The sequence below is a fragment of the Scyliorhinus torazame genome, chromosome 3 (assembly GCF_047496885.1).
Source record: "Scyliorhinus torazame isolate Kashiwa2021f chromosome 3, sScyTor2.1, whole genome shotgun sequence".
Lineage (NCBI taxonomy): Eukaryota > Metazoa > Chordata > Chondrichthyes > Carcharhiniformes > Scyliorhinidae > Scyliorhinus > Scyliorhinus torazame.
In genome coordinates this window covers 96,007,260-96,583,975 of record NC_092709.1, presented here as the reverse complement: position 1 = coordinate 96,583,975, position 576,716 = coordinate 96,007,260, and the positions used below count along the sequence as shown (strand labels likewise).

The 576,716-nt window shown below is 49.4% G+C and overlaps 2 protein-coding genes across 2 annotated transcripts; both read right to left on the bottom strand.

The window, feature by feature from the left end:
* Window positions 1-257,702: 257,702 nt before the first annotated feature.
* Window positions 257,703-515,737, bottom strand: dchs2 (dachsous cadherin-related 2). Its single transcript, XM_072496010.1, has 20 exons — window positions 513,655-515,737; window positions 486,993-487,184; window positions 478,476-478,707; window positions 477,044-477,280; window positions 408,337-409,338; window positions 390,505-390,692; window positions 377,833-377,929; window positions 376,476-376,633; window positions 375,326-376,166; window positions 374,981-375,220; window positions 364,902-365,036; window positions 363,859-364,068; window positions 342,379-343,239; window positions 322,732-322,845; window positions 299,398-299,609; window positions 296,180-296,331; window positions 278,351-278,481; window positions 276,786-277,072; window positions 268,261-268,402; window positions 257,703-260,878 (listed from the first exon to the last, which is right to left on the bottom strand). The coding sequence occupies exons 1-20, from the start codon at window positions 515,425-515,427 to the stop codon at window positions 258,378-258,380; spliced, it is 9,705 nt and encodes a 3,234-aa protein (XP_072352111.1). The 5' UTR covers window positions 515,428-515,737; the 3' UTR covers window positions 257,703-258,377.
* Window positions 515,738-534,842: 19,105 nt separating this feature from the next.
* Window positions 534,843-576,239, bottom strand: plrg1 (pleiotropic regulator 1). The gene is made up of 15 exons (XM_072496009.1): window positions 576,086-576,239; window positions 573,130-573,236; window positions 571,289-571,422; window positions 566,238-566,291; window positions 565,668-565,761; window positions 563,665-563,755; window positions 563,416-563,517; window positions 560,369-560,461; window positions 552,511-552,660; window positions 552,272-552,373; window positions 551,935-552,037; window positions 546,477-546,585; window positions 545,194-545,333; window positions 544,473-544,666; window positions 534,843-535,422 (listed from the first exon to the last, which is right to left on the bottom strand). Exons 1-15 carry the CDS (start codon window positions 576,092-576,094, stop codon window positions 535,363-535,365), a joined length of 1,542 nt encoding a protein of 513 aa, XP_072352110.1. The 5' UTR covers window positions 576,095-576,239; the 3' UTR covers window positions 534,843-535,362.
* Between the last annotated feature and the right edge of the window lie 477 nt (window positions 576,240-576,716).

Sequence of the window (576,716 nt, the reverse complement as noted above, 5' to 3'; positions counted from 1 at the left end):
CTTGTCACTTTGCCTTGGACCCCATGGGCTTTTATTTTTCTGAACAGTTTGCCATGGGGGATCTCAACAAAAATCTTGCTAAAATCCATATTGACTGCATCAAAGACACAGGGCTGGATTCTCCATTTCTACGGCTAAGTGCTGGCTCGAACGGAGAATCCGCGGGAGGTTCACATGAAAAAACTCGGCGCCGTCCCCTCACCGATTCCGGTACCGGTGAGGGGCTAGCACCAGCGCGACTGAAACACCCGCCTCGCACACCATAAACAGCTGGAGAATGCCCGGGTCCCTGGCTGCGCATGTGCACGGCGACGACCTGCAGTGGTTGCGCCGTACAACATGGCGCCGGCCGTGCATGGACCCAACCCGCCATCCGCGACCCCACAGCCCACCCAACACTCGCAGAAGGCCCACCCCCCGGCCAGCAGCATGGATCCCGGCCGAGTGTAGCGGCGCAGGACACATTCCGCAGCTGCCACGCCAGATTCCTGATTTTTGTGACCATATGTGTCCCGCGCCGTCAGGAACTCGGCCCATCAGGGGCCAAGCATTGCGGGTGGGCTGGCCGACGAGGGGCACCGGCATTGCGACTGCGCGGCGCGCGGCACAATGACCGTCATTTTGGAGGGAGCGGAGTATGGCTGACCGGCATCAAACTGGCACCGGCCCCGATTTCGGCATCGGAGCCCATTCTCCGCCTAATCGCCAAACATGATTTCGGCATCGGGCAACGGGGAATCCTGCCCACAAACGTTACCTACTCTCAAAATGTCAATCTGATTTGACACGCACGACCTTCCCTTAACGATCCTTATTGGCTGTCCTTGATCAATCAAATGATGACTAATACTGCGCCGCAAAAATACTTCCAATCATTTGCCCAACAGCAAGATTGGACTGACTGGCACAACCTTAGTCATCCTCCAGCCCTCCAGCATCATACCTATAGCCAGAGACCCCTCTTAGCAGTCTGGGATACATTTTATCAGGGTCTGGAGCTAATCCACTTTCAAAGATGATGAACACCTGAAAATTGTCCCTCAATCCCATTCAATCTCCTCCTCAACTACAATGTTTGCATTGGCCCTCTCTTTTGTGAAGACTGACACAAAGATCTGGATCTTCAAGCAACAGCAACGATGAACAGATTGCCGCTCTGCTCTTCAATCCGCCTGACTCAACGCTGCTGCATCTTTCTTTCAGGGTTTTCCAATCCTGGCTTTTACAGAACTGCTGAGAGTAGCATCATTCAGGGAACACCGTTGGAGAAGAGTAGAGTCAGGACAAGACAGGACACGTCCGCTTTTTACGACACTAACTGCCGTACGGTAAGTTTAAAGGCCCTGAGTGGATGAGTAGGTGACATGGATGAGGTAGGTGAGGTGGATGAGGTGAGTAAGTGGATAGGTTGGTTGGGGGGTGGGTTTGTAGCCAGTTAAAATGACTAACTCCCGATTTAGAATGGCCAACCCCGATTTAAAATGGTGAACGGCAAAGGCTGATGGGAAAATCAGCCAACAGGACTCAAACAAGCAGCTTCAGGTAAAACTGTGTATTCGGCTCTGGGGAGGCCAGACAGAATCGATACCTGCAGCCATCAGCATAACAACTCACCAGCCATCTGAATATTAATTAGCAATCCCCGGGAACAATGTGCAACAAATTAGACACACAAAGCCAACCCAGACTTTTCAGCCAGCAGGAGTGTACACAAAGAGAGGTGAACGACCACCTCAAAACCGCCCATCGATCAAGGAATCGCTCCAGCATTGGAGAATATCGAACCAAGTGATTGGGACAAAGTCCAATCAGTTGGAACGAGGTACAGGGTCCGCCCCGAAAGGCGGGAAGCCCCTGGGGACTATAAGTATAGAGTCCAAGTTCAAATCGACCGTTCTTCATCCTTCCGCACCCTTCGAGACCCTTCTGCTGACCTTCTGCAACAACCGCTCAAATCGTAAGTCTTACTTCAACGCTCGCTACGAGATAGGCGCTCCTAGCTATCGACCTGTACCAGCTTCGAATCCCGCAGGCTCAGAACCCATATGAAAGGCCATTCGTTTCCCTGACCTGGTGGGCCATTCCCAAAGTTAAGTATTGGCCTGTTAGTTGTAGGAAGTAGCTTAGAAGTAGAATTAATGTATAAGTATTGATTACTGTATATAATAAATGTGCGTTGATTTAACTCTTACTAAGCGGTGTGTTGGATTATTGATCATTACTCGGACTTGAACCACTTGGCGGTATCAGAAAGATACCTGGCGACTCAAGAGCAAAGATGATAGAACAAGAGCAATTAAACTAAGGCTAAAATGAGCAACATTTTGGCGACTCTGGTGGGACCCGATCTAGAAGTGGAAAACCACTCCGGGAGAACCCAAGAATTTGAATTAGAAACCCAATTGGAAACAGAAAACCACAAGCGTTCAAGCTGTTCTGATCAATAGTCATAATTAGGAAGTGTGTGTATGCATGCATAACTAACAGGGCTATAAGGTAAAACTGATAGATGTTTTTTGCATCAAAACTGTCGGAAGTTTGTATTTTCGGAAAGTAGCGAAAGCCGTACCCGTATTTACAACACCGCCTTAGCCCCCAGTTCCAAATTTAGAAGAAGCAGTCGGATAGGAAAGATGGCAATGCAGGCATTGCAGCGCCTCATGAACCCTGAGGAATTTGCGGTCGCAGCGACCAGCAGCAGTAGAGTGGGACAGTGTCCCATTTGGGAGGAGGAAATCAGTAAATATCTCAAAGGGAAAGGATGGCCCCTTTGGAATGATTTCTGTGATAATGAGGAATCAGGTCCCGGGAGTATAGGACATACTTGGTGGGAGAACCTGAGCGAAATCCACAAAAAGAGCTTGGGAAAAGCTCGCAAGCCGATGGTAATCGTGTCCTGTTTGACACAATTGCGAGGCACAGAGGAAGTCGTTAAGACGGTCTGCAAAGAAGTTGAGGGCATATATCGGATGAGTAAGGTTGATATAAGCAAAGTTGAAAGAGAGAATATGGAATTGAGGAGGAAATTGGCAGCAAAAGATGGAGAGATGGATGACGCCAAACGGGCTCACCAGTCTTGTCTGGCGCATTTAAGCAGTTTCCAGTCGCAATATGAAAAGGCCTATCAAGGACACGCAACGTGCAGTCCTGGTAAGAGAAGAAACAGAAAAACAGGTAGAGGCATTACAGAAACAGTGTAGTGATCTCAAGGCAGCATTAAGAGCACTCCATACTGCCACCACAGAACAAAGACAAAGCACCTTAGATCACGCAAAGTGCCGGAAGCAGATTGCAGAGCTGCAGTCACTGCTTTCTGTTCAGAAAGGTTTTCAGGAAACCTTTGGGGAAAAGTTAGACCAGGAAGACGGCCCTGATTGGGAAGCGTTACACGAAACAGCACAAAGATATGTTCAGGGAACATGTGCGCAGGGAAAGCCCCAAAAGAGAAAAGCACCCCAACCCCCCACACAGCAGATAGTTCAAGCTCCAATGAACCCTGTAACCACCCACCGCACAGCCACATCGGATGGTGTGGAATATCTATATTCCACCCCCTTAACAGTGACCCAATTACAGGACGTGTGCGAGAAGATCACACCGTTCCTCCCCGCCTCAGACCCCCACCATTTCTTTGCCACAGTTAGACATCAGGCGAACATGTACGGCCTGGGCGAGAGAGAGCATGTAAAGCTCATGGTTTTAAGTTTAGATCCGTCGGTAGCAGCAGCCCTTCCCGACCCACAGAATGTAGGAGGAGGCACCCTTGCAGAAATGCATGCCGCGACCCTGGGTGCGATCGGGTATAACCGGGGTGACCCCGTCGATGGCCTCAACAAATGTAGGCAAAAGAAATCCGAGCACCCCACAGCGTTTGCTGGATGCCTGTGGATTCACTTTGCAGCAGTCTTTGGAGACTTAGACCGTGCCCATTTGTCCCCAGACAACATGGCCAAATGGACCCATGCCACAGATACAAGACAGAAAGCCTGTACGAGATATGATCCCTCAGAGGAGGCCCTTAACGAGAAGTGGGTAGTGAAAAGATTGTCCCGCGTTTGGGAGCAATCTGTTCAGAGCGAACCCACCATTAAAAATACCGAGGAAAAGCAGGCTGGCGCAGATATGCAGGCAGTAAAAACACACCCAAACCCCGCATGGGTGAATGAGGGAAAGAACAGCCCCCCACCCAAGTCACAAGAGTGTTACAACTGCGAACAGTTGGGACACTTCGCAAAAGAGTGCATTGCCCTTAAAAAGCCACAGAGAGCCCAGTAGACGGGCACTCTGATTAAGAAAAAGACAGAGCCCATTCATAGCGTTAGCGCCTGTTCGGATCAGACGTACTTGACCGGAACGGACTGACGGTGTACGGGCTCCCCAGTTGGGTCTGTGACACCCTTTGGGATAGGTCAGGACGACCAGTAGTTGCAGCGAAAATTCGGGGACACCCTATCGAATTTCTCTGGGACATAGGAGGGTCCCGCACCACCATAAATTCCTCCACCCTATTTCAAAAGGACACGTGGCCCACTACAGCCACTATCACCCTCAGCAGCTTTACAGGCCACTCACAGCAGGGACACATCACAGCCCCTGTACCCATTCAAATCAGAACCATCACCACCAAACACCCCGTGGTTTTAGTTGACCTGCCCCACACAGCAGAACACATTTTGGGAATTAATTTCATCAATTCCCACAACCTATCAGTCGATCCAGTCAACCAGTGTGTGTGGAAGATGATGAAATCCGCAAGAGCCCTCGCAACGCTCAACATAGGCGAATATATGAACAAAATTAGCACCGTAGGCAAATTTTGGTTCAACCCGACCACGCTTAGTACGGACAAGCAGGTTAGGGCAGTTCTGCAAAAGAACAGGGCAGCATTCGCGACCCACAAGCACGACTGTGGACGGATGACTGGCTCAGTACAAATAACAGGACCTGACCCTAGACCCCAGAAACAGTACGGATTTCCCCTAGAGGCAGAAGGAGAAATCTTAAAAGTAATAGAGAACTTGTTAGAGCAGGGCGTACTTAGATCAGTAGCCTCCACTAATAATGCCCCGATTTGGCCAGTGAGAACGCCCGATGGATCATGGCGACTGACCATTGATTATCGGGAACTCAACAAAGTCACCCCCGCAGCAGCCCCCACCGTAGCAACAAGTCCCGAGACCATGCTCAAGCAGGGACTCAATTCCCGCTACTTCACGGTTTTGGACATCAGTAATGGATTCTGGTCCATTCCATTGGCAAAGGCGTGCCAGTACAAATTTGCCTTCACCTTTAAAGCACAGCAGTACACGTGGACATGCCTGCCACAAGGATTCCACAACTCCCCCTCCATTTTCCACCGACAGCTGGCAAATGGATTAGCCAAATTCTCTTGCCCCGAATGTCTGGTACAGTACCTCCTACTGCAGACAGACACCAAGGAAGAGCGCATTGAGCTTCTGTCCGAACTCCTGGAACTATTACATTCAATTGGTTGTAAAGTCAACCCCAAAAAGGCCCAGATTTTGGAAGAAAAAGTGATATATTTGGGAACAATTATCACGCACGGTAAATGCGAGATCGAGCATAAAAGGATTGACTCGATTGCTAAATTGCCCCTTGCCCAGAATGTTTCAGCCCTCCGGTCATTTTTAGGACTGGTTGGCTACTGCCGAAACCACATTGACGGTTTCGCCAGCAAGGCAGCGCCCCTCTCAGACCTCCTAAAGAAGGGAGCCCCCTGGGAATGGCTTCCGCAGCATACGGATGCTGTGGACTCTTTAAAACAGGCACTCATAGCAGCCCCCGCACTACAAGTTCCAGACCCGCTTTCCCCTTACGCCATAGAGGTAGTGACCACAGACCGCACCCTTTCAGCCGTGCTCCTCCAGGAACGGCACGACCAGTTAAGACCCGAAGCTTACGCCTCCCGACTTTTAGATGCTGTGGAGCAGGGATTTTCAGCCTGTGAGAGGCACCTGCTCGCAGTTTTCTGGGGAGTCAAGTACTTTTCATATATTACCAGTCTGAACCCCATCACAATTCTGACCGAACCCACCCCCACCCAACTTTTACTGGACGGACGACTCAAGGACGGTACAGTAAGCCAAATAAGAGCAGCCAGATGGACCCTTCTCTTGCAGGGACGGGACATCACTGTGAAAAGGACAAAGACACACACCTACTTAGCCGGCAATTTACAGTACCCCGGAACCCCCCATGAATGTGAGATTATCTCTCCACACCACAACACAGGCCCCTTTATCGCTAAAACACCCCCCAGAAAGATAGGTAATTCATCTCAGAGCCCCCCGCACACGGACACATGTGAGCCCATAAAGATTTATGTGGATTGATCTTCCACAGTCTTGGATGGGAAACGCATAACAGGTTGCGGTATATATGTCGAGGATGCGCAGGGACGCGCCCTCGAGGAAATATCGTTAAAACTACCCGGACATTTAGGCGCGCAGGCAGCAGAGCTCGCGGCCATTGCATATATAGTTGAACACCCAGATTCCTTCCCCAGCCCAGCAGACATATACTCGGGCAGCCTCTATGTCTGTAACAGCCTCACGGAATTTCTGCCCCTGTGGGAAGCAAGAGGATTTGTTTCCGCAGACGGAAAGCCCCTCCCCTCAGCCCCATTGCTCCGCCATATTTTAGAAAAAGCCCAGAACAGGACTTTTGGGATCATCAAAGTCTGCAGCCACCATCGTTCCTCCCCCCTGGAAATGTAAAAGCCGACGCACTGGCTAAGGCACGTTCCAGACACGGGTATTTTTGGAAACCCCCCGAAAGCGCGCCAGTGAGTGCAGTTCAGGTCTCACAGACAAAGATCAAGGATCTAGTAGAGGCCCAGAAGCAGGACAGCAATCTCACGGAGATTGTAAAAGGGAAGTATCCCGCCTCCTACGAGAGGTTTAGAAATACACTGACCACACATGACGGTGTGGTGTTAAAGGACACCCTTTATGTGGTTCCTGAACAGGACAGGAATCAATTGATTTGCTTGTTCCATGACGGTCATGGACATCAGGGAAGCGATCCCACTACAGCCCATCTCAAGCAGCTTTGTTGGTGGCCGAATTTAAAGGAAGATGTAAGCCATTACATAGAAAATTGTCTTATCTGTGCGCAGAATAACCCGGACAGATATGCCAAAAAGGCCCAACTCAGCCACACCCGACCCGTTAATGGCCCCTGGACTAACCGCCAGATTGATTTTATAGGTCCATTGCCCCCTTGCAGGAATGGCTATAAATATGTACTTGTGGTCATAGACACATTTACAAAATGGGTGGAAGCATTCCCAGCCCACACAAACACTGCAAAAACCACAGCCAAGATTCTGACCCACCACATCTTTATAAGATGGGGACTCCCCGGCAGCATTGAATCTGACCAAGGTTCCCATTTTACGGGACGTGTCATGCAGAACGTCCTCACGATATTTGGCATCACCCAAAAATTCCACATAGCATACCACCCACAGTCGAGTGGTATCGTGGAGTGCATGAATCGGACCCTAAAATCCACCCTCAGAAAAATGGTCCAGCAAAACAACACCACTTGGGACTCAGTCCTCCCTTTTGCGCTGATGTTTTTGTGTAACACTATTCCTACCTCCACAGGTTACACCCCACACACTCTCATGACCGGACGCCCCATGAAAGGCACAGAATATTTGTTAGGTTTGGACCTGACCAGCCCCGAAGTGACGGCCCTCACACACGAGAAAGCCGTGGAGCAATTAGTTGCAAATGTTAAAACGGCTCAGCTAGCAGCCGCGGTAAAATTGGGCACAAGAAAGAAACAGAGCAAGGCTTGTTTCGACAAGACAGTGCATGCGACTGAGTACAGTATCGGACAGCAAGTGATGCTCTCTGTATATAACCCCAGCACATTCCTGTCACCAAAATACTCGGGTCCGTATTCCATTGCGGATAAAGTAAGCCCTTCCGTGCATAAAATAAAGTATCCCAATGGTAAGACTGCGTGGTTTCATATAAACCAGCTGAAGGCTTATGGAACACAGTTGAACCACGCACACCACGTCATGCTCGACGCAGCACACCACACCCCACCAACAGCCAACGTAACCCTACAAACCCCCACCACGTCCAGCCCAGCCACGGACCTGACCTCGACTCCACCCCCGAAATGTACACTCCGCCCCGGAACCCCCACAGACTGCAGCAGCAGAGACAGCGACTGTGACTCGGACGATAGCCACAGCACGCCTCCCTACTATCCCCATGCAACCGGACCCACACCTAGCGACTCCGACTTCGATCCAAGTGATCCCTTCCTGATCACTTTCCTGAATAAACCCCACCACCGACCACCGAACCACACTGATGACCCCGATTTTATCCCCACACAACTAGACACCAATTATTGGCACCGTGACAACTCATACCGACTCGTCCGCAACGACGAAAGCAACCCCAACTCACACCATGCAGCCCTTTCAGCCTTAATCCACTCCAGAGTTTGGCACCCAGGAGAAGAGGACGACCTTGGGTCTGACTCCCAAACCGCCAACCCCTTTGCAACCCTGTTCGCAGCCGAGAACTGAGGTGTCCAGATGATGTTTTAAACGAACCGCTTGGGAGAAGTGTTGTCCTTTCTGATGGAACCTGCAGAATGTTTTATGTTGTGTGCATGTTTGTTAAATGTTGTATGTCCGACAGGAGAATTTTTCTCACTGCCACATGCCTATTCGGCCGAAACCTCTGAGGACTTGCCTTCAGAGACTAACCATTGCCAGACGCCAATTCAGCTGAAACCTCTGAGGACTTGCCCACAGAGACTCACCATTGCCAGACACTTGTTCAGAGGAACTAGCTTGTCGGCAGACACTTGTTCGGGTACAGACGCCCGCTCGTAACTGCCCTTCTGGTTCGAAGGTAGAACCACTACGACAGCCCCACCACGATGACTACATTTTTGCCCGTTCTTGTCGGTTGCTCAGGCAGTGGAGAAACAGCTTGCGATCCGCCCTGCCTGGGAACCCCCCGCTGGTCAGCTACGCTCTGGTAGGAGAGATACGGCATTGGTAGCCGTCCTACCCGGGGACTCCATCCAACTCTTACCCGTTGCGGCCCATACGCACCTCATTTTGGCATTTTCATTTCAAAAAGTTTTGTTTGTTTAGGTAACCTTTAGTTGCCGGCCATCTGCTATTTACATCCTGGAACATTTGGATGCTAAATCAGCACTGGTTCATTATTGGGAAGTGTGCCGTGTCCTAAAAATTGTTTTTTTGAAAAAAAAAATAATTGGCACCAAAGGACAGACACACTAGCATACCAGATATTAAACAAAGATAGTTACAGACACTATGCTTGTTTCTACAGAACTCCAGAAGATCCAGGACCGGAGAAGAGAAGAAAGAAAAGGACAGAGAACAGCCATGAGGACTTCCTTCATATGGATCAACATAATGTTATTGGACACTTGCTTGCGCGTGACCGTGATCCCCATGACTTCAAACCCCCCCCCGCCGTTAATGTTTCACTGCCCCGCAGTACCCAGAGCCCAGTCACCAGCGACACTACATCTTCTTGGTGTGCCAGGTTCATAACCTGGTACTCCCTGTCCTATGTGATTGAAACACTACTAGCGTTGGCGATACTCTGCTGTGTAGTGCAGACTATGCGTCTACGAAAATGGAGAAGGAGAGCCTACCGCGCTCGAACCCTGGTATATAGGATCAGATCCCCTATGTTTGGTTACGACCAGACCCCCGACCCCTGCGATCTATAATAAAATAATAAAGTGCATTCACTTGCGTTTATTGTTGTTGTGAATAAAGAGATGTAAAAAACTTTTTCATGAGCAAAAATTGTATGATCCTGAGCTTGACTGCCAAGCCAGGAAAGACTGTATGAAATGCTATGATTTTGTTGTATGATTGAGGAAGGTAGGATAATGGAATGTTTAGGTGAGTGTAGTATATTAAGAATAACTTAGAGGATCCAAGTTTATTGTTTTGTAATGCATGTCCTTGTCTGACATAGCGCCCTTAGAATTGTTAGTTAAAAATGTTTGTGCATAGCTATGGTCAGTGCAGAGGCCATGAAGGAAGTGTCAGGGAATGGAAAGCAACATAATGATGTGATCCTTCACGCTTCGCGTTAGGATCACAAGGAGGGAATGTAGCCAGTTAAAATGGCTAACTCCCGATTTAGAATGGCCAACCCCGATTTAAAATGGCGAACGGAAATGGCTGATGGGAAAATCAGCCAACAGGACTCAAACAAGCAGCTGCAGGTAAAACTGTGTATTTGCCTCTGGGGAGGCCAGACAGAATCGATACCTGCAGCCATCAGCATAACAACACACCAGCCATCTGAATATTAATTAGCAATCCCCGGGAACAATGTGCAACAAATTAGACACACAAAGCCAACCCAGACTTTTCGGCGCCAGCGGGAGCCTACACAAAGAGAGGTGAACGACCACCCCAAAACCGCCCATCGATCAAGGAATCGCTCCAGCATTGGAGAATATCGAACCAAGTGATTGGGACAAAGTCCAATCACTTGGAACCAGCCCCGAAAGGCGGGAAGCCCTTGGGGACTATAAGTATAGAGTCCAAGTTCAAATCGACCCTTCTTCATCCTTCCGCACCCTTCGAGACCCTTCTGCTGACCTTCTGCAACAACCGCTCAAATCGTAAGTCTTACTTCAACGCTCGTTACGAGATAGGCGCTCCTAGCTATCGACCTGTACCAGCTTCGAATCCCGCAGGCTCAGAACCCATATGAAAGGCCATTCGTTTCCCTGACCTGGTGGGCCATTCCCAAAGTTAAGTATTGGCCTGTTAGTTGTAGGAAGTAGCTTAGAAGTAGAATTAATGTATAAGTATTGATTACTGTATATAATAAATGTGTGTTGATTTAACTCTTACTAAGCGGTGTGTTGGATTATTGATCATTACTCGGACTTTAACCACGTGGCGGTATCAGAAAGATACCTGGCGACTCAAGATCAAAGGTGATAGAACAAGAGCAATTAAACTAAGGCTAAAATGAGCAACAGGTTGTAGGTGGAGAAGTGAGTAAGTGAGTGAATGGGTAGGTGGGTATTTGGTTGAGGGGTAGGTGGGTGAGGTGGGTAAGTCGGTGGTTGGTTGAGAGGTAGGTGGTAGGTGGGTAAGTGGGTGAATGAGTAGGTGGGTAGTTGGTTGGGGGGTAGGGTGGGTGAGATGGGAAGGTGGTAAATTGGAGGTGATCGGTTGCTGAGGTGGATCATTGGGTGAGTGGGTAGGTGGCTAGGTGGGTATTAGGTTGGAAAGTACATGGGTAGATGGATGAGGTGGGTAAGTAAAAAAAATGGATGGTTGGTGGTTGTTTGGGGGTAGGTTGGTAGGTGGGCGAGGTACGTAGGTGGCAGAGTAGGTGATCAGGTCAGGGATAGTTGGGTCATGTCGGGGAGTAGCCAGGTCCAATCAGGGGCATAATGTTCTTGTCAGATGGCCTGATTTAATATTACAAGAACACTTGCAGCTAAAGCAATAAACAATTTATTAATATTAACTTTGGGTCAAAGGGGACTGGAGAATGGGGTAGTGTCGGCAGTTTACAGAGCTATTTTGGAAGAGGAGCAGGCACCACTGGAAGGGATCATAGCAAAGTTGGAGGAAGAGTTGGGAGAGGATATAGAGGAGGGGTTCTGGTGTGAGGTGCTCCGGAGAGTGAATGCCTCCACCTCGTGCGCGAGGTTGGGGCTGATACAGCTGAAGGTGGTATACAGAGCACACCTCACGAGGACGAGGATGAGCCGATTCCTAGAAGATGTATGTGAACGTTGCAGGGGGTCCCCGCAAATCATGTATGTTTTGATCCGGTCCAAAGCTGGAGGATTACTGGAAGGAGGTTTTTAGGGCAATCTCTAAAGTGGTGCACGTGAAACTGGACCCGGGCCCTCAGGAGGCCATATTCGGGGTGTCGGACCAGCCAGGGCTGGAAATGGGTGCGGAGGGAGATGTTGTAGCCTTCGCCTCATTGATCGCCCAAAGGCGGATCCTGTTAGGGTGGAGATCAACCTCTCCACCCTGTGCTCTGGCGTGGCGAGGGGACCTGCTGGAGTTCTTGACTCTTGAGAAGATTACGTTTGAACTGAGGGGAAGGATGGAGGGGTTCTACATTTCATGGGCATTATTCATCATGCACTTTCAAGAACTGGATAACATCGAACATTAGTTGGGGGGGGGGTGTTTGGGAGGGTTGGGGGGAGGGGGAACTGTATGTGATAATGGTGACTATAGGTGATTCCTGATTCCTTTTTGCCATTTGTTTATGTGAACATGTGGGCTAATGTTTGGGGTTTGGTGGGAGGATGTGATCGTTGTTATTGATATGGGGATTGATATATTTGTTACTGATTGTTTTTTGTTGGTGGGTGTGAATTTGAGAGAAAATGTGAAAAAGGAGAATAAAAATATTTTTAAAAAATCTGTGGGTCAAATATATATAAAACGACAGATGAATAACAGTATGAACATGCACAAGCAACCCCTCTCCCAGCTCTCTAGTCAGTCTGAGGTCACCTGACTCTAACATTCACTTATATACTAATGAGACCTCTAGTGGTCAGTCGGTGAATTACAACACAATCATGATATCAGGACAGATGGGGGGAGGGGGGTGTTAATCATGCCAGGTTGGGAAGGCAGTTAGGTTGGGAATATAGTCAGGTGGTCGGGGGGAGCAATTTATTTTATTGTTCAGGTTTCAGGTGATGTGGGTGTGACTGGCTGTGGGGGCAGTGGGGGGGGGGGGGGGGGAGGAGGAGATTGCGTTAAATCTCACAAGGCATGGCGAGCCGGGTAGATCCCAGAAGGATAGAACCCTGGCTTCACCGCCGTTCGGATGCACCACGGCTGGTAGATCTACCCACTGTCACTACAGATGTTAGTTATGATGTGTTGAGTGCCTCATCTCGTGACTTTCCAAATCCTTTCCACCAGTTACAAAGCAGAAGTTAGGAGTGTGATAGAATATTCTTAACTTATTTGAATGAGTGTTGCTCCAACATTACTCACAAAGTTTGAACCGTCAATGCAAAGCATCCTATCCACTATCTCAAACATTCACTCCCTCCACCGGCAGCACATAATTGCATCAGTGTTTACCAGCTACAGGATGTACTTCAGCAACTCAGCAAGGCTTCTTCAAAAGCACCCTCCAAACCATGACCTCTACAACCTAGAAGGAAGGGGCAGCAGGTGCATTGGAACATTGCCACTTCCAAGTCCCCCTCCAAGTTACACACTGACTTGGAATATATCACCATTCCGTCATTGTTGCTGGGTCAAAGCCATGAAATTCCTGCTCTACAAACAATGTGGGAATATACCACATGGACCGCAGTTGTTCAAAATCTGGCTCACCACCGCCTTCTACAGGGTAAATAGTGCAGAATCATTAATGTTCGCTTTTCCACCAAGTCTCACATCCCATTAATGAATAAAAAAACTTTTGGGGAGATTTTCTGCTCCCATTTCCATCGGGCAGGATAGGCAACAGGAGCGTAAGCTCCTGAGAGAGGCCCAAATCATATTTCATGCTGACATAAAAGTCATGACGTGATTGTCCCTGCCTCCCACCAATGATGTAACGAGAATCTCAACGTTCAACCAGGATCTCTATTAGAATAAATTTACATATGACTCACATTACATTATTCATTCAGGGAAGCGTGAATTATGACAGGTCTCCCACAGTATGCATTTGGCGGGTAGAACCCGCCAGAAGAGCTCAGGTGAGTGCATCGCTCAGGGGAAGTCGGACTGATGGCGGGAGAGGATCCGGACCAGGGGCCGGAGTCAAACTGGGAAAGGGTTGGGTAGGACCACGAATGATGGGATGGGGGAAGGTTGGGGTATCAGACTTGGTGTCTGGTATCAGGTCGGGCCAAGATCAGACCGGGGGCAATGGCTGCATGGTTGAGGAGGATTGTTGGGGGATCCTTTGGTGGGTCAAGGGTGTGGGGGAATGTACTGTGCAGGGCTCGGCCTGGGTTTTTAAAATAGTTACTTTGAAGTTAGAAGCACTTTTTTCTTTCTAACTCTTTCAGAGTAACTGTGAGGGTAAAACTGGAAAAAACATCTGGGGCGAAATTCTCCCCCAACGGCGCGATGTCCGCCGACTGGCGCCAAAAAGGGCGCCAATCAGACGGGCATCGCGCCGGACCAAAGGTGCGGAATGCTCCGCATCTTTGGGGGCCGAGCCCCAACATTGAGGGGCTAGGCCGATGCTGGAGGGATTTCTGCCCCGCCAGCTGGCGGAAATGGCGTTTGTTGCCCCGCCAGCTGGCGGAAATGGCGTTTGTTGCCCCGCCAGCTGGCGCGGAAATGCGGCGCATGCACGGGAGCGTCAGCGGCCACCGACAGTTTCCCACGCATGCGCAGTGGGGAGAGTCTCTTCCGCCTCCGCCATGGTGGAGGCCGTGGCGTGGTGGAAGGGAAAGAGTGCCCCCACGGCACAGGCCCGCCCGCGGATCGGTGGGCCCCAAACGCGGGCCAGGCCACCGTGGGGGCACCCCCTGGGGCCAGATCGCCCCGCGCCCCCCCCAGGACCCCGGAGCCCGCCCACGCCGACTGGTCTCGCCGGTAAATACCAGCTTTGATTTACGCCGGCGGGACAGGCAATTTCTGGGCGGGACTCCGGCCCATCCGGGCCGGAGAATTGAGCGGGGGGTCCCGCCAACCGGTGCGGCCCAATTCCCGCCCCCGCCCAATCTCCGGTACCGGAGACTTCGGCGGGGGCGGGATTCACGGCAGCCAACGGCCATTCGCCGACCCGGCAGGGGGTCGGAGAATGACGCCCTTGAACTTAGTGATTTAAATCACTTTGTCGGATGGTCCCCAGCTCAGCACAATTGTCCAGGGGAAGTTAGCGCTTCTGGATAATTGCCGGGTAAACCTTTACCTGGGAACCTCCTAGAGGGATTCCCCAGCGCACCTTTGGGGTACCCCCAAAATGCGACACTGAGGAGCCACCAAGTTATGGAATTGTTTTGGTACTTAAAGGGGCAGCACGTAACTTTAATATCCATTCAAATGTATTACTTTCTTGTAATTCAATGACATGGACACAACATCCATATAATTTTCTTAGACTCAAACATCATAAACTAATTGGGCAATTTCTGAGAAAGAAGTAAGATTTATTTCACTTTTACTAGTTTAAGGAAAAATAAACCTTAAATTTTAAGAAAATAAAGAAACATCTAGTAGAACCGGTTAAACAAATGTTTTAGAAAACAAAGGCCTCTGCTGGCATGTCATCATTTGCGACCTTTGGCGTAAATGTAAGACATAAAGTTGATTTCTTTAAAGCTCGATTATTGAATCACAGGTGCTGGACTGTTTGACACTTAATTCAGAATGCCCTGACCCAGTCACCCAGCACCTAACTGTTATTAGTCTGGAGTATACAATGACAAGGGGTATGTATACAGGTCATTTTCTTCAGTCATTTACTTGAAATGAAAGGAAGAGTATCATAGAATCATAGAATTTACAGTGAAGAAGGAGGCCATTCGGCCAATCGGGTCTGCACCGGTCCTTGGAAAGAGCACCCTACTTAAGCCCATGCCTCCACCTTATCCCCGTAACCCAGTAACTCCACCGATCATTTTGGACACTAAGGGGCAGTTTTGCATGGCCAATCCACCTAACCTGCACATCTTTGGACTGTGGGAGGAAACCGGAGCACCCGGAGGAAACCCACACAGACACGGGGAGAAAGTGCAAACTCCGCACAGACAGTCACCCGAGGCTGGAATTGAACCTAGGGCCCTGTATCTCTGAGGCAGCCGTGCTAACCACTGCACCAAAGTAAAATCTTTCGGGAGGGAATGGGTTAAGTAAAGGATTTGGTTGCTGGCCTTCTGATAAATCCAGTCTACACCTGAATCTGGGCCTGCATCATCTGACTGAGGGGACTCAAGGTTATTAGGGACCCAATTTTGAGCACACCAGCCTGGACCATTTACTCTCCAGTGCCAGGTTAAAAGTTGGCTGAATAAATGGATCCTCTGCTCGGACTTGTTGGCTATATTAAAAGCAAAAAGCTTGGATATGGGTTCTGGCAACTGTCATTCATTTTCGCTGGCGACTGAATTGAAAACAAATGGTGCAGCACTGACTACAGTTTGGAAACACAATTTATCTTCACATTCTTTGTGTGAAAAACAAACCCTGGTACACTTTTTCTCTCTCGCTATAGAAACTGGAAAGGCAGAATGATTTATTGGATATAGATGGAAATGTGTATTATATTGGAAGCTAGTAACAGGCTTGAATGGGAATCAGTGACGGGGGAGAAGGGAGGGTGTTACAGGATAAGAAACACTCACTGGGTATTTGCAAAACCAAAAGTTGAGGACATCCAGAGAGGTGAAATGGGGTGAGGATTAGAGTCAGTCACCACATTAGTAGTTAACACATAATTTCACGACATACAGAAATACAATCCCTCTGATTAAGTGTGAATAAGTTACAGGCTGCATTTCTCCATTAAATAAATTAAAACAAAAAAAAAAAATCTCTCGAATATGGCCAACTCTAGCAGGCTGTAACTAAACTTCATGCACAGACCTAATGAAAACCTTCTGTCTGGACACAAAAATGGTGGTGGATTTATCAAGCACCTTTTGTCTTCACCAGTGTTCTTTCTTTGATGACCTATTGTAACTTCCCCTGACAATGGCCTTGTTTTTGTGAACAGTTTGTATCCGGAATAGGGGCTGGAAAACATGATTGAAAGCACCTCCAGCTCGGAAAAATGCCAGAGAACAAAACTGCAGCTGTAATAAATGGGACAACTGGAACTGAGAAACAGCTCCCCAATATTAAACATTGACTATTGTTGCTCATTTTAAACCTATCCTCAGCACACAGTGAAGAAAACTCTGAATCTCAAATCTTACTTAAACTAATAATCATTTGATACACATGCCTTCTGCAAGTCCTTTGTTTCAATTCAATGTTAAACAGCCTGCTTCCATAAATCCAGTACTTTCAGGTTTTGAAAATGTGTCTCTTCAATCAAAGAGGTTTAGCTCTGTGACTCCCACTTTACAATTCAAAGGCTGAAATCCAAGGATAAGATTGGTTGTTACCTTCTAAACTCTCCCAGCTTATCAATGCATGTAGTTGGCAGGCTGAATTTTGCTGGGTCTTTGCCCGGGTACATGGGATCATTTAGGTACTGCAAATATTGGAAAAGTGGGAAGATGAGAGGGCTGGATTTTACACCATTCATTTCAATGGAAGGAAAGGTAAGTGCACTTCCTCAATGTCCAAGTTGTAGAATATCCATTGCACCCAAGTGACATTGTGTGGCCAAGCATAAGCCTAGGACAAAGTTGCATGGCGTACCTGGAACAGTATGTAGTATTTCTAATGTGTCCTCACCAATCTGTTTATTTTTCAATAACTAAATTAATTTTTGAACTCAAACACTGTACTCAAAATTTAGTATTTAATTAGCCTTGTTGAAACCTGTTTTACATTATCTGGGTATTTTCTGTATATGATCAACAGTCAGATCTGAAAACATCTCTTCTTCCACCTTTGTTCATGGATACCTCAAACTAAGAAGCCTTCACACTTCATGCATTCTGTTCCAATATGCATGTATTCTGGTTATCTGCATTATAGTGGATCTGATAGTTGTTGGTTTCATCTTCCTGCACATAATAGTGCTCAAGGCAGATTTTCATCTGTTTTAAAAGCAAGTTTTTTCTTCTGGAAAGAGTCACTAGCTTGTCACCAGAAGCTTATAGCTTATGGGGCACCATTCCACATCAAGCATGGCTGACCAGGAGTTTCTCCCCATTCTGATCACCAGCCATTAGCATGCATTGGAGAGAATTTTCAGGTTGATACTCAACCTGTTGGCCGCATTATGAACCATGGCCATCAGGTCCTGGAGTGGGACTCGAACCTGGAACTTCTGGCTCAGAGGCAAAGACGATACCCACATGCCACAAGACCTCCTGGAGCTGAAAATCTGTTGTTTAAATTCAGTCCAGATCCATTTGAATGCTTTCAATCTTTCTTCTGATATTGGCCTGGAATCTCCGCCCGCAATGCGAATCGCGTTCGGGCGTCTGGCCGAAATCGAGGTTCGCGGCAGGCGCCAAACTGGCTGCTATGCTCCGGCCCCCGCTGGAGGTGGGATAGGAATTCTTGTTCATGCACCCGTGGGAGGATGCTAATGGATGGCAATGGGATCTAATGACCCATTTATATCCACTTAGCAAACCCGGCACCAGAATCTCCAGACCCGCGTGATTCTCTGGTCCATTGGGCCAGGAATCACGTGGGTGGGATTGACTACAGGTCTCACCAAACATGAACCTGATGTGACGGACTTCACCGTGGGCCCAGGGAACAACTCGTTATGGGAGTTGCCGTAAAGTCCATCCGAGGGCCACCCTACCATCCCCACAATGCACTACCTGCCCAACCCTCACCTACCAGACCCCTCTCCCCCCCATTAACCCCCCCCCACCCCGGAGATCCCCTTAAATGGGAGACCCCCCAGGGATCCCCAAACTAAAGGAACCCCCTCAAGAACTCCCTCAATAGAGAGACCATCCACAGGGACCTCCCAACTAAAGGCAACTCCCACAGAGGCCCTCAGAAAAGAGACTTCTGTCAGGAAGCTAGAGAAAAGTCTAGCAGGGGCTGTGCAAAAAAATTGTAGTTGTAACACTCACCTGGAAGTACCACAAAATCCATTCCTGGAAAGAGAATGTGACCTATATTTAAACCCCTCCGATCCTTTAGCTGCAAGACATTCATTCATTTCTCCTAGTGGGCTGTGATTGACAAGTTTCCACAAAACAGCTGTGGGCCTTGCTTCATTCATCGTCTTCACTCTCAGTGCTACAATACAATGTTTATAAACACCAACTACATCAAAGAGACTTAAATGCATTCCAATCATGCCCCTTCACACTTAAGTGATTTTGAATTGCTGAGCAAGAAATTGACAACACCTAACTCACTTTGATAGAACTTCGGTGAAGCTACAGCTGGAGTCCTGTGTGCTGTTTTGTTTGCCACATTGTAGGAAGGATGTGATTGCACTGGAGGGGGTGCAGAGGAGGTTTACCAGAATGTTGTCTGGGATGGAACATTTAAGTTATGAAGAGAATTGGATAGGCTTGGGTTGTTTTCGTTGGAGGGAAGAAGACTGATGGGCAACATGATCATGGTATACATGATTATGGGGCGGCACAGTAGCACAGTTCCACCACAGCTCCAGGGTCCCAGGTTCGATTCCCGGCTTGGGTCACTCTCTGTGCGGAGTCTGCATGTTCTCCCCTTGTCTGTGTGAGTTTCCTATGGATGCTCCGGTTTCCTTCCACAGTCCAATGATGTGCAGGTTAGGTGGATTGGCCATGCTAAATTGTCCTTAGTGTCCAAAAAAGGTTAGATGGAGTTCCTGGGCTACGGGGATGGGATGGAGGTGTGGGCTTAGGTGGGGTGCTCTTTCCAAGGGCCGGTGCAAACTTGATGGGCCGAATGGCCTCCTTCTGCACTGTAAACTCTAACTTATGAGGACACAGACAGGGTGGTTAGGGAGCAGCTGTTCCCCTTAGTTGAAGGATCAGTCACGAGGGGACACAAGTCAAGGTGCGAGGCAGGAGGTTTTGGGGGAATGTGAAGTTAGAGCTTTTTATCCCGAGAGTGGTGATGGTCTGGAATGCACTACCTGGGAGTGTGGTAGAGGCGGGTTACCTCACATCCTGTAAAATGTACCTGGATGAGCACTTGGCATGTCATAACATTCAAGGCTATTGGCCAAGTGCTGATAAATGGAATTGGGTAGGTAAGTCAGGTGTTTTTCATGCGTTGATGCAGAATTGATGGGCTGAATGGCCTCTTCTGCAGTGTGTGATTCTGATATGAAGAAAGATTCCGATTGTTTTTAGTAGCTAATCCGACACTGCAGGACCTAAAGGTTGCAACATTTCTAAGTTCAATTGGCCGTAAAATGTTGATGCTGCTACAGAATCTAGTTTACCCAGCAAAACCAGGAGATAAGTCTTGCATTGAATTAATGAAAATCGAAGAGGGACATTTCTCCCCCAAACCATTATTGATTGCAGAAAGGTTTTGGTTCCATCGCCATTATCAGGAAGAAGGTGAAAGCATTTTCCAGTTTGTACCGTCTTTAAGAAGATTAGCTAGATATTGTAAATTTGGTACAACACTTGATGATACTCTTTGAGACAGGCTGGTTTGTGGACTCTGCAGTGAAGCTATTCAGAGGAAGGTGCTGCTTAGTGTAAGAGATTTAAATCTAAAAGCTGCTGTGGAAATTGCTACATCTATGGAGCTAGCAAAAAGAGAAGCTTCACAGATAAGAGCTGGAACGAAGATCCACAAAATGGCTGCCATAAGGAACATGGCTGCATGTTGTTGACAGACACAGGTTGGACACGGGGAAATGTTGAAGTAAACCGAACACATTGCAAGAACTGTGGCAAGAAGGGCCACATTGTCAAGGCGTGTTAGGTTCAGAAAACCGCTCCTATACTAAGAAGACGCCAGAAGAAAAATACAATTAAACAATCTAGTTGTGCCTACCAAGTCATGGATGGAGCTCAAGATCACTACAAAGAAAATCTCCAACTTATCCCTCTGAGACCCTCGAAAATTGTGTTGGAAAATTGTGCGGAGAAGTGGATCAGTTGAAGGGCCATACTGATGTAGCAGTACAATTAAATGGACAGGCGGCAGATTTGTCCTTACACATAGACAAAGGAAATTATCCAGCACTAATGGGTATAACTTGATTGGAAAGGATCCGACTAAATTGGGCTGAAGTAAACTGTGGTAGATTGAGGTGTCTGTCTCTTTAAGACAGCACAGCAGAGGAGGGTCACCTGACTAGGGAACCAATGGCTACCAAGAGTTGGTGATCACCCCAGAGGATAGAGTCCCCTTTTGGGCAGAATTGCGGTAAAGATGTAAAAGTTGGAGTAGCATATCTGTGCTGCTCCAGGGCAGCGAGGCCCGAGGCTTTTTGACCATTGCTTCTTTTTATCAATAAATTCTGTTTTGTCACATGGAGAGCCTCCGCTTCATCGCTGCAAGGCTACCAACTTGGCGATGAGGATAAAATCAATTACAAGGATACAGCCAACCTGTGAGTATTGGGTTAACTTGAAGCCTGAAGGAAGAAAAGACTCAGTCGAATGCCTGTTGGGTGAATAGATCGTGCCAGACCCTGAGGGACAGGCGCAGAGCAAACTTGAATTGGCTAGGAAAGTCAGGAATTTGGGAAAATGTAGAAAATGACCCTCAGATGCAAGAGCTGTGTTGCGGAATTCTCCATCTGCGGGATTCTCCTTTGCTGGCAGCGCACCCACGCCCGTTGGTTTCCTGATGGCGTGAGGTCGCCACAATAGGAAACTCCATTGGCCGGCTGCGGGAACGGGGAATTCCGCTGCCGGCTGGGGCGTGCCGTGCCGTGCCGGAAAACGGGGCTGGTGGGACTGAGAATTCCGTCCGTGATCCTGAGTTAAGAAAAAGGGAACTGAAGTTAAAAGAATTAAAATAACAAAGAAAGTAGAGCACAAGGATCAGTGTCAAAGGTAGAAAGGGGAAAATGGCACAAGGAACTGCAGAACCTGTCCCAAAAGCACAAAGTGAAGCGGCTGAGGCTCTAAGCTTCCGATCTGAACCGAGCCTGCTAAATTCGGCCGAAGTAAACTGGTAGATTGAGGTGCCTGTCTCTTTAAGACAGCACAGCAGATGTGGGGGTTGGGGGTTCCGGGTAGTGATCCCTGCGCTGGTGGACTGCAGGCAGAAAGGGTCTGAGGTTTTTGACAGAGAAGACTGATGTGTTGGGCAGGTTGGTTCGATGTGGACTGCACTCGATGCAGGGAAGTTAGAAACAGACGTCTAACACAGGAGAAGATCCAACACTGTTTTATTCAACTAGATGAACTGCTGTAGATATTCAGCTGTGGGTCGACACTATACAGATCTGACTAGTGACCGTGTAATAGCCTGACCAGACTGACTAGCTACCGCATGGTGTTTGTGCTTGCTAGCTCGTGGACTCTGACTGTCTCAGTAGCTGGGTCCCGAGAGAGTGGGAAACCTAGTGCCCTCTGGTTTTATAGTGGTAGTGTCCTGTCTGGTGATTGGCTGTGCTGTGTTGTATGCTTACTGGTCATCATATGTGTCAATCACTATCTGTCTACATCTCATTATATACATGAGTGGATATTATGACATCTCCCCCCCCTTGTATTTTGAGTTAAATAAATACTGAGGTGTGTATATAGAATATATATATATATGCCTGACTATATACAAACGGTGATTGAACAAACGTATATACATGGTAAGGTGTCGATAGTGCAGATACATGGCAAACTAAGCAATATTTACAAGAGTTAAGTCGATGGATTCAGTCACAAAAATTTACAAAAGTTACGTCTACAGATTCAGTCTTTGTGGCGGGCGACGAATTCTTGTCGATCATCGCAGAGGTGGATCAGGAGCCGCCTGCACGTGGAGAGGTGGGATCGCCATTGCGTGGTCACGTGGGCCGGCAGGATCGCTGGCAGATCGGTGGCCTCGTGGCAGGGTACGTCCGGAGGAAGCATGATAGCCGGGGGAGCACTGCGGTCAGGTGGTGGGTGTGGAACTCTTCGCAATGCCCGTCTGTTGCTCCGTAGCAGGGAGCCATCAGCCATGCGAACCATGAAAGACCTCGGGGCAACTTGTTTGACAACAACAGCTGTGGCTGACCAACCGCCGTGGACGCGAACAGATCGGCTGGAGCCAGCTCAGGTAAATCTGTGGCACGAGCATCATATGTGGCCTTCTGTTGGGCCCGGGACTGCTGCACCTGTTGTAGTACCGTGAGGTGGTCAAGGTCTGGAACATGGATGGCTGGAACTGTGGTCCTCAGAGTGCGATTCATGAGCATCTGCGTTGGAGACAACCCAGTGGACAGTGGGGTTGCCCTGTACGCCAGCATTGCCAGGTTGATGTCGGAGCCTGAGTCTGCAGCTTTGCACAGCAACCGCTTGACAATATGGCCCCTTTCTCGGCCTTCCCGTTTGATTGCGGGTAGTGGGGACTGTAGGTAACGTGACGGAAGTTGTACGACTGTGCAAAATCAGACCATTCTTGGTTGTAAAAGCATGGACCGTTGTCGCTCATTACCGTGAGCGGTATCCCATGCCTGGCGAACGTTTCTTTGCAGGTTTTGATGACCGCCTTCGACGTGAGGTCGGACAGTTTCACCACTTCTGGGTAACTGGAGAAGTAGTCGACCAAGAGTACGCAGTCGCTCCCCTTGGTGTGAAAAAGGTCTACACCTACTTTGGACCACGGACAGGTCACGATCTCGTGCTGTTGCAGTGTTTCCTTGGGTTGAGCCGGTTGAAACTTTTGACAGGTGAGGCAGTTGAGGACCGTGTTGGCAATATCCTGGTTAATGCCCGGCCAGTAAACCGCCTCCCGAGCTCTGCGTCGGCATTTCTCGACTCCAAGGTGACCCTCATGGAGTTGACCCAGCACCATAGCCTGCATGCTTTGAGGAATAATGATCCTGTTGAGTTTCAGAAGGATTCCCTCCACAACCGTCAGTTCGTCTTTAACATTAAAGAATTGGGGACATTGTCCCTTCTGCCAGCCATGGGTAAGTTGCTGCATCACACGCTGCAGTAAAGGATCCTTGGCTGTTTCCTCACGAGTTTGGACCACCCGTTCGCCAGAGGCTGGGAGGTTGGTGGCACACAATTGCACTTGCGCTTCTATGTGGCAGATGAAGTCACCTTGTTCACACGGTGTGGTGATGGACCGGGATAGGGCATCTGCAATGATCAGCTCTTTGCCTGGCATGTAGACAAGTTCGAAGTCATAGCGGCGGAGTCGAAGAGGAATTCGCTGTAACCGAGGTGTCATGTCATTTAAATCCTTCTGGATTATGTGGACTAGAGGCCTGTGGTCCGTTTCCACCGTAAATTTCGGCAGGCCGTAAACGTAGTCATGAAACTTGACTGTTCCTGTCAGGAGACTCAGACATCGTTTTTGATCTGGGCATACCGTTGCTCAGTGAGCGTCATAGCCCTGGAGGCATATGCCACTGGAGCCCAGGACGAGGAGACATCTCGCTGGAGGAGCACCGCCCTAATGCCGTCCTGGTTTGCATCAGTTGATATCTTGGTTTCCTTGGTTGGGTCGAAGAACGCTAGAACTGGGGCTGTGGTGAGTTTTGCCTTCAGCTCACGTCATTCCGCTTCATGTGTGGGCAGCCACTGGAATTTCGTTGACATCTTGACGAGATGGTGGAGGGCCGTGGTGTTGGATGCCATATTGGGAATGAATGTCCAGAGAAAGTTGACCATCCCGAGGAAGCGGAGGACCTTGTCAGCGTCTGGCCGCACACCCTGCCGCGAGATGTGGTCACCTAGAAACATTATATAAGATTGAGCAAATGAGCACGTGGCCCTGTTGAGCTGGAGACCATGTTCATGAATTCGCTGGAAGACCTGCTTGAGGCAGGCGATGTGTTCCTGGGGTGTTGTCGACCAGATGATCACGTCGTCCACGTATACTCGCACCCCCCCCCCCGATTACCCTCCATCATCTGCTCCATGACGCGATGAAACACTTCGGAAGCAGATATGATACCAAAAGGCATGCGGTTGTAACAGTAGCGGCCGAACGGGGTGTTGAACGTGTACAGCTTGCGACTGGATGCGTCCAGCTGTATTTGCCAAAAACCCCGGGAGGCGTCCAGCTTAGTGAAGAATTTGGCATGAGCCATCTCACTGGTTAACTCTTCACACTTCGGGATCGGGTAGTGCTCCCGCATGATGCTGCGGTTTAGATCCTTGGGATCAATGCAAATGCGGAGCTCACCTGATGGCTTCTTTACGCCGACCATGGAGCTGACCCAGTCTGTTGGCTCCGTGACCTTCGAGATGATGCCCTGGTCTTGGAGGTCCAGTAGTTGCTTTTTCAGACGATCCTTGAGGGCGCCGGCACCCGGTGTGGTGCATGGATTACAGGGGTGGCGTTCGGCTTGAGCAGGATTTTGTACCGGTACGGGAGCGTGCCCATTACATCGAATACACTGTGGTACTGCGTGATAATGTCGTCTATGTCGGCTTACAAATTTCCATCGGGCGAGGTTGTCACCGGTGGCGATGACATGGTGTGGACTTGCTGAACCAGGTTCAGGAGCTTGCAGGCATGAGAACCGAGCAGGGACGCCCTGTCAGGCCTGACGATTTCAAATCGTAACGTTGCTTTGATCGCCTTGTTGGATACCACTAGTTCACACGAGCCACTGGCAGCTATGGCATTGCCATTGTAGTCAAGGAGCTGGCAGGCCAGTGGAAGAATGCTTGGTCGGGCCCAGATGGTGTCGAGGTCGGATTGTGAGATGAGGTTCGCAGACGCGCCGGTGTCCAGTTTAAATTGGATGCGAGCCTTGTTAACTGTGAGGACAGCACACCGCTCGTCGTCGGGATCCACACTGAGGATCGAGAGGCGTTGCGCAGGTGTGGTGGAGGCCAGCTCATGTTTGGTTATGATGCCCACCCGATATGGAGACTTGAGGCAGTCAGCATCAGGGTCCGTTGGGCTGTCGGGATCAGAATCTGGCATGCCTTGTTGTATTGAGCGGATACTTCTGCGCTGCAGCTGGGATCGCTGGCTGCTGAGCGGTGGAGCAGATCTGCAGAGGGCTGCGTCGTGGCCAAGCTTGCCACACTGGAGACATCGGCGTCCTCTTGCCGGACATTGCTGCTTTAAGTAGGCGGAGCCACAATTCGGACACGTCATGACGCAGACGTCAGCGCGATCCGTGCGCCATTGCGCAGTGCGGTCGGCCGATGTACGCACCTGCGCAGTCGGGTTTTCGGTCTCGTCGTTCACTCGGTCGTGGCGCGCATGCGCAGGGATCCGAGAAAAGCGCACGAAATGGCCACTCTCCTCAATGCTCAGGCCCTGTATCTGTGCTACGGACTGCACCCTTTCTGCCTCGTGGGAGGCCAGCTTTGCAGTTTCTGCCGCCCTGATGTGGGCGTAACGATTCTTGGCATGCTCATGGACAACGCACGTCTCGATAGTGACAGAGAGGATCAACTGTTTGACTTTCAGGAGCTGCTGCCGAAGGGAGTCGGAGTGTACTCCGAAAACGATCTGATCCCCGATCATGGAATTAGCCATCGAGTCATAGTTGCATGACTGCGCTAGGATGCGGGGATGGGTCAAGAAGGACTGAAAAGGTTCATCCTTACCCTGAAGCCTCTGCTGGAAGATGTACCGTTCAAAGCTCTCATTCACCTCAATGTCTCAGTGGCTGTCGAACTTCAGCTGGACTGTTTTGAATTTCATTTAATCTTCGCCGTCGGTGAACGTAAGCAAATTGATATAGATATAGATGGCATTGTCCCCACTGGTGGAGAGAAATAGCGCGATCTTCCTGGCATCCGATGCTGCCTCGAGGTCGGAGGCCTCGATGTACAAGAGGAACTTTTGCTTCAAGATTTTCCAGTTGGCGCCGAGGTTGCCGGGAATGCGGAGTTGCGGAGGAGGCTGGATATTTTCCATTTCGCTGGATGGCTGCTTGCTGGTCGATGCTGATTCACTCGAAGTAGGTCCGTCAAGATCAATATCACTCTGGTACCATGATGTGTTAGGCAGGTTGGTTCGATGTGGACTGCACTCGATGCAGGGAAGTTAGAAACAGACGTCTAACACAGGAGAAGATCCAACACTGTTTTATTCAACTAGATGAACTGCTGTACATATTCAGCTGTGGGTCGACACTATACTGTTCTGACTAGTGACCTTGTAGTAGCCTGACCAGACTTACTAGTTACCGCATGGTGTTTGTGCTTGCTAGCTTGTGGACTCTGACTGTCTCAGTAGCTGGGTCCCGAGAGAGAGGGAAACCTAGTGCCCTCTGGCTTTATAGTGGTAGTGTCCTGTCTGGTGATTGGCTGTGCTGTGTTATATGTTTACTGGTCATCCTATGTGTCAATCACTGCCTGTCTGCACTTCATTATATCCTTGCGTGGATATTATGACAAAGACCTCCATCTGTTCAGAAAAAAACAGACAAAAGGTTTTAAAGCCAGCCCTGTAGATTTTGGGAGCATAGATCCATTGGGCAAAAAAAGCAGCACATTGGGAGAAAACTGACTTTTTTTTAGGTAGCTGGGAGGCTTAGAAGAAAGCTGTGGAAATTGTGGAGAAGATTTTTGAACCGAAATGAAAGTAAAAGAGTGAAACAGTTTAGAAGGGTGTCCATAAGGAGGAGTTGTGGGTTCTCGCCAAAACTCCTGAAGGGAGAGAGAAGCTGTGAGCAAAAATAAAGCTTTGACAGTCTTAAAGTGGTAATGCATTTAAAGTTGTACAACATTAATGCAGCAACCACCAGAAGGAACAAAGGGCAAGAAGTAGGAAATTCAGATAAACTTTTAAAAAGGGGTCCATTAACAACAGGCAACCTCAGAGAAGGTAGTGAAGGCCTTGAGATAGAGGGAGTTCAGAGGAGGTAATAAGGCCTTGAGGGAGAAGCAACACTGGACTCAGAGTGGCCAGTAAAAGAAACCCCGGGAGAGTGGGGAGCAGTGGAAGAAATCAACGCCAGAGAGGGGGCAACCATGGAGTGAACCTAGGAAGCGGGCAACAAAAGACCCTAAAGGGTTAAGTGAAGAGCTGAAGGCAATGAGACTCAGTTACAATCCGTCCCTTTGTATTGTAATGAGAAGTTTCTTGGAAGTTCTGGCAATGAACTACAAGCGAACAATAAAGCTGTAATAATCCATAAAGTAAGACAAGCCACAACAGAAGGAGAGCTAAGAGTGAAGAGGAAAGTGTTGGCTAAACGTACCTGAAAACTGCAGCGAGTAGGACATGAGTTAAAAGTTTGTGACCCTGGTCTAAATAAGAAGCATCTCAGCTACTGAAAAGTTGCCATGCCTAAGTTGTAACTGGCTAGGAAACCTACAAAAGTCAGTAAGAAACATTCAAGGTACAACATTCACCAGCCAGCGGGAGGGGAACTAGAGTTAGAGCCAGAGAAAAAGGACAAGCAAAACACAACAACAGAGGTCATGGAACGGAACTTAAGTGGAGCCAAGGAAATCCCCTCCCAAAGGGGGCTATCAGTTTTGGTGACGAGTGAGAGAACTGCTAGTCATGGTGAAACACATCAAAGATGTGATCCATAGTGTTCATGGTGGACATCCTGTATCATCTACTACAAGAGTCATTCAAAGTTCGCGAAAAATAAGTTTGATCAGTTAAAACAGGATTTATCTAAGAAGGAATCTGAACTCCTTGCATTACAAACCAAGCTTGAAATTTTAAACAATCAAAATTCTGAATGGAAGCAAACCATTGAGGCTCTCAAAGACTCAGTCACTGCTAAAGAACAGAGAGCTGCCATACTTTGACCAGTGGATACCAAGGTTGCCGCACCAGAGAGAAATGTTAGAGGTTTAGAAGATGAAATTCCATTGCTGAATACTAATGGAGCTTTGAGTACAGAAGAGCAGTTTGAAAAGTTGAAAGTTATGAGATATTATTGGAAATTCTTTGGAGATCCAATTGAATGATCAACTGCCAGTTGCGTGGAGGATACAGATGAGCTTGAGAAATGGGCATTCTGCAGAGAGGCAAAAACTGTCCAGTGATTGGGGGTTCAGCAAAGGATGTAGCAATGGACAAACACAAGGGAAGAACACAACTCCTGGGACAAGTTAGCAATTCAGGAGAATTACCTAATAAACGTCAAAAAAGAAGGAAAAAAATGTTGAAAGTAGAGTTTGCCGCAACCATTACCCAAGGAACGTGGCAATGGTCCAAAACCATGCACAGCATGAGAAGGCAGAGACCGTTATCAAATGTTGTCAGACGGAATGCTGATTCACCTTGCAAGAGACTCAATGACAGTTAAACTGAATGGATTGTAAAAGCAGAGCAAAGGACTAGAGTTGTGACCCTTTTCGGCAAGAGAAAGTTATTATGGCCAGAAGAAAGCCATAGTAATCGAGGAAGAACACCAAGGTGTTCAGTAACAGAGTATTAAGCTGGTGGGAAAGGTCAATAGACTGGAAATTTTCCACAAAGAGCTGGAACGGGCTCAGATCAAACTGCACCTAGTGATGCCAGAGTGAGAAAATCCTAGGAGTGGAGGAGGAAGTGGTTTTATGGTATAAAGAACTCCTCATGCCCAAACAGAAGATTAGTTGATGCAATAGATGAAGGAAACTGAGCTGGCCAGCCAGAATAAGACGGCTGAAATGGTCACACTAATGAACAAGAACTAATATGGTAACATGGTGGATGGAAAAGATGCAAATAGAAATACTAGAATGAGAAGGGACTTTATCATATGACCAAAACCAGGAGCAGAGTACTGTAATCATCGTCTCCACAAGTGGCAGGCCAGGTTCATGAATGAGCTGTCAAGACATAAGACTGCGTTCTATTGTGATGAGGGTACCAGCATGCATTGCCGAGTGAGGTACTCAACAGAGAAAAGGATCAACAGAGGATTGGACAGAGACACACATCCACAGAGCAATGTATGGAGTCCTTGGTCAGCACAGAGTCTAGGGTAGAGCTCAGAAAGCAGAAAGCTGTAAGAAAGAATCCCATGCAAGACTATATTCGGAACTTCATGTAAGTGACACCTGCTAGAAGAAGTGTTTATTAAATACAAGCCTCAAGTTCTCATCGCCGAACAATTGCCACATCAATTTACAAATTTTTTACTTGTGTGTATAATATTTGCGCAGAATTTTGATTGGGTAGATTAATTTTGAAGATTTTATAAATGTCAAACTGGGAGGGATGTAGCAGACCCCCCACCCCCTCCCCCCACACTCTGGTAGAATACACTGCAGAGCCATCTCTTAAAGATGTAAAGGCGGGAGCAGCACAGGGTTGCAATCATTGTTTCTTGTTATCGATAAATTCTGTTTGTTCACATGATGAACCTCCACCCCATCACTGCAACAATTCCACATAACAATGATTGATTCGGAATCAGGCTGCACCAAAATCCTGAAGAAACATGCTGTCGTTTTCAACGGTGAGGTGGGAAGTATGGGGGACATCTCAGTGAAGTTGAAGATCAAAGAAGGGAGCCAGGCTAAATACTTAAAGGCAAGGTGGTATTCTACACAATCAGACCAATATTAGAGGTGGATTTGGAACAATTGGGGAAGACAGGAGTCCTGGAACCTGTCAATATTAGTGAATGGGCTATCCCAATTGTACCAGTTATTAAAAAGACGGATCCATACGGATTTGTGGTGACTTCAAAGTAACTATTAATCTTGTACTTTATGTGGAACAATGCCCTCTATCACTTATCAATGACCTGTTTGCAGGGTTGGCTGGAGATCAACATTTTAGCAAGATCGACCTAAGACAAGCATAACTGCAAATTAATGTAAATCAGGAGTCGCAGCAGTTCCTGACAATTGTGACACATAAAGGGTTATTTTGATACAGAAGATTACCATTTGGCATCATCTCAGCTCTAAAGAGGAATGGTCTGTGGTAGTCACCACTAGTAGTATATTACATGTATTACGACACTGCCCATATATTAGAGGTACAAGGGTAAATCCCTGCCTGCTGGCTCCGCCCAGTAGGCAGCGTATAAATGTGTGTGCTCTTCTGGTTCCAGGAGGCACAACATCTTGCTCAATAAAGCCTTGATTGCTCCACTATTCTCGTCTTTGTGGTAAGGTTTCAAAGTTGCAGGAGTGTACTGGCAGGCAGGAAGGTGGTTTAAAGTGTGTCTTCTTCAATGCCAGGTGCATCCGGAATAACGTGGGTGAACTTGCGGTATGGGTTGGTACCTGGGACTTCGATGTTGTGGCCATTTCGGAGACATGGATAGAGCAGGGACAGGAATGGTTGTTGCAGGTGCCGGGGTTTAGATATTTCAGTCAGCTCAGGGAAGGTGGTAAAAGAGGGGATGGGGTGGCATTGCTAGTCAAGGACAGTATTACGGTGGCAGAAAGGACATTTGATGAGGACTCGTCTACTGAGGTAGTATGGGCTGAGGTTAGAAACAGGAAAGGAGAGGTCACCCTGTTAAGGGTTTTCTATAGGCCTCCGAAAAGTTCCAGAGATGTAGAGGAAAGGATTGCAAAGATGATTCTGGATAGGAGCTGTTGCTCTTTCTAGCTTTAGTCTATTTGCTCTGTATAGATCACCTTTGCTCATGAGTCGCCAGGTATCTTTATGATACCGCCACGTGGTTCAAGTTTAGGTTATGATTAATAACACAGCACACCGCTTAGTAAGGATTAAAACAACGGTCATTTATTATATACAAGCAATATTAATACCCTAATACTACTTTCTATATAACAAACCTATCACTACTGGCCAATACTTAACTTAGGAAGAGCCCACCAGGTCAGGGAAATGAATGGCTTGTCCAATCAAATCTGGCCCGCGGGATTCAAAAGGCTGCTACAGGTCGGTGGCTAGGTGTCTCTACCGGATAGCGATCGTTGGATTCAAACTTACTGCTACCGGTGGCTGGTCTTCCGAAGGTCTCGAGCAGGCGAAGATGAGAGAGAGAGAGATCTGAACTTGGACCTTTACTTTTATAGGGCCCAGGGGCTTACCGCCTCCCGGGGCGGCCCTTGACCCTGAGTCGCAAGTGATTGGATTCTGTCCCCAGTCTCTGGGGTCGATGTGTCCAATGGTGAGGCAATTCCTCGATCGGGGGTGGTCGCTCACCTGCCTTTGTTTCGGCCACTGTAGGCGCCGACAGGTCTGGCCCGGTATTCAATTGCTAATATGTTGCAATTGTTCCCGGGGATAGCCGATTTAACTGTGGATGTCTGAGTTGATTAGGTGTAAACAGTCCTGAATGAAACTGCGGATACCTGGGTGGAAGGGCTGTTGATAGCCCCTGAGTATCGATCTGGGCTACGTTCCCAGAGCTGAATATGCGAACCTGTCTGCAGCTGCCTGCTTGTGTCTTCTTGGCTGCTTTTCCCAGCAGTCTTTCGGGTTAGCCATTTTAAACTGGGTTTTGGCCAGATTAATCGGAACGCAGCCATTTCACATGGCTACAGAGCAAAAGCAACAGGGTAGTTGTTATGGGGGACTTTAACTTTCCAAATATTGACTGGAAACGCTCTAGTTCGAGTACTTTAGATGAGGCCATATTTTTCCAATGTGTGCAGGAGGGTTTCCTGACACAGTATGTAGATAGGCCAACGAGAGGCGAGGCCATATTGGAATTGGTACTGGTTAATGAACCAGGACAGGTGTAAGATTTGGAGGTAGGTGAGCACTTTGGTGATAGTGATCACAATTCGATTACGTTTACTTTAGTGATGGAAAGGGATTGGTATATACCGCAGGGCAAGAGTTATATCTGGGGGAAAGGCAATTATGATGCAATGAGGCATGACTTAGGATGCATCGGATGGAGAGGAAAACTGCAGGGGATGGGCACAATGGAAATGTGGAGCTTGTTCAAGGAACAGCTACTGCGTGTCCTTGATAAGTATGTACCTGTCAGGCAGGGAGGAAGTGGTCGAGCAAGGGAATCGTGGTTTACTAAAGCAATCGAAACACTTGTCAAGAGGAAGAAGGAAGCTTATGTAAAGATGAGACATGAAGGTTCAGTTAGGGTGCTCGAGAGTTACAAGTTAGCTTGTAACCTAGAAGGACCTAAAGAGAGAGCTAAGAAGAGCCAGAAGGGGACATGAGAAGTCTTTGGCAGGAAGGATCAAGGATAACCCTAAATCTTTCTATAGATATGTCAGGAATAAACAAATGACTAGGGTAAGAGTAGGGCCAGTCAAGGACAGTAGTGGGAAGTTGTGCTTGGAGTCCGAGGAGATAGGAGAGGTGCTAAATGAATATTTTTCATCAGTATTCACACAGGAAAAAGACAATGTTGTCGAGGAGAATACTGAGATTCAGCCTACTACACTAGAATGGCTTGAGGTTCATAAGGAGGAGGTGTTAGCAATTCTGGAAAGTGTTAAAATAGATAAGTCCCCTGGGCCGGATGGGATTTATCCTAGGATTCTCTGGGAAGCTAGGGAGGAGATTGCTGAGCCTTTGGCCTTGATCTTTAAGTCATCTTTGTCTACAGGAATAGTGCCAGAAGACTTGTTCAAGAAGGGAAGTAGAGACAACCCCGGTAACTAGAGACCAGTGAGCCTTACTTCTGTTGTGGGCAAAATCTTGGAAAGGTTTATTAGAGATAGGATGTATAATCAGCTGGAAAGGAATAATTTGATTAGAGATAGTCAACACGGTTTTGTGAAGGGTAGGTCGTGCCTCACAAACCTTATGAGTTCTTTGAGAAGGTGACCAAACAGGTGGATGAGGGTATATGGATTTCAGTAAAGCGTTTGATAAGGTTCCCCACAGTAGGCTACTGCAGAAAATACAGAGGCATGGGATTCAGGGTGATTTAGCAGTTTGGATCAGAAATTGGCTAGCTGGAAGAAGACAAAGGGTGATGGTTGATGGGAAATGTTCAGACTGGAGTCCAGTTACTAGTGGTGTACCACAAGGATCTGTTTTGGGGCCACTGCTGTTTGTCATTTTTATAAATGACCTGGAGGAGGGCGTAGAAGGATGGGTGAGTAAATTTACAGATGACACTAAAGTCGGTGGAGTTGTGGACAGTGCGGAAGGATGTTACAAGTTACAGAGGGACATAGATAAGCTGCAGTGCTGGGATGAGAGGTGGCAAATGCAGTTTAATGCAGAAAAGTGTGAGGTGATTCATTTTGGAAGGAATAACAGGAAGACAGAATACTGGGCTAATGGTAAGATTCTTGGCAGTGTGGATGAGCAGAGAGATCTTGGTGTCCATGTACATAGATCCCTGAAAGTTGCCACCCAGTTTGAGAGGGTTGTTAAGAAGGCGTACTGTGTGTTAGCTTTTATTGGTAGAGGGATTGAGTTTTGGAGCCATGAGGTCATGTTGCAGCTGTACAAAACTCTGGTGCGGCCGCATTTGGAGTATTGCGTGCAATTCTGGTCGCCGCATGATAGGAAGGATGTGGAAGCATTGGAAAGGGTGCAGAGGAGATTTACCAGAATGTTGCCTGGTATGGAGGGAAGATCTAATGAGGAAAGGCTGAGGGACTTGAGGCTGTTTTCGTTAGAGAGAAGAAGGTTAAGAGGTGACTTAATTGAGGCATACAAGATGATCAGAGGATTGGATAGGGTGGACAGTGAGAGCCTTTTTCCTCAGATGGTGATGTCTAGCATGAGGGGACACAGCTTTAAATTGAGGGGAGATAGATATAAGACAGATGTCAGAGGTACGTTCTTTACTCAGAGAGTAGTACGGGTGTGGAATGCCCTGCCTGCAACAGTAGTGGACTCGCCAACACTAAGGGCATTCAAATAGTCATTGGATAGACATATGGACGATAAGGGAATAGTGTAGATGGGCTTTAGAGTGGTTTCACAGGTCGGCGCAACATCGCGGGCCGAAGGGCCTGTACTGCGCTGTAATGTTCTATGTTCTAATTGATAGTGCATCAATTTATTGAGCAAGATTTTTAAACGATGGATCTCCGCATCAAGACTGATCGTCTGCAGCTGAGCCCTCAAGCAGCCAACGCTACGTCCTACTTTGACCACTGGCTAGCTTGTTTCGAAAGCTACCTCAGGACAGCCACTGAAGAACCCTCGGACTCGCAGAAGCTCCAAGTCCTCTATTCACGGGTGAGCCCTGACATTTTTCCCCTCATCCGGGATGCGCCCACCTACTCCGAAGCGATGGAGCTCCTGAAGGGACATTACGTTTGACCAATAAATCAAGTGTACGCCAGGCACCTCCTGGCCACGAGACAGCAACTCCCCGGGGATTCTCTGGACGATTTCTGGCATGCCCTGCACATCCTAGGTAGGAACTGTGACAGCCAGGCAGTTTCGGCAGTCCAGCACACAGAACTTTTAATTCGAGACGCTTACGTCACAGGCATGAAGTTTGCGTACGTCCGCCAGCGGCTACTGGAAGAGGGTACGCTTGATCTTGCGGGAGCTAGGCAGCTCGCTAATTCGTTAGAAGTGGCCTTCCATAACGTTCAGTCCTACGCCACCGACCGCGCGGCACCCTCGTGGGCATCGTGGGCCCCACCAGCTGCTAACTCCAGCTCACCGCTAGCCTGCACCGCGCGGCAGCCAGCCAACTCTGGGGGGCCCACGAGTTATTTTTGCAGGCAAAGCAAACACCCCAGGCAGTGCTGCCTGGTGCAGAGCGCGACCTGCAACGGGTGTGGGAAGAAAGGACATTTTGTTGCTGTTTGCCAGGCCCAGTCGGTCGCCGCTCTTTCCAGGCCCGGCGTTTCTACACCTCCCCATGTGCGACCCAGGGGCACCACCATTTTCCCCTTCACAAGCCACGTGCGCCCCGTGGGCGCCGCCATCTTCGACGCCATTTTGGGCGGCATCTCAGGACCCCTGCCCGTCTGGCCGCTCATCGTCTGCTGCTACCTCCGCCACCGCTGACCAGCCCGGGACCTCCCAGCATCTGCCGCAGCTCGCCTCTATCACCCTGGATCAGTACTGGCCCCGCAACCTCGCGACCGCGACGACAACGGTGAAGATCGATGGGCACGAGACGATCTGCCTTTTTGACTCCGGGAGCACAGAGAGCTTCATCCACCCCACTATGGTAAGGCGCTGCTCCGTCCCGGTACACCCCGTCACCCAGAAAATCTCCCTGGCCTCCGGAACCCATTCCGTTGAAATCTGGGGGTACTGCATCGCGACCCTCCAAGGCGTAGAGTTCAGCAACTCCTGGCTCTACGTCCTACCCCACCTCTGTGCTGCCCTGTTACTTGGCCTGGATTTTCAGTGCCATCTTCAAAGCCTAACTTTAAAATTCGGCGGACCCCTACCCCTCCTCACCGTCTGCGGCCTCACGACCCTTAAGGTCGATCCACCTTCCCTGTTTGCGAACCTCACTCCGGATTGCAAAACCGTCGCCACTAGGAGCAGACGGTACAATGCCCAGGACAGGATCTTCATCAGGTCAGAGGTCCAATGGCTTCTGCGGGAAGGGGTCATTGAGGCCAGCAACAGCCCCTGGAGAGCTCAAGTGGTGGTAGTGAAGACTGGGGAGAAGCACAGGATGGCCATTGACTACAGTCAGACCATCAACCGGTACACGCAGCTCGACGTGTACCCCCTCCCACGCATATCTGACGTGGTCAATCAGATTGCACAGTATCGAGTCTTTTCCACAGTAGACTTGTAGTCCGCCTACCACCAGCTCCCCATCCGCCCGGAGGACCGCCAATACACTGCGTTCGAAACAGATAGCCTCTTTGATCACTTCCTTAGGGTTCCCTTCAGCGTCACTAATGGGGTCTCGGTCTTCCAGCGGGAGATGGACCGAATGGTTGACCGGTACGGACTGTGGGCCACCTTCCTGTACCTAGATAACATCCATCTGCGGCCACGATCAGCAGGACCACGACGCTAACCTCCAAATATTCCTCCAGGCCGCCAAATTCCTTAATCTCACATACAATAAGGAGAAATGCGTGTTCCGCACCAACCGCTTAGCCATCCTTGGCTTTGTCATGGAAAATGGAGTCCTAGGGCGCGACCCTGTCCGCATGCGCCCCTCCTAGAACTCCCTCTCTCCCCCACTGCCCCAAGACCTGAAACGATGCCTGGGGTTTTTCTCCTACTACGCCCAGTGGGTCCCTAATTATGCGGACAAGGCCCGTCCACTCATTCAGTGCACAGTTTTCACCCTGGCGGGTGAGGCCCGCCGGGCCCTCAATCGCATCAAGGCAGACATCGCCGAGGCCACGATGCACGCGGTCGACGAGTCCCTCCCCTTTCAGGTGAAGAGCGATGCATCGGACGTAGCTCTGGCCGCCACCCTCAACCAGGTGGGCAGGCCCGTGGCCTTCTTTTCCCGCATCTTCCATGCCCCCGAAATTCGGCACTCCTCTGTCGAAAAGGAGGCCCAAGCCATTGTGGAAGCCGTGCGACATTGGAGGCATTACCTGGCCAGCAGGAGATTCACTCTCCTCAGTGCCCAACGGTCGGTTGCCTTTATGTTCAATATTACACAGCGGGGCAAGATCAAAAATGACAAGATCTTGAGGTAGAGGATCGAGCTCTCCACCTATAATTACGAGATCTTGTATCACCCAGGGAAGCTCAACGAGCCCCCTGATGCCCTATCCCGCAGTACATGTGCCAGCGCACAAGTGGACCGACTCCGGCTCTCCACTATGATCTCTGCCACCCGGGGGTCACCCGGTTCTTCCATTTCATCAAGGCCCGCAACCTGCCCTACTCCATTGAGGAGGTCAGGACCGTCACCAGAGACTGCCAAGTCTGCGCAGAGTGCAAGCCGCATTTCTACCGGCCAGATCGAGCGCACCTGGTGAAGGCCTCCCGCCCCTTTGAACGCCTCAGCGTGGACTTCAAAGGGCCCCTCCCCTCCACCGACCGCAACACGTACTTTCTGAACGTGATTGATGAGTACTCCCGGTTCCCTTTTGCCATCCCATGCCCCGATATGACTTCTGCCACAGTAATTAAAGCCCTGCACTGCATCTTCACTCTGTTCGGTTTCCCCACCTATATCCACAGCGATTGAGGGGTTCCTCTTTTATGAGCGATGAGCTGCGTCAGTTCCTGCTCAGCAAGGACATCGCCTCGAGCAGGACGACCAGCTACAGCCCCCGGGGAAACGGGCAGGAGGAGAGGGAGAACGGGACGGTCTGGAAGGCGTAACCTGCGGTCTAAAAATCTCCCGGCCTCCTGCTGGCAGGAGGTCCTCCCCGATGTGCTCCACTCCATCCGCTCGCTCCTCTGCTCCGTGACTAACGAGACCCCTCACGAACGTGTGTTTGCCTTCCCCAGGAAGTCCACCTCCGGGGTCTCGCTCCCAACATGGCTGACAGTTCCTGGACCCATCCTCCTCCGGAAGCATAAGTCGGACCCCTTGGTCGAAAAAGTCCACCTCTTACATGCTAACCCGCAGTACGCCTATGTGGCACACCCCCACGACCCCCAACCTGACATGCCCCCCCGGTTGTCTCATTCACCCCTGCACCTCCAGCGAACCTCAACGCAGCCCCCACCCCAGCAGGGTCCGTCCTCCCACTGGATCCACTCAGGGGTGATGAAGACGAGGACAACATGCTCCCGGAGTCACATGTGACCAAGTCGGCGCCCACATCACCACCAGGACTGAGGCGATCGCAGAGGAGGGTCAAGGCCCCCGACAGACTTAACTTGTAATGTGTTCCACCACCCCCGCCGGACTCTTTTTTTTTTAACAGGGGGTGAATGTGGTAGTCACCACTAGTAGTATATTACATGTATTATGGCACTGCTCGTATAGTAGAGGTACATGGGTAAATCCCTGCCTGCTGGCTCCGCCCAGTAGGCGGAGTATAAATGTGTGTGCTCGCCGGTGCTGCAGCCATTCTGGTTCCAGCTACAGGAGGCACAACATCTTTGCTCAGTAAAACCTCGATTGTTCCACTATTCTCGTCTTTGTGGTAATTGATAGTGCATCATGGTCTAAATCTTAAGCAGAGTTCAGCGTTACCTGGATGACTTACTGGTTACTGGTAAAGGTGGGGAAGAACACCTTCGCAACCTGGATGTCACACTATAAAGGTTAGAAGATTCTGGATTAAGAATCTGAAAGGAAAAATGCTAATTTTTCCAACCTTCATTCGAATATCTGGGACATGTAATTGATGCCAAGAGACTTCATAAGTCTCCTTCGAAGGACAAAGGTATTACCGAGGCGCCTGCACCTCAGAATGTGAACCAACTTCGATCCTTCTTAGCTTGTTAAATTACAATGGAAGGTTTGACCCCAATTTGGTGAACATTTGGAAACCTTTACATAACCCCTGTGTCAAAATAAAAAGTGGAAGTGCGTGGATCAATGTGAGAAAGCGTTTGTGCCAGCCAAGAGGGCGCTGCTCAAGTCAGAAGTCCTGACCCATTTTGATCCAAACCTACCCCTAAAGTTAGCTGACTGGTGGTGATTTAATCTGAGGGTCACCACATCCCAGGCGAGGGGCAAGGTTGAGAAGGCGAGGCCTTCATGAATAACCTCTGCCAGCACAGGAATTGAACCCACACTGTTAGCGTCGCTCCGCATCATGTCGCTCCACATCACAAACCAGCCATCCAGCCAAGTGAGCTAAGCGAAGCAGCAGTTTTCTGACTATGTTCTGGACACTATTTGACAGTAGCTGTGCATGCTTTTGCTGATCTGAGAGTATCAACACACTGCATGAGAAAGTCAATGATCTACCGAGAGTGTAAACTACCATGGGTGATCTGCTATTCTTTGGTGTGGAGACAAGCTATCGCAGGCCGTGATCAGAATCTACTGAGACAGCGAGAGAGATCTCGCCAGATGAACCCGAAGCTGAACAAAAATACTTGCAACTAATGATAACTCAACGCAAGAACGGGAGTCTCGATCTCCGACGCCGAAATCGCATTCGGCGATTGACTGGAGAATCCCCATTGGCCCCGAAATCGGGGGCGGCGGCGCTTTTACGGTGCTCCACCCCCTCCAAAACGGTGTACTCGCAGAGTATGCCACACGCCATATGGACGACCTCAGGATGTCACCTGAGACCCTCCCCCAGTTCTCCGCCCCCGATGGGCAGAGTTCCCGACGACGTGGGTCACTCATGCTATTTATTTTCGTGAACCCGGTGTGGCAGCTGCGGACTGAATCCAGAGCCTCCACAGTCGGAGGTGAGTCAATTCGCGGGCAGGGGGGGCTTTGGCGAGGGCTGGGGGCACTGGTGAGGGGTGAACCAGGGATGGCAAGCCTGGCCAAAGGGGGGCACTATTTGACAGGCTGGGTCCATGGGCGGCCTGCGCCACGTTGCACAGCGCTGCCGGCTGCCGGCATGCGCATGCGCGGCCACGGACCCGGCAATTCTCCAGCCGTATCCGCAGCTAGAGCTGGGGGCTCAAGCTGCCTGCCTGCTAGCCACCCACCAGGCGGAGGATCGGTGGAGGTTTTGCACCGTTTTTTCGGGCATAAAACGCCACTGTTCCCATGCCGGCGTCAGCACTTAGTCTCAAAATCGGAGAATTCAGCTCCATATATTCACACTGAAATGGCTTTTCCCTGATCCCGATGAGCTATGAGCTGTAGGAGAGATGCAGCAACCAAATGATGTGAAGGTAATGCAATAATTTGTAGGATTTTTAAACTAGAAAACTTTTGCTTAATTTGTCATCAGAGTGCAAACCTCTGCTCAAGCTCACTGCAAAGGTGCAGTGGCATTGGGGCACAGAACAAGAAGCAGCTTTCACTCACATCAAACAACTAGCATTGACAATACCAGTGCTGAAGCACTATGAAATCAACTGGAAAGTTACTCTGCGGAGTATTGCTGGCACAACAGGACTTGGAGCAACACTCATGCAGCAAGGATAACCAGTTGTTTGCATCCAGTGGGTTAACACAAACTGACTGATGCTACACCCAGATTGAGAAACAGTGTCTGGCTGTTGTCTTTGCTTGTGACCATTTCAACTTGTGCCTAAGTGGGAGAGAGAAAGTGACTGTAGTGTCTGACCACAATCCAGTTCAAAGCATCTTTCGCAAACCACTTCTACCTGATCCAAAATGTCTGTAAAAGGTGTTAATTCATTTGCAGATGTCACAACCCCCTTGGTTAGTGCATGGTCACTTCTAGCCCCACTTGACCTGGAATCGCAACACAATTGAAATTTGATTATTTTAGTCTGTGTGTGGGGGAGCGGATCCCTTTAGGCAGGAGTCCCTGTGGGGGGGGTCTCTTCGGTCACAGGGTCCCTGGGAGTCCCCCTATTATAGGGGTCCCTGTGGGTTCTCCTTATTACAGGGGTCCCTGGGGGGTCTCGCTATTACAGGGGTCCCTGGGAGGGGGGGTCTCCCTATTACAGGGGTCCCTGTGGGTTCTCCTTATTACAGGGGTCCCTGGGGGGGTCTCGCTATTACAGGGGTCCCTGGGAGGGGGGGTCTCCCTATTACAGGGGCCCCTGTGGGTTCTCCTTATTATAGGGGTCCTGGGGGGTGGGGGGGTGTCTCCCTATTACAGGGGTCCCTGTGGCGGGTCCTTTTAGTCAGTGGGTCACTGGGGTGGGTCCCACTATTACAGGTGTCCCTGTGGGGAGTCTCCCTATTACAGGGATCTCTGGGGGGGTCTCCTTACTACAGGGGTTCCTGGGAGATCTACTTTTTACAGGGGTTCCTGGGGGGGAGTGGGGGGTGGGGGGGGAGTGGTGGTCGGCCATGGAAACTCACTATCGGGCCGCCCGCTAAAAATGGCGGTCCGATAGTGGGACCCCCCCCCGGGAATTCTTCGTACTCCACACCATGCATAAATTTGCAGGCCAAGGAACACTGAATTTCTTGCCCGTTTGCATTCCCAGGAGGATCGGAAACCGGTTTCAATTCACCACCGGCGGGAGAACATTGGGCTGGATTCTCCGATTTTCAGGCTATGTCCGTAGGATCCATGGCATTTTACGTAAAAAAAAACAGCGCCGCCCCAGCACCGATCCTGTCCGGTGAGGGGCTAGCAGCCATGCCATGTAATATGCCTGGCCTCCACGACAAAAACCGCCAGAGAATTGCCGGGTCCGTGGCCACAGCGGTCGCGCCGTACAACATGGTGCCGGCTGTGCATGGACCCGGCCTGCCAGGTAGTGCCCCCTGGACACCCCCTCACCACCCCTCACCAGTCCCCCTAGCCCCCGCCGAAGCCCCCCCCTCCAGCCAACAGCACGGCTCCCCCCCCCCCAACTATGGCGGCGCTGGATGCAGTCCGCAGCCGCCATGCCGGGTTCCTGAGCACTGAGACCATGAGTCAACCGCGCGGTCGGGAATGCGGCCCATTGGGGGCGGAACATCGGGGTGGGCCTTCAGGTGACGTCCTGAGGCAGTCCCAATGGTGTACGGCGCGCTCCTCGACGATGTCGTTTTGGAGGGGGCGGAGCATTTGAAAACAGGCACCAACCCCAATTCCATCGTGAAAAGGGATTCTCTGCCCGATGCCAGTTACGAAATCGGCTTTAGGGAATGGAGAATCCCCCCCCGCAGTCTCAGAAATGGAGAATCTTGCCCTTAGATTCTGCATCAACCAGAAAGTCACAAAGCTGCACCCACAGTTGAGCAAAGCCTCTCTGCCATCTTGGAAAGGCAGCAGATCCTGTTTTTCAGGGATGGCAGCAGGAGGCTTTTCCAGCTGAACACGATGGCTTGGGAGGTGTGGAGGTGAAGGTTAGTGCCCATGGGCACCACTGGTGAACAGCCCAGGAAAAAAGATAAACAATCTGCTGCACTCCACCAGGGTAAATGATGCCATCTATGTTACTGAGTCAGTGTACTAGAGAACATCTAGTTCAAGACTTTTCAATTATATTGTTGTATAATAAACTGTGAGTAGGAAACAAATGCTATCAAACTGAAACTAATGCAAACACGACTGACCATGACGGTTTCTCCTTCAGACTCCCCCTAGGTTACAGTGTCGCGTGCTATTACTTGCCTGACACCTACTGGTCGGGGGGGTTATACATATTTACACATATACTTGCTTATGCATATCACTGCAATCTATTCACTGCAAAGTGACACTCAGAAGGACAGCAGGCAGTGTAGATGTGTGAGTGCACAGGAATGTCAGGCAGCCGTAGATGGAACACATGTGCACTGAATGTGTGCCAGCCATTTCATGTTCTGTCAGTTTAAGAGTATGCATTCCTATACCAGCTCCTGAGCCCTCCCCACTTACTGGAGAGAGCTCAAGAGCTGGTATAGGAATGCATGCTCCTAAACTGCTCATGCAACCACTGGGGTGACACTCTTCTTCTGTCTGTTGCAGGACAAGAACAGGAGGGAACGGGCCAAGAACAATGAGGCATGCTCAATATTCAAATCCTCACCTCATTCTAGGAGGAGGCTGCTGAATTAGCCAGGGAAGAACAGGTCTGTGCTTGTGCTGAAGGTGAGATAGGACTCTCCCAGGAAGATAATAAAGATGCATACAGTTGTCAGACGCAGCCACCGAATGAGGCATTGTATTAATAAGGACGCCTGCTTCAGCATCCACTAAATCTTTATTTTCTCCATTACAGGTACTATCAAGAAAACAGTGAGGCTAAGAATGGAAACCAACCACCAAACCAACTCAATCTCAACTCCGAGGATGGTGTTTCAGAATCCTCAGAGGATACACCAGATGCACTATCAATTCCGACGAGACAAAAGTAGAGAGTAATCGAGGCTTTATTACACAGAGATGTGTGGCCTCCTACAGCTGCTGCCGAAATGGCTGCCGTTCGGAGAGCACACACATTTATACTCCGCCTACTGGGCGGAGCCAGCAGGCAGGGACCTATCCCCGTACCTGTAGTACAGGGACCTTACCGTAATACCCTCGTATGCAGTGCAGTATATACAATATAATACAACAGTGGTGACTACCACAACACCGTCATTCCAATCACCCTCAACCAGCAGAGAAATAATCTCCTTCGTGGGTGCACATTCTAGACTAGGCTCAGGATCACAATTTGATGAGCACATCACTGACATGGGCCCACAGACGGCAGAGAAAGTGGCAGCCGAGATCTCTGACACTCAAAGCAACACTGGTGACCAGGTCCCTTCTCTGAAGACAAGCTTCTGAACTCTGCCATAAGGGACCTATTAGAGATGCAAAGACAGACAGGGGAATATCAGGCAGAGGTTGTCATGATATGCAGACACACAAATAATGATATACAGACAAGCAGTTAATGGACATAGAGAACAAGACATGACCAATAAGCAGGCAGGACACTCAGGGGTGGGATCTGACTATAAAAGACACAAGGCACTGACACTCCGCCTCTTTCCACTGATGAACATCTAGAGAGTCAGTCAAGAGTGTTGTTACAATCTCACACCTCCACCACGTGGCTAAGAGCTAGTCTGGTTCAGTCAGACAGAGTAACCACACTTAAGTTAGCAGAGAGTTGAACTCACATAGAACTGTGCTAACTGTGCTATTAGTTCAATAAACCTGATTGAACTAACTTCAAGGTCTGGAGTATCTTTCTGATCTAAGCTGCATCCAGTTGCAGCCAGTGTTAGACCAGTGTACCCAACACGACATGATACCAGGAGACTACTAATTTAAGGTGGCTTACCTCAGTCTGTTCCGTGACAACCAGCAAATGTACCCCGGCACCATGGAGAAGATTGAGGCTCCTCACCAGCTCAGGACCTCCAGCAATCTCAGTGCCAACTGGCGGACTTTCAAGCAAAAGTTTCTGCTGTACATCGCAGCCTCAGACCGCGAGGGTGCGTCTGATGCAAGAAAGATTGCGCTTCTCCTCTCAACAGCGGGTGATCAAGCCATCGAACTCTTCAACTCGTTTAACTTCACCGAAGGCCAGGACAAGACAAAGTTTCAGACCATCCTGGACAAGTTCGATAGTCACTGTGAAGTAGACACCAATGAAATCTTCGAGCGCTACATTTTCAAACAACGTCTTCAAGGTAAAGATGAATCGTTCAATGCCTTCTTAACTAGCCTCCACCTGCTAGCGCTGTCCTGCAACTTTGGTGATATTGCTGACTCCATGATCAGAGACCAAATTGTGTTTGGAGTTCACTCTGATCCTCTGAGAGAGCAGCTCTTAAAAATCAAGCATATGACCCTGCCAGTCGCGATTGAAACATGTACAGTGCATGAGCATGCAAAAAAAATCGGTATTCCCAATACAAATCGGCTGAAAATGAGAAACTTGCCTCCCACGAGGCAGTGAGTGTGCAGGCCATCTCCCGGATGCAGCGTCTCAGCATTGAAGACAGTGGCCATTTTGCGCGCTTTTCCTGGGGCCCCACACATGCGCGATGCGAACGGGATAACGAAGCGGCCGACACTCACACTGCACAGGTGCAGACGTCTGCCGACCGCACTGCGCATGTGCAATGATGTACACCTCGTCCCGACGCCGATGTCATGATGTGCCCGAACTGTGGCAACGCCCACTTAAAGGGGCATTGCCCTGCAAGAGGCAGGCGATGTTTAAACTGCGAAAGCCTGGACACTATGCAGCCTTGTGCAGGTCTGCACCACCAGTCAGAGGCCAGCGCTCCCAATTCCGACGACGGTGCGTCCAGAATGTGCAACGACGATTACAGGATTCTGATCCTGGCAGTACAACGGATCCAGAGGACGAGTGCCTGGAGTCCGCCTACCGAGTGAGCATCATTACCACACGTGAACATGCCACACCTAACTCATCTCGCATTCAGTCCATCCTCGCTGTGGATTCAGAGGACGAATGGCGTGCAGTGATGTAGGTCAACCGCTTCTCCATCCAGTTCAAGCTGGATATAGGTGCTTCTGCCAACCTGCTCTCGCAGGCAGACTTCAAACGCATCAAGAAGCCCCCGAAGGTCCTTCCAGCAGCCGGCCAGCTCCTGGACTATAACGGTAATGCCATCACGGCACTGGGATCCTGCCATCTACTCATTTCCAAATGGAGCAACCATGCACGGCTCAGGTTTGAAATTGTCAAGCCGGACAGGGCATCCCTACTGGGCGCGCATGCCTGCAAAAAGCTAAACCTGGTGCAGCGGGTTTATTCAACGACATCCTCCAACATGGATCTTCAAGCTGGCATTGACGACATCCTCGCTCAGTATCCAGATGTGTTTGACGGGATGGGCACTTGACCATATCGGTACAAGATCCTACTGTGACCTGATGCCAAGCCAGTGGTCCATGCACCACTCCGGGTCCCGGCTCCGCTGAAGGAGCGCCTGAAGGGACAGCTCAAGGAGCTGCAGCAGCAGGGGATAATTTCCAGGGTAACCGAACCGACTGACTGGGTCAGCTAGATGAGGGTGGTTAAAAAACCCTCTGGAGACCTGTGCATCAGCATTGATCCCAAGGATTGCAACCAGGATATAATGCGTGAACACTACCCCATCCCGAATCGGGAGGAACTCACCAGTGAGATGGCACATGCAAGGTTTTTCACGAAGTTAGATGCGTCGCATGAATTCTGGCAAATCCAGCTGGAAGAGTCCAGCAGAAGGCTCTGCACCTTCAACACACCGTTTGGCAGGTACTGCTATAACCATATGCCATTCGGCATCGTCTCGGCATCGGAGATATTTCATCGCATCATGGAGCAGACGATGGAGGGCATCGAAGAGGTTTGTGTGTACGTGGACGACGTCATCATATGGTCCACGACCCCTGAGGAGCATGTTTCCCGTCTCCAGCAGGTATTCCGCCGTGTCCACGCCAATGGCCTGAAGCTGAACAGGGCCAAATGTTGCTTTGGCATGTCGACACTCAAGTTCCTAGGAGACCAGATCTCTCAGCAGGGCGTGTGCCCCGACACAGACAAGGTCAAGGCCATCGCAGCCATGAAGGTCCCGGAAGACAAGAAGGCGATATTGCGCTTCCTGGGCATGGTCAATTTTCTGGGCAAGTTCATCCCAAACATGGCCTCACACACCACGGCCCTACGAAACCTGGTAAAGAAATCCACTGCCTTCGAGTGGAAGGCGGCCCATCAGGCAAAGTGGTTGGAGCTGAAAGACAAGCTCACCACTGCACCCGTATTGGCATTTTTCAACCCAGACAAAAACAAAATTTCAGGGAAACAAAAATCTCGACAGATGCGAGCCAGGATGGCATCAGTGTGGTCCTGCTGCAATGCGATGACACCTCATCCTGGGCACCGGTTGCATACACATCAAGGGCAATGATGCCCACCAAACAAAGGTATGCACAAATAGAGAAGGAATGCCTGGGCCTTCTCACTGGCATTCTCAAGTTTCACGACTATGTCTACGGCCTGCTGACATTCACAGTCGAGACGGGTCACAGGCCCCTGGTCCACATTATCCACAAGGACCTTAATGACATGACGCCTCGGTTGCAGCGCATCCTCCCCAAACTCAGAATGTACGACTTTGACCTGGTCTACACGCCTGGCAAGGAGCTTATCATTGCCAATACACTGTCCCGCTACATCACTGTGCCCAGTGAACCACTGAACGCCATCCGGCAAATTGAGTCACAGGTTGAGTCACAGGTGCAGTGGTTCACCCTCCCGGCATCTGATGAGAAGGTGATTCGTATCCATGAGGAGACAGCCAAAGACCCCCTCTTGCAGCGTGTTATGCAACACCTAGCCAATGGCTGACAAAAGGGCAGTGCCCTCAATTTTTCAATGTAAAGGACGACCTGACGGTGGTTGACGGTATCCTCCTCAAACAGGACCGGATTGTAATTCCACACAGTCTCCAGAGCTTGATGTTCCGTCAAATCCATGAGGGCCACGTGGGTGTGGAAAAGTGCAGACGCAGAGCCAGACAGGCTGTCTACTGGCCCGGGATCAGTCAGGACATCGCGAACATGGTCCTTAACTGTGTGACCTGTCAACGCTTCCAGCCAGCGCAGAGTAAGGAGACACTTCAGCAGCATGAAATCGAAATCTCTCCGTGGTCCAAGATTGGCATCAACCTCTTTCATGTAAATTGTCGTGATTACGTGTTAATCATTGATTATTTTTCCAATTACCCTGAAGTCGTGAAGCTCTCAGACCTCACATCTCGGACCGTCATCAAGGCCTGTAAGGAGACGTTCTCCAGGCATGGTATCCCACTCACTGTCATGAGTGACAATGGCCCGTGCTTCAGCAGCCATGAATGGTCTCTGTTTGCCCAGTCGTATCAGTTCAAACACGTCACTTCCAGCCCACACTATCCGCAGTCAAACGGAAAAGTTGAGAAAAGGTGCACATAGTGAAGCAGCTCATCTGCAAGGCCGCGGATTCTGCGTCTGACATTCACCTTGTGCTGCTCGCGTACAGGGCGACTCCATTGTCCACTGGCATGTCGCCTGATGAACAGGGACCTGCGAACAACACTTCCAGCCATACACTTGCCCAACCTGGATCACCTCCCGGTGCTGCAGAAGGTGCAGTAACTCCGAGACCGGCAAAAACAAGGCTATGGTGCTCATACCACCGATTTGCCCGTGTTATCCCCGTCAGACACTGTCCGGGTCAAGATCCCTGATGGAGGCTGGTCAGCTCCGGCTGTCGTTGTTCGACAGGCTGCCCCCCACTCGTATGTTGTGCGTCTGGCTGATGTTCTGTTGTGCGACGAAACAGACGGGCACTGCGTAACGTTGCTTGCCCGCAACCACATTCTTCTCCGTTTCCTTCTGTTGTTTTGCCACCTCCTGATACTGCGACTCACGAGGCCACCAGTCAGGCTTCAATCCCGCCCATCAAGGCGCTGTCGTCCCCACCACCACCTCTCCGGCAGTCGACCAGGATCAGACGCAAGCCACAGAGACTGGAATTATGAACATTTGTTCTGTTTGCTATGTTCTGTGTTCTCGCATTAGACAGCTGCTTTCACATGTACATATGTTCACATCCACTACATGTATATATGTTAATATTGGCCTATTCTTGTAAATACGTTCACGTATGTCATCCAAACATTAAAAAAAAGGGAGATGTCATGATATTCAGACACACACATTATGATATACAGACAAGCAGCTAATGGACACAGAGAACAGGACATGACCAATGAGCAGGCAGGACACTCAGGGGTGGGATCTGACTATAAAAGACACGAGGCACTTATACTCTGCCTCTTTCCACTGATGAACATCTAGAGAGTCAGTCAAGGGTGTTGTTACAATCTCACACCTCCACCACGTGGCTAAGAGCTGGTCTGGTTCAGTCAGACAGAGTAACCACACTTAAATTAGTAGAGAGTCGAACTCACAGAGAACTGTGCTAACTGTGCTATTAGTTCAATAAACCTGATTGAACTAACTTCAAGGTCTGGAGTATCTTTCTGATCTAAGCTGCATCCAGTTGCAGCCAGTGTTATACCAGTGTACCGAACACGACAGAGGTGTCAGAGGCCATGCATAGACTGGGCCGAAAGCTGGAGGTGTCTGTCTATGCTCTGTCTGCTGTCCTGGCGCTAGCGCACAAGCACTTGGCTGTGTTCACGGAAAGGGTAGCAGCCATCTTGGAGCTCCAGGTCCAACAGAAGACACAGTGGCTACCAGGCATGCACTCGGACCTGAACTCTGTTGCTCTAGCCATGGGTGCAGTTCAGCAGGGGCTAGGTGAGAGTGGACAGGGCACCTTGACCTCTCTCCAGGTGCCCCTTCTCCTGATGAAATCATGGAGCGTGCATCGGGCACCACAGGGAGAAGAGCCACAAGACATGGAACAGGCTTTTGCCCAAGACAATCTAAGAATGTCCTGCCACTCCACCTCTCCTCTACCTAACTTCATTGCAGTGTTAACGTAAGCCCACTTGTGACAGTAAAGATAACGATCCACCATGCAGTCTCAAGATCCACGGTGGAGAGAAAAGTATCTCGAGCTGATGTTATTTGTGCGGACCCTCGCCCTCGGCTCCTTATATAGTAGCTTTACCCAGTTCACAAATATTGGTCCAATCCCAAACCGCTCCAGAACTGCCATCAAGTACCCCCATTCTACCCAGTCAAACGCCTTATCAGCGTCCAATGCCACAACCACCTCTGTTTCCTTCCCCTCTGCCGGTGCCATAACGACGTTCAATACCCTTCTAACGTTTGAAAAGAGCTGCCCCCCTCTCACGAACCCCGTATGATCTTCACCTATTACCTTCGGGAGGCACTCCTCCAGCCTACCCGTCAGTTCCTTCGCCAATACTTTTGCGTCCACATTGAGAAGCAATATGGGCCTATACGACCACACTCCGTCGGATCCTTATCTTTTTTTAGCAATAGGGAAATCGATGCCTGCCCCAAAGTTTGTGGCAACACCCCCTTCCCTATTGCCTCTTCAAACATCCCCACCATCAGGGGTGACAGCTTATTCTTGAATTTTTTATAATATTCCACCGGAAACCCATCCGGCCCTGCCACCTTCCCCGACTGCATCCTCCCAATCGCATCCTTTATCTCCTGCTCCACTATTGCTCCTTCTAATGTAGCCCTGTCCCTCTCCCCTAGCCTCGGGTACTCCAACCCATCTAGAAATTCCTGCATCTCACGGTCTCCCCCGGGTGGCTCTGACCTGTACAACCTCTCATAAAATTCCTCAAAAACCTTGTTAATCAGATCCGGAGCCACCACCAACTTCCCTGCCCTATCCCTCACCTGAACAATTTCCCTTGCCGCTGCTTCCCTCCGGAGCTGACCTGCTAACATACGCCTTATCTCCATGTTCGTAAACTGCACCCCTTGCTCGTCTCAGTTGCCGCACCGCCTTCCTGGTAGATAGCCAGTCAAAGCTCGCCTGTAGTTCCTTCCTCTTTTCCAACTTCGCTAGGTCCCCATCTTCTGCATACCTCCTATCTACCTCCAACATCTCATCTATTACCCTCTGCCGCTCCAACCTCTCCTCTTTGTCCACCCTGGCCTTAAACAAAATCACCTCACCCCTCACCACCGCCTTTAGAGCCTCCCAGACGACCGCCTTCGACACCTCACCCGTACAGTTGAAACCTACACATTCTTTAATTACCTTTTCAATTTTGCCACAGAACACTTGGTCCCCCAAAAGTCCCACATCTAATTTCCACCCCGGCCTCTGCGCTACCCACTTCTCCAGTACCATATCCACCCAATGCGGAGCATGATCTGATACTGCAATTGCCGAGTATTTCAACGCCTTAACCCCAGCCAGCAAAGCCTTCCCCACCATGAAAAAGTCGATTCGCGAGTATACCTTATGGACAGCTGAGAAACGCGAGTACTCCCGTTCCCTCGGGTGCAGAAACCTCCAAGGGTCCACCCTCCCATTTCCACCATTAGCCCAGCCAACACCTTTCCCCCCCCCCTGATGGGACCAGCAAGCGCGGCCATGACCTGTCCAACCTTGGCTTCTGCACCAAGTTCCAGTCCCCACATCAGTTTGTGTGTGTCCAAGTCGGGGATGGCCCCAAACACCTTCTTTGCGAATCCCACATCGTCCCAATTGGGACCGTACACACTTAACAGCGCCACTAACCATCCCTCCAGCGCCCCTGTCACAATCACATATCTACCCCCCTGATCTGCCACCACCTTCTCCACCTGGAAGCGTACTCTTTTGCTGACCATTACCGCTACCCCTCGAGCCCTTCCGTCAAATCCAAAGTGAAATACCGGACTAACCCAGTCCTTTTTCAGTCTCACCTGGTCCTTCACCCACAAGTGAGTCTCCTGCAGCAATGCTACATCGGCTTTCAAACTTTTAAGATGCGCAAGCACCCTTGACCGGACCTCCTAATCCCCTCACGTTCCACGTGACTATCCTAACTGGGGGTCTCTCATCCCCCCCCCACCCCCCACCCTTCTAATTCACAATCATCATGCCACCGGGCCCTGCCCCATGAGCCTGACCTGCCCCTATCCATTATTAACATCAATCCCCTTCCCCCCTCTCCCAACCCCCCCCCCCCCCCCTCTACATTTGCTCTCGAAAAAACATCTCCCAGCATCAATCCCTCTCCCCCGCCTCGCTCGCCTCGTAGGCCCATCGAAACCTGCTAACCAGGCTCCAATGTCCGCAGCCCTCCTCTCACCTCACTCCGTTCACTATCCGACTTTAGTTAGCTAGCGGGGGTGGCTCCCCCCACCAAGAGATACCGTCCCACCCAGTCCCAGAGAAAGAAAAAACAAAAACAGTCCAACCCATACAATTCACTAAAATAAGATATAACCGTTGCAACACAGAATGCCAATCAACCCAACCAATAACTTGAACTCTGTAACAATGCGAAGAGAAGTAAATTACAACACACATCAGTAAAAGAAAGTTATAGCATTTATACATTTTCCAGCTTCCCAATCACAGTCCACAGTCTCTCTTCCAACTCCGCTCCTCACGTCTGTTCCAAGCCTTCTGCCCTCACAAACGCCTCAGCCGTCTCCGCTGTCTCAAAATAAAAGTCTTTGGCATCATACGTCACCCTCAGCTTCGCCGGGTATACCATACCAAATCACACCCCCTTTTTGTACAGTACCGCCTTCAGTCGTCCGAACGCCGCTCGTCTTTTTGCCAACTCCACTGTCAGGTCCTGGTAGATCCGAACTCCGGCACCATCCCACTGCACCTCGCGCTTCTGCTTCGCCCAGCTTAACACCTTCTCCTTCATGCAGTACTTATGGAAGCAGATAATTACTGCTCTTGGCGGCTCACTCACTTCGGCCTTCATGACCGATGAGCTCGGTCCATCTCGTACCGGGAGGGGTTCTCACCCTCCCCCATCAGCTCCGCCACCTTCTCAGAGAAGTACTCTGTTGGCCTTGGATCCTCTGCCCCTTCGGGCAAGCCCACATTTCTCAGATTGTGCCGCCTCGAGCAGTTCTCCAACTCCTCAAGCTTTGCTTGGAGTCCTCTGTTGACCTCCACCACCCTCCGCAGCTCGTCCCCCATCGAGGTGAACTGGTCGCTGTGCTGCGACGCGGCCTCCTCCACTTCCTTCATCTTCTCGCCCTGCTCTCTCACCACGGCCGATGTCTTTGCCACAGCTACCCTCACCGGGGCGATTGCCTCCTCCACCAATTACTTCAATGCGACCACTGTCTCCTTCATCAAAGCCTCCATGTGCCTCGCAAACTGCTTTACCAGCTCCACTGCCATCACTTCGGTCATCTTCTCCACTGTAAGTAGTGCAGCCCACCATGCAGTCCGGCATCCGCCATCTTGTCAGCACTATTGCTCGTCCTCTCATTCAACGGCGAGCCCGTGTTTCCTCCCTTTTCGACACTGCTCTTCGCATCCTTTAATGGCTTATTATTTTTCATTTTTTTCCCCCCACCCTTCTTTCCTTCTACAATCTTTTTTTTTCTTTGATAGAAACCCCCCCCCAAAAAAATGTTGCCTTCGAAAAAATGGGGGAAAAAAAAAACTTTCACCAAATTTCTTTAAAACTTCTTTCTCTTTTTTGTATTCCTCCAGAATTTCCCTGGGACCGGACTTCAATCTTCTCACCACATTCCAGGCAGGAGCCATCCGATGTGGGACATCTCACCTACATCGCGTTCTGGCTTTGGGCCTGCCGCCTCGGCCCCTGTTTAGCTCCGCCCCTGCTGCTCCGACCTCTGGTCCACTGGGGCACCTTGGCTCACGTTCAATATATAAATGTAAATGCCATGGCCGATTTGTAATAAATACCCTCAAATTAAAAATATGACCAAATGATTGATGAATGATAAATCTACTGCTCAGCACTGTGAGATCAAATCATCATTCATAATATTCAAAGTTCTTATTTACTCTCAACACATAAGAGTTCATAGATAATGCATTTAATAGAAAGGACTGCATTTATGCTGAAGCTGTCGAATATCTTCATGGTGTCATCTTCAATCTTTAATAAATATAAGCTCATCCAAAGTCCTGCTGTCTTTATCCAAATTTACAGGAATTCGCAATCGCCCATCATTTACCCGCCACCCCTGTGCTTCCTGGTCTACAATGTGCCCCACCACACCCTATCCTACCCTTCTCCATTCCAAAAACATCAATTCAAAAATTCTCCTCCTATTGTTCAACTCCATCCATGGCTTCACTCTTCCTATGTCTGTAAACTTCCTGCAGCCCCCCAAACTCCTCCAACCATGTTCTCCCACCTCTGGTCCCTTTCCACTCCCCTTTCCTTCAGTCCACCATTGATGACAATTCTTTCAGCTACCTGTGCCCAAGGTTCTGGAATTCCTTCCTAAGATGATCTGCCTTTACCTTTCACTATTCCTTTAAGAGTAACATGGTAGCAGAGTGGTTAGCACAGTTGCTTCACAGCTCCAGGGTCCCAGGTTCGATTCCCGGCTTGGGTCTCTGTCTGTGTAGAGTCTGCACGTTCTCCCCGTGTCTGCGTGGGTTTCCACCGGGTGCTCCAGTTTCCTCCCACAGTCCAAAGGTAGGTGGATTGGCCATGCTAAATTGCCCTTAATGTCCAAACAAAAGGTTGGGTGGGGGTACTGGATTACGGGGATAGGGTGGAGATGTGGGTTTAGGTAGGGTGCTCTTTCGAAGGGCTGGTGCAGACTCGATGGGTCGAATGGCCTTCTTCTGCACTGTAAATTCTTTGATTCTAAAATGCTCCTTAAAGACTACTTTATTCATCAAAGTTTTGGCCAAGTGTATCCCTCTTTGGCTCACTTCTGCAAAGTGTCTTGGGAAATTTACAGAGCAAGTTGTTGTTGTGATGCCAGTGAAATGAAAATGAAAGTCCCCATAGTCCCGAGGACCAGAGGCTGCTCTCCCCTTTTGATAGAGAGCTGAAAGTTGGTGATTTAACCTGAGGGTCACCACACTTCAGGCGAGGGGCAATATTGAGAAGACGGGGGCTTCATGCATTGGCTCAGGCGGTACAGGAATTAAACCTACTCTGTTTGCTTCGCTCCGCATCACAAACTAGTTGTCCAGCCAACTAAGCTAACCAACCCCCAATGTGATGCCAGTACCTACTTAGAGAAATGCAGAAGCAGCGACCAACTCTCTCGCCAATGATAAACAGAGCACTCTGCAGGTCTTTTATCGTATGAGTGTGTTAGTCTCACTTATGTTTAACATTTTTGATTGTGAGTCAGAAAGGTTGCGAATCCAAGCCCCACCCTAGGGCCTCAGCATAATTGCTCAGCTTTCATTCCAGTAGAATAACAAAGAAGCATTGAATTGTGAACGTATCATTTTTTTTTCAACTGAAGCATTGTTATGTCTGCCCATGTTTAGGCTTTAAACATACTGTAATGCTATTTGAAAAGCTTGTCCCATTCAACAGAATCTGATTATGTATGTATTTGTCATAACCCCCACGTGACCCACAGGGGCGATCCGAGTAATCACCCCTTGAGCTGCAGAGTAGTCCCGGCTGCGACTGGGACTTTACTTTGGTAATAAACCATTACTTTTGACTCCCCTTTCCAGACTCCTCTGTGACTACTAAATTGGCGATAAGGATAATGCGGAACTACAGTCGGCGCAGATAACTATTTGGAGCACAGCCACCTCTCTTCACAAAATAATACGGTTTGCGTCATTTTGAAAATGCCGCTCTTTGGCAGACTCAACAAATATATTTGATGCGGGGGGCAGAGGTCTGGGCTCAGTATGTGTTATGTTTTTAAGGCAAATGCTATCATTGGGGATGATTACCAGATAGCGATTCTTCTGACCACCTGTGGGGCCCCCATTTTCAGCGCCATTAAAAGCCTGATGTATCCCATGGCCCCAGATTCCAAGGTGTTCGAACAGCTAGTGGCGCTCGTGGCAAAGCACTACGACCCCAAGCTGTCAGTTATCATACAGAGGTATCAATTTAATACGACCGAAAGGAGCCAAAGGGAGGCTGTTACTGGGTTTTTGCCATGGTTGCGCAAATTGGCAGAGTTTTGCGACTATGGGCCATCCCTACCCGAGATGCTATGGGACTGTCTTGTCTGTGGAGTAAATAATATGGCGACCCAGTGGAAATTGCTGGCTGAGCCGTTACTGGACTTAAAAAAGGACGCTGAGATCCCCCTCTCACCGGGACTAGAGCAGGGAGTTTAGGAATTCCAGGGGAAGTTAAGGCTAGAGATAAACTGCTTTGGATTGCCCCCATTCCGGCAGACAGTCCCGGGACCCCTCCCTGGCCCAGAAACCACCGGGACCAGACCCGTTGGTCAAGGGCCGCTACAGCTAGCGGGATGCTTCCCCAGAATTGCTGGAGGATGATCGAAGGCAGTGCGGCACTTGTGTCTGGTGAAGTCACAGGAATAGGAAACTTCAGGTCAGCCAGCAAATCCGCCACCCTACCCGAGGGAGGTACCAGCTCTGATCCCGGGTCCTCTACACAGAACAACCTGATGACGAGGAATATATACAGTTGAATTGCATTGCCGTGTCACCAATTAGGATTACTGTCTAGGTGGATGGCCACCTGTTAGAGATGGGATTGGATAGCCAGTTAATTGGGAGCCAGACTTTTGGGAGAATTAGGACTGGAGTTCAACGGTTGAGTTTTGCTGGTGTTATGGGCCAGGATTTAGAGAGCCCCAAAGTGTATAATAGAGTTCACCTGACCCAGAACTTTTACTAGATTGTGGTATGGGGAGCACAGGACCCACTCTACAGGTGTGGTAGAGCAGAAATGGAAAAGTATTTTTTAAAGCAAAACAATGTTTATTCTATGAACTCAAGTTAACCTTTTTAAAATATACAGTGAACATCTTAGCAACCAATAATTCAAATACAACCCCCAAAGAATACAAAACTAAGTAATCCTTTAAGCTTTCCTTTTAACATCCAGAAGACTTAAAACACCTTTTACCAGAAGCACATCAGGTTAAAGTCACTACTGTTATTAGTTTTAAATCACCAGGATCGATTTACAGTCTTTAAATTACAGAGAGAGGCTCTAATACACCTTCTGGCTGTGACTGCAGCTATCCAGCTCTGAAAATGAAACTAAAACACACCTTGCAGCAAACAGTCTAAAACAAAAGTAAAAAGCTGACAGACAGCCCAGCTCCACCCACTCTCTGACATCACTGCAGTAAAAAACACCCATTTCTTAAAGGTACTCTCACGACAGGACTTTACGGAGTATTGGGGAAGTACCATGAAGATTTCAAGGAAGGCATGTGCAAAACTAAGAGAACTGTGGCCAAACTATACGTGGAGCCTGAGGCCCAGCCGAAGCACCTCCGGGCCTGCCTGGTCTCCTATGCGCTGCTAGCGAAGGTCGAGGACGGACTCATCCAACTGGAAGGCCTCAGGATCATCCGACCGGTAGGGTTTTCTGATTGGGCAGCGGCGGTAATCCCAGTACTACAACCTGGCAAAACCATACGTCTGTGTGGTGATTATAAATTGACCATCAACAAGGCCTCCCTTCTAGATAGGTACCCAAAGCCACGGATAGAAGACTAAATGGAAATTTATCCAAGGGTCATTCCTTTTCCAAGCTCGACATAAGCCACGCTTATCTCTAACGGGAGCTGGACGTGAATTTGAGGCGTTATGTATCTATTAATACTCACAGGGGCCTCTACAAATACACGAGGCTGACATTTGGAGTGTCATAATCAATTTCTCAGCGTGTTATGGAGAACATCCAGAGAGGGCTGTTGCATGTGGCGGTCTACTTGGATGGTGCCCTGGTCACCGGAGCCATGAAAAGGGAGCACCTGAGCAACTTGGAGGATGTTTTCCATCTGTTTTCCAGGATCTGGAAGTGTCTGCCTCAAGAGGGGAAAGTGTGTTTTTTACAGCAAGGAAGTTACATACTAGCCGTCTTATTCGCGGTGAAGATAATTCATCAGTACGTGTGTGTGTGTCAATTCACCATTGCAATGGACCACAAGCCAGGGCTTTTTAAAGAAGACAAAGCGATCCTGCCAATAGTGTCCGCATGGTTTCGGTGCTGGGCCTTGTTGCGAGCAGTGTATAAATACGCCTTTGAGCATTGGCCATGCACGCAATTTGCGAATGAGGATGCGTTGAGCAGGTTTCCACTGCTGACACGACCCCCGTCTTCACCGAGAGCTGACTAAGTAATTTTAGCACAACTTTATGGACATGTTGCTGGTTATCGCTGCCTAGATATGCGACTGGATGCAAAAAGACTCCATGTTGGTGAAAGTACACCACATCATCTGACACGGGCCAGTAAGGGAAGCTGCCTGAAAAACTATGGGCCTTTGAAGCCAAGCTGCTGGAGCTCAGAGTGGAAGATGGCATCCTTCTGTGGGGGGCTTGCATTGTGGTCCCACGCCAGGGCAGAGACACCATCCTTCGGAATCAGCACAATGGACACCCAAGGTGTCAAAAATGAAGATGCTAGCCCACAGGTAAGTGTGGTGGACAGACCTGGATTCCACGATCAAAGGACTGGCCCAGCAGTGCACCAGATGTCAGGAGTAGCAGAAACTCCCATCAGCTGCTCCGCTGCATCCATGGGAATGGCCAGGCCTGCCTTGTGTGTGCCTGCATGCCAATTTTGACAAACCTGTCCAAGATTAAATACCCATTCCAAGTGGCTGGAAGTCCATTGGATGTCACCGAAGGCTGTGGTTCAGAAGCTGCGGCTCTTCTTCACCACCCACAGTATTCTGGAGATGCTGGCCACAGACAATGTACCCCCTTCACAAGCGATGAGTTTGAGCGGTTTATGAAGACAAACAAGGTGCGGCACATCAACCTTCCTTAAAGGGGCCGGCTGAGCGAGCCCTGTAGACCTTCAAGCGGGGTCTGAAGAAGCGGACCACGGGGAAACGCGGGGATGCAGCTGATTTTTATTCAGCTATCAGACCACGACACATGCTGTGATCGGCGTAGCACCATCAGAACTGTGATGGGCCGCTGACTCAGAACCCGCCTCGGCATCACGTTCCCTGATATTGGCGGGAAAGTACGACAGAGTCAGGCTCTGCAGAGGCGAACCAAGGCAGGCTGACAGAGACCATGAATTTCAAAGCAAAGGATGCAGTTTAAATCCGAAACATCAGCTCCAGTGCCCAATGGATTCCAGGGACAGTGGTACGTCAGACCAGACTGGTTTCATACAAGGTACAGACACGAGAATGGACGGTGCGGAGCACTTCGACCACCTCAGGAGCAGGGTATCAACATTAGACCACGCCCCACCAGAGGAACCAACTTCTAGCCACGTTGCCCTGACACATAGAAGCCTGGGGGCCCCGATACCGAGATACAAGAGGTGGTCGATGCTGACTTGGAAATGGAGACCCGGACATCCGAGATTTCTGATAGCGACCTGGCCAGGAATCAGCCGCCAGTGGTGGCACCCTCCAGGCAGTCATTAAGGAAGCGGCATTCCCCCCACCTGCTTTGCACTTCCTGACCCAGCCCCACAGCCACAGGAAGTTTAACCTGGTGATGAAGAGCATGGCGTCCTCCTGCTTTACCTTCTTCGGAGGGACTTACGGACTTTGGGGGTAGGGGGATGTTATAACCCCCATGAGACCCACAGGTTGATCCGATTAATCTTCCCATGAGCCCCGTGGAGCATGAGCTTCGCCACTAAGGGGCGGGGGACTGTCAGCGGGATAGTTGACTCAGGACATTAAAAGCCAGCCCAGGTAGGAGCCGAGATTCAGAATAGACCCGACTGGGACTGTTCCTTGTATCTACTTTACTCTGGCAATAAACCATTCATTTTGACTCCCCTTTCCTGACTCCTCTGTGACTACTAAATTATTCATGTTCCTTTATTGGTTATACTTGAAAAAAAAAATTCACTTCTATATATCTTATCTCACTCAGAAACATCTTAAAATGCTTAACATACTGTGAAATACTGAAGAGTTTCCAAGTGCAATGACTGTTGTTAGGTTGCCATTTGTAATACAACAATGAAATTAATTTTCCACTGGCGTTATTGGTTGAAGAGAATATTGGCCAAGGTACTCAGAAAACTTTCCCTCTCTTTTGAAAGTATCCTGGGCTCTTCATTCTGTTCCAATCCCAGCTGATGTTACTATCTATCTCCTGTGTTTTAGTTTGGGACCTACGTACTGCAGCCTTTCTTCATGTTCCTGTTCCAGCAGTTTCTGTGAAAAGCTCTTTACTTCTAGGTTACATTCTTTCAATTGAACTCAAGCTTCTTTTCTGCCTCTTTGGGCCACTGGTTCCTGGGCGACAGCCCAGTTTCTTAAACCCTGAGCGAGATTTTCCACTCCCCCAGCCATGTGTTTATATGGCGGCGCGCCGTTCTCTGACAGCGGGATTCTATCTTCCCGGAGCTTGTCAAAGGGATTTCCCATTGTAACCACTCCACGCTGTTGTGAAACCTGAGGGCGGTGATGCGCTGCCAGTGGGAAAAGTGAATCATAACCATCAGAGAATTCAGGCCCTGTGTTCGTTTTAGAGTCATAAAATCCTCATTAAAGCACAGGCATCTATTAAAATGAAATGAAACTGAAGCTCTTAACCCTTTCTTCATGAACAAATACAGAAAGATAAATTAAGCTTAAATCTATAGGTTATAGGTACGGCACCAAAGACTACTTAAAGAGATAAGAGCCGATGGTGTTTAGGGTAGTATATCAGCATGGATATAGGATTGGCTAACTAATAGAATAATAGAACATAGAGACTTGGGATAAGAGGAGCATTTTCATGATGCCAACCTATAACCAATGGAGTGTCACGGGGATCAGAGCTTGAGCGACAATTATTTACCAAAACATATGAACGTGGTCCCACTCCCCCCGCAACGTTCACACACATCTTCTACTCCTTCAAAGAATCGGCTCATCCTCGCCCTCGTGATGTGTGCTCTGTATACCACCTTCAGCTGTATCAGCCCCAACCTCGTACACGAGGTGGAGGCATTCACTCTCCGGAGCACCTCACACCAGACCCCTCCTCTATGACCTCTCCCAACTCTTCCTCCCACTTTGCTTTGATCTCTTCCAGTGGTGCCTTATCCTCTTCCAAAATAGCCCCGTAAACCGCTGACACTACCCCCTTCTCCAGTCCCCTTGTCGTCATCACCTCCTCCAGCAAAGTGGAGGGTGGTTCCTCCAGAGCGACAATTATTTACAATATGTATTAATGACTTGGACGAGGGAAGTGAATGTACTATTGCCAGGTTTGTAAATGACACAAAAATAGGTGGGAAGACAAGTCATAGAGTCATAGAGTCGTACAGTGCAGAAAAGGCCCTTCGGCCCTTTGAGTCTGCACCGTCAATAACTGCCCCAAATCATGTGCTACTTATCTGCACTTGTCCCATATCTTTGAATGTGATGGTGTTTCAAGTGCTCATCCAAGTGCTTTTTAAAGGTTGTGAGGTTTCCAGCGTCCACTACCTCCCCAGGCAGTGCATTCGAGACTCTCATCACCCTCTGAGTGAATGTTTTTTTTCTCAAATCCCCTCGGAATCTCCTGTCCCTCACCCTAAAACTATGCCCCCTTGTAATTGACCCCTGAACCAAGGGGAACAGCTGCTTCCTATTTAGCCTGTCCTAACCCCTCATAATCTTATACACCTCAATCATATCCCCCCCTCAGCCTTCTCTGCTCTAAAGAAAACAATCTAAGCCTATCCAGTCTTTCCTTATAGCTCAGATGTTCCATCCCCGGCAATATCCTGGTGAATATCCTCTGTACTCCCTCCAGTGCAGTCACCTCCTTCCTATAGTGAGGTGACAAGAACTGCACACAGCTGTGGCATAACCAATGTTCTGAGCAGCTCCATCATAATCTCCATGCGCTTATATTCTATGCCACAACTGATAAAGGCAAGTGTCCCATGTGCCTTCTTAACTACCCTATTCACCTGCTCTTCCACCTTCAGGGATCTGTGAACAAGTACCCCATGATTCATCTGCACCTCTGAGCTTCTTAGTCTCCTGCCATTCATTACGTATTCCCTTGTCCTGTTTCTTCTTCCAAAATGCATCACCTCACACTTGTCAGGGTTAAACACCATCTGCCACTGCTCTGCCCATCTGACGAACCTATATCTTCCTGTAACCTATGACCCTCTTCTTCACTATTAACCGCCCTACCAGACTTGGTGTCATCTGCAAACGTACTAATTATTCCCCCCACATTCTCGTTTAAATTTTTTACAAAGAACAAATAGTAAGGCACCCAGCACTGATTCCTGTGGTATGCCGCTGGACACTGGCCTCCAGTTACTCTACCACCCCAGCCTCCTACCACCACCCTTTGAATCCTATTACTCAACCAGTTTTGGATCCATCTCGACAAATTTCCTTGAATTCCATGTGCTTAACCTTCTCAATCAGTCTCCCGTGTGGGACCTTGTCAAAGCCTTTGCTAAAATCCATATAAACGACATCAACTGCATGTCTTTCATCAACAAAGTCGGTCACGTTATCAACAGAGTCTATCAAATTTGTGAGGCATGCGCTCCCTCTGACAAAGCCATGCTGACTATCCCTAATCAACCCATGCCTTTCCAAATGGAAACTAATTCTCCCCTTCAGAATTTTCTCCAGTAGATGACACAAATGGACAAGTGAATGGGAAAACACTTGGCAGATGGAATACAATGTAGGAAAATGTGAAGTTATACACTTATGTAGGAAGAATAAAGGATCTGAATATTATTTAAATAGAGAAAGATTGCAGAAAACTGCAGCACAGAGGGATGTGTGGGTTCTCATGCATAAACCACAAAAAGCTAGAACCAAGTTCACCAGGTAATTGAAATGAAAACCGCTTATTGTCACAAGTAGGCTTCAAACGAAGTTACTGTGAAAAGCCCCTAGTCGCCACATTCCGGCGCCTGTTCGGGGAGGCTGGTACGGAAATTGAACTGTGCTGCTGGCCTGCCTCGGTCTGCTTTCAAAGCCAGCTCTTTAGCCCTGTGCTAAATTGGGAAGACTACCAGAATGTTGGACTTGATTTCAAAGAGAATGGAGTATAAAAATAGGGAAGTTTTGCTACACTATTCAAGGCACCAGTTAGACCACATCTGGAATATTGTGAACAGTTTTGATCCCCTTATCTATGGAAAGATATACTAGCATTGGAGGCAGTCCAGAGAGATTCATCAGGTTGATCCTGGGTATGGAGGGGCTTTCTTATGAGGAGAGGTTGAATCGATTGAGCCTCTACTCATTGTAGTTTAGAAGAATGAGAGGTGACCTTATTGAGACATAGAGTTCTCAAGGAGTTTGACAGGATGCTGAGAGGTTGTATCCCCTGGTGAGAGAGTCCAGGATCAGTGGGCAGAAATGTTCGGGAACACAGGGTTTAGTGAGAGGGAGGAACTGAAGGAAATCAGTATTAGTAGAGAAATGGTGTTGGAGAAATTGATGGGATTGAAGGCCGATAACGCGCAGGGCCTGGTAATCTACATTCCAGAGTATGTAAGGAAGTGGTCCTATAAACCACTTCCAAAATTGGCAGCCATCTTCCAAATTTCTATAGACTCTGGAGCAGGTCCTATAAGTTAGAGGGTAGCTAATGTAACACCAATATTTTAAAAAGGAGGTAGAGAGAAAACAGTGAATTATAGATCAGCCAGCCTGACGTCGATAGTGGGGAAAATGCTAGTGTTCATTCTAAAAGATTTAATAGCAGAACACTTGGAAAACAGTGGCAGGATCGGACACAATCAGCATGGATTTCCAAAAGGGAAATTGTGTTTGATAAATCGACTGGAATTCTTCGAGGATATGACTAGTAGAGTTGATGAGGGGGAGGCTTTTGACAAGATACCACATAAGAGATTAGCGTGCAAAATTAAAGCACATGGGATTAGAGATAATGTATTGAGATGGATAGAATATTGGTTGTCAGACAGGAAACAAAGTGTAGGAATAAATGGCTATTTTTCCAAGTGACAGGCAGTGACTAGTATGGGGTACCTCAGGGAACAGTGCTGAGATCGGAGCTATTCACAATATATATTAATGATTTAGATGAGGGAACTAAATGAAATTTCTCCAAATTTGCAGATGACACAAAGCTAGGTGGGAGGGTGAGCTGTGAGGAGGATGTAAAGTTGCTTCGGTGTAATTTGGACAAGTTGAGGAAGTGGACAAATGCAAGGCAAATGCAGTATAATGTGGCTAAATGTGAGAGTATCCATTTAATAGCAAACAGGAAGGCAGATTATTATCGGAATGGCTAATATTGGGATAAAGGAATGTGCAATGAGAGCGTTGTGTCCTTGTACACCAGTCGCTGAAGGTAAGTATGCAGGTGCAGCAGATGGTAAAGAAAGCAAATGGTGTGTTGGCCTTTATAGTGAGAGGATTCGAGTACAGGAGCAAGGATGTCTTGCTGCAATTATACAGGGCCTTGGTGAGGCCACACCTGGAATATAGTGTGCAGTTTTGGTCTCCTTATCTGAGGAAGGATTTTCTTGCTATGGAGGGACTGCAGTGAAGGTTTACTGGACTGATTCCTGGGATGGCGGGACTGATGTATGAGGAGAGATTGAGTCGGTTAGAATTATATTTGCTAGGGTTTAGAAGAATGAGGAGGGATCACATTGAAATCTATAAAATTCTAACAGGACTAGACAGGATAGGTGCAGGATGGGTGTTCCCAATGCAGGGGAGTCCAGAACCAGGAGTCACAGTCTGAGGATATGGGGTAGACATTTAGGACTCAGGTGAGGAGAAATGTCTTCACCCAGAGGGTGGTCAGCCTGTGGAATTCATTACCACAGAAAACAGTGAGGCCAAAACTGTACATTTTCAAGAAGGAGTTAGATATAGCTCTTGGGGCTAAAGGGATCAAAGGATATGGGGGGGAAGTGGGAACAGGTAACTGAGCTGGATGATCAGCCATGATCATATTGAATGAGGAAGCAGGCTCGAAGGGTCGAACAGCTCCTGTTCCTATTTTCTATGTTTCTATAATCCCAGAATAAAGGGCCGCCCATTTAAGAGAGAGATGAGGAGGAATTTCTTCTCTCAGAGGGTAGTGAATCTGCGGAATTCTCTACCGCGGAGAGCTGTAGAGGCTGGATCGTTAAATGTTTAGGACTGAGAAAGACAGATTTTTAATCAGTAAAGAAATCAAGGGTTATGGTGATAAGGCAGGAAAGTGGAGTTGAGGATTATCATATCAGATCAATCATGATCTCATTGAATGGTGGAGCAGACCCAATGGCCTAATTATGATCTTATGTCAAAGAACAAAGAAAAATACAACACAGGAACAGGCCCTTCAGCCCTCCAAGCCTGTACCGGTCATGATACCAACGGTTGCCAAAACCCTCAGCACTTCCTTGTGCCGTATCCCTCTATACCCATTCTATCCATGTGTTTGTCAAGATGCCTTTTGAACGCCGTTAATGGTAGCTTGCACAACCTCCCCTGGCAACGCGTTCCAGGCACTCACTATCCTCTGCATAAAAAACTTGCCTCGCAAGTCTCCTCTACACTTTGACCCACGGACCTTAAACCTATGTCCTCTGGAGACTGACCCCTCCACCTTGGGAAAGAGCGCCTGCCCATCCACTCTATCCATGCCACTCATAGAACATAGAACGATACAGCGCAGTACAGGCCCTTCGGCCCACGATGTTGCACCGAAACAAAAGCCATCTAACCTACACTATGCCATTATCATCCATATGTTTATCCAATAAACTTTTAAATGCCCTCAATGTTGGCGAGTTCACTACTGTAGCAGGTAGGGCATTCCACGGCCTCACTACTCTTTGCGTAAAGAACCTACCTCTGACGTCTGTCCTATATCTATTACCCCTCAGTTTAAAGTTATGTCCCCTCGGGCCAGCCATATCCATCCGCGGGAGAAGGCTCTCACTGTCCACCCTATCCAACCCCCTGATCATTTTGTATGCCTCTATTAAGTCTCCTCTTAACCTTCTTCTCTCCAACGAAAACAACCTCAAGTCCATCAGCCTTTCCTCATAAGATTTTCCCTCCATACCAGGCAACATCCTGGTAAATCTCCTCTGCACCCGCTCCAAAGCCTCCACGTCCTTCCTATAATGCGGTGACCAGAACTGTACTCAATACTCCAAATGCAGCCGTACCAGAGTTCTGTACAGCTGAAACATGACCTCCCGACTCCGGAACTCAATCCCTCTACCAATAAAGGCCAACACTCCATAGGCCTTCTTCACAACCCTATCAACCTGGGTGGCAACTTTCAGGGATCTATGTACATGGACACCTAGATCCCTCTGCTCATCCACACTTTCAAGAACTTTACCATTAGCCAAATATTCCGCATTCCTGTTATTCCTTCCAAAGTGAATCACCTCACACTTCTCTACATTAAACTCCATTTGCCACCTCTCAGCCCAGCTCTGAAGCTTATCTATATCCCTCTGTAACCTGCTACATCCTTCCTCACTATCGACAACACCACCGACTTTAGTATCGTCTGCAAATTTACTCACCCACCCTTCTGCGCCTTCCTCTAGGTCATTGATAAAAATGACAAATAGCAACGGCCCCAGAACAGATCCTTGTGGTACTCCACTTGTGACTGTACTCCATTCTGAACATTTCCCATCAACCACCACCCTCTGTCTTCTTTCAGCTAGCCAATTTCTGATCCACATCTCTAAATCACCCTCAATCCCCAGCCTCCGTATTTTTTGCAATAGCCTACCGTGGGGAACCTTATCAAACGCTTTGCTGAAATCCATATACACCACATCAACTGCTCTACCCTCGTCTACCTGTTCAGTCACCTTCTCAAAGAACTCAATAAGGTTTGTGAGGCATGACCTACCCTTCACAAAGCCATGCTGACTATCCCTGATCATATTATTCCTATCTAGATGATTATAAATCTTGTCTCTTATAATCCCCTCCAAGACTTTACCCACTACAGACGTGAGGCTCACCGGTCTATAGTTGCCGGGGTTGTCTCTGCTCCCCTTTTTGAACAAAGGGACCACATTTGCTGTCCTCCAGTCCTCTGGCACTATTCCTGTAGCCAATGATGACATAAAAATCAAAGCCAAAGGTCCAGCAATCTCTTCCCTGGCCTCCCAGAGAATCCTAGGATAAATCCCATCAGGTCCCGGGGACTTATCTATTTTCAGCCTGTCCAGAATTGCCAACACCTCTTCCCTACGTACCTCAATGCCATCTATTCTATTAGCCTGGGGCTCAGCATTCTCCTCCACAACATTATCTTTTTCCTGAGTGAATACTGACGAAAAATATTCATTTAGTATCTCGCCTATCTCTTCAGACTCCACACACAATTTCCCATCCCTGTCCTTGACTGGTCCTACTCTTTCCCTAGTCATTCGCTTATTCCTGACATACCTATAGAAAGCTTTTGGGTTTTCCTTGATCCTTCCTGCCAAATACTTCTCATGTCCCCTCCTTGCTCGTCTTAGCTCTCTCTTTAGATCCTTACTCGCTACCTTGTAACTATCCATCGCCCCAACCGAAAATTCACACCTCATCTTCACATAGGCCTCCTTCTTCCTCTTAACAAGAGATTCCACTTCCTTGGTAAACCACGGTTCCCTCGCTCGACGCCTTCCTCCCTGTCTGACCGGTACATACTTATCAAGAACACGCAGTAGCTGATCCTTGAACAAGCCCCACTTATCCAGTGTGCCCAACACTTGCAGCCTACTTCTCCACCTTATCCCCCCCAAGTCACGTCTAATGGCATCATAATTGCCCTTCCCCCAGCTATAACTCTTGCCCTGCGGTGTATACTTATCCCTTTCCATCATTAACGTAAACGTCACCGAATTATGGTCACTGTCCCCAAAGTGCTCTCCTACCTCCAAATCCAACACCTGGCCTGGTTCATTACCCAAAACCAAATCCAACGTGGCCTCGCCTCTTGTTGGCCTGTCAACATATTGTTTCAAGAAACCCTCCTGCACACACTGTACAAAAATCGACCTATCGTACTCGAACTATATCTTTTCCAGTCAATATTTGGAAAGTTAAAGTCTCCCATAATAACTACCCTGTTACTTTCGCTCTTATCCAGAATCATCTTCGCCATCCTTTCCTCTACATCCCTAGAACTATTAGGAGGCCTATAAAAAACTCCCAACAGGGTGACCTCTCCTTTCCTGTTTCTAACTTCAGCCCATACTACCTCGGAAGAAGAGTCCCCATCTAGCATCCTCTCCGCCACCGTAATACTGCTCTTGACTAGCAGCGCCACACCTCCCCCTCTTTTGCCTCCTTCTCTGAGCTTACTAAAACACCTAAACCCCGGAACCTGCAACATCCATTCCTGTCCCTGCTCTATCCATGTCTCCGAAATGGCCACAACATCGAAGTCCCAGGTACCAACCCATGCTGCCAGTTCCCCTACCTTGTTTCGTATACTCCTGGCATTGAAGTAGACACACTTCAAACCACCTACCTGAACACTGGCCCCCTCCTGCGACGTCAAATCTGTGCTCCTGACCTCTATACTCTCATTCTCCCTTACCCTAAAACTACAATCCAGGTTCTCATGCCCCTGCTACATTAGTTTAAACCCCCCAAAAGAGCACTAACAAATCTCCCCCCCAGGATATTTGTGCCCCTCAGGTTCAGATGTAGACCACCCTGTCTGTAGAGGTTCCACCTTCCCCAGAAAGAGCCCCAGTTTTCCAGAAATCTGAATCCCTCCCGCCTGCACCATCCCTGTAGCCACATGTTTAAATGCTCTCTCTCCCTATTCCTCATCTCACTATCACGTGGCACGGGCAACAACCCAGAGATAACAATTCTGTTTGTTCTAGTTCTGAGCTTCCATCCTAGCTCCCTGAAAGCCTGCCTGACATCCTTGTCCCCTTTCCTACCTATGTCGTTAGTGCCAATGTGGACCACGACTTGGGGCTGCTCCCCCTCCCCCCTAAGGACCCGGAAAACACGATCCGAGACATCACGTACCCTTGCACCTGGGAGGCAACATACCAAACGCGAGTCTCTCACGCTCCCACAAAATCTCCTATCTGTGCCCCTGACTATAGAGTCCCCAATTACTAATTCTCTGCTCCTCTCCCCCCTTCCCTTCTGAGCAACAGGGACAGACTCCGTGCCAGAGGCCCGTACCCCATGGCTTGCCCCTGGTAAGTCATCCCCCCCACAAGTATCCAAAGCGGTATACTTGTTTCTCAGGGGAACGACCGCAGGGGATCCCTGCACTGACTGCTTTTTCCCAGTCCCTCTTACAGTTACCCACCTATCTCCAATCTTTGGTGTAACTAATTCCCTGAAGCTGCTATCTATGACCCCTTCTGCCTCCCGAATGATCCGAAGTTCTTCCAACTCCAGCTCCAGTTCCCTAACTCGGTCTTGGAGGAGCTGGAGATGGCAGCACTTCCTGCAGGTAAAATCAGCAGGGACACTAACTGCATCCCTCACCTCAAACATTTACGGGAGAATGAACTCTCAGTTTGTCTAAACAGTGCAATGCACATTGGAATTGACATTTCCATAATTGTGTCTTTATTCTCACTTGTTTGATGATTGTACCCCAATCTTTGAGTACTCTCTTATTTTCCAAATATTTTTAGAGCTTAGCAGTCTTTTCATTCAGCTCCGCAACTACTCTGGTAAGTTCAGTTGTTTATGTTTCAGAGTTATCAGCGGATCCCTTATATAAGCTCAACAACTTCCCCAGGGCATTCAGTTCCTTTCAGAATCTCTTTTCCATGGTAACTGACAATTCCATGGACTCACTCAATTCATTCGTTAGATCTTCAATCTGTTTCGTGGAATTTGCTTTTCTGCTTTTAAATTCTGGATTTGCTCTCCTATCCTGCACATCTCATCCTTCATGTTACTTTGGTTGGATCAAAGTTTAAGAATGTCATCAGTTTTGGTTGTAAATTCTAGTTTCAAGCAACACTTCTGATGCAACAGCAATTCTTTCTCCTTTTCTAGGCATGCTCAGTAGAGATTTCTGCTACTTCAAGTTCATCAAGTTTTAACTGAAGATCTACCTTTGTTGAATATGTTTTGGCCAGTTTATCAAAATGAAAAAAGATGCACATGTGAGGTACAGGCAACTAAAAACAAAAAAAGCACTTGAGGAATACAAGGAAAGTAGAAAAGAGTTCAAGCAGGGAATTAGGAGGACAAAAAGGGGTCATGAAATGTCCTTGGCAGACAAGATTAAGGAAAATCGCAAAGCATTTTATATGTATATTAGGAACAAGAGGGTAGCTAGAGAAAGATTTAGCCCACTCAAGAACAAAGGAGGGAAATTATGTATAGAACCAGAGGAAGTAGATGAGGTCCTTCATGAGTATTTTGCATTGGTATTCGCAAAGGAGAGGGACATGTTGATTGGTGGTGTCTCATAGGGATGTGTAAACACTTTCGAACAGGTCATTATTACGAGGGAGGAAGTGTTGGGTGTGTTAAAAAGCATTAAGGTAGACAAATACCCCAGGGCCAGATGGCATCTATCCCAGGTTTCTGAGGGAGACACGAGATGAAATTGTTGGGCCTCTGACAGAAATCTTTGCGTCCTCATTGGCCACAGGTGAGATCCCAGAGGATTGGAGGATAGCCAATGTTGGACAATTATTTAAGAAGTGTTGCAAGGATAATCTGGATAATTATAGGCCAGTGAGCTTGACGTCAGTAATAGTGAAATTGTTGGAAAGGATTCTCAGAAATAGGATCGATGCACATTTGGAAGTGAATGGTCTTATTAGTGACAGACAGCATGGTTTTGTACGAGGGAGGTCATGTCTCACTAATTTGATTGAATTTTTTGAGGAGATGACAAAAATGATTGATGAAGGAAGGGCTGTGGATGTTGTCTAAATGGACTTTAGTAAAGCAATTGATAAGGTCCCTCGTGGCGGGCTAGTGCAAAAGATTAGATCACATGGGGCAAGGGATGAACTAGCTGGATGGATCCAGAACTGGCTTGGCCATAGAAGACAGAGTGTAGCAGCGGAAGGGTGTTTTTCCGAATGGAGGTCTGTAACTAGTGGTGTACGCAGGGATTAGTTCTGGGACCTCTACTCTTCGTAACATATATAAATTACTTGGAAGAAAATGTAGCGGATCTGGGGCGAAAGTCTCCGACCCCCCGCCGGGTCAGAGAATAGCCGGGGGCTGGCGTGAATCCCGCCCCCGCCAGTTGCCGAATTCTCCACCACCAGATATTTGGCGGGGGCGGGAATCGCGCCACGCCAGTTGGCGGGCCCCCCCCCCCCGCGATTCTCCGGCCCGGATGGGCCGAAGTCCCGCCGCTAAAATGCCTGTCCCGCCGGCGTAGATTAAATCACCTACCTTACCGGTGGGACAAGGCGGTGCGGGCGGGCTCCGGGGTCCTGGGGGGGGGGCGCGGGTGATCTGGCCTCGGGGGGTGCCCCCACGGTGGCCTGGCCCGCGATCGGGGCCCACCAATCCGCGGGCGGGCCTGTGCCGTGGGGGCACTCTTTCCCTTCCACCTTCGCCATGGTCTCCACCATGGCGGAGGCGGAAGAGACTCCCTCCACTGCGCATGCGTGGGAATGCCGTCAGCGGCCGCTGACGCTCCCGCGCATGCGCCGCACGGAGATGTCATTTCCGCGCCAGCTGGCGGGGCACCAAAGGCCTTTTCCGCCAGCTGGAGGGGCGGAAATTTGTCCGGCGCGGGCCTAGCCCCTTAAGGTTGGGGCTCGGCCCCCAAAGATGCGGAGCATTCCGCACCTTTGGAGCGGCGCGATGCCCGACTGATTTGCGCCATTTTGGGCGCCAGTCGGCGGATATCGCGCCGATACCGGAGAATTTTGCCCCTGATTAGCAAGTTTGCAGATGATGGTAGGAGTTGCGGATAGTGATGAAGATTGTCAGAGAATACAACAGGATATAGATAGGCTGCAAAATTGGGCAGAGAAATGGCAGATGGATTTTAACCCGAACAAATGAGAGGTGATGCGTTTTGGTAGATCCAGTTCAGGTGGGAGCTATAAAATAAATGCAGAATCATCAAGAGCATAGAGACACAGAGAGATCTAGCCGTGCAGATCCACAGATTCTTAAAGGTGGCAGCACAGGTGGAAATGGAAAGAAAGCATATGGCATGCTTGCCTTCATAGGACGGGGTATCGAGTATAAAAGCTCGAAAATTGTGTTACAATTATGTAAAGCGTTGGTTAGGCCACATTTGCAATACTGTGTCCAATTCTGGTCACCGCACTACCAGAAGGACGTGGAGGCTTTGGAGAGAATACAGAAAAGGTTTACCAGGATGTTGCCTGGTATGGAGGGTATTAGCTATGAGGAGAGATTGAATAAATTGGGATTGTTCCCCCTAGAGAGACGGAGGCTGTGGGGTGACCTGATTGAAGTTTATAAAATTATTAGGGGTATAGATAGTGGAACAGTTGGAGGCTTTTTCCCAGGGGGAAGTGGCATTTACAAGGTGGCACAGGTTCAAGGTGAGTGGGGTAAGGTTCAGTGGAGATGTGCTGGGCAAGTTTTTTACACAGAGGGTGATAGTGGCCTGGAATGCACTGCCAAGTGAGGTGGTTGAGGCAGATACTTTAGCGACCTTTAAGACTTATCCGAATAGGAAGAAGTCTTACAACACCAGGTTAAAATCCTTTAACCTGGTGTTGTAAGACTTCTTACTGTGCTCACCTCAGTCCAACGCTGGCATCTCCACATCATATCTGAATAGGCACACGAACAGACGTGGTATAGAAGGATACAGGCTGTTGGTCTAGATAGGACATGTGATTGGCGCAGGCTTGGAGGACCGAAGGGCCTGTTCCTGTGCACTGACTGCTTTTTCCCAGTCCCTCTTACAGTTACCCACCTATCTCCAATCTTTGGTGTAACTAATTCCCTGAAGCTGCTATCTATGACCCCTTCTGCCTCCCGAATGATCCGAAGTTCTTCCAACTCCAGCTCCAGTTCCCTAACTCGGTCTTGGAGGAGCTGGAGATGGCAGCACTTCCTGCAGGTAAAATCAGCAGGGACACTAACTGCATCCCTCACCTCAAACATCCTGCAGGAGGAACATTGCACTCCCTTCCCTGCCATTCCTCTAACTTTCTACCAAGGTCTGGCTAACAACTAAATTAAATTTTTTATAAAAAATAATAATAATATAATAAAATATGGTACTTACCTCAGACCAATGGGTTTTATTATTAGGTTAGAGGAGGAGGGTGGGTGGGAGACACTACACGTGTAGTGCCTCGGGTTTCCTCTCCACCAGAATTTATTGGTGAGGGTCTTCCCAGACGTCCGCGGGTTGACTTCCTGTTCCCGCCTAAAACACTAATTTAAAAAAAAAAAAAAAAAATTCTCAGCTCCTGCTGAAATTGACTAACCAGCCAGCTCCACTCCCGCCAAAATCGACTGGCCTGCCCCTGCAAAGACAAGTGCTTTTAAAGGACAGACTTACCTCCCAGCAACCACTTCCGCACTGCTCCCGCTGAAACTGACTCACCAGCTGATTCTCCCGCCGAAATCGACTGGCTTGCCCCTGCAAAGACAAGTGCTTTTAAAGGACAGACTTACCTCCCAGCAACCACTTCCGCACTGCTCCCGCTGAAACTGACTCACCAGCTGATTCTCCCGCCGAAATCGACTGGCCTGCCCCTGCAAAGACAAGTGCTTTTAAAGGACAGACTTACCTCCCAGCAACCACTTCCGCACTGCTCCCGCTGAAACTGACTCACCAGCTGATTCTCCCGCCGAAATCGACTGGCCTGCCCCTGCAAAGACAAGTGCTTTTAAAGGACAGACTTACCTCCCAGCAACCACTTCCGCACTGCTCCCGCTGAAACTGACTCACCAGCTGAGTCTCCCGCCGAAATCGACTGCGGGACTCACTCATTATCTATCAGGTCACCCCTCAACCTCCGTCTTTCTAATGAAAACAGACTGGGTGTATTCAGCCTCTCCACATATCTAACACCCTCCAAACCAGACAACCCCATCCTGGTAAACCTCCTCTGCACTCTCTCCAAAGCCTCCACACCCTTCTGGTAGTGTGGCGACCAGAATTGTGCGCAATATTCCAAGTGTGGCCTTACCAAGGTTCAGTACAACTGTAGCATGACTTGTCAGTTTTTATACTTGATTCCCCGTTCAATGAAGGCAAGCATTCCGTATGCTTTTTTGACTACCTTGTCCACTTGTGTTGCCACCTTCTTTTTTTTTTTAGAAAATATTTTATTGAAGCATTTGTAATTTTCAAAATTTAACATGTTGACATTTCTAAAACAATTGCGTGGGTCGATTGTGTCCCCACCTTCAAAGATCTGTGGACATGCACGCCCAGATCTCTCTGACTTTCTATATTTCTAAGGGTTTTGCCATTTACGGTATAGTTCCTCTCTATGTTAGACCTACCAAAATGCATTACCTTACATTTGTCCGCATTAAACTTCATTTGTCATTTCTCTGCCCAAGTCGCCAACCTATCTATATCCTGCTGTATCTTCTGACAATCCTCAACACTATCTGCCACTCCACCAACCTTGGTGTCATCCGCAAACTTACTAATCAGACTGGCTATATTTTCCTCCAAATCGTTTATGTACACTACAAACAATTATGTCTTGTGGTCTTATGTCCCACACACATAAACAGATATAACTAACTTAAAACTATATCTATTTCCTACAAGCTTTAAACCATTGAAACAATACAACCTCTCATCAGAACCTCATCAGTTCTGCTCTGAAATGTCAACACAACTTGCTCTAATGTTTCGGTGGGATTTGACATAGAGGTGCTACCAAGTGATCTAAGTTGACATTTTAGTGAATAAAAATAGATTGGTGGAAAGCCATGATATTGGAGTAGGGTTGGGTTATTGTTTATGAAATATATGTTATTGCTACAGTTGGCTACGCATTGACTTTCAAGACAACTGTATTAAAAATCTATTTTATTCTGATTGTTTGTCCTACATTTTGTTAGACTCATTGAGGTCCCAATTGATGAAATTCAAAATGATTCCAAATATTTACTTTTGGGTGCATAGGAAGATAGGAGAATGAGTAGGTGATCAGTCCATTGAGTCTGCTTCACCATTCAATTAGATCAGAGCAGGCTAAACATTTTCCTGTGCTATTTTTGCCATAAAAGTTATAATTGTATATTGTTATCCAAATTGGCTATGTTTGATTTATATATTAACATTAATGTTTCAAAAGTGAATTTAGAAATTTCATTGAGAGAGATTTAGAAACCATATTGTGTCTTTGGATTATGAGTTTACAATCTATGGGCGAGATTCTCCGACCCACCCGCCAGGTCGGAGAATCGCCGGGGGCTGGCGTGAATCCTGCCCCTGCCGGTTGCCGAATTCTCCGGCACCGGATATTCGGCGGGGGCGGGAATTGCGCCGCACCGGTTGGCGGGCCCCCCCCGCGATTCTCCGGCCCGGATGGGCCGAAGTCCCACCGCTAAAATGCCTGTCCCGCCGGCGTAGATTAAACCACCTACCTTACCGGCGGGACAAGGCGGCGCGGGCGGGCTCCGGGGTCCTGGGGGAGCGCAGGGGTGATCTGGCCCCAGGAATTGCCCCCACGGTGGCCTTAAGACCATAAGAGCATAAGACATAGGAGCGGAAGTAAGGCCATTCGGCCCATCGAGTCCACTCCACCATTCAATCATGGCTGATTTCAACTCCATTTACCCGCTCTCTCTCCATAGCCCTTAATTCCTCGGGAAATCAAGAATTTATCAACTTCTGTCTTAAAGACACTCAACGTCCCGGCCTCCACCGCCCTCTGTGGCAATGAATTCCACAGACCCACCACTCTCTGGCTGAAGAAATTTCTCCTCATCTCTGTTCTAAAGTGACTCCCTTTTATTCTAAGGCTGTGCCCCCGGGTCCTAGTCTCCCCTGCTAATGGAAACAACTTCCCTACGTCCACCCTATCTAAGCCATTCATTATCTTGTAAGTTTCTATTAGATCTCCCCTCAACCTCCTAAACTCCAATGAATATAATCCCAGGATCCTCAGACGATCATCGTATGTTAGGCCTACCATTCCTGGGATCATCCGTGTGAATCTCCGCTGGACCCGCTCCAGTGCCAGTATGTCCTTCCTGAGGTGTGGGGCCCAAAATTGCTCACAGTATTCTAAATGGTGCCTAACTAATGCTTTATAAAGCTTCAGAAGTACATCCCTGCTTTTATATTCCAAGCCTCTTGAGATGAATGACAACATTGCATTTGCTTTCTTAATTACGGACTCAACCTGCAAGTTTACCTTTAGAGAATCCTGGACTAGGACTCCCAAGTCCCTTTGCACTTCAGCATTATGAATTTTGTCACCGTTCAGAAAATAGTCCATGCCTCTATTCTTTTTTCCTAAGTGCAAGACCTCGCACTTGCCCACGTTGAATTTCATCAGCCATTTCTTGGACCACTCTCCTAAACTGTCTAAATCTTTCTGCAGCCTCCCCACCTCCTCCATACTACCTGCCCCTCCACCTATCTTTGTATCATCGGCAAACTTAGCCAGAATGCCCCCAGTCCCGTCATCTAGATCTTTAATATATAAAGAGAACAGCTGTGGCCCCAACACTGAACCCTGCGGGGCACCACTCGTCACCGGTTGCCATTCCGAAAAATAACCTTTTATCCCAACTCTCTGCCTTCTGCCTGACAGCCAATCGTCAATCCATGTTAGTACCTTGCCTCGAATACCATGGGCCCTTATTTTACTCAGCAGTCTCCCGTGAGGCACCTTATCAAAGGCCTTTTGGAAGTCAAGATAGATAACATCCATTGGCTCTCCTTGGTCTAACCTATTTGTTATCTCTTCAAAGAACTCTAACAGGTTTGTCAGGCACGACCTCCCCTTACTAAATCCATGCTGACTTGTCCTAATTTGACCCTGCACTTGCAAGAATTTAGAAATCTCATCCTTAACAATGGATTCTAGAATCTTGCCAACAACCGAGGTTAGGCTAATTGGCCTATAATTTTCCATCTTTTTCCTTGTTCCCTTCTTGAACAGGGGGTTACAACAGCGATTTTCCAATCCTCCTGGCCTGGCCCGCGATCGGGGCCCACCGATCCGCGGGCGGGCCTGTGCCGTGGCGGCACTCTTTCCCTTCCGCCTTCGCCACGGTCTCCATCATGGCGGAGGCAGAAGAGACTCCCTCCACTGCGCATGCGCGGGAATGCCGTCAGCGGCCGCTAACGCTCCCGCGCATGCGCCGCCCGGAGATGTCATTTCCGCGCCAGCTGGCGGGGCACCAAAGGCCTTTTCCGCCAGTTGGCGGGGCGGAAATTCGTCTGGCGCGGGCCTAGCCCCTTAAGGTTGGGGCTCAGCCCCCCAAGATGCGGAGCATTCCGCACCTTTTGGGTGGCGCGATGCCCGACTGATTTGCGCCATTTTGGGCGTCAGTCGGCGGACATCGCGCTGATACCGGAGAATTTCGCCCCATGTCTTCGCTTATTGATCTTTTGCTGCGGAGGTTGAGTTAAACATAAACCTATTCTCAATCTGCAACAACTACAATGAAAGCAGTTACGTAGACATAATATAACAATTATTAAGTTCACTGCAACAAAAGTTAGGTGACACATGAACGTACTCACAACTTTCTGGAAAATGAACAACATTTTATTTTGTTAGCCCTGAAAGTAGCGCAATATTCTATTTCCTTCAGTAATGAAAGACCTTATTGTAAACTGGGAGAACCCAAATTTCCTGCATAATGGGACATAATACCCTAGTCTTTCACTGACATTTCACAGCTCCTTCTCCATACATCACGCGGCACGGGGGTATAATTATTTCACATATGGTACTGTGATTAATAGTTCAGGTTAATATGAATATTTTCCCTTACTCAAAATGAATAATATTGCTATTAAATAATTTATGTAGAGTTGCTCTAATATGTCATAGTTTCTACTTGCAAAACCATCTAATTTAAAATATGCTCTATGACCTTATATATTAGTTGAATTCCTCAGCTGGTTACTGTTAAAGGACACAAATGAGACAGTTTATAGGCATATTTCCCAATAATCTAAAGGCAAGCCTCAACCTTCGTAGTCAGAATTAGATTTTGGTTGTTATGGAATAGGCATGAAATAGGGAAATATAATTAAGTCAGAGACAGTGTAATTTTAAAAATTATTTGTTCATGGGATGTGGGCTTCGCTGGCTGGGCCAGCATTTTTTGCACTGAGGACATTTAAGAGTCAACCACATTTCTGTAGATCTGGAGTTACATGTAGGCCAGACCCGACCAGGTAAGAATGACAGATTTCCTTCCCTAAAGGGCATTAGTGAACCTAATGGATTTTTACGACAATGGTTCCCATTAGACTTTTAATTCCAGATTTTTTTATTGAATTCAAATTTCACCATCTGCCATGGCCGGACCCCAGAGCATGACTCTGGTCTCTGGATTACTAGTCCAGCGTAAATACCACTACTCCACTTCTGCACCAGATACTGTTGATAAAAGTCTTCAGGTGTAGTCTCGTCTTGCAGTCAGTATGTAGACTTAAGTGCCACTTAAGAGACTTGAACAACTCGGATGACATTTGGAAAGATCCAGGCTGGCACTACAATGCAGCATGAAGGGAGTGCTAGGCTGTCAAAAGTGCTGTCTTTTGGATGAGAATTCTGCCCTCTCAGGTTAATGTTAAAAGATCTCAATGCATGAGAAGTGCAAGGGAGTTCTTTCTGATACTGGCTAATATTTATCCTTTGAATAATATCATGAAAACTGATTATCTGGTCATTATCTTATTGCTGTTTGATTCCTTGCTATGTGCAAATTGTGCATTTCCTACATTATAACAATGATTGCACTGCAACAAAAGCAATTCTGACAAAAGGTTATTAAACTAAACTTTTCTTTTTTCTCCATGGAGGCTGCCATCCCTGCTGTAATGTGCTGGACATAGTTCAGTAGGTCTTATTAAGGTATCCATAGTCTTAGATAGTTCAACAGTTCATATTTACTAACGACTAGATACAATATACATATGTACAGTAAACACCCAAGCTAGGAGCTGTCTCCATGCTTGCTTCTAATCTGTCTAACACAACAGTGAACCCTAGCATGCAGGAAATGTGTTATCTTACACCACTGTGTGGGCTCAGTCCCATGTTAACCGTCTTTGTGTCAGACCCTTACACTAAACCTCTCCCCAAGTCTTTGTCCAACGTATTTACAAGTTATCCCTGTTTGTCCCATTAATTTACCGCATTACTACTGCCCCACCTCCCCCCTAAAGTCTCTGAGTTCATAGGTTCAGGCTGTTTGAAGACCTTCTAACCTTTCCATATCTTGTTTTTGCTGCTGTCGGAGCAGTGGAAGACTTTGTTGCTGCAGGTAAACTATGCTGAATCGAAGGTTGTTCTGGCACCTGGGTGTCTTTTCATCTTTTTTTACCATCCCTTGGCTTGAGTTGCTCTTTGTCAAGTCCCTATTTTTTTGTAATCGATGGCCATTGGTTTATCCCATTCTTTACGGGAGAATGAACTCTCAGTTTGTCTAAACAGTGCAATGCACATTGGAATTGACATTTCCATAATTGTGTCTTTATTCTCACTTGTTTGATGATTGTACCCCAATCTTTGAGTACTCTCTTATTTTCCAAATATTTTTAGAGCTTAGCAGTCTTTTCATTCAGCTCCGCAACTACTCTGGTAAGTTCAGTTGTTTATGTTTCAGAGTTATCAGCGGATCCCTTATATAAGCTCAACAACTTCCCCAGGGCATTCAGTTCCTTTCAGAATCTCTTTTCCATGGTAACTGACAATTCCATGGACTCACTCAATTCATTCGTTAGATCTTCAATCTGTTTCGTGGAATTTGCTTTTCTGCTTTTAAATTCTGGATTTGCTCTCCTATCCTGCACATCTCATCCTTCATGTTACTTTGGTTGGATCAAAGTTTAAGAATGTCATCAGTTTTGGTTGTAAATTCTAGTTTCAAGCAACACTTCTGATGCAACAGCAATTCTTTCTCCTTTTCTAGGCATGCTCAGTAGAGATTTCTGCTACTTCAAGTTCATCAAGTTTTAACTGAAGATCTACCTTTGTTGAATATGTTTTGGCCAGTTTATCAAAATGAAAAAAGATGCACATGTGAGGTACAGGCAACTAAAAACAAAAAAAGCACTTGAGGAATACAAGGAAAGTAGAAAAGAGTTCAAGCAGGGAATTAGGAGGACAAAAAGGGGTCATGAAATGTCCTTGGCAGACAAGATTAAGGAAAATCGCAAAGCATTTTATATGTATATTAGGAACAAGAGGGTAGCTAGAGAAAGATTTAGCCCACTCAAGAACAAAGGAGGGAAATTATGTATAGAACCAGAGGAAGTAGATGAGGTCCTTCATGAGTATTTTGCATTGGTATTCGCAAAGGAGAGGGACATGTTGATTGGTGGTGTCTCATAGGGATGTGTAAACACTTTCGAACAGGTCATTATTACGAGGGAGGAAGTGTTGGGTGTGTTAAAAAGCATTAAGGTAGACAAATACCCCAGGGCCAGATGGCATCTATCCCAGGTTTCTGAGGGAGACACGAGATGAAATTGTTGGGCCTCTGACAGAAATCTTTGCGTCCTCATTGGCCACAGGTGAGATCCCAGAGGATTGGAGGATAGCCAATGTTGGACAATTATTTAAGAAGTGTTGCAAGGATAATCTGGATAATTATAGGCCAGTGAGCTTGACGTCAGTAATAGTGAAATTGTTGGAAAGGATTCTCAGAAATAGGATCGATGCACATTTGGAAGTGAATGGTCTTATTAGTGACAGACAGCATGGTTTTGTACGAGGGAGGTCATGTCTCACTAATTTGATTGAATTTTTTGAGGAGATGACAAAAATGATTGATGAAGGAAGGGCTGTGGATGTTGTCTAAATGGACTTTAGTAAAGCAATTGATAAGGTCCCTCGTGGCGGGCTAGTGCAAAAGATTAGATCACATGGGGCAAGGGATGAACTAGCTGGATGGATCCAGAACTGGCTTGGCCATAGAAGACAGAGTGTAGCAGCGGAAGGGTGTTTTTCCGAATGGAGGTCTGTAACTAGTGGTGTACGCAGGGATTAGTTCTGGGACCTCTACTCTTCGTAACATATATAAATTACTTGGAAGAAAATGTAGCGGATCTGGGGCGAAAGTCTCCGACCCCCCGCCGGGTCAGAGAATAGCCGGGGGCTGGCGTGAATCCCGCCCCCGCCAGTTGCCGAATTCTCCACCACCAGATATTTGGCGGGGGCGGGAATCGCGCCACGCCAGTTGGCGGGCCCCCCCCCCCCGCGATTCTCCGGCCCGGATGGGCCGAAGTCCCGCCGCTAAAATGCCTGTCCCGCCGGCGTAGATTAAATCACCTACCTTACCGGTGGGACAAGGCGGTGCGGGCGGGCTCCGGGGTCCTGGGGGGGGGGCGCGGGTGATCTGGCCTCGGGGGGTGCCCCCACGGTGGCCTGGCCCGCGATCGGGGCCCACCAATCCGCGGGCGGGCCTGTGCCGTGGGGGCACTCTTTCCCTTCCACCTTCGCCATGGTCTCCACCATGGCGGAGGCGGAAGAGACTCCCTCCACTGCGCATGCGTGGGAATGCCGTCAGCGGCCGCTGACGCTCCCGCGCATGCGCCGCACGGAGATGTCATTTCCGCGCCAGCTGGCGGGGCACCAAAGGCCTTTTCCGCCAGCTGGAGGGGCGGAAATTTGTCCGGCGCGGGCCTAGCCCCTTAAGGTTGGGGCTCGGCCCCCAAAGATGCGGAGCATTCCGCACCTTTGGAGCGGCGCGATGCCCGACTGATTTGCGCCATTTTGGGCGCCAGTCGGCGGATATCGCGCCGATACCGGAGAATTTTGCCCCTGATTAGCAAGTTTGCAGATGATGGTAGGAGTTGCGGATAGTGATGAAGATTGTCAGAGAATACAACAGGATATAGATAGGCTGCAAAATTGGGCAGAGAAATGGCAGATGGATTTTAACCCGAACAAATGAGAGGTGATGCGTTTTGGTAGATCCAGTTCAGGTGGGAGCTATAAAATAAATGCAGAATCATCAAGAGCATAGAGACACAGAGAGATCTAGCCGTGCAGATCCACAGATTCTTAAAGGTGGCAGCACAGGTGGAAATGGAAAGAAAGCATATGGCATGCTTGCCTTCATAGGACGGGGTATCGAGTATAAAAGCTCGAAAATTGTGTTACAATTATGTAAAGCGTTGGTTAGGCCACATTTGCAATACTGTGTCCAATTCTGGTCACCGCACTACCAGAAGGACGTGGAGGCTTTGGAGAGAATACAGAAAAGGTTTACCAGGATGTTGCCTGGTATGGAGGGTATTAGCTATGAGGAGAGATTGAATAAATTGGGATTGTTCCCCCTAGAGAGACGGAGGCTGTGGGGTGACCTGATTGAAGTTTATAAAATTATTAGGGGTATAGATAGTGGAACAGTTGGAGGCTTTTTCCCAGGGGGAAGTGGCATTTACAAGGTGGCACAGGTTCAAGGTGAGTGGGGTAAGGTTCAGTGGAGATGTGCTGGGCAAGTTTTTTACACAGAGGGTGATAGTGGCCTGGAATGCACTGCCAAGTGAGGTGGTTGAGGCAGATACTTTAGCGACCTTTAAGACTTATCCGAATAGGAAGAAGTCTTACAACACCAGGTTAAAATCCTTTAACCTGGTGTTGTAAGACTTCTTACTGTGCTCACCTCAGTCCAACGCTGGCATCTCCACATCATATCTGAATAGGCACACGAACAGACGTGGTATAGAAGGATACAGGCTGTTGGTCTAGATAGGACATGTGATTGGCGCAGGCTTGGAGGACCGAAGGGCCTGTTCCTGTGCTGTATCATTCTTTGTTCTATCATTTAGGTGTTCCAAGTCCTCTTTCAAGTGTTCTGCTTAATGAAATGAAATGAAATGAAATGAAAATCACTTATTGTCACAAGTAGGCTTCAAATGAAGTTACTGTGAAAAGCCCCTAGTCGCCACATTCTAGTGCCTGTTCGGGGAGGCTGGAACGGGTTGTAACGGAAATGGTATTCCAGTGTTCTCACAAGTTCTCATTTTTCATGATCAAACTCATCTTTAGTACGTGTAAGTTAGCTCTCTAGGCTGATTAGTGTTTCCTTGGCAGAGCATAATTCCTCCAAGCTCACATTCTGTAATTATACTCTGGCCATTGTTTCTGAAACTCTTCACATTCTTTTGTGAAGATTTCTACTTTCTCTTGTAATCCTAGGATCTTAATTTTCAATTTTTCAGATATCTTGTTTGGAAATGTAATGTTTCTCCAAATGTTTTCTTCCAAAAGTCCGACTGTTTTCTTCAGCTCTGCCATCTCTTTCTTGCATCTTTTGGCTTCCTCCTGGAATATACAACGTTGCCGAGTCTTCTCTGCCAACTGTTCATCAGCTCTTTCACAGTGACATTAAACTGATTTTTCTCCTCTTCACAATTTTCCAGAGGAACAGACTTGGATCTGAGGAATCCTGGTTGCGAGAGAAGATCCTTCAACAGGTTACTCTTACCTTTGTAGTTCAACAGAATCTCAGTGAGTTTGTTCTGCTGTTCCTCCACTCTGCTGTCGAAAGCAGTGTTCATTTCTTTACGCTGGCGAAAGGTTATGTATTCCTTTTTGCATTTGATTTCAGAGAATGATTAGCTTTTCTTTAAACTGTCTATTTTCTTGGTGACCCCTTTAATACAGCACTTCGTTATTTTAGTTTGTTGCGACTGATAGTTCTAATTCAGCTTTTTTCTGAAGTAGTGTTCAACTTCATTCTGAACTCCTCATGGTTTTACAAGGACACATATTGATTCTTCAAAGAGTCTTCCAGGACAATAATTTCTTTGAGTGCATTTTCTGTCTGCTGTTGTACTTAGCTGTACTTCTGGTTGAAACTTTCCAACTCTTACTTTGATTTATCCACAATTGAATTCAGAGTTGTTGTTTCCTCCTGTGCTTTTGTGGAGAAACATACAGTCTGCACACGATTCATTGTTTTGCTTATTGCATTCTTTTCACCATTCAACCTTTTTCTTTCTTTCAAAGCCTCTTTGTACCTTTGTGACTCCTCAGAAATTTGATCAGATCTTGAATAATTTGGTTGTTTGAAGACTTTAGTTTATTATGTGTTTCCAAAGGTACATAATCTTTTTGAATCTTGTGTCTCAAATCTTTCTGTTTAGCTTTGATACAAACATTTTCCTATTTAACTTCTGCTATGTCCTACTCCGCCTGCCAAAAGGGATTGCCATTCAATTTGGTTTCAGTGTTAACCAGGTCTGCCTCCCGTGAAGTCTTAACTTGTTCCTGTTACAGTGCGGCATGTGGCTTCATTATTCAATTGTAGCTTGGAACGGTCCAGCACTTTCCCCATAACCATCATCAGCTGGCTCAGCACTGCCACCTATTGCTGCAGTTTGTGAACTGTGTTTATATGTAAAACTTGCAGAAATTTCCATGCCTCTCTGGCATCCTCATGTGATTTGCTTGGACAGTATTTTTTTCCCCCTTTGTACCTTTACTGGGGGTTTCTATCCCTCATTTTAAGACCTGTGCATTCTACAATTTGAAAGTTATAGTATTTGTCAATGGCTCTTAATATTTCAGTGAAGTTGGCTGAGGCTTCATCAATACATTGCATGATTACTCCATCAGCAAATTCACCGAATGTGCGTAAATTGTGATGGCATGTCGAGAGCAGTCCCACCAGATTACATTGATTTTGGCCCTTTTCACCCATTTTCTGTGGGTGAATTGTGCTGCAACTTTATGAGTTTGATGGGATAAGGTTCCCACGCAAAAGGAATGCCCAAAAAGTACAAGACCGGGCAACAGACAAGGAAAGAATCATCGTCAGACCTGGAAGCCTCTTGAGCCTTGTCTGCTGAGAAATTGGTGGAGGTTCCTGCTGCGACTTTGTCCACTCCACTGATGGCTGAAAAACTTGGTGGTGGAGCTTAAGTTACGGCAGGCTGTCTCTGAGAACCTTAACAGAGCAATCGAAGGGGCCCTGGCCCCATTTGTGCAGCCTTGGCAAAAACAAACCAAATGGTAAAGGTGCAAGACACGGTGATACAGGGTGTGGAGAAGGCCCTCTCTAGGCAGAGTGACAAAATTGCCTTCCTGGAAGCAGAGATGGCATGGTGGGTGGGGATAAAAGTGCTGAGAGCCAAGGTGGACGATCTGGAGCATCACTCCAGAAGGCAGAACTTGAGAATTGTGGAGCTGCTGGAGAGTCTGGAAGGCCTGAATTCAAGGGAATACAATGTTAGCTTCTGGGACTCCTTCTTCAACACAATGTCAGGGGGGAGATTGAGCTGGAGCTTTGTCCGCTGGTGGCCATTTTCGGGGGTAAAGACGGGGGTGAAGGCAGATGCCCTCACCTTTGCATTGGTGGACGATCTGGTTCGCCCGATTGCCTCATCCTGGTTGAGTGACCTTATGGAGTTTTTATACTTAGAGAAGGTCAAGTGCTTCTTTTTTTTAATAAATATTTTATTGAGGTATTTATGGTTTCATAACAGTAACAGAAGAAACCGTGTACAAACAATTATAAACATAGTGCAAAAGCCGTCTTCCTCCCTCACAGGTCCCACCTTTATTAACCCCCGACTCTAAACTGAACTAAACCTCCCCCTTCTGCTGACGATTAATTTTCCACAAAGAAGTCGACGAACGGTTGCCACCTCCAGGTGAACCCTAACATTGACCCTCTCAAGGTGAACTTGATTTTCTCCAAACAGAGAAAGCTAGCCATGTCCGATAGCCAGATCTCTGACTTCGGGGGCTTTGAATCTCTCCAAGCTAATAGTATCCGTCTCTGGGCTACCAGGGAAGCAAAGGCCAGAACGTCAGCTTCTTTCTCCTCCTGGACTCCCGGGTCTTCTGACACCCCGAAGATCGCCACCTCTGGACTTGGTGCCACCCTTGTTTTTAACACCGTGGACATGACAACTGCAAACCCCTGTCGGAATCCCCTAAGCTTCGGCATTGCCCCAAACATGTGGACATGGTTTGCTGGTCCTCCCGCACACTTTACACTCTTGTATTCTACCCCAAAGAATCTGCTCATCCGGGCCACTGTCATGTAAGCCCAATGAACGACCTTGAATTGTATCAGGCTGAGCCTGGCACATGTTGTGGACGCGTTGACTCTACTCAACACATCTGCCCACAGACCATCCTCTATCTCACCTCCCAGCTACTCCTCCTATTTGCGCTTCAGCTCCTCGGTCTGCGTCTCCTCTGACCCCATAAGTTCCTTATAAATGTCGGAGCCGCACCCCTCCCCCACCCACCCTCTGAAAACTACCCTCTCCTGAATCCCCCTTAGTGGTAGGAGCGGGAAGGTTGACAGTGTCTGCGTAGGAGGTCCCGCACCTGCAGATACCTGAATTTGTTTCCCCCTCGCCAACCCAAACTGCTCCTCCAGCGCCTTCATACTAGGAAAGCTCCCCTCTATAAACATATCCCCCATCCTCTCAATCCCTACTCTCTGCCATATCCAGAACCTCCATCCATACTTCCCGGGGCAAACCGGTGATTATTACAAATTGGGGACCAGACCGATGCTCCATCTGCTCCCACATATCTCCTCCGTTGCCCCAGGCTCTCAGGGCTGCCACCACCACGGGGCTGGTGGAATACCGTGCTGGCGGGAATGGCAGAGGCGCAGTTACCAACGCCCCCAAACTGGTGCCCTTGCATGAAGCCGCCTCCATATGCTCCCATGCGGACCCTCCCCCCACCACCCATTTCCTGATCATGACTATATTCACCGCCCAGTAACAGTTACTAAAATTTGGCAGCGCCAGCCCGCCCTCTCCCCGACTCCGCTCAAGCATTACCTTCTTGCCCGCCCAAACAAAGCCAGTGATCACTTGGTTGACCCGTTTAAAAAAGGACCGCGGAACAAAAATGGGGAGACACTGAAACACAAACAGAAATCTCGGGAGGACCGACATCTTCACCGTCTGCACCCTCCCAGCTCGTGACAATGGAAGCGTGTCCCATCTCCGAAAATTGTCCTTCATTTGGTCTACTAGTCGGGCTAGATTTAATTTATGCAGCCGGTCCCATTCCCGCACCACTTCAATGCCTAGATACCTAAAGCTTCCCCCCACTAATCTAAACGGTAGCTCCCCCAATCGCCTCTCCTGTCCCCTCGCCTGGACCACAAACATCTCACATTTACCCATATTTAGCTCATACACCGAAAACCGGCCAAATTCCCCTCGAATCCTCATAATTTCTTCCATCCCCTCTATTGGGTCCGATACATACAGAAACAGCTCTGCATAGAGCGAGACTCTGTGTTCCATCACCCCCCCCCCGCCGACCCCCGGACCAGCCCCTTCCAGCCCCTTGAGGCTCTCAGAGTAATTGCCAACGGCTCTATAGCTAGCGCGAACAACAGTGGGGAGAGGGGCATCTTTGTCTCGTCCCCCGGTGCAGTCTAAAATAATCCGATGTTGTCCTATTCATCCGTACGCTTGCCACAAGCGCCTGATACAGCAACCTGACCCAGTCAATAAAGCCCCACCCAAATCCGAACCATCCCAGTACCTCCCACAGATATTCCCATTCTACTCGAGCAAAAGCCTTCGCTACATCCATTGCGATCACTACCTCCACCTCCCTACTTCCGGGGGCATCATGATCATGTTTAATAACCTTCTTACATTGGCCACCAACTGCGTACCCTTAACAAACCCCGTCTAGGTCCTCCCCAATAACGTCCGGAACACAATCCTCAATCCTGGAGGACAAAATTTTGGCCAGCAGTTTGGCGTCCACATTCAACAAGGATATTGGCCTGTAGGACCCACACAGCTCCAGGTTCTTGACCCGCTTCAGGATCTGCAAAATCGTGACCTATGACATCATCGGGGGAAGCACCCCATTCTCCCTTGCCTCATTGAACATCCTCATCAACACTGGCCCCAATATCCCAGAGAACTTTTTATAGAACTCCACTGGGTACCCATCCGGCCCCGGGGCTTTACCCGACTGCATGGCCTTCAGACCCTCCTCTATCTCTTCCAACCCGATCGGGGCCCCCAGCCCTTCTATCAGCTTTGGGAAATTTAGCCCCCCTAAGAAGTGCCTCATCTCCTCCGGCTCCGCTGGGGGTTCCAACCCATACAGCCTACTGTAAAAATCCCTAAATGTCTTATTCACCCCTGCTGAATCTCCAACCAGGTTCCCATCTCCGTCATTTACTTTTCCTATCTCCCTGGCTGCCTCCCTCTTTCTCAGCTGCTGTGCAAGCATTCTGCTGGCCTTCTCTCCATGCTCACAGATCGCCCCCCTCGCCTTTCTCAGCTGCTCCACCGCCATCCCTGTGGTTAACAAGCCAAACTCCGCCTGTAGCCTACGTCATTCCCTTAAAAGCCCTGCCTCTGGGGTCTCCACATACCTCCTATCGATCTGTAGTATCTCCTTTACCAGTCGGTCCGTCTCTGCCCTGTCCACCTTCTCCCTATGGGCCCGTATCGAGATCAGCCCCCCTCTGACCACCGCCTTCAGTGCTTCCCAGACCACCGCTGCTGAAATTTCCCCCGTGTCGTTGACCTGCAGGTAGTTCTGAATACATTTCCTCAGCCGCTCGCACACCCCTTCGTCAGCCAACAGTCCCACATCTAACCTCCAGTACGGGCGCTGGTTACTGTCTTTACTAACCTGTAGGTCAACCCAGTGCGGAGCATGGTCTGAGATTGTGATCGCCGAGTACCCCGTGTCCACCACCCCTGCCAGTAAGGCCCTGCTCAAAATAAAGGAATCAATCCGGGAGCATACCTTATGCATGTGTGAGTAGAAGGAGAACTCCTTCACCCTCGGCTGCCCAAATCTACATGGATCCACCCCCCCGCCCCCCCCGCCCCATCCCCCCCATCTGCTCCATGAACCCTTTTAGTTCCTTTGCCATTGCTGGCACCCTGCCCGTTTACGAGCTTGACCGGTCCAAGCCGGGTCAATAACTGTGTTGAAGTCCCCTCCCATGACCAACCTGTGAGTCCAGGTCCGGTATCTTCCCCAGCATCCTCTTTATAAACTCCACATCATCCCAATTTAGCGCATACACATTTACTAATATCACCTGCACCCCCTCCAGTTTCCCACTGACCATAACGTACCAACCTCCCACATCCGAGACTATTCTACCCACCTCAAAAACCACCCGCTTATTGATCAGGATCGCGACCCCTCTAGTCTTTGAATCCAGTCCCGAGTGAAAGACCTGACTGACCCAGCCTTTCCTCAATCTAATCTGGTCAGTTACTCTAAGGTGCGTCTCCTGCAACATTACCACGTCCGCCTTCTTGACCGGCCCATTTAACCCTCGAACATTCCAGGTAATCAGCCTAATTGGGGGGCTCATTGCCCCCCCCCCCTTCGCCGATCAGCCATCCCCTTTTTTGGGCCCGCCTCCAGCCCATGCTCCGCGCCTCCACCGGCCCGCCCCCAGGCAGCATCCGCCCCCAACCTCCTCTCTGTTCCTTGGCCCAAGTCCCTCTCTCGTCAGCAGAACATTTACCTCCCTCCCCCCCAGTAACAACTCTCTGTAACCCAACCCCTTTGATAAACCAAACATATGCACACCCCCCACTGCGCTTCATAGAATTTCATAGAATTTACAGTGCAGAAGGAGGCCATTCGGCCCATTGAGTCTGCAGTGGCTCTTGGAAAGAGCACCCTACCCAAGGTCAACACCTCCACCCTATCCCCATAACCCAGTAACCCCACCCAACACTAAGGAGAAGAATCCAAGGCACCTCTTCAGGGCCTTGGGACAGTGAGGGAGAGGGAGTTGCAGGAGGGGACACATACGATCAGGGTTGGGCCCTAGGACCCCGTTCTCCACGACGTAGCCTAGGATGGTTAGTCTGGTTGTGCGGAAAACGCATTTCTCCTTGTTGTAGGTGAGATTGAGGGTTTGGGCGGTTTGGAGAAATCGGTGGGGGTTGGCGTCGTGGTCCTGCTGATCATGGCCGCAGATGGTGACATTGTCCAAGTACGGAAACGTGGCCCGCAGTCCGTACTGGTCCACCATTCGGTCCATTGCTCTTTGGAACACCGAAACCCCATTTGTGACGCCAAAGGGGACCCGGAGGAAATGGAAAAGGCGGCCGTTTGCCTCAAAAGCTGTGTGGTGGCGGTCCTCCGGGCGGATTGGGAGCTGGTGATATGCAGACTTCAAATCCACCTTGTAGAACACGCGGTAATGTGCGACCTGATTTACCATGTCTGAAATCTGGGGAAGGGGGTACGCATCGAGTTGCGTGTACCGATTAATGGTTTGGCTATAATCAATTACCACCCGGAATTTTTCCCCGGTCTTGATGACCACCACCTGAGCTCTCCAGGGGCTATTAAAGCCTCCCCGAACAGGTGCCGGAATGTGGCGACTAGGGGCTTTTCACAGTAACTTCATTTGAAGCCTACATGTGACAATAAGTGATCTTATTTTTATTTTTTTAAATTGCTGGCCTCGATGACTCCCTCCCACAAGAGCTTGGACCTAATGAACGTCCTGTCCTGCATGCTATACCGCCTGCTTCTGGTGGCTACTGTCTTGCAGTCGGCGGTGAGGTTTTCGAAGAGAGGGGGAGGGTCGACTTTTAGGGTCGCAAGGCTGCATATGGTGAGTGGGGGTAGGGGCCCACATTGTTCGAATTCTATTCTATTAATGTTATTTCGATCATTAACTAGGTCCTCCCATTTTTGAGTCCATACTGTATTTTAAACGATGTTATTTTCATATATCAAAGAAGATTAACTTATAACGCATTTTTGACTACTTTTTTTGTGGTCAAGTTACAACAGTCATTCTCTCCAGACTGAACAGAAGCTCCAGATATTTTTGAAAACTAAAAAACATATTTTACAATTTTTAAAGTATCATGGGGCAAAATTCTCCGGAAACGGCGCGATGTCCGCCGACTGGCGCCCAAAACGGCGCAAATCAGACGGGCATCGCGCCGCCCCAAAGGTGCGGAATGCTCCGCATCTTTGGGGGCCGAGCCCCAACATTGAGGGGCTAGGCCGGCGCCGGAGGAATTTCCGCCCCGCCAGCTGGCGGAAACGGCCTTTGTTGCCTCGCCAGCTGGCGCGGAAATGACATCTCCGGGCAGCGCATGCGCGGGAGCGTCAGCGGCCGCTGACAGCATTCCCACGCATGCGCAGTGGAGGGAGTCTCTTCCGCCTCCGCCATGGTGGAGACCGTGGCGGAGGCGGAAGGGAAAGAGTGCACCCACGGCACAGGCCCGCTTGCGGATCGGTGGGCCCCGATCGCGGGCCAGGCCACCGTGGGGGCACCCCCAGGGGCCAGATCGACCCCGCGGCCCCCCCAGGATCCCAGAGCCCGCCCACGCCGCCTTGTCCCGCCGGTAAGGTAGGTGATTTAATTTATGCCGGCGGGACAGGCATTTTAGCGGCGGGACTTCGGCCCATCCGGGCTGGAGAATCGAGCGGGGGGGAGCCCGCCAACCGGCGCGGCCCGATTCCCGCCCCCACCGAATATCCGGTGCCGGAGACTTCGGCAACCGGCGGGGGCGGGATTCACGCCAGCCCCCGGCGAATCTCCAACCCGACGGGGGGTCGGAGAATTTCGCCCCTGGTTATTTTAGTTTCTATAATAATAGTCAAATATTCAATTTGCTACCTGAAAATTTAAATTACAAGAGAAAGATTTTAAGTGCAACTAACCTTCCAGCGTGAATGCTTCAATTTGACTGGTTGCCTCGTGCTTGCTGCCACCTCTGCTGTTGCACACCAATGTATCGCCTTAGCCTGGCGCCAGGTATAAACTGCCGGGAGGAAAGAGGAAGTTGCAGGAGCAGAGATGACTAAATCTTTCTGAACAACTTTCTTTCAGGGTGGCAAGTGCCCTTGCTTTGCAATGGCCAGCAAAATCTGCATCATTGAGTTTTTCCAAATTCATGGCCTCTATTAATGACAAAATCACTGATGGTACATTTCCCTAAAAGACAAAGGTGAAGAAAGGTCATTTAAATGATAAACGTAAGACGGACACAAATTTACCAGCCGGCAAAAGGTATGGGGCAGGATTCTCCGACCCTCTGCGCTGGAATCGCGCCCAGCGCGGGGGTGGAGAATAGCCGTTCACGCCAGAAATCCACGATTCTCCGTGGACCACGCAGTCGATGTGGTGCCGGTCGAGGGCTGTTGGAACAGGTCCCCGCAGCGATTCGCCGCGGTCGACCGGCTGAACTCCCACCGGCGTGGTTTACACCTGGTCCCACCCGGCGGGAGCCATGACCCACGGCCGCGGTCCTGGTGGGGGGCGGGGGGTATCTGACTCTGGGGGGGGCCCTCCGCGGTGGCCAGGCCCGTGATCGGGGGCCACCGATCGGCGGGCAATCGCAATCTGTGGGGGATCTACCTTACTCCACGCGGGCCCACTGTGTGGCTCTGCCATGTCGGCGACGCCCGTGCTGAGATGGGCCACCGTGCGCATGCGTGGCCGTGCGGTCTCTAAAGCAGGGCCCCGACGGCAGCCAGAGTTGCGGGACGCATGCTGGGGCCCTGCCAACCCCTTGGAAAACAGAGAATCACCCAGGACTTTCAAGGAAAAAGTCCGGAGTGATTCTCGCCCGTTTTCTGGCGGGCATGGGGACTTAGTCCCCAAAAAGGGAAAATTGCCAACACCATTAATCTGGACATTTACCCGGAATAAACCGATGCGATTTTATTAAAATCTACAATGGCTTAATTAGATTCCATTTTGCTTCCAGGTTTATTAATTTAATTCGATCCTGCTTTTTGAGGACAGGACATACCTGGGCAATTTTCCACATTGATAAGTCAATACTCCCGAGAACATTTTACTTAGGGTTGCCATGTGAGAGTACCTTTAAGAAATGGGTGTTTATAAATGGGTGTGTATATAAATATCTGTAGTGAGAGTACCTTTAAGAAACGGGTGTTTACTACTGCAGTGATGTCAGAGAGTGGGTGGAGCTGGGCTGTCTGTCAGCTTTTTGCTTTCGTTTTTGAGCAGGCTGCAGGGTGTGTTTTAGTTTCGTTTTCAGTGTTGGAGCTGAAGCCAGACCAAGCAGGTGTACTGCTGTTCTCTCTGCCATCAAAAGACTATCTCTTGATCATTTGGTGAATTCAGAATTATAAATGTTTTCAGTAGTGACTTTAACCTGATGTGCTTCTGACAAAGGATTTGTTTTTAAGTCGTATGGATGTTAAAAAGGAAAGCTTAAAGGATTACTTAGTGTTGTAGTCTTTGGGGGTTGTATTTGAATTAATGGTTGCTAAGATGTTCACTGTATGTTTTAAAAAGGTGAACTTGAGTTCATAGAATAAACATTGTTTTGCTTTAAAAAATACTTTTCCATTTCTGCTATACACACCTGTAGAGTGGGCCGTGTGCTCCCCATACCACAATCTAGTAAAAGTTCTGGGTCAGGTGAACTCCATGATACACTTTGGGGTTCTCTAAACCCTGGCCCATAACAGGGTGTTGACCTGGCTGAAATAGTCAGCTAATCAATGCCAAATTGAGTTACATATTCAAGCCTTATACAAGTGAAGAGTGAGAATAATTGGCGCCTGTTAAACATGTTGATTATTGTTTGGAATGGAATTGCACATCCAGTGGTCGGTGACCAAAGCCAACTTTTTACAGGCTCAGCAATTTGTGTTCTGTTTGAATAAATCCTGATGGACATTTGTGATTTCTTTTTGGCTGTCTTCCAGTAATTTAGCTTCATTTACTTGAAGTGTAGAACTAATAACAAATAGACTGCTGTGGTGAAAAGTAGTTTGGAGGAAGTTAACTGATACCTCATAGCAGCCTGTGGCTATGCACCATTTTGTTTTATTCCCTGTGGAACCAAGGCCTGGGTTAGAGCCCAGTAATATCTGTTCATCTCCGTTATTTTATGCCAGCTTGATTTTCTCTTTCCAAGTGCACTGCTGTGACCTCAGCAAGCTGTTCCATTAAGAAGGTGTAAGTGATGGGTGGCAGAGTACCTGATAGTAGCTCTAATTAAGAACAGCTAAATTTGCTATTGACGGTTTCTGTAAAAAGAACGACCTTGCGGTAGAAATTTCAGAACTCGCAGCGCCTCTCGTCAAACTGTTCCAGTACAGCTACAACACAGGCAACTGACAATGTGGAAAATTGCCCAGGAATGTCCTGTCCACAAAAAGCACTCCGGGGCCACCCCTGCACCCACAATCTCGGACATAGCATCCGAGAACTTCTGTCAGAATCCCCTCAGCTTCGGACATGCCCTGAACTTGTGGATGTGATTTGCCGTCACCCCCCCCACACCTATCCACCACCCCTGCAAAGAACCGACTCATACTCACAAACATCATGTGGGCCCTATGCACCTCCTTAAATTGGATGAGGTTTAACCTCACACACGACAAGGACGTGTTCACCCTCCGCAGGGCTTCCTTCTACGTCCCGACCCTCACTTCCCCACCCAACTCCTCCTTGCATTTACGCCTGATCTTCTCCACTGGCCTGCCCTCCCTCTCCATCAGCTCTCCATAAGTATCTGTCACTCTCCCTCCCCAATGTCATCCTCGGACAACAGCTTATCTTGCAGCACTGGAGGCAGCGCCCCAGGCTGTACAGTACCTCTCTCCTCACAAAGTCCCTCACCTGCAGGTACCTGAACCCATTCCCCTGAGGCAACTGATATGTTTCCTCCAGCACTTCTAGGCCTGCCAAATGACCCCCTACAAACAAGTCTCCAAAGTACTCTATCCCCACCTGCCGCCACCCCCGAACCTCACATCCAGCCCCGCTGGCACAAACCTATGATTATTACATATCAGTACCCACAGAGACATGCCTTCCAAACTGATATGTTGCCTACATTGGTTCCAGACTTCCACGTGGAGACCACCAGCAGGTTCGCAAAGTACCGGGCCGGTGAGAACGGGAGGGGTGCCAAAATAGTGCCCTCAAACGAGTCCTGCTGTACGACGCTGCCTCCATCCGTCCCAAAACTGACCCCTCCTCCACTGCCGATCCAGCAATAAATCAGCAAACTCGGCAATGCCTACCAACAACCCCCCACCCCACCGCAGTCCCCCCCCCCCCCCCGCTGCCCCCCCTCCCCCCCCCCCCCGTCCCCACTCCAAAAACACCTTGCAGGGTCACCCCACCCACACAAACCTCAAACTTCTCCCATTCACCTTCCTGAAAAAGGGCTCGGGAACAAAGATGGGGAGATTCTAGAACATGAACAGGAACCTGGGCAACACCGCCATTTTAACCATCTGCACGCGCCCAGCCAATGACAAAGGCAGCACATCCTAATTGTTAAAATCCAACTTCATTCCCCCCACCAGTCTTGCCAAATTCAACTTATGCAGCTGGACCCAGCTCCATGTCACCTGAATTCCGAGATACTGAAAACTCATGCCCATCACCCGGAACAGCAGCTCCCCTAATCTCCTCTCCTGCCCTCTGGAATAATCGAAAACACTTCACTTTCCCCTATGTCCAATTTATACCCTGTAAAATGACCAAATTCCTTCAGGATCTCCATATTCCTGTCAAAACTCCCCACCGGGTCCGAGATACATAGCAAAAGATCATCTGCATACAACGAGGCTCTGTGCTCAACCCCTCCCCTCTCAGTCCCTCTCCAACCCCTCTGTTGAAATCTACCGTGCGGTTAAGTGTAGTCTCGTATGCACCTTCACTCAGTAGAAATTTGCGCTACACGTCTCGGGTGCGAAATGAAATCTTTTATTGTGTCTATTGATTATAATTGAGAGTTTGAAATCTTCTTGTGATTACAAATCAAATGTTCTCAAGAAAGCCCCTGCAGAATGCTTTAAGAGATATAATTAACTTAGTGGCTTACAAACAAATTGAACTTTCAAAATACAGTAATGTTTTCTTGCTCAAAGCAAACAGCTTGCGCAGATTTTAGAGTTAGAGTGGAAATATGAAAATATCAGATAAGGATAGCGAGTAGTTAGACAAAAGATATACAGTGATTTCGGAATGAAAATGGCTGCCCAGACCTCTATCTTTAAGGAAAATCGTACGAAGTCTTACAACACCAGGTTAAAGTCCAACAGGTTTGTTTCGATGTCACTAGCTTTCGGAGCGCTGCTCCTTCCTCAGGTGAATGAAGAGGTCTGTTCCAGAAACACATATATAGACAAATTCAAAGATGCCAAACAATGCTAGGAATGCGACCATTAGCAGGTGATTAAATCCTTACAGATCCAGAGATGGGGTAACCCCAGGTTAAAGAGGTGTGAATTGTATCAAGCCAGGACAGTTGGTAGGATTTCGCCGGCCAGATGGTGGGGGATGAATGTAACGCGACATGAATCCCAGGTCCCGGTTGAGGCCGCACTCATGTGTGCGGAACTTGGCTATAAGTTTCTGCTCGGCGATTCTGCGTTGTCGCGGGTCCTGAAGGCCGCCTTGGAGAACGCTTACCCGGAGATCAGAGGCTGAATGCCCTTGACTGCTGAAGTGTTCCCCGACTGGAAGGGAACATTCCTGCCTGGTGATTGTTGCGCGATGTCCGTTCATTCGTTGTCGCAGCGTCTGCATGGTCTCGCCAATGTACCACGCTTCGGGACATCCTTTCCTGCAGCGTATGAGGTAGACAACGTTGGCCGAGTCGCACGAGTATGTACCGCGTACCTGGTGGGTGGTGTTCTCACGTGTAATAGTGGTATCCATGTCGATGATCTGGCACGTCTTGCAGAGATTGCCATGACAGGGTTGTGTGGTGTCGTGGTCACTGTTCTGAAGACTGGGTAGTTTGCTGCAAACAATGGTTCGTTTGAGGTTGCGCGGTTGTTTGAAGGCAAGTAGTGGGGGTGTGGGGATGACCTTGGCAAGATGTTCATCGTCATCAATGACGTGTTGAAGGCTGTGAAGAAGATGACGTAGTTTCTCCGCTCCGGGGAAGTACTGGACGACGAAGGGTATTCTGTCGGTTGTGTCCCATGTTTGTCTTCTGAGGAGGTCGGTGCGGTTTTTCGCTGTGGCGCGTTGGAACTGTCGCTCGATGAGTCGAGTGCCATATCCTGTTCGTACGAGGGCATCTTTCAACGTCTGAAGATGTCTGTTACGCTCCTCCTCGTCTGAGCAGATCCTGTGTATACGGAGCGCTTGTCCATAGGGGATGGCTTCTTTAATGTGTTTAGGGTGGAAGCTGGAGAAGTGGAGCATCATGAGGTTATCTGTGGGTTTGCGGTAAAGCGAAGTGCTGAGGTGACCGTCCTTGATGGAGACGAGTGTGTCCAAGAATGCGACCGATTTGGGAGAGTAGTCCATGGTGAGTCTGATGGTTGGATGGAACTTATTAATGTCATCGTGTAGTTGTTTCAGTGATTCTTCGCCGTGGGTCCAAAGGAAAAAAATGTCATCGATGTATCTGGTGTATAACGTCGGTTGAAGGTCCTGTGCGGTGAGTAGGTCTTGTTCAAACTTGTGCATAAAGATGTTGGCGTATTGGGGTGCGAATTTGGTCCCCATGGCTGTTCCGTGCGTCTGGATGAAGAACTTGTTGTCGAAGGTGAAGACGTTGTGATCCAGAATGAAGCGGATGAGTTGCAGAATTGCGTCTGGAGATTGGCAGTTGTCGGTGTTGAGTACTGAGGCTGTTGCAGCAATGCCGTCATCATGGGGGATGCTGGTGTAGAGTGCCGAGAAGTCCATTGTGACGAGGAATGTTCCTGGTTCAACTTGTCCATGGGTGCTGAGTTTCTGTAGGAAGTCCGTCGTGTCGCGACAGAAGCTGGGTGTACCTTGTACGATGGGTTTCAAGATGCCCTCGATGTAGCCAGAGAGGTTCTCACACAGGGTCCCATTGCCTGAAACGATAGGGCGGCCTGGTGTGTTGGCCTTATGTATTTTCGGGAGGCAGTAGAGATCTCCAATGCGGGGAGTACGTGGGATGAGAGCACGTAGGGTGCTCTGAAGATCTGGATCCAAGGCCTTGATCAGTCTGTTAAGTTGGTGGATGTGTTCCTTGGTCGGATCTGCGGGTAACATTTAAGGAAAATGTTATCAGTCTGACTCCATCAATTCCTACCCCTGTAATGTGCTGATTGGCTTGGATGAGTCCCAAATGCATTTGATTGGATGGTTAGTTGTCAATCATCAATGTGCAACATAGATGTGACTTGCACTTTTTATCAGATCTGGTTTCTGCTGACTGTTATACTTATTCACATTTTGATCAATGGTAGATTCATGTTAACTTATGGTACACTTGTTGACCTTCATTGAATTGTTTCATTTGCTTCTAGTTAGGCTGCAAACGTTTCAAATGTTTCAAATCCATGCTTTGATTATTGCAAGCTGTACGCTTTGTAATCTGAGGTTGTGTTTGCAATCTTATGATGGCATACATTTTAAAAATGAATTTTGACATGGGCTTTAGTATTTACATCAAAATGGCTAAATCAATAATCCTTTTACCTATCAGATATAGCTGGTTTCCTTCACCGTCGATGCCGCAAGCGCCATTGCCAATGGCTCTATTGCCAAAGCAAAAAGCAATGGAGAGAACGAGCATCCCTGCCTCGTCACCCGATGCAGCCCGAACTACCCCAAACCCATCCTGTTTTTCGGGACACTAGCCATTGGCGCCCTATACAGTAGCCAAACCCAATTCATGACACCCTGGCCAAACCCAAACTGACCCAGCAGCTCCAACAATTACGCCCACTCAACCCGAGCAAAAGCCTTCCCCACATCCATTGCCTCCATTATTTCTACCTCCTGCGCCTCCGAGGCATTTTAAAGACATTGAGGAACCTGCGCATATTTGTCGACATCTGCCATCCCTTCACAAACCCTGTCTGGTCCTCTCCTATCACCCTTGGCACACAGTCCTCTATCAACAAAGCTAACACCTTCACAACTTCGTATTCACAATTAACAGCAAAATCGGGCGATGTGACCCACACTGCTCCGGGTCCTTATTCTTCTTTAAAATCACCAAAATTGACACCTACGACAGGGAGGGGGGGAGGGAGCACATCCCTTCCCCTCGACTCTTTATACATCCCCACAAGCAGGGGCCCCAGCTCCGCACCAAACCTCTTACAGAACTCGGCTGGAAGCCTATCCGGCCCTGGGGCCTTCCCCGCCTGCAGTCCATCTGGATCAACCCAATCAGGGTTCCCAACCCCTGCACCTTCTCCTCCTCCACCCTTGGGACTCCAGCCCATCCAAGAACCGCCTCATGCCCTCCTCCCCAGACAGAGGCTTCGACTCGTACAGCCTTCTGTAAAAGACCTCAAATACCCCTTTCAGCCTCTCTTGGTCTGACTCCATCTTTCCTCTCTCATCCCTCACCCTTCCGATCTTCCTCGTCGCTGTCTGCTTCCTCAGTTGGTGCACCAGAAACCTGCTCACTTTTTCCCCAGACTCATACACTGCCCCTCTGGCCCTCTGCAGTTGCCCCACCATCTTCCCCATGGACACCAACCCAAACTCCATCTGGAGCCTTTGCCTCTCCTTTAATAACCTCTCCTCTGGTGCACCTGAGTACCTCCGGTCCCCCCTCAAAATCTCATCCACAAGCCTCACTCTCTCCTCTCATTCCACTTTCTCCTTGTGCGTTCGAATCAACGTCACCCCTTACTACGGCCTTAAGTGCCTCCCACAGCGTTGAGGTCGTTACCCCCCTCCCCCCCGCCCCGTCATTCAGCTCTGCATAACTTTGGATGGCCACCCTCACCATCTTGCACACACCCTCATCCGCCAATGATCCCAAATCTAACCTCTACTGCTGCCGCTAGGCGTGCCCCTGTACCACCTGTAAATCCAGTGCAGCGCGTGGTCTGAGATCACAATCGCTGAATACTCCGAATGGGCTACCCCTGCCAACAACGCCTTATCCATTATAAAATAGTCAATCTGGGAGTACCCCTGGTACATATGCGAAAAATATGAGAACTCCTCCGCCCTCAGCCTCCCAAACCTCCACCAATCCGACCCCTATACAGTCCATGAGTATCCTCAATTCTCTCGCCACCCCCGAAACCTTCAATGACCTGGAACAAACCTATCCAGCCTCAAAACCAGAACTGTGTTAAAATCGCCCCCATTATCAGCCGGTGCGTGTCCAGGTCCGGAATCTCCCCTAATACCTGCCTCAAGAAATCCACATGATCCCAATTTGTAGCAAAAAAGTTCTCCAGAACCACAGGCATCCCCTCCAGCTTCCCACTAACCATCACGTTTCTGCCCCCATGGTCCGCTACAATACTGCCAACCTCGAAAGCCACATTCTTGGTGGCCAGCACCACCACCCCTCTCGTCGTCATGTCCAACCCCGAGTGGAACAACTGCCTCCAAGCCCCCATCCCTTCCTTAGCCTCATCTGATCTCCCAGCTTCAGGTGCATCTCCTGAAGAAACACAACGTCCGCCTTCAAACTCCTCAAGTGTGCGAAAACACAACCATTTAACTGGCCCATTCAACCATCGCATGTTCCCTGTAATCAACCGGGTTGGGGAGGTTCCCTGCCCTCCTTCCCTGCCGATCAGCCATACCCCTTCTTTAGCCAGCTCCCCCCGGCCCGTACCTGCACTCTTCCGGGCCCACCCAAAGATGTCCATCACCATCCCTCCCCAACCAACTGCGCCACACCAGCCACACCCACATCAGCAGCCCTCACCCCCCCAATCCCCCATAACCAAACAAAGAACCAATCCAGCACCCCCCCCCACCCCCCACCCCCACCCCCCACCCCCATCACACCCTCTTCCTTCACAAACCCGCACTTCACTCCCGTTAACTAGCCCAACTAGCTAGCATGGTGACCCCCGCCTGGGGCTTCTGGCTACACCCCACCCTCCCAGTTCATCCTTTAACTCCTCCCCCAAACCCCAAATATATGAGAAAAAACAAAAGGCACACTCACCCTCTCCACTCCCATCGCCATAACCTTCACCAATCCACCTACCCTGTGTGCCCTCATTCTACATAACACAACTCCAAAGTTCAATGTCCTCATACTCCTCCAAGTCCATAGTCTCTCATAAAGTCCTTCGCCTCCTCCGGCGAGTCAAAATAGAACTCTTGGTTCTGGCGCGTGATCCACAAATGAACAGGGTACAGAATTCCAAACTTGACCCACTTCTTGTCGAGGGCAGCCTTGGTCCGGTTGTACCCGGCCCTCATCTTGACCAACTCCGCTCCCAGGTCCTGATAGATATGCAGTTCGCTCTCCTCCCAAGTGCACTTCTTGGTCTGCCTTGCCCATCTCATAATCTTCTCCTTATCGAGAAAATGATGCAGCCTCACCACCATCACCCTTGGCGGCTCCCCCACCTGCGGCCTCCTCCTTAGCGCCCTGTGCGCTCGGTCCACCACAGGGCACATGGAGGGACACTGAGTTGGAGGTCAGGTTAGCGACGAATGTACAACTTATTTTCCTGCTGATTGTTTTTTTAAAAGAAATAATTCACAGGACCTGCTTCCCTGGAACTTTAAAAAGGTTGCATCTCACCCTGCAAGCTGTTAGCTCTGCTTTATTGAAGCTGCTTCCGCAAGGATCCATTGGAGACTTTGGCTAGAATTCCCTGATTGTTCAATGGAGGCAAGGTTCTTTGGTCTCGTCAACTACGCTGCCCCCGCCTGCAGGTTTCCCAGCAGCCTGGTGTGGCATTAATGGGAATTCCTATTGACAGGGAATCCCACCACCAGCGAACAACGCGAGAAGCATAAGACCATAAGACATAGGAGCGAAAGTAAGGCCATTCGGCCCATCGAGTCCACTCCACCATTCAATCATGGCTGATTTCAACTCCATTTACCCGCTCTCTCTCCATAGCCCTTAATTCCTCGAGAAATCAAGAATTTATCAACTTCTGTCTGAAAGACACTCAACATCCCGGCCTCCACCACCCTCTGTGGCAATGAATTCCACAGACCCATCACTCTCTGGCTGAAGAAATCTCTCCTCATCTCTGTTCTAAAGTGACTCCCTTTTATTCTAAGGCTGTGCCCCCGGGTCCTAGTCTCCCCTGCTAATGGAAACAACTTCCCTACATCCACCCTATCTAAGCCATTCATTATCTTGTAAGTTTCTATTAGATCTCCCCTCAAACTCCTAAACTCCAATGAATATAATCCCAGGATCCTCAGACGTTCATCGTATGTTAGGCCTGCCATTCCTGGGATCATCCGTGTGAATCTCCGCTGGACCCGCTCCAGTGCCAGTATGTCCTTCCTGAGGTGTGGGGCCCAAAATTGCTCACAGTATTCTAAATGGGGCCTAACTAGTGCTTTATAAAGCTTCAGAAGTACATCCCTGCTTTTATATTCCAAGCCTCTTGAGATTAATGACAACATTGCATTTGCTTTCTTAATTACGGACTCAACCTGCAAGTTTACCTTTAGAGAATCCTGGACTAGGACTCCCAAGTCCCTTTGCACTTCAGCATTATGAATTTTGTCACCGTTTAGAAAATAGTCCATGCCTCTATTCTTTTTTCCTCGCACTTGCCCACGTTGAATTTCATCAGCCATTTATTGGACCACTCTCCTAAACTGTCTAAATCTTTCTGCAGCCTCCCCACCTCCTCAATACTACCTGCCCCTCCACCTATCTTTGTATCATTGGCAAACTTAGCCAGAATGCCCCCAGTCCCATCATCCAGATCGTTAATATATAAAGAGAACAGCTGTGGCCCCAACACTGAACCCTACGGGGCACCACTCGTCACCGGTTGCCATTCCGAAAAAGAACCTTTTATCCCAACTCTCTGTCTTCTGCCTGACAGCCAATCGTCAATCCATGTTAGTACCTTGCCTCGAATACCATGGGCCCTTATTTTACTCAGCAGTCTCCCGTGAGGCACCTTATCAAAGGCCTTTTGGAAGTCAAGATAGATAACATCCATTGGCTCTCCTTGGTCTAACCTATTTGTTATCTCTTCAAAGAACTCTAACAGGTTTGTCAGGCACGACCTCCCCTTACAAAATCCATGCTGACTTGTCCTAATCCGACCCTGCACTTCCAAGAATTTAGAAATCTCATCCTAAACGATGTATTCTAGAATCATGCCAACAACCAAGGTTAGGCTAATTGGCCTATAATTTTCCATCTTTTTTCTTGTTCCCTTCTTGAACAGGGGGGTTACAACAGCGATTTTCCAATCCTCTCGGACTTTCCGTGACTCCAGTGACTTTTGAAAGATCGTAACTAACGCCTCCACTATTTCTTCAGCTATCTCCTTTAGAACTCTAGGATGTAGCCCATCTGGGCCCGGAGATTTATCAATTTTTAGACCTCTTAGTTTCTCTAGCACTTTCTCCTTTGTGATGGCTACCATATTCAACTCTGCCCCCTGACTCTCCTGAATTGTTGGGATATTACTCATGTCTTCTACTGTGAAGACTGATGCAAAGTACTTATTTAGTTCCTCGGCTATTTCCTTGTCTCCCATCACTAGATTACCAGCGTCATTTTGGTGCGGCCCAATGTCTACTTTTGACTCCCGTTTGTTTTTAATGTATTTAAAGAAACTTTTACTATCATTCCTAATGTTACTGGCTAGCCTACCTTCATATTTGATCCTCTCCTTCCTTATCGCTCTCTTTGTTATCCTCTGTTTGTTTTTGTAGCCTTCCCAATCTTCTGACTTCCCACTACGCTTTGCCACATTATAGGCTTTCTCTTTTGCTTTGATGCATTCCCTGACTTCCTTTGTCAGCCATGGCTGCCTAATCCCCCCTCTGATAACCTTTCTTTTCTTTGGGATGAACCTCTGTACTGTGTCCTCAATTACTCCCAGAAACTCCTGCCATAGCTGTTCTACTGTCTTTCCCACTAGGCTCTGCTCCCAGTAGATTTTTGTCAGTTCCTCCCTCATGCCCCTGTAGTTACCTTTATTTAACTGTAACACCTTTACATCTGATTCTACCTTCTTTCTTTCAAATTGCAGACTGAATTCTACCATATTATGATCACTGCCTCCTAAGTGTTCCCTTACTTTAAGATGTTTTATCAAGTCTGGCTCATTACATAACACTAAGTCCAGAATGGCCTGTTCCCTCGTGGGCTCCATCACAAGCTGTTCCAAAAAGCCCTCCTGTAAACATTCAATGAATTCCCTTTCTTTGGGTCCACTGGCAACATTATTTACCCAGTCCACCTGCATATTGAAGTCCCCCATAATCACTGTGACCTTGCCTTTCTGACATGCCCGTTCTATTTTGTGGTGCATTTTGTGCCCCTGGTCCTGACCACTGTTAGGAGGCCTGTACATAACTCCCATTATGGGTTTTTTGCCTTTGTGGTTCCTCAACTCTACCCACACAGACTCCACATCATCTGACCCTGTGTCGTTTAGTGCTATTGATTTAATTTAATTCCTAATTAACAAGGCAACCCCGCCCCCTCTGCCCACCTCTCTGTCTTTTCGATAGGTTGTGAATCCCTGGAGGTTTAAATACCAGCCCTGAACCCCCTGCAACCACGTCTCTGTGATGCCTACCACATCATACCTGCCAGTCACAATCTGGGCCACAAGCTCATCTACCTTGTTCCGTACACTGCGCACATTTAAATATAGCACCTTTAATTCTCTATTGACCGTCCCTTTTTGTTTTCTTAGTGTGGTGGACCTTGGTTTACTGAGCCTTTCCATACACTGTGTCATATTTTGTGAGATGGAGACTATCGTAACCTCTCCTGAGTTTTGTGTTTTCGTGCTTTTTTGTATTCCTAAGCAGCTACGCTTCCCACTGATTACTTCACCTCTTGGTTCCCTGACTTTCCCTTTCCCCCCAATCTCTAGTTTAAAGTCCAATTGACCACCCTATTTACTCTTTTCGCCAGAACAGTGGTCCCAGCTCGGTTCAGGTGGAGACCATCCCAACAGTATGGGTCCCCCCTGTTCCAAAACTGATGCCAGTGTCCCATGAAAAGGAACCCCCCTTTCCCACACCACTCTTTCAGCCACGTGTTAACTTCCCTTATTCTTGCCTCCCTATGCCAATTTGCACGTGGCTCGGGAGCATGCGGCTGGGAGGCCGAAGAATCACACCCCTTTCGGCTCATCAAGTCTGCATCGACCCTCTGAAAGAGTACCTTACCTAGGCCCACTCCACCACCCTATTCCTGTAACCCTATCTAACCTGCACATCTTTGGACACTAAGGGGCAAATTAGCATGGGCAATTCATCTAACCTACACATCTTTGGACTGTGGGAGGAAACCGGAGCACCCGGAGGAAACCCACGCAGACACAGGGAGAAAGTGCAAACTCCACGCAGACAGTGACCCAAGGCTAGAATTGAACCCGGGTCCCTGGAGCTGTACGGCAGCAGTGCTAACAACTGCTACCATGCCACCCTTTCCAAAATGGAAAATGTGGGCATCAATCCTCCTACCTCTCAGATGCATAGCTAGCTCTCTACCACTTGAACTAATTCTCCCAACTCTGACTCTGGAGCTTGTCAGGTGACTTTTCTCAGTTTCTTTCTTCTTGAATGAGGGCCGGGATTCTCCCCTACCCGGCAGGGCGGGGGGTCCCGGCGGGATGGAGTGGCGAGAACCACTCCGGCGTCGGGCCGCCCCAAAGGTGCGATTTCTCCAAGGGGCTAGGACCGCGTCGGAGTGGTTGGCGCGCCGCCAGCCGGCGGGAAAGGCCTTTGGCGCCACGCCAGCCGGGGCTGAAAGGACTTCGGCAGCGGGCGGAGGTCCACCCCTGCGCGGCAGCATCAGCGGCTGCTGACGTCATCCCCGCGCATGTGCGGGGGGGGGGGGGTCTGTTACGTGTCGCCCATGGTAAAGGCTGTGGCCGAGGCGGAAGGAAAAGAATGCCCCAATGGCACAGGCCCGCCCGCGGATCGGTGGGCCCCGATCGCGAGCCAGGCCACTGTGGGGGTATCCCCCGAGGCCAGATCGCCCTGCGCCCCCCCCCCAGGATCCTGGAGCCCGCCCGCGCCGCCTAGTCCCACCGGTAACAGAGGTGGTTTGATTCTCGCCGGCAGGACAGGCATTCCAGCAGCGGGACATTGGCCCATCGCGGGCCGGAGAATTGGCGGGGGGTGGGCCCGCCGACCGGTGCGGCGCGATTCCCGCCCCACCGAATATCCGGTGCCAGAGAATTCTCCGACCTGGTGGGGGGGTCGGAGAATCCCGCCCGAGGTTTTTTTGGAGCATAGATGTGTTGCTGGTGTCCTTTTCTTAATTTGTTCAGCCGCTTGCAGGGCATGTGGATTTTGATGTCCAGCTGAAACCATATTTTGTTAGGCTGTTGCTACCCATGGTGTGTGTAGCTTGGACACCTTTAAGCAGTCTTGTAGAAGTTACCAAGAAGTATTTATGCACATTACTGAACTATGAACATATTTACAGTATAGAGAGGACACCAAGGCATGCCCTTGCATGCTGCTACCTAGCTCTATGCTACTGGCCTGTGCTCCAGATGTCTTCTCACATCACTGGTGAGTGGTACTCTACTCAGTCCAGGTTAACCATTAATGTACTGGATTCCTTCTACCACAGAATACTCTCCCCTTTCTTGGATGAGTGCAGCTCCAACAACACTCAAGTAGCTTCACATCAAGAAGATGCAGACGGGTAAGGGACCAGGACTAGATGTTTTCCCGGTGGAGTTTTATAAGAAGTTCTTTGATGAATTGGCGTCGCTGTTGGTGGATTTGATTGAGGACGTGGTGGCGAAGGGGGTACTGCTGGATACAATGGGACAGGCATCCATCTCTTTGCTATGAAAAAAGAAGGACCCAGTAGAATGTGAATCGTATAGACCGATTTCGTTACTAAACTTGGATTTTAGCAAAGGTGTTGGAGGAGTGCCTCCCGAAGGTAATTGGGGAGGAATAGATAGGGTTTGTGAACGGAAGACAGTTGTTGTCTAATGTGCGGCGCCTGTTGAATGTGATGCTTTCTCCGGTGGAAGTGAAGGAGCGGGAGGTAGTGGTGCTGCTGGATGCAGAAAAGATGTTTGACCATGTGGAGTGGAGCTATTTGTTTGCGGCATTGGAGAGGTTTGGGATTGGGCATACGTTTGTGGCGTGGGTGAGGTTGTTCTCCAAGGACTCAAGGGTGATTGTGCATACGAATGAGGTGAACACGGGGAACTTTCCATTGCATACGGGAACGAGGCAGGAGTGCCCTATGTACCCCCTTCTGTTTGCACTGGCAATAGAGCCCTTGGCCATAGCACTGAGGAGCTCGGAAATTGGAAGGGGATAAAGAGGAAAGGCAGGGGGGAGGGGTGGAACATAGGGTGTCCTGTATGCGGATGAGTTGCTGCTGTATATTTCTCATCTGGATACTTTGGTGGGGGGGTTTGGTAGTGTCTCCTCCGGGGGTGGGAGGGGGTTGGGAGGTTGCCATTTCTGGTGGCGCCAACCCACTTTAGGTATGTGGGAGTGCAGGTGGCACAGGGCAGGGCTCAGCTCCACAAGCTGAACTTTACAAGTGCAGTGAGCAGGGACAGGAGGATTTGCTGAGGTGGGATAGTCTCCCCCTATTGTTGGCTGGCTGGGTAGAGCTGGGTCAAGATGAATATTTTGCCACGATTTTTATTATTTTTCTCGTGACTGCCGGTCTTTCTACACAAGTCATTTTTAAGGGGGTGGAGAGGTTGATTTTGTCATTTATATGAACAGGTAAAGTGGCAAAAATTAGGAGGACAATGTTCCATTGAGGGCGGCAGTCGGGAGGTTTGGCCCTTCCAAACTTACTGTCTTATTATTGGGCAGTGAACGCCGAGAAGGTGCGGGGTTGGAGTAGGGAGTCACGGATGTCGTGGGTGAATTTGGAGGCTGGTTTCTGTAAGGTGTCGGGGTTGAGGACACTGTCAATGGTGCCACTCCCTTTTACCCCAGGGAGGTATGCAGGAAGCCCAGTGGTGGTGGCCACGTTAAAAATGTGCAGGCAGTTTCAGAGGCACTTTAAATTGGACGCAGGGTCAAAGATGATGCCAATACGAGGGAACCATGGGTTTGAGCCTGGGTGGATTTCATGGTTTGGAGGAACAAGGGCTGGCAGAAGTAAAGGATTTGTTTTTAGAAGGCTTATTTGTGACCTTGGAGGAGCTGGAGACGAAGTATGGGATCCTCGGGGGGGAATAGTTCAGGTATCTGCAGGTGCAGGGTTTTTGTAAAAAAGGTTTGCCCGACCATCTCAGTGGTGTTGCCCTCCTTGTTGTTGGAGGGGCTGTTGTTAGTGAGAGGGGGTTGGAGGGGGTGGGCGGTTCTCGGCGATCTATAGGAGGTGACTGGAGGAGGACCGGGCATCTCTGGGGGGGGACAAAGCCAAGTGGGAGGAGGAGTTAGGAATGGAGCTGGAGGAGGAATTGTGGTATGAGGCGCTGTGGAGGGAGAATGCCTCAATCTTGTGTGCGAGCCTGGGGCTGGTGCAATTAAAAGTGGTACATAGGGCCCACGTGACGAAGTCAAGGATAAGCTTGTTGTTTGAAGGGGTGGAGGGTGTGTTAGCCTTCGCCTCGCTGATTGCTCACAGACGGGTCCCATTGGGGTGGAGGCCAGCTTCTCCACTCTCTGCCTCAGTGTGGCTGGGGGATTTAATGGAATTCCTGTGTTTAGAAAAGTTGAAATTCACCTTGAGGGGCACAAGTGAGGGGTTCCACAAGAGATGGGGTCTGTTTATATTACATTTTGGAGAGCTGGTTGTCGCTAACTGGAAGGGCGAGGGGGTGAGTGGGTTTGTGGAGTTGCTTCATGGTTATTTCAGTTGTAAATGTTGTGTTGTGTGGGGGCAGATGTGTTAGCCTTCGCCTCGCTGATTGTTAAAATGTACAAATTTAAATAAAAATATTTTCAGAAAAAAAGGAGCCTCTCATCATCCAGGACATAGCAACCCACTTGATTAGCACCCCGTCCACCACCTTAAACATTCATTTCCTCCACCACCAGCACACAATGGCAGCAGTGTGTACCATGATGCACGATAAATGACCACCAAAGCGAGGTTGTAGTTCAACTGAAGGCTTTAATAAGCTAGATGTTTCCCCCAGCAGCTCAGGTACAGAATGAAGGCTGCTGGGGTGGCACTGGTTCTTATACCCCGCCTAGTAGGGCGGAGCTATCATACATTCTAACCAATAGAAAGCACACAGTTTCCAACAATGGTGCTTTAGCCTATTAGGTACCGTAATACCTATAACACCACATTCAACCCCTGTTAAAAAAGAGTCCGGTGGGGGTGGTGGCCTGAAACTACAAACATGGCAACGTGGTATAATCAGTTATGGAGGTACCGTAATATCTCCGTACAGTGTTTAGTATCTATTTACAATTCTGATAGCTATGTACATTTGCTGGTTTATATTTACAGTTTACAATTAAAATGAAGCAATCAGTCGATCGGGGGCCCCGGTCGTCCTCTGTGATCGTCGGAGCTTCGGTGGTGACTCCAGTGGAGGCTCGAGCGTCTGTGACTCCAGAAGCGTGTCTTCGATCTCCATGGCAGCTTTGGCCTGGTTGGGAAAATGGTTGACCTGGGAAGTGAGCGCCTGCGGGGGGCATCGGTGGGTGGGAGGGCCTAGACGGGGCCGGCGGAAGGACCAATCCTCCTGTAAGGTGCTGCGGTGGAGGGGAGGGTGGGATTGGTGGCTGGGATGTGCGTGGGGTTCCGGCGGGCACCAGGTCCCGTAGGGAGACCGTATCTTGTCGGCTGTAGGGGTACGCCACGTAGGCGTTCTAGGAGTTAGCATGGAGCAGATGGGCCCTTTCGACCAACGGGTCCGACTTGTGCGCCCGCGCGTGTTTTCGGAGCAGGATGGGTCCGGGTGCTGCCAGCCAGGTCGGGAGCGAGGTCCCAGAGGAGGACTTCCTAGGGATGGCAAGGAGGCATTTGTGCGGTGTCTGATTGGTGGTCGCACAAAGCAGTGACCGGATGGAGTGGAGGGCATCCGGGAGGACTTCTTGCCAGCGGAAGACTGGGAGGTTCCTGGACCGTAGGGCCAGAAGGACGGTCTTGCAGACCGTTCCGTTTTCCCTCTCTACCTGTCCGTTACCCCGGGGATTGTAACTGGTCGTCCTGCTCGAAGCGATGCCCTTGCTGAACAGGAATTGACGCAGTTCGTCGCTCATAAAGGAGGACCACCTATCACTGTGTATGTAAGCGGGGAACCCGAACAGTGCAAAGATGCTATGGAGGGCCTTGATGACGGTGGTTGTGGTCATGTCCGGGCAGGGGATGGCGAATGGGAACCGGGAGTACTCGTCAATCACGTTCAGGGAGTACGTGTTGCGGTCGGTGGAGGGGAGGAGGCCTTTGAAGTCCACGCTGAGGCGTTCAAAGGGACGGGAAGTTTTATCAGGTGCGCTTTCTCTGGTCGGTAGAAGTGCGGTTTGCACTCCGCGCAGATTTGGCAGTCCCTGGTGCCTGTCCTGACCTCCTCGATGGAGTAGGGCAGGTTGCGGGTCTTGACAAAATGGAAAAAGCGAGTGACCCCCGGGTGGCAGAGGTCCTCGTGGAGGGCTCGGAGGTGGTCCACTTGTGCGGTGGCACATGTGCCACGGGACAGGGCATCAGGAGGTTCGTTTAGCTTCCCGGGACGATACAAGATCTCGTAGTTGTAGGTGGAGAGTTCGATCCTCCACCGCAAGATCTTGTCGTTTTTTTATCTTGCCCCGCTGTGCATTTCGACCATGAACGCCACCGACCGTTGGTCAGTGAGGAGAGTGAATCTCCTGTCGGCCAGGTAATGCCTCCAATGTCGCACAGCTTCTACTATGGCCTGTGCCTCCTTTTCGACTGAGGAGTGGCGGATTTCAGAAGCATGGAGGGTACGGGAGAAGAAGGCCACAGGTCTGCCCGCTTGGTTGAGGGTGGCCGCCAGAGCTACATCGGACGCATCGCTCTCGACCTGGAAGGGGAGGGATTCGTCGATGGCGTGCATCGTGGCCTTTGCAATGTCGGCTTTGATGCGACTGAAGGCCTGGCGGGCCTCTATCGACAGGGAAAAAGCTGTGGATTGGATCAGGGGACGGGCCTTGTCCGTGTAGTTGGGGACCCACTGGGCGTAGTAGCTAAAAAACCCTAGGCAACGTTTCAGGGCCTTGGAGCAGTGAGGGAGGGGGAACTCCATAAGGGGGCGCATGCGTTCAGGGTCTGGGCCTAAAACTTAATTTTGCACTATGTAGCCGAGGATGGCTAGGCGGTCGGTGCTAAACACGCATTTATCCCAGTTGTATGGAAGGTTAAGGATTTTAGCGGTCTGGAGAAATTTTCGGAGGTTGGTGTCATGGTCCTGCTGGTCATGGCCGCAGATGGTGACATTATCGAGATACGGGAATGTTGCCTGTAAACCGTACCGGTCAACCATTCGGTCCATCTCACGCTGGAAGACCGAGACCCTTTTGGTGACACCGAAGGGAACCCTTAAGAAGTGATAGAGCCGTGTATTTGCGGTCACTAGTACGGATGGGGAGCTGGTGGTAGGTGGACTTGAGATCCACCGTGGAGAAGACCTTATAATGCGCGATCCTGTTTACCAGGTCGGATATGCGGGGGAGAGGGTACGCGTCCAGCTGCGTAAATCTGTTGATGGTCTGACTGTAGTCGATAACCATCCTATGCTTCTCCCCGGTCTTTACCACCACTACTTGAGCTCTCCAGGGGCTGTTACTGGCTTCAATACCCCTTCCTTCAGTAGCCTTTGGACCTCTGACCTAATAAAGATCGGTCCTGAGCACTGTAGCGTCGGCTCCTGGTGGCGACGGGTTTGCAATCCGGGGTTCGGTTCGCAAACAGGCAAGGCGGGTCGACCTTAAGGGACGCGAAGCCGCAGACAGTAAGGGCCGCCGAATTTGAAGGTCAGACTTTGAAGGTTACACTGGAAGTCTAAACCCAGGAGTGTAGCCGCGCAGAGATGGGGAAGGACGTAGAGATGGAAATTTTTGAACTCCCTTCCCTGGACTGTGAGGTTTGCTACACAAATCCCCTTTATCTCCACTGAGTGGGAACCGGAGGCCAGTGAGATTTTTTGATTAATGGGGTGGATGAGGAGAGAACAGCGCGTTACCGTGTCAGGGTGTATGAAGCTCTCCGTGCTCCCAGAGTCGATTAGGCAGGACGTCTCATGCCCGTTGATGAATACGGTCGTCGTAGCAATTGAGAGTGTTCAAGGCCGAGACTGATCCAGAGTCACCTAGGCTAATCGCAGCAGTTGAGAGCTCTCTTCGGGCAGTGCGTGGTCAGCTGAGCTGGGGTCCTGGGGGTTCATCCAAGATAGCGGCTCCCATTGGTCGCACATGGCTGGGGGTGCACAAAATGGCGGCGCCCATCCCTCCAAAGTGGCGTCTGTGGAACAAGATGGTGGTGCCCGGGGTCCTCACGTGGCCCGTGGAGAAGTTTGTGGTTGCGGTACGCATTCGCCGCTGGAGACCGCGGCAACCGCACGGGCCTGGCATACCCCCACAAAGTGGCCCATTTTGCCACATCCCTTGCAGGTGGATGCGCGGTCTGGGCAGCGCTGGCGGGGGTGCTTGGCCTGCCCGCAAAAGTAGCAGCGGGGCCCCTCGGGGTTGCCAGGCCGCCTTGCAGCTCAGGCCTGTGGGGGAATGGGGGAATTCTCGGGGTCGGCCGCGGAGGGGTTCCACGCTGCCCAGGGGGCTGCCGCGTGGTCGGGAACGTAAGCCACGTCCAGGGACCTGCAAGGGCCCGTGCCTCCCTGTGACCCAGGGTGTCCTTTTCTAACAGACGCTGGTGGATTTGTGAAGATAGCATACCTGCCACGAAAGCGTCCCGGACTAAGCGTTCCGTGTGTTCGCTCGCCGAAACTTGCGGGCAGCCGCAGCCTCTGCCCAACACCAGGAGTGCATGGTAGAATTCCTCCAGCGATTCCCCAGGGGTTTTTCGCCTTGTAGCAAGCAGGTGCCGGGCGTAGACCTGGTTTACCGGGCGAATATAGTGTTCTTTTAGCAGCTCTATTGCTGCATTGAAGTCTTCCACTTCCTCGATGAGGGTGTAAATCTCCGGGCTCACCCTTGAGTGCAGAACGTGCAGTTTCTGCTCTCCTGTGGGTACGTTTTCGGCCGTCCCGAGATACCCTTTAAAGCACGCCAGCCAGTGCTTAAAGATTGCTGCTGAGTTCGCCGCGTGGGGGCTAAGTTGCAGACACTCTGGCTTGATTCGGAGCTCCATCCTTTCTTCTTAAAAAAACTAGCTTATTAAATTGATGCACAATCAATGACCACTGAAGCGAGGTTGTAGTCCAACTGAAGGCTTTAATAAGCTAGATGTTTCCCCCAGCAGCTCTGGTACAGAATGAAGGCTGCTGGGGTGGCACTGGTTCTCATACCCCGCCTAGCAGGGCGGAGCTATCGTACATTCTAACCAATAGAAAACATACAGTTTCCACCAATGGTACTTTAGCCTATCAGGTACCATAATACGTACAATACCACATGCCATCTACAAGATACACTTCAACAACTCATTAAAGTTCCTTCGACAGCACCTTCCAAACTTGTGAACTCTACCGCCTAGAAGGACAAAGATTTCAGATGCTGGGGAACACCACCGCCTGCAACCTCCCCTCTTAGTCACTCTTCATCCTGACTTGGAAATATATCACCGTTCCTTCACTGGGCCAAAAGCCTGCAACTCCCTCCCTAACAGCACTGTGGGTGCAGCTACACGACATGGACTGCAGCAGTTCAAGATGGCAGCTCACCGCCAATTTCTCAAGGGTAATTAGGGCTGGGCAATAAATGTTGGCCCAGCCGGTGAAGTCCACATCCCATGAATGAATACATTTTTAAAAAGTTTAATGTATATTCAAGAGTTATGCCGTGATATTTTGGTGCTGGGCTGTGAGTGAATGTTTTGTAGACATGTCTGTAAGGAAAGATTAACGTATTGGTGCAGGGAGAGGATCAAACAGGGTAGATCTAGAAAGGTTGGAATGGCGAGAAAGGTGCAAACGATCCAGAAGCTGAATGGTACAGTAAAAAGCTGCTTGTTAGAAAATAGTTCAAAACTAACACTAACTTGTAGCAACAAATAGTAGGATATTATGCCCTGGATTTAACATTTTCACTCTTGTTTTCAAATCCTTCAGTGGCCTCGTTCCTTCTGACTTTTATAAACTTCCGGATATCTGTGCTCCTCTTATTCTGACCTCTTGCATTTCCCAGATTTTGATCACTGCATCAGTAACGGCCTTCAGTTCTTCCCCTGAACCATTCCACCCCTCTAACGCTCTCTCCTCCTTTAAGATGCTCCTGAAAACAAACCCCTTTGGCCAACCTTTTGGTTGTCACTCCAAATATCTCCTCATGCGGCTCAGTGTTTGATAATGTTCTTGGGCCCTGCCATGGGATGACTTACAACTTTAAACATGTTACATGAATACATGGTATTGTTGTTATTGTTGATTTGACCATTGTTAATAAGCATGTTAATCTGGGGGAATGGACGACTGGGATGCCTCATGTCAATCCTGGGAGTTTTAGAAATAAATAGATGAATGTGGATTTTCTTGCTGGAGATAAGATTTTAAGTTGTTTATAGGTGTCAGTTGTGGCTCAGAAAAGCCATGACTTGTTGGCCTGATTGCCACTCTGTATCGACTTTCTTAAGCGCCTTTCTCTCCGACCTTCCTGACTCAGGCCGGGTGACATTCAGGCAATGCAGAGCATCCCTGGCTCCAGTGTTGAAGTGCAAATGTAGCGGAGTGAAGGAGGACATGCCCCCTTTTTTACGGCCATAAAGCAGTTAGAAGGTCACATTGACAATAACCGGCCAGGCAGCACTGCAGGATGGAAAGCATGTCCCCGTGGGTGCTGATTTTTGGCAATCGCAGGTTTGTTCTGGTGGACTGGATGTGAGGTTTCAAGGGGTGGGGGCAGTTGGGGGTAGAGTATTTTCAGGACTTGTTTGTGGGGGGTAAGTTTGTGGAATTGGAGGAGCTTGAGGAGGTGAACTTGCTGCTGAAGGGGAATGGGTTCAGGCACCTGCAGGTGACGGACTTCTTGAAGAAGGAGTTGGATTCATTCCCACGGCTGATGCCTCTAGCACAATAGGACAAGCTTCTGTCCGAGGGAAGGGCAGCGCATGGCACAGTAGTTAGCAATGCTGCCTCACGCTGTCGAGGACCCGGGTTCGCTCGCTGCCCCAGGTCATTGTCCATGCGGAGTTTGTATATTCTCTCCGTATCTGCATGAGTCTCACCCCCTCAAACCAAAAAGGACCATGCTAAATTGCCCCTTAATTGGAAAGGAAGAATTGGGTACTCTAAATTTATTTTAAGAAATAGATAGGCGAGGTCAGGGTGTCAGATATATATGGCAAGCTGATGGGGAGAGTGGGTGATCCGGTGGAGGAGGTCTGACGCAAGTGGGAGGAGGAGTTGGGTGGGGCGCTACAAGCCGGGGTGTGGAGTGAGGCGCTGCGGTAGCCTTTGCCTCTCTGGTAGCCTGGAGGCAGATCATGTTGGGCCGGCAGGGCTCAGAGCCACCAAAAGTGGGGGCATGGGTGAGCGACTTGGCAGAGTTTCTCCACCCGGAAAAAAAAATCAAGGTCTCCATAAGAGGGGCAGAGGAGCGATTCTCCACATGGTGGCAGCTGTTCATTGACTTCTTCAGGGACATTAACACGTCAGTGGGGGGGGGGTCTTGGTGGTTTGTTTGGAATTTTTGGGGAACTGGGTGTAAGAGAAGGGGGTGGAGGGGGTGATACGGGGATAATAGTAGCAATGGAGCATGATTAACTGTTGCTGTTGTTTGCTTGTTTCTGTTCTGTATATATTTGAAAATACCTCCAATAAAATATTTTTAAAAAGAAAATAACAAGCCAGGGAGAAGGTAAATGTCAAAAGTAAGCAGATGGGATTTGGGTGTGAGTGTTTGGAAATGGGTGGAGGGAATCGGATATCGGGTGGTGTGCGGGTTGGACATTGGAAGAGGGACCAGACTTTGGGGTATCAGACTTCGATGAGGGTTGAGAATGAAACATCAGCGGGGTGGGGGGTTCAGAAATTCGGGGGGGGGTTGGGTAATGGGGGTTGAAGTTTACAACTCAGGGTTAGTTGGACATCAGGGGGTTGCAGGGTCATACTTCAGAGTAAGTTGGATATGAGGAGTGTGGGGTCGGGCATCGGGAAGTCAGATATTCATGGGATGGTAGGTTGTATATTTTGGGGGCTCAGACATTCGGGGGTGGGTGAACATCGATGGGTGGAGGTGGGGGAGGTGGGGTTCGGTCTGCGGTGGAAACCGGGTCAGACTGGGTCGAGGGTTGATGCTGGGTCGTGGAGCGTGGGGAGTGATGGGGGCTTATTCTGGGTCTTCAAGATAGTTACTCTGAAGTTAGAAGGGCTTTTATTCTTCTGATTCTTTCAGAGTAATAAAAGAGGTGTAAAACTTGCAGAACCATCCAAAGTTAGTGATTTAAATCGTTTTGTCCAATGGTTCCCAGCGCAGAAATTGTACAGGGGAAGTAAGCACTTCTGGATAATTGCCGCATAAACCCTTACCTGGGGACTTCCAGGGGGATTCCTCAATGCATCTTTGGGGACCCCCACTCCCTCAAATACGACCCTGGGGAGGCAGGAGGTGATAGGCTTGCTGTGGGTTCAAGCTCAGTCCAGAACTGGACCACGTAATCTCGGCAGACACTTGAGCACCGTGGTGGGGGAGTGCTGCACTGTGAGAGGATTTTTCTTTCCACTGAAAGTCCCCGTCCTCTCTCCGTTTTGATGTAAATGATCCTATGGCATAATTGGAAGAAGAGCCCCATGGGAATTCTCTCTGGTTTTCTGGCAAATGTCTATCCACCAGACAGCATCCTCGTATAGATTATCTGCTCATTGTCTCATGGGGGGGGGGGGGTCTGTATGTAAATTGGCTGCTGCAGGTCCTAAATTACCACAATGGCCATAACAGGGTTAACAGTGCAGATCAATAACCTCTCATCAGAACTATATATGCATAGGCCGGGATTCTCCCGGAATTGGCGGGATGGCCTGTACCGGTGCCAAGAGCGGCGTGAACCACTCCGGCGTCGGGCCGCCTGGAAGTTACGCTAAATTCCGCACTTCCGGGGGCTAGGCCAGCACTGGAGGGGTTGGCGCCGCGCCAACCGGCGGCGAAAGGTCGCCGTGAGTTGGCGCATGCGCAGGACCGCCGGCGTGTTTCTTGCGCATGCGCAGGGGGTTCCTTCTCCGCGCCGGCCATTGCAGAGCCTTACAGAGGCCGGCGCGGAGGGAAAGAGTGCCCCCACGGCACAGGCCTGCCCGCAGATCAGTGGGCCCCGATCGCGGGCAAAGTCACTGCCCGAAAACCGGCGCCGGAGAATTCGGCAGCTAGCATCGGAGCAGCGGGACAAGATTCACGCCACCCCCCGGCGATTCTCCGACCCGGCGGGGAGTCGGAGAATCCCGCTCATAAGCTCTATTGGGCGTCATTCTCCGCCGGCGGGAGTCTCCGTTTTGCCAGCGCCCGGGGGATTCCCGACGGCGTGGGGCTGCCCCACAATGGGAAATCCCATTGACCGGCCGGTGTTACGGAGACTCCCGCCGGCCGGTCGGGGCAGAAATGGGGCGGGTAGGAGAATTTCGCCCATTATCTTTTAAAGTGTCGACAATAACTGGGGTAGAAACAGATTGATGAAGCTCTCGTAAAGAACAAAATGCGAAGAGAATGCGATTGACGAGCATCAAGCTGGACTGTAAGGGACAAGTAAGAAGTCGTACAACACCAGGTTAAAGTCCAACAGGTTTGTTACAAATCATTTCAGAGCATTGCTCCTTCCTCAGGTGAATGAAGAGGTAGGTCCCAGAAACATATATATAGACAAAGTCAAAGATGCAATACAATACTTTGAATGCAAGTCTTTACAGGTAATTAAGTAGGTCCAGACGGAGCAACTGGATACAGGGATAATGACAGATTAAAGAGGTGTGAATTGTCTCAAGCCAGGACAGTTGGTAGGATTTCGCAAGCCCAGGCCAGATGGTGGGGGGTGAATGTAATGCAACATGAATCCAAGGTCCCGGTTGAGGCCGCACTCATGTGTGCAGAACTTGGCTAACAAGGAAGAGAAAGTGAGGGAGAGAGAGATAATGGGAAAGGGGTAGAGAAACAGTTTAGAGAATATTTTTGCAGGAAATTTTATGAATTGTCTAAAATCCATTGTACAGAGGATGTTATATGGTCTGTGGAAGGAACGGGCTTTTAAAAAGTAAGCACCTCTCTGTAATCTCATGTTAAATATGTATTTAAAAGAAACTCTCTTTGTTAGGAAAGGTTCTAAGCATGTGATACCTTCTGGCCAGAAAGTTTGTACCGTGTGAAAAATAAAAATTAAAGTTCACCTTATTCATAATTAGGCATTGCCACATTTTTAACTGATAATCATAGACAATTCTAAAACAAACTTATTTCACTGAACCAAATATGATTGTCCATTCATTGGTTCACGATTAAGCTGAAGAGAAGTATTCACTAAAGATTTCAGTGACAGCACTAAAATATTTGGATTCTGGTGAGTAGAGAAATCCCCAGAGTATTGTAATGTAATCAATCATGAGTTTCACGCATCTCTGAAAAACACTGGGCAAATCATTTAACACATACAATCATCAACATCCAGTGTTTGTATATTATTGTTTCACGTTACCATTCACTTTAGTTAGTTGACCTCAAGAGTAAAATAAAGCCAGTAATAAAACCACATGTAGGTGGAAATTGAGCCCATATCTGTTCAAAACTATTCATTCCAACAGCATTGCCTTCACAGCTACTGTATAAATACATATTTTCTGCTTCCATACGGAGAATTTGGTCCCATGTGACTTAAAAGCTCCTTGGGCTAAAATGAAAAATGTTTCTACTTGACAAAAAAATACAATCAAATGGACAAAAGAAATATGCAGCTTTTCTGTAAATCACTTGAACCCCTGGACATTCAAGGTTAGTTTTGGCACCAGGAGAAATGAAGTAAGACGATGGAATGTTAAGGGCTAAAATTCTCATGCACACTTCAGAGTTTATTACTTTCAAGAGAGAGAAATGTCATATAATGGGATTGTATTTTGCGGTGTTCCCAATTTACTTCAGTGCTTACCCAGCACTAAAGAGTAAAAAGCGTGCACCCAAATCTTCTGGCAATGTTGGAAACAGTCATTCTGCCTGCAATCCCATTTCACTGTCCTACATCTTATCAAAATGAAAGTCACCAAAGTCCTTTGGTTGCTCTCCCCCTTTTTGAGAGAGTTTACTGGCAGTGCATTAACCTGAGGGTCACCACTCCTCAGGTGAGGGTCTAGGTAGAGAAGGCATGCTTCATGAATAACCTCAGCCGGTACAGGAATTGAACTCACACGGTTGGTGTCACGCAACATCACAAACCAGCCATCCAGCAACTGAGCAAATCGGCCCCTAAGTATTATGTTCTTTGTTGTAGCAGCAAACAGGAAGAATCAGAAGTGGCAAACGTTGAGTTTGTATAATATAGTGCAAGGGGTTTATTTACAAGATGCTGCTCAAACAGGGTACAAAAGCCCGCAAAACGCTCCAATTACATTGTTGCACTAAACGTGACATTGCACAAGCCAATGGTTTTACTTTGATACATAACATCCTCCCTCTTTAGTGACTCTGGCATCATAACTTAATCAAACACTTTAACACTGATGCAACACATTATGCTATAACTAATATTAAAATGTTATGGATACATATGTACATTAGTCAAACAGTTTATTAGGTGGATGTCTGTCTCATTTTGGCAGAACACAACTTTCAGGAACTTGACTCTTTGAGGTACCAGGAGTGTCTTCCTGTACACTGTTCAGTATTACATCTGGTGAAACCAATTCAGGTACTGTCTGATTCTGTCCACTGTGTGGATGATTCTCTCTTAACAGATCACGTAATTTCAGCAGTTGTAATCCTCAAGTCGGACATATCACTGTCCATACTCTCTGTGGTGAAAACATCTGGTCAAGATTCTACACTCTCACTATGTGCAGACAATAATTGGTCACCATGCCGACGCCACCTTCATTCATCAAATATATATATCAAAAATAATGCTGAGAGCTTCTTTCTCAAGTTCAGCTACTTGAACTCAGTGCTAGTCAATGTTCTGGAACCAAATGCTCTTCGCCTGAAGGCATTACATGCGAGACAACTTTTCCAACCCCATGGGGTGATGCATCACAAGCAAGCTGCAGCTTCAGTTTTGGGTTATAATGGACCAATAACTCCGATTCCTGTAATTAATTTTGACATTTTGGTATGCATCCTCACAATCTTTCATCCAGAGCCAAGCTTGTTTGTTACAAGCTTGTGTGTAAAGGCTTCAGTCTTGTTGCTAAGTGCGTACGAACTTTCCAAGTAATTTAATAATCCTGGAAATCAACTGAGTCACGTTCTGCAGTCGTGGAGCCTCTAAGCTCTCCAACATCATCTTAGGTTCTTTGTGAAGACCATCCTGATGATGTGTCCAAGGCAGTGAATAGAAGATTTTTAAAATTTGCAATTCGCTTTCTTGACCCTGAGATTATATAGTTGCAGCCTTGCAAGAGTAGCTTCTAGGCTCTTCCACTGCAAACTGCACGGTGTCCAAGTATTTACTTGAGAGATATTTTGACTCGTTACAGGTTCATTCGAACCTGTGATCAAAATGTCGTCCATGTGGCATTAAACACCCAAGATCAAAACATTTGACCGCCTGAGAGTCCTGCAAAAAGATCTTCGATAATTGGGAAAGGGTATTGCTCAGCACATAATACAGGGTTAATATTCATTTTGAAATCCCCGCATATTCGTACTGAACTATTCTTCTTTAAGACTGGGATTGCCCAATCACTGGTGGAAACAGGCTCAATGACTCCTGTCTTCAATAACCGCTCGAGTTCTTCCATTTGAGTTCAAATAGCATAGGGTACAGTATGTGCTTTCAAACACTTAGACATGCTGTCTGCCTTTGTCTTGAGTTTCACTTGGACCCCAGTCATGGATCCAAGTGACTTCTCGAATACCTGCACATACTTTCTCAGAAGTGGTTGAAGATTGTTCTTAGAATCAACAAGTTGGTTCACAAAGGTCCAATTTAGCTTAACCTTCCTAAGATTAATCAATGCTGGAAAGTTTCCTTGAACAATGTGAAGAGACAACTCCACTTTCTGCTTGTTAACTTCCACAGTCACCTTGATGAAGCCCTTCAGTGGCACAACCCCCTTGGTAAATGTCCTCAAGACCACATCAGATGGTTGCAATGGCAGATACTTCAGTTTCTGACAGTATATAGATTCAGGTATAAGTGATACTGCAGCACCTATATCCATTTCCATCTTTATTATGTTCCCATTTAATTTTGGATAGACTCAAAATTGTTACTGATCTCCTTGTACTGCTAGAAGGTTGAGCTTAAATTCCGTAAGCTGACTTAACACTTTGGTACTTGGTGAGTCTTCAGTTGGATCAATTAACTGATAAACTCCTGTAGGCTTTATGGTATTTTTCTTGGTACACTTCTTTTGTGCTGATGAAGGTTGTCACAACCAACATACCTTGGCAATGTGACCAACTTTACCACAATTTGTGCATTTATTCTCCTTACTCCAACAATCTCCAGCCATATGCCCCACTTGGTTGCAGTGATGACATGGTAGGTTCTTGGTCGACCTGCTTCTCACAGACTCCATCTCATGACTTTAGCTCAAACTCCAACCAGTGAAGTTTCTCTCTTAGCAATTTCCATAGACGTTGCGATTTCCACAGAAGATTTTAGGGTTAATGCACCTTCAGTCAACAATTTCCTTTGGATGGCTTCATTCCTGAGCCCACAAGTTAATCTGTAATCGGTTGTGAAGTGTATCATCCAAAATCTGGCCAAATTCTCAGTACTTTGCCAGCTTTCACAATGATGGAACAAGTTGTGAAATGTTTTCCCTTCCACCTCTGCATGACAGTGAAAGCGGAATCTTTCAGCCATAAATAGTGGACGGGGAGAGAAATGTTCTTGCAAGGCAGTCATCATATGACTTGTCTCCAGGTTTAGCTGGGTGTACTGAAATCTGCAATAACAGGAATGTTTCCCCCCAACTAAGCTGAGAAAGGTCACAGTATGCAGGTCTGCTGGTGTCTGATTGGCTTTAAGGTACGGCTGGAATCTTTCCTCATAAGAGTTCCACATCTCGTCCTCCTCATCAAAAGTGTCTATGGTGACTTTTCTTCCGCCATTTTTAGATTGCAGCTCTGTGCTACTCAGCCTGCAGCCTGTCTTCCCTTCTGTTTATTTCTTCTCTGTTAAAAGCAGACAACCCATAGTGCACAAGCAGACTTGTGCCTTGCTATCGATTCCTGGGCATAGGTTGCAGAGTCGCAGCCCCATAGGTTTCATGCCCATTTCAGTGCCTCATACACAGTCTCTGCAGCTCTACCACCTACAACGGTAAGTGGACTGAAAACTTCAATCCTCCGTTTGATGTAAACCCCCGGTAATTTGCAGTTGTCCAATAGAGTTATATTAAAAACCCTTTACTTGCACTAACTGCTGTCGCAATCAACTGGATGATTCTCGATACCCCACTACAAACTGCATGGTGTCCAAGTATTTACTTGAGAGTTACTTTTACTTGTCACAACAATGATTTCACCTTGGAAGCCAATAAGCTTTCTCCCGACCTCACTCCCAATGTTGTATGGGCCTGGATCTCTGTCGATGATTCCTTCTTCTGGTTCACAAAATCATCTTCAAAAGTTGTTTTTCTCCCTTTTTTCCAGCCCAGATCTCGTCGCCAGTTTCTCTTTTATTATATTCGTTGTTGTAGCCGCAAAGAGAAAGAATCAAGTGGCACACATTGAGTTCATATGACATAGTGCAAGAGGTTTCTTTACAAGACGCTGCTCAAACTGGGTACAATGGCGAACTCCGTGAAATGCTTTGATGACATTGCCACGTAACACGTGACATTATACCAGCCAATGGTGTTACTCTGATACATTACACCAATGCACAGAACATTTTGAGACTTTCAATGGCATTAAAATTGGGACTGTACCGGACTGTAACATTAATGTCATCTGTTGGCAGGGTGGTGCTCACTGAAATGTGCAAAGCCAATCCTTCCTCCTTGTTTTAATGTGAAAAACAAGGCCAAGAAACCTGCCAGTGATGTGATTAGTTTTTAAAGGGCTCATGTGAGCCATTAAAGGGTGGTGCTTTGTTGCTTAAAAAATAATTTTGGAGGAAAAAAAAACCTAAAGGCAAGTAAAAATGTGTGGATGGATTCTCCGTTCTGGAGACTAAGTGCTCCCGCCAGTGTAGAATCACTACTGGTCTCCGCTCGTGCTAGGAGCCGCACCCAGGTATGATCCTCTCTCCTGCACCATGCTAATTTATGCATGGGGCATGCTCGCCGGATTCTGTCGGAATCCTGTTATAGGGCTGCCATTTTGATCTGGCGGCCCTGTGCGGAGGTCTGGTTGCGGTCCCCATCCCCACACAATGCAAATTCTGCCCCCTGCTGACGAAGGCATCCTCACTTCCCACCAAGGGAATACCGAGTCACCCCCGACAGCACACATTCATGAGGGTGACCTGCCTTCCATAAGCCCCCATGACCTCTGCAGTCCTCCATCAGACCTCCTCATTAGACCCACCATCAGAGACCCACAATAGAGATCCCCAACAGAGACCCTCCCATCAGAACCTCCATCAGAGACCCCCCAGTGACTCCCATCGGAGACCACCAACAGAGACTCCCAACAGAGACTCATTCATCAGAATCTCCATCAGAGACCTTGCCTAGAGACCCCCACCAGTCACCAGTTTGACCATATGCTGGATGCCATTGAGTAGAGGAGGGACACCCTTTTCCCAGGATGTGGCGGAGACTCAAGTCCACCCTACTCAACAGCGCCTGGGAAGAGGTGGTAGAGGCTGTCAGTGATGGCAGTCTCACCTTGTGGACTGGCATGCAGTGCAGGAAGAAAATGAATGATCTATGCAGGGCAGCTTGGGTGAGTCACCACCTCTGTTCCTCTGGCATCATTCCCATCCCTCACTCCTCACACCTGCCTCCAATCCCCTAGAGCAGGGTTTTTCAAAGTGGGGTCGTGACCCGTGGGTGGGCCACAGGCGGGTGTCAGAAGGGTCACGGAGCTAAGGGTCGTGTTTGATTGAATGAGGGTGGAGGGCAGAATTGAAGTGTCTTTGTGTACCCGGAAGCATTAACGTGTGATCATTTGTGTCCTCCTGGCAGGGCTGACAGAAACATTGGTTTCTTGTCTCCTCAAAAATATGCCGCATCGAACAGGGCAGCACTCCCCCAGAATTGGCACAGTGACAATCAAACTATTTCTTATTTTGCTTTAACTAACTTTGCTTTAACCTCAGTCTATGAATGCACCATTGCAAAGGAATGCAACTGATGTGCCACAGGCAAGACAAAGGAAAACAAATCACTTCTCAATCATAGTTGGCATTGAATGCAGAAACCAATCTATCAGAAAACTATATCACTGGCAAAATAGCTTCACTGGAAATCGTGCTTAAAAATGCCATTGTGTTATATTTTGTGGAAACGCACTCGCATCTGCAGCAGCCAGCCAGGTAATTATCAATGGCTGCACAAACTGTATGGTCTTTGATTAAACTTTCCTCAGAGATGGAGGATGTTGGCAATTAAACACTTCAAGCCTGCAAACAAAGGCAGTGTGAGCATTCTATAGTTTTAGTGATGTGTCTCAGTTTTGCAAAAAACTATAGCTGCCATGTAGAACAGGCTTCCAAGTTGCGGGAGGGAATTCTGAGGATAATATTGGCAGCAAAAAAATTAATAAATAACCATCAATTAACTCCCGAATTATCCAATAGGTGGAAATATTGGAGTATGCGACCATTTCATGCCCATCTCAAGTTTAAGTTGAGAATTTGATAGCGGCTCCTAAATGTCTGTTCATACCAAGTGCTACAGTTATTCCACAGCACATAAAAGGCAGAAGGACTATTTTCCAACTCTCACAATGGGTCACATTTTCATGGAAGGAGCAAATCAACAATTACATTTGACATTCAATAGGCATCTACTTCTCAATAGATGTCTACTTACCGGTTCAGCAGTTACGACAATTGACATGGAAAGAGTTTGAAATTAATTGCTGCATTTACTCGGGAAAACTGAACAACCTCTCAATTTGTTGTCTGGATATTTGATAGACTGAACAGGGCATCAGTAAAATATTAAAGGTTAAGTCGTAATTTTTATGTATGGAAACGGTGAAGTTATGAGTGTGCAATGTCATTACTTGGGAAAACGGAAAAGAAATTGGAAGACTGTAGGGTAGTTGTAATGTTATTGGACTAGCAAACTGGAGACCTAGGCAAACGCTCTGGGGGGGGGGCATATGTTCAAATGCCACTGTAGCAGCTGTTGTAATTTAATTTTGGGCGGCACAGTGGTTAGCACGAATACCTCACAGCACCAGGGACCCGGGTTCAATTCCAGCCTTGGGTGGCTGTCTGTGTGGAGTTTGTACGTTCTCCCCGTGTCTGCGTGGGTTTCTTCCGGGTGCTCTGGTTTCCCCCGACAGTCCAAAGATTAAGTAGAGTGGCCATGCTAAATTGTCCCTTAGTGTCCAGTGATGTGCAGGTTAGGTGGGGTTACAGGGATAGGGCGGGAGAGTGTCCTGGGGTATGATGCTCTTTCAGAGAATCAGTGCAGACTCCATGGGCTGAATGGCCTTCTTCTGCACTGTAGGGATTCTATGAAATTCAGGCATCTACAAATATGACGTCAAAAGTGGATGAATGAAACTTTCAAACTGGTGAAATCAGCCGTTTTTACAAACAAGGACAGAAGATTCGGGCATGAGTGTGGGTGTTGTTGGGGGAGGAGGGGAGGGGTGGTGCAGAATCCACATTGATTTGCATCAATGCCAGATATAATCCTGATTTGGGAATTTATTGACTTTCCACAAATAATGTTGGATCAAACACCTGGGGCTCAATTCCATGCCTCATTCGTAAATGATCTGGGTAAGCAAACGTGGCCCGGGTCCCAACGGTCAGCCGGCGTGGGATTCGAAGGTTGACCAGTTGGCAAAAGTGGGTCCTGGGAAAGAATGTTTGAAAAACAATGCCCTAGAAGCCAACAACACCCCGTCTGCCTGCATCTCCCTTACAACCCACCCTCCACCAAACCCCAATACATGTGTAGCCCTCTTCGGGCAGGAGCTTTCCACACACATGCAACGAGCTTCAGACCCTCCCATCGAACCCGACTCCCAGTGTCTCCTTTCTGTTCCCCCAAGGTTAAGGTGGCTCATGATCGCCAGGAACAACAGAAGACAGGAGGGGGAAATTCAAACATTTGGGTCCACACCCTCTCAGAGTAGAGGGCCCAGCAACTTGCGGGGGAGGTCAAGAAGAGGCCAGTGGCTGTGATGGAGGTCAGCATGCAGCAAACAAGTGAGAGATCAATGAAATACTGATATCCCTATAGCAAGTCACCCCTCTCCCACAGACCAAGATCTTATCCATGTCTTTCATCTTCAAGCTCATCATCAGACTAGGCCAGACCATCCAGGGTCGCTGCCCCCAGCAAGATCCTCAGCGCACCCAGAGTACCACTCCGGGGAAGACACCGACTTTTCGGCATCTGCTTTCACCAGCACCATCCACCATCGCAGAGACTATCACCTCGGTGGGTAATTTTAGTGACCAGGCTCCTGAGTCACCCTCTGGTGTGCACCACACACATGCTGTAGCACATCAGGTCGAGGTAGGAACTCCCCAGGGAGCGGACGGTGGGAGGGCTTCCCGATCACAGGGCTGTCCCCGGACAGGTGTTACGCTTCTGGAAAAGATAATCCTATCACTGGTGCAGATGCAGAAACAGAGCCAAAATTTACAGGAGAAGGTGTCAGCACCTTTCCAGCATATGCAAGTACAGTGGGAGGAGACCAACTGCCTTTAGGTGCAGGAGATGGTGCCGACAATGACGGTCTTGTTGGAGACGAATAGATGACAAGATCCTAGTGCAGTTATGGCATTGCCATTATAATCGAAGAGCTGGCAGGCTGGCGGAAGAATTTTGGGTTGCTTTTTAATGCGGTCAAAATCAGCTTGAGAGATGAGATTGGCATAAGCACCAGTGTCCAGCTTGAACTGGATGCTGCATTGATTTACTTGAATGACAGCACGCCATTCGTCCGCAGAATCCACATTGAGGATAGATAGGCGTCTTGCTGAATTTGAGGAGGCATACTCACATGTAGTGATGATGCCCACACGATAGGGGGACTCCAGGCAGTCGTCCTCTGGATGCGTAGTGCTACCAGGATCAGAATCCAGTAAACCTTGCTGTACACATCGAACGCACTTGCGTTGGAATTGGGATCGCTGGCCCTTGACTTGTGGTGCAGACCTGCACAAGGCTTCCCGCAATTTAAACATCGCCTGCCTTTCGCAGGGCATTGCCGCTTTAAGTGGGCGGTGCTGCAGTTCGGGCACGTCATGACGTTGACGTTGTTACGCTCCGTGCGTCGTCGCACATGCACAGTGCGGTCAACCGACGTTCGCACCTGCGCAGTTTGGTTTTCGGCCGCTTCTTTCTCCCGTTCGTGTTGCGCGTGCGTGGGGCCCCGAGAAAAGCGCACGAAATGGCCGCTTTCATCGATACTGAGGCGCTGCATCCGGGCGATGGCCTGTACACTCTCTGCCGCGTGAGAGGCAAGTTTTTCGTATTCTGCCGATTCGAAACCGGAGTACCGATTTCTCGCATGCTCATGCATTATACACGTCTCGGTTGTGACTGGCAGGGTCATGTGTTTAATTTTGAGGAGTTGCTCCCTCAAGGAATTGGAGTGCTCCCCAAACACGATCTGATCCCTGATCATGGAATCAGCGGTTGCACCATAATTGCCGGACTACGCTAATATACGGAGATGAGTTAGAAAGGATTGGAATGGTTCATCCTTACCATGAAGGCATTGCTGGAAGATATAGCGCTCAAAGATCTCATTTGTTTCGACTTTACAGTGACTGTCAAACTTCTCCAAAATGGTCTTGAATTTGGTCTTGTCCTGGCCATCGGTAAAATCAAGCAAGTTGAAAATCTGGATGGCTTGGTCCCCCGCAGTTGATAGGAGCAGCGCAATTTTTCTGGCATCGGACGGATCCTCGAGGTCAGAGACCTCAATGTAGAGAAGGAACCTTTGCTTGAAGACCCGCCAGTTGGTGCCGAGATTGCCGGAGATCCGTAGCTGTGGAGGGGCCTGGATCTTCTCCATGCTGCTGGAAGGCACTTGCTGGTCATCACGGAATCACTCGAGGTAAACCACTTAGAGATAGTAGACTACTGGTACCATGTCGTGTTAATCACCCTGGGGTAACACGGACTGCAACTGGATGCAGTTGTTCTTGAAAGTAGACTCCAGACTTTGATGTGATTTCAATACGCTTAACTTGTTAAGCAGTGCACACAGTTCGCTGTGGGTTTGACACTCTACTAACCTAAGCATGCTTACTATAACTAACTGGACCAGACTAGCTCTGAGCCACGTGTAGAAGGTGCTAACGGATATATACACCCTGACTGTCACTACAGTTGTCACCAGTGGAAAGAGGCAGAGTGTTGATGCCTCGTGTGTTTTATAGTGCTAGACCACCTTCTAGTGTTCTGCCTGGTGATTGGTTGTGTCCTCTCCTGTATGTTGATTGGCTGTACAGGGTGTCTGTCACTGCCTGTCTGTATTCATTATGTGCATGAGTGCATATCATGACACAAACTAGTGCTCTCAGTGGCAGGCATGAAACACACAATACTCTTTCACACTGTCGACATGGATGTGGACTCAGTACATGTTTAGGCTAAATATCTGAGAAGATAGCTGGTCACCGGAGCACAGTGAATCACTGCAAGGCATTACGCTGTGCACTGTGTATGAGGATTCAGAAGAAATCCTAGTGGAGGATGACAAACCAGACAAAAGGACGGTACTGCCGGTGAGCATTCCGCAATTCTGGTTAACAGTCTTGAAGAACGTGCACAGGCTCAATGACATGAACCCGCATTAAAGCATCTGCGAGATGTGAGTGTTAAATGGACAGAGAATGAAAAGCCGTGGAATTTTACTCTGGAGTTTACATTCGGGCCTAATGAGTATTTCACGAATGAGGTGATAACTAAAGTGTATCAGTTGGGCCGCACGGTGGCGCAGTGGGTTAGCACTGTGGCCTCATGGCGCCGAGGTCCCAGGTTCGATCCCGGCTCTGGGTCACTGTCCGTGTGGAGTTTGCACATTCTTCCCGTGTTTGCGTGGGTTTCGCCCCCACAACCCAAAAATAAAATGTGGAAGCTAGGTGGATTGGTCCTTAATTGGAAAAAAATGAATTGGGTACTCTAAATTTAAAAAAAATCTAAAGTGTATCAGTTGGACTCACTGCTGCTGAAATCGTTCTTTGCTGAACCACAAATCATCAGCTGCACGATCGATTGGAGGGAGGGCAAAAATTTAACATTAAGAACAATTCGATCGAAACCAAAGTACAGGGGTTGGAGCACTCCCAAAAAGCGACGGGTAACACAAATATGGCAGTCTTGGACACAGACCTTTCAAAGACACAGGGTGAAGCACAAGACAAACAAGACGCTGGCAAGCAAACCAGGCCATGACGTGGTGGCAACAACTCGAAAGAATGAGATTTGAACAAAGGAAATGGACACTTGTCCGGCACAGCATGTAAATGGAGACTTTAGTAAAACTTGCTCACCGTACCAGCTACATATAATGAATGAATAAAGTGTAATGTTTAATGTTACTTGTAAGAAAAAACTATCTCAATGTTTTGTGAGGAAGGGGGATGTAGTGATGAGCCTATGGGCCATATCATAGTTGGAAGGTGAGCGACCTCCAACCAGCAGATGGTGGTACAGACACACCATGTGGTCTCTAGACTAAGGTCATGTGACCTGTGACTCAGATATAAAGGGAGACACATCCGGCCATCGGCAGAAGAAGATTGAGAGGGTAATAAGACATACATGTGAATAGTCAGTGCTAGGTGCAAGTTACAGAGTTGTTGGCAGATGCCATGATAACGTGCTCTGTATCAGATTGCTATCTTACCACACAAGACACAATAAAAGATTCTGATTTGGACAATTCGAAGTGTTTGGTGAGTTCCTTCGTGAAATACAAAGAACCAACACAACAGCCACACTCACCGTTGTCGCCATGAGGTCGGGCGCCTGCTCTCCAGGGTTTCCCTTTGTCCAGGGGCCCTCCAAAGCTGCTGCTTGAGGCACCAACTTGTTTCCTCAGCCGTTCCTCCCCTGCCAGGGCCTGTACGATACCCAGCTCATTTTCCCTTCTTTGTTCCTTTTGTGTCCTTTCCCCACCCCCCCCATCTCCCTCTGTCCCCCCTCCGTGTTGCCCTTTTCCCATCTCCCTCATGCCTTCCCCGTCCCTGTGCCCCCCACCCCCAACTAGGCGCTCCCTCCCTGCCGGGCAGTGGGCCACGGCCCCCTTGCTTTGTGTCTTCGCGTGCTAGCTATTTGTGCTAGTGTGGTGGCCCTCCTTCCTGGGCTGGTCTAGCCCCTTCCTTATGTCCGCTGACTCACCATTCTGCCTGTTTAAACTCTCACTGGCTTCCCCATTTCCTGCTCCTTTCTAAGACCCAGTCTTCCCTTTGTGATTGGAACGAGGCAGCACAGTCCCATACAAACATGCTCACTGTCCAATGAGTCTTTTGCTCTTTCAGAGTTCTTCCCTGCACAACTCTCATCATTGCCATGCCTGTCCCTTGTCCAGGTCGTTGGTTCTGACGAACTCATTCACTTCCTCTGGGCGTTGAAGTAATGCTCCTTTTTTTGGTTGTGACCCAGAATCTGGTCGGGAATAGCATGCCAAAACGTACCCCGTTCTTGTACAGGGCTGATTTCGCCTGAATAAACTCGGCCCTGTGTTTTGCTAGCTCTGCCCCAATTCCCTGGTAGATTCTGAATTTATGTCCTTCCCAGGTGCTTATTTTTATTTGCCATGCTCACCGCAGGGTCCTCTCATGGTCCTGGTATTGGTGAAGATTTGCGCTAATCGCCCTCAGCTGCCTTAGGTTTCGGTCTGAGCGACCTGTGGGCTCTGTCGAGCTCTGGGGGTTTGGGGAAGCTGTCTCTCCCGATTAAGTTGCCCAGCATTTGGGGGACGTAGTCCATTGGGTCTTTGCCCTCAATGCCTTATGGCAGACCCACGAACCTAATGTTTTGTCGTCAGGACCTGTTATCTTGGTCCTCGACTTTCCCCCTTAAGTTCCCCTGGGCTGCCACCAAACCTTTTACCTCCCCCTCCAGGGTGACGATTCTGTTGCTCAAGTCCATCGAGGCCTTTTCCAGGTCGAGGATCGTTCTCTCCTGAGTTGCCACTTTTTTCCCCAGCCCATCGATTGCCTTCAGCATGGTGGCCATCATCTCTGCTACCATCACCTTGGCCAACACCTGGATTTCTATCCTGATCGCCTCCTGCATGGCGGTCAGCTCCTTCATCAGGAAGCTCTTCCATCCGTCTCCAGGTGGTGGGGGGAGGCTGATGCTCGGGTCATTGGCCGCCCTCTCTCCCAGGTGGCCAGGGCTCCTTCGCCTCGTGGGTCTGCCATCTTGTCTGGCTGCTGGTCGTGGCTCTTTCCGCCGCTTCTGCCGTATTTTCGGCCCCTCGAGCTCCCGTTCGCTGGCATCTTTTCTTGGTTACCCTCCTTTGGCTGTTGAGGGATTTTTTCCTTGGAAATTTGGACAAAATTCAACGAAAAGTGTCTTTTTTTGTCCTGGTTCAGAGGAGAGCCACCTGAAGTGCATCCACTCAGCACATCGCTGTCACCAGAAGTCAGACAGGTACAAAATTAATCAAAAAGATTATTTCATTTTATTGGTTCGAACTAATTGTACCTCAGCATGATTCTTTTGAACATCCAAAGATCATGGCACCAATCTTGTTTTAAATTTTAACTCTCAAGCAAATTTGACCAAACAGTAGGGAGAAAGTAATTGGAGCAGTAAAGAAAAAACACACATTTGTGTCACAGCCCTCACACCTTTAGGACATCCTGAATTTACAGGCCATGAATTACTTTTGGAAGCAGCCACTGTTGTTGCGTGTTGTCATATTTTTCTTTTCGACAAAATAAACAGATAGACTCGGGTCGATCATTTATTAGCCAACCCATTGGGAGAACTCAACCTCAGAGAAGGATCTCTGGAGCTGACTCTACCTGACTAAGAAATTAAGTAACAATTATACATTGCAGGTCACGTAGGCAAATACATTGTTTGAGCATTGTCCAGTTCTTGAACAAGTTACAGATGCGCACCCAGGCAGAGTGAATATGGCTCTTTCCCCAACCTCTTTTCTTGTTGTTAGAACTGTGAGATGTGTCTTGTCCATAAGTTAAACGAGGGAACATGCTGTTAACCCTTATCCTGACTTCTTGCAGATGGTGTCTCGAAAAAAAAGTTGCTACGGTCACTAAGAAACAGTTAGACTGAAAAATGTTGTTGCCCCTTATCCTGACTTCTTGAGGGTCTCTCTACATAAGCAGTCAGTTAGAATAGGTTGTGTCCTTCTGCCACAACAGCATATTGATGGTTGACATCTTTGTGGAATTATCCTGTACTGTTCTAATGTATTATACTGCACTATGTAAATACCTGAAGTCCCCAAGACTCCTTAATAGACCAAAATTATTGATTTTGTTGTTAGTAAACCCTATTCATTCACATCCCTCATACATTGCCTATAGACTAACAAGGTAGCCAATTTATGCACCACAAAATTTCCACCTATGAGAAACATCTGGGACTGGATTATCCGTTTTGAGATAAAGTCCCCACGCCGACGTGGAAACGGTGGTCTTTTACACCAGGAAAACTGGCGCAAAACAGCCACTGATTCCCTGTTCTACTGGGGGATATCAGGAAGGCAGCTTAGAGCTTGCAGCTCTAGCTGCCGATATGGCCCTGAGCATTTCCGGTTTCTCGGCCGCGCATGCGCAAGGCGGCGGCCTGCAGCGGGCACGCTGTGCTTCATGGCGGACTCAGGCCGCGGACCCGGATCGCAAAAGTAGTGCCCCCCTCCGGCCGCTCGCACGCCCCCGGACCGCCCACCCACAGTGCCCCCAGCCCCAAATGAAGCCCTCCCTGCCTGAGGATCGGCCTTCCCCCGACTGTGGTGGCGCCGGACTGAGTCCGCAGCCACCACATGAGATTCCCGGACGTGTGAGCACACGTGACCCACGCCGCCAGGAACTCAGTCAGTCGGGGACCTGAGCATTGCGGGTGGGCCTCAGGCAGTGGCCTGAGGCCGTGTATAATTGGCATGGCGTACTCCTGGAGTACGCTGCTTTTCAGGGGGCGGAGAATACAATAAATGGCACCGCTCCCGATATTAGTGTCAAAACGGATTCTCCGCCCCGTCACCGAACGCGATTTTGATGTCGGGAGCAGAGAATCCAGTCTCTGTTCTTAGTTTAATGATAAATTTTGATCAGGGCACCAGGGAGCACCCCTGATCTACTTTGATTAGTGTCATGGTAACTTTTATATTCACTCGGTCAGCCAACAGCTTTTGGTTTAGTGGCTCATTCATAAAATTATACCTCTTATACGGCAATCCTCCTTTGGTACTGAACGTAAACATCTGCCCATGTTATGTGCACCATTTATGGAAATATCAGGTTAGTTAACATTACTTGCAAGTTTTAGACAGAGTCTGCAGATATCTTTTCTGAAAGCCCCACATAGAGTAAATGGGGGCAGTTTTGCCTTGGTGTGATAACTTGGAACAGGTGATAATCAGCAGTTCATTTTGCATCTCTCATAATTTTTATTTTCTTTGATTTTAATTTCAATGGGTGCGATTTACCGGGAAAATTTTGAAGTGTCATTTTGGGTGCGATTGGGGGGATGTTCCTCGACGGCCATGTTGGTGAGATCACGGCCCTTATTCAATGGCACTTAGTGTCGGAAATGAGCCCCCAAGAGTTTCTCGCCATTACTGGCTGTCTCGCCTTCTGATTCACCAGACTCGCGTCTCAGCGTCTCTCTGCCAACAAAACGGAGCTGCTTTTAAACGCTCCCTCGCCACTCACTCCCAGTCAACACACAAGCTTGGCAGCGTGCAGATCTGCTCCTTTCTTTGGGGATGCCGACCTGGCCAGGCATCTCGACGCTGGGGACGCTCTCGACATCCTGTTCCCCTAGGGAGTCGGAGGGCCAGCAGCAGGGTCGCCAATACCGTCTGAGAGGCAGTGGCAGTGACTGTCAGCCCGGGCAGCATGACAAGGAGGAGCGGCGTCCAATGTAGGCTGACCATTATCATAGAATTTACAGTGCAGAAGGAGGCCATTCAGCCCGTCAAGTCTGCACCGGCTCTTGGAAAGAGCACCCCACCCAAGGTCAACACCGCCACCCTATCCCCATAACCCAGTAACCCCACCCAACACTAAGGGCAATTTTGGACACTAAGGGCAATTTATCATGGTCAATTTATCATTGACCTCCACTGAGATGCAAGGATACGTTACCACCTCTCCCCTGGAATCAGTTCTGCCTGTTTGCCCCCAAATTACACCCCGACCCCCAAAATCACTGGCTGACTCCTCACACCCTCCCCATATGCAATCTTTGTACTTGCTCCTCTGAATACACTGGCACCCACCAGCACAACCCCTTCATGTCCAGGAGTGGTGCCCACACATGCACCTGTTATAGACCCCCCAAGGTTAGCCTAGAACTGAGGCAGATGATAGGACACAGCTGTGACATTCATGAGGGGTTGTCAGCAACATTCCAGTGAGTGCACAGCCAATTGGAGGAGTCCCATAGGTGTGGGCGCAGGAGATGGTGCCGACAGTGCATGCTACCGAGGCCAACTCTAAAAGGTGGTGGCCGTAGTAGAAAGCCTGGAGCACGGCGTCAGTATCTTGAGTGGTGGTGTCCAATGAGAATGAGCCCATGGCTCAGTCTGCGATGACCATGGCTGAGGCCCTCGACATCGTGTCCCAGTTGATGAGGAACATGTCCCAGATGCAGGTGGACATTGCTGAGGCACTGCAGAGCATGGCACAGTCATTGAGAAGCTTTGCTGAGGGCGTTGACACCATGGTGCAGACAATGATGAACCAGCAGGACTGGCACAGCCAGATGGCTCAAAGGCCTCTGGGACTCATTCTAGCTGCCCCTCTGCCCCATGGAGACCCCCAGGGCCCTACAAGCACCGTCAAGGAGGGGGAAGCGCTGGAGGCCAACCTGGGGCCTGCCACCAAAGAGACGATGGCCGTCTCCAGCTGTTCTGAATTCCCCCCTCCTGACACCAGCTCAGTTCAATGGCAGCGGGCAGAACAGGATGGCAAGGCGATGCCAGTGACACTGGTAAGTCGGCCGGAGCCCCTCAGCTTCAGGCCCTCCAGAGGACGTCCGCCAAGGGCATCAAAGGCGACAGGGTGCACAAAGCAGCAGACTACCTCCACTGCTGATGTGCATCCTGGGGACACCTAGACATAGCACTAGCACTTCATCTTCTTGAAGATCAAGAAGAGAGGATCACTGAGTGGGCACTGAGGGGGTGGGTGCACTATCTGGAGCTATGGGGATTGGAAATGTCAAATGTTCACAATGAAAGCATGTTACAACTGATACACGTGAAGCCTCTGTCACATTAATCTTCACAGCCGGCCTGCCTGCACCCCCATCTCCTGATGCCCTCCACTCCCCCACCACCCACCCCCAAGGCACAGTGGTCCAAGATCAAACACGCCCATGCAGACCCTTTCAGAGGATGGGTGTGAGCACGCTGTCAGCAGAAATATAGGAGCCAGACTTTTGCATCAACTGAGGCGCACCAGAGCTTTCCTCACAGTGAGTTATCATCACTCGCCTGCCTTGTATGGTGACCCACTGACGGTGCCGACATAGACCCGTCACACAGACTCTTGGAGGATGGAACAGGGTAATCGGGTGAAGTGGGGTGCAGGGGTGGGGGCGGGTCAGGAAATGGGGGGAAGGAGGGAAATGTGTGGGAAGGAGGGGAAGGAGGGATTGGGGGAGGGGACGATTGGAGGAAAAGAAGGATTGGAGGGGACTGGAGGGATTGGGGGGAAGAAGGGATTAGCGGGGGAGGGGGATGGGGTAGGCATGGATTTGGGGGGGGGGGGAGAAGTGGATTGGGGAATTATCTGATGGACAGAGCCTCGTCTATGAGAATAAAGTGGTCCCCCAGGCATGCCGGACCCTAGCTGCCGCCTATCCTCCAAACTCTGGCACCTCCTGCGGCTCGTCCCCAGGTTCATCCTCCAACCCCTCTTGGTCCGGCTCCTCCTCAAGCATGTTGCCCCACTGCTGTGCCAGGTTCTGGAGGGCACAGCAGACCACCACATAGCAGGAAACCCTCTGGGCAGTGTACTGTGATGCACCACCAAAGCAGTCCAGGCATAGGAACTGCATTTTGAGCACACTGTGCGCCGCTCAGCGACAGTGTGGGTGGCAACATAAGCCTCGTTATATCAGATCTCTGCCTCGGTCTCCGGCCTCCACACAGGAGTCATCAGCCAGGACCTCAGCAGGTACCCCTGATCCCCCAAGAGGCAACCTATCACCCTAGGGTGGTCCTCGTAGACACCGGGGATCTCCGAGTGTCCCAGAATGTGACTGTCATGCACGCTCCCTGGGAAACATGCACACATGTGCATGATCCGGTGGCAGGGGTCACACAGGGAGTGAAACCCCTTCCTGTTAATGATCCCCGATGTCCTAGTGCACGCAAGGCGACATGTATGCCATCAATAATACCCTGGGCCTGGGGCATCCTGGTGATGGCGGAATAGCCTGCAGCTCGGGCATCTTGGTGGGCCTGATCCAGCTCAAAGTTGATATAGTCTGATGCCCAGGCACACAGGGTAGCAGTGACCTCACGGATGCACTTGTGGTGACAGACCGACAATCAGTTAGGGCTTCCACCCTGGGGTCCTCAAATCCCCCTAGCCTCCCCCACTCTTACATGTCCCACCTGCTCTGAGTGTCACCCATCGAGCCAGTTGTGCTGCAAAACCTTGCTTTGCACACACCCCCAGCCACAGAAGCAGCCCCTACACCCCTGCCGGGGAGATTAGGGAGACCGTGCTCAGGTGCCCTTCCTTGATCCACACACTTACCCTGTGGCCGCGAGGATATACCCAGTGCTGAAGCCCAGCTCTCGAGTGTTTGATTGTTGGCTGCTGCCTCTATGGTGCTGACACTTCTAGAGTTCAGGCAAAATGTTTAAGCTTCAAAGTTTGATTGAAATGCGATGTAATCACCGCCTGAGACGTGGCATGTGTACCCCTGAGAATGCACTTGAGAATATTTTGTTTATTAAATGGTCAACAGTGATCAAGATTTGAAAATCAAAGACTTGTAAATCAACCGCGCAACATTCCACAAATCACACTAACCATTAAACACCAAGAAAACAAAGATAGATCAGCTCATTTTCACAAATAAAACTAAACACATGGCATCACCCCTCGCAGGTTCCGCAACAGAAATGGAGGATAAGCCTGAGAATGTATTAGCATATCCAGGACTTAGTCATGCAAATGAGGGGACTTCCGGGTGCGGCGATGACCAGCTAAGTCGCACGTTTCGGCACCTCCCGTTTTAACGGACTTTTGGGCTCTTATTGGGAGCCCCAACGGCAATTTTCGAAGGCTAATCCCACTGTGAGGCGACATAGAAGGGAGTCCCCCTGGATGTGAATGGACAGAAGAGATAATAGTGGCCAGATTACGGAGGATCCTCTGGAGCAGCGGCAAAGAAGGGAAGTGAGAAGCAAGATGGCGGCGGAGGGAGGCCAGTTGGTATGGGGCCTGGAACAGCAGGAGTTCCTCCGGCGATGTGTGGAGGAGCTCAAGAAGGAGGTGCTGGCGCCGATGCTGCAGGCGATTGAGGGGTTAAAGGAGGCGCAGAAGACCCAAGAGATGGTGCTCCGTGGAGAGAAGGCAAAAGCTGCCGAAAATGAGGACGAGATACAGGGCTTGGTGGTGAAGACGGAGACGCACGAGGCACTGCATAAGAGGTGTATGGAGAGACTGGAAGCCCTGGAAAATAGCTCGAGGAGGAAGAACTTAAGAATCTTGGGTCTTCCCGAAGGGGCAGAGGGAGCGGACGTTGGGGTGTATGTGAGCACGATGCTCCATACCTTAATGGGAGCTGAGGCCCCGACGGGTCCCCTGGAAGTGGAGGGAGCGTATCGAGTCCTCGTGAGAAGACCAAAGGCAGGAGAAATACCTCGAGCAATAGTGGTGAGGTTCCACAGCTACAAGGACAGGGAGATGGCCCTGAGATGGGCGAAAAAGACACGGAGCAGCAGGTGGGAGAACGCGGTGATCCACGTGTATCAGGATTGGAGTGCGGAGGTGGCGAGAAGGAGGGCGAGTTTCAATCGGGCCAAGGCGGTGCTCCACAAGAGGAAAGTGAAGTTCGGAATGTTGCAGCCGGCAAGACTGTGGGTTACACACCAGGGGAAACACTACTACTTCGAGACGGCAGAAGAGGCGTGGACATTTATCGAAGAGGAGAAGTTGGACTAGATTGGAGAAAGAGTGTTTGAAATGAAGTAGTGAGGTGGTGGCAAGGGACTGTGAATCAGATGGGGGGGGAAAAAAAATGTTCTTTCCCCTCGAAGGGGGGGGACACGAAGAAATGTGGGCGCTGGTGGGAAAGGGGAGGGGGAAGGAGAGAGGGAGCTGCGCCATCAGGGGCGGGGCCGAGAGGGAAGCGCAGGCTTTGTCCCCGCGCTATGGAAATTGTGGCGGGAAAAGGGGGCGCAGGACGGAGGGGGCCTCACATGATGGAAGGCTAAGGATAAACGGGGGAAGCCGAGGTCAGCCAGAGTTTGCTGACTTCCGGAAGCAATATGGGGGGAGCAACTAAGCTAGAGAGGGATCTAGCGGGGGGGGGTTAACTGGGTTGCTGCTGCTAAGGGGAAGGGGAGCTGTTACGGGATGGGATTGTCGGGACGGGAGGGCGCCGTCGGGGGGAAAAGCGGGTGCGTGGGAACCGGATGAGGAGCTGGTCTAAAAAAGGGGATGGCTAGTCGACGAGGGGCGGGGGGGTAAAGAGCCCCCCAACCCGGTTGATCACGTGGAACGTGAGAGGGTTGAACGGGCCGATTAAGAGGGCAAGGGTACTTGCGCACCTAAGGAAGCTAAAGGCAGACGTGGTCATGCTTCAGGAGACGCACCTGAAACTGGCGGATCAGGTCAGATTAAGGAAAGGATGGGTGGGACAGGTATTCCACTCGGGCTTGGATGCGAAAAATAGAGGGGTGGCAATACTGGTGGGGAAACGGGTATTGTTTGAGGCAAAGAACATAGTGGCGGACAGTGGGGGTAGATACGTGATGGTGAGTGGCAGACTGCAAGGTGAGGCGGTGGTGCTGGTGAATGTATATGCCCCGAACTGGGATGATGCGTACTTGATGAAGCGTATGTTGGGGCGCATCCCGGACCTGGAGATGGGAAAGTTGGTAATGGGGGGGGGACTTCAACACGGTGCTGGACCCAGGGCTGGACCGGTCCAGCTCTAGGACCGGGAGGAGGCTGGCAGCGGCCAAGGTGCTTAAGGGCTTTATGGAGCAGATGGGAGGAGTGGATCCCTGGAGATTTACTCGGCCAAGGAGTAAAGAGTTTTCCTTCTTCTCCCATGTCCACAAAGTGTACTCCCGGATAGACTTCTTTGTCCTGGGAAGGGCGCTGATCCCGAAGGTGGCAGGAACGGAGAATTCGGCTATAGCCATTTCAGATCATGCCCCACATTGGGTAGATCTGGAAGTAGGAGAGGAAAAGGAACAGCGCCCACTCTGGAGATTAGATATGGGACTGTTGGCGGACGAGGGGGTATGTGTAAGGGTGAGGGGATGTATTGAAAGGTACCTAGAGATTAATGATGACGGAGAGGTCCAGGTGGGAGTGGTCTGGGAGGCGCTGAAGGCGGTGGTTAGAGGGGAGCTGATCTCCATAAGGGCCCATAAGGGGAAACAAGAGGGTAAAGAAAGGGAGAGATTGTTGAGGGAGATTTTGAGGGTGGATAGGCAAATTGCGGAGGCTCCAGATGAAGGGCTATGCAGGGAAAGACGGAGATTGCACACGGACTTTGACTTGTTGACCACGGGTAAGGCGGAGGCACAATGGAGGAAGGCACAGGGAGTGCAGTATGAATATGGAGAGAAGGCGAGCCGGCTGCTGGCCCAACAACTTTGGAAGAGGGGGGCGGCGAGAGAGATCGGAGGGGTTAGAGACGAGGAGGGAAAGATGGAACGGGGAGCGGAGAGGGTGAACGGGATGTTTAAGGTATGTGACGAGAGGCTATATAAGGCTCAACCCCCGGAAGGGAAAGAGGGAATGATGCGTTTCCTAGACCAGCTGGAGTTCCCGAAGGTTGAGGCACAGGAGATGACAGGACTGGGAGCACAGATTGAGGTGGAGGAGGTGGTAAAAGGACTTGGGAACTTGCAGGCAGGGAAGGCCCCGGGACCGGATGGGTTCCCGGTGGAGTTCTATAGGAAATACGTGGACCTGCTGGCCCCACTTCTGACGAGAACCTTTAATGAGGCTAGGGAAAGGGGGACACAACCCCCGACGATGTCGGAGGCGACAATATCGCTGATCCTGAAAAGAGACAAAGACCCGCTGCAGTGCGGGTCATACAGGCCTATTTCCCTCTTGAATGTAGATGCCAAGCTTTTGGCCAAGGTGATGGCGACGGGGATAGAGGACTGTGTCCCTGGGGTGGTGCATGATGATCAAACGGGGTTTGTTAAAGGGAGGCAATTGAATGCTAATATACAGAGGCTGCTGGGGGTGATGATGATGCCCCCACCGGAGGGGGAGGCGGAGATAGTGGTGGCGATGGATGCAGAGAAAGCATTTGATAGAGTGGAGTGGGACTACCTATGGGAAGTACTGAGGAGATTTGGATTTGGAGAGGGGTTCATTAGATGGGTTCAGCTCCTGTACAGGGCCCCGGTGGCAAGTGTGATTACAAATAGGCAACGATCTGACCACTTCCGACTATATAGGGGTACAAGACAGGGATGTCCCCGTTACTGTTTGCGTTGGCAATTGAGCCACTGGCCATAGCGCTGAGGGGCTCCAGGAAGTGGAGGGGGTACTTAGAGGAGGAGAAGAGCATCGGGTGTCATTATACGCGGATGATTTGTTGTTGTATGTCGCGGGCCCAGTGGAGGGGATGCCTGAGATAATGCAGACGCTCAGGGAGTTTGGAGAATTTTCAGGATATAAATTGAATATGGGGAAGAGTGAACTGTTTGTGATGCACCCCGGGGAACAGGGCAGGGGAATAGACAATTTACCGTTGAGGAGGGAGACAAGGGATTTCCGGTATTTGGGGATCCAGGTGGCCAGGAACTGGGGAACCTTGCATAAGCTTAACTTGGCACGACTGGTAGAGCAGATGGAAGAGGACTTTAGGAGGTGGGACATGGGGCCCCTGTCATTGGCGGGCGAGGGTGCAGGCGGTTAAAATGGTGGTTCTTCCAAGGTTTCTTTTTGTGTTCCAGTGCCTCCCTGTACTGATTACAAAGGCCTTTTTTAAAAAGGTGGACAAGAGTATTATGAGCTTTGTGTGGGCTGGAAAGACCCCAAGAGTAAAGAGGGGGTTCCTGCAGTGCAGTAGGGTCAGAGGGGGACTGGCACTGCCGAGTCTAAGTGATTATTATTGGGCCGCCAACGTGTCAATGATATATAAGTGGATGAGGGAAGGGGAAGGAGCGGCGTGGAAAAGACTGGAGATGGCGTCATGTAGGGGAACTAGCCTAAAAGCACTGGCGACGGCGCCGTTGCCGTTCTCCCCGAAAAAATACACCACAAACCCAGCGGTGGTGGCAACTCTGAAAATTTGGGGGCAGTGGAGACGACATAAGGGAGTGACGGGTGCCTCAGTGTGACCCCCGATAAGGAACAATCATAGGTTCGTCCCGGGAAGGCTAGATGGGGGATTTAAATCTTGGCAGCGAGCAGGAATTGCGAAATTGAAGGACTTGTTCTTAGACGGGACGTTCGCGAGTCTGGGAGCACTGACAGAAAAATATGGGCTGCCACCTGGGAATGCATTTCGCTATATGCAAGTGAGGGCATTTGTGAGGCAACAGGTGAGGGAATTTCCGCAGCTCCCGGCGCAAGAGATCCAGGACAGAGTGATTTCGGGGCATGGGTGGGTGATGGCAGGGTGTCAGATATATATAGGGAAATGAGAGACGAGGGGGAGACGATGGTGGAGGAGCTGAAGGGAAAATGAGAGGAGGAGCTGGGGGAAGAGATAGAGGAGGGACTGTGGGCAGATGCCCTAAGTAGGGTAAACTCTTCGTCCTCGTGTGCCAGGCTCAGCCTGATACAATTCAAGGTTCTACACAGGGCGCATATGACTGGAGCAAGGCTGAGTAGATTTTTTGGAGTGGAGGTTAGGTGCAGGAGATGCGCGGGAAGCCCGGCGAACCATACCCACATGTTCTGGTCATGTCCGGTATTGCATGGGTTCTGGGTGGGTGTGGCAAAAGTGATTTCAAAGGTGGTGGGGGTCCGGGTCGAACCAGGCTGGGGGTTGGCTATATTTGGGGTTGCAGATGAGCCAGGAGTGCAGGAGGCGAGAGAGGCCGATGTTTTGGCCTTTGCGTCCCTAGTAGCCCGGCGAAGGATTCTACTTATGTGGAAAGAAGCTAAACCCCTGGGCGTGGAGGCCTGGATTAACGACATGGCAGGGTTCATAAAATTGGAGCGGATAAAGTACGCACTAAGAGGTTCGGCTCAAGGGTTCACCAGGCGGTGGCAATCGTTCCTCGACTATCTCGCAGAGCGATAAGGGAAAATAGGAAAGGTAGCAGCAGCAACCCGGGGGGGGTGGGGGGGGGGGGGGGGGGTGGAGGACTCATTTGGGTCCTCAGGGGTTTTATGTGTGTGTTTCTATATTAGTTATTTATATTAGATTTTACAAAGTTACTATTTTAGTTACTATTTCTGTTGTTTCTTATTTTGTTGTTGGCAGTTGCCCTTAGTTAGCATATTATTTATTTAAAAAACGATCAATGTATATATTATTACAAAGTTGTAAAATGGGAAATTTTTGTTTTTGTTTGATCGAAAAACTTTAATAAAATATATATATTTTTTAAAAAGTCATGCAAATGATCTGTCCATCAATGTCTTCTATGCATCAGTGCCATTCTCCGTCCAGGAACTGCAGCTATGCAGGCTCTCCCACACGGCCCAATCTCACCCAAACCAAATCCTGGCATCCACATATTCCACTGGCACTCAAGGTGCAGTTGAACATCCTTGACTTCCAGCATGTTTAACCCACAGTGACGTGCCAGTTACATGCAGCACTCATCACACATAGCAACAAAAGCATAAATAATTCGCGAAAGCATTTCTTCAACGGTATTATCAGGTTGCCCTTTTGGATCAATGTGGCACACAAGGTCCCACAGTGTCTTTTTGCCTTCTGGACTCATACACTCCCTGAGCCCGGTATTCCAGATCCCAGGTGTCTCAGCAAAACTTGTTATTCTTTCCAGCTACAGAAAAGGAAGGCAATAGCAACAGCAGTTTCCAGGCATTTGCAGCCACCAACAGGAGCAAGCAGCAAACACAACCTGTAGCTTTGAAGTGCTCTCACAACCAACAGTGCCAATTCCTCTTTAGCAATAGCCTTCAGCTGTGAAGCTAGAAGCTGCTCACATACAACGGGAGTTAAAGTGACCTTCATCATAGAACCAAGAGCAGGGCTCTATCATGTAAGTGCTTGGTAGGATAGTCAGGCAGCAGCTGTAATTGCCCCTATTATGGGTGTCCACAATATTTAAAGATGGTTTGAAGGCTTCACAGATGAAAAGCCCTTCACCCCACACCCTCCTCCCCACCCGGGTGACACCTGACTTGGAACACTTCAGCCCCCTGACCAAGCCCAACCCCACTGAGGGGTCCCCCATCCACCCCCCGAGAACTGCGACAGCAGCTCCAATGCCCTTGAGCTGCATGCCAGAAAACGGAAATGGCTGCTCACCTCCTCAGTTCCCCCAGCACCATTGTGCCAACTTCATGTTTTTAAAACGGATTATTAAACCATGCCTATGTGATTTCTTGCTGGGGATACGGTTAATTCCCGTGAGGCTGTTGCATTTGACTTTAATCTCACTAATGAGATGGAAAATAATGCAAATGAGGGTGAATGATATGCTCACCATATTTGGGTGTGATCTAGAACTCGGCATTGGGAGCGGGCCAGTTAGATAGCAAACTGATTCCCATCCGGTGCAAATCTCGATTTTGACCTTTCCCGCTATTTAACCGGTGCGCCCAGATCCATGCCGGGCGCAACGCGATGGTTAAATCACGTCCAATATAAATTCTAAGAGCTCAAGTCACAAAATGGTGCACTCCCAACCTGTGAATTTTTGTTCTTCCAAGTTATTGGAAAAATGCTGTGTGCAAAACAATTTTGCAATATGTTGCTCCTGGTGTGGGCCAGCTGCAGGCACATTGCAATTTTACCACATTGTTGAAATCATATGTGTCTATTTGAAAGTGAAGATTCTGCTTTTATCAGGTTTCAGCCAATCAGAATATTGAATTTAGCTTATCTCTCACTTGGCATTACAGATCATCTCGAGGGGAATGATGATAAAATACAGAGTTGTCACAAATATGAATCTCTCTGTTACATCCTATGCACAATATTGGCTCAACATTGGATTGGGTTAATGTAGGTTTCACCAGATACTTGAGTACTGTAAAGGGGGCAGTGGTTCAGTTGCTTCATGGAGTCACATTTTAGCAAATAGTGTGCCGCGAGTTAGATTTAATGAGTAGTAAGTGGTTCCGACATACCACAAGTCAATTATATTTAACTACATACCTCCCCGGTATTACATACAACTGAATGTACTAAATGCAAACACAACGCTGTAACCACCAACACCTCCAATTCTGCCAGTAAAACTAAAACGCTAACGCTGCCACCACTACTCTACATCTATATTTACTGTATTAATGGGAATTGTGATTGGAGACGTCAATCAGCAAACATCAACCACATAAAGTGCATTTTCCTCAAACAAAATGGAAGAAGTTATCTGGTACAAAATCCATGCCTGATGTGCAATTGAAAAAATATACAGCTAGTCCTAGTGCCAATATATCTAAAATAAACCAACTCAACAGAATAAATAACTGAAATAAGTCTCTCAGTTTGAAATGTAGGACTAAATATACTTGGGATTTGAAAAAGAAAGCACGGGAGGCAACCCAATACCGAAGGATATTGCTGCCAACTGCTGTTTTTACTTGGTTTATTTCTCTTACTGTTCCCCCAGCGGACGCGATTTGAATGTAACACTGAACTTCAGCACTTATTCCAGATTGCTTCATGAACACCACAAATATTGTATTGCCAAATTTCAAACATTTATCATTGTCAAGTCTGCCAAAATGAAGCAAAATTTCATTCAGATATTTAATTAATTTGTGAAGAAAGGTCTCTGGCACAAGACAGTTTTTCTCTGAAGTAACATCTCAATATTCACATTGCGATTTTGTGTCCAAAGGTTCCCAAATTTTGGTATGTATCTTAACTGTTCCCTCTCCTCAGGTTTTCATTACTTCTAATAAATAACCCAAACTATAATACATTCAGCAGCCAACTTCCCTCTGTCAGTGCCATGTGTGTGCCAGTTCCGGGGGCACTATATGTTTGGAATGGGATAAGAGATTTATGATGTGCTGATGCCCTTGAACGGCATTTTCCAGAACATTTCTAATGCCGGCAGAACACTCTCATCTGACGCAATCATTTAAATTGCCTTTAAGTTCTGGAGTGGTGGCATGATAACGTCTTCCCTAGCATTTCTGGGGGGTTCCATTGAGTACACATTGTCTCTAGAAGCTGATGTGTCGGCTTTATGGATAGCAGGGTTACTGCTGCCCTTTGAGACTATCCATTCTGCTGACTCCAGTTGATTCTCTCCCTTCTCTTTGCCCACCAACTCTAACTTCCCCGAGCTCTGAATTCACATATTTCTCACTTTCTTCTCCTACCTCCCATCACTCCTTTTCTGAGATTATCCAGCCACTTCCTGCTCTCTCGCCCCATTTCCCATCTAATTTCCCTCCCTGGCCCCTATATGTTGTTGGATTGAGGCACGATCAATTGAACAAAGACTAGAGTTGGATACAACTGAGGCTTTATTGCTCTAAGATGTGTGGCCTCCCACAGCAGCTGGCGAGATGGCTGCTGAATGGAGGACACGCATATTTATACTCCGCCTACTGGGCGGAGCCAGCTGGCAGGGACTACCGGCGAACCTGTAGTACAGGTCCTACCTTACATCACCTAATACAGGTGCAACAGTGGTTTATCACATTCACCCCCTGTAAAAATTGAGTCCGGCGGGGGTGGTGGAAAACGATACACAGCAATGAATTTATATTTACAGTATTTGATCAGAAAAAAAAATGTCTTTTGAAGTCCGGTGCCAGTTAGAGATTTAACCAGTCTGGTGCTTTGATGTTCCGCTGGGAGCAACGTAGCGGTGGTGGCGATGTCGATGCTGGCCTGATGTTCGGTGACTCCGGGAGTGTGCCGAAATCCTCTTCATCCTCGGGCATGGGCAGGGAAAGGACGGATGGTCCTGGTGGGGTTAATGCTGGGAGCGCCGGGGGAGGGGAGGGTGGCGCCGGGCCGGAGAAGTGTGTATGTGTGGAACCTGCTGGTGCCAGGTCCCTGAGGGAGACAGTATCTTGGCGGCTGTCGGGGTACGCCACGTAGGCATACTGGGGGTTGGCATGGAGCAATTGCACCCTTTCCACCAATGGGTCCGCCTTGTGGAGGCGGACGTGCCTACGGAGCAGGACTGGTCCTGGAGCTGTGAGCCAAGTCATGAGCGACACCCCGGATGTGGACTACCTGGGGAATGCAAAAAGACGTTCATGGGGTGTGTTGTTAGTAGCGGTGCACAGCAGTGACCGAATGGAGTGGAGTGCATCAGGGAAGGCCTCTTGCCAGCGAGAGGCTGGGAGGTTCCTGGATCGTAGGGCCAGTTGGACGGCCCTCCATACCGTCCTGTTCTCCCTCGCTACCTGCCTGTTTCCCCGGGGGTTATAGCTGGTCGTCCTGATGGAGGCGATAACCCTGCTGAGCAGGAATTGACGCAGCTCATCGCTCATGAATGAGGATCCCCTGTCACTGTGGATGTAGGCGGGGAAACCGAACAGGGCAAAAATAGTGTTTAGGGCTTTGATGACGGTGGCAGACGGCATGTCGGGGCATGGGATGGCGAAGGGGAACCTGGAGTACTCATCGACCACACTGAGAATATACGTGTTTCGGTCGGTGGAGGGGAGGGGCCCTTTGAAATCCACGCTGAGGCGTTCAAAGGGGCGGGAGGCCTTCACCAGGCGCGCACGGTCAGGCCAGTAGAAGTGCGGCTTGCACTCCGCACAGACCTGGCAGTCCCTGGTGATTGTCCGTACTTCCTCGACAGAGTAGGGCAGGTTGCGGGCCTTTATGAAATGGTACAACCGTGTGACTCCCGGGTGACGAAGACTGGCGTGCAGGGTCCGGAGTCGGTCTACTTGTGCGCTGGCACATGTACCTCGGGATCGGGCGTCTGGGGGCTTGTTGAGTTTGCCGGGGCGATGCAAAATCTCGTAATTATAGATGGAGAGCTTGATCCTCCACCGCAAGATTTTATCGTTTATGATCTTGCCCCGCTGTGTGTTATCGAACATGAAGGCTACCGACCGTTGGTCAGTGAGGAGAGTGAATCTCCTGCCGGCCAGGTAATGCCTCCAATGCCGCACAGCTTCAACGATAGCTTGGGCCTCTTTTTCGATGGATGAGTGCCGAATTTCTGAGGCATGAAGGGTGCGGGAAAAGAATGCCACGGGTCTGCCTGCCTGATTGAGGGTGGCGGCAGGGCGATGTCCGATGCGTCACTCTCTACTTGAAAGGGCAGTGTCTCGTCTACTGCATGCATCCCGGCCTTGGCGATATCGGCTCTGATACGGGCGAAGGCCTGCTGTGCCTCGGCCGTCAGGGGAAAATGGGAGAACTGAATGAGTGGGCGGGCTTTGTCCGCATAGTTTGGGACCCTCTTGAGGGCCTTGGGGCAGTGGGGGAGGGGAATCTCCATGAGGGGGTGCATGCGGTCGGGATCGCGCCCTAGAACTCCGTTCTGGACCACATAGCCGAGTATGGCTAAGCGGGTCATGCTAAACACGCACTTCTCCTTGTTGTAGGTGAGGTTGAGGAGAGTGGTGGTGTGGAGAAATTTGGCAAGGTTGGCATCGTGGTCCTGCTGGTCATGGCCGCAGATAGTGAAGTTGTCTAGGTACGGGAAGGTGGCCCGCAAACCGTACCAGTCGACCATTCGGTCCATCTCCCTTTGGAAGACCTAGACCCCGTTAGTGACACCGAAGGGAACCCTGAGGAAGTGATAGAGACGACCGTCCGACTCGAAAGCGCTGTATGGACGGTCTGATTTACGAATGGGGGCTGGTGGTAGGCGGATTTGATGTCTACCATTGAGAAGACCCGGTACTGTGCAATCTGATTGACCATATCAGATATGCGTGGGAGGGGGTACGCGTCGAGCTGCATATACCGATTGATGGTCTGGCTGTAGTCCACGACCATTCTGTGTTTCTCCCCAGTTTTAAAGACTACCACTTGGGCTCTCCAGGGGCTGTTGCTGGCCTCGATGATGCCTTCCCGAAGCAGCCGCTGGACCTCGGACCTGATGAAGGTCCTGTCCTGGGTGCTGGACCGTCTGCTCCTGGGGGTGACGGGTTTGCAATCCGGGGTTAGATTGGCGAAGAGGGAAAGCGGATCGACTTTTAGGGTCGCGAGGCCGCACACAGTGAGGGGTGGTAGGGGCCCGCTGAAATTGAGGGTTAGGCTCTGGAGGTTACACTGGAAGTCCAGGCCGAGTAGTAGGGCAGCGCAGAGGTTAGGGAGGATGTAGAGGCGGAAGCTGCTGAATTCTACGCCCTGGACCGTGAGTGTGACCATGCAGAACCCCCGGATTGCGACGGAATGGGATCCGGAGGCCAGGGAAATTCTTTGGTTGGTGGAGTGTACCGCGAGGGAGCAGCGCCTTACCGTATCCGGGTGTATGAAGCTTTTGGTGCTCCCGGAGTCCAGCAGGCAAGAGGTCATGTGGCCGTTGATTTTCACACTGGTCGATGCGGTGGCCAGGTTCTGCGGACGAGACTGGTCGATCGTCATTGAGGCGAGTCATGGTCGGTCGTCGCTGACGTCGGATGATGGGGAGCCTGGGGGGCCCAGGTCCGCAAGAAACTTCAGAGAGTCGTGAACACCTCCCAGTCTATCACACGAACCTGCCTCCCATCCATTGACTCCATCTGCACCTCCCGCTGCCTGGGGAAAGCGGGCAGCATAATCAAAGATCCCTCCCACCCGGCTGACTCACTCTTCCAACTTCTTCCATCGGGCAGGAGATACAGAAATCCGAGAACATGCACAAACAGACTCAAAAACAGCTTCTTCCCCACTCACCAGACTCCTAAATGACCCTCTTATGGACTGACCTCATTAACACTACACCCTGTATGCTTCATCCGATGCCGGTGCTTATGTAGTTACATTGTATATGTTGTGTTGCCCTATTATGTATTTTCTTTTCTTCCCATGTATTTAATGATCTGTTGAGCTGCTCGCAGAAAAATACTTTTCACTGTACCTCAGTACACGTGACAATAAACAAATCCAATCCAATCCAATCATGTTCACTGATCACCCCTGTGCTAACTGATCTGCATTAGCACCCATCTGGTAATGCTTCAATTTTAAAATTCTCATCCTTGTTTTCAAATCCCTCCATGACCTCGCACCTCCTGATCTCTGTAACCTCCTCCAGCCCTCTGAGATCCATATCCAAATTCTGTGTTCTTCAATAATAATATTAATTATTCCACCGAGATTCCTTCGGCAGCATCTTCCAAACCCACAACCACTACCATCTGGAAGGTGGGAGCAGTAGATACATGGGAACGTCACCACCTGGAGGTTCCCCTCCAAGCCACTCATGTTCCTGTCTGGGAAATATATCGCTGTTCCTTCGCTGTCACTGGTTCAACACCCTGGAACTTCCCCCCTAACAGTACTGTGGGTGTACCTACACCTGTGCCTGGACATAAGTTCCAAGGATGTTGTGGGCGTTGTCCCACTTGGTGTAGTTTCCACGGTAGAGGGTTTCCTGCTCCTGAGATGGTCCACGTGTTTTTTTACGCTCCTCTCCCTGGTCTTGACCTTGTACAATACGGGGCCAGTCTTTTAAACTACAACTCCTGCGATCCAAGGGAATCGGTCTCCAAAATTGTCAACAGAGGATCATCGGGTATCGGAAGTTTCTTTCTGGGCCTTTTGTTTTGACTCTACTTTCCCATCTAGGTTGAGAAACAATAGACCGAGTCTGGTCCAGAGGCATTGGCCCATCAGCAATTCTGCTGGCATAACCCCCGTCCTAGTATGTGGCATGGTCCTGTAATTGAAGAGAAACTGAGCCAATTTGGCGGTGAGCAAGCCGGTGGTCTGTTCTTCATGCCGCTTTTAAATGTGTGGACCATCCGTTCCACCAGGCCGTAGTAAGATGGGTGGTATAGCACTGTTCAGATGTTTCATCCCATTGGATCGGCGAAGCGATCGGAGGAATCGATTTGTCCTCCTTAAAAAGGCCCAACAGAGGTTATGGTCCGGGATTATTGAAAATACATCAAGAATATTATGTCCAGACCCTCTTTTCCTGTTTGTGCATTGTGCCAGCCGCATCTATCAGGGTTCATGATGCACATTGTGATAACTGCAAGAACTTGTTTTATATTTTGTTGCAGTGGTGTTATTAAAAACCCTGGGTTTAAAATACATAAAGGCAGGATGTCTGCTAAAGCTGTGATTTTGGAGTTGTAGAAATGAGGTAATCATTGATTTTAACCATTTACTTGTTTACATACAGATACCGAATGGAATATTGGTCTGGATTCTCCGCCTCCCGCACCACATTTCTGCCTCGACCTGCCGGGGGGATTCTCCGTTACGCCAGCCGGTCAATGGGACTTCTAATTGTGGGGCAGCCCCACGCCATCGGGAAACCCCCGGGCGCCGGCAAAACAGAGAATCCCACCGGCGGAGAATTCCACCCAATGTCTAGATTTATGAGGTTCCCTGGGATGTACATAATTTATGAAGTATTGTCTTTAGTTCTATCGAAGCAGGTCATGGAACATCTTAGTAGGAGGAACCTAGAGAATACCTCATGCTTGGGATACAAAAGTAGTAATAATGAAGGAGCCAGGTCTGTCTGTAGTTTTGTAGTCTGCTATAAGATTTTACGTTGAACAGCCATTGGATATCAATCCGACAAGACAGAAACATTTTCAGGTTGTTCCTGAAAGGATCTCTCTCCAAAGATACCTATTGGTCAGTGTTGTCACTCCTGTGGTTTTAGTAGTCTTCCCTCACAGTTTTACAAATTGCAAATTGTTGGGATTCTCGTACGGGAGTCCTATCAATATGCAATCGGTTGCTCTGTGCCATTGTCCCTTTGAACGGGCGAGGACTGGCCCTACTCTGTACGGAGATGCATTGCATGTTAGTACCAGCGGCCTTGTGGGATCGAAGTGTGCCAAGACAGTAGCTATTGCTTCGTGAATGCTCTATCTTGTAGTGCCTACCACAACCACTTCTGATTCTTCTTCAACAATGTGTGCAGGAGTGCCAGTCAGGTGGCTGGTTGGAGATAAAGGTCTCATAATAGTTGATGATGTCTCGGAACAACTGCAGTTCTCTCATGTTCAGCGGGGTCGGTGCCCCTTTTATGGCCTTCACTTTGACCTCTATAGGGTGCAAGCTGTCTTTATCATTGCGATATCTGAGGTATGTTATCCCGGCCACCTGAAACACACACTTATCCTGCGTGAAGCAGGCACACACATTAGAGAATCGCCATAGGACTTACTCCAAGTTCTCCAGGAGTTCCTTTGTGGAGGCTCCTGTGATTAATATATCATCCAGGTACGCTGCCACCCTAAGCAGCCTTTGAAGGCTATTTTCCATTATGTGCTGAAAAATGGTGCATGGTGATGAGACTCCGAAAGGCAGGTAGGTATATTTGTATCACCCCTAATGAGTGTTGATGGTGACAAATCTTCTGGATGCTGTATCGAGCTCCAGCTGGAGGTACGCATGGCTCATATCAAGCTTGGCAAACATGTGGCCTCCAGTCAGTTTTGTGTAGAGGTCTTCGATACGTGACATGGAGTACCGACCGGTCAAGGCAGGAGGCTCTGTTGACAGTTAATTTATAGTCTCTGCGACAGCAGACTGATTTGTAGGGCTTTAGTACCGGGACTACTGGCGCAGCCAATTCCACCAGGTGCATGTTGGCAAGACTTTCCAGCATCCCACGTTCGGCCTCTACCGTGGTGAGAAAGACATAGAGGATCAGCCGTGCTGTGAAGTACTTACGTAGGGCCTCTGGATCTATGTAGATTTTTGCCCTTGCTCTTTGTGGATTGGCTATGCTAAATTGCCCTTAGTGTTGGGTGGGGTTACTGGGTTATGGGGATAGGGTGGAGGTGTGGGCTTGGGTAGGTGCTCTTTCTCAGAGCCGGTGCAGACTCGATGGGCCGAATGGCCTCCTTCTGCACAGTAAATTCTATGATTCCTGAAATACCTCTGGAAATTTCCCAATGACTAAATGCAAGTTGTTGTTGTCTCTTTCACCAAGACTGTTGGTCATTGGTTTTTATTTTTACCACAACCAAAATAAAGTGATGCTTAGGCTGTTAAAATGAGCCAAAACTGGAAATATAGCCAGGAAGTGGTGCGGCTAAAGTAAAATCAGTACTCGTGAAAAGCACAGTGTCCTACAATCTCTAGGCTGGGAAAGGGGGAAAGAGAGGAAATCAATCCTGCATAATTTTGAATATAAGACAATGCTGATATGGGTGGCAGGGGTGAGGTTGGGGGACAGGGAAGGGAGAAATCCAAAAGTGATGCTAGATCAATATTGCTATGATGGGCAGTAGAGTCCAATGTTTTAGGATATTACTGCTAATTGCCCATATGGCACAGAAACATGCCACGATCTTTCAGCTTACAAATTTAGAGAGTAATAGAAAACATATATAGAATAATTTCCCAATGGAATTCTACGACAGCAAAACTGGTGCCTCACCTGGACCGATTCACCGACCGTGAATGGGCTAGCATCAGCGTTGAACGCAATCGATTCCAATGGAAAAATGTGTTGGATTTGCTGCGGTCGGGATTGGACCTCGAGAGGCTGACAAGCTGCAGCCGCATATTAGCACTCCACTCCACACACGCTCATCCCAGCCAACAAGATGGCACTGGTTGTGGTGGAGCGCATCCATCCCATTGATGGGTTAGCTGGGGCAAGAGGGTACCTGGGGGGGGGGGCACCCATACGACCTGTGGTGCGAGGTTCACAGCGGACAGTCAGCGGCATGCGCAGCCATCCCGTCCATCCCAACCCCACAGCCCACCTCCTGGCCAATCCCCGCTATTCACCCCGGCCCTGGCAAAAGCCAGCGGCACACTATGGCAATGTTGGACCCTTTCCATACCCCCTCTCTCCCCCTGATCAACCAAGGCGCCTGTTTCACGATTTTTAAAAGCACAAGTGAAACTCGACATTGGGAATTCTCCTGGGGGGGCGGAGGATCGCGAAGGCCCCAGAGAATACCGGGTCAGGCCCGCTAATGATATAGAATCATAGAATTTATAGTGCCAAAGGCATTTACTGTCTGTGTGAAGTGGAACGCATTGACGCCGCAGTCAAGGCACCGGAGAATTGCGGTATGGCATGAATCCGGTGCCCGCAACGATTTCGACGTCAAAGCTGATTCTCCGGCAACTCGCAAAACTCGATTCCGGCGTCGGCCGATGGAGAATCCCGCCCTTGGTCTTTTCTTGTAACCTGTGGTGCAAAAATGCTATTAGAATCTTCCCACAGCAATGTTCACACTGATGAAAGGTTTGGGCCAAAGTTTGAACAGGTTAAAATCGGGCCAATTAACTCCGTTTCCTACACAGACACAGCATGGCCTGCTAAGTATTCCCAGCATCTTTTCTGTTCACATTTCAACAGCCGGATTCTCCGTTCCTGAGACTAATTAGGGCTGGATTCTCTGATTGTGAAGCTATGTCTGGAGCATGTGTCTAGTCTTACAACCAAAATGTCGGTACCGCCTCCGCACCAATGCTTCGCCGGTGGGGGGCTCGCAGCCGCGCTATGTAAAGCCCGGCAGATACGGATGGAGAATTGCTGGGTCCGTGGCCGCGCATGCGCAAGGCGGCAACCTGCAGCGGTCGCACCATACAACGTGGCGTTGGCCGCACGCGGACCCGGCCTGCTAGATAGTGTTCCCCTGTAACCCCCCTCGCCACGACTGGACCACCACCACCAGTCCCCCCAGCCCCCGCCGAAGCCCCCCCACCCCCACCCCCGACGGTGGCGGCGCTGGACATAGCTCGCAGCCGCCACACGAGGTCCCCGAAAACTGTGAACACACACTCCCCATGCCATCGGGAAGTCGGCCCATCAGGGGCAGAGCATCATGGGAGGGCCTCAGGTGACGACCTAAGGCCGTCCCAATGGTGTGCGACGTACTCAGCGATGACACTGCTTTTGAAGGGGCGAGGCATCTGAAAAATGGTGCTGCCCTCGATTTCGCCGTCAAAGCGGATTCTCCGGCCAATCGGCGAAAGCGATTTTGCAGGGTGCCCTGGCCACTGAAGCCACCAGCTACCCACTCCCTGGGCTGCAATCATCAGCAATCGGAGAATCCAGCCGGGGTTGGATTCATGGAGTTCTCTGACAGCAAAACTGGCGCCACATCAGGACCAATTCAAAGACCGTTAGGGAGCTCGCACCGGCTCCACATGGAACACAATCAATTCCAATGAGAAATGGTGCTGGATTCGCTAGGTTCGGGATTGGCACTCAAGAGGCTGACAAGCTGTAGCCGCATGTACACACCCACATACACCATCCCAGCCAACAAAATGACAGTAAGACATGAGGCCATGAGATTCACCGACATGGAACTGGAGACCCTGCTGGATGCTGTGGAAGATAGGCAGGAGACCCTGTACCCCGAGGTGGGACGGAGACTGCTGGTGAGCTGAGGTTCCCTATGGCAGTGTTTTTCAAACTTTATTTCCTGTGATCCACTTTTGCCAACGGGCCAACCTACAGGACTCGCGCCGGACGAACTTCGAACTCCACGTTTCGTTCGCTTCCCCAGTTTTCTCTGAATCTAGGCCATGATTGGGACACTAAAGCTTCCTTTCCCCAGACAAGGGAGAGAAAGAAAATCATCTAGTTTTCATGTTCCTAATCACTAACTAGTAGCCCCTGGTACGTTGAACCTATGTCAACATTGAATGAGGACAGGATAATTGAGCTAACGGACCCACAGAATGCAAAGTACCTGAATTTAAAACAGACAATACTGGAAATAGTCAGCAGATCAGGCACGCCTTGATGGCTGTGATGGAAGACCATCGATCTGAAAAGTTTAGCCATTTCTTTTTTATCACTGAACTTTGAAACGCTGCTCAAAGCTAAAATGAAGGGTAAGTGAAAGTAAAGACATATCCTTATTCAGACATCCTGGCCGGAATTCTCTGAAATCCCGGCCAAGTGTTGACGCTGGTGTCTAAACCGGCGCAAGCGACGCCGGCGTCAAAGGCCTCCAGGCCCAGGCATTCACTCTTTCCTAGGGGGCTAGAACGGCACTGGAGTGCTGTGCACTGCTCCGGTGCCAAAAGCTGCGCGCCATGGCCAGCGTGGGTCCGCCCATGCGCGCACCATGGCCGGCGCGGGTCCACGCATGCTCACGCCATGGCCGTCTCCACGCCGGCCACCGGGCAATATGACGGAGCCCTAAAGGGGCCTGGCGCGGAGGAACATAGGGTCACCCCCCCCCAAGAATGAGCCTGCCAGCCGATCTGTTGCCCCCGACCGCGGGCCAGGCCACCTTGGAGGCCCCCCCCACCCCCGGAGTCAGCTCCCCCCGCATCCCCACCAGGACGGCCCTCGCAGCCAGAACGCCGAGGACCCGCCAGGTAGGACCACATGTAAATCACGCCGGCGGAACTCGGCCCGTCGAGTGCGGAGAATCGGCAGAGGGGCCGCTTTCAATGGCTCCCGACTGGCGGCGCGGCGACTGCGCTGGTGCAATTACCGCCGATTCTCCGGTCGCCGAAGTATCAGCGGCCCGGCGCCGGAGCGGCGTGCCCGGATTCGTAAGTCCCACCGGCGATTCTCCGACCCGGCGCGAATCCCGGCCCCTGTCTCCCCTTTCCAGCGACCAATCGCGCCGGCGCGATCACCACGGCAATGGTCTCGACGGGCCGAGTGCCTGCCTAGTCCCGCCGGCGTCGTTTACATATGGTCCTACCTGGCGGGACCTCGGCGATCTGGCTGCGGGAGCCGCCTTGGTGGGGGGGGGATGCGGGGCACCGACTCTGGGGGGGCTTCCATGGTGGCCAGGCCCACGATTGGGGCAACCGATCGGTGGATCGGTTCATTCCGGGGGGGGGGGGGGCTATGTTCCTCTGCGCCGGGCCCCTGCAGCGGACAGCACTCCACCGCCATTCTAGTCCCCTAGGAAGGGGTGATTGCCTGGGCCTGGAGGCCCGTTGACTCCGGTGTCACTCTCGCCGGTTTTGACACCAGGGTCAACACTTGGCCGGGATTTCGGAGAATCCTGGCAAAGGTGTCTTCCATATTCCAAGTGTTGAAACCGCTGAGAGTGATATTAGCTGGCTGAGTTGTGCGATTGAATATATCCGCTATCACAGGCACGTGGGGCGGGATTATCCGAGCCCGTGGCACCTCGGAGAATCGTCGGCGGTGCGAGCAAATCCCACCACACCGCTCCGACGCCAGGACTGCGATGCTCCAAACTGGGAAAAAGCTCGCTGGCGGGAATTGCACCAAGCGGCCCGCAGAATCGGCAGACCTGGTGCGACGTGCTGGTCCCTGGGCCTGCTGCAAGTCTCCGGCCCGGATGGGCCAAAGTCCCGCCGATGTGTCCGCAGCTCACGCCGACGTAAATCAAACATGGTATTTAACGGCGTCAACCAGTCGCGTTGGCTGGCGCCGGCGAAGAAGGAGGTAGGAGTCAGCGTGGGGGGCCGCCACATGTCGAGACGGCTGGGCCGTGGTACTTTTGGCGGGGGGCGGAGGCCGCCCAGGGCCGGGGTTGCCGGGGCTGGTGTCTGGGAGGGTGGAGGGTGGGGTGGGGGGAAGTGTGGGGAGTGTCGGGAATGGGGGGGCGGGTGTGGTGGGGAGGTTCGGATTGGGGGGGGCGGGTGTGGTGGGGAGTGTCGGTGATTGGGGGGGATTGTTTTGCGTGGCCAGGTGTCACCTGTCAACAGTGGCGATCATGCAGCCCATGGCATCAGGTTGCAGGGGTGAGTTTGTGCAATGCTGATATGTCATCTACCCCCACCACCTGCAGACTGTAATGTTTGGCAATCACCCAACGATGTTGGCCGCTGTGGCGGGGGAAGCTACCCTGCATGTAGCCCAATGGAAGCTGGAACAGAGCGTGCCAGGGAGGCGGCGGAAACTGCCGCAGAGGAGCGTGCCGCAGAGGGGCAGGTGGCATGTGCCCAGGCCAGACGGCCTGCCACCCGACAGGAGGAGGACAAGGAGGAAGAGGAGGAAGCGGTGCCACGGCGATGGAGACGCCTAATAAGGCCCCGTGTGTACAGGCGCCGATTGTCCTACCAGGACCTTACGGACAGGGCATGCAGGAGGAGACTCCACATGAGGCTGGAAACCGTCACCCATATCTGCCACCTGATGGCACACCTGGCACCGCATGGGAGTGGGGGTGGACACCCTCACCCGGTGGCCGTCAAGGTGACAGTGGCCCTGAACGTCTACGCCACGGGGTCGATCCAGCCGCCGAGTGGGGACCTGTCCGGCATCTCCCAGGCATCGGTGCACCAGTGCATCCGTGCAGTGACGGACGCCCTGTATGACATCGCGGACCACTACTTTCAGTTCCCTGTAGACCGCGCGCGCCCACCAGGATGCCCGGGCAGCGGGCTTCGCTACCGTGGTCAGGATACCCATGGTCCAGGGGGCGATTGATGGGATGCACGTCGCCCTGCGGCCACCAGCGGATAACAGGGCCATGTTCACGAACAGGAAGGGGGCCTACTCCATGAACGTGCAGGTGGTCATCGACCACGGGATGAGGATCCTGCATGTCTGCGCCCGGTACCCGGGCAGTGTGCATGACTCGTTCATATTGGCACAATCGTTCATCCCCGCCATGTTCGAGGGACGCCCCCTCCCCCTGGCTGAGGGGCTGGTTGCTGGGCGACAAGGGTTACCCGTTGCGGTCGTGGCTGATGACGCCTATACAGAGGGCACAGACAAACGCAGAGAACCGCTACAATGATGCCCATGCAGTGACCAGGGGTGTGGTCGAGAGGTGCTTTGGGCTGCTGAAGATACGCTTCAGGTGCCTGGACCGCTCTGGAGGGGCCCTCCAGTACCCATCGGAGCGGGTCGGCCACATCGTTGTGGTCTGCTCCGTCCTACACAATATAGCCCAGCAGAGGGGCGATGTGCTGGAGGCAGAGGAGGAGGAGGGGGAAATCGACAATGGGCACGCCTCCCCAGATGAGGGGGATGTGGAGGGGGGGGGGGGAGGGGGAATGCATGGGACATACGGGCTTGACAGGGACGGGAGGCTGCCCACCGATACCGGTGGGCCAGCGGGCACGAGAAGAGTTGATAGCCGCACGGTCCACAGACTGGGGGGTGGGGGGAGATCGCTGAGTATGGGCATGGACAGCACAGTACCCCAACACCGCAGCACCCTCACCCCGCCCACCACCCACCACCCCCACCCCGCCCACCACCAACCACCCGCATGCACACCACCCCTCCATCACACATCCACCTGCGGCACAACAGGCAGGGCTCACACGGTCGCAAGTGGAAGTGGGTCTATTGCATGGCGTGGAGGATGATAACAACCCACTTAGCGATGAGCGCCGGGCTCTACATCGTTGGACAATGTCTGACTTATGGCCACAGTAACACCCTCCACCTGGACCGTCCCTGCATGCCGCCTGGACAGTGCAGCACACGGAACTGTCGTCTGCCAGGGGGAAGGGTGGCGAGGGCGACTTGGGGAGTTGGGGGGACCACACCACACTCACCTGAGCTCGACCTCCTATCACCTTCACACACACTGGCGCCAACTTCCCATTGAACCCCCACACTCATCAGACAGAGCACAGAGGCAGCTTCTGTAGGTGTGTAAGTGATTTTAATTACAAACGGTTCATACACATGCCCTAGCCCCTATAACTAGTCCATGCCCTGCATGCGTGCCAACTTACTCTGTGTCTAATTTCCTGGCCTTATGGGCTCTATGACTACGTCTAGGTGCTTCCCCAGATGGTACAGCAGAAAAGGAGGCGTATTCCTGTGATTCCTGCCCTGTGACAAGGGTCCCCTTTGACGGCGTTTCCTGGGGCGACCGGGATGGCGTGGTGCCAGCCTGTTGTGCCCGTTGCCTGTCGTGTTGGGTGTCCTGATACACAAATGAGCCAACATGGCTGTAGATGGCACAACTTGATTTTATTATGTTAACTAACAGATGCAACTAACTATAGACTTGGGTACGTTCGCTACCAGCTAACCTATGGACCTAGCCCTATCACTAATGTTGGTGAGGCACTCAACACATGGTCTATGTCTGAGTGTCACGCTGCAAGCTCTGTGTCCCGGGCTGTCTCCTACCAGAATGAGCGGGAACTCTCGTGTTCCCCCTTTTATAGTGCGTGTGCTCTCACTGGTGATTGGCTGCGATGTTGTGTGTGTGCTGGTTGGTCCAAATGCCTGTCCATCAGTGTGTGTGTGATTGCACCATGATATGCTGATCTGGAAATCATGACATTGCCCACCAGATGCTCCTGGGACGGAAGGGGGGGTGTCCGAGGTGTCGCGGTCTTCCGGGACCTCCCGTGTAGGGGGACCCGGGACGGGCCCCAGCACCTCCTCTTCCTTCAGGGTGCCCGATGGCCCCCGGGGCTCTCCATGGGACAGGGATGCGAACGGATCCAGCACACGAGGCACCCCCGGCACCTAGCACTGCCATTCCTGGAGGCCCGCCCTGGTATCGACAAGTTTGCAGCCATGGAGCTCAGGGAGTTGGCCATCCCTGTCTGTGTCTGTACGACACCGGCCAGCACCTCTGCAATGGCGCCGATGCCCTCAGCGATGGCCTGCTGGGACCGGGCCACGGCATTGAGCGCCTCTGCGATCTGCAGTTGGCTCTCGCTCATGGCTGCCTGTGAGAGGGCAGCCATGTCATGGGCCACAGACGCCGCCTGCACGGAAAGCCCCAGGCCTTGCATACTGCATGTCCGACACCGTCGCCCCCATTGCCTCCACCGCGGACGCCACCCGTGTCATGTCGGCCTGGGTGGCAGCCATGACCGGCACCACTCGCTGTTCCTGCAGGCGGGGTGGACTACTCCACCTGCCAGCTGCTGCAAGCCGGCCGTCATCCCCACCACTTGTCCCAGGGTCCCTGACTGCATCGGGTCTAGGGGTGGGTGTGGGAACTCCAGGAACCCGGGATCCATCTGGGCGGCAGCTGCTGCTGGGCCCGGGCTGCCCTCCGACCGTTCGGCATCTTGGCTGCTCCTACCTCCACCTGCTGTACCGGTATGACTGTGTGGTGCGCACCAGTGAGTATCCCAGAAGCCTCAGCGCTAAGGTGACCAACCGAGGTGAGTGTCTCTGCGATGGTGGAGGGTGCAGGAGATAGTAGTGGCATTCCGTGGATCTCCTCATCGGAGCCGAAGTCCGGGGTCCCCTGGGTGTGTGTGTCCTGGGTGTGTGTGTCCTGTGTGTGTGTCTCCTGGGTGTGTGTGTCCTGGGTGTGTGTGTTCTGGGTGTGTGTGTCCTGTGTGTGTGTGTGTCCTGGGTGTGTGTGTCCTGGGTGTGTGTGTGTCCTGGGTGTCCTGTGTGTGTGAGTCCTGGGTGTGTGTGTCTTGGGTGTGTGTGTCCTGGGTGTGTGTGTCCTGGGTGTGTGTGTCCTGGGTGTCCTGAGTGTGTGTGTCCTGGGTGTGTGTCCCCTGTGTGTGTGTCCTGGGTGTCCTGTGTGTGTGTGTGTCATGGGTGTGTATGTCCTGGGAGTGTGTGTCCTGGGTGTGTGTGTCCTGTGTGTGTGTCCTGGGTGTGTGTGTCCTGGGTGTCCTGTGTGTATGTGTCCTGGGTGTGTGTGTCCTGGGTTTCCTGTGTGTGTGTGTCCTGGGTGTCCTGGGTGTGTGTGCCCTGGGTGTGTGTGTCCTGGGTGTCCTGGGTGTGTGTGTCCTGGGTGTCCTGGGTGTGTGTGTCCTGGGTGTGTATGTCCTGGGTGTGTGTGTCCTGGGTGTGTGTGTCCTGGGTGTGTGTGTCCTGGGTGTCCTGTGTGTATGCGTCCTGGGTCTGGGTGTCCTGTGTGTGTGTGTCCTGGGTGTGTATGTCCTGGTTGTCCTGGGTGTGTGTGTCCTGGGTGTCCTGGGTGTGTGTGTCCTGGGTGTCCGGGGTGTGTGTGTCCTGGGTGTGTGTGTCCTGGGTGTGTATGTCCTGGGTGTGTGTGTCCTGGGTGTGTGTGTCCTGGGTGTTCTGGGTGTGTGTGTCCTGGGTGTGTGTGCCCTGGGTGTCCTGGGTGTGTGTGTGTCCTGGGTGTGTATGTCCTGGGTGTGTGTGTCCTGGGTGTGTATGTCCTGGGTGTGTGTGCCCTGGGTGTGTATGTCCTGGGTGTGTGTGTCCTGGGTGTTCTGGGTAGTGTGTCCTGGGTGTGTGTGTCCTGGGTGTGTGTGTCCTGGGTGTCCTGGGTGTGTGTGTCCTGGGTATGTGTGTCCTGGGTGTGCGTGTCCTGGGTGTGTATGTCCTGGGTGTGTGTGTCCTGGGTGTGTGTGTCCTGGGTGTCCTGGGTGTGTGTGTCCTGGGTGTGGGTGTCCTGGGTGTCCTGGGTATGTGTGTCCTGGGTGTGTGTGTCCTGGGTCTGGGTGTCCTGGGTGTGTGTGTCCTGGGTTTGTGGGTGCTGTGTGTCCTGGGTGTGTGTGTCCTGGGTGTGTGTGTCCTGGGTGTGTGTTTCCTGGGTGTGTGTGTCCTGGGTGTGTGTGTCCTGGGTGGGTGTGTCCTGCGTGTCCTGGGTGTGTGTGTCCTGGGTTTGTGGGTGCTGTGTGTCCTGGGTGTGTGTGTCCTGGGTGTGTGTGTCCTGGGTGTGTGTTTCCTGGGTGTGTGTGTCCTGGGTGTCCTGGGTGTGTGTGTCCTGGGTGTCCTGGGTGTGTGTGTCCTGGGTGTGTGTGTCCTGGGTGTCCGTGTCTTGCGTGTGTGTGTCCTGGGTGTGTGTGTCCTGGGTGTGTGTGTCCTGTGTATGTGTGTCCTGGGTGTCCTGGGTGTGTGTGTCCTGGGAGTCGGTGTTATCAGTGTGGGTGTCCTGTGTCGTCGTATCTTGGGTCGACTGGGACGGGTGGCTGTTGCTGTGGCTGCCCTCCCCGTCGCTGGATGAGTCCTTACGTCGTGCTGGCCCCGGCACTCGATGGGTGCCTACGCCTGATGGCCCAGGTCGATCCCTGGCCTGTGGTCACCCTGGCACGGCCTGGGGGTGGTCTGCACCTGCCGGGACGAGTGCATCGCCGTGTGGTCCTGCAATACACCAGACGGCATGCATGGTTAGATACGCAGACGGGGCTGAGGGGGAGGTGGGGGCAGTGGGGAAAGGGGGATGAGGGCAGCGGGGAAGGGGGAGGTATGGGCAGGCAGAAGGGGGATATCTCACTTAGTGGTACGCCCCGATCTCTGCATCTGGGACCTCCCGGTCCTCGGGTCCGCCAGCGAGGGCCCTCTCTTCATGACAAATGAGGAGGCGGAATTCAGATGGACCCCCTCCGGTCCTGGCACACTCCCGGTTGTTATAGGCGTGCTTCTCTCCTGGGGGTTATCCGCACGGCGCTGACGAACTCCCTCCACAGGCGCCGGCTGGTGTTTGCAGCGACGCTACGGCCGTGTCCGTGGTACAGGGCTTCCCTCCTCCGCTCCACGGCGTCCAGGAGCACTTCGATGTCCCGCTCCTGGAACCTGGCCCTGCGCGGCGGGCGGCCATCTTCCTGCGTTGCCGTTTCTCTCCTGTTGGTGTCAATTTAACGGTGACGCCGCACGCGGCGGTGACGCCGTTCCACGTCACGCCATCTCGCTTCCCGTGACGCCCGTGCTGGCCCCTTCCGTGGTACAGAATTAGCGCACTTTTGCTCGGTCCGACGCCGGAGTCGTTCACGCCAATTTTGACGCCGGCGTCGGAACTTGGGCGCGGTAAGGGAGAATCCCGGCTGTGAAGTCAGCACAAGCGGGCAAGCATTTAATTACAATAGAGGGAGACGAGAATGACAGTTTTTGTGGTCAGTGGTGTGGAGGGATTTAAAGTGCACTCTCATTGGTTTTGGGGATATAGTAGCTGATGGATGTACATTTATCAGGAAGATCATGCTAGCGGCTGATGGGCGCACCGAGCAGCAATTCAATGCTGAAGGCGGAGTATAAGAAGCCGGAGTCCTCCCCCGCAGGCCATTCTACTATCGAGCTGCGGGGGAACAGACACGCTTAATAAAGCCTCATCGACTTCACTCTATTCGTCTCACGGAGTCTTTGTGCGCTACAATTTATTAAGCGTGCCTAAAAAGGACTATGGAGCTCAGGATCATCCCGGAATGCCTGAGGATCAGCCCCCGCGCAGTGAACGCGGCAGCAGCCTTCAAGCACTGGCAGACTTGTTTCGAGGCCTACCTCAGAACGGCCACCGGCCGGGTCACACAAGACCAAAAACTACAGGTCCTGCACTCGAGGTTAAGCACGGAGATTTTCTCCCTCATCGAAGACGCGGAGGATTTCCAGACGGCGTTCGCAGCACTGAAAAGTTTCTATGTCCGCCCAGTTAACCAAATCTACGCTCGCTACCAGCTCGCGACGAGACGGCAAGCTCCCGGAGAATCGATGGACGAATTCTACGCCGCGCTGCTGATTTTGGGACGAGCCTGCAGCTGCCCTTCGGTGAACGCAAATGAACACACGGACATGTTAATGCGCGATGCTTTTGTGGCAGGTATGAATTCCTCCCAAATCCACCAAAGACTTCTAGAAAGAGAGTCGCTAGGACTCTCAGAGGCCCGGGCCCTAGCAGCCTCCCTGGACGTGGCCGCGCATAATACCCGCGCCTACGGCCCCGACCGCGCGGCAGCCCATTGGGCTCCGTACGTACCCGTTGCGACAAACCCACCCCCCCCCGGACACCCCACAGGCTTGCGCGGTCCAAACGCCAAGTCGCACCGGGGGCGCCCGCTGCTATTTCTGCGGCCAGGCGAAACACCCCCGGCAGCGCTGCCCGGCCCGCGCAGCAATCTGCAAGAGCTGCGGGGAAAAGGGCCATTTCGCGGTTGTGTGCCGGTCCCGCGAGGTCGCCGCTGTCCCAGGAGAACAGGGAGCCCTGCAAGCCGCTTATGCTCCCCAACCCCCCCAGCGCCCCATGTACGACCCGCAGGCGCAGCCGCTCTGGGTCCCGACCACCGCGGTCCCTGGAGAACAGGGAGCCCTGCACGCTGCTTACGCTCCCCAACCCCACCTCCCCCGTCCCACGTATGACCCGCCGGCGCTTCCAATTTGGGTCCCGACCACCGCTGTCCACAGAGATGAGGGAGCCCCGCACGGTCCTAACGCTCCCCAACCCCCCCAGCGCCCCATGTGCGACCCGCAGACGCCGCCATTTTGGGTCCTGGCTACCACGAGGGGAGGAAGGGCGCCGCCATCTTGGACCACCCCAGACCTGTACGACGCGTGGGGGCGGCCATTTTGTCCACCCCCGCCGCCATCTTGCGACCCCCCAGCCATGTGCGATGTATGGGGGCAGCCATTTTGTTCATCCCCGACGCCATCTTGGACGGCAACAACGGACCCCAGTGTCGACGGCTCCACGGGGTTCGAGGAAGACGCTCCACTACTACAACCACGTCTCGCTTCAATTACGCTCGATCAAGCTCGGCCCCGGACACTCCAGACGACGACGACAACGGTGCTAATAAACGGGCACGAGACACCATGCCTAGTCGACTCCGGGAGCACGGAGAGCTTTATCCACCCCGACACGGTAAGACGCTGTTCCTTGACCACCTATCCCAGCGCACAAAAGATTTCCCTAGCTGCAGGATCCCACTCCGTACAGATCCAAGGTTTCTGCATAGTTACCCTAACGGTGCAGGGGAAGGAGTTCAAAAACTACAAACTACACGTCCTTCCCCAACTCTGCGCCCCCACATTACTGGGATTAGATTTCCAGTGCAATCTACAGAGCCTTACATTCAAATTCGGCGGCCCAATACCCCCACTCACTATCTGCGGCCTCGCAACCCTCAAGGTGCAACCCCCGTCCTTGTTTGCGAACCTCACCCCGGATTGCAAACCCATCGCCACTAGGAGCAGACGGTACAGCGCCCAGGACCGGACCTTCATTCGGTCCGAAGTCCAGCGGCTACTAAAGGAAGGCATAATCCAGGCCAGCAATAGTCCCTGGAGAGCACAGGTGGTAGTAGTGAAGACAGGGGAGAAACAAAGGATGGTCATAGACTATAGCCAGACCATCAACAGGTACACACAACTAGACGCGTACCCTCTCCCCCGCATATCCGACATGGTCAATCGGATTGCCCAATATAAAGTCTTCTCCACCGTGGACCTCAAGTCCGCCTACCATCAGCTCCCCATCCGCCCAAGTGACCGCAAGTACACAGCCTTCGTGGCAGACGGGCGATTATACCATTTCCTAAGGGTCCCATTTGGCGTCACAAACGGGGTCTCGGTCTTCCAACGGGAGATGGACCGAATGGTTGATCAACAAGGGTTGCGGGCCACGTTCCCGTATCTCGACAATGTAACCATCTGCGGCCACGACCAGCAGGACCACGACGCCAACCTCCAAAAATTCCTCCAGACCGCCAAAGCCTTGAACCTCACGTACAACGAGGACAAGTGCGTTTTTAGCACCAACCGGCTAGCCATTCTGGGCTACGTAGTGCGCAATGGGATAATAGGCCCCGACCCCGAACGTATGCGCGCCCTCATGGAATTTCCCCTCCCGCACTGCTCAAAAGCCCTGAAACGCTGCCTGGGGGTTTTTTCATACTACGCCCAGTGGGTCCCCCAGTACGCAGACAAGGCCCGCCCCCTAATACAGACCACGACCTTCCCTCTGTCGACAGAGGCTTGCCAGGCCTTCAGCCTCATCAAAGCGGATATCGCAAAGGCCACGATGCGCGCCGTCGACGAGTCCCTCCCCTCCCAGGTCGAGAGCGACGCCTCCGACGTAGCTCTAGCGGCCACCCTTAACCAAGCGGGCAGACCCGTGGCCTTCTTCTCCCGAACACTCCACGCCTCAGAAATCCGCCACTCCTCAGTGGAAAAGGAAGCCCAAGCCATAGTGGAAGCTGTGCGACATTGGAGGCATTACCTGGCCGGCAGGAGATTCACTCTCCTCACCGACCTACGGTCGGTAGCCTTCATGTTCGATAATGCACTGCGGGGCAAAATCAAAAACGACAAGATCTTAAGGTGGAGGATCGAGCTCTCCACCTTCAACTACGAGATCTTGTATCGTCCCGGAAAGCTGAACGAGCCGTCCGATGCCCTATCCCGCGGCACATGTGCCAACGCACAAATTAACCGCCTCCAAACCCTCCACGAGGAATTCTGCCTCCCGGGGGTCACTCGGTTTTTCCACTTTATCAAGTCCCGCAATCTCCCATACTCTTTAGAGGAGGTCCGTACAGTCACAAGGGACTGCCACATCTGCGCGGAATGCAAACCGCATTTTTTCAGGCCGGATGGTGCGCACCTGATTAAGGCTTCCCGCCCCTTTGAACGCCTTAGTCTGGATTTCAAAGGGCCCCTCCCCTCCACCGACCGCAACACATACTTCCTTAATGTGGTGGACGAATACTCCCGCTTCCCATTCGCCATTCCCTGCTCTGACATGACCGCGGCCACAGTCATTAAAGCCCTGAACACCATCTTCACACTGTTCGGTTGCACCGCATACGTCCACAGCGACAGGGGGTCCTCTTTCATGAGTGACGAGCTGCGCCAGTTCCTGCTCAGCAAGGGCATAGCCTCAAGCAGGACGACCAGCTACAACCCCCGGGGGAACGGGCAAGTAGAGAGGGAGAACGGCACGGTCTGGAAGACCGTCCTACTGGCCCTACGGTCCAAGGACCTCCCAGTTTCACGGTGGCAGGAGGTCCTCCCGGACGCTCTCCACTCCATCCAGTCGCTATTATGTACGAGCACTAATCAAACGCCTCATGAGCGTCTCCTTGTCTTCCCTAGGAGGTCCTCCTCTGGAACGTCGCTGCCGACCTGGCTGGCGGCCCCAGGACCCATCTTGCTCCGAAAGCATGTGCGGGCACACAAGGCGGACCTGTTGGTCGAAAGGGTTCACCTCCTCCACGCGAACCCGCAGTATGCTTACGTGGAGTACCCCGATGGCCGACAGGACACGGTCTCCCTGCGGGATCTGGCGCCCGCCGGCAACACACACACCCCCCCGACACCATTCACCCAACCCCCCCCCCCCTTCCTGCCACCGCCGTACCCCGCGACCGCCCCCTTCCCAGGAGGATCGGTTCCCCTCCCCTCAGGCCCGACCAAGAATAAAGCCCAAGCTGAAACCGTAAGGCTCCCGGAGACGACAACACCGGTACAAGCACCACCACCACCACCGGGGCCGAGGCGATCGACACGGACGACCAGACCGCCCGACCGACTCGTGGCGTCGATCTATATGGACTTTTCACAAGAACATTTTGCTTTTCTCCCGATACCTTCTGTAAATAGTTGAAACAGGACAAAATTGTACATACTGTATTGCCATATGAATGTTTTCCTCCCAGGACCAGCCCTGTAAACCCTTACCACCATGCGAAGCATCACCCCGCCGGGTTCATTTTTGACAAGGGGTGAATGTGGTAGTATGTATTAGGGGTCATGTGGGACTGGAAGCCCTAATGTCATTGGCTGACAGATCCCGGATCCTGGTTGGCCGTTGACCTCTAGCTCTACCCTGAAGGCGGAGTATAAGAAGCCGGAGTCCTCCCCCGCAGGCCATTCTACTATCGAGCTGCGGGGGAACAGACACGCTTAATAAAGCCTCATCGACTTCACTTTATTCGTCTCACGGAGTCTTTGTGCGCTACATGGTGCACATCAGATAATGTCCCAGGACCCTCTTCACTAAAGTGTCCAACCAAGGTGAGTGTCTCTGGGGTGGTGGAGGGTGTTGGAGACAGCTGTCACAGGAAGTCAGTGTCATCCCCGGTGAGCTCCGCGGTGTCTCGAGATGCGGGTCGAGGACTCCCATCCATATCGGTCTTATCCTTGTTGAGGTTCTGGCTGTGGCTGGGGTCGGGAGCAAGGGACACCAGACAACTATGTGCCAGAGCCACTTGGAAATCGCAGAGGCGCTCCTGAGCATGGTCCAGTCACAGCGGCCCATGGCTGAAAACGGCGGCATTGCCCAGGCTCTGGCCAACGTGGCACAGACACAGAGGAAGGTGGCCCAGTCCCAGAGGGAGATGGCGCAGTCACTGGCTGATGTGGCACACACCCAGAAGGTGATGGCACAGTCTCAGCATGATGTGGCGCAGTCCCAGGCGGAGGTGGTCCATTCCCTGTGCTCCATGGCCGCGAGTGTTCGGACTCTGGTCGAGACAAGAGCGGGCCTTCAGGACTGGCAGCGCCAGGTGGCTGGGGAGCCTCAGGGATTAGCTCTGCTCGCACCTCTGTCCCATGGAGGAGCCCAGGTGCTATTGGGCACTCCGAGGCAGGAGGAGGTGATGAGGCCTGTGCCGGTGACTCCAGCAGGGGAGATGTAGAAACATCGGAATACCTCAGACGCCCCCTCTTGATCCTGGCACATCTCGTGGACATCAGGCAGAACAGGGCAGTACCATGCTACCCGGGACACCCAAGAAGCAGTCAGGCCCATCCAGGCCTCATCGCCCCAGAAGATGGCCATCAATGGGGGCCCAGGTCACAAGTGGGAATCACAGCAGGCCACCTCCACTCCTGAGTTACCATCTGGGGATCCACCAAAACATAGCATTAGGATCTGTAAGGCCAGAAAGGTAGACAGCAGCTAAGTTGGCATGGGTGCAGGGCACAGTACAGCGTTAGGGGCTAGGGCACAAACCTATATATATGTTCACATTAAACACCTGTGCACAATGATACAACCTGCCTCGGTGCTCTGTCAGAAGGATGCGAGGGGTGGGCTTGTTTGGACTGGCCGCAGAGGGGGCGCAGTGATGGGCGGAGGTTGTGGGTGGGATTGGCCCAGAGGTCGCAGTTCAGCCAGTGCTCCAGTGCCCCCCCCCCCCCCCCCCCCCCCACCTCCGCCACCCCAAGGATTCAGTGGGACCATGTGATAGAATGGCCAGCTCGCATGCAGGGATCACCCAGGTGGATGGTGGGAAGTGCTACCGTGAGCAGGCGTCGGACGTTATCAAACGATGCGGAGCACTTGAGCTCATCGCAGAGTGGGTTGTCACCATCCTCCATCCCATGGGCCGGACCCGCTGTTACTGCCAAACCAGGGTCCGCACTCTGTAGTGATGCTGCTAAGTATCACGGAGGGCATTTCAAGCGTGGGGTGTGGGGGTGGGTGGAGTGGGATACGGTGTCCGTGCCCCTAGCTATTGCCCCCCCGTCGCCCTAGCCAGTGGATCTGGAGGTGATTAGTGTCATGTGTGCGTTGGGTCTGGTGCTTGGCTCGGACTAGGCTTGGCGTTCATCCTCCTCCTCCACCGCATCGCCCTTCTGCTGCGCGACGTTGTGGAGGACGCAGCAGGCCACCGTGATGTGGGAGACCCTCCAAGTGCTAAACTGGAGGGCCCCTCCAGAGCAGTCCGTGCACCTGAACCCCATCTTCAGGATGCTGAAGTACCGTTTGATCACGTCCCTGGTCGTGACATGGGCGCGTAGTTGTGGGTCTCTGTGTCAGTCTGCAGTGTCCGCATAGATGTCATCAGCCATGACCACAGTGGATAGCCCCTGTGGTCTAGGAGCCAACCTCCCTACTGTGGAAGCTGCCTCGAAGAGGCCAGGAGCCGTTGAGTGTGTCAGGAAGAAGGCATCATGCACACTGCCCGGGGATCGGGGCATACGTACATGATGCCCATCTCACGGTCACACACCAGCTGCAGGTTCATCGAGTGGAACCCCTTTAAGTTTGTGAAGAGCGGCCTGTCATCTGCAGGTGCTCAAAGGGCGATATGAATCCCGCCAACTGTCCCCTGGACCCGGAATATCTCGGTGATCGCAGCGAACCCTGCTGCCCCGGGAACCTGGTGGGCTTGGTCTACATTGAAATGGATGTATTTTGCCAACTGGGCATATAGGGCTTCCGTGACTGCGCGGATGAACCTGTGCAATGAGCTCTGTGTGATTCCGGATCGGTCCCACTAGGCACCTGGAAGCACCCCGTGGCATAGAAGTTCAGGGCGACCGCACCTTGACGGCCATCGGGAGCGGGTGGCCTGAACCATTCCTCCACGGTGTCAGGTGTGCCATGATCTGGCAGATATGTCTCTCTGCTCAGCCGAAGTCTTCAACGGCATGCCTAGTCCAGCAGGTCCGCGAACGACAGGCACTGCCAGCACATGTGAGGCCTCGTGCGGCGCCTCCTTAGCACCTCCCCCTCCTTTGCACCTCCCCCTCCTTGGCCTGTTGGGGAATTCCCCCTGGTGGAGTATCGCGGAGGTCCCGGAGAATACCGGGTCAAACTCCGCTAATGATATGCAAACAGTATTTACTATACGTGCGGAGTGGAACCCATTGACGCCGCTGTTGAAGCACCGGAGAATTGCGGTTTGATGTGAACTCGACGCCTGCCACGAATTTGGTGTCAAAACCGATTCTTCACCCAATTGCCTTTCCAGATTCTGGCGTAGCCGATGGAGAATCCCACCCCTGGGGCGAGATTCTCCCCCAACGACGCGATGTCCGCCGACTGGTGCCCAAAATGGTGCCAATCAGACGGGCATCGCGCCGCCCCAAAGGTGCGGAATGCTCCGCATCTTTGGCGGCCGAGCCCCAACATTGAGGGGCTAGGCCGACGCTGGAGGGATTTCCGCCCCGCCAGCTGGCGGAAATGGCGTTTGTTGCCCCGCCAGCTGGCGCGGAAATGACATTCGGGGCGGCGCATGCGCGGGAGCGTCAGCGGCCGCTGTCAGTTTCCCGCGCATGCGCAGTGGGGAGAGTCACTTCCGCCTCCGCCATGGTGGAGGCCGTGGCGGAGGCGGAAGGGAAAGAGCGCCCCCACGGCACAGGCCCGCCCGCGGATCGGTGGGCCCCAATCGCGGGCCAGGCCACCGTGGGGGCACCCCCCGGGGTCAGATCGCCCCGCGCCCCCCCCCCCCCCCCAGGACCCCGGAGCCCGCCCACGCTGCCTGGTCCCGCCGGTAAATACCAACTTTAATTTACGCCGGCGGGACAGGCAATTTCTGGGTGGGACTTCGGCCCATCCGGGCCGGAGAACTGAGCGGGGGGTCCCGCCAACCCGCGCGGCCCGATTCCCGCCCAATCTCCGGTACCGGAGACTTCGGCGGGCGGCGGGGGCGGGATTCACGGCGGCCAACGGCCATTCTCCGACCCGCTGGGGGGTCGGAGAATGACGCCCCTTATTTCTACCATCTGCATTAATTTTGCCTTTTTTATGTTAGCACTATCATTGTGAAGTATCAATATTTCACCCTGGCACCAACAAATTATATCAGTGATTCCATTTAATTTAGGTTCAGGAAATGTTTTTGATGCCCTTTTAATCATGATCATGAAACAATGTAACATTCCTTTATCTTTAGAAAAAGAAGAACTGTGTAAGGTGTGTTCATGCTTTCGAGAGAATATCATACATAGGCTGCAATCTAAAATCACTAAAAAAACTGCAATCATTTACAGACTTTCGGAATAAAGTTCACTTCAGGACTGCCAAGACATTCTTCAAGAATACAACAGACTTATCTTTGGTCAGTTCAGCATGAGAAAGTTTTCACAATGTTTTGTCTACAAAATCATCAATCTTTGCCTTTTGTTTTAACCTGTGAAGACAATCATGACAATTCATGCTGGCCAGTAGAAATTTGCTCATGTAGAAAGTTGTCCCGGAAAATTCAGTTCCTTCAATTTTACACATCGAAACATTGATTTGGATTTTGCAGTGGAAGCTTTAAGTTCCTGGGGGTCACCATCACTTACAGTCTGTTCTGGTCCACTCACATTGATGCAACAGTCAAGCAAGCCCAACAACTTCTCTACTTCCAACGGAAACTAAAGAAATTCGGCAGGTCTGCATTGACTCTCACAAACTTTACAAATGTACCATAGAGAGCATCCTATCCAGCTACATCATAGCTTAGTATGGCAACTGCTCGGCCCAAGATCGCAAGAAACTGGGGAGTGTGGTGAACTCAGCCCAACACATTACACAAACTTGTCACCTGTCTACACCACCCGCTGCCTCGGGAAGGCAGACAGCATTGTCAGTGACCCCTCACACCCAGGCTTTGTCCTGTTCCAGACCCTTCCATCAGCAGAAGATACAGAAGTCTGAAGACCTGCACATCCAGACATAGGACCAGCTTCTTCCCCACAGCTACTAGACTCCTCAACGACTCTCCCTCGGACTGATCTGTTCCCTGTAAGACATTATTCATAACACCCTATGCTGCTCTTGCTCATGTATTTTCTTTGTTTGGCCCTTGTTCTGCACTTAACCAATCACTATTTGTCGATTATTCTTTTTGTCTGCCGTGTACATTCCTTTGGCCGCAGAAAAATGCTTTTCACTGTATTTCGGTACATGTGACAATAAATCAAATCACAGTGAGACCAGCTGTGCTCACTATTATTTACACAGCGATTATAGCTCTCCTCTAATTCTTGCCTCTTTAACCTTTTTGATTTTAATCACTGGGCCTTCAGCTGCCTATGTCCTAAGCTCAGTAATTGTGGTAGTATGCATTAGGGGTCATGTGGGACTGTGAAGCCGTGATGTCATTGGCTGACAGATCCCGGGTCCTGGTCGGCTGTTGACCTCTAGCTCCGCCCTGAAGGCGGAGTATAAGAACCTGGAGTTCTCCCCCGCAGGCCAGTCAGCTACTGAACTGCGGGGAACAAGTCACGCTTAATAAAGCTTCATCGACTTCATCTCTATTTGTCTCTCGTGAGTCTTTGTGCGCTACAGTAATGTCCTCCTTAAACCTCTCCACCTCTCAATCTTTCTCTCCTCCTTTAAGATTTAACTTAAAACTCTTTGACCAAATGTTTGGTCATTGCAAGCTCTTCAGGTGGCTCCGTGTCATACTTTGTTTTATAATGTCTCCATGAAGTGCCTTGAGACATTTTGTCATATTAATATAGTATAAATACAGTTATAGAGAATGGACAGTAACATCTGGAGATTGAACATATGCAGGTTAAATGTGAAAATCCAGAAGTTGCTGGCCAAGTTGTGATGTTCCTCCAAAAGCTACCTGAATACGTACGTCATCTCACAATCTCGTTCCCCATTCAAATATTTTGAACTGCGTGAAGTTGATGCACTTCCCTCATAGATGCAAATTAAATACACCAGAAAAAGTTATGGGCGAGTTTCTCAGTTTCTGAGACTAAGGGCCCAATTCTCCGGAAACATTTCGAAGCATGGTAGCGAGCGGGAATTGCCGCGAGCTGCCCGGCGATCGGCCGGCAACGCAATTCAACGTTAATTGGTCCACTTAACAAGGTCTCACGGGCTTCTCATCGCAAATGACGGCTCGCCAGCTGATTCACCAGGACCGCGCTTGGCAGTCCCCCGCTAACCAGCACTTAAGCTGCACTTCGTCAGCCAACTCCGGCCAGCTCACAACAATGACACCGAGGAGACCAGCACCAAGATTTGGGGATGCTGACCTGGGGAGGCTCCTGGACGTGGTGGAGGCTAGGCGAGGTGCCCTGTTCCCCCGAGGGCCAGGAGGGTGAGCCACAAGGCAGCCAGTGCTGCCTGGAATTAGGTGGCGGCAACCGGCAGCTCAGGGAGTGTGACCAGGAGCACTGGACATAAGTGCCGGAAAAAGATCAATGACCTACACCGGTCAGCACAAGTGAGTAGATACCACCGCTACCTCCTCCCCCCCTGCAAGGCAGAATCCAGCCCCCCAACACTCCAGGTGACCCCTAGCCCTCCCCACCCTCCCCCCTCAACCCAACCCTGCCTTCACACACCCCCTCCCACCACAGTGAACCACGTGTGTGGCTAACGATGCCTTCTCTGTGTCTCCTCAGGAAAAGCTTTTCCACAATCGGCGGCAGAGGGCCCAGACTGGCGATGGAGTGCCGGACGTAAGATCCACACTTCCTTCGAGGAGCAGGCCCTGGAGGTGACTGATGTGGCTGAGAAAAGAGCGGTCACCAATGCGGAGGCTGGCGGATGCAGCAGAGGTGAGGAACCACTGGGCATCACGCAGATGACCTGTCAAACGTGAGTTGTTATTGCCTTACTGACTGACCCATCCCTCCCACTGACCACATATCCATTCTCCCGCAGGTCCTCCAGCCGCTGGAGCCGGCCCATCCCGGGCGGTAATCTCTCCTGAATCCGTAGAGAACCCCTTGATGGGGAGCTCCGAGGATGCAAATGTTATAGTCGCGGCACAGCTCCACAGTTATAGTCCCCCCCCTCCACCAGCACAGATACATACACCTCAGTGGAAAATACTAGTGGTCAGGTGTCTGGGGGCACAAACTGGAGAGCACCATACCGCTGATGATGCACATCTGGTGGAGGCAGGAACCCCCAGGTGAGACAGCAGTCGGAAGGCTGCTGGATAACAGGACCCAGCTGTGTCCCAGCCTGATACAGAGCCTCAGGAAATGGGTTACCAGGAGCTGATGGGGACGATAGGGAGCGGCCGGGACGTTCAGAGGGAGATATCAGCATCCCTCCAGCAGATCCATAGCAGTTTGAAGGAGTCCCAGAGGTTACGGGCGCAGGAAATGGCACGGGCAATGAGTGGCACCGAGGCAAACACTACTAGTGTGGTGACCACAGTGGAGAGCCTGGTGCATGATATCGGTACCATGAGTGAAGGATCCAAGGCGTCACGCAGTCGGCGATTGCCATGGCTGAGGGCCTCGGCAGAATGACTGCCTTGCTGGGGGATGTGACCCAGTACCAGGCTGACCTTGATGAGGTTCTGCGGGACATGTCCCGCTCTCAGATAGGAATGGCCGAGGTTCTGCGGAGTTTGTCCCAGACTAAGGTTGGCATGACTGAGGCACTGCAGAGCATGTCCCAGTCACTGAGGAGCATCGCTGAGGGTGTCGACACGATGCAGACATTGGGGACCACCAGGGCCCAATGGGCACTGACCGGGAGGAGGGCCACTGAGTGCCAACCCAGACCCGTCCCATGGAATGGCGATGGTGGGCACCAGCTCCTCCGAGTTCCACCCCTCTGATGAGGCTGTGTTTCGAGGTCAGCACACGGGACAGGGTGGCACTGCTGTGCATGTGCCGTCGACAAGTGAGCCGGAGCCCTCCTGCTCCAGAGTCCCCAGAGGACACCCGTCAGGGGCATCGAAGGTCACAGGACGTGGTAAGCAGCTGGCTGCCTCCACCTCGGATGTGCATCCTTGGGAAACACCTAGACATAGTGGTAGAACTAGGAGGGCCGGGCACGTTGAGGATCACTGAGGGCACTGGAGAGAGCTGTGGGGTGGTGTAGGTAGGAGGTGGGGGGGGGGGGGTTAGGGGCTCGGGGGGGGGGGGGGGCAGCACTACCGGGAGTGGGATATTTTACAGCACATTAAACTCCTTTTTGCACAACCATTATGATGCTTCTGTCACATTCTTCTGCAATGTGGGCTGACCACCGACCCTTTGCCCATCACTTCCAGCATTCCCCCCTCCCCGTGGCACTTACCCACCCTCCAGTCGTGGACATGTCCCCCGGAGCTGTGTCCCATCCCCTGGGTATTCAGATGTTGGCTGCTGTGTGTGTGGTGTTGCCTCCCGGAGTGTTCAAGCAGTGTCCAGGCATCAAGGTGTGATTGGGATGTTAGATAATGACTCCAACATGCTCAAGGCCGGCCCACCCACAGGAATCCACTTGGCATCTGTGAAATGCTCACTTAACTACGATTGCCCATTCCCTATCAGCAGTAGCCTTCAGCCACGCAGCCAGAGGCCTCAGCAGTCGGTGGGGGTAGGGGTGATTGGTGGGGCAGACAGGTAGGGTCAAGGGTTGCCCCAGGAACAGGTAAACACAATCCAGGGTTGGCATGGGTGCAGCAAGCAGTTGCCCCCCCCCAGTGCACCTCCCACTCCCCCCATGGCCGCCCACCCCTGCAGAGGGACTCCACCCCCTGCCGAGCACTGGGATGGCAAACCCAGCACCCCCGGTCTCTTTGCCTGTGAGCAAAGGTGGCTGCTCACCTCCTCAGCTCCCCACAGCAGCTCTTCCGGCAAGTTCATGTTTTTCCAAAGAAGTACTAATTAGCGCCAGCGTGAGCACAAGCTGGGGAGGCCGCTGAATAACTGGAGGCCGTTGGATATGGGGTCATTCTCGTTAACTGTATGGTAATGGGGCTTAAGTGGTGATACATGGTTTCTCACCACGCAACGGTGAGATCCCGATTTTGCCGACAGGAGCAGGCCAGTTGCATCACAAACTGTTTGGCGCCTGGTGTGGATCTCATGTCTGGCTTCTCCCGCTATTCACTGGCCTCGTTATGCTTGAGCGAGGTTGCAACAAGGCCGGAGAATTGCGCCCTAAGTGTTGACGCCGACGCAGAATTTGTGGACTTCCATGACAGCAAAACTAGTGACGCACTTGGACAGATTCCGCTACTGTTAAGGGGCTAGCACCAGCGCCACGTGGAACACAATCGATTCCAATGAGAAACGGTGCCGGATTCGCCGGTTTCCCGATTGACACTCAGGAAGCTGACAAGCTGCAGCCACATATCAACATTTCACTCCCTACATCGAACATAGAAAATACAGCACAGAACAGGCCCTTCGGCCCACAATGCTGTGCTGAACATTTGTCCTAGATTAAGATCAAATTAATCTACACCCCATCATTCTACCGTAATCCATGTACCCATCCAATAGCCGCTTGAAGGTCCCTAATGTTTCCGACTCAACTACTTCCACAGGCAGTGCATTCCATGCCCCCACTACTCTCTGGGTAAAGAACCTACCTCTGACATCCCCCCTATATCTTCCACCAGTCACCTTAAATTTATGTCCCCTTGTAATGGTTTGTTCTACCCGGGGAAAAAGTCTCTGACTGTCTACTCTATCTATTCTCCTGATCACCTTATAAACCTCTATCAAGTCGCCCCTCATCCTTCTCCATTCTAATGAGAAAAGGCCTAGCACCCTCAACCTTTCCTCGTAAGACCTACTCTCCATTCCAGGCAACATCCTGGTAAATCTCCTTTGCAACTTTTCCAAAGCTTCCACATCCTTCCTAAAATGAGGCGACCAGAACTGCACACTGTACTCCAAATGTGACCGTACCAAGGTTTTGTACAGCTGCATCATCACCTCATGGCTCTTAAATTCAATCCCTCTGCTAATGAACGCTAGCACACCATAGGCCTTCTTCACAGCTCTATCCACTTGAGTGGCAACTTTCAAAGATCTAAGAACATAGAGCCCAAGATCTCTCTGCTCCTCCACATTGCCAAGTACCCTACCGTTAACCTTGTATTCCGCATTCATATTTGTCCTTCCAAAATGGACAACCTCACACTTTTCAGGGTTAAACTCCTTCTGCCACTTCTCGGCACAGCTCTGCATCCTATCTATGTCTCTTTGCAGTGGACAACAGCCCTCCTCACTATTCACAACTCCACCAATCTTTGTATCGTCTGCAAATTTACTGACCCACCCTTCAACTCCCTCATCCAAGTCATGAATGAAAATCACAAACAGCAGAGGACCCAGAACTGATGCCTGCGGTACGCCACTGGTAACTGGGCTCCAGGCTGAATATTTGCCATCCACCACCACTCTCTGACTTCTATCGGTTAGCCAGTTCGTTATCCAACTGGCCAAATTTCCCACTATCCCAAGCCTCCTTACTTTCTGCATAAGCCTACCATGGGGAACATTATCAAATGCCTTACTAAAATCCATGTACACTACATCCACTGCTTTACCCTCATCCACGTGTTTGGTCACCTCCTCAAAGAATTCAATAAGACTTGTGAGGCAAGACCTACCCCTCACAAATCCGTGCTGACTAACCCTAATCAAGCAGTGTCTTTCCAGATGCTCAGAAATCCTATCCCTCAGTACCCTTTCCAATACTTTGCCTACCACCGAAGTAAGACTAACTGGCCTGTAATTCCCAGGGTTATCCCTAGTCCCTTTTTTGAACAGGGGAACGACATTCGCCACTCTCCAATCCCCTGGTACCACCCCTGTTGACAGTGAGGATGAAACGATCATTGCCAACGGCTCTGCAATTTCATCTCTTGCTTCCCATAGAATCTTTGGATATATCCCGTCAGGCCCGGGGGACTTGTCTATCCTCAAGTTTTTTAAAATGCCCAACACATCTTCCTTCCTAACAAGTATCTCCTCGAGCTTATCAGTCTGTTTCATACTGTCCTCTCCAACAATATGGCCCCTCTCATTCGTAAATACTGAAGAAAAGTTCTCGTTCAAGACCTCTCCTATCTCTTCAGACTCAATACACAATCTCCCGCTACTGTCCTTGATCGGACCTACCCTCGCTCTAGTCATTCTCATATTTCTCACATATGTGTAAAAGGCCTTGGGGTTTTCCTTGATCCTATCCGCCAAAGATTTTTCATGCCCTCTCTTAGCTCTCCTAATCCCTTTCTTCAGTTCCCTCCTGGCTATCTTGTATCCCTCCAATGCCCTGTCTGAACCTTGTTTCCTCAGCCTTACATAGGTCTCCTTCTTCCTCTTAACAAGCCATTCAACCTGTCTTGTCAACCATGGTTCCCTCACTCAACCATCTCTTCCCTGCCTGACAGGGACATACATATCAAGGACACGTAGTATCTGTTCCTTGAACAAGTTCCACATTTCCCTGACAGCCTATGTTCTCAACTTATGCACTTCAGTTTTTGTCTGACAGCATCGTATTTACCTTTCCCCCAATTGTAAACCTTGTCCTGTTGCACGTACCTATCCCTCTCCATTACTAAAGTGAAAGTCACAGAATTGTGGTCGCTATCTCCAAAATTCTCTCCCACTAACAAATCTATCACTTGTCCAGGTTCATTACCAAGTACTAAACCCAAGATGGCCTCCCCTCTGGTCGGACAATCTACATACTGTGTTAGAAAAGCTTCCTGGACACACTGTACAAACATCACCCCATCCAAACTATTTGATCTAAAGAGTTTCCACTCAATATTTGGGAAGTTGAAGTCATCCATGACTACTACCCTGTGACTTCTGCACCTTTCCAAAATCTGTTTCCCAATCTGTTCCTCCACATTTCTGCTACTATTGGGGGGCCTGTAGAAAACTCCTAACAAGGTGACTGCTCCTTTCCTATTTCTGACTTCAACCCATACTACCTCAATAGGGTGATACTCCTCGAACTGCCTTTCTGCAGCTGTTATACTATCTCAGGTGGCAGAGGCGGTCAGCCCCGTGGGCAACACTGTCTGGACCGGTCAGCAGTTCCGAAAAAAATGCATAATATCCTCAAGCCGGCCAGGGTGAGTAGGCAGCACTGTGCCCCTAGCTATAATGCGCGCCCCACACCGATAACGTGACACCACTCCCACCCGGAGGGCGGCAGAACCCCCACTCTGCACCCATGGGCAGGTGCCCTGGCCACTGAGGCCACCAGATACCCACCCCTGGGCTGCATGCGTCAGTCGGACTGTCTAACACTGTCATTTTCTGTTTCCACCTCCTCAGGAGAAGGTTGCTCACAACTTCTGGGAGCGGGAGAAGACAGGAGGGGGACTGCCAAACCTGGGGCCCCTAACTGTGGCAGAGCAGGGGCCTTGGATGTGGTCAGCGGACAGGAGAAAAGGGAAATAGCCCCCCATGAGCCGAACAGCGATGACGGCATCTCAGATGGCAGTCCTCTGCCCAAGACTCCGGGCACCCCGGAGCTTGAATTCAATGTTGACACAGATTTCCCGTCACAACTGTCTCCAACACCCTCCATCATCCCAGAGACACTCACCTTAGTCAGGGACTCTAGTGAAGAGGCTCCTGGGACACTCTCTGGTTCACACCACACAGCTTATCCGATATAGCAGGTGGAGGTAGGAACTCTCGAGGGGTGGATGGTCGAAGGGCAGGCCGACCCCAGGGACTAGCTGCTGTCCAGACGGGTTTCGGGCTTCTGGAACAGACAGTCACATCGATAGTGGATTTCTTACAAAAAGCTCTGCTTGATTTGGAGCAGTTTGGAGCAGTACCATCAGGCGTGCGATTCAGCGGCCTCGTTGCACCCGACTTGGGTGAGATTTGTGGCACTTGAAATATCCCGCAAGATTCAACAGAATCTTGTCGCGTGATCTGGATCGTGTTCTTGCTAGGCAAGATTCAGTCGAGCATATTTAAATATGTGCTCGTCCAATTCACCTAGGACCCGGGATTTACCTGCCTTGCCAGCGAGGCCTCAAGCAGGTGCCATTTGGTACTGCTTCACAAAGTCGTGAACCAGTCATGATGGCATCTCGGGGATTTTGCTGGGTAATTGAAGCTCCTGGGTGGTGGCCTTGCTCATAGGAGGTGGGGTGAACGGGGCTCAAGGACCCCAGAAGAGGTAAGTTGGATGAAGGCCGCATTGAATAGCGGGGTTTCTCAGCGCCGAGAAAAATCCCGCTAAACGTACCGTTCAGTGGATTTTAACTTGAGTCCACTGAATTGTGCCCCAGAATGCTGTAGAAGCCTTTCTCACTCTCTCTTTCTCTCTCAATTAAATCAAACCCTGTCTGCTTATATTAGACTGTGGGCAGCAGGCAGAGACTTCAAATTCCACAGCAGCGGTTCCAGAAGGGAAACCAAGGATTACAGTTTTATAAGCCGCCGCAGCTACCAACAACAGCATCTTGGACTTCCAAACAGTGAACATTCTATTTATTTACCTTTCGTTGTTGAACCTTAATTTTGCCAAAAGTTCATCTGCTTGTATTTTTGCACGTGTGTGTCTGTCTGTATTTGTGTAACCATGCATGTGCATATGTGTGTGCAGTACCCTTTACCTTTTTAATATTTCAATATCTTTACCTCGGTGGAATTTTAGCACAATAAAAACTAACCCCTTGTTTAAGCTAAAAAAAGCCTGTCTGAATTATTTGCCATCAGCATGTTAAAATGTTAAGTACATACACTCTATTGGCGCCATACATCCTTTTTAAATTTTGAAAATTTGTTACGATCAACCAAAGAGTAGGAAAAAGAGGGGGAGTCCTTCCACCCTTCCTCACCTGGTCGTAACAGTACACTCGTACAGATTCTGCTACTAGTGGTGCTAACTTGTTTCTGTTGAATGGGCTGTAGTACTTTAACAGAACAAAACAGAGACAGGGATTTGACTCGTGCAGAAAATAGTAATATCACTTGTAGTAATGTCCAGGCTTATACATTTTAACCAAACTTCAGAAAAGCATATCTTACTACACCATTGTGACATTACCATTGCCCAAGATAGTCATCCTTAAGGCTTCTCCAGTTAGCTTTAGTAAGTTCTGCACAAGGGCACATAGCTGCTAAGAACTGATCGGAGACCAATAAAATTAATTCCACACAGGATCACTGCAGCCAGCATAAAAATGAAACTTTCACTTCATTAGCCTGGATAGAAATCAAATTCAGCTTCCTGAGATGGGAGAATATTGTGTCAATCCAGACACAGAGTTAAAGGGGGAAAAAACTAGATAATCCCTGATACCGGATGCAAGGACCACAATGCCTTTACTTGTTCCTTCCAATGCAGGTGGTGCAAACTACATGCTGTCTGCTCATTACCATGATTTTGGCATACAGCCAGGGTTAAACATGCTGTTGAATGTTATACACCGTCGCATGGGACACAAGTTCATGCAAGGCTAACACCACTTAAAGTTAGTCTGCAGTACTTAAAGACAGGCTGCACCTCATAAAGGGGAAGTGCATTCTGTCTGGGAAGGAGTGTTTGAGAAGGAACCACGCTGGAAAATAACACAGCAGGGTATAGAGATTTCTCGCAATGGTCTCCACTGGAAACCTTGGTGAACAAGGTGGACAGGAGAGAAGAGGTCCTTTTGCCACTGGGCTCCAGGAAGCTCTCCAAATAGACACTGCAAAGGCAATGGGAGTAGCCACCAGGGTCATTGCTATGTCTAGCCCTGAGGACATGGATGCAGTGCTGCAAGAAGTTCAATGACTGCACACCAACCCGGATGGCACAGTGGCTAGCACTGCTGCCTCACATCTCCAAGGACCCTGGTTCAATTCTGGCCTCGAGTGGCTGTGTGGAGTTTACACGTTCTCCCTGTGTCTGCGTGGGTTTCCTCTGGTTGCTCCGGTTTCCTCCCACAGTCCAAAGATGTCCAGGTTAGGTGGATTGGCCATGCCAATTTGCCCCTTAGTATCCAAAAGGTTAGGTAAGGTTACTGGGTTACGAAGATAGGGTGGAGGCGTGGGCTTAAGTAGAGTGTTCTTTCCAAGGGTCGGTGCAGTCTCGATGGGCTGAATGGCCTCCTTCTGCACTGCAATTCTATGATCAGTGACTGAGGTCAGAAAATGTATCTTCAAATGCCATTTCCCTGCAAACAAAACATTGGCCTCACATACTGCTCTATTCACAGCCCCACACCCCTCCTCAACATCAGTCACCTTTCACTGATCTCCATCAACCTCAACTCAGGCCTCACATTCAAAGTTTCAGTTCACACTCACACACCTTCACACTGCCAAAAACCTCACACTCATATCTCACAGCTTGAACACATTGTCAGCTTTTCAAACATGACATTTGCATCATCCAAAAACATTGTGCCACGTTCACCGTCACGTTTCCCTTTCTCTTGCAGGGCAATGTGGCAGCCAGCAGGACTTGCCAGTGAGGGACAGGTACAGCTACATTTACTCCCTCCTAGCAGGGGATAGCATTTACCATTAGTGAAGTGGCCATAACTGGGGCTGAAACCATCTGGGATGATAGTATGCTCATATTTTGCAAAAACGCGGCTAAGTGTTGACGCCAGCATTAACACCGGAGTGTTTCGCGGCGGCGTCAAGGGGCCTCTTGGCCCAGTGATTCCGTGACCCACAGGGGGCCAGCACGGCGCAGGAGTGCTCGGCGCTGCTCCAGCTGCCGTACGCAGCCCTGCACTCCCGGATGCGGGTCCGCACATGTGTGCGCCGGCCGGCTGCGGCGCCGGGTCCGCGCAAATGGCAGAGACACACAGCGGGCCGGCGGGGAAGAAGATAGGCCCCCCTCAGATTGTGCGCACCAGCCGATTGGTGGCCCCCGATCGCGGGCCTGGCCGTCGTAAAGGCCCCCACCAGGACGGCCACTGCAGCGCGATGCTGAACTCCCGCAGGGTGGAACCACGCCGGCGGGAACTCGGCCGGTCGACCGCAGAGAATCACCGCGAGGCCTCTTTAACAGACCCCCGACCGACGCCGCGTCGGCCGTGCGTGCGCGACTGCCACCGATCCTCCATTCTCCGAAGGTTCGCATCCCGGCGTCGGACCCAATCGCGGGTCTGAGGCCCCATTCTCCGCCCCCACGCCGAGCGGGATTTCGGCATGGAGGCTCGGAGAATCCCGGCCCTAATCTTCCTTGTTCACATTTCCCCTACCGATTCTCAATCTCTTGAAACATGGACCTCTTTCCCCTGCTCCCCTCAACAAAATCCTGCCTTTGTCCCTTCAATTACCTAAGAACCTCAACCTAGCCAGCCCAGGAGGAAGTGGAAGAGGAAAAAGAGATTAATAATGAAGAAATGTGGTCATTCGATCTCAGATTCAAATCTATCAGCTCAGATACTGACAGAATATGTAATTTAGAATGTAGATTAGAGGTAGGATTGGCACCTTCTGAGACACTGGGCACAAATAGGGGGAGGGGGAGCAGCCCCAAGTCGTGGTCCACATAGGCACCAACGACATAGGTAGGAAAAGGGATGGGGATGTAAGGCAGGTATTCAGGGAGCTAGGGTGGAATCTTAGAGCAAGAACAAGCAGAGTTATTATCGCTGGGTTGTTACCCATGCCACATGCTAGCGAGACGAGGAATAGGGAGAGAGAACAGTTGAACACGTGGCTACAGGGATGGTGCATGAGGGAGGGATTCAGATACCTGGATAACTGGGGCTCATTCTGGGGTAGGTGGAACCTCTACAAACGGGATGGTCTACACCTGAACCAGAGGGGTACCAATATCCTGGGGGGGAAATTTGCTAATGCTCTGCAGGAGGGTTTAAACTAATTCAATAGGGGGATGGGAACCTGAATTTTAGCTCCAGTGTACAGGAGGTTGAGAGTAGTGAGATCATGAGTAAGGTTTCAGGGTCGCAGGAGTGTACCGGCAGGCAGGAAGTTGGTTTGAAGTGTGTCTACCCCAACGCCAGGAGCATCCGGAATAATTTGCAGCATGGGTTAGTACCTGGGACTTCGATGCTGTGGCCATTTTGGAGACATGGATAGAGCAGGGACAGGAATGGTTGTTGCAGGTTCCGGGGTTTAGATGTTTCAGTAAGCTCAGGGAAGGTGGTAAAAGAGGGGGAGGTGTGGCATTGTTAGTCAAGGACAGTATTATGGTGGCAGAAAGGACATTTGATGAGGACTCGTCTACTGAGGTAGTATGGGCTGAGGTTAGAAACAGGAAAGGAGAAGTCACCCTGTTGGGAGTTTTCTACAGGCCTCCGAAAAGTTCCAGAGATGTAGAGGAAAGGATTGCAAAGATGATTCTGGATAGTAGCAAAAGTAACAGGGTAGTTGTTATGGGGGACTTTAACTTTCCAAATTCTGACTGGAAACGTTATAGTTCGAGTACTTTGGACGGGTCAGTTTTTGTCCAATGTGTGCAGGAGGGTTTCCTGACACAGTATATAGATAGGCCAACAAGAGGCAAGGCCACATTGGATTTGGTACTGGGTAATGAACCAGGCCAGCTGTTAGATTTGGAGGTAGGTGAGCACTTTGGTGATAGTGACCACAATTCGGTTACATTTACTTTAGCGATGGAAAGGGATAGGCATATACCGCAGGGCAAGAGTTATAGCTGGGGGAAAGGCAATTATGATGCGATTAGGCAAGACTTAGGATGCATAGGATGGGGAAGGAAACTGCAGGGAATGGGCACAATTGAAGTGTGGAGCTTGTTCAAGGAACAGCTACTGCGTGTCCTTGATAAGTATGTACCTGTCAGGCAGGGAGTAAGTGGTCGAGCGAGGAAACCGTGGTTTACTAAAGTAGTTGAATCACTTGTCAATTGGAAGAAGGAGGCTTATGTAAAGATGAGACGTGAAGGTTCAGTTAGGGCACTTGAGAGTTACAAGTTAGCCAAGAAGGACCTAAAGAGAGAGCTAAGAAGAGCCAGGAGGGGACATGAGAAGTCCTTGGCACGTAGGATCAAGGAAAACCCTAAAACTTTCTATAGGTATGTTGGAATAAAAGAATGACTAGGGTAAGAGTAGGGCCAGTCAAGGACAGTAGTGGGAAGTTGAGCGTGGAGTCCGAGGAGATAGGGGAGGCGCTAAATGAATATTTTTTGTCAGTATTCACACAGGAAAAAGACAATGTTGTTGAGGAGAATACTGAGATACAGGCTACTAGACTAGACGGGATTGAGGTTCATAAGGAGGAGGTGTTAGCAATTCTGGAAAGTGTGAAAATAGATAAGTCCCCTGGGCCGGATGGGATTTATCCTAGGATTCTCTGGGAAGCTAGGGAGGAGATTGCAGAGCCTTTGGCTTTGAGCTTTATGTCGTCATTGTCTACAGGAATAGTGCCAGAAGACTGGAGGATAGCAAATGTTGTCCCCTTGTTGAAGAAGAGGAGTAGAGACAACCCCGGTAACTATAGACCAGTGAGCCTTACTTCTGTTGTGGGCAAAGTCTTGCAAAGGATTATAAGAGATAGGATTTATAATCATCTAGAAAGGAATAATTTGATTAGGGAAAGTCAGCACGGTTTTGTGAAGGGTAGGTCGTGCCTCACAAACCTTATTGAGTTCGTTGAGAAGGTGATCAAACAGGTGGATGAGGGTAAAGCAGTTGATGTGGTGTATATGGATTTCAGTAAAGCATTTGATAACGTTCCCCACGGTAGGCTATTGCAGAAAATATGGAAGCATGGGATTGAGGGTGATTTAGCGGTTTGGATCAGAAATTGGCTAGCTGTAAGAAGACAGAGGGTGTGGTTGATGGGAAATGTTCAGCCTGGAGTTCAGTTACTAGTGGTGTACCACAAGGATCTGTTTTGGGGCCACTGCTGTTTGTCATTTTTATAAATGACCTGGAGGAGGGCATAGAAGGATGGGTGAGTAAATTTGCGGATGACACTAAAGTCGGTGGAGTTGTGGACAGTGCGGAAGATTGTTGCAGGTTACAGAGGGACATAGATAAGCTGCTGTGCTGGGCTGAGAGGTGGCAAATGGAGTTTAATGCAGAAAAGTGTGAGGTGATTCATTTTGGAAGGAGTAACAGGAATACAGAGTACTGGGCTAATGGTAAGATTCTTGGTAGTGTGGATGAGCAGAGAGATCTCGGTATCCATGTACATAGATCTCTGAAAGTTGCCACCCAGGTTGATAGGGTTGTGAAGAAAGCGTACGGTTTTATTGGTAGAGGGATTGAGTTTCGGAGCCATAAGGCCATGTTGCAGCTGTACAAAACTCTGATGCAGCCCCATTTGGAGTATTGCGTGCAGTTCTGGTCGCCGCATTATAGGAAGGATGTGGAAGCATTGGAAAGGGTGCAGGGGAGATTTACCAGGATGTTGCCTGGTATGGAGGGAAGATGTTATGAGGATAGGCTGAGGGACTTGAGGCTGTCCTCTCTCAGGACAACAGCACACATGCTCCCAACACTGTCACTCTGCCAGTGCCCTTGCTAATGCCAGACAGACAGTCCAGACTGGTGCAGCCCATGATGAGATGATGAAATCTGTAACAAGGCCTTCAAAGCCCAAAGCTGCTTGAGGTCATCCTGTGAGGTCATCTGGAGACTCTCAACTGAAGTGATCAGCCTTCCACCAGCCAGGCTGCAAGCACTGGAGTAGCACTGTGCAGGAGCACAGGGAAGAGAGACACTTAAGGGAATGCACAAGGGTGATTAGTTGTTTTTGTATGGAATATTGAATGCTTTAATTTATAAAGTTGGGTTGGAATGTTTATTTTGTGGTGGGTTTTATTTCAGCTAACAGGCTGTTGTCATGGTCAGTATCAGAACAAAAGTCAGATGTGGGACTGTTGGTGAATAGAGAACTGGGGTTGGATTCACCCAGATTATTGTCAGCTAAGCCAATCATGGACAGTCTAGCCAGAAAGTGGAAATGTTCTTCCCCGTTTCCTCATAATCCTCCACTTCCACCTCTTCCTGGTTTAGCACAGGGGCTGGTTTAGCACAGGACTAAATAGCTGGCTTTTAAAGCAGACCGGGGCAGGCCAGCAGCGCAGGTTCAATTCCCGTAACAGCCTCCCTGAACAGGCGCCGGAATGTGGCGACTAGGGGCTTTTCACAGTAACTTCATTTGAAGCCTACTTGTGACAATAAGCGATTTTCATTTCATGTCATTTCCTCACCCTTCTCCTTGGCTGCTTGCCACATGCCAAGGGTCATGACCCCGATGATGACAAGGTTGTGTAGGTCACAGCAGATCATGATGAATCCTTTCATGTGATCTGCTGAGTTACGCAGGGCTCTTCCACAGTTGTCCATAAAGTGGAGGGGTGACTTAAGCATCCCAATGGTCTGCCCAATGACATTTCATGGAGTAGTCTGGCTTTCATTACATGCATTCTGGGTGACCAGCAGATAGCCTTGGTCATTCAGTAGCCAACGCCCTCTGGTTTGTCCTGGTAGCTCAAATGCTAATGTACAGCAGAAGGTTGTAGGATTAAGGCATCATAATGGGTGCAGGGAAAGTGGGCAATGACCTGCGTAATGTGTCGAGTGTTGTCACACACCAGCTGGACATGTCACAGTGCATCTCTAAATTTACATGGGGTGCCCACAAAGCCATGTGTTCACTCTATCTGTTTCTCTCTGGCAAGAAAGAATGAAATGTATTCACTTCCCTTTGCATAAAGAGCCTCAGAGACATCCCCCATGTAACAGTGGACAGCGAACTGGGAAATGCAACAAATATCACCTGTTCTAGCCTGGATGGAGCCAGAAGCAAAAAAAGAATCATGACCCCAATCACCTTCATAACCATTGGCAATGAAATGAAAATCGCTTATTGTCACAAGTAGGCTTCAAATGAAGTTACTGTGAAAAGCCCCTAGTCGCCACATTCCGGCACCTGTTTGGGGAGGCTGGTACAGGAATTGAACCGTGCTGCTGGCCTGCCTTGGGCTGCATTCAAAGCCAGCGATTTAGCCCTGTGCTAAACACCATCCTTTTCCTGTTGTGAGGTTGCAGTTGCGACTTCAGCAGCTAGCAAATTTCTGTGAGTATCACCTTAGTGAAAACAGAGAGTCACATACCATGGGCGGGATTCTCCCCTACCCAGCGCGGCGGGGGGTCCCGGCGTGATGGAGTGGCGGGAACCACTCTGGCGTCGGGCCGCCCCAAAGGTGCGGAAGTCTCTGCAGCTTTAGGAGCCAAGCCCTCACCTTGAGGGGTTAGGCCCACGCCGGAGCAGTTTCCGCTCCACCGGCTGGCGGGAAAGGCCTCTGGCACCACGCCAGCCGGGGCCGAAAGGTCTTCGCCGGGCGACGCGGGTCCGCGCATGCGCGGGAGTGTCAGCGGCTGCTGACCTCATCCCCGTGCATGCACAGGGAAGGGGGTCTCTTCCGCCTCCGCCATAGTGAAGACCGTGGTGAAGGCGGAAGAAAAAGAGTGCCCCCACGGCACAGGCCCGCCTGCGGATTGGTGGGCCCCGATCGCGGGCCAGGCCACCGTGGGGGCACCCCCCGGGGCCAGATCACCCCGCGCCCCCCCCCAGGACCCCGGAGCCCGCCCGCGTCGCCTTGACCTGCCGTTCAAAAGGTGGTTTAATCCACGCTGGCGGGACAGGCATTCCAGCAGCGGGACTTCGGCCCATCGCGGACTGGAGAATTGGCGGGGGTGGGCCCGGTGCGGCGTGATTTCCGCTGATTGGCGCGGCGTGATTCCCGCCCCCGACGAATCTCTGGTGGCTGAGACTTCGGGACACGGCGGGGGCGGGATTCACGCCAGCCCCAAGCGATTCTCCGACCCGGCGGGGGGGTCGGAGAATCCCGCCCCATGTTCCACGCAGAAGCTGAGACAGGAGAAATTCTCCCTGAAGAACAAGTCGATATGTCGAGCTGCGGAGAGGATTTCTTCTCCTCCTCCCTCTTTGAACAACTTGTCCTCCTCTGTCACCTCTGCTCATTCTCACTGCCAAGCTGCAGGCCAATTGGGACAGAAACTACTGTGCTGCAAATAAGCTATCAGGGTCATTCGGTTTGCAGTTCCAGTGCTGACTTGAATGCTGCCCAGTAATAAAATCAGAGACAGATGGTGGCCTAAACATCCTGAAAAGTGTCTTAACATTTAACTGTTCTGCGCCCAAGTTTCATAAGAGCTGTCTGGCATTGTAATATCCCCAAGTGCAAAAAGTAAAATAAAGAGCTAAAAATGGAAATAATCCAAGAATCTGCCAAATGGCTAAAGAAAATAAATATATATGTAAAGTAAAAGCTAGAAATAAATAGAGCAGTGAGAATTAAAATGAGTTAGGCAGGGATGGTGGTCTCAGCGACAGCTGCAACAACAGCCTTTTACAGTGTCTCATTGCCAAAGATGAAAGTGAGAATTACAGTGTGGGCTAGGTTTAGGATTGACCCCAGGGGGCAAATAAAGGTTAACTGGTTACTTATTAGCATCCCTAAGTGAAATTAATTGCTTAATTACCATTACTATTTACTCCAGCTATGTCACTGAAACAAAAATAGTTTGCTAAATTTTACATTTCAATTAAATGTTTTGTAATCCAAATCCTTTAATGCTCTCTTTATTAACCCTCAGCAAATGCTTTATAAATGGTGAGCGTGAAGGCTGAAAGGAATGTCTGCGACTGACAGATAAAGTTGTGCGTTTTTTGGGGTGGTCTATTGCAAGAAAGGGGGGCAAATTGAACATTTCAAACCACGGGAACTTCAACAGAAACATAGAAAATAGAAGCAGGAGGAGGCCATTCGGCCCTTCGAGCCTGTTCTGCCATTCAATATGATCATGGCTGATCATCAAGTTCAATACCCTGATCCTGCCTTCTCCCAACACAAATGGTTGTGTCACTTCAAAAGGTTAGTTTACAGTCAGCAGTTAAGTTCACTTACATTCTGTTTAGGTACTGAATAACCTGATTGTTCACAGACACAGCTAGCAGAGAGAATTGGGGTTTTACCACGCAAAAACAGGACAATTTCCAAAGTGATAGTCAGGACTAACTGCAGAAGGTATTGAGGTAGATTAGTGAAAATCCACTTAAGGAGTTAACTTGTTACTAGATTGGTGACGATGGATGCAATCTCAAGCTTACCCTTGCAAGGGGCCAACCTTTTCCTTGGGAATAACCTCGCAGGTTAGAAGGTGTTACCCTACAAAATTTAAAAACCGTCCAGAAAGGCTGGGCAAACTGAACAATTTCAGCAGCAGGCATCTGGGACGCAGGGGGCACTTGAAACGGTTACAGAAGCCGTACAGAGGATGATACAACCCATGGAACATTGAAATTGCTAAGCCAGAGCCCACAGAATTAAACAGGGACCAGGAAATCCACAAACAGGTCAAGAGACAGTGAGGGAGATATCCCACTTAGTCGAGACCATGGGGGAAGTCCTTTGGGTATTAAAAGGGTTACAGCCAAGCCAAATGAGTTAAAGAGGCAGATAGAAAGTCCAGTGAAGTTCAAAATTGAAAGTCAGTGCAGACTGCTGTTAAATCCAGCAAAAAAAGAAGGGAGATCCTTTAGGTCAAAAAAGCACAAAGAAAATGGGCGGGATTCTCCCAACGGGAATCTAAGTGCCGACGCCAGAGTAAAATCCGGAGTGTTTCACTCCGGCGTTGGCGCCCATTCCCAGACCCCTATTCTGGGGCCACCGTGCAGCTGGCAGGGGCGTGGCACGGTTTGTGGGGGCGGGGCCTCAGCACGGCGTCAGAAACCCGGCGTCGCGTAAAAGAGCCGACGCCGCGTAAAAGACACGGCCTTGGGTCCCGCGCATGCACAGTTGGTCAGGTGCCAACTAGCGCATGCGCAGTGGCTATCCTCCCCCAGGCCGCCCCGCACAACAATGACGCAGGGCTATAACATTGCCAGCGGAGGAAAGGAGGCCCGCCAACAGAGAGGCGGCCCGCCGATCGGTGGGCCCCGATCGCGGGCCAGACCCCATCGGAGTCCCCCCCGTGAAGGAGCCCCCCTGCCCCCCCCCACAGGCCACCCCACGAGCGTTCCCGCAGAGTTCCCACCGGCAGCGACCAGGGGTGAACGGCGCCGGCGGGACTCTGTAGTATCGGAGCGGCCGCTCGGCCCATCCAGGCCGGAGAATCGGCGGCCCTGCCGATTCCGGCGACCTGCAGCCAGCGCTGAGCCGGCGCAGATGGCGCCGATTCTCCACACCTCAGAGAATCGTGCGCCGTCGTCGTGGCGCGGTTGCTCTGATTCTCCGGCCCGGCGCGGGGCTCGGAGAATCGTGCCCAATGTATATAGGAGACTGCATTGCATCAGCCTTCTGACTGGGTGTAGAAAAGAGTCTGCATCGAGTCTGCACCGGCCCTTGGAAAGAGCACCTTACCTAAGTCCACACATTTACCCTATCCCCGTAACCCAGTAACCCCACCCAATCTTTTTGCACACTGAGGGCAATTTAGCATGGCCAATCCACCTAACCTGCACATCTTTGGGCTGTGGGAGGTAACTGGAGGAAACCCATGCAGCCACGGGGAGGACGTGCAGACTCCGCACAATGACCCAAGCCGGGACTCGAACCTGGGACCCTGGAGCTGTGAAGCAACTGTGCTGACCACTGTGTTACCATGCTGCACTGGGCAAGCTGAGAAGTTTCTGAAGAAATACAACCAGAGATTCGGCATTGTTCTGATAGGATTCAGGCCTATTTACAAACAGCCTCAATAAACATCTCTACACAGGAAGTATTCCTAAGAGCTAACTGTATTTAAAAGTGGATTAGGATCTGAAATGGTTTTGTTGTTTGAGTGGAAAAATAGCAGTTGGGGGTTATTGTGTCACTGTATTGATCAGCATTGTTTAAGGAGTAATTGTAAGCTAGTTTCTTGTGTGATGTTAAATATATTTTAATAGTGTGTTAATAAAGTTTGTTTTAATATACTATACCCTTATGTTGCATGAAATCATTCCTGGAGTTTCTCCACAGTTTTACAAAATGAAAATGAAATATTGTGGTTTCTGTCCAATATCCTAACTACTGTTGGGGTCTGGTCTGTGATTCCCCCCCTTCACAGACATCACCCCACTTCACAGACATCACCCCCCCCCCCCTTCACAGACATCACCTGCCCCATCACAGGCATCACCCCCCCTTCAGAGACATCACCCCCCCTTCACAGACATCATCCCCCCATTCACAGACATCACCCCCCCTTCACAGACATCACCCCCCTTCACAGACATCCCCCCTTCACAGACATCACCCCCCCTTCACAGACATCACCCCACTTCACAGACATCACCCCCCCTTCACAGACATCACCTGCCCCATCACAGACATCACCCCCCACTTCAGAGACATCATCCCCCCCTTCACAGACATCACCCCCCCTTCACAGACATCATCCCCCTTCACAGACATCACCCTCTCTTCACATCCATAACGCTCCCTTCACATTCATCACCCTCCCTTCCCATTCATCACCCTCCCTTCACATCCATCACCCTCCCTTCACATCCATAACGCTCCCTTCACATTCATCACCCTCCCTTCACATCCATCACCCTCCCTTCACATTCATCACCCTCTCTTCCCATTCCTCACCCTCCCTTCACAGACATCACCCCCTTCACAGACATCACCCCGCTTCATATTCATCACCTCCCTTCACAGACATCACCCCCTTCACAGACATCACCCCGCTTCATATTCATCACCTCCCTTCACAGACATCACCCCGCTTCATATTCATCACCTCCCTTCACAGACATCACCCCGCTTCATATTCATCACCTCCCTTCACAGACATCACCCCCCTTCACATTCCTCACCCTCCCTTCACATTCATCACCCTCTCTTCACATTCATCACCCTCCCTTCACATTCATCACCCTCCCTTCACATTCATCACCCTCCCTTCACATCCATCACCCTCCCTTCACATTCATCACCCTCCCTTCACATCCATCACCCTCCCTTCACATTCATCACCCTCCCTTCACAGACATCACCCTCCCTTCACATCCATCACCCTCCCTTCACATTCATCACCCTCCCTTCACATTCATCACCCTCCCTTCACATTCATCACCCTCCCTTCACATTCATCACCCTCCCTTCACATTCCTCACCCTCCCTTCACATTCATCACCCTCCCTTCACATTCATCACCCTCCCTTCACAGTCATCACCCTCCCTTCCCATCCATAACCCTCCCTTCACAACCATAACCCTCCCTCCCTTCACTTCCATAACCCTCCCTCCCATAACAGACATCACCCCCTTCACAGACATCACCCTCCCTTCACATTCATCACCCCCCTTCACAGACATCACCCCCCCTTCACAGAGATCACCCCCTTCACATTCATCACCCTCCCTTCACATCCATAATGCTCCCTTCACATCCATAACGCTCCCTTCACATCCATAACCCTCCCTCCCTTCAGACATCACCCCCCTTCACAGACATCACCCCCCCTTCACAGACATCACCCCCTTTCACAGACATCACCCCCCACTTCACAGACATCACCCCCCTTCACAGACACCACCCCCCTTCACAGACATCACCCCCCTTCACAGAGATCACCCCCTTCACTTCCATAACGCTCCCTTCACTTCCATAACGCTCTCTTCACTTCCATAACCCTCCCTCCCTTCACAGACATCTCCCTCCCTTTACAGGTTGTCAATTCCCCACCTCCCTTCACAACCATCACCCTCCCTTCACAGGTATCAATTCCCCACTTCACAGGTATCACCCTTCCTTCACAGACATCACCCTCCCATCATAGGCTTATTGACCTCCCCCCCCCCTCCCACAACCATACATCAGGGAAATTCCACCCCCCCCCCCCCCCCCCCCCCGCCCTGGGGACAGTGCCATCCTGTGCCAGTCGCTCTCCCCCAGGGGGCTGTACTTATCTTGGCACCCCTAGCAGGTTACCCTCCACTGATTCCCGTTCTTATTTGGCTTCTTCTCTTATTATAACACTTTTTCTAGTCAGCTGCACATACATGCATAAGGGAGTTAACAGATATCCTTTTTGCGTGGCCTATATGTATATAAATTGGTCCGGACTATGAGATCAAGGCACCATGGCTATGGGCTTCGCCCGCTTAGCAGACATGCCCCAGATGTGAGGTGTGATAAACTGCATCCACGTGGCCCTGCTGTCTCCATGGCATCGAATAGTGTCTGTTGTGTTGAGCGCTCTGGATCCGTGGAACACATACAGGTCACCAACACTTGAAATAGTGCAACACTATTTTATTGAGTGATTAACAGTTTAACATATTCAGACTGTGGGTGAACACGATACTAGCTTTAACTAAAGACCTTTGCCTTGTCCTAGCCAGTCGATGCACTCAGCACATGGTGAATGTATGTGCTGCAGGCTGTGAGCTCTGTCCTACTAGGAAGCTGCAGCTCGAATGAGCGGGAACTCTGATGCCCCGTCTTTATAGTTTGTGTGCTCTAACTGGTGATTGGCTGTGGTGTTGTGCGTGTTAATTGGTCCCACTGTGTGTCCATCAGTGTGTGTGTCTGCACCATGATATACTGCTGTATATTATGACAGTGTCATTCTTGAAATGCTAGGTATTTCACTCACTCAATGCCCAACTCATTTGTGCTCGCACAATGCGCATAATGCAGATCTGTGCCTTTTTCCCGGGGAGCGTTCATGACAGTTACATCTTGGGATCCTCTCAGATACCTGATGTTTTTGAGGGAGAGCAGCAGCTAGAAAGATAGCTCCTCAGGGACAGGAGGTACCCACTCAGGATGTGGCTGATTACATCAATACGGAAGCCACAAACATCTGTGGAGACACACTACAAGAGGCTCATGTATTAACGCGCATGCTGGTCGAACAGACAAGTGGACTGCTGAAGATATGGTTCCTGGACCAGTCGGGGGTGCCCTCCAATCCATCCCCCAGAGGGTGTCCGGCATAATGTGGTCTGCTCCACCCTCCACAACTTGGCGGTGCAGAGGGGAGACCAGTTGGACCAGGATGAGACGGGGGGAGCGCCACATCTCCTCGGATGAGGAAGGTGTAGAGGGGCAACCCGTGGAACAGGAGGAAGGAGTCAGGCCAGCTGAAGAGCTAGAGACACCATCATAGCCTCTCGATTTGGGGACGACCAGGACAAGGGAATAAAGAGCTCTCCCACCATAGGGTATGACATCTAATCCGTACTGTGATGCCAGCGGTATGTTCCCGTGAAGGTGCAGAGGTTAATGACCCAAGCCAACAGCAGCCTGTCTTTACTGAATTATCAGTTAGGAGGTGGGAGAGACATGGCGCTGCTATTCTCACTCTACAGGGATGACGCGTTGAGTGTGCGCGGGAGTTTGTGGAACATGCCACCATGAAATGACAGGGTGGAGGATCTGCTGGTGAAAAAAGTGATGTTTAATGCAACAGCAATATTACATTGGTGACCTATCTGTACTTGTGCCTAGATTCACCCGTGTCCACTAGCTGCCTAGTTTCTTACTAATCCTCACCCTCCTACTGCATCTTGGTGTTTCGCAGGATCTGCAGCTGAGGGTGAGGTGGCCTGCTGCCTTCCATGTTCTGTTGCCTGAGATGACGTTGGCTGGCATCCCTTGAGGTTGCCTGGACCTTGAGCGTCCAGGCCTACTTACGGCCAGCATGGATTTGCAGTGCTACCCTCCTTGGTGTGCAGGGCTGGAGGTGTGTCGCTCACAGGGAAGGGTGGCAAATGGGCAGGGCACCCCCGGGGTTCCTGCCAATCTTCTTCTCTCCGGGTGCCCAAGGGTCACTGTGCTCCTGGAGTGAGATCCAGAAGCTCCACCATCCTCTGGCACTGGCACTCATGGATTCCCACTAATGTCTGCACCCTGGAATTGAAGCCCTGCATCATAGAACTCATGCCTTCAGCCATGGTGGTCATGAGCTGAACCATGCAGCAGACATCCCCCGCCATAGAGTGCACACCCTGCACTAAGATCTCAACTGCGGCATATACCCTTGCAGTGTTGGCCTTGTACTGTCGGCATCATCTCCTCGGACAGAAAGCGATGGTTTAGGGGCTGGTTTAGCACAGTGGACTAAACAGCTGGCTTGCAATGCAGAACAAGGCCAGCAGGGAGGGTTCCATTCCCGTACCAGCCGCCGGAATGTGACGACCAGGGGATCTTCACAGTAACTTCATTTGAAGTCTATTTGTAACAAGCGATTTTCATTTCATTTCATGGTACTCCTCCAGTCAGCTTTGTATTCCAAGGAGGCATGCTGTCATCCCTTCCTGGTGCCCATGACTCTGCCTTTGTAGCTCCAGCTGCTCTGTGATGACCGGACCCAGGGGCATGTCATCGGCCTGGAGTTCAGCAGTCATGGGTTCCGGCATCTCTCTGTGCCGGTCCCCTGGGAGGTCCCCACCTCCAAACGCCGTGGATCTTCGATTGTGAGTGACCCAGAATCCTGCCTACTCGGTAATTCCACCGGCCTGTAAGTTTGCAGATGATACAAAGATATGCAGAGGGACAGGAAGTATTGGGGAAACAGGGGGGCTGCAGAAGGACTTGGACAGGCTAGAAGAGTGGACAAACAACTGGCAGATGGAATACAATGTGAAAAGTGTGAGGTTATGCACTTTGGCAGGAAGAATGGAGGCATACACTATTTTCTAAATGGGAAAAGGCGTAGGAAATCAGAAGCACAAAGGGACTTACGAGTGCTAGTTCAATATTCTCAAGGTGAATGTGAAGGTCAGGGTGGCGCAGTGGTTAGCACTGCTGCCTCATGGCGCTGAGGACCCGGGTTCAAGCCCAGCCCTGGGTCACTGTCCGTGTGGAGTTTCCACATTCTCCCCTTGTTTGCATGGATCTCACCCCCACAACATGTATAGGCTAGGTGAATTGGTCACGCTAAATTGCCCCTTAATTGAAAAAAAAAAGAATTGGGTACTCTAAATTTATTTTTTAAAAAGTTAATGTGCAGGTTCAGTTGGGAGTTAGGAAGGCAAATGCAATGCTAGCTTTCATGTTGAGAGCCATGATGTGGAGATGCCGGCATTGGACTGGGGTGAGCACAGTAAGACGTCTTACAACACCAGGTTAAAGTCCAACAGGTTTGTTTTGATGTCACTAGCTTTCGGAGCGCTGCTCCTTCCTCAGGTGATACCTGAGGGAAGGAGAAGCGCTCCGAAAGCTAGTGACATCGAAACAAACCTGTTGCAATTTAACCTGGTGTTGTAAGACTTCTTAACATGTTGAGAGGGCCGGATTACAAATGCAGGGATGTACTTCTGAGGCTGTATAAGGCTCTGCTCAGACACCATTTAGAATATTGGGAGCAGTTTTGGGCCCCAAATCTAAGGAAGGATGTGCTGGCTGGGGTAAGGGCCCAGAGGAGGTTCATAAGAATGGTTCCTGGAATGAAGAGCTTGTCATATGAGGAGCAGTTGAGGACTCTGGGTCTGTACTCGTTGGAATTTAGAAGGATGAGGAGGGATCTTATTGAAACTTACAGGATACCAAGAAGCCGAGATATGGACATGGAGAGGATAGTAGGAAAAACTAGAACCCAAGGGCACAGCCTCAGTCTGAAGGGGCGATCCTTTAAAACTGAGATGAGGAGGAGTTTCTTCAGCCAGAGGGTGGTGAATCTGTGGAGGCCAAATCACTGAGTGTATTTAAGACAAAGATAGAAACATATCAGCCATGATTGAATGGCAGAGCAGACTTGATGGGCCTAATTCTGCAGGTGACACCTGTGGCGCCTCTCCTACGCTGGTCTACAAGAAGTTTCCCTCAGAGCTACTTGCGTCTGTGGTGTCCAGAGGGTTCGAGGATGGTCCTGGCTGTTTGCCCTGCAAGGGAAGGGAGATGGCATTCGTGCATCACGAGGGATAAATGAAGGAGTAATTTTTACTCATGTGAGGATTGAGGAATGACTGAGTCTTGATGGCTCTCTCTTTTGCCTGCTGCCTCCACTTCACCCTCTGCAGAGGCGCTGCCTTGCTCCTCTCCAGCCAACTCAAAGGTCCTCTCCCCAAAGATCGAGACACCTGAGCTCATGCATTACTTCGGTTGCCTCCCATTCATGCCTGCTTTGCTCAATTTTGTCCTGAAATGAGACAGATGGGGTGTGTAGGGGGTATCCTGCCAGTTCCAATGGTGATGAGGTGTGGAATGTGCAGGACTTGACTGGGAAAGGGGATGTGAGGAGCTGAGCAGATACTGGCGGGGGCGGGGGTGGCGGCGACTGTTAAGTATTGGCAACCCGTGGCTGGGTGAAGGATCATCTTGGAGTTATGACGTGTGTAGGGGTGTAACTGGAGAAGGGAGACTTAACGTGATCACGCAGTCATTCATCATCTTGCGGCACTGCTGCCTTGTCCTCTTCTGTAGTGAACATACCCCACTTTGGGGTCGCTGAGAGCCACCCCCATCTTTTGGCCGCCCCACACTTCATGAGCCCCCTTACCAGGTCCCGATTATTGCCCATGGTACCCTGGAAGTGCCAGGTTGGCACTGCCATGGTGCCCACGTGCCCTGTCCCCAACCACCTGGGGGCCCCAATGGCCTCTGAGCCCTGTGGCATGACCATCATGCTTGATCTCCTTTTGTGGCATCTAGTACTTATCTGCACCTGAGTGAGGCTTTGCTGGTGCGGCCAGTGACTCCCGGGAGCCAGGAGAATATAGCCTTAAATGGGCCGCGCGTATTTACATAAGCCTAATTTAAATATGATTATCTGGATCATGCCCAATGAGGGTGTGATCCAGAAATGAAAAATGAAATGAAAATCGCTTATTGTCACAAGTAGGCTTCAAATGAAATTACTGTGAATCGCCCCTAGTCGCCACATTCTGGCGCCTGTTCAGGGAGGCTGGTACGGGAATTGAACCGTGCTGTTGGCCTGCCTTGGTCTGCTTTAAAAGCCAGCTCTTTAGCCCTGTGCTAAACCAGTCCCTTGAGCCAGGCGTAGCAGGTCGGGTGACTCGTGGCCGGCCCGGCTCCCGACGCAAAGCCCGTTTTAGTTCTTTCCCGCGATGCACCCAGTGCAACGAGATCAGCGTCGGGTGCAACGCAGTGTGAGTATCATGCCCTATGACTCTATTCATAAAGGCTCCAGACCATCTGAATTTATAAAGTCAGAGACTTGAGAAGGGAAAGAAGGATTGCAAGAAAAGAAAGTTGTATTGTAAATATATTTGGGTCAGGACTTGGGGGAAGATGTTATATAAAGTTGCTTGGATGGAACAAGGGTTACTGTGGAAATGGGCAAACAGAAGTCCCACATTATGATGAAGTGAGTTGCATGATAGATGTGTGTTGAAGAGTCTAGCCTGGAGACTGCACCTATACAGGGACATACCTTGGAGATGTTTATAGTTATGAGATGTTAATAAATACTTCATGTTCAACCATATAAGCCTCCAGACCTTTCTGGAAGACAGAAAACAACCTTTACAACAGTAAATAGTGCTTACTCTCATGAGATGTTAACATTAAGACCCTGCCTGTCTTCTCAGATGGATGTAAAGGATCATAGGCCACTATTTTGAAAAAAAAGCAGGGGAGTTACCTCGGTGCTCTGGCCAATATTTATCTCTCAAGGAACATCATTGTGGTAGTAGCAGGTATTGCCGTACCTAAGAGGCTGATGACCATTGGTTAAACCCAGGAGTTTACTATTGGCTGTTGTTACGTAGCTCCGCCTTGACAGGAGGAGTATAAGAAACGGCGCCATCCCAGCAGCCTTCACTTTCTGTATCGAAGCTGCTGGGGAACAAGTTCTAGTAGATTAAAGCCTTTAGTTATGAAATCACTTTGTCTTGAGTGTAATTGATCGCGCGTCAATTTAATCTACTAGACTTAAGCTGGAAGGATGGATCTCCGAATCAAACCGGAGTGCCTTCAACTCAGCCCCCACGCGGAGAACTCGGCTGCAATATTTAAACAATGGCTGGCGTGCTTTAAGGGCTACCTCAAGACGGCCGGAGGCACCCCCTCAGAAGGACAGAAAATGCACCTCCTGCGCTCAAGGGTCAGCCCTGGGGTCTACCCCCTTATCGAGGAGGCGGAGGACTATGATGCCGCGGTCAAACTGCTAAAAGGACATTATATCCGCCCTGTAAATCAGGTCTACGCACGTCACCTGCTTGCAACTAGACGGCAAAGCCCCGGGGAATCATTGGAAGATTTCTACCGGGCGCTACTGGTGCTGGGCCGAAACTGTGGCTGCCCGCAAGTTTCGAGGAGCGAGCACATGGAACTTTTAATCAGGGATGCCCTCGTAGCAGGTATGAGCTCCTCAGGTATCCGCCGAAGACTCCTAGAAAAGGACATCCTGGGACTTAGAGAGGCACGGGCCCTGGCAGGGTCCATGGATGTTGCCTACAAAAAAGTGCAGTCCTATGCGCCCGACCGTGCAGCGGTCCCCTGGGCTGTGTGGCACCCCGCAGCGGCAGCCCCACAGACCTTCCCCCTGACCCCGCAGGCCTGCGCTACGAGACGGCCCGCTAACGCCGCCAGGCCCCGCTGTTTCTTCTGCGGGCAGGCAAATCATCCCCGCCCGCGCTGCCCAGCCCACACCGCCGCCTGCAAAGGGTGCGGCAAGAAGGGCCACTTTGTGGGGGTCTGACAGGCCCGCGCCATGGCCGCGGTCTCCAGCGACTCCGGACCGCCGTGGCAACCCCCCCTTCAGGCCCCGACCGGCCAGCGCTCACCACCACCCCCCTATCCCAGGGCCACGTGCGACCCACGGGCGTGGCCATCTTGGATGGGGCCCCAGGCCCCCAGCACGGCCGACTACACGCTGCCCGATCAGAACTCGCAACTGCTTCATCTGGCCTCGGTGACACTGGACCAAAGTCGACCCCGGACACTCGCACCAGCTACAACGACGGTCTTCATCAACAGCCACGAGACGCCTTGCCTGATTGACTCTGGGAGCACGGAAAGCTTTGTTCACCCCAACACGGTAAGGCGCTGTTCACTTGTAACCCACCCTGTAATCCAAAGGATCTCCCTGGCCTCCGGGTCACACTCAATGGAGATAAAGGGGTTCTGCCTAGCGAACCTCACTGTCCAAGGCAGGAAATTCGACAATTTCCGCTTGTATGTCCTGCAGCACCTCTGCGCGGCTACCCTCCTGGGGCTGGACTTCCAATGCAATTTGCATAGCCTGACATTTAAATTCGGCGGCCCTATACCTCCCCTTACTGTCTGCGGCCTCGCGACCCTTAAGGTCGACCCGCCTTCCCTGTTTGCGAACCTCATCCCGGATTGCAAACCCGTCGTCACCAGGAGCAGGTGGTACAGTGCCCAGGACCGGACCTTCATCAGGTCAAAGGTCCAAAGGCTGCTGAGGGAAGGCAGGGACAGCTCAAGTAGTGGTGGTAAAGGTCGGGGAGAAACATAGGATGGTCATTGACTACAGCCGGACCATCAACAGGTTTATGCAGCTGGACGCGTACCCTCTCCCCCGTATAGCCGACCTGGTAAACAGGATCGCACAATACAAGGTCTTCTCCACGGTGGATCTCCAGTCCGCCTACCACCAGCTACCCCTCCGTAATAGTGATCGCAAGTACACTGTCTTCGAAGCAGATGGACGGCTCTATCAATTTTAAGAGTTCCCTTTGGTGTCACTAATGGGGTCTCGGTCTTCCAGCGAGGGATAGACCGAATGGTTGACCGATACGGCTTACGCGCAACGTTCCCCTATCTGGATAACGTCACCACCTGCGGCCATGACCAGCAGGACCACGACACCAACCTCCGCAAATTTCTCCAGACGGCGAAAATCCTTAACTTAACGTACAATAAGGATAAATGTGTGTTTAGCACCGACCGTCTAGCCATTCTAGGCTACGTAGTGCGAAATGGAGTTATAGGCCCCGACCCTGAGCGCATGTGCCCCCTTATGGAGTTCCCCCTCCCTCACTGCCCCAAGGCCCTGAAGCGCTGCCTCGGGTTTTTCAGCTATTACGCACATTGGGTTCCCAACTACAGAGACAAAGCCCGACCCCTAATCCAATCCACAACCATCCCCCTGTCAACGGAGGACCGCCAGGCCTTCAGCCGCATCAAAGCAGACATTGCAAAGGCCACGATGCGCGCCATCGACGAGTCCCTCACCTTCCAGGTCGAGAGCAATGCGTCCGACGTAGCTCTGGCGGCCACCCTCAACCAAGCGGGCAGGCCCGTGGCCTTCTTCTCCCGTACCCTCCATGCTTCTGAAATCCGCCACTCCTCGGTCGAAAAAGAGGCACAAGCCATAGTTGAAGCTGTGAGACATTGGAGGCATTACCTGGCCGGCAGGAGATTCACTCTCCTCACGGACCAACGGTCGGTTGCCTTCATGTTCGATAATGCACAGCGGGGCAAGATTAAAAACGACAAGATCTTGCGGTGGAGGATTGAACTCTCCACCTTCAACTACGAGATCTTGTACCGTCCGGGGAAGCTAAACGAGCCTCCTGATGCCCTGTCCTGCACAAGTGGACTGCCTCCGAACCCTCCACGAGGACCTATGCCACCCGGGGGACACTCGTTTCTTCCACTTCATCAAGACCCGCAACCTGCCCTACTCCATCGAGGAGGTCGGGACAGTCACCAGAGACTGCCAAATCTACGCGGAGTGCAAATCGCACTTCTACCGGCCAGAGAGGGCACACCTGATAAGGGCTTCCCGTCCCTTTGAACGCCTCAGCATGGGTTTCAAATGCCCCCTCCCCTCCACCGACCGCAACACGTATTTCCTGAATGTGATTGAACAAGTACTCCCGGTTCCCATTCGCCATCCCCTGCCCAGACATGACCACAACCACCATCATCAAGGCCCTCCAGGGTATCTTTACACTGTTCGGTTTCCCCGCGTACATACACAGTGATAGGGGGTCCTCCTTTATGAGCAACGAACTGTGTCAATTCCTGCTCAGCAAGGGCATCGTCTCGAGCAGAACGACCAGTTACAACCCCCGGGGAAACGGACAGGTGGAGAGGGAGTACGGAACGGTCTGGAAGACTGTTCTACTGGCCCTACGGTCCAGGAATCTCCCAGTGTCCCGCTGGCAAGAAGTCCTCCCGATGGCCCTCCATGCCATCCAGTCGCTGCTCTGTACAACCACAAATCAGACACCTCATGAACGTCTCTTTGTTTTCCCCAGGAAGTCCTCTTCCGGGACCTCGCTCACAACCTGGCTAGCGACACCCGGACCCATCTTGCTTCGGAAGCACGTGCAGGCGCACAAGTCTGACCCGTTGGTGGAGAGGGTCCACCTGCTGCACGCTAACCCTCAGTACGCATACGTGGCGTTCCCTGACGGCCGGCAAGATACAGTCTCCCTTTGGGACCTGGCGCCCGCCGGAACCCACACGCACCCGAACCATTACGCCCACCCCCAGCCCCCACACAGCACCTCACTGGAGGGTCAGTACTCCCGCCGCTCCTGCCTAGGCCTGCCCACCCACCGACGCCCCCTACAGGCGCCCCCCCCCCCCCGTGTCAACCTTTTGCCCCAACAGCACCGCCTAGTGGTGACGAAGCTGTCAGGGAGGCCGAAACCACGCTCCCGGAGTCGCAACCACCGGGACCCCCACCAGAATCACCACTGAAGCACAGACGCTCCAGAAGGACGACCAGGCCACCCGATCGATTGATTGCTTCGCTGTGACTTTAACTGTGAACGAACACTTTGTAAATATCCTCGACAGCATGGTACCTCCATACCTGATCATACCATGTTAAAGGCGACTGTTACCACTGGCCACCACCCCCGCCGGACTCTTTTTTAACAGGGGGTGAATGTGGTAGTACCAGGTATTGCGGTACCTAAGAGGCTGATGACCATTGGTTAAACCCAGGAGTTTACCATTGGCTGTTGTTACGTAGCTCTGCCCTGACAGGCGGAGTATAAGAAACGGTGCCATCCCAGCAGCCTTCACTTTCTGTACCGAAGCTGCTGGGGAACAAGTTCTAGTAGATTAAAGCCTTCAGTTATGAAATCACTTCGTCTTGAGTGTAATTGATCGCGCATCAATCATAAAAACAAATAACCTGGTCATTATCATCATGCTGTTTGTAAGAGCTTGCAGTGCGTGAATTGACTGTTTCCTGCATTACAACATTGACGACACTTCAAAAGTACTTTAATGGCTGTGAAGTGTTTTACGATGTCCTGTGGTCAAGACAGGTGCTATATCGGCACTCGCCTTATGCTTTGTTAAATATTTGTTCATAACCCCTTGACCTTGTTGATGTCAATGTGAAATTGTACCTTCTTGAATCTTTTGTATATGCATCTGTTCAATACACATAAATTCATAATAATGCACTTCTGTTAGCTGATACAACAATAAGTGACAGAACTTTTATAAAATTGTTAGTCCTCTATGTTAATGCATGGGCCCTACCTCAGAATCGGGTCAGTAAAATTAGTTGTTTTCATTTCTGCGGTTATACATGATAATGCAAATTGATCTTTGTTGCAACAGCCAGAATTTAAATGAAGGCCTGTTGCGAGTCTGATGAACCTTTGCAGTTAAGTCCACTAGGCCGTGATTTTGTAATTGCTGCCTTGCTAAAATTGGCTTAATTGCTGTTGTTTAGTTACAGGTGTTAAAAAAAATTACCACTCTGTTAAAGTTGTGTGGAAAAATGTGAGCTGTTCAACAAAGTTTTATACACAAACTCACACATCATCTGCATGGTGTTAGCTGGGCATTTAAATTATCAGCAGGTCAGTTATCAAGCCCAGTATTTTTTAACTGCAACATTTGTATTTAATTGCCTACACAAAGCCTTTTACAATTATTGTCTTGCAATTTAAGTTTTATATCCGATTTGATTAACTTTAAACACAGTAGTTAGATGTATTTTCCATAGTTATTGTGGAGTACTGTTCTCATTATGTGTTTCAGCTCTGTTCCAAAGTATATTTAACCAACCTGTGTGTCCAGTCCTCCAAGCCAATTTACAAAAGCCTTCTATCTGCCAACATTTCTATCTTAGCAGGAGATGCCTGATATTAACTTTGTTCTTTGGTTGAAATTCTGTTCAGCTGCCATAAAGAATAATAATGCAAAAGCCATGAATCCCTGAATCTGCAGATTTCATATTTTCAAGTCTTTCTTTTTACGCGAGTAAAGCAAAGGTGTAGAATGGCGCCATCATGTGATTACATTTGGTAACAGCACCACAAGAATATTTGGTGGGGGAAGGGGCGAAGGATACAGGTCATAGAATCAGTACAGTGTAGAAGGAGGCCATTTGGCTCATCATGTCGGTACCAACCCTGTGAAGGAGCACACTACCTAGGCCCAATCCAATCCCCCACCCTATCCCTGTAATCCAATTTAGGGGCAATTAAGCAAAGCCAATCCACCTAACCTGTACATCCTTGGACTGTGGGAGGAAACCAGAGCAGCCGGAGGAAACCCACACAGACATGGGAAGAATGTGCAAACTCCACACAGTCACCCGAGGTTGGAATCGAACCCGGTGCCTGGTGCTGTGAGGCAGCAGTGCTAACCACTATGATCAACAGAATTTTCAGTTACCTGGGGACTTTTATTTAAATTCACTATTCCTTTGTTCTTTAATCATGCCATCACCATGGAAGTCATTCAGTGGCAGCTGTAGAAGAAAACACAATGATGTTACAGAATAAAGTTCTTCCCAGATCACTGCAAAGCCCAGGGCAATAACACCAATCTCAAGTCACTATCCAAGCAAATGTCAGGCACCAATAAAAATAAACATTTTGAACAGAGGGTTAACCGAAACAGACACAACAACTGGAACAACAAATGACAAATGCTGAAAAAACAAAAAGAACACAGATAGTTTCACAGGGAAACAAATATCATCTCAATAGACACAAAGAGAGGAGGCACAACGAGAGCCTGGGAGGGAGTTTAGCAATTCCAGCAAAGTCAAGAACTCCTTTTTGATGTGTTGGGTGTTCTGGATCACAGGCAGATCACCAACACTTGAAATAGTGCAACACTATTTTATTGAATCATTAACTGTATTTTATTGAATCATTAACTGTTTAAACATACTTAGACTGTGGGTTAATACGATACTAGCTTTAACTAAAGACCTCTGCCTTGTCCTAACCAGTCGATGCACTCAGCACATGGTGAATGTCTGTGTTGCAGGCTGTGAGCTCTGTCCTCCTATTCGAATGCTCCCTGTCTTTATAGTGCGTGTGCTCTCACTGGTGATTGGCTGCGGTGTTGTGTATGTTGATTGGTCCCACTGTGTGTCCATCAGTGTGCGTCTGCACCATGATATACTGGTGTATATTATGACATCCCCCCTTTTATAAAAAATTTACCTGCGTGGCAATAAATAGTGTATAGTGAAAGCTCCTGACTATGTGTGTGCAAAATATTTACAGGACTATGTACATAAAAAGTAAGCTATTTACATGGGAAGGTGCCTGGTACAGAAAAAAAGTGAGTCACAAGAATAACGAGATGAACACTATATACAAACCACTTGAACGGAAGAACAGAACAAATCAGAAAGTCCATAAGTCCACAAAGTTCACAAATTAAGTCTCTGAGGTGGGCGACAAATTCTGGTTGACCGCCTCAAGGGTGGGTCAGGAGCCACCAGCTGAGGAGCGGGCTGGACTGTGTCAGAGTGAGGAGGATGCAGAGTAACCGGAATCTCTGCATAGTCCAGGTCAGGGTCAACAGGAGGGCGTGGCAATGGTGGAGGAGCGCGGAATGAGACGAAGGGCACATCGATTGCGGCGCAGAATGGAGTCATCTGGTAGACGAACCAGGAACGAGCGGGGAGCTACCTGCCGAAGAGCCACAGCGGTTGCAGACCAGCCACCATCCGGAAGATGGATGCAGACGTTGTCATCTGGAGCCAGAGCAGGGAGATCAGCTGCACGGGCGTCATGAGCCGCCTTGTGTTGTGCACGAGACAGTTGCATTCGTTGAAGGACCGGAACGTGGTTGAGGTCTGGGACATGAATGGACGGCACCGTCGTCCTCAGGGTGCGACTCATGAGCAGCTGGGCTGGCGACAGGCCAGTGGACCGTGGGGCTGAGCGATAGGCCAGCAGGGCGAGGTAGAAATCGGACCCAGCATCGGCAGCCTTGCAGAGGAGCCGTTTGACTATGTGGACGCCCGTCTCCGCTTTGCCGTTGGATTGGGGGTACAGGGGACTGGATGTCACATGCACAAAGTTGTACCTCCTGGCAAAGTTGGACCATTCCTGGCTTGCGAAGCAGGGGCCATTGTCCGACATCACAGTGAGTGGGATGCTGTGTCGAGCAAAGGTGTCCTTACAGGCACGGATGACTGCAGACGATGTGATGTTGTGTAAATGTACCACCTCCGGGTAATTTGAAAAGTAGTCTACAATCAGGACATAGTGCCTGTCCAGCGCGTGGAACAGGTCAATGCCGACCTTGGACCAAGGGGACATGACCAACTCATGGGGCTGTAGGGTCTCACGTGGTTGGGCCGGCTGGAAGCGCTGACAAGTGGGGCAGTTGAGCACTGTGTTTGTGATGCCTTCATTGATGCCGGGCCAGTACACTGCCTCTCGGGCACGTCGGCGGCACTTCTCCATGCCAAGATGGCCCTCGTGTAGCTGTTCCAAGACGAGCTGGCGCATGCTGTGCGGGATAACAATACGGGCCAACTTCAGGACGACACCATCGACTACCGGCAGATCATCTCTGATGTTGTAGAACTGCGGGCATTGGCCCTTGAGCCACCCGTCTGTTAGGTGGCGCATGACACGCTGTAGCAAAGGGTCAGCCGCTGCCTCGCAGCGAATTTGGACGAGGCGTTCATCTGTGGCAGGTAGATTGGAGGCCACGAAGGCGTCAACCTGGCAGACGAATCCCGCTGGGTCACACGGAGTGTTGACTGCCCTGGAGAGAGCGTCGGCAATGATTAGGTCATATCGCCGGAGCTTGAGCAGAATACGCTGGAGGCGAGGCGTCATGTCGTTCAAGTCTTTCTGTATTATATTGACCAGCGGGCGATGGTCGGTCTCGATGGTGAATTGGGGATGGCCGTGCACATCATCATGAAACTTTTTTTTTGTTGTTATAAATTTAGAGTACCCAATTCATTTTTTCCAATTAAGGGGCAATTTAGCATTGTCAATCCACCTACCCTGCACATCTTTGGGTTGTGGGGGCGAAACCCATGCAAACACGGGGAGAATACGCAAACTCCACATGAACAGTGACCCAGAGCTGGGATCGAACCTGGGACCTCAGTGCCGTGAGGCAGCAGTGCTACTCACTGCGCCACCGTGCTGCCCATAATCATGAAACTTGACGACACCGGTCAACAGGCCCAGGCACTCCTTTTCTATCTGCGTGTAGCGCTGTTCCGTGGGGGTCATGGCGCATGACGCATATGAAGAGCCCATGATGAGGCCTCATCGCGTTGCAGGAGCACTGCCCCAATGCCAGATTGGCTGGCATCGGTCAAAATTTTTGTCTCTTTCGCTGGATCAAAAACGGCTAAGACCGGGGCCGTGGTGAGTTTGCTTTTGAGTTCTCCATTCGCGCTCGTGGGCAGGAAGCCATTGGAAGTCTGTCGTCTTCCTGACCAGGTTCCTGAGAGCTGTGGTATGAGAGGCGAGGTTAGGGATGAACTTCCCTAGGAAGTTGACCATGCCCAGAAATCGGAGGACCGCCTTCTTGTCCTCTGGCGTTTTCATGGCTGTGAAATCAGCCACCTTGTCCGCATCCGGCCGCACACCCAACTGGGAGATGTGGTCCCCTAGGAACTTGAGTTCCGTCTGACCAAAGGAGCATTTGGCTCTGTTGAGGCATAGGCCCTGCTCCCGTATGCGTTTGAACACGCGCTGGAGGCGACTGACATGCTCCTGCGGGGTGGTGGACCAAATGATTGTGTCGTCGACATAGATGCGAACACCTTCAATGCCTTCCGTCATTTGTTCCATGATCTTGTGGAACACTTCTGAAGCCGATATGATCCCAAACGGCATCCTGGTGTAACAATATCTGCCAAAGGGGGTGTTAAAGGTACACAGTTTCCTGCTGGAATTGTCGAGCTGGATTTGCCAGAATCCTTTCGAGGTGTCAAGTTTGGTGAAGAGCTTGGCACGAGCCATCTTGCATGTGATCTCTTCGCGCTTGGGAATTGGATAATGCTCCCTCATGATATTGCAATTCAGATCCTTGGGATCAATGCAAATTCTCAGCTCGCCGGAAGGCTTTTTTACACACACCATGGAACTGACCCAGTCGGTTGGTTCTGTAACTCTTGAGATCACTCCTTGGTCATGGAGGTCCTACAGCTGCTGCTTGAGGCGGCCCTTGAGGGGTGCTGGGACTCTGCGAGGTGCATGCACCACAGGCGTGACGTTCTGTTTGAGTAGGATCTTGTAAGTATATGGGAGCGTGCCCATGCCTTCGAAGATGTCGCGGTGCTGGTCGATGATGGCATCGAGTTGCGCCCTGAAGTCAGCGTCCTGGAAGGCAGGCGTGTCATCAGGAGAGAGTGAACTCTTTGAACGAGATTCAACAGCTTGCACGCCTATGCGCCAAGCAGGGAGTCCTTCGAGGAGCCCACGATCTCGAAAGGAAGGATGGCTTTCCGTGACTTGTGCGTTACTTCAAGTTGGCACGAGCTGGTAGCAGGAATGATGTTGCCATTGTAGTCCAATAGCTGGCAGGCCAATGGAAGGATGGCTGGTTTGACACAAAGGCTTTAGAAAGCAGACCATGCCATGAGATTGGCGGAGGCACCAGTGTCCAGGCGGAATCGTATTTGACCCGTTGACCGTCAGGGTGGCACACCACTCATCGTCTGGATCGATGCTGTATACTGACAGCGGCTGGTGTCTTTGCTTCAGGGACAGCCTGTTTTTCGTTACGGTCACTGACTCGAAAAGGAGCCTTCGGGTCCTCGGTGTCACTGCTGTGTGGGAGGTCCGCATCGGACTCGGTGACCGTGGGTTGAATTGCCCGAACATTCCTACAAGGCTGGCTGAAGCGATGGGAGTTGGCAGGCTGAACTGCTCGACAGCAGGCAGCATAGTGGCCAAGTCTTCCACATCGTAGACATTGTCGAGATTTTGCGGGACATTGCCGCTTTAAATGGGCGGAGCCACAGTTGCCGCACGTCGTGACGCCAGAACGTCATGCGCGGTGGTGCAGTCGTGCGTGGTGCTCACCTGCGCATTACGTTCCTCAAGGTCGCCGTCCCCTCGTTTGGTGCGTACAAGTGCGGGAGTCTGCGAAAAGCACGCAAAATGGCTGCCCTCATCCAGGCTGAGGCCCTGGAGGTGCTCAATCACTTGAAACCGTTCTGCCGCGTGGGGACCTTGCCGCACCGTTTCAGCCGCTTGTATATGGGAATACTGATTCGTGGCCTTTTCATATAAGACACAGGTCTCGATGGCGGTCGCTGAGGTGAGTTGCTTTACTTTGAGGAGCTGCTAACGTAGGGGGTCCGACTGAACACCGAAAACAATCTGGTCGCGTATCATGAAGTCGGAGGTGGGCCCGTAGCTGCAAGATTGCGCAAGGATGCGGAGGTGCGTGAGAAAGGATTGGAAAGGTTCATCCTTACCCTGTAAACGCTGCTGGAACATGTAACGTTCGAAACTTTCATTCACCTCTATGCTGCAGTGAGTGTTAAACTTGAGGAGGACCGTCTTGAACTTCGTCTTATCTTCATCATCTGTGAAGGTGAGAGAGTTGAAAATGTGGATGGCATGGTCCCTGGCCGTGGAGAGGAGAAGGGCAATCTTTCTGGTGTCCGAGGCGCCCTCCCTGTCCGTGGCTTCGAGGAAGAGCTGGAAGCGCTGTTTGAAAATCTTCCAGTTGGCCCCGAGGTTGCCGACGATGCGGAGCGGCGGCGGCGGGCTGATGTTGTCCATGTTGCAGGATGACGGAATGTTGGCGGAAGGCAGATCACTTGCAGGTAGGTCTAAGAAGTGCTAGTATCCCACCACGCCTGGTATCATGATGTGTTGGGTGTTCTGGATCACCTACGGGTCACCAACACTTGAAATAGTGCAACACTATTTTATTGAATCATTAACTGTTTAAACATACTTAGGCTGTGGGTTAATACGATACTAGCTTTAACTAAAGGCCTCTGCCTTGTCCTAACCAGTCGATGCACTCAGCACATGGTGAATGTCTGTGTTGCAGGCTGTGAGCTCTGTCCTCCTAGCTAGCTGCAACTCGAATGAGCGGGAACTCTGATGCTCCATGTCTTTATAGTGCATGTGCTCTCACTGGTGATTGGCTGCGGTGTTGTGTGTGTTGATTGGTCCCACTGTGTGTTCATCAGTGTGTGTCTGCACCATGATATACTGGTGTATATTGTGACACTTTTGAATAATACTTTCTTCGTGGAAACAGATATCATGAGCTGGATTCTCCAGACCCCCGTGCCGTTCCCTGGCTGTGGGATTCTCTACTCCTGCGGCTTGACAATGGGATTTCCCATTTAAGCCACCCCACGCCGCTGGGAAAGGCTGGGTGCACTGAGGGCAGGAACAGGGAATCCCAATGGCTGGAGAATTCTGGCCCATGGCAGCATTGATGGAGTGAGCAGTACCTGAATTATAGAAAGAAGGCATTTGAGAAATGGGAAGTATAAAATAAACATACTGTCTACTACAGACTACAGGACTGTAATCAAACCTGACTTCTAGATAAAGTACAGCTGAGGAAACAATAGGGAAGCAGTTACAATAGTTTGAGCTAGTTTTAAAAAAAATATTCCAATTAAGGGGCAATTTAGCGTGGCCAATCCACCTACCCTGTACATCTTTGAGTTGTGCGGGTGAGACCCGTGCAGACATGGGGGGGAATATGCAAACTCCACATGGACAGTGACCTGGGGCCCGGATTAAACTCAGGTCCTTGGCGGCGAGGCAGCAGTGTGAGCCAGTTTTCTGCCAAATTTCTACCACTGTTGACTGGTGCATTGAAAGTCAAATCCAGAAATAACGAAGGCATGAATGAGGATTTCAGCAGCAAATGGACTGAGACAGGGGCCAATGGAACAGAAGTGAAAGTAGGCAGTCTTAGCGATGGTGCACATGTGTGGTCAGAAGATTATCTAGGGGTCAAATGTGGTACCAAAGTTGCAACAAACTAGTTTAATCTCAAATTGTTGTTAGGGAGAAGAATAGTCAGTTGTGATGGAATGGAGTTTGGAACACCGAACACGGACTGCAATGGCTGCAGTCTTCTCAATATTTAATTGGGGGCAGTTTTTGTTCATCCAGTTCTGGATAGCAGATAAGTAATTTTATAATTTAGCAACAGTGTAGGAGTTGAGACGTAGCGTGAGGTGGAGCTGGGTATTGTCAGCATAAATGAAAAAACTAATGCTGTACTTTTAGATGATTTGCTGAGGAACAGCATGTAAATGAGAATAGGAGCCAAGGGTCAATCCTTGGGTAGCATCAGAGGTAATAGCATGTGTAGCACCGTCAATATGACGCGAGGCAGGTTGAGGTAATGTCAATTGAAGGCTTTATTAAGCAGAACTTTATCCCCAGCAGCGTGGTTACAGAATGCAGCTGCTGAGGGAAATGGAGGGAAAAACTGGGTTCTTCTTCCGGCATTTCTGGGTGGAGTCCAGTAGGTGGCAGATCCTATCAGGACCTGGCATCCCTCCACCAATAGTCTGTCGACACGTGGTGTACCGTATTACCCCTAATACATACCACCACATTCACCCCTTGTTGAAAAAAAACCCGGCGGGATGGTGGTTCGCATGGTGGTAGGGGTTTACAGAGTCGGTACTGTGCCGGAACTTTGAACAAAACACAAAATTATCGCTTCAACTGGGCCAACGGGCCAAACAGGGTCGGCATGATGCCATAACTATAACAAGACACAATAACTGAAAACGTTGAGAGTTAAAGTGATTCGATGAGCCGGATGGGCGCCCTGGTCGTCCTTTCCGATCGTCTCGGGCGTGGTGGTGATGGCGCTGGCTCGAGTCCCGTCGACTCTGGGAGCATAGTGCTGTCCCCTGTGCCCTTACTCCTGGGCGGGTCTGGGAGGAGAACCGAACCCCCCGGGAAGGGGGTGGCTGCGGGATGAACCGGCGGGAGTGAGGAGGTGGTGATTGGCGTTGGGGGGGTGTGGGTAGCCCTGGCGGGCGCCAGATCTCGCAGGGAGACCGTGTCCTGTCGGCCATCGGGGTACTCCACATAGGCGTATTGCGGGTTGGCGTGAAGGAGATGCACCCGTTCCACCAACGGATCTGACTTGTGCGCCCGCACATGTTTCCGGAGCAGAATGGGTCCCGGAGCTGCTAGCCAGGTCAGAAGTGGCGTTCCAGAGGAGGACTTCCTAGGAAAGAGGAGGAGGCGCTCGTGAGGCGTTTGATTCGTGGTGGTGCACAGCAGGGACCGGATAGAGTGAAGGGCATCCGGGAGGACTTCCTGCCAGCGGGAAATTGGGAGGCTCCTAGACCGGAGGGCCAGCAGGACGGCCTTCCAGACCGTTCCATTCTCCCTTTCTACCTGCCCGTTCCCCCGGGGGTTGTAACTGGTCGTCCTGCTCGAGGCTATGCCCCTGCTGAGCAGGAATTGATGCAGTTCGTCACTCATAAAGGAGGACCCCCTGTCGCTATGAATATAGTCGGGGAAACCAAACAGTGTAAAAATGGTACCGAGGGCTTTAATGACCGTGGACGCTGTCATGTCGGGGCAGGGGATGGCGAAAGGGAAACGGGAGTATTCGTCAACGACGTTCAGGAAGTACGCGTTGCGATCGGTGGAGGGGAGGGGGCCTTTGAAATCCAAACTGAGGCGTTCAAAGGGTCGAGAGGCCTTAACCAGGTGCGCTCTATCTGGCCTGAAAAAGTGCGGTTTGCACTCAGCGCAGATCTGGCAGTTTCTGGTGACTGTTCGGGCGTCCTCGACGGAGTAAGGGAGGTTGCGGGCCTTAAGGAAGTGGTAGAAACGAGTGACCCCCAGGTGGCAGAGGTCCTCGTGGAGGGCTTGTAGACGGTCCACTTGTACATTGGCACATGTGCCGCGAGATAGGGCATCGGATGGCTCGTGGGCGGGCCTTGTCTGCGTACTGGGGGACCCACTGGGCGTAATAAGAAAAGAAGCCCAGGCAACGTTTCAGGGCTTTGGCACAGTGGGGGAGAGGGAACTCCATGAGGGGGCGCATGCGTTCAGGGTCGGGGCCTATCACTCCATTACGCACTACGTAGCCCAGGATGGCTAGACGATCGGTGCGGAACACGCATTTTTCTTTGTTGTAAGTGAGGTTCAGGGCATGAGCGGTCTGGAGGAATTTTTGGAGATTGGCGTCGTGGTCCTGCTGGTTGTGGCCGCAGATGGTGACGTTGTCGAGATACGGGAACGTGGCCCGTAAACCGTGCTGGTCAACCATTCGGTCCATCTCTCGTTGGAAGACTGAGACTCTGTTCGTGACGCCGAATGGAACCCTTAAAAAGTGGTATAACCGCCCGTCTGCTTCGAAGGCAGTATAGTTGCGGTCACCGGGACGGATGGGGAGCTGGTGGTAGGTGGAAAAGACCTTGTACTGTGCAATCCAATTGACCATGTCGGATATGCGGGGGAAAGGGTACGCATCTAGCTGAGTGTACCTGTTGATGGTCTGACTATAGTCGATGACCATCCTCTGTTTCTCCCCGGTCTTAACAACTACCACCTGGGCTCTCCAGGGACTGTTGCTAGCCTGGATGATGCCTTCCTTCAGCAGCCTCTGGACTTCGGACCGGATAAATGCTCGGTCCTGGGCGCTGTACCGTCTGCTCCTTGTGGCGACGGGTTTGCAATCCGGAGTGAGGTTCGCAAACAAGGAAGGCGGTTCAACCTTGAGGGTCGCGAGGCCGCAGACAGTCAGTGGGGGTATAGGGCCGCCAAATTTAAATGTTAAACTCTGGAGGTTGCACTGGAAGTTCAACCCTAGGAGTGTGGGCGCACAGAGATGGGGGAGGACATACAGCCGGTAATTTCGGAACTCCCTCCCCTGCACCGTTAGGTTAGCGATGCAGAGCCCCGTGATCTGAACGGAGTGGGATCCCGCCGCCAGGAAAATTTTCTGGGTGCTTGGCCGAATTACGAGGGAACAGCGCCTTACCGTGTCTGGATGAATGAAGCTCTCCGTGCTCCCAGAGTCGATAAGACACGGCGTCTCGTAGCCATTCACTAGGACTGTAGTGGTTGCAGTCTGGAGCGTCTGGGGTCGCGACTGGTCGAGGGTCGTCGAAGCCAGGCGTGGTTGTTGAAGTTGAGCATCGTAATCAGGCAGTATGTGGCCGTCTGTGTCTGGGTCCTTCAGCCAAGATGGCGGCGTCCACGTATCAAGCGCGGTCGGGGGTGGACAAAATGGCGGCGCCCATCTCTCCCTCGTGGTGTCCGGGGTCCAAAATGGCGGCGTCCGTTGGTCACACGTGGATCGCTGGGAGGGCTGGGTCTGTGGTCCCGTTTCTTCCCCGGAGATAGCGGCGACCCCGCGGGACTTGCACACCATCGCGTAATGGCCCTTCTTCCCGCAGCTTTTGCAGGTAGCCGTGCGGGCCGGGCATCGCTGCCGAGGGTGTTTCGGCTGGCCGCAAAAATAGCAGCGGGGCCCCCCCGGTTGGTCTGGTGTTTTGGCCGCGCAGGTTTGCGGGGGTGGGGGGGGTGTCGGAGAGTCGACCGCAGCGGGGGTCCACGGAGCCCAAGGGGCTGTAGTGCGGTCGGGGGCGTAGGCGCTGGCGTTACGCGAGGCTACATCAAGGGATGCCGAGCTTCTGTATGTCCCAGAGATTCTTTCTCCAGAAGCCTCTGGCGGATCTGGGAAGAGGCCAAACCTGCCACATACGCATCGCGGACCAGGAGCTCTGTGTGTTCACTCGCTGTTACCGCCGGGCAGTTGCAGTTTCGATCCAGGATCTGCAGGGCGTTATAAAACTCGTCCAGCGATTCCCCCGGAAATTGCCGTCGTGTGGCGAGCTGGTCGCGAGCAAAAACCTGGTTGGTGGGCCGGATGTAGATATCCTTCAGCGCGGCGATGGCACCGGTGAAACCGTCCTCGTCCTCGATAAGGGAGTAGACGTCAGGAATAGAGGACCTGCATCTTTTGTTCGTCTGTCGGTGTGCCGGGGGCCGTTCGGAGGTAGCCCTCAAAGCATGCCATCCAGTGCTTGAAGATAGAGGCCGAGTTAGCTGCTTGGGGTGCGATGCGCAGGCACTCCGGGGTGATTCGGAGCTCCATGTTCCCACGTCGTTTTCTTCAATTTAAATTCTGCTTAATAAATTGTAGCACCTTCAATATGACGCGAGGCAGGTTGAGGTAATGTCAGTTGAAGGCTTTATTAAGCAGAACTTTATCCCCAGCAGTGTGGTTACAGAATGCAGCTGCTGAGGGAAATGGAGGGAAAAACTGGGTTCTTATACCGGCATTTCTGGGTGGAGTCCAGTAGGTGGCAGATCCTATCAGGACCTGGCATCCCTCCACCAATAGCCTGTCGACACGTGGTGTACCGTATTACCCCTAATACATACCACCACAGCGTGTGAGAAGGAAGAATGATAGTACGGCTACGATTAGATCAGTAAGAATAGAACCAGGTGAAAACAGTATCACCCAACTGGACAACAGTGGAGCCGGACGACCATACCAAAGGTTGAAGAAAAGTCGAGAAGACCAAGGAGGTAGAAGTTTATCTCTGTCTATGAACTTGAGTTAATCCAGAACTTTGCGGTCCGTGTCTTAACTCACTCCAAATCCCATTCACCTAACTCCCTCTGCTTTCTGATCTACAATGACTCCATTTCAAGCGTTCTCTTGATTTAAAGATTCTCATCCTTGTTTTAAATCTGTCTATAGCTTCCCCACTCTAAATCTCCTCCAGCCCAATAACCCTTCAAGATATCTGTGCTTCTTTAATTCTGGCCTCAAGCATTACCAGGGGGCTGTAATGCAGAACAATGCCAGCAGTGCGGGTTCAATTCCTGTACCGGCCTCCCCGAACAGACGCCGGAATGTGGCGACTTAGGGGTTTTTCACAGTAACTTCATTGACAATAAGTGATTATTAGTATTACTAATCTTAAATGTACCGCCAGTGTTTGCAATGCTTTAAGTTCACTAAACCCTAAGCTCTGGAATAAACCTCCCAGCACCTCTCACTTCCTCCTTTCAGAAACGCTTTAAAATCTACCTCTTTGACAAAGTTTTTGGTGATCTGGCTAATATCTCCTTATGAGACTTGGTGTCATGTTGTGTTTATAATGGTCCTGCGAAGTGCCTGGGCTCATTTTGTTATGTTGAAGGCAATATAGTAGTTGTTGTTGAATGTGGTCACAACCTGTGAGGCCAGGGAAGTAGTACTGGCTCCATAGGAAGGGCTTACAAGTGTTTCATTTCAGTTGGTGGACACACACACAATGAAGAATCCTGAGTGGGGTTGGCTCAACGCCTACTGATCAGGTTCTAATTTTTCCAAATGGGATTAGGTTCCAAATAAATATACTCAAAACGTCCAACGCCTGCCTCGGCACCCACTCAGTCGTACCAACACCTGTGTGCATTGGGTGTAAGCTGTCCACTGCTGAACTGGTATACCTGAAAAACAGCAGAAGTCCCAATTCCTAAATGAGCTTGAGTTTTCACTCAAGACAAAAGGATAAAGAACAGGTGCCGTGATTTATAAGTGTAGAATTAAGTGGAACATGGTACTGCTGTTTTGCTTTTGGATCCTGTCATTTTTCAGTTGATGGGTGGGCAGATGTTGCAGCTACGCTGCACATGTCAAAGGGTTGTGTCTGGCGGAATTCATGAGCTCTCCCATTAATTCCACCTGTCATGTGAGAGTACCTTTAAGAAATGGGTGCTTAAGAAATGTACCTTTATGAAATGGTGTTTATCAGTGATGTCAGAGTGTGGATGGAGCTGGGCTGTCTGTCAGCTTTTTACTTTTGTTTTAGGCTGTTTGCTGCAGGGTATGTTTTAGTTTCATTTTCAGTGTTGGAGCTGAAGCCAGACCAAGCAGATGTACTGCTGTTCTCTCTGCCATCAAAAGACTATCTCTTGATCATTTGGTGAATTCAGAATTGTAAATGTTCTCAGTAATGAATGTAAACCTAATGTGCTTCTGTTAAAAGGTGTTTCTTTTGTCTTCTGGATGTTGTTTGGGAAGTTATTCAGCATTACTTAGTGTTGTATTCTTTGGGGGTTGTATTTGAATTAATGGTTGCTAAGATGTTCACTGTAAGTTTTAAAAAAGTTAACTTGAGTTCAAAGAATAAACATTGTTTTGCTTTAAAAAATACTTTTCCATTTCTATTATCCCCTGGACCTGGGACATCCCGGCGATTGCAGAGAATCCTGCAGCCGGCCTTGGTCCAACTCAAAGTTTATATAGTCAGCTGCCCTCCCACCCAATCCCCGACCCTCCCACACACACACACACACACACACACACACCCTCCCCGACTACCTTGTTCCACCCTCCCAGGATCTGTGTAACATCACTCCAGGGTGATGGGCCTGTGTCGGTTCCGTCAGCAGGAGAATCATGAGGTAAACTCTGGTGCTCCTCAGTTTATGCCAAAGTCTGACTCCTGTCTTTCTGCTGACAGTGTGCCCATACCCACCACATGCACGGGTCTGCATCGGGGGCTCTTGTGGTAGGGTCACTGTGCTCCAGGGGCAGGGTGTGGGGGGAGCGGAGGGTGCAGGTGCATACAAGGCTTCCATGACTTCATGGATGCACTTGTGGACTGTGGCTTGGGAAATTCCACACAAGACCCCGCTCATGCCCTGGAATGAGGTTCAGGGCTGCAGTGATCTTCACGGCCACCAGGAGTGGGTGTCCTCGACCTCCACAGGGTGGCAAATCCGAAACGACATGGCACAGGTGTCGTACGATCGCTTTGTTGAGTCGGAGCTCCCGTGGTACACGCTGTATGTCATCTCTGTGAATGACCAACGATACCATGGGCCATCGCTGGTGTCCCCCGTTGAGTGGTGCATCGGATTGCTCAAAATGTGGTTCCAAAGCCTGGGCCGCTCTGTGGTGCACTGCAGTACACCCCCGGAAGGTCTCCCACATTGTGGTGGTCTGCTGTGCCCTCCAAAACTTGGCACAGCAGCAGGGTGACATGCTGGAGTAGGAGGGACATGCGGCTTTGTGTGAGGTTGAAGAGGGACCAGACCAAGATGGCTGGATGAGGAGACCAGGGACGACTCGCGGGAGCAGCCGGAAGGTGCAGGACAGGTGGAGGTGTGTCTGGGGGGGGCTAGGGTCCCTCCTCAGACTGAGGGGCAGGCAGTCTGCAGGGTATGGCCGCCTGCTAATGGGATAACTCCTCTAGCCTGCATCGATGCTACTGCCGCCTTCTCAGGTGTCTGGCCGTCTGGGCTATCAGTGTGGGGTCAACAACGTGATCCATCTTGGTTGCTGTAAGGAATAGGAGACGGAAAGAGGCCGACAATCAGTTAGGGCTTCCACCCCAGGACCCTCAAATCCCCCAAGCCTCCTCCACCCTTATGGTCCCGCCTTGTCTTAGAGTGCCGTCCACCAAAACAGTTGAAAACCTTGCTCTGCACAGTCACCCCTGGCCACAGCATGAGCCACTAGACCCCAGACCTCTGCCGGGAACTTTAGGGAGACCGTGCTCTAGTGCCCTCGCCTGATCCACGCAATAAGCCTCTGGTTGTGGGGCTATCCCCAGTGCTGAAGCCCAGCTCCAGAGTGTTTGATTGTTGGCTGATGCCTGTGGTGCTGACACCTCCAATGTTCAGGCAAAGTGTAGCGGCGTCAGTTTGATTGGCATGCTAGGTTATAACACTCGGGTGAGACATGGCATGTGTACCAACGAGAATGTACTTGAAAATATTTTGATTATTAAACGATCAACAATACCGGTATACAAAGCAATGAAAACAACTACATATCAGGTCATATATCACGTTAATCATTAAGCAACAAGAAAACGTCACCGTTCCATGTTGGTACAAATATAAAGCTATATCAGCCCATTTTCACAAAAAAAAACACATGGGGCGGGATTCTCCGTTTCAGAAACTAAGAGCTGGATTCTACGATTCTGCAGCTATGTCTGCAGGATCCATTTGGTCTTACGACCAAAAGTCGGCGGCGCCCCCACATCGATGCTCCGCCCAGTGTCGTGCTAGCAGCCGTGCCAATTAAAGGCCCCGGCTTTACCTGCTGATACGGAGGCAGAATGGCAGCACCCACGCTGTACAACATGGCGGCAGCCGCGCACGGACTTGGCCTGCCAAAAACTGTACCTCTCTTGCCATCCCCAGATCACCCCCCACCAGTCCTCCCAGCCCCCGCCGAAGCCCCCCCTGCCAGCGGAAGGGCCCCCCCTCCCCCGACTGTGGTGGTGCTGGACATAGTCCGTAGCCGCCAGGCGAGGCCCCGAAAAGTGAGAGGACACGCACCCCACGCCTTCGGTGACTCGGCCAATCGGTGGGGGCCTCAGGTGACATCCTGAGACTGTCCCAATGAGGAGTACGCCATTTTTGAGGGGGCGGAGCATCGGACAAATGGCGTTGCCCCCGATTCCGGCGTAAAAATGGATTCTGTGGCCGATCGCCAAATGCGATTTCGGCGTCAGTAATCAGGGAATCCAGCCCTTAGTGTTGACGAGGGGCGGAACCCTACGACAACTAAATTGTCGCTAGTCCCACAGCAATTCATGTTCTGTTAATGGGCTAGCACTGACGCCATGTGGAACACGTTCGATGACAATGAAAAACGGTGTCCGATTCGCTGGGATCGGGATTGCTCTTGAGAGGCTGACAATCTGCAGCCGCATATCACCACTCCACTCCCCACACACAAAACAGCCAACAACAAGATGGCAGCATTGAGAGCGGCACCCCAGTTGGCAGACGCTGAACTGGAGAGCATGTTGGGCGCTGTGGAGGAGAGACGGGCCATCCTGTTCCCCGGGATGGGAAGGAGGCTGCCATCTGCTGCTGTACACGGGCCCTGGGCGCAGGTGGCAGAAACCCTGAGCCCCACTGCCAGGACCGGCCAACTGAAAGAAGCTGCATGACCTTCATAGAGTGGCCAATGTGAGTAGGCAGCCCTGTTCCCCTGGCACCAACTCCCGTCTCACACACTCGTAGCCCCCCCCCCCCAACTGGAGGGTGACCGAACACCACCTGCCAACAGTGTGTGCACTCCCCACCCTGCACCACATGCCAGCCCCCATACCGGCCACCATGGCCAGGTGCCCTGGCCATGAAGGCCACCCCCTGTGCTGCCCCCGTCTGACTGTCCAACATATGTTCTGTATCCCCCTGCCCCAGGAGAAGGTGGCTCACAACCGCCAGCACCGGGAGCAGATCGGAGGGGGACTGCCAGACCTACAACCCCTCACAGCAGCGGACCAGCGGGCACTGGACCTGGTTAGGGGTCCCGGAGAAAGGGCAGTCAGCGAGGAAGTGGTTGGTATTGGGCAACCGTATGAGACCCGTTGCATTGTAGTTCCCGATGGCATGCGTAACGCGACCCCCACCCGAGCATTCCCACTGGACCGCCGCACCAGCACCCACCAGCTCAACCCATGATCCAATCATGCGTCATGTTTTGTGTCTTGCAGGATCAACTGGCGAAGAGACGGGCCCTTCTGGTGTCCTCCACCCCTAACCCCAGGGAGATTCCAGTGATGAGGATGCGATGGATAGTGAAGATAGCCCCCAAACATCAGCCCAAGACACCCCAGAGCACCAGTTCGGGGACAACAGTGACTTCCCACCACAGTTGTCTCCAACACACTCCACCATCGCAGAAATACTCACCTCGGTTGGGCATGTTAGTGAAGGGGATCCTGGGGCACTATCTGGTGCGCATCACACAAATGCTGTGCTACATCAGGTGGAGATAGGAACCCCTGGGGGGTGGGCGGGCGGAGGGCTGCCCGACCCCAGGGACCAGTTGCCATCCAGATGGGTTTTGGGTTTGTGAAAAGGGCAGTCTCATCGATAATGGAGATGCAGTCACAGAGCCAGAGACTATGAGGGGCTGTCAGAAACCATCCAGCACTTTCAGATGCAGTTGTAGGAGTCCAAATAATTGCAGGGGGAGGAGGTGGCGTGACGATGCGTGCCACCCAGGCCAACACCGCACGGGTGGCATCCGCAATGGAGGCCTTGGAGCCAAAGGTATCAGGATGTTCAAGGCCTGGGGCACTCTGTGTGGGCCACGTGGACGTTGCAGCGGCACTTCAGAGCTTGGCACTAGCTGACCTGCGCCAGTCCCAGAGGGAGGTTGCACAGTCATTAAGTGATGTGGCACAGTCTGAGAGAGAGGTAGCCCAGTCCCCATGCTCCATGGCGGCGAGCATGGAGACCCTGGTTGAGATGAGAGCAGGGGTCCAGGTCTGTCAGCGCCAAATGGCGGGGGTCACTCCGGTCACACTCCCGTTGCAAGGAGTAGCCCGGGCACCATCAGGCATCCGACGTAGGAGGAGGAGGAGATGGAGCACGTGCCGGTGGCTCCCGCAGGGGAGGTGCCAGAACATTGCAACGCCTCGGAACCCCTCTCCTGTCCCTAGCGCATCACATGGACAGTGGGGAAAACAGGGCGGCCAGCTGGGATACCCATGCAGCGGCCAGGCCAATCTCAGCCGGGTTGCCCAGAAGACGGCAGCCAAAGGAGATCCAGGTCACAGGGCTGAAATCGCAACAGGCCACCTCCACTTCTGATGTATTGTCTGGGGATCCACCTAGACATACAGTTGGGGCCCGTAAGGCCAGAAAAGTTGGCATGGGTGCAGGGCACAGTATAGCGTTAGGGGCTAGGGCACAAACCATTATAGAGATGTACACATGTTCTTCGTAAAATAAACACCTGTGCACAAAAGTTCCAAGCTACCTTGGTGGAGGAGATGGGCGGACAGTGGAGGTGGTCCCCAGGTTAGACCCTACACATCACCCTGGCGCCCCTGGAGGATGGTGTAGGCGGGTGGTCATGGGAAGGAGTGTTTGGCCGGGGGGGCAGTGGGATGTCCATGCCATAGCCAGGCCCCCTAGTCGGAGAACCTGGAGGTGATTGGAACGTCCCGTGTGCACCGGCTCTGTTGTGCGGTCTCCTGTGCGTGCCCAGGCCTCATGCCCTGCCCATTCTCGCTCTCCTCTGCCGTCAGACAATGCCTGGCATTCACCCTGTCCTCCAGCAAGTCATCTCCCTGTTATGCGATGTTATGGAGGACACAGCAGGCCACCACGATGTGGGAGACTCTCCTAGCGCTGTACTGGAAGCCCCTTAGCGAGGTGCCAGAATATTGCAACGCCTCGGAGCCCCTCTCCTGTCCCTAGCGCATCACATGGACAGTGGGGAAAACAGGGCGGCCACCTGGGATACCCATGCAGCGGCCAGGCCAATCTCGGCCCGGTTGCCCAGAAGACGGCAGCCAAAGGGAATCCAGGTCACAGGGCTGAAATCGCAGCAGGCCGCCTCCACTTCTGATGTATTGTTTGGGGATCCACCTAGACATAGTTAGGTCACCATTCGGCACCTGGAAGGACCGCGTGGCATAAAAGCTCAGGGTGACGGTCATCTTGACACCCACTGGGAGCAGGTGTTCTCCCCATACCACCGTGAATCCAGGTGTGCCATGATCTGGCAGGTATGTCGCACTGTCCCCTTGCTCAGCCGGAGTCTTCGATGGCATGTATGTTCTGGCAAGTCCTCGAATGACAGGCGCTGCCAGTACACACGAGGTCTAATTTGAGGCCTCCATCTCACCTCCTCCTCGGCCTGTTGGGCAGCTGGCTTTCCATCCTCTCCAGCTGCCTCCTGTTCCTCTGGGGCAGGCTCCACTGCTGCAGGTTCCTCCCCAAACAGCTCTTGCTCTTACAGCCTCAGTACATCCCCCAAGGCTGCAGTGGTCAGGATGAAGGCCACCATTCCTGGTTGGATTTCAATAACCTAATGATGTGCCAATGGAATTTCTTGTTCATGTGGAGAACGCACTGACACGTCTGTCAAGGCATCGGAACATGGCATTCCATCAGGCGCAGCTATGCAGGCCCTCTCACAAGGCCCAATCTCACCAGAACCAAATCCTGCCATCCACATATTCCACTGGCACTCAAGGTTCAGTTGAACATCCATGATTTCCAGCGTGTTTAATCCACGTACCAGCTTCATGCGGCACTCACCAGACCAGCAACAAAAGAATCAGCAGTCTGCGAAAGCATTTCTTCAACGGTGTCATCAGGTGGCCCATTTGGAATAATGTCGCGCACCAGGTCTTGTAGCATCTTCTTTCTTCAAACCGGATAGCCTTTTGGACTCATAGGTCCCCCCTGAACACAATGTTCCAGTAACCAGGTGCCATGGAAAGAATTGCCCTTCTTTCCGCTACAGAAAAGGAAACAGTAAAAGAAGTTTCCAGGCATTTGCAGCCACCAGCAGGAGCAAACACAACCTGCAGCTGTGAAGTGCTCACATAACTAACAATGCCAATTCCTTATTACCAATAGTCTTCAGCTGTGCAGCCAGAGGGAGCTAAAGTGACCGTCAGCATATAATCGCGAACAGGGTCCTGTTCTGGAAGTGTTCGGTAGGACAGACAGGCAGCAGCTGTAGTTGCCCGTTATGGATATACACAATATTTGAGGATAGTCTGTAGGCTCCTCGCCTTCCAGGGGCAACACCCAACCTATGGCATCTAGCACCCCCCAACCAGGCCCATCCGAGTGTGTCCCCCCCCCCCCCCCCCCCCGAGCACTGGGGCAGCTGTAAGCCAGGAAATGGAAATGGCTACTCACATCCTCAACTCCCTCAGCAGCCACTGAGCTAGCTTCCCATTTTTAAATAGGAGTACTGAATGACGCATGCACTACCTCTCACTGGGGAGCTGGTTAATTCCCGGGAGGCTAATAAGATTCGGATTCTTCTTAATTGGTGTTAATTTGTATTTGGCCACGTGTGGGCGGGATCTGGAACCCACCAATGGGAGCGGGCTGGTTAGATCGCAAACCGATGTGGACCTGGAACGGATCCCAATTTCAGCTTCTTCCTGCTTTAACTGGCGCACGCGATCCACACTGGGCACAATTTGGCCGCTAAATTGCTCCAGTGTCAAAGTGCCAAGCTGATTGGTGTAGGCAATGAATCTGCTCGAGTTGTGTGACTCACATTGACTGTACACAGTGAATATTATATGTATCACAATTATGTTGAAGCACCTCAGAGTGCAACTTCATCTGTGGAGACACCTTAAAATACCTTTGCACCATTTGTAATGACCATTTTGAAATGGCGGTAATGTTTCTTTGATTGTATTGAAAAACCTCAGAATGCAACATGATGTATGTAGAAAACCTGAATATTATTGCACTTTGTGTAATAGCCACTTTGAAATGTTTGTAATATTCTTTCAGCTTTTTAAAAATAAAGTATATTTTTACGAAAATAAACTTTCTGATCACAGCTGTGGCATCTGTTTAAGCCAGTCTTCGATATTGCTTCCTTCGTTTTTGGCCTCTCACTTTCCTTCTGTTAATTCTTCCAGTGATGATTGGTCACTCTAACATTTCTGCATGGATAACATGTCTGACGAACTCCATTTGTCTTCCTTTGATATTATTTACGAGTTTCTTGTTCTTACAGCCTCATTCAATATTTCTTCATTAGTACTTTTCTCCACCCAGCTTAGCCTTGGGATCCTTAAACCCCACAGATCAATGCTGTTGATGTTCTTTTCTCCCTCTTTCCCATGCTCCAGGTTCACATTCACAATTCATCATTGACCAGACATAATGGCCGGAATTCTCCGGCTGTTGGGATTCTCTTGTCCCATTGGCAGCGACCCACCCCCCCCGGAAGAAAGGATCCCGCTGCTGGCTCACCGCTGAGAAATATGCGGCTTGGGGACCAGAGAAGCCCATACATAATTTAGTACATGGATTCTTGTTTCAAGATTCAATCTGAAGTTTCTTTGTAAAAACACTTTTGGCACACCCAATCAATTTTCAGATTTCAATACTACTTTTGATATCAGATTTGCCATGATTCCTTGATTGATTGATGTAAAGCTATGGACAGTATAATGGTTAATGGAGATCAAGGCAGCAGGTTACGTGACAGGTTATTATGTAGAGATATGGGTTCAAAGACAAGGAAAATTAGGAGAAAGGGTAAGAGGAAAAATAAATTGCGAAAAGTTACTGATCAAGGTGTTAGGATTCATAACAAAGACATAAAAAACAGCATAAGTGTACTTTACCTGAATGCTCGTAGTATACGAAATAAGATAAATGAGTTGATAGCGCAAATCATCATGAATGACTATGATTTAGTGGCCATTACTGAAACATGGTTAAAAGATGGTCACGACTGGGAGTTAAATATCCAAGGGTATCAGATTATACGAAAGGATAGAATGGACGGTAAGGGCGGTGGTGTAGCTTTGTTGTTTAAGGATGGCATCCGGGCAATAGTAAGGGATGATATTGGTGCTATGGAGGACAAGGTTGAATCAATTTGGGTGGAAATCAGGAATAGTAAGGCGAAAAGGTCACTGATAGGAGTAGTCTATAGGCCACCAAATAGTAACAGGATGGTAGGGCAGGCAATAAGCAAAGAAATAACAGATGCATGTAGAAATGGTACAGCGGTTATCATGGGAGATTTTAATCTGCATATCGATTGGTTTAACCAGGTTGGTAAAGGCAGCCTTGAGGAGGAGTTTATAGAATGTGCCCGGGATAATTTCCTGGAATAGTATGTAATGGAACCTACAAGGGAACAAGCGGCCCTAGATCTGGTCCTGTGTAATGAGGCAGGATTGATTAATGATCTCATAGTTCGGGATCCTCTTGGAAGGAGCGACCACAATATGATGGAATTTAAAATACAGTTGGAGGATGACAAGGTAAAATCAAACACTAGTGTTTTGTGCTTAAACAAAGGTGATTACAATGGGATGAGAGAAGAACTAGCTAAGGTAGACTGGGAGCAAAGATTTCATGGTGAAGCAGTTGAGGAACAGTGGAGAACCTTCCGAGCGATCTTTCACAGTGTTCAGAAAAGGTTCATACCGACAAAAAAGAAAGACGGTAGAAAGGAGAAAAATCGACGGTGGATATCTAAGGAGGTGAGGGAGAGTATCAAATTGAAGGAAAAACATACAAAGTGGCAAAAATTAGTGGGAGACTAGAGGACTGGGGAGTCTTTAGGGGACAACAGAAAGCTACTAAAAAAGCCATAAAGAAGAGTAAGGTAGACTATGAAAGTAAACTGGCTCAGAACATAAAAGCAGATAGTAAAAGCTTCTACAAATATATAAGACAAAAAAGAGTGGCTAAGGTAAATATTGGTCTTTTGGAAGATGAGAAGGGAGATTTAATAATAGGAGACGGGGTAATGGCTGAGGAGCTGAACAGGTTTTTTGGGTCAGTCTTCACAGTGGAGGACACAAATAACATGCCAGTGACTGATGGAAATAAAGATATGATAGGTGAGGACCTTGAGATGATTGTAATCACTAAGGAGGCAGTATTGGGCAAGCTAATGGGGCTCAAGGTAGACAAGTCTCCTGGCCCTGATGGGATGCATCACAGAGTGTTAAAAGAGATGGATAGGGAAATTGTAAACGCACTAGTGATAATTTATCAAAATTCACTAGACTCTGGGGTGGTCCCAGATGATTGGAAAGTAGCAAACGTGACACCACTGTTTAAAAAAGGAGGTCAACAGAAAGTGGGTAATTATAGGCCGGCAAGCTTAACTTCGGTTGTAGGGAAAATGCTGGAATCTATCATTAAGGAGGAAATAGCGGGGCACCTGGAGGGAAATTGTCCCATTGGGAAGACGCAGCATGGGTTCACAAAGGGTAGGTCGTGTCTGACTAATTTGGTAGAATTTTTTGAGGACGTTACCAGTGCAGTAGATAATGGGGAGCCAATGGATGTGGTATATCTGGATTTCCAGAAAGCTTTTCACAATTCAGTAAGTTTTAAAGTACTGGTGGACAAGGATAAGAGTGGTCCGAGGATGAATGTGCTAAATTGGGGGAAGGCTAATTATAACAATATTAGGCGGGAACTGAAGAGCATAGATTGGGGGCGGATGTTTGAGGGCAAATCAACATCTGACATGTGGGAGGCTTTCAAGTGTCAGTTGATAGGAATACAGGACAGGCATGTTCCTGTGAGGAAGAAAGACAAATACGGCAATTTTCGGGAACCTTGGATGACGAATGATATTGTAGGCCTCGTCAAAAAGAAAAAGGAGGCATTTGTCAGGGCTAAAAGGCTGGGAACAGACGAAGCCTGTGTGGCATATAAGGAAAGTAGGAAGGAACTTAAGCAGGGAGTCAGGAGGGCTAGAAGGGGTCATGAAAAGTCATTGGCAAATAGGGTTAAGGAAAATCCCAAGGCTTTTTACACTTACATAAAAAGCAAGAGGGTAGCCAGGGAAAGGGTTGGCCCACTGAAGGATAGGCAAGGGAATCTATGTGTGGAGCCAGAGGAAATGGGCGAGGTACTAAATGAATACTTTGCATCAGTATTCACCAAAGAGAAGGAATTGGTAGATGTTGAGTCTGGAGAAGGGGGTGTAGATAGCCTGGGTCACATTGTGATCCAAAAAGACGAGGTGTTGGGTGTCTTAAAAAATATTAAGGTAGATAAGTCCCCAGGGCCGGATGGGATCTACCCCAGAATACTGAAGGAGGCTGGAGAGGAAATTGCTGAGGCCTTGACAGAAATCTTTGGATCCTCGCTGTCTTCAGGGGATGTCCCGGAGGACTGGAGAATAGCCAATGTTGTTCCTCTGTTTAAGAAGGGTGGCAGGGATAATCCCGGGAACTACAGGCCGGTGAGCCTTACTTCAGTGGTAGGGAAATTACTGGAGAGAATTCTTCGAGACAGGATCTACTCCCATTTGGAAGCAAATGGACGTATTAGTGAGAGGCAGCACGGTTTTGTGAAGGGGAGGTCGTGTCTCACTAACTTGATAGAGTTTTTCGAGGAGGTCACTAAGATGATTGATGCAGGTAGGGCAGTAGATGTTGTCTATATGGACTTCAGTAAGGCCTTTGACAAGGTCCCTCATGGTAGACTAGTACAAAAGGTGAAGTCACACGGGATCAGGGGTGAACTGGCAAGGTGGATACAGAACTGGCTAGGCCATAGAAGGCAGAGGGTAGCAATGGAGGGATGCTTTTCTAATTGGAGGGCTGTGACCAGTGGTGTTCCACAGGGATCAGTGCTGGGACCTTTGCTCTTTGTAGTATATATAAATGATTTGGAGGAAAATGTAACTGGTCTGATTAGTAAGTTTGCAGACGACACAAAGGTTGGTGGAATTGCGGATAGCGATGAGGACTGTCTGAGGATACAGCAGGATTTAGATTGTCTGGAGACTTGGGCGGAGAGATGGCAGATGGAGTTTAACCTGGACAAATGTGAGGTAATGCATTTTGGAAGGGCTAATGCAGGTAGGGAATATACAGTGAATGGTAGAACCCTCAAGAGTATTGAAAGTCAAAGAGATCTAGGAGTACAGGTCCACAGATCACTGAAAGGGGCTACACAGGTGGAGAAGGTAGTCAAGAAGGCATACGGCATGCTTGCCTTCATTGGCCGGGGCATTGAGTATAAGAATTGGCAAGTCATGTTGCAGCTGTATAGAACCTTAGTTAGGCCACACTTGGAGTATAGTGTTCAATTCTGGTCGCCACACTACCAGAAGGATGTGGAGGCTTTAGAGAGGGTGCAGAAGAGATTTACCAGAATGTTGCCTGGTATGGAGGGCATAAGCTATGAGGAGCGATTGAATAAACTCGGTTTGTTCTCACTGGAACGAAGGAGGTTGAGGGGCGACCTGATAGAGGTATACAAAATTATGAGGGGCATAGACAGAGTGGATAGTCAGAGGCTTTTCCCCAGGGTAGAGGGGTCAATTACTAGGGGGCATAGGTTTAAGGTGAGAGGGGCAAAGTTTAGAGTAGATGTACGAGGCAAGTTTTTTACGCAGAGGGTAGTGGGTGCCTGGAACTCACTACCGGAGGAGGTAGTGGAGGCAGGGACGATAGGGACATTTAAGGGGCATCTTGACAAATATATGAATAGGATGGGAATAGAAGGATACGGACCCAGGAAGTGTAGAAGATTGTAGTTTAGTCGGGCAGTATGGTCGGCACGGGCTTGGAGGGCCGAAGGGCCTGTTCCTGTGCTGTACATTTCTTTGTTCTTTGTTCTTTGTTGTGCCACACAAAAGGTTGCTGCATAAACTAAAGATGCATGGCATTGAGGGTAAAGTGGTAGCATGGGTAGAGGATTGGTTAACTAACAGAAAGCAGAGAGTGGGGATAAATGGGTGTTTCTCTGGTTGGCAACCTGTAACTAGTGGGGTCCCTCAAGGATCAATGTTGGGCCCGCAATTGTTCACAATTTACATAGACGATTTGGAGTTGGGGACCAACTGCAATGTGTCAAAGTTTGCAGACGACACTCAGATGAGTGGTAAAGCAAAAAGTGCAGAGGATACCGGAAGTCTGCAGAAGGATTTGGATAGGTTAGGTGAATGGGCTAGGGTCTGGCAGATGGAATTCAATGTTGCCAAGTGTGAGGCTATCCATTTTGGGAGGAATAACAGCAGAATGGATTATTATTTAAACGGTAAGATGTTAAAACATGCTGCTGTGCAGAGGGACCTGGGTGTGCTGGTGCACGAGTCGCAAAAAGTTGGTGTGCAGGTGCAACAGGTGATTAAGAAGGCTAATCGAGTTTTATCTTTCATTGCTAGAGGGATGGAGTTCAAGACTAGTGAGGTTATGCTGCAATTGTATAGGGTGTTGGTGAGGCCGTATCTGGAGTATTGTGTTCAGTTTTGGTCTCCTTACCTGAGAAAGGACATATTGGCACTGGAGGGAGTGCAGAGGAGATTCACTAGGTTGATCCCAGAGTTGAGGGGATTAGATTATGACGAGAGGTTAAGTAGACTGGGACTGTACTCATTGGAGTTTAGAAGGATCCGGGGGGGGATCTTATTGAGACATATAAAATTATGAAGGGAGTAGATAGGATAGATGCGGGCAGGTTGTTTCCACTGGTCGGGGAAAGCAGAACTAGGGGGCATAGCCACAAAATAAGGGGAGGTAGATTTAGGACGGAGTGTCGGAGGAACCTCTTCACCCAAAGGGTTGTGAATCTCTGGAATTCCTTGCCCAGTGAAGCAGTTGAGGCTCCTTCTTTAAATGTTTTTAAGAAAAAGATAGATGCCTTTCTAAAGAATAAAGGGATTCGGGGATATGGTGTACGGGCCGGAGAGTGGAGCTGAGTCCACAAAGATCAGCCATGATCTCATTAAATGGCAGAGCAGGCTCGAGGGGCCAGATGGCCTACTCCTGTTCCTAATTTTTATGTTCAAACTTGCTTCTGTACACTGTGATGTTGCCTTTTGGGATGGCTTTTTTCTTTGTTATTAACAGAGTGTATGTTTTCTTGCAGTTGAGTGGAAACCCCTTTCCTTTATAAAGACTACTAATGTTTGTAATTCTTCATTTGTCACTATCAATACAGTGTTGTCGGCATTGTGAATTTTATTGATGACTCTCCCTCTTTTTATATTTGGGGGAAAATTTCTATATGTGTAACCTTGCTGGCTGAAAGAATGCCTGCCAATCATGGGGCAAAGTGGGAAAGGGATACAAAAATAGGAAAAAAAATCTTTTCATGACTTCAGGACATTCAAAGGGCGGGTGCCGGGTGTACGTCAGAATGCCATGCTACCGTGCCTCAACAGCCTGGTCAATGTGTTCTACTCCGCATGTACAGTAAACACCATTCGCAAATCCTTAGCGGGCCTGACTAGGTATTCTCTGGGGCCTCCGTGATGCTCCGCCTCCGCCAGGGGGAATTACCGATGGCGAGTTTCACTTGTAGTTCCAAACATCGGGAAACAGGCGCTGTGGCCATGAGGGAGAGGGAGGAGGTAGGTCATGTAGAGGGATGACCGTGGACTGCCGGGCCTGCCACTGGCAGGGCAGGGCGAGTGATGCGGGATGACCAGGGGATGGGCCGTGATATTGGGGTAACCAGGCACAGACTGCCATTGCCACGGCCTGCAAGGCAACCACCTTGCTGCGCACCCCAGTGACCGCACTCCGTGGCCTGTGATTGTCCAGAGTGACACCGGCCATATGGGGGCATCCACTCCCCACCTCACCAACTCCCCCAACTGGCCGCCACTCGCTGGTGGGGCAGCACGCAGCCCGACAAAGGGCAAGGCCCACAATTGCCCCTGCAGGAGTGCACAGGACTGGGGCAGCAGAACATTCCGCTGACATGGGTAGAGCCAGCCACTGGTAACCCTGGCAGCACAGACAGACTGTGTTGCAGAGGGCAGAATGCCAGGAGAAACCATCGTGAGAAGTGGGGGGGAGGTGTAGGGGGACATGCGGGGGTCCTCATGCAGACTGAGGCCACCATGTAGTCCGTTGGACCTGTTGGGCAGGGCGGTACGCACTATGCTAACATGTCTGCCTATTACCCCTGTGATGCACGATCAAATAAGCTCGAAGACGAGGTAGTATCATAACTGAAGGCTTTGATAGACTAGATCTGTTCTTCAGCAGCTTCGGTACAGAATGAGGGCTGTTGGGACGGCACCTGTTCTTCTACCCCGCCTATCAGGGCGGAGCTACATACCAAACAGCCAATGGTAAACTCCTAGGTTTACCCAATGGTCTACAGCCTCTCGGGTACTGCAATACCTGATACTACCACATTCATCCCCTGTTAAAAAAGAGTCTGGCGGGGGTGGTGGCCAGTGGTTACAATTGCATTTAACATGGTATGATCAGATATGGAGGTACCGTGAATATTTACAAGTGTGGAAGATATATACAGTCAGTGTTCATTTACAGTTACAGTTACAGTGTAGCAATCAGTCGGTCGGTGGCGTGGTCATCCTCCTGGGTCGTCTGAGCTTCTGTGGTGATTCTGGTGGGGGTCCGGGCGTCTGCGACTCCAGGAGCGTGGCTTCGTCCTCCATGGCAGCTTCGTCACCCCTAGACGGCGCTGGTGGGGCAAACGGTTGACACGAGAGGGGGGCCTGTAGGGAGCGTCGGTGGGTGGAATGGCTTAGGTTGGAGCGGCGGGAGGACCAACCCTCCAGTGAGGTGCTGTGGGGGGGGGGGGGGGGGGGGGGGGGGGTGGGTAATGGTTCGGGTGCACGTGGGGTTACGGCGGGTGCCAGGTCTCGTAGGGAGACCGTATCTTGCCGGTCGTCAGGGAACGCCACGTAGACGTACTGGGGGTTAGCGTGCAGCAGGTGGACCCTTTCGACCAACGGGTCCGACTTGTGCGCCCGCACATGCTTCCGAAGCAGGATAGGTCCGGGTGTCGCTAGCCAGGTTGGGAGCGAGGTCCCGGAGGAGGACTTCCTGGGGAAGACAAGGAGACGTTCATGAGGTGTCTGATTGGTAGTTGTACAGAACAGCGACCGGATGGCGTGGAGGGCCTCCGGGAGGACTTCCTGCCAGCGGGAGACGGGGAGAGTCCTGGACCGTAGGGCCAGTAGAACGGTCTTCCAGACCGTTCCGTTCTCCCTCTCTACCTGTCCGTTTCCACGGGGGTTGTACCTGGTCGTCCTGCTCGAGGCGATGCCCTTGCTGAGCACGAATTGACGCAGTTCGTCGCTCATAAAGGAGGACCCCCTATCACTGTGTATGAATGTGTATCCTCAGGTGTATGAAGAGGAACATACCTCTTCATTCACCTGAGGAAGGAGCAGCGCTCCGAAAGCTAGTGACATGAAACAAACCTGTTGGACTTTAACCTGGTGTTGTAAGACTTCGTACTGTGTATGAACGCGGGGAAACCGAACAGTGTAAAGATACCCTGGAGGGCCTTGATGACGGTGGTTATGGTCATGTCGGGGCAGGGGATGGCGAACGGGAACCGGGAGTACTCGTCAATCACGTTCAGGAAATACGTGTTGCGGTCGGTGGAGGGGAGGGGGCCTTTGAAGTCCATACTGAGGCGCTCAAAGGGACGGGAAGCCTTTATCAGGTGCGCCCTCTCTGGCCGGTAGAAGTGCGGTTTGCACTCCGCGCAGATTTGGCAGTCCCTGGTGACTGTCCTGACCTCCTCGATGGAGTAGGGCAGGTTGTGGGCCTTAATGAAGTGGAAAAAGCGAGTGACCCCCGGGTGGCAGAGTTCCTCGTGGAGGGCTCGGAGGTGGTCCACTTGTGCGGTGGCACACGTGCCGTGGGACAGGGCATTGGAAGGCTCAAAGAACAAAGAACAAAGAAATGTACAGCACAGGAACAGGCCCTTTGGCCCTCCAAGCCCGTGCCGACCATGTTGCCCGACTAAACTACAATCTTCTACACTTCCTGGGTAAGTATCCTTCTATTCCCATCCTATTCATATATTTGTCAAGATGCCCCTTAAATGTCCCTATCGTCCCTGCTTCCACTACCTCCTCCGGTAGCGAGTTCCAGGCACCCACTACCCTCTGCGTAAAAAACTTGCCTCGTACATCTACTCTAAACCTTGCCCCTCTCACCTTAAACCTATGCCCCCTAGTAATTGACCCCTCTACCCTGGGGAAAAGCCTCTGACTATCCACTCTGTCTATGCCCCTCATAATTTTGTATACCTCTATCAGGTCTCCCCTCAACCTCCTTCGTTCCAGTGAGAACAAACCGAGTTTATTCAACCACTCCTCATAGCTAATGCCCTCCATACCAGGCAACATTCTGGTAAATCTCTTCTGCACCCTCTCTAAAGCCTCCACATCCTTCTGGTAGTGTGGCGACCAGAATTGAACACTATACTCCAAGTGTGGCCTAACTAAGGTTCTATACAGCTGCAACATGACTTGCCAATTCTTATACTCAATGCCCCGGCCAATGAAGGCAAGCATGCCGTATGCCTTCTTGACTACCTTCTCCACCTGTGTTGCCCCTTTCAATGATCTGTGGACTTGTACTCCTAGATCTCTTTGACTTTCAATACTCTTGAGGGTTCTACCATTTACTGTATATTCCCTACCTGCATTAGACCTTCCAAAATGCATTACCTCACATTTGTCCGGATTAAACTCCATCTGCCATCTCTCCGCCCAAGTCTCCAGACAATCTAAATCCTGCTGTATCCTCCGACAGTCCTCATCGCTATCCGCAATTCCACCAACCTTTGTGTCGTCTGCAAACTTACTAATCAGACCAGTTACATTTTCCTTCAAATCATTTATATATACTACAAAGAGCAAAGGTCCCAGCACTGATCCCTGTGGAACACCACTGGTCACAGCCCTCCAATTAGAAAAGCATCCCTCCATTGCTACTCTCTGCCTTCTATGGCCTAGCCAGTTCTGTATCCACCTTGCCAGCTTGCCCCTGATCCCGTGTGACTTCACCTTTTGTACTAGTCTACCATGAGGGACCTTGTCAAAGGCCTTACTGAAGTCCATATAGACAACATCTAATGCCCCACATGCATCAATCATCTTAGTAACCTCCTCGAAAAACTCTTTCAAGTTAGTGAGACACGACCTCCCCTTCACAAAACCGTGCTGCCTCTCACTAATACGTCCATTTGCTTCCAAATGGGAGTAGATCCTGTCTCGAAGAATTCTCTCCAGTAATTTCCCTACCACTGAAGTAAGGCTCACCGGCCTGTAGTTCCCTGGATTATCCTTGCTACCCTTCTTAAACAGAGGAACAACATTGGCTATTGTCCAGTCCTCCGGGACATCCCCTGAAGACAGCGAGGATCCAAAGATTTCTGTCAAGGCCTCAGCAATTTCCTCTCCAGCCTCCTTCAGTATTCTGGGGTAGATCCCATCAGGCCCTGGGGACTTATCTACCTTAATATTTTTTAAGACACCCAACACCTCGTCTTTTTGGATCACAATGTGACCCAGGCTATCTACACCCCCTTCTCCAGACTCAACATCTACCAATTCCTTCTCTTTGGTGAATACTGATGCAAAGTATTCATTTAGTACCTCGCCCATTTCCTCTGGCTCCACACATAGATTCCCTTGCCTATCCTTCAGTGGGCCAACCCTTTCCCTGGCTACCCTCTTGCTTTTTATGTACGTGTAAAAAGCCTTGGGATTTTCCTTAACCCTATTTGCCAATGACTTTTCGTGACCCCTTCTAGCCCTCCTGACTCCTTGCTTAAGTTCCTTCCTACTTTCCTTATATTCCACGCAGGCTTCGTCTGTTCCCAGCCTTTTAGCCCTGACAAATGCCTCCTTTTTCTTTTTGACGAGGCCTACAATATCACTCGTCATCCAAGGTTCCCGAAAATTGCCGTATTTATCTTTCTTCCTCACAGGAACATGCCGGTCCTGTATTCCTTTCAACTGCCACTTGAAAGCCTCCCACATGTCAGATGTTGATTTGCCCTCAAACATCCGCCCCCAATCTATGTTCTTCAGTTCCCGCCTAATATTGTTATAATTAGCCTTCCCCCAATTTAGCACATTCATCCTCGGACCACTCTTATCCTTGTCCACCAGTACTTTAAAACTTACTGAATTGTGGTCACTGTTACCGAAATGCTCCCCTACTGAAACATCTACCACCTGGCCGGGCTCATTCCCCAATACCAGGTCCAGTACCGCCCCTTCCCTAGTTGGACTGTCTACATATTGTTTTAAGAAGCCCTCCTGGATGCTCCTTACAAACTCCGCCGCCTCTAAGCCCCTGGCACTAAGTGAGTCCCAGTCAATATTGGGGAAGTTGAGGTCTCCCATCACCACAACCCTGTTGTTTTTACTCTTTTCCAAAATCTGTCTCCCTATCTGCTCCTCTATCTCCCGCTGGCTGTTGGGAGGCCTGTAGTATACCCCCAACATTGTGACTGCACCCTTCTTATTCCTGATCTCTACCCATATAGCCTCACTGCCCTCTGAGGTGTCCTCTCGCAGTACAGCTGTGATATTCTCCCGAACAAGTAGCGCAACTCCGCCTCCCCTTTTACATCCCCCTCTATCCCGCCTGAAACATCTAAATCCTGGAACGTTTAGCTGCCAATCCTGCCCTTCCCTCAACCAGGTCTCTGTAATGGCAACAACATCATAGTTCCAAGTACTAATCCAAGCTCTAAGTTCATGTGCCTTACCCGTAATGCTCCTTGCATTAAAACATATGCACTTCAGGCCACCAGACCCTCTGTGTTCAGCAACTTCTCCCTGTCTGCTCTGCCTCAGAGCCACACTGTCCCTATTCCCTAGTTCTCCCTCAATGCTCTCACCTTCTGACCTATTGCTCCCGTGCCCACCCCCCTGCCATACTAGTTTAAACCCTGCCGTGTGACACTAGCAAACCTCGCGGCCAGGATATTTATGCCTCTCCGGTTTAGATGCAACCCGTCCTTCTTATACAGGTCACACCTGCCCCGGAAGAGCTCCCAGTGGTCCAGATAATGGAAACCCTCCCTCCTACACCAGCTGTTTAGCCACGTGTTTAGCTGCTCTATCTTCCTATTTCTAGCCTCACTGGCACGTGGCACAGGGAGTAATCCCGAGATTACAACCCTCGAGGTCCTGTCTTTTAACTTTCTGCCTAGCTCCCTGAACTCCTGCTGCAGGACCTCATGCCCCTTCCTGCCTATGTCGTTAGTACCAATATGTACAACGACCTCTGCCTGTTTGCCCTCCCCCTTCAGGATGCCCTCTACCCGCTCGTTTAGCTTCCCAGGACGGTACAAGATCTCGTAATTGTAGGTGGAAAGTTCTATCCTCCACCGCAAGATCTTGTCGTTCTTTATCTTGCCCCGCTGTGCATTATCAAACATGAACGCCACCGACCGTTGGTCAGTGAGGAGAGTGAATCTCCTGCCGGCCAGGTAATGCCTCCAGTGTCGCACAGATTCTACGATGGCTTGTGCCTCCTTTTCGACCGAGGTATGACGAATTTCTGAAGCATGGAGGGTACGGGAGAAGGAGGCCACGGGTCTGCCCGCTTGGTTGAGGGTGGCGGCCAAAGCTACGTCGGACGCATCGCTCGACCTGGAAGGGGAGGGACTCGTCGATGGCACGCATCGTGGCCTTTGCAATGTCTGCTTTGATGCGGCAGAAGGGTTTAGGGGTCGGGCTTTGTCTGCGTAGTTGGGGACCCACTGTGCGTAATAGCTGAAAAACCCGAGGCAGCGCTTCAGGGCCTTGGGGCAGTGAGGGAGGGGGAACTCCATAAGGGGGCACATGCGTTCAGGGTCGGGGCCTATAACTCCATTTCGCACTACGTAGCCGAGAATGGCTAGGCGGTCGGTGCTAAAGACGCATTTATCCTTATTGTACGTTAAGTTAAGGATTTTCGCGGTCTGGAGAAATTTTCGGAGGTTGGTGTCATGGTCCTGCTGGTCATGGCCGCAGATGGTGACGTTATCAAGATACGGGAACGTTGAGTGTAAGCCGTACCGGTCAACCATTCGGTCCATCTCGCGTTGGAAGACCGAGACCCCATTAGTGACACCAAAGGGAACCCTTAAAAATTGGTAGAGCCGCCCAACTGCTTCGAAGGCAGTGTATTTGCTGTCACTTGAGATCCACCGTGGAGAAGACCTTGTATTGCGCGATCCTGTTCACCAGGTCGGAATGCAGGGGAGAGGGTACGTGTCCAGCTGTGTAAACCTGTTGATGGTCTGACTGTAGTCAATGACCATCCTATGTTTCTCCCCGGTCTTTACCATCACTACTTGAGCTCTCCAGGGGCTGTTGCTAGCTTCAATGACCTCTTCCCTCAGTAGCCTTTGGACCTCTGACCTGATGAATGTCCGGTCCTGGGCACTGTACTGTCTGCTCCTGGTGGCGATGGGTTTGCAATCCGGGGTGAGGTTCGCAAACAGGGAAGGCGGGTCGACCTTAAGGGTCGCGAGGCCGCAGACAGTAAGGGGGGCTATAGGGCTGCCAAATTTAAAAGTGAGGCTTTGCAAGTTACATTGGAAGTCCAACCCCAGGAGTGTAGCCGCGCAGAGGTGCGGCAGGACATAAAGGCGGAAATTGTTGAATTTCCTGCCTTGGACAGTGAGGTTTGCTAGGCAGAACCCCTTTATCTCCACTGAGTGTGACCCAGAGGCCAGGGAGATTCTTTGGTTTACAGGGTGGGTAACAAGTGAACAGCACCTTACCGTGTCGGGGTGTATAAAGCTCTCCGTGCTCCCAGAGTCGATCAGGCAAGACGTCTCGTGGCCGTTGATGAAGATCGTTGTCGTTGCTGTTGCGAGTGTCCGAGGTCGATTTTGGTCCAGCATCACCGAGGCCAGATGGAGCAGTTGTGGGTTGTGATCGGGCAGCATGTGCTGAGAGCCTGGGGCCCCATCCAAGATGGCGTCTCCCATGGTGGTCGGGGATGTACAAAATGGCGGCGGGAATGGACAAAATGGCGGCGGCCATCTGTCCAGCGTGGCGTCCGAGGGGTAAGGTGGCCGCGGCCGTGGGTCGGGCATGGCCCTCGGCTAGGGGGGGTGGTGGTGAGTGCTGGCCGCCTGGGGCCCGAAGGGAAGGTTGCCGCAGTGGTCCGGAGTCGTTGGAGACCACGGCCACGGCTCGTGCTTGGCAGACCCCACAAAATGGCCCTTCTTGCCGCACCCTTTGCAGGTGGAGGTGAGGGCTGGGCAGCGCTGGCGGGGGTGCTTCGCCTGCCCGCAGAAGAAGCAACGGGGCCCAACGGAGCTAGCAGGCCATCTTACAGCACCGACCTGCGGGGACACGGGGAAGGTCAGTGGAGCTGCCGCTGCGGGATGCCACGCAGCCCAGGGGGCCGCTGCGCGGTTGGGCGCATAGGACTGCGCGTTTCTGGAGGCAACATCCATGGACCCTGCCAGGGCCCGTGCTTCTCTCAGTCCCAGTGTGTCCTTGTCTAAACGTCATTGGCGGATCTCTGAAGAGCTCATACCTGCTACGAAGGCATCCCGGATTAGAAGTTCCGTGTGCTCGCTGCCCGAAACTTGCGGGCAGCCACAGTTTCTGCCCAGCACCAGTAGCGCACGGTAGAAGTCCTCCAGCGATTCCCCGGGGCTTTGCCATCTAGTTGCAAGCAGGTGATGTGTGTAGACCTGGTTTACAGGGCGTATATAATGTCCCTTTAACAGTTCAATCGCATCATCATAGTCCTCCGCCTCCTCGATGAGGGAGAAGATTGCAGGGCTTACTCTCGAGTGCAGGAGATGCAGTTTCTGTTCTCCTGAGGGGGTGCCTCCGGCCGTCTTGAGGTAGCCTTTAAAACACGCCAGCCAGTGCTTAAAAATCGCAGCCGAGTTCTCCGCGTGGGGGCTGAGTTGTAGACACCCGGCTTGATTCGGAGATCCATTCTTTCAGCTCAAGAGTAGTCTATTAAATTGATGCACGATCAATTAAAATCGAAGACGAGGTTGTATCATAACTGAAGGCTTTAATAGACTAGACCTGTTCCCCAGCAGCTTCGGTACAGAATGAGGGCTGCTGGGACGGCACCTGTTCTTATACCCCGCCTATCAGGGCGGATCTACATCCCAAACAACCAATGGTAAATTCCTAGGTTTACCCAAATGTCTACAGCCTCTCGGGTACTGCAACACCTGATACTACCACACCCTGCAGGCAATGGACTTCGGAATCCAACCAGGAATGGTGGCCTTCATCCTGGCTGCCACAGCCCTGGGGGATGTACTAAGGTTGTACGAGCAGGAGTTGCTTGGGGAGGAACCTGTAGCAGCAGAGCCTGCCCCAGAAGAACAGGAGGCAGCTAGTGAGGGTGTACAGCGAACCACCCAACAGGCCGAGGAAGAGGAGGTGGGAAGGCGGCAACGTGTGAGGCCTCGGGTGTACGGCAGCGCCTGTCATTCGAGGATTTTTCGTAGATTCCAGCTGAGCAGGGGGACTGTGCGACATATCTGCCAGATCATGGCGTACCTGGGGTTTGGGGGAGGACACCCGCTTTCGGTGGCTGCCAAGGTGATGAACACCTTGAACCTTTATGCCACGGGGTCCGTCCAGGCGCCGAGTGGACAGATGTCTGGGATCTCACAGACCTCGGTGCACAGGTGCATCCATCGCCGCCATGGAGACCCTTTATGCCCGACACAATATATCAAATGCCCACCAGGATGCCCAGGCAGTGGGCTTCGCCACCATCGCCGAGATGCCCCTGGTCCTGGGGGTAATCGACAGGAAGCATGTCACCCTACTAGCAGCAGCCCATGACAGGCAGGTCTTCACAAACCGAAAGGTGTTCCACTTGATGAATGTGCAGCAGTGTGTGACCATGAGATGCACATCATACACATCTGCGCCCGATACCTGGGCAGTCAGCACAACGCTTTCATCCTGGCACACCTGATGGTTCCTGGCGGTTCAAAGTGCACCCCCAGCTGAAGGGTTGGCTCCTGGGCAGCAGGGGTTATCCGCTGTGGCCGTGGCTGATGATGTCTAACTGGAGGCCACTGACTGATGTAGAGACCTGCTACGATGCCCATGCAGCGACCGGAGGGTGATGCAGACCGAGGCCATCCTGAAGATGAGTGGCCCTCCAATAAGGTCTCCCACATTGTGGTGGCCTGCTGCGTCCTCCACAGCAACGCGCAGTAAAGAGCCGACGTGCTGGGGGAGGATGAACACCATCACATCTGATGATGATGCAGGGGAGGGTGAGGATGGGCAGGACATGTGACCCGGGCAGGCACGGGAGGCTGCACAATGTGTGCACCAGTACCGGCACACAAGGAACGCTCTAACCGGCTCCAGGTTCACTGACTAGCGAGCCTGGCCAACAGCACAAATATCCCATCCTACCCCCACACCCACTGGCCGACCACCTCCTCCAATGACCATTCTCCCTGCACCACAATCCCCCCCCCCGCCCAATTCCTACCTGTCTCACTATGGAATGCGGCTCCTGGGTTGGTAGTAACAGCGGGCCTTGTCTATGGGGTGGAGGATGATGGCGACCTGGTCTGTGATGAGCTCTGATGCTCCGCATCATTGAACAATGTCTGACCACTGCTCACAGTAGCACTTTCCATCATCCACCTGGGTGATCCCTGCATGCGAGCTGTCCATTCCATCACATGGTCCCACCGAACCCTTGGGGTGGTGGAGGTGGGGATTAGGGTTGAGAGGGAGAGCAAGGGGTGGGGTACCAGGGCCATGTGCAGTGTCCGACCTCAGGGCCCCAGCCAATGCCCACCTCCAATGACGCCCACCCCCCCACACCCTCTACAGCCGGCCCAGCCCACATCATCCCTTACACCCTTCTGAAAAAGCACAGAGGCAGTTTGCAACTTTTGTGCACAGTTGTTTATTTTGAACAAAACAGGTGAACATCTCCAACATGTGGCTAATCTAGCATGTGTCCTGCACTTGTGCCAACTTAACTGGTGTCTACCTTTCTGGTCCCTAACGCCACATCTAGGTGTATCTGCAGGCAGTACATCAGGAGTGGAGGTGGCCTGCTGTGATTCCCGCCCTGTGACCTGGGTCCCCTTTGGTGGCCGTCCTCTGGAGCAACCTGGCCTGGATGGGCCCGCCAATCTCACCGGTGTCAGAGGTGTCGGGGGGGTGGGAGAGTCCAAGGATCTGTGGTGTTCTAGCACCTCCCTGCAGGAGTCACTGGCAAGGCTCCCATAACCTCCTCCTCCCTCAGGGTGCCAGATGGCCCCCAGGCTACTCCTTGGGACAGGGGTGTGACTGGTGCGAACTCCTGGAGCTTCTCCACTCTCGTGGGTCTCCGTGCTCGTGACCATGGAGCGCCGGGACTGGGCCACCACCCTGTGAGACTGGGCCACATCACTCAGTGACTGTGATGTTGTGGCCATTACAGAGACCTGGTTGAGGGAAGGGCAGGATTGGCAGCTAAACGTTCCAGGATTTAGATGTTTCAGGCGGGATAGAGGGGGATGTAAAAGGGGAGGTGGAGTTGTGCTACTTGTTCGGGAGAATATCACAGCTGTACTGCGAGAGGACACCTCAGAGGGCAGTGGGGCTATATGGGTAGAGATCAGGAATAAGAAGGGTGCAGTCACAATGTTGGGGGTATACTACAGGACTCGCAACAGCCAGCGGGAGATAGAGGAGCAGATAAGTAGACAGATTTTGGAAAAGAGTAAAAACAACAGGGTTGTGGTGATGGGAGACTTCAACTTCCCCAATATTGACTGGGACTCACTTAGTGCCAGGGGCTTTGACGGGGCGGAGTTTGTAAGGAGCATCCAGGAGGGCTTCTTAAAACAATATGTAGACAGTCCAACTAGGGAAGGGGCGGTACTGGACCTGGTATTGGGGAATGAGCCCGGCCAGGTGGTAGATGTTTCAGTAGGGGAGCATTTCGGTAACAGTGACCACAATTCAGTAAGTTTTAAAGTACTGGTGGACAAGGATAAGAGTGGTCCGAGGATGAATGTGCTAAATTGGGGGAAGGCTAATTATAACAATATTAGGCGGGAACTGAAGAACATAGATTGGGGGCGGATGTTTGAGGGCAAATCAACATCTGACATGTGGGAGGCTTTCAAGTGGCAGTTGAAAGGAATACAGGACCGGCATGTTCCTGTGAGGAAGAAAGATAAATACGGCAATTTTCGGGAACCTTGGATGACGAGTGATATTGTAGGCCTCGTCAAAAAGAAAAAGGAGGCATTTGTCAGGGCTAAAAGGCTGGGAACAGACGAAGCCTGCGTGGAATATAGGGAAAGTAGGAAGGAACTTAAGCAAGGAGTCAGGAGGGCTAGAAGGGGTCACGAAAAGTCATTGGCAAATAGGGTTAAGGAAAATCCCAAGGCTTTTTACACGTACATAAAAAGCAAGAGGGTAGCCAGGGAAAGGGTTGGCCCACTGAAGGATAGGCAAGGGAATCTATGTGTGGAGCCAGAGGAAATGGGCGAGGTACTAAATGAATACTTTGCATCAGTATTCACCAAAGAGAAGGAATTGGTAGATGTTGAGTCTGGAGAAGGGGGTGTAGATAGCCTGGGTCACATTGTGATCCAAAAAGACGAGGTGTTGGGTGTCTTAAAAAATATTAAGGTAGATAAGTCCCCAGGGCCTGATGGGATCTACCCCAGAATACTGAAGGAGGCTGGAGAGGAAATTGCTGAGGCCTTGACAGAAATCTTTGGATCCTCGCTGTCTTCAGGGGATGTCCCGGAGGACTGGAGAATAGCCAATGTTGTTCCTCTGTTTAAGAAGGGTAGCAAGGATAATCCCGGGAACTACAGGCCGGTGAGCCTTACTTCAGTGGTAGGGAAATTACTGGAGAGAATTCTTCGAGACAGGATCTACTCCCATTTGGAAGCAAATGGACGTATTAGTGAGAGGCAGCACGGTTTTGTGAAGGGGAGGTCGTGTCTCACTAACTTGAAAGAGTTTTTCGAGGAGGTCACTAAGATGATTGATGCAGGTAGGGCAGTAGATGTTGTCTATATGGACTTCAGTAAGGCCTTTGACAAGGTCCCTCATGGTAGACTAGTACAAAAGATGAAGTCACATGGGATCAGGGGTGAGCTGGCAAGGTGGATACAGAACTGGCTAGGCCATAGAAGGCAGAGAGTAGCAATGGAGGGATGCTTTTCTAATTGGAGGGCTGTGACCAGTGGTGTTCCACAGGGATCAGTGCTGGGACCTTTGCTCTTTGTAGTATATATAAATGATTTGGAGGAAAATGTAACTGGTCTGATTAGTAAGTTTGCAGACGACACAAAGGTTGGTGGAATTGTGGATAGCGATGAGGACTGTCGGAGGATACAGCAGGATTTAGATTGTCTGGAGACTTGGGCGGAGAGATGGCAGATGGAGTTTAATCCGGACAAATGTGAGGTAATGCATTTTGGAAGGTCTAATGCAGGTAGGGAATATACAGTGAAAGGTAGAACCCTCAAGAGTATTGAAAGTCAAAGAGATCTAGGAGTACAGGTCCACAGGTCATTGAAAGGGGCAACACAGGTGGAGAAGGTAGTCAAGAAGGCATACGGCATGCTTGCCTTCATTGGCCGGGGCATTGAGTATAAGAATTGGCAAGTCATGTTGCAGCTGTATAGAACCTTAGTTAGGCCACACTTGGAGTATAGTGTTCAATTCTGGTCGCCACACTACCAGAAGGATGTGGAGGCTTTAGAGAGGGTGCAGAAGAGATTTACCAGAATGTTGCCTGGTATGGAGGGCATTAGCTATGAGGAGCGATTGAATAAACTCGGTTTGTTCTCACTGGAACGAAGGAGGTTGAGGGGAGACCTGATAGAGGTATATAAAATTATGAGGGGCATAGACAGAGGCTTTTCCCCAGGGTAGAGGGGTCAATTACTAGGGGGCATAGGTTTAAGGTGAGAGGGGCAAGGTTTAGAGTAGATGTACGAGGCAAGTTTTTTACGCAGAGGGTAGTGGGTGCCTGGAACTCGCTACCGGAGGAGGTAGTGGAAGCAGGGACGATAGTGACATTTAAGGGGCATCTTAACAAATATATGAATAGGATGGGAATAGAAGGATACGGACCCAGGAAGTGTAGAAGATTGTAGTTTAGTCGGGCAGCATGGTCGGCACGGGCTTGGAGGGCCGAAAGGCCTCTTCCTGTGCTGTACATTTCTTTGTTCTTTGTTGTTCTTTGTTTGTGCCACCTCCCTCTGGGACTGGCTCAGGTTAGCCAGTGCCAGGCCAATGCCGTCGATGCCCTCAGCCATAACCCATTGTGGCTGGGCCATATTCTGGAGTGCCGCTGCAATGCCCAGGTGCCCCTGGTACATAGCTGCCTGTAACAGGGCAACGCTGTCCTGTGCCTCGGCCACCACCCACACAGAGAGACCCAGGTCTTTGACATCCTGACCCATAGTCGATACCTTCACCCCAAGGACATCCACCACGGTCACCACCCGTACGGTGTTGGCCTGGGTGGCATGCATGGTCACACCACAAGCTGCATGTGGGTGGATTCCTCCAACTGCACCTGCAGGCACTGGTTGATTGCTGACACGTGTCTTGTAGTCCCTGACTCTGTGTTAGCTTCTCCATTATTAATGGGATCACCCTTTCCAGAAGCCCAGGACCTGTCTGGACAGCAGCTGGTCCCTGGGGTTGGGCAGCCCTCCGAACATCTCCCCCCTCGGGGGTTCCTACCTCCACTAGAAGTACTGCTGTACCTGTATGGTGCGCACCAGTTGGTGTCCCAGGCACCCCTTCATTCTCATGGCCAACCAAGGTGGGTGTCTCTGGGATGGTGGAGGATGTTGGTGACAACTGTGACGGAAAGTCAGTGTCATCAGCGGACTGGTGCTCTGGGGTGCCTCAGGCTGATGTTTGGGGGCTCGCGTCGCTGTTCGTTGCCGACTCCTCACTGGAATCCGCTTGTGGTTGGGGGACAGCAGAAGGGCCCCCCTCATCGCCAAGTGATCCTGTACGACAAAACACATGACGCATGATTGGACTGCAGGTTATGGTGGTGTGGGGATGGTGCAGGTGAGGTGGTGTGGTGCAGGGAGGTGGGGTGGTGAGGGGACGATGTGGGGGTCGTGCCATAGGGATATTGCAACTCAGTGGGGGTTCATTTGGTTGCCAAATGGCAACCTCCACCTTGGCAACTGCCCTTTTTCCAGGCCCACCAACCAGGTCCAGTGCCCACTGCTCTGCAATGGTGAGGGACCACAGGATTGGTGGTCCCCTTCCGGTTCTCTCTCTCTTGCTCACTCTGCGGTTATGCAACACATTCTCCTGGGTGGCAGGGGAGACATAAAGCACACAGTGTTAGGCAATCAGACCTGTGCAGCACAGTGGGTGGGCAGCTGGTGGTTTTTGTGGTCAGGGCACCTGGCCATCGCAGGCGATGGGTGCTGGCATGTGGTGCAGGGTGGGGAGTGCACAGTATTGGCACATGGGTTTGGTCACCCTCTGGGTGGGGGGGTTACAGGTGTGTGGGATGGGGGTTGGGGCAATGATGCCAGGGATATGGTGCTGGTTACTCGCCCTGGACTGATGCCTGTCCTGGCGATGAGGCTCCACAGTACTCACGGCCTCTGCCACCTGCGGCCAGGCCTGGTGGTAGCCTCCTTCCCACGCGGGGAACTGGGTGGCCTACCTCTCCTCCATGGCATCCAGCAGGGTCTCAAGCTCTGCATTCATGAACCCAATGCAGCTCTCCGTGCTGCCATCTTGTTGGCTGGTATGAGTGTGTGTGGGGAGAGTAATACTAATATGCGGCTGCAGTTTGTCAGCATCTCGAGTGGCAATCCCGACCCCAGTAAATCGGACACCATTTTTCATTGGAATCGATCGAGTTCCACGGCGCCAGTGCTAGCCCATTAATGCATCATCAATTGCTCCAGGAGCAGCGCCAATTTAGTTGTTGCAGAAGTTCACCGATTCAGTCCCGGCATCCACAATTAGTTTCTGAAACAGAGAATCCTGCCCTGACGCATATATTACACTGTGACTGCAAAATACTAAATGCTAATTCTTCCCTGTGCAGTTGCAAATCAAAATGTTTACTATCTAACTGGGGCATGATTCAGGTACTGCGTTGCGCCCAGCACTCATCCGGTTACGCTGGGTGAATAGTGGGAGAGGGCAAAATCGTGATTCGCGCTGTGCTTTAAACCTTGTGGAGACTCATAACAGGGGCAACTCTGGCTTCTTCGTGTCTGTCCTACCAAACTCTTCCAGGACTGAGCCCTGCTGCAGCTTCGCTCCTGAAATTCAATTTCACTCCCGTTGACTGAGCAGACTCTAGCTTCACAGCTGAAGGTTATTTCAAGTGAGGAATTAGCTTTGTTAGTTGTGACAGCACTTCACTCATTAACTCTCAAGTGCCTCCTCATGAGCATACATGCCATGCCTCAAGAGGATGATTAGTGCACTGCATGTCCAGCAAATTTTGATGCCTGAACAGTGTGCCTGAACTATAGGAGCGTCAGCACCATAGAGGCAGCTGCCAACAATCAACCACTGAAGAGCAGGGCTTCACCACTGAGGATGCTCTCACGACCAAAGGGTAAGTGTGTGGATGAGTGGAGGGCAGCTGAACACATCCTTCCTCATGTTCCCGGGAGAGGTCTAGGCTCTAAGAACTTCAGATGTGGCGGGGTGAGTGTGCAGAGCAAGGTTTGCCAGCACAACTAGCTCACTGGATGGCACTCTTGAGTGAAGGTGGGACAGTCATAGTAAGGGTGGGCAAGGCTTGGGGACTTGAGGGTCGGTCTCCTTCTCCAATTCCTTCCAGATATAACTATGTTTGATCCTGCGGAGACTGCTAAAATGGCAGTAGCCACAGAAGGCAGCAGCGACAGCTCAGGCTGTAGATGGCACCTTATGTGCAAGGGCCGCCGCACACCCGGAAGACCCAGCCACCCATCATGCTGAATAGGGACCTAGATGAGGAAGCCAGTGATGCCAAAGGTGTACAGGCGTCATTGGTCATTCAGTGAGCTGACAGACACCATGTACTGCAAAGACTGCATCTCAGCAGGGAGACAGCGCGACACCTATGCCACGTCCTCATGGACTTGGCATCCCATGGAGCAGGACATCCGCTCCCGGTGATCATGAAGATCACTGCAGCTCTCAATCTCTATGCTACTGGGTCATTTCAGGGTTCGAGTGAGGACCTGTGTGGCATAACCCAATCATCCGCGGATAGGTGCATTCTGGAGGTGATGGATGTTCTGTATGCCTGGGCATCAGACTAGATCAACTTTGAGCTGGACCAGATCCGGAAGATGCCCAGATCGCAGGATTTGCTGCCATCACCGGGATGCCACAAGTCCAGGGGGCAATCGATTGCACACGTATTGCCCTGCAAGAACCAGGGCATCAGTGAGTGCCCTATATTAACATGAAGGGGTTCCACACCCTGAATGTTCAAATGGTGTGCGACCACCACCTCAGAATCATGACGTGTGTGCTCGCTACCCTGGGAATGTGCATGACAGCTGTATCCTGTGGCATTCGGAGATCCTCGGTTTCCTAAAGGAGCACCCCGGATGACTGTCTGGCTCGTGGGGGCCAAGGGATACTCGCTCGGTTCCTGGTTGATGATGCCGGTGCGGAAGCCTGAGACCAAGGCGGAGGAGACCTGTTATAATGACTCGCGTTGTCACCCATGCTTGACACCTTCACGGAAACACACCAAAGAATCGGTCTTAGTGTCAACCACAAGAAGACTCAAGTCCTTTACTAACCTGCCCAGGGCAAGATCCGGTCTATCCCTCCGTCAAGATCAACTAAGACCCTACCAACTGTGGAAGATTTCCCATACCTAGGGAGTCACCTCTCTTCTGAGGCTGACATAGATGCAGAGATCCAACATCATATTCAATCCGCGAGCGCCTCTTTCAGACGCCCAAAGACAAGAGCCTTTGAGGGGTGCGACATCTGTGTTGACACCAAGTTCCTCATGTACAAGGGAGTCAGACCTCCCAACTCTTCTATAGGGCTTGTAAATTTGGACTATGTGCAGAAGCCATCTCAAGGCCCAGGAGAGGTTCCATCAATGTTGTCGTGAGACATTCTCCCCATGAACTGGGAGGACAGGCATACTAACATCAGTATCCTTGAAGGAGCCAAGAGCACCGCCATTGAGGCTATGGTCATCCAAAATCAACTCTGCTGGGCCGGCCGTGTGCTTAGGATGTCAGAGACACGACTTGCAAAGAAAATCTAGCTCAAGGAAGGTCCCTGAATAAGAGGAGGACAAAGGGAGTGCTTCAGACACCTTGAAGGTTCACCTCAAGAAATGCAACTGAGATGGCAATGCTTGGGACAGCCTTGCTCAGAAGAGATCTACTTAGAGGAACCTCCTGATTGGAGGGACACTTGATGACAAGAGCAGGCCCGGAAAAGGAGCCTGAAAAAGGAATACCAGTGATCTGCAGTCCAAGGCCCGTACCTATTTCCTGGAAACAATTGCCAAGTGTGCGGTCGAAAATACGGCTCTAGGATTGGGCTCATCGGCCATGCAAGGACCCACGGAACCCATGACTAGTAACATCGAATTTCTTAGTTGAACAGTCATACTCATTAGCGAGTGATCGCCAAAGGAGTACAGCCTTGCTAAAGCCAAAGTGTGTTTTTTATAAATCGATGTCCTAAATTCTTTTAACAAGCATTTGTGGTGAAGTGTGAAAATAATTTACAACCAATTCAGTGATGTTTCAGAATCCCTCTTCACGTCATCAGGTGCTAAGGCTGAAACACTTTTCTTTAGGTGTGAAGATCACTTTATCAGTGGTTTTACAAATGTTCAAGTCTTGTGACGCTTTCACTTACCCACATTTTAGCAGCACACAAACCTTTTGGTAACTGTAGCAGGAAACATAAGTCATGATTGCTTTCAGGTCTTGAACCTGCCTCTGGTTGGAAACTGATCAAAGTAATAATTTTCACGTGGATGAGCCCCATTGCTTGTGTAGTTGGGACGGTGGGAGCCGGAATGTAGGCGAGTCTTATGAGGTGGGGAAGAATCATTTAGACTCTCCAAGGCAGGTTTCACTGAGGCTGTATCAAAGCCTTCCACAGCACCAGAGGGAAGAAAGATGTTACAAGAAAGTTGGAGACTTGCCATTCATATCAGGACTAAGCTCATTTCATGGTAATGTAGACAAAATCAAGGAAAATTTGCAAATGTGACACTTTTATTTGCCATCAAGGTAAGAGTTACTGGAATCAATGTCATGGAGAATATGGAAAGGCTAAATCAAAGACCAAAACCACTGTAATGCATCTTAGTATGATGATGTAGAAATGACGGCATTGGACCTGGGTGGGGCACAGTAAGAAGTCTTACGACAACAGGTTGAAGTCTGTGTTATTCCTTGTGTCTTAATAACGCTCGCAGTCTTAAAGTTGAAGTAGATGCTTTATTGTGAGTTTGTTCTCTCTTCAGCGCTTAAACCATGTTATATCTGTGCTGCCAGTCTGTGTCTTGCTCAGCAGCTCCCGTCCCTGTCAAGTGTCCTGACTTCCTTTTGTCTGTTTTATACTTCCCATGCTCCCTCTAGTGATTGCTCAGTTGTATTGCATCTACATTGACACCTTGCTTAATATAGACAAATATACAGATCACCACATCCCCCTATTTTTCTTTACATATTTTCTGTACAGTGTTAAAGAAAATTGTACAAAACAGTTAGATTACTTATGATATGTATATCTGTACAAATGATTATGATATTGGACATTTTACAAAGCCAATTAATATTTATGGGTCCAATTTTAATAAAAATATTTATGAGTCCAAACTTGCTGAATTAGTTTTTTTGAGTTTTGGGGTTTTTTTTCTCGTTGTTGACGTGGTGAAATTGATTTCGCAATTCCGTTGTGAATGTTGTCGGTGTTCTTGTTTTTAAGTAACCAACAAGTCATCACAATGTATTTGAGTGGTCAAACCACTGATGTTGACTGACGCGGACTTTTTTTCTGTGCTTGTGGTGTTGATTTAGTGTGTCATCTGCCTTGAAAGCTGGTGTGCTTGCTTGTTCTGGAGCAGATGTGAATTTGTGAGATTCGTTGTCATGCCATGGCATGTTTGTAGTCTTGTCATTGTTTTGCAGTGTGCTGTGGCATTGTCCTTCCATGTGCAGAGTTGTACCATTTTGTACAGGTCTTTGTTTCATTGTTGTTGTTTCTGTCATTTCTGTCTTTGTTGTTTTCGTTGTCGTTCTTATTGCTGTTTTTGTCCTATCTGTCTTTGTTGTTTTCGTTGTCGTTCTTGTTGTTGTTTTTGTCGTTTCTATCTTTGTTGTTTTCGTTGTTGTTCTTGTTGTTTTTGTCATTCTTGTTGTTTCTGTTTTTGTTGTTTTCGTCGTTTTTCTTGTGCTTGTTTGTTTTTGTTGTTTTCGGCGTTGTTCTTGTTGTGCTTGTTGTTGTCTTTGTTATGCTTCTTGCTGTTTTTGTTCTTGTAGTTTTTGTTGTTGTGCTTTTAGTTTTTGTTGTTGCTGTTGTTGTTCTTGTTTCTGCAGTGCTTCTTGAGGTTTTTGTTGTTCTTGTTGCGCTTCATGTTGTTTTTGTTCTTGCTGGTGTTGTTCTTGCTTCTGCTGTGCTTCTTGTGGTTTTTGTTTTTCTTGTTGCGCTCAATGAGTGTTCCGTGTGGATAATTTGTGTACTTGTCAGAGTTATTGGTGCGAGTGTCCTTTGTGGTATCTGTTATATTGAGCGTTTCGTCTAGAGAATGGTCTGATGTTGCATTGATGTTGGTGACATGAGTCATTTGTGGTGGATTTGATTCCTCTTCTTTGCTTCCTTGGTGCTCCTCTTCTGGAGTCATTATCTTCACGATTTCATTTTCTTGTTGATCTTGGTGCTCCTCTTCTGGAGTCAAAATCTTCAAGATTTCATTCTCTTGTGAGTCTTGGTGCTCTTCTTCTGGAGTCCAAATCTTCACGATTTCATTCTCTTGTGGGTCTTGGTGCTCCTCTTGTGGAGTCAAAATCTTCAATTTCATTTTGTTGTGGGTCGTGGTGCTCCTCTTCTGGAGTCAAAATCTTCAAGATTTCAATTGATGTGGTCTCTCTGGACTCTTGGTGCTCCTCTGCTGGAGTCAAAATCTTCAAGATTTCAATTGACGTGGTCTTTCTGGACTGATGAGTAGTCCTACTCTGTGCTTCTGTACAGACGAGCTGAGATCTGTCAGTCTCGCTGTGATCCTACACTTCCAGTATGTAGAGTGTGATCACATTGTCACTGTTTTCGCATGCAGTGGGTAGACTTACATTGTCTTCTTCTTCATTATGTGAGCTTAGTAGACTTTCATAGTCTGCTTGTGGTTGCTCAGATACAGTGGGTTGACCTTCATGGTCTTGTTCATGCATGGCATTCGCTATGGAGTGTTTGCTTGCTTCCATTTTGGAGTCTTTCAACGAGCTGTCTGTGGAGGCTTGCATCACTCTCTCTCTGGAGTCGTGCAGTGTTCTCTGTGTGGCGTTGTCTTCTTCTTTGGCATTTGAAAGGTTGCTGTCATCCCACTGTATCGACGAGCTGCCATGGCATCATGGTATTGGATTCATCTACCATGAGTAGAGTCGTGTTGAGCTTTGCGACCGTGTTGCTGATGCTGTGATCAGCATATCCGAATAACTCAGCTAACTCAGCCATGTCGGAGTAGTATTGTTTGAAAAACAAATCATCTTTTATTGTTTTGGATTTGGTATCGTTCTCTTCATCTTTTTTGTTTTGGATTTGTTATCATTCTCTTCACTTTGGGTGGTGCAGACTGCTTGTTCCAGGGTGTTGTGAAAGTTATCTTCCACTGCTGGTATAAGTTCAGGCATTGTTCTGTCTTTTGAGGTAAGAAAATTAGATTTTTCAGCTTTGAGTTTCTTGTTTTCAATTTTCGGGTATTTCCCTTTTCAGTGGGCATGGTCCGGGTCCTCTGACGTCATGCGTAGGAATCGATTGCGCATGCGCAAACCAATCTTCCTTTACTGTGCGTTTTTTGTCCACTGCGTATGCGGCTTGCGCAGAACCATCTTCGAATGGTGCGATCTTTCCTTTCACCTGGGCATGCGCAGAACGATCCGCGACCAAACTTCTTTTTCTAACTGCGTATGCACACAATGCAAAACAGCTGATTTTAACTGCGCATGCACGGCTTCTGTTTCCTGCGCATGCGTAGATTTTCGTCTTTTGTTCCCCGGAGACTGTAACATGTGTTCAGACGCCATTTTACAGTGGATTTCAGCGTTTTTTTCTTTGTAAAAAGTTCAAGTTACTTTTTCCTTTCGATCTGGACTTTACACTCACGATTTCATGACCGAACCCTTTCTGTTCTGATAGTGATTGAGTTTTGCATCACTCAGTCCCTGTGCAGTTTGGTCTCTGAGCATACAGTGCTCTTCAAATTTTTTTTAGTATTACTTCTAATTTGGTGCTGTCTTCACCTTTCAAGTATTTAAAGCAATTATATATTTCTCTAGCTTCATGGCCTACGATGAGCAGTGCTATTTTCATTTCTTCTGAGGCTGCTTCTAAATCATTAGCTATGATATTTATATCGAACATTTGTTTAAATATTTTCCATTCGTTACTTAAATTACCGGTTGTGTTCAGCTGAGGTGGGGTTCGAATAGATATCATCGAATTAACGAAGTCTTCCCATGTCGAATGTCTGGTAGGAGTTTTCCTTGCCATTTTGGTCTTTCTGTGTCTGCAGCTTGTGTAATCTTCTTGTAAGTGTCCTGAAGTTTCCTGGTACTATGTGTTATTCCAACTTTCAAAAGATTGGATGATGTTGCCCCCAAATTCAACGCAAAATCATTAAATTAACCAAGGCTTTGAAAAGGTAGAGGAGGTTTATGTGGAGGAATGACTTGAGTTACTCAGAAAAGAATTATCAAATGTGGATTTACTGCAATTAGATGTCCGGTCTCTTACACTTTACTCCGTTTCTCTCTCGCCATATCTCTCACATGTCTATTGGTGGAATATTGCCATATTTTTCCAAAGTTCAGGTTCAGACTGAAAACCTGGCTAATGATATTAAAATTTATTGAAATTCATTAAAATGCGGTTTGTGCCCTTTGTGGACATGAACCTCGTGACATCACCGGGAAATGGGAACTCTGCAAAGAGAATTGCATTTCCCGATTCTCTGCAGATTTTCTGCTCGCGTCACCATTCTTTCTGATGGCGAATGTGGGGTGAAAATGGTCCCCATATCTCTCACCTGGTTTTTTCTATCTGGCAATGTCTCTTTCTCTCTCCGCTCTTTCCCTATCTCTCTCTCTCTTCTCCAACATCTTTTCCTGTATGTCCTTCTTTCTCACCAATTCTGCTCTCTTCCTATCAATCTCCAAATCTGTCCCCAGTCTCTTTTACTCTCTCCCTCCTCAGTCTCTCATTCTCCCACTCCTGGTCTCACTCTCTCAGCTCCCCCAATCGCTCTCTCCCTTAGCTTCTATCTCATCCACCCTGTAACTCTCTTCTTGTCACTCTCTGTTATTGCCCCTTACTCGCTCTCTTTCTCTCTGCCTCCTTTCCATGCCAGATTGGCGAACTGGCAATTCCACCTGGTCCTCGTGCGGCAGCTTGTGCGGTGTCTTGTGACACAACCAGTGTCAGGTTGGCACTAAGGCCGTGTTCCCAGGGGCATTGACAAGGTTGGGAGGTGAGGGGGGAGAAAGCTGGAGGGGTGGGGGGAGGGAGGGATAGGGGCTGCCGATCAAAATGGTGCCCCGATCTGAGAGCAGCCATTCCTGCTGGCGAGATCAGCTTGCCAGCATGAAATCTCTCTGAATGTGGCCTCGGTGGAGAGAAATTCCCCGAGGCCAAATAAAATGGCAAAGTGCCATTGAATAGCAGAGTGATTCTCAGTGCTGCAACCACCAAGAATCACCCCGCCAAACTCTCCTGAAAGCAGTCTTAGGGCGGGATTCTGCGGCCATGTTCGCCCGGTGACCGGAGAATCCCGCCTGAGGTCAATGGACTTATCCCTGTTTAGCTAAATCAGGGCTAAATCACTGGCTTTGAAAGCAGACCAAGGCAGGCCAGCAGCACGGTTCAATTCCCGTAACAGCCTCCCCGAATAGGCGCCGGAATGTGGTGACTAGGGGCTTTTCACAGTAACTTCATTTGAAGCCTACTTGTGACAATAAGCGATTTTCATTTCATTTCATTTCATTGTCCGTGTCACGTCCGTGGCATTCCTGCGGCAACCAGGGTGGATGAATCCAGCCCTTAGTTTGAAGTCCACTGAATCAGGTCCAGTATCTCTCTCGCATTCAGTGCAAGAGTTACCAAAGGCAAAATGATTGGAACTTTTGTTGTGACAAAGAATCATGCCATCATAGTACTTTTTATGATCTGTAATGAACTTATAATGCTTCTAGGATATTTCTAATGGGGAGAATTATTAGATTTTAAGTGGGTAGAAACACTACTTTTTCTACACAGTCGGGGCAGCACAATTTTAACTCCCCATCACCTATTCAGGGGCAGTTGGGAATGGGCAACAAAGACTGGCCTTGCCAACATTCCAAGAATATGCATATATAATATATAACTAACTCTTGAAAATTAACATGACCCCAGATGCTAGCAAAAACAAAATAAAGCAGCATATTAACATTTAGCATGTCATTATCAAAGTTTGTCTATTATATAGCAACATATATAATACATCACATAAATATGAAAATCTGCAATTTAAAGTACTTTGGAAAAATGTTATGATTTTATGCATTCATGTAGGTTTCACCTAAATTTGGATGGCAAAGGACTTAGCCCTTCCCACCCTGTATCATGTTCAGCTCCCACTGTGTTCAAATCTGTTTCCTTTCCAGTGCAGCTCCTCATGTCCTTAATTATCAACTATTATTTGGGGCACCTAATTCCAGCCTCCTTTCTCTGGTCTTGGCCCCAGCTTTGCTCTCCCCTCCAGCCTTTGGATCTTGCACACCTCCTACCTGTGTCTTCCTCCCAGGCCTCACCCTCTCCCTCCCCCATACAGGCTCTTGTTCTCTCTCCACACTCTACATCCACCCCCGCACTCGACAAAGCCTACAACGTTTGCAGTGATTGCATGCTCTCCCCCTCCCAGATTCTGTCTCAGGCTGTCTGCAGTGTCTCTCTCCTCCCCTTCTCCATTCACGCTGGCCATCTAGTGTTCCCCCCTCCCTCCAGACTCTCACTCTCCCTCCCCCACCAACCGTCTCTTACCCCCAACTCATTCTCCCTCATCATTTCCCACTCTTCACCCCATCTCTCACTCTCACCTCTCTCGTCTCACTCCTCCAAATTTCTCTCCTCATCACTATCTCTCACTTGCTGTGCCCTTAGTTTCTCTATTTATCCCCCAATCTCTCACTCCCCCCTCCCTCTCTGGCCCTCTGCAGTGTCTCTTACCATTCCCCCCAACTAATTCTTTCTATCTTCCCCCATTCTCATGTCATTCGTCCTCCTCTCCCAGGAACATGGCTCTATACAGCCTTTGCCTTTTTGAATTCTTCCTCCTCTCTCTCAATGTTTGTCACTAACCTTCTTTGACCTCTTCGACAGAAGCACCATCCATTACAGTAGAATGTCCCATCATCTTTTCATTGGGTTACCTCCACCTGACTGTCTGGTGCTACTGTGTTTTGGTCATCTCCAGGTAGCTCCGTCTTCAGCACTGGATCCTTTGTTGAGGACATGGCCTTTGTTGCCTTTCTACTCCTCTTTCTCCTATCATGCCCTTCTGTTACAGGGAGTTCAGCCCTTCCTGTTGAGGGTGATGTCCTTCGTCACGACTGGACCCAATATCTGATAGTCTTGCTCCCATTGTCAGCTGCAGCCTTTCTTTTGGACAGGTGGCCATCCCACTGTGATTTTTAACACGGACATGCCAGCTAGCATCGGAAAATTCAGATCCCTGGCTCCAGGAATAAATATACTCTAAAGAAGGTTCTTTATCTTTCTTGGTAAAATTTAAGTAATGGCAATGTTGATGGGGCGAAAGCTTCCCAGATACCAAGATTGAAATTGCTAACAATTTGGTGTATCACAGCCTGTGTTGAAAGATTTGTTGTTCTCACTATAATGTGTACATTATAATGAAGCAAGTCACATAAATACACTTGTAGTCATTTACGACAATCGTGTGACCATTTTTATAGTACTGGAATTGCAATTCATTTGTATTCCTTATTAGCTTCCTGACAAACTTGATACAACAGTTAAAGCAGATAAGCAAATAGAATAGTTAAGTGAATAAAATTACTTCACAATTATTCATTTAATAATCGGCCCTCTAATTCAAACCCAATTTGAGTTAATTTTATTATTTTTGAAGTAGGTTTGACAATGCTTCATCTACAAAAAATTAATATGCTTACATTGACAGCTTCACATATCTATACTTAATTTGAAAGAATGTAGATAATCACATCAGTCTAAAATGTTAACAATTCTATATCTGTGTTTCATTTTCTACTTTTTGCTTGTGTAAGGACTGCTTTAAGGTCAGGTAAGTTCAGATAACCCTGTGTCTAAAGCAATAGAAGCTGGCAGCACGGTAGCACAAGTGCCCCAGGTTCGATTCCCGGCTTGGGTCATGCGGAGTCTGCACGTTCTCCCCGTGTCTGTGTGGGTTTCCTCCGGGTGCTCTGGTTTCCTCCCACAAGTCCCGAAAGACGTGCTATTAGGTCATTTGGACATTCTAAATTCTCCGTGTACCCAAACAGGTGCCAGAATGTGGTGACTAGGGGCTTTTCACAGTAACTTCATTGCAGTTTTAATATAAGCCTAATTGTGACAATAAAGATTATTATTATTATGAAGGAGTTACACAGTTGGCATAGAAACAGATGAAGTGAAATCTGGTGTCATAGCTGAAGTAGTGTGGTAGGTATTATTGATAATAGATAAGTCTGAATATTTTGAGAATGATGGATTAAATCTTATGATTGGCATTTGTGGAGGGACAACCCTTATGCCTTGCTGTGCAACTGATGTTATCAATGGGGGTGGAATAATAGATTTTGATTCATTTTTTATGATATGCTTTTGTAGGTTTTCATCTTTCAGTTTTCCAATCTCAGTAAAGACAGAGGCAAAAGGTTGAAACCCAGGTTTCCAGGTAAGTATGTAATCACAACTGTAGCCATTTTGTATTTTGTCTTGTGTGGAGACAAGGGATGGGAGGGATCCTATCAATGAAGTCTGCCCATCCATTATGAATATGTGATCCTTAGCATTGTCCATCATGATAGTACTTTCCTCAATACTTGTATCGTGAATATTTTTTGAAAAGTAATCAATAAAATTCACATTGTAACTTTCCTCTCCCTGTATGTCCTTTAGGTGATAAATGCTATTTACACTTTCTCTATTGATGATTGCATCAGTGGCATTGTTTTTACATAACTGACAAGACAGATAGTCTGACTCTTTTGGGTTCCCCGAATCTGGAACACTAGATGTCCAACCATGTTCACTTCTGCAAAACTGATTTGCATTGACCATTACAATTTCTTTCCCTTCTGCTGAACCTCGTCCACTTGAATCTGAATGTCTGAAAGAATTAAATGACTTCTCCTTCATAGGAATGTCCCATAAACTCAGTTTTTCCAGTGAATTATTAGGAGTCTTTCCAAGCTGATTATCATTGACATTCTGATGATCTAATGATACCACTGGATGATTCAGGTGGTTAATAATAGTAGATATTATTGGAAGTCTTGTATTCAGATTTCTTGTGCTTGAATTATTTTGACCTTTTCTCTTGTATCTACACACTAGGCCACCAAAGCACACAGAAAGGAACAAGAAAATTACAAATGAAATAGAGAGACTTAAAGTGAGGTTGTCAGTTGATTTATCAACCAAGGCATCCAATGATCGAGAGATGTTAATGGCAACAGTACTAATAGCTGATTTGGATCCCAATAAAGGACTACTGGCTTTAATCACTAACTCAATTATCTCTTCTCTCTTGTAATTGCCTTTTATCTTGTGAACAGAACCTGAAGCATAAATAACTCCACTTGTTTGGTTCAGAGAAAAGTAAGGAGAAGGCTGTAGAAATGAGAACAGCACAATTCCATCTATTCCTGCATCTTTATCTACAGCAGTCACTTGTCCAGCTTTTTGACCTACCTCCACATGCTCAGGGAGAGTGAAATAGTACCATTCTTGGGTAAAAATCGGCTCATATTCATCAATACCTTGAATATCCACTTGAATTGTTGCGGTTGCTGTTGCATTACCCTTATCCTTTGCTTCGACTATAAATATGCATTTTTGTTGTTGTTCATAATCAATCACTTCTTTTGTGTAGATACCACCAGTAATTGGATCAATAAAAAAATTGGTATATGTAGAATAGTCAGTCAAAGACCATGTCAGAATAGAGTAAGTCAAATAACCAAAGGGACCATCATCATAATCGAATGCATGAACTGTACACACTGGTGTGTAGTTAGGCTCATTTTCACAGACTGCACAGTTCAGTATAGGAAATGCAAAATAAGGAACATTATCATTGTCATCCAATACAATAATATAAAGGATTGAAATAGCCATGTTTTGTTGAGTAATGCCACCATCAACTGCTTGGATAGTTAATGTGAATTTTGGTATGTCTTCATAGTCAAGAGGTAGCTTCAATTCCACAAAACCTGTTTTAGAATCCAATCCAAAATGTTCTTTCTCATTTCCAGATATTATACTGTATTTGATATCTGCATTTACTCCCTGATCATGATCATAGGCAGACACTTGAATAAGTTTATTTTTTACAGGGGTGCTTTCTAGAACTTCAATATGGTACTCCAAGCTGTTGAAAACTGGAGGATTATCATTGAAATCAAGCACACTTATTGATATAATTGTGGTTGAATTAAGTGGTGGGGTTCCTCGATCAGATGCACACACAACTAAACTATAGTTATTCGTAAATTCTCTGTCTACTGCATTTCTTAATACCAGTTTGCCTACCATACTATACTGATGCCCTGTTTGAATCACAGAGTTCTCAATGTGGAAACTGTTTTGTTCATTGCCTTCAATAATGGTGTAGTCAATGTCAGAATTCTCACGGGTCCAGTCTTGGTCTATTGCTGAAAATGACAACAGAGTTATTCCAGATGCTGTCTCTTCATTAACACTGATATTATAAACGGCTTGCGTGAATTGAGGAGCATTATTATTGACATCCTGAATTTGTATTTCCACTAATGTAATGCTTGTCAATGCAGGATTACCACCATCCTTGCCTTCTACCAGTAGCTGCACCCCAGATTTGTAAGTTGTATAGTGAACTGTTTTCCTGGTAAATATTGCACCTAAAATCCAAAAAGAAAAGCAAAGTTAACACCCAGAGCAAAGCAATGGAACTCTCGTTAAATGTACAGATCAGACCTGATAATGCCATAGGGACCGCATCTTCAATTTTAGTTAGTGACATGATCAAGGGAACAGTCCCTGTTTCCCCATCAGGTCAAACGTGTCATGAGTCGGGTCTTGGGCCAGAAAAGGCAGGTCGATAAGTTTTACTTTTTTTATATATATGTTTCCAGGTGGGCCAGGAAGGGCAGGAGTTCTCCTCTTCCTGACTTAACAAGGAGCTTTTCAACCTTCCTTCTGTTGGCTCCCACAGCCCCTCCAAGGCCCTCCCCACTTCAACTGTGGCAGCCTTCCCCTGCGCTTCAAATGATTGCCAACACCTGGTGGGTTCCTGATTGAACTTGGCCCTTGATGATACAACTGTGTGTGAGGGTGTCCAGAGGGGCGGCCTAGGTGGGCTCCCAGATAGCCAGAGGCCTTCTGAGCATTTAAAGGACACATGTACCACTCAGCAGTGTGAGCAGCCAGGAGCCTGTAAGTAGCACCAACGGGGTACATTTAAAAGACATACTGCAGCAATAGCAGTCTGAACCAGGCCACCCCAATCCTGAGGGGCACCCATAGGCTTGGCACCACGTCACTCCCACCAGCAGGGGCAGCCACGCCCCAAGCAGTTTTCGACGGTTTGTTCAGTGTTTTTTAACATCCCACTCCCCTTCCGCAGCCCTGGTGCCAATCCATGTTTGTATGTATTTGTAGTAATTTTAACCTGCATGACCTCCACCTGAGAGGAGTGGAGCATTGCGGAGGACAGAGCATACTGTGTCCAACCCCCTAATCACATTTAAATCCATGCAAATACCTCTTTTGCATGCCCCCTCCAGCAAGGGGCGCAAACCTCGTTTTCGCCGTCAGGGAGGGACTCGGCACCTTGGCAGTGCCAGGGTGCCCAGGTAGCACGATTAAAGGTTAGGGCCTGGGGAGCCATGCCCATGAAAGGAGGGAATGAAGGCTACGGCAGGTATGAAGGGGCCTCTGGAAGTTTGGGGGGGTGAAGGGTGGGATCCTGGAAGGGTGGGTGCCCAAAAGGGGAGCGTGGGAAGGCCTGAAAAGGGGGCCCCTCAGCGACCCCATAGCTGGGTGTCATTACTTGTGGGGGTGTGGGGCAATGCCCAAGTGTGTGGGAGGTGACTTTGCCCATGGGTGGGAGGTGAGATGAGGCACCCTTTCAAAACTGTGGCCCGATCACTGAACAAATTCAGCTCCCCAGTGATGAAAATAATTCTAAGTGTGGGCTTGGCCGGGGAGAAACTTTCCAGGGCCCCTAAAGATGGCTAAGTGTGGTTAGGTAGCGGTGGGGAACTCGCCAACAGAGCCGACGGGACACTCCCAGCAAAACCCGCCACAAATGACACTTTGAAAGTTTTCCGGTGGATCACGCCCTATGTTTGAAAAATAAAAGGGCATGATCTCCCCGAATGGGAACAGAGTCCCATTAAGTGTAAGATTAGCCGGTTGTTTTGCGGCGCTTGGAGCACCGAGAAACACCACACTATCGAACGGCCATTTGGATAGATAAGGGCCAAGTGGGGAACGTGCGGCCAAGACTGCACTTAGTCCTGTTTTCTCCATTGAGGAGCTTCACTTGTTGGAACTCCTCAGGGAGAGACGGCATTTTTAAATGGCATGCCGATCTCTCTTCCACCAAAACCCCCCCCACCCCCACCTCTTCGATAAGGGCGTCCTCAGCACCCCCACACCCACGCAGGTCACCCCCGGGCCCAATCCCCGTCATGCAAATAATTGTCAGCTTTGCATTGGCCGGTTGGGTGTGGGCCCCCATGGGGGCTGGCAGGGGCTCTGCTGGGGGTGAAGGAGTGCTGATGGGGGCATGGGATGACCGTGTCCTCCATACTAACCCCTGGACCGTGTGTTCCCGGGTGTCCAAAGATGTGATGGTTAGATGGATTGGCCATGTTAAATTGTTCCTTAGTGTCCAAAAGGTGCGATGGAGTTGCTGGGTTACGGGGATAGGGTGGAGGTGTGGGCTTGAGAGGGGTGCTCTTTCTAGGGGCCGGTGCAGACTCAATGGGCTGAATGGCCTCCTTCTGCACTGTAAATTCTATGATTCCCGGTCTCGGGGGAACTCTGGTCCCTGTCTGTTTGCCCAGTGACCACCCACAACTCCTACTGACCACAGAGGTCTATGACCTTGCGGCTGAAGACTATTGCTAGTGGTTAAGTGAGCACTTCACACATCCCAAGTGGATATGCGTGGGTGGGCATGCAATGTTGCATGTGGGTATCATTGCCTATCACAGCATCCCAATCACACCTTGATGCATGCACACTGTGCTTGAACATTGTGGGAGGCAGCATGACAGATGCAACGGCGAACCTTTGATCACACTGAGAATGGGCCCCAGCCCTGGGCATATGTCTGTGGCCAGCTGTGCTTGAGCAGGACATGTTGAGTGGGGTGCGCAGGGGATGGGCATGGCTGGGATATTGGATTGGTGGTTGGCTCGCATCGCGGAACAAAGAGCCAGAGGCATCATACTGGTTGTGGTGGTATTTTACTGTTTCTCGTACAAGTATACACCACTGCCCCATTCTCCTGATGGTGCCACCCCCTAACACCCCCTTTCCCCCCCCACCGCCAAGCACACTCCCCTCCTTACACCCTAACTACCCCTGCCACCCCCAGTGTCCTCTCAGTGATCCGCAGCCTGCTTGGCCTCGCTCTAGCGCTACGTCTAGGTTTATCCCCAGGATGCACATCTGGGGAAGTCAGAAACGGACTTTCGAACACGGCTCCGAAGGCTGGTTGAGCATTGCAAGTTCGGTCCATCCCTTTCTGAAATGTTACGTGACTATTTGGTGTACGGGATAAACAATGTGGCAACTCAGCGGATGTTGTTGGCAGAACCAACACTGGACTTGAAAAGAGCCATCAGGATAGCCCTGTTGAGTGAGAATATTGAGAACAGGGATCAAAAACACCAGGAAACACTGTGACTCCGGTTACCCAAGGGATGCAGTCAGTCAAACTGCTGCTGATAGTGGTACAGGGGTCAGGACCCAATCTATTAGGCCGTGGTTGGCTGCGAACACTTTGGTTGGGCTGGCAGCAGATTTTCCGGATGGGCATCATCAGCCTGTACGAAGTCCTCAGGAAATATCCGTAGGTATTTCAGGAGGGCCTGGGTAAAATAAAAGGGACCAAGGTGAGAATTTACTTTGACCCGGAGGCCCAGCCCAAATACTTCAGAGCCCAGCCCCCAGCCCCACCTCCATCGCCCCAAGGATTCGATTGGACCGTGTGATGGAATGGCACGCAGGGATCACCCAGATGGACGGTGGAATGTGCTACCGTGGGCAGGAGTCGGATGTCACATTAGCACAGGGCTAAATCGCTGGCTTTGAAAGCAGACTAAGGCAGGCCAGCAGCATGGTTCAATTCCCGTATCTGCCTCCCCAAACAGGCGCCGGAATGTGGCGACTAGGGGCTTTTCACAGTAACTTCATTTGAAGCCTACTTGTGACAATAAGCGATTTTCATTTCATTTTTCATTTTCATCAAACGATGAGGAGCACCAGACCTCATCCCAGAGCGGGTTGTCATCATCATCCTCCATCCCAGGGACCAGAGCCGCTGTTACTACCAACCCAGGATCCGCAACCCGTAATAAAGTAGGTAGGAACCGCAGAGGGGGTTACAAGGGGAGGGGCATGGTTAAGCAGGGAGAGAGGGGGTTGGGATGGGATGTCCTTGCCGCTACCAGGCTATCAAGTCGGTGAATGTGGAGACGATTAGAGCGTCCCGTGCACACTGCCCCAGTCACACATTGTGGGCTTCCTGTGCCTTCCCAGGACCCATGCCTTGCCCACCCTCACCTCCTCTGCGTCCTCCTCGTCGGAAGAGGACTGGCGCTCATCCCCCTCCTCTAGCACATCGCCTCTTTACTAAGCGATGTTCTGGAGTCCACAGCAAACCACCAAGATGTGGGAGAGCCTCCTAGCGCTATATTGGAGGTACCTGAACCGCATCTTCAGGATGCCGAAGCATCGCTCAATCACGTCCCTGGTCACTGCATGGGCGCCGTTGTAGCGGGTCTCCACGTCGGTCTGTGGTCTCCATATGGGCTTTATCAGCCACGGCCTTAGTGAATAACTTTTGTCACCAGGGACCAACCCCTCAACCGGGGAAAGGGGTGTTTCGAAGAGGTCAAGTACCTCATGCGTGCCAGGATGAAGGCGTTGTGCACACTGCCCGAGTATCAGGCGCAGACGTGCATGACGCGCAGCTCATGGTCACAAACCAGCTGTATGTTCATCGAGTAGACTCCCTTTCGGCTTATGAAGACCGGCCTGTCATGGGCCGGTGCTGGTAGGGTGGCATGCATCCTGTCGATCACCGCCTGGACCTGGGGCATCTCAGCAATGATGCCAAACTCCGCTGCCCAGGCATCCTGGTGGGCACAGTCACATTGAATTTGATATATTGTGGCAACAAGGCATATAGGGCCTCCAACGCTGTAAATGCACCGAGCTGTGTGAGATTCTGGACAGGTCCCCACTCGGCGTCAGATAGGACCCAGCTGCGTAATGGTTCAGTGCGACCGTCATCTTGACGGCCACCGGGAGCGGGTGTCCTCTCCCATCCCGCCCCCCCACCCCGGTGCCAGATGTGCCATTATCTGGCAGAATGTCTCACTATCCCCCTACTCGGCCGGACTCTTCGACAGCATGCCTGGTCTAGCAGGTCCTCGACACTGTCAGAACACATGAGGTCTCATGTGGCGCCTCTCTTGCACCTGCTCTTCGGCCTGTTGGGCGGTCGGCTCTCCATCGTCACCGGCTGCCTCTTGTTCCTTTGGGGCTCAGCCACTGCTGGTCTCGCTAGAGCAGCTCCAGCTCGTACAGCCTCAGTGCATCTCCTAGGGCTGTGGCAACTAGGACGAAGGCCACCATTCCTGGTTGAAATCTGAAGTCCATTGTCTACAGTGGGTGAAAGTCAGACATGTTAGCATGGTGCGCACCTCCAAGCCCAACCAGGTCCACCGGGCTACATCTACACCCACCATCGGCTGTTCAGCCTGGCACCATGCCCACCGCACCCCTGGCCGAGTCGGTGTCCGGCACTGTGGGGACCTTTGGCCCTGGTGCCCATCCCTGCTGCCAGGTGTACCGTTGGCTGGTGCTACCCATGCCAGTGGTACGCTCCGTGGCCCCTGTCCGGCGCCCTCCTGCAGGGTTATTTTGGCCGCTGCTCTTGGGTGGATTGCGTGCTGCCTCGCCGGCAGGAGGTGGACGTTTGGGAGGGTGAGGGGTTGAGGTGCGGTAGCGTGGGGGCACCCCTACGGCCGGTGGCATTCTGCACGATCAGGAGCCACGGTGGGCGGTCAGTGAGGTGTATAACAAGGTGGTTGCCTTACAGGCCGAGGCAATGGTGATCCGTGCCTGGACGCCCGGTCCCGTCGGGGGTCACCCTGACCCCACGGCCCATCCCTACTGCCCTTCCTCGGTCCTGGCGGAGGTCACCCCCACCAGCCAGCCCATCCAGCTCCCATGGTCTTGCCTCTGCATGTCCTACAGCCTCTCTCTCCTTCATCAGCCATGGCGCCTGTTCACCGATTTTTTACAATCACAAGTGAAACACGCCATCGGGAATTCCTCCCGGCAGAGACGGAACATCTTAGGAGCCCCGGAGAATATGGGGTCAAGCCCGCTAATATGCAAACGGCGTTTACAGCAGGTGCGGAGTAGAATGCATTGATGCTGCTGTAAAGGCACCGGAGCATGGCAATCTGGCGTATGCCCAGCGCCCGCCACGATATTGGCTGATTCTCTTCCCAATCGCCTTTCCAGATTTTGCCGTCGGCCAATGGAGAATCATGCCCATCATCTAGTGGAATCAATCTAGTGGACCTCCTCTGAACTGCCTCCAATGCCACTACATCTTTTCTCAAATAAAGGGATCAATACTGTACACAATACTCCAGGTGTAGTCTCACCAATGCCTTGTCAAGTTGCAACAACACTTCCTTACCTTTATACTCAATTCCTTTAGCTATAAATGCCAACATTGTATTCACTTTCTTTATTATCTGCTGCACCTGCAATGCTAGTTTTCTGTGACTCCTGCATGAGGACACCCAGATCCCTCTGCATCGGAGCACCACAAAGTCTCTCCCCATTTAGATAATAAGTCGCCGTTCCATTTTTCTGACCAAAATGCATGACTTCACACTTATCCATGTTAAACTCCATCTGCCACATTTTGGTCCACTCTCCTAACCTATCAATATCCTCATTGCAATTTACTGTCCCAACTATTTTTGTGTTGTCCGCAAATTTGGCTATGGAACCTTCTATCCCTATATCCAAGCCGTTAATGTAGATTGTAAATAACTGGGGCCCTAGGACTGAATTCTGTGGCACCCCACTAGTTACATCTTGCCAACCAGAAACAGACCCATTTATCCCGGCTCTCTGTCTTCTGTCCGTCAGCCACTCTTCTATCCACGCTAATAAATTACCCTTAATCTTGTGAATTAACCTTCTGTGAGATACCTTAAAAAACATTGCCACTGCTGCCTGCCCCCGGGAGCTTTTCCCACCCTTTCCCATCATAAATCAAATGCTTTGCTCCAAACGTCTGTAGATTCTCAACTGTTGTGTATATTCAAGGTTGAGATTGATAAGATTTTTGAACTTTAAGGGAATCAAAAGATATTGGCACCATGCAGGAAAGTAGAGTTGTGGCTAAAGATCAGCCATGATCTCACTGAATGGCAGGAGCAGGTCTGAGGGGCCATGTGGTCTATTCCTATGTCTTATGAACTTATGATGGTGTCAAAAATGTATTTACACTTTAACAGATAAGCTCTAATTCTGGTGATTTTGGTGGGTGCACATCACATTAAGACAGCAACTTCCTGCTCTTGTATGTATTTCAATGACCAAGTGTTTTGACAAGATACTGATATAGCAAAGCTTCTGGAAGAAAGTTTATGATTTCTGCATTTAACTTCGATTGTGTAGCCAGTGGAAGTCACTGTCTGATTTATACAGTAGCAGCAGAGTGTCATTATTTCCACTACAAAATCCTGTTGATTACATTTATGCTAAATACAATAACCAGATTTTCATTTTTTAGGACAAACATTGCATTGGATTACACAAATCATAAGAGAGCAAGGTACATTATTTTTGCTGACTTTAGATGCATACATGTCAATGCCAAAGTGGCATTTATTGAATTAAATATATTTGTTAATCTTTTTAGGGACACCAAAATTATTGCTGTAGCCAATGTTTTCTGGCCGCATGATGAATTACAATGAGTGTTCTATCTGCTGTTAATTTGTCATCTTACCACTTTCAGCATTAATATAAAACTCCGCAGTAGTTTCTGGAACGATTCTATATGAAACTTTTCCATTCACTCCCGAATCTTTATCTGTAGCAGATACAGTCAGAATGTAGGTATTGACTGGTGAGAGTTCAGGCAATATAATCTGAAACAACAGATCAATCAAAAAGCCAATTCTTGTACAAAAGATTAATACAAAGCTGCATGGTAATATTAAAAAACAGTATAAACAAGTACAGATTTTGAGTTGCAATTTATGGACTCTGGTTTCCTTCTAGGTTAGGCCACTGTATCAGTTGACCTCCATCATTGTTATGCCTTGAAGGGAAACAACTACTTTTTTATTTTGGAATTTAATAATGTTATGTACCCAAGAACACTCAATGGCTTATTTCAATAAGTTACTATCTTCCTCAGTTACAAGAGCTAGAAAACAACTTAAACCAATGCTGTTATAATTTGTCAGAGATTAAGTATTTTTTTAACCTAAATTGTTTCTACAGCTATAGGGTTCACTTTCAAAAAATATTACTTGTTGTGTCTACCAGACATTTTTCTGTGATTATTTATTGAATTAGATTGTTTAGTGCCATTGCTTATATTAAAATCAATTATTTTTCCATCAAAACAAAGTATTGTAGAAAATATATGTTTCAATTTAATAACTGGTAAACAACATAGTCATTCAAGATCTTTGTTTTATACACTTGTGAATTTCAAATGAAACTCAACATCCTACATCTACTGTCACCCATATTAATCTTGCTACCAGGCTCCTTCAAACAGGAGGGGTCAAGGATAAGCCAACTCTGCAACAGGGGAAATTCATATATGCTTAAAAGTACGCCAATTGTTCCAGTTCGCTCCTCTCTCAAAATGAAATATTCTACTAGTGAGTTACTTTATCAATTGACTTTGTTGTGTACTATTAAGGTCACTCTTCATAAGTGTAAGGATAGTAAAACAAGGGCAATATTGCATCTGACATGCACAGAAACTGATCACGAGTTTCTATCTGATGTAGCATACGCATTCTTTCCCTATCGGAACATTACTGACAGGGCGAAACAGATGGATCTCAAGTCATTTTTCACTTATCAATTCCTAGGTTCTTCACAGATCTAGAGAGTTTAGGAGAAACTTAGTCAAGTCAAAACTGAACAACACCATGGTAAGCTGTGCACGATTTGATAAAACTGAATCAACCTCTCACAAGCTCATTGGTGTGCAGAATAATCTAAAGATGAGACAAACAACTTCAATCTCAAGCGATGGATTTCACGGAGAAGCAAATTATCAACTGGACACTGGAGTTTTGTGCATCTGTCTGAATCGGGTATCTGTTAAACAAATCTGTCACAGGGCAGCACGGTGGTGCAGAGGTTAGCACTGCTGTCTCACGCCGCCGAGGTCCCGGGTTTGATCCCGGCTCTGGGTCACTGTCCGTGTGGAGTTTGCACATTCTCCCCGTGTTTGCGTGGGTTTCGCCCCCACAACCCAAAGATGTGCAGGGTAGGTGGATTGGCCACACTAAATTGCCCCTTAATTGGAAAACATTTATTGGGTACTCTAAATTTATTTTAAAAAACAAATCTGTCACAGAGGATTGACATAATTCAGTGGAAGATAACAGATTACCCTGGAAGCTTTCTCCAGGGTCTCCAAATTAATAGTGGAAGATTGGGGAACCTCAGTGGAAACTACCCCATAATAGCTATCATTTAATAAGACTGAACTTCTGGAACATGTTACCTAACAGCCCTTGGCAATAGTCACACACACTGCAGCAATGCAAGCTGGCCCACTACCCCCTTCTCAAGGGCACCTATGGTAATAAACTCTGGCCTTGCCAGGAATGCCTATATCCTAAGATTAAATTTGCAGACAGGTTACAGATGGGTAGAAATAAAATGACTACTAGAATTTTAATGGTTCACCCATTGATTGGGACAGATATGGACTCAATAGATAAAAGGGAATGTAATTCCCAAAATGTCTACAGGACTCCTTCCTCAATTGGTAATTTACCAGGCCCACAAAAGTGCAGATGCCGCTAGATCTAATTGTGAATAATGAAATATGCAACTGACACTAGCTTAAATCTTTGGTCACCAAATATATTAAGGGAAATGAGGCAAGGGCAAGTATAGAAAGTTAGGTTGCAGATCAACTGTGTTCTCATTAATGGTGGAACAGGTTTAAAGGACTAAATTGCCTACTTCCGTTCTTATATCCTAAAATCATCTTGGAAGCAGTGATCATAATTATAAACTATAAAATAGAAAGGAGATTTTGTGGTCTCAGAGGAGTCCGGTTCAAGAACATAAAGGAAAAACGATTTATTATTTTAAGCAACATGTAACACACAAAGCCCTAGCCGGGACATCTCGCGGCCGGCTCCCATCCAGGTCTGTTTACATGTTAGCGTTCATTACTCTATTGATATGAGCCGCGCCTCTCATTAAGAGCTCATATTCGGGAGGCACGGTAGCACAGTGGTCAGCACAGTTGCTTCAGAGCTCAAGGGCCCCAGGTTCGATTCCCAGCTTGGGTCACTGTGCAGAGTTTGCACTTTCTCCCCGTGTCTGCGTGGGTTTCCTTCGACAGTCCAAAGCTGTGCAGGTTAGGTGGATTGGCCATGTGAAAATTGCCCTTAGTGTCCAAGAAGGTTAGGCGGGATTACTGGGTTACGGGGATAGGTTGGAGGTGTGGGCTTAGGTAGGGTACTCTTTCCAAGGGCCGGTGCAGACTCGATGGGCTGAATGGCCTCCTTCTGCACTGTACATTCTGCACTGTAGATTCTATGATATTCCACGAGGCTCACAGGGAGGCTAATCGGCCTGTCCCCGTAGGCCCCATCAGTTTATAACATCCCCATCTCCCAAAGTCCGAAGGCCCTTCCGAGGAAGGTGGAGCAGGAGGGCTGCACTTCTTTGCTTGCAGCTGCGCTTCCTGCACCTGCGGGGCTAAATCAGAGGGCATGTGTTATATGCGGGAACGTCGTTTCCTTGCTGATTGCCTGGGAGGCACCACCACTGGCAACTGTTCTCCACTGTGTTCGCCGTCTGAAACCTCCAATGTCTGGGTGTCTATATTGGAGTCAGAATTGATGACTTCTGACATCTCTCCGTCGGCCCCCCAAGGAGCGAGGCCCCATAATGGTGTTGGGGAGGTCTTTGGAACAGCTGGCACCTCCGGGGGAGTTTGGAGTAATGTTGGTCCCCTGCCCCTGATATGGTCACGTGCTTCTTCATTGTTCAGTCTCGTGCTTGGCATGAGACAGATCCAGTTTGCTGTATTATCGTCCCAGGAACCACTTGGCACCGTCGCTGAAGTTCCGAATATAAACAGCGTCACGTGTCCCGAGCTCTTGAGTCTGAACACACGTATCTGGGTTACCCCTATTTCTCCTGGCTGCACAGCACTTTCCCACCAATATCTCGGAACATGAGACTAAGGCGGGTCTGGGGCTGCCTGCCCATCAAACCTTCTGCTGGTTCTACACCGGTCGCGGTGGGGTGGTGCAGTAGTAAAACAGAAACCAAGCCAGCCATGCCTCCACGGACCTTGAGGTCTGCTTTTTAGACCTTGTTTTAAAGTCTGCACCACCCTTTCAGCCAGTCCATTTGAGGCTGGGTGGTACGGGTCCATGCGGATATGCCACACCCTGTTGGCCTTCGTAAAACTCCCGAATTTCACGCTGGTAAAGGCCGTTCTGCTACCCGTGACCATCACCTCCGGAATGCCATGCGTACTAAACGAGGGCCAAAGCTTCTCAATTGTTGCCCTCGGTGTAGTGGATGACATTTTGTGGACCTCGAGCCACTTTGAATGAGCATCGTTGATGATCAGAAACATGCATCCCGGAAAGTAGCCGGCAAAGTCGGCATGAAGCCCCTCCCAAGGCCGGCCTGGCCAATCCTATAGGTGAAGAGGCACAGCGAACGGAAGCTTCTGTTGCTCCTGGCAGACACCACACTGCCAGTTGCCATACGTCCCCATCTAGGCTTGGCCACCAGATGTAACTACGATGAGCATTTTCATCATCGAAACCCCTGGATGTCTGTTGTGCAGATCTCGTAGTATGGGATTCCGCCTTCAATGCTGAATCCCGATATTTTGGTTGAGAAGGTCCATTATTCCTCGGGCAACCTTGGGTGCTGACCTTTTGTATAACACACTGTGGCGGACCTTGTACAACAAAACGTTTGTGTCTACTCGCGGAGTGGGCTGCAGAAACCGGTAGTGTGTCCATAAAATTTAACTTGGCAATGACTTTGTCTGCCTTGGGGGAAGATGTTGGGCGGATCGGCAGTGAGACGACTCAATGCGTCGGCATTCGCAATTTGTGAGCCTGGCCAATGTTCAATTGTATACTCGTACACCACCATTAATATTGCCCATCACTGGAGCCGAGCGGATGCTATCAGTGGGATCGCCTAGTCTTCTTTAAAGAGGCCCAATAACAGTTTGTGGTCTGTCAGGATAGTAAAACAACACCCGTACATGGACTGATGGAGTTTTTTGACCGGCAATACCACAGCCGGCTCTTCTTTTACAATCTGTGCATTGTTTTGCTCCGCCACGGCCAATGTCCTGAAAGCGAATGCGATCGGTTGTTCCTTCCCATCATCCATACGGTGTGACAATCTGGTGCCAAAGCGTACAGCGAGGCACCATATGTGACCACCAGCGGTTTGGCAGGGTCGTAGTGCGTCAGCAGGTCAGCCAACGTCAATTGCCTCTTTACCCAAGCAAACGCCTCCTCCTGAAATGCTCTCCACGCCCACTGCTGTTTTTTCTTTAATAGCGTATGCAAAAGGACGAGTATGGTCGTGAGGCCCGGGATGAACTTTCCATAAGAATTTATGAGCCCCAGAAAAGAGTGCAGTTCCGTTGAGTTCCCCGGAGTAGAGGCTTGGCGAGTCGTTCACACTTTCTCTTCCACTGGATGAAGGCCGTCCCGGTCTACTCAGTATCCTAAATAGGTGACTTGGGGTCCAATACTAGTTGGAGACATGCGTGGCTCATGTCAGGTTTTGTAAACGAATGACCTCCAGCCAATTTTGCATTCAAGTCTTCGATCAGATACCTGTCCAATCGGAATTCCCTATTTACTGTTAATTTATAGTTGCCACAAAGTGGAACCGTGTTTATCCGTGGTTTCAGCACAGAACTGGCAGTGCCGCCCAATTGGCGAATCGCTCCGTCTCGACCTTCAGCAGTCGTGTGTAGGGAACCGGCCGGGCCCAAAGATAGTGGGGCTGTGCCTCAGGGTCCACTTGAATTTTAGAAAATGGCATCCTTGATCCTTCCTAAACTATTTGAAAAACTTTGGGTTATTTCCCCAACACTCTGCAGAGGCCTCCCTCCGGAGCTCATCTGATAAATCTGCTACCAATCTAGGCGGAAGTCTTGTAGCCAGTCGCTCGGACCGTGGCCTTTAATGACCATCAATAGCAGCCGAACAGACTGCTGTCCATAGGCCACCGGAGTCATCGTCGTTATGGTGAGCGTTTCCCCTGTATAGGTCACCAGTCTCACTTTCGTATCCCATAAGCTCAACCGTTGCACCCCTGATTTAATTTGCTCGAACGTTTGTTTCCCAACGATCGAGACTGCGGCTGCCGTGTCCAGTTCCATCTTCAGGGGATGACCGTTCACTTGCACTGTGATCCGAATGAGGGCAGCTCTGGGTGCTGCAATGCAGTTCACCGGCATGCATTCTTAATAATAATTCATTAATAATCGCTTATTGTCACAAGTAGGCTTCAATGAAGTTACTGTGAAATGCCCCTAGTTGCCACATTCCGGCGCCTGTTCGGTGAGGCTGGTACGGGAATTGAACCCGTGCTGCTGGCCTAGTCTGTGGAGTGAACAACATGGTGACCCAGGAGGTTACTGGCAGAGCCATTGTTGGACCTAAAGAAAAGCTGCAGAAATCACACTTTCAAGGGAGAGTGCAGAGTGCAGAGAAGACTCCATGAGCTCCAGGGAATCACCGAGTTGGAAGTCAACAGCGGGGGACCAGCACCACCTCGACGTGCAGCGATCCCCTCTGCATTACAAGCCAACTATTTAACCCACTGTGCTAAACCAGCCCCTTCATCGCCGGATTGATCCAAATGAAAAATTTGGGCTCTGGGTGCCGTCTACTGTGGATGGGGGGGGGGGGGGGGGGGGGGGGGGGGGGGGGGGGGGGGGCACCACCTGTTGGCTGGGCTGCGGTTTTTGCTCTTGGTGGTTTTTGTGGTCGCATGTCTCGCAACCCTGGGGTCACCCTCTACCAATTCGGGGGAGAAGTCATGTCTGGTTATCGCAGTCCTGGACCATCAGGCCTAGCTTAAGCGGTGTTCAGCCCAGAGTGGAATCTTGACCCCGGGGATCGCTGCACGTCGAGGTGGTGCTGGTCCCCCGCTGTTGACTTCCAACTCGGTGATCCCCTGGAGCTCATGGAGTCTTCTCTGCACTCTCCCTTGAAAGTGCGATTTCTGCAGCTTTTCTTTAGGTCCAACAATGGCTCTGCCAGTAACCTCCTGGGTCACCATGTTGTTCACTCCACAGACTAGGCAATCTCGCAGTATTCCAGGAAGAGGCGGGCCATAATCACAAAATTCTGGAAATTTCCATGAGCGTGTCTGGAACTCTGTTATAGACTCCCCTGGGGTCGTCTCAGCCATACTGAAATGGTACCGCTTCACGATGACGAACGGCTTGGGGTCATAGTGGTTTGCCACCACTGTGACCAGTTCCTCGAATGATTTTGAGTCCAGGTCTGCGGGATACACGGGCACTTTTTTACAGTAAAGGTGGAGGCCCCACAGGCGGTCAATAGTATCACCGTCTATTGCTCGTCACCACTTATGTGTTGGCCCTGAAGAAATACCGCATACTCTCCACGTATTGCATCCAGTCTTCCACGCTGGAGTCGAACACATCAAGTCTGCCAAAGAGCGGAAACTTGGAAATGGTGCAAACTTGAAACCAGTAGAATGAGAGGAGTTGGCCGTGCTTTTGACAGGTAGCAGCGGCGACTGTAGCTCCACTTTTACCCTCATCGCCAATTTTATGGTCACAGAGGAGTCCGGTTCGAGAACATAAAAGAAAAACGATTTATTGTTTTAAACACATAACGCACAGGTCCCAGCTGGGACTTCTCTAAGTCGGCTCTCATACAAACTGGTTTTTATGTGAGAGTCCATTACTCTATTGAAACGGGCCCCACTTCTCATCAGGAAAGTTCATATTCCATGAGGCTCACAGGGAGGCTAATCAACCTGTCTCCATAGGTCTTGTGAGGCTTATAACGGGGGTGGGTGTAGAGGGTTTCCCGCGCACACCCAGTGGGAATATGGAAATACCTGATTAAACCTAATTTGGATGTAATTATCGGGCTGGCGCCCAACTGATCTGCATCCTGGGATGATCCAGGTCCCTCAGCTGGGAGTCCGCTGGCGTGAATTGGTGCATGTCCTGAGGAAAGAGCACCTGGCAGTTTGCACTCCAAGGGGGTGCATGTCCTCTCTATATTTGCCTCCAGGGTGCCGAGGGGGTCCTTCGTGGGGTCAGATGGGGCTTGGGTTGGGGTGGAGGTGCTCAGGTTCGGGTCTTTACTGGGACGGGGGTTGTTTGGCTGGTCTTCCCATCTGCAGCCTTTAAACCCTTTAAACTGCCTGTCAGCATGTTAAAATTAAAGATCTCTGGGAAGAGAGTGAAAGTCTTCCATCTGCAGCATTCATCCCTTTAAATTGTCTGTCAGCATGTCATAATTAAAGATCACTGGGAAGAGAATGAAAGTCTTCCCATCTGTAGACTTAAATGCTTTAGACAGTTTGTCAGCACGGCAAGTTCACAGATCTGTGAGATGAAGGTTAAAGTATTCCCTTTAATGTGGTGGAAACTTTTGAAGATTTTTTTCACTATGAATTTCATTGCCCTTTATCTTTTTCAAGCCTGTGTACATGCCAAGAAGCCGAAAAGCTTTGAACTGCACTGTTGACATTCAATTTCATGGTTCATTGCCTTCTAAAAACCTTTTGATTAAGAGGTTCAGGCAGCATCAAAGTAAGGATTACCATTGTTTATTTATATAGCTCTGCAGGGGTCTATTTTCTCTGAGGAGCAGCTGTTTCTTGAACTACAGTCTTTTTGAAAAGGTTGCCTCTTTGTTCTGAAGAGCTTCCTAGAAAGAGCCCTTGTGGCGTCACATCGGATAGGTATGAATATTCAATGAGGGGGGAATCGTGTGGCGGGGGTGCTGGCTAATCATATTAAAACTTATTTAAATTCATTAAAATTAGGTTCTCTGCCTTTGTGGGTGTGAACCTCGTGACGTCACAGGTGAGAATCACGTTTCCCGATTCTCTATCTGAATTTTCCACCCGTGTAACTGTTCTCTGTCTGGCGATCGCGGGCTAAAAATTGCCCCCACACTATGTGACTTCTGCAAGCATACAACATATTGCACCTACACGTGGGGATTACACAAATTTGTTTTGTATCTCTAAATATCAATGTTGCAGTTCTACCTGATAAGAGTCTTGAGAGAAGAGAGGTGAATTGTCATTTACATCCACTACATAAACTCGAACAGCTGCTTCAGTTTCATGCACTGAATCAGAAATCTTGATCTTCACCAAGTATTCAGACTGTTTTTCAAAGTCCAGAGCCTCAATCAAAATGATGACTCCGTTGTTGCGGTTAATAGCAAATTTACCTTCCGGATTACCATTACGAGTAAAATAATAGGAAAGAATGGGGTTTAGATCCATATCACTGGCCATTATCTGTGTAAGAACAGAACCAGCTTGGAGATCTGAAAAGCATAAATTATTTACCAAAAAACAGTTAACGATAACCTCATTTTGGTAGTAAATACCTGCTATCATATTACAAACCAATTAAAACATGTATTTGAAGCATCTTTGTTATTTTGTTGCTTTAAAGTAGAAAGTAGAAACTCACAGAATGAACAATGGACATTATAATTACCTAATTTGCAAATCTATGGCAATTTTTAGGAGGAAAACAGAATAGTTACACTCACATCAAACCTGAGCATGCTCATCCTATGGGAGGGACATAATGGAACCTATCAGAATCTGGGCAGGGACCTATTTGGAGATAGCCAAGAAATGGACCTTAGGCCTTGTATTTTACATTTCTCATCTCATAGAACGTGCACTTAATAGGAATTGTGAATATTCAATAGATATATCAGTCTAGAAATTACTATTTGCCATATTATTGAATTAACACTGAATGAGCTTGTATAACAATCATTTGTCTACAACATCAATAGAGCCATTAACCCATTTAAAATAAAGAGACTACTATCGGCTAGGCGGCACGGTAGAGGGAGGGTGGTTATAGATCTCTCACACAAGTAAAACAAGAAAAATGACCCAGTGCCATATATTTATTTCACAGAAAATGCTGTGCCTATTGGGAACTATTAATTTTACTGTCAACTGAATAATTTACACCAAAGCTATTACACCAAAGCTATTTTAATCTTTTCAGTTTTGTTCTGGAAACTTGTGTTTTAGAGTTTATGTCCTATTAGAATTATTGTGCCACTATGCAATAGCTAAATGTTTACGACTGACCCTACTCATTAAATTGAGTTAGCGTTTTCAAATGACTGATGCTTGACTCAAACAGAAGTTTACTTATATGGGCACATCTCTATTCCTTCTATGGAAGCACTTATATATAACAGCAATCTTAATCACAACCTCGTACAGCTATTAGATGATCACAGTTCATGTGAGTTGGCATATTCACACATGGTCATTTAACAATCATAATATATTCCTTTCTCTACTACAAGAGGTATTCACCTATTTAAAATAAACAGGTAACATTTCTATTAAAATAGAGCAATGCTGGAAGAAAACCGGAAGTATTTATATGCTTAATAAAAATGTATGAGATATATATTATATTAACATATCTAATATCATAAGTAGTAACATGTCTAATATCACAAATAGTAATTACCAGACAATAATCTCACATAAAAACATAATTAATCAAAAAGCGCTGCTATTTTCTTTATACCATAAAAGGTTAAGATCAAAGCCCAACTTACTTTCTGAAATCTTCACAATTTTCAGAGGAGGAACAGTTGGAGCATTATCATTAATATCGACAACCAGAATCTCAATAGTGGTATTTACTGAAAGTTTGGGGCTTCCTCGATCAGCTGCTTGGAGAACTAATCTAGTTCAAACAGAAGTGGGGAAGTTGAAAGTGCTTGATAAGTGCTTATCCATTTGTCAAAAACCCTCATACTATTGTAAAATTGAATTGCTAAATTATATTGTCTAAATGCTGCAGTGTGACCAAAATTGTTCTTCAGACCTCAGTACCATAACAGTGCAAGCCTCAATTTAGGTAGGATAGCAAACAATCAATGTTTGTAGTCATTATTTCACCGAAACGGGCAGCAATCTCAGAAGTCGACACACATTCAGAATAACATGGAAATCCAGAAATGGCAGTCGGTAACTCTACACTTCTTTAGCAAGTCCGCTTTTGAACCCCCTGCCCTCACCCGCAGAATGCAGTCTGAGATTGGGGCAGCACGGTGGCGCAGTGGTTAGCACTGCTCCTCATGGCGCTGAGGAACTGGGTTTAATCCTGGCCCCAGGTCACTGTCCGTATGGAGTTTGCACATTCTCCCCGTGTCTGTGTGGGTCTCACCCCACAACCCAAAGATGTGCAGGGTAGGTGGATTGGCCATGATAAATTGCCATTTAATTGGAAAAAGTTTTTTTTTTTAATTAACTGCCGAGACTTTCCATTCTTATGCCCTTGGTCTTGCAGGAGTTCCACCTTATTAAACAAGGTTATCTGTATTTTAGCACTATTTTGATCCAATCGTAAATAATTTATTTCCCTATTCAAAATTTGAAATTAACACAAAGAGAGTCAGTGCTTTCATCTTCTTGGTTTACTGTCTGTGAGAATACTTCACGGTAATTGGCTGCTCATCCTGCTGGCTACCATCACTGCAGTTGTGTGGAGATTCGCTTGACTTGATTTAAACTGCTTTGAAAAGGGCCATTGAAATCGCTAGATATTTGTGGGCAGCTTTCTTAAAGGTCAGCAGTGACTGCCATTATTTGCCTTTGGTTGCAATGTCTGGCCCATTTTTACTACAGGAGCATAATTCCTGAAGGAAAAACGGTGGGGCATGACGTTTTCCACCTTTCCACATGACTAACACAAACCTCATTGGGTTCATTTAAGTTGAATAAACAGAGCAATCTCTAGAGCATTGGAAATGTCTCTTAAGAACCCATCCTAACTAAGGAAGGATTTAAGTAATTGTAGCAAATTGAGAGAGGGTGCTATCCCACTCTAACTATGTGGGGTAACCAGAGAAGCTGTGTTCCTTGAAATAAAGGAAGGACTTACTAACATTTATAGTTCTTTACACAACCACTTTACAGTCACTGAAGTAACTTTGAGTCACTATTGAAATATAGGAAACACAGCAGCCAATTTGCTCACACCTAGCTCCGACAATTAGCATGCCATAATGACCAGGTTGCTTTTTCTTTAATTTTGAAGATAACATGTCTGCTTTTCTTCAAAATACTGCCAAAGACCGTTGTACATCCACCTGAGAAGGCAGGTGGGCCATGGCTTAATATCCGATCTGACAAAGGTCAACTCTGACAGTGCTTGTGTGCTACACTGGAATGTCAGCTTTGATTTTTGTGTTTAGCCCTAGAGTGGGGCTTGAATTCACAACTTTATAACTCAGATGAGAATGCCACCAACTGAAACATGGCTGACACAGAGCAGAGAATCTGAAGAGGAGATTTAATAGTAATGTTCAAAAGTATGAAAGGTTTTGTAGAGCATATAAGGAGAAAAGCTTTTCGCTTACTGTTTTGATGGCACCTCCAACAAGAGGGTCTAATCATCCTCCCTTGGCATTCAATGGTATTACCATCGCTGAATCCCCCACTATCAGCATCCTAACGATTAAAATTGATCAGAAACTGAACTGGACCAGCCATATAAATAATGTGGCTACAAGAGCAGGTGAAAGGCTTGAGTAGCATGTGGTGGCCAAGCCAGCAACACCCACATGCTGTGAACGAATAAAACATATCTGCTGCAATCATAAAGAAGGTGTGTATGGATGCCACAGAGGAGATCAGCAGAAGGACCATTGTGCCTCATCACTGAATTTAGTGCAGGAAATATCCTAATAACCAAACCAGGTCAGGAAAGATAAGTACAGTTGTGCATTCACCTGCTTCCTGTTGAGTTCACCATCATCACTTCTGCTCCGACTCTTCCCACACCAATCTGCCTGGTCAAGCCTATGCCATAACATCACTCCTCACACCCATTTACCTGCAAGGGAACTCATGGTTCTCTTTTTACGCATTTCATGACATCACCATCTATCATCAATGACTGCCATGTCCCCTGATCCTTAAGCAATTAAGGCTGATTTTCGGGTAAGTCAAGGGCATTCAGCCTCTGATCTTCGGGTAAGGGTTCTCCAAGGCGGCCTTCAGGAGGCGTGACAACGCAGAATCGCCGAGCAGAAACTTTAGCCAAGTTCCGCACACATGAGTACGGCCTCAACCAGGACCTTGGATTCATGTCGCATTACATTCATCCCCCACCATCTGGCCTGGGCTTGTGAAGTCCTACCAACTGTCGTGGCTTGAGACAATTCACCTCTTTAACCTATGATTATTCCTCTCTCCAGTTGCTCTGTCTGGACCTGTAGACTTAATTACCTGCAAAGACTTGTATTCAAAGTATCGTTTTGCATCTTTGACTTTGTCTATATATATGTTTCTGGAACCCACCTCTTCATTCACCTGAGGAAGGAGCAGTGCTCCGAAAGCTAGTGATTCGAAACAAACCTGTTGGACTTTAATCTGGTGTTGTAAGACTTCTTACTGTGCAGATCAATGAAGCATCCCTGCCCATTGGAGATGGGAATATCAGGACCTCCCAGCTACCTGGTGATACAATTAATCGTAGGACGCTATTCTCCGGAAAGATTTCCAAGTGTGGTAGTGAGCAGGACTGCCTCGAGTTTCCCGGCGCTCTGCCTGGTGAGGCCAGCAACACATTACAATTGGTCCACTTAACGAGGCCCCACAGGCCTCACGCAGCAAATGAAGGCTCGGCAGAAGATTTGCTGGGACCACGCTCCTCCAAGATGAACTCAGTGCATTCTATGCTCAGTTCCAACAGGAAACCATAAAACTTTTGTCAACTGCCCCAGCAGCCTCGGACACACTCATACTTACCGTCATAGCTTCCGAAGTCAGGTTGGCCTTCTTGAAATAGAACCCTCGGAAAGCAATGGGTCCTGATGGAGTCCCTGGTTGAGCACGAAGATCCTGCGTGGATCAAATGGCGGGTATGTTCGTGGACATCTTCAACCTCTCCCTACTCCATTCCAAGGTTCCCCCCTGCTTCAAGAAGACCACTATCATACCGGTGCCAAAGAACCAGGCAATGTGCCTCAATTACTACCATCCGGTGGCCTTGACATCTATCATTCTGTAGTGCTTAGAGAGGTTTTTTATGAGACACATCAACTCTATACTCCCAGAGTGCCTTGATCCACTGCAATTCGCATACCATCACAACTGGTCCACAGCAGACGTCATCTCCCTGGCCCTACACTCACCCCTGAAGCACCTTGACAACAAGGACTCCTACGTCATACTCCTATTCATTGACTACAGCTCCGCCTTTAACACCATAATCCCAGACAAGCTCATATCAAAACTTCAAAATCTAGAACTTGCTGCTTCCCTCTGCAACTGGAACCTCGACTTCCTAATCCATAGACCACAATCAGTAAGGATAAACAACACTTCCTCCATGATAGTCCTCAGTACCGGGGCCCCGCAAGGCTGCGTACTTAGCCCCCTATTATACTCCCTATACACACACCATTGTGTGGCAAAATCTGGCTCCAACTCCATCTACAAGTTGGCTGATGACACGACCATAGTGGATCGGATCTCGAACAATGATGATTCATAGTACAGGTGGGAGATGGAGAATCTAGTGGCGTGGTATAACGACAACAATCTCTTCCTCAACGTCAGCAAAATTAAGGAAATGGTCATTGACTTCAGGAAGCAAAGTATCATACACACTCCTGTCTGCATTAATGGTGCCGAGATGGAGATAGTTGACAGCTTCAAATTCCTAGATGTGCACATCACCAACAATATATCCTGGTCCACCCATGTCAATGCTACGATCAAGAAAGGACAACAGAGCCTATACTTTCTCAGGAAAACTCAAGAAATTTGGCATGTCCACATTGACTCTTACCAATTGTTACAGATGCACCATAGAAAGCATCCAATCTGGCTGCATCACAGCCTGGTATGGCAACTGCTCCATCCAAGGTGTAAGAGACTACGGAGAGTCGTGAACACAGCCCAATCCATCACGAGAACCCGCCTCCCATCTATTGACTCTGCCTACACCTTCAGCTGCCTTGGGAAAGCGGGCAGCATAATCAAAGACCCCGCCCACCCGGGCTATTCTCTCTTCCAACTTCTTCCATCGGGCAGGAGATACAAAAGTCTGAAAACACACTCTAACAGGTTCAAAAACAGCATCTTCCCCATTGCTACCAGACTCCTGAATGACCCTCTTATGGACTGAGCACATTTGATTTGATTTGATTTATTTATTGTCGCATGTACCGAAGTACAGTGAAAAGCATTTTTCTGCGGCCAAGGAAACGTACACAATAGACCAAAAAAGTGTAGATAGTTACAATGAATGGAAACGTAACACAGTACATTGACAAATAAATAATTAGTTACAGTGTGGAACAAGGGCAAAATAACAAAGCCAATACTACATAAGCAAGAGCAGCAGAGAGCGTCGTGAATAGTGTCTTATAGGGAACAGATCAGTCCGAAGGAGAGTCGTTGTGGAGTCTGGTAACTGTGGGGAAGAAGCTGTTCCTAAGTCTGGATGTATACAGGTCTTCTGTATCTTCTGCCTGATGGAAGGATCTGGAAGAAGGCAAACCTGGGTGCGAGGGGTCTGCCTTCCTGAGGCAGCGGGAGATGTAGACAGAATCAATGGGAGGATGGCAAGTTTGTGTGATGCGTTGGGCTGAGTTCACCACACTCTGCAGTTTCTTGCGATCTTGGGCCGAGCAGTTGCCATATCAAGTTGTGATGCAGCCGGATAGGATGCTCTCTATGGCACATCTGTAGAAGTTTGTGAGAGTCGATTCAGACATGCCAAATTTCTTTAGCTTCCGTAGGAAGTAGAGACGTCGTTGGGCTTTCTTAACTGTTGCATCAATGTGAGTTGACCAGGACAGTCTGTTGGATCTTCCCTACTGAGTAGAAGCACACTCCGTATGCTCACCCGATGCCTGTGCCTATGTATTTACATTGTGAATTTATGTCTGTCCTATGTTTTTTCATGTCTGGAATGATCTGACTGGACTGGAAGCAGATCAAATCGTTTCACTCGGTACAGGTGACAATAAATCGAATCCAAAATCCAACCCCACTCAGCTTGCAGCCATGGCGCCGAGATGCCTGGCCACAAGATTTCGAGACGCAGACCTGGGGAGGCTCCTAGATGCGGTCGAGGCCAGGAGGGATGTCCTGTTTCCCCAAAGGTCCCAGAGGGTGAGCCACAGGGCAGCGGCCGTCAGCACGGCTGACTGGACTCCAGTGTCACAAGAAGGTCAAGCAGGCAGCACAAGTGAGTTGACACCCGCCCCCCGCCCCCCCCCCGAGATCTTTCCTCCCCCAAGCGAGCAGCCCCCCCAACCCTCCTTGTGCCCCCCCCCCCCCAACCATTCCTTCCCTGCCCCCAACAATTCCTTCACCAACTGCCCTCCACTCCCCCCACCTCTCCAACCAATGTGAACGGCAGGTGCGGCTAACAAAGCCCTCTGTCTCCGCGGGAGAAGCTCCCCCACAATCGCCGGCAGAGGGCCAAGATTGCTGGAGGGGTGCCGGACATAAAAATCCTCACGACTTTCATGGAACGGGCCCTGGAGGTGACCGAGGACAGAGCAGTCAGAGTCGACACCATGGTGCAGACATTGGGGAACTGCCAGGGCAGAGCCAGATAATGCAGTTCAGCCGGGGCTCGATCCAGCTGCCCCACCATCACAAGGTGAACCCTATGGGCACCTACCGGGAGGAGGGGATGCTGAGTGCCAACCCGGACCCGTCCCATGGGGTGCGGATGGTGACCATCCGTCTGACGACGCCATGTCTCGCAGTCAGCATACGGGACAGGACGGACCGGTTGTGCATGTGCCGCTGACAAGTGCGCGGGGGCACTCTGGCCCCAGAGCCCCCAGATGACCCCTGCTAAGGGCATCGCAGGCCACAGGACGTGGTAAGCAGCTGGCTGCCTCCACCTCTGATGTGCATCCTGGGGACACACCTAGACGTAGCATTAGCGCAAGGAAGGCGAAGAACGTCGAGGATCACTGAGAGGGCACTGGGGGAGGGTGGGTATGTAGCTGGTGAGGGGTGGTGGGAGAGTAGGGCGGCACCATCAGGATAGTGGAGCATTGTTGGACACTTGTGAAACATTAAAAACCCTTCATCACAACCAGTGTGACGCCTCTGCCACTTTATTCTGCAATGCAGGTCGACCTCCGAACCCTTGGCTCATCTCTTCAGGCATGCCCTGCCCTCGACCCCACCCGGTAACATCGCGTGCAGGTGATGGGTGTGAGCGAGCATTCGGCAGGCAGGCAGGGGTCAGACTATGGCATAGATTGGGGAGCACCTGCGCTCAGCTCTCTGCGGGTTATCATCACCCTCTTGTCCTCGACAGTGACCTGTTGAAGGGGCCGACACAATCCCAGCGCCCTGGATTGCTGTCACACGTGCCCTGGAGGATGGAAAATGGGGGGAGGGAAGGAAGCGATGATGGACCAGGCCACGTCCTATGTGAAGTGGGTGAGTATGAGGGCCTCCCTGGTCCTCCAGGCTTGCGGACTCGCGCCGCTACCGCCTGTCCTACAACCTCTGGCTGGCCCGTTTCCTCCCCGGGATCGTCCTCCAGCCTCTGCTGGTCCCGCGCCTGCTCATCACCCTCATTCTCCACCTCCTCGGAGGTGGCCACATGTTCCTCATCCCCCACCTCCAACAAGTCGCCCGCTGCTGTGCCAGGTTGTGGAGTACACAGCAGACCACCACAAAGTTGGCAATCTTCCGAGGGGTGTACTGTAGGGCACCACGGGATCAGTCGAGGCATTGGGAGTTAATTTTAAGCAGTCCGATGCACAACTCAATGACAGCCTGGGTGGCCACATGGACTTCATTATATCAGGTCTCCGCCTCGGTCTTCATGCTTTTGTCATTAGCCAGATCCTCAGCGGGTAACCCTTATCCCGCAGGAGCCAGCTCTTTGAAGGATCCTGAGGCATAAAAGTTAAGGACTGCGGTGCTTTGACGGCGACAGAGAGCGAGTGCCCTCTTTCTCCACGCGGGGCCAGGTCCACGAGGACATGGCACAGGTGCCACACCATCCCCTTGTTGAGGCGGAGCCTCTTGTGACATGTGCTGCCAGTCCTCTGCTCGAACGACCAGCGACGCTAGTACACCCTGGGCTGTTGCAGGCCTCACCCTCTGGGTCTCACTTTGGCCTGATGGGCGGCCAGGTCCTCAGGGAGTGAGGTGGAGTCCAGCACATGGGCCACCGCCTCAAGCCTCTGCAGATACTGCCGCCGTCTCTGGCGCCAGAGGCCTCAGCAGTCAGTGGGGGCTACGGATAGTCAGTAGAGCAGACGGGCAAGGACAACGGTTGCCCCCCCTCCGAGCATTGGGGCGACAAGCGCAGTGTCCCTGGGCTCTTTGCCTGTGAGCGAAGATAGCTACTTACCTCCTCAGCTCCCCGCAGAAGCCCTTCCGCTGGTTCACGTTTTAAAAAAGGAATACTAATCGGCACCAGTGTGACCACTAACTGGGGAGGCCGCTGGATCATGGGAGGCCGTTGGATGTGGGCTGGCTCCCGTTAATTGTATGGAAATAGGGATTAACTGGTGGTTATTGGCTTCTCGCCACACTATGGTGGAATCCTGGTTTCACCGATGGGAGCGGGCCAGTTGCATCACAAACTGTTTGGCGCCCGGCGCGATTCTCGTTTTTGGCGCCTCCCTCTATTCACCGGTCTCCTAGCTCTCTCGTTTGAGCACAACGAAGCTAGAGAAGCGCACCCATAAGCAATCCTTTTGCAGCCAGAAGTGTTGGGTTAACGATCCGCCTCGGCCTCCTCAAGGTCCCTCACAATTTTCCTTGTATTTCAATGCCAAGTCTCTCTGCGAGATACTGGTACAGCGCAGTTACTGGACAAACAGGGCAGCTTGGACAACAACTTCCAAATTTCCATGTTTAGCCATCCATTTGCTGAAATGACCCAAGTCCAACAAGAAATGAGGCAATATGGACTTAGTTTTTGAGAATGAAGCTGAATAGGTGCATGAGGGGAGCAGCATTTTTGTGGTCGCGATCATAATTTGGTTAGATTTAGTGTGCTTAATGTAAAGGATGAAGAAAAACTTAAAGTAGAAGTTTCACACAATATTACAATGCTGATGTGATTTGGCGAAAGTGGATTGGAAACAGCTACTTGAAGGTAATCAGTAACAGAGCAGTGAGAGGCATTCAGGGAAATAAGAGTTGTGAATAAATATGCTCCAACTAAGAAAAAGGGTGGGACTCACAGATCTAGACCCTTCCACTCTCAGATGTCAAACAGCATATATAGGTTAATATGAAAAAAGCGAAACATATTTCCAATATTAAAAGTTGAACCCTACAGAATGTCTGGAGGAATAAAGAAAGCACAGAAATGAAATTAGAAGATAAATCGGAAATGTGGGGGGGATTCCACGCCACCTGTATCGGAATTCCCAATGTGGCGGAGAATTTTGTATCAGGTAATGGGCGCTGATCCCGTTACGATGCTCCACTCTCCCCTGGTGGCGACGTTGAGTTTTGCACCCCGTGCCAACGGGAAAATGCAAATGAGTCATTTGAATCCATTTGTATCCTATTAACAGGCTGGGCATCAGATTCTCCACGCCTCAGTGATGCTCTGGTCGTCTGGATCAGAATTCACGCATGCATGGATTGATACCATCCTGGCCCTGACATGGTGGACCTCGTGGTAATCAGGCTCCGCCCGCCCCTAATCAGTCACCGCTGTCTGGAAGTAATCAGTGAAGCTATCAGTTTGTAAATATCTGGATGTTTACCTGTTGTCTTGTGTTCCTCCCCCCCCCCCCCCCCCCCCCCATGATGTTTATTTTGGGGTGGCACAGTGGCTAGCATTGCTGCCTCATAGCTCCAGGGTCCCAGGTTCAATTCCGGCCTCGGGTGACTATCTGTGTGAAGTTTGCACTTTCTCCCCGTGTGTGCGTGGGTTTCCTCCAGGTGCTCCGGTTTCCTCCCACAGTTCAAAGATGTGCAGGTTAGGTGGATTGGCCATACTAAATTGCCCCTTGGTGTTCAGGGATGTGCAGGTTTGGTTACGGAGTTATGGGGATAGAGTGGGTTGGACATGGGTAGAGTGCACATTCGAAGGATCGGTGCAGACTCGATGGGCCAAATGGCGTCCTCCTTCACTGTAAATTCTGTGATGATTCTATGAGTTAAGTCCTTTCACTTCTTTTTCTCTGCAGAAAGCACTTAACTGCTTTTGATGTGGTCAGGAGCTGTCGATCATAGCTAGATATTTATAAACATTGAGGTTAGATTCAAAGCAGGGTACTTGAGATGCATTCAAGTGTGAAATGAAAATAAGCAATCCAGACACCTGGCTGTCTAGAAATTATTACCCTGTCAAGCTTTTTCTCTTTGAAAAGTGAATAATAGCCTTGCAGATCAATGGGTCTGATGGGTTTAAAGTCTTGTGATGTGGTTTTGGCTTGCTATGAAGTAACAGCTTCTGCTTTCAACATCTCTGTCAGAGGCAGCAGGTGTAAGGGTTAGGTGTGATTTTTCACTGTTTCTGTCTGAACTGCTCTATGGCTACCCGGCAAGGATGGCTGATGGGGGTCTCTGATATGCAGGAGGGCTCAGATATGGGGGGGGGGGCTTCTGGTGGGGGCGTCTCCGATATGGGGGTCTGGTGGGGGTCTCTAGTCTGGGGGGTTCTGGTAGGGGAGACTGATTGGGAGGGTCACTGGTGGGTGAGTCTAATGGGGGTCGTGGAGAGTTTGGGTCACCCTTGTTCATGTGTGCATGCTATGGGGGGCGGGTGGCAGGGAATGGGACCCAGAAATTCTCGTGGTTAGGGGGTGGGAAGGATGCCAACCTCTCACCCGCCTCCATATGACTTGATTATTCAGCCTGATCAGGCACATCACCCAAACGCAATGCTACACAATCGCTGACACTCTACCCACTCTATTGAAGGACAAGGTGTTTCACAACAGAATTGAGTAATGCTGAACTGGCATGGTAGGACTGGCAGGGTAATGAAATACCATAATTCCCTGAGCCCTCTGGAAGAGATGGGACTGTACATCGTGGGGCCTGGACAGAGTTGCACGATTTGACATTGCCAAGAGCATTCAAGACAACAGTATGTCACTGCATTTATCCCTCTTCAACTCCCACCTCCTCCGCATCCTGATATCTTGCATGATGTGCAAGCTACAGAAGGTGTGAGCCTTCTGGCTTTATCCCTTTTACACCCCCTGATTTACCCCAATCTTCCCCTTCTGATTTTATGCCTTTGTATTTTGTGTATACTGTATTTGTACTGCCACCTGCCCAGCCATCACAGTCCCAGGAGGATGCGAGAGAGCAATACATCACCACTGATAAAGACGCACTGTTATTTGATCTGACACTTGTAGTGTCATGCAGTGTGAATTTGAGGCTAACAAAATTTAGGATCTGCATGCGGTGAGTCAACAGGCATGAGTTGGCTGCGTCAAAGTTATTGCAAGGCATACACGGGAGTACTCTTTGATCAATCTTTATTGACATGTGCACACGGAGAGCAAACCAATGGGGTACACTGTATTGCTCTGTCTGAGTCCAGCGAAGCAGAAACATTTATAGCTTGATTAACCAATAGAATTACAGTTGCAGTCTAATCCTTCATTTGCATGTCACACACCCCAATAATATCATAGTTAAATTTTCATGTTAGGCCAATGAAAGGACAGTAATTCTAGCCAATAGTAGACAGGGCAAACTGACCAATAGAAGAGCAAGGTCTTTCAATCTTTCTTTTACGTAATCGTCTCCCCTTTGCCCTTGGAGGTTACGGTAGTTTACAGAAAAGTGCATTCCTGAGAAAGCTATCTCTATCGTCCTGTCTCCACAGACTTACATAATTCACTAAGAAACAGGATATTATAGTTTCCATACTAACATACATACTTCCTTCGGTAAGGAACAGGTATCAGGATTCCACACTAACCCAAGTCTCTTGCCAAGGAACCGGATATTATGGATTCCATAGCTGCAGCCGGGCCATGGGGGAGAGCAGACAAGTTCTTCTGCAGGGTTTTCAGGTGAGTACTTTGATTTGGTAGTCTACAGAAGAACCCTAATGAGAATGCATACCATGGATTTTCAGAAAGCCTCCTGTTCCTGTCAAGTAGCAGAGTGAATCCAGCTCCAACAGATGGAAGCCACACAATACCTCAAGTGGATAGAGCCGTGAAGAAGGCCTATAGCGTGTTCGTGTTTATTAACAGGGGGCTTGAGTTTAAGAGCCATGGGGTTATGCTGCAACTGTACAGGACCCTAGTGAGACCACATTTGGAGTATTGTGAGCAGTTCTGGTCACCTCATTATAGGAAGGATGTGGAAGCATTGGAAAGGGTGCAAAGGAGATTTACAAGGATGTTGCCTGGTTTGCAAGATAGGCCTTATGAGGAAAGGCTGAGGGAGCTGGGGCTTTTCTCTTTGGAGCGGAAGAGGATGAGAGGCGACTTAATAGAGGTTTATAAGCTGATGAGGGGGAATAGATAGAGTGGACGTTCAGAGACTATTCCCTCGGGTGGATGTAGCTGTTACAAGGGGGCATAACTATAAGGTTTGGGGTGGGAGATATAGGAGGGATGTCCGAGGTAGGTTCTTTACTCAGAGAGTGGTTAGGGTGTGGAATGGACTGCCTGTTGTGATAGTGGAGTCGGACACTTTAGGAACTTTCAAGCGGTTATTGGATAGGCACATGGAGCACACCAGAATGACAGGGAGTGGGATAGCTTGATCTTGGTTTCGGACAAAGCTCGGCACAACATCGAGGGCCGAAGGGCCTGGTCAGTGCTGTACTGTTCTATGTTTTTCTATGTTGCAGTGGAAACAGTGGTCATGTGGTACATGTTTGCTGCAAGACTGCTGTCATCATGGCTGTGGATGCCAGTATTCAAAGAGGCATGCAGGCTCTCAATGCCATCCAGCAATCTATCCTCCAACAGATAATCAGGATTACTAAGGTATTGCTCAGTGGGACTCGAGTAGTACCTTGGAGCACAAACTCGCTATCCTCTCTCAGTATGACAGCATTCGTGCTTCTACCACAAGGTCCTTACTGTTGCCTCTCAGCAAACCAACTCAGACTGCTGTCATTCATACCGAAGTAATGCAGTCAAGAGCCAAGACCTCAAGGCCTAAGCTGCTCCAGAGCATTTTAGAAACACATTCTTTCTCCGCTTCAGTAAATGTCAGCATTCTTCCACTAGCTATGCAGCAGCCACAAGGGGGGGGGGGCATTGCATAGTGGCACAAGGGCAAGCAAAGGCACCTGCACAACAGGCACTAAGAAAATAAGAGTGAACAGTTAATTTATGTTGTGTAAGTGAATGTGTTTTTGGACCAAGATGCTTCAGGTGGGTTATTAATTGTTGCTTTTATTGTAGGTTCATGCCCAGCATTTTGAAAGTCCCACCACTTCCGTAAAAAGAAAAAAAACAGATGCCCGACCTGATAGAAGTCTTTAAGATTCTGAAACTGAATTAAAGGGTAGACTAAGAGAAGATATTTTCACTTCAGGAAGTCTAAAACCAGGGGCTATAAATATAAGATAGTCATGAATTCAACAGGGAATTAATGATAAACTTCTTCACCCAGAGACCAGTGAAAATACTGAGGAGTTGAGGTGATTAGCACAGATGAATTCACGGGGAAGCTAGATAAGCATATGAGGGACAGAGGAATAGAAGGATACGTTGATGGGGATAGATGACGTTGGGTGGGTGGTGGCTCATTATGGGGCGGAATTCTCTGATAATGAGGCTATGTCCCCACGCTCACGAGAAAACGGACGCAAATCACTCTGGACTTTCCTGGAGAAAGTCCAGAGTGGTTCTCCGTTTTGCAGGGGGCAAGCAGACGGACCCACATGGTGGGCCGGCCCCGACAATATAGGTCCCCCGAGATCGGGCTCGCCCACCGATCGGTAGCCCCCGATCGCAAGCCTGGCCGTGCTGCAGGCCCCCCCAAGTAACGCAACCCCCCGCCCCCCCCCCCCACCAGGGCGGCTGCAGACTGAGTCCGCAGCCATCACTCCGGGCTCCCGCCGGGTGGAACCATGAGTGAACGATGCCGGCAGGAACTCAGCCAGTTGTCGCCGGAGAATCGCCGTGGGGGCCTCTCAATGGCCCTGACCGGCGCCACGTCGAACGTGCACGGGCGATTGCCGCCAATTCTGTCCCCGGAGAATCGCGGGAGTGGCGTCGGACTCGATGGCGGGTCTGACGCCCATTCTCTGTCCCCGCGCCGAGCGCGATTGCGGCGGGGAGGCTCGGAGAATCCCGGCCATGGACTATGTTGGGTTGAATGCCCTGTTTCTCTTCTGTAATTATTACATAACTGATCATGATTGTTTTTCTTACCTGTGTAGATATTTGAGCAAATCAATATAGTTGATATAGAACAGGCTTAAGCAAATAATTAAAGTGACAATAGATGATGTTTGACATCACTTTGGTGATATGATTCAGAGGCTAACCTTTATCTTCATTGCTTGTGTGATAAACTGGTGGAGAAGGTCACCCATTCATTATAGAATCCATTTAATTTTAATTTCCACTTCTTACATCCAAGCAGCGAAAATTATTCCCTTAATGATTGGTGTTCAAATTTATGGGGCGCGATCTTCCGGCCTCGTTATGCTCTTGCTCAAGTGAAATAAGGATGGTGAATAGCGAGAGAGGCCAAAAACGAGATCAGGGCCAGGCACCAAACAGTTTGCGATGCAACTGGCCTGCTCCCTTAAGCGAAATCGGGATAGCGCCTTAGTGTGGTGGGAAACCAAATATCACCACTTAAACCCCATTTCCATACAATTAACAAGAGCTACCCCATATCCAACGGCCTCCCGTCATTTAGCAGCCTCCCCAGCAAGTGGTCATGCTGGCGCCGACTAATACTCCTTTTTAAAAATGTGAACCTGGTAGAGGGGCTTCTGTGGGGAGCCGAGGAGGTGAGTAGTCATCTTTGCTCACAGGCAAAGAGCACGCGGGTGCTGGGCTTTCTGCCCCTGTGCTCAGCAGGGCGTGAGGGACCCTCGGCTGATGGTGTGGGACCCTCTGCAGGGTTGGGCTGTCATGGGAGGGGGGACGACAACCAAGAGACAACCGCTCGTGGCACCACCATGCCAACCCCTGAATCGTGTGTACCCAGTCCAGGGAACTCTTGTCCCTGCCCTTCTCCCCCAACAAATACCCATAACCTCAACCGACTGCCAAGGCCTCTGGCCGTGCAGCTGAAGGCTATAGCCTCTCGGGAATTGGCAATCGTTAAGTGAACACTTCACACAACCCAAGTGGATCCCTGTGGGTAGGCGGGCTATGTAGCATGGCCCTAGCATCCCAATCAGACCGCGATGCCTGGACAGTGTACCTTAACACTCGGGAGGCAACACCACACAGGCAGTAGCTAACATCCAAACACTCAGGGGATGGGACACAGTTCCAGGAGACATGTCCACGGTCGGAGGGTGGGTGAGTGCCACGGGGAGGGGCCAGCGCCCGGTCCAGTTGACGTTGTGGGCGGGTGTCCACGGTTAAGGGTCTGGGGCCCGGTGAGGGGGACCTGCTGCAGCCGGATCTTTGTGGGCAGGGCATTCCGGGTAGGGGGGATCAGCGGGGGGAATAGAGGGAACTGGGGTGGGACCAGTCTAACACCCTCTCCCAATGCCTTACAGATATTGAACACTACGGCAGGATGTTGGACACTGAGGTTGCCCTAGTGATGCTGATGCTACGCGATGCGGTAAGATGCCAGAGACAGCGGCAGCAGCATCTGCAGATGGTCGAGGAAGCGGCCCACGTGTCGGACCCTGCCCCACATCCTGCAGATCCGGCCGCCCAACAGGCTTGGAGGGACTCCGAGAGGGAGTACGTGACGGCCCAGGGTGCACAGGCGTCGCTGGTCCTTTGAACAAATGACAGACAGCGCATGCCGCAGGAGGCTCTGCCTCAACAAGGAGACGGTGCAACACTTGTGCCATATCCTCGTGGACTTGGCATGTGGAAGAGGAGGACACCCGCTCCTGGTGGCTGTCAAGATCATTGCAGCCCTGAACTTTTACTCCATGGGATCATTCCAGGGCTCGAGCGGGTACCTGTGTGGTATCTTAGAGGCAACAGCCCAAAACTGCATCTGTCAGGTCACGAATGCTCTGTATGCCCGGGCAGAAGACTACATCGTCTTTGTTATGGACCAGGCTCAACAATATGCCTGGGCTGCAGGATTCTCCGCCATCGCTGGGATGCTCCTGGTCCAGGGGGTAATAGATGCTACGCATGTCACCCTGCGCTCACCGGGCCACCTGGGGGTGCCCTATGTTAACAGAAAGGGGTTCCACTCCCTCAGCATACAGCTCATGTGCGACCACCAGGTGAAGATCATGCATGTGTGTGCACACTTCCCAGGGAGTGTGCACGACAGCTACATCCTGGGGCAGTCGGTCATCCCTGCCCTCTTTGAGGAGCACCCCAGGATGAGTGGCTGGCTCTTAGGGGATAAGGGGAATCCGCTGAGGACCTGACTAATGACGTAAGTAGGGAGGATGGAGACCCAAGAAGCGACCCAGTACAACGAGGCCCATGCAGCAACCCGGGCAGTGCATCTGATTCCTCAAGATGTGGTTCCGAAGTCTGGACCACTCCAGTGGTGCCCTGCAGTACACCGCCTGGAGGGTCGCTCTCATTGTGGTGGTCTGCTGTGTCCTCCACAACCTGGCACAGCAACGGGCGGTTGGTGATGAGGAACATATGGCCACCTCCGAGGAGGAGGAGTAAGGGGACGAGAATGATGAGGAGGCGCTGGATCAGCAGGGGCTGGAGGACGAGGCCGGGAGGAGCCTGAGGCCCAGCCAGAGGCTGCAGGATTGGCGGCAGCGATGAGGGTCTGGCAAGCCCGGAGGGCCAGGGAAGCCCTCATACTCGCCCGCTTTCCCTAGGACATGGCCTGGTCCGTCATCGTAACCGTACCTATCCACCACCTTTATCCGTCTCCCAGGGTATGTGTCACATTACTGCAGGGTGCTGGGACTGTGTCAAGGGCAAGGGGGTGATGGTAACCTGCAGAGAGCTGAGCTATGGTGCTCCTCAATCTATGCCGTAGTCTGATCCCTGCCTGTCTGCTGAGTGCTCGCTCACACCCATCACCTGCATGTGGTGATGTATTGCCGAAGAAAGTAACAGAAGCATCCTACTGGTTGTGCATATGGGTGTTTATTGTTCAATATATGTCCCCACTCTCCCGATGGTGCCACCTCCCAACCCCCACCCTCCACACCCTCCCTCACCCCAATCTACCCCCATCCGCCTTCCCCCGGTGCCCTCATTGATCCTTGACGTGTCTGGACCTCCTAGCTCTACCCCTATGTCTACGTGTCTCCCCAGGCTGCACATCTGAGGTGGAGGCAGCCAACTGCTTACCCCGTCCCGTGGCCTGCGAAGCCCCTGGCAGGCATCCTCTGGGGGCTTTGGGTCAGGAATGTCTCGGCTCAGCTGTCGACGGCACATGCACATTCGTGCCACCTTCTCCCAAGTGCTAACGCCGAGACGCAGCCTCATCAGAGGGGTGGAACATGGGAAGCTGGTGGTCACCGTCGTCGCCCCATGAGACAGGTCCTGGTTGGCACTCAGCATCCCCTCCTCCCGGTCGGTGTCCATAGGGCCTGGTGACCACCTTGGCACGGAGGGCCAGCTGGTTCTCCCCCCGCTGCCCCTGCATCATCTGGCTCTGCCAGTTCTGGCGGTTCCGCATGGTCCGCAGGGAGGATTGTAGGGGGAAGGGGTGGAGGGTGGGTTGGGGGTCGCCTGGGGGGTTGGGGGGGGGTGGATGCACCCTGGGGTTGGGGGCCTTGATGTCTACTCACGCGTGCTGCCTGGTGTAGGTCGTTGACCTTCTCCCAGCACTAGGAGACCAGTCTTCCTGGTCACACTCCTGGATCTGACTGCTGCTCCCACCTCATCCCAGGCAGCACTGGCTGCCTTGTGGCTCACCCTCCGGGACCCCCGGGGCAACAGGACATCCCTCCTGGCCTCAACTGTATCCAGGAGCCTCGTCAGGTCAGCATCCCCGAATGTTAGGGCCGGACTCCACAGCGCCTTTGTTGCGAGCTGCATGGGGTTGGCCAAGCAAGTGCAGCTTAAGTGCTGCTCGACCTTGTTAGCGAGAGGCTGGCGAGCCTGGTCCTGGCGAATCAGCTGGCGAGCTGTCATTTGGGATGAGAAGCCGTGAGGCCTTGTTAAGTGGACCAATTAACGTTGAATCGCGTTTCCGGCCTCGCTGGGCCGAGCGCCGGGAAGCTCGCGGCAATTCCCACGTGCTACCACACTTCGAAATTTTTCCGGAGAATCGCGCCCATGGTTTCATGTTAAATGCAAGTATTTTAACTACAGAGTGACTTTGTACAAGAAATCAACACAAACCTGTAAGCAGAAATTACTTCTCGATCTAAAATAGCATTAGTTGTAAGAATCCCTCGGGCTGAATCAATAACGAAAGCCTCGTTTTGGTTTCCGGATATTATGGAATATTCAATTTGCCCATTAAGCCCACTGTCAGCATCAGAGGCAAAAACCTATTAAAGGTATATAATAATTTAGGATTTATTCAAGTATTTCATTAATTTATTGGTATCACATTCATATTGACTTCTATTAGTCAGTTGTCAAAAATTGCAAACAAAGCCTTTCCCATTCTGCATTTATTAATGGACATGTTATTGTAACAAGTTTTACATTTCCTGTTCCAGTGTGTATTACAAGGTCATGGTGACAATAACATCTTGCATTTATATGGCATCTTCAGTGTAATAAAACATCCCAAGGTTTTCCAGAGGCAATATAAAACAAAATATAACACTGAGCCATGTAAGGAGATATTAGGACAGATGATCAAAAGTTTAGTGAAAGAGTTATGTTTTAAAGGAGTATCTTAAAAAGGAGGAACATGAGGAAGAGTGATAGAAAGTTTAGGGGGGGGAAGTCTTGAGCTTTTAGCCGAAGCTGTTGAGGGCACCACTACCAATGGTGAAGCAATTAAAATTTGGGAAGCTCAAGACACTGGAATTAGAGGAGTGCAGATATCTCAGAGGGTTGTAGAGCTGGAAGAGATTACAGAGATGGGGAGCTGCATGGGAGAGTTTGAAAACAAGGTTGAGAATTTAAAATTAAAGGCTTAATCATGAGCCAATGTAGATAAGTGAAATAGTGTTGATGGGTTGGTGTGACTAAGAAGATGGCCAGCAGAGTTTTGGATGACCTCAAGTTTATAGAGGGTAAACTGTGAGATGCTGAGTAGGGGTCCATTCGAATAGTCTAGTCTGTGGGTAACAAAGGCATAGATGAGGGTTTCAGCAGCAGAAGAGCTGAGGCAGAGGCAGAGTCTGGTGGTGTTGCAGAGTATCATTTCGGAGTACAATGTACTATTTCCATATTAGGCAGTCTTCATGATGACATGGACGTGCTTGAAAATTTATTTGGGGGTAATATGATGTGACACCGAGGATGAAAAGACTTTGATTCAACCTTAAACTCACCTCCCAGTGTCCAGGGAGAGGGATTGAGTTGATAGGAAGGGAGCTGAGTTTGTGGCGGGGATTGAAGACAGTGGCCACGATCTTCTGGGCCTGTTCACGGTGGGCGCAAATCCCATTATGGCCGCTAACTCTTGCGAGGGGCCATAACGGGAATTGTGCTCCAGGGAGATCTCAGAATGAGCTCTTCCCCGGTCCTGGCCGGCAACATAATCAGGTTCATGCCCAGAGAGGGCATGAATCTGATTACCATCAATTTGAATGAATTTAAATAACACGATCATCTGGAGACGTCCGATGTTTCCACTGCTAGCCTGACATGCCGTGGGAATCACTACTGCTCTCCAGCAGTTGAGTTGACCACACCAGAGACGTGGAAACCAGTGTACCCCCTAGTGGTCAGGCACATGGCAGGCCAGTACCCTGGCACTGCCTCTAGCATCTTAGCAATGTCAACCTGACACTGTCAAGGGGGGATTGCCGGTGATGATGGATGGGGAGGGGGTTGGTAGTCTGTCTCTTAACTTTGAGATTGGGGCGTCCTTTGAAGCCGGGACTGCTGGCGGCCTCAGGCCCTGTCCCTTAAGAATGACAGTGCAAAACCTCCCCCCTGCTTTTTTTTGATAAAGTGCCAGAACATCTGGAGAGGAAATCTGGCTGTTTCTCTGGGGAGAAAAGAAGCCATTGATGAATATTCTCTGGATAAGATATTTAAATAAGAACAGAATCAGATAGGAGCAGGTCTACCAAGCTGAATGACGCTGGAAATGCATTAGAGGAAGATGGTGTGATCAACTATGTCAAATACTGCAGAAAGGTCAAGAAGGACAAAGAGGATAGTTTGCCTTTTTTCACAGCCATATAGGATATGATGTATGACTTATATAAGAGTCATTTTGGTATTGTGGCAGGGACATTTTAGGAATCTGATTGACAGATTCAAACATTAGAGTTTCAGGAGAGATGGGCAAGAATTTGGGAGATGACAATAATTGCTTTTTTTTTACAGTGATTTCAGGCTTTTCACTTCCACTGCTCCTGCACTGGGGAGCTGAGCATGACAGCAGGACCTGTCCTCACAGATTTAAAAGGCTGCTCCGATTTCTACACTCTCCTCCCTCTTTCACGACCCCCTGTTTTCAGAACTCCCTCTTCTCCCACTTAACCCCAACCTTTCTTTGATCCCCTCAAACCCATTCTCCAACCCCCCCCCATCCCCATTCATGGGCATGGCCCCAGGCCCCGACCCTTGGCAGTGCCAACCTGGCAGCCGCTCACCTAGGCACTGCCAGGGTGCCAGGTTGGCTATGCCAAAGTGTTGTGGTGCCAGGGGGAGAGCCAGGGTACCACCCTGCCCTGTCCTCGACCACCTGGGAGGCTCTAATGACATGCAAGACCCCCCCCCCACTCCCCCCCGAGGTGTCATCATGCCTGATCCACAATTGTGGAAACCAGTGCTAAATGCACCCGTTTGAGGCCCTGAAGGCAAGGCCATTGACTCCCGGGCACCGTGTGAATACGTGAGCCCAATGATTCATTTGAATATCATTATCTGCTTCACGCCCAGTGAGGGCATGATCCAGATCACATAGGGCGGAGTAATTTGGGTGACTCACGCGAGGTTTTGGGCCTGGCAAGCAGCCGGATTTGGGGCTCTTCCGCGATTTACCCGTCACAGAGCCGGGAGCGATGCGGTGGGAAAATTGCACCAGTGTCTGATATCTGGAGTGGGGCATGAGGACTGATTACACTGATCCTTCTTTAAGAATTAATTGTAAGAGGTAGGAACAACCCCTGTGAAGGTGCAGAACCCAGATTAGCATAATTTGAGTAAAAATGCGTTATTGCGTCCTCAAATAAGTTTTCAATCTCATGTAAATTTTCCAGTCTTTTTACTCCTTTTTCTAATTCAGCCACTATCATTTTTAGGTTTATTCAATTGTTTATTTTGGGTTAAATTCTGTAGCCTCTAACCCAAGTCACATTTATGAATACCTGAACATAGATTTTTAATTGTTTACTTTATTATAAATTTGCTAAGAATAATGGACCCCTTACACTGCTTGATAATCTCTTTCAGGTCATGCATAATTATGAGATAAGCCTTACCTGCATGACATATGTATTACGGGTTTGGCACTCCCACATTGATGTCTTATAATGATCTTGTTGAAAACGTGGTTGATTATCATTTACATCGTCAATTATAATTGTTAACTGGCTGCATGCTGTCTGGTGGTTACTTTCTGCCAATAATACCAAATGCATCTTAGTTCTGACTTCATAATCCAGAAATTTTGAATCTTTTACTACGATCTCACCTGAAAGCAGAAAAAAAGGGTCATAACACATTCAGGTGTGTGGACAAAATAATTTTTATGATCAATTCTGAAAGACATTCTCCTACACTGTTCCACCAAAACTCAATCCAAGTTTCTAAACAATATTCCTCCAGTTTCTTTTCAGCAGGCTGGGATTGTGGTTGGGGGTGGGTATCCAAAGGCAAAGGAGATTCAAGTTAAACATTTGGAGTGGCGATCCTAGGGCAGTAATTGGTTCTAGCCTATTTTCAGGAATAGAGCCAATAGTGAGAGACAACGTGCACTCCAACCAAAATGCAGAGGCTCATTCAAAATTGAGCTTCAAATCTGATGTAATGGATTTAGATAATCTGCCAGAAGCATTTTGCCCATTTCAAAGGATTAACTGCAAACTGCTTATATCGCTTGTTGCCACTTCTGATAGTCCCAGATTGGGAGGGGGAGGAAGGGTATTTTGAAGGAGGTTGTCAGCACCCCCAGAAAATGCTGAAGAGCTGAAGGAACACCTGCTCCAGATTAAATTTTAAATGCACTTTTTTTACTGTGGTCACTGCTTTGTTGCAGCAACTAACAGTTCCTCAGAGGAAAAGGCCCAACACCTGCTCCATTTAGTGCCAGCCAGAAGGGAGTTGCAAAAACAAGCCCTTTGTTATGAGCGTGAGGTCAGGTGTAAAGCCTGGATCTGGTATGTCTCTCTTTTGGAGACCATGAATTGGATTCAATTTGAATTGGTTTTTGGAGCAGGCAAGCAGCTGGGTTAGGGGTTTGCCCCTGTCCACACTCTGAGCTCTGGCTTTGTAACTCTGATAAAGTAATTTAAAGAAAAAAATATGTATCGGAAGCCTGTTTTAGGCAGCCACCAATGACAACTCTACAGCATCCAAATTAATATGGCATTAGATTTTTTTTCCCCCAACGTTGTTCAGGCACGCAAGTTTGGCTTCTTAAATTGGAGCTATGTGCATCCAGTTTCAGTCTAGAAAACAGACAGAAAACATACTTGTGTGACAAGTTGTTAAACACAAAATATTAACTCTACTTTCTTCAGTTTACAGGTATTGACTGACATGCTGTGTTCTTTAACATTTTCAGGTTTTGTTACAATGCTGGTAAGCACTGAATCCATCCCTCAATCTGCTTATTTCCTCATCTCAGGATTGACAGGCTAACTGTGTTAACTGTTATTTTTTAATTTTAATGCAACATGGATATGAATTTGACTGAATGACAGGAAACAAAGAGTAGTGGCTATTGGATGTTTATTTGACAGGAGGAAGGCTTGTACGGCATTCCCCAGGTGGCGCTACTGGGACCCTGGCTCTTCCTGATATATATTAATCACCTAGATCTTGGAATGCAGGAGGGCACAATTTCAAAATCTGTGGCTGATGACAAAATTTGAAAGTATTGTGAACTGTGAGGAGGATAGTGCAGAATTTCAAAAGGATATAGACAGGTTGATGGAATGGGCATTAGGGTTAGGGTTGGAAAGGTAAGTGGCAGATGAAATTTAGTGCAGAGAAGTGTGAAGTAACTAATTTTGGCAGGAAGAACACAGAAAGACAATATAAAATAAAGCGTACAATTCAACAAGGAGCAGAGGGACCTGGGTGCATATCGGCACAAGAATTTTGAAGGTGGCAGGACAGGTTTAGAGTGCAGTTAGTAAAAGATACAGCATCCTAGACTTTATTAACAGATGTATTGAATATAAAAGCAAAGAAGCTCCGTCAAACTGTGTAGGCCACTGGATCAGCCTGAAATGGAGCAGTGTGTCTAATTCTGGGCACCAGAAGATGTGAAGGTATGAGAAACATAGAAACTGAGAAAATAGGAGCAGGAGTAGGCCATATATCCCTTTGAGCCTGCTCCGCCATTCATGTTCTCCCAGTATCCCATACCCCTTGATACCTTTAGAATTTAGAAATCTATCTATTCCCTCCTTAAATATATCCAGTGACTTAGAATCATAAAAAAGTTACAGCACAGAAGGAGGCTATTCGGCCCTTCTTGTCCATGCCAGCCTGAGGACACCCAGGTGCCCTTTCTATCCCACCTTCCTGCACCCGGCCCATAGCTCTGTAGCTTCGAGCACTTCAAATGCAGATCCAGTACTTTTTAAAAGAGTTTAGGGTCTCTGCCACCACCACCAACGTCTGCAGCGAATTCTAGACTCCCACTACCCTCTGTGTAAAAAAAAGTTCTTCCTCATGTCCCCTCTACCACTTCTGCCAGTTATTGTGAATTCTATGTCCCCTGGTTCTAGAACTCTCCACCAAGGGAAACAATTTTATCCTGTCCAGCCCATCTCTTCCCCTCATAATTTTGTAGACCTCAATTAAGTCACCCCTCAGTCTTCTTTACAAGGAAAATAACCCCAACCTATCCAATCTCTCCTCGTAGCTACTTTTCTAGCCCTGGCAAAATTCTTGTAAACCTTCTCTGCACTCTCTCCAGAGCAATAACGCCCTTCCTATAATGTGGCAACCAGAACAGCACACACTATTCCAGCTGTGGCTTCACTGAGGACACCCAGGTTTTATGCAATTCCAACATTTATCCTTCCTTTTATATTCCATACCCCTGTCAATGAAGAAGAACATTCCATATGCTTTCTTAACAACCTTGTCTACTTGAACTGCTGCCTGTCGGGACCTGTGTACTTGTATGCAGGATCTCACTTCTATGCTCAGTAGCCTCAGAAACAATCCATCTGGCCTTGGCGACTTATCAACTTTCAAGGATTTCAATCCTTTGAGTACTTGCTCTCTTTTTATGATTATCCTATTCAATATCTCGCAGTGTTCCTCCTGGACTATTATATCTGCACCATCCATTTCCTTTGTAAACACAGAGACAAAATGTAGCGCACAAAGACTCCGTGAGACGAATAGAGTGAAGTCGATGAGGCTTTATTAAGCGTGTCTGTTCCCCAGCAGCCCGATAGTAAACTGGCCTGCGGGGGAAGGCACCGGCTTCTTATACTTCGCCTTCAGGGCGGAGCATGAGGTCAACGGCCAACCAGGACCCGGGATCTGTCAGCCAATGACATTAGGGCTTCCAGTCCCACATGACCCCCAATACATACTACCACATTCACCCCTTGTCAAAAATGAACCCGGCGGGGTGATGCTTCGTATGGTGGTAAGGGTTTACAGGGCTGGTCCTGGGAGGATAGAACAGTTACATGGTAGTACAGTATTGGACAGTATCGTCCTGTTACAACTATTTACAGAGGGTATAGGAAAAACAAAATGTTCATTGGACAGTCCATCTTTGTTTTACATCGACGCCACGAGTCGGTCGGGCGGTCTGGTCGTCCGTGTCGATCGCCTCGGCCCCGGCGGTGGTGGTGGTGCTTGTACCAGCGTTGTCGCCTCCGGGAGCCGCACGGTTTCAGCTGTCGGTGCAAAGGGGAGGGGGACTGATCCTCCTGGGAAGGGGGCGGTCGCGGGGTGCGGCGGTGGCAGGAAGGGGGGCGGTTGGGTTGATGGTGTCGGGGGGGGTGCGCGTGGTGCTGGCGGGCGCCAGATCCCGCAGGGAGACCGTGTCCTGTCGGCGTACTCCACGTAGGCGTACTGGGGGTTTGCGTGGAGGAGGTGAACCCTTTCGACCAACGGGTCCGCCTTATGTGCCCGCACGTGCTTTCGGAGCAGGATGGGTCCTGGGGCCGCCAGCCAGGTCGGCAGCGACGTTCCAGAGGAGGACCTCCTAGGGAAGACAAGGAGACGCTCGTGAGGCGTTTGATTAGTGCTTGTACATAATAGCGACCGGATGGAATGGAGAGCGTCCGGGAGGACCTCCTGCCACCGTGAAACTGGGAGATCCCTGGACCGTAGGGCCAGTAGGACGGCCTTCCAGACCGTGCCGTTCTCCCTTTCTACTTGCCCGTTCCCCCGGGGGTTGTAGCTGGTCGTCCTGCTTAAAGCTATGCCCTTGCTGAGCAGGAACTGGCGCAGTTCGTCACTCATGAAAGAGGACCCCCTGTCGCTGTGGACGTATGCGGGGTAACCGAACAGCGTGAAGATGCTGTTCAGGGCTTTAATGACTGTGGCCGCGGTCATGTCGGAGCAGGGAATGGCAAAAGGGAAGCGGGAGTATTCGTCCACTACATTAAGGAAATACGCGTTGCGGTCGGTGGAGGGGAGGGGCCCTTTGAAATCGAGACTGATCCGTTCAAAGGGGCGGGAAGCCTTAATCAGGTGCGCTCCATCTGGCCTGAAAAAATGCGGTTTGCATTCTACGCAGATGTGGCAGTCCCTTGTGACTGTACGGACCTCCTCTAAGGAGTATGGGAGATTGCGGGACTTGATGAAGTGGTAAAACCGAGTGACCCCCGGGTGGCAGAGGTCCTCGTGGAGGGCTTGGAGGCGGTCAATTTGTGCGTTGGCACATGTGCCGCGGGATAGGGCATCGGACGGCTCGTTCAGCTTTCCGGGCCGGTACAAGATCTCATAGTTGAAGGTGGAGAGTTCGATCCTCCACCGCAAGATCTTGTCGTTCTTGATCTTGCCCCGCTGTGCATTATCGAACATGAAGGCTACCGACCGTTGGTCAGTGAGGAGAGTGAATCTCCTGCCGGCCAGGTAATGCCTCCAATGTCGCACAGCTTCCACTATGGCTTGGGCTTCCTTTTCCACTGAGGAGTGGCGGATTTCTGAGGCATGGAGGGTTCGAGAGAAGAAGGCCACGGGTCTGCCCGCTTGGTTAAGGGTAGCCGCTAGAGCTACGTCAGAAGCGTCGCTCTCGACCTGGAAGGGGAGGGACTCGTCGATGGCGCGCATCGTGGCCTTTGCGATGTCCGCTTTGATGCGGCTGAAGGCCTGGCAAGCCTCTGTCGACAGAGGGAAAGTCGTGGTCTGTATTAGGGGGCGGGCCTTGTCTGCGTACTGGGGGACCCACTGGACGTAGTACGAAAAGAACCCCAGGCAGCGTTTCAGGGCTTTTGGGCAGTGCGGGAGGGGAAATTCCATGAGTGCGCGCATACGTTCGGGGTCGGGGCCTATTATCCCATTGCGCACTATGTAGCCCAGAATGGCTAGCCGATCGGTGCTAAAAACGCACTTGTCCTCGTTGTACGTGAGGTTCAAGGCTTTGGCGGTCTGGAGGAATTTTTGGAGGTTGGCGTCGTGGTCCTGCTGATCGTGGCCGTAGATGGTGACATTGTCGAGGTACGGGAACGTGACCCGTAACCCATGTTGATCAACCATTCGGTCCATCTCCCGTTGGAAGACCGAGACCCCGTTTGTGACGCCAAAAGGGACCCGTAGGAAATGGTATAATCGCCCGTCTGCCTCGAAGGCTGTGTACATGCGGTCACTTGGGCGGATGGGGAGCTGATGGTAGGCGGACTTGAGGTCCACGGTGGAGAAGACTTTATACTGGGCAATCCTATTGACCATGTCGGATATGCGGGGGAGAGGGTACGCGTCTAGTTGTGTGTACCTGTTGATGGTCTGGCTATAGTCAATGACCATCCTTTGTTTCTCCCCTGTCTTCACTACTACCACCTGCGCTCTCCAGGGACTATTGCTGGCCTGGATTATGCCCTCCTTTAGTAGCCGCTGGACTTCGGACCGAATGAAGGTCCGGTCCTGGGCGCTGTACCGTCTGCTCCTAGTGGCGACGGGTTTGCAATCCGGGGTGAGGTTCGCAAACAAGGACGGGGGTTGCACCTTGAGGGTGGCGAGGCCGCAGATAGTGAGTGGGGGTATGGGGCCGCCGAATTTAAACGTAAGGCTCTGTAGGTTACATTGAAAATCTAAGCCCAGCAAGGTGGGGGTACAGAGTTGGGGAAGGACGTTAAGTTTGTAGTTTTTGAATTCCCTCCCCTGCACCGTTAGGGTAACTATGCAGAATCCCTGGATCTGTACGGAGTGGGATCCTGCAGCTAGGCAAATCTTTTGTGCGCTGGGGTAGGTAGTTAAGGAACAGCGTCTTACCGTGTCGGGATGTATAAAACTTTCCGTGCTCCCGGAGTCGACTAGGCATGGCGTCTCGTGGCCGTTAATTAGGACCGTTGTCGTCGTCGTCTGGAGAGTCCGGGGCCGAGCCTGATCGAGCGTAACCGAAGCGAGCCGTGGTTGTAGTAGTGGGGGGGGTCCGTTGTTGCCGTCCAAGATGGCGTCGGGGATGGACAAAATGGCCACCCCCATACATCGCACGTGGCTGAGGGGTCACAAGATGGCGTCGGGGGTGGACAAAATGGCCGCCCCCATGCGTCGTACAGGTCGGGGGCGGTCCAAGATGGCGGCACCCCTCCTCCCCTCGTGGTGGTCGGGACCCAAAATGGCGGCTTCTGCGGGTCGCACATGGTGTGCTGGGGGGTCTGGGGAGCGCTAGGACCGCGCGGAGTTCCTGCACTGCGAGCGCCAGGGCCGCGGGCGCTAGGACCGCGCGGAGTTCCTTCACTGCGAGCGCCAGGGCCGCGGGCGCTAGGACCGCGCGGAGCTCCCTCGCCGGGGACAGCGGTGGTCGGGGCCCAGGTCGACGGCGCCGGCGGGTCAGTCGTGGGGCCGCGAGCGCTGGGACCGTGCGGAGCTCCCTCGCCGGGGACAGCGGTGGTCGGGGTCCAGGTAGGTTGCGCCGGCGGGTCAGGCGTGGGGCGCGGGACGGGGGTGAGGGCCCAGGTCGGCGGCGCCGGCGGGTCAGTCGTGGGGCCGCGAGCGCTGGGACCGTGCGGAGCTCCCTGGCCGGGGACAGCGGTGGTCGGGGTCCAGGTAGGTTGCGCCGGCGGGTCAGGCGTGGGGCGCGGGACGGGGGTGAGGGTGGCGTTAGGGATGCGAAAAACGCCCTCCTCTCCGTGGAGAGTGTTGGCCGGCACCCAAATCGGGAGCGCCGGCGGCGGGTCGTACATGGACTGCGGGGAGGGGGGTTGGGGAGCGTAGGCGGCGTGCAGGGCTCCCAGTTCTACCGGGACCGCGGTGGTCGGGACCCAAAATGGCGGCGTCTGCGGGTCGCACATGGCGTGCTGGGGGGGTTGGGAGGCATAGACTGCCTGTAGGGCTCCCTGTGGCCCCGGGACGGCGGCGACCTCGCGGGATCGGCACACCACCGCATAATGGCCCTTTTTCCCGCATCTTTTGCAGATGGCTGCGCGGGCCGGACAGCGTTGTCGGGGTGCTTCGCCTGGCCGCAGAAATAACAGCGGGCGCCCCCGGTGCGACTCGGCGTTTGGACTGCGCAAGCCTGTGGGGTGTCCGGGGGGGGGGGTAGGGGGTTTGCCGTGACGGGTACGTACGGGGCCCAATGGCCTGCCGCGCGGTCGGGGCCGTAGGCGCGGGTATTACGCGCGGCTACGTCCAGCGAGGCTGCCAGGGCCCGTGCCTCAGAGTCCTCGCGACTCTTTTTCTAGAAGTCTTTGGCGGATTTGGGAGGATTGCATACCTGCCACAAAAGCGTCGCGCATTAACATGTCCGTATGTTCGTTTGCATTCACCGACGGGCAGCTGCAGGCTCTTCCCAAAATCAGCAGCGCGGCGTAGAACTCGTCCATCGATTCTCCGGGAGCTTGCCGTCTTGTCGCGAGCTGGTAGCGAGCGTAGATTTGGTTAACTGGGCGAACGTAGAGACTTCTCAGTGCTGTGAACGCCGTCTGGAAATCGTCGGTGTCTTCAATGAGGGTGAAAATCTCCGTGCTCACCCTCGAGTGCAGGACCTGCAGTTTTTGTTCGTCTGAGACTCGGCCTGTGGTCGATCTGATGTAGGCCTCGAAGCAAGTCTGCCAGTGTTTGAAGGCTGCTGCCGCATTCACTGCGTGGGGGCTGATCCTCAGGCATTCTGGACTGATCCTGAGCTCCATAGTCCTTTTTAGGCACGCTTAATAAATTGTAGCACACAAAGACTCCGTGAGACGAATAGAGTGAAGTCGATGAGGCTTTATTAAGCGTGTCTGTTCCCCAGCAGCCCGAGAGTAAACTGGCCTGCGGGGGAAGGCACCGGCTTCTTATACTTCGCCTTCAGGGCGGAGCATGAGGTCAACGGCCAACCAGGACCCGGGATCTGTCAGCCACTGACATTAGGGCTTCCAGTCCCACATGACCCCCAATACATACTACCACACAAAATATTTATTTAAAACCCTTCCCACAGCCTCTGCATCTACACACAAGTTCACTTCTTCATCTCTGATAGGTCCCACTTTTCCCTGAACTAACCTTTTACCATTAATATGTTGGTAAAACATCTTTGGGTTTCCTTTAACTTTACTTGCTAATCTTTTCTCATGCCCTCGCCTTGATTTCCTTTTTGACTTCGTCCTTGCACTCTCTACACTCGTCTAGGCTATCTGCAGTGCTTAGTACTTTATGCCTATCGTAAGCTTTACATTTTGCCTCTTAAATGGAAAAAAAGTGAATACAGGCTCAATCTCTATTCATATGACAATTCTTCCATCCCAGAGATCAGTCTGATGAATCTTTGATGCACTCCCTCTATGGCAAGTATATCCTTTCTTTGATAAGGAGACTGCACATAATACTCTAGGTGTGGTCTCACCAAAGCCCTGTATAGCTGCATTACGCTCCTGTACTCAAATCCTCCAGCAATGAAGGCCAACATACCATTTGAATTCCTAAGTGCTTGCTATACCTGCATGCATGTTTTCAGAGAGTGGTATACCAGGCCACCCAGGTCTCTTTGTACGTCAACATTTCCCAATCTATCACCATTTAAATAATACTCTGCCATTCTGTTTCTCCATCCACGCTATAGTGCATCTGTCATGTATTTGCCCAGTTAACCAACTTGTCTCAATCACTCTAAAGCCTCTTAACAACCTCACATTCGCACCAAGTTTTGAAAATATTACATTTGGTTCCCTCATTCATATCATTGATGTAAACTGTGAATGGCTGGGGCCCATGCACTGATCTCTGTGGGGCCTCGCTGGTCACCGCACAAAATACCCTTTTATTCCTACTCCCTGATTCCTGTCTGGTAATCAATTCTCAATCCATGCCAAGACATTACCTCAGTCCCACGTGCTTTAATTTTATCACTAGCCTCTTATGCAGGACTTTCTTAAAAGCTTTCCGAAAATCCAAATACACTGGGTAGGATTCTCCTACCCCCGCCAGGTTGGAGAATCACCGGGAGTCGGCATGAATCCTGCCCCGCCGGCCGCTGACTTCTCCAGCACCGCTGACAGCGGCCCCCGCGGCGATTCTCCGGCCCGCAATGGGCCGAAGTCCCGTTGGTTCTATGCCAGTCCCGCCGGCGTAAATTGAACTAGGTCCCTTATCGGCGGAACCTGGTGCTGCAGGCGGGCTACGGGGTCCTGGGGGGGGGGGCGGGGGCGATCTGGCCCGGTGGCCTAGCCCGCGATCAGGGCCCACCAATCCGCGGGCGGGCCTGTGCCGTGGGGGCATTCTTTTCCTACGCGCCGACCACCAGCTTCCGCTATGGCCGACGCGTATGTGACCCCCCCCCACATGCGCATGCGTCAAAGGCCTTCCACGCCAGCTGGCGGCGCCAAGCACTCCGGAGTGGGCCTAGCCCCTAAAGGTGCGCAGGATTCCGCACCTTTGGGGTGGCCCGACGCCGGAGTGGTTCATGCCACTCCGTCCCGCCGGGACTCCCTGCCCCGCCGGGTACGGGAGAATCCCCCCACTATCTCCAGTAGGTTTATCAAACATTATTTCCCTTTCATTAGTCCATGTTGACTTTGTCTAATCCTGTTGATATTTTCTAAGTGTCCTATTATCACATGCTTCATAAGAGGCGCCAGTATTTTTCCTCGTACTGATGTTAGGCTAACTGGTCTGTAATTCTCTGTTTTCTCCTTCTCCTTTCTGAAATAATGGGGTTATATTTTCCACCATCCAATCTACCAGAACTGTTCCAGAATTTACAGAATGTTATAAGATGATAACTAATGCATCCAGAATTTCCATGGCCACCTCCCTTAGTACCCTGGGATGTAGATTATCAGGCACTGAGATTTATATGCGTTTAGAGAGAGTGCAGAAAAGATTCATGAGAATGGTCCCAAGGATGAGGAACTTCAGCCATGGTAGACAAATTAGAGAATTTATGACCGTTTCCCTTGTAGAAACAATATTTGATAGAGGTATTCAAAATTATGAGGAGTCTGGACAGAGTAGATAAGGAAAAACTGTTCCCATTGGTGGTAGGATCGAGAACAAGAGGGCACAGATTTAAGGTAACCGGCAAATGAAGTAATGGCAACATGTGGAAAACTTTTCACACAGCGAATCGTTAAGGTCTGGAATGCACTTCCTGAGAGTGTGATGGAGGCAAGTTCAATTGAGGCATTTTGAGGGAACTGGATTATTATTATTAAAGGAAGAAAGTGTAGGGCTACTGGGAAAAGATGGGGAAGTGGCAGGAAATACATTCCTCCTATGGAATGCCCATGCAGAGCCAACAGGTGACCTTATTGCTGTAACAATTTTGTGATTAATTTCACAATTTGAAACCTGCCTTTTAAATTTTTACCTCTTTCTCTATTTTCCCCATTTTCCTCCATTTTTGAAAGTTTGGTACTCTCTCTAGTTTATTCATCTTACATTATTGGTACATTCTTTTTCTTTTCAATGGCTTTTCTTTGTCATCTATCAGTTTTCTATTTGCAGTTTGAAGGACAGTCTTTATTCACTCTGTGGTCAGGAGTTTACGACTCAGACACAGAGGGCCGGAGGGGGTCCGCCTAAATTGCACCCCTCACTGTTCATGAAGAGAGGGCCTGGACCTTGCAGACGGACCCGTGGACCGGGAGGTTGCGAATGCAGAGATCGGGGCACAGCACCAAGTGAGACCCCCCACTCCATTCCCCCCCATCCACCCTTTCCCCATCCCTGACTACGTGTCTAACCATGCATGCTGTATTGTGTATTGCAGGACCAAACTTCGACCCATCCGTCCCTGCGGATGCTGACTGTCCCCAGGACGTGCCAGGGCACGACAGGACATGGAATGACCCAGGCCGTCAGACATACGACGCCCCCACCCAGTGCCAGGGCGCCCACAGGACAGGGACCGACCTGGGCCGTCTGGCATACGACGCCCCCACCCGACAGCCGGCGTATTCTCTGGCCGGCGAAAATACCGCCGACAGGAATCGCGCGGTGCGCCTCGCAGAATCGCGAGAATCAGCGCGACGCAATGGGCCCTGGGGCTGCTTCAAATCTCCGGCCCAGGTGGGCCGAAGTCCCGTGAATTAAACATGCTATTTAACGGCGTCAACCAGTCGTGCTGGCTGACGCTGGCGAGCGAGGAGGTAGGGGTCGGCGTAGGGCGGCCGCTGGAGAGGAGATGGCACGGCTGTAGCTGGAGGGGGGGGGGCTGCAGTTGCGGGTGCCGGTGGAGGGTGCTCCCCAGAGCCGAGGGTGCGTGCTGGTGATCGGGGTCAATGCTGGGGGTGGGGGTTGGGGTGGGGACGGGATGGAGGGTGCCGGGGATGGGGGGTGCCGGGCATGGGGGGTGCCGGGGAAGGGGAGTGCCGGGGATCGGAGTGCCGGGGTTCGTAGTCCCGGGGATTAGAGTGCCGGGAATGGGGGGTGTCGGGGATGGGGAGTCCCGGGGATGGGGAGTGCCGGGGATGGGGAGTCCCGGGGATCGGAGTGTCAGGGATGGGGAGTGCCGGGGATGGGGAGTGCCGGGGATGGGGAGTCCCGGGGATCGGGGTGCCGGGGATGGGGAGTCCCGGGGATCGGAGTGTCAGGGATGGGGAGTGCCGGGGATGGGGAGTGCCGGGGATGGGGAGTCCCAGGGATGGGGGGTGCCGGGGATGGGGAGTGCCGGGGATGGGGAGTGCCGGGGATGGGGAGTGCCGGGGATGGGGAGCGCCAGGGAAGGGGAGTGCCGGGAATGGGGAGTGCCGGGGATGGGGTTGCCGGGGATGGGGAGTGCCGGGGATGGGGGGTGCCGGTGTTGGGGGGTGCCGGGGATGGGGGGTGCCGGGGATGAGGGGTGCCGGGGATGGGGAGGGGGTTTGCATGGCCAGGTGCCAGCTGGCAGCAGTGGCGACCATGCAGCCCATGGCACTTGGCTGCGGAGGTGGGTATGGGCAATGATGACATGTCGTCTACCCCCATCCCCCACCTCCGCTAACGTTATGTTTGGGCATCATCCAGCGATGTTGGCCGCCGTGGCAGGAGCCGTCCTTCTACATGTTGCCTTATGGGAGCTGGAGCAGGAGCATGCCAGGGAGGCGGCAGAGGCTGCCGCAGAGGAGGGTGCCGCAGAGGGGCAGGTGGCAGCCGCCCAGGCTGGAGAGCCACCCACCCGACAGGATGAGGAGGAAGTGGTGCCACTGCGACGGAGCCGCCCGACGAGGCCCCGTGTGTACCGGCACGGTTGGCCTTCCAGGACCTCACGGACCGGGCATGCAGGAGGAGACTTGGGTTGAGCCGGGAAACCGTCGCCCAAATCTGCCATCACATGGCACACCTGGCACCGTGTGGGACTGGGGGAGGACACCCTCTCCCGGTGGCCGTCAAGGTTATAGTGGCCCTGAACGTCTACGCGACGGAGAGGGTCAGCCACATCGTTGTGGTTTGCTGCGTCCTGCACAACATAGCCCAGCAGAGGGGCGATGTGCTGGAGGCAGAGGAGGGGAGGGGGAGGAGCAACACGACGAAGGGCAGGCCTCCCCAGATGAGGAGGATGGGGGCAATGTACAGGACAGATGAGCTGTACATGGACAGGTGGCTGCCCACCGTTACCGGCTGGGCCAGTGGGCACGGGACGGGTTGATAGCTGCATGGTTCACAGGGTGTGGGAATCGCCGACTATGGGCACGGAAAGCTCCAGGCCTTGCATACTGCTCCCCATGTCTGACACCGTCGCACCCATTGCCTCCACCGCGGACGTCACCCGTGCGGTTTTGGCCTGGGTGGCATGCATTACTGGCACCACTCCTTGCTCCTGCACGTGGGTGGACTCCTCCAGCTGCAAGTCGGCCGCCACCCACTTCGATCGTCCCCGAGTCCGTGACTGCATCGGGTCTATGGGTGGGTGTGGTAACTCCAGGAACCCGGGTCCCGTCTGCGCGGCAGATGGTTGCTGGGGCCGGGCTGTTCTCCGACTGTCTGGCCCCTCGGCTGCTTCTACCTCCACCTGCTGCACCGGGACGGCTGTGTTGTGCGCACCAGTTAGTGTACCAGAAGCCTCATCGCTAAAGTGCCCAACCAAGGTGAGTGTCTCTGCGATGGTGGAGGGTGTAGGAGATAGCGTAATGTTGAGGTCCTCATCGGACTCGAATTCCGGGGTCCCCTGGGGTGGTGTTTCCTGTCCATCCGTCCCCTGTGTGTGGGTGCCCTGTCCGTCCGTCCCGTGTGTCGGTGTCTTGGCTGGTTGTGTCCTGTGTGTCAGTGTCCTGGGTGGATGTGTCCTGTATGTGGGTGTCCTGGTTGTTGTGTCCTGTGTGTCAGTGTCCTGGGTCGATAGGGATTTGGCCTGTTGGTGTGGCTTCCCTCCCCGTCGCTGGGTGTGGCCCTACGGCGTTGCCGCACTGGCACTAGATGGGGGCGGCGTACGCCTGACGGTCCGGGTCTATCCCTGGCTCTGGGCGCCCTGGCATTGGGTGGGGCGTCGTATGCCTGACGGCCCGGGTTGTTCCATGTCCTGTGGGAGCCCTGGCACGTCCTGGGGGCGGTCAGCATCCGCAGGGACGGGTGGGTCGAAATTTGGTCCTGCAATACACAATACAGCATGCATGGTTAGACACGCGGATGGGGAAAGGGGTGAAGGCAGTGGGGGGTCTCATTTGGTGCTGCGCCCCCGATGTCTGCATTCGCAACCTCCCCCATTGCAAGGTCCAGGGCCCTCTCTTCATGAACGGTGAGGGGGTGCAATTCAGGTGGGCCCCCTCCGTCCTCTCACTCTCCCGGTTGTTATGGGCGCGCTTCTCCTGTCGGGGGGGGGGGGGGGGGGGGGGGGGGGGAGTGGAGAGGGGTGACAGAGATAAAGGGCAATAGTGTTGGGCGGACATATACTTGCAGACCAGCGGTTGAGTGTATGTTGGCATAGGTTCACAATCCATCCTGCTAATGCAGCCTGCAGGGGTGTGTGCAGCCATGTCGGTTTCAGCTAGCGGGGGCGGGGAGGGGGGGGGGGGGGCGGGGGGTGGTACGCACCCTGGCTGACCTGACTAGGTCATTAACCTTCTTGTGGCACTGCTGCCTGTCCTGGCTGTTATGGCCATGGCGCTTACGGCTCTGCTACCTCCCTCCACAGGCGCCGGCTGACGTTAGGTGCAACCCTGCGGCCATGTCCGGGGACACCTCGATGTCCTGCTCCTGGAACTTCGACGATGCGGGCGGCCATTTTGCTGAGTCTCTGGGCGTCCTTTGTGCTGCGGCGCTGCACGGCGTCAATGATGGCGCGCGCGTCTGTGACGGGTGACGCCGTCGTGATTGGCGTCATGCCGCTGCTAGCCCCTAATGGGTTGGAGGTTTCCGGAACTTCCGGTTGGCCTGACGCCGGAGTGGTTCACGCCGTTCTTGCTGCCGACGTCGGGCCATCCCGCCGACTACAGGAGAATCCCGCCCAGAATGTCTCTCCTCCTCCACTTCCCCCGCAGGATGCGGTGGGCCATTTAAATTGACGTTTTCTTCGGAGGGACCAGAATATCCCGCCGAGCGGGAGAGGCTGCAAACTCCTGACCTGTGTTTCTGTTGATTCTCTTCCTGTCTTTGGTTTTTCCTCCCCCTTTTCCCAATTTTAATAAATAGACAAAGCTTGCAGTTGTATAGCAACTTTCAGGATGTCCCAAACAGCTTCACAGCTAATGAAGTATTTTTTTGTAAGTGCAGCCACTGATGTAATGTAGGGATGTGCATCAGGGAATTTGCGCAAAACAAGGCCTCGCAAACTGGAGTGAGATAGATGACCAGATAAATCATAGAATCATAGACGTTTACAGCATGGAAACAGGCCCTTCGGCCCAACCAGTCCATGCCGCCCAGTTTTTTACCATTAAAGCTAGTCCCAGTTGCCCGCACTTGGCCCATAACCCTCTATACCCATCTTACCCATGTAACCATCTAAATGCTTTTTGAAAGTCACAATTGTACCCGCTTCTACTACTACCTCTGGCAGCCCATTCCAGACACTCACTACCCTCTGAGTGAAGAAATTGCCCCTCTGGGCCCTTCTGAATCTCTCCCCTCTCACCTTAAACCTATGCCCTCTAGTTTTAGACTCCCCTACCTTTGGGAAAAGATGTTGACTATCTACCTTATCTATGCCCCTCATTATTTTATAGACCTCTATAAGATCACCCCTAAGCCTCCTACGCTCCAGGGAAAAAAGTCCCAGTCTATCCAGCCTCTCCTTATAACTCAAACCATCAAGTCCCGGCAACATCCTAGTAAATCTTTTCTGCACTCTTTCTAGTTTAATAATATCCTTTCTATAATAGGGTGACCAGAACTGCACACAGTATTCCAAGTGTGGCCGTACCAATGTCTTGTACAACTTCAACAAGACGTCCCAACTCCTATATTCAATGTTCTGACCAATGAAACCAAGCATGCCGAATGCCTTCTTCACCACCCTGTCCACCTGCGACTCCACCTTCAAGGAGCTATGAACCTGTACTCCTAGATCTCTTTGTTCTATAACTCTCCCCAACGCCATACCATTAACTGAGTAGGTCCTGGCCTGATTCGATCTGCCAAAATGCATCACCTCACATTTATCTAAATTAAACTCCATCTGCCATTCGTCGGCCCACTGGCCTAATTGATCAAGATCCCGTTGCAATCCTAGATAACCTTCTTCACTATCCACTATGCCACCAATCTTGGTGTCATCTGCAAACTTACTAACCATGCCTCCTAAATTCTCATCCAAATCATTAATATAAATCACAAATAACAGTGGACCCAGCACCGATCCCTGAGGCACAGCACTGGTCACAGGCCTCCAGTTTGAAAAACAACCCTCTACAACCACCCTCTGCCTTCTGTCGTCCAGCCAATTTTGAATCCAATTGGCAACCTCACCCTGGATCCCGTGAGCTTTAACCTTCTGCAACAACCTACCATGCGGTACCTTGTCAAAGGCTTTGCTAAAGTCCATGTAGACAACGTCTACTGCACTACCCTCATCTACCTTCTTGGTCACTCCCTCAAAAAACTCAATCAAATTTGTGAGACATGATTTTCCACGCACAAAGCCATGCTGACTGCCCCGAATCAGTCCTTGCCTCTCTAAATGCTTGTAGATCCTGTCTCTCAGAATACCTTCTAGCAACTTACCTACTACAGACGTTAGGCTCACCGGTCTGTAGTTCCCAGGCTTTTCCCTGCTGCCCTTCTTAAACAAGGGCACAACATTCGCCACTCTCCAATCTTCAGGCACCTCACCTGTGGCTGCCGATGATTCAAATATCTCGGTTAGGGGACCCGCAATTTCCTCCCTAGCCTCCCACAACATCCTGGGATACATTTCATCAGGTCCCGGGGATTTATCTACCTTGATGCGCTTTAAGACTTCCAGCACCTCCTCCTCTGTAATATGCACACTTCTCAAGACATCACTATTTATTTCCCTTAGTTTCCTAACATCCATGCCTTTCTCCACCGTGAATACCGATGAGAAATATTCATTCAGGATCTCACCCAACTCTTGTGGCTCTGCACATAAATGCCCTTGTTGATCCTTAAGAGGCCCTACTCTGTCCCTAGTTACTCTTTTCCCCTTTATGTATCTGTAGAATCTCTTTGGATTCTCCCTTGCATTATTTGCCAAAGCAATTTCATGTCCCCTTTTTGCCCTCCTGATTTCCCTCTTAACTCTATTTCGACAATCTCTATACTCTTCAAGGGATCTACTTGATCCCAGTTGCTTATGTACGTCATATGCCTCCTTCTTCTTTTTGACCAGAGTCTCAATATCTCGAGTCATCCAGGGTTCCCTACTTCTACCAGCCTTGCCCTTCACTCTAAAGGGAATGTGCTTACCCTGCACCCTGGTTAACACATTTTTAAAAGCCTCCCATTTACCAGCCGTCCCTTTGTCTGCCAATAGTCTCCCCCAATCTACCTCTGCAAGTTCCTGTCTGATACCATCAAAATTGGCCTTGCCCCAATTAAGAATTTTAACTCTTGGGCCAGACCTATCATTCTCCATAGCTATCTTAAAACTAATGGAATTATGGTCACTTGTCCCAAAGTGATCCCTCACTAGCACTTCTATCACTTGCCCTTCCTTATTTCCCAAGACGAGGTCAAGTTTTGCCCCCTCTCTAGTCGGTCCATCCACATACTGAATGAGAAATTCCTCCTGAATACACTCAACAAATTTCCCTCCATCCAAGCCCCTAATGCTATGACTGTCCCAGTCAATGTTGGGAAAGTTAAAGTCCCCTACTACTACCACCCTATTATTCTTGCAGCTATCTGTAATCTCCTTACATATTTGCTCCTCAATTTCCCGCTGACTATTTGGGGGCCTGTAGTACAGTCCTACCAAGGTGATCTCTCCCTTCTTATTTTTCAGTTCCACCCATATAGACTCAGTGGGCGAACCCTCGGATATATCCCCTCTAAGTACTGCCGTGATGTTCTCCCTAATCAAAAACGCCACTCCCCCTCCTCTCTTACCTCCTGTTCTATCCTTTCTATAGCATCTGTAGCCCGGAACATTGAGCTGCCAGTCCTGCCCCTCCCTTAGCCATGTTTCAGTCATAGCTATAATATCCCAGTCCCATGTGCCCGTCCATGCCCTGAGTTCATCCGCTTTGCCCGTCAGGCCCCTTGCATTGAAATAAATGCAGTTTAATGTAGACCTTCCTTGCTCTCTGCCCTGCTTTCTCTGGTCATGCTTTACACACTCTCCCTTCCTGCCTTTTGTTTCTGTCCCCACTGACTTCCTACATCGGTTCCCATCCCCCTGGCACATTAGTTTAAACCCTCCCCAACTGCACTAGCAAACACCCCCCCGAGAACATTGGTTCCGGTCCCACCCAGATGCAGACCGTCCGATTTGTACAGGTCCCACCTCCCCCAGAATCGGTCCCAATGTCCCAGGAATTTGAAACCCTCCCTCTTGCACCATCTCTCAAGCCACGTATTCATCCTAGCTATCCTGTCATTCCTACTCTGAGTATTACGTGGCACTGGTAGCAATCCTGAGATTACTACCTTTGAGGTCCTACTTTTTAGTTTAACTCCTAACTCCCTAAATTCAGCTTGTAGGACCTCATCCCGTTTTTTACCTATATCGTTGGTGCCTATATGCACCATGACAGCTGGCTGTTCACCCTCCCCCTCCAGAATGCCCTGCAGCCGCTCCGAGACATCCTTGACCCTTGCACCAGGGAGGCAACATACCAACCTGGATTCTCGTTTGCGTCCGCAGAAACGCCTGTCTATTCCCCTTACGATTGAATCCCCTATCACTATAGCTCTGCCACTCTTTTTCCCGCCCTTCTGTGCAGCAGAGCCAGCCACGGTGCCATGAACCTGGCTGCTGCCACCTTCCCCTGGTGAGCCATCTCCCCCAACAGTTTCCAAAACGGTAAATCTGTTTTGGAGGGAGATGACCGCAGGGGATCCCTGCACTGCCTTCCTACTCTTCCTCTGTCTGTTGGTCACCCTTTCCCTATCTGCCTCAGTAATTTTAATCTGCGGTGTGACCAACTCACTGAATGTGCTTTCCACAACTTCCTCAGCATCGCGGATGCTCCAAAGTGAGTCCATCCGCAGCTCCAGAGCCGTCAAGCGGTCTAACAGGAGCTGCAGTTGGACACACTTCTTGCAGATGAAGGAGTCAGGGACACCAGAAGGGTCCCTGACTTGCCACATCTCACAAGAGGAGCATGACACGGGTCTGAGCTCTCCTGCCATGACTTAAACCTGAAGTTAAATTTGAACTACACTACACAGCTAGGAGAAAGTCAAAGAGAGAGAAATCACTTACCAGTTACAAGCCAAACACTTACCTGCTGGCTGTGATGTAGTTGCTCCAGAGACTCCCTCACAGGTCTGCTTCTCTGCACCTCCTTCAGGTGAGCACCAAATTCCCTTAACTAGTTAATTACTTTACTTAATTAACTTGATTTTTTTTTTTTTTTGTCACTCCCCTCTTAAAATGATTTTATTAATGTTGGTTCAAGGATAAATAAAGGATAAAAGACATCAGAACTCCCCTGTTCTTCCTCAAATGTGTCATAGGATCTTTCACATCCACCTGAGGGGGCCAATAGGGCTTTGCTTTAATGTGCATTTGAAAGGTGGCATTTCACACAGCAAACATTCCCTCATTGCTGCATTTAATTATCAGTTTAGATTGCAAGCTCACGTCTCTCGATAGAGTTTAAACTCATGACATTCTAACTCAGAGGTGAGAGTAACAGACATCTCTATCATTCAAAGTTCAGTTCTGTTGAAGGATACGAACATGAAAGATGATGACCTGTCCCTTCTCTTTACAATGCTGATTGAAATGCGTAGTATGTTTTAATCCTTTTCTGTTTATTTTGTAGTGTAAGGGTCCTTCCTGTTTATTTCCTTTGTTCCTATTTCTTTTATTATATTACTTTTGATCCATGGACCCATAACCAGGATGTGCCTTTAAGCAGAAGACTCAGTTGAAACAGCCTGCTGACCAGCACACTGTATGTCCCAGGTTTTGTTTTTGGAGTGAAGAAGTCAGACTTCTCAGCACTGGATGGATCTTAGGAACCGGTTTTGGAGGAAGTCGATTTGATTGGTTAACTGCCAATCGGTGGGCTGGCCAGGGGCAGTGTTCTGCCTGACAATGATCAGTGATTGGTTCTTGCGCGATGCTTTCTGAGAGAACTGGGCAAAAGTGTTTAGACCTTGGAAGGAGAAGAAACACTCTCTCTGTCTCTCTCTCTATTGATGGATACAGAACTGGCTAGGTCTTAGAAGGCAGATAGTAGCAATGGAAGGGTGCTTTTCTGATTGGAGGGCTGTGACTAGTGATGTTCCGCAGGGATCAGTGCTGGACGTTTGCTGTTTGTAGTATATATAAATGATTTGGAGGAAAATGTAACTGGTCTGATTAGTAAGTTTGCAGACGACACAAAGGTTGGTGGAATTGCGGATAGTGATGAGGACTGTCAGAGGATACAGCAGGATTTAGATCGTTTGGAGAATTGGACGGAGAGATGACAGATGGAGTTTAATCCAGACAAATGTGAGGTAATGCATTTTGGAAGGTCTAATGCAGGTAGGGAATATACAGTGAATGATAGAACCCTCAAGTGTATTGACAGTCAGAGAGATCTAGGTATACAGGTCCACAGGTCACTGAAAGGGGCAACACAGGAGGACGGTAGTCAAGAAGGCATACGGCATGCTTGCCTTGATTGGCCGGGACGCAGAGTATAAAAATTGGCAAATCATGTTGCAGCTGTATAGAACCTTAGTTAGGCCACACTTGGATTATAGTGTTCAATTCTGGTCGCCACACTACCAGAAGGATGTGGAGGCTTTAGAGAGGGTGCAAAAGAGATTTACCAGGATGTTGCCTGGTATGGAGGCCATTAGCTATGAGGAGCAGTTGAATAAACTCGGTTTGTTCTCACTGGAAAGACGGAGGTTGAGGGGCGACCTGATAGAGGTCTACAAAGTTATGAGGGGCATAGACAGAGTGGATAGTCAGAGGCTTTTTCCCAGGGTAGAGGGGTCAATTACTAGGGGGCATAGGTTTAAGTTGCGAGGGGCAAGGTTTAGAGGAGATGTACGAGGCAAGTTTTTTACACAGAGGGTAGTGGGGTGCCTGAAACTCGCTGCCGGAGGAGGTGGTGGAAATAGGGACGATAGATGTCAAGAGGCATCTTGACAAATACATGAATAGGATGGGAATAGAGAGATACGGGGTGTGATTCTCTGAAATGGAGACAGAGGGCGCGATTCTCTGAAATGGAGACAGAGTGTTCGCACCGTCGTGAACGACAACGAGGTTCACGACGGTGCGAAACGGCCCCGATTCCTACCGATTCAGGGCCCGAAAATGGGCTAGGAGCGGTGCCGCGTCATTTACACGCGCCAGGCCTTGGCGCCGCATACATGACGCGGCCGGCGCCGCATAACTGGTGTCAGCCGCGCATGCGTGGTTGCTGTCCTCCCTGAGTCCGCCCCGCAAGTAGATGTCCGACGGATCTTGCGGGGCTGCGGAAGAAAGGAGGTCCTCCAGAGAGGCCAGCCCGGCGTTCGGTGGGCACTGATCGCGGGCCAGACCCCATTTGAGGCCCCCCCCCCCCCCCCGGTGCAGGATCCCCCCCCCCCCCCGGCAGGCCGTCCCCCCCAGCGTTCCCACGCTGTTCCCGCCGGCAGCGACCAGGTATGGACGGCGCCGGGGGAACCCGCCGTTTTGGGCGGGCCGCTCGGCCCATCCGGCACTGAGAATCGCGTGGGTACCGGTGAATCGCCATTTTGGCTATCTCGGGTGATTCACTGGACCGCGCCGCGCAAAACGCGATTGTGCCGATCTGGCCGCTTCCGTGAATCGCGGGAGGGCGTCAGACCGGCGTTGCGGGAAAATTTGGAGACCCAGGCGATTCTCTGAAACGGCGCGGGAGCAGAGAATCGCGCCCACGGATCCCGGAAGTGTAGAAGATTTTAGTTTAGACGGGCAGCATGGTCGGCACAGGCTTGGAGGGCCGAAGGGCCTGTTCCTGTGCTGTACTTTTCTTTGTTCTTTGCTTGCTGAAGTGAAAGTACTGCTCTATTGTCCTTAAAACAGTGAGTGCCTGGCACATTTTTGCTGTGAATTTGGAATAAGTCTGCAGAGAAGGTAGATATCCTTGCCAGAGAAAACCATTTCAAGCCTGAAAGAAAGATGTCCCTAAATGAAAGCCTGAACTTCGGAGACTCACTAATCGGAAATCATCCCAGTGCATCAAGCGTTGTCATTCTTTTATTTTATTAATATTTTCTTTACCTTTCCATCATCCCTTTCCCCTCTGTGTTGTTTGTCTGGGTGTGTGTACAGAGTGAGTGTAGTTCGGAAAAGTCATTTGGGAGAGGGGTATTAGATAGTCAGTTACAATTTCTGTCCGTTTAATTATACTGTACATAATAAAAGGTTACTTGTGTTAAAGTAACAAACCTGGGGCATCATTCTCCGACCCCCCGCCGGGTTGGAGAATCGCCGGGGGCTGCCGCGAATCCCGCCCCCGCCGGTTGCCGAAGTCTCCGGTACCGGATATTCTGCGGGGGCGGGAATCGGGCCGCACCGGTTGGCGGGCCCCCCGCTCGATTCTCCGGCCCGGATGGGCCGAAGTCCCGCCGATAAATTGCCTGTCCCGCCGGCGTGGATTAAACCACCTTTTGAACGGCGGGACAAGGCGGCGTGGGCGGGCACCGGGGTCCGATCCGCGGGCGGGCCTGTGCCGTGGGGGCACTCTTTCCCTTCCGCCTCCGCCACGGTCTCCATCATGGCGGAAGCGGAAGAGACTCCCTCCACTGCGCATGCGTGGGAAACTGTCAGCGGCCGCTGACGCTCCCGCGCATGCGCCGCCCGGGGATGTCATTTCCGCGCCAGCTGGCGGGGCAACAAAGGCCGTTTCCGCCAGCTGGCGGGGCGGAAATTCCTCCGGCGTCGGCCTAGCCCCTCAATGTTGGGGCTCGGCCCCCAAAGATGCGGAGCATTCCGCACCTTTGGGGCGGCGCGATGCCCGTCTGATTGGCGCCGTTTTGGGCGCCAGTCGGCGGACATCGCGCCGTTTCGGGAGAATTTCGCCCCTGGTAACTGCTGTTTATTGGGCTCAGCCAAGGACCTCAGGTATTTTAAATAACGTCTAATTTTTCCTGCGTGACGACTCTGTATCAAGTGGAGCTGGAATTGACCATGCACTATCCCAGGGTGTCATGACAGTAGGCAGTTTTCTTTTTATTTGAAACTATTCTACAATCATTGCTCTAGAAAATGAGATGAATAAATGTGATAATTTTAACCAAGCCCCCGATGTGCAATGCTAACCTTTCACCCTGATCAATATTAATCTCCATTCTCTTCAATGAAGAGTAAAATTAGATAGGGTGTAAAACCAGCTATGCACCTCATCCAGTCAATTTCCCAATGGACAGATTTGGTTAAAATTGTCGCTCTTATGCCAGTTTAAGCCTGGAATATGCACATATATTGCAAAATTGTACGGTAAACACAAAATCTCTCTTACCGGTTTTTGAATTGATGTGAAATGCTCCATTTTCATTCCCACTAAAAATGCTGTATAAGACTAGGTCTCCATTTGTGCTGTAGCTTTGAGCCACGACGCTCAACACCATTGCACCTACACAGTGAAAGAACAGTCACTACCGCAATACTGATGGTTTATTGGAATGATTTAAACAGCATAGAATTTCTACAATTTATAAATATGCCAAGTCCTGTCCAAACAGTGGCCATTTCCACCAGCGGGATCTTCTAATCTCGCCAATGTCCACCCCTCGTGGCGCGTTCCCCAACGGCGACCAACACTAAACACCGTACACATCAACAGGACTTGAAGATCTCACCGCTGGCCAATGGCGAGCCGCCTCCGCTGCTGGAAACCATGCCATGGGGCGAATGGGGGCATAAAATCACACCCAGTGTCTGAAACTGCAACTAAGATTACCCCTCCCCCACCTGTCAAAGTTTCATACCAGTTTTCATAGGCATACACATGTCCCAGAGCCAGATTTTCACACAATGTAACATAAAGCGAACAATTATAAACTGAAACCAGTACTCAAAAGATATTGCAGCCCACCTAGTACTGAGTTGCTTTCTAGAGGAAAGTTGCATTGATAGTGCCTATTTCATCAAATGAGCAGTGTTTGTGCAGCTATACAGAAAATCTGCTATCAAATAAAAATGTTAGTGGAAAATTCTTATATTATGACATTCATGATAATGTTAAAGCTCTCTTGTGATCAACAATCACGGGATATTACCATGGCTCCAATATGAACTAAGAATAGCTAACAAATGTCTAACGTTAGCAGAATTATCTGTGATTACTTTTATGCATGTAGATACAGTAATAATTTCCTAAAATGGTTTGATGAGATGTTAACATTAAAATTTCAAAACCAGCCCCAGCCCATCACTCTGGATTAATGGAGACAGAACACGGGGCAGGCAGTCCACCTCATCCAGGAAGTGGGCTGGATAATTAAATATTTTGATGGGGCTGGCAACGTTTGCTTTAAGTTGCTTGCACGTTTAACTCTGGTCAGCTGGGTTCCAAGGGCTGGAGAAACACAGCAGATGAAGGGAGGCAACAACAACATTGGGGAGAAGATAAATGCTGCCCATAAATCCGTAAAGTTCCCTGCACAAAATTCCTCATGCCCGGAGTCAGGGATTGGATCTCCCCTTCCCCAATGCTCCCACTAGAAACAGCAGGAGACTTAGCAGAGGCTGCAACTTGCTTCTCAACCAAGTAGAAGCCAAATTTGCAAAACAGGCTGATTCCTGGGTGGGGATCCTGTTGAAGAAAAACTACACTCAAGAACATACAGGGAATCCAGACTTCTAAGTTTTCCAATATAAACTCTACTAGCCGTGTCTATGGTGCCTACCACAGATAGCGGTTTGTCAGGTGAGGGTACCGTTAAGACATGGATGTTTAAGCAATGTACCTTTAAGAAAACAGTGATGTCAGCGAGTGGGTGGAACTGGGCTTTAGATTAGCCATTTTGCAGGTTTTTAGTTTCAGTTTTGGGAAAACAGCTTGTGTGTGTCTGTGGGTTTCCAGAGAGCTGCAGTTTTTGCAGTTTGGTTTTGCAGTTTTAAAAGTGCCTGGCTGGTTTTGCTGGGAGCAGTTTAGAAGTGCCTGGCTGTTTTGCTGGAGCTGAAGTCAACCAAGCTAATATATCTCAGCCATTCTACAGAAAATATATATATCCTTAACCTGATGTGATTTTGTTTAAAGGTGTTAAGTTTCTTGGAAATTTGAAGGAACATTTTAAGGAATTATTTACTGTTGCAATATTTTCTGAGTTATCTTTGAAGTAAGGGGTGTTAAGAGATTCAATGTTTATTTAAGATGTTAAGTTGAGTTCATGGAATAAACAGTGTTTTGTGTTTAAAAACCCACGTGTCCATAATTGTAATACCACACCTAGGGAAAAGCCGTGTGCTAGGAAAAGCAACAAATCCATTAAAGGGAGAGGTTGGTTGAACTCCATGATACATTTTGGGGCTCTGAAAACGCCTCGCCCATAACAATTGGGGATTTGAGGGGGATAAAAGTCTATCTATTGGATTGGCTTTTGTGAACTTAAAGATAGTGAAGGATTGTTGCTTTTCCGGTGTGGTATTTCAGTATAAGTGGGGAGAGTATTGTGAACAATGGCTCTTTCAGAGGCTCAGAAGTTTTTGGGGTGGAGAATATTACACGTAGTACTTTACGGACAGAAACGAAAAGCAGACTGTTAGATTTGGCAAGAACATTGCAGTTAACATTACCTGACAAAATGCGAAAAGATGAGGTAATTATGGCGGTGGTTAAGAATTAAAAGTTGCCTGAGATAGAGTTTGACTCATTGGAAATGGCAAAAATTCAGTTGCAAATTAAACAAATGGAACATGAGAAAGAATTAAAGCGGCTGGCATACGAGAGTGAGAGAGAGGAAAAAGAAAGAGAAAGAGAGAGAGGAAAAAGAAAGAGAGAGGGAAAAAAAAGAGAAAGAGAGAGAGAGGAAAACGAAAAGGAGAGAGAAGAAAGGAGAAAAGAAAGAATAGCCCTAGCAGAACAAAAAGAAAAAGAAAGGGAGATACAGATCAGGGAAAAAGATAAAGAGAGGGAGTTTGAACTTCAGAAAATGGCCATGAAACATGACAATCAGTTAAAATTGGCAGACGTAAAGGGAAACGTACAGTTGGATGATAGTGATGAGGGTAGTGAGAAAGAGCGTCATAGTCAAAGGCTTGGTGGGAATCTATTTAAATATGTTCAAGCATTGGCAAGGTTTGACGAGGAGGAAGTGGAAGCCCTTTTCATTTTATTTGAGAAAGTAGCTAAACAAATGAAATGGCCACAGGACATGTGGGTGTTACTGATTCAAACAAAGCTGGTAGGTAGAACTAGTGAAGTGTTTGCATCACTACCGGAGGAGGTATCTGGAACGTATGAGGAGGTAAAGAAATCCATCTTAAGCGCATATGAGCTAGTGCCTGAAGCTTACAGACAAAGGTTTAGAAATTTAAGGAAAGAAGTTGGTCAAACATACATGGAGTTTGAAAGGCTCAAACAGAGTAATTTTGATAGGTGGATAATGGCTTTGAAAATACACCAAATGTATGAAGCTCTCAGAGAAATTATACTTTTGGAGGAGTTTAAAAATTCAATTTCTGATGTAGTGAGAACTCATGTGGAAGAACAGAGGGTTAAAACTGTGAGATTAGCAGCGGAAATGGCAGATGATTATGAATTAGTTCATAAATCAAAGATTGGTTTCCGACATCAGTTTCAGCCGGTGAGGGACAGAAACTGGGGACATGAGAAATACTCGAGTGGTAAAGGTAAAGGTGATCTGATGGGAGACAATAAAGGGAGTGTACCACAGATTAAAAAAGAAATCCAGGAGGGCGGAAAAGAAATGAAAAGTTTCAGATGTTTTCACTGTAATAAACTAGGCCATGTAAAGTCACAGTGTTGGTGGTTGAAGAAAAGCACTGGGAAGGCTGATGTGGTAAAACAGGATAAGACAGTGGGGTTTGTTAGAGTGGTAAAGGAACGCCCAAGGGAAGCAAATGAGGTGCAAACGATTGTACAGCCTGTTCAAGAAGTAATTGTTAAGAAGGTGCCAGATGTCTTTAAAGAATTTACTTGTGTGGGTAAAGTTTACTTATGTGTATCAGGAGGAGCAGGTAAAGTCACAATTTTAAGAGATACAGGGGCTAGTCAATCTTTAATGGTAAGAGATGAGGAATTAGGTAGTTTGGGAAGAATGTTGCCAGAAGAGGTGGTGCTATGTGGAATTCAGGGTGAGAGGAGTAGCGTTCCATTATACGGTAAGGTTGGAAAGTCCAGTGAAGAGCGGTGAAGTGGTAGTAGGAGTAATAGATAAACTATCTTGTCCAGGAATACAGTTTATCTTGGGTAATGATATCGCTGGATCGCAGGTGGGAGTGATGCCTACTGTGGTTGATAAGCCCGTGGAAAATCAGTCAACTGAAGTGTTGAAGGACGAATATCCTGGTTTTTTTCTGGATTGTGTAGTAGCAAGGTTGCAAAGTCACAGGTTAAGACAAGAGGAGAAATCAAAGAGTGAAGATGAAGTTGAAGTGCAATTATCACAAACGATTTCTGATCAGATGGTTGAAAAAGAACAAGAACAGATGGAGGATGAGGCGGATATTTTTAGTTCAGGAAAATTGGCGGAGTTACAACAGAAAGATGTCGAAATAAAACGGATATATCAGAAAGCATATACGGAAGAGGAATCTGAGAGTATACCAGAGTTTTATTACCGTAAAAATGATGTCTTGATAAGAAAATGGAGACCTGTACATATGCAGGCGGATGAAAAGTGGGCAGACGTTCTCATGTCGTATTGCCGGTCGGGTATAGAAAGGAGGCGTTGCGAGTTGCACATGAGGTACCAGTGGGAGGTCATTTGGGAATAAGGAAAACTCAAGCTAAAATCCAGAAACATTTTTATTGGCCTGGACTACATAAAGATGTAGTTAAATTTTGTCAATCATGTCACGCATGTCAAATGATAGGGAAACCTCAAGCAGTGATAAAACCAGTGCCCTTAATACCCATTCCAGCATTTGAGGAACCTTTTACAAGGGTCCTAATCGATTGTGTAGGACCGCTTCCTAAAACAAAAAGTGGGAATCATGGGGCGTCATTCTCCGACCCCCCAGAGGGTCGGAGAATGACCGTTGGCCGCCGTGAATCCCGCCCCCGCCGGTTGCCGAAGTCTCCGAAGGGAGAAAAGTCGGCGGGGCGTTAATGGCGCCGCTGCCGCGGAGAATGTCACGGGTCTGCGCAAGGCAGCCGATTTTCGGCCTGCCGATATTCTCCCTTCCGGATGGGCCGAAGTCCCGTCGACGTGATGACCGTTCACGTCGACGTGAATCAAACCTCCTTTTCATCGGCGTGACCCGGTGCTCCAGGCTCACGCCGACCAGCGTGGAGGTGAGTGACGGCCTGGGGGGTTGGCTCTGGGCAGGCAATGGCGTGGCCGCAGTCTGATTGCGTGAGGAGAGGTGTGTCTCGGGTTGTGTGTGTGTGTGTGCGGCGGGGGGGGGGGGGGGTGGTTAGAGTAGGCTGGGCTCCGGGGGAGTGCTGGGAGGGGGTCCGTGCCGGGGTGGAGGTTGGGGGGGGGGGGTCCGTGCCGGGGTGGAGGTTGGGGGTTGGTCCGTGCTGGGGTGGAGGTTGGGGGGGGGGGTCCGTGCCGTGCCGGGGTGGAGGTTGGGGGGGGGTCCGTGCTGGGGTGGAGGTTGGGGGGGGGTCCGTGCCGGGGTGGAGGTTGGGGGGGGGGTCCGTGCCGTGCCGGGGTGGAGGTTGGGGGGGTCCGTGCTGGGGTGGAGGTTGGGGGGGGGGGTCCGTGCTGGGGTGGAGGATGGGGGGGGTCCGTGCCGTGCCGGGGTTGAGGTTGGGGGGGGGGGGGTCTGTGCTGGGGTGGAGGTTGGGGGGGGGGGGTCCGTGCCGGGGTGGAGGGGGTCCGTGCTGGGGTGGAGGTTGGTGGGGGTCCGTGCCGTGCCGGGGTGGAGGTTGGGGGGGGTCCGTGCTGGGGTGGAGGTTGGGGGGGGTCCGTGCCGGGGTGGAGGTTGGGGGGGTGTCCGTGCTGGTGTGGAGGTTGGGGGGGGGGTCCGTGCCGGGGTGGAGGTTGGGGGGGGGGTCCGTGCTGGGGTGGAGGTTGGGGGGGGTCCGTGCCGAGGAGGGGGATGGGAGGGCAAGTGAGTTGGTCCACCTGGCCAGGTGCCAGCCTCCAACAGTTGGACCCATGCGGTCCATGCCACCTGGCTGGGGGGAGGAGGGGATATGGGCAATGATGACATGTCGTCGTTCCCCTCCCCCCCACCAGGCCGTCATGTTTTCAGATCATCCAGCGATGTTGGCCGCCGTGGTGGCAGCCGCTCATGTCTATGTTGCCCTGGATGTGGAGGAGGAGGAGGAGGAGCGTGCCAGAGAGGCGGCGCAGGCTGCCGCAGAGGGGCAGGCGGCAGCCGCCCAGGCTGGAGGGACACCTGACCGACAGGACGAGGAGGGGGAGGAGGACGTCGCGGCCCCACGGCAACGGAGGCACCCGAGGGCCCCGTGTGTACCGGCCCCGGCAGTCATACCAGGACCTCACGGACCGGGAATGCAGGAGGAGACTCCGGATGAGCCGGGAAACCGTGGCACACATCTGCCACCTGCTGGCACACCTGTCACCGCGTGGCACTGGCGGGGGACACCCTCTCCCCGTGTCCGTCAAGGTTACGGTGACCCTGAACTTTTATGCAACGGGGTCATTCCAGGCACCGAGTGGGGACCTGTCCGGCATATCGCAGACATCGGTGCACCGGTGCATCCGGGCAGTGACAGATGCCCTATATGCCATGGCGCACCGCTACATCCGCTTCCCCGTGGACCAGGCCAGCCAAGATGCCCGGGCCGTGGGCTTCTGTGCCGTTGCCGGGTTCCCCATGGTCCAAGGCGCGATCGATGGGATGCACGTCGCCGTGCGGCCACCTGCAGATAACAGGGCCGTGTTTTAGGAAGGGGACCTATTCGATGAACGTACAGGTGGTCTGCGACCACCGCATGATGATCCTGCACGTCTGTGCCCGTCACCCAGGCAGTGTACACGACTCATTTGTGTTGTCGCGGTCATCCATCCCCGGCATGTACGAGGGACGCCATCCCCGGCTGAGGGGCTGGTTGCTGGGCGACAGGGGCTACCCATTGCGATCGTGGCTGATGACGCCTATACGGAGGCCACGCAATGAGGCGGAGAACCGCTACAATGATGCCCATGTAGCGACAAGGGGAGTGATCGAGAGGTGCTTTGGTGTGCTGAAGATGCGTTTCAGGTGCCTGGACCTCTCTGGGGGCGCCCTCCAGTATCGGTCAGATAGGGTCGGCCGCATCATTGTGGTGTGCTGCGTCCTGCACAACATAGCCCAGCAGAGCGGCGATGTGCCGCAGGCAGAGGAGGGCGGAGTGGAGGAGCAGCAGGAAGAGGCCCAGTCCTCCCCAGATGAGGGGGATGGGGGCAATGGTCAGGGCAGACGGGGTAGACACAGGCGGGTGGCTGTCCACCGTTACCGGCTGGCCCAGCGGGCACGGGACAGACTGATAGGCGCCAGCTTCACTGACTAGATGGGCGTGGGAATCGGGTAGTATGGTCACAGACCGCACACCATGGCAACAGCAGACCACCCACACCCCACCCATCCACCCACCCAGCACCCTCACCCCCTCCCCAACCCCACCCACATGCACACCACCCCCCCCCCCCTCCCATTGCCGATCCACCTGCGGCACAACGGGCCGGGCTCACACAGTTGCGGGTGGACGCGTGTCTATCGCAGGCCATGGAGGATGATGACGACCCGCCCTGCGATGTGCTCCTGGCTCTACATCGTTGGACTATGTCTGACCCATGGCAACAGTACCACCATCCACCCGGACCATCCCTGCATGCGGCTGTGACACTGCAGCGCACGGTCCCGTCCTCTGCCCGGGGGATGTTGATGGCGGCCCAGGGGGAAGGGGGCAGACTCACCTGGGGCTGAGGTAAGACCACCCCTCACACACACACTTGCGCTCAACGTACATGACACCCCCGCACACTTTGGACAGAGCACAAAGGCAGCTTCGGTAGGTGTAACATTGACTTTAATAACCAAAGGAGTTCATGCACGTGCCCTAGCCCCTAAAACTCATCTGTGCCCTGCACCCGTGCCAACTTACTCAGTGTCTAATTGTTTGGCCTTACGGGCCCTTTGACTACGTCTACGTGGTTCCCCAGACGGTACAGCAGAACTGGAGGTGGACTCCTGTGATTCCTGCCCTCTGACACTGGATCCCTTTGGCGGCCGTTTCCTGGGGCGTCCTGGCCTAGATGGGCCAGGCTGCGGCCCGGGCGACTGGGATGGCGAGCTGCCAGCCTGTCCTGCCCGTGCCCACCCGATGCACCTGGGACGGAAGGGGGGGGGAGTCCGAGGTGTCGCGGTGTACCGGGACCTCCCCTACAGAGGGAGCCGGGACGGACCACACCACCTCCTCCTCCCTCGGGGTGCCCGATGGCCCCCAGGCCTCTACATGGGTGGGGGATGCGAACGGACTGGCCATCCGACACCCCCCCGACATCTGGCGCTGCCAGTCCTGGAGGCCCGTGCTGGTATCGACAGGGGTCTGCAGGTTTGCAGCCATGGAGCCTAGGGGGTTGGCAAACCCTGTCTGTGACAGTGCGACGCCGGCTCGCACATGGCCACTGGCGCCGATGCCCTCAGCGATGGCCTGCAGAGACTGGGCCATGGCCTGCTGAGACTGGGCCATGGCCTGCAGAGACTGGGCTATGGCGTTGAGCGCCTCTGCCATCTGGCGCTGGCACTGGCTCATGGCCTCCTGTGAGAGGGCAGCCATTTCCTGGGCCACAGACGCCGCCTGCACGGAAGGCCCCAGGCCTCGCAAACCGTTCCCCATGTCTGACACCGTCGCACCCATTGCCTCCACCGCGGACGCCACCCGTGCGGTGTCAGCCTGGGTGGCACGCATGACCGGCACCACTCCCAGCTCCTGAACGCGGGTGGACTCCTCCACCTGCGACCGCAGCCGCCGCAAGCCGCCCGTCACCCTCTTCACTCGTCTCCGGGTCGGTGGTTGCATCGGATCTATGTGTGGGTGTGGTAACTGCAGGAACCCGGGATCCATCTGGGCGGCAGATGTTCGCTTGGGCTGGGCTGCCCTCCGACCGCCCGGTCCCTCTGCTGCTCCTACCTCCACCTGCTGTACCGGGACGGCTGTGTTGTGCGCACCAGTGAGTGTACCAGACGCCTCATCACTAAAGTGCCCAACCGTGGTGAGTGTTTCTGCGATGGTGGAGGGTGTTGGTGACAGCAGTGGCGTTGTGTCGTGCTCTTCGTCCCACTCTGAGTCCATGGCACTTTGGGGTGGGGGTTCGTCTCCACCCATCCACTCTGAGTCACTGTCCGGTATTTCGTCTTCCTGGGTAGTGCTGTCCCGGGTAGGGGTGTCCTGGGTCGTGCTGTCCCGGGTAGGGGTGTCCTGGGTAGTGGTGTCCTGGGTAGTGGTGTCCTGGGTAGTGGTGTCCTGGGTAGTGGTGTCCTGGCTCGGATGTGACGGGGGCCTGTGGCTGCCCCCCTCGTCGCTGGGTGGTCGCTCCCGCAGGTGACGGGGGTGTCGTCTCCCTGTTGCTCCAGGTCTCTCCGTCTCCCGTGGTGTGCGAGGGGCATCCTGCGGGGGTCGCATGCTGGAGGGTCCGGGTCTCTCCGTCTCCCGTGGTCTCCGAGGGGCATCCTGCGGGCGTCGCATGCTGGAGGGTGCGGGTCTCTCCGTCTCCTGTGGTCTCCGAGGGGCATCCTGCGGGCGTGGCATGCTGGAGGGTGCGGGTCTCTCCGTCTCCTGTGGTCTCCGAGGGGCATCCTGCGGGCGGTCTGCATCTGCGGGGATGGGTGCCTGGACGTTTGGTCCTGCGATACACAATGAAGCATGCATGGTTAGACATCAGGCAGTGATCAGGTGATACGGGGAAGGGGGATATAGGGGAGGGGGGATATGGGGACGGGCTGTCGGTGGCTCACTTGCTACTACGCCCCCGACCTCTGCATCAGCAACCTCCCGGTCCTCAGGTCCACCAGCCAGTTCCAGGGCCCTTCCCTGGTGTTCGGTCAGTGGCCTCTCATCAGCGGGGCCTCCTCCAGTCCTCACATGCTCCCTATTGTTGTGTGCGCGCTTCTCCTGTGGGGGGGGCGGGGGTGGCAGGGATAAAAGGCAACACTGTTAGGCAGGTATATGAATGCACGCCATCGGTTGCGCGTGCATTGCAGAGGTTAAGGTTAGGGCTGGATTCACTTGGGGATATGGGGGAGGGGGGGATATGGGGGAGGGGGGGATATGGGGGAGGGGGGATATGGGGGAGGGGGGATATGGGGGAGGGGGGGATATGGGGGAGGGGGGATATGGGGGAGGGGGGGATATGGGGGAGGGGGGATATGGGGGAGATATGGGGGAGGGGGGATATGGGGAGGGGGGGATATGGGGGAAGGGGGGATATGGGGGAGGGGGGATATGGGGGAGGGGGGATATGGGGGAGGGGGGATATGGGGGAGGGGGGATATGGGGGAGGGGGGATATGGGGGAGGGGGATATGGGGGAGGGGGGGATATGGGGGAGGGGGGGATATGGGGAGGCTCACCCTGCCTGCTCTGACGAGGTCGTTCACCTTCTTGTGGCACTGGGTGCCTGTCCGGGGTGTCAGGGCCACAGCGGTGATGGCCTCTGCCACTTCCCTCCACAGACGCCGGCTGTGGCGTGGGGCAACTCTGCGGCCGTGCCCGGGATACAGGGCGTCCCTCCTCTGCTCCACCGCGTCCAGGAGCGCCTCCACATCGCGTGACTCGAACCTCGGGGCTGAGCGACGGCCAGCCATCCAGTCGGGTGTTGCGGTCGGGTGTTCCGGTCGGGTGGGGGGGAGCAGCGCGGCCTTATGAGCCGTCACGCCGTGCAGCGCGTATGACGCTGCACGGCGTGAACCACTGCGCAAGCGCGGATCCCGTTACGTCGCTGCTAGCCCATTTCGGCCGGAGACTATCGACCCATTTTTCCGACGTGACGCAAGTCGGATTTGCGCCGTTTTTTTTGCTCCGATCGGCGGACTTTCCGCCGATAACGGAGAATTTTGCCCAATATCTTTTGACTGTAATGGATGTGTCGACTAGGTTTCCAGAGGCCATTCCAGTACGTAATATTGCAGCTAAAAGGATTGTGGAGGAGTTACTTAAATTCTTTATTAGATATGGACTACCCACAGAAATTCAATCGGATCAAGGAACAAATTTTACTTCAAAGTTATTCAAAGAAGTTATGGATAGCTTCGGAATAAAACAATTTAAATCAACTGCGTACCATCCAGAATCGCAGGGAGCGTTAGAAAGGTGGCATCAGACATTAAAGACAATGTTGAGGGCGTATTGTCAAGATTATCCAGAGGATTGGGATAAAGGAATCCCATTCGTATTGTTTGCAATTAGGGATGCACCTCATGAGTCTACCAAATTCAGTCCTTTTGAACTAATTTTTGGTCATGAAGTAAGAGGGCCACTTAAATTGATCAAGGAAAAATTGGTGGGTGAGAAATCGGAAATTACACTATTGGATTGCGTGTCAAATTTTAGGGAATGATTAAATAGAGCAGGTGAATTGGCTAGACAACATTTGAAAGTTGCACAAAATGTGATGAAACGGGTAGCGGACAAGAAATCCAAAGTTCGTAGTTTTGCCAGTGGTGATAAAGTTTTAGTGTTGTTACCAGTGGTAGGGGAGCCTTTAAAAGCTAGGTTTTGTGGACTGTATCAGATTGAAAGGAAATTAAATGAGGTGAATTATGTGATAAAAACACCAGATAGAAGACTCACCGAGTGTGTCATGTGAATATGCTTAAAAGGTACTTTGAAATGGAAGGAGAGAAAAAGGAGGTTTTATTGATTCTAACTCAAAGTGACGAACCAAATCCAGATGACTGTGAATTTGACATACCTCAAATTAAATTGGAAAATGAGGATGTTCTTAAAAATTGGGATGAATTGTTAAGTTACCTTCCAGAGGAAAAACAAACTGACCTGAAAGAGTTATTGATATCACATGGGCAAGTTTGTAAAGATAAATTGGGAAGTACTAAAATGGCTATACATGATGTAGATGTGGGAAATGCTGTTCCTATCAAACAACATCCAAATAGACTTAATCCTTTAAAATTGGCACAGGTTAACAGAGAGATTGAGAGTATGCTGAAGAATGGCATAATTGAAGTGGGTTGCAGCTAATGGAGCTCACCCATCGTGATGGTACCTAAACCAGACGGTACCCAATGGTTGTGTGTGGACTACAGAAAGGTGAATGCAGTTACAAGAACGGACTCTTATCCTGTCCCAGCATTGAAGAATTGCATGGAGAAAGTGGGACAATATGCTTTTATTTCCAACTTCCAGACATGGATAGAACATTTTAAACATCATATGGAATTCTTCGATCGACTTCAGGAGGCGGGTTTGGTGATGAACCTAGCCGAAAGTGAATTTGGAGAAGCCCAAATCACTTTCCTTGCGGAGTTTCCGTTATCCTCAAGACGAAGGGAAATAATGCGATTTCTTAGCATGAATGGCTTTGATCGAACCTTTGTGCAAATGTTTTGTGGCGTGATTATTCCACTGATGGAATTGCTGAAGAAACGTAAAAAAGTTCAATGGACATCGGACTTTCAACAGGCATTTGACTGCCTGAAAGCTGTGGTAACCAATGTTCCTGTATTGGAGAATTGCAAGAGACTCTGTGGTCAGATTGAACTGAAGTATCTGATTCTGAAGAGAAGTGCCGAGGAGTAGAGCAATGGATGGATCGTGCAGAGACTTTGTTCAAAGAAACTGTCAATCAAGAAGGTTTTCGGTTGAAGGGAGAAGAGCAAAGAAAAATGGATTATGTTATTATGCCTGTTTGCATGTGTTGTTTTTTTAAAAAAACAAAAAGGTATATTTACTGTGTACATTTCTTAGTGGATGGTGCAAAAGTGAAAAATGAAACCATCTTGAAGTTGATGGTTTATTTTTTTTTCTTGGGGGGGTGTCATGTGAGGGTACCTTTAAGACATGGATGTTTAAGCAATGTACCTTTAAGAAAACAGTGATGTCAGAGAAGGGGTGGAGCTGGGCTTTAGGTCAGCCATTTTGCAGGTTTTTAGTTTCAGTTTTGGAAAAACAGCTTGTGTGTGTCTGTGGGTTTCCAGAGAGCTGCAGTTTTTGCAGTTTGGTTTTGCAGTTTGAAAAGTGCCTGACTGGTTTTGCTGAGAGCAGTTTAAAAGTGCCTGGCTGTTTTGCTGGAGGTGAAGTCAACCAAGCTAATAGATCTCTGCCATTCTACAGAAAATATATATATCCTTAACCAGATAGTGATTTTGTTTAAAGGTGTTAAGTCTCTTGGAAGTTTGAAGGAACATTTTAAGGAATTATTTACTGTTGCAATATTTTCTGAGTTATCTTTGAAGTAAGGGGTGTTAAGAGATCCAATGTTTATTTAAGATTTTAAGTTGAGTTCATGGAATAAACGATGTTTTGTGTTTAAAAACCCACGTGTCCATAATTGTAATACCACACCTAGGGAAAAGCCGTGTGCTCGGAAAAGCAACAAATCCATTAAAGGGAGAAGTTGGTTGAACTCCATGATACATTTTGGGGTTCTGAAAACGCCTTGCCCATAACAGGCTGGATTCACGGTTTTGGAGGCTAAGTGCAGACACCGGGTTGGGAACTGTGGCGTTTTACAATGGCAAAATTGGCAGCGAACCCTCACCGACCCTGCGACTGGTGAGGGGCTAGCAGCCGCGCCGAATAAAACTCCGGGCTCCCACGATATAAATGCCTGGTGAATGGCCGGGTCCGTAAGCGATAACGTGCAACGGTCGCGCCGTAAAACATGGCAACGGCTGTGCACACACCCGACCTGCCAAATAGTGCTCCCCAGGCACCCCCCCGGGCCAGCAGGACGGCTCCCAGCTGACTGTGGCAGCGCTGCACTCAGTCCGCAGCTGCCACGCGGGTTCCCACAAGTTATGCGCGTGGTCAGGAAGTTGACCCATCAGGGACGGAGCATCGGTGGAGGGCCTCGTAGTGACTCGCCAACGCCGTGTGGCGCGCGATACGATGACACCATTTTGGAGGCGGCGGAGGATAGAAAACCAGCGTCAAACAGGCGCCACCCCTGATTTCGGCATCGGGAGGGATTCTCCGTCCCATCGCTGAATATGATATTGGCATCGGAAAACGGTGAATCACACCCAGGACATATATCTCTCAAGCATATGATTGATTGATTGATTTGATTTATTGTCACATGTACCGAACTACATTGAAAAGTATTTTCTGTGGCCAAGGGAATGTACACAGTACGTACATAGTAGACACAAGAATAATCAACAGAGAACATTGACAAATGGTACATCGACAAACAGTGATTGGTTACAGTGCGGAACAAGGGGCCAAACAAAGCAAATACATGAGCAAGAGCAGCATAGGGCGTCGTGAACAGTGTTCTTGCAGGGAACAGATCAGTCCGAGGGGGAGTCGTTGAGGAGTCTTGTAGCTGTGGGGAAGAAGCTGTTCCTATGTCTAGATGTGTGAGTCTTCGGACTTCTGTACCTTCTGCCTGATGGAAGGGTCTGGAAGAAGGCAATGCCTGGGTGGGAGGGTTGTCTGATAATGCTGTCTGTCTTCCAGAGGCAGCGGGAGGTGTAGACAGAATCAATGTGAGGGTGGCAAGCTTGTGTGATGCATTGGGCTCTGCAGTTTCTTGCGATCTTGGGCTGAGCACTTGCCATACCAAGCTGTAATGCAGCCGGGTAGGATGCTCTCTATGGCACACCTGTAGAAGTTTGTGAGTCGATGCAGACATGCCAAATGTCTTTAGCTTCTGTAGGGAGTAGAGACGTTGTTGGGCTTTCTTGACTTGCATCAACGTGAATGGACCAGGACAGACTGTCGGTGATGGTGACCCTCAGGAACTTAAAGCTATCGACCATCTCCACTTTGGAGCCATTGATGCTGATGGGAGTGTGTGTCATGCTACGCTTCCTGAAGTCGATGATCAGTTCCTTGGTCTTTCCAACATTTAGATTGTTTTTTTTCGGTACACCATGCAACCAAGTGATTATCTCCCTCCTGAAATATATGAACCCATGAGTATAAAAGTTTTCTTCATTATCAATGGGCGAAATCACCCCAGAAATCGGCACTGTCTGATTTTGGACGGGGAAAACTCAGGGCTGGGTTGGGTTAAGGGGATGGGGTGGAAGTGAGGGCTTAAGTGGGTCGGTGCAGACTCGATGGGCCGAATGGCCTCCTTCTGCACTGTATGTTCTATGAAAGCAGTGTTTAACCTGCCGACACCAAAGGCGGGTTTTTCTGCCCTATTGTGTAGCCTTAGTTCAAAAAAAGAACAGGTACAAATTCTACGTTGGATCTCTGGCAAGGCAGCCTCTGATTCGCCTGCTCCACTGTGACCTCAGAGCTCCAGTAATCTGGGTGCCACATTTAAAGATCACCCCTGCACAGAGCTACCACTCCTCAAGGAAAAGGAAGCTGCTGGGAACTCTGGCTGGTAAAGCCAAGAAGCATGCTGTACCTAAATTCAGCGACACCTCCCTTAACTCCGACTAGACGCTGTGGAGTTCGTCCGTGATGTCCTCTACCCCGCCTTGGACAAAGAACACCAAACAAGGACACACTTCACATGGGAGGTGGTGGAAGCCAAGGTCAGCATCAACGCCCTTCAAAAGAGGGCAGCCATCCGGTGCCAAAAGAGGTTGAACAATCTCCTTAATTCTGCCAAGGTAAGTTATTCTTCTCATCACTCGCAACTCACACGCTCATAGACCTATCACACATCCACAGGGATTTCACTCTATGACAGCTCAAGGGACACCACCACTCACTCTCCCCTGTTGGCTATGTCCTCATCCCGCCCATGGTCCCACTTACCAGCCACACATGCCAGGCATCCTCATCATCTGGCCTGGCATGTGTCCTATTTACATCTCTCCATCTGTTTTAAGTCAGGACAAGCTGGCACACAACAAAAGGAAGAGGTCCCAGATTGGTGGAGGAATGGCTGAACTCACTTGGGGATAGAGTGATTCAGCTGGTTGATGAGGATGTGGGCCATGTGCTGACGGTGAGGTCAGCGACGCTCAACCAAATGAGGGTCCTGTACTGCAACATCTATCAGACTACCATGCTTTGAGTGCCGCCTACTGTTTCACAGGCTGCTGCTGTGCACAAATGATCTCTCCTTTCTTTCGCAAGAAGCCGCCAAGGGTGTGCACAAACTAAGTCTTAGGCTCTAGCCCCAAGAAAAGCACAGACAAGGAATCCAGACACCAAATTTGTTGACCTGTCAAATCGCTCACCCACGCCCTCCACCAGCGCAGTGGGACCTAATTCTAGAAAAGCCTTGGGTCACAATTTGGTGAGCAGATCGCAGGTGGAGGTAGGGAGAAGTTGGAAGTAGGCAGAGGTAGGGACATCCCAGGATACTGGCACTCAGAGGATTGCTGGAGACCAGGAATCTGCTGAGTTCAAGTCAGATGAGGAGCCTCTGGGTTTGGTCATGCCTCAGTTGCTGGAGCTGCAAAGAAAAGCTTGGGAACCTCAGGAAGAAATGTCTGCTGCATTTCTCAGATTGCAAGGCACGATGGAGGAATCTGTCCTCCTTTAGACCGGGAGATAACGTGACATGCCAATGCACCGAGGTCAACACTAGTAGGGTGGCAGCTGCCATGGAGAACTCGGTCCAAGACATCTATCCTGCACTGCTGCACTCCATGGCTGAGGCATTTGCTGGCATTGTCAGCATCAACATCAGAGAGGGTGAGCCAACATGAGCTAACTCCAGCAGCCCTTCCCTCTCAAGGGAGGCGGCCAGAGGCTTCAGGCACCCATAGAAGGAAAACCAGCAAGTGTACAGCATGGGGCCATCTGCCCAGGAGACTCTGGGAAAATCCCCTCTTCCTGTGACCCCTTCAGCTCCACCATAGGCTGAGAAGGGAGGCATGGGTGCGTATCAGGACGGCAAAAGCAGGTTGGGGTACCCCAGAGACCCGCTAAGGTAACCACAGACAATTTGGCATAGCAGTCATCAGGCTGCCTCTGCCTCCACTGTGGATGTTGGGAATGCACCAAGACAGTAGCAGCAGGGTTTGAAAGGTCAAGAAGGTGTAGTTGCATGAGTGGTAACCACTTGTACATCATGCTAATTTGTGTAAATAAACTCCCACCAATGTCACCCTGTCTATGGCTCCTTGTTATGATGAATAGTGTTCCTGTCAGACTGAAGTGAAAGCTTGGTTCCTACACAAGGCAAAGGCAGGTATCTCAGTCCAGGGCCTGTGCTGTGTGCAACCTTTCCAGACCACTGATGGCACATCTTCACAGTCTCTGGACATTTCAGTCATGCTTGGATATCAATGAGACTCATCTCTGCTGCCAGAATGTCCAGTGCTGGAGTCACAGAATACATCATTCTCCCTATGTGCTCTCAGCACCTTTTGAGGTGCGACTAGCTCCCCATCTCATCAGCTTCTGTGTCTGGTGACACTCAGGTCCTGAAGGGTTCAGCTCACGAGGGATGTCATAGGTTCAGGAGATGCCTCATCTAGACATCACGATGACCTCATGTCCATCATCCTTACCTTTGAGGACCTCGTCACCCTCATCCCCATCGATTGCCTCCTCTTCAGAGCAGATGTGCAGTTCCCCCATCTCCTCAGGTAGCTGCTCACCCCGCTGCAGCTCCAGGTTGTGTAGAGCTCAATAGACGACGGCGATAGGTGACATCCTCTGTGGACTGTATTGCAGGGCTTCAGCAGACTGATACAGAAAACAGAACTCATTTTCAGCATCTCAGTAGTTTGCACCACCAAAGTGCGAATTGCAGCATGAGCCTTGGCCTTTGAACAGGAATCTTCAGCCATGTTCTCAGTGGTTAGCCCTTGACCCTGAGGAGCCAACTCTGCAGCATCTATGGACCCGAGAAGACATCAGGGATCTAAGAACAGCTGAGAATGTAGGAGTCTTGGACACTGCTGGAAATTCTGCACAAACCTGCATTTGATATGGTTGCAGACTAGCTGAACTTTCAACAAGTGGAAGCCGTTGTGGCTGATGTAGTTGACTGCTTGTTGCCACTGTCATGATGCCCTGGGCTAGTGCACGGTCAATTCCAGCACCACTTGACCCAGGGCTGTAACACAGGTGAAATTAAAGTTACTTAAATCTCCAATGTCTTTGATTTGATCTTGATTAAGTACAGCCTCCGGGTTTGTAAATTTTAACACAAATAGCTTTTTATTAGTTGACAGTAATTGGTATTAAATCGGCAACAATACAACTGGATATAGGGATCTTTGACTTCAAGATGGATATATTCCAGTTAGTTTCTTTCTTACTCGAGGGTCTCATGTCTTCTGCTGGGTTCTCTCCGAACAACCCTACCTGGCAGGAACAAATCACTGACTATGCCAGGCAGAACAGTGCCCCTGGCCAACCCATCAGCCAACCAATCGAACAAAATTCCTCCAACCTGCTGGGTGCCAGAAGGTCTGGGATTCCCTTTCCCAAATACAAAATATGAGGACATAGGCTGGATTCTCCGCCCCTGTGCCGTGTCGGAGAATCCCCCGGGGGGGGGGGGGGGGGGGGGGGGGGGGGGAGGCACGAATCCCGCCCCGCCGTGGCTGCCCTATTATCCGGCACCGTTTTTCGGGTGCCGACGGGATTTCCGCCACGCCGGTCGGGGGCCATTGACAGTGCCCCCCCCCCCCCCCCCCCCCCCCGGCGATTCTCCGGGCCACGATGGGCCGAGTGGCCGTCCAGTTTTGCCCAGTCCCGCGGGATTACTCACCTCACGGACGGCGGGATCTGGCAGGTAAGTGTGCATGGGGCGGTCCTGGGGAGGACGCGGGGGGGATCTGACCCCGGGGGGGCCCCACGGTGGCCTGGCCCGCAATCGGGCCACTGATCTGCGGGCGGGCTGGTTCCGTGGGGTCCTTCTTTCCTCTGCGCCAGGCCCCTGTAGGGCTCTGCCATATTGCCAGGGGGCCAGTGCGGAGAAGGGAACCCCAATGCATGCATGGAAATATGCCGGCCGGTCTGCGCATGCACGGAAATATGACGACCGGTCCGCGAATGCGCGAGATCACGCCGGCCGTTCCGCGCATGCGCGAACTCGTGCCGGCCCTTCGGTGCCGGCTGGAGCGGCGCCAACCCCTCCGGCATCAACCTAGCCCCCAAAAAATTGGAGAATTCCTCACTTTCGGGGGCTGTTGACCCCGGCGTGGGGATATAGCCCCATTTTTGGAGAATCCCAGCCATGGTGTTTCAGTTGTCAAGCTGTTTGAAACTTTGAATTTTGTACTTCCTCCGCTCGACTTAAAGGTATATCCCAATTAAATATCCCCAGACAAAAAAAACAATGAAGATAAAATAAAAAATAAATGAAATGGGAACTATAAAGGAAAAGGAGGGAGGGGGAGATTAAGGCTGGCTAACAAAATGGCGTTCCAATCTGCGAGCAGCCTTTCCTCCTGGCGAGCTTTAAGAAACTCCCTGAGGTTAAAAAAAGGCAAAGTTCCATTGTAAAGCTGGATGCTTCTCAGTGCTGCAGCCACTGAGGAACACCCGCTACACACCCTGACAGTGGACTTTAATTTCCGTCCACTGAATCATGCCCAATGTGTCTTGAATTGGTGATACCAAATAATATTTTGCCAATTGACAACATCTTTGCTGGTACGTGTCTCGGCAAATAGAATTATTGCTGGCACAAATGGGCAAAGGCACTTTGGGAGATATCTTGTGTAGCCATGTGCCACAACCTTCGTGGCTGATGACCCCTTCAAAAGGTCTTTGGAAGTCATAATGCCCCCATTCCTGGTGTATGGATAGGGGTAATATTGTCCCTAAAGCCTCAGAGTAAAAAACAGGAAACAGAAAGGCTAGTGTGACTGCCGACAATTTGAAATTTAAAGCCATTAACAGGAATTATACAACTGCAGGATGGACTGTTATTACTGATGTAATGGGAACAACATGATGGGCTACTCACCTGATTTGATGTTTTCAGGAATTGTGATCTCATATATATTACGACTGAACAAAATTCTTCTTTTTTCTATTTGCTGCTGTATGAGCACAAGCCCAGTGGATGACCTCGCTGGATTACCTTGGTCCATTGCAACAACAGACAGATGGTTTGGATGAAAGTGATTCTGGGATAATGATGCATTAAGGTAAATTTCACCTGTCGTGTTATTTATTGCAAATAGTGAATCAGGCTCTGTAATCTGGAAAGTAACAATGCCATGTTGTCCCAAATCCTTATCAGCAGCTTTCACAGTGGCAATTATATGGCTGATCTGAGTGTCCACAGTAACACGTGCAATGACTGGGTTTTGCATAAAAATAGGGAAATTGTCATTTACATCTTTAATATGTATCATTACATTGACTGTCGTAGATTTTGGACTTTGAATGTTGTTGTCACTTGCCACTGCTCTGAAGACATATTGTGATTTTGTCTCTCTATCCAATTCATTTGTGGTTACAATTATGCCAGTGTTACTATTGATAGTAAATGCTCCAAAAGTATCATCAATTAGCAAATATGTAATTTCTCCATTGGATCTATCATCTTTGTCAGTAGCAATCAGCTGTAGTATACTTGACCCAATAGTCACATCTTCATTCACAAAAGTGCGATAGTAGTTTCTTTCAAACACTGGGCTATTATCATTTTCATCCAAGATAATAATTAAAAGCTCTGAACGAGAGGTTCTTTGTGGGTAACCAAGGTCATAAGCCTCTATGGTAAGGGAAAGATTATTAAATGTTTCTTTGTCCAAATGTCTTGTTGTAACAAGCGTTCCAGAAGTAGAATCGATTTTGAATGCATCAGTAAAGTTACCACCTGCACAAAGAAGGCAGAGAGCGATAAATCAGGTAACTATAAATCAGTTTATCGAATGTTAGTTGAAGGCAAACGATCAGAATCCATGGGGTCCATTTTAACTATCCAAAATCGGTAATTTCATGGAATGTGGGCATCACTAATAAGGCCAACATTTATTGCCCTCAAGTAGGTAGTGCTGAGCTGCCATCTTGAACTGCTGCAGTTCATGTGGTGTAGGTACATACAGAGCTGTTAGGAAGGGAGCGACAGTGAATGAACGATGATATTGTTCCAAGCCAGGATGGCGAGTGACTTGGAAGGGAGCTTGCAGATGGTGGTGTTCCCATACATCTGCTGCCTTATCCTTCTAGGTGGTAGTGGTTGTGGGTTTGGAAGGTGCTGTCAAAAGGAAATTTTGAAATGGATCTACCACTGGGCCCCTAAATTCTTGTTTGTTTCATATGCTAAGGACCTTTTAGTAGGCAAATGAGACTGTCATTTTAGGTTGCAGTTGGTCTGAGAAACTCCAGTGCACTTTTCAATTGGTTTTGTGGGTCATAGAGCCAAAGAAGCTCTGAAATTATAAATGTAAAATTATTTTGAGAGTTTCAGAAAAGCACCCAACTTAGGAACAGGAATAGGCCAATCAGCCACTTGAGTCTGTCCCACCATTCAATGCGATAATGGCTGATCTGTGGCCTAACTCCATATCCCTTAATATATTTGCTTAACTAAAATCTATCTATCTCAGCTTTAAAATTAACAACTGTTCTAGCTTTAACTGCTGTTTATGGGAGTGAGTTCCAAACATCTACTACCCTTTGCGTGAAGAAGTGCTTCCTAACATCTCTACTGAATGATTTGGCCCTAATTTTTAGACTATGCCCCCTAGTTTTAGAATCTCCAACCAGTTGAAATCGTTTATCTTTTCCTATTGTCTTTTCTTGTTAATATCGTGATCAAATCACCCCTTAACTGCCTAAATTCTAATGAAAACAGGCCTGATTTGTGTATTCTCTCCTCGTAACTTAACCCCTGTAATCCAGGTATCATTTTTGTAAACCTACATTGCATTCCCTCCAAGGCCAATATATCCTTCTTAAGATGTGGTGCTCAGAACTGCTCACAGAACTCCAAGTGGGGTCTAACCAGGGTTTTGTATATCTGTGGCACAACTTCTGTGTCTTTATACACCAATCCTTTAAAGGCTAGCATTCCATTAGCCTTTTTGATTATTTTCTGCACTTGTTCATGGCATTTTAAAGATCCATGCATCTAACACCCCAAGTCCCTTTGGACATCCATTGTATTTAACCTCTTCCCATTTCGAAAGTATCCATCTCTATCTTTTTTTAGTCCAAAATGGAGAGCATCACATTGCTTACATTGAATTATATCTGCCACAATTTTGCCCATTCACCTAGTCTATCATATCTCCTTGCAATTTTATGCTATCATCTAGACTGTCTACAATGACACCTAACTTTGTATCATCAGCAAATTTGGATATATAACTTTCTATGCCATGAATAATGTGAATAATTGAGGCCCAAACACCACTAGTCACATCCTGCCAATTAAAGTACTTACCCATTATCCCCACTCTTTGTTGCCACTCAATCAACTTCCTAACCATGTCAATAATTTGCCCTCAACTCCATGGGCTTCCGTCTTAGTCAACAATCTCTCAAATGCCTTCTGGAAGTCTATATAAATAACATCCCTAGACATTCCCCTGTCCACTACCTCAGACACCTCTTCAAAAAAATTCAATGAGATTTGTTAGACTGACCTTCCCTTCACGTGACCTGTGATCGACTGAAATTTCAAGGTGTTCAGTTACCTTGGGCGAAATTCTCCCCCAACGGCGCGATGTCCGCCGACTGGTGCCCAAAACGGCGCCAATCAGACAGGCATCGCGCCGCCCCAAAGGTGCGGAATGCTCCGCATCTTTGGGGGCCGAGCCCCAACATTGAGGGGCTAGGCCGACGCTTGAGGGATTTCCGCCCCGCCAGCTGGCGGAAATGGCGTTTGTTGCCCCGCCAGCTGGCGCGGAAATGACATTCGGGGCGGCGCATGCGCGGGAGCGTCAGCGGGCGCTGACAGTTTCCCGCGCATGCGCAGTGGGGAGAGTCACTTCCGCCTCCGCCATGGTGGAGACCGTGGCGGAGGCGGAAGGGAAAGAGTGCCCCCACGGCACAGGCCCGCCCGCGGATCGGTGGGCCCCGATCGCAGGCCAGGCCACCGTGGGGGCACCCCCCGGGGTCAGATCGCCCCGCGCCCCCCCCCAGGACCCCGGAGCCCGCCCACGCTGCCTTGTCCCGCCAGTAAATACCAACTTTAATTTACGCCGGCGGGACAGGCAATTTCTGGGTGGGACTTCGGCCCATCCAGGCCGGAGAATTGAGCAGGGGGGCCCGCCAACCGGCGCGGCCGATTCCCGCCCTCGCCCAATCTCCGGTACGGGAGACTTTGGCGGAGGCGGGGGCGGGATTCACGGCGGCCAACGGCCATTCTCCGACCCGGCGGGGGGTCGGAGAATGACGCCCCTTATCCCTGATTATAGACTCCAGCGATTTCCCCACCTCAGATGTTAGGTTAACCGGTCTGTAATTCCCTGGTTTCCCCTTTACAGCCTTCTTTTTTTTTTTAGAAAATATTTTATTGAGGCATTTATAATTTTAACATTTTAAACAAAGAGATCCAACACACACAAAAACCCCACAATAATATATCCAACCCCTTCCCCCCCGGCATAGACCCTAAATACCCTTACATTAGATTTCCTACCCTTATTCGTCACTTCCATGCCTCCCCTTTCTCCCCCTCACCCTTGCTGACGATCAATTTTCCTTGAAGAAGTCGATGAATGGCTGTCATCTCCGAGTGAACCCCTGTAGTGAACCCCTTAAGGCGAACTTAATTTTCTCTAGCCTAAGTGAAGTGGGAAATGGTTCAGAAGGGCATTTGGCACAGAAGATGGCTGCCTGACATACAAGATGGAAACACAGAGAATAAAGCAGACATAACTGATGCCTGGAGCCCAGCGGGGTGCCAGTGGGACAGATACGAACAGATCCAGGACAAAGGGAGCTAGACAGGAAGATTAAGAAATACATAAATGCGGGACAGCAGGGTCTTACTTCTGGTGAGTTCCGATCGAAGGCCTCGATCGGAAAGCCGGGGTACTGATCGTTTCGAATCTGCAGGAGTCAGACAGGTCAAAAGGTGCAGTTTAAAATAAGGTACCTATAGTGATAAGCATAGTGATATAAGTCTTGACTGTATAGTGACATGATAATAGATCAGGTTTGGTACTAACTGTTGATAGTATTAAGGATTTGTGGCTTGTGCTGATCAACAAATGGACAAGGTAGTGCTGCCTCAAACGCCCAGCCTTAGACTGGCTGTCAAAAGGAGGAATCTCCCACGCGAAGGTCAGGATTTGAAGTGGGTATTGAGGCACCAAAGGCACTAAGGATTGTGAAGCACAAGTGGCAGAAATCGGCTAACCCCGAACTCTGTAGTGGCGAACAAACACAGAGTTCTTGTATGAAAGTAGAGCATAAGTTGGGTACTGGGCTGTCAAATGTCTTATTAGCGGTGCGGAAAAGGAGCTGATCAACTCTGACCTAGAGCCAAACTCCGGTGGAGAAGCACGTTGCCGAGGTGGTAATAGTGGACACCGTGAGTATAAGTCAAACCCTGAGAGACGGTAGAGATAGCGCGGCGCTGGAATAGTAATAGTGACTGGGGGTTAGTGAAGTCCCTTCAGTAGAGAGCACACTTTGCTAGGAGGCAGCTGCGGCCGTACAGATGGTGCTAGGGTAGTAATAGTGGCTGGGGGGGGGGTAGTGAAGTCCCTCAAGTAGAGAGCACACTTTACTCATAGTAACCGGGGGTATTGAAGTCTGCGAGATGGAAGGCAATGATATAAAAAGGGGATCTGCAGGTTCTCTTATCGAGACATATATGACAGACAGACAAGCGTTGATAAAAAAGATGAAGAAGGACGGCTGGGACACTTCCCAGACCTTAGAACAACAGAGGGGTTGGATAGACAAAGAGAAGAGAAACAAGACTAAAAAGATAGGGATAATGTTAGTACATCAGTTAGCAGGACTAATTGAATAAGTAGGCACCTCTACTGAAAAGTGGAAGGAAGACAAAGAGATCAGGGAATTAGAATCTAGAGTAAGGGAACTGGAGAAACACAACCACGTGTTGAGAGAACAACAAGGGAGGGGGGAAACCGATCCCCTACCCCCTTACGAGCCCACACCGCAGGGGCCAACAGCCCCTCCGGCAGGGTGGGGTGGGTTAGAATATAATTTAGCGCCAGTAACCCGAGGGGAAACAGATGCGCAGCCAAAAGCGAATTATAAACCCTTTACCCCAGGTGAGAGACAGCAGATAATGGCTTCCCTGGGCAAATTACAACCTTGAAGCGCAAACACCAAATTCTGGGAAGAATTATACACAATCTGGGTAGGACACCAGTTACACCTAAGAGACGTACACCAGCTGGTCAGGACAGCCTGTCCAGCAGATAGGTGGAGGCAAGTAGCTGGCGGACCCGCCACTTCTGCAGCCCAGGATTATAATGGGGGACGGTGGACACATGCCGTCGCTTTAACAGTAGAGATAGATGCACAGCAGGACCCCTTCGCCCAATTTAAAACGGAAAGCACTAGTTAGGCCCCATTTAGAATACTGTGAGCAATTTTGGGCCCCACACCTCAGGAAGGACATACTGGCACTGGAGCGGGTCCAGCGGAGATTCACACGGATGATCCCAGGAATGGTAGGCCTAACATACGATGAACGTCTGAGGATCCTGGGATTATATTCATTGGAGTTTAGGAGGTTGAGGGGAGATCTAATAGAAACTTACAAGATAATGAATGGCTTAGATAGGGTGGACGTAGGGAAGTTGTTTCCATTAGCAGGGGAGACTAGGACCCGGGGGCACAGCCTTAAAATAAAAGGGAGTCACTTTAGAACAGAGATGAGGAGAAATTTCTTCAGCCAGAGAGTGGTGGGTCTGTGGAATTCATTGCCAGAGGGCGGTGGAGGCCGGGACGTTGAGTGTCTTTGAGACAGAAGTTGATAAATTCTTGATTTCTCGAGGAATTAAGGGCAATGGAGAGAGAGTGGGTAAATGGAGTTGAAATCAGCCATGTTTGAATGGTTGAGTGGACTCGATGGGCCAAATGGCCTTACTTCCGCTCCTATGTCTTATGGTCTTATGGAAATCCAGAGAGTGTTAGGGAACGCTCCCACTAACTGGAGCAAGATCACTACCACAAGACAGCAGAAAGGGGAAGGAGCTTCTGAATACGGGGAACGATTGTTCCACGTGTACCAAGAGTGCTCAGGGCAAGGGAACCCATGCCGTGGGGATCGGGCGCTCATCCAAGCTTTTAAAGATGGACTCTCTAGTGCCCACCAGACTATCCTAAAAATGGGAGTGATTATGTCCCAGGATTACGACGAGTTGGTAGAGTGGGCTAGCGGTGTACAGGTAGAGGAGACATCCCAGGTCAGAGCAAGACCAGAAAGAGTAGCAACCCCCAGTAACGGGAACTGGGCCAAGCCAAAATTGACCGGCCACAATTGCGAGGGATTGCGGGGCCCCACAGAAAGGAGACAGACCAGGAGACAGTGGGAAGCATTGCAGCCACTGTAATAAGTATGGACACTCAGAGGCAGTGTGTTGGGAGAAGCATGGGAGACCCCCCGACCCGATCCAGGACCACCACAGAACCGGAGGGATCACGGAACCTCAGCGGTCAGCAGGGCTGACTGTCTGCAGCCCCCACTCACAAGGGTAAAAAGGAGGGAAGAATTTATGTGTCTGCACTAGTAGGGGGCAGACAATGTGAGATGCTAGTGGACACAGGAGCGGCCATATCTGTTACCAACCTACCCTTACCCCATACAAACAAAATGATTCGCCTAACCGGGATATGAGGGAACAAAACACCCGCCTACCTGAGCGAAACCATGTTAGTAGAAATAAATAATTTATATATACCCATGAGATTCTATGTATGCCAAAATAACGAGGGTACAATAATGGGAAATGATTTAATGAAGGAATATAAAGTTTTAATAGATTGTGGAAAGGGAGAATTGATTTGGCCAAGACAGGACGGTTGGAAAACTAAAATAGGGAAACTTGCAAATCATTTGGAAACCATTAAGGTGGCCACAGTCACCGCCATAAATTGGGGAATTAGAGACAGCGGGGTTCGGAGCCATCTGTGCTTCCATCCCCAGAGTGTGGGCGGAAACAAAATTAGATACTGGACTGACTAAAACGGACCCGATAAAGGTACCAGGACCAGGGGACACACTTCACTGGGAAAGTGATGAAAACAGTATGTAAGCTGATGGGGATAAAACAAAAATTCCATATCCCCTATCATCCACAGAGTTCTGGGATGGTGGAACGTATGAATAGAACACTTAAGAATACATTAGCTAAAGCCATGCAAACATCGGGAAAAGTGTGGACAGAAGTATTGCCCACTATACTAATGAGGCTAAGAGCTACCACAAACCGGACAACCGGATTAACCCCTTATGAGCTAATGACAGGACAGGCGATGCAATTACCAGAAAGCATCATAACAGGTGGGACCGATGTAGGTACGCTAAAAGACAGAATCAGGAGATATGTTTCGGAACTGAGCACCCAGCTAAAAGGGATGCGCAAATTCGTAAAAGACAATCAGGAACAAAAAGATGCACAAAGGGAGCTTGAAATATTCCCTGATGTCCCAGCAGCGGGAAGTCGCGTCCTAATAAAAACACTACCTGTTAAGCCAGGATTTGCACCAAAATGGAATGGGCCATATGAAGTCATAATTATTGGAGACACCTGTGCCTGTATTGACATAAGAGGGAAGGGAACATGGAAACATGGGACCCAGCTCAAATTGTATAAACCTGAACATGAATGAACTAATCCGATTGCTTTCCCCCAAACACAGGAAGAGACCGCGAGCGAACGACCAGTGTACTCGGAAAGTGTAGAACAGTTCTGCAACCAAGCATACAGACAGATTATAAACTATAGTGTTAGAATTGATACTTGTTCGTTGTAAAAATGTATGTAACCACGGGTGTGATTATGATACTTTGCGTTGTCGCGACTGTAAATTTGACTGGGCTAGAGGATAATCTATTTTACAAAGCCCACATAAACTTAGATGGGAATCGAACTGTATGCTACCCATTAGCGCAGTCGGTAGAAGCCCTATTTGTGGCCACCCCTGGGTGGATCCCGAGCAATTTATATACAGTGGATACATCAGGTGCACCCTGTAAGGGAGAAATCGGAAAGTATAAAAAGGGGATACAGGGGAGATGTGTGAAACTTGTAAATCCCACCGACTGGGGGCGGGGAGCTCCAAAAGGAGGGAGGGAAAGCTGGTCAAGATACAGCAAGCTATCCGCTTTGTTTCACAGGGCAGGGATGGGGATGTGCCTATGCCCTGGTCCCCACAAATAATTCCTGCACACAGACGCAGTGCATCCACCAGCACTGTCGGGTTAATAAAGGACAGTTTACTTGCACCTGCAACAAATTAAAATGCATGAACATAACCGCAGGAAGACAGCTCATGTGTGGGCAGTGCAATGGGACTCATGTAAGCTCAGCCACATGGACATACCCTTTTGATACTTACCAGGTGGTGGAATCAAACGGGGAGTCAGGGGAACCAAGAAATTGGGAATACAGGCAGACTCATAATCAGGACACTACATGCTACCGGGCAAAGGAGGGATATGTCTTCCTCCTCAATGGAACGTACGCGACAGAAACACTACATCTCCCAGGCCTTTTTGCAGTGGGAACCATAGGACCACTCACCGTACCATGCCCTCAGAAGGGACATATTCGGAGAAGAATAGTGACCCGGGCTATCAGCAAGGAATTCTGCGCTGATTGGGAAACCCCGGGCACATTAGGATCATCCCTGGGGTACGGGTTCCTCGGGACTCCATCTCTGGGGGAAGCAGCAGGAGCGATTAGTGCTAAGAACAGAAATTAATTGTTTGTGGATTAACAATCTTGGGAAACAGTACCTCAAAAGCATTAGAGGCTGTCAACCAAGAAATGGCTGAACTCAGATTATATGCACATCAGACACGGTATGCAGTAGACTACCAGTTAGCCCAACAAGGAGGAGTATGTACAATCATAGGAGATAAATGTATAACCCATGTCATAGACGAATCCTATAATATTACAGAGGCCATTCACAATATCAGGGAACAACTGGATAACTTCAGACAGGGACCAACAAAAGGAAGTAGCTGGCTAGAGGGCTAGTGGAAAATACCTGGGGACCCTATGTAATACACAGACTGGTCATGTTCGTATCGGTCACACTGGTGTGCTGCCTTAGCTTTGGGTGTCTAAAAATCTGCTGTAGTACCGTAACGAAGGTTGTGTCAGGAGCCAGTGTCACCCTTAACAAAACCATGATATTCCCCGAAGACTCTAGGAGATGCGGAGAAAGACGGGAAGTTGCTGCCCTGTACCTGAGAGAGGTACCGTGGTGTTGGTCTATGGGGCTGTTGGGGCGACAACAGCCCGGACCAAGAGGGATTGAAGTGGGAAATGGTTCAGAAGGGCACTTGGCACAGAAGATGGCTGCCTGACACACAGGATGGAGACACGAGAATAAAGCAGACATAACTGATGCCTGGAGCCCAGCTGACAGATAGGAACAGATCCAGGACAAAGGGAGCTAGACAGGAAGATTAAGAAATACATAAATGCGGGAAACAACTTGAATAAAGCTGACTTCAGCCAAGGTGTACACAATGATATGCTAATACGAATGTCTTGGGCCATTTCCTAAAACAAAGGGACAATTGTTACTGCTTTCCTGCTGCTACCTGTAACCTGTAAAACCTCTTTAACTATAACCATGTGTAAATGGCAAAACGCTTACAAATAGCGATGTACAATCTATAAAATGTTTAAAGATAACAAGGTGATAATTGTTTTATATCTGGGCTCATTGTGAACCCGAAGTGGCTGTTTAAAGATAACAAGGTGATAATTGTTTTGTATCTGGGCTCATTGTGAACCCGAAGTGGCTGTTTAAAGATAACAAGGTGATAATTGTTTTGTATCTGGGATCATTGTGAACCCAAAGTGGCTGTTTAAAGATAACAAGATGATAATTGTTTTCTATCTGAGCTCATTGTGAACCCAAAGTATAAAATGAATAACTGCCATTCAAGCCACGAGAAAAGTTGGCTACCGTACCGCGGGGTACGTACGCTTTCTCCCGAAGCTTCGTGTAACAATAAACTGCACTGATTGAACACAGCAAGTCTGACTCCCGAAGTGGTTGATTTTCCCACAACACTAAGAAACCCTGCCATGTCACTGACCCAAACACCCGACTTTGGAGGCTCCAAGTCCCTCCATCCCAACAAAAACTGTCTCCGGGCCGCCAGGGAGGCAAAGTCCAAAACGTCTGCCTCTCTCCCCCCCCCCCCGCCTGGGCTCCCGAATCTTCCAACACTCCAAATATGTACATGGTTCGCAGGACTTCCTCCACACCGCCCACACCTGTCCTCCACCTCCTCAAAACATCTACACATCCGGGCCACAGTCATATAAGCCCTGTGGACCACCTTGAATTGGATCAGGCTAAGCCTGGCACATGACGAGGATACATTGACTCTCCTCAGGGCCTCCTCCCATAACCCGACTTCCAACTCCCCTCCCAACTCTTCCTCCCACTTCCTCTTCATCTCCCCTTTTGGAATCCCTTCTCACTCCATCAGTTCCTTATATATTTCTGAGACCCTGCCCTCCCCGAACCCTGTTTTTGACATCACCTTATCCTGTTGTCCCCTGAGGAAAGCCTGGAACCTGCATCCGGACTTGTAAGTACCGGAACGCATACCCCCCTGCCAACTCAAATTCCTCCTCCAGCTCTCCCAAGCTCAGAAAACCCTCCTTAATGAATAGCTCTCCAAATCTCTCAATCCCTGCCCACTGCCACCTCCTGAAAAACCCCGCCCAGGGCAAACCGGTGATTGTCACAGATCTGTGACCACACCGATGCCCCCACCAGTCCCATGTGCTGCCTCCATTGCCCCCACACTTTCAGGGATGCCACTACCACTGGGCTTGTGGGATACAGAGCCGGCGAGAACGGTAGAGGTGCCATTAACAAAGCCTTCAGGTGCGTGCCCTTGCAGGATGCCGCCTCCACTCGCTCCCACGCCGACCCCTCCCCCACTAACCACTTCCTAACCATCGATATATTAGCCGCCCAGTAGTAATTAATAAAGTTCTGAAGGGACAAGCCCCCTCCTCGCGCCCCCGCTCAAGTAGGACCTTCTTAACCCGCGGGACTTTGCCGGCCCATATAAAACCCAAGATCGCCGCATTCATCTTCCTAAAAAATGCCTTTGGGATGAAAATTGGAAGACACTGAAACACGAACAGCAGTCTCGGAAGGACTGTCATTTTCAGTCTTTACCCTCCCCGCTAATGACAGCGAGAGCACGTCCCACCTTCGGAAGTCCCCTTTTATTTGCTCTATCAACCTGCCCAAATTTAATTTGTGAAGCTGATCCCAGTCTCTTGCCACTTGAATACACAGGTACCTAAAACTCCCTCCCACTAGTTTGAACGGCATCTCCCTCAGTCTCCTGCCTCCTTGCCTGGATCGCAAAAACCTCACTCTTGCCCATATTCAGTTTGTAACCTGAGAACCAGCCAAATTCCTCCAATATCCCCATAATTCCTCCAATCCTCCCCAACAGGTCCGTTATGTGAAGGAGCAGATCGTCCACATAGAGCGAAACCCTATGATCCACCCCCCCTCTCAGTATTCCCCGCCAAATGTTCGATGCTCGCAGCGCCATTGCCAAAGGCTCTATGGCCAAGGCAAACATTAGTGGGGAGAGCGAACACCCCTATCTCGTACCCCGACACAGGCTTAAATATTCCGATCGAACCTGGTTTGTCCTTACATTTGCCACCGGTGCCTGATATAGCAACTGGACCCAATCCACAAATCCCTGCCCAAACCCAAACCTTCCCAGGACCTCCCACGGATATTTCCACTCCACCCAATCAAAGGTCTTTTCTGCATCCATGGCCACCACCACCTCGACCTCGCGCCCCTCTGCAGGCATCATTATTACATTCAGGAGCCGCCCAATGTTGGACATCAGGTGCCGTCCCTTAACAAATCACTTTTGGTCCTCCCCTATTACCCCTGGAACACAATCCTCTAAACGTGTGGCCAAGATCTTTGCCAGCAATTTTGCATCCACATTTGGCAGGGAGATTGGCCTATACGACCCACAGCTCTCCGGATCCCTGTCCTGTTTCAAAATAAGGGAAATCGATGCCTGCGATAACGTGGGGGGGAGCACTCCAAGCTCCTTTGACTCATTAAAAGTCTTTACCAGAAACGCCCCAACAGCCCGGAAATCTTTTTATCAAACACAACTGGGTATCCGTCCAGTCCCGGGGCTTTGCCCGATTACATCATCCCAAACCCGTCTATAACCTCCCCAAGCCCGATTGGGGTTCCCAAACCCTCCACCAACTCCTCATCTATCCTCGGGAACTCCAGTCCCCTGACAAATTGCTTCACCCCCTCCTCCCCACAATTTACTGTAAAACTCCCGAAACACACCATTCACCCCCGCCGGATCCAGAATCACCTTCCCCCCTGTATCCCTCACTTTCCCTCGCTCTCTCGCCGCCTCCTGTTTCCTCAGCTGGTGCGCCAGCATCCTGCTAGTTTTTCCCCATAGTCATAAACCGCCCCCTTTACCCTCCTCAGCTGTCCCTCCGCCTTACCTGTGGACAGGAGCCCAAATTCTAGCTGCAGTCTCTGACGCTCTTTCAAAAGCCCATCATCCGGAGACTCCGCATACCTCCTGTCAACCTGTAAACTTTCGCCTACTAGTCTGTCCAACACCGCTCACTCAGCCTTCTCCATATGGGCCCGAATTGAGATCAGTTCCCCTCTGATAACTGCCTTCAGTGTCTCCCAAGCCACCCCTGCCGAAACCTCACCTGTATCCTTGATCCCTATATATCCCCGAATGGCCTCTCTCACCAGCTCACAGGCCTCCTCCTCCGCTAGCAGCCCCATATCCAACCTCCATTGCGGGCGCTGAGCCTTTCCTTTGCTGACTTGCAAGTGCACCCAGTGCGGGGCGTGGTCTGACACCATAATTGCTGAATATTTTGCATCTACCACCTCAGCCAGCAGCGTCTTATCCATAACAAAAAGGTCTATCCGGGAATACACCTCATGCACATTGGAGTAGAACGAGTATTCCTTACTCCTCGGCCTCTCAAATCTCCACGGATCGACCCCTCCCATGTGCTCCATGAACCCCCGGAGCTCCTTCGCCACAGCTGATATCTTCCCAGACCTAGAACTCGACCGGTGCAGCCTTGGATCCAGGACAGTATTGAAATCTCCCCCCATAATCAGTCGATGTGAATCTAGGTCCGAGATCTTCCCCAGTACCCGTCTCACAAACTCAACGTCACCCCAGTTCGGGGCATATAAATTTACTAGTACCACGGCTATTCCCTCCAGCTTCAACCATAACCTCTCCGAGGCCAATCTTCGGCCCATGTCCCATACCTCCCCTGGCCCGTCCTCGGGCAACTACCGTCATCAACCGGCTCCGTCTCCTCTTTGAAAGTCTCCTGCCCGTTAGCAGTATGATCCCCCCCCCCACCCAACCCCTCCACTCCCCCTCCAACACCCCCCCCCCACATCGATCTTCAGCTCACCCCCCACTTTGCTTCCATGAACTAGCCCACCCAGCTGGCCTGGCAGCCCCCGCTCATGGCGCCTAGCCCCCACTGCAACCACTCACTCCATTGCCGCCACCGGAAGTCCTTTCCACCCTTCTTGAGAAGTGTAGTGAGGTGCAGTTTTTCAATCCAGAGGAACTACTGAATTTAGGGAACTCTGAAAAATTATAACTAGGGCATCTACAACGTGCTCCTTTACACCCCCGGATGGAAACTGTCAAGTCCTAAGGATTTGTCACTCTTTAGTTCCAATAATTTCCTAATTATTGATGATGTTCTTGCATTAATTGTAATAAGTCCCTGACCTCTATCGACTATTAATTTTTTCGGGACTTCAGGCAAGTTATCCTCCTTTTCAAGTGTAAACACTGAAGCAAAGTAACTGTTCAACATGTCTGCCATTTCCCCATTATTTTTTTAAAAAAAAATATATTTTATTGAAGTTTTTCAAACAAAGATTTTCCGTTTTTACGACTTAATAAAGGAATATACATTAAACGTTATTTAAATAATGTATTAAACTAACAGATGGAAAAAGAAATAAACAAAAAGCAAATATCAACAACTAACTAAGAAAAAACAAGAACACGGAATAATCCCCCCCCCCCTCCCCCCTGGGTTGCTGCTGCTGTCTTTTCTGTTTTTCCCTTATCGTTCCACGAGATGGTCAAGGAACGGTTGCCACCGCCTGGTGAACCCCTGAGCCGATACTCTTAACGCATATTTTATTCGTTCCAGTCTTATGAACCCTGCCATGTCGTTTATCCAGGCCTCCACGCCCGGGGGCTTCGCTTCTTTCCACATAAGTAGATTCCTTCGCCGGGCTACTAGGGACGCAAAGGCCAAGACGTCGGCCTCTTTCACCTCCTGCACTCCCGGTTCTTCTGCAACCCCAAATATAGCCAACCCCCAGCTTGGTTTGACCCGGACCCCCACCACCTTTGAGGTCACTCTTGTCACACCCTTCCAGAACTCATGCAGTGCCGGACACGACCAGAACTTCGCCGAGCTTCCCGAGCACCTCCCACACCTGTCCTCCACCCTGAAAAACCTGCTCAGTCTTGCTCCCGTCATATGCGCTCTGTGTAGAACCTTAAATTGAATCAGGCTAAGCCTGGCACACGAGGACGAGGAATTTACCCTACTTAGGGCATCTGCCCACAGCCCCTCCTCTATCTCTTCCCCCAGCTCCTCTTCCCATTTTCCCTTCAGCTCTTCTACCATCGCCTCCCCCTCGTCTCTCATCTCCCTGTATATGTCGGACACTTTACCTTCTCCAACCCATGCCCCCGAAATCATTCTATCCTGGACCCCTTGTGTCGGGAGCCGAGGAAATTCCCTCACTTGTTGCCTCGTAAATGCCCTCACTTGCATGTATCGGAAGGCATTCCCTGGTGGCAACTTATATTTTTCTTCCAATGCTTCCAAACTCGCGACGTCCCGTCCACAAACAGGTCCTTCAGCTTCCTAATTCCTGCTCGCTGCCAACATTGAAATCCCCCATCTCTCCTCCCCGGGACGAACCTGTGGTTATTCCTTATCGGGGACCACACCGAGGCACTCGTCACTCCCCTATGTCATCTCCACTGCCCCCAGATCTTCAGGTTCGCCACCACCACTGGGTTTGTGGTGTACCTTTTCGGGGAAATTGGTAGCACGCCGTCGCCAGCGCTTTTAGGCTCGTTCCCTTACAGGACGCCATCTCCAACCTTTTCCACGCAGCACCTTCTTCTTCCCTCATCCACTTACAGACCATCGACACATTGGCGGCCCAATAGTAGTCACTCAGACACGGCAGTGCCAATCCCCCTCTGTCCCTACTGCGCTGCAGGAACCCCCTCTTTACTCTCGGGGTCTTTCCCGCCCACACAAAGCTCATAATGCTCCTGTCTATTTTTTTGAAGAAGGCCTTTGTAATCAGGATGGGGAGGCACTGAAACACGAAAAGAAACCTCGGGAGGACCACCATTTTAATCGCCTGTACTCTGCCCGCCAATGACAGGGGCACCATATCCCACCTTTTAAAAGTCCTCCTCCATCTGCTCTACCAATCGCGTCAGGTTAAGTTTATGTAGGGTTCCCCAGTTCCTGGCCACCTGTATCCCCAGGTATTGAAAATTCCCTGCTACTCTCCTCAGCGGCAGAGCATCTATCCCCCTGCCCTGTTCCCCGGGGTGCATCACAAAAAGTTCGCTCTTTCCCATATTTAATTTGTATCCCGAGAACTCTCCAAACTCCCTGAGTGTCTGCATTACCTCTGGCATCCCCTCTACCGGGTCCGCCACATATAGCAGCAAATCGTCTGCATATAGTGACACTCGATGTTCCTCTCCCCCTCTAAGCACCCCCCTCCACTTCTTAGAGTCCCTCAGCGCTATGGCCAATGGCTCAATTGCCAACGCGAACAGTAACGGGGACAGGGGGCACCCTTGTCTTGTACCCCTATGTAGTCGAAAGTATCCCGATCTTTGCCTGTTTGTAACGACGCTTGCCACCGGGGCCGCATACAAGAGTCTAACCCATCTAATGAACCCCTCCCCGAACCCAAATCTCTTCAGCACCTCCCACAAATAGTCCCACTCCACCCTCTCGAATGCCTTCTCTGCATCCATCGCCACCACTATCTCTGCCTCCCCCTCCGGTGGGGGCATCATCATCACCCCCAGCAACCTTCGTACATTGGCATTCAATTGTCTCCCCTTAACAAACCCTGTCTGGTCGTCATGTACCACCCCTGGGACACAATCCTCTATCCTTGTCGCCATCACTTTGGCCAGCAGTTTGGCGTCTACGTTTAGGAGGGAGATGGGCCTGTATGACCCACACTGCAGTGGGTCTTTGTCTCGTTTCAGAATTAGCGATATCGGCGCCTCCGACATTGTCGGGGGCAATGTCCCCCTTTCCTTAGCCTCATTAAAGGTTCTCGCCAAAAGCGGGGCCAACAGGTCCATATACTTCCTATAAAATTCCACCGGGAACCCATCTGGTCCCGGGGCCTTCCCTGCTTGCATGTTCCCAATTCCTTTGATCACCTCATCCACCTCAATCTGCGCCCCCAGACCTGCCACTTCCAGCCCCTCCATCCCCGGGAACTCTAGCTGGTCCAAAAAGTGTATCATTCCCTCTTTCCCCTCCGGGGGTTGGGACTTGTACAGCCTCTCATAGAATGTCTTGAACACCTCGTTCACTTTCCCTGCTCTCTGTTCCATCTTTCCCGTTTCGTCCCTAATCTCTCTCGCCGCTCCCCTCTTCCGAAGTTGTTGGGCCAGCAGCCGGCTCGCCTTTTCCCATATTCATATTGCATCCCCTGTGCCTTCCTCCACTGTGTCTCTGCCTTTCCCGTGGTCAGCAGGTCAAACTCCGTCTGTAATCTTCGTCTTTCCCTGTATAGCCCTTCGTCTGGGGCCTCCGCATACTTCCTATCCACCCTCAAAATTTCCCCTACTAATCTCTCTCTTTCTTTACCCTCTTGTTTCCCCTTGTGGGCCCTGATGGAAATCAGCTCTCCTCTAACCACCGCCTTCAGCGCTTCCCATACTACTCCCACCTGGACCTCCCCATCGTCATTGACCTCCAGGTATCTTTCGATACATCCCCTCACCCTTCCGCATACCCCCTCGTCCGCCAGTAGTCCCATGTCTAATCGTCAGAGTGGGCGCTGCTCCCCTTCCTCTCCCAGTTCCAGATCCACCCAATGCTGGGCGTGATCTGACACGGCTATAGCCGAGTACTCCGTTCCTGCCACCCTCGGGATCAGTGCCCTTCCCAAAACAAAAAAGTCTATCCGGGAATATACCTTGTGGACGTGGGAGAAAAAGGAAAACTCTTTACCCATCGGTCTGGCGAATCTCCACGGATCCACTCCCCCCATTTGCTCCATGAATCCCTTAAGCACCTTGGCCGCTGCCGGCCTTCTCCCGGTCCTGGATCTGGACTGGTCCAGCCCTGGGTCAAGCACTGTGTTAAAGTCCCCCCCCATTAACAAGTTTCCCACCTCCAGGTCCGGGATATGTCCCAGCATTCGCTTCATGAATCCCGCGTCATCCCAGTTCGGGGCATATACGTTCACCAGCACCACCGCCTCACCCTGCAATCTGCCACTCACCATCACATACCTGCCCCCACTATCCACCACTATGGTCTTAGCCTCGAACGATACACGTTTCCCCACCAGTATTGCCACCCCTCTGTTTTTCGCGTCCAACCCTGAGTGGAATACCTGTCCCACCCATCCTTTCCTTAGTCTAACCTGATCCGCCAACTTCAGGTGCGTCTCCTGGAGCATAACTACGTCCGCCTTCAGTCTCTTTAAGTGCGCAAACACCCTTGCCCTCTTAATCGGCCCATTTAAACCTCTCACATTCCACGTGATCAGCCGGGTTGGGGGGCCATTTACCCCCCCCCCCTCGTCGTCTAGCCATCCCCTTTTTTAAACCATCTCCTCACCCAGGTCTCACGCACCCGTCTGTCCCCCAGACGGCGCCCTCCTGTCCCGACCACCTCGTCTCGTATCAGCTCTCCCTTACTCTCAGCAGCAACAACCCAGTTAATCCCCCCCCCTCCCTAGATCCCCCTCTAGCTTGATTACTCCCCCCATATTGCTTCCGGACGTCAGCTAACTCTGGCTGACCTCGGCTTCCCCCGTTCATCCTTTGACCTCCCTGCATGTGAGGCTCCCTTCCTTCCTGCGCCCTTTTTCCCGCCATAGTTTTCATAGCGCGGGAAAATACCCGCGCCTTCCTCTCGGCCCCGCCCCTAATGGCGCAGTTCCCTCATTCCCCTTCCCTGTCCCCTTTTTCCACCGGCGCCCACATTTCTTCATGTCCCCCACATCGGGGGGAGAAAAATTCCCCGTTCAACATTATTATACATTAGCCCTCCCCTCTCCCCACTTTACATTTCTGTGCCACCACCTCGCTACCCCTCTCCGGGCATCAATTTCTCAAGTCTAGTCCAATTTTTCTTCCTGAATGAATGTCCATGCCTCCTCCGCCGTCTCGAAGTAGTGGTATTTGCCCTGATGTGTGACCCACAATCTCGCCGGCTGCAGCATCCCAAATTTCTATGGAGCACCGCCTTGGCCCGGTTGAAACTCGCCCTCCTTCTCGCCACCTCCGCACTCCAGTCTTGACACATGCGTATCACCGCGTTCTCCCACTTGCTACTCCGTGTCTTCTTAGCCCAGCTCAGGACCATCTCCCTGTCCCTGTAGCGATGGAACTTCACCACTATTGCTCTTGGTGTTTCCCCTGCCTTTGGTCTTCTCACGAGGACCCGGTACGCTCCCTCCACTTCCAGGGGGCCCGTTGGGGCCTCAGCTCCCATTAGAGTATGGGGCATCGTACTCACATACGCCCCAGCTTCCTTCGGGTAGACCTAAAATCCATAGGTTCTTCCTCCTCGAGCTGTTCTCCGGGGCTTCCAGCCTTTCTATGCACCTCTTGTGTAGTGCCTCGTGCGTCTCCGTTTTTACCACCAGGCCCTGTATCTCGTCTTCGTCTCGGCTGCCTTTACCTTCACTCCACAGAGCTCCATCGCCTGGACCTTTTGTGTTTCCTTTAGTCCCTCGATTGCCAGTAACATAGGCGCCGGCACCACTTTCTTGAGCTCCTCCACACATCGTCGGAGGAACTCCTGCTGTTCCGGGCCCCATACCATCTGGGCTCCCTCGGCCGCCATCTTGCTTCTCCCTTCTCTTCTCTGCCGCTGCTCCAAAGGATCCTCCGCAATCTGGCCACTACTGTCGCTCCTTTCCATCCACACCCGGGGGGGACTCCTTCCTTTGTCACCTCACACTGGGTTTGGCCGCAAAAAATTTCCGTTGGGGCTCCCGATAAGAGGCCAAAAGTCCATTGAAACGGGAGGTGCCGAAACATGCAGCTTAGCTGATCATCGCCACAACCGGAAGTCCCATTTCCCCATTATTAATGACAATAACTCCATTTTCAGCTTTTGACCATTGCTCTTGCCCACCCGCTTTCCCTTTATATAACTATAACATTTCTTCTTATTGATTTTGATGTCCCCTGCAAGTTTCCTTTCATAATCTTTTTAGGAGCTCTTTTTAGCTGCTGTTTGAGCCTTTGCTGGTCTTTGTATCTGTCCCATTCGTCCAGGTCTGTGCTGTGTTTTGCATTTTCATAAGCCCTTTCTTTTAGTTTTATACTGTCCCTAATCTCTTTAGTTGCCCAAGTTTTTTTTTGTTGTGAAGTGTGGCTTTTTCCTCTCAGGGGCATATACTCACTCTGTATTTTGTTAAATGGTTCTTTAAATATTTTCCACTGTTGTTCAGTTGTTTAACTTATTAACAGATCTTCCCAGTTTACCGTGGACAGTCTCAGTCTCATCCCGTTAAAAGTCAACCTTACCCCAGTCTAAAATTCTAGTAGCTGATTCGTGCTGTTCACTTTCAAATGCTACATTGAATTTGATCATGTTGCGATCACTATTTGATAAATGTTCAGGTACAGTTAGGCTATTAATTAAATTTGGCTCTTTACTCATAACTAAATCTAATTCCATGCTCAACCCTCAGCCTTGCCTCCTCCTCCCCCATAAACTACCTGCAGTGTTCTAGTCAGCCAACAATTCTGTGTGACAAAGACTGTGGGACACCTGTTTAGTGTCCACAGCTGTGACCTGACTGAAATGGGACCTTAGCCTCAAAAGTGCAGACGGCTGTTTGCGCAGGCATGGGCAGCTGGCCGCTGGACTTGTCACTCAACCACCAAAAAGTTAAAATCGATAGCCACAACACAAGATAATATTAGACAACATGGAAATAAATACACATGTTAATGAAGGCCTAAGCATAAATGTATTTATTTTGTATTTGACAAATCTAGTGTTTTGCCACAGTGAATATTTGAGGCAGACTATTGCATCTTTCAAGGAAACATGGACAATTATTTGAAGCAGCGCAAGACGTAGAACTATAGAGACAAAACATAATAGTTGAATCAGGTTTGGATTGCTCTATTACAGTGTCAACATAGGCATGGTTCTCTGCTGTTAACTTCTATATGCTGTAACATCTGATTGAGTGGCAATTGAGTCAGATTAGCACTCTGCTTTAAAGTTCTTAACTGGAAATCCAGGTGATTCAATCTTGTCTGACCTTCCAACTCAGGCTTGGCGTGATCTGGGTCCTCAGGCCTCGTGTCAAAGAGCTGTAGAGTGGAAGGCAAGTAAACCCCATCCCCTTTTTTACAGCACTGAGGTCAGGGTTGGGTTGGGTTGGGCCTTGGAGGGTCAGGTAGACCTTGGGTGGGGGGAGCAATGAAAGTCAAGAGTTAGTCCTTGGGAATGGGTGTCTTGAGGAGGGGTGAGAGTGGGGAAAGCCGGAGGATGTTCCATGGGGGAGAAATCCTGTTTTGGGGCAGAAATGGAGAGTCGGGGAAGAGGGAGAGAAACAGTCATGTCGAAAGATCAGCGTGGGTCTGTATAATAGTTACCGAAAAGTTAAAGTTAGGTTTTAATCCTTCTAACATTTTCTGGGTAACTATTAATGAAATATTGTCAGAACCGCTCAAACTTTGCAATCTCAACCGCATTTTCAGATGGTTCCCAGTGCAGGGGAACTGCCCAAGGGCCGCCTGCACTTCCCAGGCAATTGCTGCGCAAACCTTACCTGGAAAGTCCAGGTGGTGATCCTCACCACATCCTTTGGGCACCTCCCAGTTTAACCGCCCTGCAGCTTGAAGGTTACAGATATGTATTTTTGTCTGCTCTACAATTAATGAATCACTGCATGATTCCCTTATGCACTTGTAATAAAAAAAATAAAAGTCTTAACTTACCAATAATTTTATATCTAACAAGTCCATTGTCCCCTGCGTCGATGTCGAAAGCCACAACAGTATAAATAATCCCTGGTTCCATATTCTCGGAAATATGCAGCTCATGTAAAGGAGGCATGAATTCAGGTCGATGGTCATTTTCATCCAGTATAGTCAACATGATTGTAGTTGTGTCAGACAGAGACGGGGTCCCACTGTCTCGGACCAAAACTACACATGCAACATGCATAGCATAGTTATTCGAGAAACTGCATCGGTCATCTTAATATTAATGCTTCTTTAGCTGAAGAACAGTGGGCGCGATTCTCCGCTCTCGCGCCGGTTTGGAGAATCGCCTGGGTCGCCAAATTTTCCCGCGACGCCGGTCCGACGCCCTCCCGCGATTCACGGAAGCGGCCAGATCGGCACAATCGCGTTTTGTGCGGCGCGGTCCAGTGAATCGCCCGAGACAGCCAAAATGGCGATTCACCGGTACCCCCGTGATTCTCAGTGCCGAGTGGCCTGCCCAAAACGGCAGGTTCCCCCCGGCGCCCTCCACACCTGGTTGCTGCCGGCGGGAACAGCGCGGGAACGCTGGGGGGTGGGGGGGCGGCGGCCTGCGGGGGGGCGCGGGGGGGATCCTGCACCGGGGGGGGGGGGGGGGGCCTCAAATGGGGTCTGGCCCATTTTCGGGCCCTGAATCGGTCGGGATAGAGGCCGTTTCGCGCCGTCGTGAACCTCGACGCGTTCACGATGGCGCGAACACTCTGTCTCCATTTCAGAGAATCGCGCCCAATATGCTTATAGTAATAGAATTAATTTATATTCCCATACCACTAATATTATAATGCAACAGTACAAATAAGATAATTATATTAAAACAAATTTAGTGTGGCTTCAAATTAGCTAATTCCTGTTCTGTGAAAAACTCTGAAAAACTTTCTGTTCTGCTTTTAAGTTCACCTTAAGAACTAACCTTTTAGCAGAGGCTAATTCTACATATATTCCACAATTTATTCAAAAGAGTGAATAAGTCTAATTAAAAAGCAACATATAGAGCTTACCTTTAATAGCAAAATATTCTTGCCTTTCTCTATCCAATACCTGTGTTGTAGTGATGATGCCAGTTTTGGGGTTTATTTTGAATGCATCATATCCGGCTCTTGGTAAAATCTCATAAATGAGTGCAGAATTTAGATCTGGGAATAAAAATAAATAGTTAAGATGAATATTAAAAATGAATGGATTTTTAAACTCAATATTACAAAGTAATCAAAATAAAATGTAATTGACTTGAAGTTTCCCCTACAACGCCAATGCAGACATCTTCAAAATAGATTGAGCAAAGTGCAGATGCTTGTGTGTGTTTTCACCTCACTGCTGCCTGAACCCATTTCCTAGATAGTTTTCCTAATATGTAGCATTGACACCAAGTGGTCGGGTTAGAAATGTAAAGACGGTCTAGTTGCACAGCATGGGCATGGATGTTGGGCACTTGTAGATAGCAACCACCTATGTAAATGAAATAAATCTCACTTATAGCAACTTATGGCTCCCTGTTCTCATAAGACTTCTTCATGTTGTGCTGCTAAGCCAACTGCATCTGTGTTCCACCGAAAGGCTGGGTGCTCACTCCAGATCCCCCTCCATTTGCTCTCTGCAAGGCTGCCAGCTCATTGATTGGTGTGCCATCAGTAACAGAGTCACAGTTGTGTCAGTTTCTCCCTGCTAATGAGGGCGTTTGCCACAATGTTCAGGGCCAACACTCAACTCAGTCCTTGTGAAAGTTTGATCTCAAGCCAGTGCTTAGACCCTTATGAAAAGATTGCATCTGCCTTCGATGTTACTGAATCTCAGGGGCACAACTACCCAAGGAGGAGCCTAGATCAGGAGAGATGAAACTCAACACGATACATCACCTTGAAAGACCCTGGTCACTTGAGAGTAAGCATTGCCAGCAATCAGCAGGAAGGGACATTACCACTGGCCCCAATCTTCGCAATCCATGAAACAGGGGCTTATGAGGGCGTCCTGAGCTCTCTTGCCCCTTCTGGCCATCGCCACTGCCTGATGGCATTCCTCTGCTCCTACCAGGACATCCTCTGTCGTTCACCTCAATGTTCTCTTCATCAGAGACGATATGCCGCTCCTCCACTTCCTCCCCAGGCACCTCCTCATCCCGTTGAAGCACCAAGTTGTGCATTGCGCACCAGACAACCACGATGCGCAACAACCTCTGCGGATAATATTGCAGGGCTCCACCAGTGGAGTCCAAGTGCCTGGGGTGTCTTGTGGGGATCTATATATTGGGGATCTCCGGTCGGCGTCACCCTCGAGGTGGTGGAATTGCATCGCCATGGGGAGGGAGTCCAGCCGCTGGACCTCGCCATTGGGTTGCCTGCTCTAAATGGCAGCTCAATCCCAGCACAGGGCTTCACGCAGGGTTAGAGAATTCAGAGTCCAGCCCATTAATAGGGTCAATTTGATCTATTTGTATCCTCCCGCTGGCAGGGGCATGAACCTCGTCACCACCACCAGCAGGGACCCCACCACCAGCATCAGAAAGAGATTGGCGTCCATTCTTTGGACGTCGCTGGATTCTCCACTGCATTAGGGAGCTCAGGTCCCAACACAGGAGAATCCAGCACTTTGTCTCTGCTGCACTCTGTGGCTTCTGCACTAGCGTCATCAGCCAGGTCCTCAGGGCATACCCCTTGTCCCCAAGGAGACAACTGTGCAGCCACTGTGCTCCCTAAAAACGTATTGTATCTGAGAGCGGCTAAGGATGAATTTATCGCGGACACTCCCCGGGAACATAGCACACACCAGATGGGCTTTCTTTGGTCGCAGACTAGCTAAACATTAAGGATGTGGTTGATAAACTGGACTCTTTGAAGCCACGGGATTGGATAGCCACATGAGTGAAGTCAATGGCTCCCTACACTTGTGGAAAGCCTGATATCTGGGCGAATCCCATGACACTTGTGTTGTGGCCAGCCTGGCCCCGGTCAAAACAGATGTATTTGTGAGCCCTTGAGAAGAGTGCATCCATCACTTTCTTGATGCATTTATGAGTGGAGGTTTGTGAGATGCCACAAATGTCACCCTCTGAAAGGAGTCAGATGCATAAAAACGGAGGGTGGCTGTGACTTTCAAAGCAATAAGCTATGGATGAACTCCAAAACCATGCGGCGCCAACTCCTGAAGCAGGTTACACAGATGAGCCACCATATTCCTGCAAAGGTGAAGTCGTTGTGTTCACCAGTTCTCACTAATCTCTAGGAAGGTCAAGAACCACTTGGAGACACTGGTCCGTAGAAGGCGCCTTAGGGCAGCCGCTCTCAGGAGTCCCTCCCATGGCAGTGGAACAGACCCCCCCCCCCCACAATCACACACTGCCACAAGTTGCTCTGTTCAACAATTCTCCTACCCTCCCATCATCGATGAGCAACATGATCATTGCTGTTACTGTCTGAGAATGTGGCAGTTTCCAAGTTGGCAGGCTGGAACTAGTACAGCCAAAAGGATCAGTGCTGCAGGCCTCAGTTATTTACAATCTGTATTAATGACTTAGACAAAGAGACCAAGAATAACGTATGCAAATTTACTGATAAGATTTACTGATTACTGATTTACTGATTAGATTGTTTGGATGATTGGGCGGAGAGATGGCAAATGGAGTTTAATCTGGACAAATGTGAGGTAATGCATTTTGGAAGGTCTAATGCAGGTAGGGAATATACAGTGAATGGTAGAACCCTCAAGAGTATTGAAAGTCAAAGAGATCTAGGAGTACAGGTCCACAGGTCATTGAAAGGGGCAACACAGGTGGAGAAGGTAGTCAAGAAGGCATACGGCATGCTTGCCTTCATTGGCCGGGGCATTGAGTATAAGAATTGGCAAGTCGTGTTGCAGCTGTATAGAACCTTAGTTAGGCCACACTTGGAGTATAGTGTTCAATTCTGGTCGCCACACTACCAGAAGGATGTGGAGGCTTTAGAGAGGGTGCAGAAGAGATTTACCAGAATGTTGCCTGGTATGGAGGGCATTAGCTATGAGGAGCGGTTGAATAAACTCGGTTTGTTCTCACTGGAACGAAGGAGGTTGAGGGGAGGCCTGATAGACGTCTACAAAATTATGAGGGGCATAGACAGAGTGGATAGTCAGAGGCTTTTCCCCAGGGTAGAGGGGTCAATTACTAGGGGGCATAGGTTTAAGGTGAGAGGGGCAAGGTTTAGAGTAGATGTACGAGGGGAGTGTGTGCCTGGAACTCGCTACCGGAGGAGGTGGTGGAAGCAAGGACGACAGTGACATTTAAGGGGCATCTTGACAAATACATGAATAGGATGGGAATAGAGGGATACGGACCCAAGAAGTGTAGAAGATTGTAGTTTAGTCGGGCAGCATGGTCGGCACGGGCTTGGAGGGCCGAAGGGCCTGTTCCTGTGCTGTACATTTCTTTGTCCTTTGTTCTTTGATAATACAAAGCTAGTAGATACAAAGAGGCTGCAATGAGATATAGATAAGTTAAATGAGTGGGCAACAAGGTGGCAGATGGAGTATAATGTGAGAAGGTGTGAAGTCATTCACTTTGGTGGTAAGAATAGAAAAACAGAATATTTTTTAAAAGCTATGAGACTTTTAAACATTGGTATTCAATCAGAGAGACTTGGTTATACTCATAAAAGGAACATAGAAAGCTAGCATGCAGATAGAGGAAGCAATTAGGAAGGCAAATAGCGTGTTGGCCTTTACTGTAAGGGGCTTGAAGTACGAGAATAAGGAAATCTTGCTGCATTTGTACACGGCTTTGGTGAGACCACATCTGGAGTACTGTGTGCAGTTCTGTGTCCATGTCTAAAGAAGGATATATTTGCCTTGGAGGCGATACAGTGAAGATTCACAAGGTTTGTTCCTAGGATGAGAAGGTTGTTCTTTGATGGAATGCTGAGTAAATTGGGCCTATACTGTCTGGAGTTTAGAAGAATGAGAGGTGATTTCATTGAAACATACAAGATTCTGAAGGGGTTTTACATGGTAAACACGGAGAGATTGTTTCCCCTGCCTGGGAAGTGTAGGAAACAGGAGCACAACATCAGGATGAGGGATCAATCATTTAGGATTGAGATGGGGAGAAATTTCTTCATCCATAGGGTTGTAAATCTTTGGAATTCTCTACCCCAGAGCATTGTGTCTGTACTGTTATTGAGTATATTTGATATGATTTGTCACATGTACCGAGATACAGTGAAAAGTATTGTTCTGCATACAGTCCAGGTAGATCGTTCCATACAGGAAAAACATAGGATATACGATAGATTAGACATCAATTGCAGCACACAGAGTATAGTGCTACTCAGTAGAGAAGACGGGTGGAGAGATCAGTTCAGTCCATAAGAGGGTCACTCAGGAGTCAGTAATAGCGGGAAAGAAGCTGTTTTTGAATCTGTTAGTGCGTGTTCTCAGACTTTTGTATCTCTTGCCCGATGGAAGAGGTTGGAATGAGATAATAACCCGGGTGGGAGGGTCTTTCATTATGCTGCACGCTTTCTAAAGCAGTGGGAGATGTAGACAGAGTCAATGGATGGGAGGCAGGTTTGCATGATGGACTGGGCTGTGTTCACGACTCTCTATAGTTTCTTAGGAAGTATAGACACTGTTGTGCTTTCTTGGTCGGAGCATCAACGTCGGTGGATCAGGGCAGATTGTTGGTGATGTGCACATCTAGGAATTTGAAGCTGTCAACCATCTCCACTTCGGCACCATTGATGCAGACAGGAGTGTGTACTTTGCTTCCTGATGTCAATGACCAGCTCCTTAGTTTTGCTGACACTGAGGGAGAGATTGTTGTTGTTACACCACGCCACTAGGTTCTCTATCTCCCTCTTGTACTCTGGCTCATCATTGTTTGATATTTGACCCACTACGGTCATGTCATCAGCAAATTTGTAGATGGAGCTAGAGTCAACTTTAGTCATGCAGTCGTGTGTGTATACGGAGTAGAGTATGTGGCTAAGTACGCAGCCTTACGGGGCCCCAATATTGAGGATTATCGTGGAGGAGGTGTTTTTTATCCTTATTGATTGTGGTCTATGGGTCAGGAAGTTGAGGATCCAGTTGCAGAGGGAGGAGCCATGTTCTAGGTTTTGGAATTTTGATATGAGCTTGGCTGGGATTATGGTGTTGAAGGCGGAGCTGTAGTCAATGAATAGTGGCTGACATAGGTGTCCTTGTTGTCGACATGCTCCAGGGAAGCGTGTAGGGCCAGGGAGATAATGTCTGCTGTGGACCGGTTTTGGCGGTATACGAATTGCAGTGGATCGATGCATTCTGGGAGTTCATGTATCTCATGACCAACCTCTCGAAGCACTTCATAATGATAAATGTCAAGACCACCGGTTGGTAGTCGTTGAGGCCCGTTGCCTGGTTCTTCTTTGGCAACTATCATTCGTATGATAGTGGTCTTCTTGAAGCAAATGGGAACCTCGGAACGAAGTAGGGAAAGTTTCAAGATGTCCGCGAACCTACCCGCCAGTTGGTCCGCGCAGGGTCTGAGTGCACGACCAGGGACTCCGTCAGCACCCGTTGCTTTACGAGGGTTCACTTTCAAGAAAGCCGATCGGAGGCTGTAACAATAGGTGTGGACGTGTCTGAAGCTTCTGGGGCAGTTGACAATGGTTTGATGGTTTCCTGTTCAAACCGAGCATTGATATCATCAGGGAGGGGTACGCTGTTGCCGGAGATTCTACTCAGCTTTGCTTTGTAGCCCGTTATGTTGTTTAAGCCTTGCTGCAACTATGAGAGTCCAGATCGTTAGATGTGACTCTAGCTTAGTCTGGTAATGTCTCGTGGCGTCCCTGATGGCTTTGTGGAGGTCCTACCTAGATTTCTTGTATAGGTCAGGGTCACCTGGCTTGAACGCCTTAGACCTGGTCTTCAGTAGGGAGTGAATCTCCCTGTTAAACCATGGTTTGCGGTTGGAGAATGCACGCACTACCTTCTTTGGCACACAATCTTCTACACACTTAATGACGACGTCGTTTCGGTTGGCCGCTGAGTTCTTGAATATGGACCAGTCCGCTGACTTCAAGCAGTTGCCTAGGAGTTCTTTCCATTGTCTCAGACCAGCACTGCACGACCTCCTTCACCGGATTCTCCCGCTTAAGTTTCTACTTGTATGCCGGGAGAAGGAGCACCGTCTTGTGGTCTGATTTTCCAAAGTGCGGTTGGAGATGGATCGGTAAGTGCCCTTGATGTTTGCGTAGCAGTGGTCAAGGATGTTGGGGCCTCTGATGGGACAAGAGATGTGTTGGTGGAATTTTGGCAGTACACTCTTGAGGTTGTCCTGGTTGAAGTCCCCGGCCACAATGAACAAGACCTCTGGGTATTCTGTTTCATTGTTATTTATCGTGGTGCACAGTTCATCAAGCGCCTTCTTCACTTCCGCCGGGGGTTGGATGTAGACACTGTGATGGTGGCAGAACTGAACTCCTGTGAATGGTAGTATGGTATTCCAGGTCCAAGGAACAGTATGTCACCAGGGTTGCCACGTCCGAGCATCAGGAGAAGTTGGTGGGGAAGGCAAACGTCTCCACCCTTCATTTTGCCTGATGATACCGTGCAGTCCATCCAGTGTATTGGGAAGCCGTCAGGTTGTATGGCACAGTCCGGTGAGGCAGCAGTGAGCCATGTCGCTGTGAAACAGATCACACAGCAGTCTCTTACTTCCCTCTGAGAGGTAAGTTTAGCTTTAAGCTCGTCCAGCTTCTTTACGACTGCTTGGATGTTTGTCAGGGTATGCTAGCAAGAGAAGATTTGAAACCGCGTAATTTTGGTCTCACCTGCAGACTGCAGTGTTTCCCTTGCTTCCTTGTTCGGCGGCTGCTTCCGGATGGTCCCAGGATCCAATGGGAGAAGTCTGACCTCGTGGAAGGAAGTGATTGCATCTGGTGGGGTCCCGGGTGCTGATTGTGATTTTGGGGTCACCGGAGAGGGGTGGGGGGGGGGGGGGGGGGAGATTATCATAGAATTTACAGTGCAGAAGGAGGCTATTCGGCCCATCGAGTCTGCACCGGCTCTTGGAAAGAGCACCCTACCCAAGGTCAACACCTCTACCCTATCCCCATAACCCAGTAACCCCACCCAACACTAAGGGCAATTTTGGACACTAAGGGCAATTTATCATGGCCAATCCACCTAACCTGCACATCTTTGGACTGTGGAAGAAAACCGGAGCACCCGGAGGAAACCCACGCACACACGGGGAGGATGTGCAGACTCCGCACAGACAGTGAACCAAGCCGGAATCGAACCTGGGACCCTGGAGCTGTGAAGCAATTGTGCTATCCACAATGCTACCGTGCTGCCCTTATAGGGGGGCATGTTCGTGATCCGGTTTGGCCCCGGGTTCCATGAGGACAGGTCTAGCTTTCGGCATATTCGGGTCCTCTCGTTGGGTATTTGCTGTTTTGGGGGTGTTTAGTCTGGCTTTGGGTTGCTGGCAGGTCTTCCTGGGTCAAGTTGGGTTGGCTCACGTGTTCGGTTCCAGTGTTGGTGGTCTGGTCGGGCTGAGATTCAAGACTGAGATATCTATATTTTTGGATTTCTCAGGAAATCTAGGAATTTGGGGAACAGGCAGGAAAGTGGAGTTGAGGTAGAAAGTCAGCCATGATCATGCTGAAAAGAAGAGCAGGCTCGAGGGGGTGAATAGTTTACTTCTGTTCCCATTTCTTACGTTCTTACAAGTGGTCCCAAGACTGCCGATCAAGCTGGCTGCCTGCTAAGATTCTGTCTTTCTTGACCAAAATTCCTCCCCCTGGCTTGGAAATTCCACTCCAATTACTTGGGTTGCCAAAGGTAAGAATTTTTGGATGAGGGACCCATCTAAAGCAGGGGTATTCCAAATATCATCTTCAAATTAACTGCAAGAGAAACATATAATTTTCTCAACAAGTTTGCAATTCGAACACGAAAGCAACTGTGGAAGAGTGGATAGGTGTAGAGGGAGGAGAGGTTGGAGATCTTGGGGTGAGTAATTCGAGATCATAGTGAGCAGGCGGAGGGGAGGGTTGGAGATCAAGGGGTTTGATCGTTGGACCTGTAAATAGCTAAATCTGGGAGAGGAACATTCCTGCTCGTCTTGGCTCACAAGTAGCAAATGGTTAGCACTGTTGATTCACAGCGCCAGAGTCCAGGGTTCGATTGCAGCTTGGGTCACTTTCTGTTCAAAGTCTGCACGTTCTCCCCGTGTTACATGGGTTTCCTCCGGGTGCTCCGGTTTCCTCCCACAAGTCCCAAAAAACTTGCTTGTTAGGTGAATTCGACATTCTGAATTCTCGCTCAGTGTACACGAATATGCCCCTGAGTGTGGCGACTAGGGGATCTTCACAATAACTTAATTGCAGGGTTAATGTAAGACTACTTGTGACAATAATAAAGATTATTATTATTAACTACACTTCCCTGATGGATCCAGACCATCGTTCCACCTGATTCCTGATGGATCCAGACCATCGTTCCACCTGATTCCTGATGGATCCAGACCATCGTTCCACCTGATTCCTGATGGATCCAGACCATCGTTCCACCTGATTCCTGATGGGTCCAGACCATCGTTCCACCTGATTCCTGATGGATCCAGACCATCGTTCCACCTGATTCCTGATGGATCCAGACCATCGTTCCACCTGATTCCTGAGCCCCTGGAAACCTGGCCTCCATGGGTTAAAAGTAAAAATACTGTTCAAATGAAGATGCGTCCCAAGGATGACCTGGTTGCCCAATTTTGTTCAAATCTGACATTGGCAGGTTGGAGGATTGGTGTGAGTTTCAGATTTTTAAAATTTATATTATCTGCAGCTGTAGGACCTCAATTTACAAAATGAACAGCTGCCTCCTGCCTCTTTCCAGCAGGAATATTTGGCATTCAAAGACCTGCTTAAAAATTAATTCAGGCAGTCAAACAGATGCACAAACGTCCCATCACATTTTTCACTGACAGGTGCCTATTTTTCAAATAATAAATGGGAAGCCAAAGTTGAAAGAATTCCTATTCTTTAACAGCTGAATACTTCCGTGGAATGTTAATTTATTCATATCCACTCCTGACCTGTTACTCTGGAATCTTTTTATTGTTGATGGGTAAAGACGTTCTCAATATTGTCTGAATTCTGTTTCCTCTTTTGCTCCTTCCAGGGAAACACTATGCCCAAATGCCTAGCTCTAATAGCCCTCAGGAAACAAGCCAGTCATTAATTATTATCTTCCCTACATCCTATTTGTGGGGGCTCGAAGCAATACAAGGTAGACGTCAGGAAGGAAGAACAACAGTGTTTATTTGCAACTAACAAGGGTAATTTATATACAGGATTTCTATATCAGTGCTCCCAGGTTCACTTTGGCCAAAACTTAATTCTCTGGGCCCAACGCTTTTTCCTCATTGGTCAGGGCCTGGTACCTTTTCTTCATTGTTTCAGGGTATCCCACACGATATGCCCCCAGCCAGTCACAAGGACTGTGAGGGCACACCCCTTAAAGGGGCAAGCTACCACACTAAGTATTCCTTTGGATGCAAAGAAACCAATCAGTGCAAATTGGCTTCATTTGACAGGAGCAGTAAAATGTATAAATCATAGTCTCTATGGAATTAAATGAAAAGTCATAATTTTATATTTATCTTGCTATTAAATATTATTGCAGTTGCAAAGTGTTAATACAACTCTAAATACTTCTCTTAAAAATAGAACATATAAAAGATTAATTTTTTGTTCAGCTTTTAATAAAAATACTTAATGAAGCCCTAATACCACAGCAAAGAGTGGAGATTAATAGAATTTATTGGCCTTTTACAGATTATACACCATATTGTTCAGAATTGAAGATTATGTAATAAATTACTGAAGCTGTATTAGAATAACAGGTATTTTAACCCGAGTAATCATAGTCAGTAGCTCTATTTGACATCATATTCAGAAAAGTTGGAAAAATAACTTTTGACCTTAGTCCATATAGTTACTACTTAATGATTGTTACCTTCCATATTCCATATTGCTTTAAACATGATTTACTGTTTCCTTTACTTTGAAACACTTTGCAGCTAAACAAGAAAGGGATTGAAACTAGAATAGCTAGAAGTTACTTTTACCTGAATCTCTATCAGAAGCTTCAACCTGGATAACAAATGCTCCCATATTAAGGTTTTCAGGAACTCCAACTTCATAGATAGATTCTGGGAACTTCGGTGCTTCATCGTTTATATCAACAATAACGACCATCAGTGTCTGTGTTGAGGACTGAACAGGAATTCCATTGTCCCATCCTGAAATTGTGAGGGTACAGGATTTTTGCCTTTCATTGTCTAGATGGGTGGCTAATGTCAGCAAACCTATTAAAATAGACAAGATCAAATACAAGTTTTCTTCACCTTTGTTGCCTGCTGTGTTGGCAGCATAGTTTAGTTCAGCAAAACTCAACAAACTAGTTTTAGTACCTGATGATTCATCGAGATTGAAAGTATTGTCTTCATTCCCTGAGATGATAGCATATGAAATTCTTCCACTTTCACCGGCATCTGCATCATATGCAATAATACGATGAACGAGGCATCCCACTTCCTGATCTTCCATTACATAAGAAACATTTTCTGACACAAATATAGGTCTGTTATCATTTACGTCCAAAACAATAATTTGAGCTGTCACTGAGCCTACTTTGCGTTCATTTATATCTAAAGCCTGATCCGTTGCTGTTATTGTTAGAAGAAATGTTTTGGTAATTTCATGGTCAACCGGCAGTATTGTATATAAGCAACCTTGATAGGGATCTATATAGAAAGGATTTTCTGAGGAACTCCTGGACACAACAGAATATTGAAGATCACTATTTGGTCCACTTCCATCACCATCTTTTGCATCAAATACGTGAACAAGGGTCCCGACCGAAAGATTTTCTTGAATTCCAATCACAACTATATCATCTTTAAACCATGGTGAGTGATCATTTTGGTCTTCTACTTTAATACTGACAAAAGCAGTAATATTCCTTGAAGGAATATAGCTGTCATCTTCTGCTATAACCGTTAGCAAATAATGTGAAATTGCTTCGTAGTCTAGTTCTTGGCTTTGGTACAATTCCCCTGTCATACTGTTGACTCCAAACTGAAAATGGTCATCACCTTCAACAATGCTGTAATGTACCTTCCGACTGGCCAACAAATGATGGTCGTGAGAACTGATAGAGCCCAAAACTTTTCCAGGCCTTAAACCTTCTGGCATGATAAAATATCTTTGATTCTTTTGAGTGGTCAGTTTTTCTGAGACTCTGGGGATAACCTGAGAAAAGGTTCAATAATGTGGATTAATTTATTCAGTTCTTCATACAATACTTCTAATTTAAGGTTACAAATTGAGGCAAGAGATTTTACATTATTAGTATTCATCAAATTTTACTATTAAATGATTTTTAAACACATAATCTAATTCTCAAATCATTTTCAGAGCACTTAATTTGCAGTGAAATGTAACAGAGATGAAAGATAATTTTACAGAGTGCCAAAGTAGAATCACCCCTGTGTTTTCTTCATTTAAGAGCAGCAACATAAAATTAATTACAAAAAATACCCAACTTTTAAATTCCTGTACCTGGACGTTAATTATTGCAGTCTGTTGAAGAGGAGGGCTTCCTGCATCACTTGCCATCACCATTATTTTGTAATGTGATACATGACTGTGCATGAAAACCTTGGACGTTCTCAGTTCTCCAGTTTTGGTATCAATTTTGAAGCTATTTAAATAATCTTCTATAATTAAAAAGTATTAAAGTGAGAACTTAAAAATAACTTCCATCGCCTTTCGTTTCATTTCCATGAGCTAGAAAGTGTGGACTATTCAGCCCACACTTTGTTACAGACGTCAACAAATAAAAATGAACAAACTTGTCAAAAAACAGTCTAACCTTTAGTCATTTTCCTTCATAAAGAGATCACTTTAATATTATGTGATCTTGATGTCATGGCAATAGGCAGATGAATATGTCACAATTTTAATTCATATGATTCAATTGTTAGAGATTGATCATAATAGTTTTAATTGATACTAAATAATGCCTGGCGCTTATGGTTGACACATTGCAAACGGAAGCCAAAATTCTTTAAGAGTCAAGTATAAAATATAAATACGGGTTGAGCATCCCTTACCCGAGATGCTTGGGGTCGAGTGTGTTCGGAATTTGGAATATAATATGCATCTGCAGTGCGTTGGGAAGTGCGCATGTGCGACGTGTTGGGAAGTGCGCATGGTCAGCGTGTTGGGAACTGTGCATGTGCGGTACGTTGCAAACTGTATATGTGCAGCGTGTTGGGAACTGTCCATGTCCGGCACGTTGCGAACTGCATATATGCGGCAGGTTGGGACATGCGCATCACCCAGGGATCCTGATGTCACGTCGGCGCTCGTAAAAAAGTGCGGATTTCTGAATTTTTCGAAATTTCGAATAAGGGATGCTTAACTTGTATGATTAATAATAATCTTTATTGTCACAATAATAATAATATAACATATAATAATATTCGCTTATTGTCACAAGTAGGCTTCAATTAAGTTACTGTGAAAAGTCCCTAGTCGCCACACACCGGCGCCTGTTCGGGTACACAGAGGGAGAATTCAGAATGTCCAAATTACCTAACAGCACGTCTTTCGAGACTTGTGGGAGGAAACCGGAGCACCCGGGGGAAACCCACACTGAAACGGGAAGAACATGCAGACTCCGCACAGACAGTGACACAAGCCGGGAATCAAACCTGGGACCCTGGCACTCTGAAGCGACACTGCTAACCACTGTGCTACCGTGCAGCCCCATGTGTAATGCATAATGTTGAGACCTGCGTTGAAACACCAATGCGCCATCTGTTGTTAACTTTTTCAATTTAGTTCACTTTCATATAAAAGCAGTGTACAATTCAGATTAACAATACAAAATCATTTTCTCACACATCCTTACCTAATATAGAAAAAGAAACTGTGCCATTTTTGCCAACATCTGGATCTTTAGCAAATAGGGTAGTCAAAAATGTGCCTTCAGGATGAGCTACAAAAACCTGCCATTTCAATAAGCACACAAATTAAAGGGTCACAAATTAGACATAAATAAATATGTAGTATAAAATATTTAGCAATGGTCAATATAAATGGTGCATTATGGGCATGGAATTGCTGGGAAATTGCAGCACAACAATGACACATTAGCAGCGTTGCCATTATTGTAAAAAAAAACAGCAATTTGAGAAGTAACTGAAGTACACCATGACTTCTTATTCTCCACAAGCTGCTGAATCATTTGCACCACTCCACTGTCAGCCTTGACAAAACCACTATTAGTTCATTTTTGATGGTCAGCTCTCCATTTTAATTAATTGCCAATTTGCTAATTTAGGCCATTATTTGTGCTGCAGCCAGTTATACTGAAAAAATAATGGCCTGGATGACCAAATGTTCTATTGAAGCTGTGGAGGCTCAGCTCCAGTTGTGTGGAAATTGTTTTAAAAGTGTATCTTCTTACATCTTTCAAATTTGGCAATTTATTTTAATGAGCTTAATTTTCAAGCAACGACTATTTCAATACGTCAGGAAGGCAAAACATTTTGATAAAAGCAAATAACTGCAGATGCTGGAATCTGAAAAAGAGAAAATGCTGGAAAATCTCAGCAGGTCTGGCACATCTCACCTTCCGGTTAGGCACGCTACAGCCTTCCGGTCTCAACATCGAATTCAACAACTTCAGATGATCAGCTCTACCCCACCTTGACCCATTTATTTTCATCCCATTTCATTTTAACTATCTTTTACCATTTCTCTATCTTGTCTTTCTTAATATATATTAAACCGCCTCCCCCTATCTTATCAACCTTTCCTTACCCTTTCTCCTCTTTGCTTCCCCCTTCCCCTCCCCCCACATCTACATCTATCACAGTTCACCCTCTCTGCTGTTAGTTTCTCTGCTGTTTGGCCTTTCACATCTTTTGTTCTCTCTGGGGACTGCCATGAGCATTCTTTCCCCTTGGTTTCTGTGGCCATTAGCACCCAGTTTCCCTGGGTTTCTGTGGCTATGACTCATCTTTCATTCTCACTCCACAGTATAAATATTTCCCACTTTCTCTGTCTGTTAGCTTTGACAAAGAGTCATTGGACTCGAAACGTTAGCTCTTTTCTCTCCCTACAGATGCAGCAAGACCTGCTGAGATTTTCCAGCATTTTCTCTTTCGCAAAACATTTTGATGGTCTATTTACCAAACATTGTCTGTTCATGGTTGTTATGGACTACCTGGAACAGGAGCATTGCTTGAGGCACCCGGTAACTAAACCTTTTCTATGCCACAGATTCCTTTGAGTCTCGTACATCAGCCAAGGACCTGCATTCAACAAGTACAGATGCTAGGCGGGATTCTCTTATCGGCGACGGTGAAATTGCATTTGCCAATCGGCTGGAGAATCCCCGTTTACGCCGGAATCGGGGATGACGCTAATTTTGCTATGCTCAGCCCCCTCAAAAACGCCGTACTCCTGCCGTATTGATGGCCTCAGGACATCACCTGAGGCCCTCCCCGTTGCTCCGCCCCCCATCACCCCATCACCCACGGATATCGGGACACCCAACCCTAGAAGACAGAGAGGCCCACTCCCCCATCATTGGGGCATCCATGCCGCCCCAATCATTGCACTCCACCCCCTCCCCCCAACATAATGGGAATCCCTCACAATGGGGTTCCCTAGATGCTGTGCCCCTGTCAGTGTCAGGTTAACAGTGCCAGGGGGCTGCCCAGCCATGTCCCTTACTACCTAGGAGCTATACTTACCTCTGAGCTCCCTGCGTGATCATCATGGAAACCAGTAATGATTCCTGCCGGCGTGACATCGCACCGGTAAGGGGGGTGGGGGGCCTCTGAAGACCGTTGTCAATTTCATGGTAATCAGGTTCCGCCCTCGCTGGACGTGAATCTGATTATGTTACCAGCGGGGAAGTTCTCAAACTTGTGATCTCGCCGCCGCAAATCCCCTTATGGCCATCTCCTGAGAGTGAGTGGCCAAACAAGATTTGCACCTGCAGCGAATGGACCCAGACAATCGTGGCCAGTGCCTGCACCGCTCCGAATGAGCAATTCATTGATGACCTTGTCCCACCTTCAATTGAACCTGCCTCCACCACAATCTCAAGCAGTACATTCCAAGTTGTGTGTAAAGGTTTTTTCCACATGCCACTTTTGCTTCTTTTACCAATTACTTTGAAACTGTGCCCTCTTCTTCTCATTCTTTCCCAAGTGGGAACAGTTTCTCCCTATTTACTCCAAAGGCCGTGTGATTTTGAATATCTCAATAACCTTCCCCCTTAGCCTTTTTATTCCTCAAGGAAACAGTCCTAACCTTTCCAATTTATCTTCATAACTCAAGTTTCTCATCCCTGGAACCAATCTCATCGACCTTTTCTACACTCTCTCCAATGCTTTCACATCCTTCCGAAAGTGTAGTGCCCAGAAGTGGACACAATACGCCAGCTGAGTCTGAACGAGTGTCCTGTACATGTTCAATATAACCTTTGCTCTTGTACTCTATGCCTCTATTAAAAAAGCTGAGGATACTGAATGCATGATTAACTGTGCTCTCAACCTGTCCTGCCACCTTAATGACTTATGCACATATACACCCAGGTCCCTCTGCTCCTCTACCCACTTTAGAATTATGTTCATTTTATATTGTCTCTCCCTGTTATATTTTATTACCATCCTGGACCACACCCCAAAAGCGGCTAAGATACTGGACAGACACCCCAATATTTTATTTTAATTTTGTAACGAAAGGATACCTTACTCCAGGAGTGATTTCACTCGAAATAGTGATATGGCATATCAAAACAAATGTTATTACTATCACAGTATTAAAATTTATTTATTATCACACTGTTATGGGCGAGGCATTTTCAGAACCCCAAAATGTATCATGGAGTTCAACCAACCTCCCCCTTTAATGTATTTGTTGCTTTTCCTAGCATACGGCTTGTTCCCTAGGTGTGGGATTACAATTATGGACACATAGGTTTTTAAACACAAAACAATGTTTATTCCATGACGTCAACTTAACATCTTAAATAAACATTGGATCTCTTAACACCCCTTACTTCAAAGATAACTCAGAAAATATTGCAACAGTAAATAATTCCTCAAAATGTTCCTTCAAACTTCCAAGAGACTTAGCACCTTTAAACAGAATCACATCAGGTTAAAGGCTTTACTATTGTGAGTTTAAATCACCCAAATGATCCAGAGATAGTCTTTCATGGCAGAGATCACAGCAAATCCAGCTCACTGCAAACACAGACACTCCCCAAGCTCTTTTCCTCCAAACTGAAACTTCAAAATGGCTGAACTGCTCAGCTCCACCCACTTTCTGACATCACTGTTTTCTTAAAGGTACTTTGCTTAAACATCCATGTCTTAAAGGTACTCTCACATGACAACACAAGGAAAATAGTTTACAATTACCTCTTAAACAATGATCATCAATGCAGTGCCACTATAACCCTAACTGCTATCTTTATTCCCACTCAAACAACAAACCATCTCAGATCTCAATCCACTTTCAAATAGTTAGCACTCATGGATACCTGCTGTACAGAAATATCTGGATACTCTACTTTGAGCAAGATCTTTTGACACTGTTTTAAAGAAAATACCTGAATCCTGTCAAAACTGTCACCATGGCGAAACCTTAATTGATCTCCCCATTGGATCCGTGGAGTACGAGCCCCCAGAGGTTAAAAGCAGGCTCAGATCAGGGTCTGGTGTTACATGTCCTCCCAGCTAGGATTTCACTGGGAGTGAGATGCTGCGTTATGAACCTTGTAAATAACTGTAAATAAATCTACATCAAGTTACAGTCAGCCTTCTCTGCTTCATTATAAGAACCATGCAGAAACTCAGGCTGTATTTCTTCAAAGCTGCTTATGGGCGGCATGGTAGCTCACTGTTGCTTCACAGCGCCAGGGTCCCAGGGTCAATTCCCGCTTGTGTCACTGTCTGTGCGGAGTCTATGCAGAGTCTGCTTGTTCTCCCCGTGTCTGCCTAGGTGCTCGTCCCACAAGTCTCGAAAGATATGCTTGTTAGATGAATTGGACATTCTGAATTCTCCTGCACCCGAACAGGCGCCGGAGTATGATGACTAGGGGATTTTCACAGTAACTTCATTGCAATGTTAATGTAAGCCTACTTGTGACAATAATAAAGATTATTATTCTCAACTTGTTTCAGCTCACCTTCCAGCCACACAATTCTGAACTGCTTGGAAAGAAACTGATAATCAGTCTACAGACATATCTATAACTGAACAGCAGGGAGAGCAGAGGCTTGACTTCTGCTCACATCCCAATCTAAAAGACAACTAGCCTGCTTTTCTGCAAAATGCCTGGTACCTTAGGTCAGGCATTGTCAAACGCGGGCGGGTCTCGGGAGGGTCGCAGAGCCGTTCGTCACGGCGCTCCCGATCGCGCAAAAGCCGCAGCAGCCGGCTGTTAAGAACGCTGGCTGCAAGAAGCCTTCAAAATGGCCATGAACATGTTAAAAAAATGCGGCCGCATTGCGCATGCGTGCCAGATCATTAGCGCACATGAGCGCCGATGATCGGGCACCCATGCGCAGTGTGACCGCTTTTTTTTTTAAAGGGTTGCAGCTTTTTGTTTTACAAGTTCGAGGGGGTTTTATTCATTTATTTTATTCATTTTATTTTTTATTTTTTTTAAAGTTCGGAGGTGTTTTATTTGATAAAATTTTACAGGAAAAAATGCAGAACTTTGGGCAGTTGGAGACTCCATACTTTCCGACACTTGAAGGCTTCACCTTCATCCAACAGATTCCATTGGAGGAGCTTGTACGAGGGCCAAAGGGACCCAAAACCACTTCCTCCATTTTTGTCAGCAGCAAACAAGGTAAGAGTAAATGGTGGTCGCGCAGGTCGGCCGGCGTGGGTCGCGCAGGTCGGCAAGCGTGGGTCGCGAAGGTCAGTCGGCGTAGGTTGCGAAGGTCGGCCGGGTTGGGTCCCGAAGGTTGACCGGTTGGTAAAAATGGGTCCCCGGAAAAAAAGGTTTGAAGAACACTGCCTTAGGTCCTCCCATTAATTACATCATCTCATCAAGCTAAAATACAATGGGCTGGATTCTCCGTTCCTGAGACTAAGTGTTGACACCGAAGCAAAATTCGTGGACTTTCACGACAGCAAAACTGGTGCCAAACCGCGACTGTGGAGGGGCTAGCACCAGCGCCACATGGAACACAATCGATTCCAATGAAAAACAGTGCAGGATTTGCCGCATCCATAATTGAGAGTCGGGAGGCTGACAAGCTGCAGCCGCATATACACATTACAATACCAACGCACACTCATCCCAGTCAACAAGATGGCACTGGTTGCACTGGAGCATGCCCATCTCGCTATGGGTGAACTGAGGCCAGGGGGTACCCAGGGAAGTGTCCTGGAGGGACTCCGATACGACCCGTGACTCTAAGTTCACAGTGGGCTGTCAGTGGCGTGCGCAGCTGCATGGCTGCCTTTCCGGCTGGGCCAATGGTGTTCCGTGCCCATCCACACCGACCAGCCCCACTACTCCTGGCCAGCCCCCTACTCCCCCACCCCTGGCAGAAGCCCCGGGGCCCGGGCACAGCTGTCAGCAAACTATGGCGATATTGGACACTTTCCGTACCCCCTCTCTCTCCCTCAGCAGCCACGCCATCGGGAACTCGGCCCATTGGAGGCGGAGAATCACAGAGGCCTCAGAGAATACCGGGTCAGCCCCCTAATAATCTGCAAATGGTGTTTACTGTACATGTGTTCTGGACTGCATTGACGCTGCCATCGAGGTAACGGAGAGTTACGATTTGGCGTAATTGGTTTCCCGATTTCAGCGTCAGCCAACGGTGAATCTAATTAACTCCACAGGGAACCCCTCAGTCCAAACAAAACTACTCAGCCCAAGCTTTTACAATGCCTTAATGCACCTCTGGCTCCCAAAATCTTTCAAACCGTGATTCATTGAAAACACTACTGCAGCAGTCGTGCACACACTAATCCAGGCTTTTAACCCTTACTGCACTAAATTCTTATACTAAAATATATCTGAAATTCCTACATTAATCACACTATGTCTTTTGGAAGTTCTATACTATTGCCCTGATAGTTCATAACATTTCCAAGTTTTGCATCATTGCAAGCTTTGAAATTCTGCCCTGTACACCAAGGTCTAGGTGATTAACCTATATGAGGAAAAGCAAGGATCCCAATACCGAGGAACTCCACTACAAACCTTCCTCATCATATCTGACCCCAATTCCTGGTGCCTCGGAGGGTGGTTTAATCTACGCCGGTGGGACAGGCATTTTAGCGGCGGGACTGCCGGAGAATTGCGGGGGGGGGGCCCGCCAACCGGCGCGGTGCGATTCCCGCCCCCGCCGAATATCCGGTGCCGGAGAATTCACACCAGCCCCCGGCGATTATCTCGCGCCTGATTTCCCTCAGTATACTTGGATACATCTCATTAGGTTCTGGTGTCTTACCATTTTTAAGTATAGACAGCCTATCCAAAACCTCCTCCTTATTAATTTTTTACCTTTCTAGTGTTCTGGTGTTTGAATTACCTCCTCTTTCACCATGGCCTAGATAGCATCTTCTTTCTTGGTAAAGACACATGCAAAGTGTTTATTTAATACTTCTCCTCTGCCCCCATGTGTAATTCCCCTTTTGGTCCCTAATCGACTCTATTCCACCTTTTACCATCCTTTTACTATTTATATGCCTTTGGAGACTTTGGAACTCCCTTTTATGTTGCTGCCAGTCTCTTTTCATACTACCTCCTAGCTTATCTTATTTGCTTTCTCACCTCCCCTATGAACCTTCTATATTTGGTCTGGTTCACAATTGTATTTTCAACTAGACACCTCTTATAGGTATAATTTTTCTTCTCTATCTTCATTTCTATCTCTGGGAATCTCTCAGGGAGCACAGCCTTTGTTTGTCCTACCCTTACCTTTCAAGGGAATATATCTTGGCTCTGCCCAAAATACCTCGGCAGGATTTTCCGTCCAGCAACGCCGGAATCACAAAGCGTGATCGGGTGTCAACCAAAAATCGAGAGCAGCACCTGATGACTGACAGACTTCTATGCTCCAGCGCCTCGATGGTGGCGTGAATGCATTCCATGCCCCGTGCCGATGTGGGCATGCAAATCCTAGAGTAACAACCATTAGCATATTATTAACAGGCCTGACCCGGTAGTCTCCAGCCTCCCGCGATGCTCTGCATCCACCAGGTGGAAGTGACCACGGCATGGTTCACTTGTGGCTTTTAAAAACGGGAACCGGGCGCCGTAGCTGCAGAGGGTGAGAGAAGAGGTAAGACGTATTTCCAAAGGCGCATTGGTGGGCTGCCAGTTGTGCCGCTAGCTGGGGAGACGTCACAGGGGGAGTAACGGGGGCAACCAGCTGATGGAATGTGTTCATGGTGTCCTCCATGACCCGGGGTGTCTGGCCACGGCTGCCATTGCCGTGACCTGCAAGACAGCCATCTGGCTGAGCACCCCACTGACAGCCCATTGTGTCCCGTAATTGTGTGAAGCGCTGCCGGCCGTATGGGAATCCCCCCATCCCCAGGAACTCCCAGTCCCCAGCCAACCCATCAATAGGATATACGTGACCCAGTGCAGCCAGTGGCCCACCAGGTGTTGGCACCCATCAGTGCACCCATCAGAGGTACTGCCCTACTGCAGGGTAAGAGGGGGTGGGGAGGCTACAGAGTGCTGCCTGATTATGCACCATGGCCTTTTCCACCTAGCCTGGCATGCCAGCCCACCCTGCAGGAACACCTGAATTCACCAAACTCCACCTGCCCACTGAGCACTTGCTCCCATCCGTCCCGCCCCCAGTAGGTATACAATTGTATTTTCAACTGGACACCTCAGTGAGGGGGTAGGCCCTGCCACACGGCACCTCATCATATCTGACCCCAATTCCTGGTGCCTCGGAGGGCGGCCGTACCCCCGACTGCCCTGGCCCGTGCTGACCTCCCAACAACCGCACCCCACATCACCAGCCTCCCACACACTACCGTGCATCGCACAGAGGACCCATGTCACACTACAGCCACGGTCCCAATGGGTGCTCACCCCCCTCGCCCTGCCACACCCACAGTCACTGCATGCACACATGCCACTAGGCATGGCACCTGTCAGTGGCAAGCAGTGCCCTTCCCCCCCCAAACAGGTGGCACCCTGCCGGTAGGGTAGCACATGGCCCACCTAAGGAGGCCACCCATGGTAACTCCACAGGAGGGCATGGGACAGGGGCCACAGAGCGTAAGCTGTCAGGGATGGGTGGCGGGGCAGGGTGCCACCCGGTGACAGGCACTGACGGGGCCAGGGGCGTGAGGCATTGGGAAGAGTGTGGGGGGAATGGAGTGGTGGGGCTAGGGTCATGAGGAGGAGGATCTGGAGGAGGGCCAGCATGGGCAGGACATAGGGCCCAGGCAGGCACAGGAGGTTGCACGATGTGTGTGCCAGGGCCACTGAGCACTGGACAACTTGATCGTCTCCAAGTTCGCTGACTAGGGGGCCTGGCGACCGGCAGCTCAACCGTCCCGTCCTACCCTCACAACTCCGCCCCCCCCCCAACAGACCGCACCCCCCTGCATCCCATCCCCCCCCCCAGCTCAGCACCCCACCACCCTCCGAGCTCCCCATCAGCTGCACCACAGGGTGTTGGCCCTGCGCCGGCAGTATCAGCAGTTCTGGTTCATGGGGTAGGGGATGATGACGACCTGCTCCGCGATGTCTGACAACATCTGACCCCCGCCCGGTGTCACTATCATGCTTGTTGGTCATTCCATCACACAGGCCCACGTGGGGGGGGGAAACCCTCACACTCTGCGGGGGGGGCGGGAGGGGGAACCCTCACACTCTGCGGAAAGGGCCAAGGCAGGTCGTGACATCGGTGAACATGCGTTTACTGGGGACAGTGATTTGTAAATAACTGTGCCCTAGCCCCTAACGCTATCCTATGTGCTGCACCCGTGACAACTTAGCTGGTGTCTAACTTTCTAACCTTGCGTGTCCAACTTTCTAACCTTGCGTGTCCTGACACTCCTTTTTGGTGGCCCCCCAGGCGGTACATCAGACCTGAAGGCGGCCTGCTGTGTATCCCGCCCTGTGACCTGGGTCCCCTTTAGCGGCCGTCCTCTGAAGCGACCGGGCCCGGATGGGTCCGCCAGTCTTCCAGGTGATGCCACCTTGTACTGCTAGCTGCCCATTGAATGTGCCAAAGGAGGCCGGTTTAGGGCAGCCAGTGCCACGCGAATGGTCTTGACGCCCAAACCCATGGCCCGTTGTGACTGGGCCACGCTCTGGAGCGCTGCAGCAATGTCCTGGTGCATGGCTGCATGTGATATGAACGCCCTGTCCTGTGCCTCAACCACCGCCTGCACAGTGTGCCTCAGGCCTTAGACATCCTGACCTGTGGCCGATACCTTAGCACCCAAGGCCTCCACCACGGATGCCACCCGTGCAGTGGTGGCCTGGGTGGCATGCATGGTTTGCACCGCATCCTGCTCCTGCAGGCAGTTGGACTCCTCCAACTACACCTGCAGGCACTGGATGGTTGCTGACAAACCCTCATGTCGTCCCCGGCTCTGCGCCTGCGTCTCCAACATCGATGGCACCGCCCTTTCAAGAAGCGCTAGACCTGTCTGGACAGCAGCTAGTCCTGAGTTTGGTCGCCCTCCAACTGTCTGCACCCTCGGGGGTTCTTACCTCCGCCTGATGTAGCTCTGCATGTTTGTGGTGCGCCCTAGATAATGCCCCAGGAGCCTCTTCGTTAAAATTCCCAACCGAGGTGAGTGTCTCTGGGATGGTGGAGGATGTTGGTGACAGCAGTGATGGAATGTTGGTGTTGTCCCCGGACATATGCTCCGGGGCATTACGGGGTTGTTACTGGGGGCGTTGGACCACGGACGGTTCTGCCTCATTGCTAGGTGAGTCGCAGGGGGTGGGGGATACCCTTCAAGACACAAGACAAGACGCATGGTGAGATCACGGGTAGGCGTGATGTGGCGGGGGTTGGGGGGGTGACGCACATGCCATTGGGGCGTAGCAACGCATTGAGGGCTCACTTGGATGTCCCATGCCAACCTCCACCTCTGAGACTGCCCATTCTCCCACCCTGTCGACCAGGTCCAACGGCCTCTTCTCCGCAATGGTGAAGGGCCGCAGATCCGGCGGGCCCCTCTGGTATTTTCTCTCTACTGGCGGTTGTGGGTCACTTTCTCCTTGGCCGACAGATCATGCACAGTGTGAGCCACTTGGAGACGGGCAGCACAGGGGGTCTGCAGCCGGTGGCCTTTGTGAGCAAGGCACCTGGCCATAGCAGGCGATATGGGTGTTGATGTGTGGTGCGGGTGGGCTGCGAGGGGACTGCTTGCGGGTGGGGTGTGTGGGGAGGTGCCTCACCCGGCCTCTCTGAGGAGGTTGATCAGCTTTTTCCAACATTGTCATCCGGTCCTTGCGGAGCGGCCAAGACATTGACCGCTTCTGACACCCTGTGCCCAGGCCTGCCTGACACCAGCAGGTGGCAGTTTCCTGCCCAGCCCTGGGAACTGAGTGTCCCGCCTCTCCTCCACGACATCCATCTCGAACTCTGCATCCCCGAAGCTCGGGGACGCTTTTAATGGTGCCAACCTCTTGGCCGGAATGAGAGCGTGTAGGGAGTGGAGTGCTTATATGCAGCTCCAGCTTGTCAGGCTCTCCAGTGCCAATCCCGACCGCAGTGAATTCGACGCCAGCCTGAGTTGAAATTACACTAGTTCCACATGGTGCATGTGCTAGCCCATTTGAATGTCCCGAATTGCTCTGCGACTGGCTCCACCATGGGGACCGTGGAACACCCCCCATTCAGTCCCGGTGTCAGCACTTGAAATGAAAACAAAATGAAATGAAAATCGCTTATTGTCACAAGTAGGCCTCAAATGAAGGTACTGTGAAAAGCCCCTAGTTGTCACATTCCAGTCCCTGTTCGGGGAGGCTGGTACGGGAATTGAACCCACGCTGCTGGCCTGCCTTGGTCTGCTTTAAAAGCCAGCTATTTAGCCCTGTGCTAAACCAGCCCCTCTCTCCAAACTGTCAGTTTGCCAAATTTAAAGATGAAGATTAAAGTGGTTTTCACAGTCAATTTCATTGCCTTTTGAAATATTGAAGGCATTGTGCATGGCGAGGAGGTTCAATTCTTTGAATTGGATTGTTTAGCTTAACATAAAAGCAGTATGATTAACAACTCGCTGGAAGGTCAAAATGATCAATCAGATTGTTTATTTTTATAGTTCTGCAGCGATCTATTAAGTCAGGGTAGCATCTGTTTCGCTAACCGCAATATGTTAAATGTGGAATATTCCGCCCCTGGAATGGGAGCAGAATATTGCTTGAGGCTGTAACTCTAATATTGTGATGAATGTAAGAAATTGATATATATTACACTTCATATTTGTGGCAACAATGTTATTAAAAAACTTGGTTTAAAATACATACAAGCATTATGTCTGCTAAAGCTATAATTAAGGCGCTGTAAAAGAGTGAGGTAACCATTCAATCCAACTACTTACTTGGTTACAGATAAAGGGCTAATGGACCAATGGTTACATTTTGGATGTTCCCTGGAGTGCAGATAACTTATGAGGGATTGTACTTCGTCCCTAAGCAGATCATGGAACTTAGTGGGATACAGATGATATAATTAATGGGAGGAGCCAGGTCTGTCTGTTGTTTTACAGTCTGTTGTAAGATTTTAAGTTGAACAGCAATTTTCCATAGGATTTGAGTCTGAGAAGGCAGACATGTGCGGATCTGCTCTTGAAAGAATCTCTCTCCAAAAGTCTCAACACTGCTAAGCAAGTAACCTGTTGTGTTAACTTTATTTATAAATGGCTTTTGAACCATATTGTGTTGCTTAATTTGAATTAGTGGCTGCTGTAGATACTAAATTCAAGTATTTCCTTTTATTTAAGAACTGTTTAACTGAGAATTAAAAATTTATTTTTTTTACAAATTTAAAGTATCCAATCCATTTTTTTTCTAATTAAGGGACAATTTAGAATGCCCAATCCATCTACGCAGCACCACATAGACATGGGGAGAATGTGCAAACTCCACACAGACAGTGACCAGGGGCCGGAATTGAACCCGGGTTCTTGGCGCCGTGAGGCAGCAGTGCTAACCACTGCGTCACCATACTGCCCTTAACTGATAATTGTAAAGTTATTTCTTTGATGTCAATGTGGTTAATTCTGTGCTTAAATTAAAGTTTATTTTATTATAAAAGATACCTATTGGCCAGAGTCATCATTTCATCCTTTCCTCACAGTTTTACATATAGAATAATTGTTTGGGGGTTCTCGTCCGGTATCCTAACAAAATCTGGGGTCTGGTCCAGTACCTTAACAATATGCATTTTCCCAATATCTTAACCCCTGGATCCAGTTGCGTATAATGTTGAACAGAATTTTACTTCCTCTCTTTGTGCTTATTGTTAGTCATTATTTTATATTGTTTAATTACCATACACAGTAAACGCCAAAAAGGGAACCTTAGATGTGTACATACCTTGACAGTGAACTCATGCCTAGGTCCGGGGTAGGAAAAAAGTGGTTCATTATCATTAATGTCAGTGACTGTGATATAAACAGTAGTGGAGGCATTTTGACGAGGCACACCATGATCTGTAACTAGCACTGACAACTGATGGTGAGTATGATGTTCACGGTCTAATGCAACCCAGTTAATAATCTCACCTAGAAAATAAGTTTAAGACAAGAAAAATAAAATGCATATTTCTACTTAAGCAACATATTAATTTCTATACACATAAAATATCCATTACCAATTTTGCTTTGGCTTCTAGCTTTCATCCCTTTTCCCTAGAGAATAGAATTGGATTCCTGCAGTGCAGAAAAAAGCCATTCAGCCCATTGAGTCTGTACCGACTCTCTGAAAGAAAACACTACGTAGGCCCATTCCCCCACCCTATCCCAGCAACCCCACCTAAACTACTGGTCAATTTTAACATGGCCAATTCACCTAATCTGCACATCTTTGGACTGTGGGAGGAAACCAGAGCACCCATTCAGACAGAGGAAGAAAGTGCAAACTCCACACAAATAGTGATCCAAGGCTGGAATTAAACCCGGGTCCTGGCACTGTGAAGCACCAGACATGGGCATCAATCACACAATCTATATTAACAAAATTACTTATTTTCCCCAGTTAGTAACCAGCAGCACTCAATCATACAAGTAAATGCTTGTTTTCCTTTTAGCTTCATTTTAAGGCCGGCATCAAGAAAAGCAGGTATCTGGCCAAATTCTCAGAGGTCAAGGCTACCTTCCCATGCACTTTCCCAGGACATTAGCTGAGTATGATGAGGTCCATTCTGCCATCAGACACATCGTAGAGTACACTGCTCAAATTCTGAAGTTAATATAGAATCAGGAAAACATAAGCACAGAATTTGGCCATTTGACCTGTCATGTCTGTGCAGGTTCTTTTAAAGGACAGTTATGCTTTTTATCCACAACCTCACCCTCAAATACATCTCATACAATAATTTATAATCTGTTCCGCCACCTTCAGGATCCCAAAAACTGTCCACGAAAAAATTCCAGCTCATAGATTTCATAGAATTTACAGTGCAGAAGGAGGCCATTCGGCCCATCGAGTCTGCACCGGCTCTTGGAAAGAGCACCCTACCCAAGATCAACACTTCCACCCTATCCCCATAACCCAGTAACCCCACCCAACACTAAGGGCAATTTTGGACACTAAGGGCAATTTATCATGGCCAATCTACCTAACCTGCACACCTTTGGACTGTGGGAGGAAACCGGAGCACCCGGAGGAAACCCACGCACACATGGGGAGGATGTGCAGACTCCGCACAGACAGTGACCCAAGTCAGGAATCGAACCTGGGACCTTGGAGCTGTGAAGCAATTGTGCTATCCATCTGTTGAGATCTTCTGCAAATTATTTTAAATCTATTACAGATGAATCTCGTCTTTACGAAATGGGTCGGGGCCGAGTTCATTCCGTAAAAAATAATTTTCCTTAAAACAGGCATTGTGTTTTTATTTCCAAATTTCTCCAGGTGGCTCAGTATCAATGTGGTATTATAGGTATTACGGTACCTGAGAGGCTGAAGTACCATTGGTAGAACCTATATGCTTGCTATTGGCTAGAGAATATAATAGCTCCGCCCTGATAGGTGGGGTATAAGAACCCGTACCTTCCCAGCAGCCCTCATTCTGTACCTGAGATGCTGGGGGAAATATCTAGCTTATTAAAGCCTTCAGTTGTACTACAACCTCGTTTTAGTGGTCATTGATCGTGCATCAATCAATTTTTAAAGCCGCTGCATAATTGAAGGTTGTTATTTCTGATTTTGTGCCACACCTAGGCTCACGCCCTATCCCAGTAACCCAGTGTGGTAGTATGCATTAGGGGTCATGTGGGACTGTGAAGCCATGATGTCATTGGCTGACAGATCCCGGGTCCTGGTTGGCCGTTGACCTCTAGCTCCGCCCTGAAGGCGGAGTATAAGAACAGGAGTCCTCCCCCGCAGGCCAGTCTGCTACCGAACTGCGGGGGAACAGTCACGCTTAATAAATCCTCATCGACTTCACTCTATTCGTCTCTCGGAGTCTTTGTGCGCTACAATTTATTAAGCGTGTCTAAAGGACTATGGAGCTCAGGATCATTCCGGAATGCCTGAAGATCAGCCCCCACGCAGTGAACTCAGCAGCAGTTTTCAAGCACCGGCAGACTTGTTTCGAGGCCTACCTCAGAACGGCCCCCGGCCGGGTCACAGAAGACCAAAAACTACAGGTCCTGCACTCGAGGTTAAGCACGGAGATTTTCTCTCTCATCGAAGACGCAGAGGATTTCCAGACGGCGTTGGCAGCACTAAAAAGCATGTTTGTTCGCCCAGTAAACCAGGTCTACGCTCGCTATCAACTCGCAACGAGACGGCAAAGTCCCGGAGAATCGATAGATGAATTCTACGCCGCGCTACTAATTTTGGGACGGGCCTGCAGCTGCCCGCCGGTGAACGCGATTGAACACGGACATGTTAATGCGCGATGCTTTTGTCGCAGGTATGAACTCCTCCCAAATCCGCCAAAGACTTTTAGAAAAAGAGTCGCTAGGACTCTCAGAGGTACGAGCCCTAGCAGCCTCCCTGGACGTGGCCGCGTGAAACGCCCGCGCCTACGGCCCCGACCGTAGCCATTGGGCTCCGTACGCACCCGTCGCGACAAACCCCCCCCCCCCGACCACCCCACAGGCTTGCGCGGTTCAGACGCCAAGTCGTACCGGGGGAGCCCTCTGCTATTTCTGCGGCCAGGCGAAACACCCCCGGCAGCGCTGCCCGGCCCGCGCAGCGATTTGTAAGAGCTGCGGGAAAAAGGGCCATTTCGCGGCTGTGTGCCGGTCTCGGGAGGTCGCCGCTGTCCCAGGAGAACAAGGAGCCCTGTGAGCTTCTGACGCTCCCCAACCCCCCCCAGCGCCCCATGTACGACCCTCAGGCGCAATCATTTTGGGTCCCGGCCACCGCTGTCACCGGAGAAGAGGGAGTTCTGCGCGTCTCTAACGCTCCCCAACCCCCCCCGCGCCCCATGTACGACCCGCAGGCGCAACCACTTTGGGTCCCGGCCACCGCTGTCCCCGGAGAAGAGGGAGTCCTGCGCGTTCCTAACGCTCCCCAACCCCCCCAGCGCCCCATGTGCGACCCGCAGGCGCCGCCATTTTGGGTCCCGGCCACCACGAGGGGAGGAGGGGCGCCGCCATCTTGGGCCACCCCAGACCTATGCGACGCATGGGGGCGGCCATTTTGTCCACCCCCGCCGCCATCTTGTGACCCCCCAGCCATGTGCGATGCATGGGGGCAGCCATCTTGTTCACCCCCGCCGCCATCTTGGACGGCAACAAAGGACCCCAGTGTCGACGGCTCCACGGGGCTCGCAGAAGACCCTCAAGCATTACGATCACGTCTGGCCTCAATGACGCTGGACCAAGCTCGGCCCCGGACGCTCCAGACGACGACAACGGTGCTGATGAAAGGGCACGAGACACAATGCCTGGTCGACTCCGGGAGCACGGAAAGCTTAATCCACCCCGACACGGTAAGACGCTGTTCTTTGACCATCCGTCCCAGCGCACAAAAGATTTCCCTAGCTGCAGGATCCCACTCCGTACAGATTAAAGGCTTCTGCATAGTTACCCTAACGGTGCAAGGGAGGGAGTTCAAAAACTACAGACTCTACGTCCTTCCCCAACTCTGCGCCCCCACATTACTGAGATTAGACTTCCAGTGCAATCTGCAGAGCCTAACCTTCAAATTCGGCGACCCAATACCCCCACTCACTATCTGCGGCCTCGCAACCCTCAAGGTTGAGCCCCCATCCTTGTTTGCAAACCTCACCCCGGATTGCAAACCCGTCGCCACTAGGAGCAGACGGTACAGCGCCCAGGACCGGACCTTCATTCGCTCCGAAGTCCAGCGGCTACTGAAGGAAGGCATAATCCAGGCCAGCAATAGTCCCTGGAGAGCACAGGTGGTAGTAGTAAAGACAGGGGAGAAGCAAAGGATGGTCATAGACAACAGCCAGACCATCAACAGGTACACACAACTAGATGCGTACCCTCTTCCCCGCATATCCGACATGGTCAATCGGATTGCCCAATATAAGGTCTTCTCCACCGTGGACCTCAAGTCCGCCTACCATCAGCTCCCCATCCGCCCAAGTGACCGCAAGTACACAGCCTTCGAGGCAGACGGGCGATTATACCACTTCCTAAGGGTCCCATTTGGCGTCACAAACGGGGTCTCGGTCTTCCAACGAGAGATGGACCGAATGGTTGATCAACACAGGTTGCGGGCCACTTTCCCGTATCTCGACAACGTAACCATCTGCGGCCACGATCAGCAGGACCACGACGCCAACCTCCAAAAATTTCTCCAGACCGCTAAAGCCTTGAACCTCACGTACAACGAGGACAAGTGCGTTTTTAGCACCAACCGGCTAGCCATCTTGGGCTACGTAGTGCGCAATGGGATAATAGGCCCCGACCCCGAACGTATGCGCCCCCTCATGGAATTTCCCCTCCCGCACTGCTCAAAAGCCGTAAAACACTGCCTGGGGTTCTTTTCATACTACGCCCAGTGGGTCCCCCAGTACGCAGACAAGGCCCGCCCCCTAATACAGACCACGACCTTCCCTCTGTCGACAGAGGCTTGCCAGGCCTTCAGCCGTATCAAAGCGGATATCGCAAAGGCCACGATGCGCGCCATCGACGAGTCCCTCCCCTTCCAGGTCGAGAGCGACGCCTCCGACGTAGCTCTAGCGGCCACCCTTAACCAAGCGGGCAGACCCGTGGCCTTTTTCTCCCGAACCCTCCACGCTTCAGAAATCCGCCACTCCTCAGTGGAAAAGGAAGCCCAAGCCATAGTGGAAGCTGTGCGACATTGGAGGCATTACCTGGCCGGCAGGAGATTCACTCTCCTCACTGAGCAACGGTCGGTCGCCTTCATGTTCGATAATGCACAGCGGGGCAAAATCAAAAACGACAAGATCTTAAGGTGGAGGATCGAGCTCTCCACCTTCAGCTATGAGATCCTGTACCGTCCCGGAAAGCTGAACGAGCCATCCGATGCCCTATCCCGCAGCACATGTGCCAACGCACAAATTAACCGCCTCCAAACCCTCCACGAGGACCTCTGCCACCCGGGGGTCACTCGGTTCTACCACTTAATAAAGTCCCGCAACCTCCCCTACTCTTTGGAGGAGGTCCGTACAGTCACAAGGAACTGCCACATCTGCGCAGAGTGCAAACCGCACTTTTTCAGGCCGGATGGTGCGCACCTGATCAAGGCTTCCCGTCCCTTTGAACGCCTTAGTCTGGATTTCAAAGGGCCCCTCCCCTCCACCGACCGCAACACATACTTCCTGAATGCGGTGGACGAGTACTCCCGTTTCCCCTTCGCCATCCCCTGCCCTGACATGACAGCGGCCACAGTCATTAGAGCCCTGAACACCATCTTCACACTGTTCGGTTGCCCCGCATACGTCCACAGCGACAGGGGGTCCTCCTTCATGAGTGACGAGCTGCGCCAGTTCCTGCTCAGCAACGGTATAGCCTCGAGCAGGACGACCAGCTACAACTCCCGGGGGAACGGGCAAGTAGAGAGGGAGAACGGCACGGTCTGGAAGACCGTCCTACTGGCCCTACGGTCCAGGGACCTCCCAGTTTCACGGTGGCAGGAGGTCCTCCCGGACGCTCTCCACTCCATCCGGTCACTACTGTGTACTAGCACTAACCAAACGCCTCATGAGCGCCTCCTTGTCTTCCCCAGGAAGTCCTCCTCTGGAACGTTGCTGCCGACCTGGCTGGCGGCCCCAGGACCCATCTTGCTTCGAAAACATGTGCGGGCGCACAAGTCGGACCCGTTGGTCGAGAGGGTTCACCTCCTTCACGCGAACCCGCAGTACGCGTACGTGGAGTACCCCGACAGCCGACAGGACACGGTCTCCCTGCGAGACCTGGCGCCCGCCGGCAACACACACACCCCCCCGACACAAATCACCCCCTCCCTGCCACCGGCGCACCCCGTGACCGCCCCCTTCCCTGGAGGATCGGTCCTCCTCCCAGGCCCGACCAGTAGGGAAGCCGAAGCTGAAACCGTAAGGCTCCCGGAGACGACAACACTGGAACAAGCACCACCACCACCACCGGGGCCGAGACGATCGACACGGACGACCAGACCGCCCGACCGACTCGTGGCGTCGATCTAACACTACAATATGTGGACTTTTAACGAGAACATTTTGTCTTTTTCTCCTGACGATTACTGTAAATACTTCGAAAAGAAAAAAAAACCCTTGTACATACTGTAATGACATGCGAAGGTTTTTCCTCCCAGGACCAGCCTTGTAAACCCTTACCACCATGCGAAGCATCACCCCGCCGGGTTCATTTTTAACAAGGGGTGAATGTGGTAGTATGCATTAGGGGTCATGTGGGACTGTGAAGCCGTGATGTCATTGGCTGACAGATCCCGGGTCCTGGTTGGCCGTTGACCTCTAGCTCCGCCCTGAAGGCAGAGTATAAGAACCAGGAGTCCTCCCCCGCAGGCCAGTCTGCTACCGAACTGCGGGGGAACAGTCACGCTTAATAAAGCCTCATCGACTTCACTCTATTCGTCTCTCAGAGTCTTTGTGCGCTACACCCAGTAACCCCACCTAACCTTTTTTATGGACACCAGGGGCAATTTTAGCATGGCCATCCGCCAAACCTGCACATTTTTGGATTGTGGGTGGAAACTGGAGCACCCGGATGAAGCCCAGGCCGACACGGGGAGAATGTGCAAACTCCACACATGCAGTCACCCAAGGCTGGAATTGAACCCGGGTCCCTGGTGCTGTGAAGCAGCAGTGCTAACCAGTGTCACTGTGCTGCCCTGAACTTACCTGATTCAGTGTGGCTAAATTAAACAGGTTGCCACCAATCCATGTTTTGAAATGTTCCAGGATTTTCTTCTGCACTATGCTTTTCACACATTCTGACCTCCTTCATTAATCTCTGATAACACTCAACCTCATCGCCAATGTTCACTCCCACAGTCACGTTTAAATTTTTTACTTTTCTTACCCCTCCATAGTTGTTAAGACTGGCCTCGCTTGCTCATTCTATTAACCTCTACTTTCTCCTCACATGCTGACCTGCTGCTCTGGCTCCCATTAACCATTATACTTCCTCTAGTTTTACCCTTCCCTTTCCCCTCCCCCATTTGCTAGTTTAAAGTCCTTGTGACCACCCTATTTATCCTTTCTGCTAGAAGACTGGTCCCAGATCAGTTCAGATGGAGACCGCCCAACGGTACAGATCCCTCCTATCCCAATACTGGTGCCAGTTCCCCATGAAATGGAACCCCTCTTTCCCGCACCACTCCTTTAGCCACGTGTTTACTTCCCTAATTTTCTCATTCCTATGCAAATTTGCATGTGGTTTGGGTAATAATCCAGAGATTATACCCTTGAGGACCTGTTCTTTAATTTAATTCCTCGTTCTTGATAATCCCTAAACACGTCCTCTTTCCTGGTCTTGCCTGTGTTGTTCGTGCCAATGTGGACCACAAAAACTGAATCCTCCCTCTCCCACTCCAATATCCTTTCAAGTCGGTTTGAGATGTCCCTCACCCTGGCACTAGGCAGGCAACATAATAATATCCCCGCAATCAGAGGGTGTGTGTGTAGATCAAGCACAACTGGCTCGGTGGATGGCACTCTGAGAGAAGGCAGGAAACGTAAGAGTGGGGGAGGCTTGTGGATTTGAGGGTCCCGGGCTGGAAGCCCTAACTGATTGTCGGCCTCTCACCTTCTCCAATTACTTACAGATATAACAATATGGGTCATGTTGTTGACCCCGCAGCGGCAGCCCTCACATTGCAGTTGGCAGCCCAGACGCCAGAGGACGCGGCAGCATCATTGACACAGGCTCAAGGCAGCACCTATGTGCAGGAGGCCACCGCACACCCTGCAGACCCAGCCACCCATCAGGCCAGGGAGAGATCCAGAGAACACCAGCAATGGCACAAGATGGATAGGCGTTGTTGGTCATTTGAGGAGATGACAGACAGCATGTGCCGCAGGAGACTCCGTCTCAACAAGGAGATGGTGTGGCATCCAAGCTATGTCTTTGTGGACTTGGAACCCCATGGAGGCGGAGGAGGATACCCGCTACCGGTGGCTGTCAAGGTTACTGCAGCCCTGAACCTTTATGCCACCGGTTCATTCCAGGGCTAGAGTGGGAACTTCTACGGCGTATCACCAAGCTACAGCCCACAAGTGCATCTGTGAAGGCATGAATCCCTGTATGTCCAGGTGGCTGACTATATAAACTTTGAGCTGGACCAAGCCCATCAAGATGCCCGGGCAGCAGGAGTCTTCACCATCATTGGGATGCCCCAGGTCCAGGTGATAATTGATGGCACAAATGTCGCCTTGTGTGCACTGGGGCATCAGGGAGCGCTCTTCATTAACACGAGCGGTTCCACTCCCTGAATGTTCAACTCATGTGCGACCACCACCTCAGGATCATGCACGTTACCCAGGGAGCATGCAAGACAGCTACCTCCTGGGACACTCCGAGATGCCCGGCATGGTCGATGACCACCCCAGGATCACAGGTTGGCTCTTGGGGGTTAAGGGGTACCCACTGAGCTCCTGGATGATGATGCCAGTACGGAGGCCAGAGACCGATGCAGAGACCCAATATAACAAGGCCCATATTGTTACGAATGCTGTCATTGAGCGGTGCATCAGACTGCTCAAAATGCAGTTCCGATGATTGGACCGCTCTGGTGGTGCCCTGCAGTACACCTCCCAGAGAGCCGCACGCTTTGCGGTGGCCAGCTGTGCCCTCCACAACCTGGCACTGCAATAGGGCGAGGAGGAGGAGAGACATGCGGCTCAGGAGGATGAGGATGGGCCAGACCTGAAGGGGCTGGAGGAAGAGCCCGGGAGGACCCGCAGAAGCAGCTGGAGGATGGAAGACAGGTGGCGGCAAAGGTCCGGCATGCCCTTTCCTGCTTCTCATAGGACACAGCTTTGTCCTTCAGCTCACTGTCTCTCCCTCCCCCCCCACATGATTCTCTTTTCCCCCAATCCCTCCTTTCCCCCCTAAATTCCCCCGAACATCCTCTCCACCCCACCCTCCCACCCATTACCCCACCCCAATTCCTTAACCTTCCCCCACTACCGTGTTCCAACTTCCCAGGATCTGTGTAACATCACCCCAGGGAGATGGGCCTGTGTTGGCACTGTGTGTGGGTCTATAACGCAGGAGAGTGATGATAACTTGCTGTGAGGTAAGCTCTGGTGCTCCTCAGTCTATGCCATAGTCTTGTCCCTGTCTTTCTGTTGACAGCACGCTCACACCCACCACCTGCACATGGTCTGCATCAAAGACTCCTTGATCTAGGAACACTGTATCCGGGGGAGGGGAGGGGGGAGCAGAAGGCAACAGGCGGTTGGGGTGCAGGCCAACCTGCTATGAAGCTTAATGTGACAGGGGCCCCGCATGTATCAAGTTTAACATGGTTTAATTGTGAATATTAAAAATCCTCATTGTCCCTAGCTACAGATGATGCCCCTCCCCCATCCCACATTGCCCACTCAGTGATTCTCAATCTTCTTAACCTTCCGTGCTCTCCCGCTACATCCAGGTGTGTCCCCAAGGTACATGTTGAAGGTGGAGGCAGCCTGCTCCTTCTCACGGGCTGTGGCCTTTGATGCGCCTAGCATCAGGAGGGCCTGGAGCCGAAGGGTCCTGACCGGCTTACCGGTGTCACTGGCATTGCTATGCTACCCTGTTCTGCCTGCTGACATTGAGATGAGCCCGTGTCAGGAAGGGGAGATTTGGGTGAGATGCAGACCGCCATCATCTCCCTGGTGGAAGGAACCAGGTCGGCCTCCAGCACTCCCTCCTCCTGGACGATGCCCGTTGAGCCCTGGGGATTTCCATGGGATGGAGAGACACTGGAATGAGCTCCAGAGACCTCTGCATCATCAGACTCTGGCGTCTCCCCGTTGTCTGCACAATTGTGTTGATGCCCTCAGCGATGGTTCTCACTGTCTGCTGGCCCAATGTCCACCTGCGCCTGGGACAGCTGTGGAGTGCCCCAAGAATGTCCACTTGAGGCTGGGACATGCTCTGGTGCACCTCAGCAATGTCCACCTGCATCTGGGACATGTCCCCCATCGACGGGGACATGCTTTCTAGGTCCTCGGCCATGTTCGTCACAGACTGAGCCACGCCTTGGACATCACCATTCAAGATGCTGACCTTCTTCTGCAGGCTTTCCACTGCGGTCACCACCCTGGCAGTGTTGGCCTCAGTGTCATATATTGTCGACATCACCTCCTGCGCCCGAAGCCTTTGGGGCTCCTCCAATCGGCTGTGCACACACCAGTGTCGCTGACATCCCCTCTTGAATCTCACGGCCATGCCTGAGGGTCTGCATCAGATCCAGGTTAACCTTGTCCAGAGGCTCAGCATCTTGACTGGGAGTAAGCTGAGTCCTGGGATCCAGCAGAAATCTGACTGCTGATTCCCTTGGATGTTCCTCCATCTGATGTGAATCAGCATCTATCTGGTGCTCACCAGATTGTGCCCCAGAAGCCTGTGCACTACCGTCGCCCACAAAGGTGTGTGTTTCTGCGCTGGCGGTGGGTGGGGATGATAGCTGTGGCACGTCGATGGTGGCATCCTCGGAGCTCTCCTCCAAGGTATTCTCTTGGGTGGCGAGGAGTGGCACCACGGATGGTCCGGCACCATGGGATGGAGATTCTGCGAGAGAATGGACATGTGGTCAGTGAGAGGGAAGTATCATTTTGTCTGACATGAACAACTCACTTGAGACAGGTCAGCTGGGTAGAGGGACAATTGATCCTCACCTCTGTCGCGCAGACCAACTTCGCTGTCGGTGACTGCACTCTCATTGGACAATCCCATCATCTGCAAGGCCCACTCCTCATAGGGGATGAGGGCTCTGATGTCCGGCCCTTTCCCGTCCATTGTGGGCTAACATCTCCTGCAAGGACAAAGAGGGGGCATTGAGAGCTGCATGCTTGATGCATCGGAGGGGTTCATGGCAGGTGGCAAGTATGGGCACTGCTCCAAGGCATGAAGAGGTTGTGCTGGGGGTTGCCAGTGTGTGCTGGGGCACTGACGCAATAATATGTTGGGGTGGGGAAAGACGTCAGGGTGGTGGTAGACGTGACCAATGCCGTGTGGTTGGTGGAGGTCATTGGTCTCCTAAAGTTGGTTTACAGGTGCAACAGGTGATTAAGAAGGCAAATGGAATTTTGTCCTTCATTGCTAGAGGGATGGAGTTTAAGCCTAGGGAGGTTCTGCTGCAATTGTATAAGGTGTTAGTGAGGCCACACCTGGAGTATTGTGTTCAGTTTTGGTCTCCGTACTTGAGAAAGGACGTACTGGTGCTGGAGGGTGTGCAGAGGAGATTCACTAGGTTAATCCCAGAGCTGAAGGGGTTGGATTACGAGGAGAGGTTGAGTAGACTGGGACTGTACTCGTTGGAATTTAGAAGGATGAGGGGGGATCTTATAGAAACATATAAGATTATGAAGAGACTAGATAGGATAGATGTGGGCAGGTTGTTTCCACTGGCGGGTGAAAGCAGAACTAGGGGGCATAGCCTCAAAATAAGGGGAAGTAGATTTAGGACTGAGTTTAGGAGGAACTTCTTCACCCAAAGGGTTGTGAATCTATGGAATTCCTTGCCCAGTGAAGCAGTAGAGGCTCCTTCATTAAATGTTTTTAAGATAAAGATAGATTGTTTTTTGAAGAAGAAAGGGATTAAGGGTTATGGTGTTCAGGCCGGAAAGTGGAGCTAAGTCCACAAAAGATCAGCCATGATCTCATTGAATGGTGGAGCAGGCTCGAGGGGCCAGATGGCCTACTCCTGCTCCTAGTTCTTATGTTCCTGCATTGGACTGAGCTCCTCCTGGTCACACTGTCCAAACTGACTGCTGCTCCTGTTTCCTCCCGCAAGTCCCGAAAGACGTGCTTGTTAGGTGAATTGGACATTCTGAATTCTCCCTCAGTGTACCCGAACAGGTGCCGGAATATGGCGACTAAGGAATTTTCACAGTAACTTCATTGCAGTGTTAATGTGAGCCTACTTCTGATACTAATAAAGATTATTATTATGAAATTATTGTTATGAAATTAAAATATTAATTCAAAAAAGCTAGCCAGTTACAATTTGCCTTTTATAACTCATACAAGTTTTCCTTCATTGACCGATGCCAGTCGTTCTCAAACTGGGGTCTGCAGAATCAAGTGGGTCCGTAGGAGATTCCAGGGGTCTGTGGCAAGACATGCACATTTGGAAATTTCTGCCGAGCTGCTTGTCCAATCTGAGGCTGGCATCTGGAGATGCCAGCCTCTGATTGGAGGAGCATGGGCACGGTAATGATGGCAGAGAAAGTCGTGAGCATCCAGTGTGGACCTTGAAGCAAGGGGCCATCCAGGGCATGCCTTGGAGTGGGGAGGGCCATCCAGGGCATGCCTCGGAGTGGGGAGGGCCAATCAGGACAGGCCTTGGAAAAGAGAGGGCCATCCAGAGCATGCCTCGGACTGGGGAGGGCCAATCAGGGCAGGCCTTGTAGTGGGGAGGGCCATCCAGGGCAGGCCTTGGAGTGGGAGGGCCATCCAGGGCAGGCCTTTGAGTGGGAGGGCCATCCAGAGCAGGCCTTGGAGTGGGGAGGGCCATCCAGGGCATGCCTCAGAGTGGGGAGGGCCAATCAGGGCAGGCCTTGGAGTGGGGAGGGCCATCCAGAGCAGGCCTTGGAGTGGGGAGGGCCATCCAGGGCAGGCCTTGGAGAAGAGAGGGCCATCCAGGGCAGGCCTTGGAAAAGAGAGGGCCATCCAGGGCATGCCTTGGAGTGGAGAGGGCCATCCAGGGCGTGCCTTGGAGTGGGGAGGGCCATCCAGGGCATGCCTTGGAGTCGGGAGGGCCATCCAGGACAGGCCTTGGAGTGGGGAGGGCCATCCAGGGCGTGCCTTGGGTGGGGAGGGCCATCCAGGGCAGGCCTCCGAAAAGAGAGGGCCATCCAGAGCAGGCCTTGGAGTGGGGAGGGCCATCCAGGGCAGGCCTTGGAGTGGGGATGGCCATCCAGGGCAGGCCTTGGAGTGGGGAGGGCCATCCAGGGCAGGCCTTGGAAAAGAGAGGGCCATCCAGGGCAGGCCTTGGAAAAGAGAGGGCCATCCTGGGCGTGCCTTGGAGTGGGGAGGGCCATCCAGGGCAGGCCTTGGAGTGGGGGTGGCCATCCAGGGCAGGCCTTGGAGTGGATGAGCCATGTACCGCGAACACGGAGCGAGAGAAAGAGCAGTGAGTGCGTGTGAGAGAGGGGGACTGTATATCTGTGAGAGAGGGGCATAGAGTGAAGGTGAAGGGGTTAGAGTGTGAGTAAGTGGTGGTAAATGTGTATGAGAGAAGGGGCGAGTATGGGTGAGTAAATGCGAGAGAGGGGGGTGAGAGTGTGAGAGAGGGGATTGAGTTTGTGAGAGAGGGTATGTGTGTGTGAGATGGGGGTGAGTGTGTATGAGAGAGGGGGTGAGTGTGTATGAGAGAGGGAGTGAGTGTGAGTGAGGGGAGGGAGTGTGAGTGAGGGGGTGAGTGTGTGTGAGAGAGGGGGTGGGTGTTTGAGAGAGGCTGAATGTGTGTGAGAAAGGGAGCGACTGTGTGTGATTGAGTGCATGTGTGTGAGGGAGTGAGTGTGTGTGAGAGATGAAGTGAGTGTGTGTGAGGCTTCCCATCCAAATGATCTCGGAAGAACATTTAATTTATTCATTCATGGGGTGTAGATATCACTGTTCCATCTCTAATTGCCCCTGAGAAGGTAGTAATGAGTTGTTATGATGAATGCCTGGTAGGTGAATTGACCACGCTAAATTGCCCCTTAATTGGAAAAAAAATAATTGGGTACTCTAAATATAGTTTTTTTTTAAATAAAGAAAGTCTCATAAATGAGGGTCCCCAGTCCTCACCCATTTCAGAGCCTAATGTGTATGCCAGGTCTAGAACTGTCTAGCCATCCATCCGCCTGCTGGAGGGTGTTCACAAATGGGTCCCAAAACCTGCAGGAATTTGTTTTCGATGGAGTCTGACAGGTCATGATTGCTCCTCCAGGCTCCATGAAGCAATTTCAGATCACAACTCACCCAACCTTACACCCCATTCAACCATGTCTCTGAATTGCCTTCCAAGTGTTCCCCCTCACCCCAACACCTGGACTTACCTGTAGTCTCAGGTACCTAGTGGCCTCAACTCTCAAACTGCATTGGGGCACCTGACTGGCACCACCTGGAATCATTAAAATGAGGGCCATGCATGATATTATTTCCGTCTTTGGGCCTCTCCATTCTTGTTTAGCATCACTGCATGCCCCAAGGGGTACTGGGACACAAACAATTTAGGCCATGATCATTCTGATTGCAGTGTGTACACGTCCTCACACAACACAAAGCTCCTGACTTTCTGCAATTAGCCCAAGATAGAAAGAAGTAAGTCCTCACTCATTTCAACAATTCCAAACCTCATATAGGAAAATCTGAAGAGATTGTGCTTGAGAAATTATGTTTACAGATTTGGTCTCAACTTTTCAAAGATACCTACAGTGCAGAAGGAGACCATTTGGCCCATCGAGGGTGCACCCTATACCCGCAACCACACTTTTCGTAAACATCTTTGGACACTAAGGAACAATTTTAGCTTGGCTTATCCACCTAATTTACCTAGCCTGCATATCTGATTTCCTGCTCTTTGCTCGCGAACACATTGTCACATTGTAATAGAGTTCCTGTTTATTGACGCAATGGGTGATCGGGGTACAAATTTCACTCAAAGTTGCAGCAGCTTTGCAAATTGCTTTTTTTCTCAAACGTCCACTCAAACCCATTTGTTGATCACCGAACACAAAACCTGCCAATTCTGGTGCAAAAGGGCAACATTTTAAAACCTAATTTTAAAATTTTGCATCTAAAAATTATTCCTTGATACATTTAAAAGTGGCGCAATCCTGCAGTTTGATTAATAAGCTGAAAATGTTTTTACTCACAAGGAAATCATTTTTGGAGCCTCCTCAACTGCCTTAAAACAAGCACAATTGGTGGGAGCTCCCAATGGTAATTAATTCACCCTGGAGACATAGTTTTTAAAAAATAAATTTAGAGTACCCAATTATTTTCTTTTCCAATTAAGGGGCAATTTAGTGTGGCCAATCCACCTAACCTGCACATATTTGGGTTGTGGGGGTGAAACCCACGCAGACATGGGGAGAATGTGCAAACTCCACACGGACAGTGATCCAGGGCCAGGATTCGAACGCGGGTCCTCAGCGCCGCAGTCCCAGTGCTATCCACTGTGGCACATGCCGCCCTCTGGAGACATAGTTAATTGCATGGGTGGGGAGCAAAGGATGGTGGGACATTGCGTTGCGCTGAAAGTGAGCCACCTTCTTGAACCGTGCAGTTCATCTGGTGTGGGAACAACAGTGCTCTTGCGAAGGGCGTGCCAGGATTTTTATACCATGACAGTAAAGGAACAGCGATATAGTCTCAAGTTAGGATGGTATGTGGCTTGGAGGGGAACTTGCAGTTAGTGCTGTTCCCATGCATCCGTTGCCCTTGTTCTTCTCAGTGATAGAGGTTTCGAGTTTGGAAGGTGTTGAAGGATTCTTGGTGGGTTGTTGCATTGCATCTTATAGATTGTACACACTGGTGTCACTGTGCGTTGGAACAGAGAGCCTGGCAGCAGTGCTACAAGAAATCTAATGACCTCACCTGCATGGGTCAAGGCCAATGAATACATGTTTCCATGACATTTACTATCCAACAATTTATCTTACTGCTCAATGCACAACACTCCATCACTCACCCAGCAACACTCCCGAGCACTCAACACACACTCTGGAGTAACATGCAGATGCTCCTCCAACTCAGCCTCAGATTTACAAATCCTGAAAATCCAGTTGCACCTTGCCTCCACATTTCTTCAACTCTTCAGCTGTGACAGGCACATCACTCCAACACAGTGCTGCATAATTACTGATGTTCTACCTTTTCTTGCAGGACAAAATGGAACACAACAGAAAGGAGCAGAGCAAAATTGGTCGGGGACACCCGTGTTGCTCAAAATATTGAGGATGACGATATGGTCCTACTTTATGCCCCTTATCAACTTCCCGCTCTCCTTCACCGTTATCTGGCATGATGAGTAAACTGCTAATGCGCAAGTAGCTGATGATGCCATAGCATCTGCCACCTTAGGACTTTCTCCATACCTGGTGTTCCATTTTCTATTTTAAATTGCAGCGTTATGATTCACTGCACTCTTTAAGAGGGACAGGCTGCATTTAAGAATGGAATGTGTCTGCGCCACAAACTCTCAGCTCAAGGCTCTTCAGCCTCCAGCTAGCAGCACAAAGAGGAAACTAGCAGTGTGGTACTTGCTCTGCCCTACACTATGATTTTGGCATTGAAATGGAACTACCAAGTTTATGTGCTGCCCTCCTCCAAGAGATTCAACTCACAACCAAAATTGGGCCAAACAAATATATCACCCTGGATCTTTAAAAGATGTTTAGGTTTCAATTTAATGTTGCCTGCTAATACTTTCTTGTAACCCGTCTTTGCCGCTGTTCACTTTCCAGCTGTACTCTTTACAATCGATAAGGCCAATTGTTCAGCAAGGTCTCAAGGGTTGTAGTCATTTGCTGAAAGCTGCACCACTTCACCGTATAGAGGCCTCTTCGGGAAAGCCAGAGACGGCACTCTAGAGCAACAGGGAGATTAGGCAGATGAGTAGCAGTAGTATGAAGATAATGCAGCTGATCAGCCTATGGCTGCCTGCAAGTGACATTCTTGCCAACAAAGGCTACCTCTTAATTGCCACATTTACCAAATTCATGAATAATACTGTCTATATATTCCTCTTTCCCAACAAATACATAATCATCTTCAGGTCCTTTGTTGTGTACATGAATTCACATGGGTCCCGTATCACCTGAAACCCACTACCAAAACAATGTCTCTGTGTACATCAGCTTTAATGCATAATTTCATGCCAACAATAAAATCTATATAGCGTTTAAGTGCTGATAACTTTTTCATCTATATTTGCACTTGCTCCAAGAATACTGCGATGAGGCCTCTCAAGTCTAGCTTCATCTTTCTCCAAGGTACTATTTGAATGATAAGAGTTCATAAGACAATTGACAGCACCATTTCTATAAGAAAGTAGAAATTGTTCATTATATCATCATCCAAGTTATTTTTTAAACTGTAAAACAAATGATTCCAAGACTAACGCCTGGAGCACTCTGTTAGACACATTCCAGTCACAAAGTTCCCATATATTGATTTTCTGTGTTTAATCCAATTATACAATTTCCTGTTTTACTTCTTATACCCTAATTCATTATCGTTGTTATTAATAGTCAATATGAAACGTTGTCAAAGATTTTTATTACCAGCGAATAGAATGTTATTGTACAAAGCCAGGCCATTTGGCCCATCAAGTCAGTGTCAGCATATTTCTCCATGTGAGCATCTTTTCTAATTCTATTTTTCTGTTCGCTCTTCAAATACTTTTTAATCTTTTCGAAGCAACTAATCAATTTCCTTTTAAAATAATTTAATATGAAAATTGCTTAGCTTTTCTCTCTGTAATTTAATATTATTCATTTTTAAATTTGTTTTATTTCTCACATTTAATTGCATGTACTTTCAATTGGGATCCAAGTATTCTCCCTTGCTATCATTGTATTCCCATTGTTACAATTCCTTAATTAATTTTTACCTGTTTTTGAATTAAGTCTGAAGAATTTTCCATCAGATACCAACATATAAGATAACTGACAATTTTTTCCTGAATCACGATCTGTTGCTTGTACTTTTCCGATCAGGCCCTGAGGAATGGCATTTTCTTCAATTGTGAAAAAATAAAAAATTTGTTCAAACTTAGGAGGATTATCATTTTCATCGGCAACATTAACAGTTACAGTGGCAGCAGCACTTCGCTTTAAGTGATCCTTTGGATTTATGGCAAACACTTTAAAGTGGTAACTGTGTTTCGATTCATAGTCCAGAGCTTTCTGAATGTAAATCCAGCCACTGGCAGCATGGATGCCAAACGTTAATGATTCCAAATTTTGCTGAAGTGAATAAACTAAGCCTGAGGCTGCCTGCGGATCTTGTCTGTGAGCACGAACTTGCAAAATTCTCATGTTTGATGGTGCAGCTTCACTCACATCAACTTGGTAAACTAGTGTTTCAAAAGTCAAATCACCATCCAAATCATCAATATTCACAAATAACGTGAACTCAGCGCTCAATGGTTGGGTTCCACGATCACTTGCTAGAACACATATACTGTATTGCTGTTTCATTGAGGAAAGGGTCCTGTTAAGATAAAGTGTTCCATGTATGTAATCAATGGTAAAAATTTGTTTATAGTCATTCTGTAAACTGTACACGACCATTCCATTTGAACCACTGTCTTTGTCTTCAGCATGGGCAATGTAGATAACCGTTCCTGGTACGGTGCTCTTTGAAATGATAATAATTTCAGATTCTTGATGAAATGTTGGTGCATTATCATTGACATCAGTAATTGTTATGTTAGCCTGTGTACTGCTGGACATAAGAGAGCTGCTGGTTTGAGACTCAACAGTAAGCAGTACAAAAGGTTCGGCTTCATGATCTAACTGCTTAATGCTTTTGATGAGACCAGTTTTAGATTCAATAGAAAAATAGCCATATGGATCACCAGAGGAAATTCTGTACTTTAACGGTGGAGAATCTGAAAAGAGAAAAAAAGTCAACATTTTAGATTAAGAATAATGGAAATTCCATAGAACGATAGAGGTTTATAACACTGAAGGAGGCCATAGAGCTCATCATTTCACATTTTAAAAACCTGTTACGTTCTTTACTTCAGATGAAAAGGTCCCAGTATCTCATAGCATTACTGATAAGAGTGGCCTGAATTTTTCAGATGGCGGGGCCAAGAGTCAGCATCCTCGCTGACTCCAACAGGCCTGTTACCATTTTACACTCTAACAAGCGTTGGTTGGCAGCAGGCAGAATTTCCCGTATTTTATCTTTTAATTACTGTCAGAATGTAAGGACATAAGAAATAGAGGCAGAAGTAGGCCATTCATCCCCTCAGGCCTGCTCCGCCATCCAATAAGGTCATGGCAGTTTGGATCATGGCCTGAACCCCACTTGCCTGCCTGTCCCTCATAACATTGACTGCCCTCATAAAACTATGTTGCAACTCTGATTGAAAAGTTTAGTTGCAAAGCTTTTGGACTAGGAAGGGATCAACGTTGTGCGTGATGTGGCCAGAATTTGATATGTTACGGTTAGACTTTTCCATTCAAGTTATTCCAGTCTCTAGACATATGGGCCGGGATTCTCCAAAATCCCGGCTAAGTGTTGACGCCAGCGTAAACACCGGAGTGTTTCACGCCGGCGTCAACGGGCCTCTTGGCTCAGTGATTCAGTGGCCAGCAGGGGGCCAGCATGGCGCAGGAGTGCTGCACGCAGCTGCGGCGCCGATACGCGGCCCTGCACTGCCGGCATGGGTCTGCGCATGCGCGCGGTGGCCGTGGTAGCCCACGCTGGGTCGGAGAATCGGCGGTCACACTGGAAATTCCCGCCACGCCGGCGGGATGCGATTCTCCGGCGACCAGAGAATCGGCGGCAGTCGCGCGCATGCGCGCGATCTATGCCGCTCGGGTCAACCGGCCGAGTTCCCGCTGCGTTCCGTTGGCGTGGTTCCAAGCTGATACCACCTGGCGGGAGCTCAGACCCGCGGCCCCGCAGCCGGCCTGGTGGGGGGGGGCGGGTGGATCAGACCCCTGGTGGAGGAGGCCTGCACGGTGGCCAGGCCCACAATCGGGGTCTACCGATCGGCGGGCGTGCGCGATCAGTAAAGGACCTACCTCCTTCCGCGCGGGCCCGCTGTGCGGCTCCGCCATGTTGCACGGCGCCGGCGCGTAAACGGCCACCATGCGCATGCGCCGGCGCAGAAACAGCCACCACGCGCATGTGCCGGCGCAGAAACAGCCACCATGCGCATGCGCCAGCGCGGAAACGGCCACCGAACGCATGCAAGGACCCGCGCCAGCAGTGCAGGGCCCGCGTATCGGCACCGGAGCTGTGTGCAGCACTCGGTCACCGTGCTGGCCCCCTGCGGGCCACTGAATCACCTGGACAAGGGGCCTTGACGCCGACGTGAAACACTCCAGTGTTTACGCCAGCGTCAACACTTAGCCGGGATTTTGGAGAATCCCTTGTCCAAAATGTGTCAGGAGCTACTCCAAGAACCTCCTCTGCTTCCTCAACAGTCCCAGCACTAAACCGCCAGAAGTGACATCAGCATTTATGTTGTTTGCTCAAATATAGGTAGGCACATGATAGTTGGAGGCAAATGATAGGAATATATCATGCAACATTTTTATCATCATTTGAGCCTTAGCAATGCTGAACACAAAGGTGGCAAAGGATAATTTAAATTTTAAATCTTCCAAAGAGAACTGAATTGACGATAGGATGATTAAGTAAACTCCCCAGGTCTTCTTCAGTTGGACATTGTACTAGGCAGAACATTCTCCAGGCTATCACAGGAAAGTTCCTACGAGACGTCAGGAAACTTACAAAACTATTTACATTGTTTTCTTCAGTGTTCCAAGTAATAAGACTATTAGTTCCAAATATATTTATCTAACTCCTGGAACAGATTAATATATTTAAAAAATATATATTTTCAAATCACGTCTCATTTTAACATACAGGAAGATGAATATTGTTGAAAAGAGGGACATCTTGCTGAAGCTTTTCATCTTGCACCCACCCATCAGGACAATTGCACGAATACCAAATTTCAAATAATCAGATGAATCTATACCACAGGAGAAAACGATGCTGATTGGTTAGCAAGTCAACTCTGATTAGCTGAGACACTGTCATGGAAAAAAACAACAGGAAACTCCCCAAGCTTCCAGTTAATTCAAAAATGATGCAAGGTGAGGGGGAGGGGGGTGCTCAAGACGAGATCCCTTAGAACTATATAGCTAGGACAACACTAGAATAGCTCGACATAAGTTAGTTTACCGAGGACGGAAACTAACCATAGAAAATATATCCACTAACCATTAAGCATGTGTTCTTAAATCAACAGTAACAAGCATTTAAATCCTTGCCAATAGTCGGGGCCCGCGACGTTTGGTGGCCACAATGTATGGTGTGAATTAAGCTAGTTAACTTGACCACATACTTGAGAAAGACAGATCACACAGAATCATACAGAAACAATGTGGTCAGCAGGAAGCAGTTCTTACCAGCAGTCCCAGACATCCCACACACAGACAGACAATGGATTAGTTAAGCACTAATTAGTTAAACTCTAATAAGGGAATGCGAAGAGTGAAGGATAGTGGATGAGGGGTCTTGACAAACAACAGATGGACAGGACACAGGACGTGACAACCCCATAAGCCAGTATTTTTCAAACCTTTTTGTCCAGGATCCATTTTTACCAACCGGCCATCTTTCGGGACCCACACTGGCTGACCTTCACAACCCGCGCTGGCCGACCTTAATAACCCACGTCGGCGAAACCTCGTGACCCATGTGGCCAGAACTTCGTAACCCACCATTTTCACTTCTGTTATAACCTGCCTGCTTACCATTGGCTGGGGACTAATGACAATCCCACAATCCTGTGGGAGTATGAGCTTCCCCAATGAGGGGGGCGGAGAAACCATTCGTAAACTCCATGTATAAATAAAGCTGGCCAGTTTGGAACCAGCAGGAAGGAGTGTGCAGCAAGGGAAGTTGCTGCTGCTGTTATATATATATGTTATTGTAAATAAATGTTATTACTTTGTATCCTTAAAACTCGCGCTGGATTCTTCGTGGCCCTCACAAAACTGGCGACGAGGGTTAAAGTGAATAGCTGTCTACACTGCTGAAGCCACCTCCCTGGATTTTTGTTGGATACAGGTTGGAAGTTGTTTTCTATTATACCATGCCTCTGTACGGACGTTTGGATGTTTTTGATACTGCGCTGGAAAGCTGGAACCAGTATGCACAACGGATGCGTTACTATTTCCGGGCAAACAATATCACTGAAAATGAGCGCCAGGTGGTCATATTGCTCACCGCCTGCGGCCCGCATACGTTTGGGGTGATTAGGAGCCTTACGTACCCAGCTGCGCCGGACACCAAAACGTTTGATGAACTTGTGAATTTAGTGGGGCAACATTTTAACCCAACCCCGTCCACGATAGTCCAGCGTTACCGGTTTAATACTGCTGAGAGGACCCCAGGAGAATCCCTTGCCGACTTTCTATCCAGGCTCCGCAGGATTGCGGAGCACTGTGACTATGGTGAGACCTTGTCAGAAATGTTACGCGACCGTTTGGTTTGCGGTATTAACAATGCGGCCACCCAGAGAAAGTTGTTAGCTGAGCCAACATTGACTTTTCAACAGGCCATTCAAATAGTATTGTCCCGAGAGAGTGCAGAACGAGGAGTGCAGGAGCTACAGGGAATGGAGGTGCATGCCATGGGGCGCAACCCCTTCCGTCCGAAAACGTCCCCCCGCACTCCTGCGGTACCTTGGGCGAGGCGACGTCCGGATCGAGGCCAGTGGCCGTCGGACATTCCTCCCCGAAGGGAGCCTTCTCCAGAACCAGTGGATGAGGAGCCATGTCCGTGTTAGACTTGTAGGCGCCGACCCCGTCGCAGACGGCGGTCCTGGGGGCGCCAGAGGCGCCGTCGTTCCGACCGAAACTGGGACCAGCCCAGGGGCCGTACCTTCCATGTGGATGAACCTGCGGCAACTACTCCTGAGGACGTGGAGACGGAGGACGACTGCCTGCAGCTGCATTGTGTGGCAGCTCCCCGTGTGGCCCCCATTAAGGTGACAGTACGGAATTATGGTCACCCGCTTGAGATGGAGTTGGACACTGGCGCAGCGGTCTCCGTGATCGCCCAGAGGACATTCGACCGCATCAAGCAAGATATACAGACCCTTACAATAACCGACTCATAGGCCAGGTTGGCCACCTACACGGGGAAACCACTGGACATTGCAGGAACTACAATGACCCCTGTTGTTTATGGACGCCAGGAGGGGCGTTTCCCACTTATCGTGGTGCGCGGCCATGGGCCTAGCCTGTTGGGTCGGGACTGGTTGCGTCATTTGCGGTTGCAATGGCAGCACATCGTCCAAACAGTTTCTGGAGGGTTGACTGAGGTGCTGGGACGATACCCAGATGTATTCCAGCCCGGTTTGGGGAAAATAAAAGGGGCCGCAGCCCGTATCCAAGCCGAACCATGAGCCACGCCGCTCTATTTCCGGGCTCGCCCGGTACCTTACTCCTTGCGCGAGAAGGTAGAAGGGGAGCTCACTCGTTTGGGTATTATCAGGCCCGTCCGTTTCGCTGACTGGGCAGTACCAATTGTACCTGTAATGAAGCCAGATGCCACAGTTCGTTTGTGTGGCGACTATAAACTTACAGTGAATACGGCTTCCCGACTCGACCAATATCCTATGGCTCGCATTGAGGATCTCTACGCGAAGCTTGCAGGCGGACTCTCGTTCACAAAATTAGATATGAGTCACGCCTACCTACAGTTGGAGCTGGACCCTGCCTCCTGACCATATGTAACAATTAATACACACCGGGGCCTGTATGAATATACACGGTTGCCCTTTGGAGTATCCTCTGCCTGCGCTATTTTTCAACGTGTTATGGAGGGCATTTTGAGAGGTTTACCGTGTGTCGCTGTCTACTTAGATGACGTTTTGATTACAGGGACGTCGGAGCAGGAACATTTGGAAAATCTGGAGGCTGTCCTTAGACGCTTTTCGGAGGCTGGAGTCCGTTTACCTCGCACAAAGTGCGTATTTCAGGCAAAAGAAGTAGTCTACCTAGGTTATCGGGTGGACCGCGAAGGTTTGCACCCCGTCGCAGAGATGGTGCACGCGATTCAACAGGCCCCCACCCCGATTGACACTTCGCATCTTCGTTCTTTTCTCGGTCTGGTAAACTATTACAGGAAGTTCCTCCCCAATCTGGCAACTACGCTGGCCCCGTTGCACCTTCTGCTAAAGAAAAATCACACCTGGGTTTGGGGTCAGCCGCAAGAAACCGCTTTCCGGCGGGTAAAGCAACAATTGCCGTCGTCTGAGTTACTAACCCACTATGATCCTGGAAAGCCTTTGCTCGTCACGTGATGCATCCCCGTATGGTATTGGGGCCGTCCTGTCCCACAAGATGGAGAACGGGGCCGAGCGGCCGATAGCTTTCGCCTCCCGCACATTGACTGCAGCGGAGAAAAAGTACGCGCAGATCGAGAAGGAGGGCCTGGCAGTGGTTTTTGCGGTGAAACGCTTCCACCAGTACGTGTATGGCCGTCATTTCACTATCGTGACTGATCATAAGCCTCTGCTGGGACTTTTCAGAGAGGATAAGCCAATACCGCCCATTGCTTCCGCACGGATCCAGCGCTGGGCTTTGTTGCTTGCTGCATACGAGTATTCTCTGGAGCACAAACCAGGAAAGCAGATAGCGAATGCCAACGCACTGAGCCGATTGCCTTTATCGACCGGCCCCATGTCGACCCCCACGACCGGTGAGGTGGTTGCAACCCTAAATTTTATGGACACCTTGCCTGTCACGGCATCACAGATCTGTGAGTGGACCCAGACGGTGCCAGTCCTGTCAAAGGTTCGGCACATAGTCCTGTATGGTGGGCAGCATAGACAGCTCCCAGGCGAGTTGGGGGCATTTTCCTCCAAGCTTTCAGAATTCAGCGTGGAAGACGTCATCCTCTTGTGGGGGACGCATGTGATTGTCCCGGAAAAAGGACAGGAGCTGATACTAAGAGACTTGCACAATGGGCATCCAGGTGTGACCAAAATGAAAATGTTGGACCGGAATTATCTCTGGTGGCCAGGCCTCGACACCGACATTGAGAAGGTGGCCCAAAACTGCTCCATTTGCCAGGAGCATCAGAAGCTTCCGCCGGCCGCGCCCCTACATCACTGGGAATGGCCAGGGCGGCCTTGGGCGCGCTTGCATGCGGATTTCGCAGGCCCTTTTCAAGGATCCATGTTCCTTCTATTAATCGACGCCCAGTCTAAATGGCTAGAGGTGCATAAGATGCTGGGCACAACGTCCTGCGCAACAATTGAGAAGATGCGAGTGAGGAGTTTGCGAGGTTCATGAAGATGAACCGCATACGCCATATCTGCACTGCCCCTTACCACCCGGCTTCAAATGGGCTGGCAAGTGCAGACATTCAAACAAGGCCTAAAGAAGCAGTCTTCCGGATCAATGGACACGAGACTGGCTCGCTTTTTGTTTTTGTATAGGACCACCTCCCATGCGGTGACTGGGGTAGCTCTCGCAGAACTCCTAATGGGCCAGAGACTTCGCACCCGCCTTAGTATGGTCTTCCCGGACATTGGCGCAAATGTACGCCGCACACAAGAACGGCAGGGACAGGGTTTTTCTCGGCATCGGCTGTTTAGCACAGGGCTAAATCGCTGGCTTTGAAAGCAGACCAAGGCCGGCCAGCAACACGGTTCGATTCCTGTAACAGCCTCCCCGAACAGGCGCCGGAATATGGCGACTAGGGGCTTTTCACAGTAACTTCATTTGAAGCCAACTTGTGACAATAAGCGATTTTCATTTCATTCGTCAGGTTGTACCCGGTGACCCGGTGTTCGTTCGGAATTTTGCTGGTGGTGCCCAGTGGGTTCCTGGCGTAATCTTTCGCCAAACGGGCCCTATATCTTACCAGGTGCAAGCCCAGGGTCGTCTCCAGCACAAACATGTAGACCACGTTCGGTCCAGAAGACTATCCCTTCCAAAGATTCCCCGCCCCCGGAGCTCATTGCTACAGCCACAGAGGCCAGAGACAATGGAAAGTAGTCCTCACAATCTTCTTCTGGTGCCTCACTCAAAGCCTGCGCAGGTCGTTACAGAACCGTGTGGAGATAGAGACGCCGAGATGACAGACGCAGCAAATGGAGACACAGGACGCATCAGAGGGGGAATCCTCGGGCCCACGGGCCATGGATGTACAACCGTTACGCCGTTCATCACGGAAGCGCCGGTCTCCGTCTCGTTACGCGCCGCGTGCAAATGGTGTCTGGCCTGCGGCAAAACGAGTCCGACGCCCTCCTTTGCCAGGGTCTTCGGTGGATTCCTTGGACTTTGGGGGGGAGGGATGTTATAACCTGCCTGCTTACCATTGGCTGGGGACTAATGACAGTCCCACAATCCTGTGCGAGTATGAGCTTCCCCAATGAGGGGGGCGGAGAAACCATTAGTAAACTCCATGTATAAATAAAGCTGGCCAGTTTGGAACCAGCAGGAAGGAGAGTGCAGCAAGGGAGGTTGCTGCTGCTGTTATATATATATGTTATTGTAAATAAATGTTATTACTTTGTATCCTTAAAACTCGTGCTGGATTGTTCGTGGCCCTCACAAAAACTTCCCTTTAATGTGACAGTTGAGCCTGCTTGGTCCTGACGGTCTCACTTGCTTTGTTATTCAGTTTCACATTTTTGATAATGACTTCAGCCGATGAGTTAAGATCTTACTGCATCCGTTGAAAAAAATCAAGAGGTTTGTCCTCGAACTCACCATGCTTAGTTTTAAAACATCTTTGAACATAGAACATTACAGCGCAGTACAGGCCCTTCGGCCCTCGATGTTGCGCCGACCTGTGAAACCACTCTAAAGCCCATCTACATTATTCCCTTATCGTCCATATGTCTATCTAATGACCATTTGAATGCCCTTAGTGTTGGCGAGTCCACTACTGTTGCAGGCAGGGCATTCCACGCCCTTACTACTCTCTGGGTAAAGAACCTACCTCTGACATCTGTCCTATATCTATCTCCCCTCAATTTAAAGTTATGTCACCTCGTGTTAGACATCACCATCCGAGGAAAAAGGCTCTCACTGTTCACCCTATCTAATCCTCTGATCATCATGTATGCCTCAATTAAGTCACCTCTTAACATTCTTCTCTCTAACGAAAACAGCCTCAAGTCCCTCAGTCTTGAAGTTTTGAGAGTTTTAGGCTGGCATTCTCCGACCCGCGCCAGGTCGGAGAATCCCCGGGGGACGCGGGAATCACGCCCCTCCGCTGGCTTCCCGATTCTCCCCCGCCGATTCTGGGACGCCGCAGGATTCCCGTCGCGCCGGTTGGGGGTTGTTGAAAGCGGCCCCCCTGGCGATTCTCTGGGCCCCAATGGGCCGAGTGGCCGACGGGTTCGGCCGAGTCCCACCGGCTTGGGCTACTCAGGTCCCACACGGCGGGACCTGGAAGTTGAGTCTGCAGGAACTGTCCTGGAAGGGGGGGGGATCCGGCCCGAGGGGTGGCCAGGCCCGCGATCGGGGCCTACCGATCGGAAGGCGGGCTGGTTCCGTGGGGGCCTATTTTACTCCGGGCAATATGGCGGAGCCCTACAAGGGCCCTGTGTGGAGAAGAGAACCATCCGCGCATGTGCGTAATCAGGCTGGCCGTTCCACGCATGCGCGGAAATACACTGGCCGTAGCACGCATGCGCGAACTAGTGGTGGCCGTTCTGCGCCGGCTGGAGCTGCGGGGACCACTCCGCGCCAACCTATCCCCCTAGGAAGGGGAGCATTCCCCATTATCGGGGACTGTTGACGCCGGAGTGGTTGGTGCCGCTTTTCACACCGGCGTGGGGACATAGACCCCTTATTGGAGAATCCCTTCCTTAAACTTTCATTTGCCAGTGCTTACTGTTGTTCACCAGAGGCCCAGAAGTTCACACTAGCGCTGCTGGCAGTTGCAAAATGGAGGAATCTCTCTCGTGCCCAGAACACGTGACATCAGCGTTCGGGACCAGCTCTCTACCGCCGCTCCAGGCAAGAACGGTCCAGCGACTTTAAAAAATCGCTCCTGGGTCAGCATGCTGACGTCAGGAGGAGCCGTTCTGCCTTGCTGGACTCTGGGCCTGCGACTGCTGAAAGGGCACACTTGCGCAGAATGACCAGCATTTTGAAAGTCGGTCGCAGTCGGATTTTTAAAAGCTAGTTTCGCCGTTGGGAACTACTTTCTTCAAACAGGAACGCCGCAGCGCGTGGCCTCGCGACCCTGAGGACGCCAGCCTGCAACCCACCTGCGGGTTATAACCCTAGGATTGAAAATGACTGCCAAAAGCTGATCATGCAGTTATCATGCTGCTGGAAGTAAAAATCATTGGTCAATGTGTAACCTATAGCTACAAGGATTGGATTGAGTCCAGCTGAGGCAGGGCTACTGATTATTGGAAATTGTATAATTGTTCAGCCAAAAGCAATGTAAAGCAGAGTTGGTTTGGCACTGCCCCAAATCGCTCTCCCTTGTATGTTGACTGAGCTTGGAAAATAAAAGCCATCTTAACCAGAGTTGCTGTCTCAGCGAGTCATTGAGTTAGCTGAGCCATAATTAGAAGGGAATCCCTCACGTGAAAGTCAGCTCAATAGTAGTCTCTGAAAACTCTCCTACAGAATTTGGCGGTGCGACAGGGTTGCCCACCGGACTCCAACGGTATGGTGCATCTCCTATGCGGGTGAGTACGTTATTATTTACTATCCAGTTGGTCGGGGAATCGTGTATCAAGCAGCTGGTGCCAGAAGATGTGCAACCTGAGCAGAAAACTACCAAGTAAGGCGGATACACGCAACACTGTGTACGCACTAATGTCGGGTGGGCAAAGATGGACTTTTGTACCATGCCGATGAGCAGAACGAGAAAACCTCCTTGCGTAAAAAAGAATGGAATGGGTAGGGCCCGCAACTAATCGATAGCGACCAAAACAGGGAATCCCCAATGAGGATCCGTTGGCAGCATGATACAAACCATTGTAATTGAGCATAAAAGGTTGATTTTAAAAAATGGTTAAGAGGGGATATGATCCAGAAGCACCCAAGGCCGAGAGAAGGCCAAGTGGGTAGGGCAGACGAAAACAAACCAGAAATGGAAGCTGTCATACTTGCTGCTATGATGAAAAACCGTCTCCGAAGCGAGGCACATAAAAAATGGAGGGAAGTTCAGACTTGTGACAAGACAGGCAAAACTGTTGTCATTATTCTGAGCCTGTACGTACAACAAGATTTAAATCCCATGACTGCAGCTCCAGGGGCAGCCGTGGAGAAACATCACTGTTTATGATCTGGAGGGAGAGGCAGAGTTAAAAGTGACTTGTTATGATTTCTTTTAAATTTGATTAAGTATTGGAATTTGAATCGGTTTGAAGGAAAAATAAAGGATATGGGAAAATAAATTGGAGCACAAAAGTTAACTATTTCAGCAGGCAATTGATTGGTTTTTAAATTGTCCAGAAACTTATGTGTCTAAATTACTTGATACAAGTTTTAATTGTGGATTTATGGAGCGAAATTCTCCGGAAACGGCGCGATGTCCGCCGACTGGCGCCCAAAACGGCGCAAATCAGACGGGCACCGCGCCGCCCCAAAGGTGCGGAATGCTCCGCATCTTTGGGGGCCGAGCCCCAACATTGAGGGGCTAGGTCGGCGCCGGACGAATTTCCGCCCTGCCAGCTGGCGGAAAAGGCCTTTGGTGTCCCGCCAGCTGGCGCGGAAATGACATCTTCGGGCGGCGCATGCGCGGGAGGGTCAGCGGCCGCAACGGCATTCCCGCACATGCGCAGTGGAGGGAGTCTCTTCTGCCTCCGCCATGGTGAAGACCGTGGCGGAGGCGGAAGGGAAAGAGTACCCCCACGGCACAGGCCCGCCCGTGGATCGGTGGGCCCCGATCGCGGGCCAGGCCACCGTGGGGGCACCCCCCGGGGCCAGATTGCCCCGCACCCCCCCCAGGACCCCGGAGCCCGCCCGCGCCGCCTTGTCCCGCCGGTAAGGTAGGTGGTTTAATTTACGCCGGCGGGACAGGCATTTTAGCGGCAGGACTTCGGCCCATCCGGGCCGGAGAATCGCGCGGGGGGGGCCCGCCAACCGCCGAATATCCGGTGCCGGAGACTTCGGCAACTGGCGGGGGCGGGATTCACGCCAGCCCCCGGCGATTCTCCGACCTGGCGGGGGGTCGGAGAATCTTGCCCATGGAAAGTAATTGATACCAGTAAAAAGTAGAAATTTTAAGCACGTATGCTCTGGAGGAATTTGGAACAAATCTGGGAATTTTGTTGTGCTATCACATCACTCCCATTGGGGAACAAAGGTTTTGTAGGTCATAATGTGCTTGGGTGAAAATGCCTTTGGGATTTGAATTTAACAAAGGATTGGTGATGCCTATGAAATCAGTTGTTAAAGATTGGCTTAAACGAAAAGAAAAAGATAAACAAATTAAATAAATAATTTAAGTATTGCAATGAAGAAGAGTGGAGGATCTTTTTTATTATTTTAACCAAGAGAGTGCGAGCTTGAAGTATTTGGTCCCTTTAAGAATCCGTAGCTGCAAGAGAAAGCTGAGGAGTGATTCTTTGAGATTTATGAGCTGTGAATTTTGTTTGTTTATGTGGATGTTCGTTGAGTCATGTTATCGTTAAGATTCATCTTTCTGGGGAAATTAACCTTGAGTTTTAAATTACAGAGACTTAAAGCTTAGAACATAAATCGCAAGGATATTTACATAATTAATTTTGCGTATTGTTGATTTAAAGCATTGATATGTTTCGCTGCTTGTGTATAAATTATATTCATGTGTGTCTGTTTCAAGCATTGATGTTTTCTGTCTGAAATTGTGATCTTTGAGATCCTAGTTTAAGGCACTTAAGTCAAACAGTTGACAATATTGTGGATTTATGGAAACTCAATGACACCAGTTAAAAGTAAAAATTTTAAACACGCATGCTTAAAAGTCATGTTTTTCTGGCCAGAGGCATGATTCCTGGATATTCTTGATCAACATGTGGGAATTTTAATCCGGATACAAATTCACATGTGCAAGAATGAGATAATTTTAATTCAATAGGACTGACTGGAGTTTGGGATATCTAACATGATTATGGCCAATCTTGGGTTGGGCTGATCATGTTAAAACTTCTTGTCAGGTTCAAAAAAGAATTATTCCTGACACAATTAGAAGGAGAAATTCTGAGATCAAGAAACATAAAAGGGTGTAAAGCACAGATTATTAAAGAAAAGGGGTCCCTCATCGTGTCTCTGGTTAGAGCGAAACAAGGAGGGGCGGTGACAAAATGACTTCCAGTTGAAAGCCTTTACTCTGCCCCTTTTCAAACGAGCAGAGAATTAACCATTGCCTATTAACGGCTGAAGATGTATTTATATATTTTTTTACAGGAATTGAAAATTCTCAGTTTGAATTGTCAGATATGTTCAGACTAATCCCATTTTGCCCCAAGTAAAATGGATCTGGTAACTAACTGCAAGTGGAACAAGATTTACAGTAGCTTCAAGAATTTGACAATTTATTTGCAGACTTTCAATAGTGCAATAATAGTCGGCGCAATTTAAAATCTAGTGGATGGGTATGCAACCCTCGCGAGAACCTCTACAGGACATAACCAAGACATAACCAAGGGAGCAAGGACGAGCAAAGAAAAGATAGACTGGGGATGAAGGAAGCGCAGGCTTTTTCCAATCTAGAGCAAGCAATGGTGAAGGCCCCCTCCCTGGGGCTGCCAGACCTCATTAAGCCATTCCACATCTTCTGCGAGGATAATGGCAAAGAAGCCGCAGTAGTAGCCCAAAGACATGGGGACAGATTAAGGCCAGTGGGATATTACTCCGCCCAAATGGATTTGGTTGCGGAAAGCATGCACTGATGTGTGCAGGCCCCAGCGTGCGCCTCATCAGTGATAAATGTGTCAGAACCCATCATACTGATGGGAAAGATAATCCTCCATAGCCCTCACACTATTGTTCAACTTTTGAAGCCAAAAGACTGAAAGGCATCTCGGATGGGAGGCTAATATCCATGTCTGGGGACAGATATGTAGAAATCAGTAAGGATATCATAGAATTTACAGTGCAGGAGGCCATTCGGCCCATCGAGTCGCACCGGCTCTTGGAAAGAGCACCCTACCCAAGGTCAACACCTCCACCCTAGCCCCATAACCCAGTAACCCTACCCAACACTAAGGGCAATTTTGGACACTAAGGGCAATTTATCATGGCCAATCCACCTAACCTGCACATCTTTGGACTGTGGGAGGATACCGGAGCACCCAGAGGAAACCCACGCACACACGGGGAGGACGTGCAGACTCCTCACAGACAGTGACCCAAGCCGGAATCGAACCTGGGACCCTGGAGCTGTGAAGCAATTGTGCTATCCACAATGCTACCGTGCTGCCCGATGAGAAAACTCTGCGGGAGGATTGACAGTACAAGGAACGGAACATGAAGGTGTAGCGGAAGTAGATGAGGAGACGAGTGGGGCTTGGCAGAAGCACTTGTGAGAGAGGGGGTGATTAACCTTTACATGGATGGAGCAAGGAAGTATTTGGGGGTGAGCCCTGTACTGCATGGGCAGAGATGGGGCCAAATTCTGCCAACGCTGCATACAATGCGCCCGAGTAGAACCGGGAGATCCCTGCAAGATTAAAATGGGAAGTCAGCCTTGGCCCTTGCGACTGCTGCACTTGTAATAGGAATAACCTGGATTTAAAAATGGGCTACTAGAGTAGCCCAGGTTATGGTATAAAGGAACCAAGAGGACGAAGAAGAGGACGGATTGGAAATTATACAAATGATATAATACTAACTGAGAACCGGAAGGCGTCTGTTTATACCCACAGAATTCTATTGCTAGCGTGCTTTAGGGCCCCATACCATCTCTGGTTGCAATGACCAACACCGTTACCTCCTCTCCACGGATACAAAAGAAGCTGGATAACACTGACACAAAAAACAATGATCGCATGTATACTAATGTCAACATAATGCAGATGCATCGGGACATTGTAAGTGTAACAAGAAAAGAAAGCAGAAGGAGTGATATAGGGTTTTCTAGTGATATAGGGTTTTATTATAAAGGGACCAAGGATATATGTACCAATGGGACCTTATACATTCCTCAGGGGCAGCATATACAAATTACCTGCAACTCTGAATTACCCAGGCCCTACATTAGTTGGTCAAGAGAATTACAGGCAATAAGGATAGCTGGGGACCGGTGTCCTCGGGCAAGATGACATTGCATTTCAAAAGGATGGATCAGAAATCACTAGACGCCCTGGATGACCCTAACCTCCACATTGTAAAATATAGAGGGGGCGATTCTCCGTGGCGAGGACCAAGTGCCCGCGCCGACGTGAACGACATTGCGTTTCACGACGGCGCGAACAGGGCCCGGGCCCGACCTATACTGGCCAGCACGGCGCTGGAGCGGTTCACGCTGCTCCAGCGTCCTTACACGGCGCCAAATGAGCGCCGCGCCAACCCGTGCATGCGCAGTTGGGGCAGCCCAATCCTGCGCATGCGCAGTTGGGCCACGCCATCCTGCGCATGCGCGGGGAACTTCTTGCGCGCGCCGGCCCCTCACCAACATGGTGCCAGTCTTCTGGGGCCGCGCGCGGAAGGACGTAGGCCCGGGGGGGGGGGGGGGGAAAGAGCGAGAGGGAGAGGCCGGCCCACCGATCGGTGCGCCCAGATCGCAGGCCAGACCCCATCAGAGGCCCCCCCCCCCCCCAGTGAAGGAGCCCCCCAGCGATCCCGCAGTGTTCCCGCCGGCAGCGACCAGGGGTGGACGGCGCCGGCGGGAACCTGTCGTGTCGTAGCGACCGCTCGGCCCATCCGGGACGGAGAATCGCCGCTCGCAGCGATTCTCCAAGCGGCCCGGCGCGAATCGCGCGGCGCTGGTTTCGGGGGGGTGGGAGAATCGCGTGCAGGGGTCGGGGCGGCGTGGTGCAATTCGCACGGCGCCCCGACGATTCTCCCACCCAGCGAGGGGGGTAGAATCCCGCCCTGAAATTCCCTGTTTGGACCCCTGCCTTGAGTTTAACTGTACTGAAGGCCAAAGAATATGTGACAAGAAAGATTTACGCCTCGACAAATTGAGGAAAAAACATAATGCCTCAGAATTCTAAAAATTGAGTGGGGTATTGCAAAAAGCTAGAATCCCACCAGATCAAAGTAGGAACCAGGCCAGAACCTACCACTACCACTGTAACACCAACGAGCCCAGGCTTGGGCACAGCCACAAGCCCAAGGACAACTCCCAAGCCTAGATGATGAGCAGATCACCAGCCACTCCACTGGGTATGGACTAGTCCTGACCCCCATTGATGAATTAGTGACAAGAGTGCCTGGGTTTGCGCATGTCAAGGTTATGATCAATCTCATCGGATTATATATCCCAGCCTACTGTTATGGCCAGGATTATTCATGGACATAGTATGGGAAATTTTAGAGGGGACGGGACTGAAACGCATAAACGTTGGAGGATATGGGGCAGAAGTGTCAACAGTAAACTCCCTTTACATTGCAGAAATAAATGAAGAGATTGAGGTTATGAAAGGGCAAAAGAGTACTGCAGTAAAGGACATATACCAAGATGCCAAAACAGCAACAGATCTCAACCAATATGCCAATTGGCTATTGTGGAAAGAATTTAAACAGTTACAACCATATCAGGGAACAATTAATCAGTTAATTGATAGACAGGGTGATATTTCACAGGAAGGACATAGGTTTCAAGCACACAGCATGTTAAGAACCTCCAGACCAACCTACACCAGCTTGATGTACACCAAGTACCTAAATGGGTGAGCAACGATCAACTGAAGGCTTGGGTATGAACGGCCCATGACCTTGAGTGTACCGATGATGACCTTCAGATTCACAGATACATCCAGAAGGGACTTCCACACATCCAGTACGTGGGGTGGACTGGGAAGGACTCAAGAAGGAAGTCAAACAGATTTTTTTGAATTTTTAAAACAAATTTAGAGTACCCAATTCTTTTTTTCCAATTAAGTGGCAATTCAGCGTGGCCAATTCACCTACCCTGCACACGTTTTTGGGCTGTGGTGGTGAGACCCATGCAGACACGGGGAGAATGTGCAAACTTCACACAGACAGTGACCTGGGGCCGGGATCGAAACCGGGTCCTAGGAAGCCAAACAGATTGTCCACTTCTGGAGCAAGGAGCGTGAGCAGATTAAGACTCATGCCTAAAAGGCTGAGGAACTGTTTAAATCACAGAACATTTTCTCTAAAATAAGGAATTGTGGACTGAATACCAATATCCACCCATGGATACGCATTATATCGCACATTGTTGTAATTCTGCAGCTATTAGTACTGCTCGTCTTTTTTCTTATTACACTCTGCTGCCTCAGGCGACAAATTAAAAGATGGTGACAGGAAAAGCGCCCTCTAGCTAAAGAGACGCTACTGTGGCTATTGCCTAATAGTCATTTCACACCCGAGCCCGAACCCAACGAGCCCGAACCCAACAATTTCAGTATGTCTATTTAATGGCATAAACTTCGTCTAGCCAAGGGCCATAAAGAGGGCCTGAGGGGAGGTGGGCTTAAGACAAGGTCCTTTAGAACTAGGTAGCTAGGATAGCACTAGAATGGCTCGACATAAGGTAGTTTACCGAGGACTGAAACTAACCATAGAAAATATATCCACTAACCATTATTAACCACTAAACATGCATTCTTAAAACATAGTAACAAGCATTTAAACCCTTGTTAATAGTAGGAGCCCGCGATGTATAGTGGCCGCAATGTACAATGGGATTTAAAGTTAACTGACTTGACCACTTTCTTGAGAAAGACAGATCCACACAGAAACAATGTGGTCAGCAGAAACACATTCAGGGGAAGCAGAACTTATCAGCATTCCCAGAAATCCCGTACACAGACAGACAACGGTGCAGTTAAGAACCAAACTACGAAAAGGGGAACTGGGAATGTGAAGAGCGAAGGACAATGGATAAGGGGTCTTGACAAACAAAAGTTGTGGGTCAGTTGGGGTTCTCTAAACCCTGGCCCATACACAAAGTGTATCATGGAGTTCACCTGACCCACAACTTTTAATAGATTGTGGTATGGGGAGCACACGGCCCACTCTATAGGAGTGGTACAGCAGAAATGGAAATGTGTTTTTTAAAGCAAAACAATGTTTATTCTATGAACTCAAATTAACCTTTTTAAAAAATACAGAGAACATCTTTGCAACCATTAATTCAAATACAACCACCAAGGAATACAACACATTAAGTAATCCTTAATAAATTCCCAAACATCCAGAAGACAAAAAAACACCTTTTAACAGAAGCACATAAGGTTTAAATTCACTACTGAGAACATTTATAATTCTGAGTTCACCAAATGATCAAGAGATAGTCTTTTCATGGCAGAGAGAACAACAGCACACCTGCTTTGTCTGGCTTCAGCTCCAACACTGAAACAAACCCAAAAAAAGACACACCCAAGCTTTTCGCAAAGTGAAACTAAAAAGCAGAGCCAGAGCTCAGCTCCACCCACACTCTGACATCACTGCAGTAACATGAGCAGCCAAACATTTCTTAGAGTGACATTCTCATGACACCTTCCCCCAAGAAAAAAAATAAACCATCAACTTCAAGATGGTTTCATTCTCCACCTTTTCACTATCCTTTAAGAAATGCACACAGTAAATATACTTTTTCATTTCAAAGAACACACGCAAACAGGTATAATAATAGTCTATTTTTTTTTTGTTCTTCTTCCTCCAACTGAAATCGTTGTCGATTGACAGTCTCTTTGAACAAGAAGGTCTCTGCACGATCCATCCATTTCTCTACGCCTCGGCATTTCAGGCATGAGCAGCCAAACATTTCTTAAAGTGACATTCTCATGACACAGAATTCCACCTGTAGTGTCTGCACAGTTCTCCAAATCAGGAATGCACCTAGTGCCATTCCCATGGTTTCTCCCTGTCCAAAGCTGCACTACTTTTCAGATAATAATCAAATTCCCTCTTGAACCTGTCTCCACCACACTCTCAGGCAGCACATTCCAGATCTTAATCATTCACGGCATGAAAAAGTTTCCCCTTGTGTCTCCATTGCTTCTTTTGCCAACTACCTTAAATCTGTGCTCTCAAATTCTCAATCCTTCCACTAGTGGGAGCAGCTTGTCCTGATCTATTCCGTTCAAATTACTCATGGTTTTGAACACGTCTATCAAATCCCTTCTCAACTATCTCTTCTCCAGGGGTGGTGGACATGGGCTATTCGGCAATTACGATCTCGGACCATGCTCCGCACTGGGTGGACCTGCAGGTCAGTATGGATGGCAAGCAGTGCCCGCACTGGAGATTGGATGTGGGACTGTTGGCGGACGAAGCGGTCTGCAAGTGATTGAGGAAGTGCATGCTGAACTACCTGCAGGAAAATGACACGGGTGAGGTCTCAGCAGCGGTGGACTGGGAAGAGCTGAAGGCGGTGGTGAGAGGGGAGCTGATCTCGATCCGGGCTCACTGGGACAGGACGGATAGGGCAGAAACGGACCGACTGGTAAGAGAGATCCTACGAGTGGATAGGAGTTATGCGGAGGCTCCAGAGGCGGGGTTATTGAGGGAACGCCAGAGGCTGCAGGCGGAATTTAGTTTGTTAACTTCAGGTAGGGCAGTGGAGCAGCTCAGGAAGGTGAAGGGAGCTGTGTATGAGCACGGGGAAAAGATCAGTAGGTTGCTTGCACAGCAGCTCAGAAAAAGGGAGGCAGCTAGGGAAATAGGGAAAGTGGTTGATGGGAATGGGAACTTAGTTGGGGACTCGGCAGGGGTGAGCAAGACCTATCGGGGCTTTTATTGTAGGCTGTATAGATCGGAACCCCCTGGGGGCCGGAAGGGATGAGGCAGTTTTTGGATGGGCTGACTTTCCCGAAGGTGGACGGGGAGCTGGTAGAAGGGCTGGGGACCCCGGTCGGGCAGGAGGAGATAATGGAAGGCTTGAAGGCCATGCAGTCGGGGAAGACCCCGGGACCGGAAGGCTACCCAGTCGAGTTCTATAAAAAGATTTCTCTGGGCTATTGGGGCCAGTGCTGTTGAAAGTCTTTAACAAGGCCAAGGAAAGAGGAGTTCTACCCCAGACAATGTCGCAGGCCATGATTTCGCTCATTTTGAAAAGGGACAAGGACCTGCAGCTGTGTGGTTCTTATAGGCCGATATCCTTGTTAAATGTGGATGCCAAGCTCTTGGCCAAGATTCTGGCCTCTAGGATTGAGGACTGTGTACCGGACGTCATAGGAGAAGACCAGACAAGGTTTGTTAAGGGCAGGCAGCTGGGGGCCAATGTTAGAAGGCTGCTCAATGTGATTATGATGCCCCCGGGAGGTAGGGAAGTTGAAGTGGTGGTTGTGATGGACGCGGAAAAAGCGTTCGACCAGGTCAAGTGGGATTACTTATGGGAGGTGCTGGAACGGTTTGGGTTTGGGAGGGGCTTTGTTGACTGGGTTAGGCTGCTGTACTGGGCGCCGGTAGCTAGTGTACGGACAATACTTCAGACTACACCGGGGGATGAGACAGGGATGTCCCCTCTCCCCACTGCTGTTTGCGCTGGCGATGGAGCTGCTGGCGATAGAGCCGCTGGCGATTGCTCTGAGGGCCTCAAGGGGCTGGTCCGGGGTGGGGGGGGGGGTGGAACACGGAGTCTCGTTGTATGCGGATGACTTGCTGCTGTATGTCTCTGACCCAATGGAGGGGATGGCGGAAATTATGGGAATCCTAGGGGAATTGCCGGTTTTCGGGTTACAAGCTCAATATGGGGAAGAGCGAGCTGTTTGTGGTGCAGGCGAGGGGCCAGGAGAGGCAATTGAGGGAACTACCGTTCAGAGTGGTGCAGGACAGTTTTAGATACTTGGGTATTCAGGTGGCGAAAGATTGGGATAGGCTACACAAATTGAACCTGGCCCAGTCGGCGGACCAGATGAAGGAGGATTTCCGGAGCTGGGACACGCTCCTGCAATCTCTGGCGGGTAGGGTGCAGTCGGTAAAAATGACGGTCCTCCCGAGGTTTCTCTTCGTTTTCCAGTGCCTCCCCATTTTCATCCCGCGTTCCTTTTTCAAGCGGATTAATAAGATTATTGTGGGCTTTGTGTGGGGGGGCAAGCCCCCGCGGGTGAAGAGGGCACTGCTGGAACGGAATCGGGGAGATGGCGGGTTGGCGCTGCCGAATTTCAGTAATTACTACTGGGCGGCCAACATAGCCATGGTGAGGCGGTGGCTGGTGGGGAGGGAGCCGGCGTGGGTGCGCATGGAGGCAGCCTCGTGTAAGGGCACATGTTTTGGGGCACTGGTGACGGCGTCCCTGCTGTTCCCGCCAGCGCATTACTCCACCAATCCGGTGATGGTGGCGACCCTGAGAATCTGGGAGCAGTGGAGGAGACATGTGAGGGCAGATGGGGCCTCGGTGTGGTTCCCAATCTGCGATAACCATTGGTTTGCCCCGGGGAGGACGGATGGGGGGTTCCGTATTTGGCGGAGAGCGGGAATAGAGAGGATTGGGGACTTGTCCATAGAAGGAAGCTTCCCGAGTGTGAGGGTGCTGGAGGAGAAGTTTGCGTTGGCTGGAGGGAATGATCTCCGGTATTTACAGGTGCAGGACTTTTTGCGGAGGCAGGTACCAACCTTCCCACTCCTGCCGTTAAGGGGGATTCAGGATAGGGTGGTTTCTAGAGGGATAGGGGAGGGGAGGGTCTTGGATGTATATAAAGAGCTTATGGGGTCGGAGGAGACGCAGACCGAGGAGCTGAAGCTTAAGTGGGAGGTGGAGCTGGGGGGTGAGATGGAGCAGGGTCTGTGGACGGACGCGCTAGGAAGGGTCAATGCCACCGCAACATGTGCCAGGCTCAGCCTGATCCAGTTTAAGGTTGTTCACATGACGGTGAACCGGATGAGCAGATTCTTTGGGGTGGGGGACAGATGTGCGAATCATGTCCACATGTTTTGGGCATATCCAAAACTGAGGGGATATTGTCGGGGGTTTGCTGACGTCATGTCCAAGGTATTAAATACGAGGGTGGCAATGAGTCCAGAGGTGCCGATTTTTGGGGTATCGCAGGATCCAGGAGAAGAAAGAGACATATGTCTTGGCCTTTGCGTCCCTGGTAGCCCGGAGGCACATATTGCTGGCATGGAGGGATTCAAAGCCCCCGAAATCGGAGAGCTGGCTTGCAGACATGGCAGGCTTCCTCTGTCTGGAAAAAATTAAGTTCGCCATGAGAGGGTCTCTGTTAGGGTTTGCCCGGAGGTGGCAACCATTCGGCGACTTCCTCGCAGAAAATTAAACGTCAGCAGAAGGGAGAGGGGGGGGGGGTTAAGTTAGTGTAACGTAGGGGGGTAAGTTAGGTTAGTGTAGCGTAGGGGGTTAAGTAAAGGCAGGACCTGCGGGAGAGTGTGGTGGAATTTGCACTATGTATCTATTTTTTTCTTTTCTTATTTATATTGTGGCTTTTGTTTCTGTTAAACTGCCAAAGAAAATACCTCAATAAAACGTTTATTAAAAAGAAAACTATCTCTTCTCCAACGAAACAGTCCCAATTTCTCCACTACATCTATGTAACTATGTCCCTCATCCCTGGGACCATTCTCATGAATCTTTGTTGCACTCTCTCTAATGCCTTCACATATTTCCTGAAGCATGGTACCCAGAACATACTCCAGCTGAAGACAAACTAGTGACTTATATACTAACCTCCTTGTTCTTTAACTCTATGCCCCTATTAATAAAACTTGGATACTGCATGTTTTATTAATTGCCCTCTGAACCTGTCCAGCCACCTCAATGACTGATCACATATACACCTCAACCCCCTTTTGAATTATACCCTTTATTTTATAAAGGGTATATTTATTTTATTTAAATAATTTATTTTATTGCGTACAGTTCTGGTCACCGCATTATAGGAAGGACGTGGAGGCTTTGGAGCGGGTGCAGAGGAGATTTACCAGGATGTTGCCTGGTATGGAGGGAAAATCTTATGAGGAAAGGCTGACGGACTTGAGGTTGTTTTCGTTGGAGAGAAGAAGGTTAAGAGGAGACTTAATAGAGGCATACAAAATGATCAGGGGGTTGGATAGGGTGGACAGTGAGAGCCTTCTCCCGCGGATGGATATGGCTGGCACGAGGGGACATAACTTTAAACTGAGGGGTAATAGATATAGGACAGAGGTCAGAGGTAGGTTCTTTACGCAAAGAGTAGTGAGGCCGTGGAATGCCCTACCTGCTACAGTAGTGAACTCGCCAACATTGAGGGCATTTAAAAGTTTATTGGATAAACATATGGATGATAATGGCATAGTGTAGGTTAGATGGCTTTTGTTTCGGTGCAACATCGTGGGCCGAAGGGCCTGTACTGCGCTGTATTGTTCTATGTTCTATTTTATGTTCTCTCTCTCTGTCTATTCTAACAAAATTAATCAATTCATATTTCTCTGCTTTGAGTTTCATCTGCCACTTATTTGTCCATTTTACCAACATGACAATGTCCTTTAAAGTTCTACACTATCCCCATCACAGTTAACAATGTTTCCAAGTTTTGCATCATATGCAAATTTTGAAATTGTGCCTTGTACACCAAGGTTAGGTCATTAATACATATCAGGAAAAGCAAAGATCTCAACATTGACGACTATGAATTCAACTACAAACCTTCCTCCAGTCCGAAAAATATCCAATAAGCACTACTTTCTTTTTCCTCTCACTCAGCCACTTCCATATCCACATTGTGATTGTCCCTTTTATTTCATGAGCTATAACTTTGCTCACAAATCTATTGTGTCGCACTGTATCAAATGTCCTTTGGAAGTCCAAGTACATGACATCAGCAGCATTACCCTCATCAGCCCTCCATGTTGCCTCTTCAAAGAACTCCAGAAACTTCGTTAAATACAATTTGTTCTTAAGAAATCCTTGCTGGCTTCCTTAATTAACCTGCTTTTTCCAAAGTAACTCTTAATTTTGTTCCCAATTCCAAACATACGGGGCGGGATTCTCCGACCACATGTTGCTTCGGCGAATCCCCAGGGGGCGGCGCGAATCCCGCTCCGCCGCCGGCTGCCATATTGTCCTGCGCCATTTTTTGGGCGGGGATTTCCGCCACGCCGGTCAGGGACCGTTGGCTGCGGCCCCCCCAGGAGATTCTCCGGGCCCCGATGGGCTGAGCGGCAGTCCATTTTTGGCCAGTCCTGCCGGCGTGAATCACTCACCTCACGCACTGGCGGGACCTGGCAGGTGAGTATGCGTGGGCGGTCCTCGAGGGGGTGCGGCGGGATCTGACCCCGGGGGGGGGTCACCACGGTGGCCTGGCGTCAACAGCCCCCGAGAGTGTGGAATTTTTTGCATTTTCGGGGACGAGGTGAACCAGCCGGCACCAAAGGGACGCTGCGGGTTCACGCGTACGCCAAAGGGCCGGCGTGATCTCGCGCAAGCACGGAACGGCCGGCTTGGTTTCCTGTTAGCTAGCCAATCTTCAATCCACGCCAATGTTACCCTCTACACCATCAGCTTTTATTTTACGCAATAATTGATGCAGCACTTTATTAAATGCCTTCTGGAAAGTACAGTACATCCCACCGGTTCCTCTTTATCCATTATTGTTTCTTGAAGCTTTCCCGTCTCCAAGTGAAACTTATAGGCCTGTCGTTGCTGCACTTTACACTCTTTTTTGAACAAGGGTGTTAACATTTGCATTTCTCCAGTCCTCTGGTACCACCCCTGAGTCTAAGGAAGACTGGTAAATAATGGCCAGTTCCTCTGCAACTCCCACTCTCATTTCTCTCGGGTATCCTTGGATGCATCTCATCCGCCCTGGTGCCTTATCAACTTTAAATAAAGACAGCCTATCAACTATGTCTTCCTTATTAATTTTAAACCTTTCCAGTGTCTGAACTGTCGCCTCTTTCATTATGCCCTGGGTAGCACCTTCTTCCTTGGAAAAAGACAGATGCAAAGTATTTATTTAATACCTTAGCCATGCCCCTTGCCCCTTAAATAAAGACAGCCTATCAAATATGTCTTCCTTATTAATTGTAAATCCTTCCAGTGTCTGAATTATCGCCTCTTTCATTATGCCTTCTTCCTTGGAAAAAGACAGATGCAAAGTATTTATTTAATACTTTAGCCATGCATGCCCCTTGTATTTTTACTTCCCCTCTGAATGTTCTATATTCTAGCTGGTTCTTGGTTGTATTATCCACCTGTCATAAGCACACATTTTCTTCTTCATCTTAATCTCTATTTCTTTCATCATCGAGGGTGATCTGGATTTGTTTGCTGTAGCTTTTTCCTTCAGAGGAATATAACTTGACAATGTCCAAGTTATCACTTTTTTGAAGGTAGCCCATTTTCAGCCACCATTTTTCCTGTCAATGTTTGATTCCAATTTATCTGGCCCAGAGCCATTCTTATCCCATCAAAGTTGGCTTTCTACCAGTAAATTATTCTTATTCTGGATTATTATTTTCTTTTTCCATATGCTGCAATGATCTCCGTCCCGTAAATGTTCCCTGTTCATGGCCCACCTCACTTCCAAAATCCAGGGGCAGGATTCTCCAATAATGGGGCTAAATCCCCACTCTAGCGTGAAAACACGGGCAAATCAAATTCTCCTACCTGGAGGAAGCTAGAAGGGCCCCGGAGTAGTCCTCACAGCTCCGGCTGCTGATACAAGGCCCTGCACTTCCGATCGGGGGGTCAGTGCATGCACACAGCAGCGGCCTGTGTCGGCCGCCGCGCGCGACATGGCGGACCCATACTGTGGACCAGCACCAAAAAGATAACCCCCCCCCGGAGATCGTGCACGGCCGCGGATTGGTGGCCCCCGATCGATAGCCTGACCGTTTGTGAGGCTGCCCCCACCAGGGCGGCCGCGGTGGAGGACGGGGGGACCATGAGAGACCCATGCCGTCGGGAACTCGGCCAATTACACTTGGAGAATCGCCACGGGGGCCTCTATCAATGGCTCCCTACCAGGGCTGCGTAGAACTTGCGCGCGCGATTCGTGGAGATTCTCCGGGGACCGGAGAATCGCGGGAGTGGCGTCGCGTTGGATTTCGGAGTCAATGCCCATCCTCCGCCCCCACGCCGATCACGATTTTGGCGCAGAGGCTCGGATAATCCCGCCCCAGGTCGAGCAGTGCTTCCTTTCTCATTAGACTGGAAACATACTGCTGTAGAAAATTTTCCTAAACATACTGCGGGAACTCTAAACCAGTCTATATTCAGATAATTAAAATACCCCATTGCAACAACTCTATCATTCTTGCATCTCTCTGTAATTTCCTTGCAAATTTGTTCTTCTGCATCTTTCCCATTAGTTGGTGCTATTAAGACTATGCTGAGGACTTCCCGTTGCGGCGATGACCAGCTAAGCCGCACGTTTCAGCACCTCCCGTTTCAACTGACTTTTGGGCTCTTATCGGGAGCCCCAACGGAAATTTTTTACGGCCAAACCCAGTGTGAGGTGACAAAGGAAAGAGTCCCCCCGGGTGTGGATGGAAAGGAGCGACAGTAGTGGCCAGATTGCGGAGGATCCTCTGGAGCAGCGGCAGAGAAGAGAAGGGAGAAGCAAGATGGCGGCCGAGGGAGCCCAGATGGTATGGGGCCCGGAACAGCCTCCGACGATGTGTGGAGGAGCTCAAGAAAGAGGTGCTGGCGCCGATGTTACTGGCAATCGAGGGATTGAAGTAAACACAAAAGGTCCAGGCGATGGAGCTCCGTGGAGTGAAGGCAAAGGACGCCGAGAACGAAGACGAGATACAGGGCCTGGTGGTAAAAACGGAGACGCACGAGGCACTACATAAGAGGTGCATAGAAAGGCTGGAAGCCCTGGAGAACAGCTCGAGGAGGAAGAACCTAAGGATTTTAGGTCTCCCCGAAGGAACAGAGGGAGCTGATGCTTGGGCGTATGTGAGTACGATGCTCCATACTCTAATGGGAGCTGAGGCCCTAACGGGCCCCCTGGAAGTGGAGGGAGCGTACCGGGTCCTCGTGAGAAGACCAAAGGCAGGGGAAACACCACGAGCAATAGTGGTGAGGTTCCATTGCTACAGGGACAGGGAGATGGTCCTGAGTTGGGCTAAGAAGACATGAGTAGCAAGTGGGAGAACGCGGTGATACACGTATATCAAGATTGGAGTGCGGAGGTGGCGAGAAGGAGGGCGAGTTTCAACCGGGCCAAGGCGGTGCTCCATTGGAAGAAAGTCAAATTTGGGATGCTGCAGCCGGCGAGATTGTGGGTCACACACCAGGGCAAACACCACTACTTCGAGACGGCGGAGGAGGCATGGACATTCATTCAGGAAGAGAAATTGGACTAGACTTGAGAAATTGATGTCCGGAGAGAGGCAGCGAGGAGGGGAGGGCTAATATGTAATAATGTCGGACGGGGAATTTTTTCTCTCCCCCCCACCCCCCCCCCCCCCCCCCCCCGAGGGGGGGAACACGAAGAAATGTGGGCGCCGGTGGAAAGGGAATGAGGGAACTGCGCCATTAGGGGCGGGGCCAAGAGGAAATTATGGCGGGAAAAAGGGCACAGGAAGGAAGGGGGCCTCACACGTAGGGAGGTCAAAGGATAAACGGGGGAAGCCGAGGTCAGCCAGAGTTAGCTGACTCCCGGAAGCAATATGGGGGGAGCAATCAAGCTAGAGGGGAATCTAGTGGGGGTGGGGGGGGGGGGGGGGGGGGGATTAACTGGGTTCCTGCTGCTGAGGGTATGGGGGAGCTGATACGAGACGAGGTGGTCGGGACTGGAGGGCGCCGTCTGGGGGACAGACGGGTGCGTGGGACCTGGGTGAGGAGCTGGCTTAAAAAAGGGGATGGCTAGTCGACGAGGGGGGGGGGGTAAATGGCCCCCCAACCCGGCTGATCACATGGAATGTGAGAGGTTTAAATGGGCCGATGAATAGGGCAAAGGTGCTTGCGCACTTAAAGAGACTGAAGGCGGATGTGGTTATGCTCCAGGAGACGCACCTGAAGTTGGCGGATCAGGTTAGACTAAGGAAAGGATGGGTGGGACAGGTATTCCACTCAGGGTTAGATGCGAAAAACAGAGGGGTGTCAATACTGGTGGGGAAACGTGTATCGTTCGAGGCTAAGACCATAATGGTGGATAGTGGGGGCAGGTACGTGATGGTGAGTGGCAGATTGCAAGGTGAGGCGGTGGTGCTGGTGAACGTATATGCCCCGAACTGGGATGACGCGGGATTCATGAAGCGAATGCTGGGACGTATCCCGGACCTGGAGGCGGGAAACTTGTTAATGGGGGGGGACTTCAACACAGTGCTGGACCCAGGGCTGGACCGGTCCAGATCCAGGACCGGGAGAAGGCCGGCAACGGCCAAGGTGCTGAAGGGATTCATGGAGCAGATGGGAGGAGTAGATCCGTGGAGATTTGCCAGACTGATGGGTAAAGTGTTTTCCTTTCTCTCCCACGTCCATAAAGTATACTCCCGGATAGATTTTTTTGTCCTGGGAAGGGCACTGATCCCGAAAGTGGCAGGAACGGAGTACTCGGCTGTAGCCGTTTCAGATCACGCCCCACATTGGGTGGATCTGGATCTAGGAGAGGAAAGGGAGCAGCGCCCACTCTGGCGATTAGACATGGGACTACTGGCGGTTGAGGGGGTATGCGGAAGGGTGAGGGGATGTATCGAAAGATACCTGGAGGTCAATGATGGTGGGGAGGTCCAGGTGGGGGTAGTATGGGAAGCGCTGAAGACGGTGGTTAGAGGAGAGCTGATTTCCATCAGAGCCCACAAGGGGAAGCAAGAGGGTAAAGAAAGAGAGAGATTAGTTGGGGAAATTCTGAGGGTGGATAGGCAGTATGCGGAGGCCCCAGATGAAGGGCTATACAGGGAAAGACGAAGACTACAGACGGAGTTTGACCTGCTGACCACGGGAAAGGCAGAGACACAGTGGAGGAAGGCACAGGGGATACAATATGAATATGGGGAAAAGGCGAGCCGGCTGCTGGCCCAACAACTTCGGAAGAGGGGGGCGGCGAGAGAGATCGGAGGAGTTAGGGACGAGGCGGGAAAGATGCAGCAGAGAGCAGGGAAAGTAAATGAGGTGTTTAAGACATTTTATGAGAGGTTGTATAAGTCCCAACCCCCGGAGGGGAAGGAGGGAATGATACACCTTTTGGACCAGCTGGAGTTCCCAAGGGTGGAGGAGCAGGAGGTGGCAGGTCTGGGGGTGCAGATTGAGGTGGAGGAGGTGGTCAAAGGAATTGGGAATATGCAAGCAGGGAAGGCACCGGGACCAGATGGGTTCCCGGTGGAATTTTATAGGAGGTATATGGACCTGCTGGACACACTTCTGGCGAGAACCTTTAACGAGGCTCAGGAAAGGGGGACATTACCCCCGACAATGTCGGAGGCGACGTTATCGTTAATTCTGAAACGAGACAAAGACCCGCTGCAGTGCGGGTCGTACAGGCCCATCTCCCTCCTAAACGTAGACGCCAAGCTGCTGGCCAAAGTGATGGCGACAAGGATAGAGGATTGTGTCCCAGGGGTGGTACATGACGACCAGACAGGGTTTGTTAAAGGGAGACAATTGAACGCCAATATACGAAGGTTGCTGGGGGTGATGATGATGCCCCCGCCGGAGGGGGAGGCAGAGATAGTGGTGGCGATGGATGCAGAGAAGGCATTCGATAGAGCTGGAGAGAATTCTTCGAGACAGGATCTACTCCCATTTGGAAGCAAATGTATGTATTAGTGAGAGGCAGCACGGTTTTGTGAAGGGGAGGTCATGTCTCACGAACTTGATAGAGTTTTTCGAGGAGGTCACTAAGATGATTGATGCAGGTAGGGCAGTAGATGTTGTCTATATGGACTTCAGTAAGGCCTTTGACAAGGTCCCTCATGGTAGACTAGTACAAAAGGTGAAGTCACACGGGATCAGGGGTGAACTGGCAAGATGGATACAGAACTGGCTAGGCCATAGAAGGCAGAGGGTAGCAATGGAGGGATGCTTTTCTAATTGGAGGGCTGTGACCAGTGGTGTTCCACAGGGATCAGTGCTGGGACCTTTCCTCTTTGTAGTATATATTAATGATTTGGAGGAAAATGTAACTGGTCTGATTAGTAAGTTTGCAGACGACACAAAGGTTGGTGGAATTGCGGATAGCGATGAGGACTGTCTGAGGATACAGCAGGATTTAGATTGTCTGGAGACTTGGGCGGAGAGATGGCAGATGGAGTTTAATCTGGACAAATGTGAGGTAATGCATTTTGGAAGGGCTAATGCAGGTAGGGAATATACAGTGAATGGTAGAACCCTCAAGAGTATTGAAAGTCAAAGAGATCTAGGAGTACAGGTCCACAGGTCATTGAAAGGGGCAACACAGGTGGAGAAGGTAGTCAAGAAGGCATACGGCATGCTTGCCTTCATTGGCCGGGGCATTGAGTATAAGAATTGGCAAGTCATGTTGCAGCTGTATAGAACCTTAGTTAGGCCACACTTGGAGTATAGTGTTCAATTCTGGTCGCCACACTACCAGAAGGATGTGGAGGCTTTAGAGAGGGTGCAGAAGAGATTTACCAGAATGTTGCCTGGTATGGAGGGCATTAGCTATGAGGAGAGGTTGAATAAACTCGGTTTGTTCTCACTGGAACGAAGGAGGTTGAGGGGCGACCTGATAGAGGCATACAAAATTATGAGGGGCATAGACAGAGTGGATAGTCAGAGGCTTTTCCCCAGGGTAGAGGGGTCAATTACTAGGGGGCATAGGTTTAAGGTGAGAGGGGCAAGGTTTAGAGTAGATGTACGAGGCAAGTTTTTTACACAGAGGGTAGTGGGTGCCTGGAACTCACTACCAGAGGAGGTAGTGGAAGCAGGGACGATAGGGACATTTAAGGGGCATCTTGACAAATATACGAATAGGATGGGAATAGAAGGATACGGACCCAGGAAGTGTAGAAGATTGTAGTTTAGTCGGGCAGTATGGTCGGCACGGGCTTGGAGGGCCGAAGGGCCTGTTCCTGTGCTGTACATTTCTTTGTTCTTTGTTTGTTCTTTGAGTAGAGTGGGTCTATTTGTGGGAGGTGCTGAAGAGATTTGGGTTCGGGTTAGGGGGTTCATTAAATGGGTTAGACTCCTGTACGGGGCCCCGGTGGCAAGCGTCGTTACAAACAGGCAAAGATCGGGATACTTTCGACTACATGGGATACAAGACAGGGGTGCCCCCTGTCCCCGTTTCTGTTCGCGTTGGCAATTGAGCCATTGGCCATAGCGCTGAGGGACTCTAAGAAGTGGCGGGGAGTGCTTAGAGGGGGAGAAGAACATCGAGTGTCACTATATGCAGACGATTTACTGCTATATGTGGCGGACCCGGTAGAGGGGATGCCAGAGGTAATGCAGATACTAAGGGAGTTTGGAGAGTTCTCGGGATACAAATTGAATATGGGAAAGAGCGAACTTTTTGTGATGCACCCAGGGGAACAGGGCAGGGGGAATAGATGTTCTGCCGCTGAGGAGAGTAGCAAGGAATTTCCGATACCTGGGGATTCAGGTGGCCAGGAACTGGGGAACCTTACATAAATTAAACCTGACGCGATTGGTAGAGCAGATGGAGGAGGATTTTAAGAGGTGGGATATGGTGCCCCTGTCATTGGCGGGCAGAGTACAGGCGATTAAAATGGTGGTCCTCCCGAGGTTTCTTTTCGTGTTTCAGTGCCTCCCCATCCTAATTACAAAGGCCTTTTTCAAAAAAATAGACAGGAGCATCATGAGCTTTGTGTGGGCGGGAAAGACCCCGAGGGTAAAGAGGGGGTTCCTGCAGCGCAGTAGGGACAGAGGGGGATTGGCACTGCCGAGTCTGAGTGACTACTATTGGGCCGCCAATGTGTCGATGGTCTGTAAGTGGATGAGGGAAGGAGAAGGTGCGGCGTGGAAAAGGTTGGAGATGACGTCCTGTAAGGGAACAAGCCTAAAAGCGCTGGCGACGGCGCCGCTACCGTTCTCCGCGAAAAGGTACACCACAAACCCAGTGGTGGTGGCTACCTTGAAGATCTGGGGGCAGTGGAGACGACACAGGGGAGTGACGGGTGCCTCGGTGTGGTCCCCGATAAGGAATAACCACAGGTTTGTCCCGGGGAGGATAGATGGGGGATTTCAATGTTGGCAGCGAGCAGGAATTAGGAAGCTGAAGGACCTGTTTGTGGACGGGACGTTTGCGAGTTTGGGAGCATTGGAAGAAAAATATAAGTTGCCGCCAGGGAATGCTTTCCGATACATGCAAGTGAGGGCATTTACGAGGCAACAGGTGAGGGAATTTCCGCAGCTCCCGACGCAAGGGATCCAGGATAGAGTGATTTCGGGGGCATGGGTTGGAGAAGGTAAAGTGTCCGAAATATACAGGGAGATGAGAGACGAGGGGGAGGCGATGGTAGAGGAGCTGAAGGGAAAATGGGAAGAGGAGCTGGGGGAAGAGATTGAGGAGGGGCTGTGGGCAGATGCCCTAAGTAGGGTAAATTCCTCGTCCTCGTGTGCCAGGCTTAGCCTGATTCAATTTAAGGTTCTACACAGAGCGCATATGACGGGAGCAAGACTGAGCAGGTTTTTTGGGGTGGAGGACAGGTGTGAGAGGTGCTCGGGAAGCTCGGCGAACCACACCCACATGTTCTGGTCGTGTCCGGCACTGCATGAGTTCTGGGAGGGTGTGGCAAGAGGGATTTCAAAGGTGGTGGGGATCCGGGTCAAACCAAGCTGGGGGTTAGCTATATTTGGGGTTGCAGAAGAACCGGGAGTGCAGGAGGCGAAAGAGGCCGACGTTTTGGCCTTTGCGTCCCTAGTAGCCCGGCGAAGGATGTGGAAAGGATGTGGAAAGAAGCGAAGCCCCCAGGCGTGGAGGCCTGGATAAACGACATGGCAAGGTTCATAAGACTGGAACGAATAAAATATGCGTTAAGAGGATCGGCTCAGGGGTTCACCAGGCGGTGGCAACCGTTCCTTGACTATCTCGCGGAACGATAATGGACAAACAGAAAAGACAGCAGCAGCAACACAGGGGGGAGTGGGGAGGGTGGGGGGGGAGTGTTATTTCGTGTTTTGTTTTTTTCTTTATGCTAGTTGTTGATATTTGCTTCTTGTGTATTACTTTTTTCTCAATTGTTGTTAGTTTATTATATTATTTAAATAACGTTTAATGTATATTTCATTATTAAGTTGTAAAAATGGAAAATCTTTGTTTGAAAAACTTCAATAAAGTATATTTTTTTTAAAAAGACTATGCTGAGCAATGGCAATTGCACCTTTTTTATTATTTAGCTGTAGTCAAATAGATTCTGTCCTTGATTCTTCTGGGACATCCCTCTCTCCAACATTACAATGTTCTCCTTAATAAATGCTGCCACCTTCCCTTTTTCTTCCTTTCCCAATTTTCCTGAAGATCTTGTATCCAGGAACATTTAATACCCAATCATGCCCCTCTTTGGCCAGGTCTCTGTTACATCCACATCATCATATTTCCACATTGCAATCAGCGCCTATAACTCACCAATCTTATCTACCACATTCCATGCATTTACATACATGCATTAAAACCCTGATTTAAACTTTATTACTTTCTCTGTTTGTCGGAATCCACCTAATAACTTACTATTTCCTATTCTAGTGCCAATTATCTCTCCCAGTATTCTGCGCACCTTGGCATGCCTCTCTGATATTACTTCCTGGTTCCCATACCACTGCTAAGTTAGTTTAAATTCTCCCCAATAGAATCAGCAAAACACGCTGCAAGGAACAAAGTCCCGGCTCTGTTTTCTCCCCACAGCCAGTCCCAATGTCCCGGGAATCTAAAGCCTTGCTCCTTGCGCCATCTTTCCAGCCACACATTTATCTGCTTTTCCACTTATTTCCATACCCAGTTTCAAGGGTACTAGGATTAATTTGGAGATGATTACTTTTGAGGTCCTGCTTGCTAATCTCTTACCTAACTCCCTAAATATCGACTGCAGGACCACATCCCTCTACCTCCTATGTTATTTGTACCAATGTGAATTACAACTGCTGGCTATTCACCCTCCCCACTCAAGATGCTCTGCAGCCCACTTCCGGTGGCGGCCATGAGCTGAGCGGTCGCATGAAAGGTGGCTCTCTCTTGGGAACTTCAAATGAGGCCCTTTTAACCTGCCAATCGGATACAAAAGTAGCAAAACAAAACCCCACTCTCACTCCAAACTAACAACCAACAAAAGAAATGCCATCGAACCAGCCATCGGGCCGGAAAAATAGTAAGTCACGAGAGGAGGACCCCAAGCTCGGAGCGGGGGAAGACGCGGAGCGAGGCAGAGTGTAGCATGGTGGACCGAGCAGGAGCACCAATGAAATCGCCGGCCCACCCATCGATGGAGTTGATGGAAGTTCTTTCAATACAGCTCCAGAAACACAGGAACTCTATAAAGGAGGACCACATGTGGGCCATAAAAACCGCTCTGGCCCCCATTAAAGAGATATTGGACAGAACGGAGAGGAGACTGGAGACCCAGGAAGCGATAGTGCGGAACCTGGAAAAAGCGGCCACTGATCAGAGCAAGCAGATAGCCTCGCTTGAGGCCAAGTTGACAAGGTTGATAACAACCCACAGAGCGCTCAAGGGAAGGTTGATGATCAGGAGAACAGGTCCCGCCAACAGAACCTGAGGGTTATCATGCTACCTGAGGGCTCAGAGGGCAGAAACCTGGCACAGTATGTTGCGAGGATGCTCAGGAAGCTGGTCGGGGGGGGGGGGGGTTTCACCAAACTACCAGAGGTGAAATGAACCCACAGGTCGCTTTCGCAAAAACCCAAACCAGAACCTCCGCAGCCGATAATTGTGAAACTACATAAGATTCAGGACAAAGAGAGGGTGCTGCACTGGCCAAGGAGCACACAGTCTTGTAGTCATACAATCCGCATTTACCAGGGCATTAGAGTCAACCTGGGCAAACAGTGGGTGGAATTTAATGGGGTAAAAGCGGCTATATTTAAGAACAAGGTGCAGTTTGGCATGTTGAACCTAGTGAACTTTGGGTAACCTATGACAACAAAGAACATTGTTTTAACACTTTGGAGGAAGCGACTGAGTTCATCCGGAAAAACAGGCTGGGAAGACAGCAATAATGGATTGTCAACAAAACATAAACAAGACTTCATTTCAGTTCTGAATCTTACACACCCTTAGCGGGACAAGGAGGGGGGGAGGGGTTAGAGGTACATAATAATAATAATACTAATCGCTTATTGTCACAAGTAGGCTTCAATTAAGTTACTGTGAAAAGCCCTTAGTTGCCACATTCCGGCGCCTGTTCGGGGAGGCTGGTACGGGAATTGAAATGAGAATGAGAAGCGGGGGGTGGGGGGGTTGGGTGACGAAACAGGCCAGAGCTGCACCCAGGGTGTAGCCACCATGCTGACTAGTATGTGGGAGTACAAAGAGATTTGGGGCCGTGGTGCAGATTCTGAAAGGGAGGGAGCGCCTGGCAGAAGGGGGAGGCAAAATAATGAACCGGGAAACGGTTGTGAAGGGGAAGCAGGTGGGGGAGCAATAGGGGTCCGGGAACAGGGACAAAGCGACTATCAAGGGCAGATGGGCCCCGGGGGTGGGGGGGTTAGGTTTGTGGGGAGGAGGTAGAACGCTGGTCACAACAGGTCACACATGGGGAGACTGGAAAAAGGACGTCAACAACGGCCATCTTGGGTGGTCCACAAACAAAGGGGAAGCTCGGGTGTGCAGGGGCACGTCCACATGATATGGCTGACCTCACAGGATTGGGGTGTGTGCAGAACCCCCCCCCATCAGAATAGAGAATAGTCACCTGGAACATCAGGGGAAGCAACGGCCCAGTGAAAATATCCATCATTTTCACCCATCTTAAAAGCTTGAGGGCCGACATAGTCTTCCTTCAAGAGAAACGCCTGAGGGAGTAGGGCCAACTGAGGGCAAGGAAGAGCTCGATACGACAGACAACGTTCTCAGTGACAAACACGGTGGCTGGCCCGGAGGAATGGATGTAATGGTCAGCAGTGTCCTGCTCCTAACTGGGAACGACATGGACTTCATTAAGAAAACTGTGGCGGAATCCCTGACCTAGACTCACACCAACTCATCATGGGGAGAGATTTCAACTGTGTACAGGACCCAACAATGGAGAAATCAAGCCCCAAATCAATGGCATGGGAACTGAACACCTTTATGGAGCAGATGGAGCTGGGGATGGACCCGAGGGAGAAGGAGTTCTTCTTTTCCCAAGCCAACAAAGTATATAACCGTATCAACTTCCTTGTAGTTGGTACGTCAGTGCTTCCAGGGGTGGAAGAGGCGGAATACTCTGCAATCGTAATTTCTGACCACACACACTACGTGGATGTGAGGTTGGAGACGTGCCGGGCTCAACACCTCCCCATGAAGGCTAGACACAGCCCTCCTCACCGACAAGGCATTCTGCAAAAGAATGTCACAAGCCATTGACTGGTATGTAAATGCAACCGGAATGGGGTGGTCTCACCCTCCACATTCTGGGAGACACTGAAGGGGGAAAATAATAGCCTATAGGATGCTTAGAGATAGGAAGGAAAGGGCAGCTAGGCAACTGCTGATTAACTCCATATTGGATGTGGATCGGTGAAAACCCACGACTCCAACCGTGGAACTACTGGTGGAGAGGAAAAGGATACAAATGGAATTTGACCTGCTTTCCACCAGGAAAGCAGTGCACCAACTCCGCCAAACACAGGGGACCTTTAATGAACATGGCGACAAGGCCAGCCGCCTACTGGTTCACCAGCTTAGAAAGCACGCAGCCACGAGAAAGCGCAGGTGAAGGACAAGAACAGTAAGCTAGTCACAGCGCCAGACAAGATCAATGAAAGCCTTTGCGACTTTCTACCAGGAGCTGTACACCACCGAGCCCCCAGAGGGGGGCTCAAAGATGAAACAGTTTCTCGACAAGCGGGACATGCCAGCTGTGGGGGAGGAAATGATGCAGGGACAGAAAACACCACTAGAACTGGGGGAAGTCTTGCAGTCGGGAATGGCACCAGGTCTAGAAGGATTCCTGGTGGAATTCTACAAAATATTTGCAGCAGCACTGGCCCCGCACCTACGGGAGATGTTCAATGATTCGCTGTTGAGGAGGGCTCTGTCGCCCACGCTGGCCACAGGCCTCGATATCGCTGATCCCGAAAAAAGACAAAGACCCGACAGAGTGCCGATCATACAGATCCATCTCAGTGGTAGTTGCGGAAGATCAGATGGGCTTTGTCAAGGACAGACAACGAATGGTGAATATCAGACGCCTGTTGAACATGATCATGACCCCACTCGGGGAGGGGACACCAGAAGTGATTATCACCCTAGATATAGAGAAGGCCTTCGACAGAGTCGAATGCAGGTCCATCATGGAGGTACTGGAATGGTTTAGCTTTGGGCCAGGGTTCACTTCATAGGTGAAGCTACTGTGCAACGCTCTCATGGCGAACAAACACCACCAGCTCTGAATACTTCTGGCTGCACAAAGGAATGAAGCAAGAATGTCCTTTAACCCCACTGCTATTTGCCCTGGCAATCGAGCCTCTGGATATCGCTCTCAGATCAGCGAAGGGGTGGAGAGGCATCCAGAGGGCAGACAGGGAGCACAGAGTCTCATTCTATGAAAGATAGCCTGCTCCTCTATGTCTCAAACCCAGCATGGGAGGAATAATGTAGCTCCTAAGGGAGTTCGGAACCTTCTTAAGTTACAAACTCAACCTGAGCAAGAGCACAATTGTTCCCATGAACCCACAGGGGTGGAATCAGAACTGGGGAAGCTTCCATTCAAGTTGGCGCAAACCAAATTCCGATAACTGGGGATTCAGATAGAACACGACTGGACATGGGTCCATAATTGGAAGCTATCGAGGTGGTAGGAAAGGTAAAGAGGGACCTGCAGAGGTGGGACTTGCTCCCTGGGAGCAAGTGCAGACAATTGCCAAGACTCCTCTTCCTGTTCAGATCCGTCCCGATCTTCATCCCCAAGGCCTTCTTCACCGAAGTGGACAATTAATCGTGGTGTTTGTGTGGGGAGAGGGGGGAGAGAGAGAGAGAACCCGAGGATCCGTAAAAGCTGCCGACAAAAAATAAGGAATATGGTGGGTCTGACCCTCCGGAACCTATTTTACCACTAGGCGGCAAACACAGAAAGGGTCCAGGGGTGGATCAAAGAGCTGGAGGTGGAATGAGTGAGAATGGAGGGGGACTCCTGCACAGGGACATCCCTCTGAGCACTGTCCATGGCCCCATCCCCATTCCTCCCAAGCAAGTACTCAAGAAACCCAGGATGGTGACCACGCTAAGGGTGTGGAATCAACTCAGGCACCACTTCAATCTGGGTGCAATGTCCACCATGGATCCCATCTGCAAAAAACATAAATTCACCCCTACAACAATGGGCGCTTCCTTTAAATGTTGGAGACCGGACGAAGGGTTACTGCTGGTAGGGGACCTATACATAGACAGCAGCGTAGCGACCCTGGAGGAACTAACGGGCAAGCTTCAGCTCTTGATAGGAACAGCTAAGAAACTCCCTCTGCAAGGAGACTACAACATTCCCCCAGCTACCCAGTCATGCCCTACTGGACAGACTCCTAACATCAGACAAACTAGGGGACGGTAACTTCGCTGACATGTACAGACAACTGCTGGAGGAGGCAAGGGCCCCGCTTGATGAGACATGGTAAAAGTGGGAGGAAGAGCTGGGCATAGAGATAGGGGGAGGACTCTGGATCGAAGCACTGCGTACGGCGAACTCCACTTCATCATGCATAGGGCTGAGCCCAACGGAACTAAAAGTGGTGCACAGGGCGCACTTGACCAGAACACCTATGAACGGGTTCTTTCCGGAAGTGGAGGACAAATGTGAACGGTGCCAGGGAGGTCGGCCAATCACAACCACATGTTCTAGTCCTGTCCCAGACTTCTAGGGTACTGGACCACCTTCTTCAAAGCCATGTCCAAGGTTCTGCGGTGAGGGTAGAACCATGGCCACTAGTGGTGGTCTTTGGGGTATCAGAACAGCCAGAGTTCTTGATGGGGAGAGAGGCAGACACCCGAGTCTTTGCCTCCCCGATCCCGGAGATCAGCAGCGCCATCCAAGGCCACAGACTCAAATTGGAAAAAATAAAATTAGCCATCAGTGGTTCGGAGGAAGACTTCCTCAACACATGGAAGCAATTTACCAACCTGTTCGTGGACCTGTTCATGACCAGCAACCAAAATATGAGGGGGAGGGGAGCAGGCAGGGGGGCCAAAACAGTAAAAAGGAGGGGCGTGGGAGAGAGGGGATTGGATAAGTGACGGCGGGGGGAGGGACAGAGGGGAGACACCACCCAGGGTCCAGGTGAATTAGGGCAGAGGAACCAAAGGGTACCGAGGGAAGGAAAAACCCATGGGTGTGGCCACGGCAAACAACAGGGCGCCTTGGTGACCTTAAACACACCCCTGGTGTGTTTCAATACCATGGGGCAACATCTTGGTAGTTAAATGGTATGATTGTAGCAACCGATTACTGGGAGCCTGATGTTAATATACCTCATATCTGTAAATATGTTTCCTATGTGTTCACACCTGTTTATTTCTTCCCTTTTTTTAACGTCTTTTTTTCTGGCAATGTTGTTACAAATAAATGCAAAACCAATAAACATATATTTTTAAAAACGATGCTCTGCAGCCATTCACCGACAACCTTGACCCTGGTGACAGGAAGGTAACACACCATCTTGAATTCACATCAGTGGCGGCAGAAACACATATCTTTTCCCCAAATTATCAAATCTCCCATCACTAGTGCTCCTCCAGTCATATTTGTTCCCCCCTGTACAGCTGAGCCACACATGTGCTGTGAACGTGGCTCTGGTTGCAACCTCCAAATGAACCATGACTCTGGTCAAAATTCACAACTGTACACTGGTTAGAGAGTGAGATGCACTCAGGAGACACCTGCACTAAATGCATATTTCTTCTTGACTGTCTGGTGGTCACCAATTCACTCTTTCAATGCTTCACCTTAAGCTGTGCGCAGATCACATCTTTAAACATGCTATCCACAAAGTTCTCAACCTCAAGGATGCACTGCAGTGATGCCAGTTGCTGCTCAATCTAAGAATCCCAGAGCTTAAGCTGCTGCAACCGACAACACTTTCTACAAAAGTGCTTATGCAGGACAAAGAAAGCATCCTGGAGCTCCCATATAGTACAGAATGTGCACTTTATAAATTTGGAGCAGTCGTGCCATTATAAGTGTTAATAAACCTTGCTGCAAGTAATAGACCTTACTTACTGTTAATAAAATGTACTGCTCGCAAATAAACCTACCATTGATAAATTAATAAATGCAATTACCAATATTGTAACCCGATTTAAATTCTTAAGTTCACAGCTGCTAATTTAAAAAAATTAGCCAAGTTTTAGCTGATGAGGGAAACATGAGGGAAAAACTTATTTGATATCATCCTCCAATAATTGATGGCAAGGAGGCCATGGGATGGCAAGGAGGCCTTGGCAGGTGAGGACCTAGAAACAATTATTATCACTAAGGAAGTAGTGTTGGGCAAGCTAATGGGACTAAAAGTAGACAATCTCCTGGCCCTGATGGAATGCATCCCAGGGTATTAAACGTGATGGCAGGGGAAACAGCAAATGCACTCATGGTAATTTACCAACTTTTGCTGGACTCTGGGGCAGTTCCAGCAGATTGGAAGACAGCTCATGTGATGTCACTGTTTAAGAAAGGAGGTAGAACTAAGGTGGGTAAATATATGTCGGTTAGCTTAACTTCTGTAGTTGGGAAAATGCTTGAATTTATCATCAAGGAAGAAATAGCGAGACATCTGGATAGAAATTGACCCATTGGGCAGATGCAGCATGGGTTCATGAAAGGCAGGTCATATTTAACTAATTTACTGGAATTCTTTTGAGGACATTACAAACGCAGTAGACAACGGGGAACCGGTGGATGTGGTGTGTCTGGATTTCCAGAAAGCATTGTTAAATCAACTATTTCCTGATAGATCTAATAGGTAAAAAGGCTATGTTAATGTAAATATTAAGACCCAGTTTTAATACCCATTTTAAAATGAGGATTTCAGCACTCATAACCTCAGGTCATGACAAAACACACAGCTTCAACAGAGGCACACAAAGCCTGACACATGCATAAACTAATTGGAGATAAAAACAACATTTTCACGAAGCAAGATGAAAAAGCTATTGTTCTAATAAACATATTTTCAAAGACAGCTTAACATTAAGAAATGAGCTGTACCAGTAATCAGATCAAGGACGAAGCAGGCACCATAGCAACATGAAGACACCATTGTTCATAATGAGGATAAAGCAAAGTCAGCAGAAAGCCAGTAGAAACCAATCTTGATAATAGCACAGAATCACATTCCATAACATACACAAATATTCAAACATGAAACATTCAGAACTTATGTTGCACATTAAGGATTGACAGCTAACTATTGAATCAAATATGTTTGATTCTAACCCAAACCAATTAGGACGACATAGAGGTGTAGATAGATGCCTAAAGTCGGATAAGATTCTCCTTAAACATGATGGTCCGTATGGCTATCCTTATTTTCATATTTTCACTTTTCCACTCTAACTCTTGAAGTAAATGCAAGATGTTTTGCCGTAAGCAAGAAACCATTTCTGTATTATTTTGAAAGTTAAATTGTTTATAAGTTACTTCTCTTTAAGTCCTTTTGCTAGCAGGACTTTATTGAGAATAGATTTAAGTTTCTCTCAATTGTAATCAAATAGAGGCAATAAAGATTCTTTAAAAAAATATATATATTTATTAAAGTTTTTTAACACAATTTTTCTCCCTTACAAACAATAACCGCCCCCCCCCCGTAACAAAAAAAAAACGAGAAATCGCGCAGAGCAAGATATATACATGGCAAAATGATATATTTACACAGCTTTGTACACTGGCCCTCACCCGTACGTGCCAGTTTCCCCAACCCTTCATGTTATCTCTTGCTCATCCACCCTCCCAGGCAGTCCACCCTTTCCCCCCCCCCCCCTCCCCCCCATCGCAGGACGTCCCCTCCCCCCCCCCCACCCCCAAGGTTGCTGCTGCTGCTGATCGACATTCCTCTAACGCTCCGCGAGATAGTCTAGGAACGGTTGCCACCGCATGTAGAACCCCTGCGCAGACCCTCTCAAGGCAAACTTAATCCTCTCCAACTTTATGAACCCAGCCATATCATTTATCCAGGCCTCCAGGCTGGGGGGCTTCGCCTCCTTCCACATTAGCAAGATCCTTCGCCGGGCTACTAGGGACGCAAAGGCCAGAATGCCGGCCTCTTTCGCCTCCTGCACTCCCGGTTCGTCCACTACTCCAAATATTGCTAGCCCCCAGCTTGGCTTGACCCGGACTTTCACCACCTGAGATATTGCTCCCGTCACTCCTCTCCAGAACCCCTCCAGTGCCGGGCATGACCAAAACATATGGACATGGTTCGCCGGGCTCCCTGAGCACCTTCCACATCTGTCCTCTACCCCAAAGAACCTACTTAACCTCGCCCCCGTCAAGTGCGCTCCGTGGACCACCTTAAATTGTATCAGGCTGAGCCTGGCACACGAGGAGGAGGAATTAACCCTACCTAGGGCATCAGCCCACAGACCTTCCTCGATCTCCTCCCCCAGCTCCTCCTCCCATTTACCCTTCAACTCTTCTACCAGTGCTTCCCCCTCTTCTTTCAACTCCTGGTGTATTTCCGACACCTTGCCCTCCCCGACCCATACACCCGAGATCACCCTATCTTGAACTTCTTGTGCCGGGAGCAACGGGAATTCCCTCACCTGTCGCCTCACAAAAGCCCTCACCTGCATATATCTAAAGGCATTTCCCGGGGGTAACTCGAACTTCTCCGCCAGTGCCCCTAGGCTCGCAAACGTCCCGTCGATGAACAGGTCCCCCATTCTTCCAATCCCCGCCCGATGCCAGCTCTGGAACCCCCCGTCCATCTTCCCCGGGACAAACCGGTGGTTACCCCTGATCGGGGACCACACTGATGCCTCCCATTGCACCCCGGTGCCGTCTCCACTGGCCCCAGATCCTTAGCGTTGCCGCCACCACCGGGCTCGTGGTATACTTTGTCGGCGAGAGCGGCAGCGGTGCCGTCACCAACGCCCCCAGGCTCGTTCCTTTACAGGACGCCATCTCCATCCTCTTCCATGCCGCCCCCTCTCCCTCCATAACCCACTTGCGGATCATCGCCACATTTGCTGCCCAGTAGTAGCTCCCCAGGTTTGGCAGCGCCAACCCTCCTCGGTCCCTACTGCGTTCCAGGAACCCTCTCCTTACTCTCGGGGTCTTATTCGCCCACACAAACCCCATAATACTCCTGCCTATTCTCTTAAAAAAGGCCTTAGTGATCACGATGGGAAGGCACTGAAACACAAACAGAAACCTCGGAAGGACCACCATTTTGACCGACTGTACTCTACCCGCCAGCGAGAGCGGTAACATGTCCCATCTTTTGAAATCCTCCTCCATTTGCTCCACCAACCTCGTCAGATTCAGTTTATGTCGGGTCCCCCAACTCCTGGCTATCTGGATCCCCAGATACCGAAAGCTCCCCTCCGCCCTCCTCAGCGGTAGGTCCCCTATCCCTCTTTCTTGGTCCCCCGCCTGTAATACAAAGAGCTCACTCTTCCCTACATTGAGCTTATAGCCCGAAAACTCTCCAAACTCCCTTAAGAGTCTGCATGACCTCCACCATCCCCTCCATTGGATCCGCCACCTCCAGCAACAGGTCATCCGCATATAGCGATACCCGGTGCTCTTCTCACCCTCGGACCACCCCCCTCCATTTATTAGACTCCCTCAATGACATGGCCAATGGTTCGATCGCCAATGCGAACAACAGGGGGGACAGGGGGCACCCCTGCCTCGTCCCTCGGTACAGTCGAAAGTACTCCGACCTCCGCCGGTTCGTCACTACACTCGCCATCGGGGCTCTGTAAAGGAGCTTAACCCAATTGATAAACCCTACCCCGAACCCAAACCTACGCAGCACCTCCCAGAGGTACTCCCAGTCTACTCGGTCAAAGGCCTTCTCCGCGTCCATAGCTGCCACTATCTCCGCCTCTCCCTCCTCCGATGGCATCATTATCACGTTTAAGAGCCGCCGCACATTGGTGTTTAGTTGCCTGCCCTTTACAAATCCCGTCTGGTCCTCGTGGATTACCCCCGGGACACAGTCCTCGATCCTCGTGGCCAGCACTTTTGCCAGCAACTTTGTATCCACACTGAGGAGCGAGATCGGCCTGTACAATCCACATTGCAGTGGGTCCTTGTCCCGCTTTAGGATCAAAGAAATTGTCGCTTCCGACATTGTCGGGGGCAGGGTCCCCTCCTCTCTTGCCTCATTAAAGGTCCTCACCAGTAGCGGGGCCAACAGGTCTGTGTACTTCCTGTAGAACTCCACCGGGAATCCGTCTGGTCTCGGGGCCTTCCCCGCCTGCATGCTCCCCAAACCCTTGCTCAGCTCCTCCAACCCAATTGGTGCCCCCAAACCAGCCACCTCTTGCTCCTCCACCCTCGGGAATCTCAGCTGATCTAGGAATCGTCTCATCCCCTCTTCCCCCGCTGGGGGCTGGGATCTGTACATCTCTTCATAAAAGGCCTTGAATACCTCGTTTATTTTCGTCGCACTCCGAACCGTGGCTCCCCTTCCATCTTTGACTCCCTCTATTTCCCTCGCTGCCATCCTCTTACGGAGCTGGTGTGCCAGCATCCGACTAGCCTTTTCCCCATACTCGTAGGTCGCCCCCTGCGCTTTCCTCCACTGTGCCTCCGCCTTCCCTGTGGTCAACAGGTCAAACTCCGTCTGGAGCCGTCGTCTTTCCCCAAGCAATCTTTCCTCTGGGGCCTCTGCGTATCTCCTGTCCACTCTCAAAATCTCCCCCACTAACCTCTCCCTTTCCATACCCTCTGTCTTCTCCCTATGAGCCCTAATGGAAATTAGCTCTCCCCTGATCACCGCCTTCAACGCCTCCCATACCACCCCCACCTCCCCGTTGTCGTTGGCCTCCAAGTACCTTTCGATACACCCCCTCACCTTCCCACACACCACCTCGTCCGCCAGCAGTCCCACATCCAGCCGCCACAACGGGCGTTGGTCCCTCTCCTCTCCCAGCTCCAGTTCCACCCAGTGCGGGGCATGGTCCGAAACGGCTATAGCCGAATACTCCGTCCCCTCCACCCTCGGGATGAGCGCCCTACCCAGAACAAAGAAATCTATCCGGGAGTAGGCTTTGTGTACATGGGAGAAGAAAGAAAATTCCCTGGCCTGCGGCCTTGCAAACCGCCATGGGTCCACTCCCCCCATCTGATCCATAAACCCCGTAAGTACCTTGGCCGCCGCCGGCCTCTTTCCAGTCCTTGATTTGGAGCGGTCCAGCGCTGGATCCAACACTGTATTGATGTCCCCTCCCATTATCAGGCCTCCTATCTCCAGGTCCGGAATGCGCCCCAACATGCGCTTCATGAATCCTGCATCATCCCAGTTCGGGGCGTATACGTTTACCAACACCACCCAGGTCCCTTGCAGCCTACCGCTCACCATTACATATCGCCCTCCATTGTCCGCTACAATAGTCTTGGCCTCAAATGACACCCGCTTTCCCACCAATATTGCCACCCCACTATTCTTCGTGTCCAGTCCAGAATGGAATACCTGTCCTACCCATCCCTTTCTTAACCTGACCTGGTCCGCCACCTTCAGATGTGTCTCTTGGAGCATGGCCACGTCGGCCTTCAGTCCCTTTAAGTGCGCGAACACTCGAGCCCTCTTCACCGGCCCATTCAGGCCCCTCACATTCCACGTTATCAGCCGGATTGGAGGGGCTCTCACCCCCCCCCACAACCCACCGACTAGCCATCTCCTTTTCTGGGCCAGTCCCGTGTCCACGCCTCCCTCACCCTCCAGTCCCCCAGAGGGGGGACCCCCGTCCCGACCACCTCTTCTGTGTCCCATTCCCTTTCGGCCAGTGCAGCAGCAACCCTTTCCCCCCCTTCCTCCCCTCCCCTCCGCTAGACCCCTGTCTAGCTTTTTTGCTCCCCCCATGTCAACTCCCGTAAGTCAGCTGACGCCTGCTGACCCCGGCTTCCCCCGCCGTCTCATTGACCTCCCCGCGTGGGAGTCTCCCAATCCATATGCATTCCTTTGTTCCCCTTCCCGCCTTTCTTCCCGCGCGCGGGAAAAAACCCCGCGCTTTCCAAAGCCCGCTCCGCCCCCTCTGGCGCAGCTCCTGTCGCGGCCTTGTCTCTCTCCCCCAGCCCATGTAACATTTCCTGCGCGTGATTGACCCCCTATATACAACAACCATCACACATCAAACCCCAAAACATCCCCCCCACCCTCACAAACCCTCAGTTAGAGTCCAACTTTTCGGCTTGTACAAAGGTCCACGCCTCCTCAGGCGTTTCAAAGTAATAGTGTTGGCCCTTGTATGTGACCCACAGTCGCGCTGGCTGCAGCATTCCGAGTTTCACTTCTTTCAGGTACAGCGCCGGTTTGGCCCGGTTGAAACCCGCTCTCCGCTTTGCAACCTCCGTGCTCCAGTCCGGGTATATTCGGATCTCTGCATTGGCCCATCTCAGGACCCACTCTCTGTCCGTGAACCGGTGGAACCTCACCACCATCGCCCTTGGCGGCTCATTTGCCTGGGGCTTTTTCGCCAGCACCCGATGTGCCCCGTCCAACTCCAGCGGCCTCAAAGGGGCCTTCATGCCCATCATCGTCACGAGCATCGTGCTCGCCTATGCCCCGGCATCAGCCCCCTCCACTCCCTCAGGGAGACCCAGGATTCGCAGATTCTTTCTCCTCGACCTGTTCTCCAGGTCTTCGAGTCTTCCCGCCCACCTCTTGTGTAGCGCCTCGTTCTGCTCCACTCTCACCGCCAGACCCACGAGCTCGTCCTCGTTCTGACTGACTCTTTTCTGTACCTCCTGGATCTTAGCTTCGTGGGCCTTCTGCGTGATCCCGAGTCCTTCAATTGCCGAAAGCATAGGCGCCAACATCTCTTTGCACATCTCCTTGCGCTGCTCCTCGAAGCAGCGCTTGATGAACTCCTGCAGCTACCCTTTGTCCCTGGCCGCCGCCATTTTGTTTTCTTTCCCTCGCTTCTCCCGTTGCTCCAGTGCCGCTCCTTTGGCCGTTACACTTCTGGTCCGTTTCATAGAAGTTGGCAGTGTTTGCTTCACCAGTCTGCCCCAAAAAGTCTATGGAAACTCCTGAAAAAGGTCTGAGAGTCGGTTCCAGACGGGAGCTGCCGAATGCGCGACCTACTTCTCCATGGCCACCACCAGAAGCCTCGGCTCCGCCTCTTCAATGGCCTTGGTAGATCCTTTCACAGTTGTTCCCTCTGCTGCTAGAATTCACCTTTGATAGAGTCAAGTCAGATTGCAGCTTTAAGCTTGCCCTTCCCCCGCCTGCATGGTGGAAGAGGCCTTTGTCTATTCCTGCAGCACAAGCCAAATCTTTTACTGTTTCTGCCGGGTCTGGTAGCCAAAATACATAACATTCCTGGGGGACACTGTCAGGGGAATGCTGCAGTCTTCTTCCCACACTGGGAAATGTCTAACAAATGCCGTGGGGGCCCTGTAAAAGGGCCCAAAAGTCCGTTCCAAGCGGGAGCTGCCGAATATGCGACCTAGCTCTGCATAGCCGCACCCGGAAGTCTCGGCAATAAAGATTCTTGTTTGCATGCGAGATGTTTTACTCCAATTTTTACTGAGTTTTAGTGTTGCAAGACTTCACTAATTCCGCATGGTAGATCTCATCACGGGTGCAGCAAGTAATTAAGAAGGCTAATGCAATTTTGTCCTTCATTGCTAGGGGGATGGAGTTTAAAAACAGGAAGGTTATGGTGCAGCTGTATAGGGTGCTGGAGAGACCCATCTGGAGTATTGTGTACAGTTTTGGTCTCCTTACTTAGGAAAGGAAATACTGGCACTGGAGGGGGTGCAGAGGTTTATTCCGGAGTTGAGAGGATTGGCTTATGAGGAGAGACTGAGTAGACTGGGACTATACTCATTGGAATTTAGATGAATGGGGGGGGGGCGGATGTTATAGAAGTATATTAAATTTTGAACGGAATAGCTAAGTTAGAAGCAGGGAGATTGTTTCCACTAGCGAGTGAAAATAGAACTAGGGGATATAGCCTCAAAATAAAGGGGAGCAGATTTAGGACTGAATTGAGAAGGAACTTCTTCACCCAAAGGCCTGTGAATCTGTGGATTTTCCTGCCCAGTGAAGCAGTTGAGGCCATCTTATTGAATGTTTTTAAGACAAAGATATTTGAACAGTAAAAGAATTAAGGGTTATGGTGAGGTAAGGGCGGGTAAGTGGAGCTGAGTTCACAAAAAGATCAGCCATGATATCATTGACTGGCGGAGCAGGCTCGAGATGCCAGATGGCTTACTCCAGCTCCTAGTTCTTATGTTCTCACCAACCTGCCTGCCGCAGATGCATTTGTCCATGATAGTATCAGCAGGAGAGAGCACCGCATAGTCCTTGTGGAGACAGGTCCCATCTTCACAATGAGGGCACCCTCCATCATGTTGAGTGGCAATACCATCATGCTAAATGAGATAAACTTTCAACAGATCTAGCACTCAAGACTAGACAACCATGAAGCACTATGGGATGTCAGCAGCAGCAGAATTGTACTCAACCACAATCTATAACCTCATAGAAGAACCATAGAACCAAAGAAGCCCAACAGTACAGAACAAGGGCAATCGGCCCTTTGAGTCTGCACCAACCCACTGAAAGAGCACCCTACATAGGCCCACTCCCTGCCACCCCACCTGACCTGCACTTCCCTGGGCACAAAGGGCAATTTAGCATGGCCAATTTACCTAACCTGCACATCTTTTGATTGTGGGAGGAAACCAGAGCATCCAGAGGAAACTTACGAAGACACAGGGAAAAAGTGCAAACTCCACAGACAATGACTCAAGGCCAGAATTGAACCCCGGACCCTGGCACGGATTGGCAGCAGTGCTAACCACTGTGCCAACGTGTCGCCCTTCACATGGCCCAGCACATCCCCACTCTACAAATACCACCCAGCCAGGTTCAATGAAATCTGCAGGAGGGCATGTCAGGAGCAGTACCAGGCATACCTAAAAATGAGGTGTCAAGTTGGTGAAGCTACAACACAGGACTACTTAAATGCCAAACAGCATAAGTAACAAGTGACAGACAAAGTTTAAGCCACAACAGGAGGAAGAGGCTCCACAAATGTCTCCATCCTCAATAACGGGGGAGCCTGGCATATCAGTGCAAAAGATTATGCTTGAATATTTTTTTAAATCTTCAGCCAGATGTGCCAAGTGGATGATCTATCTCAGCATCCTCCAAAGGTCCCCAGCATCACAGATATCGGTGTTCAGCCAATGCGAACAGGAAACAGTCGAAGGTACTGGACATTGCAAAGGATATGGGCTCTGACAACATTTTGTCAATATTACTTAAGACTTGTGCTCCAAAACTTGTCACACTCATAGCCAAGCTATTACAGTACAGCTACAACACTGGCATCTACCCAGCAATGTGGAAAATTGCTCAGGTTATGTCCTATACACAAAAAGTAGGATAAGTCCACACAGCCGATTACCACCCCATCAGTCTACTCTCGATCGTCTGTAAAGTGATTCAAAGTGTCATCAATAGTGCTGTCGAGCAGCACTTCCTTAACAATAACCTGCTCACGAGCACTTAGTTTGTGTCCCACCAGTACTACTCAGCTTCTGACCTCATTACGGCCTTGGTTCAAACATGGACAAAAGAGCTGAACACCAGAGATGACGCGAGAGTAACTGCCCTTGACATTGAGACTGTATTTGACTGAGCATGGCATCAAGGAGCTCCAGAAAAATGAGTCAATGGAAATCAGGGGGCAAACTCTCTGCTTCATCCAGGACAAACGAAGAATGGTTCTGGTTATTGGAGGTCAATCATCTCAGTTCCAGGACATGATTGTACGACTTCCCCAGGGTAGTGTCCTCAGCCCAACCATCATCAACCGCTTTATCAATGACCTTCCTTCCAGCATAAGGTCAGAAGTGGGGATGTTAATGATTGCACAATATTCAGCACCATTCGGGACTCCTCAGATACTAGTGCAGTCCATGTCCAAATGCAGCACGTTCTAGACAGTATTCAGGATTAGGCTGTTAAGTGGCAAGTAATATTCGCATCACACAAGTGCCAGCAATGATCATCTTCAACAACAGAGAATCTAACCATCGGCACATGACATTCAATGGCATTACCATCATTGAATTCTCCACTATCAACATTCTGGGAGTTACCGTTAACCAGAAACGTTACTGGACTAATGATACAAATACTGTGGCTACAAGAACAGGCCAGAGGCTAGGTGTGCAATACAGCAAACCCGTTGTGCCCAGTGCAGATCTGGGCACAACGAGTGAATCGTATGCGAGCCCCAAACAGGTACCGGGCCAGGCACAAAATCTCGCGCAAGCTCTGTCTGGCGCGATTTGGATCGCGCCCTCACTGGGCATGATCCAGATTTGAATATTTAATTAACAGATGCCAGATTCACACCGTGCCCAGGACTCACCAGCCGCACCTGGGATACCATGCAAGGTTGCCGTTTAGTTCTGATCCATACAAATGTAAACCAGGTGTAACGGCACCTGGGGGCGTCTCCTAGGCCATTGGAGACCCCCAGGTGGTTGGGACAGGGCAGGTTGGAATCCTGGCACTCCTACAGAACCTGGGCACATTTGTACTGCCACCCAGGCAGTGCCAGGGTGCCCTGGTGCCAGGTTGGCACTGCCAGGGCTCAGGCCTGGGGGTGGTCTTGCCATGTAGAGGGGATTGAGGGGCGAGGTTCCCTTGGGGGGGGGGGGGGGGGGGGGGGGATCAAAAGAGCGTGGGGACTTGAAAGTGGGTGGGGGAAAATCAAGGTGGTCTTCCAAAATGGCCCCCCAATTTGCAAGGAGTCTTTCTTGCTGACTAGTTGAAACTTGCTAGTAGGAAATCGCTCCAAGTGCGGCCTCAGTGGTGAGAAACTGCCAACAAAAACGCGCCTTTCAGCAGACTGATGTGTTAAGCAGGTAGGTTCAATGTGGATTGCACTCGATGCAGGGAAGCTAGAAACAGACGTCTAACACTGGAGAAGATCCAACACTGTTTTATTCAACGATAGAACTGATATACATATTCAGCTGTGGGTCGACACTATACTGAACTGACTGGAGACCTTGTAGTAGCCTGACCAGACTTACTAGCTACCGCATGGTGTTTGCACTTGCTAGCTCGTGGACTCTGACTGTCTCAGTGGCTGGGTCCCGAGAGAGCGGGAAACCTAGTGCCCTCTGGCTTTATAGTGGTAGTGTCCTGTCTGGTGATTGGCTGCACTGTGTTGTATGTTTACTGGTCATCCTGTGTGTCAATCACTGCCTGTCTGCATCTCATTATATACATGAGTGTATATTATGACACAGACCTCAACTTGAATCCGCTGAATCGCGTCCTCGGAATCCTACAGCGAGTAACTCACCTCCTGACACCCAAAGTTGTCCACAATCTGCAAGGCACAAGACAGTGGTGTGATGGAATATTCTCCAATTGTCTGGATGAATGCAGCTCCAACAACATTCAAGAAGCTCGGCAGCATCCAAGACAAATCAGTCTGCTTGATTGGCACTCCATCCACAAATATTCACTCCCTCCATCACTGATGCACAGTAGTGGCAGTGTGTGCCATCTATGAGGTGCACGACAGGAACTCACCAAGCCTCTGTCAACAGCACCTTCCAAGCCCATGATCCCCATCATCTTGAGGGTGAAGAGCAGCAGGCACAATTGGAAGTTCCCTTCTATGTCAATCACTTAGCCCGTTTCCTGTGATGACATGCTTTGACTTTCTTTGAAATCTCCTGCTGGTCTCGCAGTGACTCTCTCACCGCTTCTTTTCTCCCTACTGAGATTTTGCCTTTCTTGTTGGTCTCAGTGTCTCTCTTGCTGCTTTTTTCCTCCTGGCAGCGCTTTCACCTCTCTTGCTGGTTTTGCAGTGACTCTCTCACTGCTCTATTTTCCTTGCTGAACTCTCACCACTCCTGCAGGTCTCAGTAACTCTCTCTCACCTTGCTTTTATCCCCACTGTGCTCTCACCTTTCATGTGGTCTCACAGCATCTCTCTCACTGTTCCATTTATCCACACTGTGCTCTTGCCTCTCCTACTGGTCTTGAGAAGACTCTCTCACTCTCTTGCTGCTCCTTTATCTATGCAGCGCTGCTGCCTCTCCTGCTAGTCTTGCAGTCACTCGCTCACTGCTCCTTTTATTCTCATAGAGCTCTCGCTCTTCTGCTGGTCTTGCAGTGATTAATTAAATTGGTCATTTGTGTTATTACTAATGCACGAGCATTCTTCAACAAGTCTTGTCCAATTGCAGAATAACAGCAGGTGTTTTGTTTTGGCTTTGCAAGTGCAGGCTGATTTGAGTACGGTTTCCCACCGCCCATTATAAACAACCGAAGGAACATGCTGTTTGATTCCATCAACCAGTTGTTGAGATGTATGGCCTGAGCACTTAGCATTGCACCGGCACTGAAATTCATACCAGGTCTAACTCAAATGATCCTAAATTCAAAAAGTTTAAGTGAGCCATTTCACACTACACTATACAAGTGGTATTTTCCACTAACAAGTTCCTGTTGTCAGTCTAAAAAGGTGTTCTGCCAGTACAAAATTGAACATCATGTATGAATTTCAGTGCTGCGGCAATGCAAAGTATATCGGTGGTGGTGAACTACATTCTTGAACCGTTGCAGTCCACGTGGTGTAAATATATCCAGAGTTCGGGAGTTCCAGGATTTTGACCCATGCACAGGCATCTTCCACGCCTTAAAATGAAGTTCGGGACCTGGAATGTCAGGATCCCCATGGGCAACCCCAACAGTGACAGACCAGGACAGTAAACTGCTGTCACACATTGGCATCACCACACTAAACAAGACTTGGTAGTCAGGGGAAGAGGAGCTCAAGGAAAAAGGTGGCGGTTATATCTTCTCCTGGAAAGGTAAACCAGAAAGAAAACTACTGCCTCCACAGGTTTGACTTCACTGCTAAAAATGAACTCGTTGGCAGTCTCAGAGACTCCCCATGCACGATAAACAAATGCCTCATATCCATCGCCTTTCCTAGCCCGGAACCATTTCTCTACAGTCCTCAGCGCATATTCCCCCAACACTGGAAGCTAGATGAGTTCAAAAGAAGAATTTTACTCCACTCTGTGATCCACATCAATGAACCCCCAAAGCAACAACGACAATATAAATAAGATTACAGGTACATCAATGCTGTGGCACTCAAAAGACCCGGATAAAGTGCCCTATTCAGCCAGCGCCACACTACCAGTCTGATGACTCCTGGTGATGCAGAGGGTCCACAGCACTTGGTGTGTCCTCAAGGCCCACATAATCAGCACCTTTGAAGAGGCGCTTGGTCACTCAACCAGGAAACAGCAAGACTAGTTCAATGGAAATGACCAGGAAATCTAAGAGTTGATGAGCCACAAGTGCAAGGTTTTTCTGAACCTGAAACAGCAACGCAACTCGAGAGCAAGAAAGCAGCTCTACAGATGGCTCAAGGTTGAGTCCCGGCAAAATCCCGTGACTTAAAGGATAGATGGTGGGTGGAGAAAGTGCAGGAGGTCCAGCAGTTAACCAACAATCATGATGCACAAGGTTTCTTTAGCGCAGTCAAGACCACTAACAGCTCAAACACCCAAGGCCCCACCCTACTGCTAGCCAAGAACAGAGAGGTGCTTATCAAGAACAGAGAGACAATCAGTGCCTGCTGGAAGGAGCACTTCGAAGCCCTCCTTAACAGAGACTCTGCCTCCAACTCAATGTCCTTGACTCCATCCCACAGCGTGCTACCTGCCACCATCTTAGCACAACCCCAACCCAGCACGAGATCCAAAAGGCCATCTGGCCACGAAAGAACAACAAGGCATCAAGAGCGGATGGAATCCCCGCCAAGCACTAAACATGGTGGAGAAGCACTATGGCGCTAATATATGACCTCATTTCCCTTATCTGGAAGGAAGAGAAAATATTAGGGAGACACTGTAATCGTGGCCATCTTCAAGAAAGGAGACAGGTTCGACTGCAGTAATCTCAGTGGGATTTTCCTGCTGTCGACCACAGGGAAGACCATTGCAAGAATTTTCCTTAAAAGCCTTATCCCTGTAGCTGAAGGCTCCTCCCAGAGTGGATTCCACCCACCAAGGGGCACAACGGACATGATCTTCACCCCATGGCAAGTACAAGGGAATGCAGGGAACAGCACCAACCCTTGTGCAGGGCCTTCTTTGTCCTCGCAAAGGCCTTCGACACTGTCAACCGTGAGAGATTATGGAGAGTCCTCCTCTATTTCGGCTGCCCCGAAAAGTTTACCACCATCCTCCTCCGCCTGCTCCACGGTGACATGCAAGCCATGATCCTGACCAACAGATCCACCAGAGACCTAATCCATATTTGGGTGGGGAGTAAGCAAGGCTGTGTCATCGCACCAACGCTCTTCTCAATCTTCCTTGCTGCAATGCTCCATCTCACCCCCAGCAACCTCCCCTATGAAGTGGAGATAAGCTACAGAACAAACAGCATTCTGTTCAACCTCCGCTTCCTGCAGGTCAGATCCAAGGTTGTCTCATTCTCTTATCATTAAACTACAGTATGCAGACAATGTTTGCATCTGCGCACACTGAAGCTTCAAGCCATCATTAACATCTTCACCGAGGCGTTTGATAGCATGGGCCTGACACTAAACATCCATAAGACCAATCTTCTCCCATCACGTTGCACTACCCCCACCCCCACCCCGGTTGTCAAAATCCACGGCGAGGCCTTGGAAAACTGGATCACTTTCCATACCTTGGGAGCCTACTGACAACAAGGGCAGACATGGCGACTAGGTTCAACACCATCTTCAGTGTGCCAGCGCACCCTTCGGTCGCCTGAGGAAGAGTGTTTGAAGACCACGACCTCAGACCCAGCACCAAGTTCATGGTTTACAGAATAGTAGTACAGAATAGTGATACCTGATTGCCTACATGGCTCAGGTACGTAGACTATGTACAGCAGACACCTCAAAACCCTGGAGAAGTACCACTAGCACAGCCTCCGTAAGATCCTGAAAATCCATTGGCAGGATAGGTGCACCAACGTCAATGTTCTTCCTGAGACCAACATCCCCAGCATTGAAGCAATAACTATGCTCGGTCAGCTCTGCTAGGAGTGCCACATCATCCACATGCCTGACATGAGACTCCCAAAACAAGTGCTCTACTCGGAGTTTTAACACAGAGTTTTGACACAGCAAGCAAGCCCCACGAATGCAGAGGAAACGGTTCGACACCTTCACAGCCTCCTTTAAAAAATGCAACATCCCCACCAATATCTGAGAATCTCTGACCTAAGACTGCCCAAAGTGGACGAAAAGCATCTGGGAAGGAGCTCAATATGTTGAGTTTCATTGCCGTGAGCAATCTAAAGCCAAGTGCGACAGCAAGAGGAACGCGTGACAACCCGGCACCCCACCCACCAGCTCCTCCAACTGTGACAGAGACTGCAGGTCATGCATTGGACTCTCAGCCACCTGAGAACTCATTTTTAGTGTGGATTAAGTCAACCTCGATTCAGAGAGACTGCCTAAGAATAATTCAACTCAGAAAACAATATATCATCCGACTAAACAGAAGCAGCAATGATATCAGCTAGTTTATATGCCAGATAAGAATTGTAAATTAAAATGTCATCAGTCATGTAGGATGACTAAACACACTGAACTTAATTCTGCTGCCAAATATATCCAATAGACAATTGATCTTTAAAACTAAACAATAATACCCACAGAATACATCAGCATCAGTAATTCAATTGCTTTTCCCACTTATGAGAAAAGCGTTCATTTATTTTCACAATCATGAAAGAACAATGGTAACACAATGTTACTGGAGCTATGTCACATCTGAAATGCACGCAGACAACAGAAAACGATTAATCATCTAGTTATGCCCATCTATATTAAATAATGAATCACAATATATTTAGTTTCATTTAAAGTTAGAAAAAGATCTCATCCTGCTTAGATTGGTCTTTGTTACTGAGTGGTGCTGATGATTTCTAACACAGCTAAAGATGAAATAACAAACTTTTGTAAATTACTTTATGCTCCTAAGCATTTTTGCATAAAATTTTTGTTGTAAATATATTAAAAGTGAAACTAAAATATAAAGTATAAAAGGTAAGATAAACCTTGCCTACTGCTAGCATACATTAGAAAACAACGGGTGATTCTTTAGAATTTCATGATTGATATCTTTGTTCTGAACCTAGTTTTTTTCTTTGCTCTTCTTTGACATCCTATACACAATCATTGAATGATTACGGCACAGGAGGTCATTTAACCTCTCGTATCCTTTCCAACTTTCAGCATCTCAGCTTGTTTGACTCCCTGTATTTTCCCCATAATCCTGAAACTTCCTGGGCGGATTTCTCCATCCCATCGCACCAGATTTCTGGTGTGGTACGTCATCTGGATTCTCCTTTTCTCCGGCTGGTCAATGGGGTTTCCCATTGTGGGGCAGCCCCATGCCATCGGGAAACCCCTGGGCTGCCGTCAAAACGGAGAATCCCAATGGAAGAGAATTCAGCCCCCTATTTCTTTAACTCAGGATCTCAAAATTGAAATACCTTCCAACTTGCCTTTCCATCAATTTACAATCTTAAGCTTTAAAGAGTGTCAAGTACAGTGCCATCTTTTCTCTACTTCGCGATTCATACCTGCTCTCTTTTTTCAACCCTGGCAGACTCTTGCACTGTAAGATACAACATTACCCATTGGTATCTCAGGAGTCATTTACAGCCCAGGGAAACAGAGACCCAGACTTTCTTTAGGAAACCAAGACGAACATCCCATAACTCCTGACCCGACTAAGGGAAGTTACAAAGAACATAAGAAATAGGAGCTGCAGTAGGCCATTCAATCCTTTGAGCATGCTCCGCCATTTAATAAGATCATGGCTGATCTTCTACAGCAGCTGCACCTTCCTACACTAGCCTCATTATTCCTTGATTCCTTTAATATCAGGAAATCTAATATTATCATAGATATTATCATAGAATTTACAGTGCAGAATATCCTCTTGTCTTAAACAGACTTAACAACTGAGTATCTAGAACTCTCAAGGTAGATTATTCCAAAGGTTTATAACACTCAGTGAAGAAATGTATCCACATCTCAGTCCTAAATGGCTGCCCCCTTATTCTGAGACAGTGAGCCCAGTCTAGATTCCCCAGTCAGAGGAAGCATTCTCGCAGGATCGATACTGTCGAGGCCATCAATTTTATATGTTTCATTAAGATCATCTCTAAATCTTCTAAACTCCAGGAACATAGACTTGGTCCACATAATCTCTCCACATTGGTCAAGTCCCTCATCCTACAGGTCTGTCTGGTGAACCTCATTTAGACTCCCATTTAAGGCAAGAATACCCTTTCTTAGGTAGCTGTATGCAGTACTCCATGGTGTAATCCCAGCAAGGACCTACAATAAAGATATATTTACTCTTATACTCCAATCCCTTTATAATAAAATCCAGCATATCAGTTGTTCTCCTAATTGCTTGTTGTACCTGTGTTAACATTCTGTGATTTGGAAACCCAGATACCTCTTGAATACCAGCATTCCCACTCTCTCAACATTTAAGAAAAATCTAATTTTCTATTTTCCATATCAAAATTGATAACTACACATTTCTCCGCATTATATTCCATCTGCTATGCTTCTGCCCATTCAATGAACCTGTCTAAGTACTTTCATGGCCGCTTTGTGTCCTCCTCAAAGTTTACATCCCCACTTAAAATTGAATCATCAGCAAAACTGAATACATCTACACTTGGGGCCCCTCATTTAGATAATTGATCTAGATCAGCCATCCCCAACTCTCACGCCGCAGGCCATTTTGTGACCCCCGCCTCCCCACCCGCCCTCTGGCTTTGGCCTGCCTTCAACACAATGTCCTGGGCAATCAACTGATTTATATTTGAAAAATGCTGTAAATCTGCTCAGCCAATCACAGGCTAGTGTATTTTCATATTTGCTGCTTACAGCAGAGAGATACCAGCTTGTGATTTGATAAGCAGCAAACAGTGTGAAGGCAAGTTTTTAAGTTTAAATTCCAGGGCCTGGAGGATGTGGAAGCTGGAGCAGGACCCAAGCAAACAGGAGTGGGGCATTAGGGAGCCAGAGTGGGGAACAAGGAAGCTGGACCCAGGCAAGCCAGAACGGGACGTGAGGGAACTGGAGCAACGTGCGAGGGAGCCAGAGTGGTGCCCAGGCGGACAAGCGTGGGACCCAGGCGAGATGAGGGGAATGTGGCTGAGCCAGAATGGAGCCCATCTGAGCCAGAGCAGGATGCGAGGGAGTCAGAGTAGGACCCAGGCCAGCTGAAGCAGGGCCTGAGGGAATTGGAGCGGGGCCGGAGGGAGTCGGAGCAGGGCCAACTGGTGTCTGAGAGTGGAGACTGTGAGGAGAGGGGGGAAGAGTAAGGTAGAGAGTTCAAGGTAGGTTGTGAGGGGAGAGTGCAGAGAGTGTGAGGAGTGAGGGTGTGTGAGTTTGAGTAAGCGGGGGCTGGCAGTGAGGGGGAAGGCAGTGTGTGTGAGAGGGGAGTGTGGGCGGGGGGGGTGGGGGGGGAGAGTATGTGAAGGGGGAAGAGTGTTTGCTTAAGTCTGGCTGAATCCCAGTTTCAAGGTTCTCATTCATCCTTACCCCCACACACCAACATACACATTCATTCTCACTCTGTGTACAGGTGAGTGAGTGAGCACCCTGCACCTGGAAGTTAGCTGGACACACACACCTACTCTCACCCTATCACACTCTAATACTTATCTCTATTTATTAATCATGGGCAGGAGTCACCGTCGGCTGACGCCAAAATCGCGAAACGCGATTGGGCGAGAATAGACTCCGATGCCAAAGTCACGGTAGGCGCTGGTTTGACGCCAAATAGGGATCCTCCGGCACCCCAAATATGGAGTACATGCGTCGCTCACCGCACTGTGTTTACGCCATTTTGGGGTGCCGGAGGATCCCGTTGGCATATCATTAACGGGCGCTGGCCCTCTATTCTCCGGGGCCTCCGCGATTCACCGCTGCCGATAGGCCAAGTTCCTGACGGTGCAGTTCACTTGTGGTCTCAGCAGTCGGGAAACCGGCGTGGCGGCTGTGGACTGTGTTTGCGCCTCCACAGTCGGCCGGGTGCCATGCTGTTGGCCGGGGGGGGGAGTCCACGGGGGCTGGGGGCCAGTCAGGGGGGCAGTATATGGCAGGTCGTGTCTGCGCACAGGCGGCACCATGTATTACAGCGCGACCGCTGCAGATCGGTGAATCCAGCCCCATATTTTTTAGCAATTCATTGCTCTGATATTTTATTTTGCTCAACAAGTTGTTTCTTTTTATACCTCAGTTTTGTTTGAAATTCATGTTTTTTTCATTTTTCCAATTAAGGGGCAATTCAACCTGGCCATTCAACCTCCCCTGCACATCTTTGGGTTGTAGGGGTGTGACACACGCAGACATGGGGAGAATGTGCAAACCCCATATGGACCTGGGGCCGAGATCGAACTTGGGTCCTCGGTGGCGTGAGACAGCAGTGCCAACCACTGCACCACCTGAAATTCATGTTTAATGTTATGCCACAATTTTACGATGCCTGTGGTGGCATTGTCAGCGGGTCACAATGGAAAGCAGGAGAGTGATGATCAACCGCTGAGATAAGCTCTGGTGCTCCTCAGTTTATGCCAAAGTTTACTCCTGTCTTTCTGCTGACAGTGCTCACACCCACCACCTGCATTGGGGGCTCTTGCTGCAGATCAGTGTGCTCAGGGGGCAGGGGGTGAGGGGGAGCCCACTGTGAATAACGTGAAGCCTCTGTCACATGTATCAGGTATAACACGTTTTCATAGTGAAATTTCAAAATCCCCATTCTCCCGAGCTACAGATGATATCCCACCCGCACCCCCCAGTGCCCTCTCAGTGATCACGAATCATCTTCATCTTCCATGCTCTACCACTACGTCTAGGTGTATCCCCAGGATGCACATCAAAGGAGGAGGGAGCCTGCTGCTTCTCGAGGCCTGTGGCCTTTGATGCCCTTGGCACGTGTCCTCTGGGGGCCTGGTTATGGAGGGCCCCAATCAACTTACTGGTGTCATTGGCATCACTGTGCCACCCTGCTCTACCTGCTGACCTTAAGACGCGCCAATGTCAGGAGAGGGAGATTTGGGTGCGTTGGAGACCGCCGTCGTCCCCATGGTGGCAGGCCCCAGGTCGGCCTCCAGTGCTCCCTCCTCCCAGACGGTGCCCGTAGGGCCGTGGTGTTCTTCATGGGTTGGGGAAGCAGCTGCAGTCAGCTCAAGGCCTCAGCATCATCTGGCTCTGCTGAGCTTGGCGCCTCCCCGTTGTCTGCACTATGCTTCTTCGTGACTGGGCCACATAGTGCCTCAGTGTGGTAGTCGGTATTAGGGGTATTACGGTACCCTGAATAATGCTGTAAGACCATTGGTGTGGGAGGTATCTGAGACTGCTATTTCATTGGTGAAGCCTGCCTGCTAGTTCCGCCCAGTAAGGCGGGGTATAAGAGCCTGTGTCTCCCCAGCAGCTGCATTCTGTACCTGCGCTGCGGGGGGAAACATCTAGCACAATTACACCTTCAATTGTCTCCAATCTCGCTTCAGGAGTTATTGATCGAGCATCAATTTATTGTACTAGATTTTAAAGAATGGAGCTCCGAATCAAGCCGGAGTGTCTGCAACTCAGCCCCCATGCGGCAAACTCAGCAGCAACCTTCAAACACTGGCTGGCGTGCTTCAAAGGGTATCTCAGAATGGCCACGACTGAACCTACGGAAGACCAGAAACTGCAAGCTCTCCACTCGAGGGTGAGCCCAGAGATCTACACCCTCATCGAGGATGCGGACGATTTCGAGGCCGCAATGACCCTGCTGAAAGGACACTATATTCGCCCTGTAAACCACGTCTACGCCCGATATCTGCTAGCGACGAGGTGACAAATCCCCGGGGAATCGCTGGAGTTCTACCGTGCGCTCCTGGTGTTAAGGAGGAACTGTGACTGCCTGCAAGTTTCGGCCAGCGACCACACAGAACTTCTGATCCGGGTTGCATTCGTGGCAGGTATGCTGTCCTCCCAAATCCCCATGATTGCTGGAGAAAGAGACACTAGGCCTCAAGGAGGCATGGGCCCTTGCTAGCTCCCTGGATGTGGCCTCCCGAAATGCCCGCGCTTATGTCCCTGACCGCGCGGCGGCCCCTTGGGCAGCATGGAACCCCCCCCCCCGCGGCCGACTCTGATGCATCCCCCAACCCCCCACAAGCTTGTGCTGCGAGACTGCCAGGCAACCCCGGGGGGCCACGCTGCTATTTTTGCGGGCAAGCCAAGCACCCCCGGCAGCGCTGCCTGGCCCGCTCATCCATCTACAAAGGGTGCGGCAAAAAGGGTGCGGCATTTCGTGACAGTATGCCAGGCCCGTGCGGTTGCCGCAGTCTCCGGGGGCCAACCGGGACCGCCACCACAACTCTCTCCACGAGCCACGTGCGGCCAGCGGGCGCCACCATCTTCCTTCTCCAGAGCCAAGTGCGAACTCCGGGCACCGCCATCTTGTTCCCCGGGGACCATGTGCGACGGATGGGCGCCGCCATCTTGTACACTTCCAGCCATGTGCGACCAGTGGGAGCTGCCATCTTGGCTGGACTCTCAGGACCCCGACTCGGATGACCACACACCGCCCGAGGAAAACATCCAACTTTTGCCACGACTTGCCTGGGTGACCCTGGACCAGTCTCGACCCCGAACACTCTCGACTGCGACGACGACCGTGCTCATCAACGGGCATAAAGATCCTGCCTGATCGACTCCGGGAGCACAGAGAGCTTCATACACCCCAATACGGTAAGGCGCTGTTCTCTTAACATCCACCCAGTTAACCAAAAAATCTCCGTGGCCTCCGGGTCTCACTCGGTAGAGATCAAAGGGTTCTGCACAGCGAACCTCACAGTCCAGGGAAGGGAGTTTGAAAATTACCGGCTCTACGTCCTCCTCACCTCTGCGCTGCCACGCTCCTCGGGTTAGACTTCCAATGTAACCTCCAGAGCTTAACTTTTAAATTCGGCGGCCCTATGCCCCCTTTCACTGTCTGCAGCCTCGCGACCCTCAAAGTTGATCCGCCTTCCCTGTTTGCGAACATCACCCCGCATTGCAAACCCGTCGCCACCAGGAGTAGACAATACAGTGCCCAGGACCGGACCTTCATTAGATCGGAAGTCCAGCGGTTACTGAACGAAGGTATTATTGAGGCTAGCAACAGTCCCTGGAGAGCTCAAGTAGTGGTTGTAAAGACCGGGGAGAAGCATAGGATGGTCATCGATTATAGTCAGACCATCAACAGGTTTACGCAGCTCGATGCGTACCCTCTCCCCCGCATATCTGATCCGGTCAATCAGATTGCACAATACAAGGTCTTTTCCACGGTGGATCTAAAATCCGCCTACTACCAGCTCCCCATCTGCCCTAGCGACTGCAAATACACTGCATTCGAAGCAGATGGACGGCTCTACCTCTTCCTAAGGGTTCCCTTCGGTGTCACAAATGGAGTCTCGGTCATCCAACGGGAGATGGACCGAATGGTTGATCGGTACGGTTTGCGGGCCACGTTTCCATACCTCGATAACATCACCATCTGCGGCCACGACCAGCAGGACCACGACACCAACCTCCGAAAATGTCTCCATACCGCAAAAATCCTTAATCTAACATATAACAAGGACAAATGCGTGTTCAGCACCGACCGTCTAGCCATCCTCGGCTACGTAGTGCATGATGGAGTTATAGGCCCAGATCCCGAACGCATATGCACCCACATGGAGTTCCCCCTCCTTCACAGCTCCAAGGCCCTGAAGCGCTGCCTGGGATTTTGTTCGTATTATGCCCAGTGGGTCCCCAACTATGCGGACAAGGCCCGCCCACTAATTCAATCCACAGTTTTTCCCTTGTCGGCAGAGGCTCGCCAGACCTTCAGTCGCATCAAAGCAGACATCGCAAAGGCCACGGTGCACGCAATCGACGAATCCCTCCCGTTTCAAGTCGAGAGCGACGCATCCGACGTAGCTCTGGCGGCCACCCTCAACCAAGCGGGCCGATCCACTGTGCATTATCGAACACGAAAGCAACCGACCATTGGTCAGGGAGGAGAGTGAATCTCCTGCCGGCCAGGTAATGCCTCCAGTGCCGCACGGCTTCTACTATGGCCTTCTTCTCACGCACCCTCCATGCTTCAGAAATCCGCCATTCCTCTGTTGAAAAGGAGGCCCAGGCCATAGTAGAAGCTGTGCGGCACTGGAGGCATTACCTGGCCGGCAGGAGATTCACTCTCCTCCCTGACCAACGGTCGGTTGCTTTCATGTTCGATAATGCACAGCGGGGCAAGATAAAAAACGATAAGATTTTACGGTGGAGGATCGAGCTCTCCACCGACAATGATGAGATCTTGGGCGAAATTCTGCCAAAAACGGCGCCAATCAGACGGGCATTGCGCCGGCCCAAAGGTGCGGAATGCACCGCATCTTTGGGGGCCGAGCCCCAACATTGAGGGGCTAGGCCGGCGCCGGAGGGATTTCCGCCCCGCCAGCTGGCGGAAATGGCGTTTGTTGCCCCGCCAGCTGGCGTGGAAATGCGGCGCATGCGCAGGAGCGTCAGCGGCCGCTGACAGTTTCCCGGCGCATGCGCGGGAGCGTCAGCGGCCGCTGAAAGTTTCCCGCGGATGCGCAGTGGGGAGGGTCACTTCCGCCTCCGCCATGGTGGAGACCGTGGCGGAGGCGGAAGGGAAAGAGTGCCCCCACGGCACAGGCCCGCCCGCGGATCGGTGGGCCCCGATCGCGGGCCAGGCCACCGTGGGGGCACCCCCCAGGGCCAGATCGCCCCGCGCCCCCCCCAGGACCCCGGAGCCCACCCACGCCGCCTGGTTCCGCCGGTAAATACCAGGTTTAATTTACGCCGGCGGGACAGGCAATTTCTGGGCGGGACTTCGGCCCATCCGGGCCGGAGAATCCAGCGGGGGGTCCTGCCAACCGGCGCGGCCCGATTCCCGCCCCCGCCCAATCTCCGGTACCGGAGGCTTCGGCGGGGGCGGGATTCACGGCGGCCAACGGCCATTCTCCAACCCGGCGGGGGATCGGAGAATGACGCCCCTTGTATTGTCCCGGGAAGCTAAACGAGCCTTCTGATGCCCTATCCCGTGGCACATGTGCCAATGCACAAGTGGACCGCCTCAGGGCCCTCCACGAGGTCCTCTGCCACCCGGGGGTCATTCGATTCTTCCATTTCATTAAGACCCGCAACCTGCCCTACTCCATTGAGAAGGTCAGGACCGCCACCAGGAATTGCCAAATCTGCGCGGAGTGCAAGCCACACTTCTAAAGGCCAGAGAAAGCGCACCTGGTAAAGGCTTCCCGTCCCTTTGAACGCCTCAGTATGAACTTCAAAGGGCCCCTCCCCTCCACCGACCGCAACACGTACTTCCTGAACGTGACTGACGAGTACTCCTGGTTCTCATTCACCATCCCCTGCCCCGACATGACCGTAGCCACCGTCATAAAAGCCCTCCACAGTATCTTCATGCTGTTTGGTTTCGCCGCCTACATACACAGCGATAGGGGGTCCTCCTTCATGAGCGACGAACTGCATCAATTCCTGCTCAGCAAGGGCATTGCCTCGAGCAGGACGACCAGTTACAACCCCCGGGGAAACGTGCAGGTGGAAAGGGAGAACGGAACGGTCTGGAAGACTGTCCTACTGGCCCTATGGTCCAGGAATCTCCCAGCCTCCCGCTGGCAGGAGGTCCTCGCGGATGCTCACCACTCCATCACTGCTGTGTACCACGACCAACCAAACCCCTCACGAACATCTCCTGGTCTTTCCTAGGAAGTCCACCTCCGGGACCTCGCTCCCAACCTGGCTGGGAGCTCCTGGACCCATCCTGCTCCGCAAACACGTGCGGGCGCACAAGTCGGACCCATTGGTTGAGAGGGTCCACCTCCTTCACGCTAACCCTCAATACGCCTACGTGGCGTACCCCGACGGCCGACAGAATACGGTCTCCCTATGGAACCTGGCGCCCGCTGGATCCCCACCCACACCTCCACCACCGACCCCACCGTCCCTACCACCGGCGCACCCCACAGCTGCTCCCTTCCCAGGTGGATCGGTCCTTCCACTGGTCCCACCTAGGAGTGATAAAGCTGCTGAAGAAGCCGAAGCCACGCTCCCGAAGCCAAGGATGCCCGAGCCGGCGCCTGCAACACCACCGAAGCTACGACGATCGCAGAGGACGAGCAGGGTCCCCGATCGACTAATTGCTTCATTCTGACTGTAAATAATTACTGTAAATAGTTGCGACATGTAATGAGGCAAAACACTGTGCTAATGTATACCGGGTATCACCATAACCTCAGCCTCTGCCACTGTATAACGCGAGACCACCACTCCCACCGGACTCTTTTTTAACAGGGGGTGAATGTGGTAGTCGGTATTAGGGGTATTACGGTACCCTGAATAATGCTGTAAGACCATTGGTGTGGGAGGTACCTGAGACTGCTATTTCATTGGTGAAGCCTGCCTGCTGGTTCCGCCCAGTAAGGCGGAGTATAAGAGTCTATGTCTCCCCAGCAGCTGCATTCTGTACCTGCGCTGCTGGGGGAAACATCTAGTACAATAAAGCCTTCAATTGTCTCCAATCTCGCTTCAGGAGTTATTGATCGAGCATCACTCAGCAATGTCCACCTGCATCTGGAACATACCCCTCAACGACTGGGACACAATGACCAGGCCCTCAGCCATGGTCAACTCTGGCTGAGCCACGCCTTGAACACCATCCATCACGCCGCTGACATCGTGCTCCAGGCTTTCCACTGTTGACCTCGGTGCCCCGCATTGCCAGCACCATCTCCTACACCCACAGCCTTTGGGACTCCTTGAATCGGTTTGGCACTCATGGAGTGTCGCTACTGAATGTCACAGCCACGCCTTAGAATCTGCATCAGTTCCGGGATAACCTTGTCCAGAGGCTTGGCATCTGACTGGGACTCAACTGAGTCCTGGAATCCAGCAGACCTCCTACTGATGACTCCCTTGGATGTTCCTGCCTCCATCTGCTGTGCATCAGAAACTGTGTGGTTCTCATCAGATTGTGTCCGAGAAGCCTGTACATGGATGCTGCCCACTGAGTGTGTGTCTGCAGCTGGTGGAAGGTGGGTGTGATAGCTGTGATATGTTAATGTTGTCTCCTTGGAACTGTCCTTCGAAGTGTTCTGTTGGGTGACAGGGGGGTCTCCAGATGGCCTGACCCCATCAGGTGGAGGTCCTGCAAGAGAATGGACATGTGGTCAGTGAAAGGGAAGTATTGTTTTGTCTGACATGAACAACTCACTTGAGACAGATCATGTGGATGAGGAGGCAGTGGATCCTCACCTCTGCGGAGCAGGCCTCTACCTCGCTTTCAGTGACCGCTCTCTCCTTGGCCAATCCCACAATCTCCAGGGCCCGATCCTCATAGTGGGTGAGGACTCTGATGTCTGGAACCCTGATGCCTGTCTGGGCCCTTTCCTGCCTGTTATGGGCCAACCTCTTCTGCAGGAACAGAGTGTGGGCATTGAGCCACATGCTTGATGCATCAGGGGTGGGCCACTGCTCCTGGGCATGGTGGTTATGCTGGTGGGTGCCAGGGTGTGCTGGGGCACAAGCCCGGTGATATGCTGGGGGAGGGGGGGTGTTTGTGTGGTGCGGGGTCGGCAGACCGATCTGATGTCACATTCTCCCCGTTGCTGTGTGGGTCTCACCCCCACAACCCAAAATATGTGCACGGTAGGTAGATTGGCCACACTAAATTGTCCCTTAATTGGAAAAAAAATAATTGGGTACTCTAAATTTATTTTAAAAAATTATTCAAGCTATTCATGCTTAATCATTTTTTTCTCGTTAAAACTAATTTGTGGTCCTGTGACTTGGTTCCCCCAGATTTTATTTTTAAAAACGGCAACGTTATGGACCTGGATTCTCCACCGGCGGGATGCTCCGTTTTGCCGGCAGCCCTGGGGTTTCCCAACGGCGTGGGGCTGCCCCACAATGGTAAACTCCATTGACCAGCCAGCGTAACGGAGCATCCCACCGGCGGGGTGAAATGGAAATGTGGCGCGGCAGGGCGGAGAATCCAATCCCTGGTCTTTGAGCCAGGGTTCCATTCTTGGATCTTCCTGTCCAATTATAACATCAACGAATATATTTACGAGGCAGCTGGATATAGCACTTGGGGAAAATGCGATCAAAGGCTATGGGGAGAAAGCAGGATTAGGCTATGGAGTTGGATGATTAGCCATGATCGTGATGAATGGCGGAGCAGGCTCGAAAGGCCAAAAGGCCTCCTCCTGCTCCTATCTTCTATGTATCTATGTAACCGGGATCGTAGCAATCCTCATCTCTAGTTACGAGGCAATGTCCTTAACTCTGGTTACAGACAGGCAACACAACCTTCAGGACACCTGGCTGCAACGGCAGAAAATAGAGCAAACTCTCCCCCTTCGCTTTTGTCACTTGAATAGCGTCCTGTACCTTTGCCTTGGACCGGTTGCTCATCCACTTCTTTTGCCGTCATCCACATGAACAGCAAAAATCTTGAAACCTTGTACTGGTTGGGCAAGGGTGAAGTCTGAGACTCATCCAGCACTACATCTCAGGTCCTCTTAAATGCTAGTCCATCCCACCTACCCCTGACCACTAACTAGATAAGCACCAGTACCTAACCAAAGTGATGCGACTGTCTCCTCAATCATATTGTCTCCCTCTCAGATGCTCCATAATATCTGCATCTTGAGTGGGATTTTCCCACCAGGCCACTAGCAGAATCTACTGGTCCCGTCGTTGTCAACGGAATTGTGCCAGTGTGGGACCAGAATTTCCCGCCGGCGTAAACAGACAATAAATCCTGCCCCTTATTTTAACTTTAGACGTCATCTTCACCTTTCCCTCTAGGTTTTATTTAATGGGCATCTCAAATAAGAAAAATACTGAACTGTAGATGGGAGGTGTATAAGCACAGAAAATGCAGCCAGCACTCAGTGGTTAGCCGCTAGCGCTTAAATTTCCTCCCTAATTCCACTCTGCAGCAGACTACCATAAATCATGTTAATGAGCTAACCTCTCATTCAGGGACAGGCACAGCATAACCATCCACAAACTAGCTGAGCCGGTGATCAGTGAAGATTTAATAGTCTGATATAGTTAATGAATTATATGTCAAACATCAGATACATAAGTGAAACATAGCTTGATTTGTCGCTGAAAAATGTGGGTATCAAAAACCTACCTAGGATATTTGCAATTTGTACTGTTCCAACAGCACTTCCTACAGGGGCATTTTCCAGGATGGTAAAGGAATAATAAGATCTCTCAAACACTGTTGGAGCAAAAGAACTTTGAAGAATGTGGACAGTTACAGTTGCATTGATAGGTGAAGTCAAGTTCCCACCATCTCGTGCAGAAATTTTCAACTGCACATTAAAAACCTGTAGGTGACTGAGGACAGAGGTTACATACACCGCACCTATAAAACAAAAACACATGAATATTAGCTTCTATGTTATCAAGCTTAAACTGACATCTTTGAGAGATTTAACAATAATTTAATTGGAGACTGTCTTCTGTAATCCTGCCATTAGCCTCTTTAAAGGAATGGAAAAAAGATTGAGTGTGCCATGTGTTACTGAAACAATGTTTTTGAAGAATTTCTCTTTCTTTTGTGTACACAAAATTCTTATTCAGCCTTGGCATACATTCTCTGTTCCTGACTCTTGAATATGATTGTAAATTCAACTTGAAACGCTCTCCAAATTTTCCCATTCCGCCCACGATGATACCCGCCTATGTTGGAGCTGGAAAATCCCACCCAGGAAAGCAAGAAAAAATTGAGCTGAGTTTCAGGAATGTTGTGGGTAAGACATAGAAGCTGTCCTATCTGTAATATTCAGTGATTTTATTTAATTTTGCAAGTTAGTTCTGCTAGGAATGCACAATCCTGCACATATGCGGTACAGTATTTCAACTTGGACGTTGGTTTTTCAGGGCAATGTTCACAGTCACAACTTAAGCGAGGGCTTATTGTACCTCTTTTCTCAATGACGAAACACTTTTGACTTAGCGTTCAAGATACATCGACTGCTATGTTCCACCGTTACAATAATGGAAATATTGTGGATTTAAGAAAATAAAATCATTATTTAAAAAATTGTTTTAATAATGATCAATCTTGGACACAGGAGAAAGTCATATTGTAAGGATCAGTCATCAAATGATAAATGCTGGAGCTACTGGTGGGAGAATATTGCGATTGATAACATGCTAAAATGGCACAGTATCAAGATATCAAGATTACTGTGCCTGTTCTAGACAAGAGTCAGAAACCTTAAGGTACAACTAACATCCGGGATGTACATTAAATTCTCAATCATAGCTAGGCTGTTGGGGCAGCAATGAGCAGAGGTAAGCAAATTTGGAGAGCATCAATTTTCTAGCCATTAACTAAGCATTGGCAGCAAAGGCCCAGCTTTTCAGTCAGAGGCTGATAGAAGCCATGAACTAAAGACTAAAAATGGAAAGGTAGAGTCATCAGTTTTATGTAAAAGAATTAAGTTTGTATAATTTATCAAACAAGAAATTTAATTTGCCAAAATGTAGACGATTACGAAAGCAACATTACAGTGAACAATGTAAAATGAAAATTAAAAGAAATAAACTTATACCTGTCGAGGAATCTACAGAAAAGAGAGAAGAGAAATTTCCAGCCAGAAGTTCATATGACACCTGTCCATTGATTCCAGAATCTCTGTCAGAGGCAATCACTTTTATAATCTCTGTTTCAGGCTGTGTATGGCTGCTGATACTGGTTATGTATGCCAATGGGTTGAATACAGGTTGGTTATCGTTGATATCTTGTAGCTCTAAGTGGATAAATGATTGAGCACTCAAACCACCCTTTGGAACAAAGGTAGCATAATTAACACTCATGCAACATTAATGTAATTGCATGCTGCTGCACGTGAAAATTGGGAATTCTAGCTAACATCAGTGAAACTTGTCACGCTATATTAGTAGCTTGTAACAATAATGTATACTGCTATGAACTAAAAGGTATTGAAAGGTACCAGTTAAGATATTGTATTCTTCTTTGTTACCACTTGTATTTTTCCAATTAATGGGGGTCGGTTAGCTCAGTTGCTGAATGGTTAGCTCATGATGCGGAACAATGCCAACAGCACGGGTTCAATTCCTGTACCTGTGGAGGTTATTCACGAAGGCCTCGACTTCTCAACCTTGCCCCTCGTCTCATGTGGTGTGTGGTGAACCACTGTATTAGGGGATGTAAGGTAGGACCTGCACTACAGGTTTGCCGGTAGTTCCTGCCAGCGGGCTCCGCCCACGGAGAACTGTATAAATATGCATGACCTCCAGTGCCCTGCCATTTCGCCAGCTGCAGCAGGAGGCCACGCATCTGACTGTAATAAAGCCACAGTTATACCCAACTTAGTCTTTGTGCAATTGATCGTGCATCAATTTATTACAGTCAGATTTTCCACAGAATGGATATCAGAATTAAACCCGATCGCCTGCAGCTGGATCCTCATTCGCCCGACGCCAGGAAAGACTTTACTCACTGGCTAGCATGTTTTGAGGCCTACATCAACGCGGCGGACCCCGCGCCAATGCAGGCTCAGAAGATAAACGTCCTGTACTCCAGACTGAGCTCCAGCGTGCTCCCGTTGATCCAAGACGCCACGAATTACACAAAAACAATGAAACTCCTTAAGGAACACTACGCGCAGAAGGCGAACACGCTCTTTGCCAGGCATGTACTCGCCACCCGCTCGCAACTACCTGGTGAGTCCATCAAAGGCTTCTGGCGGGCCCTAATTCCACTCGTCCGGGACTGTGACTGTCAGGCCGTTCCGGCCGCCGAACACGCGAATCTATTCATGCGCGATGCTTTCGTGACGGAGATTGCGTCGGACCGCATCTGATAACGATTACTGGAAGGGGCCACGCTCAAACTGGCGGATACGAAAACATTGGCGCTCTCCATGACGGTCGCATCCTGTAACGTGCAATCGTACCCCTCCCGCTGCGCTGCCCACCCTTCTACTCCTTCCTACCCCTCCTGGACCCCACCGACGACCTCCTCAGCCCCTGCCTTCCAATACGCCTGCGCCGCACGCCGATCCGGGCACCCTGGGGGTCCCCGCTGCTACTTCTGCGGTCAGCAGAAGCATCCCTGCCAAAACTGCCCGGCCCGCACTGCCGTTTGTAAAGCCTGCAGTAAAATGGGCCACTTCGCAGATGTGTGACTGGCCCGCGCAGTCGCCGCGATCACGCCCGCTATCGCCCCCTTCCCCACGCCAGACGCACAATGGGAGCCGGCATCTTCTCCTCCCGGGTCCATGTGCGGCCAATGGGCGCCGCCATCTTTTCCCCCTTCGGCCACGTGCGCCCCATGGGCGCCGCCATCTTGTCCCGACCCCACAATGTGCGCACCATGGGCTCCGTCATCTTGTCCCGAGCCTGCAATATGCGCACCATGGGCTCCGCCATCTTGTCCCCCACAGAGTCTCCGGACATCCCGACATTGGAACTGCACACGCTCGCCACCCGAAGCATCCAACGGCTACCCGCAGCTCGCTTCGATGACGCTGGACCAATCGTGCCCGCACAACCTGGCCACCGCGTCGACGACGGTGAAAATTAGTGGCCACGCGACCTCGTGCCTGCTGGACTCCGGGAGCACCAAAAGCTTTGTTCACCCAGATACGGTAAGGCGCTGCTCCCTCGCGGTCCGCCCTGCCAATCAAAGGATCTCCCTAGCCTCCTGATCCCACTCCGTCCCGATCCGAGGCTTCTGTGCAGTTACCCTCATGGTCCAGGGCGTAGAATTCAGTAACTTCCGCCTCTATGTCCTTCCTTATCTCTGTGCTGCATTCCTGTTGGGCCTGGACCTCCAGTGCAACCTCCAGAGCCTCACCCTCAAATTCAGCGAGCCCTTACCCGCCCTTACCGTTTGCGGACTTGCGACTCTCAAGGTCGATCCCCCCTCCCTTTTTGCCAATCTAACTGCGGATTGAAAGCCCGTTGCTACTAGGAGCAGACAGTACAGCACCCAGGACAAGACCTTCATCAGGTCCGAAGTCCAGCGGCTGCTCAAGGAGGGTATTATCGAGGCCAGCAACAGCCCCTGGAGAGCCCAAGTGGTAGTGGTTAAAACTGGGGAGAAACACAGGATGGTCGTGGACTACAGCCAGACCATCAATCGCTAGACGCAGCTCGACGCGTATCCCCTCCCACGCATATCTGATATGGTCAATCAGATTGCGCAGTACCGGGTCTTCTCAACAATTGACCTGAAATCCGTCTACCACCAGCTCCCCATCCGGAAGTCGGACCGGCCATACACGGCCTCTACCACTTCCTTCGGGTCCCTTTCGGCGTCACAAATGGGGTCTCGGTCTTCCAAAGAGAGTTGGACCGAATGGTCGACCAGTACGGTTTGCGGACCACCTTTCCGTACTTAGATAATGTCACCATCTGCGGCCATGATCAGCAGGACCACGATGCCAACTTCGATAAATTCCTCCGCACTGCCACTCTCCTCAACCTGACCTATAACAAAGAGAAGTGTGTGTTCAGCACGACCCTGTTAGCCATTCTCAGCTATATAGTCCAAAACGGACTTCTCGGGCCCGACCCCGACCGCATGCGCCCCCTCATGGAGCTTCCCCTCCCCCACTGCCCCAAGGCCCTCAAACGCTGCCTTGGGTTCTTTTCCTGCTACGGCCAGTGGGTCCCAAACTGTGCGGACAAGGCCCACCCACTCAGTCAGTCCACCCAATTCCCCCTCGCAGCCGAGGCACAACACGCTTTTGCCCGCATCAGAGCAATCATCGCCAAGGCCGGGATGCGCGCAGTGGACGAGTCACTGCCTTTCCAAGTAGAAAGCGACGCTTCAGACGTCGCCCTTGCCGCCACTCTAAACCAGGCAGGCAGACCCGTGGCATTCTTTTCCCGCACCCTCCATGCCTCTGAAATTCGGCACTCATCCGTCGAAAAGGAGGCCCAAGCTATCGTTGAAGTTGTGGGCATTGGCCGGTAAGAGATTCACTCTCCTTACGGACCAACAGTCGGTAGCCTTCATGTTCAACATGAAGGGGACCCTAAGGGAGTGATATAGACGTCCGTCTGCCTCGAAGGCGGTGTATGGACGATCCGATTTACGGATGGGGAGCTGGTGGTAGGCGGATTTCAGGTCCACCGTTCAGAAGACCCGGTACTGTGCAATCTGGTTAACCATGTCAGATATGCGTGGGAGGGGGTACACGTCGAGCTGCGTGTACCTGTTGATGGTCTGGCTGTAGTCCACGACCGTTCGGTTTCTCCCCAAATTTAACCACTACCACTTGAGCTCTCCAGGGGCTGTTGCTGGCTTCGATGATGCCTTCCTGAAGTAACCGCTGGACCTCGGACCTGATGAAGGCTTTATCCTGGACGCTGTACCGTCTGCTCCTGGTGGCAACGGGTTTGCAATCTGAAGTTAGATTGGCGAAGAGGGAAGGAGGGTCGACCTTTAGGGTCGCGAGCCGCACACAGTGAGGAGTGGTAAGGGTCCGCCGAATTTAAGGGTCAGGCTCTGGAGGTTGCACTGGAAGTCCAGGCCGAGGATAAGTGCAGCGTAGAGATTAGGGAGAATGTAGAGGCAGAAGCCATGGAACTCTACGCCCTGGACCGTGAGCGTGACCGTACAGTACACCCGGATTGCGACGCGATGGGATCCGGAGGCCAGGGAGATTTTTTTGATTGGCGGGGTGTACCTTAAGGGAGCAGCGCCTTACCGTATTCGGGTGTATAAAGCTCTCGGTGCTCCCGGAGTCCAGTAGGCAGGAGGTCACACGGCCGTCAATTTTCACGCTGGTGGATGCATTGGTCACGTTATGTGGTCGAGACTGGTCGAGTGACATGGAGGCGAGCCTTAGTTGATCGTCGGGCAATGGGACAGCCATTGAGTTCAGGTCCTGGAACGCTGTTGGTGTCCATGTGCTGAGGGGTAAACAAGATGGCGGCGCCATGCGATCCTGGGGGTTACAAAATGGCGGCGCCCATGGAACGCACGTTGCGGGGGTGGAGCAATATGGCGGCGCCAACGAAATGCACGTGTTGTGCGGCGGAGAAGATGGCGGCACACACTGGTCGCACATGGCCTGGGGAGGATGGCAGCGTCCATTGCCCGTGACTGGGAGGGTGGGGGCGACCGCGGCTGCTGAGCGGGCCTGGCACACCGCAGCGAAGTGACCCTTCTTCCCGCAGGCCTTCCGAAGGGCAGTGCAGCCGGGCAGCGTTGGCGGGGGTGTTTTTGCTGGCTGCAAAAGTAGCATCGAGGCCCCCCGGGGTTCGCTGGCTGGCGCGTAGCGCAGGCGTATTGGGTGGGTAGTGCCCCCACTGGGGTGGCTGCCTGTGGGGCCCATGAAGTGTAGGAGGAGTGGGCCGCGCGACTGGGGGTGTAGGACTGGACATTGCGCAGGGCGACCGTCATAGAGAGCGCAAGCGTTTTAGTCTCTGCGAGATCGCTAGGAGCCGCTGCCAGATAAAATCGGACAAAATCCCAGTCACAAAAGCGTCCCGCATAAGGAGATCTGAGTGCTCCTTAGCTGTAATGTCCTGGCAGTCACTGTCCCGACCTAGTGGGATTAGGGCCCTCCAGAAGTCTTCGATGGACTTACCAGGTAGTTGAGCACGAGTTGCGAGCGCGTGCCTGGCGAAGAGCGTGTTTGCCTTCTGCTCGTAATTGTCCTTGAGTCGAGTCATGGCTTCGGCGTAGTTTTGCGCATCCTGGATCAGTGGCAAGACTTTGGAGCTGAGCCTGGAGTATAAGATCTGGATCTTCTGAGCCTCTGGAACAGGGGCCTGCGCCGCGTTGATATACGCTTCAAAACAAGCTAGCCAGTGCTGGAAGTCCTTTCTGGCGTCGCTTGAGTGTGGGTCCAGCTGCAGGCGATCTGGTTTAATACGGAGGTCCATTTTCTGAATCTGATACTAATAAATTGAGGCACGATCAATTTGACTGGAGACGAAGTTGAATCCAAACTGAGGCTTTATTAGTATCAGATGTGTGGCCTCCCACAGCAGCTGACGATATGGCTGCGAGCTGGAGGCCACGCATATTTATATCCTGCCTCCTGGGTGGAGCTAGCATGCAGGGGCCACAGGCGAACCTGTAGTGCAGGTTCTACCGCACAACCTCTAATATCAGAACACAGTGGTTTACCACAATACTTTAAATTGTAATTAAGCACGCTATCCCTAATTGGGGAAAGATTAGGGAATCAGTGTACAGAGTGCCTGTGAGGAACTGGAGAGTTGTAAGTTACAGGCCAGCCTCAGACTCATTCGTCCTCAACACGGCGATATAGTGGTTAGCGCCTCACAGTGCCAGTGACCTGCATTCTATTCCAACCTTAGGTGACTGTGTGGGGTCTGCACATTTTCCCCGTGTCTGGTTGGTTTCCTCCATGTGCTCCGGGTTCCTCCCACAGTCCAAAGATGTGCAGATTAGGTGGATTGGCCATGCTAAATTGCCCCATAGTGTCCTAAAATGTGCAGGTTAGCTGGGGTTTCAGGGATAGGACGTTAGCACAGTGAGTAGCATTGTTGCTTCACAGCTCCAGGGTCCCAGGTTCGATTCCCGGCTTGGGTCACTGTCTGTGCAAAGTCTGCATGTTCACCCCGTGTCTGCGTGGGTTTCCTCCCGAAAGACGTGCTGTTAGGTAATTTGGACATTCTGAATTCTCCTTCTGTGTCCCTGAACAGGCACCGGAATGTGGCGACTGGGGGTTTTCACAGTAACTTCATTGCAGTGTTAATGTAAGCCTACGTGTGACAATAAAGATTATTATTATTAGAGGGGGAAGTGGGTCTGGGAGGGGTGCTCCTTCGGAGGGCATGTGCAGACACAATGGGCTGAACGGCCTCCTTCTGCAGTTTAGGGCTTCTATGGAACATACAATTGGCTGCTTTTGCCCGAGATGACATTAACCATTTCTGAAAGCCCTGGCTCAACTAACGTTCAGTGCGTGGGTACTTGTTTTTTCAGGGACTACCTCAGAACATCTTTGGTGACTGACCATGCAGCAGAAAGCTGGTACAGACATCTGCTCTGGTCACCTGTGACCTGAAACGTGTTTAAAGGTTTTCCAATGTCACTTTGTTATATAACAATTTGAACTTCCAGTTGGTGGGTGAGAATAGGAATCTGGGTAGCAGGAAGGTGCCAGACCTGAGAGAATGGTCATCAGCCTTAATTTAAGTGGAACTCACAATTGAGGGATAGAGAAGTCTCAAGGCATAGAGGCCCAAGGATTTCCCTGCAGCAAGAGGATCACTCCTGTTCAAGGAAACCTGAACATTTTTGGGTCTCTTATGGTCCTCAACTGGTTGATACAATGTTTCACTAGTGGGTCCAGCACTATCCACAACTTGCGTGTGAGGGAATTAAAATACTACACTCGGAAGGCATTTCACTGCACTTTCTAACCCCAGAGGCTTACACACAATCTAGCCCCTTCCACTTGTTCGGAATTTCTTACATTTTGCTCCTCTAACTCCATCCTTGGTTTAGACACTTTACACCTCCAACCCATGCCACCTTTACACCTTACCACTTTTCCCCAACCATGCACAAATTCAGTCACGTTTCCTGTTTAAAGTCATACTATAAAAGACATCTGCTCTACACGCCACTTCAGATGCATAAACTTTACTCACTCCAAACCATTTATGTTCACAATTAGCTGTTCCAACTACTAATCAGTTAGATGTTTAAATCCCCTGGCTCAGACATTTTATCACCTTCATCTCCACTTCAGGTGCATAGACCATTTTCCTCTTTCTACCCCCTAAGTTCATCAACTTTACATCCTCCATTCAATCCTCCAAATCATGTTTGAAAACGTTACTCCCTCAAACCACTTCTTGAGATTCAGAAATTTTAAAATGTCTTTCCAACCAACCTCTCCAGATTGACATTTTACTCGCTCCCCACAATGATTCCATCCCCTTCCCCGACATCCCCACAGTGGAAGGATTAATTGCGAGCGCGAGTGTTGTTCAGCCAAGCACGCAACCTCCCCACCTCCGCCTTTTGATAGCTGCCAGGCAAAATGGGCCTACATGAGATCCTTGAGTAACATCCTCATAAGTCAGCATACCAGCAAACAGCTGCAGCCAAGTTTCAGGTCATAGATGACCAAAGCGGTTGTAGCTTGTATCAGCGTCCTGCTGCATGGTCTCCACAGGCATCGTGAGGCAGACCCCAAAAAGGCAAGTACCCGCATTCACTTACAGATAGCTGAGCCAGGTCCTTCAGAAATGGTAATGTCATCTTGGCAAAAGCAGCCAAGATGATCATACACCTTTGAGATCACCCCGGATGTAATTTAATTTGTGTCATGACATGTGCAACATTAATTGTTGTGATTTTGGGTGTATCTGAAGTATAAGTATATCAGCCAAGTAGTCACATGTGTTAACTTGTGTTGTGTATTCAGGGTGTGAAAGGCCATCAGGTCATACACCCCTGCCTAACTTCTTACTGGATGTCCTCATCCTCTTCCTCCTTTTCCTCTACTGGAAGAGAGAGAAAACATACAGATTTGCAGTCAATTCAGGAATCCGTGTCAAGGCTTCCTGGCCTCTGATCAATGATGATCAGGCAATCCCCAGGTGACTGTAACCCACTATTATCACCAAAATCTTTTTAAATATAAAACTATAATTAAGAATCTTGCTCCAAACTTAAATAATTGTACAGCTCTTCTTGAACTTCCACCATCTATCTGGTTATCTAATTGTTTTTGATTTTAGGGAGAAACATGAATAAATGAAAGGAAGCAGGCATTTAAAATCATAACAAAATAATATAAAGAACAGCTCCACATGATTCCTAACTAAGTTCTTTCTCACTTTGCAGTTTTCTTCTAAGCCATTTGTTTTGCTTCCTACCATGCATGTCAACATGAGTTACAAGGGCCAGTTAGTATGCTTTCAAAACTACCTCAAAATGTTCATGCCTTACATGCTCCTTGTGATTTTACACAAAATGGCAAATTCTAGTTTCTGAATGATTTTAACTAACACCAGACCTAAGCACTTGTTACATTATATATAACGTTTTCCTCAGACAATTAGGAGGAACTAAGGATTTACAAAATGAAGATTTAACTTACCCCATCCTCAGCTATCACTACCAGATCGTAACTTGAAGGTCCATCATCTCGATCCATATTATGGGCTGTATAGACTTTACCAGTCGCGGTGTCAATAGTGAAGAGGTGTGATTTTTCATAGTTACTAACACCCTCATAAAGAGAATAATAGATGGTACCGAAATGACCACTATCTGCATCTCTTGCACTAACCTGCAAGCAGAGGGCGGAAATAATATATTTGAGAAGAAATTACAGTTAGATGGCAACCATTCAGCTGCTCGAGACAACACACTTGTTTGAGCACTTGAAATATAATTCTACTAAATGTTATAATGAAGAGTCAAACCACACAGTAGCCTTGAATAAATCTTCCCAGAAACGAATTGCTCAAACTCCTTGGGTAACTGTTCATTTTGAATCAATAGAATTTAAATGTGTTCCTAAATTCTACTGACACAAAGTTGACAAATTTCATCCTCCCCACCCAGGGGAAGCCAGGCAGATGACATAGCTGACAATTTCCTGCCTGCTTTCTGATGACTGATTTTGATCCATTCTCCAACAAAGGCACACATCTGATGCTGGTAGGGCACTTTTAATATGAGGTCTGATGACATAACTGACCCTGTACTGCAATTTTAACTTTGGCTTGAGTGGATTTGCTCCAGGTGAGGATGGAGGATCGGGATCCAGAAGGGGCCATTTAAGGAGGTGATGGGAAACTCCCATTGCCCATCCCCACCAAATTAGAAGACCTTGGCACATTTGAAGAACTGTCCTTAAACATAGTGGATAGTGGCTGTCACTTTGTGATTTCTATTAGAGGCTTTCAGGCAGTGAACATGAATCTACAAGACTTTTTTAAACTTTTCTCTACCCTCAAAGAAGTAGTCCTCACAGACAAATGACAACATTCCTAACACAGAACAATAATCTTAAAATAACTTTCCAGAGTTGTAAAAGCTGCATCACCTGGGCCAATCCAAACAATGGAAATACTGTTTGATCAATCTCATAAGAGTGTTTGAATTAGTTCTGTGTAGAGGTTTGTCACCATCTTATTTTCTTCCACTGAGGTTTTGGGATTGCACACCAGCGTCGTCAGTCAGAGCTCTAGGATGTATCCTTACCCTTCTAATAGCAATACGTTTAAAGTGGGCCTCCACACTGGAGTAGGATAAATTAATCTACCTCTGGTTCCAACAACCACATACTGATTCAGCTAAATAGAATGGTATCTTGAGTATTACTGAAAAAGAGACATGCCGTCAAAGCTTTTATCTTACACTCATCAGACGAGACACAAGAATGCCAAATTTCAAAAGTAGCAACAATTTATACTGCAAGAGAAAAGGGTGCTGATTGGTTGGCAAATAGACTCTGATTGATCAGGATGGCACCAGGAAGAATGGACCAGGGAATTATAAAGGGAATTTCAGCAATACTCAACAATGGTATCTCATTCTTTTCATTTCACTATGGCATTGTTGGAAGGAGTCCATTGACAAGGCTTTATAGTTCGGGAATCATTTATATGTTGGAAACTGCATGCTGACTCACATAACATATTTAATCCAGATCATGGGCAGCAGCATTTGACACAGTTGAGCACACTATCTCTTCCAACACCTCACCACTGTCATTCAGCTGGGTAGGACTGCACTCATCTAATTCCACTCTTATCTTTCTAAGCATAGCCAGAGGATCATCAGTAATGCCTTCTCAAACCACTGCCACACAGATACCTCTAGTGCCTCTTTTCCCCTCCACACGCCCCCTCGCTATTTCTCATCCACATGCTACAGGCCAGCAACATTGTTCAAAATCTTTAGTTCCTACTACAGACTCCATTCCCCAGCCACCAACTTCATCTCTCTCCCTAGCAACTGTCTGAGGCTGAACCAGACTCTTCACAACCTTGGTGTCACGTATGACCCAAGATAAGATTCCAACCACATATATGCACCATCACCAAGACTGCCTATTTCCACATCTGTAACATAGCTTGATATTGCCCCACCTGAGGCCCTCATCCTTAGACTGTCTTAGAATCCATACCTCTAGACGTGCCTATTCCAATGCGTTTGGCGAGCTTTCCATTCTATCTGACAGAAAGGGTGCAATTTCTCAAGAAAACGACTATGTTTTGCTTTGGGTGAGTTTTGCGGGGTGATTTCCGCTGGTTTCTGGGCGTGTACCAGATCTGTAATCACTCACATTCAATTCATTTTTTGGGAGCTTGTTGAATGTCCCACTGAAAAATCCCACACTTTGATTTTTTTTCCACTGTGGGAAACTAAAGCTACCAGCAGTACCAGCTCCTCAGAGATCAGGGTGCCATTTTTGAAGGGTACCCAGATCTTAAAGTTAGGATGAGGGTCCCCCACATCTCCCACCAATGGACACCGCAACCCCCACAGACATCTCTCGCCCCTCATCACTAAAAGTCCCCGTGACCCCCACCACCACCCAGGCATGAGGGTGACCCAGGCCCACACCCACCCCTCTAAGCTAGAGATGTTTAAAAGTCCGCTAACCCAACTCCTTATTCTACTGAAGTAAGATTTAACTCCTAACTTGGCCTAACTACCCATCATGCCTTTCTGTTCATTACCTCACATGCGCACCAGAGCAGCATCCCCAGCATAGGGTCATCAAAACAATTAGGTCAATCACAAATCGAGTGCACAATTCCACATGCCATTTTCCTTTGTCTCTTTTGCACCCAGCACTGCCTGTACCACCATTGTAGAGCTGAAACCTGACCACAGGTCCAGCGGGAGTCCTGAATGTCTGATGGCTCACATCAAGACGGGTCTACTAGCCATATGTGTGATATAGTCACTTATCTGAAAAGTATATCTGTGCAACACGTCTGGGTATTTAAGGTAAGCTCCCTGTGGTACATCCTTCACACAGGCTGACAACCTCTCAAGACTGGTCACAATGCAACAATGATGCCTTGGCCTCCATTATCCATTAGTTTATTTTCAGGGCAAACTTTATCAGCCCATTTGCTCTCTAGCCAGAAGGGGTTACACAGCACAATACAGCAAATAAATCCAACACTCAGATTCTGTACTCAATTCATGCATTTTTTATTACCAATTCCACCACTTTTTACTTATCAGATTCTCCCATCCAAATTTTCTGGGCAGGATTCTCTGATCCTGAGGCTAAGCATTTCCCGACGGCGTCAACATGACCTGAGGAGCAGCAATTCTGACCCCTACAGGGGGCCAGCACGGCACTGGAGCGACCCACGCCACTCCAGCTGCCGATCCCGGCGTCAGCAGTGGGACCAGCGCGATTTCCGCGCTGGCCCCAACTCAACATGGCGCGGAACAAAGGAGGCCCCCAGCCCGAGAGGCTGGCCCGCCGATCAGTGGATCCCGATCGCGGGCCAGGCCACAGGGGAGGCCCCCCCCCCGGGGTCGAACCCTCCTACCCCCCCACCCACAGGCCACCCCCGGATCCTTCCACGCCGAGGTCCTGCTGGGTAAGACCAGGTTAGAACGGCGCCGGCGGGACTCGGGTTTTTTGTATGGCCGCTTGGCCCAGCCCGGACGGAGAATCGCCGGGAGGCCCCGTAGAGCGGCACCCGACCAGCGCCATACCGACCGCGGCAGCACCAATGGCGCCGATTCTCCGCTCTTCGGAGAATCGCGTCCCGGCGTCGGGCGGCGTGGTGCGATTCGCGCCGATTCTCCGGCCCAGCCCTGGGGTGAGAGAATCCTGCCCGCTTTGTTTCATCTGCTCTTCTGCAGACTGAGATCAGTGTGATAAATCATAAGTATTCAACAGTTTGAAAAAAGAATACATATATAGATTTGGACAACACTAAATTCAAATTCCAGTTAGAAATTAATGGAGGTTGGCTGCAATTCCTAAAACTCACTTAATTTGGTAAATCGCTGGATAATGAACCTTAAGAACGATCAAGAAAAAGCTGAATATAGTGGAATTAAACTGGACAGAGGTTAATTTCAAACAGTGGAACACCATGGCCGGGATTCTCCGAACCTCCACGGCGAAATCGCGCTCGGTGCAGGGACGGAGAATGGGGCGTCAGACCCGCGATCGGGTCCGACGCCTTCCCTCGATTCTCCGCGGACAGTCACGCGAGCACAGTCGACGCGGGGCTGGTTGGGGGGCCATTGAAATAGGCCCCCGCGGCGATTCTCCACCGGCAGCTGGCCGAGTTCCCGCTGGCGTGGTTCTAACATGGTTCCACCTGACGGGCACTCGGAGTGGCCGCTGCTGCGGCCTCCCTGGTGGGGGGGGCGGGGGGATCCGTCATCCTCGGGGGGGGGGGGGGTACTTCCAGGACAGCCAGGGTTCCAATCGGGGGCCACCGAACGGCTGGCGCGCGCAATCTGCGGGGGGGCCTCTATTGTTGGGGCCGGTCCGCTGTATGGGTCCACTATGTTGCGTGGGGCCGCCATGCGCAGTCCCGCGGCCGGAAGTGCAGGGCCCCGTATCGGCAGCCAGAGCTGTGCGGAGCACTCCGGCGCCCTGCTGGCCCCCTTCAGGTAAGTGAATCGCTGGGCCAAGGAGCCCGTTGATGCCGGCGTGAAACGCTCCGATGTTTACGCCGGGGTGGACACTTAGCCACTGTTTCAGTGAATCCCGCCTCCTATATATTTTAAGATTAATAGGAGGTCACTGGTGGAGGTTAATGCACTATAAGAGCAATGCAGATCAGTGTGATGAGCTGAGTAATATTCAACAAAGAAATGTCTGGGCAGCCCGGTTGCGCAGTGGGTTAGCCCTGCTGCCTCAATGCGCCAAGGTCCCAGGTTCAATCCTGGCTCTGGGTCACTGTCCGTGTGGAGTTTGCACATTCTCCCCGTATTTGCGTGGGTTTTGCCCCCACAACCCAAAGATGTGAAAGGTAGGTGGATTGGCTTTGCTAAATTGCCCCTTAATTGGAATAAAAATTAATTGGGTACATTAAATTTATTTGAAAAAAACAAAGAAATGTGTGCGGTCAGAAAGGGGTTAAGCATCATTGTTTCCTCTGGCAAATTCTGTACAAGATCCTGGTGTTTTGGGAAACAAATAAATCACAGACAAAATAATCTGCAGAAAGGAAGAGAACATTGAGCAGAAACACAAGAGTTGGTGATTATTTGTTGGTGCAAAAATATGTCTACTCGAGATGGTTTTTTGCCTGCCAGACCTCCACTCATGGGCTACCTAGAGCAAATATTCCAGTGCAAGGAAGTTCATCAAATGGAGAGCAAAAGTTGATGGATTGTCCTGTGACAACAATTTGCGTTTATCTGGCACCTTTAACATAGGTAAAATGTCCCGAGGCACATCATTATGTTGAACAAGAGACTGTAATTGGAGGAAGTCAAAATCATTGGCCAGGTGGAGGAAGGGTGAGGATATGGAGAGTTTTGATCACCAACAGTTTTAAAATGGAGGCATTCAAAGGCTGAGCAGCCAAGATGGTACAGTGAGTACAAGCAGGTGGACATTGTGCAAACTAAATGGTGTAGAAGAGCTTTGGATGAGCTCAAGTTAATGCACAGTGGAAGTTAGCAGACAGGCCAAGAAAACATTGGAATGGTTGAAGCGCGTGGTAACAGAGTTTCAGCAGGTAATGGGCTACGGCAGGACAGAACAGTGATTTTATAGAGGTGAAAGTAGGTAGCCTAGGTGAGGATACGGCATCAGAAGCTTAACTTTGGATCAAAAAGGACACCATAGCTGGTTCGGTATGAGACAGTAAGAAGTCTTACACCAGGTTAAAGTCCAACAGGTTTGTTTTAAACACTAGCTTTCGGAGCACTGCTCCTTCCTCAGGTGAATGAAGAGGTATGTTGAGACATGTTGAGTATGAGACAGGGGAGGGAATCAGTAGCTCGGGAATTGGGTTCGTGACAGATGCTGAAGGCAATAGGTTCAGATTTTACACTGTTTAATTGAGATACTCGCGCAGATTTCCTTCATAAAGGACTGTATGGGTGCAGAAAGGGGGGAAATCAGACAGGGAGGATGGTATGCCTGTAATGGAGCCCACTCTGTCTCATTCATTCAAATTGTTTCAAAGATCTAAATTAAAACCCAGATTAAACGTAGCATGCTGCTGCGGCCTGTCTGACCATTTAGTGGTTTTACAGCTATAATAAAGGTTTAGTTTGGTAAAATGTTTGTATAGACCTGTCAGAACACATATTCTAAAATGATCAGATACATTTAATTTCACACTTTCAAAGGAGTATAAGCAGGGTGGCAATTCAGCCTATTTTAAATTATATATCCATTAAACCATCAAAAGTCTATTCCATGTGTTAATTACTCTTTCTGTGAGGAAGAATTAGCAAACATTGGGCAAAATTTTCCAATATTTACTCCAAGTGCAGGCTTTGGCGAGAAAACCGGCGTGCAGCTCCCCGGCTACACAGCCCGGCTTTTCTCACCAGGTAATTCAGCACCTAAGAGTGAAAATATGCTGCGGACATCTCTGGCAACATAACGCTGACAGAGCAGGGCCTAGTAGAGCTGGAAACGCTAAGAGGTAGTGCCAGGGTGCCAGCATGTCCCTCTCTCCCTGGGGGCTATACTTACCTGTGCTCTCCTGGTGTGTTCCCTTTGACTGCGTCATGTTTTTAAATACCTGCCAGCAAGGCAGCAATTCTAAATGTGGGGGAAACATATGGTGGAGAAGCTTGCTAATCGTATTCAAATTTATTGAAATGTGTTGAAATGAGGTTTCCACCCAGTCTTTACATTACGGGCGACGAGCAGGGAAAATTGGAAAACGAGGTCTCACTGCTGCAAAATCATCATCAGCTTTTAAATTGCTTTTTAGTAGTTGGAACTTCTATCACTTATCCTCTTCTCTCAATTTAGTTTGCAGTAATTTTCCAGGTCTACCTGTTCCATACAACTTACTGTGTCACACCAACCAAAAATGGTGATTTTTCCACAATATTCCAAGTTCTGTCTAATTTGAATTAGTTTGAAGTTCAATAAGTGCTGCAGGACTGATGCGCAATCAATTGTACAAAGACGCAGATTGGGTAGAACTGTGGCTTTATTACAGTCAGATGCGTGGCCTCCTGCTGCAGCTGCCGGAATTGTAGGGCACTGGAGGTCATGCATATTTATACAGTTCTTAGTGGGCGGAGCCAGCCGGCAGGGGCGACCGGCGAACCTGTAGTGCAGGTCCTACCTTACATCCCCTAATACAGTGGTAAAACTATATAAAAATAGTGCAATTATGTACAGTGGTAAGAAAAAAAGAAAAAGCCCATGCTGACGGTTCGGAGTCCTCAAAGGTTCAGCTGGTCCGGTGCTTTGGTGCTTCGTTGGGAGTGGCGTAACGGTGGCGGTGAGGCCGGTGCTGGCGGTGGTGGAGGTGGCACCAATGGCGGTGCTGATGCTGGCCGGTCATCGGGGAACTCCGGGAGCGTGCCAAAGTCCTCTTCGTCCTCTTGTGCGGAAAAGGGGGGGGGTGGTCTGGTAGAGTCAATGTTGGCGGCGCGGTGGGAGGTGGGAGCACGTGGTGGGGGGGGGGGGAATCTGACGGTGCCAGGTCCCTGAATGAGACAGGATCTTGGCGGCCATCGGGGAACTCAACGTAGACATATTGAAGGTTGGCGTGGAGCAGGTGAACCCTGTCCACCAAGGGGTCCGCCTTGTGGAGTCGGACGTGCCTACGGAGAAGGACCGGTCCCGGAGCTGCGAGCCAAGTCGGGAGCGACACCGCGGATGTGGACTTCCTGGGAAAGATAAAAACACGTTCATGGGGTGTGTTATTAGTGGCGGTGCACAATAGTGACCGGATGGAGTGTAGAGCGTCAGGAAGGACCTCCTGCCAGCGAGAGGCTGGGATGTTCCTGGACCATAGGGCCAGCTGGACGGCCCTCCAAACCGCCCCATTCTCCCGTTCTACTTGCCCGTTTCCCCGGGGGTTGTAGCTGGTCGTCCTGCTGGAGGCTATACCCCTGCTGAGCAGGAACTGACACAGCTCATCGCTCATGAATGAGGATCCCTGTCACTGTGGATGTAAGCGGGGAAACCGAACAGAGCGAAGATGGTGCTGAGGGCCTTGATGAAGGTGGCAGACGTCATATTGGGGCATGGGATGGCGAAGGGGAATCTGGAGTACTCATCAACCACACTGAGAATGTACGTGTTACGGTCGATGGAGGGGAGGGGCCCTTTGAAATCCATTCTGAGGCGTTCAAAGGGGCGGGAAGCCTCCACCAGGCACGCACGGTCTGGCCGGTAGAAGTGCGGCTTGCACTCCGCACAGACCTGGCAGTCCCTGGTGACTGTCCTTACTTCCTCGACGGAGTAGGGCAGATTGTGAGCTTTGACCAGATGGTACAATCGAGTGACCCCCGGGTGACAAAGGCTGTCGTGTCGGGCCCGGAGTTGGTCCATTTGTGCACTGGCACATGTACCTCAGGAGAGGGCATCTGGGGGCTCATTGAGTTTACCGGGGTGATACAAAATCTCGTAATTATAGGTGGAGAGCTCGATTCTCCACCGCAAGATTTTATCATTTTTGATCTTGCCCCGCTGTGTGTTATTGAACATGAAGGCAACCGACCGTTGGTCCATAAGGAGAGTGAATCTCTTACCGGCCAGGTAATGCCGCCAATGCCACACAGCTTCAACGATAGCTTGGGCCTCCTTCTCGACGGATGAGTGTCGAATTTCAGAGGCATGAAGGGTGCGGGAAAAAATGCCACGGGTCTGCCTGCCTGGTTTAGAGTGGCAGCAAGGGTGACGTCTGAAGCGTCGCTTTCTACTTGGAAAGGCAGTGACTCGTCCACTGCGCGCATCCTGGCCTTGGCGATGTCTGCTCTGATGCGGGCGAAGGCCTCGGCCGCGAGGGGAAATAGGGTGGACTGAATGAGTGGGCGGGCCTTGTCCGCATAGTTCAGGACCCACTTGGCGAAGTAGGAAAAGAACCCCAGGCAGCGTTTGAGGGCCTTGCGGCAGTGGGGGAGGGGAAGTTCCATGAGGGGGCGCATGCGGTCGGGGTCGGGCCCAAGAAGTCCGTTTTGGACTACATAGCCGAGAATGGCTAACCGGGTCATGCTGAACACACACTTCTCTTTGTCATAGGTCAGGTTCAGAAGAGTGGCAGTGCAGAGGAATTTATCGAGATTGGCATCGTGGTCCTACTGGTCATGGCCGCAGATGGTGACATTATCTAAGTACGGAAAGGTGGCCTGCAAACCGTACTGGTCGACCATTCGGTCCATCTCCCTTTGGAAGACCGAGACCCCATTTGTGACACCGAAAGGGACCCTCAGGAAGTGGTAGAGGCGACCGTCCGCCTCGAAGGCCGTGTATGGCCGGTCCGACTTCCGGATGGGGAGCTGGTGGTAGGCAGATTTCAGGTCAATTGTTGAGAAGACCCGGTACAGCGCAATCTGATTGACCATATCAGATATGCGTGGGAGGGGTTACGCGTCGAGCTGCGTGTACCAATTGATGGTCTGGCTGTAGTCCACGACCATTTTGTGTTTCTCCCCAATTTTAATCACTACCACTTGGGCTCTCCAGGGGCTGTTGCTGACCTCGATAATACCCTCCTTAAGCAGCCGCTGGACTTCGGACCTGATGAAGGTCTTGTCCTGGGTGCTGTACCGTCTGCTCCTGGTGGCAACGGGCTTGCAATCCGCAGTTAGATTGGCAAAAAGGTAGGGGGGATCGACCTTGAGGGTCGCAAGGTCGCAAATGGTAAGGGAGGGTAAGGGCCCACCGAATTTGAGGGTGAGGCTCTGGAGATTGCACTGGAAGTCCAGGCCCAACAGGAGTGCAGCGCAGAGATTAGGAAGGATATAGAGGCGGAAGTTACTAAATTCTATGCCCTGGACAGTGAGGGTGACTGTACAGAAGCCTCGGATCGGGACGGTGTGGGATCCGGAGGCTAGGGAGATCCTTTGATTGGCAGGATGGACCGCGAGGGAGCAGCGCCTTACCGTATCTGGGTGTACAAAGCTTTCGGTCCTCCCGGAGCCCAGCAGGCAAGAGGTCGCGTGGCCGTTGATTTTCACCGTTGCCGATGCAGTGGCCAGGTTGTGCGGGTGAGATTGGTCCAGCATCATCAAAGCGAGCTGCGGGGAGACGCCGGATGCTTCGGGTGGTGAGCGTGTGCGGTTCTGATCTCGGGATGTGCGGAGACCCTGTGGGGGACAAGATAGCAGCGCCAATGCTGCGCACATTGCAGGGTCAAGACAAGATGGCGGCACCCATGGTGTGCACATTGCGGGGTCGGAACAAGATGGCGGCACCCATGGGGCGCACGTGGCCGAAGGGGGACAAGATGGCGGCACCCATTGGTCGCACATGGCCCCGGGGAGGAGAAGATGGCGGCTCCCATTGTGAGTCTGGCGTGTGCGATAGCGGGCATGACTGTGCGGGCCAGGCACACTGCCGCGAAGTGGCCCTTTTTACTGCAGGATTTACAAACGGCAGTGCGGGCCGGGCAGTTTTGGCGGGGGTGCTTCTGCTGACCGCAGAAGTAGCAGCGGGGACCCCCGGGGTGCGCGGATCGGCGTGCGGCGCAAGCGTATTGGGAAGGCAGGGCCCCAGCTGAGGAGGTCGTCGGCGGGGTCGAGGAGGGATAGGAAGGGGTAGAAGGGTGGGCACTGCGGCGGGAGGGGTAAGATTGCTCATTACGGGATGCGACCATCATGGAGTGGGCTAAGGTTTCCGTCTCCGCCAGTTCGAGCGTGGCCCCTTCCAGTAATCGTTCTTGGATGCGGTCCGACGCAATCCCCGTCACGAAAGTATCGCGCATGAGGAGGTTCGCGTGTTCGCCGGCCGTAACGGCCTGACAGTCACAGTCCCGGACGAGTGGAATTAGGACCTGCCAGAAGTCTTCGATGGACTCACCAGGTAATTGCGAGCGGGTGGCGAGTGCATGCCTGGCGAAGAGCATGTTCACCTTCTGCGCGTAGTGTTCTTTAAGGTGTTCCATTGCTTTTGTGTAATTCGTGGCGTCTTGGATCAACGGGAACACACTGGAGCTCAGTCTGGAGTATGGGACGTTTTTCTTCTGAGCCTCCATTGGCGCGGGGTCCGCAGCATTGATGTAGGCCTCAAAACATGCTAGCCAGTGAGTAAAGTCTTTTCTGGCGTCGGGCGAGTGCGGATCCAGCTGCAGGCGATCGGGCTTAATTCTGATATCCATTCTGTGGAAAAATCTGACTGTAATAAATTGATGCGCAATCAATTGCACAAAGACGCAGATTGGGTACAACTGTGGCTTTATTACAGTCAGATGCGTGGCCTACTGCTGCAGCTGGCAAAATGGCAGGGAACTGGAGGTCATGCATATTTATACAGTTCTTAGTGGGAGGAGCCAGCCGTCAGGGGCTACCGGCGAACCTGTAGTGTACGTCCTACATTACATCTCCTAATACAGTGGTTCACCACAAGGACATTTTAATTATGCACATAATTACAAAGGCATATAAAGAGCTTCATGAAAACGGTGTACTTTCAGTGCACAAAGCACTTCAGTCTGACACGTAACAGCACAAGCTAATCAGTGAGACAGATGCTGCGATAAAACAAACCCATGACGGACGTGAAACTATTAGAAACAGATTAAGTGACAGTTCATCCGTTATTGAGGTAAAATATGGGCTGAACAACTGTAACATCTTCATTGTGACAGTAATGTTTACAGGTTTGTCACTGCTCATAGGCCATGGTTAGCACGATGGCACAGTGGTTAGCAGTGCTGCCTCACAGTACCAGGTTCAATTCCAGCCTCGGGTAACTAGCTCCGTGAAGTTTGTATGTTCAACCTTGTCTGTGTGAGTTTCCTCTGGGTGCTCCAGTTTCCTCCCACAGTCCAAAGATGTGCAGGTTAGGTGGATTGGCTATGATAAAATCGCCCCTCAGTGCCCAGGGATGTGCAAGTTAGGTGGAGTTACGGGGATAGAGCAGGGGAGTGGATCTAGGTAAGTTATTTCAGTTCAGACTTGATATATTCCAAGAGTCAGTCCAATGTTAAGAATTGAGGAAAATTAAGATTAAAAAATTAAATTGGAATATAATAAAGAAAGGGGCTAAAAGGGGAGTGATAAGTGCAGCTGTTTGAGGGGGTGTTTTGATATGGAATTAACATACCAATGAGTAAAACAAGTGTTTACCCGTGTGACTAGGAGAAAAACAATGGTGTATAGAAGACGTGACTTCAAATCAGAGAGAGAAGGGAATTGGCACTTCTATGCTAAAATCCAGGTCCACAAGGTGGGTAACATCAAAGGGAAAAATTATATATTCATGGAGATAACTGGAAAAAGGAACACAGTAGAACCAGCTACCTCCAGAGCCACACCCAGCTGTAGAAAGCAGGGGCTCCCGAAAACAAACCATTACTAAAAGGCTGCTGTTTAAAATCCAAAACTCGAACAAAGAAGGTTATTTTGTCACTGAAACTGAAGCCGGCTTTCCCTATTGGAAACAACTTCCCTACGTCCACCCTCTCTAAGCCATTCATTATCTTGTAAGTTTCTATTAGATCTCCCCTCAACCTCCTAAACTCCAATGAATATAATCCCAGGATCCTCAGACGTTCATCGTATGTTAGGCCTACCATTCCTGGGATCATCCGTGTGAATCTCCGCTGGACCCGCTCCAGCGCAAGTATGTCCTTCCTGAGGTGTGGGGCCCAAAATTGCACACAGTATTCTAAACGGGGCCTAACTAATGCTTTATAAAGCTTCAGAAGTACATCCCTGCTTTTATATTCCAAGCCTCTTGAGATAAATGACAACATTGCATTTGCTTTCTTAATTACGGACTCAACCAGCAAGTTTACCTTTAGAGAATCCTGGACTAGGACTCCCAAGTCCCTTTGCACTTCAGCATCATGAATTTTGTCACCGTTTAGAAAATAGTCCACGCCTTTATTCTTTTTTCCAAAGTGCAAGACCTCGCACTTGCCCACGTTGAATTTCATCAGCCATTTCTTGGACCACTCTCCTAAACTGTCTGAATCTTTCTGCAGCCTCCCCACCTCCTCCATACTACCTGCCCCTCCACCTATCTTTGTACCATCGGCAAACTTAGCCAGAATGCCCCCAGTCCCGCCTTCTAGATCGTTAATATATAAAGAGAACAGCTGTGGCCCCAACACTGAACCCTGCGGGACACCGGCTGCCATTCCGAAAAAGAACCTTTTATCCCAACTCTCTGCCTTCTGCCTGACAGCCAATCGTCAATCCATGCTAGTACCTTGCCTCGAATACCATGGGCCCTTATTTTACTCAGCAGTCTCCCATGAGGCACCTTATCAAAGGCCTTTTGGAAGTCAAGATAGATAACATCCATTGGCTCTCCTTGGTCTAACCTATTTGTTATCTCTTCAAAGAACTCTAACAGGTTTGTCAGGCATGACCTCCCCTTACTAAATCCATGCTGACTTGTCCTAATCCGACCCTGCATTTCCAAGAATTTAGAAATCTCATCCTTAACAATGGATTCTAGAATCTTGCCAACAACCGAGGTTAGGCTAATTGGCCTATAATTTTCCATCTTTTTCCTTGTTCCCTTCTTGAACAGGGGGGTTACAACAGCGATTTTCCAATCCTCTGGGACTTTCCCTGACTCCAGTGACTTTTGAAATAACTAACGCCTCCACTATTTCTTCAGCTATCTCCTTTAGAACGCTCGGATGTAGCCCATCTGGGCCCGGAGATTTATCAATTTTTAGACCTCTTAGTTTCTCTAGCACTTTCTCCTTTGTGATGGCTACCATATTCAACTCTGCCCCCTGACTCTCCTGAATTGCTGGGATAATACTCATGTCTTCTACTGTGAAGACTGACGCAAAGTACTTATTTAGTTCCTCAGCTATTTCCTTGTCTCCCATCACGAGATTACCAGCGTCATTTTGGAGCAGCCCAATGTCTGCCTCCCGTTTGTTTTTAATGTATTTAAAGAAACTTTTACTATCATTCCTAATGTTACTGGCTAGCCTATCTTCATAATTGATCCTCTCTTTCCTTATTTCTCTCTTTGTTATCCTCTGTTTGTTTCTGTAGCCTTCCCAATTTTCTGACTTCCCACTACTCTTTGCCACATTATAGGCTTTCTCTTTTGCTTTGATGCATTCCCTAACTTCCTTTGTCAGCCACGGCTGCCTCATCCCCCCTCTGATAACTTTTCTTTTCTTTGGGATGAACCTCTGTACTGTGTCCTCAATTACTCCCAGAAACTCCTGCCATTGCTGTTCTACTGTCTTTCCCACTAGGCTCTGCTCCCAGTCGATTTTCGTCATTTCCTCCCTCATGCCCCTGTAGTTACCTTTATTTAACTGTAATACCTTTAGATCTGATTCTACCTTCTTTCTTTCAAATTGGAGATTGAATTCTACCATATTATGATCACTGCCTCCTAAGTGTTCCCTTACTTTAAGATCTTTAATCAAGTCTGGCTCATTACATAACACTAATTCCAGAATGGCCTGTTCCCTCGTGGGGTCCATCACAAGCTGTTCCAAAAAGCCCTCCTGTAAACATTCAATGAATTCCCTTCCCTTGGGTCCACTGGCAGCATTATTTACCCAGTCCACCTGCATATTGAAGTCCCCCATGATCACTGTGACCTTGCCTTTCTGACATGCACTTTCTATTTCGTGGTGCATTTTGTGCCCCTGGTCCTGACCACTGTTAGGAGGCCTGTACATAACTCCCATTATGGTTTTTTTGCCTTTGTGGTTCCTCAACTCTACCCACACAGACGCCACATCATCTGACCCTATGTCGTTTAGTGCGATAGATTTAATTTCATTCCTAATTAACAAGGCAACCCCGCCCCCTCTGCCCACCTCTCTGTCTTTTCGATAGGTTGTGAATCCCTGGATGTTTAAATGCCAGTCCTGAACCTCCTGCAACCACGTCTCTGTGATGCCTACCACATCATACCTGCCAGTCACAATCTGGGCCACAAGCTCATCTACCTTGTTCCGTATACTGCGCGCATTTAAATATAGCACCTTTAATTCTCTATTGACCGTCCCTTTTTGTTTTCTTAGTGTGGTGGACCTTGGTTTACTGAGCCTTTCCATACACTGTGTCATATTTTGTGGGATGGGGACTATCGTAACCTCTCCTGAGTTCTGTCTTTTTGTGCTTTTTTGTATTCCTAAGCAGCTACGCTTCCTACTGATTACTTCACCTCTTGGTTCCCTGACTTTCCCTTCCCCCCCCCCAATCTCTAGTTTAAAGTCCTATTGACCACCCTATTTACTCTTTTCGCCAGAACACTGGTCCCAGCTCGGTTCAGGTGGAGACCATCCCAACGGTATAGGTCCCCCCTGTCCCAAAACTGATGCCAGTGTCCCATGAAAAGGAACCCCTCTTTCCCACACCACTCTTTCAGCCACGTGTTAACTTCCCTTATTCTTGCCTCCCTATGCCAATTTGTGCGTGGCTTGGGCAGTAATCCGGAGATTATGACCCTTGAGAACCTGTTTTTTAATTTGAATCCTGGCTCTTTATAATCTCTAAACAGGTCCTCTTTTCTAGACTTGCCTATGTTGTTGGTACCGACATGGGCCACAACAACTGGATCCTCCCCCTCCCTCTCCAGTATCCTTTCAAGCTGGTCAGAGATGTCCCGCACCCTAGCACCGGGCAGGCAACATACCATGCGGGACTCTTTATCCTGCTCACAAAGGATACTATCTATCCCCCTGATAATAGAATCCCCAACAACTACAACTTGCCTATTTACTCCCTCCCCTTGAATGGCCTGCTGAACCATGGTGCCTTGGTCAGCTGACTCATCCTTCCTGCAGCCCTGTTCGCCATCCACACAGGGAGCAAGTGCCTCATACCTGTTGGACAGGGTCAAGGGCTGAGGCTCCTGACTGCTGGTTCCCTTTACCTGCCTGACTTGCAGTCACACCGTGCTGTCCGTGGCCACTGGCAGGATTTAAACAATTACTCTGACAGGTGTGACTGCCTCCTGAAACACAGTGTCCAGGTAAGTCTCCCCCTCCCGGATGTGCCTCAGTGTTTGAAGCTCAGACTCCAGCTCATCAACTCTGAGCCGGAGCTCTTCGAGCAGCCAACACTTACTGCAGATGTGGTCGCTGCAGCTCGCAATGGGATCTGCCAGCTCCCACATCAAAAAGCTCATGCACATCACCGTTAGGTTTTTATACTCACAGAGACTGCTCCTCCTCCTCCGAACGGCTCCCAAAATTAGGTCCGAAGAAAGAGAGAGAACAAAAGAGTCGTGAAAAAGCACCTTCTCCCACTCTTCACCGAATTACCTCACTGCACCAAATTACCAAATTCTCACTCTGTCTGTGTCTCACTCACTCAGGCTGTGTCTCCTCGACCAGCGCAATGCTTCATACTTAGGACAAAACTTTTTACTTTGTTTTTCAAAATATCTGGCATTATTTTTTGATTCAATGTCCTGTCCCGATTCATAAATTTGATAAACTGCAGTGAATCATGATATAAGGAAGTAAGTCCAAAGTAACTATTCACTCAAGCATTTTGTCCAGATCAGAACTTGAATGGTTATCGTGACCTGAACTCTGTTTACTACTGGCATCCTAACAATATTGAAGGCAGCTAAACTTTAATCCATTGTGTCACTTAACAGTACATTGCAAACATCTAAAAGTTGTACCAGGCAGAGAATGAAAGTTCAGAAATGGAGGGGAAAAGAGAGAAACGGAACTATACTGAAATACATATTATATAAAGCACATGCTCAATTGAAAAGAGGTCATTAACATTGGCTGAAAGCCAGTTAACACTGACTGTTTTTGTTCAGAGACAATAATTGTTTCTCAGTCTAAATACAGCTGTTATGCTACAGAAGCCAAGAAAATAATTAGCACTCCCTAACCCACAACTCTTGCAAGCATAATACTGTATGTACATTAAAGATTCCTTTACATTAGGTCTTCTACAATGTTAGGAAGCATAAGAAATGGCCATGAAAGCGTAACAAGCTTTTTATTTCTCTTTCAAATGTTTACTATCTTGTTAATTACTTCCAGAATTTCCTCTTTTTTGTTTCAGATTTCTCATATTCAATTCTTGTAACCATCTCTAAAGAAATGTGAGCCATTACTTCTAAATGTTGTTCAGAACATGTCTCAAACTGAGTAGACTGAATCAGTTTAATGTAAACTAGCTGATCTCCCAATTGCTCATGGTAAAAAAATAGGTATTTTAAGAACACAGACATGATGCTAATTGGTATTACTAGGATCACAGACTCATCAACATTGGGTGCAGTTCCGAAACCTAGGAAGAAGGCCTGCGGTCTGACAGCACTAGAAGATCTTAGGATCTAACACTATTTTGCTAGGCATGGTGGCACAGTGGTTAGCAGTGCTGCCTCACAGCTCCAGGGACTCGGGTTCAATTCCGGCCTTGGGTGACTGTGTGTGGAGTTTGCACGTTCTCTCCGTGTCTGCGTGGGTTTCCTCCGAATGCTACGGTTTCCTCCCACAGTTCAAAGATATAAGTGAGGTGGATTGGTCATGATCATTGCACGGGGTTAAGGGGATAGGGCGGGGGAGTGGGCCCGAGGTAGAGTGATCTTTCTGAGGGTTTGCCAAATGGCCTCCTTCAAAACTGTAGGGATTCTATGAACTATGTTTCAGTGTGGCAACTTTGTATAGTTTCTCCAAGATCCTGGGAGCATTGCAGAAAGAAAATGTGAATATTGGGAAGATCCTGAGATCACTGGAAAACTCCTGGGAATTGAAAACATTAAAAATGAAGATCTCAGGATATGGGGCCATTGGGGATGGATGTGGCATCAGAGGTTACTGTAAAGGTTTGACTGAGTACTTGCCAACACTTGAGAAGAATTCAAATCTAATCCAATAGGACTTGATAAATAGGTTTAGGAGCAGAGCCGTGAACAGATTTGGAGTGATTGCTGAAATCTAGCAGTAAAGGCAGAGCAGAGTCCAGCAATCTTGCAATGGTGGAGAAGCAAGGAAATGGAATATAAACTGAGCATGACCCATTTCAATGTCAGGCCCCAGCCACGCTGCATAGCATTCCTGCCCATTAGTCTTCCCTACCAACCCATCTGTAGCCACTTTCTTCTTAGTCATTCTCCCACCAACCAATTTCCCAGTCATTGCACATTTATGAATAAATATTATTAATAAAAAGAAAAATCACAAGCTAAGCAGATGAATCAAGAGGTTCAGTGTGTGGCAAAATTAGTAAACAGCAGTCAGCTACAGTCTTCTGGCAAAGCTGGTGAGTGGTATGGTGATGTGCAGCTCAGTAGTAAAGGCTGCACAAACAATTTAATGTCATACTGGCTATATTGGCAAAAACTGTGGCACAATGCATAGAATCATACTGAAGTTTGTTCATTTATAAAAGGAAAGTCGCCATAGTCCCAGATGACCATAGGCCGCTTTCCCCTTTGAGGGGGGAGAGTTGACTGTGGTAATTTAACCTGAGGATCACCACACCTCAGGCGATGGGCACGGTTGAGAAGGCAGGGCCTTCATGAATAACCTGAGCCAGTACGGGAATTGAATCCACGCTGTTGGCCTCGTTCTGCTTCATGAATCAGCTGTCCAGCTGACTGAGCTAAATTATGATGGACAGAGGTTAAACTTTTGCCATTCTCCTTTGCTTTCTCTCTGTGGAAAAAGGCTTCAAGTGGAACGTATCTAGGACAACATGAAATAAAGAAATTTCACTCTCTACGCACTACTAGTCAATCAATTATATTGATTCATAAAATGAAATAGGTGCAGGCCAAGGTCAAATTTTGTATATTTCATTATTTTTGAAGCAATGAGCAGCAGTAAGAAATACATAAAACCTATTGTCAAAACAATATTCTGTACCTTCATACATGTCACCTAAAGTAAATTAGCTGTTGGTTTACAACAGATTTTTTGTTTACTGGACTGTTTAACACTTTGCTTTCGGAAAAATAGGAGAAACACAAATAGGACACTTTCAATTTCACGTTATCCAATACACACAATAAGGGTCTTATTATTAGTCCCCAGGTCTTGCACAGTCAGATATTGAGGAAGTAAACCTGGAATGCAGGGGTGTGCTGAACCCAATAAAATGTTCAGTTCAGACAAGACATCTAGAAACAATCAACACCATCAGTTCAATATATATTGGTCTATTATGAGCATAATTGTCTGAGTTTGTGTTGTATTTCAGGAGCCTTGCCTTTTGCCAGTACATATCAGAAGCCCAGGTTCACATTTTTCGCAACACTTCAATTAAAGGTCACAAAATTGAGCATGGTGCTTCAATATGCATACTGGGAGGCAATGCTCTATCCTGGCAGCACAAAGTCATAAACTGTCTCTTACGCCAATAGATAGGCCAGAGCTTCCATGGAATGGCAATAAACTCAGATTGTTCCTTTTAGCCTACCTTAGTTGGGAGCTGCACATTTCTTGCCCGATCTTTTGACGCGAGCTGGGTGAGAAAAGTGCAGCGCAGTGGATTCTCGAAGCCTTCCGTGTAAGGCAGTAGTCAGATGAAAGGAAGCCACACCCCACTTTTACAGCACTAGATGCAAGTTTAACGGCTCCAGCCATTTGAGAAATCAGGCAGAAGTTAAGTGTGTAGGCTATGTGGGTAGGCGGGAGGCAGTGGGATCAGGAGGGTCATGGGGTATGGTGGGGGGTTGTTTGGATGGTCAGTGGATGGTAGGATTGGTCGAGTGATCAGTAGGGGGTTGGGGTAGTCAGGGGGCAAGAGTGTAATTGGGGGGTGATGGAGTTGTTGGGGGGTTTGGAAGGTAGTCAGGAGGATGGGGGGCTGTCATGGAGTAGAGGAGGGTCTGGAAGTAGTTAGGAGGTTCGGTGGGGAAGTGAGGGTATCATCAGGGTGTCCAGTGGGCAGTTTGGGTGATCAGCACTAGTTACTCAGGAGTTAGAAGTGGTTTTCATTCTTCCAACACTGACGTTCAGAAACACCCAGAGTCTCCGATTGGCAGGGTAATTGCCCATAAGTGGTTTGAACTTCCGAGGCAATTCTCCTGCAGTCCTTACATGTGGATTTTAGGGGGGGATCCCCCAGGGTATCTTTTTGGGTGCCTCGTTGATAAAACTAATGATAATAAAACAGCTACAATAGTAACTGCATTTTGAGGGAAGAACATGAACATAGAACATACAATGCAGAAGGAGGCCATTCAGCCCATCGTGTCTGCACCAACCCACTTAACCCACAACCCATCCTAACCTTTTTGCTCACTAAGGGCAATTTATAATGGCCAATCCACCTAACCTGCACGTCTTTGGACTGTGGGAGGAAACCGGAGCACCCGGAGCAAACCCACGCAGACACGGGGAGAAGGTGCAGACTCCACACAGACAGTGACCCAGCGGGGAATCGAACCTGGGACCCTGGCGCTATGAAGCCACAGTGCTATCCACTTGTACTACCGGAAGGTTGGCGAATTAAGTTAAAAACTATTCTCCTTTAAACTCAGCCCCAATATAGTCCAGCCAATTGTGCTAAAATGTTTGTCCTTCTGAGATGTTTTTGAGGAGCACAGTTAGTGGAACTTAACTGCATCTAACCTCAGATATATCTGAGTGACGAGTCACTTCTGACTACAATGCATAACAGGCTGTCCAACTGGTGCACAAGAATCTTTTTTAATTTTCAGGGAAAGATTTAAAGGGATAAGACAACATTGCATCTAATCACTGTAGCATCTACAGCCTAAGATGGAACTAACATATATCCAATACCTCCTTTTTCTGTGGACTTCAGGGGTGGGATTTTCCTACCCACCGCTGGGTCAGAGAATCGCGGGGGGACAGCGTGAATCCCGCCCCCGCCGGCTGCCGAATTCTCCGGCGCCGGAATTTTGGCGGGTGCGGGAATCGCGGCGCACTGGTCGGCGGCAGCGCCCCCCCCCGGCAATTCTCCGGCCCCCGATGGACCGAGTGGCCGCCCGTTTTCGGTGGGTCCCGCCGGCGTAAATCACAACAGGTCCTTACCGATGGGACCTGGCTCCACGGGCGGCCTGCAGATTCCTCCGAGGGGCGCGAGGGGGATCTGTCCCCAGGTGGGTTCCCCCATGGTGGCCTGGCCTACGATCGGGGCCCATGATCTGCGGGCGGGCCTGTGCCGTGGGGGCACTCTTTCCCTCTGCACCGGCTGCTGTCAACCTCTGCCATGGCCGGTGCGGAGAAGAACCCCCTTGCGCATGCGCTGGGATGACGCCAGCACACGCTGGCGCTCCCGCGCATGCGCCAACTCGCGCCAGCCGGTGGAGGCCCTTCGGCGCCGGTTGGCATGGCGCCAAGCCCTCCCCGCCGGCAAGCGCGGCGCCAAACACTCAGGCGCCGGCCTAGCCCCTGAAGGGGCGGCCCGACACCAGAGTGGTTCATGCCACTCCTCGGCGCCGGAGTGGCCCGCCACGCCGGTTCGCGGAGAATCCCGCCCCAGGTTTCTGTGAGGTTATTTCCCCTGTATGTCCTTTATGGTGCTGTTGTACGCCCCTTTTTGTTTTGAAAAGAAAGAGAAGACAATTTTACATGCCTTTAAATATTAGTGAGACTTGACCAATGTAATGTAATGTCATAGTTCTTGAGATGATGTAGGGAAAGGGAGATGAGAGTGGCTTTGAGCGAAGCATGGGAGCACAGTGGTTAGCATAGTTGCTTCACAGCTCCAGGGTCCCAGGATCGCTTCCGGCTTGGGTCACTGTCTGTCCTGTGCCTGCACGTTCTCCACTTGTCTGCATGGATTTCCTCGGGGTGCTCTGGTTTCCTCCCACAGCCCAAAGATGTGGAAGTTAGGTGGATTGGCCATGATAAATTGCCCTTAGTGTCCAAAAAGGTTGGGTGACTCCTGTCCAAAATGGGGCAAATTTTGGGTAAATCTGCATATTAGTGCAAGGCAGTTAGCCTCACTCTAATGTGCAGATTCCCGAGGTGCCTGAAGCTTTGAAATTCAACCCATCCGCCTCAAGAGTCCCCACAAAAGGCAGCCAGATGGAACAGAACTCGTGGGGCCTCCCAAGAATCGGAGGCCCCCAGCTGCATGTGCTTTGGGCAGGGTGCTGCTCTGGCACTGTTGATGCCACTTGAACACCCTGGCAGTGCCAGCCTGAACCCTGCCAGTGCCATATGGGTGCCATCCTGGCACTACAAAGGTGCCCAGGTGGCACAGCCAGCAGGCATGAGGACTGCCAGGGTGCCAAGATGGAATTTTTGTACATGCACGATCAGACCGGGGTTGCCTGGCATGGGTGTTGGGGCAAGTGCTGGAGGGGCCAGGGACCCTCCGTATAGTGCATTTGAGCATGCGGGGGAGAAGTTGTGGCTTATTCCGAGGGCCTCAGAAATCGGGAGACCATTTAAAAATAGTGTCCTGATCTCTCGCTACAAAGGGGAATTCCGGCGAGTGGAGCTCCCACTGTACAAAACGGGGCAATGTGCGGCCTCGGCCACGTGTTCCCTGTTCAGGCCCCTTATTCAACACGAGTCGCTTTGAAATTGCCATGTGTTTTCGGCACTGCGAGCACTGTTAAACACGTGCCTAAACGCACTAGCTAGGCGACTTTGTTTCGCTTTTGGGAGATTCGCGCCCAAAGAATGTTTATTGGCAGCAGAAAGAGACAGAATGTAGGTAAGTAAAGTCGCCATAGTCCCAGAGGACTGCTTTCCACTTTGAGGGGGAGAGCTGACTTGTGGCGATTTAACTGGAGGGTCACCACACCTCAGGCGAGGGGCAAGGTTGAGAAGGCAGGAACTTCATGAATTACCTCAGTCGTGCAGGAATTGAAGCCGTGCTGTTGGCCTTGCCAGAATGTACAAACATAAGCAGATGCCAGAAAATAGGGTCACAGTGGGAAAAATTATAAAAAGACATAATTAAAGGCTCTTTATCTGAATGGATGAAACATTTGTAACTAGATAGATGAATTGATGGCACAAATTGTAATAAATGAGGATGATAGCCAATACAGAGATGTGTTTGCAAGGTGACCAAGGCTAGGCGCTAAATATTCAAAAGTATTTGACATTTCCAAAGCACTGGATGAAAGGAAAAGTAGATGGGTGGCTCTGTTAACAAATTTTTGATCAATATTTGCTCAGAAGATCAGATAGAGAATTAATTTAAATGGCGATAAGGAAATAATAGCATAGGAAAAAAAGCACTGGTGTGAAAAGTTTTTTGCCCTCTTAATAGTAGATCGCCTGTAAGGCAGAGTATAAGTTAAAAAATAATGGGAACTTTTAAGATAGGTACTTCAATAATTGTGAGCAATTTTAGTCTTCAGGCGGATTGGACAAATCAAAGTGGCAACGGTGATCTTCAGCACTAGTTCATATTGTGTACTCAAGATAATTTTTTAGAACAGTATGGCTGTGGAACCAACCTGGTAACAAGACTATTTTTGATCTGGTAATGTGTAAAGAGACTGAATTATTTAATGATCACATAGGAAAGGATGACTGAAGGAAGCGTGATCATAACATGGCAGAATTTTATATTCAATTTGAGGGTGAGAAACTTGGATCTCAAGTTAGTGTCTTCAACTTAAATAAAGACAATTACAAGGGAAAGAAGACAAGAGTTTGCAAAGTGAACTAGGAAAATGTGTTTAAAGATAAAATGGTATATAAGCAATGCTAGACTTTGAAGGAGGCATTCCACAACACTCAGCAAAGATCTGTTCCATTGAGAAAGAAAAGTTTTCGAAAGGGGTGAACCATCCATAGCTAACTGGAGAAATTAAAGGTAGGATCAAATTGAAAAAGATGACCGATATTACATCGGTTGATGGTAGGCCAGAAGATTGGGGAGAAATTTTAGTCATCAGCAAAAGATGACTACTAAAGAGAAATAAGAATATGAGAGAATATCAAAACAGCGCCTACAGTATATAAAAAGGAAGACAGTAGCTAAAGAAAGGATTGGTCCCTAACAGGATGAGATTTGAATTAATAACAGGAAATGAAGGAATGGCAGAGGATTTAATAAGTATGTTGTGTTTGTCTTCACAGTAGAAGGCACAAAAAGGATCCCAACAATAATAGGAGAAAATCAAGGGAGAAAAGAAAGAGAGGAACATAAAACAATCACTATCACCAAAGAAAAAATACTAGGAAAACAAATTGGGCTAAAGACTGGCAAGCACCCATCCTGTATCCTGGAGTCTTAAATTAAGTGGTCCTTTAGATAGTGGATGCTTTGGTTGTATTTTTGCAAATATTTCATAGATTCTGGGGAGGTCTAGAGAATTAGAAAACTGCAAATGTAACAACTCTATTCAAGAAAGCCAGTAGTCAAAAAGCGGATAACTGTGAGACCCCCAAGAAATCATGTCCCATTTAACCATTGTGCTCAGTTCCCAGTAGATCAGGCATTGGAAATTAACCAGGTGTTAAACTGGCATGGGCCGGACTGACAGCCACCACGGCCCAGCAAAAAAGCCAGTACTACCTCCCCGCTACACACCTCTCTGTTTAAGAGTTGTTGTCCCAGCTACGGTGTGTTTTGCATCAGTGTGACTTCCTACGGATGGGACTTTGCTGCTGGAAACTGCAGGAGGGGAAAAGTGAGGCAGCAACATCGAAGGAGTAACCTGAGGCGGGTATTGTGGGTTTCTTCTTGCAGACTGCTGTTGACCTCCATGTGCAGCATTTACATGGATGCTGGTTGACATGTGCTTGGATTTTTCATGCCGTTGATGCACTGCTGTAGTATTGCGTTTTGCAATGGTCTTCAGTAGCGCAATGGTGCTTGACTGTGTCGGGCACTGTGCCATTTCTTTTATTGGTGATCAATGGCTCATGTGATGTAGTTGGTTTGGTTTTTATCCCTTTTTTATCCTTTGTTTGCTTATAGACTATTTAATAAACAAAATTTGACTCATCTTCGGCACTAAAGAGTGTGGAGTTTTCACATTCTCCCCACATCTGCATGGGTCTCACCCCCACAGCCCAAAGATGTGCAGGTTTGGTGGATTGGCCACGTTATATTGCACCTTAATTGGAAACATTTTTTTAAAATTGAAAAACACACAGCTGACTCAATACAGCTTATCGTTGAAATATCCATCGGAGCCTGAGTCACACAAAGTTACTGTTGATTTTGTTGTGGGCCAGGTTTTAGAAATCTCCAAAGTACATCATTGGGTTCACCTGATCTACAACTGTTTGTTGAATTTGGCTGGGATGAGCACAAGAGCCGCCTTTCAGGTGTTAGTCAACGGACTTCTTAGGCATTTTTAATCAAAACAACAAGCTTTATTCTAAGAATTTACTTAACATTTGTAGAAACACACACAGCAAGAACTTTTATCAATTACAAATACAAAGACCCCAGACAGCTACAGAAATCTATGTATAACCCTTAATGAATTCCCCCTTAACTGTTCCAATTCAATAACAAAATCCAAGTAAAACTAGAAACCCCTTTTCAAAGGTGTGGCCCAGCACACATTTTCACTGGTATAAGACTTGTTATTGATACTCTGTTCCCATTTTCAAACAACAGATTTGAATTCCTTCTAGAAAGCAATTATCTCTTTTAAATTATCAAGCAGTCTGGAAACAGCTTGTAAAATGAAGATAGAGAAAAACACTTTCAACCTGTGCAGTTCAAAAATCAGTCCACACTCAAAGCGAAAGTAAAACCACCCACACAATGACATCACTGAAGCCTTGTGACAAGACAGAAACCTTTCTTAAAGGAACACGCCCATGACAATGGACTAACAAACCTTCATTGCAACAGTAACCTCAGTAGACAAATCTACTTCCACCCTGCTTGTGGCTTTGTATCTCTCCAGGACTGCGATTTCTTCATGTCCTACAACACTTTCCTGACCTCTCTAACCTTCTTCATTCCACCACTGGCATGACTCCCTTAGGTCTTAACCTCCTGAATTACATTATCCCCTCCACTTTACTTTAATTCCCTTCTTCAAACCAAGATTTATGTCACCCATCCTAATTTGTTTTTGGCTTGATCCAACTCCAAGTGCTTTGGGGCATTTTGTTTATATTGAAGGCACTATTTAGGTATGAATTGGTATCATTGTTTTAAACCATGCTGATCAATATTTGTAACAAAAACAAAAATTCCTACTTTACTAACTTAAACAAACTGACATCTATTAAAATAGCAAGATAATTCATTAACAATTAATTTGTCGATTTGCTGCCAGCATTGTACAACAGTTTCAACTCATACACTTTTCAGAGTGTGCATAGGCAGGTGAACACCGTAGCTATGGAGGGTCAGGACAAAGCAATGGTCAAAATCCCTGTGTTATGGCTAAGTCAAGAGCAATGACAATGTCAAGAATTGAAGTTAAGCCAAACGCAGGTCAAATAGGAGTTAGGTAAAAGCATTACTCATTGGAATTTAGCAGTGAGGTAAGATTCAGAGTGTCCTTGATAAGGTACATACTGAAGATGTTTCCTCCCATTGGGGAAATCTGGAACTGGGGGGCACAAGGGTTATGGAGAACAGGAAGGGAAGTGGAGTTCAGGCCACAGACAGATCAGCCATGATCTTATCAATTGGCCTATTCCTGCTCCTATCGTCTGTCCTTACGGATCTAGGATTAGAGAAATGGTTATTCAAAGGTTAGGGTTAGATCAGGGCAGGACGTATGTCCAAATGTGAAGCCGGCTCCCCAGGTGACTGGTCCCCTCTCTCTTTCTGTCACTCACCTGAAGGAAGCAGGTGCCGGGCTCCGTGTGCTCGGGCATGCTCGCCCGGTACAGCTGTCGCTCGAAGACCGGCTCGTTGTCGTTCACATCCTCCACGTGCAGCAAGACGGTGGCGGTGGAGGAGAGGGGCGGCTCGCCCAGGTCCCGGGCCACCACCAGTAGGTGGATCACCTCCTGGATCTCCCGGTCCAACCACGAAGCCGCCGTGGCTGTGGTGCTGATGAATCCCGTCCGCGGGTCGATCCGGATTGGCGGCGCGGCCTCGTGCTCCAAGATGGCGTACCTGACAGTACCGTTGGCGCCGGCGTCCGGGTCCAGCGCGCGCACGCGCAGCAGTGCGGCCCCGCCGGCGGGAAGCGGGCCCTCGGGCAAGCGCGCAGCGTACTCTCGCCGCTGGAACGCGGGCGCGTTGTCGTTGATGTCGGTGACGCGCAGGTGGAGCGAGAGCTGGGTGCGCAGCGGCGGCGAGCCCGAGTCGGCGGCGCTCAGGGTCAGGCTGTGCGAAGCGCGCTGCTCGCGGTCCAGGCGGCCGCTCACACGCAGCAAGTAGACGGAGCGGAGCGGGGACTGCAGCAGCTCGAAGGTGCGGCTCGGCCCTCCATCCTCCTGCAGCCAGAGCCGCAGCTCGCCGGCCGGACCCAGGTCTGGATCCCACGCCGACACCCTGGCCACCAGGTGCCCCGTGGCCGCTCCCTCCGACACCTCGGCCTGGCCGCTCGGGCTCAGGTACAGGACGCTGACGGACGGCTCGTTGTCGTTGAGATCGAGCAGCCGCACCGACAGGAAGGCGCTGCCCAGCTCGGCCGGGGAGCCGTGGTCCCGGGCTCGAATGACCAGCTGGTGCCAGGGTCGGCTCTCCCGGTCGAGCTCCCTCTGCACTCGCACCTCGCCGCTCCGGCTCTCGATGGCGAAGTGGCCGCTCGGGTCGCTTTGCCTCCGGTCGATCTCGTAGGTGATGAAGCCGTTGCTGCCCAGGTCCGGGTCGCTGGCCTGGAGCTGACAGACCCGAGTACCCGGGGCCGCGTTCTCCCAAACCCAGGCTTCATACTCGGTCTGGTTAAACCGGGGAGGGTTATCATTCTCATCCAGCACTTTAATGTCCAGCTGCATCCTGCCCGTCTTGGGAGGAGTGTCGCCGTCGAAAGCCTGGACGGTGAGGGAGTAAAAGTCCCTGGTCTCCCGGTCCAGGGGGCCGCTGAGTACAAGCTCCAGGCGGAGACTGTTGACCCCCTGCTCGGACTGAAGTTGAAACACCCCCGGGTTTCCTTGCGCGATCGCGTAGCCTTGGGTGCTGAACTTTCCCGTGTCTGGGTCCCAGGCTTGGTCCAGTTGAAATTTTGTCCCGACCGGGGTAAGTTCCGAGATACTGAGCTGGACTTTCTCCCTCGGGAAAGCCGGCGTGTGGTCATTGACGTCCTCGACCAAGATCTCCACCCTCACCATCTGCCCCGTTAAAGTTACAGCCACGAATTGGTAGCGATCTGTCGTCTCTCGATCCAGCACTTTGGCTGTTTTTATAATTCCGGTCACCACGTCGATGTTCAGGTCGCTGAAAACAACCGATTCCTCGCTTTCCGAAATGAAAAACCCGCTGGCCGGTGTCTCATTGGGGAAGACGGCGCTAATATCCCCCACTGTAGTGTTGGCTGGTTCCCCCTCCTCTACCGACAAGCTCAACCTGTGTGAGCGGACAACCTGACCAGCCCCCCAAAATAACAGCGCTTGAATTAATATTTTGTGGCACGTTTGCCGATGATAACGATGTTCCGTCATTTTTTTTTCTATCTTCGGTGCTTTTTATATAATTAAAATAAATGGGATAGCGTTCCTCGTCAAGATGAATCAAACGTTGGCACGATCGACCTGGTATTCACATTTCCGATCATACAACATGCCGTGTTGAATTCCTGTGTAAAAATTCCAGGCGGTTTGGGCGACGATGGTCATTTTATCCAAGTCTATAATTTGTGTTTCTGTCTTGAATTTTCGCTGCGTCCCAATTTTTGTTCCTTAAACTCCAAGCCTGCTCCGTCACTGGATTTTAAGACTGACTGTATTGGGTACCGAACTGACACCAGATCCTATTGTGATCTCTTCAACTTCTGACTGCCGTTGGAACATGTGACGAGCCCCAGCTGGTTAAAGAAAGAAGCACAGAGTCGGACTTGTATTGCTTCTGATGAATTAAACGCTTAGCCTACAAGAGAGAAGCGCCTTGACCCAGAACATGCAATCAATCAGCACGGGAATAGCTCATTCGTTTCATTGCATTGGGCCGAGTCACTTCCACTCGCCTTTCTCCATAGCCTTGCAAATATTTTCCTTTTAAGTATTATTCCAATTCCTTTCTAAAAATTACTATTCAATGTGCTTGCACCATCCTTTAAGTCTGCATTCCAGATCACAGCAATTCAATGTGTAATAAAAATCCTGATTTCCCTTTGAATCATTTGACAATTATCTTCAATCTAATAATAATCTTTATTATTGTCACAAGTAGGTTTACATTAACACTGCAATGAAGTTACTGTGAAAATCCCCTCGTCGCCACACTCTAGCGCCTGTTCTGGTACACGGAGGGAGAATTCAGAATGTACAAATTACCTAACAGCATGTCTTTCGGGACTTGTGGGAGGAAACCGGAGCACCCAGACGAAACCCACGCAGACACGGAGAAAACAGGCAGACTGCACAGACAGTGACCCAAGCTGGGAATCGAACCTGGGTATATCTTCGGGTTGCACACCCTCTACTAGTGGAAACATTTTCTCCTTACTTTATCAAAACCTCCCCATATCAGAAGGTTGCAATTCACACTCTTCAACCTGAAAAACAAATGCCTGCCTGGAGCAAAGATTTGGAGTGTCAAAAGCTTGGTTGGAGTATGCCTGAATAATAGTGCTTCCCCTGTTCTGTAGCTTCATTATTTATGTGATAAGTTACAATTTTCAAAAGCTCTATTTTGAGGTTTCATGATCAAACTCCCAATTTCTCCAGAATATGCATAAGCAGACCACATAGGACGTTGACATTTTAATTTTGAAATTAGGTTTTTTGCTCGCAGGCATGAGCACCATTCCTAGTTGGTCAGACGTGATGAAGACTATCCTTAAACTGCTGCAGTCCTCATTCTAAAACTCTACATTAGTTTAGGGTTGGTATTTTCATGATCTTGAACAAACAGAAATGAAGCATTGAATTTGAGAACTTGAAGGTGATGGTATTTCCATGATATTGTTTTTCTCAATGATATTGACCATAGCTGGGATAGTATTGAAGTAAGCTTGATGGATTTTTGAAATAGATTTTAAGCAGTATGTTTGTGGCCTATTTATGCATATTCTGGAGAAGCTGGATGTTGAGTTTGACCGTGAATATACCAATTTAACTGACTTATCCCTGACTTCAGCTTCATGAATGTTGACTGCTGTATCCATCCAAACAAGTGGCCAGAGTTCTATTCCACTGCTGATTTGAGTCTTGTAGATAGTGGCAAAGTTGGAAAGGCTGGTATTTATTGGGTATCCTTAGTTGTCCACAAGAGGCTGGTGGTATACTTTGTTCTTGAATCACTGCTGGTTTGATAGAACTGAATGACTTGCTACATCACTTAGAGGTAGTTAAGAGCCAGCTAGGTGGCTGTGAGACTGGAGAAGCATATAAACCAGACCAGATTTCCTTCCACAAAGGACATCAGTGAACTAATTTTTTTTCTAACAGTTTCATGGTCAATTGCTTTACTATGAATGATATAGACAATGTGGTGTTTGTCATTTGGCCATTTAACATCTGACGGGAAATACCTCAAGTTAATTGTCAATCATGAGGCATGCTGTTTTAATGGTACAGTTTAGGGTAAATTTTGGATCATAGGGAAATGGTTACAAAAGGGAATATGAAAATAAACTTGAAGGAATATCAAATCCAACATAACAAGTTGCAATTATATTAAGAAAGAGTGGGTGGTCAGCAATAATATGGACCCCATGAAAATGATATTGTAAATGAAAATATGGAACAGGTGGACATGTTGAATCATTAATTTGTGTCAGTTTTTACAATAGAGTAAGAGAATCATCTGCTGGGCACCTAAAATACACACTATTGAATCAGGGATGGGGACTCACCAAAATTGTGGTTAGCATAATGAAACTATAAAGTGACAAGTCCCCAATACTAGATGGTTTCCATCCCAGTGTTTAAAGGAAGTAGATGATAACATTGAAAAAAAAACTTCCAAACTGCTTTTGATTGATGAACTGTTCCTTTCGTGGTGAAAATTGCACATGCCACTTTGTTATTTAAGAAAGATGAGAGAGGGAAACCAGTTTACACTAGGAAGCCCAATATGGAGCAACATCAAAAGCTGGAGCCTGTGAATGAATAAAGATATACAGAGTCAAATAGAATGGAAAAAGGAAGTTCAGGATAAAGTTAGGTTCATTTCAGTAAACCAAGCTTAATGAATGGAAATTATAAGAATAAAGATTGTGTATGAGAATAGATTATGAGGTAATAAACAGGAAATAGTCTTATGAACATTAAGTAGTCAAAGGAAGAGCGGGGCCAAATAAAGACATGGTTAAGGTACTAAGTATTTTGCACTTGTCTTCACAAAAGGAGATGCAGTTGCCAATATTATAGTGAAGGAAGCGAGGGGTAGAGAGTTTGAGGAGGAAGAACCCCTCCAAAGCACATCTGTGGCAGTGGAGAGGAATTAATACAACAGACGTCCTGGGCTGCCTACTGGAAAGCCATCCAGGTACCTGCTGAGCTTTGTTCTCAGGTTTACTGGAGCAGACCCAGATAATATTCTTTATTATTGTCACAAGCAGTCTTACATTAACACTGCAATGAAGTCACTGTGAAATTCCCCTAGTCGCCACATTCCGGCGCCTGTTCGAACACTGAGGGAGAATTCAGAATGTCCAAATTATCTATCAACACGTCTTTCGGGACTTGGAGGAAATCGGAGCACCCGAAGGAAACACAGGCAGACATGGGGAGAATGTGCAGACTCCTCACAGACAGCGATCCAAGCAGGAATCGAACCTGGGACCCTGGTGCGGTGAAGAAACTGCTACCGTGCTGCCCATTATGCAGATTGACTACCTGCTGATGCCAAGATGGGAGCCTCTTCCAAGTGCTGAGTTGCGTCCAGGAAGAGGCGAGAATGCATCAAACTGCTGACACGACGTGCATTTCTCAAATTCCTCCTGGAGCTACGTTGGAAGTCTGCTCTCATGCGACAGGGAAGATCCACAATCCTCTGAGCTGACTGACACAATGGGTTATATAGCTCCCTTCGGTGCTGAATCGGTCCATAATTTTGGAGAATTTTAGACAGAGACTGCTGTTGACTAGAGATTGGAGCTGAAAATATAACACGTTCATATTTATTTTTCAGGTTACTTCTAACTATAATGGCAAAAAACAAACATAACCCACAATGGGATACGGTAGAAGTGGCATTGAAGGGAAATATGCTTCATAATTGTTACCCTGCTTTTTTACTCATTGTTTCTTAGTCTTACCAAATGTTGTTGAAACCACCTTTAAGAAGTTTGAAGTGTATGTGGACCCCTGCGATAGTGTGGCGGGGAGCTCCTCTTTTCCCTTCGCCTCATTATATGCCCTCACCAGCAGGGGCCCCAGATCCCCAGCAAACGTCTTATAAAATTCTACAGGAAACTCTTCTGGGGTCTTTCCTGCCTACATGGCCCCCATCACCTCCACCAGTCCAATGGGGGCTTCACCAGTCCAATGCCCCCCCCCTCCCCCCAAACCCTCCACCAACTTGGGGAATTCCAAACCATTTAGGAATCACCACATTCCCTTCCCTCCCGCCAGGGGCTCCTATTCTTGGAGCCTCCTATGAAAGCCCTTGAATCTCCATTCACCCCCACCAGGACCAATACCACTTTTCCCTTCTCGTCCTTCATCCTTCCGATCTCCCTCGCCATCTTCTGCTTCCTGAGTTGGTGGGACAGCATCCTACTTGCCTTCTCCCCATACACGTACACCGGTCCTCCGCAACAACCCTACTGCCTTCCCTGTGGACACCAACCCAAACTCCATCCGGAGCTTCTGCCTCTCCAACAATCCCACTGCCGGGACCTCCGAATACCTCGTGTCCACCCGTAGAATCTCATCCAGCAACCTAGTCATCTCTTCTCATTCCACCTTTTCCCTATGCGCCTAGATCAATATGAATTCCCCCTAACCACTGCCTTGAGCGCATCCCATAGTGTGGCGGCCGAAACATCACCTGTACCATTCAGTTTCATGTACCCCCCCGATGACGGCCCTCACCTGCTCGCACACCTCCTCCTCTTAACAACCATACATCCAGTCTCCACTGCGGGCACTGCCCCGGTCCACTTGCAAGTCCACCCAGTGTAGCATGTGGTCTGAAACCATGATAGCCGAATACTCCAAGTCAGCCTGTACACCCTGTGCACATTCGAGAAGTATGAGAACACCTTCACCTTTGGCTTCCAAAAGCTCCATGGATCCACTCCCCTCCCTATGCGCTCCATGAACCCCTTCGCCACCCCTGAAACCCTGCTCGGTCTCCGACTCGACCGGCCCAAACCTGGTTGAATGACTGTTAAAATCCCCTCCCATGATCAACCAGTGCGTGTCCAGGTGCGGGATCTTCCCCAGCACCCGCCTCATGAACTTCACATCATCCCAGTTTGGGTCATAGAGGTTTACCAAAACCACCGGCATCCCACTCACCATCACAAATCTCTCTCCAAAATATGCCACAATATTCCCCACCTCAAACACCACCCATGCCCTTGTGTCTTCATATCTAATCCCAAATGAAAGACTTGCCCAACCCACCCTTTCCTTAGCCTAGTCTGATCTCCAATCTTTAAGTGCATTTCTCCCCCGTCCCCGCCTCTGCCGATCAACCATATCCTTTCTTGCGCCAGCCCTCGGCCCGTGTCACGCGACCCTCCAGGTCCACCTTCGGATACCCACCATTACCACTCCCTTTCTTGCTGTGCCACAGCAACCACACCTTTGTCAGACGTCCCCCCGCCGGCCACTGATCAAAACTACAATCCAACCCCCCTCTACTTCACTGGCCACCCCCCACTGTGCTCCAGCTAACTTGCCCGCCCAGCTATCCTGGCAGCCCCCGCCCAAGGCGCCTGAGCCTACCCCCCACTGATTCGCCTCCCACGTGCCTGCACATCTCCATAGCACAAACAACAATGAAATAAGAAAAAGGTGCACTCACCCTCCATGCTCCCCAAATATCCCGCCACAGAACCCAACAAACATCTCAAAGGAGAGAAGTTCTCCGACAACCAACCAACGAACAAAAGGCAATAAAAACAAAAAAGGCAGAGGAAACCAACATCTCTTTACTCCTGCACAGTTCAATGTCCACCTTCTCCTGCTAGTCCATTGTCTCCTTTCGTGTCCCAAAATAATGTTCTCGGCCATTGTGAGTCACTCAGAGGCGGGCCGGTACAACATCCCAAACTTCACCCCCTTCTGAAAGAGGGCAGCCTTCACTCAGTAAAACCCAGCTCTCCTCTTCAGCAGGTCCGTGCCCAGGTACTAGTACACCCGGAGCTCATTACCTTCTGAGTGCACCTCCTCGTCTGCCTAGCCCACCGCAATATCTTCTTATCGAAGAATCGGTGGAGCCCCATCGCCCTCGCCGCTCATGGCCTGCGGCTTCATCAGCGGCCAGTCAACCTCCAGGGGCCGGTCGAAGGCCCCCACCACCATCAATATATCCAGCATCTTGGCGACATACAAGCCAGCGTCTGCTCTCTCGATGCCTTCAGGCATCTCCACGATTCTTAAGTTTTTGTCTCCGGGCACGGTTCTCCAGGTCCTTCACTTTCTCCTTTAGCCATTTCTGGGTCTCCCGTGTCATTCCGATCTCAGACGCCAACAAGGTAAGCTGCTCCTCCACCGCTACCTCCACTTTTCAAATGGCCTGTTTTAGGGTCTCCAGCCTCTTCCATTCGGTCAATTCCCACTTTTAGTGGTTCCACCACCTTGGCTAGGTCTTCCTGGGCTTCACTCCTCTGACGGCTGAACTGCTCATTGTAGAAGTCCACCAGCTCACATCCGGTGGCGGCCATGGAGTGAGAGGTTGCTTATTTGGTAGCTCCCGCTCATGGTGGAACTTTGGGACCTCTTCCCCCGACTTATGGGGGATTTGGTCGGTAAAATTGGAGATTGGTGAGGTAGAGGAGAAGATACCCCCACCAGTTTATGGAATCGTGGACCAGAAGTGGTCTGCAAAGGAGTTTGTTGGGCAAAGAAGGGAGTGGAGCCTGCAGCACAGGAAAACAGGCGGAGGCTCAGGGACTAGGATTGCCAGCCCAGTGGTCAACTTCAGGAGAGCTTCGCCAAGCAAAGACAAGAGTACTTTGACCTGATTAAGACGGGTATTGATGGTGTGGAGCAAATATTGGAAGCCCAAGGACAGGCGATTCAGAAGGTGGAAGAGGCAGTGGCTGAGCTTGATGGCCAGCTCACCGCAATGGCAGCAGAGGTGGGGCTGATGAGGGAACACCAGAAAAGACTGGAGAACAGGTCGCGCAGGCAGAACCTGAGGATTTTTGGCCTCCCGAAGGGCATCGAGGGATCGGATGCAGGGGCATATGTGGCACATATCTTCGAGAAGCTGCTGGGGGAAGGTGCGTTTACTCGACCCTTGGAAGTGGACGGCGCACAGAGCGTTTGCAAGGAAGCCACGGATGAATGAGCCACTGAGGGCGATGGTGGCACGAATGCACCGGTTCCTGGACAAGGACCAGATCCTGAAGTAGGCTAGGCAGACAAGGAGCTGTAAATGGGAAGACAACGAGCTGTTCATTTACCAAGACTTGGATGCGGAACTGGCCAAAAAAAGTGCAAGCTTCAATAAAGTGAAATCAGCCTTCTTTAAGAAGGTGGTGAAGTTTGGCATGTTGTACACAGCTCGTCTGTCGGTCACTTATGAGGGTCAAGAACTTTATTTAGGATCGCCGGATGAGGCGATGAACTTTGTTAAGGACAGTGGACTGGCAGGTGATGCAGGACATTGAACTTGGGGGGGCGAGTAATTCTGTACCTATGCTGCTAAATTTCTTTTCTTTTTGGGCTGTGTATGCAGTGTTTTTGTACCAATTTTTGGGCCGTTGCTCAGTTTTGTCTGCGGGTCAACTTTGTTCTTGTTGCAGAATGATGGGTGGAATTTTCTTATTTGTGTTTGTTGGGGATTGTTATGTTCTGCATGTGCATGTTTGAGTGGGGGGGACGGAGATCAGTGGGGGTTAGGATGCTTGGCGCCATGGGCGGGGGCTACCAGGCTAGCTGGGCGGGCTAGCTCACGAAAGCGCAGTGGGGTGTGAGCAGGTGACCAGTTTGATATGGGGGGTTGGGATTGTTGTTTTGTTAGTGGGGAGGGAAGGGGGAATTGTTCTGCTGACAGAGGAGGGACTTGCGCTGGGAGACAAATTGGAGATCGATGACGGTGGGCGTCCAAGGGTGGGCCTGAGGAGGCGCGGGACGCGAGCTGGAGGCTGGCCTAAGAAGGATGATGGTTAATCGGTAGGGGGAGGGGGTGGTGGGTGCCCCGCAACCAGGCTGATCACATGAGAGAGCTGGATGGGCCGGTCAAAGGGCTTGTGTGTTCGCGCTTTGGAAGAGGTTGAAAACGGACGAGGCAATGCTACAGGAGACACACCTGAGGGTAGTGGATCAGACTAGGCTGAGGAAGGGGTGGGTCGGGCAGGTATTTCATTCGGGACTAGACTAAAACAAGTAGGGGTGTGATCTTGATCAATAAGCAGGTGTCATTTGAGGTAGGGAATATAGTGGCAGACTCAGGGAGTAGGTATGTCATGGTGAGTGGGAAGTTGGAGGGGATGCCGGTGGTGAATATTTACGCACCAAATTGGGATGACTCGGAGTTTGTGAGGGGGGTGTTGGGGAAGATTCGGACCTTGACTCGCATAGGTTGATCATGGGTGGGGACTTTAATACGATCATTGATCCGAGGTTGGATCGGTCAAGTTCAAGGACAGGGAGGGTGCCAGCTGCGGCAAAGGAACTAAAGAGGTTTATAGAACAGATGGTGGGGGGGCGGGGGTAAGATCCGTGGAGGTTCGGACGGCCAAGAGCGAAAGAGTTTTCTTTTTTCTCCCATGTTCACAAAGTGTACTCCCGGATTGATTGTTTCATTTTGAACAGGGCTTTATGGCGGGGGTGGTAGATTCCAAGTATTCTGAGATTGTTGCTTCGGACCATGCCCCACACTGGGTGGATTTACGGGTGAGCAAGGCGGGGGGTCAGGGCCCGCAATGGAGATTAGATGTAGGACTGTTAGCAAATGAGGGGGTGTGCTGGCGAGTGAGGGAGGACATCCAGAATTATTTGGAGATAAATGATACGGGGGAAGTTTCGGCAGCAACGGTATGGGAGGCGCTGAAGGTAGTGATTAGGGGGAGCTAATTTTGATACGGGCTCATCGGGAGAAAGTGGAGCGGGCAGCGATGCATAGACACGTTCGGGGATACTCCAGGTGGACAGAAGGTATTCTGAAGCCCCGGAAGCGGGACTGTTGGAAGCTGCAGATGGAGTTTGCTCTGATATCTATAGGGAAGGTGGTGGAGCAGCTGAGGAAGGCATGGGGTACGATATATGAGTATGGTGAGAAGGCCAGTAGGATGTTAGCACACCAGCTAAGGAAAAGGGGAGGCGGCCAGGGAGATAGGAAGAGTGAGGAATAGAGTGAGAAACACGGTCTTGGACCCAGCAGGGGTGAATGGGGTGTTCAAGGAGTTTTACAGTCGGCTATATGAGTCGGAGCCCTCAGTTGGGGTGGAGGCGATGAGTCCGTTTTTGGAAGGGTTGAAGTTTCCGAAAGTGGAGGAAGGTTTGGTGGGGGGGGGGGGGGGGGGGGCGGGGGGAAGGCGGTGGCGGTGGAAGACAGGGTCTCGTTCTATGCAGATGACCTACTCCTATATATTTCTGACTCGTTACGGGGGATGGGGGAGATTATGCGGATATTAGGGGAATTTGGCCGGTTCTCGGGGTACAAATTGAATATGGGTAAAAGCGAGGTTTTTGTGACATAAGTGAGGGGGCAGGAGAGGAAACTGGGGCAGTCGCCGTTTAAAGTGGTGGGAGGGAGTTTTCGTTACCTGGATGTTCAGGTGGCACGGGGTTGGGAGCAGTTACATAAATTCAATTTGACCCGGTTAGTTGAAAAAATGAAGGAAGATTTTCGGAGGTGGGACACGCTCCCATTGTCACGGGTGAATAGGGTGATACCTGGGTTTGTGTGGGCGGGTAAAATCCTGCAAGGAAAGTACTTTTGGAGCGGAGCCGAGGGGGTGGGGAGAGCTGGCACTACCGAACGTTAGGAACTACTAGTGGGCGGCAAATATAGCCATGATTAGGAAGTGGGTAGTGGGGGAGGGGTCGGTGTGAGAGCAAGTAGAGGAAGCAACATGTAAGGGCACAAGTTTGGGGGCATTGGTAACGGCTCCTCTGCCGTTCTCACCGAGCCAGTACTCCACAAGCCCAGTGGTAGTTGGCGGCTCTGAGAGTTTGGGGACAGTGCATCCAAGCATATGGGAGTGGAGGGTGCATCGGTGTGGGCTCCAATTTGGGGCAACCACAGGTTTATCCCAGGAAGGACGGACGGGGGGTTTCGGAGGTGGCAGAGAGCAGGGATTGAGAGGCTGGGGCATCTGTTTATTGATGGGAGCTTTCCCTGTTTGGAGGATTTGGAGGAGGATGCTCTGAGCAGAGTCAACATGTCCTCATCATATGTCACACTTAACCTGATACAATTCAAGGTGGTCCACTGGGCACACATGACGGTGGCCCGGATGAACAGGTTTTTATGGGTGGAGGACAGGTGTGAGGTGTGCAGGAGGGCCCGCAAACCATGTCCACATGTTTTGGGCATGCCCGAAGCTTAGGGGATTCTGGCAGGGATTTGAGGATGTCAGGTCCATGGTATTAAAAACGAGGGTGGCGCCAAGAGGTGGCGATTTTTGGTGTGTTGAAAGACCTGGGAGTCCAGGGGGCAAGAGAGGCTGACGTTTTGGCCTTTGCCTCCTTGGTAGCCCGAAGATAGATACTACTAGCATGGAGGGACTCGAAGCCCCCAAAATCAGGGATATTGGTTAGTGACATGGCTGGGTTTCTCAGACTTGAGAAAATTAAGTTCACCCTGAGAGGATCAACGTTAGGGTTCATTCGGAGGTGGCAGCTGTTTATCGACTTCTTCGGAGAAAACTAAACTGTCATCAAATTCAATAAGGGGGTGGGGGTTAGGCTATTTTGTGTCTAGATTAGGCGGGAACAGTGGGAGATGGAGGGATGTGTTACACACTGAACTATGTTTACATTTGTATTTGTAAATTTTATTGTTATAAAACCATAAATGCCTTAATAAAGTGTTTGTAAAAAAAAAAGAAGTCCACCAGCTGCTCCGTTGACCACTGGACAGGCAGGCTGTCCCTTTACCCTCCGCCATCTTCACCTGTGGTGCACAAAGAATTTCTTGCTCCAACAGCTCCCTTCTTCTCGACCTACTTCTAGTCTATGGATCTATCCACCAGCACCACCAGTGAAATTTAACTTTCCTCAATCACCTCTCACTTTTTTCCACCAAAACATCCGCCCAGCAAACAGGGAAAAGGACCAAAAAAGACGCCTCAAGCAGGAGCTGCTAAATGTGTGACCACTCACTCCAATTCATGGCTGCCACCGGAGGTCCCTGAACATCATTTTGTTGACTGGAGCAAACTTCCCTTTCATGCTCCCTAATATCCCCCTTCCATCTCTTTACCAGTTGTTACCCTTCCCATTAAAATCGAACAAAGTTATCCAACTCCAGATGTTTTTACAAAACAGAGATTCCAGAGTTGAGGTGAGTGTGCCTGTCCATGACATCAGGGCAGCATTTGAACAACGGAGACTTCAAGGACCTCAAGCAAAATTGAAGTCCCTGCGAATCGGGGGCAGCTCTTCATTGTTTGAAGTCATACTGGCACGAATGATTGATGGTTGTTGGAGGCCATTCACCTCAGTGCAAGACATCACTGCAAAATTTCCTCAGTCGTGTGTTCTAGGTCCTGCTATCTTCAGCTGTTTCATCAATGACCTTAACCTCCATCATCAAGTCAGAAATGGAGATGATCACTGATGATTAGTGTTTTCATTGACAACCCTCAGATACTAAAGCAATTTGTATCCACATGCAAGACCTGGACAACATATAGACTAGGACCACTAAATGGCAAGTAACATTCACACACCACAAATGCCATACCATGACCATTCTCCAAGAAGAGAGGAATAGCTATTCTTGGTATTCAGTGACATTCCCATTGCTGAATCCGACCATCAACATCCTGGGAGTTACCATTGACTGGAAACCCACCTAGGTTGGAAATTCGGCAGTCATTACAGGGAAACTTCATGCCCTTAATGTTCTTTTAACCAAACCTTTCAGCTCTCCAACTAAATCAGATTTCATTCAGATCATTCCCCAATGAAATACAGTTTAAGTGTAGATACTCTCATTTATTCCCCAACCATTAGTTTTCTAGCTGACCTATAGTCAGTGGCACATTGCTGCTTATGAATGTAAGCTATCTTTTAAGAGTTGGCCATTACATAGTTGGTTTTATCAATGATAAAGCTAGACAATGTGTGTACTATGCTAGTCTCACCGTGAGAAGAGAGATTATGATGTCTCAGATTGAAGCGTAAAAGTGTAGATTGCTGAAGGGTGCACAATTAAAGTGTCATTGCCTGTCTTGTACAAAAGCTGCCTGACTCATATTTCTACCACTTTATATTTCAGATTTTGGGCATTTTCAGTCTTTTAGTCATAGCTGAAACAATTTTTAGGATACATCCAGTAACACCATCTCATCCAAGAACATTAGGAGTTGAAAAGGGAATTATTTTCTTTGCATAGCCACAATTTCCTATTCTGATGTTTGACTTCCCAATTGATGTTCAGTCTCAAGTCTGGGTGAAGTTCTGTGCTTTCTATATATTCTCACAGTTGAGTGCGAGATCTCTTGTCAGAAAAATAACAATTAGTAATGCCAATCTTCCTGCAGCCATGGAGACATACCAAGCACAATGTCTCTTCCTCAGGCTGATTGGTGAGGCACATCTGATCTCACATTCAGTTTCCAATACCTTGATAAACTTAAGGTTCAATAATGGTTTGCTTGTTTATCTAACAGGCTACATTTCTGGCCAAATAACAATGGGCTGGATTTGCCGCTCCCCGACGGTGGAATCGCATTTGGTGAGCGGGCGGAGAATCCCTGATGATGGCAAAATCGGCGGCGGCGCTGCTTTCGCGATGCTCTGTCTCCCGAGATGCGACGTACTCCATAAGTACACCGCACCATATATCAACGGCCTCAGGCCATTGCCCGAGTCCTGCCCCGAGATGCTCTGTCCCCGACCGGCCGAGTTCCCGACGGTGTGGGACTCTCATGGTCTCATCCGTCATGAACATAGCGTGGCGGCTGCGGACTCAGTCCGGCGCCGCCAGTCGGGGGAGGGCCAATCCGCGGGCAGGGGAGGGCTTCATTCGGGGCTGGGGGCACTGTGAGTGAGTGGTCCAGGGTGCGCGAGCAGCCGAAGGGGGGTTATATTTTTGCGGTCCGGGTCTGCGGGCTGAGTCCACCATGAAGCACAGAACGGCCACTGTAGGCCGTCGCCATGCGCATGCGCGGCCACGGACCCGGAAATGCTTAGGCCCGTATCGGCAGCTTGTGCTGGGAGCTCTACGCTGCCTCCCTGCTGGCCCCCAGCAAAATGGCAAATCGGTGCTGTTTTGTGCCAATTTTCCTGGCATAAAACACCATCGTTTTCACACCGACGTGGGGACTTAGTCTCTCAAACGGAGAATCCAGTGGCATATCTCTATAGCATCTGGAACCACTCAAATTGTTCACTGAAATTTTGGGTGACACAAACAATGATCTTTTTTGCCACAATTTCAAAATATAATGAATGAGTCAGGGTTAGGAGGCAGCTGGCCTCAATTTCTTGTAGTTTTGGTTGTATTGGGCGGCAATTCCCGGCTTGTCCCGGTCACTGTCTGTGCGGAGTCTGCACGTTCTCCGTGTGTCTGCGTGGGTTTCCTCCGGGTGCTCCAGTTTCCTCCCACAAGTCTCGAAAGATGTGCTGTTAGGTGAATTGGACATTCTGAATCCTCCCAAACAGGTGCCGAAATGTGGCGACTAGGGGATTTTCACAGTAACTTCATTGTAGCGTAAATGTAAGCCTACTTGTGACAATAAAGATCATATTATATGTTTGACATTGCCATATAGGCATTAAGAATCACATTTTTAATATACTTACTCTTGAATTCACTAGGAAAAGCTTTCCTTGTCGAAAAAAAGCCACAAGCACTTTCCCATTAAAATGTAGGAGTTGATATTTGTTCCAAACACTTGCTTCATTTATAATGGCCTTGAATAATTAAAAAGCTAATGCAAGTATCAGTATTGTCTCATTTGATATTAAAGATCCTATTAGATTTAAGAAACTTTTATACTGGCAGGGCTATTGGTGAGCTAAATTCTCATTTCAGCCACGCACACCTGCATAGACTCTCCCAAACGCTCACCCACCTCTCGCTTGCCCTGCCTTCTCTCTACACACATTTGCCCCGGTGCCCACCCTCGCCTAATACTTTTAACACTGGTGTCTAGGTCAGTGTTCTCTTTAGACTGTTGAAGCTTCTTGGTGACTTTGTTCCCAGTGGCATTTGCATCATTTTGTACAAGTTCGCTGAGAAGGTGCTGTCAGGTCTGACATATGCGGAATGAATTTCCCCAAATAGGTCACCAAACCCGAAAACCTCAAGTGTGTTTCTTATGTTCAGGGAGCAGCATGTTCATGACTGCTTCAATTTTTCTCTGGTGCTGCTTCAGTCCCTCAGTTGTTAGCACATGTCCCAAGTACTTGATTTCATGACCTATTTCGCACTTTTCCTCCTTCAACTTGAAATTCCTTTCTCTAACTCTTGCCAGCACCTACCTCAGTATGTGATCAAGTTCTTCTCGACCAACACATTGTCCATGTTGGTATCCATGCTCTCTAACTCTCATTTTGGAACACCTCAAGAGCTGAATACTAAACAGAAAAACCTGTAACACTCATGGTGTTGCAGGTACAACCTGACCTGCCACAAGCCTGAACTCGCCTCCAAGATTGAATAGTATTTAGCATCAGCTAGCTTACATGTGATCTCTTTGGTGGACAACCAAATGCTCTCTTTGTCCAGCCTGGTCTAGGTTTCTGGGATCCAAAGTCACAGATACCCATCTGATTTTTCTACAATTACAATGGGATTGGCCCACCTTGTCAGCTTTCGATTTTCTTAATGATATGACGTTTCTCCATTCCATCCAACTGTTTTATGTCAGTCTCTTAGCAGTACTGCCACTTTCCTGTATTTTGTATATCACAGTTTTGTCAATCTTGAAGGTGTGTTCTCCCTTTAGGCAACCAATCCATTTGAATACATTTTTGTACTTACTCAGGATGCCAACAACAGAGGTGGCAGTCATTACTCTTGATTAGCTTCAGATTTTCACAAGTTTCAATTCCAAGAATGGGTGTTGCATCATTTTTCACCCCAGCACTATAAATCGAAATGCTTGAAACATTTTTGAAGTTCACCAAGTGTGTAAAGGCCTTATACAGCAATTTCTTCACCTGCAAGTAGTTTCACTTTTTAATTAGCCGTTTCCCTTTATTTATCTTACAATGCAGGCTTCTGGGAATGTTAGGAAAACAAAGGTAGTTTTAAGGGATTTATATATTTAAAATAAATTTAGAGTACCCAATTTTTTTCCCCAACTAACGGGCAATTTAGGGTGGCCAACTCGCCTATCCTGCACATCTTTTTGGGTTGTAGGGGCGTGACCCACGCAGACACGGGGATAACGTGCAAACTCCACACGTACAGTGACCTAGGGCCGGGATCGAACCAAAGTCCACAGTGCCGTGATGCAGCAGTGCTAACTACTGCGCCATCATGCTGCCCTGGATTTATATTTGGATGGGTAAACGTTAGGAATAAGATATAGTTTTAGGTGGGTTTAATTTAATGCTTCTGTGCTTGGAAGCCCTACAGCCAGATTCATGGTGGACCAAGATGCTTGTATGTGTGAGAGTTTGTTTCAATTCTAACTTAGATTCTATTGTGCTTGGAGGGCTACAGTGTGAAAAATAAATCGAAGGCGTTGCTTCGTAAAGGGAGGTCGCTTCCTCGAGAGAGAGAGAGCTTTTTTTTCCTTTGTTTTAACTGAAAGTCATCGTTGGAGACGGAGAGCGAGAAGGCTGCACTCATAGCTCTGCTTGAAGCAGGAAATGTTGTACAATGGAGTAATTAGGTGGGGTTACAGGAATAGGTCGTGGGCCTAGGTAAGGTGCTCCTTCGGAGGGTCGGTACAGACGTGATAAGCTGAATGGCCTCCTGCATGTAGGGATTCTATGATAACGTGCAAGACAGCCAGTTCTGGAGAAACTGAAGGATGGTTATGAAGAGGATAATTTGGGCATCCTTAGATAGGAGAGAGTATACTGCAACCATTTGAAAAACCTACAGTTCCACCATTTTCCTGGAGAAGTTGAATTCTTCAATTTCAGACTATACAATTGATGTCTAACAGATATTACAAGGGCAGTGTGTCTCGCTGAGAAGCTAGTTTTTAGGCAGAGTAACTGCATATGATACAATTTAAGGTCTATTCGACAATATGTAATAAGTACAATTGTGACTGTCCCAGTAAGTCTGCTGATAGCAAACGGGAGATGATTTAATGGCTACATCCAGATATAGGACCATCAATATCAATAATTGCACGACAACATACTTGTAATGATTTGAAAGTTTAATTAGGCATGCTGGCCTTTAATGTGATTGGTTAAGTATTCTCATATACTATGCATGATGTAATCTTAATCATTAGTCCTGATTGGATAGAGATGTAACAAATGATTGGTATATGCTAATTTCTTGTAATCTAATCTCAAAGTATAACTCCATACCATTCTTAAATCTGGGGTTTTTAGCGTCCCAATTAGAATGCCAAGATCACTTATTATAGCTTGGAAATAAAGACTAGTTTTTAACTCCCGAATCTTCATCTGGTCTCTCATGAGTGAGAGTGAAGTACACTACAGTCAAATAGCTGTATAATTGTTCCCTCAACAATTGGTTCCAGAAACCTGGAAATAGAACAGGATACTGTTTATGGGCATCCCAGAGAAAGCAGAGAAGGAATTGGCTGGTGAGAAACTAGGTTTCTAAAGTAATCCAAAAGTTTTTACTATATTTTACTTGTCTGCAAAACAAATTGGGAAGACAGTATTGGAGGGATATCAGTTTGTGTAACAGTGGAAGTCACTTGTGATAAAGAAATCTTGCATGGTTGGTGTAAAATTCCAGCCTGGTTCAATGGTAAAAGGGTGCAGAAAAGGTGGATTGGATTTCGGAATGCAAACTGCGAACAGAAAGCATGATTTTAAAGCGTGTTTTGGGGGATTAGAGTTTGGAAACTCTTATGTGACAATCACTGGGGGAGAATTTGGAGGAGTAATTCACAGACGTTCATTTGGGAGTTCAGAATGAAGTTTGTATTTGACCACAGCCAATCAGTGTGCCTTAAAAAAAGGAACTGTCAATGAGACCATTCAGCTTCAAATGTACTTTGTTACCCATGATAATCTTAAAAGCTGTATGTGTAATTGGGGGATGCGGGGCGAAAGGAGGAGTGAAGGAGTCTTGTATTTTTAAAAATAAATTTAAAGTACCCACGGGGCAATTAGCTTGGCCAATTCGGCGACCCTACACATCTTTCGGTTGAGGGGGTGAGACCCACGCAGACATGGGAAGAATGTACAAACTCCTCATGGTCAGTGACCCGGGATCGAATCTGGGTCCTCAGTGCTGTAAAGCACCAGTGCAAACCACTGCACCACCCTCAGGAGTATTGTATTATAATCCATTTTTTCATGTTCAAATATCTTTAGCGGCCCTGTGACTGCTCTTCCACATTCGATTAATGTAAAAATTACCATCCATTTTGGAATTGTCCCAACCAGTTATATTAACTGGGATCGTAGCAGGCATATTTGCTTGTGCACTTATGTCAAGCTTGAAATTCACCATTTTGGCAATTTTTAAACCAACCTTCCATTCTGCTTTAGAATTTGCTGTCATTGCACCATTAAAGTTCAGTTTCAGGGTCTGTGCCATCATCTGCAATCGTGGGCACTTTCTTCGATGTACACATCTCAGCAAAATAATTTAGTTTATCACAATTCTTACCACATAGTTGTCTGGAAAGTGCTTTGTTTCGCATCGACTGCATTTAAATGTTTTAATTGCTGTTTTGTTCTTTTTACCTTCAAGCTGTCAATATTTGTTTTACCCCAGCACTGTTTAACTGCATGCAACTGCTTGACCGTTTGTGGCGTAGATGTCAACATCCATTGTCTATTCTGGCATTTTGTTGTCTCTGCTGCTCTGCACTATTTATTGCTTTCTCCCACATAAGATCACTTCTCTCAAAAGCCGTTCTTTCGTGATTCCATAAATTATTCTATCTCAGATGACTGATTTTTCAAGCTTTCCAAATTCAGATTCATAGAATCCCTACAGTGCAGAAGGAGGCCATTCAGCCCATCGAGTCTGCACCAGCCTTTAGAAAGAGCACCCTGCTTAAGCTCACGCCTCCATCCTATCCCCGTAACCTTACATAACATTTTGGACACAAAGGGGCAATTTAGCATGACCAATTTATCATCTAACCTGCACATCTTTGGACTGCAGGAGGAAACCCATGCAGACATGGGGAGACAGTTCAAACTCCACCCAGTCACCCAAGGCCAGAATTAAACCCTCGTCCCTGGAGCTGTGATGCAGCAGTGCTAACTACTGTGCGACCGTGCCGCTTAATATTATCCCTGCCTTGCGTGTATGTAAAAAAAGTATCTTTCATGCATGATGTTTTTTCTTCGGCTGCAGTAAACTTGAATTTTTCCGTGATTTCTTTAAAGTCATCTTGTTTCTCATCACTTTCAAGCATGAATGTGTTATAAACCTCGAAGGCTTCTTCCCTGCTACCTAAAAAAAGATGGAAGGCCGTACCTGTGAGTCTTCATCCTGCCCGTCACTTATGTACAGGCTGAAGTGCCTGTCTTCGGAGGTTGCCCTCCAAACTGAACTCCATCAGTGATTTTAGAACCTAACTCCTTTGTTGTGTTTAGCTTACCCCTGACACCATGTCTCATTTTTATGTTGCAGGATGATGGATATCATTACTGTAAATTAACTTTATTAATAACAGAACATGAACACAACTGCAAGACATCTGCCTTGTTAGAACCATCCCTTACGTGGGGTGACCTTTGAACCCCAGGTCAGATGACTCCCATGATGTAGTGTGCCATAGTATCTAATACTGTAGCCCGCTATGTACCACAATCACTTTATTATGCCAACTGGGTTCAACTGTACAACTTCCTTCTCAACTTCATACTGAACGTATGCATTCCACATGTGAGCTTCAAGTCTTTGTTTTCTTTGCTTCCCTTAATATTTGGTGAACTTTCTCTTCCATATCTTAGCAACTCTGCCTGAAACTTTTGTTCTTATTAACTATTTTTTGCAGTAAAGTTAACACGATTATGACTGCAATCTGTTCGTATTTGATCTTACAACTAAGTTTTGCAGATCTTAGCTCAAAATTCAAGCTCTCACATCACAGACGAATCCGATGGACATTTTTCTATGTGTTCTTTGGCAATTATTGCCGAATCTAATTTCCCCTGAGGACACTGCCAACCACGTAATCTAGAATGGGGTTACCAACCAGGAAGCAATGAAGGGCACTGGTTGAATTTTTAGAACAATCCAGCTTGGGCTATTTTCTGGTGGTGGACCAGAATTCACAGATTTATCAAATTCTACATCGCTTCTCTCATTCCATAACCCACCCTAAAAAATGGCTTTAAAAAAGTGGCTTCGCTAGTCTGGATACCTTCTTTAGAAAGCAACAATAGAAATTAAGATTTAAAACTATTGAAAAAATATATATTTTTTTCAAACAGTAGAAATCCCATCCACCCCCCTCAAATGAAAAGGATTAATTTGTAAATATCTTCCACACATTTATTTCCACTGTTGGAACTGTGCCTTTTAAGATCTAACTCATCTCAGATTAAAGCAGCTCCAAATATCAACACAACAGGATAGTTTAAACTTTCATCATTAACAATTTGTACAACTTATTGTCGTGAAACAATGTATGACTGAGTTACAAATGCTTTGAAACATTGCCGAGCCACTTAGCCATCTTTTAGTTGTAAGCAAAATTAAATTTTAAACAGCTTGGTTCAGGAGGACTGCATTGATGCACTCATTGCTATTTTATACCTGTGACATGACATGGTCATAATCTTTGTTGCATGTTGACAAAGTGCTGTACAGAGAATCTACCAACATTCTCCTCTCAACAGTTGACAAAGTAGCACTTTGGATCCAGAGAAGTCGGCATCTCAGCCAGTAAGAGATTTTGGATTGGGGCAAAAGTACAGGGGAGAATCTGAAGAAGGAAGATGATCATCAAAACCATTAAAATTCACCATTATCCATTATGATTTTAAAATAAAAGTCACTTAGAATCTCTTCCTTTTGATGATCTCTGGTTTCCAGTTGACAGGATGAGTTTCTTCCGTCTAGGCAAAAAAAGATGAAACATAGTTAAAATGTTGTAGATTATCTCTGCAGTCCCTCAAGGGTCCATCCTTGCCACCTCCTTCTCATCTACACACTGCTCCTCGTCAGTGTCACTTACAAACATTGCTAATTTCCAAACATATGCTGACAATACCCATCTCTCGACCCATCCACTGTCTTTAAATTATCAGACTGCTTGCACGATATCCACTACTGGATAAACAGAAATTTCCGACTTCCGGTTGCGGTGATGCCGAGCTAGCCGCACGTTTCGGCGGCTCCAGCTCCGACGGACCTTCGGGCTCTTTTAAGAGCCCCAACGGGGAATTTTTTGTCGACCCAGCCCGGTGTGGGTTGTGGGAGAAGGGAGTCCCCCCCAAACAAAGGAGGAAAAAACCGGCGGCGGCGGCTGCAGCCCGAGGAATCATCGACCAAAAGGTCAGAGGGAGAGAAGTTCAAGATGGCGGCGGAGAAACGCAGGCGACATGGGGGCCTGAGCAGGATGAAATCGTGAGACGGTGCGTGGAGCTGCTGAAGAGGGAGGTGCTGACCCCGATGCTACAGGCAATTGAGGGGCTCAAGGAGACATTAAAGACCCAGGAGACAGAGCTTCGCGTGGTGGAGCAGAAGGTGACAGATATTGAGGACGAGATCCTGGGCCTGGCGGTTAAAACTCAGACGCACGAGGCACTTCATAAAAAGTGCACTGAAAGGATCGAGGCCCTAGAAAACGGAGCGCGAAGGAAGAACCTTCGGATACTTGGTCTCCCTGAGGGTGTGGAAGGAGTGGACTGTGGAGCGTACGTAAGTACGATGCTGAGCTCACTGATGGGTGCTGAGGCCCCTACGGGCCCCATGGAGGTGGAGTGGGCAAATCGGATTCCGTCGAGAAGACCAAAAGCGGGAGAACCACCGAGGGCGATAATCGTGCGATTTTACCGCCTTAAGGACAGAGAAGAGGTCCTGAGATGGGCTAAAAAGGTGCGGAGTAGCAGATGGGAGAACGCTGTGGTACGGATATACCAGGATTGGAGTGCGGAGGTGGCGAGAAGGAGGGCGAGCTTCAACCGAGCCAAAGAGGTGTTCAATAAAAGGAAGGTGAAGTTTGGGATGCTGCAGCCGGCAAGAATATGGGTCACGTATCAGGAGAGACACCATTATTTCGAGACGGCGGAGGAAGCATGGTCCTTCATCAAAGAAGAGAAATTGGATGGGAACTGAGGGACTGATGCTGCAGGAAATGTTATTGTTATTGATTTTGTTAATGTTATGGGTGAAGTTAATTGAGAAGCAAACTGGGAAGGGGGGAGACATTGGGGAAATGTGGGCGCCGGTGATGGGGGAAAGATGGGACACAGTCGGAGAATGGGGAAGGGTAGGGGGAGGGGAAAGGGAGCTGCGCCATAAGAGGCGGGTCAGGTAAACCGATGTTCCCGCGCCAGAAAGAATAAGGCGGGAAGACAGGCGCAAGGCGGATGGGAGTTTCCCCACACGGGGGGAGTCGAGGAGTGAGCAGGAGCAGCCAGGGTCAGTTGAAGTCAGCTGACTTACGGAAGTGACATGGGGGGAGCAATCAAGCTAGATAGGGATCTAGCGGGCGGGGGGGGGGGGGGGGGGGGGGTGGACAACTGGGTTGCAGCTGCGGAAATCCAAAAGGAAATGGCTAAAGAGTGGGTGGGCGGGGATGGTGTGCGACGCTGGGAGAGCGAGCGAGAGCGCGGAGGCGGGATATGGGACTGGCCTAGAGAAGGTAATGGCTAGTCGACACGGGAGGGGGGCAGGTAGCCCCCTAGTGAGGCTGATCACGTGGAACGTGAGAGGCCTGAACGGATCGATAAAAAGGGCCCGAGTGCTCGCGCATTTGAAAGGACTAACGGCAGACGTGGTTATGCTCCAAGAGACGCACCTAAAGGTGGCGGACCAAGTTAGGCTAAGGAAAGGATGGGTGGGACAGGTGTTCCACTCAGGACTGGACGCAAAGAACAGAGGGCTGGCCATTTTGGTGGGGAAACGGGTAGCATTTGAAGCAAAGAACATCGTAGCAGATAGCGGAGGTAGATATGTAATGGTGAGTGGTAGGCTGGAGGGAATGGAGGTCGTGTTGGTTAATGTGTATGCCCCAAATTGGGACGATGCGGGATTTATGAGACGGATGCTGGGGCGTATACCGGACCTGGAGGTAGGAAACTTGATTCTAGGAGGGGACTTTAATACGGTGCTAGACCCAGGGCTAGATAGATCCAGCTCAAGGACCGGAAGGAGGCCGGCAGCGGCCAAGGTACTTAAGGGGTTTATGGACCAAATGGGGGGAGTGGATCCATGGCGATTTCTTAGATCCAGGGCTAGGGAGTTTTCCTTCTTCTCCCATGTCCATAAAGTGTACTCCCGGATAGATTTTTTTGTTTTGGGAAGGTCGTTGATCTCTAGGGTGGAAGAAGCTGAGTACTCAGCCATAGCGGTTTTGGATCATGCCCCACATTGGGTGGACCTGGAATTAGGAGAGGGCAGGGAGCAGAGAACACTCTGGCGATTAGATGTGGGACTGATGGCGGATGAGGGAGTGTGCAAGAGTGCGGGGGTGTATTGAGAGATACCTGGAGGTCAATGACGACGGCAAGGTCCCTGTGGGAGTGGTTTGGGAAGCACTAAAAGTGGTGGTCAGAGGAGAGCTGATCTCTATTGGGGCCCACAAAAGGAAAACAGAGGCCAAGGAAAGGGAAAGATTACTGGGGGAGATTTTAAGGGTGGACAGGGAATTTGTAGAGACCCCGGAGGAGGAATTGTACAGGGAGAGGAGACGACTCCAGACGGAGTTTGACCTTCTGACCACCAGAAAGGCGGAGGTACTGTGGAGGAAGGCATAGGGGAGGAGGTATGAATATGGGGAAAAGGCTAGTCGCCCGTTGGCTCATCAATTGCGAAAGAGGGCAGCAGCGAGGGAGATAGGAGGAATTAGAGACGAAAGGGGAGACACGGTGCGAAGGGCAGGAAAGATAAATGAGGTGTTCAAGACCTTTTATGAGGAACTGTATAGGTCTCAACCCCCAGAGGGAGAGGAGGGGATGCGGCAGTTCCTGGGCCAATTGAGGTTCCCGAAAGTGGAGGAGCAGGAGGTGGTAGGCCTGGGGGCACCGATTGAGGTGGACGAGGTCATTAAGGGACTGGGAAGCATGCAAGCAGGGAAGGCCCCGGGGCCAGACGGGTTCCCGGTGGAATATTACAGAAAATATGTGGACTTGTTGGCCCCGTTGATGGTGAGGACGTTCAACGAGGCTAGGGAAGGGGGGACTCTACCCCCGACGATGTCGGAGGCGACGATATCGCTAATTTTGAAGAGGGACAAAGATCCGTTGCAGTGCGGGTCCTATAGACCTATTTCACTATTGAACGTGGACGCCAAATTGCTGGCAAAGGTACTGGCATCGAGGATAGAGGACTGTGTCCCGGGGTGGGGCACGAAGACCAGACAGGGTTCGTAAAAGGGAGACAACTGAATGTTAACGTGCGACGACTATTAGGGGTGATAATGATGCCCCCAGTGGAGGGGGACGCAGAGAAGGCATTTGATAGGGTGGAGTGGGAGTATTTATGGGAAATGTTAAGGAGGTTTGGGTTTGGGAACAGGTTTATTAGCTGGGTTAGACTTCTTTATGGGGCTCCAACGGCAAGCGTAGTTACAGGTCGACATAGATCGGAGTATTTCCGACTATATAGGGGAACAAGACAGGGATGCCCGCTGTCTCCATTGTTGTTCGCGTTGGCAATTGAACCTCTGGCCATGGCGTTGAGAGACTCTAGGAAATGGAGAGGGGTGATTAGAGGGGGAGAAGAACACCGAGTCTCGTTATACGCGGATGACCTATTGTTATACGTGTCGGTCCCAGCGGGGGGGATGATAGAGGTTATGCGAATTTTGAGGGGGTTCGGGGAATTCTCGGGGTATAGGCTAAACATGGGGGAAGAGCAAATTATTTGTGATACATCCAGGGGACCAGAGTAGAGAGATAGAAGGCTTGCCGCTAAGGAAAGTGGAAAGAAACTTCCGATACCTGGGGATTCAGATCGCTAGGAGCTGGGGAACCTTGCACAGACTTAATCTGACACGGCTGGTAGAACAAATGGAGGAGGACTTGAAGAGGTGGGACATGCAGCCTCTATCGCTGGCGGGCAGGGTGCAAGCAATTAAGATGATGGTCCTCCCGAGGTTCTTATTTGTATTTCAATGTCTCCCTATATTAATCACCAAGACCTTCTTTAATAAAATAGACAGGAGCATCACGAGCTTCGTGTGGGAAGGGAAAGTCCCGAGAGTAAGGAGGGGGTTCCTTCAGCGTAGTAGGGACAGAGGATTGGCACTACCGAACTTGGGCGATTACTATTGGGCCGCCAATGTGGCAATGATACGTAGATGGATGATGGAGGGTGAGGGAGCGGCGTGGAAAAGACTGGAGAGAAAGTCCTGTAAAGGGACGAGTTTAGAGGCGCTGGTGACGGCGCCGCTACCGTTCTCACCTAAAATGTTTACCACGAACCCGGTGGTGGCGGCAACACTGAATATCTGGGGACAGTGGAGGCGACAGAGAGGGGTGCTGGGAGCCCTGGTGGGGTCCCCTATCAGGAACAACCATAGGTTCGCCCCAGGAAGAATGGATGGAGGATTTCAGAGCTGGTACCAGTTGGGAATTAGGAGGGTGGGAGATTTATTTATAGATGGGACTTTTGCGAGCTTGGGAGCATTGGAGGAAAAGTATAAGTTGCCCCGGGGAAATTTCTTGAGATATATGCAGGTGAGGGCGTTTACTAGACAACAGGTGAGGGAATTTCCGTTGCTCCCGACACAGGGGATACAGGACAGGGTGCTTTCAGGGGTGTGGGTCGGAGAGGGTAAAGTGTCAGAGATTTATCGAGAGATGAGGGAAGAGGGGGAGGAGTCGGTGGGCGAACTAAAAGGAAAGTGGGAAGAAGAATTAGGGGAGGAGATAGAGGAGGGTATGTGGGCTGATGCCCTAAGCAGGGTGAATTCCTCTTCCTCATGCGCCAGGCTTAGCCTGATTCAATTTAAGGTGCTACATAGAGCACACATAACGGGAGCAAGATTGAGCAGGTTCTTTGGAGTGGAGGACAAATGTGGGAGGTGTGGCGGGAGCCCGGCAAACCACGCACATATGTTTTGGGCGTGCCCGGCACTGGAAGGGTATGGGAAGGGAGTGACGGGAGTGATTTCGCAGGTGGTGAAGGCCCGGGTCAAACCAGGCTGGGGGTTAGCTCTATTTGGAGTTGCGGAAGAGCCGGGAGTGCAGGAGGCGAAAGAGGCCGACGTTGTGGCCTTTGCGTCCCTAGTAGCCCGGCGTAGGATCCTACTCATGTGGAAGGAGGCGAAACCCCCCGGACTGGAGGCCTGGGTAAACGATATGGCAGGGTTCATTAAACTGGAGCAGATAAAGTTTGCCCTGAGAGGATCGGCTCAAGGGTTCACCAGGCGGTGGCAGCCATTTCTCGACTACCTAGGGGAACATTAGAGGGAAGTCAGATGACCAGCAGCAGCAACCCGGGGGGGGGGTTTAGTTTAGTTTAGGTCAATAGATAAGGGGGTTTTGTTACGTGTGTATGGTTAAACATTTCTGTATTGTTACTGTTGCGTTTGTCTTGTAAGAGGAAAAATTGTTGTTTGGGAAAAAAAATTTCAATAAAATATATTTTATTAAAAAAAAAAACAGAAATTTCCTTCCTCCCCACCACAAAGGCTGAAACCATTGTCTTCGGTCCCAACCACAAATTCTTCTGACCATCAACCCCAAACTGATCACTGGCAACTATCTGAGGATAAATTAAGCTGTTCACAACCTGTGAAGCACCTTGGAGTGTTTTTCACATTAAAGTCGCAATATAAATACAAGGTTTTGTCGGTTCTTGGACCTTCTAAAATAGATCAAGGCTTGCTCAACCTATCATTGACACGAGTTCAAGCAAAACAAAGCTGACAAAGATCATGTAAATAATAATAATACACCTCAATAATTACGACTCTAAGATGCACTTTAAGCTACATTGATTAATTAGGCAATGCTCCATTTTCTCAACTGGTTACAAATTTGTTAAAATTTTGGTGCAAGACTTTTAATTATATTTTTAAATCACATTTTATGATTCAGTAGTGAGATGGTAGGTTGTCACTTGCAATTAGGACTTCAAAACCATAGCCAGAGAATCACTTGTAATGGCTTCTCTTCCTCTCCAATACTTCTGGAATCCCAAAACCTATCTTTAACCACCTATTTCTCATCTTGGTAATGTCATAGGTAAATACATCAGATTTCCTGTGTACACTGATATCGCCCTTATTACCATCTCTTTTTCAACGTCCCTGATTTGTCATGCTGATTGTTCAACATTCAATATTGAATGAGGAGAAATTTCCTCCACTTAAATATTGGAAAGACTGAAACCAGTGTCTTTTGGCCCCACCACAAAATCCATTCCCTAGCCACAATGCCACTCTCCTTCCTGGCCACACACAAATTGTAGCAGGCTATTACAATATCGTCCATTTGACCCAAAAGCTGAGGTTATGAGCCTGTACCCACTCCATCAGCAAGATTGAATGTTTTCATTTCATTCAAGATTGTCTACTTCCACCTCCATAATAATCAGCTGCCTCTGTGCCTGCTTTAGCGCACTGCTGCTGAAACCCGCAATTATTACAATACTCTTGGTGAGACCCAGATCTTTCACCCTGCATAAATTTCAGATCATTGAGAACTCTGTTGCCCATATCCTAACTTATGCTGTCCCATTCACCTCATCACCTGTGTTGGCTCTGGATCCAGCAACACCTCAAATTTAAAATTCTTATCCTAGTGTTTAAATTTCTCTGTTGCCTCGTCCCTCCTCAATTCTAACCTCCTTCAGCCCTACACTCTCCTCCACCTCAGGCCTCTTGTGCACCCTTAATTTCCTTCAATCCACCAATGGTGGATGCTATGCCTTCTAGGCCCTTAACTCTGGAATTTCCTCCCTAGACCTTTCCTTTCCGTCATCATCAATTCTTTGACCATGCTTTTGGCCACCTATCTGAATATCTTGCATGGTTTGTTGTCTAGTGATGTCTGAAAGCACTCCTGTTAAGCACCTCAGTACATCGTGTTATGTTAAAGGCGGTATGTAAATGAAAGTTGTTTTTCTTTTGATCTCAGTTACAAGATACATTTCAGTAGCTTGGGTTACTATTCTTTTGCTCTTCAATTATATGATTTATATCACACCCAAGAACAAAGCTGCATATCCCCCTTTGTTTAATAATGTACTGCACAAAAAACTATTTCTCAATTTAATTTCTGAAAGTGCAATTGTACAAGATATGTTCCACAGCAATTGTGTAATATATTATGGTTCATTACATGGTGAGAGAGATCCCAGGTTTGATTCTCATTAGGGAGATGGATCCAGTCATTTTACTTTTTTTTAAATATCAATACCCATAAAATATTTATTTTCATCACAGCTTTAAGAATTGCCCTTAAATTTCCACTTTGTGGGACCATTTCCCAGAAGTATGGGCAGCACTTAAAACATTGAAATGTGTCGAAATCTGACTTTAGGGCAACTCTCATGGTTAATTCAAGAATACTTGGGCAACAACTTGAAAATAAGTCACTGCCCTGCACTCACTTGGAGAACAAGAACATGCTGTGATGACTGGAAGACTTAAAGAATATTGGTTTCTAAGTATGGGCAATGTAAGGCAATGTAAAAGCCTGGGGTTAGAGTGTGTTCGACTTCATTGGTCATTTGTTCTTAATAATTCAATTTTACAGGGCCTGCGTGTTTTTAGCAGCCAGAAGGTGAAATGTGTTTTTCAGTCTAGGCTAATGGACTGGTTTGACTGGGAATGTCCCTGGGGAGTTAATGTGTTTTGCAGCCTGCAGAGATAATTTGTTTTTCAGCTTGGGGAGATGAGGTCATTGCTGGGTGGAGCCAAGGAAGGCAGAGAGACATTTTGAGAAGCTGTGGAGAGAGAGTGTTTTGGATAAAAGTTTGAAGTCTGATTGGGCAACCCTCGTTTTTAGACCACAAGTGAAGACAGTTTTCTGTCCCAGTAGGAGTTTAAAAAAAAGTTAAAATATTTTAAAAAGCAGAGCAGTCTTGTCTGAAGATACGGAAGAGGCTGGAACAACCTTGTTGAACCAGCTATTTGAAGATATTCAGCCAGAGTCTAAAGGAGTTCTAACCCAAAGCCAAAATCTGTTCTGTACCGCAAGTATTACTCTGTGCCCCGCTAATGTTTTAAGCTGGATTGAGAGTTTAATGTTTCTTTTTATATTGTATTTATCATAAAATTTTGTTTTAGAAATAACAAAGCCCTATGTTTTTCATGCAATCTCTCCTGGAGCAAATCAGTCTTAAAATGAACTAAAATATTGGAGTTTCATTCCAGTAACCTAGTCATTGTTAGGGTTTAGTCTGTGATCGTAATAATGCCACGAGAACCTTATAACAAGGGAGAAATAAAAACTGTGGCAAAAGATGGACGCCATCTCAGAATTCATCTTTTGTTTTTAAACGTAGGAGGTTTGACACATTCTGTAAATAAATCCAGATCCATTTTTAGATTATGGTATTAAATATGTATACATCAGCATGAGTGACATTACTGCAATGGAATAGGACATTCTTCATTTCAGTCATCTCCTGTCAGCGTAGAAAAATTTTACAAGAGATGTTTTGAATCTAAATTAAACTCTTGCCACTCTTCCTCAGCAACAATTCAAATTACTGATTTAATAACAAGTTAAGGATAATTTAGTGCTATGGATTAATAGCCACAGCAAACTGGATTAAGACTTCAGCATATTTACAGCTAGTAGATGAGGTTTTTATCATCAGTCTGAACTAAATTTGTACTGAAGTCCTAAAGGTAAAATGGTGGTGTTTACTCCTGTAGTTCCTAGATATACCCGTACAGAGAAATAAATGCAAAACTATGGTCGATTATTGCTTTAAAAAGCCAATCTTCTTTATTAAATAAAAAATAATTAAAATCTATACATACGGCAGTGTCATCTTCCTTGTAAACTTTGATAGTTTTATCAGCCTCTGCTGTAAGTAATCTGCTTTCTGATTGGTCAAAGGTACATGCAAAAATGCCAGATTCACTGTCTAAGGAGCCTGGCTGCACAGCAGCATGTATTCGTTGGAAGTTGTATCCAGTTCTCCAGTCCCACAAGTGCATGGTACCATTATCAGCTGTTAATACAAATGTCATATGAAGATTGGTTAGATATAAACTATGAAACTACTATTTTTTAAATTAGACAATTTTAAAATCTAATATGTCTTGCCATTAAAAGTTCCTTTTGTATTACATTTTGGAAATACAACATTCTTCTTCCAACAGACCAGATGCCAACTCTTTCATTTGGTTTTAAAGACTTATGTCAACATTATGTATCGATAAAGTAAATAAAACCTGTCCACTCAAATCACAATAAAATGAGATTGATCGGTTTGTTTTAATTGCATTATTAATGAAGTTGAGTAATTTTTGAACAATTCATCCCAACCACACATTTTCTAAAGTGCTGTATTTTATTAAACTGTAACTCAAATGAAATTTGTTTCATTTGCATAGCTAATGGGGCAGATAACATAAGGAAAAATATATGGCCAAATAATTAAAGTACAATGAGAAATTAATATAAAAACTTTATCTAAATTTTAATAATCATGCTCAGTTGTACTTTATCTACATTACATCTTTCTCTGCAGCTTACCTCCTGATACCAGCACACCATCTGAGTTAACAGAAAGTGTATTGATGATAGCATTATGACCAGGTAGGTTCTGAATAAAAATACCATCTGGGCATTTCCATTGCTTGATATTATCTGGAGAACCAGAAGCAAAGGTGTATCTGTAACAAAAGTGAATATTTTGTAATAAGCGTGTAACAAAAAAAAAAAATCAAATGTCAATAATAAAAAAAACTAAAAACTTCAATATTTGCACATCACTTTTTCATCCATGGTTCAACCTGGATGTATACATAACAAACTATAAGATACAGGAGAAGAAGTAGGCCATTTGACTCATCAAGTCTATTCCGCCATTCAACAAGACCATGACTGATCCGATATGATAATCCTCAACTCCACTTTCCCGCCTTATCCCAATAACTCTTGATTCCCTTACTGATAAAAAAATGTCTATCTCAGCCTTGAACATACATAATGACCCAACCTCTGCGGTAAAGAATTCCACAGATTCACTATCATCAGAAGGATTTCCTCCTCAGCGATCCCGTATTTTAAAGTCGTAGGCTCCCAGACGAGGAAACAACCTCTCAACATCTACCCTGTCAAGCCCCCTGAGATGTACCGTGTCAAGCCCCCCGAGAATCCTTTGTGTCAATAAGTCCTCCTCTCATTCTTCTAAGCTCCAATGAGTACAGGCCCAAGTTACTCAACCTCTCCTCACAAGAAAATATCTCCATACCTGTGATCAACCTAGTGGAACTTCTCTGAACCTCCTCCCATACCTGGAAATCAACCTAGTGAACCTTCTCTGAACTGCCTCCAATGCCAGTATACCTTCCCTTGGGTAAGGGGATCAGGACTGTTCATAGTATTCCAGGTGTGGTCTAACTAGCACTTGTATAGTTTTAGCAAGACTTCCCTATTTTTATACTCCATTCCCTTTGAAATAAAAGCCAACATTCCAAGAGCCTTCCTATTACCTGCTGAACAAACATGCTAGCTTTTTGTGCTTTATGCATGAGGACCCCCAAATTCCTCTGCAGTTTTACGAAGTCTTTCAACATTTAAATAATATTCAGCTCCTTTACTCTTCCTACCAAAATGCATGATATCACATTTTCCTATATTATATTCTATCTGCCACATTTTTGCCCACTCACTTAACCTGTCTATGTCCGTCTCTAGCCTATTATGTCATCCTCAAACTTGGCAATAGTACTTTTATTTCCCTTGTCATTAATCCCAAGTCATTAATATATATTGTAAATAATATTGAAGGAAGGGATAATCTTTAAACATACTGTCTTGGATGTAGAATGAGAGAACGAACAGATTTCTTGTGATTGGTTAACGTGACTTTAGTTTTCCCTGCTACCAAGTCCCAGAGTCGTATGGTTGTGTCATGGCTTCCTATAAGAAATAAACAGATATCGTAACATTCACTTGATATTGTTTAAGTGCGCTCGATTCTTAAAATGAGCAGTCAAAATAAACAATGTATGGGCGGCACGGTGGCACAGTGGTTAGCACTGCATTCTCACAGCACCAAGGGCCCTGGGTTCGATTCCGGCCCCTTGTGGGGTTTGAACATTCTCCCCGTGTGTGTGTTGATCTCACTCCCACAACCCAAAGGTGTGCAGGATAGGTGGATTGGCCACGCTAAATTGCCCCTTAATTGGAAAAATAAACTGAATACTTCAGTTTGCAGCAGGATAAAAATTAATGACAATTAATGAATGAGTCTATAATTTGGATAGCCAATAACAAATATACATTTCCATCAACAAAACAATCAGATAATAGGAGTTGCAGAAGTTCTTTCTGCCTGTGCAGTTTATTATAAACCATTTGTTAATTTAGCACACTTGCCTAAAATAAAGCTTGGAGAATTCAATTCACAATTTCAAAATCTTTTGAAAAACACGCAAACCTTTTGAACCTCACACAATCTTCTATCATTTAGATCATTCTGATGCACAAGATACATTTTGGGAAATTTAGCTAAATACCTGATTTATAGAATGCACCAAAACATCCGGTCAAACCCAGATTTTTCAAGTATACAGATCCCTTGAAGATATTAAAATACCCAAAACACAAGTCTATCAAACATGGAATTAGATTTTTTTGGTACATTCCAGGCATTTTCCATCAGAGAAGTGAACATAAAAGCATCACTCACAAAAAGACAACAGTAATTCAGTTTGTGGACAGGAAGTGCACATCATATGAAAAATACATGCACATTAGTTGATATCCCATATCTCTGCATTATAGAGTTCAATAGTGCATTTTAGGTCTACCTCAGATATTTTCTTGGGTTAACATAGAACATAACAGTGCAGTACAGGCCCTTCGGCCCTCGTTCAGCAATCAATGCTATTTACTCGCATAAGCAGTCAACAGGGTCTTTGCAACTCACAACAGCCCACATTGCCCGATATCGTAGTCTGGGAATGTAACACCAGCACCCTCCTCTGATCGGTATAGGATAGTGTGCCTGTTAGATGTATCCTCACTTGCACTTCACCAATCTTTCAACAAGTGGGCCAAAAATACATTAGCTCAATGACACAAGACAGGAATCAGTGAATCGGTGAACTGATTTTACATTAAGCTTTCGGTGACCTGTCATTTTTATTCTCCATCTTGCACTCACAATGACCTCTTTGTCCTCAGCCTCCTGCAGTTTCCCAATGACGCTCAATGAACAACTTACCTTATAATAATCTTTATTAGTGTCACAAGTAGGCTTACATTAACAATGCAATGAAGTCACCGTGGAAATCTCCTAGTCTCCACACTACGGCGCCTGTTCGGAAACACGGAGGGAAAATTCGGAATGTCCAATTCACCGAACAAGCACATCTTTCGGGACTTGTGTGAGGAATCCGGAGCGCCCGGAGGAAATCCACGCACACAGGGAGAACATGCAGACTCAGCACAGACAGTGACCCAAGCCGGGAATCGAACCCGGGTCCCTGGCTCTGTGAAGCAACAGTGCTAACCACCGTACCACCAACTGTTTCTTAATTTCAAATCTAATGTCTTCAACCTTATGTCAGATCTTACCTTTTGTTCTTTTTCCACCCCCTTCCTTCTTTCACATGCTTAAAACCTAATACATTTCCCAGTTCTTAGAGCTGTTCCTCCAATCACTAGTCATTGCTATTCCACTTTTGTTTCGGATGATCTCACTAGTGCGCCTCTCAGCAGCAAATGAAGGTGAGAAAGTGAGGGGAGTTGAGTGGAGTGAATGGAGTGAGTGTGTGAGTGAGGTGAGTGAGTCCATCTTACCCCCAGTCTCAGGTTTCTCACTGACTCTTACCACCACACACCAGCATAAACATACAACTACACAAAAAGCAGTGGCCCGATCACTCTTGTAACTTTTTTAAAACTTACAATTTGTTATGACATTGCTGTACATCTGCTCAGCAATGCTCCTTTCCCTCAAACATTAATTTTTTTTCTTTGAAATTCAGTTTATCTTTGTGCAGTCCTCATCATCTCATGGTGCCTCATGGTAGACTGGTACAAAAGGTGAAGTCACATGGGATCAGAGGAGAGCTGGCAAGTTGGATACAGAACTGGCTTCTCACAGAAGACAGAGGGTAGCAGTAGAAGGGTGCTATTATGAATGGAAGGCTGTGACTAGCGGCGTTCCACAGGGATCAGTTCTGGGGCCATTGTTGTTTGCGGTGTATATAAATGATTTGGAAGAAAATGTAGCTGGTCTGATTAGTAAGTTTGCAGACGACACAAAAATTGGTGGAGTTGCAGATAGTGAAGAGGATTGTCAGAGGATATAGCAGGATATAAACTAGTTGAAGTCTTGGGCGGAGAAATGGCAGATGGAGTTTAATCCGGACAGGTGTGAGGTAATGCACTTTGGAAGATCCAATGCATGTAGGAATAACACAATAAATGGTAGAACTCTTGCGAGTACTGACAGGCAGAGACATCTTTGCGTGCATGTCCACCGATCACTGATTATTTTTTAATGATTTTCATTGTCACAAGTAGGCTTATATTTACACTGCAATGATGTTACTGTGAAAAGCCCCTAGTTGCCACACTCCGGCGCCTGTTCAGGTACACAGAGGGAGAATTTGGGATGTCCAAATTACCTAACACCACGTCTTTCGGGACTTGTGGGAGGAAACCGGAGCACCCGGAGGAAACCCATGCAGACACAGGGAGAACGTGCAGACTCCACACAGACAGTGACCCAAGCCGGGAATCGAACGTGGGACCCTGGAGCTGTGAAGCAACAGTGCTACCCACTGTGCTACCGTGTTGCCTACCTGTGGATATGGTGGTCAAGAAGGCATACGACATGCTGGCCTTCATCGGTCAGGGCACTGAATATAAAAATTGGCAAGTCATGTTGCAGCTGTACAGGACCTTAGTGAGGCCTCATTTGGAATATTGTGTACAATTCTGGTCACCACACTACCAGAAGGATGTGGAATTATCTTTCCCAGAGAGCGGTGGAAGCAGGGTTATTTAATATTTTTACAGCAGAATTGGATTTTTGATTGACAAGGGAATCAAAGGTCAGAAGGAATAGAATTGAGGTTGCAATCAGATCAGCCACGATTTTATCAAATGGCGGAGCAGGCTCGAGGACCAAATGGACCTACTCCTGCTCCTAATTTGTATTTTCATATCCACCACTGTCTAAGTTGCACCAAGGCAGACTGTTCATAGTTCCTATATCAAATACATTTGGAGACAAATATACACAGGTTAAGTATGATTGTATTACTAAAAAATATTATTTTACGTAAATCATTAGGTTGGAAATTTTAAAAATCAGATACTGAGCTGAGGAAGTGACAGGCTAAAAATTTAAATCACATTTTCCAGAAAGCATTTTTAGTGATGCGTTAGGAAAGACACAAGACACATTGGGCAGCATGGTAGCACAGTGGTTAGCACAGTTGCTTCACAGCTCCAGGGTCCCAGGGTCGATTCCCGGCTTGGGTCAATGTCTGAGTGGAATCTGCACGTTCTCCCCGTGTCTGCATGGGTTTCCTCCGGGTGCTCCGGTTTCCTCCCACAGTCCAAATATGTGCATGTTAGGTTGATTGGCCATGCTAAATTTCCCTTAGTGTCCAAAAAAGGTACGGTGGGGTTACTGGGTTACGGGTGTGGGCTTAAGTGGGGTGCTATTTCCAAGGGGCGGTGGCGACTCGATGGGCCGAATGGCCTCCTTCTGCACTGTGATTCTATTAAGAATATGAGAAACAGGAGGAGTAAGCTATTTGGCCCCTCGAGCCTGCTCCGCCATTCAACAAGATCATGGGTGTGATTCTGATTTTAACCCAATTTTCCTGCCAGCCCGCTCGACTCCCTGCTCGATCAAAAATCTGTATAACTTAGCTTTGAATATACATAACTGAATCAACGGAAAAAATATTACGTCCAAATGTTAAAAACAGGTATTGAGACATATAAATGGAAAAGTATCATACGGAGCTGTTCACATAGGACAGTTGCACTGATTTCCGACTCTGTATCTCACCCATGTTTCATGTCAGTCCGACATTAAATTGGTGGCCGCATTAATGCCTTATGATTTTAAAAAAAAATTTCCAACAAATGGGCAATTTAAAGTGACCAATTCACCTACCCTGCACATCTTTGGGTTCTGGGGGTGAGACCCATGCAGACACGGGGAGAACGTGCAAACTCCACATGGACAGTGACCCAGGGCCGGGATCAAACCCCGGTCCTGGGTGCCGCGAGGCAGCACTGCTAACCACTGCACCACCACGCCACCCTCGCCGTATGATTTTATTTTTAAAAAAACATTTAGAGTACCCAATTCATTTTTTCCAATTAAACAGCAATTTAGCGTAGCCAATCCACCTACCCTGCACATCTTTGGGTTGTGGGGGCGAAACCCATGCAAACACGGGGAGAATGTGCAAACTCCACACAGACAGTAAGGCAGGAGTGCTAACCACAGCGCCACCGTACTGCCTTGATTTTATTTATTAGCACAAAGGAAACCAGCTGCAAATCAGGACACCCGGTGCAGAGAATGTACAAATCAAAAGATAAGAAAGTGCATAGAAATTGACAATGAGAAACTACCAAGGACTTCTGGAAACAGCTGATTAGAAGAACACAAGGAATCAGAAAAATCAGATTTTAAATGGTGAACTAAAACCAATCATCTGCCCAGCAAACTATAATAACACAACCTATGTATTACTCCAGTCGCTTCCTCAAGCATAAACATCAGCCTTACCACTCCCTCCCAGAAAACTGAGATATATTATAACTGTAACCACTGTTACAACAAAACATTGTATTATTATTCTGCCGTAATGCACAAAGCAAATCTTTCCACAAGTCACCATTGGTCAAATCGGGCAGCTTCAGAGTAAACCAAAAAATTGAATCAAGTGAGGTAAAGTAAAATGGCTTCAGAGATCCTACATTTTATAATGAAAATAATCCTCTCTCACCAACAAGTTTAAATCAGAACTCTAATTACGTCTGTGAATTTAGAAAGTGACTGAGATCAAGCATTTTCAATTCCTCTGCTGAGGTTTCCCATTTGGAAAGATTCGCAATGCCAGTGAGTGCATCAAGAACATTCCCCTGAATTTAAAATCTGATCTCAATCAAGGTAGGAGGAGGTGAAAATACTCAAATCATTTTGTGCATAGTCTCAAGGGAAGCTAGATAAGATGAAATATCTTTCTTCATTCAACCTGCTGTTTAAAATAAATATGCAATTACCTGTAATAATCTGTGGTTCTCCAGCTTGGCATTTCACAGTTGCAACTGTATTCGTGTGCCCTATTAATGTGTGTACATTTGCTTTTGTTCGAATATCCCAAACCTATGTCAAAAGCAAAGGAAAAAAAACATTCTTCAGTTCCTTACAGGAATGCAAATGCAAATGCAATCTGCAATGCAAAACCAAGCTTCAGTATTTCTGATAAAACTGAGAAGTAAAGAAGATTTTATATGTCACATTATCAAAACATATTAATCTGTAATCATGTTAATAATTTTTCTGGTCTATGTATTAGATCTATACCGAGTTGCATAATGATTTTAGAAAATTACTTGCCCTTGCAGTTGAATCCCTGCCACACGTTATCAAGACATCAATAGTTGGATGCAAATCAAGCCCATACACTGCACTTAAATGACCATGGTAATGTCGGATAACCTAAATAAAACATAGAAATAAATATGTACAATTGCTCAGAAATTTACAGAATATGCATATTCAGTGCCAACAGTGATAAGCCAAGCTGCAGAACTTTAAATTAATTTTAATAATGCCTATTCTGTGAAAGTCCATACCTTATTATATTCCAGATCCCAGCACTTTACTTGTTTATCCTCTCCACAGGAGAAAAGGTATGGGCTACGTGAACTGACTGCCACCCCTCGTACAGTGCTGATGTGTCCAGTCAGAGAGAGCTTCAGTTTACCACTGGCCAGATCCCAGATCTATGGAGCAAAATGGTAACCACATAGTTTCTCAATATAAAACCAAACAACTTTAAAATGGTGTATTAAAGGCATAACTTCAATCAACATAGTCCCTCACATTACAATATTACCCAGATTTTGCATGGAATAATTTCAAGTTCCTAATACAGTAGCTTAGTTGTTCTTTATTACAGGATTATTTTCTCCACCGTAATCAGCATTACAAACATCAAATATAATTAGACAAATGCAGTCATTATAAAAATCTCATTTAAAGACTTCCGGGTGAGGCTATGCAGAGCTAGGTCGCATATTCGGCAGCTCCTGCTTGGAACGGACTTTTGGGCTCTTTTACAGGGCCCCCACGGCATTTGTTTGACATTTCCCGGTGTGGAAAGAAGGCTGCAATATTCCCCCGACAGTGTCCCCCAGGAAGGGTATATCTCTTGGTTGCCAGACACACGCAGAAACAGTAAAAGATTTGGCTGCAACTGCAGGATAAACAGGGCCTCTTCCAGCATGCAGGCGGGGGAAGGGCAAGCTTAAAGCTGCAAGCTGACCTGAGGGCCTGTATCAAAAGTGAATTCTAGCAGCAGAGGGAACAACTGTGAAAAGACCTCATCAAGGCCACTGAAGGGACTTCCGGTTGCGGTGATGCCTAGCTAGCCGCACGCTTCGGCGGCTCCAGCTCCGACGGACCTTCGGGCTCTTTTAAGAGCCCCAACGGGGAATTTTTCGACGACGCAACCCGGTGTGGGGCGTGTGAGAAGGGAGTCCCCCCAAACGAAGGAGGAAAAAACCGGCGGCGGCGGCTGCAGCGCGAGGAATCGTCGACCAAAGGGTCAGAAAGAGAGAAGTACAAGATGGCGGCGGAGAAAGCGCAGGCGACATGGGGGCCTGAGCATGAAATTGTGAGACGGTGCGTGGAGCTGCTGAAGAGGGAGGTGCTGACCCCGTTGCTACAGGCAATTGAGGGGCTCAAGGAGACATTAAAGACCCAGGAGACAGAGCTCCGCGTGGTGGAGCAGAAGGTGACAGATATTGAGGACGAGATCCTGGGCCTGGCGGTTAAGACACAGACGCACGAGGCACTTCATAAAAAGTGTACTGAAAGGATCGAAGCCCTAGAAAATGGAGCGCGAAGGAAGAACCTTTGGATACTGGGTCTCCCTGAGGGTGTGGAAGGAGTGGACTGTGGAGCGTACGCAAGTACGATGCTGAGCTCACTGATGGGTGCTGAGGCCCCTACGGGCCCCTTGGAGGTGGAGTGGGCAAATCGGATTCCGGCGAGAAGACCAAAAGCGGGAGAACCACCCAGGGCGATAATCGTGCGATTTTACCGCCTTAAGGATAGAGAAGAGGTCCTGAGATGGGCTAAAAAGGTGCGGAGTAGCAGATGGGAGAATGCAGTGGTACGGGTATACCAGGATTGGAGTGCGGAGGTGGCGAGAAGGAGGGCGAGCTTCAACCGAGCCAAAGAGGTGTTGCATAAAAGGAAGGTGAAGTTCGGGATGCTGCAGCCGGCAAGACTATGGGTCACGTATCAGGAGAGACACCATTATTTCGAGACGGCGGAGGAAGCATGGACCTTCATCAAAGAAGAGAAATTGGATCGGAACTGAGGGACTGATGCTGCAGGAAATGTTATTGTTAATGTTACGGTGGAAGTTAATTGAGAAGTAAACAGGGAAGGGGGGAGACATTGGGGAAATGTGGGCGCCGGTGAGGGGGGAAAGACGGGACATAGTTGGAGAATGGGGAAGGGGAGGGGGAGGGGAAAGGGAGCTGCGCCATAAGAGGCGGGTCAGGTAAAGGGATGTTCCCGCACCAGAAAGAATAAGGCGGGAAGACAGGCGCAAGGCGGATGGGAGTTCCCCACATGGGGGGGGGTCGAGGAGTGAGCAGGAGTAGCCGGGGTCAGTTGAAGTCAGCTGACTTACGGAAGTAATATGGGGGGAGCAATCATGCTAGAAAGAGATCTAGCGGGGAGGGGGGGAGGGAGGGGGGGGCGGGTGGGGGACAACTGGGTTGCTGCTGCGGAAATCCAAAAGGAAATGGCTAAAGAGTGGGTGGGCGGGGATGGTGTGCGACGCTGGGGGAGCGAGCGGGAGCGCGGAGGCGGGATATGGGACTGGCCTAGAGAAGGTAATGGCTAGTCGACACGGGAGGGGGGCAGGTAGCCCCCTAGTGAGGCTGATCACGTGGAACGTGAGAGGCCTGAACGGACCGATAAAAAGGGTCAGAGTGCTCGCGCATTTGAAAGGACTAAGGGCAGACGTGGTTATGCTCCAAGAGACGCACCTAAAGGTGGCGGACCAAGTTAGGCTAAGGAAAGGATGGGTGGGACAGGTGTTCCACTCAGGACTGGACGCAAAGAATAGAGGGGTGGCCATTTTGGTGGGGAAACAGGTCGCATTTGAAGCAAAGAACATCGTAGCAGATAGCGGAGGTAGATATGTAATGGTGAGTGGCAGGCTGGAGGGAATGGAGGTCGTGTTGGTTAACGTGTATGCCCCAAACTGGGACGATGCGGGATTTATGAGACGGATGCTGGGGCGTATACCGGACCTGGAGGTAGGAAACTTGATTTTAGGAGGGGACTTTAATACGGTGCTGGACCCGGGGCTAGATAGATCCAGCTCAAGGACCGGAAGAAGTCCGGCAGCGGCCAAGGTACTTAAGGGGTCTATGGACCAAATGGGGGGAGTGGATCCATGGCGATTTCTTAGACCTAGGGCTAGGGAGTTTTCCTTCTTCTCCCATGTCCATAAAGTGTACTCCCGGATAGATTTTTTTGTTTTGGGAAGGTCGTTGATCTCTAGGGTGGAAGAAGCTGAGTACTCAGCCATAGCGGTTTCGGATCATGCCCCACATTGGGTGGACCTGGAATTAGGAGAGGAAAGGGAGCAGAGAACACTCTGGCGATTAGATGTGGGACTGATGGCGGATGAGGGAGTGTGTGCAAGAGTGCGGGGGTGTATTGAGAGATATCTGGAGGTCAATGACGACGGCGAGGTCCCTGTGGGAGTGGTATGGGAAGCACTAAAAGCGGTGGTCAGAGGAGAGCTGATCTCCATTGGGGCCCACAAAAGGAAAACAGAGGCCAAGGAAAGGGAAAGATTACTGGGGGAGATTTTAAGGGTGGATAGGGAATTTGCAGAGACCCCGGAGGAGGAATTGTACAGGGAGAGGAGACGACTCCAGACGGAATTTGACCTTCTGACCACCAGAAAGGCAGAGGTACTGTGGAGGAAGGCACAGGGGAGGAGGTATGAATATGGGGAAAAGGCGAGTCGCCTGTTGGCTCATCAATTGCGAAAGAGGGCAGCAGCGAGGGAGATAGGAGGAATTAGAGACGAAAGGGGAGACACGGTGCGAAGGGCAGGAAAGATAAATGAGGTGTTCAAGACCTTCTATGAGGAACTGTATAGGTCTCAACCCCCAGAGGGAGAGGAGGGGATGCGGCAGTTCCTGGACCAATTGAGGTTCCCGAAAGTGGAGGAGCGGGGGGTGGTAGGCCTGGGGGCACCGATTGGGGTGGACGAGGTTATTAAGGGACTGGGAAGCATGCAAGCAGGGAAGGCCCCAGGACCAGACGGGTTCCCGGTGGAGTATTACAGAAAATATGTGGACTTGTTGGCCCCGTTGATGGTGAGGACGTTCAATGAGGCCAGGAAAGGGGGGACTCTACCCCCGACGATGTCGGAGGCGACGATATCGTTAATTTTGAAGAGGGATAAAGATCCGTTGCAGTGCGGGTCCTATAGACCCATTTCATTGTTGAACGTGGACGCCAAATTGTTGGCAAAGGTACTGGCATCGAGGATAGAGGACTGTGTCCCGGGGGTGGTGCACGAAGATCAGACAGGGTTCGTAAAAGGGAGACAACTGAATGTTAACGTGCGACGACTATTAGGGGTGATAATGATGCCCCCAGTGGAGGGGGAGGCAGAGATAGTGGCGGCAATGGACGCAGAGAAGGCATTTGATAGGGTGGAGTGGGAGTATTTATGGGAAGTGTTAAAGAGGTTTGGGTTTGGGAACGGGTTTATTAGCTGGGTTAGACTTCTTTATGGGGCTCCAACGGCAAGCGTAGTTACAGGTCGACATAGATCAGAGTACTTCCGACTATATAGGGGAACAAGACAGGGATGCCCGCTGTCTCCATTGTTGTTCGCGTTGGCAATTGAACCTCTGGCCATGGCGTTGAGAGACTCCAGGAAATGGAGAGGGGTGATTAGAGGGGGAGAAGAACACCGAGTCTCGTTATATGCGGATGACCTATTGTTATACGTGTCGGACCCAGCGGGGGGAATGATAGAGGTTATGCGAATTTTGAGGGGGTTCGGGGATTTCTCGGGGTATAGGCTAAACATGGGGAAGAGTGAATTATTTGTGATACATCCAGGGGACCAGAGTAGAGAGATAGAAGGCTTGCCTCTAAGGAAAGTGGAAAGAAACTTCCGATACCTGGGGATTCAGATCGCTAGGAGTTGGGGAACCTTGCACAGACTTAATCTGACACGGTTGGTAGAACAAATGGAGGAGGACTTCAAGAGGTGGGACATGCAGCCTCTATCGCTGGCGGGCAGGGTGCAAGCAATTAAGATGATGGTCCTCCCGAGGTTCTTATTTGTATTTCAATGTCTCCCTATACTAATCACTAAGACCTTTTTTAATAAAATAGACAGGAGCATCGCGAGCTTCGTGTGGGCAGGGAAAGTTCCGAGAGTAAGGAGGGGGTTCCTTCAGCGTAGTAGGGACAGAGGAGGATTGGCACTACCGAACTTGGGCGATTACTATTGGGCCGCCAATGTGGCAATGATACGTAAATGGATGATGGAGGGTGAGGGAGCGGCGTGGGAAAGACTGGAGAGAAAGTCCTGTAAAGGGACGAGTTTAGAGGCGCTGGTGACGGCGCCGCTACCGATCTCACCTAAAAAGTTTACCACAAACCCGGTGGTGGCGGCAACATTGAATATCTGGGGACAGTGGAGGCGACAGAGAGGGGTGCGGGGAGCCCTGGTGGGGTCCCCAATCAGGAACAACCATAGGTTCGCCCCAGGAAGAATGGATGGAGGATTTCAGAGCTGGTTCCAGTTGGGAATTAGGAGGGTGGGAGATTTATTTATAGATGGGACTTTTGCGAGCTTGGGAGCATTGGAGGAAAAGTATAAGTTGCCCCGGGGAAATTTCCTGAGATATATGCAGGTGAGGGCATTTACTAGACAACAGGTGAGGGAATTTCCGTTGCTCCCGACACAGGGGATACAGGACAGGGTGCTTTCAGGGGTGTGGGTCGGAGAGGGCAAGGTGTCAGAGATTTACCGAGAGATGAGGGAAGAGGGGGAGGAGTCGGTGGGCGAACTAAAAGGAAAGTGGGAAGAAGAACTAGGGGAGGAGATAGAGGAGGGTATGTGGGTTGATGCCCTAAGCAGGGTAAATTCCTCTTCCTCATGCGCCAGGCTTAGCCTGATTCAATTTAAGGTGCTACATAGAGCACACATAACGGGAGCAAGATTGAGCAGTTTCTTTGGAGTGGAGGACAAATGTGGGAGGTGTGGTGGGAGCCCGGCAAACCACGCACATATGTTTTGGGCATGCCCGGCACTGGAAGGGTATTGGAAGGGAGTGACGGGAGTGATTTCGCGGGTGGTGAAGGCCCGGGTCAAACCAGGCTGGGGGTTAGCTCTATTTGGAGTTGCGGAAGAGCCGGGAGTGCAGGAGGCGAAAGAGGCCGACGTTGTGGCCTTTGCGTCCCTAGTAGCCCGGCGCAGGATCCTACTCATGTGGAAGGAGGCGAAACCCCCCGGACTGGAGGCCTGGGTAAATTACATGGCGGGGTTCATTAAACTGGAGCAGATAAAGTTTGCCCTGAGAGGATCGGCTCAAGGGTTCACCAGGCGGTGGCAGCCATTTCTCGACTACCTAGGGGAACGTTAGAGGGAAGACAGATGACCAGCAGCAGCAACCCAGGGGGGGGGGGGGGGGGGTTAGTTTAGGTCAAAGATAAAGGGGTTTTGTTACTTGTGTATTGTTTAAAATTTCTGTATTGTTATTGTTGCGTTTGCTTTGTAAGAGGGGAAAAATTGTTGTTTGGGAAAAAAATTTCAATAAAACATTTATAAAAAAAAAAAAAAAAATCTCATTTAAAAAGAGCATTTCATGCCAACTACAAAATGCTATGAACATACAGGTTAGTAGTCAGCACCTAGAGAGGTTGACTTTTCAGATAAATACCCTTCAGATCCAGGTCTGCACCAAAAACGCCAAGCTTTGTTCTCTCTAGAAGCTGACTTCCCTATGTGAGAACAATAGAACATACAGTGCAGGAGGCCATTTGGCTCATCGAGTCTGCACCAACCCACTTAAGCCCTCACTTCCACCCTGTCCCCGGAACCCAGTAACCCTTCCGAACCTTTCTGGACACTAAGGGCAATTTAGCATGGCCAATCCACCTAACCTACACTTCTTTGGACTGTGGGAGGAAACCAGAGCACCCAGAGGAAACCCACGCAGACACAGGGAGAAAGTGCAGACTCCGCACAGATAGTGACCCAGTGGGGAATCGAACCTGGGACCCTGGTGCTGTGAAGCCGCAGTGCTAGCCACTGTGCTACCATGTTGCCCGATTCTTACAGTGTAGGAGACGACCATTCGGCCATCTAGTCTGCACTGAACTTCTTAAAGAGCACCCTACCCAAGCCCCCACCCTATACCCATAACCCACCTAACCTGCAAAACTTTGGACAGTAAGGGACAATTTAGCATGCCACATCCACCTAACCTGCACATCTTTGGATTGTGGGAGGAAACCCACACGGACATGCGGAGAAAGTGAAAACTCCACTTAGACAGTCACCAAAAGTTGGAATTTACCCGGGGTCCTGGCGCTGTGAATCAGCAATGCTAACCACTGTGCTGCCCAGTATGTTTCCAGCATCTTCTATTTTTGTTTTAAATTTCCACCGTCTGCAATATTTGTTTTTACTTCAATATCATCTATTAGGTTATTTTTATTTGATGAACCACATTCTTAAATAATTATGCAATAAAATGCAATCAACTGTAAGAACAGCATTTACTAAATTATATTGAACCACTTTAAGTCTTTTTCTGTTTTTCCAGTAGTGATGCCCTGGCATTCAACTATTTCCATCAACAGATGTCTTATTTATTTGCCATACTTCAATTGTTCCAGATTATCTCCTCTCCGCAGCCTCTTTTTTAATGTTTCTGAAACAGGATAACTGACTTACTAATTACAGTAAATGTATTTGTTAATGCTGCTAAAGAGGTATCATGAAATTACTTTCTGTGCATTGTGAGCTTTGACTTGAAGTAATGTCAGTAATAGCAGACCCGGTGGCAGACTGGAGAGGTCCTGGGAACTAGTCAAATTAAAGCCAAACACAATGTACCAGCAAAACATGGATAATCTGTAAACTACTCCGGACAAACGTTTGAGACCATGAATCCCCAAAAATAAAAATGACATTTTATAAGGAAGACTGCAGCATCCCCTAGCAAGTGGAGAGACCCACCTTGCCAGTCTGTGATATTTAATGCTGCTCAGTGTTATAAGACAGTTTTGCAAAAAATCCAGTTTAACATCAGGCTTGCTTGCTGCACCAGACCAGGAAGAACAAATGGGAATAGAAATAACATAATTCACCCGATTATGCAAAAAAACCTTTAAAACTGCACTTCCAATATCAAATCTTACCTTAATAGTTCTATCAGCTGAGCCAGTAACAAACCACTGATTTCCAGGTTCAACTGCAAGACATCTAACCCAGCCCAAATGGCCACTGATTACCTGTCATTTAATGAGAGATTCAAGTTTAACAATGCCAGATCATACTTTTTCCACCACAAAACTGTACAGAGAATGAACAAAAGTTAAAATGACAAAAATATTACTTGCTTAATCAGTCCTGATAATGAAAAATAAAATCTCACATGTTTTTTGATTGAACATTAATGCACAAGATTTCAAAAGCTTTTCATATCTCTTTTTCACAAAATTTCTAGTTGAAATAATTCTATTCATGTTTTATTAATTATGTTCATAGACTTCAAAGGTATGCACAATGGTCCAGATTTTGCTGTAGCCAGGCATCTAAATAGCCTCTATCAATTAGACTGCCTCGTGGATGGGGAAGTTGAATTGATAATAGCATGACGAGCGAAACAATTATTATTTTTTCCAATTAAGGGACAATTTAGCGTGGCCAATCTACCTAACCTGCACATTTTTGGGTTCTGTGGGGTGAAACTCACGCAGACATGGGGAGAACGTGCAAACTCCTCACGGACAGTGACCCAGGGCCGGGATTCGAACACAGGTCCTCAGCGCCGCAGACCCAGTGCTAACCACTGTGGCACATGCAAAACAGTATGAGACCTGCGTGAACAGAGAAGCAACTTTGCATTATCTCAATCAATCAGACTGATGCGCTGAGAAATACACAGAAGTTAAATTTGAATATTTGAAATCAATGTCAAACCAGATAAAGGCGGAGGAGGAAGGAGGATTGCATCGAGAGGAAGAGTCAAGGGAAAGGTACATTTAATATTTTTAAAGTCTCCAACGATTAACACTTGAAGAATTTAATCGTCATACTTTAGTGTAGTTCCAGGGGGTGATTTAAAGCAATGAACAATTGTCACATCATTAAAACGGTGCTTACATTTGCCATAACAAGATTTAGATTTTTGTGATGAGGTTAAATCATATTCACCATGGAAATACAGAAACTTCATGCTATTCAATGTAAATGTTGGTTTTGCAAATTGAATGGTATTAAGGTGCAGCATTATTCAGTTAGCAACTTTTGAATATTGGCATTTACCTGAAGTTCCCAAACCGTCAATTAGGTCAATTACATCCATACCATGAAGGGCATATAATCCAAGGTGTAGGGTAGTGCTATTCATAATCCACATAATGGGACTAAGAAAGGAATCCATTGGCTCAGAGCACAGTTGAAAAGGATGAATCAGCTTGCAAGTGCAAACCTCCATCATAGCACTCTGGTGTACTACTGTGCCATCATACATTAGAATTACGGTCATTTACAGCACAGGTGGTGACCATTCAGCCCACTGTACCTTTTGCTGGCTCTGTGTTAGTGCAATTTAAAACAAAGTCCAATTTTCTGTTCTTTCCCATTAGTCCTTTAACTTCCTGTTTCAAACATTTACCCAGTTTCTCCACAAGTAACAATAAGCTACGTCCCAATTACTACCTGTTGTAAAGCATCAAATGCTTTATGGACTCGACGTAAATTAATTCCTCTGCACCACTCTTCTCACCGGTTAGCATTTTACATTGATAGGGGAGTCTCATCAATGCTCACTCCCCTAAGAGGAAACAGTCCCTCCACATTTGTAACATTCAATCACAATTTTAAAAATCTTTTATTTGTTAATCTTCTTTGCTCAAGTGAAAATAACACCAATATCTTGAGTCTTTCTTTATAACTGTAGTTTCCCATCTCCAATATTATTATTCTTGGGTAAATTCCTTTCACAATGGGATATCCAAATCTATTCAGGGACTTGTAATACATGTGTATATAATAATAATAATAATCATTTACTGTCACAAGTAGGCTTCAATGAAGCTTCTGTGAAAAGCCCCTCGTCACCACATCTGGTGCCTCCCCGAACAGGCGCCGGAATGTGGCGACTAGGGGCTTTTCACAGTAACTTCATTGAAGCCTATTTGTGACAATATGTATTACTTATTTAGTCTTGCTCATTAGACCCTATTTTTAAAAATTGAAAATACTGTTATATTTTTCTGAATGGTTTTATCTCCCAACAATCCCAGGGATATATTTGAACCCCAGATCTTCCTGGTTCATTCACACCATTCAATGTCTAACACTAAGTACATTAATTTGCATCTTCCACTAGTCTGGCCATTTTGCTGAGCTGTAATGCCCTCCTGAAATCTTTTAACAGTCCTCTTTGCTGCTTGCAACCACACTGCACCCCACCCCCCCCCCCACCCCCAACAACCCATTGTTTGTGGTTTCCAAATTTGCACCAATTTAACCCAGCACTACAGACCTACAATGGCACACCCTTCCCAGCCTTTCCCAATCTGAGCTATAACCAACAGTAACACTACTTCCTCGAAGTTAACCAACTTACTATTTGTGATCATCTCCTCTTACACATGCTCATTTCCTCTTCTACAAATACCTCAATTATTCTATAAAGGTTCATGAGGCAATTTATTCAATGTCTTCTGAAAATCCATATGTACTACTGCTGCAACCTCTTTACTTATTTAATCAGTCACTCCATTAAGACCGTGTTGGCTGGCCCGATTAATTAATTCCTAAAGGCTCAATTTTATCACAAATTACAGATTCAGAGTTTACCCATAACTGACATTACAGCAAGTCCATATTTTCCTGAATTATTCTTCTATGGCTCACCTCCTCTCCTGGCACAATTTGCTTATTTCTAGAGGATTCAAAAATTGTGGTCCAAGCTTTTGCTGTTTATTCCCTCAAATGTTTTATGTGCTTGCCATCAGGGCAAGTCCAACTCCAACTTACCTACCCTGAGTTCTGCCAATCTTTTTTTTTTATACAAGTAATTTTTGAATTGAAAGCAATCTTAAATGTAGTTAGGCAAAAAGGAAAACATTTTAACTAATATTTTCTTGTCACATCCTGAACAAATTTTAGCTGTGACAAACAACCAGAAATAATTTATTATTTATTCAAAAGATTCACACTATCATTTACTCACTCTGTACAGCTTCCAAGGTGGGTGCCATTGTGGTTTTGGCATTGTAGGAAGTTTTCTTGAAATAATTGAGGAATTCCTTGTTCCTCCAACTTCCATTAGAGCCTGTAACATGTTCAAATACAAGCGTAAGTAAGAAAAGCCAAATTGGTCTTTTCTTTTCTCCTACAACTATTGTCAATAATCTGTCACTCCATCATAAGCAATCTGAGGTACATTTACAATTTTTTGTATCTATCATAGGAATCTTACCATGGAAGACACTGGAGGTTGTGACCGTTCAGCAATGCCTGCATGTCTGTGTATATCAGCAACACTGGCTGCATTACGATTAGCATCTTGTCTGAAAAGGAAATAAAAGATATCCCAATTAGTGAAAACAGAGAATTCGAGTCCAACTCTAACTTATCCAACACTACCCCTGACTCAGCTCATCTGTTGCTGAAACCTTCATCCATGTCTTCTACCTCTAGAGTTGACTATTCCAACACATTCCCAGCTGCCACCCTCTATAGTAAGGTTTTTCCAAATGTGGCCGTTATCGGCATTTTATTGAGAATGGCAGCCACTGCCTTCTTTTAAATGAGAAGGAAATAAGGCTGTGTGCAGTCTTCCGACCATAAGTGCAGCATTGAGCGGCTCGCACACCTTGCACGTACAGTCAAACGTCCTCTATGTATGTGCTTTTGGCATCAAATCAGAGGAGAGATTCCTCCATTTTCTAGCTGATGGCAAGCAAGGCAAGAGGACTGTGAAGATAAATAATTTTATTACAAGTAAGAGAAGGCCAGAGACACAAATAGGAGTGTACCTACTGGCCAGGATTCCACAACTGAATCTGGAGTCAGTTGTGCAGGGAACAAAGCAGTATAAAGATGTTTTCTTGAGGTATGGTTTTGTCAATTGTGTCAATGCAAATAAGGATGTTTTCAAAGCCCATGTGTGTTATATGCAGGGAAGTATTGGCAAATGAGAGACGTTTTAGATTTTGAAAGAGAAATGGTGGGTAAAAAAATCCTTTAGAGATTGAGAGCCCAGAGTCAGTTATTAACTTACAGCTGACTTCAAATGAAAAGACTACGCTTCTGTACCTGACCTGCGATAGCACATTAAAAACACTCCAAAGGCTCTTGGACAGTCAGCATTCTGGAGTATCATCTCCCAAGAGTATCCAGTGCTGTGTAAGACAAGCATTTTGTTGCTACTGCCCTTCAAGACGATCAACAGACGTGAGGTTGGATTTTCCATTCTCAAAAAAATGAAGATGGCACAAAGGAACTGGCAGAAGTCCAACTAATATGCACATTGCCCCTCTCCTCCTGTGAACCTGATTGAGAGGACCAAGGAGATTCCCCTTTCGCATTAAAGGTAAGCAAACGTGGCGTGTGTCGTAAAGGTCGGTCAGCGTGGGTCCCGAAGGCCAGCCGGTTGGAAAAAATGGGTCCCAGGAAAAAAAGTTTGAAAAAACACTGCTTTATAGGCTTAATTCCCTGTCTCTTGAGCAATCTCGAAGAAACATCATTAAAATTCTGGAAATGTGAATTATTCCCTCACAATAACACAATCTCAGATTCACTCTGGTAGATAGTTTTTATTCAATTTAAAACAATAGCATTTGCATTATGTTGTCCTATTTATCATTTTTCCTTTGATTTTCTGGAAAGGTCTGAAAGAAACCAAAACTTGTTTGCATTTGAAATGAAAATGAAATGAAAATCGCTTATTGTCACAAGTAGGCTTCAAATGAAGTTACTGTGAAAAGCCCCTAGTCGCCACATTCCGGCACCTGTTCGGGGAGGCTGGTACGGGAATTAAACCGTGCTGCTGGCCTGCCTTGGTCTGCTTTCAAAGCCAGCGATTTAGCCCTGTGTAGCCCTTTAAATTTCTGACACAGGAGGCCATTCAGCCATCGAATATTATCATTCACACGCATAGAAGAAGCATCACGATAAAAACAAAAAATGTTATTAATGTCAAAGTCTATTCAGCAAAATATACTTTGGTGGACTTGATGAGTTAACCAATAATGAATAAGTGTTTATCATAACTTTATCAAACTTTGTTATATATTTAGCTGTAACAACCAATAACTGCATGCAACTAAACAGCTTCACAATGGATACTCCCAATTTAAACTCCAAAATATTAAACATTTCAAAGAAACTATCACTCAATTCCTCCTTTGTTTAAAAAAATGTTTACATTTAAATCTGTCAATGCAGATGGTCCCAGAATTTTTTAAGCAAAGAACTTACCTGGCTTGTGAAGGAGGAAGCGCCAGAGCTAATGCCTGAGCACTTGCCTCACTGGGCATTTTCTGCACTTGTGTATCAGCTGTTCGAGCAACTCCTACAATTCACAGAGACTGAATTAATATTGTATATTAAGACAGAATACATACATACTTAAATTCTAAATTATGCTGCTGTGCCAATAAGTATTAATACAAAATCCTTAATTTCAGAATTCAAGATATTACTGTTAAGTGTTGAAAATGTTGCGGTGTTTCTGGTCATTTTTAACAAATCCCTGTAATAAGCATATTTGAAAATCCCAAATTTGGTTTTGTAAAAGTCTGCAGTAATGTTGCTTGAATATCAGGAATAACTATGCATTTGTAAAATTTAAGTTAATCCATTTCAAAAAGCATAGCAAAATTTTGTCTGCATGCTCATTTCTTTCTGCAGTTGCTTTGTTTGTCCCACTGATTAACTCAGTAACAGTGAATAAGGGAGCCTGATATCCAAGAGGTTAACTCAATCATTGCTGGAACTCACTGCAGATTATAAACCTCAAAAACTATTTTTTTCAAAAATGCTACTGACCTGGACCCGATGGGTATGGATGTGTACCAGTTATAATGTATTCGGATTCCTCACCTAAAACATAGGAGAGCCAAGACATAGATTTTTCCTGAGCTTCAGAAAGTCATTTAACAGCAAGGGAATGTATATTTTCTAACCAGTATTTAATTAAAAATTATGCAGATGACCTATCAGTTCAAAATTTTTTTTTAAGAAGAAACATTTTAAACAGAACAAAGTTACATAAATACATTCAATTGTAACTTTGAAAGTCAATTATAACTTTGTTATAGTCAGCACTGATAACCAAATATTACTCATGTTCTAAGCTACAATAATACTTAAATTATAATTGAGGGCACCTATTAAATGTCATAATATTAAATACCAGCAGGATTAATACTAAAAATCATTCATTAACTTCATGTATCCACACTGTACTAAGTAGTACATTCCAGATTTTGCATATAAATAGGCAACTTGGTTAAACTGGTCCACGCTTGTGTTCAGCTCCACACAATTCATATTATCTTGATTATGATAAGTTCTAGATCTTCACACTAGCACGTTAAATTATCATGAAAATTGCATGTGGTAAGTATTCTAAAACATTAGACAAAGTTAATTTACATAGCATTTTGTTGTTGCAAAGATGGCAGTTTTGGGTGTATGCCATTCAAAAAAAGGCAACATCACAAAGCTAGTTTTCCTTCTGATGGTAGGTTTAGGCTCGGCAGTGAATGTAGTTTATTCATTGTAAACCTAATCTGCTGAGCACTAGGTAAACTTCCTAACAGTATCAGAAATATCTGATGTCACCTGCACTTTCCTACATTTCGAAAAAAGCCCCTAGCTCAAGTTGAATAAATGAGGGCCAGGGAGATTTTGCAGCTGTTGTACTGCTCGTAGTACAAGTACTGCTCGTTGCACTTTGCACTCTGAACCTACTCAACTTGGACTGTAAAGACAGTCTTGAATACGATGCAGAATGTCTTCAATTTTTTTTGAAAATGTTAATTTAAGGGTAGTATAAACTAAGATTTTTATTTAAGTTAAAGTGGCTTATACTAAAGTGACAGAACAATAAATGCAAAAGCACATTAGTTTTAATAGCTGTTGCACATGATCCACATTGCCGTTGAGCGAGAAAATCATTTTCAGGCAGAAATATCCAACTACTAGTCAAAACAGGAAACCAATATAACTTATAACTCCATGAATTCCTCCACTAGTCACATTCATTGTATTGATTTCAGGGCATCAGAGCCATAGTCATTGAGGCAATCAGCTTTTCTTAAATTACAAAAATATCGTTACCTTATGAAAGCATTACTTTTATATGCTTTCATTTCAATCAACTTGGCTCCAAGCACCACTGAAAACTGTTCCTAAATCTCTGACTTCACAGTTCTGTTGTGAAAACTACTTAACTACAAGAGTTTTCTCCCAAAATCACAGCCACAGAAATCAATTAAGAAATCGGGAACTACACTCCATACTCCAGATTTTAAAGACTGTTTAATATTTTATAAGTGGTGTACTAAGGTCATAAAATTATAGAATAAAACAAAGGAAACAAACAATTACATTCACGTAAATATCAGGATATCTCCGAACGGGTAGAGGGCATCCTGAAGGGGGAGGGCAAACAGGCAGAGGTCGTTGTACATATTGGTACTAACGACATAGGCAGGAAGGGGCATGAGGTTCTGCAGCAGGAGTTCAGGGAGCTAGGCAGAAAGTTAAAAGACAGGACCTCGAGGGTTGTAATCTCGGGATTACTCCCTGTGCCACGTGCCAGTGAGGCTAGAAATAGGGAAATAGAGCAGCTAAACTCGTGGCTAAACAGCTGGTGTAGGAGGGAGGGTTTCCATTATCTGGACCACTGGGAGCTCTTCCGGGGCAGGTGTGACCTGTATAAGAAGGACGGGTTGCATCTAAACCGGAGAGGCATAAATATCCTGGCCGCGAAGTTTGCTAGTGTCACACGGGAGGGTTTAAACTAGTATGGCAGGGGGGTGGGCACGGGAGCAATAGGTCAGTAGGTGAGAGCATTGAGGGAGAACTAGGGAATAGGGACAGTGTGGCTCTGAGGCAGAGCAGACAGGGAGAAGTTGCTGAACACAGCGGGTCTGGTGGCCTGAAGTGCGTATGTTTTAATGCAAGAAGTATTACGGGTAAGGCAGATGAACTTAGAGCTTGGATTAGTACTTGGAACTATGATATTGTTGCCATTACAGAGACCTGGTTGAGGGAAGGGCAGGATTGGCAGCTAAACGTTCCAGGATTTAGATGTTTCAGGCGGGATAGAGGGGGATGTAAAAGGGGAGGCGGAGTTGCGCTACTGGTTCGGGAGAATATCACAGCTGTACTGCGAGAGGACACCTCAGAGGGCAGTGAGGCTATATGGGTAGAGATCAGGAATAAGAAGGGTGCAGTCACAATGTTGGGGGTATACTACAGGCCTCCCAACAGCCAGCGGGAGATAGAGGAGCAGATAGGTAGACAGATTTTGGAAAAGAGTAAAAACAACAGGGTTGTGGTGATGGGAGACTTCAACTTCCCCAATATTGACTGGGACTCACTTAGTGCCAGGGGCTTAGACGGGGCGGAGTTTGTAAGGAGCATCCAGGAGTGCTTCTTAAAACAATATGTAAACAGTCCAACTAGGGAAGGGGCGGTACTGGACCTGGTATTGGGGAATGTGCCCGGCCAGGTGGTAGATGTTTCAGTAGGGGAGCATTTCGGTAACAGTGACCACAATTCAGTAAGTTTTAAAGTACTGGTGGACAAGGATAAGAGTGGTCCTAGGATGAATGTGCTAAATTGGGGGAAGGCTAATTATAACAATATTAGGCGGGAACTGAAGAACATAGATTGGGGGCGGATGTTTGAGGGCAAATCAACATCTGACATGTGGGAGGCTTTCAAGTGGCAGTTGAAAGGGATTCAGGACCGGCATGTTCCTGTGAGGAAGAAGGATAAATACGGCAATTTTCGGGAACCTTGGATGACGAGAGATATTGTAGGCCTCGTCAAAAAGAAAGAGGAGGCATTTATCAGGGCTAAAAGGCTGGGAACAGACGAAGCCTGCGTGGAACATAAGCAAAGTAGGAAGGAACTTAAGCAAGGAGTCAGGAGGGCTAGAAGGGGTCACGAAAAGTCATTGGCAAATAGGGTTAAGGAAAATCCCAAGGCTTTTTACACGTACATAAAAAGCAAAAGGGTAGCCAGGGAAAGGGTTGGCCCACTGAAGGATAGGCAAGGGAATCTATGTGTGGAGCCAGAGGAAATGGGCGAGGTACTAAATGAATACTTTGCATCAGTATTCACCAAAGAGAAGGAATTGGTAGATGTTGAGTCTGGAGAAGGGTGTGTAGATAGCCTGGGTCACATTGAGATCCAAAAAGACGAGGTGTTGGGTGTCTTAAAAAATATTAAGGTAGATAAGTCCCCAGGGCCTGATGGAATCTACCCCAGAATACTGAAGGAGGCTGGAGAGGAAATTGCTGAGGCCTTGACGGAAATCTTTGGATCCTCGCTGTCTTCGGGGGATGTCCCGGAGGACTGGAGAATAGCCAATGTTGTTCCTCTGTTTAAGAAGGGTAGCAAGGATAATCCCGGGAACTACAGGCCGGTGAGCCTTACTTCAGTGGTAGGGAAATTACTGGAGAGAATTCTTCGAGACAGGATCTACTCCCATTTGGAAGCAAATGGACGTATTAGTGAGAGGCAGCACGGTTTTGTGACGGGGAGGTCGTGTCTCACTAACTTGATAAGAGTTTTTCAAGGAGGTCACTAAGTTGATTGATGCAGGTAGGGCAGTGGATGTTGTCTATATGGATTTCAGTAAGGCCTTTGACAAGGTCCCTCATGGTAGACTAGTACAAAAGGTGAAGTCACACGGGATCAGGGATGAGCTGGCAAGGTGGATACAGAACTGGCTAGGCCATAGAAGGCAGAGAGTAGCAATGGAAGGATGCTTTTCTAATTGGAGGGCTGTGACCAGTGGTGTTCCACAGGGATCAGTGCTGGGGCCTTTGCTCTTTGTAGTATATATAAATGATTTGGAGGAAAATGTAACTGGTCTGATTAGTAAGTTTGCAGACGACACAAAGGTTGGTGGAATTGCGGATAGCGATGAGGACTGTCGTAGGATACAGCAGGATTTAGATTGTTTGGAGACTTGGGCGGAGAGATGGCAGATGGAGTTTAATCCGGACAAATGTGAGGTAATGCATTTTGGAAGGTCTAATGCAGGTAGGGAATATACGGTGAATGGTAGAATCCTCAAGAGTATTGAAAGTCAAAGAGATCTAGGAGTACAGGTCCACAGGTCACTGAAAGGGGCAACACAGGTGGAGAAGGTAGTCAAGAAGGCATACGGCATGCTTGCCTTCATTGGCCGGGGCATTGAGTATAAGAATTGGCAAGTCATGTTGCAGCTGTATAGAACCTTAGTTAGGCCACACCTGGAGTATAGTGTTCAATTCTGGTCGCCACACTACCAGAAGGATGTGGAGGCTTTAGAGAGGGTGCAGAAGAGATTTACCAGAATGTTGCCTGGTATGGAGGGCATTAGCTATGAGGTGCGGTTGAATAAACTCGGTTTGTTCTCACTGGAACGAAGGAGGTTGAGGGGAGACCTGATAGAGGTATACAAAATTATGAGGGGCAACGACAGAGTGGATAGTCAGAGTCTTTTCCCCAGGGTAGATGGGTCAATTACTAGGGGGCATAGGTTTAAGGTGAGAGGGGCAAGGTTTAGAGTAGATGTACGAGGCAAGTTTTTTACGCAGAGGGTAGTGGGTGCCTGGAACTCGCTACCAGAGGAGGTGGTGGAAGCAGGGACGATAGTGACGTTTAAGGGGCATCTTGACAAATACATGAATAGGATAGGAATAGAGGGATACGGACCCAGGAAGTGTAGAAGATTGTAGTTTAGTCGGGCAGCATGGTCGGCACGGGCTTGGAGGGCCGAAGGGCCTGTTCCTGTGCTGTACATTTCTTTGTTCTTTGTTTGTAAAACTGAAAATATTTCCTCTATTGTGAGAGAAAAGCGTAAAGCATACCATGATTAAGATCATAATGTCCATGATTGTAGGAATCAGATTGTGAACTTTTTTCTCTGATTTCTTTAAGTATAGGCATATGAAGCACAGGACTGTACTCTGTTTGAAGCTTCACATTCATCTTGAGCTTGTAACTGGTCAAATACAAGAAGTGTGAAAATGAATGAATAGAAAAGCAATTCTCAAACAGCTATGCATCATAAAAACTTTCACAAAATAGTATAAAGCCATTTGTTGCTGATAAAGTCTGCAACTTCAGTCACAATGTTTTTTTAATATTCTTTCATGGGATGCAAACATTATTGGCAAGGCCAGCATCTCTTGCCTTTAAGAAGATGGTGGCGAGCCCCCTTCTTAAAACACTGCAGTCCATCTGATGCAGTGCTGTTGGAAGGGAGTTTCTGCATTTTGACTTGGCGATAAGCAACAGTATGGCAATATAGTTCTGTAGTCACTGGCCTCTTTAAAGGGCAATCGTCTGAATGGTCATGTTACCTGCTTGTCCAATCAGTAATTAGCACACAGGAATCACCGGGCAGAAAGCAGGCTTTTGCTCAGTTTGATTCAGGAGGCAAACTGGCAGCATTACTCTTAGCAGCATGTTGTGTAAATAAACGTAACTGGTTGAGCCAGGTTACTACATCTGGCGGCGAGGTAAAAGAAAGAAGTATGTATGCGAGATCATCAGCTCAGAACCTGGTCCAGTCAAAGTCAAGCTTGTGGAGAAGATAGCTGCAGACATGCCCATCTTCAGTAGCGGATCCCTTTGATGCCTCGGCTGAAGATTGGTTTTGGCAATGTTGAGCGACTAGAGTTTTTCTTCAGAGCAAACAGAGTTGTGGAGGTGGGAAAGAGGAAGTGTTAAGTGTGTGTGTGACCCAAACTTATAATTTGATTCTTAGCCTTGCGTCCCAAAACGCGCCGGGTACAAGCTCATTCATAGAGATTACAAATTTAGTAAAAGGCACTACCACCTAAAGCCGTCCATGATTTTGCAACATTCAAATTCAATTCCATTGGAAGAGCCCATGGGGAGACCATTGAAACCTACATAGCACGGCTCAGGAAAATTGCGGAACACAGTGGCTTCAGGAAAATACTAAATGATATGCTGAGGGATCGACTGGTTTATGGAGTTAATGATGAAGCCATATAGAGGAATTTGATGGCAGAAACTGAGATAGCAATGGTGACCACTGAAGGAAGGTTATCAGGAGATTATGAGTGCGAGGCAGGGAAGCATAACAACAGATATTCTTTGCATCAATTTTAACTTATAAGTGTCAAGAAGCAATTACCTTTAACTTTGTATTAGAGCTAAACTTTGTAACAGTATGTGATTAATTCAAAATAGTACAAATCTTTAGACCATTATTATTCAACACTATGTATACATTTTAAACAGTGCCTATTGCTATGCACTTATTTTATACTCATTCTGTGTAACTTTAGGTACAACTTGCATTGTAACCTTTCTGTAATAGCACTTTGTAGAAGTGGTGTAGAGATACAGCAGAGTATGGAAATTAATCTCACGCTTGCATATGATGTTGCTATCTATGCAAGGGCAGTCCCATGGATTTAGACAGAGAGAAGACGGTGGAGGATTTTGATATAAATATCAATACAATGTAAGTGGTTTCAACAGACAAAATTAAGGCAAGGCAAAGAGAAACAACACAGCTCTAAGTATTTTGCAAAATTCATGTACCAAACATAAAACACTTGGGCGTTTGGCATTGGTGCTAAAAAGGTCAGGTGATCTTGTATCAATGCACTCAGTCCAATGAGAATCCTTATGCTTTAAGTATTATACTTTTAAGAACAGAATAAGTACTCACCTTTTCTCATCTACTGCAATGGGCTTAGCATGATCTCCAACAAACATGTCATGGGTTCTTTTCAGAGATCTGAACACTAGTGTGTGTACAGAGTGTTTCTGCACTTCCTGACGAGAAAGAAAGAAAATCATTTAACATATGTATGAAATTCTAATATGGAAACTTAACTAAAACATTTAAAACAAATGCAAAGTGAATGGAATCACTGAACAAAATGTATTGATTAATTTTACATAATTGCACATTTAAATACAACATATAATGAGAGCAGTCACTTAAACAATCTTGAGACATTAAGTGAGATAATGGATTTGTACAATGACATTTTATCTTTAAACATAATAACAAACAAACTGAAAAGATAATTCTCCTCCTGCTGCAAGGCTCTCACGTGACATGTTTGGGCAGCGAGCAGGCCCACGTCAGAAAATAATCAAGAATGGTAGTCTCAGACAGTCATTACAAATGCTTGGCACGGGAAATTGGTATGCCCACATTGGTGAGAATGGCATTGCTCCTGGAGATCAGAGATACCTTTAAACCATTACATTTCTCCTCTCTGGAATTCTCTATTCAGTCTCTGGTCTGCCATCTTCCTTTATAAAATTATTTCCAACCTTGCCATTGGTTCCCAATTTTAGTATTTCCATCCAATCCTCCCATATTTGGTGCCTGCTATACTCATCTCTTTTTTTTTTGTCATAAAATGTCCTGAGGCAACTTTCTGCATGCGAGGTGTGCTACATAATTCCAAGTTGTTACCAAAGCACATTGCTGGGGTAAGAGTTTTATTCTATGCTCTAGCTAATCAGGAAATGCTCAATACTAGCACTGTTTTGCTCAAGTGGAGTAGGAATCCAATCCTCAACACCAAATTCCCCAATTTTAACAAGCACCATATATGATTAAAGCACTCATATTACACACACACTTGCTCAAAAGAAATAGGAGTAGGTCATACGGCCTTGCAAGCCTGCTCTGTTCAAGAAGATCTTGGCTGATCCGATCTTGGTCTTAACTCCACTTGTTCCCCCAAATCCTCGATTCCCCTGTCGTTCAAGAATCTATCTGAGCCTTGAATATATTCAATGACTCAGCCTCCCTTGCTCTCTGGGCCAGAGAATTCCAAATATTCACAAGCCTCTGAGAAGAACCTCCTTATCCTCATCCAAAATGGGTAGCACTTTGTTCTAATCATCCACCCATTTTATATTTTGTCTAAAATAATTGTTACATATAATTAAAAAATAAAACTATGTCAAGTGTTATGTCCTCTCCTTCACTGAAAGCTTAAGGTGCCTATATTTATGGTGTGAGATTTTTCAGAGCAGCTGGTAGCCACAAGATAAAATTCAAAAGCACTCAGCGCAGAGATCCAGAAAAGTTAACTGGAAGTAGTACTATAACAGTCTCCCTTATATGCAGATATTGGCCTGTTACTAGTATACATTTCCCAGAGCTTTAACAATACAATGTAGAGGTTGTATGGGCGGCACGCACTGCTGCCTCACAACTCCAGGGTCCCAAATTCAACTCCGGCCTCAGGTGACTGTCTGTGTGGAGTTTGCACTTTCTCCCAGTGTCTGCGTGGGTTTCCTCTGGATGCTCCGGTTTCCTCCCGCAATCCAAAGATGTGCAGGTTAGGTAGATTGGCCAGGCTAAATTACTCCTTTGTGCCAAAGGTTAGGTCAGGTTACTGGGTTAGAGAGAGAGGGTGGAAGCGTGGGCTTAAGTAGATTTCTCTTTCCAAGGGCCGGTGCAGGCTCAATGCGCTGAATGGCCTCCTTCTGCACTATACATTCTATGATTCTATGAAGTTGTGCATTTTGAATAGTAATAGAATTGCAAAACTAGAAATTACATGGGAACAGGACATTTGTCCTACCTGCGCAACGTTTATCACCCATACAATGAGCAGTCCTTGTCATGTGTGCTTACTCCTATTCCAATATTCTGCTTCCTTTCTCACTCTTCCATGCAACCACCTATTCTCAATTAACATATTCACAACCTTTATTTTATACAAGAATGCATTACACATCCTCACCACCCTGCTGTAAATCACTTAGAAATCCACTGTTCCTCATTCTACACCCCTCAAGCATGGAACTTTTCCATCCACTCTGTTACATCGTTTTCTAAATAATTCAACAACAGTTCATATCCTCCTCTATTCTAACAAGAGAAGCCACAATTTTTCACATTGCCCACATTCAAATGGGCATATGACCAATGCGTATTCAGACTCGCAAGGAGGGACAGGGGAATGGAGAAAAGAGAACAGGGAAATGTCCATAATTACAAACTGGAGTACAACTGAAAACTGGATAGGAGCACAGGAATGAATAGGAGCAGCCATTTAGCCTGTCAATCCTGCTCTGTCGGATTGAATAAGATAGAATAAGATCACAGCTGATTGTTCACCTCAACACTACTTTCAACGTTAATAAGAATGCAAGGCAAAATGGGGCACAATAGAGTAGCTGTGCAATTTATATGGGATCACTCCATTAATACATTCCAGTGCATCTCTGTTAATAATAACCTATTATTGTCACAAGTATGAAGTTACTGTGAAAAGTCCTAAGTTGTCACATTCCTGTGCCTGTTCGGGTAAGCTGGTATGGGCTGCTAGCCTTGTTCTGCATCACAAACCAGCTGTCTAGCCCACTGAACTAAATCAGCCCTTGTGATAGACTGCAGTGGATTGGAGGGGGGTGGAAGAAATGTATGTATTTAATCAGCATGCAGATTACATGTCTCACAGGGCATGTGCACCCAGACTTCCACAGGAAAAGCTTTCGCTCCGCCTTTATTTTCCTGGGTCACTTGTTGAGGTCCCCTCTTGCTTTACTGTGCAAAGCGGCAAGGCCCGGAACTCTCAGAGATTTCAAGCCCCCCCGGCCGCCGCCGCCCCAATAGTCGTATTTATATCGAACAGAATCCAAAGTCCCACCTCCACCATGGCTGCAGCTCGAGCCGCTAGTTTTTAAAAACAGGTTCCAAATTCCGGTCCAACCCGTCACCTTCCTCCCGAACACCTCGCGCGAGCGAGATCGAGCTTGCCTTCCTGTTGGGAGGAGGAAGCGGACAACAAGGAGAGGCCCCAATACCGCGTCGGCCAGCCGCCTACGACAGCGACACCAACCCTCAGCGGCCAGAAAGCGTGGTTCACAGACCACTCTTCAAATGGATCAGTAAGCCTCAATTATAATATCATACCATCAAATTGCTGCATGTAAAGAGTGGTTTAATAATGTCAATCCCGAGCTCCAGGGCAGTGTTGGGGGGTGAATCCCAAAGATGAGCCCGCTTAACCTCCCACTGGCCAGAATTATTAATTAGCCTCAAGCTGGCGATATGATGCAGACTGGTCAAATTGTACCCTAGAATCTGGTCACATCTGCAGTCGTAGGCCACTATTTTGAGGGTTTCCGCCTCCACAATGCTGGCAGGCGACTGTGGCCATGTTTTCATTTCAATTTCTTAAAGTTGCTGAGGGGGGACCTCAAGATAGAGACCCATCAGTTTCACTGAAGAGGCATTCCTTACTGTGTACTCATCTCATGATCCAGGTGAGTTCCACA

Excerpts from the sequence above, each read along its gene's own strand:
- plrg1 (XM_072496009.1), bottom strand. Across the intron at positions 560,462-563,415 it reads CACCTTGGAAGCTGTACAGA|GTAATCAGTGGCCATTTGGG; the intron begins GTGAGTAAATGA and ends ATTAAATGACAG. Across the intron at positions 544,667-545,193 it reads TGGTGTGCTGGTATCAGGAG|CTGATAATGGTACCATGCAC; the intron begins GTAAGCTGCAGA and ends TTGTATTAACAG.
- dchs2 (XM_072496010.1), bottom strand. The coding sequence starts at position 515,427 with ATGACGGAACATCGTTATCATCGGCAAACGTGCCACAAAATATTAATT. Across the intron at positions 322,846-342,378 it reads TCCTGAAAACATCAAATCAG|GTGCAATGGTGTTGAGCGTC; the intron begins GTGAGTAGCCCA and ends TTCACTGTGTAG. Across the intron at positions 278,482-296,179 it reads GAAGTAATTTCTGCTTACAG|ATTAGTTCTCCAAGCAGCTG; the intron begins GTTTGTGTTGAT and ends TGTTTGAACTAG.